The sequence below is a fragment of the Mustela lutreola genome, chromosome 4, assembly GCF_030435805.1.
Source record: "Mustela lutreola isolate mMusLut2 chromosome 4, mMusLut2.pri, whole genome shotgun sequence".
NCBI classification, from domain to species: Eukaryota; Metazoa; Chordata; class Mammalia; order Carnivora; family Mustelidae; genus Mustela; species Mustela lutreola.
The window spans coordinates 185,518,157-186,094,872 of NC_081293.1; the positions used below are offsets into that span (position 1 = coordinate 185,518,157).

The window sequence follows — 576,716 nt, forward strand, 5'->3', positions numbered from 1 at the left end:
TTTTTAAAACACAGCCGTGGAGGGCACCTTGCTCACATTCTAAGTGTCCAGTAGGAATGTTCGATTTGAATTCCTTTCTCTTTTCGTTCCCTCCTTTACTTTTTTTTTTTTTAACCCTTCTCTCTCTTACCATCTTTCCTTCCTTTTCTGTTACTTCTCTTTCTTCTTACACTATCAGGCATCCCTGGGCTCCTCCTCCATGCTAGACTCTGTTAGCCACCGAGGGTATAGTAAGAAAGATGGATAAAACAATGTCTGCCGTCAAAGACCTCTTCAATACTTAAGATAACCGGGTGAATTCAGTAAAATAACCATGTATGATGTTGTTTAGAGCGAGAAAACTTCAGTGTGTGGTGGGGGGAAATTTTTACTCCTCTCCCAGACTAACGAATTTCGTCCAGGACTAGGAATTCAGCTTGATGCCGTAGGATAAAGCAAACCCAACTGTACAATTTGCGTTTTTATTTATTTTTTTTAATTTTCTGTTTGTTCGTTTGCTTTTTAATGGGTTGAAGCTTCAGGGCTATTCTCGTGTAGCCAGTTCTACGCTTCTTAGAGTTTGGGTGTGTTTTACCTTAGGGCACAGCCTCTAGGTGAATTGTGCCCAACCCTAATGACCCAGACATGCACACATAAACATAGATCCAATAAAAACTTACCAGAACTATTACATGTATATAAAAGACTATTATTTATGACCCACTAAGTAAATAGGACGAGCTACTAAACATGCTTGCCATATAGTAGAGGGGTTCAGATCATAGCCTCTGGAAAGAGATTGCTAGGTTTTGTATACAGGACCTAATCCTTACTAATTTTGTAAGGCAAAAGTTATTTAACTCTTCTCTGTTCAGTTTGCTACATATGTTTAATGTGAACAATAAATGTAATTTTTTTTGCTATGGTTTAGAAATAGTAAATGGAGATAGGTTTCAAATCAAAAGAAAAATCAAATATTTAGTAGCTACCTTGATTGATGTTCTTTTAATTTGACTTTCTGACAAAAACACAGATCCATCCACCTAATGGTGATACATTTCTAGAAAGAAATCTCAAGGAATAATTTGTAAGGCAAATCCTAGAGTCCCTACATCTTCTTGATCTCCCACTCCCACCTGTGTGATCTTCCAGTTAGATCATGATGACAGCTCTTGATTTATGTTTATAGCTCTAGCTCAGACTTCTACTACAAACCATTCTCTTTTTTTTTAACATTAAAAAAAATATTTTATTTATTTATTTGACAGAGAGAGAGAGAGAGATTACAAGTAGGCAGAGAGGCAGGGGGCAGCAGGCTACCCGCTGAGCAGAGAGCCCGAATATGGGGCTCGAACCCAGGACCCTGAGATCATGACCCAAGCCAAAAGCAGTGGCCCAACCCACTGAGTCACCCAGGTGTCCCTACGAACCATTCTTGTATTTAATTTCTTAGCCATTCAAATGTTTCAAACTTAACATGGGATTTGGTCTCCTCTAGATTCTAAACCTAGTTGTCCCTGTAGACTTCCCCTTCTCTGTGAATGACATCACCAACCACATGTCACTAGAAGCAGAAACATGTGACAAAGATTCTCTCCTTGACCAAACTGATGCCAGGGTCCTCTGAGAGCCTGTTCTCAACTGGGCCTCAACCTTGGCATATAAAAACTTGAACCAACACTAATGTAGTTTCTAACAGATCAAGGCCACATCCTAAGATGAACTCAGACCCCTTAAAGTATCTGCCTGAGAAAACTCAAGGCTGCCAATTTTTTTTTTCTTTTCATTTCAGCTGATACCTGAGATTAGGGCTTCTGTCTCCCAGTTGGGAGGTAGAACCCTAGCTTCAGGGATTGCCAGCTAGCATACACAGCTGGCCTACTTGCATTTTCTCAGTTGAGTCCCCACTTGCCTCCGCTTTCCTCTCTCATTCTTCCTTTAAAATACCAATTAATCTCTGTGCATATCAAAGTTGAGTCCATTTCACATTGGATTCTTTTACCTACGTAATAGTTTGTCAGAAGTTCAGACATAACAGAAGCAAAACGAATGAATCACCGGTAGTAGTAATTAGTCAAAGTTTATTGTGCACATACCAAAAAGACAGTTGCAAACCAGGAGTACTCAAACCAAAGCAAGAATGAGGCTCAGGGGTATATTGCTATAAGAACAGCTTATGTAGTGGAAAAGCAGACTACTCTTCACAGTGGCTGGTTATAATATTAGAATTCTCTTAAATGATAGGGCACTGTTCTTATCAACCTTGGGAAACAGTTCAAGCTTCACTTGTGATTTTCAGAGGCATAAGTAAGAAATAACCAAGGTCAAGTTAGTCTTGCAAAATAAGTTAAATTAATCTGACTGAACTGGTATTGTCTGCTCAGGGACTTTTCAAGGCTGGTCTCCAATTTTTTATTGCAACAAGTTGTTACCAATAAAAATCTGTTCCTACCACTTTACTAGTATCCGGATTTGTTTATCTTTGACAATGGAAGTCATAAATAATTCCTATCATTCCTGATCTTTCTCTCTTAATACATCAGTAAAGCCTCCAAAATATCTTAAATTGTTTACCACTTACGGTCTTCACTACTGATACCCTTCCATGAACCTTCCCAACCCCACCACCTGTCCCGTGGCTACAGTACCCGCCCAGTTGGTTTCCCATTTCCCTCTCTTTTCTTAGTGATTCCTCACATAGCCAGCGTTACCTTTTTCAAACATAAACAGTCTCTTTTCACCCTAAGACCTTTCAATGGCTGCCCATTGCATTAGGATAAAATCCTAATTATTTGCTACAGCCTTCAGGTCTTCTGTGATCTGATTCTGACGCCGCTCCCTTCTTCTGATACAACGCTCCTATTCTCATTGCTTCTTGGGTTCCTCAAAATCTTGTCTTCTGTCTGTTTTAGGAAATAACCAATCTCATTCCAATATGCTTTTTCCCCTTACAAGAATGTTCTTTTCATTCTTGCTTACTCCTTCTGAACTTCAAGGTCTCAATGCAAATGTTACATCATCAGACCTCCCAGACCACCCACTTTAAATAAGTCCCTCAATTACTTCTACCATATAGCCCAGCTTTTTCCCCTTTTACCTCACTTATCACAGATTTTTCATTTCTTTTTGTTTGTCGACCTACTTTGCTAGGTATTCATGGTGCTCAAAAACTATTTTCTTTTGTCTACCATCCCGAGCACAAGAGAGAATGGCTCTTCCTGGCTTCCTTGTGGTTGAATAATGTCATGTAACTAATTTTGGCCTATTAGTTATAAGCAGAAGTAATATGAGTCACTTTCAGGCTTGCCAATGCAAGACCCTTCAGAGCTCTTGATTTCCTCTGTTACAGCCGCCAGCAACATTCAAGACAACAGCTATCATCAGCCTGAGTTTCTGAGTGACTCTATTGAACAGAGCTCCCCTACCATTCCACAATGGATATGCAGCAAACTTTTCAGCCACTGAGATTTTAATATTTATTAGTGAGTAACACTGAGCCAATCTTGACTGATGCAGAAATTATTGTCAGAAGAGAGCTGTTACTAGAACAAAAGTCTTAAATAGACGACTTTGGCTTATGGACTAAACAGTACACAATAAAGGAAGTGATATTAGAAGCCATAAGGATGATGACTTGTATTCATAGGAGTGAAACATTTGGCAAAACAGTCTCCCATGGTAGCATAGTGAAGTCTGGAAGGCAGATAATGTACCCTGTACATTTGTAGCTCTAGTGGAAGAGGCTGGACAATGGAAAGCTGGTTACTCGTGTTGGTAACTATTTTCTTGTGTGTGTGGTGGGCATATTTTTATTTATTTTTCCCTGCTTTACTGAGATATAGTTGACATATAACATTGTGAAAGTTTAAGGTATACAAGGTGATGATATGATATATACATATATTGCAAAAATGATTATCTTAGTAAGGATGTGTGTGTGTGTGTGTGTGTGTGTGTGTTGAGAACTTTTAAGATCTACTCTCTTAAAACCTTTCAGGTATATAATACAGTATGCACTGTAGTCATCATGCTATACATTAGATCCTCAGAATGTGACACCTCATAACCAGAATTTTGTTCCCTTCGGCTGCTTTCACCCATTTCTCCCAACCCCTAACCTCTGGCCACCACCAATCTACTCTCTTTTTCTGTTTGTTGTTTTAGATTCCGCATATAAGTAAGATCAAGAGCATACAGTATTTGTCTTCCTCTGCCTGACTTCTTTCAGTTAGCATAATATCTTCAAAATTCATCCATGTTGTCTCAGATGGCTGGATTTCCTTCCTATTTATGCCTAAATAATAGTCCGTGGTGTGTATGTACCACATTTTTTTTAGCCATTCATGTCAGTGGACACTGAACTGTTTCTCATCTCTTAGCTATTGTAAATAATGCTGCAGCGAACATGGGGGTGCAGATGTCAGTTTGGGATAGTGATTTCATTTCCTTTGCATATATAGCCAGAATTGGAACTGCTGGATCATAGTGTTATTCTATTTTTAGTTTTTTGAGGAAGCTCCATACTGTTTTCCAAGTGGCTGCCTCAATTCGCATTCCCATCAACAGTACACAAGGGTGGTCTTTTCTCCACATCCTCTCCAACACTTATGAACTCTTGGCTTTTTCATGATAGCCATTCTAACAGCGTGAGGAGATCTCTCACCATGGTTTTGACTAGCATTTCCCCGGTGATTAATGGTGTTGAGCGTCTTTTCATGTAACTGTTGGCCATTGGCATATTTTCTTTGGAAAAATGCTTTTTCAAGTCTTTTGCCCATTTTTAAATAGGATACTTTGTTATTTTGCTATAGGGCTGTATGAATTCCATGTATATTTTGATATTAACTTCTTATCAGATATATAATTTATAAATATTTTCTCTAATTCTGTAGATTATCTTTTCATTTTGTTGATTATTTCTTTTTCTGTGCAGAAGCTTTTTGTTTCATACATTTCCACGTGTTTATTTTTACTTTTGTTCCCTGTGTTTTGGGCATCATAAGCAAAAACTCATCATCAAGACAAATGTCAAGAAACATTTTCCTTATGTTTTCTTCTAGGAGTTTTATGTTTTCAAGTCTTACCTTTAAGTCTTTAATCTATTCAAAGTTAATTTTTAAGTGGTGCAAGATATTGGTCTAATTTCATTCTTTTGCATGTGGCTGTCCAGTTTTGTCAGTACCATTTGTTGAAAAGACTGTATTTTCCCCACTGAGTCTCCTTGGCTTCCTTTTCAAATGTTAGTTCATTTGTGGGTTGATTTCTGGGCTCTCTATTTTGTTGCATTGGTCTATGTGCCTGTCTTTATGCCAGTACGATTTGTTTTGGTTACTATGGCTTTGTAATATGTTTTGAAATCAGGAAGAGTGATGGCTCCAGGTTTATTCTTTCTGAGGACTGTTTTGACTATTTGAGGTCTTTTGTGGTTCCACACTAATTTTAGGATTTTTTTTCTATTTCTGTAAAAAATGCTGTTGGAATTTTTATAGGGGTTGCATTAAATCTACAGATTGCTCTAGGTAGTGTAGAAATTTTGACAATATTAATTTTCCCAATCCATGAACATGGGATATCATTGCATTTGTTTGTATCCTCTTCAATTTCTTTCACAAGTGTCATACAGTTTTCAGTGTACAGATCTTTTGTCTTCTTGGTTAAATTTATTCCTAATTAAATTATTTTTTGATGTTATTGGGATTGTTTTCTTTTTTAGATAGTTCATTGTTAAGTGTATAGAAATGCAACTGATTTTTATATGTTGATTTTGTATCATGCAACTTTACTAAATTCATAGATTAATTTTAACAGTTTTTTGGTAGAGTTTTTAGGGTTTTACATATGTAAGATCATGTCATCTGTAAACAATTTTACTTCTTCCTTTGAAATTTGGGTGCCTTTTTTTTTCCTTGTCTGATTCTTATCTAGGACTTCCAGCACTATTTGAATCAGTGGTGAGAGTGGACATCCTTGTTTTGTTCCTGATCTTAAAGGAAAAGTTTCAATCTTTCATCTTTGACTATGATGTTAGCTCTGGACTTGTCATATACACTGTTTGTTATATTGGGGTACCTTCTTTCAATATCCAGTTGTTGAATTTTGTCATGAAAAGATGTTGAATGCTTCACCTATTGATGTGATCATGATCTTTGTCTTTCATTCTTTTAATGTGATGTTTCCCATTTATTGATTTGAGTATGTTGAGCCATCCTTGTATCCCAGGAATAAATACATTTGATCATGGTGTATGAACCTTTTAGTGTTCTATTGAATCACTTTGCTAATATCTTGTTGAGAATTTTTATATATTATAGATTTATTTATATTTATATATATTTCTATATTTATATACTTATCAGTATAGAAAACGTATTGGTTTCCTAATAGTATCCTTATTTGGCTTTGGCATCCAGTTAATTCTGGCCTTTTAAAATGAGTTTGGGAGTATTCCCTCCTGTTCAATGTTTTAGAAAAGTTTCAGAAGAATTGTTACTAATCTTTCGAGTATTTTTGGTAGAATTTACAACTGAAACCAAAATCCTGGACTTTTTTGGGAGGTTTTTGAATACTGATTTAGTCTCTTACTTTCTTACTCATTATTGGTGTATTTAGATTTTCTATTTCTTCATGATTCATTCTTGGTAGGTTGTATTTTTCTAGGAATTTATCCATTCTTCTATATTATTCTAGAACAAGCTAGGCATATAATTGTTCATAGCAGTCTCTTATGACCCTTTGTATTTGTGTGATATTTATTGTAACATTTCCTCTCCCCTTTCTATTTTATTTATTTGAGTCCTCTTTTTTTTTTTTCCTTGGGGAGTCAGGCTAAGGTTTGTGAAGATTGTTTATCTTTTCAAAGAGTCAACTCTTATTTTGTTAATCTTTTCTTTTGTTTTCTTGTTCTCTATTTATGCTCTAATTTTTATTATTTCCTTCCTTCTCATGTTGAACTTAGTTTATTCTTCCTTTTTAGTTCTTTGAGGTATAATGTTAGGTTTATTTAAGATCTTTCTTTCTTCTTAACTTATGCATCTATAGCCATAAATTTTCCTGTTAGAACTGCTTTTGCTGCATCTCATAAGTTTTGGTATTTTTGTTTCCATTTTCATCTGTCTCAAGTTTTTTTTTTTAAATTTCTCTTTTGATTTCTCCTTTGATCCATTGGTTGTTCAAGAGTGCATTGTATAATTACCATATATTTGTGGATTTTCCAGCTTTCCCTTTGTTTCTAGTTTCGTACCACTATGGTTGGAAAAGATACTTCATATAATTTATGTCTTCTTAAATTTGTTGAGACATATGATCTATCCTAAAAAAATGTTTCATGTACATTTGATAAGAATGTATCTCCTACTGCTGTCAGATGGGATGTTCTGTATATGTCTATTATGTCCATTTGGGTTTTGGTAACTACTAATTACATAAGATACTATAGGGAGAGATGAAACAGAAATAATTGTCCAGCTTGCAACTAGAACTAAAAGTGATCATAGAAAGTTCAGAGATTTGGAGACTTGCATCATTAGAAGATATAAACAATTCTCGTCAATAACTGAGATGAGCAGAAAAACTGATTAGAACTCAGCCTTGTGTAAAGGATCAAATCAAGGATATGACAGCCACATTCATGACTAAAATTTCTGAGTAGATTGAAGTGGTGCCCAGTAAATACTTTCAGATGAATTAAATGATACAGGTCTTCCCACTAACAAAACCTGATGGGCTCAAGCTTCCCACAAGAGACATTAAAGAAAAATATGTGTCCCAGAAAGCACAGTGGCTGTGCCTATGGCACATGGAACAGACTTGACTCAAATGTAGAAGAAGTTGGCTACATTTATTAGGGTGGTGCCAAAATATCTAGCAGTGAGTACTAAAGGAAACTGTAAATAAGATTTGGGCCTCAACTTTCTGTGAGTAAGGATGAGCAGAAAGTAGTCTGAGAAAGCTGTTCAAAAACTGAGAAGGACATATTCTCCAATGCTCACTTAATCCAAGGACATGGAGGATAATGGAAATGAACTCTTCTAGAAGGTAGAAGGTAGGGCTAAGGACCACAGAAAGCAATACAGTGGGAGAGGAGAGACTACCATGAATCAGAATTGGTACTTAACCAAGGAACATTCTCCGCCCTGGTGTCTAAGACCCTCAATGTCTGCCTGGCAGGATTCCACAGTTGCCATGGACCAACAATAGCTACTATTCTTCTCCCTTTTAAATGGGAGTATTTATGATAGTTATCCTGTTCCTATTCTACCATTATATATTAGGAGTGGGGTGGAGAGGTAAGGAGGATAGTGCAGATATTTTGTTTATTTAATTCATATGTCTCCAGATCAAGAGAAGATATATCTAAGCCTAAGTATTAGACTTTTCTTGGACTTTAGCTTGACACTGTGATAGAACTTCTAGGGTTATTTCTCTGGAGAGGGTATGCATATATTTTGCAAATGGGAAGAAAGATAAACCTAATATCTAATGATCAGAAGGGCAGATTGTTGTCACTAGTCTCATCTGCTCATGTTTCCTACTTTGGAACTCTCTCTGGTCCCCTAGTAGTTAGGTGGGTCTATGTGACTAGTTCTGGCAAAAAGACTTATGAACATCAATGTTATTAAATCATTTCTAGGTCAGAAAATTTAAACATTTAAATGCCATTTTTACCTCCTCCAATGTACTTTTTCCAATAGGCAACCCTCAAACTGAGTTCCTGAATTCCCCTGTCAACCTGTGAAAGGCATGCAGCCTCAGTGAGAAATAAACCTTTTGTTTTAAGCTACTAAGATCTGGGGGTTTGTATATCATTGCAGAATAATCTAGCCTATTCTGAATAAAATATCAACTTACTGTCTGCCTCTCACATTAGAAGGTAGGCCTAATGAGGACAAGAATCTTGTCTATCTTGCTGCCAGTTATATACTGAATATTTATCCCTATGCTGTCTCATAGCAGGTGCTCAAAAATATTCAATGAATACTGAATGGATTAATCTCATAGTATAATCAAGAATCTTAATTAACCAAGAGTCATATCTGAATAGGCAGTCGTTTCACCTTTGCATGGTGGTGAGCCAAAACAATGAATACAAACAGGCTCTAAATAGTTTTTAAAAAGAATTTTGAGACCTGTTTCAAAATATACACACAAAATCATATTCTTAAATAGGGCCATAAGAAGTTTAACTGAGACCATGTCTTTTTATTTTCATATTACAAAAGTAATATATGAAAGCATACTTATTTTTTAAATTTTAAGAAAACATCATTGTATGTACAGTAAAATGAGAAAATACCCGTTATTGCAGTCTCTGATCTCTCCCTTACATCACACCATTACTTTCCCATAGGTTAGCATTGACAGTGTTTAGCCCAACTGGTAAGCTGTAATACGCCCTTTTAATTTGAGATAGTAAAGTTGGATCTGTGAGTATTATTGTGATATTGTGACTTATGAGAAATATATATTTTGTCTTTGTCGTGTTTCTGGTGCAGAGTTCCTGAAACCCTTGGAATTTCCTGAGTGATGAGAACTATAAAGGTGTCTTTTGTTACATTAACAAGGTGACTTTTGGACCCCATCTAGGGATCCACCTAGGGATGGGGCTTGTTGCCAAAAGAACCAACCACCTTCTGACCTTTGGGGCAGGAGGAGGGCCTGAAGATTGACTCAATCTATCAGTCGTGCTCCTGTAATGAAGCCTCCATAAACCCCCAAAGAATGGGGCTCGTAGAGCTTCTGGGTTGGTTGGTGAACGTGTGGAGGTGCTAGGAGAATCACGCACCTGGAGAAGGCATGGAAGCTCTACGTCCTTTCCTCATCCTGTTCCCTGCGTCTCTTCCATCTGCCTGTTCTTGAGTTTTATTATTTTATGATGAACTAGTAATCTCATAGATAAAATGCTTCTCTGAGTTCTGGGAACCACTCTAGCAAACTTGAACCAAAAGAGAGGGTTGGGGGAACCTCTAGGCTATAGGCAATCAAAAGCACAGGTGACAACCTGGTCTTACACTGAGTCTGAAGTTGTGTATGTGTGTATGTGTGTGTGTTGAGGGGATAGTCTTGTAGGACTGAATCTTTAATTGGTAGAATCTGATGCCATCTCTGGGGAGACAGTGTCAGAATTGAGTTGAATTGTAGGACACCCAGTTGGTATCTAAACATTTCTAGGAAAATACACCAAAAGGAATCGAATATTAATCATGCCAGTCTCTGAGTTGTATGAGTATGGTTGATTTCTTGCTTTCTTCCCTATGCTTTTTAATATTTTCTAAGTTTTATATCAACAAATATAAATTCAAGAATCAGAAAAAAGAAATTATTTTATTAAGTTGTGTATCTATGTAGAGCAGAACTTATGTCCAATTAAATTGAAGGAGTTTGAGACATTGCAGTAAAAAGTTTATGAAAGTGAGGTGACAAGAAAGAGTAATGAGGTGGATATAGCTCTACCAGATATTCAAACATAAAATGAATTTACAACAAATAATTAATTCAGTAAATATTTATTCAGTGCTGGACACTATTTTAAGAATCCAGAAGAAAGTGGTAACTAAGATAAGATTCCTGTTTTCATGAAGATAAATATTCTAGTGGGGGAAAAAGAAAATAAACAAATTAATGAGATGATTTAGGTGTATTTAGTGCTATGAAGAAACTAAAGGAGGGTATCATAATAGTGAGTATTGTTGGAAGGAGGCCATGTTTGCTAGAAGCCTGCTTGAGAGCAGAGCATTTGAGCTGAGACTGGCATGAGGAGTGAGCCACTCAACCTTCCGCAGGGAGAGCATTCCAAGTGAAAGGAGCAGCAATTGCAAAGGCCAAGGAAGGTTATTAGCTTGATAGAATCAGGGATTGGGTGGGGCTCAGATAGCAGGAATGTGTAAGTCAAAAGTCTGAGCTAGTCCTAACAATAATGTGGGTTTGCTGAATATCTTGTAGGGATTTTGGGGGTGGAGGGAGTGGGGAGAAACTATGGCCTATGGAATATTCCTGATAAACTTTTCAAACATGAAAATGCAGTGCTAAAGGACATGCAGTATTAAAATGGCATTAACATCACACAGAATATCTACTTGAGCATAAAATTCAGTTTCCCACATCTCTTGCTTCTCTCAAGCTCACATTTAGGTCCTGTGCCTCATGCAGACTCAGTGCCATGCACAGTAAAGATCCTTACAGTTCAACAATTTCAGGATGAAGTCAAGGAATCCTGTACTTCATCATGACCTGATTAAGCCTTCTAAAATAAGTGCATGGTATCAGCACCAATGCCAGGCAGCAGGTGCTGATGAATCAGTGAGCCATGGTCCAAGACCAGAATTGGGCCAGAAGGCCAGCCTACAGGCCATGTTGTAAGTGTGTAGCTATGGATCTGGGAGACCACCACACTTGTGGTACCTTTAGTTCAATTGTTTTACCAATGTGGGCTGCACACACAACCAGAGTGAGTGAGTACTGTGCTAGACAGAGCTGCCTATGTGCTTCTGCTTTGGAGGATCTAGACTCATTTTTAGAATGGGAGTAAAGAAAGCTTAAACAGCTTCAGTGTGGAAGGTGAAGTACATCAGGGGCCAGGGAATATACAGCTCTGATCCTTCAGAGTGTCCCTTCCAAGGACTGGATCATGGTGGCAATAGCAGACTCAGAGTTTGGTTGGCTTAGCTGAGAGGAAAGGAGCCATTTTGGGAAGATGCTGAGTTAAGCTGACCAAACAGAGACGTTTAGTTCAGATAAAGGGAGATCTGGACTTACCGTAGACTCTCACTTCTAAAAACTTAACTCTTCTAAGACATTTGAATTTCTTTGTTCTGAATCATGTGTCATTTTTTAATATTTAACTCATACAGGATAATTTACTGTTTATTGCCTTGGTTATGGAAATAATTATATTGTTTGAACAAAACACTATCGGTACAAAAGTATGCTGTTTGATTTTATTAATCCCTTCTTAAATGGATTCCTGTGCCAGACCCCAGGATGCATCTTTGGCAGTACCTGAATTTTTGGCGCATTCCTGGGTTGAAATGAATGGTCTCTGAAGTGTTAACTTTGCAATGTTGAGCCTATAATAGGAAATATGGCAAATGTCATATTGCCACAGGGACAGCAATTGCTGAAACGGACCCTTAGGCAGCTTTCCTAGACCCGATGGATTAAGAGACAGTGATTTAGCTCTCAAAGTCTGCCACACTGAGTTGAGGTTGTGACACATCTCAACACTTCTTAAAGGAAGAATTAAAATTTTGTTGGACTGTAAAAACAACCATCTGCCTACAAGAGCGGACACCAGTAAATTGCCAGTGCTGATTATGATAACATCATGGAGACTATATAAAGTCTGATCACATGCATCAGAAGTAACTTCCAAAAACATGCTTGTAGCTGGGGGGAAATGGATTTTTGATTCAAGACACACATATCGGAATGTCTGCATTTATAACTTCCCTGACTATCATAATTCTGAAATGTTTTTCTTTGTATATACTCACTAAAGGATACATCTGGGGGGAAAGAATCATATTTTATGAAACTGAAGTGTTACTAGGGAAGATAGACAAGTGAATACTAGTGTGTGTAACTGGGTAACGAACACCTACAATTCACTTTGTTGCGAATAGACTCACTCATTCCACAGGCTCTAAAGTAGTATTTCATGCTGCTGACTCTGGGCAGTAACCCAGGGGAACAGTATGAGGAAGAGATGACTGTGTCTCCATAGCCCAACCATCAAAAAGCTCTGTGCTTCCAATAGGGGACTCCTTAATATCTTCAAAAGCTCACAGTCAATGGACTATGACTGTTCTTTTTGTGACTTCTTCTTTGTAGCTTTCCTTGTGTCATTTGTTTTCCCATCTAATGCTGGAGGATAGAAACAATTGAACTGAAGTTCTTTGGGAAAGAGTCAAATGGCTAGATCTTACAGTGACTCTGAATAATGATCTCAATGCGGCAAGACTCTCCAAGGTAGATGGAAAGAGGCTGATTATTTTTGCTAAGTTTAGGGAAATTTACTAAGAGAAAAAGAAGACAACAATTCAAACTTCCATGAACTATGTTTATATAAAACAAACTATCCAAGTCATCAATAAGAAGTCTTATAAATGTTAAGACTAACAAAAATATTATGTATCAATACGTGCAACACATATTTATTTTCTATGGCTTGAGTATATTTCTTTTTCAAAGATGACATAAGTTTATTTATTGTTTGTTCTTTCTTTGCTTTATTTGACCCCATTTTTCAACCATGAATCGTAAGATTGTTCTTATGAAAAAAATAAGCTATTTTCTGAAGTTTCATTTTATTTTCTATTCCCAAGCACCATATAGTAAAAATCCCGACCCATTTGTAATTTTTTCCTGCTAAATTGGGGGAGGGTCTAATTGCAGTGTGATGTTTTTCTCTATCCTTCAAAACACGTGACTGTGTAATTCACTGTCTTTATGGGTAGGGCCAAATGTAATACAAATGCATGTTTTAGGTATACTGGTTTTGTTGCCAATACTAAATGCTTGATGGGTACACTATGTGACATCCTTACCAGAGAGCCCTACACATATTAACCATAGGGGATGGGGTAGAGAAAGAAGGTGGGGAGAAAAAGAACACTAACAGTAAAAGCAAACTTTTGATTGTTTTATAGATTATTAAACACTTTTATATTATTTCATCTGATCAAACTACCCTGTGAAGTTAGTTTTATGAAATCATTTTGCAGATATGGACATAAAATCACAAGAGCTTACATGACAAGCCTGACTAGATTGTAGGTAGAGAACATGGATGCCCCCAGTGCTTTAGGACTACAATTTTTAGAAAAACTAAGGGTGTACATGTGCTAAGAACAGGAGTTGATTTTGTTAAAGTCTGAGGTTCAAATACACTTAACCGAGTAGAAATGTTTCAGAAAAGGCTCAAAACCAAGGAGTATTTACCAAGGTAAATTTGTTCAGAGAATTTTCAGAATTGGAGATCAGGGCATAGCTTCATCCTCCACAACTTCAGGCTTGAGAATGAGATCTGGATGGACCGCCCAGGAAGAATCTTGCTTTTTAAAGATCTGAGAGTCAGAAGGGGTGTCTCTATGCCAAGAAAGGACAGAACTATGGATTGAGGAAGGAAAACTGGAGATGCCTATGAAAGTCATTGAGTTCACATTAGAATTTCTCAACCTCAACATAAACGGTATCTTGGGTGGGATAATTTTTTGTTGTAGAGAATGGTCTTGTGGCTTGTAGGGCATTTAGCAATATCCCTGGCCTCTAACCAACAGATGCCAGTAACATCACTCCCCTTTATCCCCACCTATGATTACAAAAATGTCTCCAGAATTGCCAATGTCCCCTAAGGAGCCAAGCCACCCCTGATTGAGAACGATTATCTAAAATGAATCAATCTGGGGTGCCTGGGTGGCTCAGTGGGTTAAAGCCTCTGCCTTCAGATCAGGTCATAATCTCAGGGTCCTGGGATCGAGGCCCACGTTGGGCTCTCTGCTCAGCAGGGAGCCTGCTTCCCCCCTCTCTCTCTGCTTGCCTCTCTGCCTGCTTGTGATTTCTCTCTCTCCTGTCAAATAAATAAATAAAATCTTAAAAAACAAATAAAATAAAATGAATCAATCTGAATTAGGTAACCAAGATTTAAACTTCAAATTTACCAACCTGCACATGGATTGCATCTCAATGTTTGTTTTTTTCTCCTCTCACATTGTTATAAAGTATTTTTAAAGCAATATGATCAAATTGCCACTTGTATGCTTATTGGGCAACCTTCTATAGACGTGTACTATCAGGGAAAAATAATAGGCAAAATTGTGGCCTTAAGGTAAAAGACCAGAGAAAAATTCCAGATTCTTGAGACAGTGGAAGTAGAATATTCCTCAAAGCAGAAATTTCCAGAGTATCTTTCTTTCGTATCAACTTTAAGCTGTTGGTAGGCTTGCAAAAGGTATAATCCTTTTGGAGGCCCATCTGACATTGACCTTGGTGTCAGAGACTCCTTCTCTGATGTGTGGAGGAGTCTCCACCGGATATCAAGCTCACTGGGGCTGAATCAAAAAGGCTCAAAGCCATCTATTCTGAAATTTCTGATGAAAGAAACTCTCATGACTGTCTGCTAGAAAAATAAAATTAAAATACCACAAGCAATAAGAATTTGAACTTCTTCCAAGGAGGTCATGAATAGAGACATCTCACTTTTTATAGGGCAAGAGGCTTGTAATAGCATGGCATCTGAGTGCAGAAAGGGTACAAGTCATGGTGGAGAATATAATGTGCAATTAATGATTTTCTGGAAAAGGAAAATCCATTGGTGAAAAAATAAACCACAAATAAATCAGTCAAACAATTACTATTTTGACCAATCTTTCACTTTAGCTCCAAGACTATCACTTCCACTTATAAAGGAATTTAATGAGAGATGTAAATGCTTGAGAGAACTTCCCCGTGGGAAATTATTGAATTTTTAATGCATGGATTAAAAAATCATGCTCAGAGAGAAATCGTTAATGACCACTTTAGTGGACATTTGCCTTCAAAAGTTATTTTGGCCGTCCAGCTTTGCAATGTTCATCCTCTGTTTTGGAAATTCCCCTTCTAATGAATCTTGAAATGAAGCAGGCTTATTTACAACCATAAAGAAAGAAATTGCCAAATCCTTGCTTATCTGGTCTCTGTCTGAGACCTAGCCTCCATCAGTCACATGGAGCCCGCTGAGAACCCAGAGCCAGTGATGTGGAGGCCTATGAGCCTCTAGCTTGGTGGTGGTGAAATCTGATGGACACTCAGTTCCTTTGGGCAGATGGCATTTGGGGCTGGGGGTGTTGGTGATGTGACGGTGATCACATGGGAGGTGTAGAGGGGACAATGTAGTAGTGGAGACACCAAGGGCAGGGGTCTCAGCAGACAGGCTCTGCCTCATGGCTCTGGGTAGTGTTATTGGCTGAAGCCCCATGCCAGTTCTTTAGTTTTTTCAGGAATTCTGGTAGCCATTCCTTATGTATTTAACAATGCCATTTTTTGCACATGTTAGCCAGAGTAGCTTTTTGTTGCCTGCAACTAAGAACCATGAGCAATCCAATCATTAACTCATAAGAACCCCATTAACTGCAATAAAAGCGGAAAGTGTGTCTTCAACACAAAATTTGGTGGTAGTAGCAGTAATAATAACAACAATAGTTAACATTCCTTGAGTGTTGACCCTCTGCCAAGCACTGTTCTAAGATCGCCACATCCATTTCATCCTGACATCCATCCGAGAAGCAAACTGAGTCACAAGGAAGTTACCTACACACCTGGGAAAATGCAGTGTTGGGGTTTGAAACTGAGCATTGTGATCCAGGGCCCGTGCTTCTAATAGTTATCAAGTCAAGGTCTGCCCAATTTGCTAAGGAGCTTCCTTTTTCATTGCTGTTTTAATTTTTCATATTTCTTCAGGGAAAGAGCCTCTGTTTTTTCCTTGATACTTTCTAAAGCAAGAGGCTTTGCCTACCACAGGGAGGAATAAAATTGCTGCAAGGGGCACAGCTACTCAGCGAGAATAGTCTTCATTTATTCACTCAGCCATCCATTCAGCTAACAGTCAATAACCGCTTAGAGCAGGCGGGCCCCTAAAATGGCCTGGCATGATCTCTGCCTCCTGGTTTTCATGCACTTGAGTAATCCTCTCCCTTCAAGGGCAGGTTGGTCTATAGACTTGCTTCCAAACAAAAGAATGCAGCAAAGGTGATGAGCTATCATTTCCATGATTACAGAGGATGGCAGCTTATGTCTTGGTAGCAGAATCTCTTTTTTTCCTTGATGGAGAGCTGGCATGGAATATGCTGTTATATAGTTCCTACATGGCCAGGTCAACTGCTTCTGCTTCTGGTCAACAGCCAGCCAGAAAGAGACCCTCCTTCTAGTGCCCCTCAGAGAACTGAACTCTGCCAACAACCACTCGGGCTTGGAGGCAGATCCCTCCCCAGTCAGGTTTTTGGATGGGATCCCAGCCTTGCCACCATCTTGACTGCAGACCTGTGAGAGACAATGAAGCAAAGCTCCCAGCTAAGGCTCGCCCAGGATTCCTGACTCCCAGAAACTGTGATATAATAAGTGTGTGTGTGTGTGTGTGTGTGTGTGTGTGTGTGTGTGTGTTAAGCTGCTGAATTTATGATAATCAATACAAGGCCTTTTGTATGCCCAGTACTGTTTTTTTAGGTAGACCAGAACCCTGGCCCTCACGGAGGTATAAAAGCAATAAACACGATGACTTCCGGTAGTTATGAATGCACTGAGAAAAATAAAATAAGGTGATTTCATAGAGCTGTTCTATCCAACAGGATAGCCCCTGTCTGCACACAGGACTAATTATAATAAAATAAATTAAAACAAAATAAAATTAAAATTTCAGTTCCTTAGCGGCTGTAGCTGCGTTTCCAGTGCTCAAGAGCCACATGGGGCTTGGCTCACGGCTGCTGTGTTGAACAGCACCGAGTGTAGAACATTTCCAACATTTCCCTCACAGAGGTTCTGTTGGGCAGAGCTGTGGCACAGAACAAGTAGGGGAATGAGAAACTTCTTTAAAACTAGAAGCTAGAGAAGGCTTCTCTGAGAGAGAAGTACTTGAGATAGGATCTGGAGGACAGATGAAGGCCGGACCTGCAAAGCTCAGAGGGCAAGGCACTAGACAGAGGGAACAAGACACCCGAAGCCCTTTGAATGGAAACTGCTGCGATGTGTTTGAAGACAGTGTGGCAGGAGCTTTGTGATACAGGAGGGGAGGGATAGTAAGTGAGGTAGGAGAGGAAAGCTAAGGCGCCGGATGGTTTAGGGTCTCACGGTCCGGGGTCAGGGGTCTCTGAATTAAATGCTAAGTGCAGTGGGAAGCACAGCAGGTTTTAAGTGGGGAGTGACATGATGTAATTTACATTCATGTCCTCGACAGATCCCTGTGGCTGGTGTGTGGAGAATTGATTGTTGGAATAACAAACAACTGACTGTGGGAAAGAGGTAGACCATCTGGGAGACTGTTCCCGTAGCTCCATTAGCCCAAGTGACTGCAGTATGACCCTAGAAAGGGATGGTTGTTGAGACAGAGAAATAGATAAGGGATGTTCTGGGGATGTCCAGCTGCCAGGCCTCCATGGATTGGGTGGAGGAGGGCAGGAGAAAGGGAGGAGTCAGGGATTTTATCTGCAATTTTGATTTGAATGAAAGGTTGGATGCTGGTAGGCATGGGGAAGTCTGGGGGAAAGAACATGCTTGGAGGGCAAAAATGTATGGCTCTCTTCTGACCATCTTAAATTTGGACACCCGTAAGGGGTCTGTTAGATATGCATCTGGAGCTCTGCCAACTAGGAGCTGGAGATATAAACTAGACTCATGGGCGTACAAATGTTACATAGTCCATGAGAATGAAACAGATTAGGGGAAGCATGAAATAGGAATGACCCCCAGGGTGCACCAGCATTTGAAGAGAGGAAGAAAACAGAAGAACATCATGTATATCATACCATCCATCTCAAACTTCTTTTCTTTATTCCATAAAGAACTGGATCAGTAGTAACACAATGAATTCCTAAGATGGGAATCAACTAGTCTTCTGTGTAGCAGTAGTTCTTTAAAAAAACAAAACTGGGGGCTAGAGGTTGTAGTGGGAAGAAGATCCAAACCATTTACCAGGTTCCCCTTTCTAGTCTCATCTTGTGCCACTCCACAGCTGGCTTACCAGGCTCTGGCCACTGTGGTCCCACAGGCCCTCAATCTTGCTAATCTTTCTCACCGCAGGACCTTTGCACATGGTCTTTTATCTGGCTGCCATTCCCCCACCCCCTTTTTGACCACTACCTATAGTAAATCTCCCTTGTTTTTTCTAAGTAATTTTTTTGTTTCCTGTACATACTTAAAGTTTACACTATCTTATGGGGCACTTTGGTGGCTCATTCAGCTCAACATTTCACTCTTGATCTCAGCTTGAGTCTCAGGCTTAGGGCCCTGCACTGGGCTCCACATTGGCCAGGAAGCTTATATAAAATAAAAAGCAAAACTTAAAACAAAAATAACAACAACAATTTACATTCTTTTACTTTTTAGCTGCCTCTCCCAATAGAATATAATCTTCACAAATGAAGAAACTAATTGATGTCTTTTTTACCATGTATCTTCAGTGCTTGAGGATAAGCACTTGTTGAGTAATGTCCTCAGTGTCTAGGGGTATGTATTCGTTGCATGCATGAATTTACTTACTGAGCGTTAGACTTTAAAAGTTGCTTAAGAATTCTTATCTTATTTAAGCCCCTCAAGTCTATGGTGTAGATATTTTTTATTCTTATCTTACTGATGAAACTATAAGGGCCAAGAAAGATTGAGAAGCTTAGCAGAACTCAGAGAATAACAAGTATAAAGGCAGCATCTGATGCCAGATCCACATGTTCTAAAGCGTGTGTAGAACGTAGCAGGAAGATGGGCAAGCAGGGGAAGCAGAAGCCAGGGTAATATGTCTAACAACACAACTCAACACCCAGCCGAGCAGCAGAGTCCAGGAGGACTGCTGATTTAAATAGAATCAGGGCCCGGGCTGATTTTCAAAGGGGCAGCTCTGCGCTGGTGGGGGAAGAGATGAGGATGGTTGAACAGAGCTGTTTCAAACTAAGCAGTGGAGGAGTGGGAACCAGGCTTTTCTCCAGAAATAGGGCACAAAGGAAGCAGACAAGCAAGTCCGTACTAGTTCACAGACTGTGGGAGCAAGGAGACTCCTTTCTATCCCTTGGGAAAAAAAAAATAGAGGAACTGCAGAGGCTAAGATAATCTGGTAGACCAGCCCCATGATTTTTTAAAAAAAGATTTTTTTTTTAAATTTTAGAAAGAGAGAGAGAGCACAGAGGGAGAGGGGGAGGGAGAAGCAGACTTGCAGCTGAGCAGGGAGCCTGATGCGGGGCTTGATCCCAGGACCCTGAGATCATGACCTGAGCTGAAGGGCAATATTTAATGGACTGAGCCCCCCAGGTGCCCTAGGCCCATGAGTTTTAGGGGCACAGTCATACCTCATGTATTTTATTTATATCATGTTTCCTAGTAAATATTCAGGAGTTTATCTGATTTGTGTGTGCCATTAGATGCCAGGAGGGCTGTTCGGTGTTTGCTTTGCTCAGGTTTGTATTCCAATGCCCCATGTAACAGCCCTAGCAGAGACCAATAAATATTTAATGAATGACTAAAACAAAAATGGTAGCAACACTAATAGGAAAGACATTGGGCATATCCTATGCACCAGACATTGTTTAAATACTATATATACATGTATGAACCCAAAGACTGCTTGCAATAACTCTGAGATAGGTACAGTTACATTCCACATTTTAGAGATGCACAAACTGGGACACGGAAAGGTTAAGGACATCACTGAAGGTCACACAGCTAATAGGCAGCAGAGTTGGGAACGCAATCCCGTTTTAGGGACGATGCTCTTAGTGTTTTGTTGTATCACCTCTAAGTGAATGTAGTTGTGCACAAATATTTGTTTGAAGACTACCTGAGATCTCTGCTTTTGGACAGGGAATAGTCTAAGACTATTGTCAAAGCCATCTTTTTCTGTTGAGGATGGGGATTGCTGATATCCTGTCTACTGGCCTTACGTTACTTCCGTGAAGGGAGCTGTTTGCTTGCCGATGACTGGATATGTGAAGCAAACAACTAGATACAGCTAGAAGAGGGTAAAATTTGGCAGGAGGGGCACCCCACAAATCACAGCGAGCTTTGACTCAGGAATGTCTTGAAACAGAGTTCAGGAGCAGGGTGCAGGCAGAGGAAACACGCATGACACATGAGTCAATCACTAGAACTGGGAAGGTCTTGGAAGGTGTAAATTGATCCACATTTCCTAAACATGATTTTTTTTCCGACATAAAGATAAGAAGATACAGGACAAAGGAAATTCAATTATAAGTTAGCAGTGAGACGGACACCTATCCATTATGTTTCTTGGTTATAAGAAAGCAAACCTTGGATTAAAAAAAAATCAACAACTACATTTAAAGATGTTACAACACCAGAGTATGTCTAACTGTATACAGATATAATACAAAGTGTGATTGTTAATTTTACTGCATTAACAGATGGTTGTGGCCTTCATTATGGTTTGTGAATATTGATACAGTTTAAGGTCTAATGCCTTTAAAAATTCCTTCTCCTTTTCCCATGACTATGCTCCCGTGTCATAATCTATGAGTGATACTGAGAGTTTTACCCGACAAAAGTCCATTTAAATAAAATAATTGAGTCCTCCACATTACACTGAAATGTAAAGTGGAAATAAATATTTCTTAAAAAGCAATTACGTATTTCTGTGCTTATTGTTTGCTTCACATGTATTATAAAAGCTGAGTGCTTTATGTTAGAGAGGTGATGGGGAATCATTGTTAGCTATGTTCATTGTTCTCCGTACTTGTTAGAGCAAGCAAAATGAAGTGGTAAGGAAATCTGAGCTTCAGCATTTTCACTGGATGCTTGACAAACTATGAAAATTAACGCTCAAAAATTCCTTCACTCTGTTGACATTGTGTGGAAATATGAAAGTATCCCAGATAGCTACATCTACAAATGAAAATGGAAATTGTATCAACAAACACAGAGAATAATAATAATTAGAATGTTTGTAGAGGATTTTGAAAAATACTTTGTACATACATAATTCTTACTTAATAATTATCAGCAACTCTAGGAAACTAGATGTCATTACTCTTTGCATTTTAGGGTTGAAGGAGTAGATTCCAAGGACTAAATTACCCACGATAGTAGATGGTGAGGCTGAAATTATAACCCCCGTTTTCTGATTTCCAACCCTGTGCGATTTTCATCACATGAGCTGTCTTCCCAATGGTGGAGAAAGAGCTGATGGGCTTGGACCTCACCATCGGATTGAAGGTGGTTTGAGGATGTTCAAAATTAAGAGTTTAGGAAGTAGGTGTAGATATTTGGTTTGATGTTTAGGAAGAGCGTCGGAGTGAAATAAGTCCTTCCCAGAGCAGATGTTTTTGTTTTTGTTTTTTTTTTTAAAAGATTTAATTTATTTATTTGACAGACAGAGATCACAAACAGGCAGAGAGAGAGAGAGAGGGAGGGAAGCAGGTTCCCTGCTGAGCAGAGAGCTTGATGTGGGGCTCGATCCCAGGACCCTGGGATCATGACCTGAGCTAAAGGCAGAGGCTTTCTTAGCCACTTAACCCACTGAGCCACCCAGGCACCACCCCCCCCCCCCCGCCTTCTACCTGCTTCCCAGGTAGAAGATATAGAGCCCTAATCCAGACCCTCCCTTCCTCAGTGATAAGCAGTCTCTGTGAAGCGTGGTATTTTGCCTCAACTCTGGAGACAGACCTGGGATCCAATCTCAGTTCTGTCACCTCCTACCTAACCACCTTGGACAAGTGGATTCACCCTTCTAAAACCCAGTTTCCTCCTCTGCAGAATGTGGATGAACAAAATACATGTGTACCAAGATTACTGATGAAGGCAAAATAGTTTCTGCAAGATATCCCCAAAATTGCAGTAGGAACATTATTAGCAATTATCTTAATGTCCCATGTTTGAGGGCTAAAGACATCTCCAAAGAGAGTAAAAGGAGTGCATGTGAAATATTTTAATAGCTTACACATTAGGACATGATCTCAGTAAAACTAAACATGGCCCAAGTCCAAATGAGGAGAGGTATTGGTACAGTGACCTCTAAACTTTATGAAGATACAGATTAAAATATTTTGTTCCATGGCTCACATAAGTGAACTTATTTTTGACCCAGTGAACACAGTGACTGTAAGCCTCTGAATGTCTCCCCTGACATGCTCACAATCAGGGGAAGCATGTGGCTGGTTTCTGGCTGAAAAGATGCAGAGGGCAATTCATGTAAGGTGTGGGAGGCTCCTATAAAATTCTGGGCATTTGCCAGTATGGACTTTTTGGCATCAATCCGGGACCATTTTGAGTGACTGCCAAGCTACCGAAAGTCTCATAAAGCGTTTCAGCAAGACTGAGGGCAATAGATTAGTTTTTACCATGGTTAATTAGCTGAAACTAGTTTTAGAAAATGGACATTATCTAGAAATTGTTGCAATGGGTATTTTGTACTCACTGATTTGCATAAACATCCATATAGTATTTTAGTAATAGAAGAAATTTGCATTGTTGATTCCCTGGTAGGCTGCTTGGTATGCTTATTATTTGAACTCAAAGACCCCTTATGGCTCTACCTCTAGATATTGGAGAATATCTGCTTCATGACAACGTAGTGATCCTGAGACAGCCCTGACCTTTAGGCATTCACTGATCCATTTAAACCCAGTTAACCCTGAGCCCTGGCCCTGGGATGTGGGTGGAGGGAGTAGTGTTTGGAATTTCTGGGTTGACCTGTATTGCAATCATATGCATGAAACATTTTGATTTTTGTAAACTCATTCTTTAGCCTGGAGACCTGGTTCGACTGAAAAAGCCTTCCCTAGGTTGAAATGGCACAAAAGGCCATTTGATATTGTTGGCATAGAAAGCTTGTCCCACTGGATTAGTCATTTTTTTCCCCCCTCGGAATAGAGCAGTGGCTGAATCTCAGGAGAGGCTATGAGAGAAACAGAGGCAATTTCTTTTCTAGTTGCAAGAGGGAATACATCTCTCAGAGCACAGAGGAGAGCAAATCAAATTTAATGTGTACGCAAACTCCCTTCCAAAGTACTGGCTTTCTCAGCAAGCGGAATCACCTCCTCTCTAAATGGAAGTCCTGGTAATAAAAACTTCTACTCAGGAGGTAGTAATTGTTTCAAGCAGAGGTAACCGACGATTAGACACTAGATTTTAAGTTCCAGGAGAATGAAGTCCTCCCTATCCCCGGAAAGTAACTGAATTTGGCAGTGAGCAGAAAGTTGATATTTTGGTGCGTGAGGAAATAAGAGGAATGCACAATTGAGGGAATCATTTTTTTCTCTTTCCCCGTGTATACTTTTAATGGTGAGAGAGCCCCCTGCTGGAAGAATGGATATTACATAATCTTTATAGCTATGTACAATGCGCTGAAAATATTTTAGTTACTCACTCCTGTTTTTAGACCAGGTCACAGAAAAAGGATGGCACCTAATAGGACAGAATATCATAAAAATCTCTGTGAAGAATCACTGGATAGAGCAGGACACGGTTTGCAGTAACTGGGTATGTTATAGATTAAACAATGGACTTCACAACTTCATACAGCAAAATTTCTGATGTGATCTTACAAACCTATAACTTGTAGCATGAGGGATACAAGCAGCAGTGAGCATCACGGTCAAGTGACATTCATGAGTGAGCCTGATATATACATATATACCTACATATATTCGTGTGGCACAAAATCATATATAAAATACATATAATATGTATTTATGTATATATGGACATAAATCTGCATGCTGCATAATAATTATATAAATGATCAACAACTCGTGAAAACTACCATGTATTACTTTCTACGGAATCAGGATAAAATGTTACAGTTTTCCTTTTCGTTATTCACAGTGCAAACCACGAATCCTTCTTACACACGCAGTTTGACACACATACATGCTTGCACACACTCTCAGCGCAGAACTCACCACTCAGTGCTTTCAGGGCCTCGTGCCCCTGCCTTCTTCCTCCTGTGCTCCATTCCACAAGCCCACTTCTGCCCAGGGGTCTGTAACCCATGTCCAGACTGTTTCTTCTTAGGCTCTCTTCTGGGTTCCCTGCATGCCAGAGTGCTAAAAGAGGGGCGCGGCCAAGGAAGCCTGAATGACCTTTCCAGAAAGTAAAATCACTATCAGCATCCTTGGGGAGGAGGAAGGAGCAGAAGAGACTCAGGTAGCAGCTTCTGCCATAAAGGGGGTGGGAACACAGTCAGATGGGGTACGGGCCCTGGCAGCTTGGAGACTCAGGTCTGAGGGAGGAGACAGAGGCATTGGGAGAGTGGTTGCGGGGTGCTTTTCACCAGGGAACGGAGGTTGAAAAGCATCTGGAAGCAGGGGCTGACAACCAGGAGAGCTCCCGGGTCCTTCACGTGTTAGGAAAACTTCCTCTTTCATCAAAAACCCACAGGAAGAGACCTTTGCCAACCACCAAAGGCCTTTAAAGTGGGCTACATATTGGAATCACGTGAAGAAGATTATAAACTCCTGATACTTCCTACCCTGAAGGAAGGAGGCGGGCCTGGCTGGCTCAGTGGGTAGAGCAGAAGACTTCCGATCTCAGGGTTGTAAGTTCCAGCCCCATGTTGGGTGTATAGGTCACTTAAAAACATCTTTAAAAAAAAAAGAAAAAAGAAAAAGAGCAAAAGGAGAGGAAACATGAAGGGCAGGGAGAAAGAAAAGGAATAAAACAGGGGAGGCAAGGGAGGCCCAGACAGACTCCCAGGGCTCCATGGTTAGCTCTTCAGTTGGATGCCAGTTATCAGGATTCCTCCAAGCCTAGCTGCACATGCTCAGAATTTTGCAGAAATACTGGTTTGTACATCAGAATCACACTCTTACCCAACATATCATTTTTCTTTGGTCTGCTTGTTTCACTAGATAAGAGATCATATCAGTACAATGATTTGTGCACTTTATGGGTTGGGGAAGTTTAAATTTAGATTTATCAAAGGGAAAGAATTGCTGCATAAAATACTAGCTAAAGATCAATACATGATAGCAGTTTGGGTAAAATAAATTTCTTTATGTTGGAAAAAAACCGAATATAAACACCAGAAATGAGAGAAAATTACTGATGTGGAAATTAAAAGTTAATCAGATCCCTCTCTCCCTCTCCCCACTTTAAAAAATATATATATTTAAATACAATAGCCAACTGAAAATGTTTTGATGTAATGGGTTGCCTGATCTTTGATCTCTCTCACTGAAATTTTTATTGAAATAATTGTAGATTCACATACAGTTGTTCACATACAGAGAGATTCCTCACATATTTTACCCAGTTCCCCCAAAGGTAACATTTCAAAAGCCAAAGGTATAATACCACGACTAGGATATCGACATTGATACAATCCATCAGTCTTAATCAAATTTCCCTAGCTTTACTTATACTTACTTATATTATTGTATTTGTGTGCATGTGTGCTTCTATTTATTTTTAAATGAAAGGTGCAGGTTGGCTCTTTTAATTTAGGATTGTATAGATGGACCCAAGATTACATGGGCAAGAGTTTAGATAGACAAGTTCTGAGTCATCTCCAATATATAGACATTGGACTAACGTGACATAGACAGCAAAGGAAATAGTGAAGGATAGGCAGGAGTGGATGGCAGCATTAGAAACCACAAGAAAAAAGTGGAAAGAGAGATAAGCTGCATTGACTCCTTTTATGAAGTTCAGGACAATTAGAATATGGAAGTGTTGAGTTGATTTCATCTAACACATTACAGTATGTCTGTGTTGTTTCAGCCAATCCTGGTATAACTCCTAATGGTGAAAAGTATTACAAGTAACAGTAAAAAAGTGAGACAATGATGAAAACCCATCACTGTTACTTAGTTTTGTTCTGAAAGAATTAGCCAATAAAATTTTACAAAAGGAAAAAAATACATAATTTCACAAGGTTAAAAGCCTTTCTAGTATTTTTATTTGGATCTTACTAAATTTATAGACTAAAATAAATGGAACTGGCATCTTTACAAGTTTAAGTTTTTTTTTTTTTTTTAAAGATTTTATCTATTTATTTGACAGAGGAAGATCACAGGTAGGCAGAGAAGCAGGCAGAGAGAGAGGGGGAAGCAGGCTCCCTGCTGAGCAAAGAGCCCCATGTGGGGCTCGATCCCAGGACCCTGAGACCATGACCCGAGCCGAAGGCAGCGGTTTGACCCACTGAGCCACCCAGGTGCCCCACAAGTTTAAGGTTTTTATCCAAGAAGAAGGTATGTGATTTATTGGTCTTTTATGGACCTCAGTAGAGATAAAATATTTTCTTCAGGATGTTTCTGCTCATTTCTAATTAGATTTATTCCTCAATATTTTAAAAATATTTTTGTTGCTACCAATAACACATTTATATCTATATCCAAATTTATATAGGTTATCTTTAAAATATGTAATAAATATTTAAATGATTATGCACAGAAAGATCAAACTAGAAATGAGCAGAATATTCCTGAAGAAAGCACACACTCTCTCTCTTCATGTGTACATACCTGGATGTATGATATATTGATCTATGTATGTGTTTATAGATATATCTATTATAGTATATATCTATATACATTCATATCCATATATAGGTGTGTGTATGTGTGTGTGTGTGTGTGTGTGTGTGTGCGCGCGCGCGCTTATACCCTCTGGGAAATATTTTAAATCTACCTCTGGGTGTGTTAGTTTTTTCTGTCTGGTGCGAGAGCCTTTGTCTTTTTCCCTTCCCTAACTGTAACATGTTACATCTTAATTTCCTTCATGCAGCTTCTTGGGCACATAGAAATAAAATCCCCAGAAACACACTGGATGTTCCTTGACATGACCACACTCTTAGAGAAGGTGTGAAGGCAGAGTCTTCTCCCGTGAGCCCCACCAGATGGAGAGTGTGAGCAGAGAGGGAAGCTTGTGATGGGTCACTGCAGGGAGAACAGTGTGGTCACCAGAAGGCTGACACCTTATTTTCAGTAGTGATTTCCTATGAACTGTGACATTACATTGTATCTTAATTTTAATTCAAAGTTGCTTTTAAATTCCATTTCTTTGGTACCATCTTGGTTTTTCTCTCTCTTTAAGGAAACATCATTTCCAGAACAACTAACCTGCTACAGTTCTTCAGATGATTTCCTTCAAATATCTTATGGGAATTAAAAAAAAAAAAACAACTAAGTAGTATAATTCTATTTTTTTAACTCTTACCTCAGTTGTCTGAATAGTTCCTATGAGGTTTCTACTCACCTGGTTAGTTTAATTCAATACAAACTAGGAAATCAATTATAAAAACTCTTCCTAAAAGACTACAAAACAGATGCTTGATTTAAAATACATATAAACATTAACATACTTGATACTATCTGATATTATACTTTATTGTAATAAAACAATTATAATCAGTATATTAATAACATTTGACATGATACATTTTGATAACGTTATATGTTGCTATTACAGCTGGCTGGTTCATCTCTATACAAAACCAATGGCTGCATTTGTTTCAAGTTACAGGCAATAGTGGGATTAAATATCATCTCCTGGAACTTTGATTTCATAACTTAATTCCCTGGAAGGATGACTATATAGGTAGGTGTATGCCAAGTATGCCAAGAGAGAATCTATGGTGTTATTTGACATAGTCAGAATATTGCTATAAGCCAATTCATTAAAGCTTAGAATTAAAGTTATATGGAGAGAAAAAAAAGTTTTATGGAGAACCCCAATAGCAAATGAATTTGGAAATTATGCTTGTTGGGAAACTCAGCAGCTTAAATGGTTTATGGAAAAACAAATGAGAGAAGAACCCGATTTAACTTGACTAGAGATGCAGCCATTGTGGCTTAATTTCCAAGTGATCATGTCTTTGTGAAGAGGTCTCTAAAGGCAAGGGTCGAAGTGAAAATGGGATTTAGGATTATAGATTTGATAAACAAACTCCAGTGTATCCAGAGATTTTATCTTTCATCTTTGTACTACTTGGTTTGGTTCTGGTGTCTGATACAGCTCCCTAAGTTCTAAGTTTCCTAGGCAAACTGAGTGTTAGTGTCCCAGAGTAAGACTGGGACTACTTGATTCCACATGCAAACTCAAGGGAATATTTTCAGTCCTCCTGTAAGGATATAGTATCTTAGCATGTCTGCTTCCTTCCCAAATTCCAGGTGAGTCTTTAACTTTGATAAGGTCAGAAATCACCTGAGTAGTTTTGGGCTAAGAAAAGTTCTACGCCAAGGGAGTCTCCCATCAAGCTCTAGGAGTACCAAATGAGCATGTCTCACTCAGTACAACCTGTGACCGGGGAGGGAAAACTAGCCCAATGTATAGTTTCTAATACTGAGGGGTGAGTAACATCTTTCTCATTCAGGCTTCCTCATACTCAAATGTTCAGAATGCCACTCAGGTAACAGCCACTGTGGTATAATAGAAAGTTATTTTTTAGCCAGATGTACCCTCTTAGGTAGGTCTTCTCATGGGGAAGCAAAACTGTGCTTGCTGAAGTCTTGGTGTTACTCACCTGGGCTTGAGCAAAGCCCAGAATTCACAAACATAGCGATATCTTCCAACCACAAGTATTGATTTACATTCTTTTGTTAAAATACTGATGAAATGTGAATATAGAACCCCATAGAAACACTTTATGCTTATAGCTCTTATATAACTACAATCCAAATCAAATTTACAAGCTAATTATATATAACCTATAAAACCAGTAGAATCCAATTTACAATATTTATTTAATGCTGTTTTGTTAAAAATGAAATCACCTTTCATTATGTGAATATGGTACTTGTGCAGGGTAAATCTCTGAGGCTACCACTTGTTACTCAAGATGGGTCATTTCATGATCATTATCTGTCTGCAGTAAGGCTGAAAAATAATTTCATAATGCCAGCCAGAAGGAATAGTAAATAGACTTTATTGGAGGGAACTTATAAGGCAAGGGTCAGCAGGGAGGAAGATATATGGTTGCCCTCTGGAGGGAGATGGGTTGGAGCAGCAAGCTTGGCTGGACATGCCCATAGTGTATGTTTGAGTGAAGGTACTTTGCCCCCTATTGCTTTACCTTCTTATAGTATAACCAAAACAAAGTGGTCGTGTTAACTGTGAGACAAATCGATATGGGATATATGGATTTGGAATCCATTGTTTAAGGAGATGTCTAAGAAACTCACTGACTTGGGGATATTGAGGTCCCCTGTGGAATTAGGTTTGGGTGTGACTTTCCTATTGGGGGAGGGGAGCCACCAAAATGGGTTTGATGCGGAGCCAACGGGCTTGTAATCCAGGCAAGCTATATTGGGTTTGTTGTCCAGTTATTATTATTATTTTTTTTAACAGAAGTTTCTTGTGCATTCTTTTTATCCTTGGGCATGTTCTCAGTTTCTATCTCATTTAGCTTTCAAGGCAACTGGTACGGAAGTCTTCCCGCCATTTTGCAGGAAACATGGTTCACAGAAGCTTCATAAAGCTATGCCTGGGCCTAAGTACTCACTCCGGATAGCCTGGATGGCCCTTACTCTCTTCCTCTTCTCAGGGATGGTTAGGAGTTGTACACAAGCCAGTGATATTACCAGCAACGTAGAGCTTTCTAGGAAGATTATGTCATAGGTGATGAGGGCATTTTATGGACTGCGTGTTTATGTCCTCCTCCCCAAATTCAAATATTGTAGTCCTAATCCTCAACGTTGTGGGGATTTGGGAGATAATCCCAAATGAGGTGGGCCTTTGGGAGATAATAATGCTTAGATAAGTTCATGAAGGTGGGGTCCTCACAACAAAATTAACACTGTAAAAGAAGAGAACAGGGATCTTGCACCTTCTTTCTTTGCCATGTCAGGACATGGCAAGAAGGGGGACACCCTACGCCAATAACAGAGCTCTCAGCAGAGCCTGACCATGCTGGCACTTGGTCTTGGACTTCCCCACATCTGTTGTTTCCTCATCTATGGCATTTTGTTATAGCGGCGCAAGCAGACTGAGACAGGTCTTTACACTGGATGTTTAGGATAAGGTATGTTGTTGGATATTTCGTAGTGTCAGAGAGAGTAAAGCAGTAAACTGGTTGCCCCAGAAAACCCAACTGATGAAATTAGGGGATTTTTTTTTCTGGGGCAAGTGTGCTAAGGTTTCCTCACCTTTATAGTGAGGTGTCAATGTCAAAGTTACACATGCCTTTAAAAATCTCCTTTAAAACTGGTCATGACTGATTTTTATGATTTGAGGACAAATGTTGAAGATCCAAAAGAAAAATACAACCTGATAACATGTTGTTGGGGGGACTTGCAAGGTCTTTAATGACTTGGCCCATCCTGATGGAATACATCAATAGATGTTGACCCAGATAGGCTTGATATATACTAAAATGGAGGCCTATTTTGTGCTTGTAATTGAGACTTGGATCCCTGCTAGTAATTTTGTTAGTGATATATGAGTCAGAGGAGAATACAATTCTGTTCTAAAGCTATATTAACGATAGAGTGCTGACACTGGGGGAAAAAGGCTTTGTCAGTAGATAAATACAATGCAGGCACAAAGAATTGATGTATATGGTAATAATTGTACTCTATTATAATCTGGCCTACTGATGCTTAGGAAAATATACTACTAAATAACCCTCAAAATGGATGAATTAGTTGAGATATTGCTTCTCAAAATTTAAATTCATTGACTCTCTATAGGATAGAAGATGTCCAAGTGCTTAGGACGGAATATCTAACTAATGAAGAACAAAGACAATTTCACGTATGCATCAGTCGACAATTGCAGATGCCGTTTTTGTAGTCTATTACATTTGTGAATTTGTTTGCACAATGTTTGTAGTAATTCTTCAAACTGGGGTAATGGGAAGAGAATATAGAGTTGAAGTCCCTTCTCACATATCAGTCTTTCTAAGATACGATTTTTCGATCTTCAAAATGGAAGGACTCACAACACCTACATCTCAGGGGTGCCTGGGTGGCTCAGTTGATTAAGCATCTGCCTTTGGTCTGGATAGTGATTCCAGGGTTCTGGGATTGAGCCCTGTATGGGGCTCTCTGCATAGCAGGGAACCTCTTTCTCCCTCTCCCTCTACCTCTCCCCCACCAACTCATGCTCTCCCTCTCTCACTCACTCTCTCTCAAATAAATAAAATCTTTTTAAAAAGCACTTACATCTCAGAGTTGTTGTAATATTTAAACAATACAGTATATTTGTAATGTAGCCTAGCGAATACTAAACAGACATTAAAATACCCATGAAATATTTTCCTTCCAAATTGGAAAATTCAACACAGAAGAAATAAAAAGGAAAGGGGTTTTGTTACCAATAATAAATGAAGAAATGTGTGGCTAATTAGCAATGGAAGTGTGAGCTGAAGGAAAATAACTCAGGGACTAAGCTAGAAGGAAGCTGATTTAAGAGGTCTCATCATTCAGAGTCAGGCAGAAAAGGTTAATCGGTAGAGAATTTAGTTGTCTGCCTGGGAGCCAGTTTGGAAAGAGAGATGGGGCCACTGAACAAGGGTGTGGGAAGCAGTGGCCTTCTTTGTACTTGTTCATATGTGAGGGCACCTAGCACACAGCAGTGCATGGAGAAGTCTTGCAGTAGCCAAGACCATTGAGGTCTCAATGGAAGTGGTGTTCTCTGCCAGGGTTGCTGGCTGGTGCTGGTGGGCGGGGGGCACATTGTCCATCTGTGGTCCCACTTGCCCTTCTCCGCTCTTCGCACATAAATTCTTAGTAAAAAGCTAGTTTGCTCTGCAAATAAAGTCTTTGTTTCACCTAGATTGACTAAGTCCTTCCCATTTAGTTCTTGAGTTCATTATAGAAGAAGATAAATAGCACAATGCCTGGCACATAATAGGTACTCACTAGATAAAGGCTGAATACAAGACAGCATGTAGAGAAGACAAAGGCACAAGTAAGAAAGGCGTGTGGCATTGGAGAAATAACATTTATTGACTACCTCTTTTCCATTGTTTTACTTATAGTAATGTGTTTGAGCTTTTGAACTACTCGGTAGATAGATGTGGCTGTCCCATTCAGTAAATGAAGAAACTGAGACTTGGGGAACTTACCAAACTTATTTCTGCTCTCATAACTGGTAAATGATGCAGAATTTGGACCAGATTTGCTAAATGTCCAAATCCACCATTGACCCACTGCTAAAGTTTCCTTTGGACAGCACCAATCATGACAGAAGAAGGGGAAGATCTGGCTTCTAATCCAAAGGTGTCCAAAAGGGGAGCCAATTGGGATTCTGGGGAAGAGTAAAACTGAATTTTCTGTTTGTTATTAAATAAATCTCATGCCTGTTTGAACTGACTTCAGTGTTCTCATTGCGTTAGTCACCTGGATAAACACACAGGACTTGAGATGTAGTAGGGATACAATATTTGGAGCACAAATGAATGAAAGTGAATGGATGAGAGAAAAGGATGAATCCGCCAGAAGATGTTGGAGTTTAACCTAAAAGCCACATAGATGAGCATGACCAATAACAGAGAAATGGCACCAGGGTCAACGGGAAGGAAATCATAAAGATGGTGATTTAGAGCCATCTGTGAACCTGAAAGTAATAGAGGAAAATGAGAAGCAAGGCAAACACATTTGAAACCTGCACACAAAGATTTCTGTGTCATCTGTTTGGTTCTCTAAAAATAGAAATGGGTTCTGTCTACAATTCATTGAACACTCTATTAAATAAAGCCCAACCACAGCCCTTGGAAGGTTGATGAAATTTTTCAGGGTCTGTTTCCCAGCATCAGGGAAGGAAGCCTTATGAGGTGCCATGAATGAGTTAACATGCTCAGATTACAATGTTCCTCATGCCATAATTATAATATGATCTTCAATATGTGTTATAGAGTATAATTTATTATAATATTCATCATGAGTTTTATTTTTTTAATATTTTATTTATTTTTTTATTTTGAGGGAGAGAGACAGATAGAGTGTGAGTGGGGGAGGGGCAGAGGAAGGGGAGAGAATCTCAGGAAGACTCTGCACTGAGCTCAGAGCCTGACATGGTGCTTAATCTCATGACCCTGAGATCACGACCTGAGCCGAAAATCAAGAGTAAGAGTTGGATGCTTACCTCACTGAGCAACCAAGGTGTCCCCAACATGAGTTTTATTTATTTACTTATACTCAGTAGGCAAGAAGTTTGCTACTGGTTATGGTTTCAGGAAGACCCTCTTCACCAACTCCTGGCAGGTTAGGATGAGGAAGCATCACTATTTCCCAGCAAATACAGGAAATAGGCTCTTATGGTACTGATGTTCATAAGAAAAGCTGTAGTATCTGGGGTTGTCCCTTAATAATTTTTTTCTTCCATGTCCATTTTATTTATTTTTTATATGTGTATATATATACATATTTATTGATTTGAGTATAGTTTACACATCATGTTACTTAGTTTCATGTGTACAGTTTAGTGATTTGACAAGTTTGTGTATTATACCGTGCTCACAAGTGTAGCTACCATGTGTCCCATTACATACCTGTCACAGTATCATTGACTGTACCTTATGCTATGTCTTCTATTCCCTTGACGTACTCATTCCATAACTGGAGGCATGTATCTCCCACTACCCTTCACTTATTTTGCCCAGCCATAACCCTCCTTCCCCAGCAACCATCAGTTTGTTCTCTGTTGGAGGCCAAGGCACAGTTGGAGTCGAGGACCAAACCAGGCCCTGACTTGTGTCTCCTTTAAAGTCCAGAAGACTTGACAGGGGGTTAAGGATGGGAAAGTTGAGTAACACTGAGAAAGGGTCTGTGCTATGTATTGTGCGTTCACCTATGTGACTTCCCACACACTCTCTCTACAGAAGGGAACAATGTGGTCAGGGTCATGAATTCTTAGTTGGTCCTTGTTGTTCCTGTACTTCTCATAACCCACTCCCTGGTTGATTGTCTTGCATCAATAGTAGCTAATGGCATTAACTGAGACTACCTGGCATCATGAGATTTGTTTGTAGTTAATGTAAACTTGTTATAGGAACTTGCGGTCATCTGACTAGATACTGATGTTTATTACTCCTTCTATTGTGGTCTGCCTTATAAACGCTTGCAAGATGTGGAATAAAATCGGCACTGTTGGACATCATCCTCAGTGTTCCTCCTGCCCCCATCTCTTTGTCTCTTAATTTCTTTTCACCATCCTCTTACCTTATGTTCCTGGTCGATTTGTTGTGCCGGCTGTTGTGACAGTTCTCTATATTTATAGTTCTGATCCTGCTTTTTGTTTAATCATTTTTAAGATTCCAGGTATAAGTGGAATTATATGGTATTTTTCTTTTTTAGTCTAATGTATTTCACTTAGTATAATATCTTCTAGGTCCATCCATGTTGTCGCAAATGGCTAGGGCTCATCCTTTTTTATGGCTGTGTAATATTCCATTAAATATATTATATATTATATAATAATATTTTGTATATATATATATCCTTATCCATTTGTCTATTGATGGACACTTAGGTTGCTTATATGTCTTGGGTATTGAAAGTAGTGCTAGAGTAAACATAGGATACAGATACCTTTTCAAGTTAGCATTTTTGTTTTCCCTGTGTAAATACCCAATACTGGAATAATTGGATCCTATGATACTTCTACTTTTAACTTTTTGAGGAAACTTAATACTGTTTTCCACTGTGGCTGCACCAGTTTGTATTCTCACCAATAGTGCAAGAGGGTTCCTTTTCTTCATATCCTCACCAACATCTGTTGTTTCTTATCTTCTTAATGTTAACCATTCTAAAAGTTGTGACTTCTAGTTTTGATTTGCATTTTATTGATGGCTAGAGATGTTGAACACCTTTTCATATGTCTGTTGGCCATCTTTTTAATATTTTGGGGTGATACCTTGCAGTCCCATACACCACCCGGTTGGTGTGATTCCCAGAGGCAGAATTCTAACGTGAGAGGATCGGGGGCTACTAGAGCAGGGCACTTTTTACGTTCATTCGACCTGTCTCTTGTCCTGCACAGGTGATGGTAAGGCTCAGGAAGCTGCCCGGCTGTTCTCTGCTTTGTACACCTGGATGAGGGCAAGTTGGGAGAAAGAGCTGAGCACCGTATGGAGCCCTAACTGCAAGTAGTTTTCCACTCATTATGATTATTATTACCTAAAATATTTCCTCGAATTTAAAGATGAGATAATCAAGGATAGGTGAACAGTGATTCATCCAAGTTATACCAGAAACGTTACTGACATATGTAGTAGCTCCTATAAGGAGGCCTGTCCACATTTCTTGAAAAATATAATAGCTCATTTAATTGAATAATAGCAAGGTGGGTATGTTCATATTATTAATTAATCTTATAATTTATCTTCTGAATTAATCTTATCTTTAATGACTCTTGCTGACTACCATGTAATTAATTAGGAAGCATTTTGATACACTGATGAAACACATAGGATTTGGACTCAGGCTGGCCTTCCATCCTGGCTAGGTTATTTACTGGTTGGGTGATCTTGGGGAAATTACCTAACTTTGCAACCTGAGTTTTTTCATTTACAAAATGGACATAAGAGCGATAGCTGGCTAGATTGCCATGAGGATTACATGAGTTAAACCATGTGAATCACTTAGTTTAAAAATGTCTATCACATAATAAGTCTCAGTGAAAGAGAACTAAATATATATTTATATATATATTTGTTTGATTGCAAGGTATACGTTTTCCATATTTTGACATTTCTGAAATTGGATGTGTCTTAAAATCTTTCTGAAGAGACTTTCCAAGTGGTGGCCAGAGAAGCTGTTACCATTGCTTTCTCATGTTCATGTGCCGAATTTGCCAGGCACAGAAGGTAGGTGTTCACCTCAGCTGAGTTGGTGCATCGGTGGTACCAAGACTGCATAGCATTTAAATTGAATTTAAGAGTGTAATTTCAGGGGCGCCTGGGTGGCTCAGTGGGTTAAAGCCTCTGCCTTCAGCTCAGGTCATGATCCCAGGGTCCTGGGATCGAGCCCCGCATCGGGCTCTCTGCTCGGCAGAGAGCCTGCTTCTTCCTCTCTCTCTCTGCCTGCCTCTCTGCCTACTTGTAATCTCTGCTTGTCAAATAAATAAATAAAAAATCTTTAAGAGTGTAATTGCAAAAATCAACAAAACTATTTTTAAATAAGTCTACATCATTGTACAACACTGAAATGAAAAATGACTATGTATGCAGAAGACTTGACTATCACACATCAGGCAATGCAATTAAAGAGATCAGAGAAGTCCAACTTTTTGAGAATACGTCATAGAATTTTCAAAACCAGGAGAAAGGTGCATCTAACCAATTTTGTGAAGGTCCATCATTCAAGCTCAGAACATCAGATAAAAGCCTTTAGCTGACTTTCAAGAAAAGCATGTTAAATTCCAGCGATATGTAAGTCAATTAAAAATCCTGTAAGTATAATCAAAGCAGAACTAGAGACAGAATTCCAGATTCTTTGATACACTTTTCAATTATTTTACCAATCCCCAAATTGCAGTATCTGTCAAGACAATGGGCATGGGTAATGAAAATTAGAGTAACTTTATGATCTAAAAGTGACTCAGAATTATTTTTGTATTTTGTAAAAGAAACTGAGAGTCACATTTTGATGGTCATAGTGATAGTGGAGAAGAACGTGGTATGTGATGGGATGAAGAACCAAAAACTTCTGTAGGCTTCGAAATATAGATAGGTAGATAGATAATATGGTCTTTGCTTTATCTGGAAAAGCCTCAGAATGGATGCTTTTTATAATGGATGATGCCTTAGAATCAAGGAATATATTATAATCAAGATAAATGGAAATTTCATGTTGGACCTAGCAGTATTTTTTGGAGTGTGTGCCCAGTACATAGTGCCTCCCTGTGGCCATTTTACACACTATAACTTCTTCCTGTAGCCTCAGCTGACCAGAAGAGGTATGCACCCCTGGTTTACATTGGTCCTGAGTCCCTCCCTGAGGAATCTGAAATTGGGACATAGGGAAGGAATCTCTGAACTTGGGACGGATGACAGCATGCCATAAACATGGAGTAGCAGAGAGGGCTTCTCTGCCCCCAAATTAACAAAGCAGGGTACTGAGAGAAGCAGCAATAGGAGATGCCAAGAGAGGAATCCATGGATGTTGATGACTTTCCATTTCTTCATTCCAATCTTTCCTCAGGCCTGGTTGATTCCTGTTCTGGGTCTCTTGAGTTACCTCTGTATCGTTAAATTCTCTACATTTTGCTTAAGTTAGTTCAGGTTGTTTTCTATATCTTTAACCAAAGGAGTTCTCATGGATCTATATTTCTTATTACAGACTGAGCCAACAGTGTTACGCTGCTGTGGTTTGGGATCCCATAGCTGTATTCATCCGGGGCCATGAGCAGCCTCAGCAGGACTCCAGAGACCCTCCGTTTTGTCCACCATGGAGTTATACATATTATCATTTCCCAGGTCTTCTTGTTAAAGGCTGGGAAGCACTGGTTTAAGGTATATTTTAAGTCAAATCAACACTCAGGGCAATACAGATAGATGTGCCTGAGACTAATGGACTTCTCTCCGAGGCTTCCTAGAGTGTGACATGTGAGCTGGAAGGAAGAGCATTTTCTTCTCTTAGTGCTTCTCACTTCTCCAGCTCTCATACTGCTCTACTAATCACCCCTTCTTAGACTTCCTTGCGGACTCCCCTTCCCAGCTTGACCTCTAAATGGTTGGGGTGTGTGTGTGTGTGTGTGTGTGTGTGTGTGTGTGTGTGGTAGGACTCTTACAGTCCTTTTCCCTTTCCAAATTTTCTCTCTAGGTGGATCTCGCCCGTTTTTAAGTATCCAAATACTACTGCAATTTTGAAGACCAAATTTATATTTCTGGCCCTGGTCAGTCATCTGGACTGCAGGCTTTAGATCTAGGTGCCTACGTGACATTTCCACCTGAATGTAACAGATATATGGCAAAATTTACAAGCTGAAAAAGGATTCTTGGCACCTCCAACAAATCTTCTTCATCTCAGTAAATGGTCTTGCCATCCTCTCCAACAAGAATCCTAAGAATAATACCAATTCTTTCCTTTCTCTTCAGACCCCATGTCTGGTCTACCAGACAACTCCGTTAATTCTATTTCTTAAATATGTCTCAATCATTTCTTCACTCCAATGTCATGGCCACTTATTCCACATTAACATCTTTTAGTCTTCCCATAGTAATCACTACTCAGATATTATTAAGGATGTTATTCTTAAAATAGAATTTGCATCAGGTCTCCCCCTTTCTTAAAACCCTTCAGTGACTTGCCCCTGTAGATAGAACAAAGTCTGAACTCCTAACCATGGCCTCCAGGATTTGCATGCTCTTGTCCCTTCTTCTCCAACCGTATGTTTGGACTTCCTCTCCCTCAATAGATGGAATTCGCCATACTTTCCCCTTTCTCAAAAATACATGGTCTTGGGGCGCCTGGGTGGCTCAGCCTTTGGCTCAGGTCATGATCCCAGGGTCCTGGAATTGAGCGCCACATCGGGCTCTCTGCTCAGCAGGGAGCCTGCCTCCTCCTCTCTCTCTGCCTGTCTCTCTGCTTATTTGTGATCTCTGTCTGTCAAATAAATAAATAAAAATCTTAAAAAAAATACATGGTGTTTCCTGATTCTTAGCGCTTACACATGCTGTTTCCCTAAGCTTAGGTTCTCCTTTTCTCACTCTAGGTATGGACAGAGTTTTTTATCTTCTTGTCTCTGCTTACATGGCATTTCTATAGAAAGGTCTTCCCTGACTATCTAATATAAAGTCCCCTTTGTGATTCTAAACTTAAACCTCTTGATCATTTCTAAAATAGCATTAGACATAGCATACAATTGTTAAACGATTTTATTTGACTTTCCTGCCAATCTTTTTCTCTTCTAGAGGGCAAGCTCTCTAATGTCAGGGTCAATGTCTACCTTATTTGCTTTTCTACTTCTAGAATCTGTTACAGTGTCTGGCTCAGTGTGCTTTATGAATGAATAAGGCATTTGGAAAAATTAGTTTATATAAAGGCAGTACATTAGCAATCTTTTCCTTTCTGTAGGTAACACATTCTCTGACCACTGGAATGGAATGGAAAGCAGTGGTAAAATTTTAGTTAAGGAAATAGGTAGTTTATAAATAAGAAAACTAACAGAAGAATATCTGCAGAGTGGTATTTTGGAGGCTCTGAAACCTGTGATGGTTGAAATCAGAGTTAGGGGCCTGGCCGCATGAAACAATATTCTTGAATCGCCACAAAACTTTCCATCATGTTATCTTTTGGTTGCTGGTAGTATATTTCATTAAAAAAAAAAAAGAAATGTATTTTCTTGGAATTTCTTGCAGAACTAACAAAACTCGGCTCTCTGATCTTTGCAATTGCTAAGCTTCTGTTTATTTTTCTCTCAATGATTATGGACAGGAGGTAGGAGCTTATTAATTGCTCTGACATTTCTTTCTAATATATTTCAAGCCCAGGTGTTCAAGGGAGCATGTGTCAGGTTTTAATCACTGGCACTTGTGTTTCATAGGGCATATTGATATTTTGTACCTCTGAGTATAAGATATTCCTCTCCTTTTTCTGTTCTCTGGGTTTTAAAAATCATTAATTCTTTGGTTTTATAAAATATGATATACACCCTAGGTAAAAGATCTTCCTGGATACTTCAATTCATGGAGGAAAATTCTCTCCAGTGATTTTTAGGGAAAAGCAGAACTTATCCTAGGATTATTCAGAGTAGTAGGAGTTCTGAATTTTATTCTGAGCTACCAATTCCTTTGACTGTCTGACCAAAGCTATGTAATCATTAGATGGAAAAAAGCATCTACATGCATACATACGTGTTTCGGAATACATTTATGAGTTAATGGACTGGCCAAAGCCCGTTCATGAACTCTAAGCTAAAAGTCATTTGCTATGGTTTCATGCAGACCCTGGGAAATTTCTTTAGTTTCAGCCCGTCAACTGGACATATCAAGAATTTTGGATGGAGAAGATATGCTTAAGGCTAGAGCACCAGGGTTCAATGCCTCTGCCCCCTCAAAGTCAGAGTTCAGGGATTTTTTTTCACCCCAAGATCAATCCACTTGAGAATTACATTCTATAATAACTACCATTACTGGCATTCTCTCGAGTGCTGAGAACTGGGCATAGTATTTAAAAAATTTTTAAAAAATACAATAAAACTATCTCATTTTTATAATACACTTTGAGATAGATAAAATTATTATTTACAGAGGAATAAACAAAACAGCAGATCTAGATGCCAGAGCCAGAAGAGAACGGGATTAGGTTCGCAGACAGGAGAGGAGTGCTTCTGCTCTCGGTAGTTCTCATTCCTCTGGTTCACTCAACAAACATCCTAAGGGTGTCCCGTGGAATTTGCCCTATGCTAGAGTGTCGAGCGATCACCAGAACATATCAGACATAGTTCATGTCTTCAAAGGCCTCATGGTGCCTTTAGGAAGATAAGACAGAACAGTTTACTAATCAAGAGACCAGGCTCCTTGCTCTGAATGACAGCAAAGCAAGTCTGCTTTTATGATCTGCTTAGAGGACATTGCAAGTAGACATATGGTACTGACACTAAGGTATACCAAATAATTGTTGGAGGAGTGACATGAACCCAGGGAGAGGTGGTTTCATGGGAAAGTGAGAGATCTAGGGTGGCAGACGGGGCCTCTGTGTTCCGTGTCTGTTAGGACCCTGGGGGTTCTGTGGGGACCTCGGCTATAGAAGACAGAATGTCTGTGTCTCCAGACTTGTAGCACTGCCCAATCCCCTGGCCGGTGAGATTCTTGAATATAATGCCTGAGCCTTATTTGCTTATTAATACATTTCTTCAGGGTTTAACACAGAATTTGCCAAGAGGAGGTGCTCTCCGTGAAGGGGCATGGAGTTAGAAAGAAAACACAAAACCCAGAACCAGCACCCCTCAAAACCATCACCACTACCGTGAAAGAAACATAAAAGCCTATTTACAAGGGCTGTTGTCCTAAATACTAATCAAGCAATCACTTTGGTCCTTGACCACTGGGACTTGACTGCTTAATGTAGACACACTGAGGCAGACCTAGGGAACGCTTGCTACATATCATAGGCCTTGTTTGTGAGAAAATAATTCCACTCATCGGATAAAACAATGTAAAAAAGAATCCCTAATTAGTGATTTCTATTGCTATGACTATGTATTGTTTTGTATATTTTCCTCTTTGGTACATGATGTTTTGGCTGATCATCATCTAAAAGAATGTCGATTTGCTTACTAGCTGTTATAAATTACTTTTCTATACACAGACCATCTTTTATTACTATATGGAGAGGAACAGGTTTTTTTTTTTTTAAAGATTTTATTTATATATTTATTTATTTAACATACAGAGAAAGATCACAAGTAGGCAGAGAGGCAGGCAGATAGAGAGGGGAAAGCAGGCCTCCCCTCGAGCAGGCTCGAGCAAGCTCCCTCCTCGAGCAGGGAGCCCGACACAGAGCTCAATCCCAGTACCCTGAGATCATGACCTGAGCTGAAGGCAGAGGCCCAACCCACTGAGCCACCCAGGCACCCCTGGAGAGCAACACTTTTATAGACATAGCTGCTTTTATTTGTTCTTTGCCATAATTTCTAGTAATTTATTTTCATTATTGGCAATGCTTACATAATCCCATACTAACACCTACACGAGTGAATCACAGTTCATCTTGCAGATTTACGGCATGCCTGCAGAACCAAATGCCTTATGATGCAAACGTTAAGGATTAAATTATCTCCTAAATGTGGTTTAGAGGTCAAAATTAAAAATGAATCCATTTGAACTCTTTTCTTCGTCATTTAAATAACGAGACAAGTTAAGAAGGTTTGGGAATTGTGATTAGCAGACAGAAAAGTCATTTATTTCTAATACAGTTGAAATAGGACGCTTCCAGGCATGGGAGGGTTCATGAATACTTTCAGCAAGAAAACTCTGTCCCCTACACTTTGACTAGCAATGAGCACACAGGTCTGCCCGGCTGCCTAGTGTCTAGTTTTCCAGGGCAGCTACTTGGCTGCAAAGGCCACCTCTGTTTGCTATGGTTTCTGGTTGTGCTATGCGGTCTTCCCCCATTAATAGCTATCTCTAGCATTCAGTAAGAATTTCACAGATATCCTTATGGGATATCCTTATGGCGGACTATGTTGTTGTGTTTATGACTTTATCTTTCTTTTCTTTCTCTCCCACCCCCTTCATGGCTTCTCCTCCCCTTTCTCATCTCTCTTTGTGGGTCTTTTGTTCCTATGTTTCTTCTTCTCTCTTCTATCTGACTCTGTGTCTGTGTCATTCTACCCCCTCCCCATCTGTCTCTGTCTCCATATACTTATTACACATGTTCCCAATTGCTAGGCACTGGGTTAGGAGTTCGGGTTTATAAAGATCATGAATAAGACAGTTTATGCCATCTGGAGTTGTTAGGCTACCAGGGTAGGGATTGAGCAGAAGGAGAGGGGCCAGGAAAAAGTAACAGCAGCAATTACTAGAGGTAGAAACAAGATGTTAAAGGAAAACAAGGAAGTATGTAGCTCTGTCTGAAAAAGATCAAGATGAAATGAACCAAGTCTTTACACATAAGCAGTGAACAGCGGTGGGGGAAGGGGTACCAGGAGAGAGGCCATTCCAGAGGGCACAGCATGGCCAGAGGTATGGAGAAAATATCAAATATGGTGGACATAGCAAACAGGCACCTGTGTTTAGCCCACTCAACCAGAAATGAAGGATCACAGAGAGCAACCCAAAAGTCATCTACAACCCAAGAGTCATCCTTACCCACACAGCTGTGCAAGTCTCAGGCAAGGGTATAGTTCTTGGTTTGCTTTTGTTTTCCCAATAACCACTCTGAAAACAGCGTAACAGAGCCATGCTGGAAAGCCCTTGTCTCCCTCAATCTGGACCCATGGGGCTGGGCTGAGGGGAGCCTCGTATTTCTCTGACCATAGGGATTTATGTTAACTTTTTCCTCAACTGAAAGTAGAAGCCAAATGTTGGAGATTTGAGGACAGCCAAATACCATCCCACTTCCCTTCCTATGGAGTTTTGAGCTAATTAGGAATAGGGAAAGAATAAAGTGAATGAGTTTCCTAATATCCTTTATTTTTTTTTATAATAAAGGCGAGTTTGGAGAATGGGGGCTAAGGCACACGGCAATACTGAACTTCTTGGCTCCTTATGCCAGAATCTGCGAGGCTCACCTGCCCCTTGAGAGGGTTTCCCTGCAACTCTGAGGAGATGGGTTATCAGCCCAGAGTTCTTTGCCAACAGGCAGAGGAACGGGAAAATGGGACTGAAGTACCCCAAAAGCCATACGAAGAATTTCACCCATCATGGAATAAAATAAGTGAGCATGCGGGGAGATGTCAGGAGAGCGCCATTTCCATTTCACGGGAAGCTGAAGCCACAGAACAGAAGATTGCGGCAGTATCTGTATCCAGTACCTGTCATCTCTCTTCCTCGTGGGAAGAAACTGGCACTTGGGTGAGATGTGTATGTGTGTGAAGGTGGTCGGTCTTGTGACCTTTTATATTCGCGTCCCTAGCATGACCCAGTGTAAACACGGTGTTTGGATCTGTGGTTACCCTTCACATGGAGGCATGATGAGTTGAGCCCAGAAACCTTCTAGACCTGTGACTCTAGATTATTGCACTCCATTAAAACAAGTGGGTTTGAGAAACCCCAAGGTTATGGGTCAAATAGTGTGAGAGATTCAGGTTTTCAGATGAAGTCTAGAATTGAGCACAAGACTGGAGATGTGTGATAGCGTGAACCTTGGAGCGGGCTATATATCTGGAAGGAAATTTCTCGGGTTGTCGCTGACACTTTGAGGGTCTGTTCAGTACATCTGGCTCTGGTAACAGAGAACGGCACTCTATCAAGCCGACAGCCCCCCCACCCCCCGCCGCCCCCCAGCTCTCAAGGACTCTTTGCTTCTCCTCTGATGTAGATTTTGTTGGGTGCTATGTTCTTTCAAGATTAAGACAGTTTCTCTACTCTAGCTTAGAGAGATGCCTGCATTTTTGTGCCCTTGGTTTTTTCCAACAGTTGAAATGAGATTTACAATTTAATTAGTAAGGAGCTGTAATCCCTCAGCACACTATGCCTTTAATGGCTGCTGAGGCATGCCTGCAGGGAAAAGGGGGCTGCGGCTCTCCCGAAGAGGGACTGTCTACCCAGGGCTAGAAAATGCACTGAGACCCTAACATTATTGCCTTCCTGATTCTGCGCCTTTGTGTCCTGTGTCCCAGCAGCTGCTGCTAGATGTGCCTGTAGTCTCTGTGCGTTACACCCTTGCTCCTCCCCAGAGGAGACATTTTTGGCCCACTGGTCCAATTCTCCCTGCTTCCGCTCTTCCTCTAAGGCAGTAAATCTCTATGGCTGGCAAGCATACCAATCTCTTGAGAGTGGAAGGTGGTGCTTGTTTTAAGTGCAGAGTCCTGGGCTGCACCTCAGAGAGTCTGATGCAGCAGGTCTATAATATGGTCTAGGAATCTCTCTTTGAACTAGTGCCCCCAGAGACTCTGAGGAATGCCATCCACACAACTTCCTTTGAAAAGCACTGCTAACTAGGGCACTCTGTGCCTTGCTTATGCTCATTTTGGTATGTGGCTTTGGCCCACCTCCAACTTCTGTCCTCAATACTCTTGTCTAGGTGCTGAAAACCAGAAGGGACTGGGCTCCTCTAGTTTGAGACAAGACATGTTCCATGATAGGCACTGAGGAGGAATATCAAGTGGGCAAGGTGTTTAGAGATAAAAGAGACCACCTTTTCCATAAGGGCAGAAGTTCATGGTGTGGTTCACCTCTGCCCAGTTTGGCGGAGAGCTACTCTCAGGCTCTGCACTGCATGGTGGGTATCCAGCTCTCTAATAACTTGGGGTTTTAGAGTGGCTGCTGTTGGAGTCTTGTTTTTCCTCTCCAAGTAGGTTGCCAAGAAGCTGGTTGGCTTCCATGGTTGTGTTGTCCATGATGTGATTTTTTTGAGTTTCGATTAAAGTTGGTCTACAGGCCCAACTTTGAGACATTCTATGGAAGACCTGCGTCTGTTTAGGGATATTTCCCCGGGATATCAAGTCTCATTAAACTGCAGCGGTGATCTCCAGTTTGGGGGAAAACCACCATCAGTCACCTTGTTTTAAGCAATCCTATTACTTCTTAATGGGGGTATTGATCACAAGACTTCCAAATTTCTAGAACCATCTGTAATTTTATTTCCTTTTTTTTCTGGTATTCTCTTGATTTTTAACTTTTCTCATACGATTTAATTCTTCTAGAATACTCCTTTACTAATACTCATTTTCATTGTTTTTAATACTCTCAGTTAGACATTTTTTCTTTTTAATATGTCTTTTTAATATGTCATTTATCTTGAATATGTCCATTTAGTCTTCGTATTATGCTATTCTGTCTTTCTTGCTCACTTTTCAAGTTTTAATTTTATCTATTTAATTTGATCATGTCCTGGCTATGGCTTTTTGTAAACAGTGAAATTGAATTTTGGGTGAATCTTTTGCATTTTTATGTAGTAGAGGAAAACTACTCTCCAGTTAGACAGATTTGTTGTACCAGTTTTTATGACTTGCTTTGTCATCATTTCAGATCCCTGTTATACCTTTTTTATAAGGAGCATGTTTCACTCAGGAGTTATTTGAAATCCAGACTGTTCACTATATGCTGCTCTCAGGGAAGATTTATAGGAAGCTAGCTTTGGTTAGGTGGGTGTTAGCATGATGCTAGAATATAAGCTATTTTCAGCATGGACTGGACTACAAGGTGGTGTGACCAGAAGGTCAGTAACCTAAAATTCCTGAAATCAATTTTTATTAAAAAATCTGTGTTCCTTGGTAAAGGGTAGGCTGTATGTAGTATTAACAATTACTATTATTATAGTTTACAGTAGATGAGAAATGTTCATTATCTTCCTAACTGCCCTTTGGAAGAAGTTGTTATTGTAAGCTTCATTGTCAACCCTTGTGTCTTAGACAGAAATGGCCCTGATCAGTTTTTAAGATTGTTTCACTTAGAGCAGTTTGGGCCCCTGTCCAAAGACCTGGCGGTGGGGGGGAAGGAACATCTGTTCCCATGGTACCCAAAATGTTGACACCAATTTTCTTCACTTTTAAGGATGCTGGCCATAATGTAGTAGAAGGATCCTGTTTTCAAGCAAAAGAAACCTAAACAATAATTATATTTGAGACATTGGGAAGATGAGACAAGCGGAAGTCTTTGTGTAAGTATCTCCAGAAGTTTAGTATACTCAAGAGTTACTACTGAACCCTCAGCCTGGTTGGGAATCCTACAAGTGACATCACCCTCTCTGGTGCCAGCTCTTGTTCTTTGTTATCTACAGGTGTCTGGTCATCCATGAGGTACTTGTAACCCACTTGTGCCCATTTCCTGATCTGCTGGAAGTCTCCAAACTGATGTCATCTTCCATATTTGAAATAAAATAGGGAGTTGGCTTTTAGAGACAACTATTTAATCACTTTAGATGAATTGTGTCTTTACCTTTGCCTGGGCATTTATAACAGAATTTATGAACATTCAGGTATCCTGTTCTTTCACTTAATAGAGCCTTACCTTAAAAATTGGTCCATTCGTCTCCTGTAATAATAACTAATCTATCAATGAGTAACTTATTCTTTTTTTTTTTTTTTTTTTTTTTTTTTGTCTACCCAGCTTCTTCACTCACTTCTTTAGGTTCAAGTTCCCTGTATTAGAGTTCTTTAAAGAAAGATAATCAATACGTTATCTCTATCTCTATCATCTTGCTATCTCTAGAGAGATTTTAAGGAATTGGCTCATGCAATTGTTGGAGGCCTGCAAGGCCAAAATCTGTGACATGAGTCAGAAGGCTGGAGACCCAGGGAAGAGTTGACCTTTCAGCTCAAGTCTGAAGACAGTCTGAAGGCAGCATTCCTTCTTTTCTGAGTAGGGGAGTTGGAGTGGGAAGAATATAAGCTCTTTTCTTTTTTTTCCCCCTCCTCTTAAGATCTTCAACTGCTTGGGGGAGGCCCACTCATTTTATGGAGGGTGATCTGCTTTATTCAAAGTGTACCTACTGATTTAAATCTAAACTGAAAAACACCTTCAGAGCAACATCTAGATTAGTGCTTGATCAAATATCTGGGAACCATGGCTTAACCATCACATACCCCCATTTACTTTTGGAGAACAGCTCTCCTGACCCTTATTCCATATGCTTCAGGTGGGACTGACTTCCTTTTCCAGCTCCAAGGTGAGCATGTGACACAGGCTCAGTCAATCATAGCATCGGATTACCCTGACCAAAGAGATGGTTTCAAAAATGGGCACAAGACCGAACCCAGGCATTTCTGGTTTTCTGCTACAACTACCAGAACTGAGGCCTTTGTTTCATTCTTAGAGTTTGGCTGCTAAGGGTTGTAAGCCTAGAGATGCAGGGGACTATCTTTGCCCCCACATAGGGAAAGTTGCTTGAGAATTAAGCCAACCAAGGAGAAAGAAAGCAGGGATGAGAGATAAGAAACAAGAGATAATTTCTTACAGACATTATATAAACATTATTTTGAAAATCTGAATTCAGCTATATTGATCTATGATTTTTTTTAAATGTTATGTGAGCTAATATACATTCCTCTTTCTGCTAAAGCTAGTTTAATTTGAGTTTCTGTCACTTGCAATGGAAATAGTTCTGATTGATATGCAATATGTTGGGCACTATTCTAGGTTCTTCCCAGAGGCTGCCACATCCAACAATTTTAGCTATTTCCTTTCATATTTATCTCCGCGTATCTAAATATGCTTTTATTGCAATTTCTTGATTGGGTTGATTTTACTCAGTAGGGATGGATTTCCTGTCAAGGTGATAGAGGATTCCTTCCTGCCTCTCCCTTTCTCCTTCCTCCACACCCACTTGCTCTATGGTTATATTACATATTATCATCAATTAATTATTATTAATTACATATTATCATTATTATTATAGCTCTATTAATTATTATTAAATATCTGTCTACTACCCAGACAGAAATTTTGCAAGCAGCCACAGTCATTAGTTCCATTCTTTGTTGCCTCTTCTCCCAACAGCCACCACCCTGCCTCTCTAGACTGCTACAGAGGTCTTGTCTAGGCATTTCCTGGGCATGTGTAGAACCTATATTTTGAATTCAAAGTCTTCCTTTCTTGACTTTTCTCTCTTAACTTTTTTTAAACCTACTATAACCCAGTAGCTTCCTTTGACAAAGTTTCACACGAAGTAACAGTTTTTATTCCATACATATTCATGTATGATACTATTTCTTATTGTACAAGCATATCCAGTTTGTTTGGTGGGAGAATTACCAATCGAAAATAATTTTCCTGTAGAATTTTACAAACATGACCCCACTTTCTCCGGGGATCCAGTATTGTTTTTGGGAAGTCAGGAGATACTTTGATGAAAGCAATCATACCTTACTGTTTAGACCTGGAGTTGCCTGACTCCATGATTATATGATATACAGTTAAAAAAACTATTGCCATGGGTGTCTGTGGGCCTTTTCAATCTTAAGACTTTTGCCTTTAATTTTGCAAAGCTTATTTTTATACTAGTTAATTATAATACCCCATCATCCTTTTCTTTTCCTAGAATTCAAATAATCACATATTGGGTCCTTTCGATTGGTCCTCTCATTTTAAAATATCTTCTCTATTTTTTGAGTGCTTTAGCTTTTGATTCTACTCTTTTGAGGAGGTTTCTTTGACCTTGCTTTCCATTCCTTTTATTAAGTATTAATCCCAGTTATCACGTTTTTAATTTCAAAGTTCTCTGCTTGTTTTTTTTAAATCTTTTTTTTTTTTTTTTTTTTTTTTTTTTTTTTGTCAGAGAGAGTGGGGACAGGCAGACAGAGTGGCAGGCAGAGGCAGGGGGAGAAGCAGGCTCCTGCTGAGCAAGGAGCCTGATGTGGGACTCGATTCCAGGACGCTGGGATCATGACCTGAGCCGAAGGCAGCTGCTTAACCAACTAAGCCACCCAGGTGTCCCTGTTTGTTTTTAAAAAAAAAAATCTTTTTCTTAGTTTATAGATGCATATCTATGCTCTTTGATGATATTAATTTTAATTATTTTTGTTTTGTTTTGAGTGTCACCTAAATGTCTCCATTTCTTCAGAGATCCTTTTTTTTTTTTTTTTTTTTTCTTTTTGGTAGGGGGTTATTGGCTTCGTTTTTCATGTTGAAGCTTTATTTTCAAGCACTTATGATCCTGAGTTGTCTATTCATTTGTATGAGTGGGGCTTTAGATGGAATACTGATTGCAAGGGACCTGTGAGTGTGTTTACAGAGAGAAAGAGATAAAAATAGGGCAAAATGTCAACAATTATGGACTCTAGGTAGAGGGTATATGAGAGTTCATTGTCTTATTCTTTGAAAATTTCTGAAGGGTGAGATTTTTGATCATAAAGAGTTGGGAATAACAAAAACAAAACAGAATAAAAAATACACTAAAGAATCAGACTCAAGTTTGTTCAACACCAAAATATCACAAAAGCAACTTAAAGACGGTTCAGAAACTATCCAGTAAGCTCTGCAGGTCAAACACTACCTACTTTCTTAATGGGAATTGATCAACCCAGAGACAGCAATGGGGGTCATATGATAAATAATCCTGAAGGTCTTTCCACATAGACACTTTTTGCAAAGTCAAGACAAAAATAAGGACACTGTCGTTATGTAGAGAAAGGAAAGATATATGGGGGGAAGAGTCTAAAAATTCTGTCAAAGGAAGTATCATTGAAGGGAATGGAATCTTTTATTTGGAGAACAGAGAAGTTGAGGATAATGATAGTATCTTTAGTACTTCAGTACTCAGTACCAAATACTCAAAGGCAATTACTTTTATTCTCTGTGCCAATAGGGCAAATATGGGGAGCTTGTGTAGAAATTTCAAGGAAGAACTAGAATTTCTAGAAGTGGAATGTATAACCTTGTCTAAAAGAGAAACCCAAATTGTTGAAACTGCTTACCATCTATTTGAAAGGGAATGGGTTAGACGACCTCAATAATCATCTTTTACACTTTTAAAGTCTGGTGATTCTGTATAAGTTACAAACCAGCCTTAAGACAGAAACAACCAGGGATGCCAGGGTGACACATTTGGTTAAGGGTCCGACCCTTTATTTTGGCTCAAGTCACGATCTTAGGGTCATGAGATTGAGCCCTACATGGGGCTCTGGGCTGCTGAGTGTGGAGCTTGCTTGGGATTCTCTGTCTCCCTCTGCTCCTCCCCTGGTCTTGAACATGCTCTCTCTCTCTCAATAAATAAATAAATAGGGCACCTGGGTGGCTCAGAGGGTTAAGCCGCTGCCTTCGGCTCAGGTCATGATCTCAGGGTCCTGTGATCGAGTCCCGCATCGGGCTCTCTGCTCAGCAGGGAGCCTGCTTCCTCCTCTCTCTCTCTCTGCCTGCCTCTATGCCTACTTGTGATCTCTCTCTGTCAAAAAAAAAAAAAATCCTTAAAAATAAATAAATAAATAAATGAATAAATAAATAAAAAAGACAGAGCCAATCAGAAGCATTAGAATAGTAAGCCTAAACCAAAATGATTGGATATCCAGGTACGCCTTTTTTCAGGGAAATACTCTTACCAGGTCATTCACCCATGTTCTGCTCCCATCTCTAGCCACTGCCTGGGCAAGTAGGGTTCTCTCTACACACAAACAAAGAGGGCAAAGAGCTTGGTAGACAGTGTGTGCACTCAAGAAATCATCTGCCCCCAAAGGAAGGAGTTCAGAATGGAACTAGAAGGCCACATAGGCTCCCTCTTTCCTTTTCCCACAAATCATTAATGTAAGAGATCAGAGGTGAGAACAAAGAACAATGGATGATTGACTTTGATCAAACATAATATTAACTAGTTTTTTTTTTCTGTATCTTTTCCCCTTTCCACCAGGCTTCCTAAAGTACATGCAGAATTTTCAGGAAGTAGGATGAGAGAACTTTATCAAATCCATTAACCAACAAGTATGTGTTAAAAGCTCATTTTATGGTGTAATGTAGAATTAGAGAAGACGTTTAAGATATGGTTCTTGTACTCAAGTTATTTAAAACCTGAAGACAAATATAATAAGTTGGAAAATATAATAAGTTGGGAAATTTACTTCTTGAATCCTATAACTAGAGAGATTAGACCTCCCCTCCCCTTCCCCCAGTAGTCAGCCCAGTGACAATAATGACTTGTGTCTCTAGAAGTGAGAACACAGGGAGCATGCTGTGATGCACAGAAGTAAACAGAGGTAAGTGCAGAAAGTCCGTGAACTCAGCTTTTCATGAGGTGATGGCTTCCTTATCCCAGAAGCAGGGACTGCTGTTTCTCACGAGTCCAGACTTCTGATGCTTTCCCAGCACTCGCTCTGTGTGGCCAGCAATTAAGAAACTCTGATTGCTTGGATTCCAGGCATTGGCTTGCACCTGTTTATAAGGCCACTCTCACGCTCACCCAGTACATAGAGCGAAACTAGGGGGTGGCGACCCTGTGCTAGAGCCCCACCGGTACATCCTGTTGTGCTGGGTTTGGGCTCATCTCTTAGAAGGATGCCGGAAGGGAGACTAGTAACACCTGTGCCTTCTGCTGATGACTTCCTGTGTGTTGTGATGGTTGTTGGGCTTGTTGCTTTTCCCCTCAAACTCTTGGTGTGGTAGATTCTAGTTCTTCCCTTGGATAATTTACTTTCCCCTCTGAGCTATTTTGTAGTTATCTGTAAAATATTGGGGATGGTGGCCAGGGATATCTGGAGGCTGAAAAAAAAATATGTCTTGTGATTTAGTGACCCTTGTGTTATTCAAATACTATAATTTAAAAAAATTAAAAAATAAAATTAAAAAAGATTTTATTTATTTATTTGAGAGAGAGAGAGAGAGCGAGCATGCAGGGTGGGGCAAGACAGAAGGAGACCAGAAAGTTCTTGGACTTTCCCCTTGAGCAGGGAGCCTGACACAACTCAGGGCTCAATCCCAGGACCCTAAGATCACAACCTTAGCTGAAGGCAGATGCTTAACCAACTGAGCTACCCAGGACCCCTCAATACTATACTTTAAACAATATAATCCATAGTGATTTCTCCTATTGAACAAAACAAAAATAAAGCTAAGAGAAAAAAAAAAAAAACCTTTTAGGTGACTTATTAAATGCTGCTACCCATTTTGATCCCAAAGTTTACTGCCATTCTCAGTCTTATTTTAAAAATTAAAAGAAATTTACTGTAAATTACTTCTACTCATGTAAAAAATGGGGCTCTATCTGTTTAGTGTAGCATTTTCAGCTGCAGGTTCCACATAAGGTATCTTTAAAAAATCACAGTATAATGTACGCGATGATATGGAATTTTTTCTTTAATTTCTAGGAATAACAGATACTTCTTTGTTGATTTGGTAACTGCCAAGGAGATTATAAATATTCATGTTATTTTCCACAATTAGGAATAATACAAAGATCCCTGTTCAGATTTTGGAAGGTGAAGTCACCCAAACAATTTTTTCTTTCTCCATCTCATATCCGAATTAATAGAGCTTGAATTCTTGTAAGAGAAAGTGGATGTGGATGTAATTATAAAGCAGTGCTTTACCTGAGTGGCATTTGTTAGTAGGATCAAAAAACTGAAGGTGACAAAGGCCAGGATGAGCACATTTATTCTGGTCCAAATCAACTTACTCTGTATAACAGAAGGAATCAACATTTTCTAAAAAGGCAAAGGACTAAAAATTAATTTAGGAAGGATTTTGTATAGATGCTTTACAATGTATTAGGTAAAACTTGAAAAGAACAGAGAATGTATAGAAAACTTTAATTGTTAAATTTGTGTTTGTGGTAGGCCAGGAAGTAAGGAAACATTTATTGAGTGTATATTTTGTGCTCTCTCCCTTGCTGGTGTTTTACTGGTTATCTTTTTGATGTTTATAAGGACTCTGTGGGTTTGTGTTACTTTCCCTTTTTCCTCTAAGAGAAAACTGAGGGTCAGAGAAGATGATTACATGTGAAGCTACCCCACCACCCAAAAAGTGCATCATTAATTTGAATAATATGGGAGTAATTCATGTGTTCCTAGAAGGAAAAACATCCTTTTTTAGGGAAATTATTTATTTAGTTACGAAATAAAGGCAAAAGAACAGGGGGCTTAACTTGCCCAGATCTGTGTCTTTATTCCAAAGAGGCATAGCTAATGATCCTGGTGGATACTGTGGGATATGGGCTGCTGGATCCCATTTTAGAAAGAGTAAGAATTCAGCCTTACAGTATTAGCGAATACTTCGAGGGGCAGAATTGACAACAGGTATTGCTAAACAGGAAGTAGAAACTAAAGCTTTCACTTGAAAATCAGTAGAATGCCAAGAGATTCCAGGTGCTCCACGTTTGGCTGAGGCCGGGGAAGAGTTGAGGAAGCAGGTAGAACTTCACGTATGAGAAAGAGCTCTTGAGCTGTTTTCCAGAGGCCTGAATTGAAATCCAGCTTCAGCAGTGACATGATGGTTTGGTCCCAGATAATTCACATCATCTTTTTTCTATTTCCTTATATGAAAGATAGTTTTCACCTTGATCACACTGTGTGGTTGCCATGAGAAGCCAAAAAATATATGTATTGTGGAATTGCATTGGTGAATATAAGCCTAAGCTGTGTTCAACTCGGGAACATTCTGCGGACTGGTAGAGCCTATCTACCTATCTACCATTTATTTGGGAAATAGCTTATTTTATTTTATTTTTTAAAAAGATTTTATTTATTTATTTGACAGAGAGAGAAATATCACAAGTAGGCAGAGAGGCAGGCAGAGACAGAGAGGGGGGAAGGAGGCTCCCCACCAAGCAGAGAGCCCAATGTGGGGTTCAATCCCAGGACCCTGAGATCATGACCTGAGCTGAAAGCAGAGGCTCAACCCACTGAGCCACCCAGAAGCCCCGGGAAATAGCTTATCTGAAAGAAAGAGAAAGCTGAAATATACAAGGTTGGTTCAAGAGTAGTGGCTTTAAGGGAAGGTAGAGTGATTCAGGACACAATAAAACTTCTATCTATCAGATTGGGTTAGGGTTAGTTTCCAACAAACTGGCAAGCCCCAATTTAAACCCATAGTTTCTCTCAAATATCTGGGAAGTACTGGGACCACAAGGAAGGTTTCAGGAGGTTGGGGGCAGCAATCTCAGCAGTGATAGGAAATGAGCTTCGGTGTCCTTCAGAACACTTTAATGGCACCCTCAACACGTGAGCACAGATAAGAGTAGGTTCCTGGAGAGGTGGCCACCCCACTGGGCTCCAGCAGCAGGGGCTTTGGTGGGCTCTTGTTAGCAGAAGCTCCTGGAGATTTCACCAGTGTGAATAAAAGTGGGAAAGGAGGGAACTTATATTTCTAAAAGGAAGGCTGGTTCAGGTAGCACATGGGAGACAGACCCAGGGAGTGACTTCCATGACAAGTTTGAAGAAAGGGTGGGAAGTTTGGTCAGAGGGTCCTCTCAGAGAAACTGGGAGAAGAGACTCCCCAAATGTTTGCCATTTTATGAGTTTTACTGTGATCCCATTTTTATTCCAGCGGGAATGGCACAGGAAACGTGCATGATATTTGTTAGGTAGCTGTACACACGTAAGGGATCATCATGAAGGCATTTTACAAGTTTACTTGTGCTTCTGTCTGCTAGGTAGACCTCAAAATGTGCATAAATCGGGAACTGAAGCAACAACCTTTTGTTTTATTGCTCAAAGCCAAGTTGCATTGAGTACTGCTGGACCTCAGGTTTGTATCTTTAAGTTTTGCTAGGTTTTTGTTTGAATAGTCAAATTAATGCTTTGAAATCAGATTTTAAAATAGTGTTAATTTTGCCAGACTAAATAGAAAATGCATAAAGTTTTAATAATTTAAATCCAGATTGCTATGCCTTCATTCGACAAATATTTGTTGAAAAGGTATACTATACCAGGCAAAGTGCCAGGAAGTCACAAACAAACGTTTAGCAAGCACCTTGTTCTAATCACTGGGATCGAATAAAGAAAGACAATGTCACTGTTCTCATGAAGCTTAATTTAAATGAAGAGAGAAGTCAACCAACAAAGAAACAAATAAGAAAAAAATCATATAGTAGTTTAAGTACTAAGTCCCAGGTAGAAAACTTATAAAGGGAATATCACAGGGAGCAACAAAGTTGATTGGGTCATCAGAAGCAGTGTCGCTTGCTGATATTTGAATGCTGAGGAGTCAGCCATGTGAAGGAAGGTCAGGGGCAGCACATTCCCGGCAGAGAACATGAGGACAAAGGCCATGAAGCTGGAATGAACTTGACCTTCCATTTGGCCTTAAAATGAGATTGCATTGCATGAGGTTGGAAAAGAAGGCAGGGGTCAGATTTTGCAGGACTTTGCAAGTCAGGTTCAAGAGTTTGGATTTTATTGTAATTTGATCTGTGGCTGTTGAGCAGAGACTTTTGGACAGTGGGCATTAGAAGCAAGATGCTGTGAAAATAACTCCAATGAGAGGCGATGAAGGGTTGGCCATGGATGACAGCAATGGAGAGGGCAAGAGAAAGAGTCAGGTTATAAATCAGGAAGTAGAATTGATTGGCTTTGTTGTTAAGATTCTATGTGGGGGTTCAGGAAAGAAAGAACTCAAGGAGGCTTCCTTGAGAATAGAAATGTGAACCAAAATAGGCATAACCCTTACCTTCGTGGAGGCTTTAGTTAAATAGGTCCATAAAGACAGTGGAAAAGTGTCACAGTGATAATGTTTCAGAGAGATTTTCAGGGTTGTGAGAGGGTTGAAAGCAAGACACTCTGGATGGGGGAGAACAGGAAAGGCGGTGTTGAACTAAAACCCAAATCTGAAGCAACCTGGGAGGAAACATCCCATTTCCTCAAGCCTGGGATCCTCGGTCTTATCTGGGGGAGGTTGTTCAGTGAAGGAAAGAGTCAAACTTGTGCCCAGAACAACTTCATTCCCATACCCCTCCTTTATTCCCACAACCTGCAAGAGATCCCAGGGTTCTGGAATCAAGCCCCGAATCGGGCTCTCTGCTCAGCAGGGAGCTTGCTTCCCCTTCTCTCTCTCTGCCTACTTGTGATCTCTGTCTGTCAAATAAATAAATAAAATCTTAAAAAAAAAAAAAAAAAAAAAAAGCATGGACCAGAACCAAAGGGAAGAACTGTGTGAGGACGTTCCTAGAAGTTGGATTGTCTGGATTGTTGGGGCTGCAGGCTGCAGAGGTGGGGAGGGTCTGCTCCTCTTATACATCTCAAAATAGACTGAAAAGAACAAAGACTTCTTTCCTTCCCATGGTCTGCCAGCCAAGGGGTAGCAATGCTGTTTTTCTCTGTCATTATTATCTTGTGAGCCTTTCTTCACCCACATTTGAGAAGAGTTCGAAAGGATTTCTTGCCTAGGATTTGGCATCAGAATCCTGAGTTTGTTATCTGGCTTCACCACTCACTAGCTTGGTGCATGAGGTTGGGTGATTCCCTCATGTGTACATGGGGGTAAGAGTAGTAACCACCCCATATTATTGGGGGATAATGGGGAAGCTAGTGAACACTAAATCCTTCATGTAGTGTCTGCTTCTTTGTAAGCAGTGAGGGTGTGTTCCTCTAACAAATTACCACCAGTGAGGCGGGGAGAACAGGGGAGGCTAGTGGGCAGGGTTAGCTGGGGATGGGGGAGACCCAAGGCTGGGATCCAGGTAGAAGGCTCTCACTCTAGAGTTGGTGTGAGGTCAGGTTAGCAGCTGGAGAGGGGGGTAATGGAAATGAAAGGAAGGGGCTGATTCTTTAGAAGTGATGGTGACTGGATATGGGACAGTTGGAGATGAGAGGGTCCTAGAAGATGGTCTCAAAAGACAGGAGTGTTCCTGTGATGGGCAGGATCAGAATACTTGGTGTTTGGCAGTTACTATATCAACTCTAAAGATTTCATGGCAACCTGCATCATGGAGTACACCTGTTTTTATACATTAATATTTGACAACTTCAAAAAGAAAAGAAGATGGGCATGCAGACAGCATGAGTCCATTCTCTTTAAAATGAGATAAAACTCTAATACTTTAATACTTACTGAGTCACTGTAAGATCTTCCAACTGTCATCTTGGTGTAAGCATTCACTTAGGGCAGGAAATGGTGTTGTTTCGCCCCCAGGAAGCACCTAGATGAAAAGAAAGTCTATAATAATCAAAGGCAGAAAAAAATTCTAATCCTTCTCTTGTCTCCAAAGGGAGAGGGGCAGAAAACTGCAGCGTAAGCTGCTGTCTGAACCCCCAAGATCAATGTGCCAGGACTGAGGGCTGGCTATGGGAGTACTTAATGGGGCTCCTCCTGTGTGGGGAACATCAACAGCTGCCCCCAGGAGGGTGCAGAGAAGTGCCGTGCGATCATTCCAAAGGGGCATGGAAGGAGCTGTAGGCAGGAAGATACTACAAAGACATCCCCGTCCCTGCTCCCAGGTCCAGGTCTGTACAGGGGTGGTCAGAATTCTTGAGAATTCTCAGAGGGCATTTTAGTTTTTGAACTCTTCTGCCATGGATTTCGTCCCATTAAGCATCTGTGTTAGCTGTGCAATCAAAGCCTTCTCTTCCCTCACTGGCGGTTCCCACCATGAGTTGGGTAGAAGAACCAGGGCTAGAGATGAAGTCTTTTCATGTGTTTTCCTGTGTGATCCTGGGAGCTGCCCTTGCTTCTTTGAAGCAGAGGGTGGAGACCATTGTGTGGAGCATGTGACAACCCTGCTGGGAGGCCAGGGGCTGAAAGAGGCCCTCGGAGAGGTTAACACCGACTTCTGTTTTGTTGTTGCTTAGGATCAGCATCTATCACCAGGTCAGAAGAAAATATCCTGCTGTCATCAGATATATTATCAGCTTTCCCACATAGAACCACCCACTCTGGGGAAGCCCTGAGTCATGCCTGTGTCCTGGCATAATGAAAGTATCTGGGTTCTTAAGTAAAGTCTTATTGCACAATAATGACAAATGTGCAAAAACCCCGACTGGGTTTCTCAGTCGGTTAAGCATTGGACTTTGGGGCAGGTCATGATCTCAGGGTCCTGGATCCAGCCCTACATTTGGCTCTTTGCTCAGTGGGGAGTCTGCTTCTCCCTCTCCCTTTGTGTGCACTCTCTCCCTTTCTCAAATAAATAAATAAAATCTTAAAAAAAAAAAGTATCCTGGTTTGGATGACAGACAACATGGCTACCTTCCCCTTAGTGTTGTCCTGTTTCAATGTGCAGTTCATCTGTCTGGAGATGGGCGAGCTGAACCCACTCTTGCTTCATGCCTGAGATTTCCCCTTTCCTCTGCCTGCAAAAGTGCCGTCCTAATGGAGTCCATGTTGAGAGGGAGACTCAGATCTTATTCCTGCCTTGGAGAGGTGTCCCTCCAGCGGAGCCTAAGAGAATTGCACTGTGCCTGGTGAGAAGCTGAATTCTTCTGCTTCTGAGGTCCAGAGATACATACTTAGAATGATGTGTCTTAGCCATTGCCCTGAGTCCCAAGGGCCTGACTGCCTTCCTTAGAGGAAGTTAGTGAGTCTTGCTCAAGCTGGTGGTGGGTACACATATGGGTTGGGTGGACTGGGGATTGTTACCACCAGCCTAGGTCCTCTCAGTAACCTTCTAAAAAGCAGTCAAGTCTTAATTCTTTTATCCTAATTATGCATAGAGTTTAACAAAATATCAGAAGTATGTATGTAACAGTTAATAAAAAAAATGCAATTACAACAGCACGAGAATTACTTCAATCTCACGGCTGTGCCCTGAGACTTTCTGGACTTTATTGAGCAGACCAATTTTTGTTCAGGAGCCAGAAATGTTGCTTGCAATTTACTGAATCCAAGGCACTATTTCCCCCCTGAGGTTATTTATAATTTTTTTCATCCTTTATTAGAAAAGTTTTTTTTTAATAAAGCAAGTCTTTATAGTTTTATTTTTATAAAGAATGTTATAAAGGTAATTATTATTGAAATTAAGATGAGTATTATGACCTGTAATCAACTTAGAAAAATGGTTTGCTTTTACAAGAATGAAGCAATTATTACAATCTTTCTGTGTAGTCTTCAGGCTTTCAATTAATTGGTTTTTGGTGGAAGGAAGCAGCAGCTTAGTTTACACTGGTTCCCTGGATTGATTGTAGTTACATCTCTAGACAACATCTTGAAGAATGTGTTTGTGTGAATATCTGTATTCACACAGCCATTCCAGTGATTAATATAATTACATCAGAGGTGATTAAAAAAATGGTAACATCTGAACATTTTAGTAAAACAAATATAGTTCTGGATTTTTTAAAAAAACTTTTTCTCTTTATCATCTTCCAACAAAAACTTCTAACTTTGGTCAAAGATAACAGCTACACACTTTGCTTCTCAAATTTACCTAGTAAACGCAGCTGAGGGATTATTTTTTGACCTGAGAGAGCCAGCCTGTTTTTCAATCAGTAGCAAGCTACCTGGCATGGGAGATCCCACCACAAACTGGTGGTCCCCAGATGCCTTGTAGAAGCCCCTGAGATATATGTAAGGCATATTGTTTGTAGTCAGTTGCACAAATGGCCACAGATTTCCCCCCTACCTATATCTATACTCTTGCACTATCACTTGGTAGCTCTTCTCATCTAGAAACAGAGTCCTTCTACTGGCAATAATGACAAATGTGCAAAAACACCAATGCGTTAGGACTTGTCATCTTGCTACTCTTGGGGATTTGAGCTGCCACTTGAAGGCTGGGCCAGCTTTCTAGGTGATGGGAGACATGTGGCTCAGTTATCCTGCTCATCCTGGCAGTTAGTCAACCCCCAGGAGCATAATCACCCACCTCACTGCCTGTGGTCCACCTTTGCCCGAGTGAACCCGGTGCAAGCCAACAGAAGAACCAAACTGCTCATCCCCAGGATTGTGAGCTGAATAACAGAGCTTTAGGCCACTAAATTGAGGAGGCAGGAGGGGTTGTTACATAGCAAATCAAATGATAGAACTCTTTGCCGGTTTGAAATCTCCTGCGGGGAGAGCCAAACCAAAGAGGGAGAAATCAACTCATTAAGTACATGCATGCTATTTCATTGCAACCCACAAAGTAGGTATTAACCTTTTCCATTTACAAATAGGTAAGTGAAGACTGAGGGAGATCGTTAGCTTGCCTAACCTTGTAAGTGGTATCACCAGAATTCTAAAGCAGGTCTATTTTGCCCCAATGTGGCTTTACCCAGAAGCAGACCTTGAATTAAGGATTCAAGTATCTGACATTTATTTGGGATGTGAAAGAAAAGTGGGGAGGGGCGCCTGGGTGGCTCCATGGGTTAAAGCCTCTGCCTTCCGGTCAGGTCATGATCCCAGAGTCCTGGGATCGAGCCCTGTGTCGGGCTCTCTGCTCAGTGGGGATCCTGCCTCCCTTTCTCTCTCTCTGCCTGCCTTTCTGCCTACTTGTGATCTCTGTCAAATAAATAAATAAAACCTTAAAAAAAAAAAAAGAAAAGTGGGGAAATAAGACAGAAGAAGACACACAGTTGAAGAGCACACATCTAGTAAGCCATTAGTGTGGGCAACGGGCTCTTCTCCCTGCTGTGCAGCCCACATCCCAGAGCTCCTCCAGCAATGGAGTGAGGGCTGGCATATTTACACATCACCTTCTTCAGTCATTGGCCAAAGGTAGCCAGTGGGCAGTGATATGGTGTGTGTGTGTGCATGCGCATGTGCGTGTGTGATGAATTAACCCAACTCTGTGTGGATGGGGGGTTCTGGTTTTGACAAACATAAAAAACACCCAAGCAATAAGATCCAGATGCCAGTACTGGTAATTCTTGGTATGTGTTTGGTTCAAAGGGTTATGAACTGGCCACTGAAAGGGTTTGCTAGGGCCTTGCTGCCTCAGGTGCTACTTGTTTTGGCTCTTTGTTACTATTTCATTTTTTTAAAAAAATATTTTATTTATTTATTTGACAGAGAGAGAGAGCGATCACAAGTAGGCAGAGAGGCAGGCAGAGAGAGAGGGGGGAAGCAGTCTCCCTGCTGAGCTGAGAGCCCCATGCGGGGCTCGATCCCAGGACCTTGAGATCATGACCCAAGTCGAAGGCAGAGGCCTAACCCACCCAGGCGCCCCACTATTTCATTTTATACAATTAATTTGCTATGTGACAGAGAGAAGGACAGAGAGACACACACAAAGCCAGCCACATACAGATGGAGACACAGACAGTAAAGATGTAATTTCCACCAAAAATATCTAGGGGTTTAAGGCCAGCAAATTAATTGGTGGTGAGAATTTGAATCTCTGTGGTCTGAGCAAGTTGGCCCAAAGCCAGTCAACCATGTAACATCAATGGTGAGGAATAACTTAAAACCATTAAAAGAAAGACGTGTTTCCTGCTCTCCTCTCCTGTTTATCTCTCAGTCAGGCAACACTTGAAGTATAGTTGATACAATTAATTTGCTTACTTATTTATTCCTCTATCATATCATTTCAGCCGCTACCTACTTACTGAGCTCTAACGCTTCTGGGCACCGAAATACTCCCCTGAGCCCAACATACACGGTGCCTGTGTTTAAGAATAAATCAAACACAGTGTTATTTCATAGAGAAATAGGACTCTTGTTGGATTAGTTTGTGAGGGCTGTCATAAGAAAATAGCAGACCGGTTGGCTTAAACAATAGATATTTGTCTTCTCACTGTTCTGGAGGGTAGAAATTCAAGGTGTCAGCATAGTGGATTTTTCCAGAGGTCCCTCTCCTTGCCTTGCAGACTGCAGCCTTCTCACAGTGTCCTCACATGGCTTCTTCCCCTGTTTGCATGCACTCTGGTGTCTCTCCCTTTTCTTGTGAGGTCCCAACCCTATCAGCCTCATTTTACCTTCATCACCTCTTTGAAAGATCCTATATCCAAATACAGTCTCAGGGATTAGGACCGCCTATATGACTCCACTAATGACCTCTTTGAAGATCCTATTTTCAAATGCAGTTCTATTCAAAGGGTCCTGGGAATGGGATTTCAACATAAGAATTGTGGGAAAACACAATTCAGCCCATAACACTTGCATATCAATCTACTTTTATTGGGAAATGCCTAATACCTCACTTTAAGTACTTAGTTTATTCACTGTTTAATAGATCTTCCATGTCCAAATACTATGCTCTTCCTCTTATTGCTATGGAGGATGGAATGAAAAGTTTTAACAATAGATGTTGGATTAACATATTACTACTTTCTACAGTATTTTCTGGGAATTTTAGAGAAATTCAGCCTTGGTAGAGAAGAATGAATAAAAAATTCAGCTTGGGGCACCTGGGTGGCTCAATGGGTTAAAGCCTCTCACTTCAGTTTGGGTCATGATCCCAGGGTCCTGGGATTGAGCCCCACATCGGGTTCTCTGCCAGCAGGAGCCTGCTTCCCCCTGTCTTTGCCTACTGTGTCTCTCTCTGTCAAATAAATAAGATCTTTAAAAAAAAATTCAGCTTCTGTGACAGCTGGGAAAGCAAGAAATTTTGCCAGGAGAATAATTGAAAGCTCCTCAGATGACATCATCTCTGAGAAGATTCACTCTACTGGTCTGGACGATGTGTCTTGCTTCTCCATGCCTCTGGAAAACTAAATAAAGAAGAAGGAGAACCCAAGTAACTAGGCTGTATACCACAGAGCATTTTCTGACTCAAGTTTTTAGGTTACTGAGTAGTATGTGTTAACTGAAAATATTGTTAAAGTTCATTTTTAAAATAAGATTTTATTTACTTATTTGAGAGAGAGAGAGTGTGCTTGCACACACAGGTGAAAAGGGGGTAAAGGGAGAGACTTTCAAGCAGACTGCCAGCTGAACGTGGAGACTGATGGAGGGCTTCATCCCATGACCCTGAGATCGTGACATGAGCCAAAACCAAGAGTTAGATGCTCAACCGATTGAGCCACCAAGGCACGCCTGAATATTGTTGAGATTCTTATTGTTAACCTTGAACTTCAGAACTTCTAAGCAATTCCTAATTAAGCTTTGTAGGCAGCAGTGTCTGGCCCAGTTCTAGGGCAGAACCTGTCCAGGGTCACTAAGGAAAGAGGTAGGAGTCTTGTCCCTCAGGGCTGTTACTATTTGTAGAAGTTTTCTTAGTAGCATTGCAAGGGTGGTAGGGGTGGAGAGGTATTGCCAAATCCCAACTTGATTTGCTAAAGACCTTTCTTATTTTTAACATTAAAACACCAAACTAAAGATGGTTTGTCTTTAAATAGACTTTAAATGCAAAATAAAATAATATTTTGTAAAAATCATGCCATACAAAGAGTGATTCACTATTGGCCTTATATTCTACCTTGTCTAATTATCAATGGAACGCTTGGGGGGGGTGTGCCTTTAGGGTACAACGTGTGCACTCTTTATTATTTCCTCTATATACCTGTCATTATACTTGAAATCCATTACTGTGCTTGAGATTAACCTCAAGTTAAGGCACTAAAGGGATAAAAGTGGGAGGGGTTGCATGTTCACCAATAGCCACTAGATCTTTATACAGTTTATTAGATTTGCTTTAGAAAAAGGGGTCTGAAGGAAGGAGACATGAGCAGGGAAGTTTTGATGAGAGAGGGGTTGGAAGTTTGGGAGACTGTCTAGGAGAACAGCCTTCAGAGGGTCATTGGGGTGGGTTTAACTGGCATCTAATGCCTGAGTCTAGGCAATGAAAATTGAGGGAGTTGGCAATGAAAGGGAAATTCTAAGTTCATCTCTGGTCACTTGCGTTTTGTGTTTAGTTGGGCATTTCTAAGGCTCCTTTCCCATGTAAAGTTCCAAGTGGAGGTGTTCTTCACTCATTCTGATGAGTTACTGTTAGTCCTTTCTCTTTCTCTTTCTGCTTCCAAAAATTCACCCTTGTGAATGGGTGGTGTGGTGATAGCATCTATTCCCTCCAAATTAGATCTTTGGACTTAGTTTCCTTACTCCTCTACTCAAGGGTAAGAGGTAAGACTTCATCTGTTTGCAGCTTCCTGGTATAATCAGCATTAGGACCTATCAGAGGACGAGTAATGAATGCGTGTCTCAAAGCAAGAATCTGTGGAACGAGTCTCCAGTCAAACCATCCTCCATGTTAGCAGGCACTGGGTCTTCATGGGGATTTGGGAGATGCCATTGAAATGACCCTGTTCCCAGTTCTCCCCTCCCTTCCCACATAGCCTCAAGTCCCAATTGTTAGAGATTAGTTTCCCTAGATTCAGAGATGAAGTTTCTGGGAGTTCCCTTTGAAAATTAAATCCCTGTGGGTGGGAGGTGAGGTACAGTGGGGAGGAAGCATTTCAGCACAAATGAACTCATCAGCAACCAGCAACAGACATCCGGAACAGGGCAAAGGCAGTGGTGAGTGCAGAGGGCACGCTGACGAGCACAGAAGCAATGAGTCCAGAGAATGTGTGATGCCCTGTTAGAGAGGAAGGACGGAGCGCTGTCCAGGGAGGCAGAGTGAGTTGGGATTTCTACTAAATACCCAGGAGGGAGGTGCCTGATCTGGTTTTGGACAAGCCTAGGGCGGAAAAAAAAAAAAAAAAAAAAAAAGAAACTGAAGAATAATTTCATTTCCTTCCCAATTCGGCCCAGGGTTGCTCTGGCCCTATTATTTTAAATAAGCTGGGACATCTACTATGGACCAAGTACTAGGTCAGTTGCTTTTATCATTTCTGATAGCGTGCCCTGGCTACTGTTCTAAATGCTTTATGCATATCAACTAACTGGATTTTCAAACAGCCCTTTGTGGTTGGTACCATTAATTTCCCGTTTTACAGAAGAGGAGATGGAGGGCCAGAGAAGTTCAGCTACCCAAGGTCACGTAGCTGGTAAGTGGCAGAGCTTGGACTTGAACCCAGCCATCCCGCTCCACAGCTATGCTCTGGACAACTGCACTGTTCTATCCCTCATGTTCTTTCTTTTAGAGATGACATGTGCGAGTCCTTCGGGCTGTTCGTTTGTTTCAAAAATGGCTTTTGAACTAGGTGAATAGGGTATGGGGTCCGATAGTTCTGAGGGCTTCCTAGGACGTAGGGCTTTGGGACCTGAAATAGGAAAGATCCCAAGCAGCCTGGGATCAGACATCTGCTTAGATTGACATCCTTAGGAGAAGGATGGTCATAAAAACCAACATCAGACCTGCCCTAGAGAAATGGTGCTTCTTGTCACAAAAGCAGAAGACCGCTCACGCCTGGGAGCTGGGTCTCCGGGCCCAAGAAGGGACAGGTATGGGTTAATTTTTTCCGGTCGGAGTGATTTCAATTGTTACTACATTACAAACCTGGAGAATTGTAACCAATAATCAAGATTTATACTGCTAATGCCTCTGCTTATCCCAAGGATGCATTCATATTACTGTTGAAACCTGATGTGTTACACTTTAAGTGATTACCAGGACGCACGTGTATTTTTTAAATCCTGCTTTTGTTTTTATAATTTACAGCTGCAGAGAGCCCCAGGAGCTGTTTTTTAAAGAGGATTAAGGTACTGCCTCCAGAAGCCTCCATTTCTAGTCAGCAAATCCATTGTAGCTATAGAATTAAAATTAAATATCATTACATGTTTCCCAAGAAGTTTAGGAGAATATGGAGGTTAAAAAACAGAAAGATTAAAAGCAGCAAATGTAATATGTGGGCAAGAACTCTGAGGGTATCTCTCTTCTGGCTTTTTGGGACTGGAGACAGAGCTGTGGGTCTCCCAAGGGCTGAAGACTTATAGGGGAAGGATACAGTCCTCTATCAGCTCATGTTCATTCTGAAGACATCGCTGTTAGTCTTGTGTTAGGAGAAAACCTGAACCAGAAGGCACCTTAAGTGCAGGCCAAGTGAGGCGCAGAATTAACAAAAAAAAATTGAGTTGTGCTCCTATGTTAGGTCAGGCTGACAGCATAACAAAATACCACAGACTAGGTGACTTCTACAACAAGCACTTATTTCTCACTGTTCTGGAGACTAGAAATCCAAGATCAAGTTGCAAGCAGGGCTGGTGTCTGGTCAGTACCAACTCTGTATCTGCCTAGGGTCTTACCATGGTCGCACTAGAGGGGGTGGGGAGGGGAGCAGGATTGGAGGGGGGAGGAGGGGAGGGGAAGAAGGAAAGCTCTCAGTGTCTCTTATAAAGGGCACTCATCCCATCATGAAGGCCCACCTTCATGTCCTCATCTGAACCCAATGATCTCTTAAAGGTCTCATCTCCAAATATACTGAGGATCAGGGCTTCAGCCTCTGAATTTTGAGGGACCACAATTCAGCCAGCAGCAGCTTGTTTTTTAACTTTGTGGCAGGATTAGGAGGAAAAGTATATGTTCCAAAGAACTAATAGAGAGGCAGGAATTCTTTCCAGGTGTTTTGGAGAAGATGGTTTAATCCAAACCCAGCTCTGGGTTGAAGATGTAGCACACCCCTCACCCAGAGAGTGTCCCAGCACAGAAGCAGTGAAGTATGGCAGGAGGGAGCCTGGATTCTGGAGCTGCCCTACTTTGGTGTGAGTATCCGTGCTCCTGCTCACCATCCAGGTTAGTGGGAATCACCAGTGGCTCAGGTTAACGTCTATGACGAGAGCACTTAATGCCAAGTGGTGCTGGAGGAGTAAATGGCTGATGGAAAATGCTGCATAAGGAATACAGAGAGTCTTTTTATACCAAACATGAGTTGAGGGGGAGACTGCAGGAGCTCAGAGCTGGGGAGTCGGGTGGTGGTTCGAGCTTGAGGCTGGTCTTGATAAGGCACCAGACTTCACATTCAGTTTGTTGAGATTATTTGTTTTTATTTTTGGGTATTTATATGTTTATTTTATTTTTTTGTTTTTTATTTTATTTGTACTTTATTGTTTAGTTTATTTTTTGTATTTATTTATTTTTTACTCATTTGTATTTATTTTTTGAGATTATCTGTTTTATTTGTTTTCAACGTTGAAAAAGAGAAAATTATGTTAAGTGAATTTTCAAACAATGGTGGATATCGTACTTTGATACTACCCAAACTTGGCAAATTGTACTCTCTCTCTCCCTTATTTTTTTTTTTTTAAGATTTTATTTATTATTTGACAGAGAGAGACACAGTGAGAGAGGAAACACAAGTAGGGGGAGTGGGAATGGGAGAAGCAGGCTTCCCATTGAGTGGGTAGCCAGATGTGGGGCTCGATCCGAGGACCCTGGGGTCATGACCTGAGCTGAAGGCAAACACTTAATGACTGAGCCACCCAGGTGCCCGCGCTTTGGATCTTTTAAACCTAACATCGGGCTTTGATAATTTGGAAAATATTGATCTTTAAAATATCCATGCATTTCATTTTGTAATATAAAAAAATTATGCTCATCAATATCCTCACTGATTTTCCCAGAAAAATCTTTTAGAATGGGCAAGTGTCAAGCTCAAGCAGTAGACTCAGGTTTTCTGAAACCTACTGTTTGCTTGAAAGCTCAAATGTTAACATGGGCAGCGAACACTGTCTCTTGTTTTCCTTGAAGTGACAGACTCTCTCTTCATTTCTAAGAAAATGTCTGCCAAGTCTGAGTCCCTGTAGTTTGTTGTTTCAAGTCAAAATGATGTTGCTTGGAAAAGCAGCTAGTTCCGTCCCCAACTCAAACCTTAAACAAGTGCTTTCCCTTGAGACAACATGGTTGTCTCAAGGACAACTGCTGTGTGTAACAGATGTGCTTTGGGTAGGCTTCCCTCCCTTTTATCACACCGAATGCAGTAAAGACACACATTCAGGATTGAGATGTCATCAAGTCAATTATTTATACTCATCAGGGGCAATTTAAAATAAGGCAAATTTTGTTTTTAACCTGCTTGTACGTATGCGGAAGCGTAGCATACAGTAACTATCAGTCGAGTTTGGTACCATGAACTTGTCTTTGCGCTAAGACAGCAGCAGTTCTCAGTATGAGTTGGGATCTAGTTTTGACCTTGCCAACTCTCTGTGAGAACTTTGGCTCTAGTGAACGTAAGCCAAGCCTGTCCAGGAGGTAGGGTGTGGAATCCTGAAATCCTTCTGCTTCAAGAGAGCCAGGAAAACCTCTCACTGAGGGAGAGGCCCCAGGAGGAATAAACTTGATGGCAAAGGCAGGGTTGCAGTCTTGAGTTTACCTGCAGAGAATTCAAACTCCCAAACAGCAAAAGGCAAACCCAGAGGGGCAGCTTGTTTACAAGTCAGACATAAAAATACAACCTAACAGAGCACAACTCTTGATAAATACACTTGGTAAAGAGAGCAGTGATGGTATTGGCAGGAGATATCTCTATCATATTGCTAGAAAGGTAATTCTTAAGATTTTTTTTTTTTTTTTTTTTTTTTTTTTTACAGTAACCAAGTCACATAAATTTCTGGCTTAAGATCTCAAAGCCCATTATCAACATGCTTTTACGTTTTTCTTGGTTGAGTTGAAGATAGGAGTAACTCTCATTTCCTTTGGTTAATTGGCATCAGTATGGTTGCTGTACTTGAGTTCAGTATATGTAACATGTTCCTTTTTATTTTTTATTTTTTTAAGATTTGATTTTATTTATTTGACAGACAGAGATTACAAGTAGGCGGAGAGGCAGGCAGAGAGAGGAGGAAGCAGGCTCCCTGCTGAGCAGAGAACCCCATGCGATGTGGGGCTCCATCCCAGGACCCTGGGATCATGACCTGAGCCGAAGGCAGAGGCTTTAACCCACTGAGCCACCCAGGCGCCCCAACATGTTCCTTTTTAAAATTATTTGTATCAGAGTGGTAGAATGCCAAGAACGTCTTCGGTGAATTTTCCTGGGAAATGTCATAGGTCTTTGGCTTCTGTGCTGTCTGTGGTTTAGGCTTAACTCTTGCTGAATTCCCACAGAACACGGTCATGCGCAGTGAAGGAAGACCACCTGCTTCTTAAGGAGTGGGGATGGATGTTCCTTATGAATTTTGAAATCCTTCACCAATAGTCTCCATCTGGCAGCTGGCAAACGCACATGACATTCATTCTCTTTGTCTCTTGTCATTGTGAGTAGGACCGAGTAGAGTTAGAACTGCATTTGTGGGAGAGAACATGATTTGTGCTCAGAGCCTGAGGTTGCATTCATAACTCTACAGGCTGGAACTGTGAAAGACAAGAAGAGTTGCTGGCTTTGGGGTTGCCGCTAAGTAGGACGGCTGCCTCTACTAGAGCATTTTTGTGTATCCTCTGCTTTATAAGTTGCATCTTATATCAGATTTAAGTTACGTGGAGTATGTTTTCTGTTTTAATTTCCTTCTTGGCTTTTTCCATTTATCACCCCCTCCACCAGGACATCCTCCTGCCCCCACTGCCATCTTGTTTTCTTTCTTTCCTTGAAGTGCTGGCCTCTGCGTGGCTAGGTGAAGGTAAGGCAGAGTAGCTCAAGTTGGCTTGCTTTCACTCTTCTCTCAAGCTGGGTTGCTTTTTCCACACGATTAGCAGTCTCCGTGTTTCCTTGCCTGCTGAGCCACCTGCCACTGCATCACAACCACGGTCATGGTTGTGGCCGTTGTGGTTAATGGTTGTGATGCTTAGAGCAGGACCAGAGGGTCATTGTATTAGCCTAGAAGAGACCTAGGGCATCACCTCACCTACCTTCCTCAGTTTTACAAGAGAGGAAATTGAGGGCCAGATTGGACAAGTTCGCAAACTAAACAGCAAACCCAGATGCCCTGTGTGAAGGAGTGAGGACTGCTGTCTATCATGTGACTTCTGTCCTTTAGCTGCTATCTGATGACATCCTCAGGTCGGTATGCTAAGCACCCCCACTTCTGTAAATGGTAAAATTGAGGCTCAGATGCTTGATACAGCTTCCCAATACCAAATTGCAAAACACTGGTTAGTTGGACTGTGAATTCCACCTTTCCTCTCCTGTCTCTTAGCTGTTCTGCCACTGTCCCCCACCCACAGGACCAGGCAGCAATATGTCCCCTCAGTTTATGAGCTTCCGTTGGTAGGAGTTGTTGTTAAAATCCTATTTAAAAAGTAGGAGAACTCTCTGTTCCTTTAAGACTTGGAGAATGGATCTGTGAAAATAAACTTTCTTGGAGACCTTATGCATGACCTGAAAGTTCATTAAAAACATCGCTTCAGTACCACTCCGCTTAGCTGGGTTCATGTTATAGAAGAAAAATGTTAAGTATAAAATTTATGCATCAGTATTTTAATCAAGTCAGAAACCTCTTTGGCTGCTCAACATGGGAGTTAAAAATCTGCATTTAAATTGTGGTACTAAAATATAAATCCCAAGGACCCAAGAGGCCTGTCCCCAGAGGAACAGTATACACAGAGTATGAACTTTTTGCTTATGTTTGATTCTTCCAGCTCTCAGAAAGTTCAGGGATGAGTTGGAAGGAGGAACAGCTTTAGGAAATAACAAGAAAATGCTTAGGGATTTGGTAAAGAACGTCATTTAATGATAAGATTTTTCCAGTTCTTCCTAAGGGCTGAATCTACATGATCTGACATGAATTATGGCTTGGGACTGCTAATAGGCAATTTATGCAACAGCTGTAGGAAGGATTATGGCTTTCTGTCAACAGTCCCACATATTTGTTTTGTGGTGACGCTGGACAGCTGCTGGAGAAGGAGCAGGGTCCCTTAAGTGATGTGCACACGGGCTTTTCACTCAGGCTTCACATGCAGGAGCAGAGCCTGGTGTGGTTATCATCCCAGAGTAAAGGAAACCTCAGTTTAGGAATAGTTTTCATTGTAAAGAAAACTTGTGCGTACATATGCATGAGAGAGAGAAAACTGCACTGGTTACTATTACCTTTCCCCCCAAAGTTTCTGCCTAGTCTCAAGCTTTTCTACTTACGTACAACCTACACATCCCAATCTGATTAGTTTTCTTTCTTTTTTTTTTTTTTTAATTTATTTATTTGACTGAGAGAGATCACAAGTAGGCAGAGAAGCGGGCAGAGAGAGAGAGAGAGAGAGAGAGGAGGAAGCAGGCTCCCTGCTGAGCAGAGAGCTCGATGTGGGGCCTGATCCCAGGACCCTGAAACCATGACCTGAGCTGAAGACAGAGATTTAACCCACTGAGCTACCCAGGCGCCCCCAGTTGGTTTTCTTAAAGTCAGTTCGGAAGGTATGTGATTAGCCCGCACTCATACAGTCCCTGACCTCACATGACCTGGCATTGGAGGCATTCTTCCGTAACAGGGTCCTCGCCTACCTTTCCTTCCTGACCTCCTTCTACTCCTCTGTGCACCTGACACTCAACTGACACACAGACAACTTTTTTGAGTGCGCCTTGTACTCTGTGGCTTCTGTCATCGCCTGGGCAGTCCCCTCTCTCTCTGTCTTCCTCCCCTCTTCCTTCCTCTCCGTCAGTACCTCCATAACCCAGAACAGACTCTTTCCAAAAAACCCAAATCTCTCAGTGATGGTTGTGAATTCAAAGTCTCTCTTTGTGATTCAGTTTCCTCGTTGGGATTGTCATTAGCATCAAAAGATACAGGTGGACATGCTTTGCAACGGTAGTAAAAGTGTGGATTTTGTTTTTATGATTCTGATGGTAGGGGTGGTGTGTAAGAAGCCAATGAGAAGCCAAGGCTGGGCCTCAGTTTGGGGCATGGACCAAGTTGGCTAGGTGCTTCATGGGAAGTGCGGTCAGGAGGAGGCATTGTTACCCTCCTCTCTTCTGTTGTCCCCTCTGTTCAAAAGGGACTTTCAAAGCCACTGGCAAAGGTTGACACAACTCCTGGGGCCATTCAGTTCCCGCCCAGAAGTGGGGAGCTGATAATTAATCAGATGAGATGTGCTGATCTCCTCTCTTATATGTTAATTGCGGTTAGCACGGGCTCCTTCTTCATCACCATGCTTTCCCAAACTCCATTTTGTCGACTCCTGTGCCTCTTTTGTTCTTGTTAAAACACTTCACGGAGCTCCTACCATAGAACCTTCTTTCCTGAAGTAATTCAGGAGACTTCAGATTTTGCTTTGCAAGTAATTATAAAGATTGCATCTTGCTGCACAAATGAGTCCTTTCAATGGAGGGTTCACATTAGTTAGGACTTTATTCTACCTGCCTAGGGATTGTCAGCAGCGCCTTGGCTGGTCAGTTAAGTTTTAGTGTTGACCCCTCCCTTGTCCTTGCCTTTTTCTCCTGCTGGAACGAAGTCCTTTGAAGCTGACCTGGTTATTACGCCTTGATTAATTCCACACTGCAGCCCTGCCTCGCTGTAATTGTGGCATGCCAAAGCGAGAATCTTAATGATTTACACCAAAATCAGATGCTGGAAAATTGCTTTCGACGTTGCTGCTGGAGATGATTTCTCAGGGGCTCTGTTTGTGGTAAACATTACTTAAATGTAGCAGAGTGTATCATCTGGGTTTAGGAAAGTCAAGAAAGTGATGAGTGGAAAAGTTGGCTGAATAGCCTACAGGAATAGGGTAACATTTTTTTGTTTCATAGTGTGTGTATGTTGTGTGGGTTGTGCTGACATGTTTTTCTCATGTATCAGTTTTGGTCAGGTTTTGGTTTACATAACATTAAAACCTGATGTGAAAGAGTCTTGAACAACACAGACATTATTTCTATCTCCTATAAAACGAATCCAGTGATGGGTAGTACTTGCTTGGTATGTGGTCCAATGAAGTCCTTAAGAACCAAGCAAGGCTTTTTCTAGGACTGACCAGCCTCATAGTCAAAGATGGCTGCCAAGGCTTCGGTCTACACAAACAAGTATTGGTCCATGAGGGAAGACAAGGAGGGTGTGCCCCCTTATGTTTACAGAGCCTTGCTGAAAGTCCCATGTGACACCTCAGATAATATTCCATTAGCCAAAGCATAATTCTGTGGATATACCTACCTTCTAGAAAGGATGGGAATGTCTTTTAGTGAGGCACCTAGGAGACAAGCTAAAGTCAGGTTACTGTCGTTAAGGAAGAAGGGGTTGATGGGAAGGGAAGTAACTGACAGTTTCTTTCACATCAATCACTATTTCCCATCACCCTTTAGTTCAATTTACCTCTTCAGTCAACTTGTCTCCTGAACCCATTTGCATTTCCCCACATTTCCTTTGCTCCTGTGGTGTTTCCTCTACATGGAAGGAATGCCCCATACTGCCTCCAGGCCATGACAATCACTTTTTCATGGATCTTTCCCTGAGTGCTCACCTGAAAGGAACCTCTTCTATCCTTAGATTCCTAGAACACTTATTTTTTCAATCATTTAAATAATATTTATCACAGGTTACCTTCTATGACAATCATTTGTATATATTTATATATGTGGGTTTTTTTTTTTTAAAGTAGGTTTCATTCCCAGCATAATGCCCAACATGGAGCTTGAACTCACAATCCTGAGATCAAGACCTGAGCCGAGATCAAGAGTTGGATGCTTAACCCACTGAACCACCCAGGTGCTCCACTTACATGTATGTTTCATTGGTATATGTTTATCCCAGTCTATATACTAGACCCCAGAGAGTAGACGGCCTATTGTATGTGTGTTTTGGTCCTCAAATCTCTAAGACTTTGCTTAGATCATAGTCACTCAACTGAATGACTACCATGTGCCAGGATAATGTGATGAGTGGTGTGGCATGGCTTTGAGGGGAAGCAAGCTAACACACAATTACAATGGAGTGTGGCAAGTGGTTACCACCTTGCATCCCTCACTAAAGAACTTGCCAAAGAAATCAATGAATATTACCCCCTTGCTTCACTTATTTTACAGTTCTAAGTGGAAAAATATAAGAATATTCACTCTTACTAAAACAGATAAGCACCTTTTTAGAAAACCACAGCACTGAGTTCTGAATAACTTGAAGTCATATAATACCCACATTTGTAAGAATATAATTTGTAGTAAGTAGATAATACAAAATCTTTAGAGACGATGGATAATTTAAGCTCAGGCTGCTCTAGAGTATTTTTTCTTACCTTCTTCCCTTCTTTTTTTCCTCTTTTTCTTCTTTCTCTTTCCTTGTTCCTAAAAAATATGTGGGGTAACTTATAAAAATGTATGGCATATAACAAGATAAAATATAATTAATTTAAGAGCGTGGAACAATTGCACTGGGATAATAAGATAATAAGATGACATCAGAAGTAAGATTAGTAAACAGAATAAATTGTTAAATGTTTATAAGAATTTATAAATTTTGCTAGGAGTATACTCTAAATTTGTATTTAAACTTTTTAGCAATCAATGCTCAGTTACATGATGCCATGTCTGTTCTTACATGACACTGTGAGTAGATGAAAGTCTGATTAAAGCACATCGAACAATCATTTTCTAACTAATTACCTATAGGGATTATGGAGAGTCACTAAGGAGGTTGCAGGGACTCTTTTGTTGATCTGGCTTTGGTTTGTTGAATATTTTAGATTGAGTCTAAGCCGGAGAAATTTTTTAATTATTATTTTTTTTAAGAAGAAAGTTTTTTTTTTTTTAATTTTTAAAGATTTATTTATTTATTTGAGAGAGCATGTGCATGGGGGCGGGGCAAAGGGAGAGGGAGAGAGAGAATCTGAGGGAGACTCCCCACTGAGCCTGATGCAGGGCTTGATCTCATTACTGGGAGATCAGGACCTGAGCTGATACCAAGAGCGAGATGCTTAACAGACTGAGCCACGCAGGTGCCCTTGTTTAATTGGTTTTTAATGAGCCTGCCTCATTGGTAAGCATAAGAGATAGTGGAGGAGAATGGCCCTTTCTCCTCCTGTGGCTTTTCAAAGAGAAGAAAAATTACAGTATGAATATTGGTTGAGAAAACTGAAAAATGCTTATTAAAACATATAACTAAGCCTACTACTACCATATTCAATAAACCTTGAGTTCCCTTCATTGATGGTTTTTTTATGAGTATAATTGACAATAGAGTTTACTGTACTCCAGAAGAGTGGTTCACAATCCTAGATTTTCATCAGTAGCTACTTTAGAGCTTTTTAAAGAGTGCATATACCAAGGTTATGGATCTGGAAATTCAGATTCAGTAGGTCTAGGGCTAGGTCTAGGCATCTGCATTTTAAAAATATTCAACAAAAATGTCTTTAAACTGTCAAGGTGGAGATTTGCTCTTCTGGACCTCATGGGACACCCCTGACATATCACTTAGGATGCCAAAGAGATTAATAAAACCAAAGATAATCTATTAGCCAAGTCTAAAAGATGGGCCAATGGTGGGGTTCTGGCTTTATTAAGTTCTTACTGGTCTATAGTGCTGTCTTGTGTCTGATCTGTAAGTATCCCAAGTGGTGTATGCTGGCCTTTTAGACTTGGTTTCCTTCATTTCAGATATGACATGTACCAGGATACATTGGAAAGCACACTCAACCTTGAAATCTGGAATCCTGGGTTCAAGTTCCATCTCTATTAGATATTAATCCTATAATGTAAATAAGTCATTTGGCTTTTCTGAGTCTGTTTGCTTTTAAAAAAAGGAAATTAAATTATCTATCCCATCTCAAGATGTCATTTTGAGGATTCTGCCATATAAACTATGAAAATAATTTGTGGATGTCAAGTGATCTGTTTATGTAAAGAATTATTTTTAATGAGATTCCTTTTCAACCCATTGACAATCTCTTATTGACAGAAAAGTTATGACAATTTGTGTGCCTTCTTGCTTTTCATTTCACAACACCAGAGTGTTGGAGGGGTACCAGAACTGTAGAAGGCATACCTTAAAGGCCATCAGGTAAGCATCAGGGCTAGAATAGCTGGGTTTCACTGAGAAATCCCAAACACAGAGGCAGACACCTGATGTCTGATTGATCCTAGCTTATAATACCTCTTCCTTCTCTAAGAAAATCAAGAGAGCACCTGTATATACACCCCTCTGGTCAATCTGGGATGGACCATGAAACAAACTGGATCAAGCAGACTCTTAAAGCAGAAACTAGTCCCAAGGCATTAAGAGTACTGAGAATCTACATGGGATCCTGTGTGTTTGGGAGAAAAATTTAGGGAATCAAGAGTTGAGGGTCATTCCTTGACAAGAGTTTCTCCAAGGGCATACCTATTCAGAATCTTTTTATAGTGTAAATCACTGGTAGGTACACCTATTTCCAGTGGTTTGAAAATCTGAAAACTACTAATGTGTTTTCCTGATGAGAGAAAAATCCATGTTTTTGTCATTTCTAGTAGTTTCTGGAAATGATGGGATTGAAAGAAAGAGATAGCAATTTCTGTGGCTAGTTTTGGTAAGTTCAAGGCCCAGTCACCTTAGGAAGGTGAATGATGACCAAGTACCAGGCAGTTGGGGTGGAGCAAAGAAATATTTGGGAACATTCCATGTGGAGCCAGCCTAGGCAGGATTTTGGGAAAACTTACTTTATAGCTACTTCATGATATAAGGAAGGCATCCATTGTTCCTGTGATGCCTTCTGACCACCCCAACCTTCCCTCTCCAACTCCTTCCCCCATTTGACCTGACCTGTCTTTCAACATTTAGAATTACCTTCATCAAATCCCATTTCTATTGTTACTTATTTCTGATTGGTTTTGGGAAGAAGTAAAGCAACCTGATGAATTTCATTTGCACTTCTGACTGCCATAAACGGGAGGTCACTTTATATTTGGCCCAGTGCTCTGTTCAGGATACTAAGAACTTTAATTTTCTGTTCTATTGTAATAAACTCAAATGTAAGCTGAGATTGGCTACAGGAAAATACCAGATGTCTGTGCTGATATATGCTCTGTTTAAGAGGATTCTAAATATCAGTTCAGTATTACATTACTTCAGGGACTCTCCCCTTACATTGGTTTATTCTGTAAATTGGTTGAAGTTATCATGATTGTTTTGACTAATTATGCAAGGTTTAATGTATTGTTGCTTGATGTAAAATGCCCTTCATTATCTAATGAGATGGAATTGATTTTCTTCTCCATTAATTATTTCTCTGAAAATATAATTATGATCTGAAAGATACTATTCTGTAAAATCAAAACCAGTTGATTTTAAAATCCTGCTTTTGTTTTACTATGGGAAAAAAAAGTCCCTGTTTATGTGGCTCACTGATTTAAATTCCTTAGTCTTCTTGGAGAATCGATGCATCAAACAGGACTTGGTACCTTAATTTATGGAAAGGCTTTGGCTTTATGACCCTGTGCAAAGTTCTGTGTAAAAAAGAGGTAGATGCTGGGGGGAGGGGGTTTGGGAGAAGGGGGTGGGATTATGGACATTGGGGAGGGTATGTGCTTTGGTGAGTGCTGTGAAGTGTGTAAACCTGGTGATTCACAGACCTGTACCCCTGGGGATAAAAATATATGTTTATAAAAAATAAAAAATTAAAAAAAAAAAAAAGAGGTAGATGAGTTTCCTGCTCAGGCTGATGGTAGAACACAAGAGATTTTAGGTTGGCAAAATAATTATTATTTAAGATCTACCGTGATATTTTCTTGAAAACACCTTGGTTTCAGTTGTTTTTAGTTCTGGAAAAACTCACTGATTATCAATTTAGTGGAGAGTCAACCTTATTGACCTAGGTCTCCTTAAATTTGCATTGTTAGATTTTGTGTTCATAAATTAGACTTAGAAGTTGTGCTTTGCCACTAATTGAACATTTCATCAGATTTCAAAATTAATAAGCCAAGGTCTTTTCTTCTAGAATTTTTTTAAAAAGTCTTATTTGTAGAATAAGAGCTTGTCTTTCTCCCTAAGGAAACCATATAATTCACTGAGTGTTTGTCATAGTTACTGGCTGATCAGTAAAAATGAGGCAGAATGGTGGGCTTGACTGCTGTCCTACATCTGCTCGTCTGGTTTGTGTTAAAAGCATCATTTACAAAGGTATTTTACTAATGAGTTCGCCTGATCATATCTCAGGGACAGGGCAGAACTGAAGGACTGGGTTAATCAACTTTAAGTAAGGATTCCTGAACATGATTTGTGTGTATTTGTGTTTTAGGAGCCTTAGGGAGTCTTGGGATAAAGCATTTGGGAGGTTTTCTATTATCAAGAGCTGAATGTTATTCAGGAACTGGTTTATATAAATATTTTCTTTTCTTTAATTTTTTTTCCAGTCTGTTTATGAGGAATCTGCTGTTTTGATGCCAGGGTTGAGTGAAAGAGAAGAGATGAGAGAAATGTACTTCCTTTTCTGTGCAGCCAATACACTTCACCATCAGCAACGGAGAATTGGAATGCTCTTGGAAAAACTTTCACAGGATGGACTTTGGGTTATGCCTGAATTATTTCTCTTGAAACTGTGATGATTTATAACCCAGTGTCAATGAGATAGGTAGGTATGATTAGAGTTTAGTGTTCGTTCAAGGAACAGAAATGTTACATCTACCTGATACTCTTAACTTCATTATTACCATGCCCAAAAGTAAGCTAATAATATATCCTAGTAGGATCATTTCCAAATAAAAGAAAAATTATGGATCCAATATATACATAAAAGAAAAAAAACCCTTGAGGATATGAGATAAAGGGAGAGTAGTTTCCTAGGGGGTCCCTGCACAGGCCAGTCACTATTCTTATAGATGATGGTGGCTGCCACTGGTTGACCTTGGGGTCAGAGGAACTATGGTAGGACTGGAACTAACAGTAGGACAAGGCCAGAGATCACAACTACAAAGAGTGTGAGAGAAGAAGAGAAGATGAAGCTGAGTGCTAGCTAAGCCTGGGGCACAGCGTTGAAACAACTGAATACCTTCTTGTGTCCAAGGAATCTAGATTTTGCATTTGAAGGGATCTTGCAGATCATAGTCTATTTGCCTCATTTTTCAGCAGAGGAATGAGAGATCCAGATGTGTCAGGCATTTCCCCCAGATCAGACATTTAGCTGTGGTGGAGCTTGGGCTAGAACTTTAGTCACCCACCTCACCAACTCCTTTCCCACTGATAGTATCATCACTGAACTGTATCTCTTGGGACACATTGCTCAGTGAAAAATGTTCAATAGAAAACAAAGAACTTCAGCATTCAGTAAATATCTATGGAGTGCTGACTCCATGCCAGGCCCTGCTCTAGGCACTGGTGTTTTTAGGGTGACATATTCGTATTCTTCATTTTTCTCTGTGTTTTTCTTTTCTTGGCCATTTTTTTTTAAAATTAGCTCCCCGTGGAGACTCATTTTCACTGCTTGCTGTTAGTTCTTTGGTCATGGTAGGGGGCCAAGGACAGTTTTGGGGGAGGGGGTGTTGAGATCTGTAGGAAGTGAATGCTCGTAACTTTGTATTAAAAATTCCCCCGATGCCCACAAAGGTCTGTTTTCTTGAGTTGTTTAGAAAATCAAATGGTCATGATAGATTTTCACTGTGGAAGAAGAACCAATAAATCTTGATTGTATATCATCGCAAAAGCTGCCTCTTGAATAAGAATTTGTATGTAGATTTCTTGAGAAATTTGAAAAAGGCAGAGTTTGGGAATGAGTTTGTAACAGAATTATCTTTTATACTGTTAAAAGTAGATAGGTGATTATTTCCCCCATACTATAAATATTATGCTATTTATTTTTCTAGGACTTTCACAAAATTCCAAGTGAAAGATTATTTTAACACTTCACAAATAACCAGAGGTAAGCATTTTTCACTTCTACCTGCTGCAGAAGATGTACCTCTACTACTTCATCTTGAGGAATATAAATATTGCATTGATAGGGTTATGACAGAAATTTTGATTTAGAAATAAGTTACTTCCATAGCTGAGAGTTTGAAATGAGTATTATCTTAACATTTTGAAAAATTTTCCCATAGATGCGATAGTTACCTTTCACTTCAACATAGGCCTCATCTCATAGTTGATGAACACTCTGGTTTTTCAATTTGAGGAGAATCCTAGTAATAATATGATTTGTTAATTCTACATAGATTTACTCTTCATAGAAGAACTGTTAGGATTCAGGATTGGTAGTTGCATTGTTAGAAATTGCATTAGCCAACACAGAATTTTGGAGATAGGTTTCTGCAAGGAGAGATTTCATCCTGGTCATCTGACCAACATCTTTCACAGAGAAGAAAGTCATGCAGAGAAGGAGAGGTTTGGTGTGGCTTATCGTAATTAAAATTTTTCCTATATGATACACTTATATTTATTTTTTAAACTCTCCAAATATTTTTGGGTCTGTTTTAATGACTTACCCCAGGATAAGGAAGAATCATTTGTTATGGGTGGATGTGGTACATAGAATGACAACACCCCTACTGCCCACCCCTCCAGTCCCCAGAACAAGTGAATATGTTACTTGAGAGAATTTGCAGATATGATTAAGTTAATCACCTTGGGATGGGAGATTATCTTATATTCTGGGAAGCAGGTGGGCCCCCCATAGGTCCAATCGCATAGATCCTTCAAAGAGGAGAATCTTCCTAGGCTCCGATGAGCAAGATGGGATGGAATAATATAAAAAGGGTCAGAGAGATGCTGTGTTGCCAGCTTTGAAGATGGAAGAAATGAGCCATGAACCAAGAAAATCCACTACAGCTAGAAAAGGCAAGGAAATGGATCAGCAGTTGGAGTCCCCAGAAGGGAATGGAGTCCTGCTGACATCTTGATTTTTATCCAGTGAGACCTGTGTCTGATTGTGAACTCCACAACTATAAAATATTACATGTGTGTTGTTTTAAGTCACTAAACATGTGACAATTTGTTACAGCGGCAAGAAAAACCAATACAATAGAGATTTGATTTAATAAGAGTAAATGAGCAGCAGGGGTTAATGGGCCTTTCTTCAGATGGACAAGTGATTACATATGAGATGTTAGAGGAGTGGTAGTAGAACCTGGACTTTTAAAATTAGGGTTTTCATAGAAAATTCCCCGAATTAGGATTGCACAGTAGAACTCTAGGTTTCCTTACAACTGTGTTCTTTCTAGATAATGAAATGTCAGACTTTGCACTAATGGGAGATGAGTTTCTGTGTGAGAAAGTGGCAGACAATAACTTGAGGGGGAAATGACCCAAGGTAGGTATTGATAATAGAATTCAATGATATGATTGGTGAGCTGTTTTCAGCTTCTGACCTGTTATCTTTAATGCAAATTCTGACTGTAGTGACCAGGTGTTGCTAGGGCAACCTAGACAAAAGACTTCTACATTAACTTCAAGCATTGTATGCCTGGTATACCTGGAATTAGGCTAGAATACCAATGGACACTTTTCCACTTCGCAGGAGCAGAAATCTTTGGCTGGGAGAAAGCAAGAGGGAGAACGAGATCCTGGACTCAGGAGAGGCTGACATGACGTACCCCAGAATCAACCTTGTGAGGAAGAAGTAAATCCTTTTAGGGCTGTGCTACTCAAGCTGGGTTAAGAACTCCTTTAGGGATGAGTGGTTGATTCCACGAAGTATAGAAAGCTACAGGAACGTTGTGGAGCATCTTCTTGGAAGTCAGTGAATGGAATGATTTTGGGAAAAGCATTTTGTTTTAAATGCCTAAGTAATAAATTATGAAATGGTGTGATCTGTATTAGTATTCAAAGCAGACCTCAGAAGAATTTCATGCAGCCACAGATGACAGACGTGGGCTCTCTGCTCCTCAAGAGGTGGGAAGGCTTAGGAAGCACTGGTGTAAGGCAATAATAACCTCCTACTATGATACCTCCTCTTTCACATCCCTCCCACAGGGAGTGAGAAACGTTTGGGATTTTTAGGTATTTACTTCTAAATTATTGCCCAAAGTATATTTTATGACCTATATGACCTAGTCCATCTTACACATTTCACTACAGGGTGTGTGTATATTCTTTGTAAGTTCACCTGAGTCTTTCTTTCCAGACAACCTCCCACTCCTCTTTATTGTTCCATTCTTAGGGCACTGTCCAGAGCTAGGTTTCCAGGTAAGCAGACTCTAGGAGGGAGATTAATGCACTGGAGGTTTATTTTGGGGTGCTCTTTGGGATGAAGGACTACTATGGGGTAGGAAGCAAGATTGGGCAGAGACAAAGTCTGGGTACAGATTGTCATTGTCAATGAAAACCCTAGTTTGGCCACAAAGGATGCTCTGAAACTAAGATAGCCCTTCAAAGTTGTCCTATGTTGGGGTGAGGAAGTTGGGCTTATCGGGTTCTGGCTGCCTGGGAATATGGTTGTTAGATTTAGCAAATAAAAATACAAATGCCCAGTTATATTTAAATTTCAAATTGACAACGTACAGTTTTTTTAGTACATGGGTGTCTCAGGCAATATTTGGATCATGCCCATACTAAAAAGTATTTGTTGTTGATCTTAAATTCAAATCTAACTGGTGTCCTGTATTATATCTGGTAACTTTGTCAGGGAAGGGAACAGGGCCATTTAGAGAAGGAAGGAACAGTTACTGGGGGAATCTGGAAAGGTCTCTGGAAGAAGATGGTATTTGAACAGGGCCCTGATGGGCAAGCTAGATTTGGATATGCAGAGATAGGAAGCTCTTGAGAGCCTTCCAAGGGTGCATGCATATTGGGCCAAGTTCAAGTTGTCTCAGCAGATGTAATTCCCAAAGGGGCTGAAAGGTGAGGGCCAAATGTGGGCAGCAGCCCCAGCAGTTGGGGACATGAGTCCTCTAGTTATCCTGGAGAATCTGTGCTGACCATCTGCCCTAGGCACACATCTCTTCCCATTTTGCATCACCATTGGTTGTCAATGTGAGAGTCAGGTAGGAGTGTGTGGGCTTCTGTGAATCCAATAATAGTATTTGATGGAAATAAAACAGGGAAGTTTTGTGGTTCTTTCCTTTCACTTAAAAAGAAAAATGATACCAATTTAAGATGACCTAGGTGAATGATCTACCCTTCCCCAGTCTCCAAGAGAAAGACAATCTTTTCCAGATAATATTATATGGTTTTATTGTCAACAACTGGTACCAATTGAATTGACAACTGACTCTGTTAGATACTAGTTTCAGAAAGAATAGTGACAGAACAATTATAATCAAACTAAAGTTCTCATATTTGTAAATATCTCTGGATATTTAAGTCCCTTATAGAAAATATCTCTATCCAGAAGACAAACTTATTTGCTTAAGTGTATATTCTGCAACTGTAAGATGCTAAAAGTGCATGTTACTTTATGGGAATCTTACTAAGATGGTGGATGGTTCAGAATAATCCTAAAATTTGTATGTAACCAGAAAAGACCCAAAATAGTCAGAGGAGTGTTGAAAAAGAAAACCACAGCTGGTGGCATCACAATTCCAGACTTCAAACTCTATTACAAAGCTGTCATCATCAAGACAGTATGGCACTGGCACAAAAAACAGACACATACATCAATGGAACAGAGAAGAAACCCCAGAAATGAACCCTCAACTCTATGGTCAACCAGTCTTTGATAAAGCAGGACATAATGTCCAATGGAAAAAAGACAGTCTCTTCAATAAATGGTGTTGGGAAAATTGGACAGCCACAGGCAGAAGAATGAAACTGGACCATTTCCTTTAACTACACACAAAAATAGATTCAAAATGGATGAAAGACCTAAATGTGAGACAGGAATCCATCAAAATCCTTGAGGAGAACAAAGGCAACAACCTCTTCGATCTCAGCTGCAGCATCTTCTTCCCAGAAACATCGCCAAAGGCAAGGAAAGCAAGAGCAAAAATGAACTATTGGGACTTCTCAAGATAAAAAGCTTTTGGACAGCAAAGAAAACAGTCAACAAAACCAAAAGACAACCAACAGAATGGGAGAAGATATTTGCAAATGACATATTAGATAAAGAGCTAGTACCCAAAAATCTATAAGGAATTTATCAAACTCAACACCCAAAGAACAAATAATCCAATCAAGAAATGGGCAGAAGACATGAACAGACATTTCTGCAAAGAAGACAGCCAAATGGGGCCAACAGACATATGAAAAAGTGCTCAACGTCACTCAGCATCAGAGAAATACAAATCAAAACCTCAATGAGATACCATCTCACACCAGTAAGAATAGCTAAAATTAACAAGTCAGGAAACAAGTCAGGTGTTGGCAAGGATGCAGAGAAAAGGGAACCCTTCTACACAGTTGGTGGGAAAGCAAGCTGGTGCAGCCACTCTGGAAAACAGTATGGAAGTTCCTTAAAAAGTTGAAAATAGAGCTACCCTAGGACCCAACAATTGCACTACTGGGTATTTATCCTAAAGATACAAATGTAGTGATCCAAAGGGGCACATGCACCTGAGTGTTTATAGCAGCAATGTCCACAATAGCCAAACCATGGAAAGAGCCCAGATATTCATTGGCAGATGAATGGATAAAGAAGATGTAGGATACACACACACACACACACACACACAAATACACACATATACATATGATCTCACTGATATGCAGAATTTGAGAAACAAGACAGAGGGTCATAGGGGAAGAGAGGGAAAAATTAAACAAGATGAAACCAGAGAGGGAGACAAACCATAAGAGACTCTTAATCTCAGGAAACAAACTGAGGGTTGCTGGAGGGGAGAGGGGTGGGAAGAATGGGGAGGCTGGGTGATGGACATTGGGGAGGGTATGTGCTATGATGAGTGCTGTGATTTGTGTATGGCTGATGAATCACAGACCTGTACCCCTGAAATAAACAATACATTATATGTTAATAATAATTAAAAAAAGATGGTGGATGCTTCAGATGAGCCATTAGATACCCTATTTGAAATTTTTCCTGGGCTAAAAACTTAACAGCTACTAAACTATAGAATAAACATTTGAGGCCATCATCACCAAATTGTCTTTATGTTCACATGAATACCTAATCTTTTTCTGAGAAAAATCTTGGCTCTGGCTGGGGGTTATCCCTTGGCCCACCTGCGTGGGTGCCAAACTTATTTTCAGTTCAGGATTGTGTCATTTTTTAGACTTCTTTTTCTGATTTCTAACCCAGCTGAACTAAGCCAGATAGCTGTATATAGAAACATAGAATACCTCGTCTCTAACTGCTTTCAGGAAATACAACCCTAATTTGCAGGTTCATTGTAATGATCAAATCTGTATTTATAAGGGATTATCCAATAATACACAGTTTATTGATTTTTTTAGATGTCATAAAATTCACATCTTTACCACTGAAATCTACATTCTTATACCACATTGTTGTTACTTTCATAGAGTTGCCTTTTTAAGTTTTAAATCAGTTAAATTTTACCTCATGTACCTTAAAGATATTATATAAAAGAGTTCTGTGAATCCCTCTAATAACATGTTGACGATAATAATAATAATTTATTATATGATGATAATTCATGAAATTCATTCTTTCAATAAATATACATTGAGCAACTTCTATATGTAGCTCTTCTTTTAAATTCTGGGAATGCAAACAAATGAGATAGACAAAGTCTCTGTCTTCATTAAATTTATATTTCAGTGTGGGGAAGACAGATTCAAAAAGATAAAATACAAGTTGATGGCAAGTGTTGTGGGAAGAAACAGAGCTGGGAAAGGGAATAGGGAGTTGTCATTTTAAGCACGTGGCCATTGGGACTTCTCCAGGGATGCCTAGGATGACCCAGATATTTTGCTGCACATTTTCTATCAGGATAGAAATCAGCTGTTCATTATTTAATCCCATGAAGATGATGTTCATTATCCTGCACAGTGTCCTCTTTATGAGGACCCATGGGGGAACTTTCCCTTTGGTGTTAGAACTAGCAGTCGTTGGGTTTTTCCTGGGTAATTGGTTTCTTTTTATCTTTTGGGCAGCAAGAATCATGGAACAGATCATGTTTCCCTCTTTGTTTAGGCTACAAGGAAACTTAAAACTTTGGTATGAACTAAGAGCACTGATCTTATTCTTGCCTTTGTCTTACTTTTTCTACCTCATTTTAGTCTTTGTTCCAACTGATTCACTTACTTATTTTAAATTTTATTTTGTTATATTTATTTTGCTACATTTCCTTAAAAATTTTGTAAGATTTATTTATTTATTGTACAGAGAGAATAAGTGCATGAGAGCAAGGGGAAGGGCAGAGGCAGAAGGAGAGAGAATCTTCCAGCAGATTCCCCACTGAGCACAGAGTCAGATGTGGACAGATCCCAGGGCCCTGAGATCACGACCTGAGCCCAAATCAAGAGTCTGCCACTCCCCCGACTGAGCCACACAGGTGCCCCTAAATATTTTTGAGCAAGGTAAAACATGAATAAAAATAAATTCTCAGACCTGGGGATAAAAATATATGTTTATAAAAAAATATATGTTTATAAAAAATAAAAAATTAAAAAAAAAATTCTCAAATGCTTACAGGCACGCACCCATACATCTACACATGCATAAATAAACAAATCATCCTACGAAGGTGTAGTACCTCTTCCTCATTTCCCTGTACCTTGGACCTGGAGTTCTTAGCTGAAAAAGGTTTTCATGCTTCCTGGTACCTTGCTTCTACAGTTGCTCAATAAATATTTATGGAATAGCTGTTTCGGTAGCAGTTATAATTTAAATGAGAAAGATATTCATGAATATCTTAGGAGTTTTTGCATTTGAATGTCAAACAAGTAAAATTTTACTGCTTTAGTTTTTTGAATAATTATACTTAAAATATAAAACTTTTTAATATAAAGGCATGGGGCAAATATGGAACATGATAGCTAAGTTATTCGGACTCCTTTAAGCCACTTTCTAAAAATTTTCAGTCCATGGATTTAGTAATTCTGGGATGATGAAATCCTTTGAAAACTCTCATTTTCTCTCCAGACAAACTTAGTTACAGAAAAAGTGACGAGCAGTCTTAGAGGAGTCATGGATAAGTTGAAGCCCATCCATCAACAACCCCAGATTATGAAGGCTTGTAGCATATTTCTCTTTTTAAATAATACTACATGTTCTTACATTTTTAATGCTCAAAAGCAGAAAGCAGAAAAATTACCTTCAACTCCTGCAGTAAGAGACAGCTATTTTACATAATATTTAGACATATTTATCTTTGATCCTTGTATTTTCATTTTTAAAAATGTATTGAGTTTACATTATTGATATGATTTTATACTTTGTTGTTGTTGTTTAACAATATATAGTAAGTAGTTGCCCAGGAAATTAAAAGCTTTTTGTAGATATCATTTTTAATGGTAAATATAGGCATACATTTAGAAATACCTGCACTGAAATATTAATATACAATCACTAAATATGAGGTCTCCAGACACCACGTGCTGAAGCATTTTTCTAGTGTTGGGGGAACTTCCCGCAGCTCTTACCCCAGCGCATGCTTCTTGCTGCTGAGTTTCCCCAGCCCAGCCAGGCACCCTCTTTGGCCGGGCATCTTCGAGAATGCTCCAACCCGTCCACCTTCCCTGCATCCTCTTCAGGCACATGAAACTCCCATCTCGTCCCACCCCACTGCTGCCTCTCTTTCTCATTCCATGCTACCCTGACCAGGCTCCAGCTTTCAAACCTCTCCGGAGGAGCACAGGACACTATCTCTATGTTTATGTAAGTCCTCAAACTCCCAGGGAGACACATCAAGCTTCAAAGAACTTTCTTTTTCTTTTCTTTTCTTTTTTTTTTTTTTAAGATTTTATTTATTTATTTGACAGAGAGAGAGATCACAAGTAGGCAGAGAGGCACTCAGAGAGAGACGGAGAAGCAGGTTCCCCGCTGAGCAGAGAGCCCATGTAGGACTCGATTCCAGGACCCTGGGATCACGACCTGAGCCCAAGGCAGAGGCTTAACCAACTGAGCCACCCAGGCGCCCATCAAAGAATTTTCTTACCACATGCCCCTCTGCTCTGAGGCCAACACCAGGATGGGTTTGCAAGACTCTGCAGGTCACTACAGGAGACAGAGATGCAGATGTCTTCTTCTGAAAGGTACCCTAAACCCTCTAAATTGCTTTTATGGAGTTGGTGGCAGGGGGGACGGTGGGGGGGCGAGGGGGAGCGGTTGGGGGTGGGTGTATGTTTTGTCCCCACCCCCTTAATCACTGCCCGCCCCCCCGGGTTGTGGGGAAAAAATCTCAGCCCATTTGCCCAATAAGACCTATCTTAACATCTCTTCTCATTCAACAGAAGTTCTTTGAATTGTTCATTTTTACTTACCTAAGCAGGTTGGAATGTGGCATTGGGGGCCCCTTTAAACCCTGGATGGTGTATGAGAATCACTTAGTCCTCTCTTCAGAATTTGGCAATCCATGGCCTCCAATATACTCAGCTGTGGGGCTCTAAACAAAATTCTGACATGACAGGAAAAGTCCTATCCAACATCAAACGTTTACCATTGCCGTTTCTTTAATTAATAATTGATTGATTGGTTAATTTAAAAGATTTTATTTATTTGAGAGAGAGAAACACAGAGAGAGAGAGAGATCACAAGGAGAGGGACTGGGAGAAGGAGAAGCAGGTTTCCCCACCCCCTGCAGGGAGCCCAGTGTGGGGCTGGATCCCAGGACTCTGGGATCATGACCTGAGCCAAAGACAGAGGCTTTAACCCACTGAGCCACCCAGGTGCCCCTCACATATATAGTGTTTTTGTATATAGTGTTTTGGTGCAAGATTGTTTTGTTGTTGTTGTTTTTAAGGAAGGCTACTGCTATATTTTCATAATCTTTGTATAACGAGGGAGGTCTTTTTATTGTTTTCATACCCGAACAAGTTTTTTTCTACATTTTTAATTCTTGAGTCAAAACAAGGATTTCCTCAAAATTATATTAAGCACTGTTTAATTACCTACCAGTATTTAGTATTTCCACCAAGTCTAAGGTCAGCCTGGTATTTAATTGTATTTTTCTGCCTGAAAGCTTCTAGTATTTTTTCTTTCCATTGACATTTAAGACTCTCACTAGGTGAGACCTAAGTACAGGTCTTTTAAAATTGTCTTAGAGATACTCTTAATTTTATAATTTTCACATTGAGCATTCTGGTTTGAGGGAATTCTACTAAGGGAGGGATTTTATTGAGCGTGTTCACTGAAAGATTTTTGAATTTAAAAAAAGAAAACTCAAATCTCAGATTTTCCTAAACAATAAACAAGATTTGTTAGATTAAAAACATAACAATTCAAAGATAGGGAAGTGTATAAGCAACATAATACCCTGTATTCATGTCACTATCAGGCTGTCAATTCTCTTGGCTCTCCACTTTTCTAATCCTTTATAAGCTTCATTCTCCCATACCTTCCCACATTTAAGTGAGATGGTGGCCAGTTGTTTCTGGGGCAACAGTCTTCCTTACTCACATCTAGGAGAGATGGCATCTATTCTCATATTTTTAAATAAAAGTTTCATGTTTCACTCTGATTGGATAATCACAGGTTACATGGGTATTTTGAACCAATCACTATGATGGGGGAGGTTGGGCTGCCATGATTGTCTTAGACCCATAAACTTCTTTCTTTTATTTTGTTACCAACTTTCTCATTGTTGGTATTTCTTACCTCTTTATTTTTTATTCTGGCGGCTTTCTCAAGATTATTCTCCACATCACTGAATAGATTTTCTTCTTTATCAGTATTGCTTTTTACCTCCTCCTGTGAAGGAGGAGGTAACTTCCTGTGAAGTTTAGTGCAGTTTCACTAAAATGTTTTAGGGGTGCAGCCGGGGGGGCTCAGTCAGTTGAGATCTGACTCTTGGTTTTGGCTCAGGTCATGATCTCAGGGGTGAGAGCCAACCCCCCCCACCCCAAATTTGACTCCAAGCTAGGCATGGAGTCTGCTAAAGTGTTTCTCTCTCCCTCTTTCTATGTCTCTCCCTGCCCCCTGGCTTGCACACATGCAGAGCCATGCACTCTCTGTCTCTAAAACAGAGAGTTTTAAACCTGTACTTTCATCCCCCCTCAGAAGCTATCTCTGTATTTTTGGGGGGGTACGATAAAGGAATTTTAAAAAATACATTCTGTGCTATATAACCATATGAATATACTTAATGCCACTGAACTACACACTTAAAAATAAAAAAAATGATTAAAATGATATATTTTGTTATGTATATTTTACTACTACATATAAAATACATATATTTTATATATATAGAATGTTTCTACAGAAAATAATTTTCAATGTGTATTCTTTCCCTTACAATATTTCTTTTCCCTTGTAACAAAATATTTTATTAGCCCATCTGTTTTTTTTTTTAAATTTTATTTATTTATTTTGACAGACAGAGATCACAAGTAGGCAGAGAGGCAGGCAGAGAATGAAGGGGAAGCAGGCTCCCCACTGAGCAGAGAGCCCGATGTGGGGCCTGATCCCAAGGCCCTAAGACCATGACCTCAGCTGAAGGCAGAGGCTTTAATCCACTCAGCCACCCAGGTGCCCCTAGCCCAATCTGTTTTATTTATTTGCTTAGAGATTGCTTATCTCCAACATTGGTAAGATTTGTCCTGACTCAGTTTTGTCAGAAGTTAGGGTTGATGAAGTGTCCCCAGTATTCTTTTGAGTAAAAATGACTCTGTGTGATTTAGACTTGGAGTGGTTTGCATGGTCAGAATCCTCAGTGCCAATTCTAATGATCTGGTAGGAATTGACGGGGATATTCTGTTCTTCCAGATCTTTTTTTTTTTTTTTTTCCAATGGAACGTAAGAAACAGTATTTAAATCTTTTGTATGCATGCAATTGTTTATATATGAGAGCTTATACTCTTTGTATGCATGGCTCTGAGATATTCTATTTTTATCTATGGAGTGTTTCTAAAGGTGTCCACACAACCAGGACAAAATATGCTATAGTCAGACATTCCATTCTACTTACTGCTGTGCTGGGAGACATGATTTGCAGTTTCTCAATAAAAGTGAAAGAAAAGGGCCAGACAATAGTTCTTGGGCAGTGTGTGTGTGTGTGTGTGTGTGTGTGTGTGTATGTGCATACGTGATAGTTGACTGATGGAGTTTCTGGTCACTATAGCTTCTACGGAAGGCCAGCATTGGATAGACTGTAAGACTGAATAAAATTCTTTCCTAGTTTACTTGGTGTGGTTTTGGGGACTCTAATTTAGAATTCTAAATTTATTTTAGTCAAGAATAAATTAAAAAAAAATTCCCATTCATTCTGCAACTTGTGCAAATGGCCCTGGCTTTTGCCAAGTTTTCTTCAAAGGTAGGAAACACCTATCTTTGCAAGATCTACAGGTAGAATGAATAAGTATTACTTAGAAGAAGGTCAAGTTAGAACCTGGGGTGCAGACTAACACTAGAAACAATGAGAAAGTCTGGGGTCCAAATAGGAAAGTGGGGTAGTGTCAAGCTGTGTGGTGATGATGTGTGAATTAGCGTGGGTGCTGAGAGCTCTCGTTTGGGCAGGAGGGCAGAGGCAAGAGCCAGAGAATGGGAGTCCATGCTGTTATGGACACTGCATAGGATGTGCATGAAAGAATATCAAAATGTACAGAAAACTCTAGAGATTGTTATTAATGCCCTTGGCATTCTTGTAGAGGAACCGCCTGATCTCTTTTCCTTGTTTAGGGGGAAATGCGTGGGCTGTTAGAAAATCTGCCAAGTCACATGTGATGAAGTTGGTCAGATCCCAAGCAGAGCTTGTGAGAACTGCAGATACCAGAAGAGGCAGGTGTAGCTGAGGTGTTTCTAAGTGGTCCATGAAAGGGGCCTGCTATAATGTGAAATTACAACTTTGGCAAGAGGAGGATTGAGGCAATGTCTGAAACCTCCCATTACAAAGACTCAGAAATACTAGCTCAAATAATTTTGAATACATAGTTCTGATCACAAGAAAGACTATTAGTTACCAGAAATGAAGAAAGAACTAAAGCCAGAATGTTGGGAACACTCATGTATCCACCCTTGATATGGGTAGAGGTCGGACTGAGAGTTTCTGTCTTGGTAACCTGAAGCCTGAGTGAAATGATGTGTTGTAAATGAGACCCATGCATAAAGTAAAAACCCTCAAAGAGCCACCCTCACTACAAGAGGTGTTAGAAAACAATCCACCACTATAAGGAGACAAAGAGGAAATTCTTGCTTTTGACCTGAACTCTAGATTAAAAGAAAAATTCTCCTCAGAAGAATCTGTAACTCAGGCTTGTTTCTCACAAGTTTGGGTTCTTAAGAACTAGGTAGGTGTCCCTCAAATCTCTAAATTGAAAAAATAAAGTTCGTGATTGGGTATTAATAACCGGGAGTACCTGGCAGAACTACTTTGAAAATATACTTCCTTAAATAGGCCCACAGGTTTCTCATAGAAAGAGTACATCACTCTTGGGGTGCCTGGGTGGCTCAGTGGGTTAAGCATCTGTCTTCAGCTCAGGTCATGATCTCAGGGTCCTGGGATCGAGCCCCACATTGGGCTCTCTGCTCAGTGGGGAGCCTGCTTCCCCCCACCTCTCTGCCTACTTGTGATCTCTGTCTGTCAAATAAATAAATAAATAAAATCTTAAAAAAAAAAAAGGAAGAGCACATCACTCTTTTCTCTCATGTTCAAAATCATCAATCAAAATAACTAAGAAAGAGAGAGAGAGAGAAAGAAAAAGCAAACACAATACACAGGGAGGGGAGAGTCCTTGAACTCAATGACGGACGTAATGTGAATGAGAATATAAAGTAAGTGTTTGTAAAGATTCAAGAGACTTTAAAGATCTACATAAGTAAGTCACATTACACTGAAAAAAATAAAAATAAAAATAAAAATAAAAATAAAAATAAAAATATGTGGAAAGGAACCAAATGGAGCTTCTGGAAGTAAAAATCTAGCCCATGAAGTTAAACTCAGTGAATGGGTAAAACATCAGTTTAAATACTACTGAAATGGTGACTTTTTACCTGGAAGGCAGAACTGAGGAAGTTATTTGGGATGCAGTACTGGGAATGCAGAGCCAGAAAGTCTGCAAGAGAGGTTAAGTAGCACATTGTATATAATGAGAAGATAAAGAGTATATCCAGCAGGATTTCCAAAAGAATAACTAGAAATCGGAGGAGTAAATATTTGAAGAGATTATGGCTGAACATGTTTTAGAGTTGGTGAAAGATATCTATCTCCATAATTTATAATAAGATACTAATATTCATATTTGATAATCCTGAACAGGATGAATAAGAAACAAATCTCTATAGCAACATTCTGATAGTTTCAAAGGCATGAGAAAATCCTAGAAGAAGCCAGAGAGAAGTTAGATAGAAGCAAGTTACCCTCAAAGAAACAAATTTATCACATGTAAGTTTTCTCAGAAGTACTGATCAACAGACAACAGAATCACTTTCTTAATACAACTGTGGGAAAATAATAAAATATAGAAGTAGAGGACCAACCATCTCAGTTTGTCCAGAATGGTCCTGGTTCTAACACTGAAAGTCCCTATGCTGGGAGACCCCCAGTCCAAAGCAAGCTGGGACAACTTGTATGTTGCCCTATAGTGCTCCCTGCAATTAAACTGTCATCAAAGAATAAGAGTAAACATTAATGTATGACAAAGACTGCAAAGGTTCATGTCTACAAGACATTGCTGACACAGTGTGATAAAACTATTGAAGGACAGGGTGCCTGGGTGGCTCAGTCATTAAACATCTGCCTTCAGCTTGGGTCATGATCCTGGGGTCCTAGGATAGAGCCCCGCATCAGGCTCCCTGCTCAGCGGGAAGCCTGCTTCTCCTTCTCCCACTCCCCCTGCTTGTGTTCCCTCTCTCACTGTGTCTCTCTCTGTCAAATAAATAAAAATCTTAAAAAAAAAAAAAAGAACTATTGAAGGACAAACCATGAAGGGTAGAGTGAGCAAAAAAGAGGACTGAATCCAGATGAAGTGGGCTATCAGAAGTAATGGGGAACAAATAAGTGAGTGAAAGTATTGATCAACATAAATAACCATTGACTCCACAAAATCATAATTAAGATAACTATGAATTTTGGAGATACAAAAAAGGAAGGGAAAAACCCATGACAATAACCACATGTAAGACCATGGGGTGGGAGGCAGAGGTGCAGGATTTAAACTCTGAAGTCCTTGAGTTGATTAGGGTGAAGATAGGTATTTGGACTAACTTTATACTTCATTAAGTGTGCACGTTAAAAATCCCTGGTGCTGGGGCACCTGGGTGGCTCAGTCGGCCAAGTCTGCCTTCAGCTCAGGTCATGATCCCACAGTTCCTGGGATCGAACCCTGAGCCAGGAATCCCTGCTCAGTGGGGAGTCTGCTTCTCCCTCTGCCTCTGCCACTCCTCACTGCTTGTTCTCTCTCTTTCTCTCTCTCTCAAATAAATAAAATCTTAAAAATCCCTAGTGCTCTGTCTCCTTCCCCTTTTCTTCCTGAATAATCCAGTTTTAAAGCCAGTAGGGAAGCTAGACATCATGCTTGGATGGACAGGTGCTGGTCATGGTGACCCAGAGTGGGATGACAGAGCCCAAGCAGAAGGCGGCAAGCATCCACGCATGGGTGGCTTGGGGCAGGGTGTGGAAGATTGGGTTGGATGAGGAGAGTGTCCAGACAGCTGTGTGAGGAAGGCATTTATATAGGACTGCCAAACAGGGTCAAGCCCAGGCCAGGAGAGTGAGTCCATGTGGGCTGGGGGTGGCAGTCTGGCATGGTGTTGGAGTGAGGAAGGTGTGCATATGGTAGTGGAGATGGAAATTAGTTACATAAATGGGTGTTAATGAATAAATGAATAAATATACTAAGGAAAATTAGGAACTAGACATTTCAATATCAGAGTGTGGGGAGAATTACAAAGTAGAAAGGGGCCAGCCTATGAAGATTTGGAACTGGAGGTATCTGCGTGAATTCCTATTCTCAGTATAGATATAAGAACAAATGTAGATTTAGATGCATGCATGTATTTCATGAATACATATATTTTAGCCTACTATGCTTGGAGGGGATGGGAGCCAAAGAGGGGACAATTTAAGCATCACATTGAGCAGAACTGTCACATCAGATAGCAAGAGTAATGGTCCATCACACAAGGCAGGTATACGAACAGAGGTTACCAAGTGGATGCATTGCAATTTTCATGTGAATGGGAAATTTACATAATTTCAAAATCCCCACAAAATACTTATCAATTATATAACAAAAAAGGAGGTACTTTACAGTGGAGTGGACTGGTAGGCACACGCTCATCAAGTGAACAAGAGCGGACACCAGCAGTACGGAGACATTAAAATTGTGTGCCATCTGGGGAAATGCAGTAATAATAAATGCAGACTCACTTCTATGATACTCCTGCCAAGGATGCATCATCATCAGACAGATGCAAACTGGGGAAAATTTTACAAAATAACTAGCCTTTAATCATCAAAGTTGTCAAAGCAAGAAAGAGGAACTGTTACCGATGAATAAAGTATAAAAAGACACAGTGACCCAAAGAAGCAAATGGCTCTGATGTGGACCCTTTTTTTTTTTTTTTTTAGATTTTATTTATTTATTTGACACAGAGAAAGAGGCAGAGAGAGAGAGAGCACAAGTAGGGGGAGCAGCAGGCAGAGGGAGAAACAGGCTCCCTGCTCAGTCCCAACGTGGGAATCAATCCCAAGACCCTGGGATCATGACCTGAGCGGATGGCAGACCACTTAACCGACTGAGCCACCCAGGCACTCCTGAAGGCAATACTTTTACTATAAAGGACGTTATCAGGATGAATGGCAAAATGTGAAAAGAGTCTGGGGATTAGGATATCATTGTTAATTTCTTGATTTTGATGGTTATATGAGGTTTCTTAGAAGAAATATCCTCCATGCCTCCCTTACCCCTCGCCCAGGAAACACAGACAAAAATATTTGGGGATAGGCATCATGCTGGCAACTTACCTTAAATGATTCTGGAAAAAAATCACATAGTGTTCACAACTTTTCTATAAGAGCAAGCTTGTTTCAAATTTTTCAAAAATGTTCCCCAAAACTTTTTTCCGGCAACACTGTAGACTAGATGTCCCCCAAAACCTTCCAGGTCAAGACACTTTAAATGCTGCAGGTAAAACAAAAGGAAACCACTTCTTAAAAGCAAACGGTGAAAAAAGAGAAATATTTAGAGAACAGGAATGTCAAAAAGACATGATTCCCCAAGAGTGAGCGAGCTCCGGAGCCCTGGTTTTCCCGGAGCTCACTTTGAGTCTTCAAGTCTCAGCTTCATCTCCCAGAAAGGAAACAGAGAGAGCCCAGTGCCAGCAAGGAGAAAGGCTCTCTCCAATCTGGCTGCGTAAAAGCAAACTTCCCTGCAGAGTGAGACTTACCCATTTCTGTCTCCGTGAAGGGTAAAGTGGAACAGTAATTCAAAGAAAACTAGGAGCTGACCCTGAACGGGTGTGGGGCTGCAATCCACAGCCCCAGGGTGGTCCGGAAAATGTCCAGGGGACTGCTGAGTTTAGAAGTGATCCTGGTGAAGCCAGGTTTTCTAAAATACAGGTCAGGAGCCAGGACTTAAAGTGGTAAGGTTTTATTGGGGAAGGGTAAAGCCAGGGCAACTAGAAGGAGGGAGAGGAAACAAGAGACAAGGGGAGACGGGGAGACTGGAAGGGAGTGGGGAGCACTCACTTACACCCACCTTTGCTTGGGGCCACCAGCTGGGCTGCAGAACCTCAGCTGGAGATCAGGCTGGGGCTTCCTCAGAGCCGTTAACGGGAGGAGAGGAGGAACATGGACGACCTGACTCCTCCCATCTCCTGCTCAACTCTACCACATTCCCTCTTCCAGGACGAGGCCTCCAACCCCCTGCAGGTGTTTGGGACAACAGATCCATGCTCCATATTGGGGTGTTTCTTTTGCATCTGGCAGTGGAGGGAGAAGCCAGACTACGTCAGTGTGGCTCACAGCTTGGGCCCCATGACAGAGATGAAGGGGAGGTCGGAGCATATATAGGACAAAAGTTCTTGTCAACCCCCAGAACAGACAACATGGTCCAGGAGGCAGGCAAGGGAGTCTGAGAAGTCCTGGCGACACCACAGTCTCCTCCTTGTAGCCACTCGATTCTAAACCTGCTCTTCCTTTTTTAGCTCCATTACTACAACCTAGAGTCTCCATTTTTATTTTTATGAGAATATGCTATTCTAGTTTCTTCTCAGGGAGGAACAAGTCCTCCTCAAAGTGTGACAAGTTGTGGTGTCTTGAAACTCGTAAGGCACGAGGTCAGTGATGCGTGTCTGCTGGTCCCGCTGCTACAGCGGATCCCGATGCCCCACTTTCTGGGCCTCAGTTTCCTCCTACAGCCACCTGTCCTGGGATCACCTCCTGCGTGGTCAGCAATTTAGCTGGTTTGTGTTGCTTCCTGGTGTGGCAGCCCGGACCTTCTCCTAAAGCTTTCACATTCTGCCTTTGCTGGGTTGTGGCCTGAGCAGATGGTTTTGGGCCCTGCTTTTGTGTCCTCAGAATTCACCTCTACAGACTGAAGGCTGCTTGCTGGAAACATCCGCGAATTCTCTGAGAAGACCCAAGGAAAGACCAGAAGTGTTTGCAAGTGAATCCTAGGGGAGCATTTCTCAGCCACCGACCGTGTGGAGATGCTGAGGGACACTCCAGCTCCTCATCCTTCGGCTTCTGTGTTCCACGCTGACTCTGCGTGGGCCACAGCAGAGTGCGCTCCAGATACCCACCATGGCAAACTGGCTGATAATACTGGCTTTACCTTCTTCCTGTCTTTCTACTCATGTGTTCTGGGTTTGCCCTCAAATAAGCTGCTTGTGCTCAGATCCTTGTCAGGGAGCTCACCCTGAGACACATTTACTGCCCTTGCTCATTGACAGTCAACACTAGCTGGTGCTCACTGGAGATGCCCCGGGGAATCTGCAGGGATCCGTCATGCTCCTGCCTGCTTCCAGGTTGGATTTGAAACCTAAGGTCTCCAAGAATATCAGTATCAATCAGCCGCACGCTGAGAGTTACTCCTTCACCTGCTGGCCGTTAAGGAGCTCCCTGACCAAGTGGTGACTGCAACCTTCAGTTTTGTGGAGTTCTTACTGATGTCTCCCTCCCCTGCAAAGAGCCAGTACCTCTGACCTTTCAGATTCCAGATTTGGGGGCTAAGTTCCACAAGTAGGACATTGAGTATGATCATGGAAGGGGCTGCTTTTGATTCCACTCCTTGCTTACTGGAGTGGACTGTTTTTCTTGTCATCAGAGACTAAAATATGTTGGCTGTTGGCTAAGTTCTAGCCATTGAAAACCAGACTGTAACTTGATTCAATGCATATGCTGCATTCTTGAGATGAGTTCCCTAACTTCACATGTGCTGAACTCCGTTTGGCAGATCAGCCAAGCTTTGACAAGCTGCCCCGTTCAATCAGATTGGCCGCTTTGGTTGATGGTTCCATAGTAAGACCAAGGAATCCTGTGGCCACAAGCCCACTAACACAGCACCATTGCTATAAATGAGTTCCTTATTCGGAGGTGAGTTTCGGTGGGGTACCATATTGACAGAGAAGAGGTCTGTAACCCTCAGATACTCATGCTCACTGAGATATTGTGGTCAAGAGGGGCAAACACCTGTGAAAAGTATGTATCCATTCCAGTGATAAATTGGTGTCCCTTCCCAGATAGAAGACAATGTTTTGTAATGGGACCAACACCAGGTTGCTTTCTGACCACCTCAAGGAATAAAAGTGTATTGGGCCCTCATTAATCTCTCTGACAGCTGGCATTCAGCAGGGGCTGTGGTTAGAACAGGCTGATTCAGCCTCCTGTCTTTTGACTTACCCATTAGCAACAAGCTCATTTTAGCCCTTTCTAAGATTTGCATAGGAGATGGACCCAGTCCACGCCACCCAGTATACCACAGGAGTCACCAATTAAGCCCTTCAATTCCCCTCAATGAATTGAGGTGAGAAGCAAGTGGTACTATAACTACTCCTTCCGTGGTGGGTGTTCACAGGCCAGGATAGGACCTACAGGAAATCCTCATCACAAATTCTTTCCATCTGCAACAATTGGACCCATTTTTATCCCATTGTTATCTTCGTTCATTGAGGTTGGAGGGCAAAAGGATAGTGAAACCACTTTTTAGATAGTGCCATGAGTTTGTCTTGGTCTGGCATCTCCCTTTGATAACAAATACCTATCACTTCAGGATCTTGGGCAAAGCTTCTAATTTTAACATTCTATAACATTTTAATGCATAAGGTCCCATCTAGCGATTCAGCCTAGAAAAATTTTCCCATATGCATGCAAAGAGACATGTGCAAGGAACTTCATTGTGACAGTGTTTGTAAAAGAAAGAAAGTTAGAAGAAAACAGTCTAACCCTGAAGAAAGGAATGGGCCAATAAACTAGTTATTCGAACTACGGAGTACTATATAGCAGTTAAAATGAATGAATAAATCTCTAAAATATGATATTGAATCCAACAACCAAGTTAGAGCCATACATTTTCATGTCATTGATTTAAGCATTAGAAACCCCACAGAAAACAACACGTGGTGGTTTTGAATACACATATATGTAAAAATATTAAATATAAACATAAAAATGTCATATGTCAATCTCTGGGAAAGAGATAATTTCCAGGAACAGAGGGAAAAAGAGGATGTAAAAAAATCTTACCTTCTAGGTAGTCAGGCATCTGACTCTTGATTTCAGCTCAGGTCAAGATTTCAGGGTCCTGAGATTGAGCCCCACAGGCTCAGCAGGGAGTTTGGTTAAGATTCTTCTTCTCTCCTTTGCCCTCCCTCCTGCATGCTCACTCTCTCTCTCTTATTTAATTACTTATTTAATTTGTCAGAGAGAGAGAGAGAGCACAAGCAAGGGGAGTGGCAGGCAGAGGGAGAAGAAGTCTCCCCACTGAGCAGGGATCCCAACTCAGGGCTTGATCCCAGTACCCTGGGATCATGACCTGAGCCAAAGGCAGATGCTTAACTGACTGAACCAACAAGGCATCCCTTCTCTCTCTTCTTCTAAAATAAATAATCTTTAAAAAAATCTTACCCTTTAGAGAAGACATAAAGTGATTTTTAAATAAATATGACTACTTATATTTAATTCATATTTAAATTTAATAAATTAATAGCAGAAAAATTAATATTATATAACTAATAATATAATTTAATAAACTAATATATGTGAATATAATGAAATATATATGTAGTCCTGATGGCATTTTAAAAAAGGATTTTATAGCACTTTTGAAATTATTCATAATTAAATTTTAAATTTTAGAAAAAGTAATGAAGTGGATGATGTAAAAATCCATAAACTATTAATTCCTAAATATTTTAGCATGTGGACAACTTTTAGCATAAAATTTGTATGTCTTATCAATTATAACAATGTCCCTACATATTTGAATAATAGTAGTACTGTAGTGTGATGTGATGTTTATTCCATTTCTGGACAACTAATGGTATTGACAGATTGGGAGACATTTGTCCTAGAGATGGTAACTACTCAGCTTTTTCTCTATATCAGTGTTTTTTCCAAGTTGGGCACATTTGGAGTTTTATTTACAATTATAAATCTTCTATCCAGAGTTTATTCTAATCCTTCTATCTATAGTTAGTCCGTCACCAGCTCCTTTAGGGGTTAAGTTCTGGGTAGTGTGGATTATTGGACCCCACTTGTTCCTCGTTCCCTTGGCTTCCCTGCTAGGATGTCTGGGCAGCAGCCAGCAACCTCCACTCACAGCACCCATGTCACCTGTGGTCTTGTGTGGCCCCCACCGGAAATTTGAGGTAGAGCATTCTTCTGCTTGTTCACCCATTTCTGTTGTTCTTCAAGCCCCTGAAGGCTGACAGGGCAGATTTTGTTTCAAACATTGAATTTGGGAAAAATTATTTTCAGAGTGTCCTATTGTTTCCTCCTCAGACACATCAGACAAACCAGGCAGAAAGACAAACATTTATTGAATATCTATTATGTACCATGATCTTTGCCAGGTCCTGGCAGTAAAAAAAAAGATGATTAAGCCGAGCCTGGTGACTAAGGACATGTTTGTAAATCCTCTCCCAACTTTGAGAACAGGAAAGATCTGATTCTTTGCGAACAAGAAAGATCTTGTCTTTTCTACTGAGCCCTGGGCTCAGATTTTTGACTGCCCATTAGACCTTTTCCCTAGATATTTTGCAGTAACCACAAATGGAACATGTCAGAACTGCTTTCTCTTAGTTTCAAACTCTTTCTCTTCCCAACTTCCTGGTCTCTCCCCAACCTGGCTTGAGGTCTCCTCTTCCGGCCACCTCTCCTTATTCCTTCAAGAACTTGGTGGTCTCTGATGGTGATAGTTATTTTCTTTCCTGGGTCTCTTGGCTCCTCAGACCTGGACTACCCTGGTTGCCTCTCAGTTGGTCTCCCTGCCTCTATTTTCTCTCTCTTTGATCCATCCTACTATTTATTGGCAGGCCGGTCTTCCTAAAATATTCCCTTAATCACATCACATCACTGCACCTGAGCCTTCAGCGAATCCCTAGTCACCAAAGGGTAAGGTCCATAATCCTATTGTGACATTCATAGCCCTTCATTACACGGCCCTGAGCCACCTTCCCAACCTTACCTCTGCCCATTTGCTTTCTAGAAACCCATCTTTAGGGAAACTCATGGCTACCATTTATAGATCTATGGCATGCAAATTTTGACATATGGTGTATGCAAATATGATGGACGCGATTGCACGTTTTATTTGATTACAACTTTAAACGGTTCATCTTTAGGGGTCAACGTCGCTTGCCTTTGTACCATGTTTCTCTCCACACATTCAGCATAGTTATGGGGAGGCAGTGGTTTCCAGTCTACCATGTTCACTTAGATTGCCTGGGGTCTTTACAGACTCTCCATGCTTGTTTCTCACTCCCAGAGAGAAATTGGTCTGGGGATCAGGATTTGAAAATTTCCCCGTGAACCAAGTGCTTCTCATGTGCTACCTAGATTGAGAACCTGTGGCTTCTAGGGAAGGTTCCTGTGCACCACACTTTACCAGGAGTGTAGCAGAGGACAAGCAGCACCAGGAACAACCATACACAACTGGCTGAAGAGGTATTTGGTGGCCAGTGCGACTTAGAGAGTGGCCTGGTATTAGGGCAACCTTGCTATGTTGCAGGCTGGGGAGTCTTACTGAGAACTGCCTTCATTAGTGCACAATTCAAAGAAAAAAAAGTAGGCCTACAAAAGCATCTCCCAAGGGGCGTGTTTACATTCTAACTTGGGTGCTGCCTTTCTCTGTCTCCATAGTATGTCACTAAGACACAAATAGGGAGTCTCACATTACCACCAAGGGCAGATGAATCCCATTTTAATTGTACATTATCCACAGAATGGCTGCAAGTATGTCAGAAAAGCTACAAAAAATTATTTGCTACAGCCAAACAAAAGATTTTGGATCTTTTATGTATATTGTTAGATAAACAGGAGCCTGTTTGGTGTTTGAAATATTTATTTTAGCACTCATACACTTTTTCAATGTGTCAGATGACATCAGCCTATAAAATTCCCGAGATGACATATTTAGAATGAGAGAACATTCCAGGGAAGAATGCCGTGTCCTGAGTGATGAACCGCCATTTCACAGATGGCCGCTTTTACTCATGCCCAGAAGGTATTGGGCTTACTGTTAACAAGAAATTTCTTTCTGGCTTATAGATCAAGTCAGATCATTTCCAATGACTTTTACATAAAATTAGCAAGGACTATGATGAGGAAGGGAGTTTAGAACTTTCATTGAGGATGAAAAAGTGTTGTTCTTCTTTGAGCTGTGGAGTAGTTCTGTCATCTCAGGTCTCAAGTGATTGACTCTGTTCTGTGGAGTTGGAGAATTTATGGTTCTCAATTTCTCAATTGGTGAAGCAGGGTTATAGGCAGAAGGGATGGTGCTATAAGTCATCTTGCTGTTTGTGAGAATGCTACTCTCATGGTCTCTAGATGTTAAGTTATTGTATCAAAAAGTTTTGCTGTATTGGCTTATAAACCAGTGATGGTGAGTCTCCTTCCCTAATGGTTGGAGGTCTCACTGTAATTGTGCCAACTGACTATGGATGAATTTATCTCTAAGTGGGAGGGCTGTAGAGGTGTGGCTCTCTGATGGTGCAGAGAGGACTGGCTCCATGACAGAGTTTAGCTCTTATCAACCCACTGAACTTTGTAATAGGATATTGAGAATTATTTTGTTCTTTAGTGCTGGGATTACAGCACAGGCATAAAACCGAGGGAGGTCAGGAACACCGAAGTACTTCACATCCTAATGATAGTTACAAGTACTTCACATCCTAATGATAGTTACGAGTCAATGCCATCAAGACCCTTCAGTATTGTTTACTAAGAGGTGGTTAAACCTGTCTCAGTAGCATAACCCTCAGCATCTCATGCCTGTCTGCAAGAGGATAGGAGATAGAGGGTGTCATTAGGGCCTGGGTAAGAGGTTTCCAAAGGGAATTTCTCTCTTCTCCAAGAAGCCAAGTGAAGGGTCTTCAAGGAAAATCAGTCAAAGGAGTTGGAGCATCCTGTGTCTCCTTCCTGATGAAATGGTACTGAGATCCAGACCCTGCAGACTCATTCTTTACTGACTCTGGAGTGGTACAGAACAGGACAAGAAAGTTTTTTGGGCGTCTGACACATGAAGTATGTGGGACATAGAGACCTGGTTGCTACTAGTCTGTGGATCTCTGAGCAGGGAAGGTTTATTGGACTAGTCATCACCAGCAGAGTAAGAAGGGGCCATGGTGTAAGGCATCGAAGAAGAACAAGATGGGGTCATACCCATTCTAGTCCCTGTGGCCCTCTGAGGACAAAGCTGAGCACATAGACATGAAGGGAGAAGCAGGTGCATAGGGCTGCCCAGGTGGCTGCTGGGCCAAAGAAGGGGCCCCTGAATCCAGAGAAAGGACTAGAGGCATGTGCTGCAAATGGAAAGGATGGGAGGTAGGGATGTCTCTGTTTCTGGGGTCTTGGGGAGGGGCGAGGGAAGATTGAGCATTGCCCCAAGAAAAGCAGCACAGTGTCTATGGAGAGCCTGGGAGGCCAGAACACCTGCCATCATGGACATGATTATTGTTTTCACTTATTTCTAACTCCTGGCTCCCAAGGTGCTAGAAGAGCCAGACCTTGAAGAGAGAAGAGAAGTTATGTCAGAGTCAAACACATGGTCACACAGTTCACTCCAGGACTATGGGCCTAGTGATCTTAAAGAAGTGGAAATGAGCAATTTGCAATCAGCTAAGATATTAGAATTTCTAATAGGAGTACTACTAATAATCAAAGTGACTGGTGAGCTATGTACCAAGAGATCATTGCTTGGAATTAGGACAAGGTTATTGGACAAAGCATGATGGAAAGAAGGATTTGAAAAATAATAATTTTTTTTGGAACCCTAACACTGTGGGATGCCCCAGGCAGGGGTAGGAAGAGCTGAGGGACAGATGAAGAGTGAATCTGGAGAAGAGGTCACTTTAGAAGAGGGGAGAAACTTGAGCAGGAATTAGGGTGAGCAAGGAGAAGCACACTGAATCTCCCAAGGGAGAGGGAAGGGTGTCCTATTTAATGGTGGTTGTTCTTATTCCTGTCTTCGGGTGTCTTAACTTGCTGTTGGTGAAGATTGAGGGCAGTGATTTGGGGTGTGGGACATGATTTCTCCTACCCACCATTAGCTGGTGAGAATCATATAATTGTTTAAAGTCAGAGCTGGAAGCTTTAAAGGGAGTTCATCTAATATCCTCTTTTTATCTAACCTTTGTTTTGCTAGTATCCAATATGGAGTCACAGCCCCATGCTCTTTCCCTTCCCTATGCAGCTATTTCAGAGTCTCCATATACCAAAAGGCATGCATCTGACCAACATTCTGGGCAGTTGCCATATAGTCCTGTGCTGTTCCACTCTTGTTTCCCTCTCCCAGTTCCATTGTTTAGAAGATACTTTGAGGTACCTCAAGAGCCCACTGAACACCATATCCCACTCTGCTACCAATCCACCCTGTCCCCATTGCTGGGCACTGCCATCACTTCTGCTGTCTCAGAGCAGGCATGGCCACCACTGCTCATGCCCAGGAACCAAGACTCTTTTTTTTTTTTTTTTTTTTAACTAGAGCAAAGCTGTGGCTGGCCATGTCTCCCCCTCTCTGGAGTGCTTAGCCTTTCTTTTCTCAATTATTTTTCAGCAAGTCCCCCATTTAGTTTGCCAGACAAGCCCACACATATGTAAGCTTAGTGGTGAACATAGTTTAGGTTCAACCTGGGATGTCCTTCTTCAAACCATGAAGAAATATAAATTGAGGAGATGTGCAAGTTCCTCACCCTGGAGCCACAGGATGTGTGGGACAAGAACTAAGTTGTCCCGTAAGCATAGTTGCTGTCTCTGTTCAGAGGAGTGGGGGTAGAGAGAAGGAATGAGGAGAAGTAGACCTTGGTCTGCTTTCTGAAGCCACAGGGAGATGATGTGTGGTCAGATGGTTGACTGAGTGTTTTGGGGAACATCTACAAGGAACTCTCCATATTTTTATTTCATGACCATTATTTTTTCCCCCAAATGTGAACATTCCTTGGAAAATAATGAAAATTAATTTTAAACATTGAGTAAACCTGGAGATTAATGATCTCAGATTCTTTCCATACTAAATTCAGTCATGACTTTATATTTTATTAAATATTATATATCAATCTTATTTATGACCCAAATCTGCATGACTACTGGTATCTGATGCTGCAAATGATGGTCTTGGTTTAGATTTTGAATGAAGCACTGAATACTGTTTACAACTCTGAGCATTTAATTTTGATTGGACAGATTTACTATTTCAGGGAACAGTTTCCTGAGGCTGTTGTGGGGTGATTGTGATTACTGTGTTTGCTGTAGACTGAATCAAGAGACTGTTCTTGAATATATTAGTGATGAAATTCTTCTCTTCCTATGTACTTCTTGGTCACTTAATTAGACAAATTTCTTTTTTAAGGCTAACGGACATATTCTAGGAGGTATGGTACCAGATGCTTAACATTCTGGGAAATTCTAACTCAAATGGAGAAGAAACATTGTTCCCTCATTTGATTAATGTCCTTCTAGAATTGTTCCAGATTATATTTTCTCTTCAACTCAGGGGCAAGACATAATCAGTGTCTCTAATCTTAGCTCTTTCAACTGTGGTGAGGAGAGGAGAAAAAAATATTTTAAAAATTGTGAATGCTTGAAGTGAGAGAGGGAAAGAAAACCAGGAGCAGGGCAGTTATTGGACCCCTCGACCAACTTGTCATTATAATATGCAGGATGGCTTCTTTTATCTCCAGTTTTAATGGTAGAAGGGAGGGCAGGATAAGCAAATTATAGAATAAAAAAAAATCAAGGACTTGGGCTTTGAAATTGGTTGGAGTAGAATTTGATTCTTGGAACTTCTGTTACCAGCTGTTTGACCTTTTGTGTGTTTCTTGGTGTCTCTGAGCCTCAGTTTCTTCATTGGTAAATTATCATTTGCCTGGTGGGATTATTATGAGAATTAAATGAAGTGATGAGTGAGTAGCACCTGGCCTAGCGAGTGACACACATTAGGTGAATGGTGGACATTTGCTGGCTTGATGATCAAACACCCATTCCTTTGGCAACTGTCAACAGTGTCTAATTTCCCCTTTTGAGATCCATCCTCCTGCTGCCATCAGAGTGGATGGAGCTGATCCTATCGTCAGCTTTAGGAGTATAATGAATAGCTTAGAACTGGCCAAGTAGCATAAATCTATACAGCCACAGTGACCCCTTCAGGGACTGCTGTAACTCAGTCAACTTAAAGTACAACCCTACATGGAGCTACGAGAGAGAGAGAGAGAAAGAGAGAGAGAGAGAAAGAGATACCTTTTCCCCTCTGAACTTGAGCACAGAAAATAGCTGAAGCTGTTGGTGGCCATCTTGCTCCCATGGAGTCTTGGAATTAAGCCAATATAATGGTAAGAGAGAAGCCAATAAAATTTGAGACATAATTTGAGGAACTGATCCCCAAATGTTTCAGCTAAATTAGTCAATATATAATTATTTTTACTTGTTATTTACTTGCAATCAAACGAGTCCTGACTGATAAAAAGTATGTGATAAATTTTGGTCATTCTCCACCTGGGCAGCGCCCCCCTCCACTCCCACCACCCATTCCAGGAACCAGAAGCAGGCAGAGGAAGCATGAAAGCAACAATGGGTTCTCCCAGAATTCATGCAGGAGGAGATAATGCAAGAAGTGCTTTCTAAACTCTGCAATTTCATAAAATAAACAACTCCCAAATATATTTTTATTAAAAAATAAAACTTATAGAACACCAACAACTACCATATATTCTATTTTCTCATAAAGAAAGGGAATTCTTAATATTCTAAAATAAATGCAGAATATAATAAAGTTGGTGTTTTTAAATGGCATATATCTTGCTTTAAGAAAAATGCACTGCCCTGTTCTTAATTCTTTCATTTTACTACAGAGCAGTGGGAATGTCAGTGATTTTATAAGTTCTAGTTCTGAAATAAGACTTCCCAGAATGAAATCCAGGCTCCACGACTCACTAGCTTTTCCTTAATTACGTTGAGTTTCAGTTTTCTCATTTGTAAAATAGAAATAATAATAATGATGTCTGTCTCATAACGTTTGGGTAAGGATTAAAGGAATTGATGCATGTAGTTTTTAGAATAGTGCCTGGCACACACATAGTGAGTACTCAGTAAACATTATTATTACCTTTCTTCTTGTTTTTATAATTATCATTACTAATCAGCACTCAGTGTGTCTGGGACAGAGATCAGATTCTAATTTCAGCCTTGACAGGAACTAATTCTGTAACCTTGGGTGGGCCAATTCAGCTCCCTGGGCTTCTGAATGTTTATCAGGAGAATATAGGAAATTGGTGAATCTCCAGAGCTCCTTCAAGTCTAACCTTGTGAATGCAGGAAACACCGTTCTCTGATCTGCTCTTCTGAATGGGGGGCGGCGGGGGGGAGGGTTGGGAGGAGGCCTTGGCCTCCCAGTGCTCACACAGGAGGTGAGCACTCCACCCTACCCACTAGGGTTCCCCTTTGATGGCTGCTTTTCTTTCTGGATGACCAGGAGACATAGGAAAGAAAAAGTCTTTTGGAAGAGTGAGTGGAGGAACTCAGGATTAGGGGGTTTCCCAAGATGAAGTGGGGAAGAGTCCAAAGATGCCAGACACAGAGGGGTCACAGTTTTGGGGACCTAGAGGGTTGTTAGCAGTTCCAAATCTTCCACTGCCCTTTGCTGGCAACGCCTAGTGACTGGTCAGAGAAGTCTCCATGTTGGGTGTCCTGCCCTGCCACGGAGGGCGATCCCACCGTGAAGGAAATCCAATTGTCCTTCTCGGTGGAAGGAAAGGTGATGAGGTGAAACATTGATGTCTGAACGTGAATTTTGCCTTGAAACACTTGTCAGGAAACTCAGAGAGAGGGTAAAAACTGCATTTAGTTGACGTGCTTCAGGGAGCGCTTCACAGGTAACTTACTTAGCAGACACCCTTTGGCTTGGATTTTTCATTGGTCAAGGAGAAGAACCAGGTATGTGACTGTGGTCTGGTTTCAGGTGGAGGTTTTCTTTCTCTGAAACTGCTGTGAAATGGTTGGAGCAGTAGGAGACCATTTTGTGTCTTCACGGCTCTTTCAGGGACTTCACCCAGTCTTCTGTGAGCAACTGTCGGAACAGTTCTTTAGAGAGCTATTGGCCTTGTGCCTTGTTTGTCTGGGGCCACAGAAGGTTCAGGAGAAGGGGAGCTAGAAAGGGGTAAAAAGGAAGGGAGGAAAAGAAGAGCAAAAATAAAGGAAAGGGCACAAAGTAAAAGCAGGCTACTGGAGTCTGTTTCAACGTTTCTCAACTTAAAAAGGAAACTTTCAGAAATCTTCAGAAATTTTTTTCTTTCTTTCCTTCCTTCCTTCCTACTTTCCTTCCTTCAGGTTTTATTTATGTATTTGAGAGAGAGAGTGAAAGAGAGAGCGAGCATGGGGTGGGGGTAGGAGCAGAGGGTGGGGGAGGGAGGCAGAGGGAGAAGCAGCCTCCCTGCTGAGCAAGGAGCCTGTTGCAGGGCTTAATCCCAGGACCCTGAGATCACAACCTGAGCCAAAGGCAGACACTTCACCGAATGAGCCACCCAGGAGTCCCTATAACTTTATTTCTTAGGAGGCTTTAAAAAACATATATTTTTCCTTTGGACTTAATGCTTTCATTTTTATTTCCCAATTAATCCATTAAATGTTTTTAAACATTCCATTAAGAGAGGAAGAAAGTGTGTCTTATTCTTCAAACTATACATATATATATATAAACATCACATATACTTCTTTATGCATGGCATAGTCCACAATAAAAACATGTCAAAGTTAAGAGAAAGAAAGAGAAATATCTAAGCACAGAAAGACCTTAAGCATGAAAAGGAAAACAAAATCCGTATTTTACAATAACTCAACTCACTTCATTTGGGTCCCTTATATCTTTTTATGATAAGTGTCAGATAGGGAAGGAAAAGACCAGAAACGATAAAGAACTTCAAGTTCTGGGAATCATTCCATAGAAGCATGCTTGAAGATTCTGTTTCTCTGCAGCTGAATTTTGCAGTATATGAAGGTAATGAACTCCCATCAAACACTGGAGAGGTGCAACTTGGAGTACATTGAAGAGCAGAGTGGTTCCAGTCCTAAGATGGGTGTAACATTTCGCTGACGACAGGCTTTATGTTTATGGGTCAAATCCACTTTCCCAAACATGCACCTGCTCCTTGATACAACCACTCTCTCATTCTCCTTAAAGATGTGCACTTACTGTGTAAGTAAGTAACTACATAAGTAATGAATAGATGCTTTCTTGAGAAATTTGCTCTACGGGTATATCTTAATGAAAATGGATTGAACTGGAAATTTTAAGCCCAGACCTTTAAGGTCCAATTGATAATGATCTAATAAGAATATCACACTGAAAGCAGAATATAAAAGAAAGTGCTACGGTAGTGAGGAAGGGGTCACTAAGACCATCTTCTGCTTTATCCCAGGACTGAAAGCAGCGTAGGAATGTGTTATGGACTGAATGTTCATGTTCCCCCAAATTCATATGTTGAAATCCTAAACCCAATGTGCCACTATAAGGATGTGGAGACTTTGGGAGGTGATGAGGTTATGAGGGTGGCATTCTCATAAATGGGATTCATGTCCCTATAAAAAAGGACCTGGAGAGCTCCCTCACCCCTTCATTCATCTGAGGACATAGCAAGAAGATGGTCATCTATAGGCGAGGTGGTGGGTTGCACCAGACTCTGGATCTGTCAGCATCTTTATCTTGGATTTCTCAGCCTCCAGAGAAATAAATTTTTGTTGTTTAAGCCAGCCAGTCTATGGTATATTTGTCATAACAGCCCAAGTGAACTAAGACAGAATGCAAAAGAGTCACATCTGGCACAGGCTTATTTCTGGTGGCACAGCTTCTAGTGTCCCCGAATCTCCCTATGTTCTTATTTTCCTCTACCCTGGTTCAGCTCTTCTCATGTTTGTCACATGTCTGGGATTCTACCACCATCCCACTCTACCCCAGTTTTCTTTCTCTCTCCCTCACTTTCTCTGGTTATACATATCAAGCTCCTCCGGAACTGGCCGTCATAATAGGACATATCTAATGACCAGATTCAAGTTGGGCAGCACAAAAAGTCTTATTTGTTTATTAGCTTTGGTGTTTTCATTTCAGGTCAATTGCATCCATTCAACATTTTTGAGAATTCCAGATGTGTAGATACAGGGAATAACAAGACAAGGCCTCTGCCCACAAGAGCACAACCAACATGCCTATTACTATTGCCAAGTCTTTTGAGTAGAGGAACTTCTATGTTTCCTTTGACTTTTTGGATAAACTGAGTCCAACCAACATGGCTGTTACTATTGTCAAGTCTTCTGAGTAGAAGGACTTCTATGTATCCTTTGGTTTGTTGGATAAAATGAGTCCACTGTCAGTTGTTACTTGGTAAAATTTATTAAGAAAAAGAAAAAGACTGAATACTTCAATTACTACTTTTCTCACACAAAAGGCAATTGTGTTATAGAGACCTGGCCATTGGAAAGTAAGGCTTGGAGGAGTTGAGAATGGGAAAGGTGGAAGGTGAGGAAGAGTAGCAGTCTGGGTAGTATGGTGCTTGTGAGCAGGGTGTCTGCTTAAAAACAAAGACCCTTCTCCAAGGGGTCCTGAAGTACTAAGAGGAAACAAGAAGGAAGGGGAAAAATTATGCCTTTCCTTACACAGACTTAATTCGCAACAAAGAAATAAAAAATGGCTTTTGTTCCAAACACTTGATATGCAGCTAATTCAAGCCTCTATCTTTCTCCCCTCATTTTGGAAAATGCAATTGTTTACAACATAAATCTCATCCCAGTAAGTACTGAGCTGTGTGATCCATAATGCAAATGGTTGAATCTTCTACTCTTCCATGGTCATTTAACCAAACTTCAGTTATCAAGAAATGAAAAGTGACCCAATTTGCAAAATCTGTTTAATTCTCATACTCTGTCTTTGATGTAATGACTTTATTCATTATCATTAAGTTGCTTAGATGAAAAGAAAACAATTCAGTAAATTGAAACAACTTCGGAATTCTGAACAATCTACCATGTCAAGGTATTAGATTAAGCTTGCTTTTGATCTACATGTTGGCATGTGGCTAACCTTAACATCAGATTTCTGGTTTGAAATCCAGCTCCCCCAGTAGGTTTGAAATCCAATTCCTATATTACCCTGACAAGTTTTTTCATCTTTCTGTGCCTTATTTTACTTATTTGTAGAGTGGAGACAATAATAACCCTTATTTCACAGGATGGTTGGGAAGATGAAATGAGTTCCTCAAATAAAGAGAAGTGTACCTGACCCAGAGTATCCTTTGTAGGTATGTTACCACCACCACCATCATCATTATCATCATCATCTCTTGGCAGATTGATTGTTTCAGCACCATATATTTTTTTTCTGTGATGAGGAGTGAATTTGCATTATTAACTTTGGAGAGAAGTTCAACCAAAATTGTCTGTAATGAGACAGTGATAGCCTGTGGGTACCACCATGGTACAAATATCCAATTCATGAAGCCTGTCACTTACTTACTGTTCTTACTATTTCATAATCATTTAATTCACAGATGACTCAAATGACTGAAGCACCATTAGTCTTCTGTCTCCTTATCTGCTCAGGGTTGAAGCAAGTAGTAGTTGCCTTTTAGAGAAATTGGCAATTGGCTTTACTTTAGATGCGTTCTGCTCTGTTCACTTTCTGGCTTTACAGGAGAAAAAGATTAACTTGGTAGTGGGAAGGACAGAAGGAAGCCTCACTGACTCTCATCTAGTGCCTCTCCATGGCTTGACTCCAGAGCCAATGATATTTAAATTCATTGCAGAAGAAAAGGCTTTGGGATTGGGTTTTGAAAAGGCAAAAATAATTGAATTTATTTAATAAAGATTAAAGGCCATTCAGAGTGGTGAAGTATATGCATAGCAAATATGCAGAGAATGCTGTAACCGTTTAATTATTTATCTGCTGAAAACAGAAAAGAGTATTTGTTGAGTTGTCAGGAATAAAATTTTATGTAGTTGGTATGAGTTGAGCAAATTCTAGAAAAGGGCTTCCTGGGGCTAAGGGATTTGCCCTCTTACAGATAGAGGCCATGTTTCTCATTTCAATCTGTTAAAGGACTTCTATTTAAAGTGCCTTTTCTACCCATTACTCCCTAACACACATCTCCTGGCTTATCTCACATTTGGTAATTAATAAGTTACTCTGTGCTGCCTATGATTTGCTTCCTCTCCTAATCTGGCCTGTGCATGGAAAACATTGATAAAGTTTTCACCATCTTTAGTGCATAGCTACTGTGGACAATGCCTTTATTTGAGCTGTCATGGACTTGAGGTGACTCCACTAGAGGTTCATGAGAGATCCCTGTGGGCCAAAGCTCAGGAGCATTTTCTGGAACCTCAGCGGACCAAAGCCATGCTGGGTTCTGTGAAGAAGGGGATCTTCCTTCCTTTACTATTAGGTTTTCCCTACAGGTCCTAAAGCAGAACTACCACTTACCCAATGTCTGATACAAATATTTGTGAACAGCATTTCATTTGCTTTGACCTATAGTCCTACCTGTTTCTTGGGTTGCTGAGCACAAATCTCTGAGACATGAACTAGAAGGCAAATCTGAGCCAGAGACTCCATACCGAAGTCAGAGTGGCATCTTCCCTCCAAAGCCTGGGGCCCTGCTCTCAGACAAGGTCTCTGTCTGACATCTGGGATGAGTTTTTCTCTAGCTTCTGTTGGGCCATTTCTCAGCATCTAGCCATGTCCAGCGGAAAGCTCTGAGGACTTTGATGAAACTCAATAGAGCTTCATTAGTTCCTCGCTCATCAGGATAGTTGTGAGCTGGGAAATGATTAAGACTTTAAAATAGCATGAAAGACTGATAGTCAAGGAAATTTAAATGACAACATCAACATAATTATGAATGTTACATTCTAGTATGCATGTTCATATACACATGCACACATTTGCAGATGGGAAGGAAATCTCATTAATTATAGCACTGATTATCTCTGGGGTTAGGGGATCATGGTTGATTTTTTTTTTTTTTTTTTAAGATAGGGAGAGAGGGTGAGAGACACACACACACACACAGAGAGAGAGAGAGAGAGAGAGAGAGAGATGGGGAGGGGGAGAGGGAGAGAGAGAATCTTAAGCAGGCTCCACACACAGCATGGAGCCCAATGTAGGGCTCAGTTTCACAACGCTGAGAACATGACCTGAGCCGAAATTAAAAGTTGGTGGCTTAATCGACTGAGCCACCCAGGTGTCCCTCATGGCTGATTTTTATTTCCTTTTTGCGTTGTCATATCTCCATTTTGGTTTTCAATTAGCATGCATACTTTTCATGTTTACAAAAATATGAACTTTATTTTCAAAGAGAATAAATATCAGAAATTAAAGGTTAGCCAGCAATGATAGAGGGCGAACTGACAGATCATAATGACTATATAATACAAACAGCATATCCCAAACTACTGAATACATTTGTATTAGCTCCTTGGCCTATTTTCATGCACACTGAGAAAAGCAAGGCAGTTCAGCAGGCCTTAGTAGGAACCGTTAGGTTTCAATCTCATTGGATGAATTCAGATTTAGCTTGGTATTTACAAAGTCTCAAAATATCCAGGCAGTAGGTGAAAAGTGATCAGTCAACTGGCACTTACATTTAATGTATATAGCCCATATATCCAGGTGAGTTCAGCTTTGGTTTTCTGTTCAGGTGCTCTGACATTATATAGGTAGAATGATAAGGAGGGGAGTTTAAGGAAAATAATAAGCCATATGAATAAAACCACATCTTTTTTTTTTCCTATTACTTAGGACTAAGTGGCCATCTGGAGGAAGATCTCTAGGGAAGGAAGAGGAACAAATATTCTCTGTTCCACAGAATTCTGTGGGAGAAATAAATCCTTAATTTAGGCCAAAGAAGTGCAACTAAAATAGAGGTGACCTAGCTTCGTGTTGAGTGTTTATTTTATACCAGTCCCAACACCGTATTGGAAAAGACCCGCTAAGAGTTTGCACTCCTAGTCTTTTAGAAATGATGAAGAAAAGATGCTTTTAGCATCCGGAAGTGGAAGCAGCCGGAAATGAAAATGTTATGTTGTCTCAAAAGTAAACTCTTTCAGGGCGAGGCCCCTCAGGCAAGTTAATCTTCCACAGTTCAGTCTCCTTCCTTGCTCCTGAAAACATCAGTGAGCCCTGTCGAATCATTTCGTTTGTGTGTGTGTGTGTGTGTGTGTGTGTGTTTGACAAATCTTTTGTTTAAAGAAAATCATAGTAGAATAGGATAGATACAGAGAGTATAGGGAAGCAACGAATACCGTAGCAAAATGTTGACTGCAAGTGTTTCTACATTTTCAGAACGATGTCAGAATTCCTCCCGGAAGCAGGAATATTCTTTTGTTGGGGGCAACGATGAATAGGTTATGGGAAGGCAGGGCCCAAACAGGGCCTGAAGGGAAGAAGTGGGGATGGGGAGGATCGTAACGAAGCGAAGGGGTAGTTTTCTTGGTTTGAGGCAACTCAGAATGGAATTAACCGATTTTTCAGCTTCCTGGGGTGACAGATGTGGGGTGGAAAAAGCCAAAGGCCTGGCAATGAATGGGTTTCTGAGGCTGAAGCCTCCCCACCCCCACCCCAACATCAGGGGCAGTAGCATTGCTTTGGAGTTTTGTTTTCCCTTTGCAAGATAATCCCTTAGGAAATCCTCAGACTTCACTAAAGCCGAATTATTTATTTATTTATTTCTTAAAGATTTTATTTATTTATTTGACAGGTGAGAGACAGTGAGACAGGGAGCACAGGCAGGGGGAGTGGGAGAGGGAGAAACAGGCTCTGCATTGAGCAAGGAGCTGGATGCGGGTCTCGATCCCAGCTGGGATCATGACCTGAGCTGAAGACAGATGCTTAACGACTGAGGCACCCAGGTGCCCCGTGCTGCTTGATTCAATAATCTAATGCCTGTCTTGTTTGCAGGCTGCCTTGGGAAATGCAGGCTGCCTATTGTGCCCCCTCCACCTCAACCCCTAGCCTCAAATGGATGGGCTGCTTATGGAGAAGACAACCCTTGGAGAAGCAGGAGAACTACCTATCTATATCCAGGAGTGATTAGGGAGAAAGGCAGATGGTCATTTGCATTCTGAGGAGACTAGACTCTATTATGACATGTAAGCACTCCCAGAGAATCCCCAGAAATATTTGTAAAGTGACTATTTTCCTGTTCACAGGATTGAAGCTTTGGTCTAATTTGTTTGTATATTAAGAAAAGGGCATGCTTAAAGGGCTGGTTAATTTGGAAACACTCAGATTCCATAGGAAACGGATAAAAGCAGAGATGCTCTGGCCAGAGAGAGACTCTTGGCTTCCATGAAGGGGTTCTCTGAGCCCACAGGATATTAGCACTGTATTTTGCAGATGATCAATAAAGGTTGGCTGGATGAAAGATTAAACAAATGAATGATCTGTGATCAACCACGTAAGGTCCTCTGTTTAAAGACAAGGACTGAAAGATTTGTCAGAGCCAAAATAACTGAGAAAATGAAGTATTTGGACAACTGTGCCATTAGACAAGTTGTTTGGGTACAAAGAAAAAAATTTTTCCAGATAATGCCAAAATGATCATCTCATTTCAGCATTATGAAAATACATCCAGCTGGCTATGTTATCCAGAAAAGCGATCAAATGGTCATCTGGATTATTTGTCTTCATACCAAGTAAGCAGGATTTTAAAAACTTGTCATCTCATTTTTCAATTAGCTGAGAAAATGAGTTGTCTGCTTCAGTGTGTTAGCCTGAATAATAGAACTACGTTCTTTTAGGCAAATTATCTATTAAGTCCACACAGTTAAGAATTATGTGTGCATGTGTCTATTTATTATGGGAACAAAAAAGGGACTGGAATGGGTAAGATAATGTACATCTAAAAAGTTAGAAGACAGAATTGTATGGGTGAGCTAGAGCTGTTCATTTTCATTTTATGATAAGTAAAAGAAAGCCTTGTTAGAGTTTAAATTCATGAGCATTGGTTTTGGAAAGGAAAATAATAAATAGTGAGTCTTAGAGGACATAGGACAGTCTTATAGGATATAGGACAGCTCAGGAGCCCTAGATGTTACCCTCCTGGGGAAGAATTCCTTCATGGTGGGGTTGGGCTGATCTACAGGACTCTGGGCAGTGTTTTGATTGGTTTGGACCCTTGCCTCTATGGTATAAACCTAGAGAATAAGAGAAGAAATAATTAGTTCTTTGATCACTTATCAGGACTCTAAATATCCTTCTCTCCAGATCTAAGTTTTAAAACTTTTACTCAATTCGCTATTCATTGACTTCCTACCATATGCCAGGCATTGTGTTGGGCATACACATGGGGTAAATCAGTGAACAAAGAGCATAGTTTCTGCCTTCATGGAGCATAGATTAGAAGGATGTGAGCAGCATGTGCATACATAAATACAGACTATGCTATGAAGGAACATGTGATGTTCTAAATACGTGATGTACTGTGTGTAAAAGTTGGGGATGTTGTGGGATAGGGTGTGGTAGTCAGAGAAGTCTTTTTTGAAGACATGACAATTGACCTGAGATCTTAAGGGTAACTGCCTTTATTATAAAGACTTTGCCATATGATCAAGTAGTTCTCCTTCTGGGTATATATCCAAAGGAAACAACAACAGGATATTGAAGAGATATCTGCACCCCTATGTTCGCTGCAGCATTATTGACAATAGCCAAGGTGGATGCAACCTAAGTGTCCACTAATGCATGAATGGATGAAGAATAATGATGTGTGTACAATGGAATCTTCAGCCACAAGAGAGGAGACCCTGCCTTTGTTTCAACATGGATGGATCATGAGGACATTATGCTAAGTGAGGGAAGTCAGACAGAGAAGGACAAGGACTGCATGGTATCACTTACATATGGAATCTTGAGAAAAGAAAAGGTCAGAGTCATAGAGTAGAAAAGTGGTTGGATGGTGAGGGAAATTGGGAGAGATTGGTAAAAAGGTACCAACTTGCAGTTGTAAATGAATCAAGTCTGAGATCTAATGTCAAACATGATGACTATAGTGAATAGCACTGTATTGTATAATTGAAAGTTCCTCAGAGAATAGAGTTTAAATGTTCTCACACATACAAAAAAGAGATAAATCTGTGAGGTGATATGTTGATTAACTAGATGGTGGGAATATATCCACAATGTATATGGATACCAAATCAGCACAATACATGTCTATATATCTTACAATTGTATGTCAATAAAGTTTAAAAAAAAAACTTGATTTTTTTTTTTTGGTTAAAGAATTTGTTACCTCCTAAAATGCTACTAGCGATCTAAGTGGTTAAGTGCCCTTTTTATGGACGGGAACACTGAAGGACCCATAAGAAAACTGGTTGAGGTTAGATCAAACAACATGTAAGTGGTTTTTGTGATATAAAAATCCCCTTTCTTAATTCATAGTCTTGTTATTCTCACTAGGGAAAGCAAACTGCCTCAATAAATATCAATAGCTTGCTTACATTAAAATTCCAGGTGGACCCATTTCTGGGGATGCTGTCTTTGTATGTCTCCATCAGAACGCTTTCCAGCATCCCCCCCCTAAAAAAAAAGGTTGATTTTCATTTTCACATTAATAGCATTAGAATTTGTAAAGATGGGGCTGGATTGCTTTATGAAGGTGATTTCTTGGTAGACAGAGCACATAGCCAGGATGGTACAAGGTTAATTTCACCTTTCGTGTGAGGAGCTCCTACTGGTTTTAAACTCCACGTGGACGTTTTTTCTTTTTCCAAAGCCTGTGATTGTCTAAAACCAGTCTGACAGTCCCCGTAATGGCTCTGAGGTCTTTATTATGCCTTCCCAGGGTTTTCATTCTCCTCATGCATGCCACTCTCATTTTGCACTGAGATATTTTAATGAGTTTCTGAATGATTGTTTTCCACTTTTCCTAATATCCCTGCTCAGGTCACTAAATTAGAGGAAAGCATTTTAGCAAATGGGCACGGAAACAGAAAGTATCATTAGCGGGAGGACGTCTGAAGTCACAGCTATTAGGAATGTGAAATGTCTTTGACTAGAAGTGTGGAAAAGACACCGCCAGATGGAAGGGTTAATTACTAGATGCTGGCTTCAAATGAAGACAGGGCAACTTACAAGACCCATTTGTCAACAGCAGTAAAGAACACATTTCTTCTCCTATCACGTTCCGGGGTGACTAAACGCCTTCTCCTGGGATGTGTTAGGTGGGAGGTCTCCATTTTCTGACTTTCCTCTGGGGTTTCATCATCAGTAGACTAGGAATTCAGCTACTAGAAGCAAAATGCCAGAGTTTTCATGTTTAAAAGAAGGGGAACTAACAAGCAGCAAATATTTATACCTTGGTATGTTTTAGAATGTTTTCCCATTTCTCTTTTCCTGTGCCCACTCATGGCATCTGAATTTCTTCCCACCCAAGGAGTTGAAAACGTCAATGAAAATTTCTAGAAAGTTATTCTAGTTTTCTAAATGAAAATCTTAAACTTTTCTGAGCATAAAGCATCAATCCAAAAAAAAAAAAAATCTATATGATCACAAAAAGACACCAAATTCTAATTTTCAGTTGCGTTTTCCCCATCCATTTCCACTGCAGGAATTGGGTTCTGGAACAGTGAGATTTTTCTTGCAAATCTCAGATGGCTTTAGAGAAACAACTTTTGTTGCCCTCCAGTTAGTTCTCTGTGGGACTGGTGAGCTTTTTATAAGGTGCTGAATGTTCATTTCGTTCACCAGATCGGTTTCTTTGGGGGCTCACACTTAACTGCTATGTCTTATGCACAGTAGGCATTCAATAGATGTTTTTAAAAATTGAATTCATTTGTTTGGGGGCATCTCTAAACAAGATCAAAAGACAAAAGGCTCCTGTATTTGCACTTGGAGCTTTGACTCTGACTGTGGAGCAAGGTGCCTTTCTTCCCAATTAAGAAATTCCAAAATTGATTGATGACAGAAAAGGAGGAGCCTCAACAAAACCTATAAGTTTATAAGTAGGTAGCCATTCATGCACTGTATGCAATAAACCCTACATAAATCCTATAGATAGCCTGGGTTTATTTCTACTTTCCAGTATGGGAATGACTATTCCTAATGTGTAAAAACTGGTGGTTTCATTTAGATATGGTTGTGATTTTTGCCTATGCAGAACAGTAACTGGAACAGTAACTTAGGCAGTCATAGACACTGACAAGTGAAGATCCTTAGAAAGAAGTAATTAGAAAAATGTAGAAATTAGGCCAATATTAGAAAGGAGTAACCTTGGATGTCAAACTGGACGAATTAAGGCGTTTAAGACAAGTCTTCTGTTAATTAGAAGGATCTATAGCTCCACGGGCAGAACAACAGATCAATGGGGTCATTACCAAGACGCCTGTTTCTGGGCTAAAATCTTACTTTCAACCTTTTATTTGGTAGCATTTTTAGAAAAGATTTATTTATTTATTTAAGAGAGAGAATGAGAGATAGCTCATGTGTGCATATGAGCCGGGGGAGGGGCAGAGGGCAAGGGAGAGAGAATCTCAAACAGACTCCCTGCTGAGCTCAGTGCCCAACTTGAGGCTGGATCTCATGACCCTGAGATCAGAACTGGAGCCAAAATCAAGAGTCAGACGCTTAACTGACTGAGCCACTCAGATGCCCTGATAGCATTTTTTTTTTTTTAATTTAGAAACAAAAAATGTGTTGACAATGTCCAATAAAGTCCAGGGGCTCTTTGCATAGGTTTGGCCTAGAAATGCTTTCATAATATAATTCCACTAAAATTACTCATTTGTCCCATCTGCAGCACCTCCCCCACCCCCACTGTAAATCCTTGAAGGCAGGAACTGCGTGTTTCCTTTACTTCCCTATCCTCAGGGAAGTGTATTTGATGCACACCTGTTCATGTTACTGTGTTATTAGTCATGAGTAGCCTTGTACAAAATAGAACATTTGTCTTTAAATGAAATTATTGGCTGTACTGTACAATGTGATTTCATTATATCCGTGCCCAACTTTTTCTTCACAACAGAAAGTATTTCAGCTTTTAAACTGGAAATCAAGGGGGAATAAGGTGAACTTGCTTGTTGGAACACTTGCATTCTATGCCCGAAAAAAAAATGGATTAAGGTGAGGGTGCATCGGTAATGGGGTAAATTCTTATTTGAGTCATTGGCAATATGACTCACTCTCAAAGAAGCAAGTTGAAGATCCATATTCTATAGCGATACGTACCCCAAATATTATTTTCCCCAATTAATTAAAATGGGCATCTGGAGAACTTCAGTGTTTTTGTGTCATCACTTCAATATTGAGTGACCTGGGATGAAAATGTCATGGTGCTTTAGTTTTCACATCTTTTAAACAGGATTAGGAGTCTCTGAATTTACGGCTTAAAATGCAAAAGGAATGATATGTTATCAAATCCAGCAGTTGTGCCTAGGTAGATAACCCAAATTGTGTGTGACAGTAATAGAAAGGGTCGGGGACAGCTGTGGGGCAGAGATGAAGCACTCCGTGAGACTGTAGAAAATCAATTCATCCTCCCAATATTTCTGACACAGCAGTTATGAATCGAGAGATCTATGAGAAGTGAGGAAGGGGAATAGACAGATGGCAGTTCCTGGACCAGGGTGTTTACATAAGACCTGGTGAAACAGGATTCAATCCCAGGATGGCCAGACCGTGTTCTGAGGAAGCAGGAAATTGGGAGCATCTGGCTGAGGTGGTAAATGTGTGGGGAAGAGAAAATAGAAGCTTCTCAATGACAGATTTTTGAAGCACAGGTGCTATCAACTACATTATCACCCAAACCTGAAAATTTAAAGCTAAGTATGTATAGAACTTTGGTGCATGACATACGGTGTTTCAAATATAGAACTTATAGACCATCTGTCAGATCCAGTGGGGCTTGACTCTGGAAGGATCACTGAAGATTGGAGAACCTGCTACACATTCACACTCAGAAGCGACTAGACAATCAATACATATTAATTGAGTAGCCATCATGGATACAAGTCTAGTTGCTGTCAAGAGCTACAGACATGTAGGAAATACGGCCTTGTTCCTCAAATCCTATGGGAAGACAAAAGCAGGAGGGCAGACAGGAGGCATGGTTTTGGATTACTTCTAATTCTTAGACTTCAGTTTCACGGTCCATCATCAGAATGACCCTTGTGCATTTTCCATCAACCCCCTTGCCTTTCTCTGGCTTCTTACTTGATTGGCAAAGCCACAACCCTGGATGAACAAGACCCCTCTGCCTTTCCACACCAGTATTCATGCAACTGAGTATCTTTGGAGAAAAACACACAACTGTGTTGCCTTGTCTCACCTTAAATGATGACCATAAATCTCAAGTAGATTCTTGATGTGCTCAGGCCACTGAACTACCCATCCCCAGTTCTCTTCTCCCCTGCTCACCTAGTAATACTCTTTCCCACCTCCTCTGCTTTGCTTCCCCTTTCTCATTCTCAGGGGGTAAACCTTAATTTCACTGAGAAACTTTGAAGCAATCACAAGAGAATTTCTAGAAGACCAAATCCCATCTATCTCCCTACTCCCTTTTGCATCCATACATTCTGCTTTCTTGCCTATCCTTAGGTTAAAACACCTCTGCTTCTGTCTAAAGCTTGTTGCTTCACTTGTTGGCAAGATCTCATCCCCTTTGCCTACTCAAAGATAATTGCTGTAACAATTCTTTATTCTTAACTCCTATGCATCATTTGCCCGTATCTTGACTAGACTGTTCCCACCAACATTTAAATATACTGTTATTTTCTCTCATCTTAAAGCAAAATCATCTGTCACCACTTCCTCCATTTCTTACAGTCTTTTCTTAACTTTCCCTTGTATCAAACTCATTGTTTTTAATTTCTCTTTTCCCATTCAATTTGAAACCACTTTGATTGGGCTTTCATTTCCACAAATTCTACTACAACTGCTCTCAGCAGTGACCTACGTGTGTTAATTCTGATGGTCGATCCAAGGGCTTCCTCCCACGGATGGCATTTGGTCCCTCCTTCCTCCCTGGTACACCTCATTCGTGGAATGTGTCTTTGTTTGACTCTGACCTCAGTGGCTGCTCCTTCTTAGTTCTCTCTGTGGCTTTCTCCTCTTTCCCCAAACTTTGATGTTGGAGAGCCTCAGAGCTCAGACCTTGGTCCTCCCTTTTCTTTTCTCTGTTTGCTTATTTCCTTGGTGATTTTATTTAGAGCTTAGAATGTTCTTTCCCTGGATTTCCTCTTAGTTCAACTACACAACTCCTTTAAGTCTGCCCATACTTGCCTTTCACCATCAGCCGATCCCGAGGACTCTCTTTAATACTACAGACTGCTCTGATCCCTGCCCTCCTGATGCCATCTACCCTGCTTGGCTCTTCCTTTCCTAGTATCATGTATCATCTTCTTGCTTATGGTGTACTAGAACTCTTTTATTAGATTCATTGTTTTTATTGTTGTCTTCCCACTTACTCCAAGGAGATCCCAGGAGGGCAGGGATCTTCATTCACTGATGTATCCTAGGCTCCTAGAACTCTGTCTGGCACATACTATGTGTTCATTAAATATGTATTGAATCAATGAATGAACAGTTGTAGGTCTGTGGTCATGCAGGCTAAAGTGTACCCAAGTACTTCTTTGCATTTCTTCTGTCTTCTGAGTAGAGTTTTTAAATATTCCTGAAAATTACAGAGCCATAAATCCCAGATGATTGTCAGGGTAGAAAACTCTAGTTCTCCTATTTCATGTATAAAAATATAAATAGTGCCTGTATTTAAAAATGAAGTCTTAGATTTATTTGGCCTTCTTTTGTATTTGATTCTAACAAATTATCTTGCCCGAAGGTCTTGGAGCTGTTGTTCTTCATAATGAGCAGTTCCAGTAAAGAAAGGAACTCTGCAAATTCAAATTCTAAGGGCCAACTATAAGAAACATTTTGGGGAAAGCTGCATATTGAAAACATTCACAGGGTGCCTGGGTGGCTCAGTCAGTTAAGTGGCTGCCTTTGGCTCAGGTTATGATACCAAGGTCCTGGGATCGAGCCACACATCGGGCTCCTTGGCTCAATGGAGAGCCTGCTTCTCCCTCTCCTTCTGCCTGCCGCTCTGTCTACTTGTACTCTCTCTCTCTCTCTGTCAAATAAATAAATAAAATATATATATATAAAAGAAAACATTCACAAGACTGAAATTTTGTTGTGCATTTGGTAGTTATGAACATGTACTTGAAGGATTTCTGTTAAAAAATAAAACCTCTTTTGAGACATCTGGACATAACATCTTAGTATATTGAGTGCAGAATGTAGACCTCAGTTTCTAAAAGCCTCTCATACTAACTGGTTATCATGGATATGAGTATCCAAATTATGAACTGTAACTTTGGAAAGTATATTATTGGCTTTCTCTTTATTAGACATAAGAGTCTTATTTTTTGTCCCTTTGTCTTTTCCCCCTTTGTGCATAGCAGTAAATGCAGTAATGACACTTACATATGAGAAATTTATGACAAGCACAAGAAAGTAGGAAAAAAACTAAAAATCCATTCTCCTTTTTTTTTTTTAAGATTTTATTTATTTATTTGACAGGCAGAGATTACAAGTAGGCAGAGAGGCAGGCAGAGAGAGAGAGGAGGAAGCAGACTCCCCACTGAGCAGAGAGCCCCACGCGGGGCTGGATCCCAGGACCCTGGGATCATGACCTGAGCCTAAGGCAGAGGCTTTAACCCACTGAGCCACCCAGGCACCCCCCATTCTCCTTTCTTTAGGTCAGATTAGCCCTTCCCAGAGGAAGTGTGTTAAAGTGGGAAAAACAACAGCAGTAACAACTAACCACAACATGAGGCCTGGGGGTAGGGTGTCCAGGATCATGTTCTGGCCTTGCTGTTCTTCTGAGTTACAATCTTCAGCGTCTCTTTGGCTCTTTGGGTCTGAGTCCATTTCTTTATCTTTAGTATTCTTTGAATTTATAACTTATGTCTCAGCTATGTTTATGTTGTTTGGGGGAAAAAAACATCTTATTCCAGATTTAATTAACCTGTAAAGCCAAGGAGATAATTCTTAGGACTAGATGTCAATTATTATAACCCAGCAACTTTTCTTTGTTGACCAAGAAACAATGTCAGTACTTCTCTTCTCTTAAAACTTCCTTTATTCATCCTTCTGAAACTTTTCGTGGGTGCACTTTGTCTGAATAAAAGTGTGTGAGCAACACGGCGGCTACTTTTGTCCTCAACAACCTAAAGACAATTGATTTGTCAGGTTTGGGTGATAATGTAGTGATAGCACCTGTGCTTCAAAAATCTGTCATTGAGAAGCTTTTATTTTCTCTTCTTTGGAATCAGCCAAATGAATACTTTGGGTCCTATTTTCCTTACACATCCATCACGTCTTCTCAAAAACTGAAGATGGTGCTATCAAAATTTGATATCTACAGGCCCGTTATGAAGGACACTCCCATTTCCTTTTCTATATCAAATTATTAACTTCTGCTTATCATCTCTATAAGAAACAAGACCCCCTGCCGTGTCACTAGTGTATACCCTTCACTAGCAGAGTGCCAAGGGCTCAAAGAGCTTTGAATAAATGAATAATTGAAAGAATGAATTGATGAGGAAGCGAATGAAAGAATGCATTTTGCTTGGGTACCGTAACATGAAAAGTGATTTAGACCATGGGCAACTTTAAAACCAGAAAGATAAAGAACTCGAAGCAGAAAACCCATTAGTAAGACAAAGATGCAATTTATTTCACAGGCAGGAGCTCAGTTGTGGGCGACGGGGAGAGACCTACTGCCCAGGGACAGAGCAAAAGCCTTCTCCAGGCTACCTTGGCTGAGTTGTTATCCCACAGATCCTTAAATCTAGACTGATTCTGGAGGAACAAGTGAGATTCATTTGAAAACAGAAATTGCTTTCTGTCATTAGACTCTTTTCTTTTCTGGGTTGGACTTTTCATTTGTGCTTTTCTATGCTCAGGCATACTTACCCTTGGGGGATTTATATTCATATTTTCCCCCTTTATTTTCAATTTCTTATAGATGAATTTTAAAAACTGTGGTCATTTCCACTGCATCTAAAAAAAATTACATCACTATGAGTTTTTTAACCTAATTCACCTCTGGGATTACTAGAACCCAATTAGAGAACCAGAACCATCTCAGGATGCTTTATTTGTCTTGGATTTTTCTCCTCCACCTTATTAATGTCTAGAACAGAGGCAGTGAAGAATGGCTCATAGAATTAACGTATTTAAGCATCTTAGTTGATCATAGTTTCAAAGGACCCTTCAATGTTAATATTTGTATTTCAGAGCCATTGACTTAAAATGGCTTTGAAAATGTTTTGTAAATTATTTTTTATTAGGAAATTAGAAAAATCAATACATATAGTCTGTTCAATCATTTAAGCAGCTCTGATCAGTGACACTGCTGAATTTCAGAAGCCCCAAAGATTTCTTTTGTCAATATTGGTTTTATTATGACTCTGGTGATTTAATTGCTATTTATTACTTTTCTGATTCTATTTGTATTAGGAAGTAGAGAAAAATTACTTTTATTTCATGTTTATGAGTACTGATTTTTTTCAATAATACTTTCCTCTGCTTTCATTTTTTTATGTTAAATCTGAAATTCTCTATCTAAACATATTTTTCATAAGTATTATTATTGAGTGTAGTGTATTTTTATGGTCATTAAAGAAAATAGTTTATTCAACCATGTGTGCCTTTGCTAAAATTTTGCAACCAATTTAATGCTTAATATTAGTTTTTTATTATTCTATCTTACTTTCTTAGAGTCTAATTCCCACAAGATTCACATATAAGAAAACAGGTTTTTTTGGTCATTTTTAGTATAAATGTCCATATTGTTATTTAGAATACTTGTGCTGTTTTACATTTTCATCATTTATGAAATTAAAGCCCTGTCTGGCTGTCTTATATTGAGCATTTATTGCCATTTAAAAAATTTATTATTTCAAAAGAAGATTGATATGCAATGATATAATTTCCTTTAATTTTATTTCCATCTATGTTTGAACACATTAATTCAATCTACATTTTAATGGGTTATTTTACTTTTGTTTCTTGTATATGTAGTATTGATTTCATTTTCTTATTCTTTTTTCATCTGGATAATCTTCCAATTTTGTGGCTTACATCTTTTTAAAACATTATTTCATGCAATAAAGCTTTTATTCAGTGATTAGACCTCAAATTTTAAAAAATATAATTGTTAAAGTAACACCTGCGCATGATATTATAAATCCAAGCAATATAGGGAAATAAAAATCAAAATTAAAGTCTTAAAAAACACACACACAAAACCCCCAAAGTTAAAGTCTTTTTCCACACTCCCGAACACTCATTTTCGGATCTCATATTTGTTTTGGATTGAGGTTACTTCTGTAACACTAAATTATATGTTTATACTGGCAATTGTTGATTTATCAAATTTAAATATTATGTACTGATTTTCCAATATGAAAGAAGAATTTAGATTATGTATAATATTTGCACCATCTTTTCTTTATTTTTTCTCTTCTTAACCAAGGTGTTCCCCATATATAACTGTTAATATTTATACACTTTGTATTTATATATTATGTTATATAATTTATAATCTCAGATAAGAAAGGTAAGCTATTTCTTGATTCATCACTTTTGACCATACTCTTTCCCTCCTAGCTATTTAAGATGAAATTAGCACTCCTAGCTCACTTCTGCTTTGTCCTTCATCACCTTCCAACTTCTCTCAGAATGCTGTTTCCATTGTATTCTTTTCTGTAACTATAATAAAGGCTTCTTTGCTTTGTCTAGCAACTTTAAACATTGAAAACCAATACATATCTCCAATATTATAGTTACACAGACATTATTCACTGCAAGAACTGTGATTAAACCTGAGGACCAAGCCCGAGTCTTTTCTGGGAAAATGTCCTGTCACCATCAAGGACAAATTAGCTCCCATTTTCTCACGTGCATCAGGGGATCAGAAGAATGACATATGTTGGTTGATTTCCCTTTTGATCTGTACATTTTTATATAGTCTTTTGTCTACAGATTCTTTTTCCTTTTTTCCCATGAATCAGACATTTTACTCTTTTCTGAATTATTTAAGGATTTGGTAAATACATTTTTCCCCTCTCAGAAATAATACACAAGAGGTAGGCTTTCAGACTTTGCTAGATGGAGATTTATGGGGGGGAGTATTGTACTGAGGCTGGGGGATGACATACAGGTAGGAGGTAGAGACCCAAGCATCTGCTTGCATTGACTACAGCACTTACTTTACCTATTCTCGATTCAGATGCTCTGCCTTGTTTTTACTGTAAATCTCTTTTTTTCCTTCAAATCCCTACCTCCTCCACCCTCTGGTTTATAGAGAACAAGTTCTGCCTGTTATCTTCATTGCAGAAAGTGTCCTTGGGTCTTCAGATTTTGAGCAATAAGCTATGAAAATGTAATTGAAGTAACAAAGTGAGTTGAAAGCATTGAGGTTAGCCACACATTCAGGAGTCATTCATTTAAGAAATAACTATTGAGTATGCCTGATGTATCTAGCCCCATTCTCGGGGCTTTGATTCAGCAGAGAAGAAGATAAAGTTTGCCACTATCAAGTCTACATTCTAGAATGCAGTGGAAAGTGCTAAAGAAGCAAACGAATAAATACAGAAGATAATTTCATCTTGAATCAGTGCTATGAAGCAAAAAATTGTATGATAGGTAGTGACTATCATATCACAGTGACTAATTTAGATTGGGTGGTCTGGGAATAATCAAAATAGTGTAAGAGATATTTTGAATAAGGATGACTCATGAAGTAATCAAAATGTAAATGAGTTTTTGTCACCTCTATCCTTTAAATTTTATTTTGTGAAAGTAATCTTTCTCTGACTCTGGATAAATTCTTGGACAGGTTGAATGATTTTTCTGTTCTTTTTTAGATGATGTCACAAATGCAGTCTCAATAATGTAATGAGAACGTCTCTGCTTAGATATTAAGCCATCCTTAAATATCCTTTCAAAATCATCCTTGAGTATTCATTTTCTCCTTTCTATGGCCAGAACTTTGGGGGAGTGGCATGGTGGTGGTGGTGGCTGGCTTTTTTTATCTTTGACCCATATTCACAATGCATGGTTGTACACTGTGCATAAAGTCAAGAGGTGGGGGTTGAGTAATGAGAGAAGATTAAGGGCTCCTTTATCTGTCTGTCTAGCTTTTCCTTTCCTGGTGGCTGGTAGATGATGAACCTTGACATCGCCTGGGTGCTTTCATGGCTCTTCAGAGATTTATTCCTGGGCTCCTCTGACGCCAAATCTGTGTGATACACATTTGCCTTTGGACAAAGCTCTCCACTGCCCATATGCATGACCCAGTTCCAGTCCACACACATCTTTTGCCCAATAAACTCTGAGAAAGACAGGTAAAGCTACCTCAGGATCTCAGTTCTGGTTCTTTCACCCAAGGACTTAGTACAACTCATCTCTTGCCTTTCAAATTTCCTAGGGTAGAAATCAGACTTTGTCCACAGTGCACCTGTCTAAGGAATGACATACAAAGATATTCCAGTAGACCTGAGGCTGAGAGTATCGGGGAAACTCTCTTCTCTGTCTCCAAATAAGAAACGATGGAGTTCACAGCATGACTTTTTTCTTTTTCTTTTTTTAAATTATTATTTTTTAAATTTTATTTTACTTTTTCAGTGTTCCAAGATCATTGTTTATGCACCACACCCAATGCCCCAAGCAGTACATGCCCTCCTTAATACCCACCACCAGACCCAACCCCTATCCTCCCCCCTCCAAAACCCTGTTTGTTTCTCAGAGTCCACAGTCTCTCATGGTTCATCTCCTCCTCTGATTTCCCCCAACTCACTTCTCCTCTCCTTCACTGAATGTCCTTGTGTTATTCCTTATGCTCCACAGCATGACTTTCTCCAAAGAGAATATCCTCACAAACCTTCTTGCTTTCAACATCTTCTTTTGGCTATTTTATATGTTTCAAAGTGGATAAAATGCTCAAGAGTATCAAAATTATTTCTCAAGATGTCTTAAAATATTAATATTTTGGTCTGATATCTAACTTGGAATTTCATATCTTCTCCATCTTGTCTTGTCAAAATTTCATCATCATCCTATTACAATAGTTAAAGTTTACTGAGTGTCATTCAATCATTGTTCTGTGTGTTTTATGCACATTAACCCATGTAATTCCCATAGTTATTAAAACCATTATTATTAATGTTTTCTTTTCATAGATGAGAGAGGTGAAACTCGCAAAGGTTGAATGACTTGCCCAAGAATGCTCAGGTAATAGATGGCAAAACTAGAATTCAGACCCAGGGAACCTTACTCTAGAGCCCATGGCATGCATGGTCTCTCAAGCAGGGAAAGCCTATCCACATAACTCCCGCTGAGCTGAGACCTGAATTCTAAGTTAATGTCAGTACTGCAAAGGTCCAGGGGCAGAATGTTCTCAGTAGCAAGCTGTAGATCTGCATTGCTTTTCCTCTTACAGTTCTGTAGCCCACCTTGTTTCTGCCTTTAGTTGGAGCCCAATTTTCTCTCATAGTGAGCCAGCTACCAGCTGACATTTCTTTTTTTTTTTTTTTTTTTTTTTTTTTAAGGTTTTGTTTTATTTTTTGACAGAAAGAGAGAGATCACAAGTAGGCAGAGAGGCAGGCAGAGATAGAGAGGAAGGGAAGCAGGCTCCCCAGTGAGCAGAGAGCCTGATGTGGGGCTTGATCCCAGGACCCTGGGGTCATGACCTGAGCTGAAGGCAGAGGCTTTAACCCACTTTGCCACGAAGGTGCCCCCAGCTGACATTTCTGATCTTCCTCTTTAGCCATCGAACTACTGTTACTTGCCACCTAGGACAAAGGTCTATTCTGGGCATATACCCAGAGGAAATGAAATCAGTATCTTAAAGAGATACTTATACTTCCATGTTCGTGGGAGCATTTTTCACAATAGCTGAGAAATGAAAACAACATGTGTCCATCAACAGAAGAATGAATAAAAAGAATGTGGTACATATGTGTAATGTATAATATTAATCAGCTTTAAAAAAGGAAATCCTGATATTGGCAGCAACATACACAAACCTGGAGGACATTATGCTAAGTGAAACAAGTCAGACAGAGAAAGACAGATGCTATATGATATCACTTCCATGTAGAAGCTAGAACAATCAAACTCATAGGAGTGGAGAAGAGAAGGGTTATTGCTGGGGGTTAGGAGGTGGGGGAAATGGAGAGACATTGGTCAAGGGGTATACAGTTTCACTTATAAGGTAAGTTCTGGAGATCTAAGGTACAGCAATGTGAATATATTCACTGTGTTGTATACTTGAAATTTGCTAAGAGGGTAGATCTTGAGTGTTTGCCCAACACACACAAAAAATGGCAATTATGTGAGGTGATGGATATATTAACTAAGATGATTACGGTGATCATTTCACAATGCATATGTGTATCAAAACATCAATTTGCACACCTTACATGTGTACAATTTCTTTTGTCAATTATACTCCAATAAAGCTGGAAAAAATTCTAAAAAATAAAAAATTCTGAGACAACCTTGGATGATAAAATCAATCTTTGGGTAACTGATTCCAGCTTTCTCCTAGGGGGCAGAAAAGAAGTCAGCAAATTCAGATTTGTCGAAGTTTAACAATTCACTTGAGAGAAAGTCTCCAAGTCTATTTCAAATTTGTTTTGCATTTTTACTTGGTCTAACTTTCAATTGTATTTTGAAAAAAGAAAGTTTACATTTATTTACAAATCAAACAAGGAGCCAGAATTGCTGGGTTCATGATACCCTGAGTGAGACCAGTGAATCACCAGTGGTTCTCAACCGAGGTCAGAATTTCCTTTGGGGCATTCAGAAATGTCCCCGGGGCTTTTAGGTTGTCACGGTGCCTGAGGGAAACATTAGAATTTAGTTGGTAGATCCACAGATGCTTAACTACTCTGAAATGTACAGTCCCACATAATGAAAATGTGTCATACCTTATTGCTCCCCTTGAGTACTCCTGCTGAGAGATACCATTATAAAGGCAGTTGACATAAATGAAGACAAAGCAATGAGGTGGGCTTTTTCCACAGAACGAGTCCTCCATTTCCTTCCCTAATCGGTAATGGAAATGCCACTCATCTATCTATTTGGAAACAATTACTGCCTTGGCAGCTAGAGTAAATAAATGACTTGCCTTTTAAAGAAAATTAACTCTTTCTTCCCATGTTGATTGGAAGTGAATCGTACCAGGTCATATACAATTGTGGTTTTGTCAGATGAGGTACTGGGGTAGGGAGTGGCTAAATTTTGTTACGCGTCTGCCTTGGGCTCAGGTCATGATCCCAGGGTTCTGGGATCAAGCCCTGCATTGGGCTCCCTGCTGCTTCTTCCTGCTTCTGCTCTCTTTCACTATCGCTGTCTCTCTCAAGTAAATAAATAAAATCTTAAAAAGGAGAGAGAAAGAGATTGAGTATAGACGAAGTGTGCTTCTAACATGGTGGTTCTGGAACCAGGATAAAGAATGGGTGCTGTGGTCTACCTGACTACCTCCTGAGTGTGGGTTATAGGGTGGAGAGGGAAGCCCAAAAGGGTCTACGGAAGTTTTGGACCATTTGCCCTCAGGGATACCAAGTTTCTGGCAAAATCAAGGAAGAACTAGCTCCTTATTTCAAATGTGGATTATTTCAGGTGAGTGAATAGTTAAGTTTCTTGACACAAGTTTGCAGGGATAAAAAATTTATTTTTTCTGCCTGTCTCTGATATCAAATGATGTTCTAGAAAAAAATAACGTTAGTTTGTGACTTAGGGTTTGTTTATCACACAGTCTTGTATATATATTGGCAGCAGCTTAATAACTAATTATATTTAATCTGTCCTCCTAATGCTCTTCCCTTCTCTCTTCCAAAATGGCCCTGGAACGTTATGTAACAGATAATAGCTTGTCAATTTTGATTTTCCCTTAATCTGAGGAAAAGCCTTTCTGATAATTTCTGAAAGGCAAGTAGATATAAGTTTAGTCAACACTTTATCACTGAAACTCATTATAAAGTAACATTTACCCATTTTTTATAAACTTTTAAAGAACAGCATCTCCTCACCTGCACAGTGCCAACTCTTTCTCTATCCATATCCATTTGACTCTCTCTGTCTTCATTTCTTGTCATGCTGAGCAATTACTGAATAGAACTTTTAGTTTCACATGTAAATCATCTTCCTTCAGCTCTGATGAGTTTATCTCCTAAAACTTCCCCTCAGCTTGAGTTGCTCAAAGAGATCAGTGAAGGATCTGAATTCTCCTCATAACTGGCAGTGCCTCGTTTCTCCCAGAGACTTGACATTAGACCCAACTCCTATTTGACGCATCTATTTGACGCATCTCACGCATCTATTTGACATGCGTGAGATGAATGAAGATCGCTTAGCCTAGATCATTCTCGGGGCCATTCATCGTTGCCATGTTGGGAAAAAAAAATAGTAGAGAGGATCTATGATGAAAAGATGGATGAAGTATTTTGATTCTTGCTGACAGGGCTCTATCCATATAGGGCTTGTACTGGTGTCCTAAGGAGAATGACTATTGACCAGAACCATCAGGGAACCGTAACAGAAGGGGTTGGTAAGGAAATCTGACTAGTTGAGGCAATTGTTGAATCTAAGAGGACTAACACAAGAATGCAGGGCGGAGGAGGGGGGGGAATCCAGAAATCAGTCAGTGTCATTCACTCCCATCTGTGGAGGTGGTAGACAAGAGGTACAGAGAACACTATAATTTTTTAAGGGAAGAATGGCTAAGAAAAACCAAGCAGGATACCAGGGCTCTTAGTTACTTATGGTTTAGGTCCTAGGATGGGGATGTCAGAAATAGGGTGTTAGGTTGGGTGTTGATGTGGAAGTGTGGCGTTTAGATCCTGATGAAAACAGTATGGAAGAAGGAATCTTGCGTCAAATCTAGAGCTACAAAAATGCGAGGGAGTCTTGTGTTTGATGGTATAGGAGAATCAGGGATGCAAGCTCACCTACTAGATCCCAAGGTTTAAAAATATTTTTGCTCATTTTTTTCTTTCTGATTAAAAAAAAATGTGTGTGTGTGTGTGTGTGTGTGTGTGTGTGTGTGTAGAGGGAGAGAGAGAGAGAGAGACCCTTTCTGTGTCCTCTTTGATGCACATTGGCATAGCTTGTCACCTTCAGTAACACCTCTCGTGCAGCAATTCTCAAAAGGGCTAGGAGAGGAGACACGGGATGTGCCGGGCAGCCTTGCAAGACTGCAGGAGAGGAGCTCCATCCCGGCTTCCCCAGCCTGGCCCGTGCCCGCATGCGCACACTGGGAATTGAGCACTGAATCGCCCACCTTCCTTCACACAGAAGCAGCTCTGCCCAGATGAACGTAAACAGTGTTGTGTTTTGTTTAACATTTAAAAATTAAAGTGTTTGTTTCAGTTCAATTCAAACATTTCTTGAATTCATACTTCCAGGAAGGTATGGTTGACAAGATACTGTGTCTGCCTAAAGGAAACTTCTAATTTGAGACAGAACAGATAAATACGTAATTATACTGACTGGCAAAAATTTTTACCCATTTAAGTTAACTTTGGGGGTGAGGAGTTATGTTATATTAGGCAAGTCCTTAGAGCATGGGAGATATGGCATTAAATACCAGAAACGAAGGTGGGATTCTCCAAGTTAGTCCACAGTCCTGGGGAGTGGTGAATCATAGAGCCTAGACTAGGAAAGGCAAAATGTCACTCCAGGGACCCTGAGGTCACAGGGGCTGGAACTGGGTAAGCAGATCAGATCCTATAGCACAAAAGACAAGAATAGAAAATGTGGGAAATGGGAAAATGTTCCTGAAAAGTTTGTTAGAGGCTCGGGAGTATGACAGAGACTGACAGACCTCTAGGAGAGGCTCTCTCCTGACATGACAGGAAGTTTTAACATGGAGTCAAAGTTCTGATAGATCCAGGAGTCTCTGACTTGCTCCCATTTTCCTGGAATTCTAGGGAATAGACAGTGTTACAGGCGAAATAGTGGTGTGAGGACATTTGAGCAACAAGGAGCAGGAGATGATGGTGGAGTGTGGTCCCTGCAGTCTGCTGATGAACACAGAGAGCCGGACAACCCGCCAAGTGCTGAGCTCAGTCTTAGCCCGAGAAAAATGGCCTCCTGGCGCCATATTATTCTGTCAGGAGAAGAGACAAATCTACCTGTCACGTCCTGCTGTTATGAATCTGTGTAAAAGTCTTAGGGGGAGATTCAGAGTTATCAAATCTCCATACAATTACTTTAAAGTATTGGCTAGAGTTTAACCGCAAGTGACATTCTCTTAGATTTATAGGCTTTAGAGACCTCAGGTAACAGATATTGACCATTGGAAAAGAAACTTGTCTTGGATGTGCTGATGTAGGATGTTTTTTCCCGAAAGACTCAACAGAGCTTTTCTTTTCCTCTGAATCATGTAAGTGTTAATAATTCATTTGCTTTGTCTTTCATTTCCTATTTCCATGACATATGTACAGTCCTAGGAAGGGACATTCATGGTGCATAATCACAGCCCTGGGCTCTTTAGCTTGTTGCTAAAGGACTATTTCAGCAATCTGATGAGCATTAGGGAGGTTATGGAATGGCCAAGTGGAAAGGTGGAGGGAGAGCTCTTCCTTTCCCCAAGCTCAGGTGAATGAGAGTCCAGGAAGAGGGGAGACAAAGGTCTGGCTAAGCAGCTGATAGAGAAGATGTTAGTGGAGAGAATGCAGATAATTATGGGCTTGTCACTTGAAATCCTTTTCACGTAAAGAAGCAAATGGGCTTCTTTCTGAAATGTCCATTCCCAGTTAAAGAGGGAGTCCATTTCAGGAGTGGTTGCCAGGCGATGTATATGTTAATATCACTCCAGCATGGTCAAACATTGTAGTCCTCTTTGTATTTTAAGGTAAACGGCAGGACTTTAAAGAAAGTACCATGCACAGGTTAAATGGGTACTGTTAAATTTTGTCTAGGGATAAGACAAGAGTCTTTTTCGTTTTTAAGCATAACATTTAGAATTTATGAGAGCTGTGGGACTATATTTACTTACTCCCTTTTTGTTTGATAGCTTTATCAGACTGTGAGTACACAACCCCAGGTTTGTTTGAAACGCACAGCAAACAATTAATTGACTGATGGTTTGCATATATAATCCTATAAATACACACATAAATAAGAAAATACCATGAAAGAAAAAAAATCCTCAAGCCAACCATTTTATTCTTGGGAGCAACTGTATTTTCACTACTGAATTAACTAAGTTTTGTTATTCAAAGATGTCTTCCAATGCAAATGAAGCACTTGGGCATTCTTGGCAAAGTTATCTACCTGTAAGGCTGGTTTCAGGGATCTCAGGATCTGTAAAGGCTGGTTTGGAAGTGTGAGGGCATCAGATCTGAGCCAGTGGTAAGGGATGTCACCACAGTAGGAGTCCAAGTGAATTCTTCCTTGGGACTTAAGAGTCAAGACATAAAATGGGGGATAAAGTGAACAAGCCATGAATAGTTTGACCGGCCAGTATGCTCCATTGGCATTTCAGGTTCTAGCACGAGAGAAGAGAGAAAGCTGCAGGATAAAGGGGGTGACAGGGAAGGAGAACTTTGGAGCTCTGTTCTCTGTCGAGGTGGTCCAGAGGACTGTAATGAGGATCTATGAGCTATTTTTTTAAAATTTTATTTATTTATTTGACAGACAGAGATTACAAATAGGCAGAAAGGTAGGCAGAGAGAGAGAGAGAGAGAGAGAGAGGAGGAAGCAGGCTCCCTGCTGAGCAGAAAGCCCAATGCAGGGCTTGATCCCAGGACCCTGAGATCATGACCTGAGCCGAAGGCAGAGGCTTTAACCCACTGAGGCACTCAGGCACCCCATCTGTGAGCTATTTTTGATGTTTCTAAAAATCTAGGAGAAAAATACACATTTATTCATAATAACATTCTCAGAGTAATTAAAATGTTGTTTCTTTGCTTTTGGCTGGGATTATATAAATTCATTGTTGTAATATATTCATCTCAGTCTATCCAGAATTCTGATAACTGGCAGTTGCATTAGTTACGTTAATGAAAAGGGAAAATGAATTATGACTTAATATGTGCTGGTTTGTAGACAAAATCTTTCATATTATGAGGTTTATGGGAGGACATGATAAGAAAAACTTCAGTGGTAAAGTAGTTGATAATTACCACCCTAGAGAAGAGACACTCCATCTGGTAGATCTGATGAGTTTCTGCTATATCGTGGGGCCCCAGAGATGCTCAGTGATTATGTATGTCTCATCTTTATTCTAGTTACAAGACAAATTTACCTTGGGCTTTGAAAATAGAGGCAAACCTGAGCTGAACAAATACACAAAATGTCAGGTTAGTATGAACCTAAGGTGAGTGATACTTGTCATCTTTCAGTAAAATTAATTTTATGAGAGAAGTTCTTTTTATAAGATTCCGGGGCTTACTTCTCACAGCTGGGAGTACAAAATGAGTGGTCACACAATTGCTCTTGCCTTTAAAGAATGCCTGAGCTGGGAAAGAGGCCTTATGGGCTTCGGTAGGTCTGTGGGTCAGCTCCATCCTTTTAAGAAAGCATTGTACCAGCTGGAAACATGACCCTTCTGCTTCTATCCAAGACAGAGTCTCCTATTAGAAAATACAGGAAGATTTCAGGAAAAGCACATGGATCCCTCAGACCAAAAGTTTTCAATGTATATTTACATATCGGAAACTTTAAAAAATGGAAAATGTCTAGAAGATGTCACCCAGGATATTCATTTCCTCCTAAAGTAAAATCTGTTCAGTGATGAAAAGTGAGGGATGATTGATGTCTACTTCTTTTTTTGAATTTGATAAGAAAAGATAAGCAGGATATTCACTGTATTGCCCAAAGAGCTTAAATAAAGGGAGGGGAGGGAGAAAGAGAAAGAGAAAGAGGGAAGGAGAGAAGAGAGAGAACCCTGAAATCTAATGTTCCCAGTATTTGCCTGGAAATGGCTCTGGGTGGTTTTCAAGGCCACTGGAGGCTCCAGAAAAGGTGAGTTCTACCAAGGGACAAGTGTTGGGTTCAGTTTAGAAAGACATGATCCTCAGAAAGCTTCTGCTTTAAGCTCGTTGACTTTCTCCGTGAATGACAAACTTTCCCAAAGGTACCGGTTCACCTATAACAAATTTGGCTCCCAATCACGATAGCATCTTGGATATATCACACTTGGCTCCACAGACTGCCTTACTCCTCAGAAGCTCCGAGCTCTGCGAAAGTTCTTGGCATGACACAGCTGTGGATCACCTAATTACTACATTCTGCAGTTTTACTTTTATTTTTTATATTTTTTAAAGATTTATTTGTTTGAGGGGAGTTGGGCAGAGGGAGAGGGAGAAGGAGAGAGAATCTCAAGCAGACTCAGGTGAGGGCTGAGCCTGACATGGGCTTGATCCCACAACGCTGAGACCATGACCTAAGCCAAGACCAAGGGCCTGATGCCCAACTGACTGAGCCCCCGAGGTGCCCCTAAATTCTGCAGATTTAAGCCAGACTCCACTAATGATTTCTCATGTTTCTTTTTCTTTAAAAGTGCCAAGTTCTTATAATTTTTTTTTTTTTTTTAATGCAGAACGATTTGAATTTTGCAGAGGAATCTTTAAAAACAGTTATGAGGTGTTTTCTTCACTGGGGACAGTTCTATCATCCTAAGATAAGGGAAAACTGCCACCTCTGAGATAATTCTGACATCTCTCAGCTGCATTAAGGAGACTCGGGGAAGGGTGATTTACTAATGGTGACGGCTATATTGGATACAATGCCATTTACTTACAAGAAAAAAAAATCATAGATTAAGCATTAGGTAACAGCTATCAGTTGAAGAAAGTTTTTGTTTTGTTTTGTTTTGTTTTTGGAAAAAAAAGATGTAATGAGAACTGTATGTGCTAGAAGCAAAGAAAGGAGAGAGTATTAAAAGAAAAAATAAAAACCCCAAAGTTTTTTGGGTGTGTGTTTAGCCCCAGGTGAAAGATTGAGAAAAAAACCAGATTTTAGATTTTATAAAACCTTCACTCTTCCTTCTACGACTCTTCCCCCACCCCTCAGCATCACCAAAAATCAGACCAGCCTTTAAGGAAAAACTTTAATTAAGCTTGTTCATCTGAGAAACATCTGAGTTTCTTTATTCCATTTTCTTTCAGAGGGCCTTCGGGAGCATGGTTATTGAACACTGGATATTCCTTTTGTAATCTAAAATGATACCTGAAAGAGAGTTTGTCTGTCTCCTCAGAGTTCCTCTTTAACTGAAGGCTCTTCAACCTTGCCCCAGGGTCCTGACCTCCTGTTGTGGTGACCCTGCCAACCAACTCCGTCCGCACCCAGAAGGGCCCTGCAGCCTTCTCCCATTTCCAAATGTTGTAGCTGTCAACCAACAATTCGGTATTTTTAGCTTAAGTTCTTCTGTTTTGTATTCAGCTCAGTGTTTACTTTGTAAGGAGCAGTAAAAATGTAGGGTTCTTGCAAAGATCTCAGGTTTATTTTATTTATTTTTTTTTAAAAGATTTTATTTATTTATTTGACAGAGATCACAAGTAGGCAGAGAGGCAGGCAGATAGAGAGAGGGGGAAGCAGGCTCCCTGCTGAGCAGACAGCCTGATGCGGGGCTCGATCCCAGGACCCTGGGATCACGACCTGAGCCGAAAGCAGAGGCTTTAACCCACTGAGCCACCCAGGTGCCCCAAGATCTCAGGTTTAAAACAAGAATTTTATTTCAGCTCTTAATCTTTGTGCACCTATAATGTCTTCAGCCTCGTTCCAGTGCCTCAAGGTCTTATTGTTAGCGTGTGCAGAAATCTGAGAGAAAACATTTTAAAAAAACATTCCCAAACATTCGCCATCTTTCTGCACAAAGGTAATGTAACAGCAAATGATTCAAAGTCAAGATTCTCAGTGAATGCAACCTCATGGTGAAATAATTGTTTCGTTCTGTCTTGGTGGGGAAGAAGAAGAATTCAACTCGTTGAATGCTAAGGAAGCCAATTTTTGAAGGTAATAAACTAATTTTCATCATTATCATCTTTTATAAGGTAATAGCTGTAGCAAAAGGGAAGATCAATTATGAATGAGAATGATGAATAATCATTCATTGAGTCGGAAGATGATACTATGGACATAATGGGGACTGGTTTGCTTTTGGAAGAGAAGGCTAAGGTATCTACCATCCAGGAAGAGTTTTAGTCACAAGAAATGAACCAGGGTTCTATCAGCTAAGGACAGACTAAGATGAAAAGGGCTTACCATAAGGCAGGAGAGATTCTGGCTGGATCTGATGAGAATCTTCAGGACTATAAAGGGATCAGCCCCTGAAATGGAATGTTCAGGAAGGCTACTTATTTTCTCTCCCCAGTGACCGTAAAGAAGAAAAGAGACAACTATTTGTTCTGAACAATTTTCCTGCAGAAAGGCAAAGACATGGCGATGGATTCTGTCAGTCCCTTGAAGCTTAAAATTTTCTATATTCTGATAATTCATTTAATGTTATTTCCTTTGAGATATGTGGTTATGCAATGAAAATTAATGTCTCTTATCTTGGTTAGAAGTGTTCCCATCCCCAGAGTCCTCCATCTGACAAATCTCAAGGTCAATCTTTTCATGCCTCCCTTACTCTTACACACTCACATTCGTACTGGACTGAGCTACTCCAGATGCCTACAATATTTAAAATACTGGATAAATATCAGGTACCATGCCAAGAGCTGCTTTCCACAGCTAAATGCTAATTCCAATGGCAACATTTAAAAGAGCCATTATCAATCTTCCACTAGATGGAGTATAAATAAAGAAGCGGGAACTAAGAGCCTTGCTTAAGCTAATGATAGAAGAAAACTTCAAACTGCAGTCTTCAAATCTAAAATTTGCACTCTGAACATGTCATGAAATGAGAAACAACTAGAAACCATTGCCAAGCTCAACTCCTCTGTTGTGTAAGTTTGGAAAAGTTACATAACCTTTCTCACCTCAACAGCCCTGTTACTTTGAGGCTTTGTTCCTTTTTTTTTTTTTTTTTTTAAAGATTTTATTTATTTATTTGACAGAGAGAGAGAGAGAGAGAGATCACAAGTAGGCAGAGAGGCAGGCAGAGAGATAGGGAAGCAGGGTCCCCGCTGAGCAGAGAGCCCAGTGTGGGGCTTGATCCCAGGACCCTGTGATCATGACCTAAGCCAAAGGCAGAGGCTTAACCTACTGAGCCACCCAGATGCCCCGATGTTTGATTTCTTTTTTGATTAAGATATAGAAAACCCTAGAGAGAAGTGAATGGTAGCTTAATTTTATATTGCATGGGATTCAGCCTGATCTTAAGTTGATAATCTTTTGCTGCATGTATCTCTTGTTCATGTGTCCCAAGAGAGATATGATCCCTAAGAGGGAGGTCTCAGAGGTGGTTGTCTCTCTTGTATCCAGTTTGTCTGTAACTACTTTTGCTTTAGGTACTTCATTCTGAATATCATTTGTGGTTGGGGGACTGGTTGGCATCACCCCTTGCAAATGGCATGACCAAAGGAAGTCTGTATAAAGAATACAAGAGCTACTAAATATTTCTACAATGGCAGTCATAGCACAATACATAAATATATCAAATTAATGGGTTGTACAGCTTAAATTTACACATTATTTGTCAAATATATTCAATAAGAAATACAGTTTGCACTGGCTTTTCTTAGAAAGGTTAAATGTTTGTGACTCCTCTCCAGTATATCATTTGTAAAATTTAGAGTTTATGGAATACTTGGAAATCATCTAGTCTAGATAGAGCAAATTCTTATAATTTATAATCTGTCCCTAATTGACTGGATGTGGTTTCTTGGAAAACAGAGAAGAGAAGGGCTCCAAGACTATATCCAGGCTCATGTTTGCCTTGATCATAAGGGAGAGGGGAAACATCTGTGTCTCATTACTGTTATCCCTAATATTTTCAAGTTTTAATTTTATAAATGAGATAACTACAATCTAGATAGATTTCTCTCTTGGCCAATAAAGTCTCCAGGGAGATAAAGCACAGTAAACCTTGCCATAATGCTATAAATGAGGTCCAAAAAATTTCAATTGCATACCATGCAGAAATTCATTATTACAGGAATAATGAAAAACAATACTTTTCTGTTAGTAGTTGCTATATTAGAAAAGAAAAGGAAAAACAACGTTAACAATCTATCAGCTATGTAGAGATAGATGATTACAAATAAATGTGTACTAAACTCCTTTTCTTGCTCTCTCCCCTCCCTACTTCAGAAGGTAAGAACATTAGCCTGGCTCTTTTACGAACAGGGGTTGGGAGTCATTAGCCAACCACTTGGTAGTCTAGTTAACATCGTCACAGCGCATGTTATGATAGGATTTTACTGTAAAATGCTTTTCAATGAAAACTATTCAAAATGGTAGCAAAGAACAATTGCAAACCTTTCAGGGTCTAAGAGCATAAATCACAGTGAATCTCTATAAGTACAAAATTTCCAAGAAGACTGGTATTTTATCTTAAAATTTACTTGAACTTTAGATTCATTCAAAAACATATCCAAATTTGTTTTAACATAATTATGTATTAAATATGTATGTATTAGTTTTAAATGAGATTGGGGTTCCAGGAATAATTATAATATAAAAGCTGATATTTATCCTGTGCACTGGTATATGACTGTATGTATTCCCCAGATTGAGAGTGATGGAAACCGGGGATCCCACATTGCAACTAGCATGTTTTAAAAGACATAAACTAGTGAAAGTCTGAAAGAGATTGTATCTCGCCCCAAATCCACGTCCCTTTTCTAGGTTTATGCTGAACCTTTTCATTTATGTATTTATTCCTCAGTTCATCTTTATTTAATTCTCCTTATCCTACAAAATCGTCACCTGACTTTAATGCCTTCCTATTTTTTCATTTCCATCTTTTTATTTATTTTTACGTGAAAAAAGATGATTGCAATAAGTGGAGAGTGACTATGGCAGGGAGACAATTTGCAGGGAGACAGTTCTGATCTTTAGATCTACAAAATGACTTTAAATGACTTTTTGAAAAACTGCCTTTGTTCTGATATGGAAGCAGCCCCAGTGCCAACTGATTGATGAATGAATAAAGAAGATACGGTGCACACACGGGCACACACACACACACACACACACACACACACAAACAGAGGAATATTATTCAGCCAATAAAAAGAAAGAGATCCCTTGGGCTCTCTGCTCAGCAGGGAGCTTGCTTCCTCCTCTCTCTCTGCCTGCCTCTCTGCTTACTTGTGATCTCTATCAAATAAATAAATAAAATCTTTAAAAAAAAATAAAAAGAATGAGATCTTGCCATTTGTGACAAACTGGATGGACCTAGAGGGGATTATACTAAATGAAAAGAGTCAGACAGAGACAGACAAATGCCCTATGAGTTTATTTATACATGGAATCTAAAAAGTAAAACAAATGAACAAACAAACATTGTTTGGGTAAGAGGGTGGGGAATGCACAAAATGAGTGAAGGGGAGTGAGAGGTACAGGTTTCCGGTTCTAGAATGAATGAGTCATAGGGATGAAAGGTGCCGCATAGGGAATATGGTATTATAATAGCGTTGTATGGCTTCAGATGACAACCACACTTGTGGTGAACATAGCATAACATACAGACTTGTTGAATCATTATGAAACTAATTATGTGTCATAATTAGTTAATTATGTAATAGTATGTGTCAACTATACTTCATTTAAAAATGTTTTAAAAAACTGCATTTGTTCTAAGGCAGAACTCCATTTTTGGGTAAAATGTAACATGGGATCCCTGTGCATAAAATATAAATGTTGGATGAATGAAGCAAGAAGAAGAGAGCCCTCCCTTAACTCCCTTAACTTCTTAGAAAACTGGGACTGATAATTACAATTTGCAGATAGTTTTCTTTTTTTAAAGATTTTATTTATTTATTTGACAGAGAGAGATCACAAGTAGGCAGAGAGGCAGGCAGAAAGGTGGCGGGGTGGGGGGGGGAAGCAGGCTCCCTCTGAGCAGAGAGCCCAACTCGGGGCTCAATCCCAGGACCCATGACCTGAGCTGAAGGCAGAGGCTTTAACCCACTGAGCCACCCAGGCACCCCTGCAGACAGTTTTCTTAAGAAATCTAGTTAGTTATGAAAACATATGCTTCATTTTATTTATTTAATTATTTATTTTTTGATACGGAGAGACAAAATTCAACCCTTCCTATCTCTCAGAAATGTGGGAGAATGGATTGTGTCTCGGTATTAGGAATTCTTTAAAAGCCACTCCACCTGTATGTCTTTGGTTAAATAATGACTAGAAGTGTTAATTAATAGCATTTTATTATTTTTAGGTGCACTTGTTTTAAAACATAGTGTTGTATTATAGGGTTTTTAAAAAAAAATTTTATTTGTTTATTTTAGTGAGAGAGAGCTTGAACATTAATGGGGGAAGGGAGGAGCAGAGGGAGAGGGAGAGAGATCCTCAAGCAGACTCCCAGCTGAGTGTGGTGTGTAGGTGTGTGACGTGGGGCTAGATCCCAGGAGCCTAAGATCATGACCTGAGCTGAAATCAGGAGTTGGACACTCAACCCACTGAGCCATCCAGGTGCCCCATGGTGTATTATATTTCTAAAAGCTCAGCAAGTGGAGAACTAGATTAACACACAGGTAACTGTGTCAGGAGGGGTTTTAGCAATTTGGACAATAAGGCTCTCATTGAGACCTTAAACCTCTAGAAACAGCTTCTCCAAATTATAGTCACAGTTGCTAAGAAACTATAGTGAACTTCTTGAGAACAGGCCTCAGACCCAAACCTGTAATGCAATTGGGTATATTACAACACAAAAGCTGTTTTAGAGTGTTTCTAAAATATTGACTCTAATTTATCTTTTTTAAAACAACCCTGCCTTTCCATTTCTACTATTTTGCTTCTTAATTATATAATTTTCAGCATCTGCCTAACAGGTTAAGCACCTGATAAGTACCTACGGTAAGAATATGTTAACTGATTCATAGCTTCTCGGAAAATATTTTAAAATTGTTTATTGTTTTGTTTTAAATTTAGCCTATGAAACAAACTGCTTTTGAGGTGGGCAAGTGGACATTTGCAATGTGCTGATATATTGAAATCAAATTACTGTCAAAATATTTAAATGCTTTAAAAAAAAAACAGGAGCTGGATTCCTTTAGGATGAGGTGTCCTTGCATTGTTGATTTCTTTTAATGTCTATTATAGACAAAAGAATTTTACCTAATAAAGCTGCTTTAAATACCTTCTTTTAACTTTTAAGATTCATATTTAAGTTATAATCTTAGAACTGTTATTACAAACTATATGCCTTTCCCTTGATGGTTTTTTTCACATTTGATATTAAGATTATACATTTTTAACTTATGATTTAATTTCCACTGGTCTAAGGTAATATTTTAAAATATTTAGGCCAGAGATTGGGCAGAATTCTTTCTTTGTCAGGACACAACCACTTGGTTCTCCCAACCTCCTTTTTTTTTTTTTTTAATGCAATGAGGTTTATAAGATACGAAGTTCAGGCAAAAGTATTTTCCAGTGAGGTCTCTTTTATTTTGTACTTCCTTTAAGTAACAATCAGATACCCCACTGGTTTCTGAGCCCTCTGCTGGTGAGATTTCTTCCTTTTCTTTCAAACTGTGAGCTATGATAAATCCTTCTTAAAAAGATCAAAAGAGGTTACTCATGGTCTAGATGTTTCTTTTTGTCTTGACCACTGCTAGCCTACAGCTGGGGTTGTCTTTTTTTCTTTTAAAAAATAAAATTGATTGTCTTGGGTGCCTGGGTGGCTCAATGGGCTAAAGCCTCTGCCTTGGGCTCAGGTCATGATCCCGGAGTTCTGGGGTTGAGTCCCACATTGGGCTCTCTGCTTGGTAGGGAGCCTGCTTCCTCCTCTCTCTGTCTCTCTGCCTACTTGTGATCTCTGTCTGTCAAATAAAGAAATAAAATCTTAAAAAAAAATAAAGATGATTGTCTCTAACAACATCAGCGGCTTAACCAACTGAGCCACCCAGGCGCCCCCAAAGGCAGACTCTTAACTGGCTGAGATGCCCAGGCACCTCTGAAAGGCAAGCTTTATCTTCTGATAGAACACTACGAAGTAGCACTAGTGTGAGTCATCAATCAGGACAATGGTGATATTTAAGGTCACGAAATTCTCAAGTTTTTATTCCCTCTCTCTGTTGTAATTTGTAGACATTATGTGATCTTTGTAATGACGTGGCCAGCCTTGGGGAACTGTGGAATAGGGTGATGTTTGACAATTTTTTTTTTAAAGATTTTATTTATTTATTCGACAGGCAGAGATTACAAGTGGGCAGAGAGGCAGGCAGAGAGAGGAGGAAGCAGGCTCCCTGCTGAGCAGAGTCTGATGCGGGGTTCGATTCCAGGACCCTGGGATCATGACCTGAGCTGAAGGCAGAAGCTTTAACCCACTGAGCCACCCAGGCCCCCTGTTTGACAATTTTTAAACTCATCCTTCCTAGATACAGACGGTTTTGTTAGGGGGCCAACGATTAAGAGTCTTGGTCCACAGGATTTTGACGGTTCTCCTGGCAAAGCAGACGTGGCAGATACTAAATTGTGAATCTCACAGGACAAATCAGAGGATTGGAGAGAAGAGACGCCAGATGAGAACCTTATGACATTTTGAAGCAGAACAAAGCCAAACAAATTAAATCCCTGCCTTGAAACCACTTCCAAGGAAACAGGTACTAACTTGAGCTGTCCTCAGGAGCCCACAGCCAGGTATGCTGCCCTATTTAGAGATCACAATAGGACTATTAAATGGAAAGAATGATTATTGCTATTTTAAAAGAATTGCTCTTAGAAGGGCAAGAATTTTCTTTTTGTGGAACACAAGGTCTGTGAAAAAGCAATGTGACTAAGTATATATTAAAAAAAAATTGCCATTGTCTATCATGGATCATGCCACTGGCCACTGAAATGAACTGTTTAAACATGTGCAACTGATCACTTTCACCACAGGGAGAAAAACCCCTGCCATTTATCATTCGCTTATAAAGATGCCACAGGTAATAAAATGGTTGCAGGAGGAGGTCATGGAGAGGACGTGACCTGGGCAATGGGAGGCTCCCCCTCCGGCCCCTGTTCCCACAGTGGGACTGGTTTCTTGCGAGGAAGCCTCGAGAAAGCAAGCTGTTCTTGAGGGCTGCACTGAACATGTGAGTGAGTCCCCTTAGGGCCTCTGTCTCTCAACTCTGGAGGTCCTGGTGGGAGGATGCAGAGAGCTACTCGCCTTGGGGCTCTGGAGACAAGCTTCTAGGTACATCCCCCCGCCACAGTCCCGGCTTGGTGCACCTGCCGCCTGGCAGTCTGCGCGCTCCGCCTCTTCTTCCGCATCTGCCTACCCTCCCCGCCGCCCGCAGGGGTAGGTTGGGAACCGACAGCGCTCCATACCGTCTGAGATTATGTGTTAGATCTATATGTTCTATTTTTATGGTTTCTTCACCTTAGGTTTTGGGGGGAGAGGGTGGAGATGGAGCCCATGCTTGTCAGAAAATGGGAACTCAGCTCGAGATTTTTTCCCCTCATTCTACGTGAAGAAAAATTTCTGCTGCGCTATAGGGAAATGTTTCCAAGATTTTGTGTATGTGTGTTATGTGATTTGTGTGTGTGTGTGTGTGTGTGTGTGTGTGTGGGACCAAGGCCCATAGCTTTCTTCAATTTTTATAGAGGGCCATGGCTCAAAAAATTTTTAATGTCCAGCTTTCTCTGGTGTGGGAGGAGGAGACATAGGTGATGTCATCTTATTTCCTATGTGAGGATTACTTGGAAACTGTATGGGAAGATTTGAGTATAATTAGAAACAGACCAAGGCATTTTCTATGCATTAGGAAAGTCCTTAGGAAAAGTGAAGTGGCTCACATTATTAGGAGAAAATCAAATGTTAATCTGCAAATGACTTCTTTTTAGTATTAAAATAAATCCTTTTATCCAGAGAAAGCAGAATCTGTGGGGAAAAAAAAAAAGGTAATTGCTATTGAAGCCCTGGGTCCCATGAGCTATCTTGGGTTCGAGTCAATAACAGTTGCTGAGGTCTGTTGCAACCCAAGTTTATTTACTGTCCTCCCTCAGTTCGGGGAAGCAAAATCCGGTAATATGACGAACAAAACATATTATCAAAAGGGGGATTAAGCTTAAGTTAATGGACACCGCCAAGGGTATTTCCTTAGTAATTTTTTTTTTCTATTTAATTTGAAAACCTATTAAACAGGCAAGAATGCTGGACTGATGGGACTAGTACCGTAGCCTAAACTCTTGCTGCATCCGACTCGGATTGGAGACCAAATTATCTGTTCCTAACGCATTGAATGACAGTAACCCTTACAACTTTGGTTATGGATATTTAAGTGTTGTGGGTTTTTGTGGTTGTTACAGCTGTTCTCTACTTTTTGAGGGACTATTCTATTTTTCGTTTTGGAAGAATAATCTTAATATTGAATAATTTAAGGACCAAAAGTGGTGTTAGGGATGGGACATCCTTGCAGGCGTTGGACAGGGCGGGAAGACTGGCGTTTGGAGTTTCAGAGAGTTAGGTGTGAATGCTGGTCTTGCCACTTATTTTTTTCAGCGTTTCTTTGAGGACTAGCTAAGTACTGGTCCAAGGTCAAATTTTAGCATCGGGTGGAATTTACCTGAGGCATTGGTTTAATCCCAAATACCAATCCTGATGAGACTGGTCTGGATGAGCCAGGAGCTGTTATGGCCCTCATACTTGTCAACTGCTTAATCATCTCTGAAATTTGGCTGACTTCCCTTATGGTTCTTGTGCTTGGACTTTTCCTAATGGTTCTTATGCAAATTGTCTGACCTCGGCTGAAGCTAAGCTGCTTAACCTCTGCAACTCAGTTTCTTAGCTGTAAAGTGAGGATAATATCCACCTTCAGGGGTTGGTTTAAGACTTGGATATGGTGTGTTTGGAGCCTCACAAAGTGCCTGGCTTCCGTTGTTAACCATTCAGTTCAGCATTTGACATCCAGCCTGAACTTGAGAATGTTTAGGAACATGAGGGCATTGCTTTGTGAGGACCCCTCTTCCCTGGTAGCTCCGGTCTCATGGACAGATCAATTACTGGTTCTGATTGCTTTCCCAGCAATAATTTTACAGTCCAGTTCATTGAACTACCATTGCAGGAGCTGTCTCAAGACTCTTCATCCTTCTGCACACAATTTAGAATCCGAGCTTCTCTTTTCAGTGTGGCATCTGAAACAGGGGACAGTGTTCTGTAAGTAGTAGGAACAACACAAGCCTAGAACAGATACTCTGTCGTTGGCAAACTGAGTCACCTTAGAAAACTTTGTAATTCAAATCCTAGGGCCTCATTTTTCTCACTTATAAAATGAGTTGTTTGACCCAAACAACACCCAAGATTGCTTTTTGCCCTAGGATTATGTAATTTTGTGTTATTCATATGTATCAATATTGTATTTCTTAGATGGTAGAGCTCGTTTCATTTCAATAACAATGTTTCTTTATGTTTCTTTTCTTTTCTTTCTTTCTTTCTTTTTTTTTTAAAGTTAACTCCAGGCCCAACATGGGGCTTGAACTCATGACCCTGAGATCAAGAGTCCCGTGCTGTACTGACTGAGCCAGCCAGCTACCCTATAACAATGTTTCTTTTTAATTGCATCTGCTTTGTGCAAGACCCAGCTATACCAAAACTATCACAAAAATGTCTCTTCTCAAGGGGCTTGTGCCATCTTAGGGATAAGACCTGAAGACAAGAATTTTTTAAAAGAAAGGATGAGAAAAGGATCTTGTCTATAGTCGTTTTGCTTCTATGTGGTGCATAGTTTATATCATTAACTGAAGTTAAAGTTATTGTTAACAGCAATACTCTACCAGCAGATAATAAAACACAGGAAAATGAAACATCTTATGAAAATATGTTATTCATAGAGATGGCAGAAGGAGCTGACCTCTGTACCTGTCTTTGGCCTTGCGTTTCAGGGCATCTGCTGGCAGAATTAAAAGTAAGAACCACAATCATGGAGCACAGTTTCTATTATTTCCTTGAGTTTAGGAACTCTTCTTCCATTTCTAAATTGGAAATTGGCTTGGTTCCCACTTAGGTTAAAATGATGAACTCTTAGAATCTCTTGTGAAGCTGACTAATGAGATAGTTAATCCACACCAGATCAGAGAAACCATGGTTATCTCTGACTTGAGTGATTTAGCACACAGGTGTGAACCTCTCTCTTCTCTGGTTGGGGAGCATGGACCTGCACGATTTCTAGAGAACCTCTTAGCCCGGAACCCAAGGTTCTGCACTGCTCTGCTGGTTTCCTCTCTCCCCATCTGTTTGTGTTTGCCTGATACCGTTCCAGATACTAACAGGTAGAAATGGCTGTTAGGAATTTACATTTCAGCAACAAATGAGACTGATAAAAATTGTTTTAGAACAACAAAGGAAGAAAACCAATGACCTTAAATGCTTTCCTTTCAAACAATGAAAACCATGCAGTCTTTGACAAACTTATTCCAGAAGTTTCTTTTCCTTAGGCTGTTCCTAAGTGGTCTCCTGGAGGTCAGGATTCAAACAGAATGCAAGGAGAGCAGAGCTACCTTTCCCGGAGACCTGGACTACTCTTTGCTTGGGGAGACTCTCATGTAGCCTCTCCCTCAGGCTTTGCCTGAGCTCAAGGGGCTGGAGTCTCTCTCTCTCCAAGAGGATCAGGGCAGAATCCCGGCATTTTTGATGACAGCGCATTCTGTGGTGTGCTTGGAATTTTTTTTTTCCCCCCTAGGCTTGTTTCATCTTGAGCTCATTTTGCTCTAATTTATTCTGGGCTGTGTGTTTCTGCATCTGTCCATTCAGATAAGAGACGAGAGTGTGTGTGTGTGTGTTTGTGTGTGTGTGTGTGTGAGTGTGTGTTTTGTGTTCATCTTTTTGTCATTTGTGTAGCTGATTAAAAGCTACAGATAAATAAGCTATTCAGCACCAAGCAAGGCTAATCGTAGATAACATGCGGTGACCTCAGAAGGTTTAATTCTGCCTTGTGTTGGAAAGGCAGGAAACTTGAAAGAGTACGTATATCTCGGCATGCTGGGAGGGATCCCAGTTCACACTGGGAACAGTTCTTTCTTGGCAGGCAGATTTGTGAGCCTGGCAGCATTTGCCATTTATTGGGATGGACCCTTCAAAGTCCCTCTTCTCTCTTCTGTCATGGTCCATTTGAGGCCGTTGTCCTTCAGATGGCATCCTCTTGTTAGCCATAAAACGTCCCCTTCTGTGCCAGCAGACATTTTAGTAATCTATAATGAAGAAACCCAGTTTTCTATGAGTCCTGTAAGATCTGTTTGTCAACTCTGCAGATAAACATTTCTACCCTGGAGTATGCCAGTGACAGGAACCATATGTCATCACCTCCTGATAAATGTCCAAAGCCACTTGGTTATGAGTTTTCTGCCCGCTTTAATATCGAGCCTTCCCCTTATTATTACTTAGGGTTCATAGTGTGCCCATTATGTGCGAGACACGCACAAAATGGAAATTGGCTTGGTTCCCACCTGGGTTAAAATGATGAACTCTTAGAATCTGTTCTGAAGCTGAATAATGAGTGGAAGTAGAGCCAAGTAATTCAACTGAAAATTTTTATTTAAGAGCCGTAGTTTGGTATTTATCATGTTTGGTCTAATTGATACAGATTTTATTTTATTTTATAGATTTGTGGAATATTCATTGGGTCAGTGATCAATGCCTTGACTCACTTCACAAAGATGGCTAGGCCAAGTCATATCAAAGGGCTTGTGGTATTATACTGGAATACAGGAGTCACATGATATATATAAACCTATTTATGACGTCTAGGTCAGAAGACCAGTTAGGTGGGAAGCTTCTGGAAGATGTTATGTAGTAGTTTCTTTCTTTCTTTTTTTTTTTTTTTAACAATGATTTGTTACATTTAATATTGTAGAAGTTCAGCACAATAAGTCTAGTTAACCTCTATCAGCACACATAGCTACAGATTCTTTTTCTTGTGTTAAAAATTTTAACATTTAACTTAGCAACTTTTGAGTCTACAACATAATATTGTTAACTATAGTCACCACAGTGTTCATTACAGCCCCATCTCATATCTGTTAGAAGGGCTGTTATCAAAAAAACAATGAATAGCAAGTGTTGGCAAGGGTGTGGAGAATAGGGAACACTTGTACCCTGTTGGTGGGAATGTAGATTGGGGCTGCCACTATGGAAAACAATAAGGAGCTCCTTCAAAAAATTGAAGATAGAACTACCATATGATCTAGAAATCCTACTTCTGGGTATTTATCCAAAGGAAACAAAAACGCTAACTCAAAAAGGTATATGCACTCCTACGTTCACTGAAGCATTTATTTACAATAGCCAAGACATGGAAATCACTTATAACTGATCTGTTGCCACTCTCCCCACCTGTGGTGGCTGAATAACGGCCCCCAAGAGGGCCAGCTCCTAACCCCTGAAACCTGTGAACATGACCTTCTATGGTAATAGGGACTGGGCATCTGTGATTAGTTAAGGATCTTGAAAGAGGACGATTATCCGGGACTATCTGGGTTAGAGAATGTAATCATAGGGGCCTTTAAGAGGGAGGCAGAGGGAGAATTTTACTGCATCCAGAAGAGAGAAGACAACGGGCCGATCTCAGCAGAGAGAGGTATTTGCAGATGCTACCTTGGTTTGCAGATGGAGAAGGGGCTATAAACTAAGGAATGCTGGGAAGGTATTAGCTCTAGAATCCAGGAAAGGGAAGGAAACAGTTTTCCTCTGGAGCCTCCGGTGGGAGCCTGACCTTGTTGGCACCTTGGTTTCAGCCCAGTGTAACTAATTTCATACTTCTGGTCTCTAGGATAAGTCTGTGTTGTTTAAAGCCATCCACTTGTGATAGTTGGTGAGAGAAGCAGCCATTTCTGAGTCATCCTACACACTTAGGCTAGGTAAATGTTCATTGCTAGGTTTAACAGTTCAATTTTGCTTCATATCTCCCAAGTGTTGAGCTCTGTGTTGGTTCTGGGGAGACAGAGAGCAAGGGGCAATGGTTCTTATTTTCTTTGTGGCTTACATTCTGTGGAAGAAAATGCACAAACTAGCAAAAACTTAAAAATCAGACCGGGGTATTTTTTGAGATGCCCAGGACCCCTTGGGAATGCAGAAGAGTGGTAGTTCATCTGGCATTCTGGAATACAAGGTCTGGGGATTGGACTGCATTGCTGGGGATGAGAAATTACTCTGGAGAGAAACTGTGGGAGAAGCATTTGCTACAGATTGAATTGTGTCCCCCCAAATTTGTATGTTGAAGTCCCCACCCCGTCACAGTGTGGCTGCATTTGGAGTAGGGAAATAAGTAAGGTCAAGGAAATAATAACGATGGGGTCCTGGTCTGATAGGAGTAGTGTCCTTCTAAGAGGAGACACCAGATTGCATGTGTGCTCTCCACGTGTGAAGACATGGCACGGAGTGACCACCTGCACATCAGGAAGAGGGCTCTCACCAGAAACTGAATCGGCCGGCACCTTGACTTTGGCCTTCCAGCATCCAGATATGTGAGAAAATAAATTTCTGTTGTCTAAGCCATCCAGGTTGTGGTATTTTGTTACGGTAGCCTGAGCAAGGACAGCATCCATTCTCCTTTTAGAAAGAAACGGAGGATCAGAAGCATGACTTCACTCTTTAAAAATGGAAATTAGCTTTTAATCAGTAAAGTGCTTACTAGCTAGATTGAAGACTTCTGTCAAGTTTTTGACATGCAGAGAGAAGATAAGAATTCTCCTGGTGCTAATAAACTTTTTAATTTACTTTCTTGTTACACACATTAAGATGCTTTATAAGATTTCCCCTTGTTCCAAATGCTTGTAAAACACTGAATACATTATAAGTCATAAAACAATAGTTATTGTGAAAATTAACGGTAGTTCAAAATTGCATCAGTTGATGTAAACATTAATTTTATTAAGTATTTCTTCAAGGAGCACTATATTCAGAGATTGTAAATACCTCAGTTTTCTATTTTGTTATACGAGTCATTTTACTCTTAATTTCACCACTGCGGGATACATTCAAAAATAAAATAATACTCGACTCTTTGATTTTGCAAAGAAATTTAAACAGAATCTCAGGTTTTTGGTTATGCATCTTCTTCCTCAGAGGGAAGGGGTCAGCCTTGGAGAGTTTTGCATGTTACCCAGCAGCGTTGTTTTTTTTTATATAACTTTTTTTTTAATTTTAATTTTTTATTTTTTTATAAACATATATTTTTATCCCCAGGGGTACAGGTCTGTGAATCGCCAGGTTTACACACTTCACAGCACTCCAAAGCACATACCCTCCCCAATGTCCATAACCCAACCCCCCCTTCTCCTAACCCCCCTTCCCCCAGCAACCCTCAGTTTGTTTTGTGAGATTAAGAGTCACTTATGGTTTGTCTCCCTCCCAATCCCATCTTGTTTCATTGATTCTTCTCCTACCCACTTAAGCCCCCATGTTGCATCACCACTTCCTCATATCAGGGAGATCATATGATAGTTGTCTTTCTCTGCTTGACTTATTTCGCTAAGCATGATACGCTCTAGTTCCATCCATGTTGTCGCAAATGGCAAGATTTCATTTCTTTTGATGGCTGCATAGTATTCCATTGTGTATATATGCCACATCTTCTTTATCCATTCATTGGTTGATGGACATCTAGGTTCTTTCCATAGTTTGGCTATTGTGGACATGGCTGCTATAAACATTCGGGTGCATGTGCCCCTTCGGATCACTGCGTTTGTATCTTTAGGGTAAATACCCAGTAGTGCAATTGCTGGGTCATAGGGCAGTTCTATTTTCAACATTTTGAGGAACCTCCATGCTGTTTTCCAGAGTGGTTGCGCCAGCTTGCATTCCCACCGACAGTGTAGGAGGGTTCCCCTTTCTCCACATCCTCGCTAGCATCTGTCATTTCCTGATTTGTTGATTTTAGCCATTCTGACTGGTGTGAGGTGATATCTCATTGTGGTTTTGATTTGTATTTCCCTGATGCCGAGTGATATGGAGCACTTTTTCATGTGTCTGTTGGCCATCTGGATGTCTTCTTTGCAGAAATGTCTGTTCATGTCCTCTGCCCATTTCTTGATTGGATTATTTGTTCTTTGGGTGTTGAGTTTGCTAAGTTCTTTATAGATTTTGGACACTAGTCCTTTATCTGATATGTTGTTTGCAAATATCTTCTCCCATTCTGTCAGTTGTCTTTTGATTTTGTTAACTGTTTCCTTTGCTGTGCAGAAGCTTTTGATCTTGACGAAATCCCAATAGTTCATTTTTGCCCTTGCTTCCCTTGCCTTTGGCGATGTTCCTAGGAAGATGATGCTGCGGCTGAGGTTGAAGAGGTTGCTGCCTGTGTTCTCCTCAAGGATTTTGATGGATTCCTTTCGCACATTGAGGTCCTTCATCCATTTTGAGTCTATTTTCGTGTGTGGTGTAAGGAAATGGTCCAATTTCATTTTTCTGCATGTGGCTGTCCAATTTTCCCAGCACCATTTATTGAAGAGGCTGTCTTTTTTCCATTGGACATTCTTTCCTGTTTTGTCGAAGATGAGTTGACCATAGAGTTGAGGGTCTATTTCTGGGCTCTCTATTCTGTTCCATTGATCTATGTGTCTGTTTTTGTGCCAGTACCATGCTGTCTTGATCATGACTGCTTTGTAATAGAGCTTGAAGTCCGGAATTGTGATGCCACCAACTTTGGCTTTCCCAGCAAGGTTTTTAATTGATCCTGTTGGTAGAAGTCTACGAAAGAGATTTTTTTTTAAATTTTTATTTTTATTTATTTATTTTAAAGATTTTATTTATTTATCTGATAGAAACATGGGGACAGAGGAAACACAAACGGGGAGTGGGAGAGGGAGAAGCAGACTTCTTGCCAAGCAGGGAGTCCAATGTGGGGCTCAATCCCAGGACCCTGAGTTCATGACCTGAGCCAAAGATAGATGCCTAATGACTGAGCCACCCAGGCACACCCCAAATTTTATTTTTTAAAAAATTTTAAGTTAACATATAATGTATTATTTGCTTTAGGGGTACAGGTCTGTGAATTGTCAGTCTTACACAATTCACAGCACTCGCCATAGCACATAGCCTCCCCAATATTCATCACCCAGATATTTTATTCCTCCCATCCCCCTTCCCTCCAGAAACCCTCAGTTTGTTTCCTGAGATTGAGAGTCTCTTATTATTTCTCACCCTCTCTGGTTTCATCTTGTTTTATTTTCCCCTCCCTTCCCCTATGATCTTCCATCTTGTTTCTCAAATTCCTCCTATCAGTGAGATCATATGACAATTGTCTTTCTCTGACTGACTTATTTTGTTTAGGGTAATACCCTCTAGTTCCATCCACGTCATTGTAAATGGCAAGATTTTGGGTTTTTTGATGGCTGCATAGTATTCCATTGTATGTATGTATGTATGTATATATACATACATACTGCATCTTCTTTATCCTCTCACTTGTAGATGGACATCTAGGCTCTTTCCATAGTTTGGCTATTGTGGACATTGCTGCTATAAACAGTCAGGTGCACGTGCCCCTTAAGGTCACTACGTTTGTATCTTTAGAGTAAATACCCAGTAGAATGGTTGCTGGGTCCTAGGGTAGCTCTATTTTCAACTTTTTGAGGAACCTCCATAGTGTTTTCCAGAGTGGCTGCCCCAGCTTGCATTCCCACCAGTAGTATAAGAGGGTTCACCTTCTCCGTATCCTCACCAACATCTGTTGTTTCCTGACTTGTTAATTTTAGCTATTCTGACTGGTGTGAGGTGGTATCTCACTGTGGTTTTGATTTGTATTTCTCTGATCCCAATGATGAGAAGTGGATTGTGGAGCCCTTTTTCATGTGTGTCTTTTGGCCATTTGGATGTCTTCTTTGCTGAAATGTCTGTTCATGTCTACCCATTGAGGGTAACTATTGAAAGATATGAATTTAGTGCCTTTGCATTGCCTGTAAGGTGACTCTTACTGATATTGTCTCTGTTCCTTTCTGGTCTGTTACTTTTAGGCTCTCTCTTTGCTTAGAGGACCCCTTTCAATATTTCCTGTAGGGCTGATTTGCTGTTTGCAAATTCTTTTAGTTTCTATTTGTCCTGGAAGTTTTTATCTCTCCTTCTATTTTCAATGACAGTCTAGTTGGGTCTAGTATTCTTGGCTGCATATTGATCAGGTCCCTACTAGCTGGTACTGCCTCCTCCTCTTCTTCTTCTTCTTCTTCTTTTTTTTTTTTGAAGTGGGTTTCTCTGCCTTGTCATTTTGTCTAGAGAAGAATAGATGAATGAAAGAACAAAATGCTAAAAAAATTTAAAAAAGAACAAAATACTAAAAGGGTAACAACGATCCCAGAAAAATATACACTAACCAAATCAGAAGAGCCCCAAAACCAGGGGGAGAAGAAAGGGAGAATAAAAAATATGATTAACCTGATGAATAGAACAGAGCCTCACACTTGATTTTGGGTATATTTTGATCTGTTAGAAGAAACTGCATCCCAAAATTTTAAAGAAAAAAAAACTTATATAGATACGAAAATAAGGGTAAATACAATGAAGGGACAGAATATGACTGTAAAGTTGAAAATTAAAAAAAGATTTTTAAAAAGCAATTGATAAGAAGTTGGTTGAAAAAGAAAAAAAAAAAGGAGAGACTGTGAACAGGCTGGAGACTAGAACAAAGCCATACGCTAGATTTAGGGCAATTTTGGTCTGTTAGAAGAAACTGTATCCCAAACTTTTAAGGAAAGAAAGAAAAAAAGAAAGAAAAATATATGTGTGTGTGTGTGTGTGTGTGTGTGTGTACGTGTGTGTGTGTGTGTATGAAAGTTTAAATACAATGAAGGGATAGAATATGACTATTATAATGAAAATTAAAAAAAGGTTTTTAAAAAAGTATTGATAAGATAAAATAGTTAAAATAGGAAAAAGGAAGAATTCAAAAAAAAGAAAAAAATTTTAAAAATTTAACTTTGAAAGACTGAAGAATCATGAGAAGAAAGTCATGAATTTTATGTGCTGTATTTCCCTATTGCTGGAGGTTTGCAGTTCTCATTGATCAATAAACTTGGCCTTGGCTGGATGTTCTTGCTGATCTTCTGGGTGAGGAGCCTGTTGTAGTGACTCTTAAGTGTCTTTGCCCCAGGTGGAATTGCGCTGCCCTTGCCAGGGGCCAGGCTGAGTTATCTGCTCAGGTTCACTCTTGGAAGCTTTTGTTCCCTGAAGGCTCTCCGCTCTCCATAGAGTTCCGGAGGTCGGGAATAAAAATGGCGGCCTCCCAATATCCGGCCTGGAGGAGCAGAGAGCTCAGGGCCCCACTTCTCAATGCACCCTCAGAGAAAATCAGTCAATTTTTGGAGTCTCCAAACCCAGCCGATGTCTGCAGTGTGCTCCCACGCTGCTCTTCTCAGCGGAGGGAGGTGAGTCTCTGGGATCTGCCACTTGTTGGGTCCCTGCTCGGAGAGCGGTGGCCCGACTGTGTCTTGGATCATGGTTTAAGGTAACCCCAAGCTGAGATCAGCCTTCTTGGCTCCGTCTCTGTAGCTGGCTTCCTCGCTCTGATACATGAGAGTTCTGCCACACTCAGGCACCCCTGTTTTACTGTGACCCTGAGGGACTTGAGACCACACTTTCCCCATGGTGGCTCCACTCCCCCTCTTAGCCTCTAGAGTGACATCCCTCTGTGGAGAGACTTCTAAAAGTTCCAATTTTGTGCTCCAGGGCCCTATCGCTTGCTTGGAGCCGGCCCCTCTCCCCACAGTCTTTCTTCTCCTATATTGCCTCTGATTCACTTCTCCACACTTCCTACCTTCCAGAAAGTGATCACTTTTCTGTTTATAGCATTTCTGCTTTTCTTCTCTTCGATCTTCTGTTGAGTTTGTAGGTGGTCAGAGTGGCTTGATAAGTCGCTGAATTCCTGGGACCCAATGAACTTTAGATCTCCTAGTACTTTGCCATCTTGCTCCTCTCCGAATCAAAATTTTATTTTTAATTGTGATAAAACATACACAGCATAATATTTGCCATCTAAACAAATTTATTTATGTATGTATTTACTTCTTATTTAGAGAAGAGAGAGGGGCGCGGGGTAAGGGAGAAGGAGAAAGAGAATCTCAAGCAGACTGCACACTCTTCATAGAGACCAATGCGGGCTCCATCTCATGACCCTGAGATCATGACCTGGGCTGACAAAAGCCAGTCACTTAACTGACTGAGCCACCTAGGCACCCCATCTTAACTACTTTACAAGTGTGTAATTCAGTAGTGTTAGGTATGTGGTCATTATGCAGGCAATCTCTAGAACACACCACATTGCAATTTTTTTAAAAGATTTTATTTATTTATTTGACAGATCACAAATAGGCAGAGAGGCAGGCAGAGAGAGAGGAGGAAGCAGGCTCCCTGCTGAGCAGAGAGCCCGATGCAGGGCTCGATCCTAGGACCCTGAGATCAAGACCTGAGCCAAAGGCAGAGGCTTTAACCCACTGAGCCACCCAGGTGCCCCTCACCTTGCAAATTTGAAGCTGTATCTATTAAACAACAATTCCCTATGCTCCCTTCCCCGAGCCTCTGGCAGCCACCATTCAACTGTCTGTTTGTGTGAGCTTGACTACTCTAGGTAGCTCATATAAGTGGCTTCATACAGTGTTTGTGCTTTTCAGATTGCCTTATTTCACTTAGCCTAATGTCCTCTGGGTTCATCCCTGCTGTAGCATGTGTCAAAATTTTCTCTTTTTTTAAGGATAAACAATGTCCTTTTGGGTGTATATACCAACTTTTGTTTATTCCTTCATCTGTTGATGGCTGCTTGAGTTGCTTCTTTTCAGCTATAGTGAATAATGCTGCTGGGAATATATGTGAATAATGTATGTGAATATATCTTTGAGATTCTGTGCTCAGTTCTTCTGGTTGTATACCCCAAAGTGGAATTTTAGGTCATCTGGGCATTATATTCATAGTATTTTGAGAAAATGCCACGAAACTGTTTTCTTCTGTGGATGTACCATTTTATATTCCCAGCACCTGCAGACAAGGGGTCCAGTTTTTCCACATCCTCCTCAACACTTGTTGTTTCCTGTTTTATTGATAGTAGCCATCTTTACAGGTGTAAGGTGGCATGTAACTGTAGTTTTGATTTGTATTTCCCTAATGATGAAGGATGTGGAACATCTTTTCATGTGTTTCTTGGCCATTTGTATATCATCCTTGGAGAACCATGGCAGATCTTTTAAACAGTGATACGGCATAGTCAGACTTGGGTTTTGGAAAGACCACAACGGGAAATGACCAATTGCAGGGCAAGTAGATAGGAGGCTCTCACAGTTTCTAAAATGATGCTTTATTACTTTCAGAGTAAAGCTGTTATGTTGGCATTTAATCCCATCCATTCTCTGCTCTGTCTTCTTCCCAGTTTTCATTCTTGTTACATCTTTTCGTGAATTCTGTGTTCTCCTTAAGCTTGGTCATATGCCCTATTAGCATTCCTATCTCACAACTTTGTGATTTCTTTTTTTGTATAAGAAATGTACTTAACCTCTCCTTTCCTACCTAAATGCTGCTGTATAGCTTTCCTTTAAAATATGCCTCAGTTTCTTTCCTCAAACACCCTTCCGATGCTCCAGTATGCTCCAGTTATCTTCTCTCAATTTCTCTCCCTCTTTTGTGGATGGTTGTGGTGTTCATTTACACTTATGTGTTATCCTGCCTCACTGTGAGTTACATGTGTGTGGAATACAAAGTCCTTGAGAGCACCGGTTTCTTTTTGTTTTATATCTATATATATCTATAGCAATGTATTCAGACCTAACTTGGTTCCATTGCTTTGTGATGATCAGTAAGTATTTGTTGTTATAATAGAAATGAGTTTCGCAAATACTTTGAATTAGGTCATATTTACACAACTGAAATTATCTGCGTAATTTGGCTTTTTATGCACATAAAATGATGCTTCATCAATTCAGTCTCAAAATGTAACTGCTTTCTCTCAAAAAATTCAGATTTGGCAGGCAGTAGAGTATCAAACAATGTTTTAGGAAAGAAAAGCAACATTACTCTTGACTATCTTCTGTGGATGAGACCCTGCACGAGGCAGTCCATGTATGTTATTTGATCTGACATTAATCTTTTGTGGTAAGGGATTCATTTGCCATTTAAAGAGGAGGAGCTTGGGGGAAGTTCAGGGACATGGGAGTGCAGAGAGACTGAAGTAGATAGTCTCCACAGGTGGGTGTTGTGATGGTTTTAGACAGAATGATCAAAGGCTGCCCCAGAGAGTGCAAATGGAGCATGGCTTCTAGAAGTGCTAGAAGTGCTTAGGAGATAGGATAAGTGGATTTTGTATCGAGTTGGGAGAAACAGGAAGACTGGAATCTCAAGTTTCTGGCTTGAATCACTCAGTGGAACTTGGTGCCATTCACCCACGTAGGGCAGAAAAAGGAGCAGACCGTGTGGGTGACAGCTCTGAGGTTCCTGTAGGGACAGTCAGGTGAAGTCAGGTGACAGGAATACAGGACTAGAATTTAGGAGGGCAGTCTTGCTGAAGGAGCAATATTAGAATCACGCAGCAGTCATACTCCCTCATCCACTCATCAAGTGCTCTCTGTCAATTCCATACCAATGGTGGGGTGCTAGGAGCAGCAGACCAAGGCACGGGCAAGAAGAGAATGCATTTTCTGCATAGAATAAAATGAAACAAGAGTTGTTCTTTTCTGTTATCCTTAGGTTCCATGATGCCAGTAATAAATACTGCTTCCAGAAAAAGAAACTTTTGTTACTTTAAGTGCTAAACAATGACCATGGCAACTATTGACTTTGGACAATGCAGCTGCTGCCTTTAGTTGAGCACATTTTTATTCTTATCCTTTTTCAAACATTGTTTCCTAGGTGGGGAAGTTAATCTGGAGACCTTGGTGTTATATATTCGGCCCCTGGCACATGGGAACCCCACCCTGGGCTTTTGTTTCAATAGTAAGATTATAATCAAGTGGAATTGTTGGAGCTCACTTTGACAGTTCTTATCACCACCCTCTGTGATACTACATATTTTTGCATTTAGATAGTTGCTAGGAAAGAAGCGATGCCAGCACAGTGAATTGTGATGATGAAGAGACAGTACTTGGGTTATGTGATTTGGCATACCATTTGACACTTGGAGTTTTTGAATTTGTGTTTCTATTTAAAAGAGTGTAAAACTGTTAGGTATGACTTTTGGTTTCCATATAAAATATTTTACTCAATTTGAACATTTTAAGATGGAAGTTTACTCTTTACTATACATTGTTTGAAAATGAAAAGCCAGTCAAGAAAATCATGATTACTACTAAGTATTTTGTGATGATTACTGAGAACAATTTTATGGGACACCTGAGTGGCTCAGTTGGTTGAGTGTCCAACTCTTGGTTTCAGCTCAGGTCATGATCTCAGGGTTGTGAGATCCAGCCCTGTGTTGGGCTCCATTCTCAGCAGGGAGGAGTCTGCTTAAGAATTCTGCCTGTCTCCATGCTTGCATGCACATGTTTTCTCTCTCAAATAATAAAAAAATCTTAAAAAAGAAAAACACAACAACCCTCAAAACCCTAATTTTGTTATATAGGGTAGGGGGCTGGTATAAACAGTCTGCTCCTAATGTCAAATATGTTAGGTGAGCCGCTGAACCCCTATTACACACTTCTTGTGTCTCAGGAATGGTTCTTGGCTCTGTAGATTTTGAAGTAAATGAAGTCATGAGAGCATCAAGCCCAGGGGAATATGTAAGAGAAAGGAAGACTGCCCAGTGCCAAGCTCTGGAAAGCACCAGCTTCTATGACACAGACTTTAGAAGAGGAGGCCCCTAAAAGGTGGGCAAGGAGCAGAGAGACCAGTGGGAGGGGAAGTAAGAGAGAGAAGAGTCAGGGGTATTAGGGGGGAAGACGTTTCCAGAAGGATGGGGTGGTCAATGGCTTCCAGGATGACTAGGAAGACAAAGAATTGGCCAACGAGTAAGTGTCTTTGAGTTTGAACATCAGAAAGTGATTGGCTATGACCTTCCTTCCCAAGACCATGGCTGTGGTGAGCAACTTCTGAGGAGAAGATGGGGGTGAGGTTCTGCAAGAAGTCTTTGCTCGCAGTGGGGAAAAAAAAGACAGAGTTGAGGGAGGGTTCGATTATTTACCCTGATTTTAAAAGACACATCTGTGGTGGAAAATGTGGTAAAATTGAAAATTGACTATACATTCTTGTTCCTTGGTGTTGTTAGCCTTTGACTCTAAACATACTCATGTCTTGAGCACAAGGCTTGAAGCCTCCCCCTGGGTGGTAATGAAAGACCCTCGATCCGCACCCAAGAAGCAGACACCAAGCCTCCACTGGATGCAAGTTGCAAGAGGTTTATTGGTTACATAGGCGCCTGCGGACGCATCAGCCTTTGTGGACTGAGCGCGCCGGGCTAGGTTGGGGAACAGATTATATAGGGCAAGAGTTGAGGTGGCGGGAAGCGGTGGCGGGAAGGGGTCTTACAGAAGCAGATGCATGGTTACAGGAGTCTGATTGATTAATTTGAATCAAGCATGATTGGGCGTTGGGGTCAGGGCGTTCTGGTGGTTCCTTGGGTCAGCACTCTGGAAAGTTCCAGTTACATTTTACTTTTCATTTGTCTTTTCTTTTGACAGACCGGGTGATCACAGACATCCTGTTTGTGCAGGATATGTGTTGCCACGGCTATAGGAATAATAGGTTACTTAAACAAGCCTTTAGCAAGGGGAGAGGGGTCTTTCAGTAACAAAGCCTCAGACCCAGCCCAAAGTGCCCGCATCTGTTATTTTGGTGCAGACGTCTGATGTTCTCACCTCTGCTTTACTGACAACACCGCTCTCTGTGCTGAGGGCACAGTCCAGAAATTGCCAGACTCCAGCCATAGGTGTGCCCTGTTCCAACTATGTGTCTTGGGTATGAGGTCATCTTGACCTCCAGGAAGCCCAGCCTGGCTCAGAGTATTTTCCAGTCCTAGTGAAGGCCTCTGCCACCCTCTGGCCACTGCATCCCACTCCCCAGAATCCCTTAACCCTGGGTGCAGCACAACCCGATGAACTGATCAATGCCCTCTTCAGTGGTCTCCTTTCCTAGATTTTCAACCGTTTCCTCCCCAAAGCAATCTCCTCTCCCCAGAATGCTGCTCTCTCCTGACCTTTCCATTCATTCTTTTCAGATTTTTCAAACTTCTCCTCTAGAGCAGGCTTCTCTTTTCTGATGCATAATTAAAAAGACTCACTATAGACTTTCTTTTTCTCCAAAGGACCTCTCTGTCTGCATAGGTGAATTCAAAGGTGTATTCAAATTCAAAAGCAGAAAGTACTTGAAACTGAAATTACACTTTTTTCCAGACTTCTATTCTTCCATTATATCTTAGAACAAATTTTTATTCATGACTGAAGCACCAAGTACTGTATTCTATGCTGGCCTGTTCCTCAGCAGTTTCTGTGAAATAGAGAAACAATCATGGAAAATATACAAGCTAATCTTTAGTCTTACCCAGAGATCTTACAGATTCTCTGTAAGTCCTAGCACGTATTTGATAGTAAATAAGTATATGTTGGCTGAATATAGACATATGTATATGTCTATATTCAACTTCTGTGTATGTATATATATATACATATATATAATTATATGTATATGTATGTTATATAATATATAATATGTTATATTATATATTATATTATATATTATATTAATATATAATATGTTATATTATATATTATATATAATACATAACATTAAATATAATGTTATTAATATTATATATAATAATGTTAACAATATTAATATATAATGTTAACATTATATAACAACATATAATATGTTATATATACTATAACATATAATAACATTATATATATAATACATATATTATATATATAATTATATATATTATAGTATAATCCCAATTTCTGTGTATATAAATACATACACCATATATATATATATATATATGGTGTGTATTTATATATAAATATATATATAAATATATATATATAACAACATATTATATGTTGTTATATAATGTTAACATTATATATTAATATATATTATATATTAATATTGTTAACATTAATACATACACTATATATATATATATATATATGGTGTGTATTTATATACACAGAAATTGGGATTATACTATAAATTCAAATTTTTAGTTATGTCTTTTAGTCTGCAAAACTATACTAGTAGAATTTTCCTAGACCTTAACTGTTATCATTCCATAGTATTTTAAATATAGATGTAACATAAATTATTTAATTACTTCCCTATCATTAGCCATTTGGGCTCTTTTTATACTGTCGTGGATTCCCTGGTCATGAATATTTGTCTGCATGTCACTTAACTCCTGTGGATACATTTCCGAAAGCAGAATTAGTAGATTAGAAGATTTAGAACAGTGCTCTGTGCTTAGTGAATATTCATTAAAAATTTTTGAATGATCTGAATAAAGATTTTGATGCTTATTTCTGAACTGTCTTTTAGGAAGATTGTACTTCTGGGTGTTTCCCTCCAGGGCTACCCCTGCTGCCCTCAGGGGCCTGAATTTCACTGTATCCCTTTTTGTATTTAGTATTATCTTTTAGCCTTTGTTAATATTATGGGTGAAATTGTGTTTTAAGGAAAAGAAAACTTATTTCTTTGAGTGCTAGTGAGTTTGCCTGTGCTTGTCAATTGTCTGCTTGCGTGTACAGCTTTGCAAGTCTGTTCACAGTTTGGTGAGATAGGGCCACTCATACACTTGGCCTGAGTTTCTACACTCTTGAGGATGTAGGCTGAATCATGTCCTTTCCCAAAATATGTTCTGAATAGTTGCAGGAGAAAGACAAATAGTGGGAGAGTTCACTGTATGTAATGTTAAAGTTATATAGTGACAGACATTTTACGCGATGCTCACCAGTCTCATTTCCTCTTCCTGAACACACGGGAAGCCTACATTTCCTGGCCTCGCTTGAAGTGAGGGTCCTATGTCTCAGGTCTGGCCAAGGAAGCTTGAGTGCAAGTGATATAAATCCACTTTTGTTCTGACCCTTAAAAATGTCTCCATCAAAGCTTTGGCTTTCCGCTTCCTCCTTCTGGAAGATATCAGAGGTCATATATTTAGCACACAAGGCCTCTGAATCCTAGAGTTTCTGCCAAAAGGAACTGTCCAAACTGCATTGGCTGTTGAGCGAGCAAGAAAGGACCTTCTGTTGTATCAAGTCACTGAGCTGCTGGAATTATCCAGCATAGTAGCTAGCGTTAACTACCCCACCCAGCATATATACCGGAGGGTTCACAGATGGATGGAAAATCGAGAGGAACTAATGATTTGAAGGAAAGTGGTGCTCAAAACCTTGAAGGCAGAAGGAGACGGTCTGAAGAAGTAAGGGGCCTGGAGTATGCATGTGTATGAAAGACAGTACTGGAATGCAGTATATTGGAGTTTAGAGTAACTTCAGGGTCTGGTGACAAATTTGAATGTTGGAAGAAAAACATGGTGAAGGTCCCTAAAGGGTAAATCACACAAGAAGAACGACACAGGAACCATTTCTAAATGGATATCTTTTTGCATGTCATCCTTGTGTGGGGGCCACACTAATCTTTTCTGTATTGTGTAATTTTTTTAGTAGTGTGCTCCAGAAGGGAGCACTAAATAGATATCTTTTTAAAAAAGTATTTATTTATTTATAGAGATCACAAATAGGCAGAGAGGCAGGCAGAGAGAGAGGGGGAAGCAGGCTCCCCGCTGAGTAGAGAACCTGATGCGGGGCTGAATCCAAGAACACTGAGATCACGACCTGAGCTGATGGCAGAGGCGTAACCCACTAAGCTACCCACGTGCTCCTAAACAGCTTTTTTTAAACTGCCTTAAACTTAACATGGGTATGCTTGCTCAGCTTCATGTGTGTGCCCTAGACCCAAAGTTTTCAGTTCAAAATCATAGCATTTTTGGATACTTATGAATACTTATTAGAGTAAAAAAAAAACTATCTACACAGTGATGTTTATATGGTAATGAAGTACTATATCATTGTTAAGAATTTCTTCTTAATAATTAAAATCTTAAAAAATTAATGATATATTTATTTTATAATTATAAAATATTTAAAGATTAACTATGAAATATTTTAAAAATTAATAATAATTATTTATTAACTTCATGTAAACCCAAGTTTTATGGGATGTTGAACCCTTTTTGGAATGTGGCCACATGCGAGTTTCATCACACCATAGAGCAGTCAGTCAATCATGCAACCCAGTTTGCTCAGGCAGATCCAGTGTATGTTTATTGGACGAGCTTAACTACTAATGGCCCCTATTTTCAAATGCAAAAAGTGTCCTGATGGTCAATCTGATCTATATTCAAAGACAACAATTTGATATGGTCTGAAGTTTGTTTTAATTGCTAAGCTAAGTAATTATTGAGTGCAGTTATGATGTTAATGAGGCTTGAACTTTTAATACTTTGAAATGTGCTGTAAGGTTTCATCATGGTATAATTTGCATATGAATTTTTTTTTTTTTTTAAACTGTGAGGCCATTGTACCTCTCTGGCAGTTATAGGACATTTATAGAACAGGCTACCAATCTTTGAATGACTCAATTTCCAGTTAGCGGACAAGTGTGGCTTTGGGTATGCCTTAACTTATTTCTAGCTCTCTCTAGCAGTGCAACATACACAGGGACTCATTCTGGACACAGATCAAAAGAATATAGGCCCTAAATACCTTAAGAGGGGCCATTACTTTCTAACTGGGAAAATCTTAATATTAGTGCTTTTTTAATTGTTATTCATTCTAATCTTTCTTTTCAGTTTTAATTGGACAATTCATTCCTGAAACTATACATGAGGAAAAAATATTTCCACTAATTGATGGAATGAGACTCTCCTGCTCCCACACAACCAGGTCCCAGATGGACTTCTAAGTAGGCCACTGCCACATCAGCCCATAATCTAGGTTAGGAAAATTAGGCCTCTGACTAAAATTGTTTGACATTTTATTAATGAATACTTCTCTGATTATAAAATGGGTACATGTTTAATGTAGAAAAGGCTGACAAGACAGAGGAGTAGAAAAAGGAAAAATGATTCAAATTTTAACATATTTTATTTGCCAATTATTATTTTTTGTACATATTTTGTACATATTACATTTTTCAACAGTTTGTTTTTCTATACAGAAATACACTTTAAAAATATTTTTGGAGGAACACCTAGGTGGTTCAGTTCGTTAATCATTGGACTCCTGATTTTGGCTCATGTGATAATCTCAGGGTTGTGAGATCAAGCCCTCAGTGGGGCTCCATGCTGGGCGTGGAGCCTGCTTAGGATTCTTTCTCTCTCTCTCCCTTTGCTCCTCCCCCAAATTTTCTTTAAAAAAAAAAAAATATATATATATATATATATATATATATATATATATGCACACACACACACATGTATATTTGGAGTCCTATTACATTAACGTATTTGTGTATAGCTTTCTTTTTGCTCACTGCCTTATGGCCCACCAGTTGTACTCAGGAATTTATGCCAGAGAAATAAAGACTTATTTTCACCCAGAAACCTGAGCATGGATGTTCACAGAAACTTTGCTCTTAATCTTTGAGAACTTTAAACCACCCAGATTTCTTTTTTCTTTTTTTTTTTTTTTACTTCTTTTCAGCATATTCATTGTTTTTGCACCACACCCAGTGCTCCATGCAATACGTGCCCTCCCCAATACCACCACCTGGTTCCCCCAACCTCCCACCCCCTGCCCCTTCAAAACCTTCAGGTTGTTTTTCAGTGTCCATAGTCTCTCATGGTTCACCTCCCCTTCCAATTTCCCTCAACTCCCTTCTCCTCTCCATCTCCCCATGTCCTCCATGGTATTTGCTCTGCTCCACAAATAAGTGAAATCATATGATAATTGGCTCTCTATGCTTGACTTATTTCACTCAGCATAATCTCTTCCAGTCCCATCCACGTTGCCACAAAAGTTGGGTATTCATCCTTTCTGATGGAGGCATAATACTCCATAGTGTATATGGACCACATCTTCCTTATCCATTCGTCCGTTGAAGGGCATCTTGGCTCTTTCCACAGTTTGGCGACCATGGCCATTGCTGCTATAAACATTGGGGTACAGATGGCCCTTCTTTTCACTACATCTGTATCTTTGGGGTAAATACCCAGGAGTGCAATTGCAGTAAACTACCCAGATTTCTTACGATGATTGAATGGTCAAACCAACTTTGGTTCATTCATATCAGGAATACCGGTTAGCAATAATAAGTAATCACTGATATATGCAGTAACTTAGATGAACATCCAGGAAATTATGCTGAGTGAAAAAAAGTTAGTCTCAAAAGAATCAATAGAGCTGAGATCCTCTTGTAAAACTTTGCTGAATTATTCTAAGTAGAAAATGGATAATGGATCAGTGGTCACCAGAGGTTAAGGATGAGGGGAGGAAGGTGTGGACAGGGTTTTACCACAGAAGCAGCCTGTGGTAATATTTAAATTTCCTGATTTTGATGGTGGCTAAGCAGATCTACACGTGGGCTATAATTGTCGAGAACTGCGCATACAAGTGCATGTATACCACTGGTGAGGTATGAGTAATCTCTATGCTCAGTACCAATCTCAATTTGCTGGTTTTGACCCTGTACTACAGTTTTGCAAGAGGTCATCTGTATTGGGGGTGACTGTATTATGCATACACAGGCCCTCCCTGTACATTTCTTAATAGCTTCCTAGAAATCTATAATTATTTCAGAATAAAAATCTTTAAAAAAATGTTGGGACGCCTGGGTGGTTCAGTTGGTTAGACGGCTGCCTTCGGCTCAGGTCATGATCCCAGTGTCCTGGGATAGAGTCCCACATCGGGCTCCTTGCTCGGCAGGGAGCCTGCTTCTCCCTCTGCCTCTGCTGCCACTCTGCCTGCCTGTGCTCTCTCTCTCTCCCTCTCTCTCTGATAAATAAATAAAATCTTAAAATTAAAAAAAAGCTTTTAAAAAATGAATTGCTTATTCACATTAAAAATATTAGTGTAATATTGAAAAAATTTAGGAAGATATATGTAGTTTTTAGTTCTGGGAGGTATGCTGAAGTGGTATGGGGGTGGAGCAAAGGATACATTCTGCCTTGTCTAATTGTGCTACTTTTAAAAATGTGTTGTGAGCCTGTGTTGTTTTTGCAATTTAAGAAATAAAAGAATAATTTAAAACTAGGTATCCAAACATATACCCATTTCTTAGTTAACCTTTTACTATTTTTTTTTAAGATTTTGTTTATTTATTTGACAGACAGAGATCACAGGTAGGCAGAGAGTCAGGCAGAGAGAGGAGGAAGCAGGCTCCCTGCCGAGCAGAGACCTTGATGTGGGGCTCCATCCCAGGACCCTGGGATCATGACCTGAGCTAAAGGCAGAGGCTTTAACCCACTGAGCCACTCAGGTGCCCCTTTTTCTATTGCTTTTATACTTAGTACTCTCCTTATAGAAATTAGATACTCACCTATACTGTCTTATGATTTTTTATGCTTTAGGGTTTTTTTTTTTAAACCTTTACTGCCTAATCCATTTGTAAATTTTCTTAGTGTTTAACATGGGATTTTTACCTAACTCTAAATCATTTAAAAATACCTAACTGCTGTTCTAGCTCCATTTGGCCTTTTAATTTATTTTGATGTCACATTTATTGTATATTAAGTTCTAATATAGACCAGGGTTTGTTTTGGATGATCTGTTCAGTTTTTGTACTACATGGTTCTAATGATTGTAGTTGCATGATTTTCCTGTGTGGTGTGAAAAATGCTTTATTTTCAGGATTTTCTTCTTGGGTGGTATAAGCCACTTATCTTCTAGATTCAGTTACGAGCCCTTTTATGGCACGAAAGGAGCTTTTAATTGGCATTGAATTAAAATTATTATTTAACTTGTGGAGGTTTACTTATTCCTTATCTAGAATCTTGGAATATCTATAGAGTTTTCAGAGATAACTTTTATGTCTTTCAGTTATGTTTAGTAATTTTCTTTATGGGTACTGCATTTCATTTTTAAGGCTGCTCCCTGGTATTTTTATGCTTTGAGCTACAATTATCAATGATGAATGGGATTTATCTTCCATTTTCTTTTTTAACTGGTTATTACTAACATATTAAAATTGGTTTTTACACTTTTGTCTAGCATCCAATTATTTTGAAAGCTGTATATTTTGTTATTGTTGTTGCTGGATTCGCTTTTGTCACTTCCTTTTGTTTTTTTTCTCCAGTTCTTCATTTTCAGTAGATATACTTGATTATTTACTTAAGGGATGATAGCTGGTCATGTCCCTGAATTGAGAGGAAATGTATGTAGTGTGCCACTATGGAGACTATTGCTGAATATTAATTTTAGATGCTCTTTATCAGGCATTTGCTATGTATGTTTTAAAATTGAGAATTGGTACAGAGTTTTTTGCAAATGCCTTTAGGGTGTGTTGACTTGATCATTCCATTTTCCTTTGTCAACATTTAAAGATACATGTTGATAATTATATTTTTGATATATAGCATTACTTATTTTGCCTATATTAAAATTTCATTTTTAATCAACTTCATTGAACTGTAACTTAAATACAATAAACTACCTTCATTTAAATAAAATACCAATGTGATAAGTTTTGACAGATGTATATGTCTGCAGAAGCCTAGCCACAACATAGTATTTCCATTACTCTTAATAGGTTCTTTGTGCCCATTTGCAGCCCACTTCTTCTTTTGCTCCTGGCCCCAGGCAGCTGCTGACCCACTCTTGTCACTATTGATTAAATTACGTTTTCTAGAATTTTATAGAAAGGGAATCATACACCAGACACTCTTTCATGCCTGGTTTCCCTCACTTAGCATAATGAAAAAGCACTAGAGCATGTTTGTAATGTATCATCTTGCTGTGGTGTCAGTCCAGTGGGTATTTTGGATACATATTTCTAGCATTGCACTTTTTTTTTTTTTTTTTTAAGAGAGAGAGTGAGATAGAGCACACCCGTGAGTAGGGGTAGGGGAGTGGGGTAGTGGCACAGGAAGAGGTAGAGAGGATCCTAAGCAGGCTCCATGTTGAGCGTGGAACCCCACTTGGGGCTCAGTCTCACAACCCTTAGATCATGATGGGGGGGAATCAAGAGACACTTAACTGACTGAGCCACCCAGGTGCCCCATCTTGCATTTGCTTTTGTGTGGACTGAGCCCCAGAGAAATCACCCACAGTCATTCATGTCTGGGGAGAACATGGCATCAGTGTTCCCAAAGAACTTAAAAATAATTTCAGAACAACTTAATTATCTAGATGCTCTCATTATTAGGCTCTCTTATAAACAATCTTCTAATGTAAGAACTCAGTTTTATTCTGTTTCCATCTTTTTTTTTTAATCTTTGAACCTTTTCTATACACCTTAGGTTAAAATTTGTGTGGTCTACTAGTACAATTGTGGTTTTGGTAACTTTTCTGTGTATTTATGACTTTATTTCATATGTTTTGATGGATTTTTATAAGCTATTAAAGTTCAATAAATATAAAGTCTTAAGTAATATCTATTTTATCAATTAAATTCTAGCATATGTTTGTTGACATCCTAATATTGCCATTCCTAATTTCATTTGTACTTGAGTATAATTTTTTTGGTAATCCTGTCTTTATTTTATATTTTACTGAAGGCAGTTGGGATTTATTTTTAAGTCCAATTAAGGAGAGTTTTCCTCCTGATAAATTAACATTTATTTTTGGAACTTATTTTTAACTTATTTATACTAATCTATAGGATCTTTCTCATTTATCTTGTTTTAAATGTTACCAAAGGATGCTTTTATTACTATTTTTAAATTTTTATTTATTTATTTGCCAGAGAGAGAGAGAGAGAGAGAGAGAGCGAGCACACAAGTAGGGGGAGCGGCAGAGGAAGAAACAGACTCCCTGCTGAAGAGGGAGCCTGATTCAGGACTTGATTTCAGGACTCTGGGATCATGACCTGAGCCAAAGGCAGATGCTCAAGTGACTGAGCCACACAGGCATCCCTACTTTTTTTTTAAACCTGAAATATATTTCTTTTTGCAAAATGTAAAAGAATTAGTTTTAACTTCTCCTTGTGCATGGAAGTTAAAGAATTTGTTCTTTTTTTACTTCTTTCTGGTTTCCAATAATAGCTAGTTTAAGTGAGATTATAGGTAGATTTCATTCACTATTTTAATATTATGTATCTTCCAACAATCATATTGCATGTATATCCATTATTATGCCATGATTAAAATAGATATTTACCCATATGCTCACTACCAACTCTTTTATACCAATTTCATCCTTTTAAAAGATTTCTCTGAATGCTTATATATCACAGATGCCTTCCTTTTCATAAGCAAATGAAAACAGCTTACCATGATTCACAGTTATTTTCAACAGAAAACAACTTATTGTATTTTGTCTGATTTGGGGGAGTCGAGTAATTGAGTTCAGGCTGAAGATACTTTTTCTTTTTTTTTTAATTTTTTTATTTTTTATAAACATATATTTTTATCCCCAGGAGTACAGGTTTGTGAATTTCCAGGTTTACACACTTCACAGCACTCACCATAGCACATACGCTCCCCAATGTCCATAACCCCACCCTCCTTCTCCCAACCTCCTTCCCCCCAGCAAACCTCAGTTTGATTTGTGAGATTAAGAGTCACTTATGGTTAAGTGACTTAAGAGATTAAGAGTCACTAAAGTCACAAGATGGTCACTATCCCATATTGTTTCATTTATTCTTCTCCTATGCCCTTAACCCCCCATGTTGCATCTCCACTTCCTCATATCAGGGAGATCATATGATAGTTGTCTTTCTCCTATTGACTTATTTTGCTAAGCATGATACCCTCTAGTTCCATCCATGTTGTCGCAAATTGCAAGATTTCATTTCTTTTGATGGCTGCATAGTATTCCATTGTGTATATATACCACATCTTCTTGATCCATTCATCGGTTGATGGACATCTAGGTTCTTTCCATAGTTTGGCTATTGTGGACATGGCTGCTATAAACATTCGGGTGCACATGCCCCTTCGGATCACTACGTTTGTATCTTTAGTGTAAATACCCAGTAGTGCAATTGCTGGGTCCTAGGGTAGCTCTATTTTCAACATTTTGAGGAACCTCCATGCTGTTTTCCAGAGTGGTTGCACCAGCTTGCATTCCCACCAACAGTGTAGGAGGGTTCCCCTTTCTCCGCATCCTCGCTAGCATCTGTCATTTCCTGACTTGTTGATTTTAGCCATTCTGACTGGTGTGAGGTGATATCTCATTGTGGTTTTGATTTGTATTTCCCTGATGCCGAGTGATATGGAGCACTTTTTCATGTGTCTGTTGGCCATCTGGATGTCTTCTTTGTAGAAATGTCTGTTCATGTCCTCTGCCCATTTCTTGATTGGATTATTTGTTCTTTGGGTGTTGAGTTTGCTAAGTTCTTTATAGATTTTGGACACTAACCCTTTATCTGATATGTTGTTTGCAAATATCTTCTCCCATTCTGTCAGTTGTCTTTTGGTTTTGTTAACTGTTTCCTTTGCTGTGCAGAAGCTTCTGATTTTGATAAAATCCCAATAGTTCATTTTTGCCCTTGCTTCCCTTGCCTTTGGCGATGTTCCTAGGAAGATGATGCTGCGGCTGAGGTCGAAGAGGTTGCTGCCTGTGTTCTCCTCAAGGATTTTGATGGATTCCTTTCGCACATTGAGGTCCTTCATCCATTTTGAGTCTATTTTCATGTGTGGTGTAAGGAAATGGTCCAATTTCATTTTTCTGCATGTGGCTGTCCAATTTTCCCAACACCATTTATTGAAGAGGCTGTCTTTTTTCCATTGGACATTCTTTCCTGCTTTGTTGAAGATTAATTGACCATAGAGTTGAGGGTCTATTTCTGGGCTCTCTATTCTTTTCCATTGATCTATGTGTCTGTTTTTGTGCCAGTACCATGCTGTCTTGATGATGACAGCTTTGTGTTAGAGCATGAAGTCCGGAATTGTGATGCTACCAACTTTAGCTTTTTTTTTTCAACATTCCTTTGGCTATTTGAGGTCTTTTCTGGTTTCATATAAATTTTAGGATTATTTGTTCCATTTCTTTGAACAAAATGGATGGTATTTTGATAGGGATTGCATTAAATGTGTAGATTGCTTTAGGTAGCATAGACATTTTCACAATATTTATTCTTCCAATCCAGGAGCATGAAACATTTTTCCACTTCTTTGTGTCTTCCTCAGTTTCTTTCATGAGTACTTTATAGTTTTCTGAGTATAGATTCTTGGCCTCTTTAGTTAGGTTTATTCCTAGGTATCTTATAGTTTTGGGTGCAATTGTACATGGGATTAACTCCTTAATTTCTCTTTCTTCTGTCTTCTTGTTGGTGTAGAGAAATGCAACTGATTTCTGTGCATTGATTTTATATCCTGACACTTTACTGAATTCCTGTACAAGTTTTAGCCATTTTGGAGTGGAGTCTTTTGGGTTTTCCACATATAGTATCATGTCATCTGCGAAGAGTGATAGTTTGACTTCTTCTTTGCCAATTTGGATGCCTTTAATTTCCTTTTGTTGTCTGATTGCTGAGGCTAGGACTTCTAGTACTATGTTGAATAGCAGTGGTGATAATGGACATCCCTGCCGTGTTCCTGACCTTAGTGGAAAAGCTTTCAGTTTTTCTCCATTGAGAATGATATTTGCGGTGGGTTTTCATAGATGGCTTTGATAATATTGAGGTATGTGCCCTCTATTCCTACACTTTGAAGAGTTTTGATCAGGAAGGGATGCTGTACTTTGTCAAATGCTTTTTCAGCATCTATTGAGAGTATCATATGGTTCTTGTTCTTTCTTTTATTAATGTGGTGTATCACATTGATTGATTTGTGGATGTTGAACCAAACTTGCAGCCCTGGAATAAATCCCACTTGGTCGTGGTGAATAATTCTTTTAATGTACTGTTGAATCCTATTGGCTAGTATTTTGGTAAGAATTTTCACATCTGTGTTCATCAAGGATATTGGTCTGTAGTTCTCTTTTTTGATGGGATCCTTGTCTGGTTTTGGGATCAAGGTGATGCTGGCCTCATAAAATGAGTTTGGAAGTTTTCCTTCCATTTCTATTTTTTGGAACAGTTTCAGGAGAATAGGAATTAGTTCTTTTTAAATGTTTGGTAGAATTTCCCCAGGAAGCCGTCTGGCCCTGGGCTTTTGTTTGTTTGGAGATTTTTGATGACTCTTTCAATATCCTTACTGGTTATGGGTCTGTTCACATTTTCTATTTCTTTCTGGTTCAGTTGTGGTAATTTATATGTCTCTAGGAATGCATCCATTTCTTCCAGATTGTCAAATTTGTTGGCGTAGAGTTGCTCATAGTATGTTCTAATAATTGTCTGTATTTCTTTGGTGTTAGTTGTGATCTCTCCTCTTTCATTCATGATTTTATTTATTTGGGTCCTTTCTCTTTTCTTTTTGATACGTCTGGCCAGGGGTTTATCAATCTTATCAATTCTTTCAAAGAACCATCTCCTAGTTTCATTGATTTGTTCTATTGTTTTTTTGGTTTCTATTTCATTGATTTCTGCTCTGATCTTCATGATTTCTCTTCTCCTTCTGGGTTTAGGGTTTCTTTCTTCTTCTTTCTCCAGCTCCTTTAGGTGTAGGGTTAGGTTGTCTACCTGAGACCTTTCTTGTTTCTTGAGAAAGCCTTGTATCGCTATACATTTTCCTCTCAGGACTGCCTTTGTTGTGTCCCACAGATTTTGAACCGTTGTGTTTTCATTATCATTTGTATCCATGAATTTTTTCAATTTTTCTTTAATTTCCCGGTTAATCCATTCATTCTTTAGTAGGATGCTGTTTAGTCTCCATGTATTTGGGTTCTTTCCAAATTTCCTCTTGAGTTTGAGTTCTAGCTTCAGAGCATTGTGGTCTGAGAATATGCAGGGAATGATCCCAATCTTTTGATACTGGTTGAGACCTGATTTAGGACGGAGGATGTGATCTATTCTGGAGAATGTTCCATGGGCACTAGAGAAGAATGTGTATTCTGTTGCTTTGGGATGAAATGTTCTAAATATATCTGTGATGTCCATCTGGTCCAGTGTATTATTTAAAGCTTTTATTTCCTTATTCATCTTTTGCTTGAATGATCTGTCCATTTCAGTGAGGGGAGTGTTAAAGTCCCCTACTATTATTGAATTATTGTTGATGTGTTTCTTTGATTTTGTTATTAATTGGTTTATATAGTTGGCTGCTCCCACGTTAGAGGCATAGATATTTAAAATTGTTAGATCTTCTTGTTGGACAGATCCTTTGAGTATGATATAGTGTCTTTCTTCATCTCTTATTATAATCTTTGTCTTAAAATCTAATTTATCTGATATAAGGATTGCCACTCCTGCTTTCTTCTAATGTCCATTAGCATGGTAAATTGCTTTCCATCCCCTCACTTTAAATCTGGAGGGGTCTTCGGGTTTAAAATGAGTTTCTTGTAGGCCACATATAGATGGATTTTGTTGTTGTTGTTTTTTTTAAATCCATTCTGATGCCCTGTGTCTTTTGATTGGGGCATTTATCCCATTAACATTTAGGGTAACTATTGAAAGATATGAATTTCGTGTCATTGTATTGCCTGTTAGGTGACTGTTACTGTATATTGTCTTTGTTCCTTTCTGATCTACTACTTTTAGCCTCTCTCTTTGCTTAGAGGACCCCTTTCAATATGTCCTGTGGAGCTGGTTTGGTGTTCTTTCAGGTTTTGTTCGTCCTGGAAGCTTTTAATCTCTCCTTCTATTTTCAATGATAGCCTAGCTGGATATAGTATTCTTGGCTGCATGTTTTTCTCATTTAGTGCTCTGAATATATTACGCTAGCTCTTTCTGGCCTGCCAGGTCTCTGTTGATAATTCTGCTACCAATCTAATATTTTTACCATTGCATGTTACAGACTTCTTTTCCTGGGCTTCTTTCAGGATTTTTTCTTTTCACTAAGACTTGTAAATTTTACTATTAGGTGATGGGGTGTGGACCTATTCTTATTGATTTTGAGGGGGGTTCTCTGCACCTCCTGTGATTTTGATGCTTGTTCCCTTTGCCATATTATGGAAATTCTCTCCAACAATTCTTTCAAATATACCTTCTCCCCTCTCTCTTTCTTCTTCTTCTGGAATCCCAATTATTCTAATGTTGTTTCATCTAATGGTGTCACTTATCTCTCGAATTCTCCCCTAGTGGTCCAGTAGCTGTTTGTCCCTCTTTTGCTCAGCTTCTTTATTCTCTGTCATTTGGTCTTCTATATCACTAATTCTTTCTTCTGCCTCATTTATCCTAGTAGTGAGAGCCTCCATTTTTCATTGCACCTCATTAATAGCTTTTTAAATTTCAACTTGGTTAGATTTTAGTTCTTTTATTTCTCCCAAAAGGGCTTTTATATCTCTGGAGAGGATTTCTCTAATATCTTCCATGCCTTTTTCGAGCCTGGCTAGACCCTTGAGAATCGTCATTCTGAACTCTAGATATGACCCATTACCAATGTCTGTATTGATTAGGTTCCTGGTCTTTGGTACTGCCTCTTGTTCTTTTTTTTTTTTTTTTTTGTGGTGAATTTTTCTGCCTTGTCATTTTGTCCAGTAAGAGTATATGAAGGAGCAAGTAAAATACTAAAAGGGTGGCAAAGACCCCAGGAAAATATGCTTTAACCAAATCAGAAGAGATCCCAAATCATGGGGGGAAGAAAGGGGATAAAAAGAGATTCAGAAAAAAAAAAAAACAATTAAAGAAAGAAAACGAATAAGAAAAAAATATAAAAAAGAAAAAAATATATATATTAGATAAACTGGTTTAAAAACGTTAAAAATGGTAAAAGTTAAAAAAAATTAGCAGAAGAAGAAAAAAAATTGAAGAAGAAAAATAATTATATTAACTGTGAGACTAAAGAATCATGGGGATAAAGCCATGAGTTCTGTGCTTTGCTTTCTCCTCCTCTGGAATTCTGCTGCTCTCCTTGGTATTGAAACTGCACTCCTTGGTAAGTGAACTTGGACCTGGCTGGATTTCTTGTTGATCTTCTCTGTGAGGGACCTGTTGTAGTGATTCTCAAGTGTCTTTGCCCCAGGTGGAATTGCACTGCACTTACCAGGGGCTGGGCTGAGTAATCCACTCCCATTCGCTTTTTGGAGCTTTTGTTCCCTGAGCACTTTCCATAGAGTTCCGGAGGACGGGAATGAAAATGGCGGCCTCCCAGTCTCCGGCCCGGAGGAATTGAGAACCCGGGGCCCCACTCCTCAGTGCGCCCTCAGAGAACAGCACCCAATAATAGCGTCTCCCTGGCCTCCAGATGCGCTCTGAGCTCACCGAGCCTGCGACCGGTTCAAGGTAACCCCGAGCTGAGAGTTCACTCCTCAGCTCTGTCTCTGTAGCTGGCTTCCCTGTTCTAATACCTGCGAGCTCTGCGACACTCAGACACCCCAATTCTTCTGTGACCCTGCGGGACCTGAGGCCATGATGACCCCGCGTGGGCTTCACCCCAGTTTAGCCTCTGGAGCAATGTCCCTCAGCGGAACAGACTTTTAAAAGTCCCAATTTTGTGCTCCATTGCTCCGCTGCTTGCCAGGAGCTGGCCCCTCCCCCACAGTCTATCTTCCCGTTTCTTTGGATTCATTTCTCCGCCAGTCCTACCTTTCAGAAAGTGGTTGATTTTCTGTTTCTAGAATTGCTGTTCTTCTTCTCTTCAATCTCCCATTGGATTTGTAGGTGTTTGCAATCTTTAGATAAGCTATCTAGCTGATCTCCTGCTACCTGAAGTAGTCTCAGCCTGCTACTTTTCTGCCATCTTGACTCCACCCTCCTGAAGATACTTTTTATTTTGAAGATGACTGTATTTTTCTTGCTTGGATCCTGACATATTTTCTTCAACTTTTAAAAAATCCACCAGGGTATACCTAAACGTGTGTTTCCTGGTTTTCCCTTGGTACAGGGCTGGCTCTTCTAGTTTGCAGACTTTACCCATTTTCTTTGATCTAAGGACATTTTCTTCTAATGTAAATTATGATTTTAATATTTTGGGTTTTGTTTTCCTTCTGAGATTGTGTGCATTTCCATATCCATGTAACATAGTTTTATAATAATCTTCATAAATCTTATCATTTGTACTTTAAATATCTTGGTTTATATTCTTGAAGTCCTTCTCAAGTTTGTCCTCCATGTTACTGATTTTCTTTTCAGTAGCATTTGTTCTGTCTTTGATATCTTTATAGATTCCAATTCTATGACTGTATTTTAGGCGACCCTGTAGTCTTTCCTCATTTGAGCTATCTCTCTCCCCAGCTCACTTATCTTTTGCACAAGTTGCTTTTGTCTTACTTTATTATCTGAGTGGATAATTTATACTTGTTTTTTGCAAAATAAGGACTTTTCCTCTACTAAGTATTTTTCCAAATTTTGATACCACTTCTATTTTATTAATTTTTAAAGGAGAAGAAATAAACTCAAGCTTGATAGTAAATAGTATTTCTGGAAAACCTTAGTCCCTCTCATTTTCCACACTGGTCCTTGACTGTATTCTTTCTCAAATAATGCCTTGAAATGTACTCCAGTTTTTAGGGCCCAGCAAGCATTTATCTGGAACAAGTCTACAGAATTCTCTCAAGTTCTCTGACTGGGCCACAGTCAGGCAGAGCATGTCACCATTTTCCATGTGTTCTGTAACAAGCCCCTTCCTTCCCTTCCCAGCACATGCTCCTCAAAGGGCTATTCAGTTTCTCATTATTTTTTCTATTCTTGTCTTGTTATGTCATTTCACTTGAGGCTACAGTGCATCAACACTCATCTTCTGTATCAGCATTTTATATTCTGCAGTATAAACTCCAAGGGCCTGAAGAGAGAAAAGCTAATATGATTCTTTGTCTCAGAGCACAGATCCAAGAAGTTCAGAGCAGTTATGGCTTAGTGTGCTTTTAAGGCAGTCTTTGAGTCCTAAAAGTTCCTCAGGAACTACTTTTTAACTTAAATTTTAACTTGTCATTAGCAGACATTACTGTGACATTTCAGATATTGTCTGTGTGATTCATGCTAGATCTTGTCTTTGCATCTTTATATGTCTTAGTCTCACAGACTGCTACCAAAAAAAAAAAAAAAAAAAAAAAAAAAGTGCCCTAGACCATGTGGCTTATAAACAACAGAAATTTACTTCTCACATTCTGGAAGGAGGAAAGTCTGAGATCAAGGTGCTAACAGTTTGGAGTCTGGTAAGATCTGGTTTTCCAGTTCATAGATAGCTGTTTTCTCACTGTGTCCTCCCATGACAGAAGGAAAAAGGGAGCTCTCCAGATTCTTCTTTTATAATCTCTTTCATGAGGGCTCTCTCCTCATGACCTGATTACCTCCCAAAGGCCCCACCTCCTAATACCATCATATTGGGGGGATAGATTTTGACACACAAATTTTGGAGGAGAGAGAAACAAATATTCAGTCTGTATCATTAAAAGTATGTGAATTGGAAGTTGGGTGAAGTTGAATCTGAGCCTACTATTGTGTTTCCATGATAAGAGTGTTTGGAGTTGGTAGTCATACACAGAGGTGTGCATAGGCAAGTTATCATTGTGCAATACAGGTTTTAAGTAAAAAGATATGAGAAAGAAAGCAAAAGAATTAAAAAATCAAAAAGCAAGGAATTTTCAAGTTTATAATTGAAGATCACTGTCAGAATCAGATTTGCAATTGGAATATGGGCATACAGAACTTTATTTTTTCAGGGGAACACAAAGCTCACTGCTCATGTTACTTTGATCTTGGTAAATGTGAGTATCTATTTCTTTTTGCATCCCTGGTACCTTATGTCATGCTCATGCTTGATTGATGTTTGACACAAACTTCTTAATAGACAGGAAATAGGAAGATGTTCCTTATTGTGATTATGGGGAAACTTTACCTATGTGTTTCTTAGTCAGTCAATTTCCAGGATAATCAATGATTTTTGATCATTTGAGATGTTGTAGAAAAAAAAAGGTACTTGAGTTTGGAGTGAGAGTGTCTGAGAAAGGATATGAGTAAACTCAGGATGGAAATGGAGAACAAGATGAGGCACAGCAGTAAAGTAGAAGTGGGAAGTTGAGGTTGAATGCTGCCATTGCTTCATGTGTTTTGGGGATTGCAACAGATGGGATACATAAGAATGTTTTTAATATCCTAAACCTACACTTTATTAATTCAACTAATATTTATTGAATCTTTTTCACATGCAAACGCTGTTCCAAGTGCTAGGAATATGATAGTGAACAAAGTCGGTAAAATCCTACCCTCAAGAAGGGAATATTTGAGGGGAGGGGTGGTAGAAGGCCAAGGATATCTAATAAGTCCTACCATATGCTAGAAAGTAATATGGGCAAGACAAGAACTGAGAGAGTGGGTGTAGCTACATTTCAGATGAACTGCTCTCTGGCAAAGTTGATTGACTCTCTTCTATGAATGGTCTATTAAATAGTTGGCCTTCTCAGAGGCATGGGTAACTGGATTTGCACCTCTAACTTTGTTTGATATTAAAATATTTATTTATATGACTATGATATAGCATAAAACAGTTTTAAAATAGACATGTACACCTGGAATAAGTTGATAATCATTTTACTAATTTTTTACTGTTTTCAAAATTTACCTAATCCAACCCTTGTTCTGTACCTGTATTTGAGTTTAACAATGTATTCTCAATAGTTTCTTGCTTGTTTGAGGCTTCTTCATGGCTCTGAGACCCCTAGAAGCCGCTTCTCCATGCTGAAGTTCCTACTATTTTACTTTAACTGAGAGTCTCTACAAGCTGTCCAGTGCTGCTATCCTCTATTCAGTTTGCTTAATCTGTATTTATATGAATCATGGCAAGATTTATTTATGCTCTATTTAGCTACTCTAAGGCCAGAGAGGAGAGATTACCACCACAGTATGCACACTGGACACTATCCTGAATCCTGACTTCATTGCTCTTTTCCAGTCACAAGAGCAATCTCTCTCTTTCCATCAGGTATTTGTTCTTACTGATTAATTACCTTCATTCATTTAAAACGAATTTCCTTAGAAACTCCTCTAGCTGACTTCTTAATTATGTTTTCCCCAAGCCTGGCCATTGTCAGAGGAGTTATTTGGTATTAAAGAGATTATACTTCTATTCTCATGAATATTTTAATACCTTAAAACTGATCATAAGGGTGTTTAAGGCAGAGGTGACTGTTTGGGGCACAGAAAGTGAATTGCAGGGTGGTGGAGGTGTGGCAGCGAAGAGAATTTAAAAGTGAGTGGGGAAATGAACAACAGTGAAGAATCAGGGAACAAATGAAGGTGAAGAATGTGAAAAGATGATCAAAGGTAAATAATGTATTAGGTGTAATTCAAGCAAGTTTTACATGTTAGTGTCACAATTTTTCCGGGGTACTCTATGCACCTACTGAATTTCTCTAGCCAAAAACTCAATTAGTAGTGAACACAGAGTTTTAGTGAGTTAAAATTATATTTAAATTTCTCTCTCTTGCTCTCTGAGAGCCCTTCACATAAACTGCCTTGTGAACAAGGAACCATGCCTCACAATCATAGTGTATGGGTGATTAAGCACCGCAAAGGTCCAGGTTCCTCAGTGAAATGATCCTGTGGCCACTTCCATCATCTATTTCCATAATAACATAATGATAAAGTTTACTTTTAAATTCTCAAAGGAAGGGTAAATAAAGCAGAAGGAGTTTTACATGAGTGCCCATTTATAATATGGAATTAGGGTGGTTAAATGGGAAGGATGAACAAGGTGGGTGTCCAACGAACCACCCTTTGTGAATTTCCTTGGCATCTACTAAGAAAGAGAGCATTGACCGTCAGTCTCCTTCTTCCAAGACTCTGCTGGCAGTTTGTCAGCATTGACTGGTGGAATTTGGAAGTTTGAAGACAAAGAAGGTCTTAGAGGAATTTATAGTGTGCTGATTTCTAAACTAAGGAATATTGTGGGGGATGTCTGGATAGTTTTTTGGGAAGTAAACCTTCATTTTGTGGCTTGATGATTTGCAGCTACACTTAAAGGTAGAAGATGAACTATAAGACTGGAGAGACCTCAAAACCAAGTGATTTATCTATGTTAATTTATAGGTCATGCTAATACATGGCATCCCAGTGTGCAAATGGGAATTAGGGCCACACAAATATCTATGTGGTGTATGCAGTAGACCCTTTTCGGCATTCCTTGCTAGTCATTAGCAGAGTTTGGCATCCAGCCAGTGTTCTATTTTGTGCAAGTATGATTGACAGTTTGGCCTTCTGTGCTCACAGACCTGCTCATCACAGCACCCATCCTTCTGTTAGAAGAGGAGAAAATGCAGGTGTGGAGAGTCAACATAATTCTTCTGACCCTTTAATCTTATTCTGTCTTCTAGATTCTTGAAGAATTATAAACTTTTTTCTTCAAATAAAAATGTGTAAGAAATGCAATTTATTAACATAAGTTTGTTATAGTGTTCTTTTATTTATTTATTTATTTATTTATGTATTTATTTTGACAGAGAGAGACCAAGTAAGCAGAGAGGCAGGCAGAGAGAGGGGGAAGCACAATCCCCACCGAGCAGAGAGCCTGATGTGGGGCTCGATCCCATGACCCTGGGATCATGACCTGAGCCGAAGGCAGAGGCTTTAACCCACTGAGCCACCCAGGAGCCCTGTCATTATAGTGTTCTAAGGGTGGTAGTTTTAAAATAGGTTCATGAACTCCTGGATATAGGTCTTGCTTCAAAAAGTGGAGTTTAATTCACCTCCCCTCGATTATGGGCCAGACTTAGGGACTCCCTTCCAACAAATAGAATGTGGCAAACATGATGCTATGTGACTTCCAAAGCTAGGTCACACAGAGCTCACAACTCCTTCCTCATAAGCTCTGGTTCTTGTACTGCTCACTCTGGGGTAAGTCAGGTACCATGCTGCCTGTGGGGGGATCCACATGGAGAAAAACTGAGACTTGCCACAGGCCAATGCCAACCTGGTATGAGAGTGAGTCACACCGGAAGCCAGCCCTCCAGCCTTGGTCAAATCTTCAGATCACAAAAGTTCTGGCGGGCCTCTGATGGCAACCTTAACATAGATGTTAATCGAGAACCATCCGAATGAGCTGCTCCTAAACTCCTCGGCAGCAGACCTTGTGAAAGGTAGTACATGATCCTTGTTGTTTTAATGCACTAGGTTTTAGGGTGATATTTATGCAGTGATAGCTAACTAATACAGATTTTGGTCATCAGGTGCTTTTGTAAGAAAAAGCTAAGTCTGTGGGATTGGTGTTTGATTTGGATGGGAGGTAGATACTGGAAAGGCTTTAAAGAGTGTGTGAAGGGAGCCAAACTGCCTTCTTGAAGAGACTGTTAACAGAAATGGGAATGCCCTCCAGAAGGCTTTTGGTGAGACCTTTAAGGAAAGTGAGGGAAACTGTTTTGGGGAACTAAAGGAAAGGGAATTATTGTCCAATAATGGCAGGGAGTTCAGCAACATTATCACCTGTGGTAATATGGAAAATGAACCATAAAGAATTGGGTTATCTAGGTCAGGAGAGCTCCAGAAGGAGTATGGAAAATGCCTTCTGATTTCCTTCTGTGGCTTACAGGAAAAGGCAAGAGGAGAGAGACAAGCCAATTAGAAAAAAAAAAAAAATTGTCATATGTGAAGGAGGCGGGGCCTGGTGAATTTGAAAATTCTTAGCCTCTTCAGACAGCAGACATCATAAAAGGAAGAAATAGGCTTTTGGGCAAAGAGAAACTCTGAAGTTCTTCATCATGAAGCCAGAGAACCATTTGGGGAAACAATAGCCCCTCTAAAGAATGTAAGGACAACCAGCCTCAGGTGTACCCTGAGCCAGAGCCACTTAGCCAACTCACTCCCGAATTTTCAACCTATAAGAATCATGAGAAATAATAAGTATCTACTGCTGCTTTAAGACCTCAAGTTTGGTATAATTTTCTATTCAGCAATACATAACTAATATTCTTAGTCTGTTTCTCCACTGACATTTAATTATTATGAAATCAGTGACATATCTGGACTATTGGAAGATTGCAATGACATGGATAGGCCCAGTTCCTGTTTTTCACATATGAAAATGCTGGAAAAAAAATACATGAAATTACTTAGTAAAAAACAAAAAACAAAACAACACATAACTGAGAAGAAAGGGGAACCCGTCAATAACAGCCATGTGCCTGTATGTGTGCACTCTCTTCCCCGACTGTCAGTCTCTCCTTGCTGCCTGGAGCAGGAGCCAACTTGTTGATGATTTAAAGGGACACTGATTACTGTCCTTTCCTTCTTAAGGGAAAGTTCTTTGAAAACAAAGCAGAGAAAGGGCATGTAAGGAATGCTGGAGTCATAGCACCTTAGTTTGTCTAGTTAACACGCTCATGGCCAAGCTCATTTTCCTACTGCTTGGCTTCTACCCTTCTATCGACCTATTCACAGATCAGGTGATTTTAACAGCACACTTTAGTATGCAGGGGTGAGATGGCTCTCAAGGCAATATGTATGACTTGTTAATTTAAATCGAAAGATGAAGTCATCTTTTCATGGAAAGTAATTTGATTATAATTTGATTGAAGGTAATGGATTTGGCTGATTCTTTTGACAATGAGGCAGGACTGGGGACAAGACTGAAGCAAAATAAGGTCCCCAGAGAACAAAATGGAGGAAACACCAAAAACACAAGCAACAAAAGCAAAAAGAAACAAGAGGGACAACGTTAAACTAGAGTTTTTACACAGCAGAGGAAACAACCAACAAAATAAAAAGGCAACCTACGGAATGGCAGAAAATAGTTGCAAACCTTCTATTTGATAAGGAGATTATATCCAAGATATATATAGAGCTTCTACAACTCAATAGGAAAAATCAATTAACTTGATTTAAAACTGGGCAAAGGAACTTCAATAGACTGTTTTCCAAGGAAGACCTACAAATGGCCAACAGGATATGAAAAAATGCTCAACATCATTGAACACTCAGGGAAATGCAAATCAAAACCATAGTTAAATATTTTCTCACTTAGGATGTTAGAATGGCTATTATCAAAAAGTCAAAAGATAACAACTGTTGACAAAGGTGTAGAGAAATGGAACCCTTATACACTGTTGGTGGGAATGCAAGTTGTTACAGCCATTACTGAAAACAATATGGAGGTGTTTCTGAAAAATAAAAACACAACTACTATACAATCTATCAATCCCACTTTTGGGTACATATTTAATGGAAATAAAAATCACTACCTCAAAAAGTACAGTACAATGTACTCCAATGTCATTGCAGGAATATTCACAATAGTCAAGACATGGAAACAACTAAGTATCCATCAACAGACAAAGAGATAAAGAAAATGTGAGATATGTACATACACACACACACACACACACACACTGAATGGAATATCATTCAACTTAAAAAAAGAGGAAAGTCTGCCATTGGTGACAACACAGATGAACTTGGAGGACATTATTCTAAGTGCAGTAAGTCAGACACAGAAAGACAGATACTGCATGATCTCACATAGATGTGGAATCTTAAAAAAAAAAAAAAAAAGTTGAATTTATAGTAACAGAGAGTGGAGTGGTGGTTACCAGAGATGGGAGGTGGGTGACAAGGGGAGATATTGATCAAAGTGTAGAAACTTTCAGTTATAAGTTAAATATGTCTAAAGACCTAATGTACAACATGGTGATTGTAGTTAATAATAATGTATTCAACACTTGAAATATGTTAAGAGAGTAAATCTTCAGTGTTAACACACATGTACACAGAAGTGTATAACTATGTGAGGGATTGGATATTTTAATTAATTTTTGTAACCACTTCATGATGTATACATATATCAAAACATCACATTGTACACCTTAGATACATATAATTTTTATTTGTCTGTCATACTTCAATAAAGCAGGAGAAAAATACTCCCATTAAGATTGCTTTCAAAATGCCATCATGATGTTACTGAACACAGAACTGGAAAGAAATACACATAGTAGGTTCTGGCTGGCCATTGTGAGCCAGCTTACACACGGACTCAGTCTTTCTCCAGAGTGGTATGTCCGTCCAATTTACTTAACTAGTCAGATTTGTTTATGTGTGTAGGAAACCTGACAGTGATTTAAGAGCTCTTCCTCTTTGGTTCTTAGTTTCGTTGTTGTTATCATCGTGACGTTACCTACGTTCAGCTTGATCCCTCTGCCTGGAATGTTCTAGTAATATAAGTTCTGAGACTCTTTATATGGAAACTAGAATAATAATAACTATGTTTTGTACCTCATGATGAATTGAATTTAAAATGTTTTACAAATAATGAGTAATTGCTGATATCCCATTATTCTCTTTTTTTCCTTTGGTACAACACTTCCAATCCATAGCCTTAGGTCTTTAAACTTAATAAAAGTCATATTCTGAGATAATCTGAAATAAATGAGATTTACCTGATGAATACAATCCAGCTTTGATTAGTTGGTAAACCCTTCTGTCTTGCTCCAAAAATGGCAGGGTTGTGTAATTTAACCATGCCCTAAATGTTAGCTCTGTGGTTGAATGTTTTAGCTGCTTTTCTTTCCACATCAGTGGAGCCAACTGGTCCACTGACCTTTATGAAAATGAAAACAGCAACAAAGAGAGCTGTATTTTGTTTTTTTCCTCTTATCTACTGGAACAGTTGTCAAAATTGACTCCATTTTCTTTCTCTTGAGGCATCAACAGGAATGTGGGGTGTGTGCGTGTGTGTGTGTGCATGTATGTGCATGTGCTTAAATTTATGTATTTGGGGGTGACCATGGAGTATTAGAACTATATGCTACAAAAATAAATTTTATGGAGGAAAATGTATTATTTCTAGAAACTAATTCTCTTGTGCTATGTACAATGGAAATATTTGGGCCTATATCATTTATCCTATTTACTATATATATCTTTTTGTAATATTTGCTATTGTTACGTGGGTACTTGAAACACACTTTTCTGTGGTTTCCTGGACATTTTCCTCACAATTCTCCTGCAACTTCTTCATTTAATCCTTATCAGTTTCTTTAATAGACTCCTTTTTTGGCAAAGAATTAGTAGATCTCCGTTTTTTTTCTCCTCATACTTAATGAGCAACAGATAATTAGGAAAAGTAAGTGAATAGAGGGACCAGGAAAAACAGGTTGGGGTTCCACGAGCCTATGGATGCCGAAACCATGTATGTATGGGAATAGAGTGTCAAACAGGGAGGAAAAGAGCAGGTTAAGCATAACATCGAAGAAATTCCAGTATTGGGAGGAGTCAAGATGGCGGAGAAGTAGCAAGCTGAGACTGCTTCAGCTAGCCGGAGATCAGCTAGATAGCTTATCTAAAGATTGCAAACACCTGAAAATCCATTGGCAGATCGAAGAGAAGAAGAACAGCAATTCTGGAAACAGAAAAACAACCACTTTCTGAAAGGTAGGACCGGAGGAGAAGTGAATCCAAAGCGACGGGAAGATAGACCCCGGGGGGAGGGGCCGGCTCCCGGCAAGCAGCGGAGCAACCGTGCACAAAGTCAGGACTTTTAAAAGTCTGTTCCGCTGAGGGACATCGCTCCGGGGCGAAGCCCACGCGGGGTCAGCGTGGCCTCAGGTCCCGCAGGGTCACAGAAGGATCGGGGGTGTCTGAGTGTCGCAGAGCTTGCGGCTATTGGAACGGGAAAGCCGGCTACAGAGACAGAGCCGACAGTAAGCTCACAGCTCGGTGTTACCTTGAACCGGTCGCAGGCTCGGTGAGCTCGGAGCGCGGCCGGAGGTCAGGCAGACGGGAGTAACTGGGCGCTGTTCTCTGAGGGCGCACTGAGGAGTGGGGCCCTGGGCTCTCGGCTCCTGCGGGCCGGAGACCAGGAGGCCGCCATTTGTATTCCCGTCCCCCGGAACTCTACGGAAAGCGCTCAGGGAACAAAAGCTCCTGAAAGCAAACCCCAGCGGATTACTCACCCCGGCCCCGGGTAAGGGCGGTGTAATTCCGCCTGGGGCAAAGACACTTGAGAATCACTACAACAGGCCCCTCCCCCAGAAGATCAAAAAGAAATCCAGCCGAGACCAAGTTCACCTACCAAGGAGTGCGGTTTCAATACCAAGGAGAGCAGCAGAATTCCAGAGGAGGAGAAAGCCAAGCACGGAACTCATGGCTTTTTTCCTGTGATTTTTTTTTAGTCTTGCAGTTAACTTAATTTTTTCTTTTTCATTTTTTGTTTTTTTTTTTTTTATTCTCGCCTTCGGGTAAAATTTTTTTTTTTAACTGTTACCTTTTTCTTTTTTAACGATTTTTTACTAGTTTATCTAATATATATATTTTTTCTTTTTTACATTTTTCTTAGGTGTTTTCTTTTTTAAAAAATTTTTTTCTTTTCTTTTTTTTTTCTTTTTTCTTTTTTTTTCTTTCTTCCTTTTTGAACCTCTTTTTATCCCCTTTCTCCCCACTCACGATTTTGGATCTCTTCTAATTTGGTTAAAGCATATTTTCCTGGGGTTGTTGCCACCCTTTTAGTATTTTACTCGCCCCTTCATTTACTTTTATCTGGACAAAATGACAAGACGTAAAAATTCAACACAAAAAAAAGAACAAGAGGCAGTACCGAAGGCTAGGGACCTAATCAATACAGACATTGGTAATATGTCAGATCTAGAGTTCAGAATGACAATTCTCAAGGTTCTAGCCGGGCTCGAAAAAGGCATGGAAGATATTAGAGAAACCCTCTCGAGAGATATAAAAGCCCTTTCTGGAGAAATAAAAGAACTAAAATCTAACCAAGTTGAAATCAAAAAAGCTATTAATGAGGTGCAATCAAAAATGGAGACTCTAACTGCTAGGATAAATGAGGCAGAAGAAAGAATTAGTGATATAGAAGACCAAATGACAGAAAATAAAGAAGCTGAGCAAAAGAGGGACAAACAGCTACTGGACCACGAGGGGAGAATTCGAGAGATAAGTGACACCATAAGACGAAACAACATTAGAATAATTGGGATTCCAGAAGAAGAAGAAAGAGAGAGGGGAGCAGAAGGTATACTGGAGAGAATTATTGGGGAGAATTTCCCCAATATGGCAAAGGGAATGAGCATCAAAATTCAGGAGGTTCAGAGAACGCCCCTCAAAATCAATAAGAATAGGCCGACACCCCGTCACCTAATAGTAAAATTTACAAGTCTCAGTGACAAAGAGAAAATCCTGAAAGCAGCCCGGGAAAAGAAGTCTGTAACATACAAAGGTAAAAATATTAGATTGGCAGCTGACTTATCCACAGAGACCTGGCAGGCCAGAAAGAGCTGGCATGATATTTTCAGAGCACTAAACGAGAAAAACATGCAGCCAAGAATACTATATCCAGCTAGGCTATCATTGAAAATAGAAGGAGAGATTAAAAGCTTCCAGGACAAACAACAACTGAAAGAATTTGCAAATACCAAACCAGCTCTACAGGAAATATTGAAAGGGGTCCTCTAAGCAAAGAGAGAGCCTACAAGTGGTAGATCAGAAAGGAACAGAAACCATATACAGTAACAGTCACCTTACAGGCAATACAATGGCACTAAATTCATATCTCTCAATAGTTACCCTGAATGTGAATGGGCTAAATGCCCCTGTCAAAAGACACAGGGTATCAGAATGGATAAAAAAACAAAACCCATCTATATGTTGCCTCCAAGAAACTCATTTTAAGCCCGAAGACACCTCCAGATTTAAAGTGAGGGGGTGGAAAAGAATTTACCATGCTAATGGACATCAGAAGAAAGCAGGAGTGGCAATCCTTATATCAGATCAATTAGATTTTAAGCCAAAGACTATAATAAGAGATGAGGAAGGACACTATATCATACTCAAAGGGTCTGTCCAACAAGAAGATCTAACAATTTTCAATATCTATGCCCCCAACGTGGGAGCAGCCAACTATATAAACCAATTAATAACAAAATCAAAGAAACACATCAACAATAATACAATAATAGTAGGGGACTTTAACACTCCCCTCACTGAAATGGACAGGTCATCCAAGCAAAAGATCAGCAAGGAAATAAAGGCCTTAAACGACACACTGGACCAGATGGACATCACAGATATATTCAGAATATTTCATCCCAAAGCAACAGAATACACATTCTTCTCTAGTGCACATGGAACATTCTCCAGAATAGATCACATCCTCGGTCCTAAATCAGGACTCAACCGGTATCAAAAGATTGGGATCATTCCCTGCATATTTTCAGACCACAATGCTCTAAAGCTAGAACTCAACCACAAAAGGAAGTTTGGAAAGAACCCAAATACATGGAGACTAAACAGTATCCTTCTAAAGAATGAATGGGTCAACCGGGAAATTAAAGAAGAATTGAAAAAAATCATGGAAACAAATGATAATGAAAATACAACGGTTCAAAATCTGTGGGACACAACAAAGGCAGTCCTGAGAGGAAAATATATAGCGGTACAAGCCTTTCTCAAGAAACAAGAAAAGTCTCAGGTACACAACCTAACCCTACACCTAAAGGAGCTGGAGAAAGAACAAGAAAGAAACCCTAAGCCCAGCAGGAGAAGAGAAATCATAAAGATCAGAGCAGAAATCAATGAAATAGAAACCAAAAAAACAATAGAACAAATCAACGAAACTAGGAGCTGGTTCTTTGAAAGAATTAATAAAATTGATAAACCCCTGGCCCGACTTATCAAAAAGAAAAAAGAAAGGACCCAAATAAATAAAATCATGAATGAAAGAGGAGAGATCACAACTAACACCAAAGAAATACAAACTATTATAAGAACATACTATGAGCAACTCTACGGCAATAAATTTGACAATCTGGAAGAAATGGATGCATTCCTAGAAACATATAAACTACCACAACTGAACCAGGAAGAAATAGAAAGCCTGAACAGACCCATAACCAGTAAGGAGATTGAAACAGTCATTAAAAATCTCCAAACAAACAAAAGCCCAGGGCCAGACGGCTTTCCGGGGGAATTCTACCAAACATTTAAAGAAGAACTAATTCCTATTCTCTTGAAACTGTTCCAAAAAATAGAAATGGAAGGAAAACTTCCAAACTCATTTTATGAGGCCAGCATCACCTTGATCCCAAAACCAGACAAGGATCCCACCAAAAAAGAGAGCTATAGACCGATATCCTTGATGAACACAGATGCGAAAATACTCAACAAAATACTAGCCAATAGGATTCAACAGTACATTAAAAAGATTATTCACCACGACCAAGTGGGATTTATTCCAGGGCTGCAAGGTTGGTTCAACATCCGCAAATCAGTCAATGTGATACAACACATCAATAAAAGAAAGAACAAGAACCATATGATACTCTCAATAGATGCTGAAAAAGCATTTGACAAAGTACAGCATCCCTTCCTGATCAAAACTCTTCAAAGTGTAGGGATAGAGGGCACATACCTCAATATCATCAAAGCCATCTATGAAAAACCCACCGCAAATATCATTCTCAATGGAGAAAAACTGAAAGCTTTTCTGCTAAGGTCAGGAACACGGCAGGGATGTCCATTATCACCACTGCTATTCAACATAGTACTAGAGGTCCTAGCCTCAGCAATCAGACAACAAAAGGAAATTAAAGGCATCCAAATCGGCAAAGAAGAAGTCAAATTATCACTCTTCGCAGATGATATGATACTATATGTGGAAAACCCAAAAGACTCCACTCCAAAACTGCTAGAACTTATACAGGAATTCAGTAAAGTGTCAGGATATAAAATCAATGCACAGAAATCAGTTGCATTTCTCTACACCAACAGCAAGACAGAAGAAAGAGATATTAAGGAGTCAATCCCATTTACAATTGCATCCAAAACCATAAGATACCTAGGAATAAACCTAACCAAAGAGACACAGAATCTATACTCAGAAAACTATAAAGTACTCATGAAAGAAATTGAGGAAGACACAAAGAAATGGAAAAATGTTCCATGCTCCTGGATTGGAAGAATAAATATTGTGAAAATGTCTATGCTACCTAAAGCAATCTACACATTTAATGCAATTCCTATCAAAGTACCATCCATCTTTTTCAAAGAAATGGAACAAATAATGCTAAAATTTATATGGAACCAGAAAAGACCTCGAATAGCCAAAGGGATATTGAAAAAGAAAGCCAACGTTGGTGGCATCACAATTCCGGACTTCAAGCTCTATTACAAAGCTGTCATCATCAAGACAGCATGGTACTGGCACAAAAACAGACACATAGATCAATGGAACAGAATAGAGAGCCCAGAAATAGACCCTCAAATCTATGGTCAACTAATCTTCGACAAAGCAGGAAAGAATGTCCAATGGAAAAAAGACAGCCTCTTCAATAAATGGTGCTGGGAAAATTGGACAGCCACATGCAGAAAAATGAAATTGGACCATTTCCTTACACCACACACAAAAATAGACTCAAAATGGATGAAGGACCTCAATGTGCGAAAGGAATCCATCAAAATCCTTGAGGAGAACACGGGCAGCAACCTCTTCGACCTCTGCCGCAGCAACATCTTCCTAGGAACAACGCAAAAGGCAAGGGAAGCAAGGGCAAAAATGAACTATTGGGATTTCATCAAGATCAAAAGCTTTTGCACAGCAAAGGAAACAGTTAACAAAATCAAAAGACAACTGACAGAATGGGAGAAGATATTTGCAAACGACATATCAGATAAAGGACTAGTGTCCAGAATCTATAAAGAACTTAGCAAACTCAACACCCAAAGAACAAATAATCCAATCAAGAAATGGGCAGAGGACATGAACAGACATTTCTGCAAAGACGACATCCAGATGGCCAACAGACACATGAAAAAGTGCTCCATATCACTCGGCATCAGGGAAATACAAATCAAAACCACAATGAGATATCACCTCACACCAATCAGAATGGCTAAAATCAACAAGTCAGGAAATGACAGATGCTGGCGAGGATGCGGAGAAAGGGGAACCCTCCTACACTGTTGGTGGGAATGCAAGCTGGTGCAGCCACTCTGGAAAACAGCATGGAGGTTCCTCAAAATGTTGAAAATAGAACTGCCCTATGACCCAGCAATTGCACTATTGGGTATTTACCCTAAAGATACAAATGTAGTGATCCAAAGGGACACATGCACCCGAATGTTTATAGCAGCAATGTCCACAATAGCCAAACTATGGAAAGAACCTAGATATCCATCAACAGATGAATGGATCAAGAAGATGTGGTATATATATACAATGGAATACTATGCAGCCATCAAAAGAAATGAAATCTTGCCATTTGCGACAACATGGATGGAACTAGAGCGTATCATGCTTAGCGAAATAAGTCAAGCAGAGAAAAACAACTATCATATGATCTCCCTGATATGAGGAAGTGGTGATGCAACATGGGGGCTTAAGTGGGTAGGAGAAGAATCAATGAAACAAGATGGGATTGGGAGGGAGACAAACCATAAGTGACTCTTAATCTCACAAAACAAACTGAGGGTTGCTGGGGGGAGGGGGTTTGGGAGAACGGGGTGGGATTACGGACATTGGGGAGGGTATGTGCTTTGGTGAGTGCTGTGAAGTGTGTAAACCTGGTAATTCACAGACCTGTACCCCTGGGGATAAAAATATATGTTTATAAAAAATAAAAAATTAAAAAAAAATTTACAATCAATAAACTGATACTATCTCAAAAAAAAAAAAAAGAAAAAAAAAAAAAGAAATTCCAGTATTACTGAGAAAGACTAGTAATTGCCAAATTCTCCTACCAGTCTTTATTAGTATTGAGCTTTATTTAGGTTTATTTAACCATTACCTAACTTCTTCTCTTTTTAATGACTAATGCATATAAAATAGAATAAATATGTGTTTGATGGGTGTGGAGGGAGAAGAAAGATTTTGGTGAGAGATAGTGGGAGGGGAAGAAACTTTGAATATTTATTCTGTTATAATCCACTTCTCTTTCTACTCAACTCCTCTCTTCCATTTCTTCTTGCAGAGAGCTGGGTCAGTGTTTTCATTTCCTTTTCCCCCTAAATTAAGTGGGAATCCATGAAACTGCAAATCAGTCTTGTATTTCCAGGGAGGATGGAAGCAGTTTAGAAATGGCTCTTCTTCCTAGCTAGCTCATGTTAACATTATTCATAAAGAAATGTGGAAAAAACTGTGCGTGAAGAATATTTTTCTAACATATATCACCAATTGACTGAAAGTTTTGGCTGCTTAGAAGTTATATAACACCCTACTCCTCTTCCCAAAACTGTAGTTTTGGTGTTTTGTTTTGTTTTGTCTTTTTTTCAACATTCATTTGTATGCTAAGTGTGGTCTGGAATGTATAAAGTCATAGCAGGTAAATTTTCTTGTCTGCATTTTGACCTTGCTTTTTCAGTCTGCAGAGTGTTGGAAGAAAATTTCCTCATTTCTTAATTCCTCTCAGTTTCCTGTCTCCCTCTCAGATGCATCCTCAAGATTAGAGATTTTGTGTGTTTTATTCTCATTGTAAAGTTATCATCTAGTGTTCAAACCCAAATACCACCATCTCACCTTCCCCTAAGGCTGGAGGTAGTTCAGAATCCTCTTAACTCACCCACAGGTTTTCATTCAATAAACATGTTGAACGCCTTTCTTATGCTAGTCACCTTGCTAGGTGCTTAGAATACAAAGATGTATAAGTCATGGTCTCTGTCCTCAAAAGGACCTCATCATCCAGTAGGGAGACAGGCATAAAAACAGGAAATTACATTACAGAATGATAAGTACTGTTGGAAAGGAAAGCACCAGGGACAGTGATCCAAGGAAGAGAAATTAATTCTGCCTGTGAAGTAGGGAGAGCTTCTCAGGAAGGCAGTGCTTGAATTATTCCCTGAGTGATGAGTGGATTAGCAATCTTTGTTCAAGAATTTTACTCCAATTAATATGGAGACACAGACAAAGGTAACAAAACTCTCCTTCTTCCCCCACAACATGGCAAATAATCCTGAGTTAAAAGCCAATGTATGATCTGATATGGTTCCTCCAGAGAACTAGTCCTAAAGTTGTTTCAACTTGTCATTCCTAATTTAAACTAACTCTTGGGCTACATCTCCACTCCACATATGGGCTTTCTTCTCTCACTTAGTCATTGTTCTCTTAATGCTTTTTTTAAAGGGTTGTTGCGGTAGGTGGAATAATGGCCCTCCCGAATATGTTCACATTCTCATTCCCAGATCCCATGAATATGTTACTGTGCGTGGAAAAAGGGACTTATAGTAGCAGATGGAATTAAGAATGCTGATGATCTAATCTTAAGGTAAGGAAGTTGTTGGGAATCACCTGGGGGGCCCAGTGTAATTACAAGGTTTCTGAAACAGAAGAGGGAGGCCAAAATCTGTCAGAGTGACAGGATGGAACAAAGACTCAACTGGCTGTTGCTGGCCTTGAGATGGAGGAAGGGGCCACAAGCCAAAGAATGCCAAGGGTTTCTAGAAGCTGGAAAGGGCAAGGAAATAAATTCTAACTTCTAGAAAGGGTGCAGACTTCCCACACCTTGATTTTAGCTTAATGAGATCTGTTTTGGTCTTCTGACCTCCAGGAATGAAGGACAACAAATGTGTGTTGTTTTAGGCCATGCATGTTGTGGTAATTTGTTACAGAAGTGATAGCAAGCTGGTTAAATTCTGTCCTCCATTACGCATTCTTGTTTTACACAGTGTTCACACAGCATTCCCATGATTTCAGAAAGCTTTCCTACTTCTCCATAGCTTTGGCCATCCAATCAGAGCACGGGGTCTGTTCATCCCACTCTCCAGATTCATTTTTTTTAAAGATTTCATTTATTTATTTAACAGAGAGAGATAGATCACAAGTAGGCAGAAAGGCAGGCAGAGAGGCGGGGGGAAACTGGTTCCCTGCTGAGCAGAGAGTCTGATGCAGGGCTCCATCCCAGGACCCTGAGATCATGACCTCAGTCAAAGGCAGAGGCTTAACCCACTGAGCCACCCAGCTCATGGTCCATTTGTTAATTTAAAAATCTTTGCCCACTTTCTATTTAGTGCTGTTTCAACACAAACATTATTCAGCATTTCACATTTTTATTTTTTTCACTTTTATTTCCAAGTTTGACATGAGACCCCAGTCTCCAGTTATCTACCTTGGCTCTTACATATCTTCCTCCTTGCTCAAATACCCTAACCTTTCTTATTACCCACCCAAATCTCATTCTTCTTAAAAAGGTTGTATGAGCCGAGACATACAGAGGTACATTGGAAGCATTTGTTGACAGAACTGGGTGATTGATTAACTCAGGGTCCAAAGTTACTCATCTACTGCAAAATCAAGAAGTTCCTTATAAGACAGTGGTACAAGTCAGGGGAGTATGGACATGTGCAAGTATTGGTTGAGTATAGACAAGGTTCTGAACAGAATAAAAGGACATGGTCATCTGTTTTGGTGCATGTCCATCATTCCCCCATCCCTATCCATCATGTTGTGGTATACCAAGCCCTAGGGATAGGGGTGTGCTCAAGAGGAGGTGTGAGAGACAAGTGGGTAAAATTTCCAATGACAGGAAGCTGAAGGAGTAAAAAAAATTCTTTGGGACATTTTTAGACCATAGACCTGGCCAGTTTGGGATCTAAAAGCTCTTCAGATGAGTCATTTGTGGATGAAACACAGTAGCTTGTTGCTCTGAAAAGTTCTTAGAAATAATGTTTTCTCTCAAAATTGCATCTTCTCCACTCAAAGGAACAAGTCACTTTAAGTTACAACTAAGCAGGAAATAACTTCCCAGCATGTATCTCTGGGAGAAACACAGAATGGGAGTCAGAGTGGGCCTTGGAGGTAACATTCATCAGCATATTGAACGTATCATCATCCCGTTGCTGTTTGGTTGCCACATCTTAGAGGGAATCTAAAATATAACCTGCCCTTTCTGTCCTTATCTGGCAGTATCTGGTTCAGTTTCTTTGTTTCAGTATTTGCACCTGAGTTTTAAGTTCTAATTTCCAGTTTGGGAAAACATCTCATGTCCTAAGAAGTGAAATTAAATGTAAGAACTACCTGGAGTCCTCCGTTAAAATATAAATGGATAGTGCCAAGAATTTTCTTAAAGTATGGTCATGATGGCTCTTCAAAAGTCAGTTCAATTTCAAAAACATGAATAAAACATCATAATGGGAAACAATCATTTCCTGGCTATGGTAGAAGTTGGGAGCCTGTGGCTGGGGTAGGTATAGGTAGGTTGTCCCTGAAGAAGGAAGTCATTGAGAATATACTGAGAACTGAGAGAGTGAACTGGAAATCTGACAGTGCAGAGAGTTGCCACCATCGGAGATCCACAGAGGGATGGACATTTTTTATTAGCAGGAAGATAACATTAAGAAATAATCTCGATTTTAAGTAAATTTAATTAGTAAAGGGAATAAAAATCAACCAAGGCATTCTCTAGAAGGTTGTAAGTTCTAGGCTGAAAGAAAAAAGACAAGAGTGGAATTTCCCCCTCTTGGGAACTCAAGAGGGATGACTAGGTGTTGCCTGTCCTATGAATGTGATTCTGGCTAAGTCGGTCTCACCTAACCTCAGGCCTTACAAGGGTATTGGTATGTTTGTATACGGTACTGCTCTACAAGATAAAAATTTTAATCCCCATAACAATCTTATGAGGTAGATAACTATTATTATCATCACCCACAATATGGAAGCATGGCTCCTTGCTGAAGGTATCAATGCTTATAGGTAGTGAATTTGAGATTTGAACCCAGACATTCAAGTGCCAAGATCAATCACCTTCATCACTACCCCATAGTGGCTTGAGAAGAGCCTTTGGACAATGGGAGTGATATTGGACTGATATATTAAAGAGTGAGCCAGCCTCTGTCATGGCAGCTATAGGATGGGAGTTGAAGCTCAAACCTAGTTTCATCACAGCAAGGTAACAGCAACAACAAAGAATAAAGACAGCAGACAATATTTGCAAAGTAGAGATCCACCACATTTTCCAGTGGTTTTACACTCTCTGTGATGCAAGGTTAGTGGGTAGAGCTTGGGGATGAGAGGCGATAGAAACTTGGAACAGGACTAAGAAGCTTGGAGCAGGACTCAAGAAATTGGAAGGCAGCTATGCTCACCACTATACCACCAATGCCTGCTAGGACTCAGAAACTGATGATGTGATCTGAATGGAGAAGTGAGTTCCCAGAGCAAGAACCAGGAAGGACCCTGTTGTAAGAAGTCGTAATTACTACTGTTAGTGATTTTGATTGGTTTGAAGCTTATTCATAATGGAAGCATCCTTGTGTTACATGTGCTGTGAATCTTCCCACCACAGGGAATTCAAGGACAGCTGAGTTGCACAACTCCAGAGAACATCAATCCCGTAGAATATTATTCCTCCTTGAGTTGTGCTTAAGTGGCCTTGCTCCCTCGCCTGTGTCTGTGGGGAAAAGGCTGTAGAGTTGACAGAAACTGCAGTTATACTTCCTTGACTTTGGAAGACAGGTCTGCTCTGTAGTCCTCATGCTCTGTATATCTCAGAACTCTCTTTAGTTGATAAGGACTTTCCAATCAGTCTTTTTCATTATCTTCTGCCTGCTTTAACTTCAGACATATTCACATTCATCAGTCTTGTCTTATCTGAACAACCAGCGAGGACCAGCACCAGGCACAATGGAAGAGGTAATATGCAGAGGCTTTAATTATATTCACACTCAAGGAGCCTCTAGACTTGGTGAGTTATAAACTCTCAGCACCAGAGCTGCCACACCTGACTCTGACTTATTGATGCGGGGCAGGTTCATTGACAGGATGCTTTTGGGGGTGCCTTTTAAGGGATCTCTTGTAGCATCCTAGTCCTGGCTTTCTGGATGGAGTTGCTCTAGCCTGGTTACTTTGCTGAGGGAGTAAGAAAGAATAAACACTTTCAGTTTGATGTAACAATAATCCATGGAGAACCTTATCCAGTTTCTGTTGGATGTGTCGGGGATGAGAGAGAGAGATGGTCCCTGCTTTCAGGAGCTTGTGGTGAAGAATGGAGGTTAGAACATGGAAACAAACCAGTGAAAATCAAAAGAGATGCTATAAAGGAGATGTTCTAGGGAAGAGAGGGAGGGAGATGTAGTCAACACAATTGTGGGGAATTCTGGGAAGCCTTCCAGAGGGGTGGCTGCTTAAGTGGGGTTCCTCTAGTCTCAGCCTTCTAAGTCTCTGGAGCCCCCATGAAGCTCCTCTATCAGAAGTTCTCAACCTGGTCTGTGCTTTAGAGTCTCTTGGGATAGCTTTGAAAAAGCCCAGTGCCCAGGCTGTAGCCCAGATCAAGTGACTCACACTCTCCAAGGTTGGCATGGAGGCATCAGTACTCTCTAAAGTTCTTCATGTGATTCTGATACACAGCCAGGTTTGAAAACCACTGTCCTAAAAGGAGAATTTGGTAATTCAAATATAAGGGTTGGGAAGCAGGATCTTATTATGCTTTGGTTACTGTATTCTGAGAGAGCCGGTGGAAAAGGGAAAGAAGAGTCCTGTTTTGTAATAGACATCAGTGGTTGTATCTGTCCAGGTTCAAATACAGGGGCATCATAGCATCTAATATAATAAAATCCAGGAATTAACGTGAAGAGCAGGGCATGGGGTATTTGGTGAGGGAAATTTAAGGTGGTGATCCTTATACAAGTTTTGTACCTACCTACTCCAAAAAATCTTGGGGAAGCTCCATTCTTAAAGCGTATTTAAGAAGTGAGAAAAGTGTATCTAAAAGGTAGAGGAAATATATACATTCAGGCACCAACCTTAAAGTTATGGAAATTGTTTGCACATTGCACCACCTTACAAACTCATTTAGGGTTTTTGGAATTGTTTGTTTATGTTTTAACCAACGAATTCGTGGAAATAGGCCATCCAAGACTCACAAATGCTTGACTGCTTCAATTGGACTGTGCTAATGATAATATTGGTTCTATTGTGTTGATAGCCTGCCTACATATACCAGTATTTAAGATATATTATTCTATTTAATTTTCACAACAGTTCTATAACAAAGATAACTATGATTATTTCTGTTACCAGATGAGGACATGAGACATGGAGAGGTTAAGTAAATGGTCTGGGGTCTCACATGCCATCAGAGTTGAGATATAGAACAGTAAGTCTGATTCTTAACTGTTCCCTATCCTACCTCTCTCCATTGTGTAAGGGAAAAGCTTGGTGTAGTTTCAAGAAAACTGACTTGGCAACAAGAAGATGAAGATTCTATGTCTGATGAGCTGTTGTGTGATCTTGAGTTAGTCACTCAACCTCTTGGGATCTTATTATTTTCTTCAAAGTGACCAGACATGGGATTCATTCTTCTTTCTCCCCTTCTTTCCTTCCTTTCTTCCCTCCTTTCTTCCTCCCTCCCTTTCTTTCTATCTATCTGTCTATCTATCTATCATCTATGTTTTCTGGAATAAAGACTACAGGAACTTACTTTGCTTTTTTAAGAAAATGTTATAGAAAATGTTTCTATTTTATCAGAAAATATCCATCTTCCTCATCCTCCTCATAGTTGTGGGAAACTTTTTGGAAGGTAGGCATAGCCAGACCTGTTTCACTTTTTTTTTTTTTTTTACATTAATCTGTACACCACAGAGCATGGATGTCTGGCTCCTTGATCTTCTGTGATCTAGATGGATCTTTTTGTCTCTTGGTCTGGAGTGGGATGGTTCTGCAACAAGCAGCTTAGTCTCTTTGGCAAATTGATCAGGCAGAGGAGGCAGTTCTGAATCTCTAACAGGGAGGTACATTAAGGGGAGTCCAGAAGCTTGTCTACTCTGACAGGAAATTGCCTGGGGGAAGTCTGAGGTAGAGGAAGAAATACAGACAGGCTGAGGTAAGGTCGGCATTGAAGTTTAGAGTTGCTTAGATTGTTTTATATTGTTAGAATGGAGGAAAAAATTCATTCCCAGAAGATGAACTGCATTTGCTATGGGCTATTGATCATACTGAAGATAAAGTTGTTGGGTACTGGAAGATCCCCAGTTTGGCCCTACCCTCCTATAGAGTCCTTGAATTCCTTTGACTCCAGTATTCTCTCCCAGATGAACCAGACTTGTTGGGTAGGTATGGGAATAAAAATGGAGCTGAAGCATGGTTCTTGAGGCCCTGTGAGAAATGATTCTCTCAGAAAGGTAGTAGGAGAAGAGTGACTGAGGGCTTTCCTAGGAGGTTAGAGCAGGGGGCTGGGAGGAAAGGCACTGGTACCTGCTCTCCTTCCCTCCAGAACCTTCGATCTTCACAGTCATTGTCACTGCCACAGACTCCTGACTGTTCCATAGCCTCTCTGTAAGCTGCCCTGACCTAGTCTCACCCCCTCCTCCCATAATGACCAGAGTCATCTTGCTAGCTTCAGGTTGACCATGGGCTCTAGAACAATATCTAAACTAAGCGTAGCTTCAAAATCCCTTAGAGTCTGACTAAGGTCTTCTCTACCCACAATAGAACAGCTTGTAGTTCCAGTCTACCAACTAGATTAGCTGTTGATCTGCCTGTAGCCAGCTGGGAAAGATAAGGCAGGGAGCTCAAACAAGAAGTGAAACTAATCAAGCTCTTCTCCCTCTCCATTCTACCTGTCCCTCATCCACTCAGACACCCAAATGGTGGCAGAAGCTCCCACCTTCTTGAATCTTAAAGGAATTTACTTCTTTAAAATTCACAACTCCTATAACACTCTCGTACTCTACAGTCCATATATCTGCCTGTCAAGAAGATTTGATCAAATCTAACCTTCTGTAGTTTATATCTAAAAAAAAAAAAAAAAATAGAGGGGTGCCTGCTTGGCTTAGTCAGCTAAGTGTAAGCGTCTTCCTCTTCAACTTAGCTCGGGTCTTGATCTGATGGTTGTGAGCCCAACATTGGGCTCCATTCTGGTCATGGAGCCTAAGAAAGAAAGAAAGAGAGAAAGAAAGGAAGAGGAAGGAATGAAGAGAGGAAGGGAAAAGAAAGAAGAAAGAAAGAAAGAAAGAAAGAAAGAAAGAAAGAAAGAAAGAAAAAGAGAAACATTGAATATGTCTTCAAACTATTACATATATTTTTTTCCACTTCCAAAGGACAATTGAAAATAATCCTTACCTCCTTTTTTCTTAAGAGTCACTGTTAGTGGGTAGTATCAAATAAGCTTTAGTGATAATCTATCAAAAATATTTATTAAACTTTTAATAAGGAGCGGGAACCAAGCTCAGATTCTGCACTATCAGCTTCATGCGTGGGCTCATGTTTGCCTCCATCTTTAGTTTATTGGCCACCATCCCTGACCCCAACGACAGGGATATTCACAGTGAGGCCAATGGACCTTAAGTCTCAAGGCCTCTCACTTGCCTGGGTCCTTCCAAGTCTCCAGCTCCACCAATGGGTTACATGGTCTCCTATGTTGGTAAAAGTAAGGTATTTTAACTGCAGTTAGAGCCATTGTCCCTTTCCATTTTGACTTCCCTTCTTTTATGCTTTTTTTTTGGTGTCGAGCAGTGCTAGAGTGGGCATTTTGGGGACTCCGCTTAGGAGTTGAAAGGAGGATACATTTAATGAGTTTAGTGGGATATATTCATGCACTTCACAGTCACTGTTGTGTGCAGTTATGTCACTGTCTGTAGAATCATAATATTCCTAAAGAGGGCCCACTGAATTTCCATAAGCTTCTAGTTCCAATGACCTGACAACCTGATTCCTTAATTGTTTCTCAGTGTGGTCTCTGGAACATCCATGTCAGTCTGCATCTTTAAATGCAGCTTTCTGTCTACTCCCAAGCTCTACTGTGTCAGAATCTCTTGGGATAAAACTAGAGAAGGCAAGCTTCATGAGGTCAGGGACTTTGGCTTTATTTGTTTACCATTGATTCCCCAAGACTGCCTTTGTGCAAAGTAGGTGTTTAATACTCACTAAATTGAATTTTTATGCACATAAAGACTTGAGTATCACTGCCTCTGCCTACTTAATATCTTTTCGTATTTCAAGACTATGGATCAAGATTTTCTCATAAGTGCTGATTTTTCTGAGAACAGAGAATGCGGGAAATAGAAAGCCCTTGAGACCATTAGTGAGTGGCTTCCAAATGGAAGGTGAGGAAGGATAACAGCTACATGGAGTGCTTTTTTGAGGTATTAATTTGCTACATTTCATATTCTGCTATGTTTTCATGGGAAAGTATGAGGGAAGTTAATGTGTGGCTCTTCTAGTCAATGAAATGGATGGTGTGAACTTGGAAATTCCTCATGGTGGTTCTGATCCTCCCTCCTCCAGTCATGAACATAGATTTAATTCAATCTTTCTTTTAGCAAACAGGGTGTCTGAGACAGAGCTGTTGGCGTAAGGTCTCCTATTTAGCTGGGAAACAGAGTCAGGGCAGGAACTCCATTCTTTAAAACTCCAGGTACCGTGTTCTTTCTATTAGCTTATAGGTAGGAAGTTTAGATGTGGCTTCGTTTTTAAAAATTTTTGAATTCTCTAATATTTGGAGACATGTAACTTTTACATTTGTTCCACATTTTTAGCATTGCTTCTCATGGTTTCTTATGCAAAAATATATTTTACGTTTTTAACTTACAAAGAACAGATAATATATCTTTATTTTTTATATTTCTGAAGGTAGGTAGCTCAATGATGAGCTAATACTAAAAGGGCAAATATGATTAATGATTGATTTGTTCGTATCTCAAAATAATCTGCTTGATATGGTAAGATGCTTTTACTTTTTATTTTTTTTAATTTTTATTTATTTTTAGAGAGTGAGTGAGAATGAACTTGAGCTGGGGGAGGGGCAGAGGGAGAGAGAGAAACAATCTCGAGTAGTTTCCAAACTCAGCACAGAACCCAACTCAGGACTGGATCTCATGATCTTGAGATAAAATGGTCTGAGTGGAGATCAAGAGTCAGATAGATATTTAGCTGACTGAGCCACCTAGGCACCCTGGTAAGATGCTTTTAGATACAGCATTTCAAGTACAGATGAAATTCTTATTAGAAATGTTATCTACATTATGAAATTCATGTTAATTGAAGATGAACATGGGATGTGGGGCATAAGAAGAGTACAGTATCAACATGTGAAAGCCCAGAGAGAGTTACTCTTGTGGGTTCAAGATAAAGAGGTGGGGTGTCCCAAAAGGGCTTTGGGGAATTCTGGGGCAGCTAGGTGACTCAAAATTAAGGTGTTTTTTTTTTTTTTTAGTAGATGACTTCAGAGAACTTTGTGGGCTAAAACCAGTGGCAGCCCTCAACTTGGGGCCTCCCTGAACAGGTTCAGAGCAAAGACAGGCCAATGACCAGAGCTAGGGATTTGAACATGAAACCATATATATTTCATCTAGAACTTGGTTAATTTGTTGTAAACCATACGCTCTTAGATTTCTTCTTTCCTCTTACTTTGATGCAATGGATGTGTTTATAATTTGCAGCCAGATTTTTAGATTACTGCCAGACAAATGTAGCCAATTTAATTAGTTAGGCAAATTAAAATGAAAATTATTTTTTAGGGGCCATTAAAATTTGAAGGATGTTAACCCATTCTTCTAATGCACTTTAATTATTATTACAAATGTTTTAATTATTAGCTCTGTGCTAATTGTTAGTTTGGGGAATGATTTACATGTTTAAAATCAGGGAAGAAATCCTTTTGGCTACAGCTCAATCTTTTTATTTACTTGCATTTTCTTTCCTCACACATGATTTATTTGTTCCTTTTTTCACTTTTGCAATCACATAAAATTGGATTTGATGTAATTTAGTAAAACAGGGAGATTTTTCTCCTCCTGCTCAATCTGTGCATCAGTATCTTCATCTCTCAGTACTTGCTCAAAGGACAGAGAAAAGGGGACATTGCTATTACTATTATTATTATTATTGGGTTACATTGGTCACTATAACATACATCATTAGCCATTTTTTAAAGATTTATTTATTTGTTTATTTATTTGACAGAGACAGAGAGCTCACAAGTAGGCAGAGAGGCAGGCAGAGAGAGAGGGGGAAGCAGGCTCCCTGCTGAGCAGAGAGCCCCATGCAAGCTTGATCCCAGGACCCTGAGACCATGATCCGAACCAAAGGCTGAGACTTAACCCACTGAGCCATCCACATGCCCCCATCATTAGTCTTTGATGCAGTGTTCCAGGATTCATTGTTTATGCACCACACCCAGTGCTCCATGCAATACGTGCCCTCCATAATACCCACTATCAGGCTCACCGAACCCCCAACCCTCCTCCCCTCCAAAACCCTCAGTTTGTTTCTCAGAGTCCACAGTCTCTCATGGCTTGTCTCCCACCCACCCACCCCCCGATTTCCCCCAATTTACTTTCCTTTCCTTCTCCTAATGTCATCCATGTTATTCCTTATGCTCCACAAGTAAGTGAAACCATATAATTGACTTTCTCTGCTTGACTTATTTAACTCAGCATAATCTCCTCCAGTCTTATTTATCATGATACCCCTTGTGTTGCTGTGCTGTTATATAACACTCGATACATTTGCATATTATCTGTACTTGTACATTTTCTCAAAAATTGTCAAATACATGAGGGCAGGGAATGTGTCTTTTAAGGTTATGTGTCCTGTAGCTGCATCATGGTCACCGGAAGTGCCTTTTAAAAAAAGCAAGAGTTTCTTGCCCCAGATCAGAGATTTTGAGTTAGAAGCTTTAAGGAGAGTCCCCCCAATCTGATTTTTAAAAAACTCACCCAGATAATTTTTATTGACACTTAGATTTGAAAATTCCTGTCCTACAGCACGGAACATTGCCTTGCATTTAGTAAGTGCTCAAAATGTTTTCTGTATTTTGAAGCCCAGCTCAAGAGAGTGACATAATCTGCGTCCAGTCTGCTTTTCATTTTTTCTCTCTCTCTCTTTTGTGATTTACATGCTTCACTGACTACCTGATGAAACCCAATTCAGATGCATTCTTTTTGGTCTTATTGTGCATAATCATGAGCAAATGGCCAAGACTTTTCATGGCCCTTTCAAGAGTACTTGAAAAATCTGATAGTGCTTTTTAAAATTTGCATTAGTCCTTTGTGGTAGAAGATGACCCCGTGGGCTGTGTCACCAGCTGGGGGGACTGGATATGGCTAGGAAGACTGATGTGTGACAAACGTCTGTTCCATATTGTGTACATCAAAACACTGTCCTTCAGATCTTGGCTGCTGCTATTTTCAGAGACTGCTGGGGCTTTAAACATAATCTAAATGATGTATTTGTTCCAGAAAGCCATCCCATCTCTGATTACTCTCTCTCCTATTTGGTCTTTTGATCAATTCTCTTTACAATTACCCTTTTCCCGATCATCATAAAGCGGTTATCCTTTCTGGGTACATGGCCAATCCCTTGAAACTGTGACAGAAGGCTTTGTAGTTGTCACTTGAATAAATGACTTGCTTCCACATTGAAGAGTTCAGTCTCACTCCCGTATTTTTTGTGCACGACCCCGTCTTGCAATTTGAAGTTCAACAAGGTTTGTTTGTGACATTGAGGAAACTTTGCAGAAGCTTAACTTGTTGGACACTTGGTGTATGTAGGTGCCTGGAGCTGCGTAGCAGTGGGTTCCCTCATGTATGTCACAAGTCAGGAGAGTCCCCGGTGGTCAGAGAAGCAAATGTAGGAATGAAAGAATACAGCTGATGGAGGAGAAGGGTGCGAGATACCTGAGCCGAGAGAAGGGATGTCTGGGTGGCTCAGTCGGTTAGGTGTCTGCCTTCAGCTCAGGTTATGATGCCACGGTCCTGGGATTGAGTCCTGCATCCGGCTTTCCACTCAGTGGGGAGTCCGCTTCTCCCTCTCCTACTCCCCCTTCTCATGTTCTCTCTCTTTCTCTGATATTAAGAAAAACAAAAAAACAAAAGAGAGCCAAGAGAAATAATGTATGGGGAACATTATTCCCCATAATGTAGAGAAGTTTAAAAAATAGTGGGAATGCATAAGAACCTGGAGAGTTTCACTTAGTACATTTTGCTGTAATGGGAGAATTCCCTAAGATCATTTCAGAGGTTCTATCTGACCTGTGATGATAACATCCAGGCCGCCAGGCCCCTCTTCCCGTTTCCACTGTGGCTCTGAGGACGTCATTCCCTGTTCTTGTTAACATCCTTTGCAGTGTTCACAAGCAGGTGATTTCCTTTATATCCATCTCTCTCTTTTTCAAATTAGTTGAATGTAGGGGGTTTTAATATATGACCTGTGGATTTATGAGTTTGGTATTGGTCCATGGATCCCCTGGAATTTGTTTGTAAAAGTCCAGGAATTTATCGGATTTTCAAAGGGGGTCACTGATCAGAAAAATGTTTATCTTTTAATTAAAATTTTAGATTCTCTAGTAGTGGACCCAGCCACAAAAACTTATCATTAGTGTAAAATATTTCCTGGATAAGAGGGAACAGAGCTTTATGAGTTAGCCTGATGATGGGAGCTGGTCCCCAGGCTGGCGCTTCTACCCCCACTCACTATTAATGAATTGTTTGGTTCATCCTCAGTGTCTCCTTATAATTGTTGTCTTCCCTTTTCTGCTTTTCTGTTGACAAAAATACCACTGACTTTCTTTTAAACATGGGCAGTTGACATTAGAGATTTTTTTCAGCTCTGAATTTACAGGAGTAAGTCACTTGTGTTTGGGGTTTCCCTCCAGCCAGCTGGCAAATATGTTTGCATTTGCATTCTTAGTCTTTTTAAAATGTCTGTTGCATTAGTTGATTGGCAAGGTATTTTTTTTTAAAGATTTTATTTATTTATTTGACAGAGAGAGATCACAAGTAGGCAGAGAGGCAGGCAGAGAGTGAGAGAGGGAAGCAGGCTCCCCGCTGAGCAAAGAGCCCGATGCGGGACTCGATCCCAGGACCCTGAGATCATGACCTGAGCTGAAGGCAGCGGCTTAACCCACTGAGCCACCCAGGTGCCTGATTGGCAAGGTATTTTATAACTACTTGGCTATCACTGTTTTTCTGGGGTCAAATTTAAGAACATAGCTTTTTAGTGTGTACTCTCCTCTAGATGATCATGGCTTTCATTAGGACTTTCGATCATGTTTATACTCTCCTGCATGGAAGAGTTCCACTGCTGACAGGAACCATATTCTGATACAGCTTTCAGGTGGTCTGAGAGCTCCTTGAGCATAACTACATAATCTCTGTCCATGCTAATTTATCAGTCTGTGACAGAAACAGGATTTCCATCTGCCTGGGAGAAAAAAAAAAAAACCCAAAAAACAAAAAAAACTTCTGAGCTGGTAGGTCATTGGCTCTGAGTTTATTCACCCGTGGGTGAGGCTGCCCATTACCTCGGAACCCTGAGTTCCTGGGAGGACCCAGCAGAGCTAATGAATGGAAGGGCGAGGGGATAAGGTCAGAGGTGAGGTGCAATACAATGGAAACTTCTAGCCATCGTGCCTTTTGATGGTGGCATTGGGTGATGGTTCAGAGGAGTCAACAGACTTCCAAAGACCCTGGTCATACTGCCACAGGGAAGTGTTTGTGTATCCTTTAGATTTTACTCTAGAGTCATTGCCCTAAAAGTTTGTCTCTCAGATTTATTTATTTACTCTATTTTTCTTATTATTATTACTCTTTGGCAAAGCAATATTAACATCTCTGTCCCTGTTGTGGAATATTTCATTATGTGGAGTAAAGTTTTTTAAAAAATGACCCCAGCTCCTATTTAATTCTCATTAATTATCGTCCTCAGACCGCTTACTACCCATTTCCTGCTTCATATCTTTTTTTTTTTTAAAGATTTTATTTATTTATTTGACAGAGAGAGATCACAAGTAGGCAGAGACGCAGGCAGAGAGAGAGAGAGGAGGAAGCAGGCTCCCTGCTGAGCAGAGAGCCCGATGCGGGACTAGATCCCAGGACCCTGAGATCATGACCTGAGCCGAGGCAGCGGCTCAACCCACTGAGCCACCCAGGCGCCCTCCTGCTTCATATCTTAACTCCCTCTGGTTATTAAACAGATTTGCTTAATGGAAGCCATCTTTCCCCCTAATATAGCAGAGAATATCCATTGGATTTGCACTAACATCCATTTCTAGCTCTTAGCAAATATACATAAACCCATAGTAATAAATAATTCTCTCATGACCCCGAAATCCTTTTCTCTATGTGTATCTCTGCACGCGTCAGGACAGCATCAGTCTCGGGCCTGCCAATTATCTGGGCAGGAGGCTTTGACCGATAGCAAGGTCTAGAGAAGTCCAGAAGTCCATGTACTGGAGCAGCACACCAGGTTTAGGACCTCAGCAAGGACATGGAGGAGGACGGGAGAAATCAAAGCCAAAGGAGTTCAGCCTGTTGGAGTCCGGAGGAGCAGCCCTGGATGCTGCAACCTCGGAAATAGAACAGAGACAAGTCGAGTGGCAAAGGCCAGAATACTGGCTCAGAAGATCTGCTAGAAGAAATCAGCGTCCAGACTCAATGCCGGGACAGCAGGTGGAATTAGAACATACAGAGCAAAAAAAGAAAGAAGGAAAGAAAAAAGAAAAAAGAAAGAAAGAAAAAGAAAGAAAGACTTTGCTAACAGACATTGTGGGCTCGATAAGGACTCTCACATCCTCTCCACAGTGGACCAGGATGAGGCCAGCGTGTAGGCTGTACTGAGCCCACGGACAGAGAAAACAGAGAACAAGCAGTCTGAGCAGGGAGCCAGGCAGTGCCTGACAACCCATTTTTTTTTGGGGGGGGGGAGGCAGCATTTCATCTGGATGGTCCAGTTGCTTATGTTTGCATTTTCTGGACATCCTTTACCTTTTTGATTTATTGGTCAGTAGCATCTATGTTGCGCCGCAGAGCTCAAGCTTTTAATCCTTCTGCACTTTTTCATTTAGAAAAAAGGGAAAACTCTGTGGGGACATTTTCACTGTCTGCTATTTTTTGATTCATTTCAACTGTATTTAATCTATCCAAGACCAAATAAAATGCAACACTCTTGTCCCATTTTTAGCAGATCCCAAATTGGTGCTTGGCTGCCATTATCCCATGAATAAAAAGAAGGAAACGGAGGCTGCGAGAGGGACTTTCAATGTCACAGATGTTACCTCTGGGTTCTCCTTGCTTTTGGAAACCGCCCCACCTGACCCCCTCCTGTGCCAGATGAGCGCATTTAAACAAGCCAAGTGCAAACCTAGGCGTTGGTTTTGAGTCTAGAGTTCAGGCTCTTACTGTCCAATGTTAGGTAAGTGCTGGAGAGGGTCAAGGTGAGTCATCAGCAGATGTTCACCTCACCGAGCGCTTCTCTTCGTCTGCTGGTTTGATTCACCTTCTGAGAAGGTTCAAGAGGAGAGCAGTTAACACTGTGGCTTTCTCTCCCACGGTGGCTGAAAAGGGATTTCACATGGCTCAAGCTGGTAGGAAGAAGGCATGAGAATATTGCAGGAGTGGAAATGGAGCCCCTAAATAGTCTGTTGCAAGAGCCTCAGGGAGTAAAACCTATTTTTGACATCTTGGCCTCATCCATAGTAAGATCTGATTTTTCTATTTTCTATTAAGTTGATACAAAAGCAGGCTACAGACCCAGGCAGGAAGGTGATCCTTAATGAGAGTGACCCTGGATGTCCCTCTGGGTGCAGGACGCTGGTTGGCGCCAGCCACCATTATAGCAGGAGGAGCTGAAGGCAGTGTGAGTGAGGTGCCTCCCAGGGGAGAGAGACAACATTTCTGCTCATTTCTACAAATCCCGGCTGGTTCCGAAACACCTCAGTCCCTCACAACATCTCCCTCTTGTTATTGCTCTTTCTCCAAACCCTTTTTTGTAGAATTGGTCTTGTTGCCTCCAGTCAGACTTTTGAATTTAGTTATTTCTGTTGGCTTTTGGTTGGAGGACACAATGACCTCCCCAATGTCCTCACAAATCAGCCACTAGGAAATCTTGTATTCCTCTCCCTATTTTATCCCTTTGTGCCCCTAAGACCCAACTCACTCCATTAGGCTGTTCTGGACATTGTGGGGTTTTCTATCACCCCTCACCCATGTCCCTGACCTCCTACTTTTCTATAAAAGTGGATTTTCATTTTCTATAACACCACTTCCTTGCATTTCTCCCTGTGCCCCACAGCTATCAACCCAGCTGAACGCAGCCAACCCAAACCCTTTGTAATTTCTCTCTTCAGTGGTTCACAATATCTGTCCTCTCTGGTCTGGCAGCAGCTTAATTTTAAGAATTCTGCACTTAAAATTTCATATAGCATCATTGGCTCTGAGTTGAGGAGTAGGTATTATGCCAAAGTAGTTACTGTCCTTGTTTTGTGACTAGCAAGGTGGGAATTCTGATATAGGGCCATTTTCTACAGACTACTGGGAGTCTGAATAACTTTGGAATTAGCCCGAGAAAGAAGAAGGGGAAGGAATTTAAATGAAAGGCAAGAAAACTTCTGGTTCCCACCCATTTAGATTGAGGTTGACAAATTACCTGATTTGAGTCTGTCCCAATATAATAAACAATAAATAAAAACATCCCAATATTGAAAGCCTTCCTTGTGGCCTTCCATTCGACTGGATGGAGGCTCCCAGGGGCTGTAGCTACCTCATGGGACTAAGAGGGATTATTTTCTCACATCAGGCCATGCAAAGTGTTATGCAGATAATTATGTTGTGAAGGATAAATTAGATATGTGGGTATAGGTTTTGGAGTAGGAGGAGGTGCAAAGGTGCATACAAGTAAAAAGATTTTTTATGATTCTCTTTTGCAAAACTTCTAAATGAAAATACCCTCAAAGAAACAAGCAAAGTATCAGTTTGATGGTTCTGAGTATAACATTGTGCCATATGGATCAAAAGGAAGTTTAAGCTTCTGATCCTTTTTCTCAGGTGGGGAATGGGATTTAGAGGCATGTCAGTCTCTACAAGTTCAGTCCTAAGATGCTGGGAAGAAGCTTTGAAGCCAATAAAAAGCATAACGCAGGGTTTCATTAAATGCGGTAATTCTGAAACATGGAGCGATCGGGCTGGGGTTGGAGTGTGGGGTTGTGCATGCACCCAGGGGTGCCCCTACACCTGTCACACTGTGACCTGTGAAATGATTGCCACTGAAAGTCAGTTGCTCGGGGTGGGGGAGGGTGCCAAGCAATGACCCCATGATTTCTGGGGGCACTGGCCCAATCTGATGCCTCAGCAAATAGTCCAGGACTGACGGCCACAATCCTCACAGTTATGTTTTAAATCATCAGAGTTGAATAAATTCATTTTATACAGAGCCATTATAAAACCTATGGTGGTGACAGTGTAGACAGTCACAAAGCCTAAAAATAGTGATAGAACAGCTACCAAAAGTCTGATCCCATGTTTTTGTTGCCTAGAAAGGACTAAAAACTTGGCATAGTGATCATACCATCTCAGGGTGTCCATAACTCAGCATTTGGATTAGGAAGGGCCCTTTGCTTCACCCTTAACAATTTTGCAATGGTCTTTATGTAAATTACTAACATCTTGTCAAAAGTAGTAACTCTGGTACCTTTCACATTTTATAGTTCATAGAGCACTTCCTTGTATATCACCTTATGAAAGAAATAACTTCTCTGCCATCCATAAAAAACAAATGGATAGTGGTCAGTTGTTGTTATGGCTTAAAGTGTGTTCCCTCAAAATTCCTATATTGAAGTCTTAACTTCTAGTACCTTAGAGTGTGACCTTATTTGGAAATAAAGCTGTTGCTGAGGTAATAAGTTAAGTTAAAATGGTATCATTAGGGTAGGATCTAATTCAATATGACTGGTGTCCTGATAAAAAGGGGGGGATTTGGATATAAGCATGTGGATGCAGGGAGAATGCCCTGGGAGCATGAAAGCAGGGATCAAGCTGTGATGTGTCTATAAGCCAAGGAAGACTGAAGTTTGCCAGAAAGCACCAGAGTAAGGGGAGAAGCATGGAACAGATTTTTCCTCACAGGCCTCAGAAAGAATCAACCCTGCCAACACCTTGATCTTGGACTTCTAGCCTCCAGAACTGTGAGATAAGGGGTTCTGTTGGCTAAGGTACTCAGCTGGTGCTATTTTGTCAGCTCCAGCAAACTAGCATGGCCATGTTGTTCGTGCTCATGCCACCATCTTGAGAGTTACAGCTTTGCTTTTTCTCACTTTCCTGGAGGCCTTCAGAATTGGAATTTTATTTCCCTATAGAAAGTACGAGTGCTGGGTTGTTGGGAAGGATATTGAAGGCCTGGGCCAGGGGGTTGGGATGAGGAAGGGTCTGCAAGGGGTGGAGTGTTAAGCCAGGAGCGGATGGCAAGTGGTGTGCTGGATAGAAGGGGCAAGATAGTTCAAGAGCTAGTGTTCCTTGGGGGATCTGCACCCAGCCCCTCTCCTTTTCATTCTGCCCCTGCTCCCTGTCACTCTTTTCTGCTTTTGTGGTGTCAATCCCCACTCATTTGTTGAGAACTTCAAACCTCTGGCTCAAGCCCACTCCTCTCTCCTGAGCCTTCAATCCATTTATTCAACTGGATTATTGACTTCCTTACTGGAAGACCCACAGGCTGCTCAGACTCAGTAAGTGCAAAATTACGACAATAGTCTTTGACCCAAGCCCAACCTCCTATTTGAAATACTGATTAGTGGTAGTGCACTGTACTCTTATCACAAGTCACTCAACCAAGATCCCAGGTATCATCCATACCCTTCCATTCTCATTCATATTTCTAAAATATGTATCATATCACCTTTTTTTTTTTTTTTTTTTTTTTTTTTTTTTTTTTTTGCTTATGTCTTTAGTGGCTTCCCAGCACGTATAGAATTATGTTAGAATTCCTTGGAATGTCACCTCTTCATTATCTGTTTCCTGCCTGTTTTCCCAATTTTATCACCTATCGCCCTTGTTCTTTTCTCTTTCTGGAAAACCATTCCTTCTTTGGCTTCCATGCTTGTTTGCTGAAGTCCACTTATCTTTTAAGACATCCAGATACATTTTTTCCCTTTTTCTACATGCTAGGTATGTAACAGTGAGGCAGACAATCACAGTCCAGTAGGGGATAGATACATCAATCAAGTGATCATAAATTAGTTTATTTTCATGTTGTAAGTCCTGTGAAAGGGAACACCCAACAGATAGACTTTACCTGAAATGATGGAAGTGAGAAAGCTTCTCTGGAGAAGTGCCATCTAAGCAGATATGTAAAGGATATCCAGGAGTAATCCAGGCAGAGAGTAAGCTGAATGTGCCCCCAGCCAGAGGGAACAATATATGTGAAGACCCCAAGAAAGGAAGAAACTCCTCTTTCTTGACTCTCATGATGTCCTGAGCCTATGTTCATAGCTCTAATAAATTTCCTGGCTTGTGAGTCCTTTAAAGGCAGAATTTATACAAACTATGGTCTTGTGTATTTGCTTTCCATCCAAGTGAGTACAAATAAAAGGAGTAGAAACTGGGATGTCTTAAGGTTAAGTCAATAGAAATAGATCAGGTTTTAGGTCTCAAGAGCTCTATCATGTTTTCTCTTGGAATAATATGAACCTATCTAAAGAAAAACTAAGGATTTACACAGTGACATAATATTAATGATCATGATTATAATAATATTATCCATTTATGTAGTTCTTTGGACTTGACAAAACATTTAAAAAGTGATAAGTAATGTGAGGTAGCCCTTCTTCAGAGAGAAAATAATGGAGAGAAAGGTTCCACTTCACCAAGTCTTGAAGGTCATCATTTCTCTCTGTCTTGCTAAAACAGGAAAATAACAGACATGATAGATGGCTGTCAGAACTGTGATTGTCTCTTGCTCTTTCGGAAGCAGACTAGGAAGGCCAAGTTGACATTGATAGATACGTGTTGTGACTTGAGTTGGCGCAGTATAATAGTGATCATTGCTATGGTTGGGATGTGTTATTATACAATCTCTCCTGTAACAGGAACATCACCTTCTGCTGGGGGAATCTTTTCTTCCTCTTGATGCCTGTCTTGTTATGTGATTCTGTTTCAGCTGTCTCAAGCTGTCGCCTGGCTCCTCTGTAGACCAAGGCAAGAAAGAGGCAGCCATAGATGACAGATGGCCCCAGTGATTCTCCTGCAGGGAGGAAGGGAGTCTGGAATAAATGATGATTCTTGGGCCCAAAGTCCAGAATCTCTGCCTAGAATGACCAAAAAGCTCTGTGATGCCCAGGGTCAGTTCTTCTGCATATTTCAGACAACAGCTATGGTGCTGCTGGGTGGTAAGTTTCTTTTATCTAATCGGGGATAGTGGATTTCCTGCTCAGGATCTTCAAAATGGCACCAGTTTTTACTCTTCCCACTACCATCCCTTTGAGTCAAACACTCACAGCTCACACTGCCACAGAAGTAAAGACAGCCTGCTAGCACATGGCTAACGTGGTGTTATTCCCAAGTCAAGGACAAGTACTTACCGGGCTAAGGATACCCTTGTCATCAAAGGAATTCAGAACAGTTCAAAAATAATTTATATTATATGGAGTAGGAAATGCAAAGAACTTAGCTGGAAAATGGACCATATTATATGCTTTCCAGTTATTTTTTTCCCCCTGCATGACTGTAGGATAGCATCATGAAAAAAATTGTTTCTTTTTATGGTATTGACCATGTCACATTCCTTGTTCTTGCTATGTATATTTCTAATTTTGACAGTAAACCAGTCCTTAAAAATAGAATTACAGAGTTATTTTAATTACAGCCATTTGAATTGCTCATCAACATAACAATGAAAATGGAAGTGTCGCTGCATTGTTGCCAAGTCCTCATCTTATTTAATTCACTTTCTGTGAAAGTAGCATGTACTACCAGCTAATTACAAAGACTAAGGGTTGTGGATGGGATGCACAGTGTACCTATTTTCAATGTTTTGTAACACTTAAGGAGGATCTCAGGTTGAAAACAAAAGAATCTTAATCTCCGCTTAATATATTTTATCCCATTTTTACTCTTTTTAAAATTTTAAAAAAAGTTTTTATTTAAAAAAAGTTTTTATTTATTTATTTGACAAACAGAGATCACAAGTAGGCAGAGAGGCAGGCAGAGAGAGGGGGGGAAACAGGCTCCCTGCTGAGCAGAGAGCCCCATGTGGGGCTCCATCCCAGGACCCTGAGCTCATGACCTGAGCTGAAGGCAGAGGCTTAACTCACTGAGCCACCCAGGAGCCCCTCCCGTTTTTATTCTTTTGTCCTTTTGAACTGTTGGATATTTAGTTTTCTTTTCCCCCCTGCCCTCTTCTTTAATTTTCTTTAGTCTTTTTGCTGTGGTAGAGAAGAGATTGGGGATAGCAGAGGAAGCAAGCAATTCAAGTTTTCCAAGAGTCACAGCCCAGGCTGTTCGGAATTTAGTGAAGTCCCTAGAAAAGATTTTCCAAATCTCCCAAACTCCACACACTCTACTTAGGTATTTAATGCTGCACAGAGAGTGGGTTATTGATCTCTGTGTGTAGTGGTGGGCAGAGAGGGGGAGTGCTATATTCCTGGAGTCTCTCAATCTGCAGATTTGCTCTACGCAGGGAAAGACAAATGATCACTTTCAGTGTGTTCAACCTCCTCTATTAATCTTTTGGTGGCATTGAAGCAACAGGCCACAAAGCAAATGTTAGTTGTACCTCACCTTACTTATGAACGTTATCATGAGTGAATGCTCGAAACCCTTCTTTATGAAATTGGCTTCTGTAACCAATGGATTATATTGAGATGCATGTAACTTTGTATATATATCTTCAAAAATCTTATGTCTAAATCATGCCATCGAATCATTTCCAATGGATAGAACTTGAATAAAGAGCAATATTTACTACCCTCAGCTCTCTTTGTCTTAGAGAACAGTTTGAATACCAGCATGTGATTTGAGTTCAGCGGAGCTTCTCATAGGAGGTCTAGGTATGGAATACATTTTCATTAAATTCACTGGTAGTTGAATCAATATGTAAATGCTATCAAATAACCAACTGGTCAATTTGTTTGAATAAATTCACTTGCCAAAGTCTAAGGATGGATGAATCAGGATCGGGCCAGATTGTGTGGGGTCTGAGCCTTTTATGATTTGGGGAGATTTCTATAAGAAAAAGAATACAAAGTTATGAAGGTAACTTTAACTTAGGTATGAAAATAAATAAATATTTGTTTAGGATGAGAAATCAAATGTGACACATTTTAAAAACCATACACATGCCCAAATAGTCACAAAGTCCTGGAATATAACACAATTTTATTAACATCCTGATGCACTTTTATAATTGCTGCATTTTTGGTTGCATTCTCTTTGCCTCTTCAAATGACAATAAATTTTTAAGTATCATTTTCTATAGAGAAAGTAGATCGATAATAGTTTTTTTCCTTAGCATGGTTGACTCAAAACTGATTTGTGTTACTAATAGTTTAGAAACATTTATTTCAGTTTAGCAACCCTCCATTGGTAAAGCTATGCTTAGGAATTTTGTGAAATTAGGAGAAACCTCTTTAAGCTCTGCTTTGTATATAAACTTTACAATTTTAGACATTTGAAGTTTTCTTAAGCTGTCTAATCGGGAATATTATTTCATCTGATGATGCTTGTTAAACACTGCAAATTTGTGTTTTCTACAACATTCTTTTGGTCTTTGCTTTTCTTTTTCTGGTTTGGGACTGTCGAATATAATTCTTGTCCTCATGGTCATGATACTGATCTGCAAGTTTTAGTTTCTATCATAATATAATTAAGACTTTTGGTGATATTGGAACTTCGGCCAGTATTCTCTTTCAGCTTACATTCTGGCTCCTTTTTATCACATTTGAATTTTGGTGTTACCTGTAATTCTGAAATAATATAAAATAAATCTGAAATCAGAATAAGCAAGAGTAGTTCAGTTCATTTTAAATTGCTGGTATACTGCATTGAGCTAGAAGTATTCTAATGAAATGAATCTTATGTCACATGCAATGACTTATTAACAAGTCATTGATGTTTTTTCCATCCTGTGTCACTAGGTCAGTGACAATATTATGCACTATTTCACCTAGAGTCACTAGATTTTATCCGGATATTATGCGAGGGATATTCTAAGATATACTAGAATATCTTGGGATGCGTAAAACATTTAACTCCTGTAGGTTTGTACCCTACAAATACAGAACTCCTGGTAAATGTCATTAAAAAAAAGGATTCTCATCAAAGAAGGAAAAATATATGGTGGAATGTATATTTGTGGACGTGGCATAACCAAGTAGATTTTTTTGACAGGAGAAAATTTCAGTTCTGATTATGCATTAATGAGAATGGAGTCTTCTGTGTTCAAAATACACAAATTAGTGTTTGGCTTCCTACACTTCAAAGCTTGTTTTCCTTTCACAAACCACATAGTTGTGCTGCTGGGTCATCGATAAGACACACTCGTTCCTCACCCTGCTTTAGATCATGATGTCGGGTAGGGCGACAGAGTGAGCTGCAGGAGTATTTCTGGATGTCGTTGCTTCTCTGGGATGGCTGATCACAACTCAACAGAAATAACTGGAAGCTGTGTAAACATATCCTAGTAAACCCAAACTCAGTGTGTCCCTAATTCAACTTAGCCAAAAACCAAAATGATTCACGATTACACCAACATTACCCAACACGGGGGAAAATGTAACAGATGGTAAATCAGAGTGGAAAGAAACAGTAACCTAAATGATTGCAGTTGAAGAATTTCCTTTTGGCAAATTTTGTGAAAATATATGATAATATCATAATGTGGTTAGGTCTTCTCTAAGGGGCCTATAAGATGCAAGCTCCGTTAGACTCCCAGGAAACTTCATTCTAGGGCAGATCTTATTCTGTCTGTCTCTTTCCTTTTACCCCTCTTAAGTTCACTCTGCCACGGCCAGGGTGTGATTTCATCCTTTCAATGTGAGACACGACCCTGGCTTATTTTGGGAAAGGAAGGCCATGGAACAATGGAACAATGGTCTAGATGTGGCACAAACTGGGAGCTTCCAAGATTTTAAGGGCCAGCAAGTTCCCATTTGCGAAGTGACTTTTAATTGTGCTTGTCAGCTCTTTCTAGAATTTTCTGTAGGAAGTAAGGTCCAATACTTCCACTGTAAAGAAGCAACGAAGCACAGTCAGGCTAAATAGATTTTCCAAGTTTAGATGGGGCTTTAATGGGTGCACTGTTTGGGAAATGCTCTGTTAAGTAGTTTTATTTAATGTAAGACTTCCCAGAGCCTTTGAAATGATAATGGGAACAGCAAAGGTGCTTCAGAAAGGGATGAGGGTATGCAGCATTTCCTAAATTTATTTGATCAAGAATCTTTTTTTTTCTCCCCCGCTAAATCCACAGGGTCTCCTGTAGAACCAACCACGTGGAAAAACTTAGTGCTGTATTTCCATTTTCCACCAGGTGAGGAATTGAGATGGGTATTCCTGCTTGAACCAACTCAGAGTACACATAAAATAAGCCTATACTGTTCAATGACCATACAGTTTTCAATAAAAACCTGTTCCTAATAAAATCATAGTTATCCACAAGTCTGAATACTAACATTTCCATGGGAAGATATAATTCAGAACAAGGTTTAAGTAAATTCAAGCAACTCAATATCCAGCATGAATCTCTTGGATTCATCTCAATTGCAGATTAAAAACCCTTGCAGAAATCTTGGACCCTTATCCCCTCCGTGTTCCCAGAAGCCCAGGAAGTCTTGAAGCCAGGTGTGAAGGTGATTTAACAGGGAGGTGGGAGCTGAGTTAAGGGTGAGAGTCAAGGAACAAGTGTAAGAATGAAAGGGGGTGGTAAAAGAAGCATGATGAACAATAGAGGACATCCCCTCCTGACAGGTCAAGGTTAGGACTGAAGGCCAGGAGACACCTGTGCTGCAAACCAGCCATTTAGTGGGAGGCAGTGTGCTCCTTCTTAATGTGGAATCCATCTACTTCCATTGCCATTGATCCAGGGCAGCACTGGTTTGCATTAAAACTCCCTCTTCTCTTCTGGACTGCAACCTCTGCCTTCAATATTTTTTCCCAGTATATTCTCCTGCTGCTGCCAGAAATATCTCCCCCAAAATGCAAATACGATTATGCTATGAACATCCGCACAAGTTCTTTGGAGAAAAGCCAGCATGCTTGCCGAGTGGGAAGAGAAAAAGGAGGGGAGATGAGAGTTGACCAAGGCTCTGATGATCAGGCTGTATAGCGTGGGCCAGGGCCAGGCAGAGGCAATCAGTGGCCTAGTACTGTAGCATATGTTGTGTCCTGGGAACTGCTAAGCTTCTCCTGGGGATTTCTCTACAAGTCAAGGTTTAAGGCCAACAGTGTTGAAGAATTAAAAGTTTCCTTCCTGTGGGCATCTGAGCCTTGTCATCATACTTGGCCACAGTATGAGGTGCAGGATATGCTTGCTGATCTATCATCAGTCATAACTATAACCCACTTTTTCTCCTCTTTCCTAATGTCATTTCTTTCCATTAGGAGTCTCTCCTTGTTTGGCCTGGCTGGTGCTTGATAGAAGATTTCTGAAGCTCTGCTTCTGCCCACTGAAGGACAGGCAAAGAAAGAAGGAAAAAAAGGTACAAAAATGCCTCTGTTCTGGTGAAGATTTCAACAGGGGTTTCTAGCTAGAATTAAGAATAAGGTAGAGGAATGAATGGACTTCCAGGTCCAAGGAATTACAGTAGGAGACCACCTTGGGACACACAGTTTTCTATTCAAGCCTCACTCCCCTGAAGCGCCAATCAGTATGGTGACACTACCTTCCTGCTTGAAACAGGCCACATCATCAATGTAGCAAGCACAGTCAGATCTTCTAGATGATTGTTGTAGTCTAGATGTGACAGATTTCTTCAGGTTTCCCTCTGTTGGGGGTGATAGTATTATTACCCAATTTTATTAGACCAACAATAAGAAAAATATGCTGCTTCTTTTTTTTTTTTAAAGATTTTGTTAATTTATTTGACAAACAGAGATCACAAGTAGGCAAAGAGGCAGGCAGAGAGAGAGAGAGGAGGAAGCAAACTCCCCGCTGAGCAGAAAGTCCAATGTGGGGCTCGATCCCAGGACCCTGGGATCATAATCTGAGCCAAAGGCAAAAGCTTTAACCCACTGAGCCACCCAGGTGTCCCAAATATGCTGCTTCTAAATACTTTTTTCCCACAGATTGCGGTTTTCCATAGAATTGCCCAGAGAACTTCCCATCTAGAGGGCTCATGTCCAGGCTGGAGAATATTAATTTTGCTGTATTTTTTGCCTTAGCCCCTGAGTGCTCCAGTTGGGGTCACAAATACGACAAATTATGGAAATCCTTTTGACAACCAGAGAGAGGAGAGATGGTTAAAGATAAAAGGAAGGCAGGTCATCACTGGATGGTGTTGTCCATGACTGCATTGATTGAGTCTTTGGTAGCAGCTGATTTTTAAGTGGTATCATCATTTTATAGAACACTCTAAATAATGCTTCTCAATTAGACTATGATACCATGTATCTTATATCTAAAATTTTTTTAGTTTACATTCTCAAGAGACCATTTCAGGCTTATGTAGACTTAGGTTTTTCTTTTGTCATTTACCATCTTTGTGCATGTAGAATAAAGAAAAGACAAGTTAAATAATTTGGTTGTTATTGCAGTACAATGTGGAAATGCAGTCATTTCTCTAACAAAGAGATCTGCTCCACTGCTATTAGGTTTCTCTCATTGCTCAGTAGCTATGCCTTTCTGCATATATACTTTTTACCTAATGTTGAATAATCATCCAAGTTTTAAATGACTCAGGGAAACTCATCATTTGTGTCACCAGCAACACAAATAGCTCAACTAAAAAGACAACCACATGAAGATCCGTGACCAAGTTTGCATACATGCATGTAGGTATGACTTCATCATGACTGGTGATGGTGATTTTAAGATGCCGTCAAAGAGAAAATGCAGCTCAATGTCAGAGATAGTGATCATGTGAAGGGAGATGGGCATCAAGTTTTTGAAGAAATGTGGTAATTACTGAAACAGGAGGTGACAAAGCCCTGTAAATACTTTCTAAACCATGGGACTAAGCTGAAGAAAAATCTTGGCTGGAGCATATTTGACTTTAGGTGAATGTATCTCTAATTCTAGGTGAACTCTGGCTTAGAGCAGGTGCTTAGGGAGAGGGTTTTTGAGAAATTAATGGCTAACTAAGGTTGATTTTTCTGCCCTGAGGGAGAAGGCAGACTCTTTTCATTGCTGCTGTTGATTTATAACACAACATAAATTAATTTTGATGGGCTGACCTCATAGGTAGACTATGATTACTTTTAGTTTTTATATTCTATCCTAATATTCATATAAAAGTACCTTCTTAGTTTTCATAGTTGTAATCATAATAATGAATGTAACATTTTGTGCATTTCCCCTGAATATTCTATCAAGACAGTATAATTATAATTTTATGGCTGTGTAATATTCCACTGGATTATACACAATAATTTACTTGAAAATTCCTTACTGTTATACATTTAGATTGATTCTGATACTTTGCAATTTTAGGTGGAGTGGCAAAAAACATTACTGTGCACTTGGTTTTTCCTTCTGTTGAGTTATTTCCTTAGGAAACATTCCCAGGAGTGGAATTTTTGGGTTGAAGGGAATGATGCATTTTTATAGCCTTGGTAGAAATTTGCCATAAAAAAGGCTATAAAAAAATTTCAGTGGCAATTTCTCCTTGAAGCCTCTGTAGGACAGGGGACTGTTTTAGCCACTTTGCAATACTTGTCTTTTCCATTTTTTAGCATGTGTATGTCATTGGAAGCATGGCTTTAGGAAAGAGGGGAAATAGATGAAATATATTGCTATGATTTGGTTGTCAACAGTGCTCCCCAACATACAGCCTGGAAGCTACAGTTGAGTTCTTGCCTCTTTTTTCTAACTTTCTTAGCTCTATGCAACTGGATGGAAAGCTCTAATGGGCTCTGTGTTAAGGCATTATTAGGTAGGACAGAAGGCAAGATTCCTTTTGAATCCTTCAGAATTGGATAGGAAAAGGTAAACTTTGGTTAAGTAGACTGGGTCAGTCACCATGGAATTTGCATAATTACTTCATGGAATTACTTTAATCCCAAGGATCAAAATAGTGATGTCTATTTTGTTGGATTTGGGATCACATGTATAGTCACAAGTAACCCCCAAAGGTAGACTGCAACTAAAAGTCAAAGCCACGTGAAGGCTATGCATGAAAAGTATGAAGTGGCTGTTAGGATAGAGCATGTCCTCATTGGGATGTGTGCCATTTTGGAATCTTGTTCACAACCTTTAGATCACGTCTGGTTTTCTGTCATGTCCTCTTCATTGTACTGAGAAAGTCAGTAACTAAAGTGACTGAAATATTTATTTCCCATGATAATTGAGGAGAAAAAAAGCAGACATTATAATTCCCTTTTTTCTTCCATGGGCTATGTTCTTCATATAGGAGAGTGGTGCTGCTGACCTATCTGTTGACGTAACCTAAGTGAGGGAATGCTTTGAAATCTTTGATTTTGAATAAATAGGTCCATGTATCCATGTTCTCTCTCTACTCCCAGCTTCAGAGGACATTAAGTTTCTTTTTGGGAAGACGGCTACCTCGGGCTGGGTTGCCATCAGCAGCTAAGGGAAAGCAAAACAAAACTATCTCTAGAGGATGTCATCATGGTTATTGGGACATGGAACATGTTGTTGGCAAACCTGTGGTACAATTGTCATAGTACTAAATCTTAAAGTCTCAAGACACAATGTGATGTTGAGTCAACCTTGCATATGTGATTCTTGATGTGTTATTATCCTTGAATAATGGACTGAAGGGTCTGAATACTGTCACCACCATCCTATTGGAATCTCCATTTGAACCTGGATTCTGGTGTTTGTTTGTTTGTTTGTTTCATAAAGGCTTTAGCCACATATTAGGACAGTGGTAGCCCAAAGTATGTGGTCATTGCTTGGGACCCTTTCCACCATAAAAAAGAGAGATCCTGTCTTTCTCAGCATCCAGTTTCAAGATACACTCTACTTGGCCATGTTGGGGTTGTATGCCAATCTGGGAACAAATTACTCTAGTTAAGAAAAGAATATCTGCTGATTTGTGAATCTGAGTGATACGTCACTCCTTGAGCAGGTGGGGCTGGACACCAAGATTGGCTGTCCCACAGAGAGCATGTGGAGTAGGAGAGAGTCATGCAATAAGGAAAAGCCAGGTACTCTTAGTAAAAGAGGGGGAAGGGATTCTGGGTAAACCCAACAGTGGTCATTATAGGGGTGGTTCTAAATGGCAATGGGATTCATTAAAAAGATGAAGTGGCCTTTTACAGTATTTTCTTTTTGATTAGCTTTGCATTGCCTCCTGTATATTCTGACATTTTGAGTCATGTGGGTTCAGAAGACTACATTAGGTATGTCTTCTCTCTTGTGCATAAATTAATCCAGCTTTAGATCAAAGGAAATAAAACCATTGCCTTTTTCTAGTGTTTGGAATGATTTACTAGTTTTTTTTAAGAGCCTTTGTCAGTGGACACTGATCTCATGGAATTCATGCCTGCCTAGAACTCAGTTCTTCAACTCTGTAGTTGATATCCAGTGGTCTTCACACCTGAAGTAATAATGATTTCTTTTTCTTGTGCCAAACTCTATTTAACATACCAGCACAATTAACAGAGAGATATACCAAGAACTCCAAGGACTTTTCTTTTGAGAGAGATTTAGTTGCTATGTGAACCTTTATATGCACTCATTCTTATACATGGATATATGAGACTAAATGACTGCTCTCTAAATTTTCCTTTAGGGAGGGGATGCCTGGGTGGCTCAGTCACTTAAGCATCTGCCTTCTGCTCAGGTCATGATCCCAGGGTCCTGGGATTGAGTCCTGCACCTGCACAGTGGGAAGTCTGCTTCTCCCTCTCCTTCTGCCCTTCTCCCCTCACCCTCCCACCTCTCATGCTCGTTCATTCTCTCTCTCAAATAAATAAAGTCTTTTAAATAAATACATTTTCCTTAAGGAGTCATCAGCTTGGAGCTCACCAAGTAGTTGGGTTTCCTGTTAGAATGAACTTCCCTGTTCTTTCAGTAGTATGCTTTGTATTCCTTATGAAGTCTTGATTACAGAACTTGTTGGCCACTCGTAAGCACCTTCAAGTTTCTTCATTCTAGCAACAGACTGAGAAAATGCAGAAGGAGACCCATTCTCTGAAGTTACTGACTTCTAGATACACAGGGAACACAGAGTCTCATGAGATTTACCCTAGTTTCCCTGTGGTCATGTTGAGAATTTGGACCAAAGCAAGATTATTCTATAATCCGGGGGAAAGAAAAAAATTGGTATGTCTTGGGAGTTGATGTCTGATCTGTGTATACACAGGAACACTCCAGGTTTCAATAGTATTGCCTGAAGTTGAGTTCAGCTGTTCCTCCCTCCCTCTCTTTCTTTCTTTCACTGGAGTGATGAACAGCTCTGAAGCCAAACTGGCTTAAATGTGTTCAGAATGAGGACTAATCAGTGTCTGAAACAGTAGCATTACATCCCATTGCCTAAGATAAATGATACCTCATGTCAAAGAGTAGGAGATCTTTCCTTGGTTCATGGAGCGGTTGGTATTTATGTAAAAATCAATTTAAAAATAAGCTTTAATAAAAAAATGCAAATTCTGAGGAAAACCTTAGCTAAAGGGCTGGCTGGGAAAAGAGGTAATTTGCCTATGTTTTACAAAAAGATTCAAGTCCTAAGAAAGAGATGGACCACGGAAGATGTCTTTTTAATTTGGAGGATATTTCTTTTTCTAAAAACCCAACGAATCAGCCAGTCCCAAATTCTTTCTGGACTGAAATGAAGACGAAAAAAAGCATGTAAGGTGGTCTGTCACTTACCTCGGTGACAACTGTTATTGTCCAGAAAGCAACCACCCTGTCCTGAGTCAGCAAGTCTACTTTGTGGGTGGGGCTGAGAGCTTATTGATGAAATACTGGATCTCTGCAACATTTTTATTCTTCAGAGGGGTTTTACACATGTGGTTTTGTTTATCCTCTTGGTTGTCACTCACAGCTCAGTTGTTTCCCAAATTGGGTAATTCCTGAGACACACACACACACACACACACACACACACACACACACAACTTACCTGAAGCCTCTTTCTTCATGTTTTTTTTCAGAAATTTCTTTCATCTTTTTACTCTATTATTGCAGATTATCTCTTTTGCCATGGCCAGCCCTTTAGCTAATGTTGTCCTCAGAATTTGCATTTTTTAAATTACAGCTTATTTTTAAGCTGATTTTTACATCAATGAGCTAATAGATGACACTTATATTTGATGGAGGTAAGAATGTTTTGATTGCATACATACATCAAGGAAAGGGTAAATCTTAAGTTTTGAGATGAAATAAGATGTAAAAAGGTATTATCAATTCTTAAGGTCATATGTTCTAGATGTTCTCTATCTAGTATTATTACCCTTTGTATTAAATCTGCTTAGCATCAAGCAACATTTAAGAGAAAAATAATCTCATATCAATGGCATTTTTCATCTTTGCCTTAATACTGGCATTATGAAAGTACTACATTTTGTTATGGTTTTATTGTAGATTTCCATCTTCACTACATAGGGTTTTGTGGGCACCCCAAAAATCTAATTGTCAAAAATATAACAAACACTGTTAAGATTTTTTATTTCCAACTAACACAGTGCTTATAGCTCAATTAATGTTTGTTAGATGAATTTAAAATTCTAAGCCCCAAATAAGGGCTAGAGAATTGAACACTAAGACTGCCTTCCTTCTATAAATTCACTCAGATTATTAGTTTGAAAATAGGATTATAATGGCCCTTAAATTAAAATATCAAGGATTAAGTTATCAACTTTATGATAAAAGCTAGTTATAATTATTTATTAGTTAACAAGATATCACATATTATCCATCCATTTTTAATATAAAAATTTAAAATGCATATTCATTCACAGTTCATGACTATGACCACCACTTTAAGTAGGTATTGAGTATATAAATGGCTTTGATTATATGTCTATAAACAGTACTTATAGATTGACATGTATGAAAACAAGGGGTCTCAAATAGCCTACCAGATAATTTTATTACCTTATAGATAAGAAGCTATAACTAAAATACTCTGAGTGTTTACCAGTTGCTGGGCCTCACAATAATTGTGTGATAAGCATTATTTCCTGTAGCTCTCACAAGAATGGTCTGGGAAGGAGAAAAGACCTACAGGTTAAAACTAATCATTTAAGGTCACAGAACAGTCACTTAATAACAAACCTGAGATTTAAGTCACAGTTTAAACACAGTGACGATGAGTTGGGTCCTCTCCATCACACCACACTACATATGTACATCATAAGCAGATTTGAAATTATCTCTGCCTAGTGGAGTCTGTGAAACTCCATTCTACCCTTCATTGTCAACCTGGCGTCTAACATGATTAAAATTCTCTTCACTGAAATAAATAGGCATGAAAAAGCATAGGTGGGGTACCTGGGTGCCTCAGTTGGTTAAGTGTCTGCCTTTAGCTTGGGTCATGATCCCAGGGTCCTGGGATCTAGTACCACATCGGGCTCCCTGCTTGGCAGGGATTCTACTTCTCCTTCTCCCTCTGTGCTCTCTCAGTCTCTCTCAAATAAATAAATAAAATCTTTTTAAAAAGGCATAAGTAATTAAGTTGGGGCTAAGGGGGAAGAGGGAAGTGGGGAAGTGGTGGTCAAAGCATATAAAATTTCTGTTTTGCAAAATAAATGATTTCTGGAGATCTACTGTATAACATAGGGTGATGTTTTACAATTCTGTACTGTATACTTAAAAATTTACCAAGAGGGTAGATCTTATGGTAAGTGCTCCTACTATGAAAAAAAAAAAAAATCCCAAAACCCCAAAGCACAAAGTGGAACAGGTGGAAATTTTTGGAGGTGACATATAAGCTTATGACATCGATAATTATGATGGTTTCAAAGGTGTATACTCATCCCCAAAATCATTAAGCTGGATACATTAAATATCTACAGCTTCTTATATATCAAATATAATTCAGTAAAGAAGTTATAAGAAAGAATTATAATTTTGTTTTTCAACTTGAACCTCTAATCCAAGGGGAAGCAATTGATGGACTCTCCAATGTTTGAAAGGTTTAAATCAAAGAACACAACCATTTCTTGTCCATTTCTTTACAAAACGATTTGTAGTAGGAATCCATTTTGAAAATTGTGAGTGGTCACAGTTGAAGAAATCTTCAATAAGGAGTAAGTGGTATTAAATATTTAATAAATAGTAAATTTCCATGTTAGACAGAACTCCTTATGCACTAAATTTATACCTCAGTTTACTTCACATTGGGTCTCTAAGAACATGAATAAAATAACATAACCATCTATCCAAGGAAGTGAACATCTGAGATTGCACAGTTTTGAGTATTAGTTCTGCATTGGAACAGATGTCTGTAGATTTCCTTCCATTCCCTGGTTTCTTTGTTCTTTCAATATTCTTGGTTGAAAATGTGCCCCCAAAGCAGCCATAAAATATGTGTTTTTATCAAGAACTTCATATTTGACTTCCCAAACCTCTTTGTATATGCTTGTCCTGTGACATTAATATGCTAGCATGGACAGAAATATAAAGGAGCTCATTGTTAATATCTGCTCTGTAACAGAAGATTGAGGATTTATGAGTATGGCTAGGACCTCAACTGTAGCAGAGGGCTATCCATGTTTCAATTTCCAGCAGAATGCACTCTCTTTTGAAAATGACCTGTGAACAGAGGAAATACCTTTATTTTAAACCTTGCCTCACATTATATCCTGAAAAAATGTTAAAGAAATCTCTGATTAAAAAAAATTCTTCGTTCGAAGAATCCATAAATATTTACATCAGGTAGGTCACAAGTGTGACCAAATCTTAGAAATTTGGTATGTCAGGCATCTTCACTTGACTGGTCAAACTTGGGATTAGAGAGGTAAGCTTGCCCCAGGACACAAAGCTAGTAAGTAATGGAGATGGGATTTAGACAGGTCTGGCTGTTTCAGGAGGGTATGCTATTTCTAATGCCATGTGCTGCCTGCCTCCAAAGGCTTTATTTCATATTTATTAAGTTACTTACATGGACTAGTTATTTTGTGGATCACAAACCTGGGCCCACAGGTCATAAGAAAAATGAGGGTGTGCTGTAAATTATTAAGACGTTTGCTGAGTTTATCCTGGAGCAGGGTTTCTGAAGCTCGGTCAGCTGAGTGAAAGACAGAGTCATGGGGGTAGTGGGCTTCTTATTCTCTTTAAGAGGTAGTCTCCAGCAGAAGAGGGAAATCTTCAAACTTGCTTATTCATCATTTCTCTTAAAATAGTTATATCTAAATGAGGAGGATTAATGAAAGCCCAGGTGTCTTTCATTGATTGATGCTATGATTGATGGTAAACATAAAGCCTAAAATGTACACAATTCATCCTGGGCATTTATTTCTTTAAAAAAAAAGACTAGCACTTCTCAAGTTTTATTTTGCCAAAGTTCAGTGTTTTGTTCGATGTTCATAAGTACTCTGCCAAAACTTGTTGGTATCACAGTGAAATAAATAGAGGAAGTTCTAGATGATACACTGTCAAACTTGATGTTTGTTATAGGAATTCTTAGATCCTTTCATAAGTACATTATAATCGCTGATTCCCAGATATCTCAAACCCTGCCAATGAGAATCTCTGGAATGAGTTTCACACATTGGTATTCTTAAAAGTTTCCTGATGAGTCTGGTATGCAGAAATGCTACTGTAATGAAACATTTTTTTTTCCATGTTCATATGCTCAGGCTGGAGGCCGGTTGTTTTTCATATCCACAACTATTTGCTGAAGTAGAGAAAAAACGATGATAAGTGACAGAGTTGGAAGGCTTTTGTAGTTTGTCATAGATTCAGTTCTTTATTCAATGAAAGTCCGTTTGGATCTGATAAACATCTTACGAATCACTAGCAATGGGAGAATGGATGGAATTCCAAGCAGGGATGGAAATGACTGGAAAACAAGCCAAATCTCACCTGATTTCTGTCCACAATGCTTCTGCTTTTCAAGAGGCAACAGCCAGGACCTCCTGGATTCAGTGCACTGGGCTGCCGTTCCCCTCCACTGCCCCAGCCTGTCCTTGGCTTCCCCGGTGTGGAGGGCTAACGTCTGAATTTCACTTTCATCTTTTTACTTTAGTCCTTTGATCCTGGCAGAAACTTCGGGTCCTATTAACTGGGTTCTTGTTCTCTTTGAGTCTGTTCAATATGTTTGGAATTCTGTGAAATAAGTTTATTAAGGATCAGGGTTGACTGCCCTTCTTAATTCTTTTCATGGAGCCCAGTGTCTCTGAGTAGGGACGAATCCAGGAAAGGAGACTCCCATGCCCTGGGCTTTCTTGCCTCTCCAACCACAGGTCATAGGACGGTTGCCTTCTCTCCTTGGGCTGTGCTCTCCTCCCTGTGGTTCCTTGAACGCCATACCTTCTCTCTGCTCAGGAGCTTTCTCACAGGTGGCTCCCTCCTCCTTGTGAGCTTCCTCCTTTGTGCTTCCTGGCTAATTCCTATTGACATGTCCTTCATAACTCAGCCCAGAGACCACCTTTCCTGGCAATACCTCCTCTTCCTTCACCTATTGGTCTGGGTTAAGCATCCCTCATGTCTGCCACAGAGAGCACCCACTCCATGATGTCACAGGTAACTAACCTATATTTCTCCCCAGCTGAGTTGTAGATTCCATAAAGGCGGGTCTGTGTTTCATTTTCTAGTTCCCATCTTAATGCCTGGCTTATCAAACATGCTTAACTAAAGTTGAGGAGTATATGAAAATGCTCTCTTTTCTTTCTTTCCTCTACCCCATGTGCCCATCACCTTCCCAGCTTCCCAGCATTTAGAACACTTCTTCTCTTGTGAGCACGATCTCTATTCATAAATGGTGGCCCCAGCCGCAGCTCCTCAATATTGACATCATTTGATTTAGACTCGCTCACTTTACTTTGAAATATGTATTTCATAAAACCATCATGTGAGTTTTCTATTTCCAGATGGCAACTTTTTCAAGATGACCTGTATTCTCTCACTTCTAACTTCAACCAAATATTGAATAACTGTAGCACTCTGATGATATGGTGACTCAGGTCTATATTTTAGTCGTATCCCGTTGAACTGTGTGGATGCTTTCTCTCATGGTGCTTGCAGTAAGGGTTCCAGCAATTAACTTCTGCTTCCAAATGTCTTCCTTTATCCTTTATTTTAAATAAACTAATCTCTTCATTTAGTGTATATTACCGAGCACCTCTTCTCAGTGCTAGGAATACAGCGGGAAACAAAATATACAAAAATTGCTGTCCCAGTGGGTGGAGACACAAAGTGAATGCCATAAACAAGTAATGTATATAGTGTCACAGTGTAATAAGGACACTGGGGGAAATTGACATAAAGGACGGAGGACAGTGAATGTTGAGGGGTTTACAAATTAAAATAGGAAGACTTACTGATAATGTGGCCTCCTGGGTAGCAGCCTGAGGGAATGAGCCTTGTGGATATCAGGGGAAGAAAGTTCCAGGAAGAGAGAATAGCAGGTGCCAGCTCTCTGGAGAGAGTGCACGCTGAGCGTGCTGTAGGAACAGCAAGGTTACCAGTATGGTTGGAGCACTTAAAGTAGAAGGGTCATGGCAGCGGGAGTCAGGGAGGGGATGGGGGTGTACAGAGACAACAGGTCCTAGAGGTCATGAAGAGAACCTTGCCTATTTATCAGAACCTTCACTGGGCATCCACTGTAGAACCAATGCCATTTTCAGTGCTTTGGAGGATATAAAGATAAATCAGACTCAGACTGTCCTCAGTAAGTTCAAACTCTGTAGTGTGGGTGCAGCCTCAATTTGGGTGATCAGTCTCTCAGATCCCAAGTATGGAAGCTAAGTGCTGACTCTCATATACTGTTGGCAAGTGTAAACCAATACACTATTTCCCCCAACATAATTCAACCTGGTGGAAGGTATACAAATTTGAAATATACTCTTTTGACCCAACAGTTGCATGTCGGTTTTTTTTCCCCCAAGTAAATAAAGAAGCATGAAAAGACATATAAGAAATTATATTTAAAATGCATTGTTTTTACAGTGGGAAATTAAATATGCAGAAATGAGCTTAGGTGAATGAACTGTGATATATCCAACAAAGGATGTGCTTTACATTTATTCAAAATGATGACGTAGGTATTCAGAAAGATGATCATGATTTATAGTTAAGTGGAATAAAGTTATAAAACAACGTGCAGAGAATAAATCCATTTTTGTAACATATCAAAAGTCTGTGATTTAGGTATCATGGAAATCTCAATGAACTTGAACCAAGGTGTTAACAGGGCTAATATCTGCAAAGTAGAACTTAGGGTGATTTTCCTTTCTTCATTATACTTCTCTCTTTGGTCTCACTAAATAAAGGCAAAACTTTTCTGCCGTAATCATAAAATGATTATTTCCAGTTTTTAAAAAGGAAAAAAAAAGAAGACAAATACTTGGACCTCCACATAACCTGTGACCAGCATGTGTACTGCTTTTTACGTGATTCCCTAATCTTGTGAGGTGGATTTCTGTGTCCCTGCATAAAAAGACTCACTGGCCTTTATCAAGTTACTCTTTTGGTCTGCCCAAGTAGGGTAGATCTAAGGATGCAACCTCATGACTTTCACTTCCTTCCACCCTTTCTGAAGTTTCCTTTTATTTTTTAAAGATTTTATTTATTTATTTATTTAGAGAGAGTGTGAGCAGGGGGAGGGGCCAAGGCAAAGACAGAATCTCAAGCAGACTCCCTGCAGAGCATGGAGCTCAACATGCAGCTCCTTCTCACAGCCCTGAGATCATGGCCTGAGCCAAACAGGAGTCAGATGCTCAACTCACTGAGCCACCCAGGTGCTCCGCAAATGTTTTATTGACTTCAGTTTCTCCCAAATGAAGGCGAAAAGTGGAAATGCCACACGACGTATAACAAATATGCCATACCATATTTGTCAGCATAGCCTGCGTAACTGATAAACTCAGCTTATACGTGCTGGGCCCAGTTTGGTGCTCTGTGGTCCTTGATTAGAAAATGTTTCTGGGTCCCCAAGGACCCTTATTACTCAGGGTTGTTACTTCTTGAATATTACTGGTGCCTATTTAAGATTTGATTAAAGAATTTTAAAAATGGATTTGTCCTGCCCCTTGACTGTCCCCTATATCGTTCTGACTCAGCCAAGCAGAAAAACATTAATAGAGTTCTGAAAGGACAGGAAAAAAGCTATAGTTTCCCACCAATCCCCTTGGGGAGCTAAAGATGCCCAGGCTGTGGTGCAGAGGCATTAATTCTGCTTGCTTTGACTTTGCCAACTGTGTTTTATTTCTCTTTTTCTCGCTCACTGGGCACTTCATTGTCGCATTCTGTATAGAAAGAAAACATTCAGAAAACATTCAGCGAGCTTTGCAGTTTCCCTCATGTGCTTAGGCAGCGAATGCTGTCAAAAGCACTCGGTATAATAACAAAACGGCTCTCATCAATGACATTTTTTTTTCATTATGGATTTCCTAGCTCTCTGATAGGCTGCGCCTTTGATTTAGGATTTCAAAAAGACTTTAATCATGAAAGAAAGCTCTGTGTGCTGGGTGAATCCTCTTGAAAGCAATCGCCTTTTATATCTCCAGGTTCTTAATCGTTCCTCCAGTCTGCTCTGCTGTTTTATTCTCTTTTATGTGTGGATCAACATGTAAATAGCCAAGGATGATGGCTGAGTTTACTTAAGCCAAATGTAATGGAAACGTAGAAATTAAACCCAGGCTCAATGGGGGAAGGAGAGTTTACACCATTTGGGGAACAAGAGAGATAGAATATTGATCTGCTTTATCAAAGGATGACTTTCCCATGCCTAAGTTTTTGCGTCAGGAATATGGGACTATTCATGTTAGCTTTCCCCAAAGTGAGTCACAGGGTAGTAGTCCCATGAGGTGATCTAGGACAATGATCAAGGTCAGAGATGGTTGGGAAGTGCTATGTACCATACACTAGTCTTAATGGTTTAAAACACGTACTAGGTCTGTGAAGATTTTCCATTAAGTTGTATTTTGTTGAATATGGAATTTTTCTAACTTATTTGCTTACTGAATTCTTCTAGAAGAACCACTACTTATGCCCTGAGTTTTACGTTCCTTTCCTCCTTTTGGAAAATTGGGAAGATTAATGAATTCTTTATAATTTAGATCAAAAGATATACATACTGGGATCCAAAGTTAGAGTAAAAGAAGTTACTAGGTTATGGGGTCTTCTACTTTGTATCTAATTTCATGACCCTTTAATTTAAAAAAGATATGAAAAGCAAATGTGACAAAATGTTAAAAGTTGTTAGTTTTGAAGAGATAATGGGTTATGCTCCTTTTGATTATGTGTTCAATTTCTGAGAAAGTCAGTTAAGGTACATGGAAAATGTCAACATTAATTGTATATTCATCTGTTCATTTATTCAACAAGTATTTATTGAATACTTAAAATATACCATCCATGATTCTTGGCACTTGTGATATACCAGTAAATAAATAAAGATCTCTGTCCTTGAGTTGACAGACTAAGGTTTAATTCAATAAGTATTGATGAATTGTTGAGTTTTGCTTCTAATAATATCTGAGTAAGCTCCTATCTGACTGACCCTTCTTCAGATAGCAAGTATAAAGTCTAGACAAAAACAAAATAAAACAAAAAAGCAAAACCAATGGCCAGAAGACACTTGAGAACAACCAAATGCAGGTAGTTTCTGTAGAAGAACAATGCTTTGATAAAAGGGAAGCTACTGGCTGAGTTCCCATTTTCATGGCTTCTGAACTAAGTGAAGGCTCAGTTTGCCCTACAGATGTATGATGCTAAAACTATGAGAGAAAACCTGAAGTCTTTTTGGTTCTTGGAATCAGAGGCCAAAGTTCTGGATGACACAGCCTCTGGAATGTGATGGAACCAGAAAGAAGCAGCCTAAAGTTCTGTTTGTAAATACGTCCCGACTGACTGACCCCTGAAACATGAATGTTTGAAGCAGACTCCAAGCAGCCCAGTTAAGGATTAGATTGAAATCATCATCCAAGGAAGAGTTTGAAGTTTGAGGCCTCTCATGCTTATTACTTGCTACTATACACAAACTTAACGACAAAAATCTTTGATTTTAAAAATCTAGCAATCCACAATCTGAAATTGTTTAATATACAAAGAATCAGGATTCATTAATAAGAGGAAAAAATAAAGGCCAACTGCAAGATGAGCCAGTTGTTGGCATTAGCAGCAAGGATTTTAAAATATCTATTAGAATGTTGCTCAAGGTCATGAAGAAAAAATGCTCATCATGATTTTTTTAAAAGTAAATCTTAGCAGAGAAATAAAAAGAATAACAAAGAATGAATGGAAATTCTACAATTGAGAAATACAATAGGTGAAATTTTAAAAATTCACCAGATCACCTTAAGTAAAAAGAGAAGATGACAGGAGAGTCTGTGAACTTGAAGAATGATCAATAGAAATTAGTAAATTTGAAGAGTAGAGAAAAAATATTTTTAAAAATAACAGAGCCTCAGAGACATGTGGCAAAATAGGAAACACTTATTATGAGTATAACTCAAGTCCCAAAATAATAAGAGTGAGAGAATGGGGTGAAAATAATGGCCATTTTTTTTTTACTTTGTTGAAAGACATTTATAAGTTTGAGAAGCTTAGAAAAGCTTAAGCAGGATATATACATAGAAAACCATGCCTAGACAAATATAAACTGTGGAAAACCAAAGATTGGGAGAAAGCCTTAAATGATCTGGAGAAAATCAACACATTGTAGGAAGGGAATGACAATTCAAGTCATTACTGATCTCTTGTGAGGAAGAAATGGAGACTAGTATACATTCGAACAAAATCTTTAGAGAGTTTGAAATGGCAAACTGTGAACCCAGAATTCTCTATCCAGAAAAAAACATCCTTCAAGAATGAATGCAAATGAAGACAGTTTTACATCAAACCAGGAGAATCTGTTGCCAACAGATCTGAACTAGAAGTGGTATTGACAGAAGTTCTCTAATCTGAAAGGAAAGGATAGCAGTTCATTTCTAGTCACTAATTTCAAGAGTTACCATAAAGATAAAGTCATCAAGACAGCATGGTATTGGTGGAAGAAGAGATACATAGATCAGTGTAATGGAACAGAGAGCTCAGGAGTAGATCCACACAAATATAGTCAACTTATTTTTGACAAAAGTGCAAACACAATTCAATGGAGAAAGGATAAATCACCCAAGTATGTATATATATATATATATATATATATATATATATATATATATATATATATTTGTCAAACAACAAACGTACACTGAAGATTTATGCATTTCATCATATGTCCATCTTAAAAGGAAAATAAACAAAAATAATGAACTTTAGTTAATGACACATGCATTGACAGATGGGGGGATGTATCGCTGCCTTCAGTGTACTTTGAAAAGCACTAAAACCAAAATGGATTGATGCATGGATAGAGGGATGAATAGTAATGTGACAAAGCCGTTTAGTAAAGTAATAACCATAGATTTCAAGTGGTAGCAATACGGGTGCTAATAGTATTATTTTTCTCTGTATGTTTAAAATGTTGTGTGATAAATACTGTAAAAAATATTTATGGACTACCCACTGCGTACTGGTATTTCTAACCATGATCCCCCAAATCAGGAAAAAGCAGTTCTTTATTCTCAAAGGTCTCCCATTCTAGTGAGAGAAACAAACATATAAACCATAAAAATGCTGTATTATAAATTCAGTAGAGATGAAAACAAGTTATTATGGCCATGTAGAGGATGGTCCCATAACCCAAACTTAGGGTGGTTGGAGGTGATGAGGGAAGGTGTCTGGCACCAGGTAAAGTTTGTACTGGATTGTGAGGGATGACCAGTGTGCCCTGTAATTTGGGGAGTGGGGGCAGAGGGAGGAGTGTCTCCAAGCTCAGGAGGCAGCAGGAGCAAAAACAGAAAGAGGAAAGACAGCTTGAGATGTGTAAACACCTGGATTTTGGGATGACTAAAGTTTGATTTACAAAAAGAAATTGGTAGAATGTGAGCTATAATCAGAGGCCAGACATTTCATTTTGGGCTTATCTGTGAGGGAGATATAAAATGTTTTTAAATAAGGACATAGCATGAACACATTGGACTTTTCCACAGTCTGGCCACTGAATAAGATTGAATTGTAATATTGCCTCTGAAAGAGTTCTTGGGCTGTTACAGGAAAGAGACTTAATAAGGGGGGGGGGACCACTTGGTTTGGACAGAGGAAGAAGGTGATATGTGTTTAAGGTGTCCGTAGAACTGATCATATTTGATAGTTGGGCCAGGGCAGGGGACATGAGCTGAAATAGTTCAGAGCAAATGGAGCACAGTGTCATGTGAGATAAGAAGGGGTTTAACCTGGAGGCAGGAGTCTGGCATGACTCTGAGACTCCCGACTCAGCTGCCAGAGACAGGAACACGTTTGAAAGGGAAGAGGGCGATGTACAGAGAAGTTGATGGTTTGTTGGTTTCTGCTCCAAGGAATTTACAATCTAGAGAAAACCCAACCTTTGCTGGTGACCGTCATCAAGCATGGGAAGGGCACCTCAGCGGAAGCATAAATGATATAGGATTTATATCATCAGAAAGACAAAAGGAGACATAAGACCACAGGTGAGCTCTGGGTCTTGAGCTCTGAAGACATTTTGTAATGAAACAGGTTTTTTTTTTTTTTTTTTTAAATTTCTAAATATTTCTAAAATGTGTGTAACTCAAGCACCCATTTTTAGAATTTTAGGGACCCAAGTGAGAAATAGACCCAAAAGTAGACATACGAGATCTAGATCTCTCTCTATTACTATTATTACTTGATCTGGACTGGAGCAGGTGGCTTGGACCTGCAACCGTATTGTGCGTTCTGAAACCTGCTCCTCGGTTGGATCTTGAGGAGAAGAGTCGCTAAGGCAGTCAGCTTGATATTCTGGTTATCAGAGGTGTTCTATAACTTCTAGGGGGAACTCCTATCCAGACAGTGATCCGTCCAGAAGAGGAATCACTGTCTCACCTGTATCAAACCCTGAGATTTGATACAGATGAGATAGACAGCATGGGACACCATATGTCATTATCTTGTTCCTGTCCAAAAAGTAAATCAACTGAGGTCAGAATCTGTATATTGACACCAGTCAGATAGCTCACTCCTCTTCCATGCTGGGGAGTAGGTGAAGGGTGAGGAGAATAGGGAGAAGTTCACTGGCACGCCGTCCCTTACTGGAGTGAGAGTTATTCCATGGATACATGAAGGCAGGAATAGACTCCCTTCTAACATCCTTTATATCTCTATTGTAACTCAAGTCCAATTCTATTATCTATTTCAAAAAGACATTAAGTATATTCTCATGAGGCAGCACCCTTCATTGAACACTCTGAAAGTCGGCCTGCTGGTCTCTCTTTTTTCTTCACCACCATGGTTGCTAGGCACTAACATCTTCAGTGTCAGTGGACTGATGTTACAAATTCTTTAAGCTGCCTCCACTTCTATCTGATTGATTTCATTTGAACAAGATACACCTTTGATCACTGTCTTCATAATGAATTCTAGACCACCAAGTCTCAATGATATTTATGAGGTAAAATTGATCTTCTTTGCTGAGCTTCCAAGTCACCTTAACTTTTCACCCCAACCTCCATTGAAGGCACTGGTATGTCTACTGAAATATATGTAGGCTCTTGTACTTTCAGCTGTGCTCTCCTTTGAATTACCAGGCAGCTCAGCCACTGTTAGTTTTTTTTTTTTTTTTTAATGTCAGAAGTGATGTGGACTGTCTTAATATTTTCCCCATTTTAACTGAGAATATTTTTCTTTCCTTTCAATTTCAAGTTAAAAGTCCTCTGAATCAGAATAGCAAATTATTTTCTTCCCAGTCATCATGATACACTTTTTTCCAGAGGCATTCCATAACCTCTAGGTGGAATTCAAGGATATATGCTGTACTACTCTGTCTTTCCAAAGTCAAGGAAGAAGGGTTTGTGTGTGTGTGTGTGTGTGTGTGTGTGCATGTGCATATGTTGTCTTCTATTTATCTATCATCTATCTATTTATCTACCTACCTAGACTATGTGTGTGTGTGTGTGTGTGTGTGTGTGTGTGTGTGTGTGTCTATAATCTTCACTATAGTATTAGTGGCTTTTAGTGGATATAGGAAAATCTCTCTCTTAAGCCTGGATGACATCACTGGAGCCTCTTTTCTCCTTATCTTTTCTTCCTTGCAAAATGAGCTTGGGAAGACTTCTATTTGGAAGCAGTCCTTGATCATGGAAGACTCAGAAGGGATAGGTAGAAGAGAAGAGAGGAAGCCCCACAAGGACAACTTTGATATATTTGGCTCTGGAGCTCTGGAAAGTGGGCTGTCTTTGTCCCTACTGTCTCTGGGAGAGCAGTAAGATCTAGAAAGCCAAGAAGAAAACACTCAGGTTCATTTTAATTTAAGCCCAAACCTAAAGGTAAAACAATGCTCATAGCTCATTCAGACCAGTGTTAGGGAAAATATGACAAACCCATCCTTATATTTACATATGGGGGCTTCTGTTCCATTCTGCCCATTCAACCAAATTCTTTTTTCAAGAAGGAAAGTGAGACCAATTCATCTGTTGAGACTGGGGAGCCCTTGGAAGCCTTCCCGTCTCCTTGGCAGGGGCATGGCCACTGCACTCTGACTCAGGTGACGTGGGACATCTCTCTCATCTGTACATTCTTTCAGGGTTGGCAGGGAGTTCCAGTTCTCTACTCTTTTTTTTTTTTAATATTTTATTTATTTATTTGACAGAGATTACAAGTAGGCAGAGAGGCAGGCAGAGGTTGGGGGAAGCAGGCTCGATCCCAGGACCCTGAGATCGTGACCTAAGCCAAAGGCAGAGGCTTTAACCCTCTAAATCACCCAGGTGCCCCAGTTCTCTATTCTTAATGTCAGTTTCTTCAAGATGGTACCTGCATGGGTTCATCAGGGTTGCATACTCAACCAAACTCTAGGTTTGGGAAGTGATAAAGGAAGTTTCACAATGGTCTCTGATCCTGATTTACTGTCATTTAAGGAGTTTGATGCCAATGTAGCTAGTTAATTGTGTTTGTACCCTGGATAGGGACAAGGGAAAAGTGGTTATCTAGATACCAAATTCTACCCTGACCATTCATCCAGTTCACCAGGGAAGTAGATCCCACAGAGCTTTGGATACCAACAATTTCACTAAGGAGAGAGTTTTATATTTTCCTGAAATGTATTCTGAGTGTGTGGTTCCAACCTCACAAAATGTGATCCATTACAGTGTCAGCTAGTTAAGGACTCAAGGACTTAGGATCCCAGTCAGATATCTCTTTCCATCAGCTCTCATCAACAGCCCTAGCCAAAATCCTGTTCTTTTGGAATTTTGACTTTGGGTCTAGAAAATCAAAACATACATACATTATTCTCCTTTCCCCATGAGTTACAATTTGCTTCTCATATTCTTTTTTTTTTTTTTTAAGATTTTATTTATTTCACAAAGAGAGAGAGAGAAAGTGCAAGCAAGGGGAGCAGGAGAGGGAGAGACAGGCCCTCCTCTGAACAGGGAGCCCAACATGGGGCTTGACCCTGGGATCATGACCTAAGCCAAAGGCAGCTGATTAACCACCTGAGCCACCCAGGTACCCCAACACAATGTAGAAGAAATGAGTCCATCAATACCTGTTGTGTGGCAAAGTGCTCCCAGACAGAGGCCACTATAATTAGAGTGATTATGATATGCATGCAATAGGATGTAACAGGGGAAAGGCACAAGCAGAGAAGTAGCAGAGCACACATACTCCCTCAAACTCTTCTTTGGTGGAGAATTTTGACTCAGGCTGGGCATAGCACGGAAAGCAGCTGTGGCCCGTGATCTCATAGAGAAGACCTCACTCCTGTGATGCTCTCCGTATTGATAGGCATTATCTATCCATACTGACAGGGACTGTATATTTATAGGGAATTGTTATTTAGAACAGGTAGACCCAATTTCTCTGTAAAGGGCTAGTGCTGTGGGCCACAGCTTTATTGCTACTCAACTCTGCCTTTGTCCTGAGAAAACAGCCCTAAGCAATATGGGCATTACTGGCAATGGTTGTATAGCAATGAAACTTTATTTAGAAACCAGGTGGTATGGGGTGCCTGGGTGGCTCAGTGGGTTAAAGCCTCTGCCTTCGGCTTGGGTCATGATCTCAGGGTCTTGGGATCGAGCCCCACATCGGGCTCTCTGCTCAGCGGGGAGTCTGCTTCCCTTTCTCTCTCTCTGCCTGCCTCTCTGCCTACTTGTAATCTCTCTCTCTGTCAAATAAATAAAATCTTAAAAAAAAAAAAAAAAAAGAAACCAGGTGGTGGGGCCACCTTTGACTCATGGGGCCAGTTTGCCAACCCCTTACCTAGATAGCAGGGCAAGAGGGAGTGCTTCTATTCAAAGGTGGTCTTGATACGAAGGGAGAACTTTTGGAGAGCAACACCTCGAATATCAGCCTGTTCTATCACTCAGACATTTTGAGTCAGCTCTTTGCTAAACTACCCAAAGGGTTGTGGGATGAACCTCCAAGATCAGACTCTGGATACTGCTATTTATTTTACATGACTCAATGGGAGTAGATAGGAGTCACAACAAAATTTCTAGAAAGATTGGTCTAAAGTCACAGCCTCCCATTCACCTTCTCAATCAACTCTGATAAATCATCTATCCCCATCAGGCTTCGGAAACTGTTTCTGTCAAGATTATGATTATCCAAAGATCACTTCTCTGTGGTCTCCCGATTCAGTCTCTCTGCAGTGTATATGTAGCTTACTGTTTTGTCTTCCTGACACTCTCTTCTCTTGGCTTCAGTGACACTGCATTTTCTGCATTTTTGTTCTGCTTCATTGGTTCCTCTTTCCTAGTTGTCTGTGTTGGCTCCTTGAGTGTATCATCTAAATGCAGAGTGCCCCCACTGCTGGGCATTGGGCACCTGTTTTTCCTCTATTTGCTGTTTCTCCATAACTAATCTCATTAAGTACTTTGGTTTAAATGACATTTGTACTCAATGACTCCAAAATTTTCCCTGCAGCTCTGGCATCTTCCTTTAGAATTAGAGCCATATATACAATTACTTTTCTTGATGTTTATATTTGGATGTTTGATAATATCTCAAGTTTAATATTTATAAGGCAGAAAAAAACCTGCCTTTTCCCCAATTTTCATAATCTTCAGGCATGGCATCATCCTTCCAGCTGACCAAGGAAGAACCCACCTTATTCCTTGTCTCCTTCACAAGCTCCACTTCTGGACCATGAGCAAAACAGAGCCCAAAGCAAATAGCTTCTATCCGAGTCTGCTGATCTAAATCATCTCTCTGCTGAGCTCCTCTGAGTTCTCTGCTCTCCTGGTTACAACCTGTTCTCCAGGAAACAACCAGGGTGCTATGTTTAAAAGGTAAAATGGACTATGTCTCTGTCTGCAGAGAACCTTTCACAACTCCCTGCACACTCAGAGAAAACCCACAGATCTTATCATATTTGGCTTCTCCCAGACTCTCCAATCTCACCCCCTCTTTCCCCACTCCCCCTTGTTCCAGCTACGTAGACTTCGTTCTGGTTGTAGAGGCTAGTGTAAAGGCTGTCTCCTCTGTCGGAAATGTTCCTCCCTGCCTAAGACCTTTGCATGACCAGTTCCATTTGGTGTCTCAGTTCACAAGTCAGCTTCTCAGGTCTTTCTTCATCATGTATCAGTTCAGTCAGCATCCAGAGACACTGGTGATGACACCATTGTCCTTACTTTCCTCCTAACTCTTACCATGAGTATAAGGGAGTATGTTTATGTGTTTACTGCATGTCTCCCACTAGAAAGTAGGCACCCGATAGCAGGCATCTTGTCTGTCTAGTTTCCCTCCACGTCAGCTAGAGGAGGGCTTAGCTCACATTAGCCTCTCAGTAAACACTTTGGATGGTACACCTCAGAATGCTTCTTTTCTTTCTTAAATACCTGTACCAGGAAGGTTGTTTCATAAGCAGTCAGACCTCTCCACAGTGAGTCACCATTTCCCACAATGCATCCCTTCTTCCTGTGGCATTTGGTTGGTTTCTGGATCTTTCTAGGCTGTGTACTCCTGGATCCTGAGTGTATGACCTATCTCTTCCCAACAAGGTCACTGTAGACTCTTTTTTTGTGAAGTCACCGTCTTTTACCAAGTTCCTTTAGAGCCCCTCGTACTTTTTCAGAGTGTTTTCCTTTTGGATTTTCTTTGACTATGATACGTACTTACCTATGTTAAAGAGTCTGTGAACTCTGGACTCCAAATGGGCCATTTCAAGTCACACTGTGGTCTCAGCATCATCGTTAGTGACACCCTCTTTTGTTCTCAAAATTGTCTCAGTTTGGACAATATATGGTTGCCTGAATCAGTAAGCCTGTGTGCAGTTATTCCTGCTCTTTTGTTACGAGCCTCTGTTCCCCCAGCTTTTATCCCTCCTGGAGAGGGGTCTCAGGTGGCATTACACTCTCCAGGGAGCCCCCATTATGAACCGCCACATCTGGCCATTGGACTCTAGTGCAGGTTTTGCAGACTCTATCTCCTCATACCGGGGCAGACGGACTAATTTATCTAGGTGAGGTGAATTAGCAATTAACAATTAGCCTCCTTAGAGCTGCTGAGCTGGGCTTGGCACAGGGAATTGCCTGCCTCGGAAAGCTGAGTCATCAGCCAAGAGCCCAGAGCCTTTAAGATTTGAAAACTTCTCATCTTTTCCTCTTCCACCAGTTGAATAGCTCGCTGTTCATTAGCAGACCTGCTAGTTGAGAAGGAAATCAAATTTCTTTCTTCTCCTTTTCTTTTATTCTTTTCTTTATTGTCTTTTTGTTTAGTTTTGTTTTGTTTGTCTGTAGCCTCCTTTTGCCTCACTGGCATCACCTTCATGAATCAGCAAATCATTTAACTTATTGATTGTATCTGATTTAGCAAACTTTTTTGATAGCCACAATTTATTAGCTATTGATTTGTAGGACTTAAAATGCTACAGTATACTCCTTTTAAACAGTCTATTAATTTAGATTTCTATCACTGAACTATATTAGTCTTCACCCAAATTAGGTGTTTTGTTTTGTTTTTAAGAGAGAGAGAGAGAGAAAGTGCATGGGCAGAGGGAGTCGGGGGGCAGAGGAAGAGGGAGAGAGAGAATCCCAAGCCGACTCCATACCGTGCTGAGCCTGACACAGAGCTGAATCTCACGACCCTGAGACCATGACATGAGCCAAAATCAAGAGCTGGAGGCTTAACCGGCTTAGCCACCCAGGTGCCCCAGTTTCTGAACATTTTTACCAACTTTTTTTTTTTTTAAGATTTTATTTTTATTTACTTGACAGAGAGAGATCACAAGTAGGCAGAGAGGCAGGCAGAGAGAGAGGAGGAGGAAGCAGGTTCCCTGCTGAGCAGAGAGCCCGATGCGGGACTCAATCCCAGGACCCTGAGATCATGACCTGAGCAGAAGGCAGCAGCTTAACTCACTGAGCCACCCAGGTGCCCTTACCAACTCTTTAATTAGAAAATACTTAAAGACTTCAGGAGGGAGAGACACCTGAGTGGTTCCTTCAGTTAAGCATCCAACTCTTGATTTCAACTCAGGTCATGATCTCAGGGTCATGAGATTGAGTCCCGGGTTGGGCTCTGCATTGAGCATGGAACCTGCTTAGGATTCTCTCTCTCCCTCTTCCTCTGCCCCTTCCCACCCCAGTTCATGTTCTCTCTGTCTCAAAAATAAAATAAAGAAACAAAATACAATAAAATAAAAGCTTCAGAAGGGAAAATGCCAATATTGAGGAGAAAAAGTCAGCATCTCTGAAAACTCTGTGATACCCATTTCACTGAAGAACATTTGTGTATAGGTAAGCAATATCAATTTTAAGTGTAAAGAGTGGGGAATGGAAGTCAAAGGAAAAAGAGAACAGAAGTGACAGATATAGAGGCTTACTTAACCAGGATATGACTTCTGGATGGTAAAGTCAGACTGTGAGAGAAAATGGTATCAGCCCAATTCTCTGGCAGGGTGGGGGGCTTCCTACTTTGGGTAGTTTAGGGGTAAAGGGCTCCTCTTATAGGCAGAGTGGGATCAAGAGAGGGGGAAAGGGATTGTGGACCATCAGGAAGAAATTTTCTGTCTTCACAGTGAATAAAGAATGAGCTGCTGGGTAAAGCTATTCCCCTGACCACTTTTATTTTAAATTTATTTGAGTAAATAATTCTTCCCATGGCCAAAACATAATTGAAAGGTACTGGAAAGGTAGAAAGTGTTAAATGTAAGTTACCCTCCAATCCGCCTTCTTTGAACTTTAATTTCCCACTTCCCCTGTCCTATTTCTCATTTTTATTTAGAGATGATATAGGAATAGATTTTATTTTAACTCAAAAAGAAAAAATAAACATAAATGGTTGAAATACCACATAACTGATTTAAAACCTTGGTTTCTTCCTTTAACATCCTTTCGGACATGTGCCATTTTAGTACAGCTTGAAATACTTCATTATACACAATGCCCAGAACATCTATTGTGTAGACATGCCTTTGATTGTTCCACAGGTGTAACTGGTGTGTTTTAATACTTGGGGATTTGTTTTGCTCTATTACCTTCTTGAGTTAAATGCTTATCTCATTTTTCTTCTTCCACCATAAAGGCATCTCTGACTCTGAATTTGCCTCTGATTTCTCCTACAAAAATGTTCATATATTGTAGCCTTATTGTCAATAATTTCTACAAGATTCTTAAATTTCAGTTTTGATCCTTTCTTCTTCAAATAATATTTTTTAAAGTTTCTTTCTAATCCTTCAAGGAGATAGTCTTTTATTAGGCTTTGGTTATTAAGATATAGTCTGACTTCCTTTTTCTATAGTCTGACTTCCTATTTATAAGCTAATTCACATTATTATTTCAACAATGGAAGTTTCTTAGGGGGAAGAAAAAAAGCACATTTCATGTGGAAGTAGTGCTCTATGCTAAGTCTCACCCAGTGGTACCTGAAGAAGTCTTTCACGACCATACCTTAAACCTGGCCCTGTTATTACCAGCCACTGGAATTATACAAGCTCCCAAGGAAATTACTGGCATTTTGGAAATGTGGACAGCACTCCCACCAATAACAATGAGGACTCCATATAGCGAAATTATACATCTCCGTGCCATCAACACTGAATGTAATTCTGTTCCTTATCACAAACTAGCCATTGGTGTTTCCTGCCATATCTGACAGATTCACCAATCCAGTTTTTCTTATGAACTTGAAGGAAATTTTCTTCTCCTTAATGAAAAACATCCACTGTGGAGGGGGCACGAGAGTCTTCTCTGCACCCTCCTTAATCTGATATTTACTTCATTTGTGAGTTAAGTCAATTTTTCTCACCCTGTAATTCAAGAATCCCCCTCTCCTCTTCCCTAGATTGCCAAGTTACAATAGTTTTAAGGCAAGCTGCAAAAGTAGCCAGGAATGATTTGGCTGAGATGAAGCTGGACTTCTCCAAGGACCCTTAGTTCTACTGTGGTTGCACGCTTCCCCCCACCCCCACACCAAAAACCATTCATTTGCTACCATCACCTCAGATAAGGGTATTATGTAAATGGACCCAAAACATCCAGTTATGAGGACAGTTTTGGTTATGGTGCTGAACAACTACCAGTAAATCAGTAATTTTATAATCACCAAGAAATAGGTCAGTGAGAGAGCAACAGGTACAAAAGGGGGAGTATGGTTAGTGTGACCCTCACTTCTCTTACCCCCCCTTTCTCTTCTCCTTCTTATTAATGATTTTCGGATAAAACCAAAAAATTGATGGGTTGCAAGTCCTATATTTTTTCCAGGTTCAGGAATACGGTTAGCTTACATGGTACAATAATTCTATTAACAATATCTAATTAAGTGATTAGTTCTATTTATGAGCATCTTCTGAGCACGGCATTCTGACTGTGCCTTACAGTCATTTACAGACTGATATACTCATTGGAATGAATAATACTCTAATGCAACAATTAATTTAAAATATCGTAGCCTGTGGCCTCTTTCTGGAACAAGACATTTCCTTTCCCAAAGGGATTTTAACCGACCTACATCCTACATGAGACTCCCACACAAATCTGAGGAATTATGCATGAGGAAAACTGTGCTTTGGGAGAATATGACGTGAAGAGCATTTGTATGTGTAAAGCCCAGTGATGGGAAGCACATTCATATCACGTGCGCCACCAACCATCTCTGGCTCTTCTCATCTTGCGAAATGGAAGCTCTGTCCTCATTGAAAGGTAACTCCCCACTCCCCCACCCTGCACACACCCCAGAAGCCACTGGAAGCAATTTCTTAAATCTCAAGTTCAATGACTTTGATTCCATCCATCCTTATTCCCTTCACCTCTTTGTAGTGGCGGACACCATTGACCAACTTCAGTTTTTTGAAAGTTTTTTTTTTTTTTTCCCCTCTTAATCTTTCTGGGTTTTTTTCTACCACCTCCTCTGCTTTCTGAACCAAGTGGTTAAGTGGATACTCAGGGAGCTTCAGTCATGAGCCTTAGCCCACTTCTCCTCTCAATAACACTTGTCCCTCAGACACCAGTTGTGTGTGTGACTTTATCGCATCCATTGAGACAATTCAGAGATTTGTGTCTGGTTCTGGGTTGGCCCTCTCATCTCGGGTGTACATACTCCCAGTCAAGAGAACCTCTTAAAGTTTTCAAGGATTTTAGCCTATTATCTCTTCTGGAACCCATTTCTCTGTTCTCTCTGTTTTTCTGTTTTCTTAATTTATCTCATCACTTTCTTCCAAAAACTCAAATGCTTCTTTACCTCCTGTCCCCACTCACCAAGTACCTTCAGTTCCACCTTTGAAAATATTTGATGTCTGTCTTTTACTTCCTCTTTTCACTGTGGCCATCAGGGTAACTGCCCGCGTGCTGCCTGGCATCCGCTTTCTCCTCCTCGAGCGTTATGCTCCCTGTGCCTTCCTCAGAGACCACTTTCCTTATGTCTGTCATTTCACCAACCTGTTTCTCACACCTTCCTGTCTGCATTCTTCTGCTGGGTTGCAGGTCTCCCAAACCACATTTTATTTCAGAAATGCATCCCGTCTTCTCATTGTGCTAGTCTCTTTCCTACTTCTTGGGTGTTTTTATTTTGGGGCTCCTATCTATGGGCTTCCCATCCGCCTAGCACCTTGTATTTTCCTCTAGGTCCAACCCAACACATGGGAACCATTCTGGTTCTCGCTCTCCCCTTTCTCTCTCATTCTGTAGTCCCAGCTGGAACCATGGGAGTCTTACCATCGCGTTCCAGTCTAGGTTGCCTTGCTCTTTCATATGTATTTATTTTGGGTCCTTCTCACTTAATTGCAAATTCCTTGAGGGCATAGGTCTCCGTGGCTGCTGACTGTGTGAAGAGAGTCTATCAGATAGAAATGTCTCGGGTTTGGAATAGCTGTAAAAAAGGACAAATTTTAAAAACATATCAAGGGAAGTTAGAAAGCTTCTTCTAAAGTAAAGTAGTCTTGGCCAAATCATTTCTTTTTTCAGGTCGACCTGATTGCAGTGCAGTTGCTGAGATCATGTTTTGGGAAGCAAATCTGTAGATTCTGGAACAAGGCCAGAGAGAGTCAGAAGCCGGAGAAAGCTTCATCGCAGACACCGACTAGAATTAGGATGGAGCTTATGAGCAGATTGCCCTTCATGTGCATGTGATTAACTTGTGGTTTGGCTGTTTGTTTTAAAAAGGAACATTACTGAAGACATGGCTTTGTTGCCTGGTTGTGATAAGCAGCCAGAAAGCTGGATTGAAATCTGAGCATTCTGGGGGTGAAATTTCTCCTCTTGAAGGAAGCTTTCTGCATTGTCTATACTCTAACATTAGATGGAAGTAGAGAGTTATAGACATAAAGTCCAAAGATCTAAGGTCACAAAGTTTAAAGACCGAAGGATCCTTCCCATAGTCAGAAAATTAGAGGAATTTACATTTGCATGATGAGTCTGAAGAGGTTTATCCAATGCATGGATCTTTTCAAATCACCTGCTTTGGGTTTTGTTGGTTTCTCTATTGTTTTTCTCTTTTCAACTTCATGTATTTCTGCTCTTATTTTTAGATTCCTTTCCTTCTGCTTGCTTTGGTTTTCCTTTTTCTTATTTTTCTAGTTTATTATTGTTGAAGCGTCTTTTATCAATTTCAGAAATTTCTTCTTAACTAGTATATGCACTTAATTATAAATACTCTTCTGGACATTGTTTTAGTTACTTCCCCAAATTTTGATGTGTTATATTTCCCTTTTCATTCAATTCTCTATTTTATAACTTCTTCTGAAATTGAATTGAATGTGTGTAGCTCCCCAAAATTCACATGTTGAAACCCCCAATGTATTGATATTTAGAGATGGAGCGCCTTGGGAAGGTTAAGTAAGATCACGAGGATGGGACCTCCAAAATGGGATTAGTGTCCTTGTAAGGGGAGGAAGAGAAACCAGAGGAGTCTCTCTCTCCACCACGTTAAGAAGGCACCCACCTGCAGGCCAGAAAGAGGGCTCTTCCCAGGAGTCAAATCTGCTGCCACCTCGATCTTGAACTTCTCAGCCTTGAGAACCATGAGAGACCGAAGTCTGCTGTTTAAGCTGCCCAGTGTGTGGTATTGTTAGAGCAGCCTGAGCAGATTAATGTACTTCTCAAGAACTCCTCTTTGATCCAGGGGTCATTTAAAAGTGTCATGTTTCATTTTCAAGTTTACTTGAAGACTTTCTTGATATCTTCTTGTGATTAATTTCCAGTGTAATTCCATTGTGGTGAGAGATATACTTCACCTGACTTCCATTCTTTTAAATTTGTTCATTTGTTTTATGACCCAAGACGTGGTCTGTCTTGGTGCATCCTGGTGAATATTTCATAAGTACTTGGGCAGATTGTGTATTTTCTTTTCATGGTGTTGGTGTCGGGGGGGGGGGGGGGACTTTCTATACATATCAATGAGGTGAAGTTGCTTTTACCGCTGTTTGTGTCTTCCTCCTTAAGGATTCTCTCTCTGCTCAGTCTGTTGGGTACTGAGAGAGCAGTTTTGAAGTCTCCGGCTATAATTGTGGATCATTTTCTCCTCTCAGTACTGTTTCTGCTCCATATATTTAACTGCTCTGTTTTTAGGTTCATTTACACTTAAAATTATTATGCATTCTTGGTGAATTGATCCTTTGGTAATTTTGTAATATCCATTTTAACCCTGGTAATTTTCATTTTTTTTTAAAAGATTTTATTTATTTATTTGAGATAGAGACAAAGAGCAGGAGCAGGTGGAGGAGCAGGGAGAGAGACAGAGAAGCAGACTCCCTGCTGAGGAGGGAGCCTGACATGGGGCTCGATCTCAGGACCCTGAGATCATGACCTGAGCCCAAGTCAGACGCTTAACTGGCTGAGCCACCCAGGCACCCTACTGGTTTTTAAACCTAGGTTTTTGTTATTATGTAGACTCTCCTTTCTTTTTCTTTGTGTTTATGTGGCATAACTTTTAAAATCATCATACTTTGGGGGAGCCTGGGTGGCTCAGTGGGTTAAAACCTCTGCTTCGGCTCGGGTCATGGTCCCGGGGTCCTAGAATCGAGCCCCACGTTGGGCTCTCTGCTCAGCGGGGAGCCTGCTTCCCTTCCTCTCTCTCTCTGCCTGCCTCTCTGCCTGCTTGTGGTCTCTATCTGTCAAAGAAATAAAAATTTTTAAAAATCTTCAAAAAAGTCATCATACTTTTAATCTAGCTATATCATTACATTTAAAGCAGATTTCTTGTAATCGTGATATATTGGGGCTTGTTTTTTTCAATCCGGTCTGACAGTCTTTGTCTTTTTTTCTTTTCCCCCTCTCTTTGTCTCTTAACTGATGTGCTTGGACAAGGGTTGGTAAACTGTAGCGTGGGGGTCTGTTTTTATACTGCCCATTAGGTAAGAGTGCTTTTTGCATTTTTAAAAACTGGTAAACAGGCAGACACATAGAAAAATATGCAAAGGAGAGTATATGTGTCCTGAAAGGCCTAAAACTACTTATTACTGACCATTTACAGAAAATGCTTGATGACCTGCTTCCCTCTTATTTCCCCCACATTGCATTTTGTCCGTAGAGTGATATATTGTCCCACACTGCAAGATAATAGATTGTAAAGAAGTCTGCAGGAGAAGTAGTGTTTTCCCTATTCGCTTTATAGCCTTGCCAAATGGGTGAGAGGACTACAGACCTTCCAGTGATGCATGAAGTCTGCCATCTGCTCCAGGTTCTCCAGGCTTCCCAGCTCTAATATGAAGTTGAAAGAGGTTGGATCCAAGCAAGCTCTCGCACTGACGAATGAGGGAGAGAAGAGGGTTGGCCGCTATCTCAATGCCATGACTCAGGCTTTCAAGCTGTTCTTGACTGGGTCCTGAGGTGCCTCTCCGGTCCAGAGCATTCCAGTTCTCTAGACTTGCAGAAACTCTGGGTGAGGGTCACAGATTCATTCTTTACTTGTTAGAGTCATTTCTAAACAGGGTCTTTGAATTTGTCCAAACTCTCGCCTAATCGCTCAAGCGCAGGTGGTACACCAGAGAGATGATAAGTAAGCTTCAGTTGCCCTGATCCCAAAGACAGTATTTCAGAGAAAAAGGAAGTGATGAGCAAAATCAAGAGTAACTGTCATCTCAAGGAATGCTCTGGTTCAAGCAAGAAGGTGCTTGAGCATGAGAAGTAGGCTTTAATGGGATGCTGAGTGATCACAGTGTTCAGCCAAGAGAGGCAATCAGACACTACTCCACTTAGGTCTAGCCCAGACTTCTTTTCTTCAAAATAGGAATTTTAAGATAACCAGCAAAACTGAATCTAAAAACTGCTGAGGTGGTGAAGGCTAGTGGACAGGGAAGTGAAGCTATTTTTATCACCAGGTAGACATGGAAGCTAGCCTAGGAGACTGTTAGCCTGCATGGGTCTTCCAACTAGTGTATTCTTCTTTGTTTTATGGGTATCTTCTCTATTTATTTATTTTTTTTAATCATTAAATTTTGTCCTGATTATGGGGCACCTGATGAGATCAATCAGTAGAGTATCAGATTCTTGACATTGGGGTTGTAAGTTTGAGCCCCATGCTGGGTGCAGAGATTACTTAAAAATGAAATCTTTAGGGGTACCTGGGTGGCTCAGTGGGTTAAGCCTCTGCCTTCGGCTCAGGTCGTTGGTCTCAGGGTCCTGGGATTGAGTCCCGCATTGGGCTCTTTGCTCAGCAGGGAGCCTGCTTCCCTTCCTCTCTCTTTGCCTGCCTCTTTGCCTACTTGTGATCTCTGTCTGTCAAATAAATAAATAAAATCTTTGAAGGAAAAAAAATGAAATCTTTAAAAAAAATAATAATGCGTTTTGTTATGGTCATTTACTATTTAAAAAAAAAAAAAACTCACTTAAACATGTTCAAAAAATTGCAGCCAACCCAGACTATCTGTAAAATGAACAGTAAAAGTGTCCCACCCAATTCCTATTCTGCAGTATTACTCTGTCTCAGTTCTGGTTTTGCTCCTTCTGTTTGCTTTTTCTTTTACTTACATTCACAAATCACTTTTCATATTTTTATGTACATAATTATAAAATCTTAGAGGCCTCATACAGTTTTCTGCAATAGCAGCAGAATACCTGCCAGAAATCATGCAGCCTAATCTTAAACAATTTCCTTGATGAATGATTTGCCATTTTTTAAGGTAAGTTCTTCTTTAGGCTTCTGTGTAAATGATACTGTCTCATCTTCCTAAATATGACTCCAAATGCAAAAATCTGTATATTAAAGAGAAAGAGAGGAAGAGAGAGAGGAGGGGGGAGAAGGAGAAAAGTTTGTGGTTAAAGGAAATGAGCAAACAATATTTAGGTAAAAAGCATTACATGTAAAATTAAAAGGAAAGAGATACATGGTGATAATTATATATACATATGTTCTTGCTGAGACTTAAAGATCCACACTTGAAACAATCTGATGCTATTTCTTTTGTCTGTCAGACTGACAAAGAACAAAAGAATGCTAATACCTACTATCAGTAATGAGGTGAAAAGTGAGCAGTCTCTTGGTGGAAATATAGGTGAAATAATATTTCTGGTTGGCAATTTAGCAATGTGACGGAAGTTAAATAATATATATAACCTCTGGTCAAACAGAAGTGGGATTGTTAGAAATTTATCCTAATGATGGAAGAGGGTAGAAGCATGAAAATACATGTATAAATGCTTTCTAATTGCATTCTTTTTTTTTTTTTTTAAAGATTTTATTATTTATTTGAGAGAGAGAGAGCAGGGAGGTAGTGGGGCGGGAGAGAGGGAAAAGCAGACTCCCCACTGAGTAGGGAGCCCAACCTGAGCCTAGACCCTGGGACTCCAGGATCATGACCTGAGTCAAAGGCAGACTTTAACCGATTATGCCACCCAGGTGTCCCATAATTGCATTCTTGTTTTTAATAGTATAACATTGGGAAAAAAACTGAGATGCCCCCAAAATACTGGTGAATTAACAGTTGCAATTCTGTTCAAAGAAATACTCCATAGCCATTGTGGCAGATGTGATAGGTAGGCAAATGTATTTATTTACAAGTAAAGATGTTCACTATGGTTTTTAGCAAAAATTCAGGTTCTGAAACAATATGTACAGGGAGCTCCCTGAAAGGAGATGAGTCACCATTAAGAATGGTTATTTCGGAGTCATAGGATGATGGGTGATTTTTTTAAAATTTTGAATAATTCGGGCGCCTGGGTGGCTCAGTGGGTTAAGCCGCTGCCTTTGGCTCAGGTCATGATCTCAGGGTCCTGGGATCGAGTCCCACATCGGGCTCTCTGCTCAGCAGGGAGTCTGCTTCCTCCTCTCTCTCTCTCTGCCTGCCTCTCTGCCTACTTGTGATCTCTGTCTGTCAAATAAATAAATAAAATCTTTAAAAATTTTTTTTGATTAATTCAATATTTCTTCTTACATAAAGAAAAATATTTTTAAAGCATTTATTATTTTATGGTAAATGGCAATAATTCTTTTTTTGTTTTTTAAAGATTTTTATTTATTTGTTAGAGAGAGAGAGAAAGATACAGAGCGCAAGCACAGGCAGACAGAGTGGCAGGCTAGAGGCAGAGGGAGAAGCAGGCTCCCTGCTGAGCAAGGAGCCCGATGTGGGACTCGATCCCAGGACGCTGGGATCATGACCTGAGCCTAAGGCAGCCACTTAACCAACTGAGCCACCCAGGTGTCCCAATGGCAATAATTCTTAACTTTCCCTAGGTTTCATTGGTGTCTTATGTGTCTTAGTGTCTTATGATTTCCCAATTATAATTTTCCATCCATGTGTTGGCTCTTTTGTTATTTAGAACAGTCATTGTATACTTAGAGATGCTGATATTTGCTGTCACTTTCTGTTCCCCTCCTCTTTCAAGCTGACAGAGTCTCCTTTTATTTAGTTATCCAGTTCCCCCCAGTAAAGCCCTCTAATTCATTTTGTAAGTGTGGAATCACTGTGCCTTAATCCTTTCTTTCTTTAGTCTTTTGGGCAAGTGGTAAGGAGATTCCAAAGTATGAAAAGTGATATGGTGATAATTATACATACATATGTTCTTGCTGATACTTAAAGATCCACACATGAAACAATGTGATGCTATTTTATATCTGTCAAATTGACAAAGGACAAAAGAATGCTAATACCTACTATTAGTAATGAGGTGAAAAGTGAGCAATCTCATGGTGGAAATATAGGTGAAATAATATTTCTGATTGGCAATTTAGCAATGTGACAAGGTTAAATAATATTTATAACCTCTGGTCAAACAGAAATGGGATTGTTAGAAATTCCTCCTAACGATGAATGCATTGCTTCTATGGAAAGATAATTTTCCTAAAAGTCTCTTTCAATTTAGTGATTAGATTAAACTTACAAAATTTAAAATTTAAGTCATCAGGTATTTTTTTATGCTAAATGTTGTTTCTTTATTCCCAGAAATGCTTCCAACTTAGATGTTGTATAATTGCTCTGGAAGAAATTTGAGATGCAGTTGATTTGAAAAGTTAGATACTTACAGGAATATAGGAGGTTTCCTACTTTCCATACTCAAGTCCTAGGCCGGTTGAAGGTCTTAAACAAAGATCTATATACTTGAAAGAATTATGGTGTCAGCACACTGTTCTAAGATGTCCTTGCTTCTTCTATTCTTTTTTTTGCATAATAAATGCAAAATACTTTTTCTGCCTTTTCTTATAAATACATATTATTAAATACTAGAATGCTTGACTCTTGTATGTAATTATGTGCTACAAAGACATAACTTACACTAAGTAAAAAGAAATGAACACTGGTCAAATTATTAAAATCATAATTAAACTTCTATTAGAAACTAAAACAATTTGCTGTATTAAAGTCTCCTTAGCTATAACAACCTTTATTTCTTTCAGTTAGTAATAGACGTTGGTACTTGAATTTCATAAGTGAGAGCCTTTCAAGCATGACACATTTCAGAAAATGAATACTCTTTAAGTAAATCTTGGGAGGTACTTACCTTCATATATCATTACCTTTGACAAACAAGACTGTTCTTGAGTTCAGTAATAGCTATTCATTGCTTACAGCTATGCATGTGTACAATGTTCTGATGTTCAAAGTCATGTTTTTTTTTAAGGACAGACGAGCATTGGTTTTACAATTCATCTGGCTAAGCATCCAGCAATCTAAAAAAGATATGGTTGCCTTCAAATCTAAATTGTGGCCACCATTAAATATATTTGGCAAAAATAATTCCAGGCAAAGATCATTCTCAGTGCATTCCTTCTGGGGACAAAAAAGGGGATCTACGTGTTCCACATTAAGAAAGAATGATGTGTTCCCTCTCTTTAGAGGGAATTGAAGTTGAATTACAATTGAATTGTAATTGAAATTACAAATGGTGTTTGAGATAGTCAGAACTTCAGAAAGGAGTTGGTAATGAGAATAAAAGGCTTTTAAAATGTGATCAGGGAAAGGCATTTGTCTCCATGTTTATTATATATAAAGGTTTGAAAAATCGAATCACTTTTTAGGATACTTATCCTTACACTCAGATACGGAAATGCACAAGGACCTGTGTACATTTGTATATATCAGAATTTTGATTTCCAGGGTATAGCTGGGTAGCTACTGTGGTTGGTTTGGAAACTGACTGAATGAATAATAGACGATGGCATGAAGGGACAAAACAAGGTTGGAGAAGGATAGGTAACAGGGTATAGTTGCCTGTGGGGTATTTCCTGTAGTTAAGGTGTGGGAAGGTTGACCAGCTGTAAATGACTCCCAGGAGCCAGATGGAGTCGCAGGGGCCAGGTAGAGCCTATGGGGGGTGTCATGGAGAGATACTACATTGGGAGATGGAGCACTCCTTAAGCATTCATCTTAGTCTTAGAGGAAAGAAAGCAACAAAACAATATTTTTTTTTTTTAAAGTAAATTCTCTCTTCCTCATTAGTATCTGGAAGTGTAACTCTGATGTGTTGTCTGAAGTGACTAGGGTCTTCAATGCATAATTTATAGTCCAGTTTGAAATATCAGCAGGTCTTATGAGGGGGAGAAAAGAGAAGATGAGAGTATATAAGAAAGGATTAGAGGTGTAGAGTCACTTATAATTTAGCAAAGCCCCTCATTTTATTTTGTGTTCATCTAAATTCATCATCAATTGTTTCTGAAAGACACTCATCACTTGCCATTTGTGGTAGAGGTAGAGTGTCTAATAATTCTCTGCTGACTCTCTAGCCTCAGCTCCAAAACATGCAGACATCAAAGAAGTTGCAAAATAGCAAAACAGGGCAAAAAAAGCAAACAGTGGACAAAGGAGTATAACTTATCAGTTGTCAGGCACTGTGATAGGTGTTATTTAAATAATATCTGGTTTCACCATAATGTATGAGGTTTAGTTATAATCTAAACATTTTTTAAAGATTTTATTTATTTATTTGATAGAGACCTCAAGTAGGGGGAGAGGGAGGCAGAGAGAGAGGAGGAAGCAGGCTCCCCACGAGCAGAGAGCCTGATGTGGGGCTTGATCCCAGGACTCTGGGATCATGACCTGAGCTGAAGGTAGAGGCTTAACCCACTCAGCCACCCAGGCACCCCTAATCTTCACATTTTTTATGAAAAAGTAGCTTAGATTATTTAGGAAATTTCTCCTGTATTACATAGTTTTGAAATGGGAAAGCCAAATTTCAAATCAAGCTCTCGAATGCTTGTGTGCTTTCTAATAACCAAAACATTTATGACCAGATATTACTCCATTTTCAGTATCTTGCAAATGTAAGTCTTCATTCTAACTCTTCACCACGACTTTGAGAATATTGTCCTATGTAATCCACCTGCTAGGTCCATCTCCATTATTTCTCCCCTTATCTGATTTTACTAAGTCTCCTTAGGCATCTAATATTTCTTGTGTATATATTTCATTAGTCTTTTAATTGGTTTCCATTCTTCTGGTTTATCCCCTTTCCAACAGAGAAGCAAACATTTTTTGTTAATGTGCCTCCCATTTCCCTTCTCAGCTTATTTTTTACAACTTTACCCTTGTACCCAGTGTTGATTCTAGTCTAATGTACTACCATGTGACATTTATTGACAAACATCTGACAAGTACTTATCAACAAATATTTGTCAACTCCCTCCTATTTGCCATATATAGGGATGAATTGGCACATAGGATAAAAACTCAACTAAGTCACAGTATCTGGCCGCAAGAGACTGAAGAGTGGAGGGAAGAATAAACATGATAATTGATGATTAGGATAAGAAGCTCCTCATGCTTTAGAAGAAGCATGCACAGGGTGCTGACAGTCTCTGGGATAGGGTGGCAGAGGAGAGCTCTGCTGTAAGTCAGACTAGAAATCTAGGGGATTAGGGATGATAAATGATTTGACTAGATGCAGAGTTATAATACACCAAAGAGTGTAATGTGCTAATTCAAGAGTCATGAATTGGAAGAGGCTCTTGGAATTATAATTGGTGTGAGAGGCCTGGAGGCAACTTGTGCCTTTGGACCTATGTCAAGCTTGCATATCTGTACATGTTTCTACTCCATGGAAAGGGAGAGGAGGGGAGAAAAGACACATAACCCTGTTCCCATGGAAGTATGGGGGTTGAGGAGCCCAATTCTAGTGGAGTTGGATTCAGGGGCTTAGGTCCCTGTATGTTGTGAACAGGTTGTTGGTGAGTTTTGCGCCAAGGGAGGCCTCTATCTCAACAGCAATATAGAATTAAAAAAGCTCATGATTTTTTTTTTGTCTCAATTTTGAATACAGCAGTTATTAGTAGTTGTAACCCACATAATCCAAAGCTCTTTGGAGTCTCCAATAAGTTTTTGTAGTGTAGGTTGTTCTGAGAACAAAATGTTTGAGAGCTTTTGAGCTGGCAAGGTTAAGTAGAGGCCAAAGCATGAATGGCTGGGTGCAGAAAGCTAAGAAGTTTTAATTTGATCCTAAAAATTATGGGGGGACAGGTGGCTCGGTAGCTCGGCAGGTTAAATGCTGGCTTTTGACTTCGGCTTGGGTGGTGATCTTGGGGGCCATGAGATCAAGCTCTGTGCTAGGCTCCATGCTCTGCACAGAGTCCTCTTGAGATTCTTTCTCTCCCTCTCTCTCTGCCCCTCCCCCAACTCTTGTGCACTCTAAATAAAGAACTAACTAAATAAAAGCTTTAAAGAGTTTAACCAGTGGAGTCACAAATCAAATCCACTTTATGTGTTTTGAAAGATCAGTCTCTCTCCCCTTCATAGGATAGTTAAGTGGTTTAGTCAGTGGGGTCTTCGAGAAGGGGCACAGTGGTCTGACAGGAGGCTGCTCTAGGAGTTCCAGCTAGAAGGAAGGAGGACTCAAAGTACAGCAAAAGAGTGGTCTGAATTGATTTGAGAGAAATACTGGAGTAGTGGCTGGACAATATGCGGGAGAAGTGAGAGTGAAGACCCCAGTGTGACTCAGAGGCTTCTGGGTTGGAGATTTCAGAGAATGTTAACCACACCAGCCCTACTCACATCCTCATGGGTCTCTACGTCCCCCCCCAGATTTTATAACTAAAGACTGTACAGGAATGAGGAAGCCCAGGTCTGTTGCCTTGAGGTGGCACAAATCCAGAGACGTCATAAGCAGTGTCCCTGTAGGATCAAGCCAGGGCTGGATCTTTTGCTGAAATCACACAATTGTGTGGCTTTCTCTTTTGCCATTTTCCTCTTTTTCTTTCTCCCCTTAGATTTTTCTCTTGGGATCACTTCCTGACTCTGCAGCGGCTCCTGAACATCATCTCAGGGTCTGCTCTTGTGGAACCTGACCTGAGACAGGGATCCTGTCGACCTTGCATTTGAGGGATACTCAGACCTTTTAGACATGTTGATTTTAAGTACACTTTGATCATTATGTGGAAATATCTAATAAGTAGTTAGATCTGAGTTAGAAATTCTGATTTGAAAGCTATCAGCATTATAGATAGATGGTGGTTGATGCCGTAAGTGTAAATACAGTTAATTTAGAAGAGTGTACGGAAAGTTTAGAGGTAAGGCCTGGGCCACAGGGAAATTCTGGCAGATGCATACTAACATGTTCTTCATAAAAGTCCTTTCATACTTCACATTTTCATAGTCGGAAATCTTTTGACCTTTATGATAACAAAGGAAGGTGGGAGATTATATATAATTACTGTTACCGCTTTTCAGGAGGAAATTGAGACTCTGAAAATCCATGTGAATTATCCAAAGTCATGAAAATGACAGGACCAACACAAAAATTTAGGTCACTTAATTCCTGGTGCAAAGCTTTTCCTGCCACCAATTGCTTTTTTTTTTTAAAAAAAAAGTATCTTTTTTTTTTTCTCCCTACATACCCATGCAATGTGTAGGCCATTGTCTTCCATCCTGCAGACTCAGCATTCTTACAAACTCCTGTTAATCTGCTCCAGCTTTTCTAGCATCCTTGTGAGTTTATCATGCTCTGCTGCAGGATAACTTGGCTGCCCAGTGCTCAGAATGTCACTTCCTTCAGGAAGCCACATGGAACCAACTTTAACCCTGTGGTTGGTTCTTACTTCAGTTTCGAATTTATTTAACAGCATGTTCTTTTTCACACATTGATGTGTGCTATTTTTGAATGCTTTACACTCATTTTGTGTGCTATTTTTTCTTCCCCAATTATATTATAAAGCAATCTTTAAGATAATCTCTGTTACACAAAATTCATAAATTCTCATTACCTATGTTTTTGGAAAATAAAAAAAAAGAGGATCTATAATCCTATATGATAACAACTATTTTTTGTATATTTATTTTTGATATGTTCATTACTTTCCACATACTTCTGTGCCTTGTTTTATAGAATGATATTCCTGATGTTTTTAGTTGTTTACACAGACGGATATTTGTTGTACAGATGGATCTTTTAACAAATTTTGATTGTTCCTTAGCTTATACTACAGTGCATTGAATAAAGGATTCAGTATCTGCTTGGGAATTCATTAAGTGGAAGATAGATTTGCAAAAGACACTCAGATATTTAAATCAGGTTATAGAAGCAAGGATGGTCAGCGAAGAGATTTATTGGGGGAAATGCCTTTTTGCTTGCGGGGAGATTATGACTTTAGTAGAATAAAGTGCTTAACAGATGTAATTGGTGCAATTGACTTCACTTGTTAGGATGACCCTGTTTGGTAAGCTTGCATTTTTTTACTTTCTTTCCCTATTGAACTATTTAAACAGCTGAGGTAGGAAACAATTTGGTTTTATCTGATTCTTATTCAGCTGTCAAAACATGATTGTGACCTCCTTTCAGAGTTCAGTATAAAACCGTTTTCTGGAATTTGGTTATTTTAAAGAGACTCCTGATAGGTCATATGTTTTATTCTTAGTCAAGAAACTCTAAGTTTTCCAAGTTATTCTGCAAATTCATCTGGTTAGCATCCTTTCTTGGTGTAATGACCTCATTGTATGTAATTGTGGCTCACCATTAATCTGGGTATGTTAGACTTTCAAAGATTTGTTCCTCTAAACTATATGCTGGATTTGCATTTTTCTGGATGACCTTTAAGCAGTTTGCCTGGACATTACATAGTCCCAGCACAGCTTGAAAATGCATCCACTGAAGGGCTTTGTGTCTGAGTTTAGTAGAAAAGAGGTAAACCTTCCTCTCTCTTGAGATGTTTAGATTAAGTTTAATTGATTCTTAAAATACATTAGCATGATCACAACACTTTAAAACAAATGAACTTTTTTTTTTTTTAAATAAGGCAGGTTACATTGGGTGTTTGGCTTTAAAAGCTTTGAAATACTGAAATACCAAGGAGCTAAGGAGATTGTGTGTATGGGGTTTTTTTGTTTGTTTGTTTTGTTTTGTTTTTTTAACTTAGAGAAAGAACAGCACACTTGAAAAATATTTATAATTTATACTTATACTTCCAAAGTTTGAATAGACATAAACTTCTTTTGGAAGGAAGGCTTTTTGTTTTGAGGTACTTGAATTATAAGCCTTTTCATAGGAAATATATGTGCTTGTCAGACTAATATAACTTTATTGACTTAAAGCTTAGAAAGAAATCAATATATTTTCAGAGGCACATCAAGGGTGGTAGAACTTCCACTTTTGAATACGGAGGACATGCTCGGGACTTGTCTCTCAAGGTACGGCTTATGGACCGGTGGCATTAGCTTTGCCGCTCACCAATGTGGTACTGAGCATATGAGTTGCATATAGCAAATAATGCTGCTTCTTGGACTCTCACTGAAGTGCTTGGTATCAGACCATCTGTCAACCAACTCCTTCCTAAAACTCTACCAGATCAGTGCCCTTTAAGTAAAACAGTCTAAAAAACATGGTTTCCACTCACTTCTCTATGTAATCCACACTCTATCCTTGAGTTGGGGCAAAGCAGAAGAAAATTACATACTTGTTCTATATTACCTGAACAACCACCTTCACTGAATTAACACTAAATGTTGTATCTTTGGTTTTGTTTGTATTTGGTAGATAGTCTGGGTCAAAGATACATTGCCTACCATTCTCTGTATCCAGTTTTGTTTGAACTTAATTAGGAAAGAAATATATGTACCCATTTTCTCTAGATGTCTCTCTGACTCTCTTTCTCCAAATTAGTTTGCTTTTATTAAACAAATAAGTAGAAGTACTCAACATATTGGGTTTTTATCTCTGAGGAAACTCAGAGTAAAATTGAATAGGCAATCACAATAATTTTGTCAAACCTCATACATAGCATTTTTGCTTTCTCCTACTCTTTCTGGTATCTTTGCTGTATTATTTTTTCCCCAGAACTTTGTTGTGTACATGCAATTTATTTTAAAGTGTCTTAAATCCCTTTTGAAGAGCAGAAAGTGTAAGTGGACTCTTAGGAGTAGGATAAGAAAGGGTTGTTCAGAAGGCCAGAGAATAGTGATTCTATAAATAATAGAAAATTAAAAGGAAAATGGCATTTTTAATGGTCATTCTAATTGCACAGTGACTCCAGCCAGCAAATGGTCATCTGTTCACTAGCAATCCTTAGCAAGTCGTGGTCACACCACATAATGTACTTTTCTGTAGGTTCTGTTGCTCGAGAGAAATAATGCACATGGACAGTATGTGGGTTTAAATGTTCTTTATACAGAATTCTGTCATAAAGATGATGAAAGAAATAAGTGGGGCTAAGTATTTATACTAAAATGGAAATGCAATGAGGATTAAAAAAAATCAGCTCCTCTAGTAAATTTCCAGTATTGGTTTTTAATATGACTCAGAATTTTTTCAAGGGGCATAGAAACTTGGAATTCATGGTCATCTAAAAAATATTAGAATATGAAGCTACACTAATTTTAATGGAGACTTAGGAAGAAACTATGACTCAATTGAAAATATTTTTACATACTCTTTTCAAAATTGCATTTATTTCTTATATACAGTCTTATATATATACACTTAAAATAATGTAGATATCAATCAAAGGTAAATTTAAAAATGAGAAATAGAACTATAGAGTTGGAAGGGATTGAAAGTCATGTACTGGGGCGCCTGGGTGGCTCAGTTAGTTAAGTATTTGACTCTTGATTTCGGCTCAGGTCATGATCTCAGGGTGGTGAGATCGAGCCCTGCTTAGAGCTCTGTGTTGGGGGTAGACCGCTTAAGATTCTCTCTCTCCGTCTATCCATCTTTTCCTCCCTCCCTAAAAATAGTCATGTACTCCAACCCCTCACCTGAGTTCTAATGCTTAAGCAATCATTGCTGTAAACAAACTTGAACAAAATGATCATACAATAACTTTTTTTCCTTCTTCCTCTTCCCATTGAAATTGGTCTTTCATGTTAGTTCTTCACCATCCTGGATGAAACAAACACAGGACAGGTTGTAGTAATTTTTATGGAATGTGGAAAGATTTCCTGTTGCTAAAAAGCACAAGATATGGTCTCGATATTTAAAAAGGTCCAGTCTCATATAATATTCAGACTTTCTTTTTGTTTTACTCTTACGGATTCTCTCTCTTGTCACAATATAGTTTTTTTCCTTGATGACTGGTCTACCTCTCAAAGATCAAAAGAGGGCATGGAGAGAGTGCTTCTCTCTGGCTGGTTATGATGTTGCTCCCATGCTCTCTACACTTGGCAGATGCCGAGAGCTCCCTCTTCGTCTGAGGGATGCTTGTGATGAGCTTTTCAGAGACTCCATCACTGGGGATCACGCAGCTCACGTTCTCTGGAGAATGGTAAATGCAGCTCTATTTCTGTTGGATACTTGATTCTTCCTTAGACCCTTTGCATCAGCAAAAATGCAAATTTTAACAAATGAGGCAATAGAACATAAATGTGCAGATGAGAGAAGTTGGGAAGTAGAAGGAGAGAAGATAGGTATGGAAATAGATGGGAACTCTAAACTCTTTATTGTGCAAAAAGGAAATACAGAGAAAATCTCTACTTGTTTGAACAAGGAATAAATATTAACATATATTGTTTAAGTTGCAAAGATAAAAGAGAGATGAATTGTAATAGTGGATTAAATACAATAAAGGAATCAGGGAGAGATTTACAGAGTTGAAACCTATCTCATTTGGTTGGAAGTTGATAATTTTTTTTAAAGATTTTATTTATTTATTTGACAGACAGAGATCACAAGTAGGCAGAGAGGCAAGCAGAAAGAGAGGAGAGAGGAGGAAGCAGGCTCCCCACTGAGCAGAGAGCCCAATGCAGGGCTTGATCCCAGGACCCTGGGATCATGACCTAAGCCGAAAGCAGAGGCTTTAACCACTGAGCCACCCAGGCACCCCTTGAAGTCAATAATGTTTGAGTAGACAAATTGTAAAATATATTAGCATAAGTGTGTTATTTTGAGTCTTAAAGGTAATTAACAAATAAATTAAAAACACAAACTGTTACAAGAGTGGAATCTAGTTTCTTGTGAGGAATAGGAGTGGGAAGGGTGAATTGGGGTTGAGTTTGTGTATTTTTTGTCTTCATCTTTTAAAAAAGATAGTGCATATATTTTTCTAACAAGATTTATTTATTCATTAGGGAGAGAGAGAGAGAGAGTGTGGGCGCACGCACACACCCAAACAGGGGGAAGGGCAGAGGGAGAGGGAGAAATAAGCTCCCTGCTGAGCAGGGGACATACCCGCCCCCACACAAGGCTCAATTCCAGGACCCTGAGATTATGAGCTGAGCCAAAGTTAGATGCTTAACCAACTGAGCCACCCGGGTGCCTCTCTAACAAGATTTTTTAACCTTTATTTTAAAAAGTATATATTTTTAATTATGTGGAAAGTATTTATAAAATACATTATTTAATATGAAAAAGATTATTAATAATTTAAATCTTTGCTGCAGGATATTAAATAAGTATGAAACTATAATATTTTGCTTAATGTGATACAACCCTAAGCATGTTCAGAGAGATCAAAGAAACTGAATCATACCAAGAGAGATCTTTTTGTATATCTATGAATTAAATATGTGAAAATGATCTATTAAAAAAATCTTTGGGGAAGGAAAGGGTTATATAATATAGTGAGTTTAGGTTATTTGTTTTTAAACAAAAATTTTGTCTTCAAGTTTTATCCCATAATAAAACAAGTTCCAGATCATTCTTAACTGACAAATATTAAGCCAGCAAATGCCTAGAAGGAAAATGAGCTTATTTATCTGAGCTCTACTTTGCGGGGGGGTTCCCCTCTACTTAAACTGAAGGGGAGAGTTGGCAAAAGCAAAAGCAAGGATTGAACTTATTTGGGGGAAGCGTTTAGACTTTGCACATTAAACTAAAAGATGGTGAAGAAAAGTCATTACAAGTATGAGAATGCCTAATAATATCAATTTATAAAGAAGTAATTCAATTAATTTTTATTTTGCCTTATACGGTGGTTAGGTTCCAGCACTAAGCATGAGACATGATTTTAAAAACCAATGAGATAAACCCCCAGCCTCCTGTAAATAAATGAGCAAAAACCATGCATGCTTACTTTACCAAAGACACAAATGCAAATAATTTTAAAAAGTTGGAAGAGTATCTGCCTTATTTCATGATCAAAATTTACAAGTGAAAATGAGATATAAATTGTGCTAATTAAATACACAAAATTTTTTTAAAGGGAATACCCGATATTGGGATATGTCATGAAGCGGTCACTCCAGACACTATTGAATGTTCAAAGTTCTTCAAACGTTCAAGAAGGTTATTTGGGAATATGAGTAAAGAGTTTTAAAGATGTTCATATTTTTAGGGCCAGAAATTCAATTACTGATGTTTTGGTAGGATAATTGTTAATTTATAATAGTGAAAAAGTTAAGACTTTTGGAATGCTCAGCCATAAGGAGCTGCAAAAGAAGAAACAGTTTATTTAAATTAATGTGCAGACATTAAATATGATATTCACATATAGCTTTTAAGGACATGGAAAATGTTTATGATGCCATTTTAAAGCAGAACACAAAATGATACCAAGTAGGCAAAGCAATTTAGGTAAAAAAGTCAAGAAATTAATAACATGTAAACAATCTCTCTGGGAAACAGGGTTATGATTTTGAAATAGAAGATCTTTTCTACTTTCTACTTTCTTCAAAATGAACATGCATTATTTTCAAATTGAGAACAAAACACAGACACTTAGCAGCTAGCTCCAGTTCCACAATCTGTTAATTGTGGGAAATTGGATAAGTAACTCTATTAGTGGGCCCTACACCATAGTCCACACAGTCTGGCGGCCAGCCATTGGACTATAATGGGCCCAGTAATTGTAAATGGTCACGAAAGTGATGATTTTGGTTGTAACTTTTGGTTACACAATCCAGGACAGTTCCTCTTTTCTTGTCTTGCATTTTCTTTAATATTTCTTCATTGGGGGAAAAATCATACCCAAGGTCAGTGAAAATTTGATTCTATCAGTACATAAGCCCACCATCTCCAGACCTGGAGCTAGAAGCTGGTTTACAAATTTCAACACTTGCTTCTCCTAGCCTTTAACCTTGGATTGGTCTGCATTCCTCACTCCTTTTTAAGTATGGACTTTTGACTTCCACTGTGCAACAATAAACTTGAATTAGACAGAATGGGACATAATACCTCTCTAGAAGCACCCCCAACCTTTCTATCTTTGAAAAATAAGTGGAATGTTCTCTCCACCTGATTGCCTCTTTGGATGGCTTCCCTCTCGTGATGGAATCAGCTTCTATGGTGAGCTCTGTGCTGTCTTGTCATTCTTGGATACGGCATTCTTGGTGACCCTGAAGGAGCCAAGGAGAAGAAATGGAGGAATAAGTTTTGGGCTTGAGGCTGGAGAGTCTATTAGCAAAAATGACACTGGCTTTTGAGTTTGAGGAAGTTTGTTTTTGAGAGGATAGAGTTGAAACTTCTTTTTGGTCTCAGGAATTGGTGAATTCTTGACTCTTTCCAGTTGACAACATAACAACGTAATACTGAGCTAGTAGTTAAGTCAGAGCTCCATCTTTTGCACAACTCATATTTTAAACTTTAAAGAGGCTCACAACTGAGCTTTCACAAACAGTGGCTGTTTACTCTCTTTCCCCTGAAATAATCATCGCGAATACCCCTCTGAGAACGTATATTTTCAGATGCCAGGTAATCAAAGCTTAGTTGTACTCAGAGGCTTTTTTAGAACCAAATGGAAAATAATTGCTTTAAAGTACCCACTTGTGAAGATTTCTGCTCATCAGTATAATTGCCAGCAGCCACTGTCTTTCTACCACAATAAATTCACAATGATTCATTAGCTTCTATTGGGGGGGAAGAAATAGATCATCTTGTTAACATTGACTTTGATTTTTAAATGGTTTCACTGATTTCATATTGGAATTATAGTTTGTACATAAACTAAAATAATAAATACCCCCCCAACTTTAAATGGTATAGGTACTAGAAGAGGATAAAATTAGAACATAGCCAGCCTTGCAGGATTTAGATATGGGTTCTCAGTGTATTTACTCTAGAAGCGCTTTTACTTCTTCTCTTTTGTCCAAGGAATTTCATTTCTTGACTATAAGCCTTTGTACACAGAACCCAGCAGTTGGCAAATAATCCTTAGGATGGTCTCAAGTGCCTTTGTCCAGCCATCTCTCTGGTAGCGAATGAACAGGATGATTGCTGTAGGGAATTGCTGGATAAGAGTGCTTGTCAAGAACTCCATAATCTTGTTTAACAGATTTCCTCGGTTTGATGGGATCTTAACTAATGTATCTCAAGGCTGCTTTGTATATGCGGATATTGATCAAAGGTTAGCAGACCTTTGCTGATTTGCTGGTTTTTAAACAGCTTGGGAAATACATCCTGTCTTTACCTTTGCCATCAAAGTGGTTTGGAATGATTGACTACTTGGGCATCAGTTGCCTTGTTGGGATTCCACCAAGTCTTGGAAAGGGCACCCTGGCTTGCCAAGGTCAACAGATATGGGCTTCTGTCCCCTCCAAGCTGGAACATGTCTTAGGATGTAATTTGCCAAGTGTGGGGTGGCTGCCTCTCAGTGGTACCATCCGTGTCCCTGTTCCAGTCTCAGCTTCCTCGGTCCATTGGAGATGCCATCCTCTATTCTCTGTGTCTACTGACGTGGCTGAAAGAAGAAACCTGAATAAATAAAACCCAAGATTGCTCACGGGTGTCTTAAAGTTTCAAATCCAAAGGGCAGATCGAGCTTTTCAAGATTGCTTCAAAGATAAATAAACAGACCAAGAGCCAATTTAACTATTTTAGGCTGTTTCAACATCAAAGAACAAAACCAAGGAAACTTCAAGGAAAAAAAAAATGATTTCTCAAGAAGCTATATGGAGACAACTTCAAGAGGTAACACTGAGAGGGGCTGAGACGGGCCTGTTTGTCAGCCAGCGGCCGGCCAGCCACAGAGAGAGCAGGCGAGTCTGGCCAGGACCAGAAACAATGCTTGAGATGAACTCGGGCTTTAACAAGTTAATATCAAGTGTCCAGAATTCAGGAAAACAGAACAGTCAGATCGGTCTCTTCACTGGCACTGTGAGCAGGGGGCTCACTTCACAGCAAACCCAACACACCCTGCGCTGTGTCTAATCATTTGTTCAGCAGGCTATAGAGATGGCCTATATCCAGCACAGCACCAGTGATTTATACGACTACAGTAAAGGGAAGCAAGAAGCATTTCCTTAAAAAAAAAATCAGCGGGTATTTCTGATTTAGAGTATGGGAAGCAATAACCTAGTTTCTGGGCTGGCAAAGGAAAAATAACAAAGTGCCTAATTTTTTTCAATGCGGGGTCATTTCTAGAAGAAATGACTAAATGAAAGGATACCCATCAAAGTCTTTCAGAGTTAAACCAGGGCAATTTTCAGCTGTTTAGATGAATAACCTTAATCCCCATTAATATAAGCAGCATTTGTCTGGTTGTGGAGGATCTGAAACACATTGTCATGCAAATTTAATTTGGTGGAAAGCCTGCGATGTCACTAACATTCTCAAAATCCACATTTTAAAGAATTTTAAAGCTAGAGCTGAATAAACATGGGTACCCTGTGCATTCTCGTAGAATGATTTTTTTTCCCCTAAGAAATGCTTTGTTCATTTAGATAGGGGTATGAGAAGAAATATTTGATCATATGCTATTGTATTAACCGTTTTTATCCTTAAAACACCAGAGAATAGATTTGGAACAGAGAGTAGTGAAGGGATTATGGAGCAGCCGTATTTGTCTTTGATGGAAGATGGATATGGGTCAAAAGTGGGAGAAGCACCGATGTTTACATCTTGGCTTTATTAGCGGTTCTATAAATATTTGTTGTCTGATTGACTGGCTGAAGGAATAAATGAAGTAAACATTGTTTAGTGTCCTGTCCCATTTCTCCCGTGTCTCCTCCCTCTGTGCCTTCGAGGTCTTTGTGGTTCGCTGGATTTCCATAGAGCACTTCCCATGGACGTGAGAGGGCCAAGGGGAGCACAATCCAAACTTCTTCTGGGCGTCTACTCACCCTGTGACTCTGATTTCCACTTCTGCACCTTACAAAGCTCTGTGGGCATATCTTAATATATGACATCCTATTAATGCTGTAAATTATCTATCTGTGTAGCTTAAGATTTACCCAAATGAATCAATATCTTCTTCACATTTTGGATGAAAAATGTGGGAGCAGAAGTTCCTGAGAAGAACACAGAAACAATTCGAGATGTCTGCCAAGAAATCAAGATAGTAAGACTCTGGGTTTCAATTCTCAGTTGAGGCTACAGTTGAAAAGAGAGAGTCTTCTCAGTTCAGGAAACGAATTTCTGGCTCAGATGGCTCAGTAACTATATACTGTATTTGACTGGTTCTCAGGTGCAAATTTGAATATCTGTGTTCTGTTGTAGTTCGCAATCAATAGTGCTGAAAATTACTGATGGGCAGGCCACAGTTGGTATATTTATGTGTCATTGCCTGAACTATGAAAACAGCAAAAAAAAAAAAAAAAAAAAGTTACCCCTCCCTCCCCAAAAAAGTAGTGTGTTAAGTGTTGACTCTTTTTTGTTTGTTTGTTTGACAGAGAGAGAGAGAAAGAGAGCACAAGCAGGGAGAGTAGCAGGCAGAGGGAGAAGCAGACTTTCCACTGAGCAGGGAGCCCAGTGCTCCCAATGCTGGGATCATGAGCTGAGCTGAGGGAAGAGGCTTAACCAACTGGACCACCCAGGCACCCTAAGAGAGAAATCTTGATTTGGGCTCAGGGTTGTGAGATCTAGCTCTCTGCATTCAGTGAGAGTCCGCTTGTCCCTTTCGCTTGGCTCCTCCCTGCCCCTGCCCTATTCCTATGCATGCAAGTGCATGTGCTTTCTTTCTCTCAAATTAAATGAAATCTTTTTTTTTTTAACTGAAATAAGTCAAGCAGATCAAGACAATTACATGGTTTCACTTATATGTGGAACATAAGGAAGAGCATGGAGGATATTAGGAGAAGGAAGGGAAAAGAGAAGGGTGTAATCAGAGTGGATGAAGAACCATGAGAGACTGTGGACTCCAGGAAACAAACTGAGGGTTCTAGAAGGGGGGGTGGGCAGTGAGGGTATGGGTGAGCCTAGTGATGGGTATCAAGGAGGGCACGTATATTTCGTGGAGCACTGGGTGTTATATGCAAACAATGAATCATGGAACACTACCTTAAAAACAAATGATATACTCTATGGTGACTAACATAACATAAAAAAATCTAAAAAAAAAATTTTTTTTAAAGTTGTAGAATGACTGTGATAGCGTCCTGGAAGGGAATTTCAAAGAAAATAGTGGATGGAACACTTTCCTAACCCTTAGACACCAAACAGTTGCAGGAAAAGGAGGTGCTCTAGCTCTTCTTGATTGCTAAAGATTCAGCATGAAAACAATTTAGTTCTGTTGTAGATTTTTTCTAAGATATACTGCATCAGCAGCACTATATAGAAAAACATGAACATCGACAACTCTGTGTTTAAAAGTAATCCCAAGAGTCAGACTCTGAACATGAAAAATTTTTGGAAACACACATTCGCCAATGTATTTTAGATATCCTTTATCTATATATATGTACAAGAGTAATAAATGATAAAAATCCGTGTTAAGACATCTAAGAGAACTTGCTCAGTTTCCATAGGATAAAATTCAATGTGACAAAACACATCATATCATTGTTTAATCAGTAGTATTTTTCTTTCTGGTTGGTACATAAAATAATAGGACCTCTTAAAATCAACCTTTGGTGTCAAAGTCAAGGGCATCTGATATATTTTTCTAAAAGTTCCATAAGAAACTTTCTTTATGTTAGGGTTTACAAATTATTCAAAGTAAAAAAAAAAAAAAAAAAAAAAAAAAAAATCAATGACTTCAAAACACAAAGCCTAAAATCTAATCTACTGGTGAAGAAATCACGTTAAAAGCCAGATAGAGGGCGCCTGGGTGGCTCAGAGGGTTAAGCCTCTGCCTTCAGCTCAGGTCATGATCTCAGGGTCCTGGGATCGAGTCCCGCATCGGGCTCTCTGCTCAGCAGGGAGCCTGCTTCCTCCTCTCTCTCTCTCTGCCTGCCTCTCTGCCTGCTTGTGATCTCTGTCTGTCAAATAAATAAATAAAGTCTTTAAAAAAAAAAAAAAAGCCAGATAGAATGCCATGTGAGTAGCTACAGAAAGCAGGACGGACAAGTATATTGGTAAATGTTGTGTTGGAATTTTAGTTAATAGACCTTTACTACACCCACTCTGCATGCAGCATACTACCCTAGGTTATTACATTTTCCCTGCAGCTAATCTGAGATTGCTTCAGGTTCTGACAACCTAGAGGGGGAAATAGTCCATTCCTCTGATTGTTCGGCTAAACTCACCATCTTTTTTTTTTTTTTTTTAAAGGAAGGACAAAGTTATTTATAGACACTATTAATTTAGCTTAAATGATTCTAGTTACTGGCCATGTGTAATCAGCTTTTTCCTCCTTTCTACTTAGAGTTGGCTAGAAATGCATCAGATGGAAGAATTAGAAAATGTATTGTTTAAGAGCATCCATAATGGCATCTAATGTCAGAATACAAGTGGGGTTTCCAGGCCAAATGAAAAATAGGCAGATTTAGCCCTCTGTGTAGGAGGCCAGTTTTTTGGCTCCTGCTTACAAATGTGTGGCCAGAGAAAGGCTTTTAACTTGAGAAGGGCCCTCTAAAGGTCACGTGGAATGGAATCTGAGCATACTTTTCTGTATTTTCAAGCACACGGAGTTAATTCACAATAGGAAAAGTTTTAAAAGATATTGAAAGAGATTGCTGCTGAGAAATTAGGGGAGAGATTATTTAGGGGGGACCCCTGGTGGGTTTTGTTTTTTCCTGGGTAACAAGCCTTCTGGTTTACGTAGCGTCCATCACTTAATTCAATGGTCCCAACTGTGTTATTATAAGAGAAGTAGGGGCCTGTTGCCTGTACCATCCTGGATGGATGAGCAGATAGGGAGAGAATTTGGGGTTCTCGCTGATGGTGGGACCAACTGAGCCCTCTGCCATCAACCTGGTCATCCCACTGGGTGACATGCTCAGGAGGTGCTCAATCTGGTTGAAAACTCTGAAGGACAACTCCTTTCCCATTCACAGAAGGGTGCTCTACCCCACAAGGGAAGAACTATGAAAGGACCTTGACTTTGTTTTTGAGGTAATTTCAGATTTGAGAACAGTTTTCCAAATGTTACAAAACATTTCTATTGCATTTAAAGATATATTAGCATCTTCTCCTATTTAATTTATCTTCTCCCTGTCAGGCCTTATAATTCTTTTTTTCTGTCTACAATATAAATTGTATCTATCTCTAACATACACACACACACACACACACACACACACACACACCCGCCCCCGCCAATGATTTCAGAACTTGGACGTGGAGGCCAAGACTGATCTCACCACTTCCAGCTGAGGGATAAGATCCTCATCAGCCCAACCTGGCTCCAGATTTTACCATCCTTCCATCTTGAACAACTACAGGGCTGTCCTGCTCCTGGTTCCCGTGGCATGGTCTCACCTGAATCCAGTCTGCTTAAATATCAGCCTATTCCTGATTATGCTCCTTCCATGACAGAACCCTCAAAGTTTGGTATCAGGTCTCCCCTTCTTTCCTTCCCAGGCTCCACACCTGTCCATTCCTACTGTCCCCACCTTCAGCTCATGGAACTGGGTTGGCTCTTGTGAGCAGGTACTCTCAGCCTCCTCTTGGTCGGGGACTTTGCATCTTTCTTGCTAGAGCTGGTCCCTGAATGACAGCCTGTGGACAGGCTTCCCAACCCTATGTATCTTATCTTTTTGCATTTAGACTGAGCATCAATGCCCTGATGGCCTGTTGTGAGGTTTTATGTCATGCTAGAACACTGGGCCATAGCTGATGTTTATTTATCCTTTCCTTTCATTCATACTTAATGATTACATCATTTAAACTCACCTATTCTGATTTACTTGGATTTTGACCACTTATTTCTCTCCCATTTGGACACTGCTGTTTGAGTTCGTCCAAGGCATCCACTGTCAGCCTCAGCAAATAAGCCTCTTTGCCTCATTACTGCACATTTTTGTGGATGGCCCATGAATCTTTGTATCTTCTGTGATTCGAAAGTGCAAAAATAGCTATTTCCCCACCAAACAGGTCTTACCTCTGCACTTACGCAACACATATCATGGAAGGATTGACACCTCATTTCGATCTTAGCTCTGCTACTTTCTATTATGTGGCCTGGTATCTATTCCTTAACACTGTCTACAATTAGTTTTCCTCATTTGTAAAATGGTGATCGTAATAGCTACCTCACAATTTTTGGGGCACGGACTAAATGAGATTATCTGAAGCCTTAGGAAAGGTGTCTTGTAAATAGCAACTGCTTAACTCGTGGCATACTCTCTTGAGAGGTAAGGAGGAGGCAGTTCAATGAAGCTCTTTGGAAGAGGCAACAGTTCAGTTGCACTTTGAAGGATGGATAGGTCTTTGCCCGAAGGAGCAGAGGAGTCCATTCAATGAGGCCAATATTTCCTAAATCCAGCACTACTAACATTTTGGGCTTCAAAATTTTTGTTGTGGGGGCCTGTCCTATGCATAGTAGAATGTTTAGCCCTAGATGTTCTCTACCCACTAGAACCAGTAGCAGCACTTCACCCCTCCAGTCCAGCCATGACAATACTAAATGGCCCCTACGGGCTCATCCCCAGCTGAGAATTTTCAGTTGGTCCCATGGGGCAGTTAAAAACCTTAGAGTTGCTTTTGGTGCTTTCCCATTCTCACCCCTGGTCTGTCAGCCTGCACTTTTAAGAACATGACACATTAGTCTGGTGTCTTAACTCTAAGTGACCCTATTTCTCATCAGTCCTCCAAATCACATGTTCACCCAACTCGCCAAGATTATTTGGGATTTATGATGTGTCACAGGCTGTGCCAAACACCGAGGACACAAAATCCTTCCCCAGTCATAGTTTATGGATGAGGCTCAGAGCTTGAAATTTCTTTCCTTCTTTTAGTTTTATACACACCAGGCATTTTTTCTGAATTCTGTTCCAATTTTCATATAATTCATTTATCACTGTAAATCATTCATTAATACGTTACTAGTAATCATTAACTCATGAAGATCATAATCGCTCATATAATTATTAAACATAAAATATTAACCATCTATACCTCCATCGATTTAATAATTACCATTAACTCTATGCCCTTCTCACTTTGGCTGCTTTAGACTCTGTGCCTTCATATTGAGGCTCTTCTGAACCCTTCTGACCTGTGAGTCCAGGAAGGGGTGTTAACAGCCGTCCCAAGATCATACATCAAATCTTGATTACCTCAGGTCTCTTCTAGTTTCTTTTGCTGAACACCCATGTTGTATTCATACCCTGTGGATTGATCTGTTTTCTTTAGTTAATACCTGGCTCTTTATAGCATTACCATTCACCAACCCCTTTAATTAAACATGCATAGGATTTTTATTTTCAGTAACGAGACCAACAAAATTTGAAGGCACACACGTACTTAGACATTGGGATCGGGCCAGTCATGACAAAGCGGCGTCTGGGATGTGGGCTTGGGTACAACGTGGACATACATATACATTTAGCCATAATGATTGCAAAGGGTTCAAGAGCAATTCCACTCTCTAAATAATATCAACTGAGAACTCTTAAATACCACCCACTCTGAATATTAGGTGTTTTACAAAAGGCAGAGAACAGCGAGTCCTCTACAATTGCAAGGTAGAAGATGGAGAAAGGTGTGCATGCTGTGTGAACGTGCAGGTTAGTATCCTTGGATCAGAGGCCTGTGTATTTTAATCTTCCCTCACAGCAGCTTAGGGATGGAACTTGTGGTCCTTGTGAAAATGGCATTACATGAAAGGACATCCCAATTGGGGGTGCTCACAGAATTGGAGAAGGACCGGTGCTGGTATACGGCAAACAATAGCTACCACACTTAACCAGCACAGATCCTACTTTAAGTTCTTGTAATCCAAGAAACTGATTTCCCACGGTTACCTTTACTCTTCTTCTAGTATAGTTTTGGCACTTTCTCAGACTGGAAATTGATATGGAACATAAAAATGTTTAGACAGTTCCCTGGGAAACTTTTAAAAGCCATTAATTTAGAAACAATTTTGCTTTTATATTTTATTTCTCAATTGGTTATGATGGAAGTAATTGTCATACCCAAAGGGCAGCTTCGTGACTTCAGGCAACACATAAACAGCTACCCTCTTTGGAAACAAAGTCTTGTTTTCATGTAAATGTCCTCAGTGAGAAAGAAAAATAGAATCGATCTGGAAGCATAATACTATGACAGAACCCTTTTTCAAAAATAATCAGAGTTGTCAGGTAATAAGAGAAAAAGATGTATTTTATTCATCAAGTCTTACTTGCTGCAGACATTTGATTAGGTCAGGCTGTATCTACGCACTCTCCACTCATTCTTTAAACACGCCACAAAGACATTCTTGATGTTACCAAACACCTGGGATTTCAGTGGCAAAAACATAAGTTACCTAACCTCTCTGAATTTTGATGTGCTATTTTAAGAGTAAGAACAAAGGTCCCTCCCTTGTGGAATTGTTGGGGGCTGTAGAAAATAGCACATTTAAATCAGTTAGTATATGCTTTGTGAATGCTTAATGACTGGTAACTATTTCTGTATATGGGTAGATAAGGTCTATGTGCATTTCTGTGGTAGATCATCAGAAGGACAATAAATCCTGGCCCTTCTGTTTTTGAATTTGAATTACAAAAAGTGGCTGTAATCATTAAAATAGTATGACAACAATGTTTTTTCACTTTGTGATACATCATAAAAGGCTTTGTTCACAATAGCATTCACGAAAAATCTGACCATGTTACGTAATCTAACACTAGTTTTATCTGTGATGCTCAAGAGATAATACTAGTTTGCTCAAGAGCTAACATGGTATATTGGTATATTAAATAACTGGTGAGCCATTTCAAAAGTGTGAAACTGTTCTTGTCTGTACACCTAGCTTCCGGTTGTCTGTGCTGCGATTAGTTTTCCCATTTAGAAAACAACCATTCAGCAAAAGTCATTGAACATCTATAACGAGGGAGACAATCTGAGAGAGAAAAGAGATGAATGTCACAAATCTGAGTAGAAATTAATTGCAGTTCAGTTTCCCTTAGGGAAGTAAGTCTTCACCAAATTGCTTTATAGAAAGAACTTAATCAAAAGCCTAGAGGTTAGGTGAAGACACGACCTGCAAGCTGGAAACTGTATTTCAGCCTTCTCTGACATGAGCTTGACTGAAAATGGGCCGATGAGATGTGAAAAGTAATACGTACAACTTCAAGGTAATATTAAATCTGAACTGCTTTCTCTCTCTCAAATTCCATTTTCATCTTCTTGTACACCAGTCACAGATCCTGACCTTTGAGCTGGAGGCAGGAACCAGATGGGTCTGTGGAGTATAAATTCTGGGAAGGAGGGTTGAGGAAATGGGTGGGGAGATGAGTTCAGCTGGATACTTGAGTGGCTGAAAAGTATTTCCCATGGCAGATTCTTCTCTTTGTGCCCTACCACACATTTCCTCTTTTGTCTTTGAAAAAGAGAATCGTTAAGCTTTAGACTGGACACATGCATGACCATAGGGGGACTACATTTCCCAGCTTCCCCTGAAGCTGTTGGTGGCAATGACGTATCTAAGAGTTGGCCAATGAATGTCTGAGAGGATGGATCCCCTCCCTGGTCCAGAATGTCCTCTTTCCCTTCTAGCAGGCTGGAAGATAGGTATGACTGTGAACATGGTTTTGATGGATGTGATAACTGTGTAGATGAGAACAACAGCCCAGAAGATGGCGGAGCAACAAATTGAAAGACATGTGGATACTTGAATGGCATCATGGAACACAGTTGCTCTGCTAGCCCTGCCTGTATTTTGGGGTATCTTTGTACATAGCAATGTATTCCATGATTAACTAAACTCCCTCAGGTATATATTGTTTTACTAAACACTTTTAAATGTATTAATTTATTCTGCTGATTTTTTTTTTAACTGAATGCCTAAGGTAAGGTCAGCCTTACCCTAGGTTCTGAGGATACAGAAATGAATCACATATTCATCACAATGGGGCATAGTCGGAAAAGAAACAGGATGTTTTTTAGGGTGATTGAAATCTGGGAAGACAGGCAAGGTGGGGCTTGCCACAGATGTTGGGGTTTCCCTTATGCTGAGGGAGGTTCATCTCTTTTCCTTTATTCAGGGGTTCCAAGCCCGTGTTTTTTGGCCTAGCAACATCAGCTGCATCTAAAAATTTCTTAGGAATGCGAATTTTCAGCCTCCCTTGCCTGGACCTACTAAATCAGAAACACTGGAGCCTAACCATCTGTGTTTTAACCAGCTCTCCAGGTGATTCTAAGGCATGCTTCAACTTGAGAATCGCTGCTTTAATCCTTACAGCAACTCTGGAAGCTAATTGAGGAAGTTTATAATGGTCCCATTTTATGTGCAGAAGAACTGAAGTTTAGGGGATTAGGCAGTTTGCCTGTGGCTAGTGGCAGACCCTGGATTAGAATCCATGTTCCAATCTAATCTCCATGTACTAGACCAACTTCACTATTCCAGTTCTCCATTTAAAAGTTTGGGATGATTCTGTATATGGTATTTCAACACAGTAGCAGCACGGAAGTGGATTTTAGACTAGAAACGGAAGTACAGTTACCGTTGACTTCTGCAGGTGGAGAGAAAAGAGCATTTTGCATCTGCTGCTTTGGTGTGTTTTGTGTTGACTCCACAATGGGCAAGAGTGGGCTCGGGGGCCTTTCTACCCAAATCTGTTGTCTGTTCCTGAGAGGGTATTGGCAGCATAATGTGCCCAAAAGGACCTTTCTGCACAGGTTTATGTGGCCATGGTGACTTAGTGATTGCCTTTTATGTCCCCCTGATTGGTAGATGTCCAGGTGGTATCAGTTCAGAAACAGTATAATGAAATACTACCATGACTGTTCAGAAGGTACCGTAGGTAGACGTTTAAAAAAAAATTCTTCCACATCCCCTTTCAAATATAGGAGTGACAGGCACTTAATCACAAGCTGGTCTTTTATCGTAGACAGAGTCGACCTGCATACATATGCTTAAAAAGTAAGACAAGCAGCATTTCTTGGGGTTTTAAACTAGATGACCATTTCCAAGTTGTCGTATTATCCACTGTAATACCTACAATGAATGAATATGAAAGTCATCAAGTTTTTTAAAAATTTCTAATCTTCCCTTTTCTTTCTAATAAGGCAATAGAATAGGATGTGATGGCCTCAGTTAAAATGGTGAATAAGATTTTTAATATGGCTTCTTTATAAGTCCATTTTTGTTGGTTTGTGTAAAAAATGCTGCTGCTAAATTGTCAGAAGTGAAGCCATTCTGAGTTCTGTTAAGGGGAGTGTTGTGGTAAGAGACTTTTCTATATAAAGAGAGAGATGACAGAACCCCAGAGGTACAATAGCCATAGCTTCTGTGAAGCTTCTGAAGGAAAAAAAGAAAATGTGCTCAGAAGACAATGCCCAGACAAGCAATATCGGGTTATTACCTGGGGCTTTGGGCCTAAACTGCATTATGAGCCACGATCTTGCCTGTATTGCGGGGAAGGCAACTTTAATCCAGGTCTGAAATAGATCTATGTTCTCCAAATATGTGAGCACCCCCTTCCTCCTAAGTACACCCAGGAATCTCATCCCTCTGTGAGAAAGCAAGCAAGCCGACGAGGAGTAAATAAGAAAGCAATGACCTTAAAATCCAGACTTCTGCTAGTTCGGGCAGGCCCCCCTCAAGAGGAACCCTCTGGCAAGTGTGGCATCAAACACATCTTGGCAAGAGGAAAGAACACCTTTCAGCCAGGCTCACTGCAGCGAGAGCTCTATACTCAGGCACAGCTGATCAAGAAAACGTTTTTTTCCTTGACCCTGACCCATGCTTGGTGGAGAGCCGAGGATGGGGTGTGAGATGAAAACTGTGCCCATGCCGGCGGATGAACACCGTATCCGTGCTGTTCAGAAAACTCAATGGGGAGAGTATCACAGCCATGAGAGTTGCCTTGCAGACAAGTAACTTAACCGATGGAATTTTTTATGTTCAGACTTATCTTAGAACCCAGAAAATTCCAATTTCTTCCTCCAACAAATCTCTGCATTGAGCACTACCTACCAGAATAGCATATGTGGTTGCAACGATCACTAAGAAAAAGTCTTGACATTGTAGAGCTCCTTTCACCTTCGAGAAGCACGGTCTCTGGGGAAGATACCAAACCGAGGGACAGGATCCAAATGGAGGAAGAAAGGGAGAATGCCAGCTGAGCCTTCATGCAGGAGGGGTGGTCTCACTTCCTTGGAAAACTAACCCTTAAGAACGTCAGGCTCCATTCTCTGTAAGATACATCGAACAACTCCATGGGCTCCAGTGTCTCCAAGATGCCTGATTCATTCTCTCTCTCTCTCTCTCTCTCTCTCTCTCTTTTTTTCCTTTGTTCTTTGTTTTTCAGAACTGACCTTTTCTTAATGATATTTTATTGTAACCCAGGTTCATGTTCCATCAAATAGTATGTTTAAAAAAAGAAAATCCCATGGGACTTTCCTGGTAATTTTGCAGCAGTTTATTAGAATTTTAAATACTTCAGAAAATGGCCTTAAAAAACCCACTTGAAAGAATTTGAAAGTGAAAAAATATTGACCTTTATAATAAATTGATATTGTTATAAAAATATACCCAAGAGGAGACTAAAAATGGTCATTGAGAGTTGGACACTAGCAAAGTGAGATCTTTAATGTATCTCATAAATATATTTTATGTGCCTTTCAAATGGTGAGAGAATAGTACAGGCTATTTTTTTTTCATCCATAATTATTTTCTTCTCATCATAGGTGTCTGTCCGGTATAATTTGTCCATGACATTTAGGTAGAAGTGGGAACATTTCCACTTCCTGTTTCTAAACACTGCAGCATTAACAATGTCAACTAGATCCTGTGTATTGTAATAATGTTGATTCTAGGGCTGGTCATACAGTGAGAATAATTGCATGATGCTCTCTCAGAGTTTTTACCTCCAGAAAAGTAGTCATTGTTATTGCAGTTTTTTTTTTTTTTAAGATTTTATTTATTTATTTGACAGGCAGAGATCACAAGTACGCGGAGAGGCGGGCAGAGAGAGAGGAGGAAGCAGGCTCTCCGCTGAGCAGAAAGCCCGATGCGGGGCTCGATCCCAGGACCCTGGGATCATGACCTGAGCTGAAGGCAGAGGCTTTAACCCACTGAGCCACCCAGGTGCCCCCGTTATTGCAGTTTTAACAAGGAAATAATATCTTGCCTTTTCAAGTATATAAGGAAGATCCTGGTTTGAGATTAAAGAGAGTTCACCTGGGCAAGTTTCGGGATAGAAGAGGAATCACACTCCCCAAAAATGTTCTCTGCCTCTACACACCATGCCTACTATATCTCTTCTTTTTTTTACCCCCTCAAATTCATACTCTGAGTGCCGGTGGATCAAGAAATAAGGGCAGATCTAAAAGATCACCTAGAAACTTGGAGTGGAATCCTAAGTAAAGAACAGACAAGCCAAGGAAAGGGATTCATTAGGCAGAGACTGGCAAGATCTGCTGAGACAAAGCAGTTGTGCTAGTCAGGATATAATGTTGTGAAGAGTAAGTCCTCAAATCTTACGACTTACCCATTACGAAGGTGCATGTTTTACTCTTTAAAGTGCAACAGTGGTTGGTGGGGGGCTGACTTTTCCCAAGACACAGGACAGCAAGAACTTCTCAGCATGTGAACTCTGCAGTCGCTGTGGCAGAGGTCAAGAGGGCCAGAGGGCAGCTCATCCTTTCTTACTTTGGCTCAGACGGGATCAACATGTTTTCCATCATTGCCACTGGCTACTATGAGTGGTCCCATTTGCAAGGGGTGAGGAGATATGCATTTCGTGACCAGCATAACTATCTGCCATACATTTTAAAGGATGATCCCCAATATGGAGGTTGTACATGTGGCTGAGCCAGCAGCTCAAAGGAGCTACTTGGGGCTTGCTTTGGTTATCTCACTGTCTGGCTACAAGCTCAGCCCCTTGGTTTCCAATTCTACCTTTGCCTGGAAGGCTGCTGCTCTCCCTTGTGTGAGAGTGACCCTGGGTCAGACTGGTGGGCAGAGACCACACATCAACCTGCTGTAGGTTCCTGATTTATTTTGCCAATGATACTGGTGGAGGCAGGAGACAAGGGAATGTGTTTGTGTGTGGGATTTCCTTGGTCTGTAGTCTCCTCTGGACTATGTATTTGCCTACGACATGTTTAGCACAGGGAAGAGTATACCAGAATTCCTCAAGAAGCCAAATTCTTTTGCACTTGGCCTGTGGCCCCATTCCAGGAAATTTGCACGTACAATCATAAGGCAGAGCTTACTATAATTTGACTCTACTAGTTCAGTATCTGCATGGCCACCTCCTCACAAGGGGAGGAAAATGCTCAATGCCAGGTACCTCTCGGCCTCCAGCTCTACCGCAGTTAAGAAAAACTTGTCAGTCCCCATCTTCAGACCAAACCAGAATCTTGACCCCTGTTTGCGCTGGTTGGGCAAACCTCCCCCAAGAGCAAATGAAAAGTCATGGCCAGGTGTTCTTGGCTGTATAGGTGACCGTGGAACACATGATATCCTTTGTCTGGTCATCTTCTGGTGAGCTTCTCAGATTTGTATCAAATCTGATACAAAGCCTCTCCCTGGAGGGCAGCAATGGAAGACCAAAACAAACAAACAAACAAGAAAACATGTAAACAGGGTTAGAGCATGAAGAATTCAAAATATCAGCAGCGTTCATGTCAAAAAATCTCACAGCAACTGAAGACAATGCCAGCAGCTTTTTTCGGACAAGAGACTGGAAATTGAGCACAAGACTCATGACATCAGGCACAACTGCCCTCTGCTCAGATGTCAGCCCTTGACATGGGGCACTGGCAGCCTGGTGGGGAGGTGGCCACGCCCTCTCTGGCACTCTCTGTGATGCCTTGCTAGGGCCGGTGGGGAGGCTGTGGTTTTGGAGGGCCCAGATGCAGATTTCCTGCCATTGCTCTTGGCAAAGATAGGGGAGTAGATCCATAGACAGAAGGGCCCAAGGGAGGAATAAAATGGCCTACACTGTATGGCAGGCGAGAAGGCTGGCTCACAAAGCAAACCAGAGACTGTACACAATTCTCAGAATCACCTGGGAGAGAGATGAGGGGTCGAATATGCAAAAACACTTTTGGCCTATGAAAGTGACCTCAGACACCACAGAGACATATGGGCACAGAGGTGGTTCTTCTTGACTTTTGTTTCTTAAGTGTTCATTTAGTACGTAGTGGGGACAAGTAAAAGATAGAAGCCCTCTTTATTTTAAGATAAGGGATTTTACATTATTTTATTTTATTATGATGTATAATTTGCATTTTGTTGATGATACCCATTTACTATGTGCCCATTTACTAAATTGTTTTGAACCCAACAACTTTTGGGGACTCATTTGGCACCACATCAGTTGATAAAATGAATAACTTATCTCTGTTGGCAGCCCTGAGCTGTACCATACCCGGTCCCAGAATACCAGTTGGTTCAGTGACGTCAGCAGGTAATTTAAAATCAGCTATGGCAGAAGTAGTCACACTTAGGGGAATCAGTGAACGTTAAAATTAGGGCTCTTTTGAGGGGGAACCAACAACATTATCCCCACTTACAGTACTGTCCTCAACTATTATGAGGCACAAAGAGTCGAATCATGTTGAATTTTTCCTGTAGGCAACTGAGAGCTTTTGAAAGGAGGAATAATGTTCAGAGGAGGGTATTACAAATATGGATATTCATCTGGCATTGATACATAGGAAATGCAAGAATTGAGCGACCTGTGTGTCTAGTAAATAGTTAGGAGCCTCTTAACATAATCCAGGAACAAGGAATTAAGTACTTGAAGTTGAGTGTTCATGGTATAAATAAAAAGGAAGAAATGAGCCAAAGAATCTTTTAATTAAGACCTTAATTTTGGCACACAAGGTCAGGGTGATTGGAGCTTAGTAGATACTCTTTAAATACGTGTTGCACTAAATTGAATTTGAATGAAATTTTTATTCACAAATTTAATTCTCTGTTCTTTTTCTCCCCTACCCCTTCCACCCACCTTCTCCTGTCTTGGGTCTTTCTTTCATTCTCTTTGTTCTTTGCCAATGCCAATTTCTGTTTCTTGGGTTGCTATTCCCCTCCCCCCCTATCATTCTATTTTTCCCTACTTCCGTTCTAGAACAATGTGCTCAGAAATGTGGATAACAAAATCTCCTGGCAGGTGGGATGATAGAGCTTTCCCTTCCAGAGATCAGGTAGCTGGTATTCCCCAACAAAGATATATCAACACAGGCGATCTCTGGATTGAAAAATACTTCCAATGCTCGGCATGCTCCTTCATCTCATTTCAGTAACATTTTATAGGTGGAAACAACAAAATGAATGAAATATAAGTCACCTTTAAAACTTGCAGTGTGCCTGTCAAATTAATCGCAAAACCTACACACCAAATTCACTCCTTTAATTGAATGTCTTATAGGTGCCATCCTTCAGCACATGCTGTGGTTAATGATCAATTGTTGCCATAAATGATTTAACATTTGTGTACACATGAGATGACATGCCATAATTCATGGAAATGCCAATGCTGTGAAATAACCACAAACAGTGATAAATGGGCTGTCAATTTCTATATAATTACCCCAGATCTATCATCTTACTTTGGTATGTTGAAATGCATTAGTGCATAACAAATGTGCATCATCTCCGTGATCAATATGCTATTTCAAATGAAAGTGTGTTACTGTATAATTATCATGTTATATTTTCTGATGAGTTTTCTGTCCAGTTATGCTGTATTTCAATTTAAAAGTAAAAGCACAGACTGTGTACCTGGATTAGAATGACTACACCGGTCATAATTAGCACATGGTTTGATATGTGCACTTTTAATTTAGACATTAAATATGGCTTGTGACATCAGTTAGATGTGAGATGGTTTAATTTGTCCACTTGAAGTAGAATCTTTGAAATAGCTATCTTGTACCTCAGATAAATCTCACTCTCTGGGCCTTTGATCTGAAAAACTTTTTTTTTTTTTTTTCAGTGTATTAGCATGGTTTTTTCCTTCCTTCCCTTCTTCACTTTGCTCTCAGTTTCTTGATTCTGTTTATTTGATTTTGCTGAGGTAGGATTTTCTAGGTTAAAGACTGAGGTCAATCAGTTAGAACCAGTAATGAACAATTTAAAACTACCTCTTTTTTTTTTTTTTAAAGATTTTATTTATTTGACAGAGAGAGATCACAAGTAGGCAGAGAGGCAGGCAGAGAGAGAATGAGGAGGAAGCAGGCTCCCTGCTAAGCAGAGAGCCCGATGTGGGACTCGATCCCAGGACCCTGAGATCATGACCTGAGCCGAAGGCAGCGGCTTAACCCACTGAGCCACCCAGGCGCCCCTAAAACTACCTCTTTGATGGGCAAAAAAAAAAAAACATTTTTGTACATACAGATACTTCAAATAATTTTCTGATAGCTTCTAGAAAGAATAGAGGGAATATAAACACCTCAGTTTTGCAGATAACCTTGGCCTAGGCATGTCCTCATAAAGGGGTTACAAGCTACACCCTTGGTCTTGCTCAGGACCTCTCAAGATGCATGACAGGGAGTCCCCAGTAATCTGATCGACACATGAGTCTGGTTGGCCATGCTCCAAGACTGTCCCTCAGCTAGTGAGAGCATGGCTGGTTCCTAAGCAACTACCTCTCAGGGCTGCTCTGTTATTCTCTTCTTGCCAAAACGACCAATTTCATTTGTTTTTTTGAAAAATTTTATTGGGTAAATTTGACACCTAACATTGTATAATTTAAGGTGTATATGGTGTTACTCTGATTATATATTGTAATATGGTTGCTTTGTAAAAATATCATATTACACATTATACAATATTATTGCCTATTCAATTAACTTATGTTAAATATCTATGGCTATCTTAGTACTTATTATAAGCTTGTACCCTCAAATACCATCAATCTTATCCCCCCAGTCCCTATCCCCTAATAACCAGTTTTACTCTTTTTTTTTTAAACATGTTTGACTTTTTTTTTTAAGATTTTAAGTTTTTTTTTTTTAAGATATTTTTTTAAGATTTTTTAAGTCATATCATACAGTAGTTACCTTTCTCTGTCTGGCTTATCTTACTCAGCATAATTTGCTCAAGGTCTGTCCATGTTTTTGCCCATAGTAGAAGACCCTTCTTTCTTGTAGTTGAGTAATAGACCATTGTGTATATATGTACCATATCATTTTAGTCCAGTCATCGGTTGGTGGGCATTTGGATTGTTTCATGATCATGGCTGTTGTGAATAGTTCTGCGATAAACATGGGGGTGCAGATATCTTGTTGAACTCCTCTTTTCACTTCTTTTGGTTATATTTCCAGAAGTTGAATTGCTGGATCATAGGGTAGGTCTATTTTTAATTTTTTGAGGAACCTCCATATTGTTTTTTGTAGCTGTTGGACTAATTTACATTCCTGTTGTGCACAAGGGCTCCTTTTTCACCCACACCCTCATCAGCACCTACTGTCTCTTGTTTTCTCGATCATAGCTATTCTGACAGGTGTGAGGTGAGAGCTCATTGTTTTTCTGACTCACTTTTCCCTGATGATGAGTAATTGTGAGCATCTTCTCCTGGGCCTCTTGGCCAGTTTGATGTCCTCTTTGAAACAAAAGTCGATGTAGTTCTTCTGCCTATTTTTTAATCAGATTTTTTTTATTGTTGTTTTTAGTTGTGTTTGTTTTTTATGCATTTTTTATATTATCCCCTTATCTGATATATGGTTAGCAAAAACTTTCTCCCACTCCGCAGCCTGCCTTTTCATTTTGTTAATTGTTTCTTACACTGGGCAGAAGCTTCGGAGTTCAACCGAGTTCTATTTGTTGATGTTTGCTTTAGCTGTGTGTGAAAAGCAATCATTTTTAGAAGTTATATAATCTTAGTTTCTTTTTGGAAAAAAAAAAGTCATTCACAGAGAGACAGTATTCTAGTAAAGGCTTTTCAAAAATGAATTAACTTCTTGTCTGAATGTCTAGGCAGGAAAAGCGTGATGTTGGAAAGAAGCATCGTTTGGGAGGAGGTGGAAGACTGGAGAACCATAGGAGTCTTTCCCCGAGCTTGGGGCTTGGGGCTCTGCAAACGTGGGATACAGTGTGCGTCCGTGCTCCGGCTCTGTGGCACCGCGGTGGGGCAGCGGTGGGGTTTCTCTGAAAGTTCTCTGACCTCTCCGTGACTCTAATAAGCTCTCTCTGGGCAAGGGAGTCCTGTATTCACTGACAATACAAACAGTCCAGAGAACACACAGGTGAGCCCTTCAGGATGACTCGCCTTCAGCCGCGTTTCTGAGGGCCTCCTGACCCCCAGGACTGTCTCCCACTCGCCTTTTCAACCTGCAAGCCCCATTCCGTGTCTCTGCTCCCTGCTCTCTCTGGAAATAAGCCCTTTAAGTTCTATTTTTCAAAGCTTGCATCAGCAACTGAATTCATTATCTGAATTCTTGCTTCCCTGCCCTGTCACTTCTCAATATGAATTTTAAAACGGGCCCAGAAGGCCCCCCTAACCTGATTTCACCCCCCATTCAAGCTCTCTTCGTGCCAAACCTTCTGGCCCTCGTTCTGTCCTATGAGAGGGACACGCTCCATTCTCGGGCTTTTACCTGAGCTAAACAATTCTTGTCTCCCATTCTTCCTCCGTTAATTCCGATTTGTCTGCTAGACGAATCTCGGCTTAAGTGTCCCTTTCCAAGAGAGGTTCTTCCTTATTTTCCTGACCAGGTGAAACGCTGTTCTTATGCATCACTGCATTATAATTTTACATTTAGTTGATTATCGGGTTAACATCTTCCTTCTCCACTACTGCAAGTGGCCCAAGGGCAGGGATTAGCTGGGTGTTTGTTTGTTTGTTTGTTTTTAAGATTTTATTTATTTGTTTGAGCCATAGAGCAGAGAGTGTGCATGCGCGCACCCGAGGAAAGGGAAGGGCAGAGAGCAGGGCAGATTCTCCTCTGATCCCAGAGTCCAATGCCAGGCTGTCCCACGTTAGTCCCAGGCTCCATCCCAGCACCCTGACATCACTACCTGAGCTGAAATCAGACGCTTAGCCGACTGAGCCACCCAAGTGCCCTGATTATAGCTGTTTTTACTCATAATACTTGCTAATAGCCCCTACCGTGTGTGCGCCTATGTGTGTGTGTACATGTGAGTGTGTGTATTTAATCTTCTGGATGGATGAAAAGTCATTACACAAATCTGCAGTTGCATTGGGAAATTATCTAATCTTTACACTTAAGGAGAAAAACAGATAGCAAATATGGCCATTTGCAACAAAATTATAACTTTGCAAGATAATTTCAAAACTACTCTAAAATAAAATATACTTAAATCCATACAATAATGCATTTTTAAAAACAGAATATACAAAAGACTTTCCTCAGAACTGGCCCATCTCCATTTCCAAGACAAGGAAGGTGAGGTCAGATAAGATAGGAAACTTTTTCAAGGACAAAATGTGAACCCAGATGTCTGATTCCTAACAGACCTTTTTCCTCAATATGAAACTGCTGTTATTTGTAGTATGAAACAATATAATATTCTTAGTTTAATAGCTGACTTCATATTGTAAAATGGCAAATTTTAAATTTTAATGATGTTTTATAGTAGAATTTTCTTTTGTGGGAATCTTTTGTTGATTGAAATTGTAGGGGTTCAGAGCCAGCCACCCCAAAATATGAGCCAGCCACCCCAAAATATGCCATCCTGGCATATTGATTATTTTGAATTAAAGAAAACTGAAGAACAACAGATGCATGAAGGACATGCTGACCTTACTTTTTCTTCCTGAAAGCAGGAGATATGAAAGGTGCCTAATTTGTACCAGGAAGAAGGAAAACATTCTTATCACCTAGACAGAGAGTCAAGGCCAAGAAATCTGTAGAAACAGACTTTGTTAAACTAACTCTTATCTTCCTAGTTATTTTCCCATAATTAACTCCCTGACCAAACCCCTTTGTCTTGTCACATTTTCACAATTTACTACTCTTTGCCCAATCTAGTAAACTTTTGGCTCTAACTGCACCTTTGTGGTGTTCACTTTTCTTGGGAAGGCTTCCATGGACATACCAAAATTACTAAATAAAATTCATATGGTTTCTCCTGCTTAATATCAGCTTAATTCTTGGGCCCAACCAGAGACCCCATGAGGGTAGAGGAGAAATTTTCCCTTAGGAGGTCAATAGAAAGATTGGAAACTTTACCTGAAATATTTTTCATGTAACATTTTTCCATAACGCTGCTAAAAACTAACATACTACAGCTGTTTTTCCATGACATAAAATTGAAACATTTTGCTTTTTATCGAGAAATTTTCAAACATCCCATATGTTCAACATCTTCTTGAAGACAGCAAGTCTGAGATAGAGACAGGCATTTCTAAGATGAGTATCATCAAATGGATACAAAACTGTGATATTTGTTTTCACTCACTCTTTGTGGTCAAAAGAAAATCACAAATCAGGAAGAACACAATGATGGTTAATTTTATGTATTAACGAGATTGGGCCATTGGGTGCCCAGATAGTTGACACACATTATTTTGAGTATATCTTAAGGGTGTTTCCAAGAGAGATTAACATTTTCAGTGGTGAACTGAGTAAAGCAAATTGCTCTCCCCAGTGTGGGTGGGCCTCATGCAATCAGCTGAGTATTGGAATAACCCTAAAAGCCTGAATAACAGGCTGGTGACTGTTGGATCTAGGACATGGTTGTTTCCTGCCTTCAGACTTGAAACATTGGCTCTAAGGTCTTGGGTCTTAAGCCTGGTGACATTCAGACAGGGTACCATTGGTTCACCAGGTTGTAAGGCATTTGGACTCAGACTTGGACTATAACTACACCATCAGCTCTCCTGGTTCACCAGCTTGCTGAAAAAATAAATAAATAAATAGATAGATAAATACATTATAATTTATAATTATATAAATAAATTATAATTATATTATATATTATAATTAATGATTATATAAAAAATAAATTTGTAATATAATTATAATTTATGTATATATTTATAATTTATATTATAAATATTTTATACATATATATATATATATATATATATATATATATATGAGAGATGCTGCGCCTCCCTCCCCCATGGGCCTGGAAGGCAGGACATAGAGCCAAAGAAGATGATTCTCAAACCTTAACATCTAATAGAATTTGCCTTGTTAGCTTTTGAACTTGCTTGGGATTTCTCCCTTGGGAATGGGAATGTCTATGCTATACTTGTTTCACCACTGTATTTTAAGAGCACATAATTTGTCTACTTTCAGAAGTTCACAGCTAGATATGAATTTTGCCTCCTCAGGGTCAGTTGTACCTTTCGACTTTACCCATATTTGATTTAGATAATTTGGAGGGAGAATTGGGACTTAAGAATTGATGCTGGAACGAGTTAAGACTTTGGGGCTGTTGGGAAGAAATGAATTTTTTGCATGTGAGAAAGATGTGAATTTGGGGGGGTCTAGGGGTAGGATGTTATGCTGAATTGTGCCCTCTGCCAATTTGTATGTTGGTTTTTGGAGATGGGGACTTTGGATGAGGTGGTGAGGTAGTGTCTTCGTGGTGGAACTAGTGCCTTTGTAAGAAGAGACATCAGTGAGCTTATTGGCTCACTCTCTCTTCTCTGCCCTCATGTGAGGCCAGAAAGAGAAGAGGCTAGGCTCTCTATAAGCCAGGGAGTGAACCCTTACCAGGAACCAATCATGCTGGCACCTTCATCTTGAACTCTTAGCTTGCAGAACTGTGAGAAAATACACTTGTTGTTTATGCCAAGTGGTCTGTGGCATTTTGCTACGGTAGCTCCAGCTAAGGCAATAAACATTGAAACTGCCTAAGACACCTTTTTGAAATCATCTAATTGAACTCAAACTCGCCAAGTTCTTCTTCCTTTCTCCCTGGAAACTGAAGTTAATAAAAATACTTCGTAGGAAAAGTCACTAGTTTGCTGTGTTTTGCAGAAGGCAGGCAACCTTTCATTGTATATATCCTCTGCCCACTGGGTATCTGGATGCATTCTCTCATAACAGCATGCTGAGGCTGGCAATAACATTTAACTTTGTTCATTATTTGTTCAACAGTCTCCTTACAGTGATTGAAAGCCAGGACCAAGTTTTTTAACACTAGGAAAAATCACCAGCAGATGTGTATGTCTTTCAAAGACTTTGTATACATATCTCCTGGCTTCTTACTGTTCACTCTTTTTAAAAAGAAAAAGATCAGGATAACTTGAGACCTCTTGTCCATGATGTGTGAAATTAATTATTTACTCTAAAAATATTTTATTGAAACTTTTTCAAAGAGGTGATCAGATAAAAGATCAAAGTGAGTACAAAGTTAAATTGTTCAGAACTACCTTTTATTAATTTTTAATATAGGGATGTCACAGAAGAATTAAAGTGTTAAATGGCTCTATGGGACCAAAATCAATTTCTCAAAATGATAATTTTAGATTGAAAAATGACAGAACTGGGGCATCTGGGTGGTTCAGTGGGTTAAGCCTCTGCCTTCAGCTCAGGTCATGACCTCAGGATCCTGGGATTGAGTCCCTCATCAGGCTCTCTGCTCAGCAGGGAGCCTGTTTCTCCATCTTTCTGCTGGCCTCTCTGCCTACTTGTGATCTCTCTGTCAAATAAAAAAGCAAAAAATCTTTAAAAGAAAAATAACAGAACTATAACAATCTAAAAATACTGTCTTTTGCTATAAGTGAAAGTGCATTGAATTTTAAATGCATATTTTAAAAATTATATACATATATCTCTCTTGGGGAAAGACATTTGGAAGTGTCTCTGTTTATATATGTGTAAAAATAAAACCCAATATTACAGGATTCTATGGAAAAACTTGCTCTTAAAAATTTAAGTTGATAAAACACTTGAATTCTCATTGAAGTCAGGAAGAAGGCAATGATGCCCTCAGTTGGGAGTATGCTTTTCTCCCTCTCCCTCTGCCCCTCCCCCTAGTCACACACACACTCTCTCTCTAAAGTAAATAAATAAATCTTTAAAAAAATAAGAGTAATGTGGTGATAATAAAGTGAGAGTAATGAAATACATTTGGCCTTAAGACATGAATAGATGCATTGACTAAACTCTGGTGTTAAGCAAATTGGATTCACTTCCTGGTTTCCTCACTCAGAGCTATGTGACTCCAGCCAAATTATTGCCATATTCTCCTCACCTGGGAAATAGCATAATATTAGGTAAAGTAAAATGAAACTGGAATACTACTTTAAAAAAAGAAAGGTAAGCTAAATAATAATATTGTTATAAGTATAGCATTTCTTAACCAATGACAAAACTGAGAAAATATTAATTAAATGATAGCTAAAATTTTATCTTTTATTTTTAAAGATTTTATTTATTTATTTATTTGAGAGAGAGCATAAAGAGATGAAGGGCAGAGGGAGAAGTAGACTCCCCACTGAGCAGGGAGCCCAGTGCAGGGCTCATTCCCAGGACCCTGAGATCATGACCTGAGCCAATTAAAAAACATGAAAAAAATAAGTCAAATCCAAATATATTTTTTAGTAACAGGTAAAACTTCCTTTATATTCATATTAATAAAAGTAGATAAATTACTCAACAAGAACATTGGCAAAGCCCATTATGAAGTTTCACAGAAAAAGACATACACATACCTTATAGTCTTTTGACAAAGACTCAAAATCACTCTCAATTAAAGAGAAGCAAATTAAAATAGGTATAATGTTTGTAATATACATTGTTGTGGAGGATATAGAGTATCTTTCCTATAGTTCTGTAGGGTATAAAATTGGCAGAGCTTCTTTGGAGGGTGCATTGATAGACTATTTCAAATTTTAAAAACATACCCATCCTTTCACCCAACAAGCCCATATTTAAAATTCATGGATTTTTCATATACATGCACAAAAATGAAAAAGAAACAACACATATCAATTAATAGAAATTAGTTTAATTTGTGTTTCACATTGACACATTGATATTTGCAAATGACACATCAGATAAAGGGCTAGTATCCAAAATTTAAAAATTGCCAAGGGAGTTTATCTTGATGAAATCCCAACAGTTCATTTTTGCCCTTGCTTTCCTTGCATTTGGCGACGTTTCTAGGAAGATGTTGCTACAACTGAGGTCAAAAAGTTTGCTGTCTGTGTTCTCCCCAAGGATTTTGATGGATTCCTGTCTCACATTTAGGTCTTTCATCCATTTTGAGCCTATTTTTGTGTGTAGTTAAAGGAAATGGTCCAGTTTCATTCTTCTGCATGTGGCTGTCCAGTTTTCCCAACACTGTTTGTTGAAGAGACTGACTTTTTTTCCACTGGACATTCTTTCCTGCTTCGTTGAAGATTAGTTGACCGTAGAGTTGAGTTTCCATTTCTGGGCTCTCTATTCTATTCATTTATCTGTGTGTCTGTTTCTGTGCCAGTCCCATACTGTCTTGATGACTACAGCTTTGTAATAGAGCTTGAAGTCTGGAATTGTGATGCCACCAGCTTTGGTTTTCTCTTTCAATGTTCCTGTAGCTATTTGGGGTCTTTTCTGGTTTCATACAAATTTTAGGATTATTTGTTCCATTTTGATAGGGATTGCACTAAATGTGTAGATTGCTCTAGGTAGCCTAGACATTTTCACAATATTTGTTCTTCCAATCCATTAGAATGGAATGTTTTTCCATTTCTTTGTGTCTTGCTCAATTTCTTCCAGAAGTGTTCTATAGTTCTCTGAGTAAAGATTCTCTGCCTCTTTGGTTAGATTTATTCCTAGGTATCTTATGGCTTTGGGTGCAATTGTAAATGGTATTGACTCCTTAATTTCTCTTTCCTTGTCTTGCTGTTGGTGTATAGAAATGCAACTGATGTTTGTGCATTTGTTTTATATCCTGACACTTTACTGAATTCTTCCTGTATGAGTTCTAATAGTTTTGGGATGGGGTCTTTTGGGTTTTCCACATAAAGTATCATATCATCTGCAAAGAGTGAGAGTTTGACTTCTTGCCTATTCAGATGCCTTTTATTTCTTTTTGTTGTCTGATTCCTGAGGCTAGGGCTTCGAGTACTATGTTGAATTGCAGTGGTGATAGTGGACATCCCTTCCATATTCCTGACTTTATGGGAAAAGCTCTGTTTTTCCCCATTGAGAATGATATTCACTGTACGGTTTTCATAGATGGTTTTCATGATATTGAGGTATGTACCCTCTATCCCTACACTGTGAAGAGTTTCAATCAAGAAAGGATGCTGTACTTTGTCAAATGCTTTTTCTGCATCTAATGAGAGTATCATTTGCTTCTTGTCCTTTCTTTTATTAATGTTGTGTTTCACATTGACTAATTTGAAGATGCTGAACCAACCTTGCAGTCCAGGAATAAATCCAATTTGGTTATGGTGAATAATCCTTTTAATGTACTGTTGGATCCTATTGGCTAGTATTTTGGTGATAATTTTGGCATCCATGTTCATCAGGAATATTAGTTTGTAATTCTCCTTTTTGATGGGGTCTTTGGAAATAGTCAACAAAACCAAAAGACAACCGACAGAATGGGAGAAGATATTTGCAAATGACACATCAGATAAAGGGCTAGTATCCAAAATCTATAAAGAACTTATCAAACTCAACACCCAAAGAAAAATAATCCAATCAAGAAATGGGAAGAAGACATGAACAGACATTTCTGCAAAGAAGACATCCAAATGGCCAATGGACACATGAAAAAGTGCTCCACATCACTTGACATTAGGGAAATAGAAATCAAACCACAATGAGATACCACCTCACACCAGTCAGAATGGTTAAAATTAACAAGTCAAGAAACAACAGATGTTGGCAAGGATGTGGAGAAAGGGGAACCCTCCTACACTGTTGGTGGGGATGCAAGCTGGCGCATCCACTCCAGAAAACAGTAGAGGTTCCTCAAAAAGTTGAAAATAGAGCTACCCTACAACCCAGCAATTGCACTACTGGGTATTCACTCCAAAGGTACAAACTTAGTGATCTGAAGGGGCACATGTACCCCAATGTTTATAGCAACAATGTCCACAATAGCCAAACTATGGAAAGAGCCCAGATGTTCGTTGACAGAGGTGGATAAAGAAGATGTGGTATATACATATCTATCTATCTATAGATAGATACATAAATACATACACACACACATGTACATATATATACATACACACACACAGTGGAATATATATGTAGCCATCAAAAAAATGAAATCTTGCCATTTGCAAATATATGATTGGAACTAGAGTGCATTATGCTAAGCAAAATAAGTCAATCAGAGAGAGACAATTATCATATGATCTCTGATTTGTGGAATTTGAGAAACAAGGCAGAGGATCATAGGGGAAGAGAGGAAAAAATGAAACAAGATGGAACCAGAGACAGCAACAAACCATAAGAGACTCTTAATCATAGGAAACAAACCGAGGGTTGCTGGGGTCAGGGGGAGGGATGGGGTAACTGACAGTTGGACATTGGAGAGGGTATGTGCTATGGTGAGTGCTGTAAACTATATAAGACTGATGAATCACAGACCTGTACCCCTAAAGCAAATAATACATTATATGTTAATAAAAAATGGTAAAAAAAAAAAATTGCCAAGGCACATTGCAGAATGAGAAAATCAAAATGACAATACCATGTATGCAAGGCTTCCAAAATGTATATGTGTGTGTGTGTGTGTGTGTGTGTGTGTGTAAATATACATGCATTATGTAGAAAATTTGGGGTATGATAATTATTAAGTTTAAATTGTAATCACATTTGGAGGTGGGATTGAAATTAAAGGAATTTTTTGTACCGTTTGAATTTTCAAATACATTCATATATTATTTTCATGGTAAAAGACTATTTAAATTCAGAAATAAAATACACTGAAGAATCCTAGAGCATATTTTTAGAAAAAAATTAATAGATATTAGCAAAATCTAAGAAAGAATCCTGCAAAGCTCACCAAGAAACATGAGAGGATTCCCAGAGAAAAATATGTAATTCACAAATCACTTTATATTTTGGGATTTTCTTAGAATTAAAAATATAAAAGAATGTAGAATGAACATTTTCCTTGAAGTGTGAACAGAATAAGAGTATTTGAAAATAAAAGTACTGAACACAGAAGAGATTCTTCAGATATTAATTAAATTAATTAATTCTTTGTAATGCTATCATGATTTAAATTACAGAATGACATTAAACTAAAGCAACAAAATAAATGGACCAGAAAAAGTCTTTTTCATAAAAGGAATGATTATATGGTGGTTAAAAATCACAAAGCAATAAGAGAGCTATGGATCATTCAATAAATCAGATGAAGACTGATTAATCAATATCAGTTATTAAATTATTAACCAATGCAAATTAATAACACTAGAGTATTTGATGACATTTTTAACATTAGAAGTTTAATAAAATTTCAAACCATGAAAGACCAGAAACATACAAATAAATATCAATATCTGGATGGACATCTCCTATTTTGAAAAGCAATGAAAGAAATTACTTTGGAAATGATAGCAGATTTCACTACAATTAAATGTGCCTTTTGTTTGTTTGTTTGTTTTCAGAGAGAGAGAGAAAGAGCAAGTACAAGGTGGGGAGGGACAGAGGGAGAGGGAGAGAGAACCTTTTAAAATTTAAATTCAATTAATTAACATCCAATGTATTATTAGTTTCAGAGGTAGAGTTCAGTGATTCAGTTGTATATAACACCTAGTGCTTAGTTACCCATCCCTTCACCCCCTGCCCTTCCATCAACCTTCAGTTTGTTTCCTATGGTTAAAAGTCTCCTATGGTTTCTCTCCCTCTCAGATTATATCTTGTTTTATTTTTCCCTCCATTCCTCTATGCTCCTCTGTTTTGTTTTTTGTTGTTGTTGTTTTTTAAGATTTTATTTATTTATTTGTCAGAGAGAGAGAGGGAGAGAGAGTGAGCGAACACAGACAGGCAGAGGCAGAGGGAGAAGAAGCAGGCTCCCTGCCGAGCAAGGAGCCCGATGTGGGGCTCGATCCCAGGATGCCACCCAGGCATCCCTATGCTCCTCTGTTTGTTTCTAAATTCCACATATGAGTGAAATCATGTGATTATTGTCTTTCTCTGATTGATTTATTTTGTTTACCATAACACACTCTAGTTCCATCCATATCATAGCAAATGGTAATATTTCATTTTTGATGGCTGCATAATATTCCATTGTGTGTATATATACCACATCCTCTTTACCCATTCATCTGTCAATGGACATCTGGGCTCTTTCCATAGTTTGGCTATTGTGGACATTGTTGCTATAAACATTGGGGTGTAGGTGCCCCTTCGGATCACTACATTTGTGCCTTTGGGGTGAATACCTAGTAGTGCAATTGTAGGATAGCTTTATTTTTAATCCTTTGAGGAACTTCCATATTGGTTTCCGGAGTGAATGTACCAGCTTACTTTCCCATTAGCAGTGTAAGAGTTTCCCCAGGGAGAGAAAGAGAATCTTAAACAGGCTGTATGCTCAGCATGGAGCCCAATGTGGGGCTTGATCTGATTAACTGAAGCCAAAATCAAGTGTCAGATGCTTAACTTACTGAGCCATCCAGGTGCCCCTTAATCATGTTTTTTTAAATGGTTCTCAAAATTAAAGACCAATTTACTAAGTAGCTTACAGATTTGGAGATATTTATAATATATACTAAAGAGAAAAGGCCAAAATGTTTTAGTATACAAAACTTACATAAGACAGACATGTATAAGTTGCATATTTAGATTAAGATACACTAAGATTTCAAAAAATAAGATGTCAACAAGGAGTTTATAATAGTGGAAATTCGAATGGTAAAGGGGTTGAAAATATGGGAAAATGTTAACTCTGAGTGAATAAAATGTCAATTAACTCCAAAATAATATATTTGATTATGAACTTATCAAAATTGTAAAATGTAAATTACTTAATACTGACAAGAGTATTTTTTCATTCATCACTGTGGGAATTTAAATCAATGCAGCCCTTTGGAAAGCATTCCAGAGTATATTGAGAACCTTAAAAATATTAGTAGTTTTCCATTCACAGATCGAAATTTGTCTAAGATGAAATGCTTCATGCATAAAAATGATCCTGGAAACATACCCATGCATGCATATGAAAGAGGCTTACATGATAAACAGTAACAAGATGGTTAAATGAAATGAGATGAACAAGTATGGAGACATTTAAGATGATGTTTATAAAGAGCACATGTTATAATCTAAAAGAAATAGAAATAGATAATATATGCATATAGTTTGATCTTAACTATGCAAGCACAACACATATAGTAGATAGATTAGAATGAATGAAAAAAATTTTAATGGTAGAACAGTCAGTAACTTCCTTGCTTCAATGTAAATACAGTTGCAAGATCATGTTGTTGTTATTAAAATTTAATAGATTTACTTTATGGGAGCAGGTGTTAGTGCCCATCTATGATGATAAGAATTTGATTGAACAATAATGTCTTTTCTGTTATTTGTTAGTGAACTTGGGAAAGCATCTACTCGATGTCTTAACCTTAGGTTCTTTCGCTCTCATGTGCTACTAGCAACAATAATACTTCACTCTCAGGGTCATTTGAAAGATAGAATAAGATCTGAATGTGACAGTATGCTGTGAATGGCATGCAAATGTTACATATCTTCATTAAATAGTTGATAATTATTGAGTATCCCAAAGTCCTGCCTGGGTCTATGGCTGAATTCTACTGATATAAACTCAATCACACTGTTAAGTCCATGGCTATCATTGAGTGGTGTTCCTGTAAAGAAGTACCTTCGGGGGGTGCCTGGGTGACTCAGTGGGTTAAGCCGCTGCCTTCGGCTCGGGTCATGATCTAGAGTCCTGGGATCGAGCCCCGCATTGGGCTCTCTGCTCAGCGGGGGGCCTGCTTCCTCCTCTCTCTCTGCCTGCCTCTCTGCCTGCTTGTGATCTCTGTCAAATAAATAAATAAAATCTTTAAAAAAAAAAAAAAAAGAAGTACCTTCGGAAGTCCACCAATGGTACAGATTTTTCCGTCAACATCAAATCAAAGTTATATTCATGTCAGCAAGATATTACACCCAGAAAGAGCTGTCAGGTTGTTAATATAAAAAACACTGACTAGTTTATAAAAGTATTCAGTTGAAAGATAACGGAAAGACAAGCTGCCAATATTAAGAGCAATGTGAAAGTGAAAATTGGAGCATGAGAGCAGAAATTGTATCAGGAAAAATCTTTGAAGATTTTGGTATAAGGAGCAAGAATGACAGACACAAAAGTGATGAGTGACAAGCCATTGAGCAAGTTCTCTTGACTGAGTAAATATTTTAATCATTTTTAAATGGAACTATTTTCATTGTATAGGTACAACCTATTATAAAGGGAATAAAATCCAGAGAGAACAGAAGAAAAAGGAATGGATGCAAATGCAATGTGAGAGATGGGAATGGACAAAAATCCCACCACTGCCTCTCTCTGGAACTCTGAAGTTATAGCAGTGGTAACCACAGATGAGGCTTCAAGCATCTTCTTTACATAAGTCTCAAGACAAGTCTTTTCAATATCTCCCTTTCCCTTACCACAGTACATTGCCCCTTAAGGTTAAATACAACCAGGAAAAAAGGCAGAAATATAAAGCTTACATTAGATAATTATAGTGTATGGAGTGGGAGAGGAAGCAGAAGAAGTCAAATAAATAGAGATATGTTTATGCATTTGAGGAAGAGAAGTATAAACACTACACACTTGACATCACTCTTCCCCCATACGACCAAATGGACATGACCAGGCTCTGGTTTCTGGAATAAAGCAATTACCTCCTCTGTAGTCTTGTCCTGCAGCTGGACATATGAAAGGCCAAAATATCTAGTTAGTATGCCTAATTCTATCACAGCTCTTGCCAACTAATTTTGAAAAAAAAAAATCAGTTCAACTAATTAACTGACTGAATTGACTGAATATACCATTTGTCAGAAAACTGGCTGCACATCTTTTGCTTGAATTTAAGACCAGTGTGATGTCAGAGTTGGGATAGAGTCCCATGCTTGGCCTCCTTGTTGATATCAAGTTCCCTGTCATTCAATAAATTTTACTTTTTGTTTTTTATAAGTAATACATTTTATCTGAACTCTCAAAATATGGAAAAGTAGGAAAAAAGATCAACATAGTTCTATTAGTAAAAGCTACACAGAATTGCTCATGGGTTGTATTTTTCTGTGCATATTTTTTAAGTATGTATTTTTGCACATTTATCTTAATAATGTAATTTATATTTTTAATTTAATAATTCTGTCACATCTTTCTTAATGTATGTCTTAATGACTGTTTTATTACCTCTGGTTGGTGGCATCATTAACTATTGGTTCACTAAGACCTCTAGCTTATGGCACTAGATTGTCCTACTACAACTTACACAGTGCTAAAAATCTTTGTATTTGATTGTTTGGTACAGTTGAGATGATCTTCTGAGGGTTGGTTTCAAAAAGCAGAATATTTTCTGATTATTTTTCCTAAGAGTTATCCATGAATGATTCCATTATAGCCCTACACCTTAGGAACAACTGGATTACGAGTTATACAAAGTTGTTAAAGCTTTTAAGATGATAAAATATATCTTTCTCATCCCAAAGCCAGCAACTTCTTAATTAAGAAACATTAGACACATTTTCACTAAAGTAAGTGATAAAATAAATATCCTCATTAACATCACTATTATTAACATTGTTCTGGGGAATATTAACTTATGCAATTGAACAGCAGCATAAAACATTAGACTTGAGATAAAAAATTAGAAAGGAGGTGTAAAATTATTCTTTGATAATATGACCATATTGAAAAGTGAAAATCCATGTTGAAAAACTACTCAAACAATAAGAGAACTTAGTACTATAGATAGGCATAAATTACTGTTCAGAAGTAAATGAAAAGATAAAATACTTAGAAATATACCTTGCAATAAAAGTGCAAAACAAAAATGTACAAGATTGCAAAAACAAACCTGCAAAAGAAAAAAACAACAGATAAACCACAAAGAAAACAATACACCATCTGTAGTAAAATCAATTCTGATACATTGTTGAGGAAACAGTAAATAGTTACTTCTTTTGGAAAGTGATTTGGTGAGTTATGTGGTCGATTGTTGGAGCAATGGTCCTAACTCTTACCCTCTCTCTCTATCCACATGATTTGCAACAGGTACTTCCCACTTCTCATCAGTGGATTATTAAGTCACTTCCTCACCCCTGAATCTGAACTGGTCTTGTGATTTTCTTGGGCTAACAGAGATTTTCTTGGAGTTTGCGATTCAGTATTAACATCTTTTCATGCTGGCAAGTTCAGTATATTGTCATGTGACAAATATGATTGATCTCATTTTTGTCTTATGAAGGTATTCTTTCTGTTTTAAAAACTTGTTTTGCTGTATGGCCTGCTTATTCAGACTGTGTTGTGTATATGTATTTTTGGTTTTGCTCTATAAATTATCATTACAACTCTAACTTTATTAAAAAAGTTTTAATGCTTGGCTTTAGATGGTCTCCATTGACTCCTGACTGGAAGCAATGATATAATTAGGGTATTTATTCCCCTCTTTCCTCTCCATCTTCTCTGCCCATCTTTTAGTTGATTGCATCATCTTTATTAGTGTTTACCTTTGTGCTGTTGAATAACTCTTTGCTTCTTTGACTTGGTTAATGAGAAGAGTTGAATGAAGGGGCTATTTATTCATGGAAAGGAACAGGCAAGGTTGAGAGATTTGACAACTATGAGGGAGCATCTAAGACTAGCACAAGTCAGAAGCCTCCGGACCTCCCTTAGGCTTGCAGGGACAACTGGAAGGAACGATCAAGAGAATGTGATGAGAGCTGCAGCCAAATGAGAAGGGCTGCTTGCCAGGAGCTGTGGTTTAGATGAAAGAATACAGTCATAGCCAACAGTCCTGTGTTTTTATCATCATCACTAAAATAGGAAAATAACTATCTAATAGTGTAGCTGTGATTAATACATGAAAATGAGATATATAACTATCCTAGCTTAGTAGTCATCAAATCAGAATTACCACTAGGCAATTAGATGTACAGATGATGGATGAGGGGAAGTGTGCTCATGAAGGTACATCTAGTGAGGAAAAAAGTGAAGTGAATACTACTACTCCAGGAAGGTGTTACTCTTTACAATGAAGTTTGACTTGGTGCTAAGGTGAGTGCTCACACTTTGTGTTGACTTAGTCAACTAGAATCAATATTTCCTCTCTACAGTCACTTAACTCCCACTAATCTGCCCCTATGACACGCTTACCACATTACAAGTCTTGGGTGGTGTTTCTGTGGATGTGTGCACAGGAGCCAGTCCTTCTTCCAATTTGTGTAGCACTCAAGGTCCAGTTCCACTTGGGTAACCACACAGTGATGTCTCATTGCTGGGGAAAGAAAACAAAGAAATCAGTGTAGGAAATCGTATTTCACTAGGAAACATTATTGCCCATGGCACTCTTAGGCAGACACGTTTAAATGTGATTGGGGAATCCCATGGCAGTCAGTGCACTGGAGCACTCCGTGTCGTGCTACAACACAAAGACTGAAAAGATGAAAAATTTTTGTCTGTAAAGAGCTTTTACATTTGATCACGAAATGGTGGCGGTACAGATGGAGTGATTGTTATTCTGCAAGAGTAAGACAGTAGAAAGGATTTAAATGATCTGGAAAAATTAGAATTGATTGAACAAGTACAGCAGAGGGCAGTTCTGGGGATGCGGGCTGTGGTGTTAAAACAAATATCAAATTCTTAAATCAGACTTATAATAGAAGGCACCAATGACGTGTGTGTGTGTGTGTGTGTGTGTATGTGTGTGTGTGTGTGTGTGTGTGTAAGAATTCTGGGTGGAAAGACTGTGTCTTGGTTTGGAGAGCTGTGTTTGTAGGGAGGTTAAGGAGTGGGTACTAGACTCTTGTCTCTGTGGCACCCAAGTGTGGAAGGGGTCCTGTCCTTTGTGGCTCTGAACTGCTCAAAAGAATCAAAGTCTCTGTGGGTCATTAGAGGGACATCAGAAGCACATTTCCCTTTTGTTTACACACTGAGATTTCTTCACTTTTGGAGGGGCAATGAAGGCCTATATTTGGAGGATGAATTAAGACCAATGCATTTTTTAATTTGGAGACTTGTTTGCCTTCTGTTTATAGAGCCTGGAAAGGGACATAGAGAAATAGCTTCTAATGGTTCAGTAATTCATTGTTTAGCCTGAAGACCTGTGTGATGTCAGGTGTCACGTAATGTGAATTTTCCATTATTCAAAGGCCATCGTCCTTTTTTTTTTTTTTTTTTTTTTTTTTTTTATCCTTTGGCTTTTTCTTTTTCTCTGTTGTCTGATGTTTGGGAATAGCTGTGATACCTTAGGGGGAAAGGGAAAAGATAACAAAACTTTTTCAGTTTTGCTTCTTTTTAGCAGATCTGAGCAAATTAGAGAGAGGAGGTATAAGTTGCTACTTAAAAAGAGGTTCCTGAATTGTTTGTGGATAAAATTTTAGCAGTCATATAATGAGACAAACTAAAATCTTGTCCAATGTCCCATTCTATGCTGGATTTGTAGCTATAAAAATCTATCTTTTTTTATATTAAAGCTCTTTACCAGGCAAGGATGTCACATGATTAAAGGAAAAGATGCAAAATGCAGATTTTTCAGAAGCTACTTTCCTCTTTTTTCAAGCAATAAGGTTTCTTTAAAAATACAGCAAAAGCAGAACAAACTCAAATGAGGTATTGGAAAAAAATGAGGTATTGGGAATTGGGTAAGGGGAAGTACACAAAGGACTGTAAGTTAATTGGAAGTTAACTTTTATTTTATTTTTAGCTCAAAAGTGTATGCAGAGTATGAAAAATATAGATAATAAAAGGAATAACATAAAAATTATACATGTTCCACAAAAGTCAGAGGTAGATTTCTAAAAGATATTTTGGTGGTTTATATACATCTATAATAGTTATTCTGTGAATATTTCCAATGCGAATTGTGACTTTTCCAGATTAAATCTTGGGGAGGTTTTAGAAAAGCACATCAGGGAAGTGGGATGAGGAATGAACCTACAGAATCACAGGAATGACTTCTTAGCTGGTTAGAGAACAATGAAACATGGTGAAAGAATTGGGGGGCTGGGACATAATAGTGAAGGGATTTTAGGCAAAGTTAGGTGAGGCATGATTGATGTGATATAGGAAGTCCTGGACTGAAGTCCAGAAAGGGAGAAATGTTAAGAGTTAGTAGTAAGATAAGGATTTACATCAGACACATTTGATTTTATTAAGTGTGAATTGCTCTTGATTTTGTGAAAAACCACTTATCTGGGTTTATTTATCCTGTGGCTTTAGCTCTGTAGCCACCACGTTTAAACCTGGATGGCAGCTGAATGTGGAGGTGGTGGATTTTAGCACTGGGCGCTCTGGCAGAGAGGCTTAGCTATCTGACAAAGATCTGTGCTCCCACTCCACTAGAGTAGTTGTCACTGGGAAGGGTCAGCGCAGGCAACTTCTGTACTTCCCAGAATTCCTTGCATCTAGGTGCAGTCACATGACTGAGTGCAAGCCAATGAAATGTGAACCCAGGTGACCTGTGCCTCCAAGTTGGTTACCCCAAATAGCAACTAGTTTTCTTTCTTTCTCAACTAGTTTTCTTTCTTTCTTTCTTTCTTTTTCATAATCTTTTATCTTCAAGGTGGCTAGACTTAAAGGTACCGCAGGACAAGCTAGGAAGCCCCCTACTGCTGACGGCAGAGCCTCTACTAGCCTGGATTCCTGAATAGGTGGATCAAGGGGCTGCAGATTTGTCCATCTGCCCAGTATTGCTGTGAGAGCAAAAATACACTCTTACTGTGTGAGAGTCTTCATACTATTGAGGACTCTTTTCTTAGAATAGTTTGGCAGCCCTAACTAATATAAGTGTACAGTATCATTTCATCTTAAGGAAGAAGAGGGCCTTTGAAAATGCAAAAATATTGAAGGGTGATTTATTCATTTACTCAACACCAAATGCATGCTTATTGTATGACAAGCACTTTTTTAAGGGCTGGAGATACATGAGTCGATAGAATAAAGTTGCCTGCTTAAAGAACCCACAATGCAATGGGATTAACAGACAGTAAGTATTCAAGTAGACAGTCATTCCAAATGGTGTTTTAAGAAGAAATAGAAAAGTGTGATAGTTCGTGAAATGGTGAAAGGGAGGGCATAGTGGTCAGAGAAAGCCTCTTTGAGTAGGGGATTTTTTTCAAGATTTTATTTATTAATTTGAGAGAGAGAGAAAGAAAGACCATGAATTGGGGGAGACACAGAGGGAGAAGAAAACTCCCTGCAGAGCAGGGAGCCTGACCAGGCTCATCCCAGGACCAGATCATGACCAAAGCTGGAATCAGACACTTAACTGTCTGAGCCCCCCAGGTACCCCAAAGAGGGGATCTTTAAAGTGAGAAATAAGTGTTGAGTCAGAAGCAGCTCCATGATGATCTGCAAAAAAAAAAGGCATTCCAGGCAGAAGGGATGAAAAATGCAAACATCCTTTGATGTTTGAGCTTAGCATGTTCAACAGAGAAAGAATGCTTATAGCATTGAGCAAAAGAGGGAGAATAATGGGGGATGAAGTTCTGGAAGTCATGAGTGTTGGAAGCTACAGGGAAGGGCTTTAGAGACCAGGGAGGGTTTTAAGCAAGGCATTGACATAATCTGAGTTTCTTCATTGAAAGATCTGTCTGGTAGAGGAGCCTGGGTGGCTCAGTCAGTTAAGCATCCAACTCTGGATTTGGGCTCAGGTCATGATCTCAGGGCCATGAGCTCAAGCCCTGTTCTATGTGCATTCTGCTTGAGAGTCTCTCTCCTCTGCCCCTCCCCCCACTTGTGCACTCTCTCTCTCAAAATAAATAACTAAAATTTAAAAAAAAAAAGTTTTCTCTGGCTAGAGTGCAGAGAGTGATTACAACAGGGCACACAAAAAAAATGAGACCTATTGTAGGGCAGCCATGACTCAGAGACTGCAGAGACAGCTTGGGTTCAGAGAAACTGTGGGCTCAGTTCTAGCCCACCACCATAAAGCAAGTGAGACCAATGACTTTTTTTGGTTTCCCAGTACGTATAGAAGTTGTATTTACTGTATGCTGTATACTGTAGTCCATTAAGTGTGTAATAGCATTATGTCTAAAAAACGATGTCCAGTCTTACTTAAAAAGTACTTTATTTCTGAAAAACGCTATCATCTGAACTTTCAGTGAGTTGTAACCATTGATCACTGATCACCATAACAAATGTAGTAATAATACAAACATTTGAAATAGTGCAAGAATTACCAAAATGTGACAGATACAAAGTGAGTAAATGCTGTTGGAAAAAGGGTAACAATAAACTTGTTTGACTAGGGTTGGCACGAAACTTTAATTTGTAAGAATCACAGCAAAGCACAATAAAGTGGAGCACAATAAACAGGTTATACCTGTAATCCAAGTAAGAGATGTTGGGGTTTGCACTAGCATAGAAACAGTGGAGATAATGGCAAGAGACCAGACTTATCACATAAAAATAAATAGCACTGGATTGCATTGCTACTCACTGTGACGATTAGGCTACAGGAAAAATGAGAACTAAGAAAACATGGAATGAATGAATATGACTTACTATCTCCATACTATTATCTGATTCTATTAAGACTGTCATATTAATATCTGATTATACTAAATAGCCAGGATCAGCAAACTATAGCCTGTGGTCCAAATGCTGCCTGTTGCCTGTTTGGTAAATAAAGTGTCTTGGAACATAGCCACCAGATTCATTTATGCATTCCATATGGCTTCTTTTGCATAATAACAGCAAAGTTGAAAAGTTCCAACAAACACCTTATGGGCAATAAAGCTGAAGATATTTTCTATCTGGCCCTTTACAGAAAAAGTATACAGACCCCCTGCTAAAGAGAATTATTCTCTACTTTTAATAATTGAACTTTGTTGTAAGAAGAATCTGGAATTAAAATAATGTAAGCACTGAATTCTCAGGCAGATTTTTGGATCTCTCAGGATTCTAGCTTGGTTCCAATGGATTTCACCCTTTGGTAACATATGTTTGCTCTAAGGCAGTCACTAAAATTGAAATTAATGCAAATCAACTACACAAAGATTATGTCTTAGATTTGGAAGAAACCTTAGTCAGCATCTGATCTGAGTATTTTATTGGTATTTTAAAGAAGAAAATGGGACTCTGTGGTCTTTGTGTCACCAGCTCAGGGTTGCAAAGTGAGTTGGTAGCAAAGAGGAACCCATCATTCCTGCTTCTCTTCTTCCAGCCCATACCCTGTCCACATTACTATACTGAATGCCTTAAAAATAGGCATAAGGGAGCACCTGTATGGCACAGTCGGTTAATCATCCTACCCTTGATTTCATGTCAGGTCATGATCTCAGGATCCTGGGATTGAGCCTTGCATCAGGCTCTATGCTCACCATGGAGTCTGCTGGTCCCTCTCCCTTTTTTTCTTCTCCTGTGCATGCTCTCTCCCTAAAATAAATAAAACGTTTTAAGAAAAATAGACATAAGAAGTGATAATCACAGGTATGAATGGATGAAGATTTCCTTTAAACATCATTGGTTTTTTTTTTTTTTCAAGTATCCAATGTGTATTTCTTTTGAACTAGGTTATTCTTTATTTTATAAAACAATCCCATTGATTCTATCTTTAAAATTTATACTATAGAAATTTCTAAACAAGTATAAAAGCAAAGATAATAGCAAAAGGAACCCCTGTGTACCTGTCACTCAGCTTCTACAATTAACCTGTGGCTCATCTCATTTCATCTAATTCCCTCACCCCGTCTCCCACCCCCTCCCATTTCATTATTTTGAAGCAAATCCCAGCTATTCTATCATTTAATCTGTGGACATTTTATTATTTATCTCTAAAAGAGAAAAACTAAAAAATTATAAGTCAAAAATTAAATAATAATTCTTTAATATCACCGATATCCAGTCAGTGTTTTGAGTATCCCCAATTGTCTCATAAATTTTTCAAGTTAATATGTAGATTCCCCATTTGCTATTAACACAAAACAAAACAAAACCTGGACGTTTGACCTTGGACTGTCCCATTTTCTGAATTTTACAATGACATCTCCATAATGAAGTGATTTAATTAAAATAGCTATCCTTTAATTAATTTAAGCAATATTTGATTCTGAAAAGTGTAACTTAAGAGTTTTTAGAGGAACACATTTATTGCTGAAAATGTACTCTTAGCATGTGTACACAGAACCTACCCTCCCTCTTTAAAACTCACCTCAGGTCAGGCCACTTGTCTTCTGGAAACTCGTGTTTTCCCATCTTATCCAGAGCAAGAGCTACCGCCTGCCTCTAGTTGCAAGGCCCTATGTGATTTATCCTTAACTCAGCCCTCTGGCCTTCCCTTATTTCATCCTTCATTTGTTGGTATCCAGCCAACTAACTCACATCTTTGTTTCTCTAAAACTCTTGTTGCTCTAAAAAGTTTTACTTTCCCAAGAGGTTGATACTTACTGTTCTTTCCCTGAAAAGTTCATCTCCCAGATGCCACCATGGCTCATTGCCTCTTTTTCCAAGTATCCCCACAACACATTGCCTCATCTTCTTCCAGTCTTAGTCAAATGTCATCTTTTCAGTGATTCCTTCAATAACCAAACTATTTTAAATGACCCACTCTGCTCAGCACTCCCCATCCCCTTCTCTGCATTGTTTTTGCATATTTTGTCCATTTCTACATTTTTCAGTACCTCGGACAGAGCTTGAGTCATAATAAATATTCACTGAATATTTGTTGAAGACATGAATGAGTATATGTAGACATATTTGTTTAGTAGGATTTTGTCAAAATGAATAATATTTACTCCAGATTATAGTGCCACCCCTGAATTTTTCTTATTCAGATTAATTAGAAAGATTAAGCTGGACAAAAATCTATAAGTGCCCTTAGTTTTATCCTTTGATTCTGTGACCTAGAAAAATGTAGAGTAAGTCCTAGTACATGGTTACTTATTTCTTTTCCTTTTTTCTGGATTCAAATGGACTAATATGTGCTCTTTAGAGATATAGTTTCTTCATAAGCTAAAGGCACCCTCGGTGGGGGTGGGGGGTAGGGAGAAGGAGAAAGTCAACATTAGATAGGAAAAGACTCCCAAGCCCCCTCTCCCATGAATCTTCACAGTCATGATCACTTCACTTCATGAGGGTAGAGAAAGAAGAGAATATCTATCAACTACCTGCTTCATTTTGGAGGATGATTCAAAAAGAACTTACCCCCCAGCTATTTTTTCCTGTTTATAATATATGCTTTGTTACTATCCTGGTTTCAACAAATGTGTCATTTCTTTTCTTTTGCCTATCCCTCCATCCCTTCTTATCCTGTGACATCTACTATATGTGATGCTTTTCAGGGAACCTTAAATCTTCAGTGAGATGGGAAGGTGACATCAACAGCAGGTTAAGGAATTATTTTTTCAATTTCTAAATGAAAAACAACTGAGTGGAGGCGGTATGAACTCAGGCTTTCAGAGTTCTTATTTCAGTATCTTAACTTTGTTGCTTACTATTTGTACCACTATTTGTTGAAATTAGACCTCCGTGGATATTGCACTCACTTGTGCTATCTCTAATTATTTTCATATGAATAAATTCTCTTCAAACTTGAAAGTGTGGCTGATTTTCACAAAGTATATCAACCTGATTGGTAGGGACATTTTTTGTTGGTTGGTTCTTCATAGTTTGGGAACTCCAAAGACTCTAGTATAGGTACTATGTGGCACTGGATAAATATTTATTAGATTGATGAAAAAAATATTTCATGAACATACAATATTCAAAAAGAATCAAACTAATAATTTCAAATAGAGAATGGGATATTCAACTTATTATCAAAGTTTAAAAGAGAAAGGTTTAAGCAGAAAAAGAGGGGAAAACTCCCCAAATAATTCTATCAAAAGGTATTAAACACTCATTAATTTATTTACTCATTTCTTTCACAAACACTTGTCAAGTTCCTACTTTGTGCCCAACATTGTATTTGGTACTTAGTATACAGGATGAGTTAAGCATATTACTTGTTCTTAAGGAATGTTCCTAGTAGGGTTAGCAGATAGCTAAATCAACAATTACAATGTACTTTAATAAATACTATAACAGAGACAATAGAATGTTATTCCAACATACAAAAGTAATACCAGCTCTGTTTAAAAGAGGATAGTCAGGGAGTGATTCTTTTCTTTTAATTTTTTATTTAAATTCAATTAAGTTACATATAGTATATTATTATTTTCAGGGGTAGAATTTAGTGATTGATCCATTGCATATAACACTCTGTACTCATTACATCATGAGCCCTCCTTAATGTCCATCACCCAGTTACTCCATCCCCTACCCACTACCCCTCCAGCAACCCTTAGTTTGTCCCTATAGTTAGGAGTCTCTTATGGTTTACCTCCCTCTCTGTAATTATCTCCTTTTATTTTTCCTTCCCTTCCAGGGAGTGATTCTTAAGCTGAATATTAAAGGTTGAGTAGGAGTTAGATAGAATGATGGATGGGTGAACATAAGAAAATGGGAAATCATTCCTAGATGTAGGAAGAAGTAAGTCTAAAGCACAGATGTGCCTTCTAGGAACAGCCAGTATTCTGGCTGGAGCTTATTGAGCCATGTCTTGAAATGGGGCTGAAAAAGGAGAAAACATGCCATGGAAGGATTTTGTATGCCATTGTGAGGAGTTTGGACTTCATCATCAAGCTATGGGACACCTTGAAAGCTTTTAATGGTGGGGATAGGTGAAAGCAGAGAGACTGGATCTTACAAGAGTAGAAGCCAAGAGCAAGTCTGAATGACCGTGGAGAGAATACAGGAGAAGTACACTGTTAGAGGTACACTTGACAGGATTGATTGAATGTAGGGCATGGGCAAGCAAGGAGAGAAGGAGAACAAGGAGATGCAGGAGATATATAGGGATCCAGAGAGGGATAGAAGTTAAAATGAGGGGCAGATTTTAAGAAAGAAGAGATAGTTAACTCCTTGTTTGGCAACTAGGGTTTAGTCACCAAACTGTGGAAAGAACCAAGATGCCCTTCAACGGATGAATGGATAAGGAAGATGTGGTCCATATACACTATGGAGTATTATGCCTCCATCAGAAAGGACGAATACCCAACTGTCGTAGCAACGTGGACGGGACTGGAAGAGATTATGCTGAATGAAATAAGTCAAGCAGAGAGAGTCAATTATCATATGGTTCCACTTATTTGTGGAGCATAACAAATAGCATGGAGGACATGGGGAGATAGAGAGGAGAAGGAAGTTGGGGGAAATTGGAAGGAGAGGTGAACCATGAGAGACTATGGACTCTGAAAAACAGTCTGAGGGTTTTGAAGGGGCGGGGGGGTGGGAGGTGGTGGGTATTATAGAGGGCACGGATTGCATGGAGCACTGAGTGTGGTGCAAAAATAATGAATACTGTTACGCTGAAAATAAATAAAAAATAAATTTAAAAAAAGGATTAAATTGTAATCTGTGTCATCGTAGTTTCAGAGGAATAGTTACATTAGAAGCCATTTTTCAGTGCATTGAGGTATGAATGGGTCCAAATTTTGGGTTGTCTTCAGCTGTATAATTTGGGGGGCTCCTCCTTTATAAGAAAAAAGATACACAATTATGAACTTAAAACCATGTATAGAGCCTTGGGGGGAGTCCATGCAATGAGAGGTCCTGACATACAGCTTCAATTACTTTTTGACAAATTCATTTTGGGGCTGAAGAATGGGTGTTAGTTCTTTCTTCCAGAACCTTGGCTTTAAAGGAAAGAAGAAAAATTGGAAAATTACAGCATATGGAGGTGGAGAACAGAGGGTATAAGAGGAATGTGTATGTGTTTACTTCACGGAGAGACATGAGCATGCTTGTGACGTGACTTGAGGTGACATGACTTGAGCATGAAAGGTAGACAGAATACCTGAGGTAATGGGAGAGGATGCAGTCAAGAGAACAGAGGGAAGAACATTCTAGGAGTGACCTGAATAAAAGGATTCAAAGGAGGAGAATCTGAAGGTGTTCTCACACATGTAAAATCATGGTGGTGGTGGAGGTGTCACAGAATGTCAGGAAGGAAATTCAGGAAAGTCTTGGGAATACAGTGCCAGAAAGTGTTAAGTGTAGCTGAGAGGTCCAAAATGAAGACTCAGCAAAGCCTACACCATTTGACAACCAGAGGGCTATCGCTGACTTTTATGAAGAAAATGTTATTGTAATGGTGGGGATAGAAACCCAATGATGTTGTGTTGAAAGGGAAAGGGAGGTGTAGCAAATCAGCAGGGAGTGTGGCCTCAGGATTTGACATGCTTGTGAGAAGTGGGGAGACAGGGGAGAAGCCAGGGGACCATGCAGGGTCAAGCAAAGATTTTAGTATTTACTTATTCCAAGTGTGTTGGAAGACAGAGCAAGCTTCTGTGTTGGGGAAATTCAATCACAAGAGAGGGAGGAAGGGGACAAGGGGAATGTATCAAGGAAAAGAAAAGCCTTTGTAAAAATGTTTTTGCTCTGATTCGAAAAACAATCTGTACAGAGAAAGCATTCAAATAATCTAGAAATAATGTAGTATGTGGGAATCCACTATAACTATATTTTCTAACAGTAAATACTGATGTTTTTCTGTTTTTATACTTCAGGCATTTTTCTGTTGTGAATACGAATACACATACAAACATCCAGATATACATGTGGAGAGATTTTTTTTTTTTTACAAGATTAAACAAGACATCAGTATGCTAATTTTATTTGACCTGAAATTGTGAAATGCTGTTCATATAAATTTCTAGGGCTATACATTCTTTTGGTGACAAATTATTGTTTTTAAAATCAGTCCTCTGTTGATGGGTATAATTGTTTTCAGTTTACCACTACCAAAAGTAAGACTATAATTACCATTTTTGCATGTTTATAGGAGTATTTGTATAGAACTTCTTGCTTAAAGCATATTGCTAGGTCAAAAGATATTTAAATTTCTATTTTTACCAATTATTTCCAAATTTCCCTTCAAAGGGTCATTATTCTGATTTCTGCTCCTGCCCATAATCCATTGAATGCTTAGAAAATCACGTTTTGACCTTAAACCTAACTCAGTGAAGAGCTGGAGTGATCACACTCTAAAGTCCTCTGAATTAGCCAGAAATCCTTTGTGGAAGTGTCTCAAATATCTTAACTGCTGACTTGTCTTCCTCTGATTAAAACTTTTATTGAAAAAGCTGAATTCAACAGTGAGTAACAAAGCATCTCACACTGAATTTCATTATCATTGGACTTCTAATAATTTTTTAAAAACATGAAGGAATGTGGCTGTCTCATAATAAGGCCCAAATATATGATATCTAGAAATTTAGAAGCAGAAGGGATTTAAAGAACGCTCAGATCATGCTTGCCATTCCATAGCTTAGAAAGAACATTGATGGTCAGAGTAGCTGCCCCCTCCCCCACAGTAAACCACATGAGTGCTTCTTTCCAATGTTGATTTTACCTGGAGTGCCTTCTTTTGCTTCTTATTCATCTCCTTTGTTCTATATAACAGCATCACTCTGGTTTCGCCTGGTATTGGCAGAATCCACCATTATAATAGCTTGTTTCTGTGTTTGTTTCTTGTTTCCTACACCTTTTTTGTTTAATCTTTTCTTTTAGATTTTATTTTATTTTTTAAAGATTTTATTTATTTATTTGACAGACAGAGATCACAAGTAGAGAGGCAGGCAGAGAGAGGGTGGGGGGCAGCAGACTCCCCGCTGAGCAGAGAGCCCGATGCTGGATCCCAGGACCCTGAGACCATGACCTGAGCCAAAGGCAGAGGCATAATTCACTGAGCAACCTAGGCGCCCCTGTTTCCTACATCTTAAGCTATAAAATCTTTCTGAGCAAGAGCAGGTCTTATTCCTATTCGCGTCCTCTGTTCCTATTTCTAGGGCATACACATGACTTGCCTAAATCTTTTTGAATTTCCCCCAATGAATGAATCTAGGCAATTATTATAATGGATTATAAATCATAAAATAGAGACTTTCAGTCTGTAGGTGTCATCTAACTAAGGAACACAGACCACTTCTAAGGGATTCTTGCCAAAGGGAAAGGAATAAAAGACCCCAAACCTAATCAAGCCTCCAGCTAGACTATCAATATATACTGGACAGAGGGACTTGCTAAATGATAACAAGGATGAAATCACCAAAATCTAGACCAGGACAAATAGTCTCATTTTTTCCAACCAATAAACTGTAATGAGGAGGGAAAAAACGATGGAGAGAAGGCTTCAGAGACTTGTCTACCAAGTACAGTACAGTTTGATCCTGATTTGAGTGTATAGATTGTAAAAAAATTCATGAGGCAATTGGAAATTTGAAGATTAATTGGATATTTGATGCTACTGAGAAATTATTGCTAATATTTTAGGTAATATCATTATCTCTGTTTTTTAAAGAAAGGGTCATGATGTCATGTTGTTTTTAGAGGTACATACTAATGTATTTATGGACCAAATGACATAACAATTGGAATTTGCTTCAAAAGAATTCGAGTTTGATAATTGGTAAAGCTCGGTGATGGGTATGTAGAGATGATTGTACCATTTTCTCAACTTTTGTATATATATGTTAAAATTGTCTATGATATAAACAAAAATATTTTTGGATATAGATAAATAAATATTATAAATTTATTGTTTAACTTAAGCTGGAAAAATTTTCCTCATGCCCTCATACCTTCATTCTCTTCTAGTCACCTGACTATGAAAGAAAAGTTTTTTAAATGAGCTTGAAGCTAGGAAGGATACAGACATGGTTTTAATGTAAGATATAGGAGATATACTGGTAGTAGAATCATGTTTTCAGTACATAAACTCATACTGGTCTTCAGATATCCAGCTTGAAGCCCAAAGAACCATGATGCTTTCTTCCATCCCCTCTTTACTCAGATTTCAGGATCTAAACCCTTCCCACCTTCTTCAGTGTGGAAATAAATGGAAGTATGAATGGTGGACACCTCACACTGGAGGATGCACTTCAAATGAGTTGGGACTTTGAGATGAGAGGAAGTAGAGGAGAGTAAGGGGAAGTGGGGAGAGGGCCCATGAGGGTAGAAAAGAGCACAAGGCCTTTTTTTTTTTTTTTAACTGGATAATGACTGTTTCCCTGGCTCCATTTTTTTTTTTTTCCAGATGATTTAACTCTTAGGAGTCTTCTAAGATTTTCTGCATTATCAGAATTTCCTGACCCCTAGACAGACTTGGGCATTTCTGAACACCAGGTTACCTTCTAGAAGGGACCCCTGTTTGTACCAAATTTTCCCATGTTGTTGACATTGTACATTCTGGGACTACAAGGATCATCTGAGTTCGGGGACCCATTGATGAGAATGTTCTGTGTCACTTAACTGTGTGTCAGTTAAAAAAAAAAACAAACTAGTTAAAAACAAATGAAAGAGTAGGTCTTCAGGGAATACCTCTCATGTACCAAGTATATTTATGTGACACACAGTTTCCTTGGTAACTCACGGAATGGGGAGCAGGAAGGCCTTGTGAGCTTGCTCCCACAGAGATGGAGGGTGGTAGTTGTGGGAGGTTATGGTTTCTTTTCCACATGGTTGAAATTCACAGAAGGGTTGCTACCAGCCTACTTCTGTACTTGTGGGATACTAAGGGAATCACTTGGAGATGAGATTCTTCCAACTGCACATTTCTATATTCAAACATTTAGGAGAAGAAGTTGCAAGACTTACATTAATTTTCACTATTAGAGACTGGTTAGAGTCTTTTTTTGGGTTCCACCAGCTTAGACTTATGTAGACATTTTAAAGATTCTCTAAGAAACTAACCAGGCATTTAGTTTTGAAAATAATAATTCTGTGTGAAAAGACTATTGGGATGGGGATTATTTAACCTACAAAAATGGACACAGATTTTTTCAATGTCTGGAGACAGATTTGGTTATTTCTAGGTACTTGATAGGATTGAAATATCATGTGCATTTAGATTATAAGTTGAGGTCATAATATACACCCACACACACATTAAAGGATGGGAAAGGAATGGTAATAATAAAAACAAAATAAAATGAGATTCCTGAAGACCTAAAGAACCTGAGGAACTGTTAACATACTTACTAAGGATAATAAGATGTTAGAATTGGTACCCTCAAGATTTTCTTTTAAATCCGTAGTTTCCTTTATAACCCAAGTGGAAAACTTTTAGCCTCATTCTTTACCTGATGGCTGAAAATCTCAGTTCCTGTTTATAATCGTCCTACAGATTTTGGATTATATAAGAATCCCCCTGTTAGGCCTGTTTCATGTGGGAAGAAAGATTGAGAATGAATCTTTTGTTCAGAAAATTGACTGGAACTAGCTTGGGGGCCACTTCCTGCTTGTCAATCATGTTCTTGTCTTTTCAAGACAATGCATCTGTTTTTTGTTTTTGTTTTTTTTTTTTTTCCTTCTTAGCTCCTGGCTAAGAAGTGATCTGAAAACTAAAAAACAACAAAAATTATCTGTAGCAGCAAGCTTAGCCATATTAAGCATATATTCAGCTAAAATGCTTCTCCAACTTACAAGGTCTAGGTATTCAGTGTTTATTTGTTGGTTTGAAGTTACAGGTTATGCTGAAGAAATTGAGGTCAGCTATGAAAAATAATTAAGTGGCCAAGAAAGTGTTTCCCAGTATTTTCTTAGTAAAAAATCACATCTTTTCTTTACCAGGAGAGGGCCAATATTATTTTCAATAATTTGAGGTCTAGAGAAGAATGAAAAATTTACCTAGAGAACCTCATGATGTGGTAGATATGTGAGTTTCTTTCTTTTCTTTTTCTTTTTCTTTTTTTTAAATTTAATTTTAGTTTTTCAGTGTTCCAAGATTCATTGTTGGTATACCATAGCCAGTGCAATGCATGCCCTCCTTAATACCCACCATCAGGCTCACCCATTCCCCTCCAAAAAACCCTCAGTTTGTTTCTGAGTCCACAGTCTCTCATGGTTCATCTCCCCCTCCAGTTTACCCCAATTCACTTTTCCTTTCCCTCTCCTAATGTCCTCCCTGTTGTTCCTTATGCTCCACAAGTAAGTGAAACCATATGATAATTGACTTCTCTACTTGACTTATTTCACTCAGCATAATCTCCTCCAGTCCCGTCCATATTGATACAAAAGTTGGGTATCCTTTCTGATGGTTGCGTAATATTTCATCATATATATGGACCGTATCTTCTTTATCCATTCATCCGTTGAAGGGCATCTTGGCTTTTTCCACAGTTTGGCCATTGTGGACATTGCTGCCATGAACACTGGGGTACATATGGCCTTTCTTTTCACTACTTCACTACTTTTCACTACTTCACTACCTAGTAGCACAATTGCAGAGTCATAGGGTAGCTCTATTTTTAATTTTTTTGAGGAATCTCCACACTGTTTTCCAAAGTGGCTGTATCAAGTTACATTCCCACCAAGAGTGTAAGAGGGTTCCTGTTTCTCCACATCCTCTCCAACACTTGTTGTTTCCTCTCCTGTTAATTTTTGCCATTCTAACTGGTGTAAGGTGGTATCTCAATGTAGTTTTGATTTGAATCTCCCTGATGGCTAATGATGATGAACATTTTTTCATGTGTCTGTTAGCCATTTGTATGTCTTCTTTGGAGAAGTGTCTTTTCTGCCCATTTTTTGACATGATTATCTGTGTTTTGAGTGTTGAGCTTGAGTTCCTTATAGATCTTGGGTATCAGTGCTTTGTAGTGTCATTTGCAAACAGAGTAGAGAGCCCAGAGAAGGACCCTCAACAATATGGTGAAGTAATCTTTTCTCTTTTTAAATTTAAATTCAATTAGCCAACATATAGTACATCATTAATTTCAGAGGTAGTGTTCAATAATCAGTTGCATATAAAACCCCGTGGTCATCACATCACGTGCCCTCCTTACTGCTCATCACCCTATGTGAGTTTATTTTGCACCCAACCATACCTTAGGGATCACTGTCTATCAATGTCATGCCTACCTCAACTGGCTGGTAGCTGCAGCCTTATCAAAAACCAAGTGGTATTTTCTAGAAAATGCCCATTTATTAAGCATAATGTTGCCTCCTGTCCTGATGCTTGCAGAATTAAGTCTATGCACTTCTGATCTGATGTCCATCCTCTCTCCTGGCTGCCTGCCTTCCCCCTCCATGTGAACTAAATTATTTCTTTGGCTAGCCAAATGGTTATATTAAAGGGCAAAGATAAGAAATAGGAACTACAGAGAATATTTTGTGAGATCAGTGTTTACTTTAAGACATCAACTGTTGAAAATTATTTTCATGACTGAGGGTGACAATCAAAGTATGTCATGGATCTGAAGAGTCCTGAAGCAATTTACTTGGGAATGCTGAAGCAGGAGCCCTTGTAAGAGCTCTTACAGATGTGGCTTTGTCTACCCCACGATGCAACTGAGCTCAGCAGAAGCCATTCTCCTGGTGACATTAAATTCCCTTGTTACAACATGGTTTTATGTAAGAACTGAACGGAGACTTCTATCAGAGACTGAAAAACAGAGGGAATAAAATTGTAATCTGAGAGCATAGAATGAATATTAAATATTTATTTTTAAAAATAAGGATCTGGGGGCACCTGGGTGATTCAGTTGGTTAAGCATCCAACTCATGATTTCAGATCAGGTCATGATCTCAGGGTCATGGGATCAAGAACGCCTCCACCCTCCGACAGTCTCTGAGCATGGTGCAGAGTCTGCTTGAATTTCTCCCCCCCTCCCTCTGCCCCTTTCCTGCTTGTGCATGCTCTCTCTATGTCGCTGTGAAATAAACAAACAAATAGATAGATAAGTAGATAAAGAAGAGGATCTGATAGGATAATTAAATCTATTAATCTTGAATCTCTAAAATCATTACAAAGATATGGACATTTTTAAAGAAAATACTCTATTGTCATTATTTTGGCATCTTTTTAGTGAAAAAAGTTTCATAGGAGTGTTTTCAATGTAAGAGTTTAAAATTATTGCTAGTATATGCTAATGGAAGAATGGGAATGGGAGGCCACCATTTTCACTCTAAAGCTCTAGAACAGAACAGTAATAGGTATTTGGGTGTTTGGGTTGAATTGCAAACTATGAATAAAGGAAGAGAAGAATATGTTTTCATAATTCTGTAGAAGTTGCAGGTTATTAATTATTGATTTATATAGGAGAACTAGGTAAGTGGTGAAAGCCATTTGGGACCAAATGGGAAACTGGAAATAAAAGGTCTCTTCAGTGCAGAGGAGGGCTGAAAAAAACTGCCTAAGAAAAAGTTTGCCTTAGAACAAGGTGAGAATCAGGTACAACTAGCAAGAGAATGTTCACTTTATTCATGGAGAAGTACTTGATCAGGAGGGGAATGAATTTAGGCAGGTAGAGAAAGATAAGCAGAGCTTGAAGGTTGTTAAGTGCTGTAGTTTAGAGGTGTTCAGAGGTTAGTGGTTGTAAAGTACAATGGTAAACTCTACATCTCCATTAAGCCCTCATAGCTGACTCTTTGCTTATTGTATAATATGGTCGAAAGATGTTATCGCCTAAATAACTGGCTGTAGAATTGCTCTTATAGAGGGAGCTGTCTTTGGCTGGAATTTTATTTAAGTGTTCGCAGAAGGCATTTTGGTGCCAAGGCATCAGAGAGAAGGGCAAATATGCTAGTGGAAAAGATTTTTTGTTCTTCATGCAGTGAGAAGAGAGGTGAGGGCGCAGAGAGAAGAGAAAGATGGAAGAGAAATAAGGCATAATGTGGTGTATATTGGATCTGTAGCAGGAAAGGTCCAGCAGGCTGACCAGAAGGTTCTTTAGAATAAAGAAATTTCTTAGATTCAAATGCCTTCTTGGTCAGCAACAACAAACAACAAAAACAAAAGGAAACAAAAGCCCACACAATCTCAGCCAAAATAGTGAGTTTGTGCACAAAAACATCTTCAAAACGTGTTCCCTACCCACCTCTTCTTCTAACATGATTGCTATTCATAATCTCCTCCTATGCAGAAGTTTGAAGCTGCAACAGAATCCAGTTTTTTTAAAAAAAAATCTACTATACTCCTAAATTCTTTGTGTGGGTTGAGTTTTGGGGGCAAGTGCTTTAGAAGCTAAATTTCATGTTCAGAGTGATTCTGTGCAGAAAAAAGTCACTCATTAAGTCACTAACTCCAGTCAAGCTATTTTTTTCTTGAACTGGACCTGAAATGTCTTTCTTTTAAAAAGATACTAGAAACATCATTAAATCAGACCCAATCTATAGCTGCCTATCTGACAATTTTCCCAAACCAGTGATCGCCTCCTTGTTTTCATTTTAATAGTTCAAAAGTATCAAGCAAAAACCAAGTTGAGTGTGGGATAAACAGATTCCTCCCATCGCAAAGATTGATATCCTTGATCAGAGAAAAACTGACATTTCCTGGAGTCGACATACCAATGTCTATCTGAATAGATGAAATGTATTGTCGTAATTCCTTTTTCCAATTTGGAAATATGTGTATGGTGACATAATGGTTATAAATAAGTAGAAAAAGCACTGGGACATCTCGGTTGTAAACCAAGATTTACCAGTAACTTCCTCTGTAATATTCATAAATCAGTCTACATTTCTGGATATGAGTTGCCAGATTTACAAAATAGCAGGGCTGGATTTGACTCTCCTCAAGGACCTTCCTCCGACAAATATCTATAAATGTTTGAAGTTACAACCAAATCAAATGACTGTTTTGAAGTCTTACAAAAATATCCTAAGGCTGCAGTCAACCCCAGAAAGAACTAATGCCATTATTTAGGTACTTGAAATTATTCAGTTTATTTAGTTCAATCCCTAGATAATTAAAACAAGTGAGTTAGGAGCAATAAAAGAATTTGAGCAGAAAGGCAAGAGGAATTAGATCTGATCACCTTGGAAAATAATCACTCCCTAGAGTTCATCCAAAAAGACTACAGGAAAACAGGTAATTAATTATTACCGTGGCCACAATCTGGCCTCCGTTTGTAAAGTAAGGCATATCTTGGAAGAAGAATGAGTTTATATTAGGATAACTTAGGCAAGAACAAGATAAAATACTCCCCATCACCAGGCACAGAAATATAAGTTAAAACAAGAAAAATGTTTTGCTAGTGCGATTTGAACAGCCTAAAGGGAACATAGCAACGAATGCCAATGAAGGTTTAGTGAGTGCTGAAATGCAAGTTAGAGCAGCCGATGCAGAATTACTTAGAAGCGAAGGAAAATAACGGCTCAAGTATCACCATCCTCATTAACCTCAGTAGTCGTCAGAGAACAGCCTTGATACAAATCAATGAAAGAAGTGGTGTCCTTCACATATGTATGTATAATACATTGTGCGTGTGTCTCTGTATATATGCCTGTCTGTGTAATCCCTATCTATCTATCTATCTAGATGAGTTTCTATAGTTTAAGAGAGACTTATTCTTCTACCAGTAGTTTGCTTTCTTTCTTTTACACGTTTTAGGTAGGAATTTTAAAAAAAGATACTGAGATTCAGAATCTTAAATGCTACGGTAAGAGTAATCAATCAGTGAATTCTGTAGGGTTTAAGAAAAAAGAGAGAATCGATTCCAGGTCATTGGATAAATTCTAAGGGAAACTGGGGTTGAGATGGCAGTGTCAGCCGAGGAGTACTCTGAAGCTTTGGCTGTGAGGGCTGATGGGGCAGGGAAAGTTGATGGCTACTGAGCCCTGCCTGATGGAGGGTCAAGCCCTCCAGAATTGTCTGTGATGCTCCCACACACTCCATCTCACCAGAGAGAACAGTGCATGTCCCTTTCAAAACAGGTGGCAGCAGTGGATGTTTAAAACCTGAGGACTAGTCTGCCATATAAACATGTTGAATTTTGCAATTAAGAAAATGCTTCAGGGCTCTATGTGTCAGAGGTATGAGGTCTCACTGGGGAAAGCTGTTCTTCATACAGTCCTCTTGAACAAAAACATGGAGGTCAGAATTTTTCATGAGAGATGGTAAATATTTCTCCCAGCTTAGCTTAAGTAAGAGTTAGGAAATCTTGGACAAGACTCTTATTTCGAGTAGGAAACCAGGCTACATAATCTTCTGCTAAAATACAATGAGATCTTTGATATATTGCCCAAAACACAATATTTAATTCATTATTAGGTTTGCCATGAAGTTAGAAAAAAAAATCTAAGAGCAAAAGTCAACTAACAAAAATAAAATCCGGTGAACGGAAAAGGGAAGTTAGTTGTAAAAAGGAAAGCAAGGAGGGAATGGTAAGGTATGGTTACATGAAGGAAAACATCTATAAAGCATTGGGATCCAGAAGTCAGCCCCTGGTAAGGTGAGGAAGCCAAACCTGAGAATCCTGCATTAAGCTCTACCAAAGAGTGCTTTTTAAAAAAACTTTTTTAAACTTTATTTTTTTCTCCTTGGAAATCTGGTGAAATCCATAGTTTTCTTCACATACTATTGATCCCTAGTGCATAAAATAAAATACATAAAAGTATGAAGAAAACCAATTACCTAAAATAGAATTATCAAGTAATTGTTTTAATTTGGGATTTAGTAATATATGTGCTTTCCTTGTTCATTTATTGAATAATAGTATCTAGTGGTCACTCTAATAACTATAATTTTAAAGTACTTATAAATGTACATGATGTTTTGAGATTATGAAACTATAGAAATATAATATGAAAATATCTATAATTGTTACTAGTTGCAAATATTAGTTTGGCTTTTTTACTACTGTAAAAGAAATTAAAATTAATGGGCTAATTAGTCATCTTAAGAAGAGGGTAAAAAAGCAGCACAGTATACTCAGAATATACAAAAAAGTCTATAATTATGTTAGAAACATAAATTAATAAAAGAAAATCAAAGATAAAGAAGTGAGATTGACAAAACCAAAAGTAGTTTTTTGAAAAGATTAATAGAATAGGTATCTGATGAGATCAATCAAAATTAAAGAAGATAAAAATATCTAAGATTAAGTATAGAAAAGTGTTATAATTACAGATACAGGAAGTATCTGTATCAAAAAATAATAAGAAAACACCAAGCTTTGGCTTATGTCAATAGATTTAAAAACATAAATGAAACATACAAATTCTTAGAAACATATATTTTTACCTAAACTGGCTCTAGAAGAAATAGAAAGCATGAAAATTTCTGTAACCATTAAATCAACTGAGTAATCTTAATTTTCCCACAAAGAAAAGAATACTAGCTGCAGGGTGTGTCCCAAAAGAATTCTACCAAACTTTCAAGACGTAGTTCTAATATTTGACACCTGCCAGGTAATAGAAAAATAAAAGAATATTCTCTCAACACATTCTAGGAAGTTAATGTAATCTTGTTTCTAAAACCACACAAGAGTACCATGAGAAGAGAAAATAATAGGCCATCTTACTTGGGAACATGGATGTATGTAAATCCAGAGCAAAACATTGGAATGCTAAATCCAGCTATGCATAGCAAGATCACATATCCTTAATAAATAGTGTTATTTCCCCAGAAATACAAGAATATTTTATTTTTTTATACATTCTAGAAATTAAGTTCACTACATCAACAGATCAAAAGAGAAACCAAACATGATTTTCCCAAACGATGGAAAAAATTGATAAAATTCAACACTCATTTATTATAAATATTTTTCAAAGTAGGAATAGAAGAAACCTTTCTTTTTTTCAAATTTTTATTTATTTATTTATTTGATAGGCAGAGGTCACAAGTAGGCAGAGAGAGAGGGAAGCAAACTCCTTGCTGAGCAGAGAGCCTGATGCAGTGCTCAATCCAAGGACCCTGAGATCATGACCTGAGCCAAAGGCAGAGGCTTAACCCACTGAGCCACCCAGGTGTCCCAGAAGAAAACTTTCTTAACATGAAAAAAGTTATATATTAAAATGCGTTTTAAAACATTATTATTAGTAAAAAAAAAAGAGAAGCTTTGATGATATTGAGGTATGTGCCCTCTATCCCTACACTTTGAAGAGTTTTGATCAGGAAGGGATGCTGTACTTTGTCAAATGCTTTTTCAGCATCTATTGAGAGTATCATATGGTTCTTGTTCTTATTTTTATTGATGTGTTGTATCACATTGACTGATTTGCGGATGTTGAACCAACCTTGCAGCCCTGGAATAAATCCCACTTGGTCGTGGTGAATAATCTTTTTAATGTACTGTTGAATCCTATTGGCTAGTATTTTGTTGAGTATTTTCGCATCTGTGTTCATCAAGGATATTGGTCTATAGCTCTCTTTTTTGGTGGGATCCTTGTCTGGTTTGGGGATCAAGGTGATGCTGGCTTCATAAAATGAGTTTGGAAGTTTTCCTTCCATTTCTATTTTTTGGAACAGTTTTAGGAGAATAGGAATTAGTTCTTCTTTAAATGTTTGGTAGAATTCCCCCGGGAAGCCGTCTGGCCCTGGGCTTTTGTTTGTTTGGAGATTTTTAATGACTGTTTCAATCTCCTTACTGGTTATGGGTCTGTTCAGGCTTTCTATTTCTTCCTGGTTCAGTTGTGGTAGTTTATATGTTTCTAGGAATGCATCCATATCTTCCAGATTGTCAAATTTATTGCCGTAGAGTTGCTCATAGTATGTTCTTATAATAGTTTGTATTTCTTTGGTGTTAGTTGTGATCTCTCCTCTTTCATTCATGATTTTATTTATTTGGGTCCTTTCTCTTTTCTTTTTGATAAGTCTGGCCAGGGGTTTATCAATTTTATTAATTCTTTCAAAGAACCAGCTCCTACTTTCATTGATTTGTTCTATTGTTTTTTTGGTTTCTATTTCATTGATTTCTGCTCTGATCTTTATGATTTCTCTTCTCCTGCTAGGCTTAGGGTTTCTTTCTTGTTCTTTCTCCAGCTCCTTTAGGTGTAGGGTTAGATTGTGTACCTGAGACCTTTCTTGTTTCTTGAGAAAGGCTTGTACCGCTATATATTTTCCTCTCAGGACTGCCTTTGTTGTGTCCCACAGATTTTGAACCGTTGTATTTTCATTATCATTTGTTTCCATGATTTTTTTCATCAAGATCAAAAGCTTTTGCATAGCAAAGGAAACAGTTCACAAAATCAAAAGACAACTGACAGAATGGGAGAAGATATTTGCAAACGACATATCAGATAAAGGACTAGTGTCCAGAATCTATAAAGAACTTAGCAAACTCAACACCCAAAGAACAAATAATCCAATCAAGAAATGGGCAGAGGACATGAGCAGACATTTCTGCAAAGAAGACATCCAGATGGCCAACAGACACATGAAAAAGTGCTCCATATCACTCGGCATCAGGGAAATACAAATCAAAACCACAATGAGATATCACCTCACACCAGTCAGAATGGCTAAAATCAACAAGTCAGGAAATGACAGATGCTGGCGAGGATGCGGAGAAAGGGGAACCCTCCTACACTGTTGGTGGGAATGCAAGCTGGTGCAACCTCTCTGGAAAACAGCATGGAGGTTCCTCAAAATGTTGAAAATAGAACTGCCCTATGACCCAGCAATTGCACTATTGGGCATTTATCCTAAAGATACAAACGTAGTGATCCAAAGGGGCACGTGTACTCGAATGTTTATAGCAGCAATGTGCACAATAGCCAAACTATGGAAAGAACCTAGATGTCCATCAACAGATGAATGGATCAAGAAGATGTGGTATATATACACAATGGAATACTATGCAGCCATCAAAAGAAATGAAATCTTGCCATTTGCGACAACATGGATGGAACTAGAGCATATCATGCTTAGCGAAATAAGTCAAGCGGAGAAAGACAACTATCATATGATCTCCCTGATATGAGGAAATGGTGATGCAACATGGGGGCTTAAGTGGGTAGAAGAAGAATAAATGAAAGAAGATGGGATTGGGAGGGAGACAAACCATAAGTGACTCTTAATCTCACAAAACAAACTGAGGGTTGTTGGGGGGAGGGGGTTTGGGAGAAGGGGGTGGTATTATGGACATTGGGGAGGGTATGTGTTTTGGTGAGTGCTGTGAAGTGTGTAAACCTGGTGATTCACAGACCTGTACCCCTGGGGATAAAAATATATGTTTATAAAAAATAAAAAATTATATTAAAAAAAAAAGAGAAGCATTCTCTATAAAATTAAGGAGAAGACAAGAATAAACAATAAAACTGTCTCTAGTCAATGTTATTTTCTTGGTTTTAGTGTATTAAGGATAGCCAGAATAACACAAAAGAAAAATAATGAAAGATATGAAGAAAAAATTGTTATTATTTGCAGAAAATAGTTGTCCAGATAGAAATATCCAAAATGTCTTCAGACTTGTTAGAATTAATAACGCAGAGATATTAACAACGCATTTGGCTATACAACATACAAAAGTTAACTGAATTTTTGTATGCTATCTACAAACAAAGATGTAATACACAAAAGTATAAGGGTGCATAGGATTAAATTAACAAATACTACATAAGACTTTTTTAGCAAAAATTAGAAAACTTTCTGAAAGATGTTAAGGAAGAATTAAATGAATAAACAAATGAATCCAATGAATGAATCAGAAAATTTAACATCACAAGATACCTGGTTCTCTGTAAGTTAAGTTAGAGATTCAATGCAATTTTAATAAAAATACCAATAGGAAATTTTGAGAAACTTGACATGCAGATTCCAGATGTTTAAGGGAAGTTCAATGGCCAAAACTTTCCTAAGAACAATCTGGTGTGGAAATTTGCTCAATAGAGTGTCAACTTACTCTGTATTTGCTGTGTTCATTGCTGCAGTGTTTGTGCTTGGTACACAGCCTGACTCATGAGTAAGGATCAAGATATCAAGATCCTAGAAACAGAACCTACATTTGTGACATTTTGGTTTTCAATAGAAGTAGCACTCTAGATTAGTAGAAAATAAATGCTAACAATTTATCATGTTGGGAAAAAATGAAATTAGATTCTTACCTCACACCGTACACATAAAATGATTTTGGTTTATATCTCAAAGGCAAAAAAAAAATTGTAAACCTTTTAGGAAAAATGTTTTTTTTTTCAACTTTATGATCCAAATATTTCTTAAACAAAATACATAAGAAACAAAATGTATAAGAAAATTTTAATCACACTGCATCAAATTAAGCACTCTTTTTTTGATGTGAACTTACTAGCGAAGAAGTGAAAAGATAAGACATTAATTGGGAGATATTTAAATAATATGTAACCAACCAAGGATTAAGAGCTGTGTGATGGATACATGCAGAGAAGGTTAGGATAACCAGCTTCCAGAACATTACTTGAAGAGCTCTAAAAGCCATGGTACCTTTACACCACATTGAATCAAATATTTTAAAAACACACCTAATTTCCACAGCAAATCTATTTTTCTATAAAAAATACTGAAATAATTTATTATTTAGTTGTTGAAATTCTTTGTCCATAATGAATTCATCTGATTTATGATAGGATTGTATCTTCATCCCAGATTCAAGCAATTCAGGCCACTTCTATCACACCACTGATTTGTTCTTCAGAAGACAGAAAGGCAAACAAACTAGGAAGGTTATGGGCCTGAATTTCATACAGCTTTCTACTCCTCATTTTGGCCAAGTTAGCCCCACAAGTTCTGGGATTTCAGTTAAACCATGCGGTTTTGACTGTTGACGTGGGCACAAACTATTTTTGACTTGGCCTGCCAGTGGGCAGGACCCACCAACTGCTCACACACTAGCTAAACACAGCAGCTGCCTCTCAGGAGAGCTGCCAAATGTGATATTTCACTGCTTTAAATAATCAGATACTTGTGAGTCACGAATGGTGCTTGGGATGCCAGCCTGTTGGGTGTTTGTTGGTGCTGAGGCTTACTAAGGAGAGAGCAGAGCACGGTAAGTGAGATTTAACGCAAGGATCTTTCCTTGTATTATGCACAGATCTGAGATGGGGGAAGGTGGAAGGAAGGATTCCAAGTCACATGTTTACCATTCCCCATCCTAGCCGCAATTCTTAGAGACTGGTTAGAATTCACCAGTTGTTTCAGCAGAAACCAACTGCTCATTTGTTGGGGGTTCTATAGCATGAATTTCCTGACCGAATTTAGAGATTTGACCAGGCTGACTTCCAATGTGTTTTCCAGCTAGAAATTTCCTCATTGTTAGAAAGAAATAAAGAAATAAAGAAAGAAAGAAAGAAAGAAAGAAAGAGAGAAAGAGAGAAAAGAAAAAAATCGCATTTGTAGAAATATTGTGGTAAGAGGCAGGTGATTTTCCATAGAGAAGAAAAGGTTTTTTCACATTAAAAGTAGCTATGGCTTCTGAAAGGAGATCGAAATACATTTAATACTACACTGGGAACTATAAAATATCAACTCCAATCTGTGCTCTCGAAAATTACTGGACTGACCTTGCAAGTGGTGTCTTGTCTCTATCTATGCGGCACCAAAATATCTGGTCATCTCAGTGGGAAGATTAATCAACTGATTATTGGGGGCAGGGCAGTGGTTGGGTCTTTCCTCTTCACTTATTTTTAGAGGGCTGCATCAGCATCTTTGAATGCGTGAAATGCCCAGTCAGTATGCCATTTTCATTAACATGATGCAAAAAGCTTGAATTGCACCATTATGAACCAGTTTGGAATTTGGCAAATTATAGTCCTATTTTAGCTTTACATTTTTTAAAAAGTAAAAGAAACTCGAAGTGTATTTCGAGCTAACATCACTAACTTAGGTGGTGGTAGAACTTGTGAAATTCAAGGTAAATGAGGACTATGTCTTACCCCTAAAAAATAAATTGCTTTCCCTTGTGATGGTCATTGTTTTCCCGCATCTCTCATTCCTCTTGGGAGAAGGGGATGGTAAGATCCAGTAGGAGTGAACAGCTTCCTCAGGCCCAGGAGCCTGATGACATATTTTAAAGATAACAAACCGGGGGCCTGTGGACATGTTTTGATTGGCCTACAGAGAATTTTTAAAAATTTAAAAAAAAAAAATGTTGCTAACGGAAGAGTTTGATTTCACACAAAAATTTTCCAACTTTTCTTGAAAAATCAGATAATATGACAATTCTAGTGCCAATTCCTTAGTGGCAACCATTAGCTGAGACAGAGTATCCATCATTGTCTTTAGGTGGGAGAGTGCTCCTTTGGGCCTCGTCTTACCCATCACTCCCTGTCCTCTGGTTTGGCTTCCAAGTCATTGACCTTATGTGCTTGGTCCTGTAAGATAACTGAATGTACTCATTATGACATAGAATCTTTATCTCTAGAGCTCCACCTACCAGGGGGAGGAGGTCTCCATTCAGTGGAGCTCTCCACAGCCCATTTTCTTGGGGTGTCTGTTTTCTGTTCCCTACCATCTCTTATTAATTATGACATGCTGTAAAGCCCAGTGGGATCCCTAATACCATCGTTTCCTTGCCTTCATATTCTGTATGATGGCTCCATAGATGGTTTTCTGGAATCCCAAGTAACAGTAGTTTCTGTTGGCCAGGAATCTCTGTTCTATCAAATCTCTCTGTGGTAAATAGTAGGGTTTTTTTTTGTTTGTTTTTTGTTTGTTTTTTTTTTTTGCTTTGTTTTGTTTTTTTAATCTTTATCCCTGCTCTCCTCATTGGCACTGGCTAATACGTTCAAAATTTATCACTTCAGATGCAGTTCCTAGTATGTATTAGGTTCATTTTTTGCTTCCCTGGTCAGAATCAAAGCACTGACAAGTCATCTCCATTTTCTCTAGATCTTTATGTACAAATGGCCTTCCATGGAATCCTCCAGAGTTAATTCCTCTATGTTGTAGAGGTTTTTTGGGGGATATCTCTCTGGGGGAAGTTATTCAAGGTCTTTATGATTGTTTAGCGGAAGGAAGGCAATCCCAGCTCTCTTATCTTCTTCAATTTATTCTTGACTCAGAGTCAGCTAACTTTATCCCTATTGGAGGTTTTTTAATGAAAATAGTAGAGAACACATTTCTTTTTTCAGCAACATCAAACTTTAGGTTTCTAAGGAACTTAGCAATACTTTCAAGGTTTTCTACCTTTGTACCATGTGCAATAGGCCATGTATAAAATAGAAAAAGACCTATCCTTAAAACCCAAAGTAAATATTTGAATTGTACTCCAACATCTACTCAAATAGAAGTGATCTATGTGGATAAAATTTATTTGTATTATATTTTCAATCAAAGCTTTTATTTAGTCAGTCAGTTTGACAAACCAAACTAAGCTCCATGTTATTGGTATAAAATCCAATGTTATATTTTCCATAGTGGTCCCTACTTTTATGTTGGAGTAGTTTTTACTTCTGTTTTCAAATTGGCTTTTTGATGTGTAGAAATCTTAGATTTGGAAAAAAAAATACCTATATTTAGGAAGGCAGAATGATGTTGCTGCATGATAAAATCAGGAATTATTACCCAGTTTAGCATAATATGTGATAGGTTATCAATAGGACCCAAATCAATAGAGGTAAAACATTAAATAAGTATAAAGATTTTAACCCAGAAATTCCACTTCTAGAAGTTTGTTCTAAGAAAATAACTATGGACTTGTTTATAGATTGTGCTAACAGATTATTGCCAGAGCTTTTTTTTTTTTTTTTTTGTGGTAATGGCAAAATACTGGAAATAAATGTTTGAAAACACAGTATTAGCTAAATTGCCTATGTTTCATCCATGTAATTTACCTGCTAAAAATAATGATTTAATCGAAGAGCTTAGAGACATTGTAGATATAGTTTAATAGGGTTCTGGCTGATTATCAAAGAGTCCAGTCACACAATGGAATATTATGCGGCCATAAAAGAAGAATGAGACCCTCTCCATCAGCTGATAGGGAATGATCTCCAGGATGTATTCTTAAGTGAAAAAAACAAGGTTCAAAAGAGTAAATTTAATACATAACCATTTGTGTATGCATCTGTGCATGTATATAATAAAATATTGGAGTCAAAAGAGGAACTGATATAAAAGCAAAATCTTCCTGAAAATATCTTGTTAAATAATGTTGACCTTTGAAACTTAGAAATAATTTACATTTGCAAAATTAAATCAAATTGAAAACATACAATTGAGTAACTCCTACAAATTAAAAGACCGAAATGAATGAACTTTACTACATAGCAGGTCAGTGGTACTAATACCAGAGAGCTTGAATTATCTCATGTGGCTTTAGAAACAGTCTCTTGAGGACATGTATTTGGTGTAAAGTTACTAACACAATTTCAGGTTTATTCAGTCTTCTGGTTGTCCGTGATGACATTAGTGTTATTATTTTAAAGCTCGTTTTCATCTACTATAGGATCATGTAAGGAGGCAGTACTTTTAATATCAGCAACCACAATGTTTCATGTCATAGAAAAGAGATACACATCCTTTAAGGCAGCTGAACTAACTTCCAAACAGCCTCATTTTTTCTTAACATCTGGATTCCACTCAAGCAGCCTCCCTCTCTCCTAGGTACACTTAGCTGACCAGCTAGGTTGCTCTTTGTTCCCAAAGGGCTGCCTCTGGGTTTTACTCCCATTTGGATTTTGCACACACACCATTGCTTTCCATATTTGTAAGTGTGGCTACTTCCTGACCCAGCCCAGCCCAGCCTCCTGAACCTTTCCGAGCTCTGGCCAGCCCTCCCTCTCTTTGTCCTTTTTTTGTTTTGGTTTGGTTTTTTTTAGATTTTATTTATTTGAGAGAGAAAGAAAGAGAGCAAATGCACATAAGCAGGGGAGAGGGCAGTGAGAGAGACAGGCTCCCCACTGAGCAACAGCCCGATGCGGGACTCGATTCCAGGACCCTGAGATCATGACCTGAGCTGAAGGCAGATGCTTTACAACTGAGCCACCCAGGTATCCCCCTCTGTTTGTCCTTCTTAAAGCAAGCATTCCTCCCAGGACCATGGCTCTTTGGGGATGGAGCCTATTCCTGCAGCTATTTTCAAGTAAATGAATCAAGGACCGGATGAGGTAGAAATGGAATTTTAGAAACATTACTCACATTTCTGGTCCCATGTTAAAATCAGCAGTTAGGCTGGTTCTAGTTCTATCAGTTGCCCTTCCTTCCTTTATTTATTTATTTTTTAAATTTAAATTCAATTTAATTATCATACAATATATTATTAGTTTCAGGAGTAGAATTTAGGGATTCATCAGTTGCATGTAATACCCAGTGCTCGTTAAATCACACGACCTCCCTGATGCCTATTACCCAGCTACCTCATCCCCGTACCTCCAACAACCTTCAGTTTGTTTCCTAGAGTTGAGAGTCTTTTACGGTTTGTCTCCCTCTCTGATTTCATCTTATTTTTCCTTCCCTTCCCCTATGTTCCTCTGTTTTGTTTCTTAAATTCCACATCACTTGAAATTTTGTCTTTCTCTTGATATTTTGTCAAGAATCACTTGATATTTTGTCTTTCTCTTACTGACCTCCTTCGCTCTAGTTCCATCCACATTGTTGCAAGTGACCAGAACAATTGCCTCAACTTTAAACAAACCCAGCACGACACAGAAGTATAGAATAGATTACAGAATGATCCTTTTCAAGAGGGGGACTCATGTTTCAGAAATAAGTTGATTCAATATGTTTTTATTGGAACTTGACCAAATGTAGTGCAACGTAGTAGGTGTTGAGGGGAAAGGTCTTACGCAGAACTAACTCTCCGAACTAGAACGGATTAATGGGAATAGAATATCATAGGCTGGCATGTTACCAAGTCCATTACCAGACACTCAGTATACTCAAGAATCAATGTCATGTGCTATTTTGAGGATAACACCCAGAGAGGAGAAGTTGTGTGTTTCATTTTGGAAGGATTAAATTTACTCGGAAAATATAGAAAGCTGTGTATATAGCTAAAGCATGTGCCGCATATGCTCAGCCACACGCAGAGAAACATACACTTTCTGGGAGAAAACAGAAGAAATAATTAAAAGTGGTTAAAGCAGAAGAGATACAGGCCAAATGGAGTCATCTTAATATTCTTCCATATTATTTGAAATTGTAATGTGTGCAATGTTTTATTCTTACAATAATAAAGCACATCGTGGAAACTTATCTCTGTCTATCTAGCGCCTGACACAGAGCTAAGCAGAGAAGAGGTACTTAATGAATATTGGATATCTCGCTCTGCGTGGGAAATGACTTATAAAATGTTAAATAGGATAATGATCCAGTTTAAGATTAAAGCAGTACAGAACAGAGGAGAGAGTGAGATGGTTGCAAGAGGCCGATTAAAGGGAAGAGTTGAATTAGTGGCATGATCATGGTGACTTTTTTTGTTTGGGGGACAAGGCTTCTATGCATAAACAAATTTGTAAACCCATTTGGTAAATGCTTCCCCAGGGGCTTTGCATGCATGTCTGTGAGTTGGGTCCCGCAGAGAAGTCAGGGGAAGAAAGCTAAACAGTAATTCACTTTAATCTTGGGCTTTGCATTCAGATGAATATGCAAATAGGTTCAGTGAAGTGAGCCCGGTGGGTGACGGTATCACTTGGAAACCTACGTTAAATTATTCTAAGTGGGCAGGATACAGTCCAGCTCAGGAGTTTCTCTATTTTTTGAATCATGGGATTTTTGGCATCATTCTAAAGTGCTTCTGATGAGTGCATTCAAGGACCTGCATGAGGGATAAAAAGGCTTCTTTATGCTTATTTTGTATGATACACACCTATCTATTTTTATGTACATTACACGTGCACTGAAATTTGAATATGTAAATGATCCTGAAAGGCAAATGTATTTTCATGTGTGTATCTAGAGATGCACATATATGTTTGTGTGATATTTCTGTTTCTCTGTCTGCCTGCCCACCTGCCTCTCCAGCCAATCCATCCATCCCCTGGTTTTCGTAGAGGAAAACAACGTTATTCAACCTTTAGATCGAACATGGAAAGCTCATTTACTTACCTACCCACTCATTAATTCCTTTATATCCATTCTTTTACACCCTGGGTGCCAAGAGGTATGAAAATAGGAAGAAAGGAAAATGTTAAAAGTCGCAGTGGTGCCAGGCTGGTGGCCTCCTAGCTGCTTCTGAAGTTGGTCCCTGCTGTCGCCCCTTAAATGGTAGCTACTTGGGTCTGGGAAAGACAGGGAATTGACTGGTGAGTTGTGATTCAGATCAAAATGCAGGATTTTCCCAGGAGTAGCTTGCACGATCAGATAGAATTATAATCCTTCAGAATAAAAGCAATGAATTTGTAAAGAGAGAGAGAAGACAGAAGAGGGACATGGTCACTTTCAAAAAAAAAACAAAAGCACTAAACCATAACGGAGCCCCCTGCGTCTTTCTCTATGATTCCCTGGCCTCTTTGAGCCTTAATTTTCTGAGACACAACATGGTGATGATGATCACACACAAGAAAACTTCTGGAGGGATGATCATCAATACCAACATGGGGAAGTGGGAAATGCCCCGCCACATCTCAAAGGATGTTGCTGGAAACATAGTTGTCACTCAAAAATGGGGTTCCAGTTGCAGCATCATTGGCATCACCAGCAGCTTGATCGAAATGCAGATACTCAGGGCCCTCCCAAAGCCATCAACCTCAGAATCTGCATTTTAACAAATCCTCCAGGTGTTTGATATGCCTCTACAAATCTGAGAAGCCCAGGGCTAAGAAACTGGCTTTCCCTGGGAAAGATTGCTTTTGAGAAGCTGACCAGCCAAAGCTAAGGAAGAGGAGGCACAAAGTCCCATGTCACAGAGACACCCAGAGGCAGCTGGGAGGGGCTTATGTTCCAGGGGAGGCATCCTGCCCCCTGAGCTATCTTCCTACAATGCGAACATGACCTTAGGTTTCCAATCAGCTGTCAGGGTTAGAACAGCAGCTGCAGGGAAGCGTTTGGGATCCAGCTGCAAGAACCTGGAGACTTTCTGAGAGACTGAGTTCAGGACATGGGGGGATGTGGGATCTGCTATTGTGGTGAGTTGATTTGGACACAATCAGCTCTTACTGGGAATGGGAAATCCCCTTTCTCAGTAATCACAAACTCCCAGAAGCTTTCTCTGTAAACCCTGCTTGTCTCTCTCCGTTCACTTAATGATACAATCTTTAGTAAGGGCCCTGTGTGATGTGTGCTCTACTATAATGTGGCTTCTGCCACCAGGTAGACCTTAATAAGTAAGCAGTATTCTTTTTATGTACCTTGAGATATAATCATGTTTTAGCAATCATCATTGACTTATAGTTTGTCTAGTCTCAGCCACAACACCTTGTTAGGGACTGAATTTTGTCCTCCCCCATCCCCATCCCCATCCATAGGTTATAGACAGGGCCTGCAACGAGTTGGTAAATGTCTAGTGAGATTCTAAGTGTGGGGCCCTAATCCCATAGTACTGGTGGCTTCTTTGTAAGAGGAAGAGACACTAGAGCTCTCTCTCTTTCTCTCTGTGCACACACACAGATGAAAGATGAAAGGCCATTTGAGCACCTATCAAGAAACTTACCAGAAATGACCATGTTGGCATCTTCATCTTGGAATTCCAGTCTGTAGAACTGTAAGAAAATACATTTCTGTTGTCTGAGCTGCGCAGTCTATGCTATCTTATCAAAGCCCAAGAAGACCTCCCAATTTTCTCAACTTTGATTATTCATGATCAGTCAGCTCTCCCTCACCCTCAATGTGTCAGCTGGCTTTTCCACTGAACTTCAGAACATTACCTTTTCTCCTGTCACACGTTGTCTTGTAAGATCAATGCAATTTCAATCAAAGTGTTCTGTGCTTCTCTTTTATAATAAAATTTCTTGCACAAGACTTTTGCTCATACTGCTACCACCCACTGGGTCTGCTTCCTACAAACCCAACTTTTTTTTTTTTTTTCTCTCCATTCCCTCGACCTTCCTTGCTTTTGCTGGGTTCCGTGCCATGAGTTGATTAGGAAATCCCTGTTACCAACAAGAAGAAAAAGAGAGGCATAAGGGTCATTAGTAGAGGAAGAGACATAGCAATGGTTCTCAGCCTTCACTGCACATTCACTGATGTCTGGTTCATTCCTAAAGAAGTTCTGATTTAATTTGACTTGGGTGCTGTCTGAGTGCTGGGACTTTTATAGGCTTCTCAGGAGGAGCTAATTAGTAGCTCAAAGTGAAAACCTGTATACAGCTCACCAAGAACAAAAGATGCCCCGAAGTTGTTTAAGGTGAGTTTTAGTGCCTAACTGTGCCTACTCCTTACTGTAATTTCTATCTAGTTTTGAATTAAGCAGTTCAGAAAAAGGTGCAAAATGGGTAAGTTGTTCCTTAAGTGAGGTTGTTAAGTGACAAACATCTTGGGGCACCTGGGTGGCTCAGCCCCTAAGGTGACCTTCTCTTGGTTTCAGCTCAGATCATGATCTCAGCGTCCAGCAGGGGGTTCCCTGCTCAGTGCAGCGTTTTCTTGAGATTTTTCTCCTTCTGCTCCTCCCCCAGCTCTCTCTCCCTCATGCGCGAGTTTTCTCTCTCTCTCAGATAAGTAAGTAAATATTCTTTTTTAACACTAAATGAAATGACAAACATTTCTGTCAATTTCCACCGCTTTCTCACTTCTCAGAATTACCGGTTAGTTTTAAGTGGTTTGAGATAAAGCTTTTATCTTAGCAAAGATCAGTTTGTGATATATCATTAATATAGAATAATAAAAAGAAGAAAATAAAATGATACATAATTTGATCTTCCATAAATAGTCACTGATATATTAGGGATTTTTACCACAGAGAAGTTAAGTAAATTGTAGAGAAACTCTTTGGGAAAGAATTTTGTCTTCAATGGCACTAATGCTAAAATGGCATGTTTTTCCATACGTTTAATTGACTCTGTGCCTTCATATTTAAAGTGGGTTTCTTAGAGGTTGTATTTCTTTTCTTAAGTTGTTTGATTTTTGTGACCTACTGTAATTTTTCTTTTTATTGAAGTCCAGGAACTTGGCAGATTTCTTAATTAACTCTTCAGTTGATTTGTGGTTTCTTCAGTCAATCATTCAAAATTCATCTAAGATATTTGACTTGATAGTGCAGCTCTGAATTCAGAGAAAAAGCCAGATAAATGTGAGAGGTGATTGATGAAGTGGAGGGATGTGGAAGAAGCTTTTTAAAATTTAAATATACACAGATTTACCTATTATTCAGAGATGTATTTTCATATTAATAGTGATTTAGGTATCCGAGAAACTAAACATTTTCGTAAAATTTTTACTAATAACAGAAATTGTTACTTTACATTTTAGAAAGCACATGCAGATGTAGGACTTCATTTAATTAACACAACCACCTGGCATGGAAGGTGACCCTCACATAATTGCTGGAAACACTGGGACCCTCAGAGAGTCCCTAAGTTAACAGAATTACATGATGGGCTGGATCTCACTTAGACTTGAGGCCCTTCGGCTCCAAGTCCTGTGCTCTTTATGCTCTATCACACAGAAGAAATCACAAAGCCATCATCCAGGATGGAACTAACCATCATTATATTTTCTTTATTGTTCTATATGAAAGGCACAAATCTCTCACACACACAGAAAGGATCTAGATCCACTGTCCTTCCTAGTAAAAGAAACCTGTAATCCGAGCGTTTCTCCACTAGAGGGCAGAACTCTGAACTCCCCGTCCAGCAGTAAGGCCCAGGGAAGTAATGCAGTGTCATCAAACGCTCTGTGCTCTCTTTGATCAGCTTTGTAACACCTGGTTGAAAGCCTAAAGCCGTGGGCATAGAATGCAATGAAACACACTTTTAATTCCCAGTGGAAAAAATAAAAGTTTTACTTTTCCCTGCTTGGCAGTGCTTCCCCTATGATGTATGTTGTAAATCACAGCATCTGTTAAAACATGCTGTTTCACTATTAAGCAAAGCTTTTTGTTTTGTATTTTTTTTTCCCTTCTCTCTGATGTTTGCTGGATTGGCGAGAAGAAGGAAACTATAAGTTTCATTTTTTAACCACATTATTTCTGTTGACCTAACACATTTTAGTTAAATTACTATACCTTGAATGAGTCAGTGGTTCCCATTTGCTAGAGCTGATGAAAATTAGAGCATGAGGCACATTTTATAGTAGCTCTTTGAGGTACAGAATATCAGCATTATTTTATTTTATTCTTTATTTTATAAAGATTCCTTAGTTTGTAAAATAATAAAACTAAGTCTCTGTGTGGGAAATGACTTGCCGCTAATGATGCGGCTCATCTGAACCGAGGCTGACCCAGAGTCCAGGTTTAGGTTCACTCACTCCCATCCAATCCACAAACTTGTGCACAAGTGTTTTGGTGACACTGGTCACACAATCCTACAGTGGCCTGACTCTGTCGTGTTAAAAAGCCTAGTAATAGAGTCTTGATAATGTGTATTGTAGACATACATTTTAATTCCCATCAGGAAATACTGTGTTGCACCAAATCAGTTGGTCCTCAGATAGATAAAACTGGAGAGCTTTTTTGCATCCCCTCTCTTATGGCTACATCTCATCCCATGCCTACTCTCCCAAGACTGTCCCAAAGATGTATTCTTCCTCAGTCTCACCTCCATGAGTGGAGAGCTCCCAGGATCGAGATTATCTGATCCTTCTGATGAGTGAAGTAATCCCCCTTTGCTTGAGAGAGGATGGCTTGGGAAATGGGGTCAGGGTCGGAGAAATCACTGAAGGTTACTGCCTTTTTCATCTGATGAGCAAGAAGTACAGAAGGGCTGTGTGATTCATCCAAGGCCTCGAAATTAGATGTCAGAACAGGCATTATATAAAGCAGCAGACGCCTCATTAGACTTGCAGTCAAAAATTATAAGTAATGAGTCCACAGTATAAGTGGTTGCTGAAACCCGAGAGTCATCGGGACACTTTTTTCTTCTAATCTTTCTCTAATTCCTTTCTAAGTACTGCCTATCTTTTTTTTTTTTTAAATACCTCCCCAGTATATTCCTCTTGTACTCTCTCCTATCTCTGTCTTATGCCTTTTTCACCCCCATGCTTAGCACCTTCCAACTCATCCCCCAAATATTGATGCAGCGAGCTGGACCCTCCACCAAAGAAAATGGGCTCATATTCCTCCCCTGATGAAAATTCTTTATTAGCTCCCTACAGTCCATCCTGACAGCTGTTTAAGTGCAATTCAGAAAAGAACCGTTCTATTTATGGAACCAGAATATGTTCTTTCCCTCTTCCCCTGCTCATTGGCCTTCCCTCCTGGGAAGCGCCCCCTCTGGCCTGTCCCCCCTACTTTGCTGAAGTTAAATTTTCCTGTGGTTTAAGCACCTAGACGCTGAGGAAGATTTCGCAGGAATGCAGCAAAAAGAGGGATGGTATTTTAAATTATTAGCAGCAGAGGCCTCTACCACATAGTGAATCACGAAAATTCTAAAAGACTACACCTGCAAGAAAAAAAATTATACACACACATATATACATGATATGTGGGCTGAACAGTCACTTGGCTCCTGGTGGGACTTACCCTACATTCCTCATCCCCTGGGGAACCACCTCCGTGTTGGGTAACCTCCTTCCGCTCCTCTCCTTGCCATGCTGTGTTGCCTCTGAACATTTATTTTCTACCTCTTTCTCTTATTTGTTGTAATTTTATAGGTGACAGCCATTAACAAACTAAGGGAAAATGATCGAGGGTCCTATTTAAATGACAAATGCAAGGCTGTTAGTACAAGCAAATTCCCTGAAAGTAGTACAGGGTTCTCAGCTAAACATTTAAAATAGGAGATAAGGATTTTTTAAAGCACAAGAAGCTAGGGCTTCATTTCATCCTGGATTCCTCACGCATACACCTGGGAGATGCATTCAGTTATATTCTTGAACCTATAACCAGACCCTCCCCCTACCTCTCAGCATGGATAAAAGATGAAGGGATTTTTCCGGCTTTCCCCTGGGACAGGCAGTCGCAGTGAATTAGGGAGGTCATCCAGTAATGCATCCACTGAACGTGTGTGTGCTGCACAGCTCCCAGAAGCCACGGTTTGAGGCTGGAGATGGGCACGAGGTCAGCAGGACTGGCTTGTCCTCCGTCACTTCACGCTGAAAGAAGGGTGTTTTTTCAGGAAACTGACATGTCAAATAGGCACAAAGTTTTAGGCTATAATTTAGAAACACGTGTAAAGTACCAGAGTGAGAGAAAGCCTACAGCTTCAGAAGGCTGGTGAAGCAGGCTTCCTAGAGAAGGTGGAGCAAACACCAGCAGAGGCTCTGGCATGAAGGAGGCAGGAGACATCACTCAGGAAGAGGGGCAGCATGGGCGGGACTACTGGGCTCCTTTCAATATGGCGCCTGTGGCCCTGCAGACTCACTGAGGTGAAGGGCTCTGGGGGGCCATGGTCTCTGAGGGCAAGGTTGGCCATGAACCAGTGATGCACTTCAGGAAGCTGACCAGACAAGTCTACAAAACTCACTTGATACTTATCTTTGTCATATGCCCTTTGGAAAATATTTATTAGCATCTTTTAATTAACTAATATATTATTACATTTTATTTTAATTATAAATAAGTCTAAAGTGCAGTGGTTACCATTCTCTCTGGTTAGGTAATATGTCATTGTCACATCCTGTGGTATGACATCCAGACCAACTTCCAGTTGGCAGAAATGAGAGGAAACCTACCTTAGAGGTATACCTTGTGTAACATCAGGGCTGGCTGAAGGTGGAAATCTGAGAGAAGAGAAAGCCCAAATGGAACTTAAATATCACCACCAGCTGTGTTGGCACACCAAAACTAAAGCGTTTCTGATGTGATAAGGAGCCTGACCACAGAAGTATGAAGTCCTGAAAATGAAGAACATTCCTTACATCACACAGTTCTGAAGTCGAGTTAGTGTGGAAGCACATTTTATTTTATTTTATTTTATTTTATGTTATGTTATTTTATTTTATCTTATTTATTTTTTAAGAGAGGGAGTGGGGAGGGACAGAGGGAGAGAATCTTAAGCAGGATCCACAGCCCAGCACGGAGCCAATGCAGGGTTCAATCTCATGACCCTGAGATCACGACCTGAGCTTAAACCAAGAATCAGACACTTAAGTGATGGAGCCACCCAGGCGCCCGGTGGAGGTTTATTTTAAATCCACACAGAGGAAGACATACCCTTCAGGAGAATCCTTGGTGAAATACCCTGATCTAAACCTCTAGATTTACAACACAGGAATAAGTACAAGTGTGTTCGGATGCCTGTTAGACACACAACTCCATACTATTTTTTTTTAATTTTGTTTTGTTTTTCATTTGTTTGTTTACTAAAGGTAGTCTGCCTCCTGCTGTGAGTTTTGGATGACACAACAGCACTACAATGAGATTTGCTCCTTGACTTAATCATATTGACCAGAGAGGAACTAACTTTGGCCATGGGAGTAGTGATGCTATTTAATGTCCATATGCTATGTTAGCCATTTGGGGAACCTCCAAGAAGGAGATTGTACTTGTTGGGAAACACTGGCCCTGTTACATGCTTGTACTTTATATCAGTTCAGTCTTAAAATCTGACAGTCTGTGTATCTTTGCTGGATCCTTGTCTTAGAGCATCCCCCAAATGCAAGCCATGGGACAATTTTATAATGATGTCAGTCATTATCAGATTAATCTTTAATGGGTTATGAAATGTCTTATGTTGATTCTTGTTGAGGTCTATCTATCTACTGATCAATGGACTGGTTGATCTGTCATTCTATTGATTTATCATCTATCAGTAAATCATGTAGTCTTATTATTTGGTGTATGAATTGGCTTGCAAGATTCCTGTTGTCTTTCTAGATGTTGGGAGCCACTCACCCTTTTTTCCAGTTCTTTGTCCATTGACACTTAAGGGTAGATCTACGTGAGTCTTAAAAATTTTTAGCTAGTTTCTTACTTCTTTGCTTAAAATATGACATTGTATAGATGTTTGCTTCTAAGCATACTCAAAATATTCACAGTTTAATGTGTTTAAAGCATTTCAGAAACTACAATCTCATACAAATGCAAATCGGTTTTACTAATTCTTTTTCAGCAAAAGAAAAACAAGGGCATAAGAGGGTATAAATATGACTATCTAATTGAACCTTTAAATGCCTCTAAATGATTTCCTCTTATTTCCTACTTGCACCTTCACGTTCATTTATACTACTGATAATTATTCCAACAAATCTGTGCAATATAGTGCTTGACATTTAAAGAATTAACGTTTAAATAATTACAATTATAGAATTCATAAAATAGATTTCATATGAGTTTTATATCATTATAAATGTTTACAAAGGGTAGCACATCCTGATTCTGTTCCTTGTTGGGGGCTAACAGTTTGTTATTGCCCCATCAGTGACCCTGACTACACACATTTTTTGGGATGGAAGCATGAAAAGGATGATTGTAGGTTACAATTGCCAGTTGGTTCACTTGTTGGATAGACACCATGTTCTGTTCTGGCTGTTGGTCTTCTAGTTTATGTATATAGCCCAGAATGCTAGGTAGATGTAAAATGCATTGAAAAACTAGTGGGAAGAATCTTAAGTGGCTGAACACTTGACAATACTTTCTATCATAAAAACATAATACACACTTTCTATTTTTCCAGGAGGCCTTGCAAAATGAAAATGTAAGTTTATTTATTTAGTTAGCTGTTCATGTATTTACATACATGCTTGTCAACGTTGCTTGGGAAAAACATCTCTCTCCCTTTCTTTCCCATGGTAGAATGGTTTGTAAACTGATAAGGTAGTTGACCTGTAGAGACTTTTTGCCAGCAAATCGATCCATTATTTATAAAAGTTGGAAAAATAACACATCTCTATGGCAGATACGTCCAAGCTTTGTTTTTATAGTACATCTAAATCAACTGTTCTGTCATTAATTTTTATTTCAGCTATCATGATAAACAGTGGCCAAATAATGAAGTAGATCACTGCTCAGTTTATCTGAATCTGTTTTTACAATGACAGGAATAATTCTTTCAGATATGTCATGGTTTAGCTATTTTAGTAACCTCCAGGAACAAATCAAATCTTCCATATTTCAATCCAATTGATGTTGCAAGGATCAGTGATTATTTCAGTGAAGAAAATGAATTGACTATGACTCAGGGCTGTCACTCTTTACCTATTGTTCTAGCATAATTTAGTTTTTCTTCGATGGGTTGTCATGAAGTCAAAGAAAAGACAAGTATAATTAAGATTCATGATGTAGAAGATTCAGGAAAAGATCTGACACAGGTCCAATTACTTTGTTTCATCCAGATGCCATTTGGCCCTCTACTGGACACAAAGGGTAGTGATTTTTACTTTGCTTCTCCAAGGATTCTGGGAATTTAAGACCACCTTAAGGTGTCTGTCCAATGAGCTGTGAATGCTCACTGCCCCAAGGGGTAGATTCTCCCAAATATTTCTTCGAGAAGGCCATTCCTTAGTAGAAGGTGGGAAGAAGAGGAGCTGGCTTTTGAATGGGTGGAGCCCTACTTCTCTCCTGCAGCTGTGGGAATATCACCTGCCCCTCTGCACATGACAGGGAGCCTATCATAAGTTGGCTTCTGAAGGGTAGGTTTCTCTGCTCCTTTCATGCTGTCTGTCCTGAGCTTGGAGTGGCTTCCTGTGGGCTGAGTTTGAATCTTCAAAAAGTCTTGTGGCCCTCTCAGAAACGGAGGTGAGTTTGAGTAACCCTCTCCCCACTGTCCTCCCATCTCATCACCCAGATTGATACTGTACTTAACAATACACTTATAAACTGTGTCTTGGCCTGAGTCCTAAAGAGTGGACTTATATTGCCAGAGCCATAATGTCCACCATGGGACAGGTGGGGCAAGAAACCCTGCCCCTCCCCCTTTCCAGTGCTCTCCTAGTCCTTGATGAGAAACGTTCTCTAATCCTATGGTTCTAGACCTGCTGGTCCCTAAAGGTTCTGGCTGCAGCAGAGGCCAGCCTGCCTTATGAAACTCATGCATATGGTCTAAGTACACATTACTGATTTCTCTATAAAACAGAATTCCCTCTTAAATAGGACATAAGTCCTTATGGCTCTCCCAACAACCTCTCACAAATGTCCCCTGGAGTATGCAGTCACAGCCTTGCATTTCGGTTTTTCTGGCGTCCTCTTTTAATAGCCACCCCCCACCTCGTTTTTCTAAAGAATCACAGAGGAAATGAGTTTCTCTAGCCCTGCACACTCCCACCAATGGGCAGCTCAACAGACTGCTGCATAGACAGAAGAGGATACAGGCTTATGTGTAATTCCTAGGACCTGCTTGTAACTCCACCTCTCATTCCACCTGCTGGGGATGAGTAGTTGGGAATCTGTCTTTTAGAGCAATAATTCTCAGACTTTAACATGACTGTGAATCACCTCGAGAACTTGTTAAAAAGAAAATTCTATAGACCGGAAATGAGGTTGAAGATTTTGCATTTCTAGCAAGCTTCTAAGAGATGCCGGTGCTGCTGGTCTGTGGACCACACTCTGAGTAGCAAGTCTCTAGAGAATGATAAAGCCAGGTACAAAATCTGGCCTTCTAGCTTTTAGGATATATTTATGCCTTGACATTTCCATCTTTGTTGATTCAGTACTTTGGCATTTTCAAACCTGTTATTCGTTATTGCACTTGTCCCTGCATCCTACAGGGCAACCTTTAGGATAGGAATCTTATGATCATCACCATCCTTCTTCACCATTCAGAAGAAAACATCCAGACCAGACATCTTGATGATGAGCTTTTATCCCTATGCTACTATCTACTGCTTCTCCCCTTACTTCCTCTCCTTGCTCAGACCGTTTCCCTAGTGCTTTCTGTGGGCATTGAGTTGTTCTTCAAAAACTAGCACAGTAACTGGCATGTGCAAAAGACTCAATAAGTATTGATTTGAATTGAAATATCCCTGCAGGGCCCTTCTGACTAGATCTCCCCAGAGAGCAGGGCCTCCCAGGTAGCCCTGCCTTTGGAGGCCACTCAACCCCTGAGCAGCAGGGTCTGGTGGTGTGGATATTCTCTGAGCCCCCTGGGGTGCCTTCCTGACCATCACTTTTCCAACTTCACAGCAGAAGCCTCAGTCATTTGAGATTCATGTCACCTCAAGGCAGCCCTATGGCCTTTCTTGCTGTCCATCACTTTCTGGATTGTTTGTTAAATTCATAATAGAATTCACTCTCTTTCTTCCCCTCAGTCTCTTGCAATTGTCATGCACGTGATTATCCAATTATGTAGCCTCAGAGATGCTTAGAATTCTCAACTCTGACAACCTTCACCTGCATTCTGCTTCTGCCACATGCTTGTGTGACTACACCCTCACTTAGGGAATACTGGAGTCCACCGCATTGAATCATTTCCTTGATTTTGCAGATTACGGAATAATGCCAGCTCCTAATTCATTAAGTAAAAGCCTCTATTTATGAACTAGAAAGTTAAAATGGACATAATTTTAGCCAGACATAATTAACAGTTACAAACATAGAGTTTGGCACAGATTATTTACCCAAGTGGGAAGATATGAAATATATAGTATACCATAGCATGCTGTCAACACATTTCAATCTCATTTTCATTTAATAATACAAAATGGTATATTATATGTAATGATAAACTCACCCTTTTAAACAGTTTTTCTAGCATTTCACTTTGTGAATGAACTATAGTTTATTGAACACAGTTCCCTCTTATGAGACATTTCTTAGACATTTTTGTATTCACTTTTCTGTACTCTTTCTTAATTTCCTTAGAATATTTTTCTTTTTTTTTTTTTAAAGATTTTATTTATTCATTTGAGAGAGAGAAACCCAGCATGAGTGGAGGGGATGGGCCCAGGGAGAAGGAGAAGTAGACTTCCCACTGAACAGGGAGCCAAACACAGGGCTTGATCCCAAGACCCTGAGCTGAAGGCAGCTGCTTAACCAACTGAGCCACCCAGGTGTCCCTAGACTATTTTTCCAGAAATGACTGGATTGAAACATATGTATAGCATATGAGGTTGTACTTGGGAAAGTTGCAAACTTTTTTCTCTTCGGTGCCAATCTTGCCATACCCTATTACCAATGAATATTATTCATGGTCATTATTTTTACCAACCCATTATATAGATAATATCTCATATATTTTTGCATTTATTTGACTGAGGCAGAAGTTTTACATATTTTCATACACGTCTTAGCTATTTGAGCATACAGTTGTATGACTACAACCTCCACTTCTTCCTCTCTATAAAAGGCAGTAGGAAGAGCTTGGACTTTTTGGCCTCTTGCCTTAAGCTCTAAGGGTTTAATTTCCTTTGGCTTTAGTAAGTTCAGCTTCTGGAATTTTAAATGCATAGGATGTAACTTGCTCTTAAAGTAAAACTGTCATGCCTATGACTTTACGACTTTCAACCCATTATAAGGATAGTTAGAAGCCAAATCTCTGCATATAAAATATTTAGTAAATCTCTCTTCTCATTCTCTGATTCTCTCTCTCAGGGCTGTGTATAGACTTATGTTTTAATCAGACCAAGTCAACATTTAATTTTCACTTACTTTATTGTGTTCACTGAAGCAGAGAATGCATCCATCTTAACAAACACAGAGAAACACAAATAGAGTGACAAAAAGAACCTCAGACATGCCTGTGTCCCCTCTCTCTCTTTCTGGAGTCTGGCAAGTGCCTGGAGTCTATTCATGGAATCAACTCAAAGACCAGCCCTTCCTTAGAAGATCCCTTCTTTCTCTCTTCAGCTGTTGCTGTGATAGTTGACATTATCCTAGTGTCCGCAAATTCTTTATTAGCCCATCAGTTACTTCCTCTCAATTTTCCATGACACACACAAGTTAGAGCAGAGCATGAAATTTATCAAACTCAAATTAGGATTTAGGTTTGACAATAAATTTGATCTTCACAGTCTTTTCTTTCTCCCTCAACACTCTTCCTACATTCCCTTCTTTTTCACAGAACTGTTTTACTTCTTAATTTCATGGGAAAATCCTGTGTCTGTCTTCCCTTAAATTACCTCCCTTTAAAATGGTATGAATAAGGGACCAAGGCATTTGAGTCTACAGTGTGGACTCTAGCTTCAGGCTCAGTATAGGCAAGTGTTAAACTATCCATCCTACTATCAAGTCTTTTCTTACCTATGCGGGCTAATTGGGTGCTAGTCTCCAACCAGAACACTGCATTTTAGAAAGGTTGGTGAATCATGGGATGCTACACATATTTGACTCTTTTTCCTCAAAATTTCACATCATGGCACCATTACATATGCCATCTTCCCCTCTCCCTGCCAGTTTCTCTCCCTTCCCCTGCCCTTTCTCTTGGCCTCTCCAGATCTTCCACCACTAAGGTGGGTTAAATTCTACTTCTCTGCTTTCTAACCAGTGACATCACTCCCACTTCTTCCCCAGTGGTAGGATTCCTATAGGGATATCTCTGTAATTCGGTCTCATATCTTTTGCACAATTACTTCCAAGAACAAGTTATATGGTACATCAAGAGATGGTTCTTTCATTTTATTCCAGTATAGTTAACATACAGTGTAATATTAGTTTCAGGTGTACAGTATAGTGATTCAATGCTTCCATACATCACCCAGCACTCATCACAGCAAGTGGACTCCTTAATTTCCATCACGCATTTAATCCATCCTCCTACCCCTCCCCCCCAGTAACCATCAGTTAGTTCTCTATAGTTAAGAGTCTGTTCCTTGGTTTGTCTCACTCTCTTTTTCCCTTTACTCCTTTGTTTTGTTTCTTAAATTCCACGTATGAGTGAAATTACATTATATTTGTCTTTCTCTGATTCACTTACTTCACTTAGCATTATACCTTATAGCTCCACTCATATCATTGCAAATGGCAAGATATCATTCTTTTTTATGGCTGAGTAACACACCACATTTTCTTTATCAGTTCTTCAGTTGATGGACACTTGGGCTACTTCCATAATATGGCTATTGCAAGTAATGCTGCTATAAACATAAGAGTATGTGTATTCCTTTGAATTAGTGTCTTTGTACTCTTTGGGTAAATACCCAGTAGTGTGATTACTGGATTATAGGGTAGTTTAAAAAAAAGAGATGGCCCAGACCATCATGAACTAGCTGCTATATCCAACTCCTTTCTTATGTCAAGGTATTCCCACCTCTGTGTAACTTATATAGATCCTAATTTTTAAAACAATACACTTTCTGTTTTTCTTTCTCTTTTAAGTTGTAATGTTTTAAATATTTAGAAACTACTATGACTCCCTGCACTTTAGTCTTCTAGTCCGTGACATGTTTCAAAGAATCACTCATCAGATTTGTCTCTTTTTTATAGGTAGCCTCCTTATAATTTGCCATTCATGATGGAACATAATATTTCAAGTGGTCTGACTGGTTCAGAGCTCAATAAGGCTATGATTTGCAAAGTTCTGGATGTTGACTTTTCTTCATGTAGTATAATATTGCATAGAATTTTTAATCATTCTTTGACAATCTGACTTGTTTGTTTAGCCACAAATTACATATATGTATGTGTTTACTACCCCAAAAGTTCCCTGATGCTCATTTTCTGTCAATATCCTCTCTACCTCTGACCCAGGGCAACCACTGACCTGTTTTATGTCATTATTGCTTAGTTTGCATTTTACAAAACTTTTTTTAATAAATGAGATCATATGCACATATATAATCTATCACAGAGAATTTTTCTCCTTTGGAAAATATAAGTTCTTTTCTTCAAGGAAGTCAACTTATTTCAAAACTGTATTTGCAGCATTATACATTTAAGCCCAATTTCAAGATGCTTGTCCTTTCCAATTTTGTCATGTTGGTTTTAGTCCAGTGTTCCTGGATGTCAAGATGATTTTGAATCCTGAACCTGTCACCTAAAGTATTAGCTGCCTGTCCTTTCTAGCTATAAGTTTTCTGTAGTTTTGATAAATAAATTTCAATACATTATTGAAGAATACAGAATTATAAAATATCAGGCAGAAGAACCTAAGTCATGATAAAATTGTTGATCAGAACAACCAAGAAGAAAACCTCTGGGGACATACTGGGTGTGTTCTGCCCATCTGCTTCAGAGCCAAAGAGTTGGCTCCTTCCCCTTCTGTTCTTTCTACATCGCCTAAAACTTTATGACAATTATTGCATCTGTAGATATTTTCAAAACAAACAATACTTGTTCTAATTCCCTCATCATCTTCTTCATTCTTCCCAAGTGCCTTTGGTGTGTGCGTATGTGTTTAAAACTTTTTTCGTATTTTTGAGCTATAATTCACACTCAAGTACAATTCACCCATTTTAAGTGTGAATTTTGTTAAGTTTTGACAAATGTCAACATTTATGTAGCCATTGCCCCATTCACTGTGCAGAACATTTTCATCACTAATGCTCTTTTGCACATAATACCCCTTGGCCTGTGTCCCCAGGCAACCACCCATCTACTTTCTGTTCTGGGTTAGTTTGTATTTCCTATAGTTACTTAGGATTGGAATCATGCCGTATGTACTCTTTTGTATCTGGCTTCCGGAATGTTTTTTGAGATATGTCCATGACATTGCCTGTACCAGCAGTTCATTTTTTTTTTTTTTAATTAACAAGCAGCATTCCATTGAGTAATTTGTTTATTCTTTCACTTGCTCATGCACGGCCTTTGAGTTGTTCCTCATTCTAAGCTGCTATGAATAAAGTTGCCATAAACGTTGTTGTACAAGTCTTTCTTGGATGTATGTGTTCATTTCTCTGGGGTACAAATCTGGAAGTGGAATTACTGAGTCATATGTTTAATTTCATAAGAAACTGCTGAAGTTTCTTTCAAAATGACCATATCATTTTACATCTTTTTTTATATATAATTTTTAATTATTTTTTAAGTCACCATACAGTACCAGCAGTGTAGGTGAGATCTAGCTGTTCTACATCCTCGCTGAAGGGAATATGCAGAGCCTCCGCCCTCCCACCCAAGCCAGCCTTATAGACAAAACCCATTGGTGTCTCTACTTGGCCCTAACTCTTGGGTTTTGGTCTTGGTGCCTCCCATTCTCAGAGAACAGACCACAACTACAAAACATATTCTTCTCTGGCCAGACCACCACCCACATCCCTGATGAACCCCAGACCAAGACCCTCACAAAACCTGCCACCTTCTGCTCTACCTGGCCGAGAATTGACTCCCTTCTTATACAACCACCAACTGCCCACCATGGGCATAGCTACAGCCTTCTCGCATCCTTCAAAAACCCCTCAAAGGCCAAGCCTGACAGAAGCTCCAGCCACCGTCTCCCTTGGGGTCTGGCCCCTCTCCTCCCTTTGAGCGTGAGTACATTCTGTTGTCCCCGTTGCTCCACTCTTGGTGCAAGTCTTTGACCCCCACATCACCGGCTGCCTTAGCACTCACCAACACTTGGTTTCCCTTTTAGCCATTCCATGAACGTGTAGTAGTAACTCACTACAGTTTGTATTCACAATCCCCTGATTGACTAAAGATGGCAAGCACCTTGGGAGGCGTCATTGTTTTGTTTTGGTTTTGCCATCCACATATCTTTGGTGAACTGTTTGTTCAGATCTCTTCCCAGGCAATCTCAAACTCTCTCTCTTTCCTTTTCTCTCTTTTACTGAATAGCTATTCCATCTTTCTTTCAATCCCTATCTTTTGTTTAGGATGGCACGTATCTGCTCTTTCTGAGCATGAGAATTATCCAGTATTCTCCTGACAGTACATCTAAGGCAGGGGTGCTACCAGATGAATATGTTTACCACTCCATGAAAATGTGTGCAAAATGCTTATTCACTGAACTATTTGCATGGCCTCATCTCTCATATGAGACAAAATAAACCAGTTTTTAAGAGACAATGGGAAATTTCTGCCACATAAATATTAGTGTTTTGAATCTAAAGAAGTCAATAAAGCTGAATTAGGGGGAAAAAATCTCTCTGTGGTTTCTTGGACTGATTTCACCGAGCTCATTAATAAAATGCAACGTTCGGTACAGAAGATTTTTAGCATCTCTTCATGATTTCTTCTTTTAGTTACTAAAGGCTGTAACTCATCTTGACAGTAAGCCATATTCAACATTTTCCAGGATCAGATTAGAAAGTTTCATCTTCTCAGAGATCTATTTTGCCAACTACCTCAACTACTGGGAACAATATGACAATTATTTTTCTCAAGATTTAGAATTTGAAAGCATAGAAGAAAGACAGGGAGGTTGAATAAGGAGAAAATGTTAAAAGTTATAGCTCTGCATTTCACATCTATAATCTTGTCAGACCACAGAACAGGAATCTGCCCACTGCGTAATATGGCACCATGATTGCATGTTATCCAGAGGTTGCGGAAAGTGTATCTTTAACATGTTCCCTTCAGTGGCTTTTCTCCCCACACCTGGAGTCCTCCTGCTGCCCTGGCCATCCTCTGTCTTCCTGCTTTCCCCTGGGTATCTCACATTCCAACACTAATGCGATTCCCATCCAGGGCTGACCTTTCACTGCTTCTGGTCTGAATGACCACATTTCCAGATTTAAGGGTAAGAAGACAAAGACTAGTCCCTCTTTCACTAGGCTTCAAATTCATGAAAATATATTAGCTCAGCTATCCTCAATTTATTTTTATTTCTTATTTTACATATTGGCAAATTGTACTTTTTCATTAACTTCATCATGTTGCACATGTACAACCCAAAATTGTCTCAGTGTCTGTGTTTGCTTGGTTTGGCAGTTTATATCTTTGTATTTTTGTGGGTTTTTTTTTTTTTTCATTAATTGCAGCTTTAAAAAAAAATCCTGTCTTAATCTATTTTGGCTGCTATAGCATAATCCTACAGAATGGGTGGCTTATAAAAAAACAAACTCATTTCTCAGTTCTGGAGGCTGGAAGTCCAAGGTCAAGGCAGCAGCATAGTTGCCTTCTGGTGAAGGGCTTCTTCCTGGTGCAGAACTGGAACCTTCTTGCTATGACCTCATATCATGGAAGAGAGGGGGATCACTCTGCAGCCTCTTTTATAAAGGCACTAATTCCATTCTTGAGGATTTCACCCTTGTGACCCAACTTCCTCTCAGAGGTCTCACTAATACCATCCCCTTTAGGAGTTAGGAGGTTTACATAAGAATTTTGGGGGACACAAATATTTAGACTATAACAATCCCTTTCCTTCCCCTGTATTTGGAGTTTTTCTGTTATTTTGACTCTTTATTGGATGCATAGTTTACTGTTTTTCAGGTTTTTGAAATTTTCAAATATGATTTTGAGGATCATTTTTTTCCTTTGGGAACAACTTTAACTACGTTAATGTATTTTTAATATGCAGCACAATTGTCGTTCTTCACTTGGAAGTATTTTCTAATTTCCATTATTTTTTTTTAAATTTTAAATTTTATTTGTTTTATATATTTTTATTTATTTCACAAAGAGAGAGAGACAGAACACACCAGCAGGTGGGGGGGCAGAGGCAGAGGGAGAAGGAAACCCTCTGCTGTCTTTCCTTTATGCATTATGCTTTCAATGTAATCAAATGTTGATTGGAAAAACTTTTTTCTCTTCGTAGATGCATTTGAGCAAGTGAATAAAGAAGGAATGACAGAAGTGAATATTGCTATTTTTGCAACTTCATACTGAAATAATGAATCTAGGCAGTCATTATGAATTGTTAACATCAAAAAAAGAGAGACAAACAGACATGACATGTCTTTTCATGGAAGTATGCAATACTCCCCACAAAACGTTATTACCAGAAAACAAAAACAAAACATATAGGTGCCCCATGCTGCCTTGACATGCAGAAGAAATAATTCTGGATATGTTACTTTGCCAAAATAGCACAGGAAGAATTTCCTACTTGGGAATCTACTTTGTACAATGCAGTCCACCTACTCCAAAGACCAGTTCTCAGAATCTCAAGGGCAGGTCTCTTCTTTTAATTTGAAACAAAGATTTCATCTGCAAAGAAGAAAATAGGAAGAATGACAGCATCTTTCCATTTGTCATGCTCAGTTACAGTCATACTGAATGATTCACGGAACAGAATCTAGCACATCACATATTAATTTTTTTGTCTGAAGGCTTACAAGATATCTCACTCATGAGTTAATACGGAAACCAACTTTTCTGCATAAAATGCTATTTTGAGGTCATATACCTGTTATATATGTTACTAATATGAAATTCACTCTGGCCATCTGTTAATTTGGCCCCTCCTATAGAAGGCTAAAATTCTATTTGGCCCCAAGTAAGTTTTTCTGTGTCCCCTTTATTTGCCTACCCTGAGACAAACCAGGGAATCAAATAGTTCGGTGGAATTTTTTCTTGGTATCATGTGTTTCACAATCACTCAATAGGCATATGTTGACCATGCTATAGGACTCAATCTCCAACCCCTTAGAGAATATCCTGACAAAACATACTGGGTCTCCAGTGGTATTCAAGTACATACATGTGGAAGGCCTAAGAGGTCGAAGGAGATCAAATGCACGTATGTGGCATTCCAGGTAGATATGCAGTATCTTCTTTCTCTCCTTCCACTAATCCTACAAGTCAATTAAAATACTAGCTGTTTTTTTAAATCTTCCACATAATTATAGTCACCCTCAAAGCTGGTCTTTGTATTAGTTTATGATTTTTGCTTCTTTAGGAGACAGACCAGGATGATGACATTTGTGGGGCTCTAAGCTACTGGTGACTGCATAGTGATTCGTGGATATGTTCTGAGGAACAGACTGTTTCATCATCCGGGCTTCTGTAAAATTGGCGATTAAAAAAATACTGTGTGCGCACTCTTGTGCATGCTGCGTCCTGCGTGCCGGTGTGCCTGTGCATATGGAGGTGGTGGTCCTCTCTCTATTCTTTATTCCAGCAGGAATTGAGGCTCAGTTTCACACCTCTCTCCGTGCTATACACATCCTTTTGGATTACTTCCTTTTTAGAACATTTTCTCCCTTTCAAAGCTCTCCTCAGTTTGAGAACAGAAAATGCACCTATAACAGGTCCAGAGGGAGAGGGAGAATGCTGATTTTTCCTGACTTCCACATCCATTGAAGAATGTGTGTGAAGATGGACTTTTGAGACCCCACTAAGGGGACACAAAGAGGTGAGGGGCAGAGAGTCACTTTTGCTGGAGAGCGGTGGGATCACTTCTCAGTGCTACACTTGCAAGGCTGGTCCTCCGAGGCTATTAATTTTCTCTTGGCTGCTTTTCTCTTCTCTTACATGGAACTTTTAAGACATTTTAGCAAGACTGTGGTTTTATAGGATATATTTTATTGATGATGAAGTTAGATTCTATACTCAGCCTTATTCCTATCTATTCAGAGATAATTAGTGACTGTCCAATCTTGAGAACTTGCTGTGACTGCTCACCCTCAGGGTTGGGGGGTAAAGAAGCCAGAAGCCCGGCAATAGTGCTCACTGGCTGTCCATTTGAAATTTTCTAGCTAACAAGCCATTCCAGTAAAAAAGCGTAAGTGTACCAAGCCAAGGGAGAATGGGACCACATCTGACCAGCAAACAATGGGATGAAATATTTCATTGATTTGCTCTGGCCCCGTTGCCCATATTCAATACATGGGATTTCCCTCCTCCAAATATTTTTTTGCTCAACATGGGGACTTATTTAAATGTATATGAAGTTTCCGCTTGGAGACATACTTTCATATAAGTAACCACTTTCATATAAATCAACCACTTGGAACTGATAATACATAAAACAAAAATGTTTGAATAATAAAATATAGTAAACCATGGGCCTATCACATTATATCACATGTATTTATTGAATTTATTGGGGAAAGAGAAGAGGAAGAATTTTTAAAAACCCAGATATACAGCCTCCTGAGCCAAACTGGACATCATTGCTGGTGCTAGAAGGTCCATTTGCACCTCAGCTGCCTTGATAAACTGCAGTTGGCAAAACACATGTCACAGAATCATCTCTTAGATATTGGAAGGAGCACTGAAGCATCACTGGTTTGTGGTCTTGGGAGAGCCAAGTCATAATACCATTTTAAAGGTAAGTCTAATCCAAATGGCCAAAACAGACACATGAAAAAGTGCTCAACATCGTTTGGCATCAGGGAAACACAAATCAAAACCTCCATGAGATACCCCCTCACACCAGTCACAATGGCTCAAATTAACAAGTCAGGAAATGATAGATGCTGGCGAGGTTGCAGAGAAAGGGGAACCCCCCTACACTGTTGGTAGGAATAAGCTTGTGCAACCACTCTGGAAAAATGTGTGAAGGTTCCTCAAAAAGTTGAAAATAGAGCTACCCCATGACCCAGCAATTGCATTGTAATTGGAAGGGGCACGTGCACCCGAATGTTTATAGCAGCAATGTCCACAACATGGAAAGAACCTAGATGTCCATCAACAGATGAGTGGATAAAGAAGATGTGATATATATATACAATGGGATATTATGCAGTCATCAAAAAACCGAAATCTTGCCATTTGCGACGACGTGGATGGAACTAGAGGTTATTATGCTAAGTGAAATAAGTCAACCAGAGAAAGACACATATCATATGATTCCACTGATATGAGTAATTTGAGAAATAAGAGAGAGGATCATAGGGGAAGGGAGGGAACAATGAAATAAGATGAAACTAGAGAAGGAGACAAACCATAAGAGATACTTAATCTCAAGAAACAGAGAGTTGCTGGAGGGGAGGGGAGAGGGAGGGATGGGGTAGCTGGGTGATGGACACTGGGGAGGGTATGTGCTATGGTGAGTGCTGTGTACTGTGTAAGACTGATGAATCACAGACCTGTACTCCTGAAACAATAAATTATATGTTAATTCAAAAGAATAAATAGAATATAAAGCAATCCCATCATCTTAACATGGATTTAGCCAACAAAACATATGCAGGTATCTCTTGCTTTATATTTATTTATTTATATTTATTTATACTGTGCTCAGTTATCCAATAGAGTACATTATTAGTTTTGGTTATAGTGTTTAATGATTCATTAGTTGTGTATAATACCCTGTGCTGATCACTACACGTGCCCTCCTTAATACCCATCACCCCGTTATCCTCCCCCTCCCCCTCCCCTCCCCTCTGAAACCCTCAGTTTGTTTCCCAGACTCAAGAATTTCATTTGATTTGTCTCCCTCTCTGATTTCTTTCCCACTCAGTTTTTCCCTCCCTTCCCCTATGGTCCTCTGTGCTATTCCTTACATTCCACATAAGACTGAAACCATATGATGATTGACTTTCTCTGCCTGACTTATTTCACTCAGCATAATCCCCTCCAGTGCTATCCACATTGGCGCAGATGGTGGGCATTCATCCTTTCTGATGGCTGAGGAATATTCCATCGTCACTTTGCTTTTATGAAAGACCTACATTAGCACCTGTTTTCGCTAATCAAAAGAAACCTGGAGAGGACTTCTTCTTTCAGGGAAAAAAGATAAAAAGCATAAACAAGAGTTCGGTTAGCCCGCATAGAGGCAGTGCATACCCTGCACAGTGAGGCCGTCCCGCCGCGCCCCTCCCCAGGAAAGCTGCCCAGCTTCTCAGCATCAAGCCCCTGGAGCTGTGAACCATCTGTGAGCGCCTGCTTTATCTCAGCTTCTCTTGTCCATACACAAACGAGATTATACTAAGATATCAGAAAAGCTTAAGAGAGGTGATTTTGGGGTCTAGGAATGCTCAAAGTTTTTTCCATATACATAAATGGCAATGGCTTCTTTGCTTTATGCCATTTCAGCCCACAGAGGTTTTCATAGGTGCACTCTCCTTCTGGACAGTGGGGAAAACCTGTGTAATTGTAGTCGTCATTCTATAGGTTTATACACTTACTCTTTGCTGAGCACTGGAGAAAGCCTGGGTCTACAAAAAGTGATGCATTTGTTGCCTTGCTCTCAAGATGCCACCTCTTTGAGAAAACCAAACTAAAAAGCCCCGAAAAATAAGTCACAGAGAATGAGATATGACAAAGCTGGATGAGACCACATGTCAGTGACAGACCTAAGGTACAGACCTCCCATTCCTCACTGCGATGCAGGTAAGTGGCCTCGCTGTGACTTCCGTCAGTCATGCCTCTCCATTTCCCAGCTTTGGTCTTTGTAAAGCGCAGGTCACCTTGATGTATTTTTTTCATTATGTTAAAGACAATGAAGCTTGACAGCACAGTTGTTTACAAGAATGAAAATTTGGATTTAAATGAAATGTCCAAAAATATGTTATTAATAAAAAAATTATGAAACATCTATCCAAAAGAATGTGCAGCTATTAAAATGATTTCATACCTTTCAGTTTACTGGCTTGAAAAATGTTGATATCCAATGAAAAAAAGCAGGTTATAGCATTTTTATGAAACTATTACATGAGTAAGATTTTTTTCCTCCACTCTCCGGACATAAGAAATGTCACATTTTAAAATTCCACTGCTGTTTATAGGTGGCAGGTAATCTGACATTGTCACCAGGGTTGTGTGTGTTTGTTTGTTTGTTTGTTTGTTTTAGAGTAGGATGTTTGCAGGACCTGGTTCAGACCTTCCGAGCAGGCAATGCAGTCCTGGGTGCCAAGCCTTGTTCTCCACTGTCTAGGAGGAGCCCCATCACAAGGGACCGAGGGGACCCTCTCTTCCCTGTCAAGGTAAAATTTTTTCTTTTTAGGAGATTGGAAGAGAAGTCACAGGTTGGCAAATGGAATCTGTGAGACTCAATTTCTGATTTCCCTGGAAAAGAAAAAGTGAAGCCATTCTCATTCTTCCTCATCTTCTTATAGTGGTAAAAATAAAGAAAAACCATGATTAAGTTTTCCTGCAATACTATAATGCGCATAATTTATTACATATGCATTATATGATGCAAAAATTGAATGTCTGGAAAGAAATATACTCCAAACTATTAAGAGGAACTATTCTAAGATGTCCAATTATGCGTTGATCTTCTTTCTTTCTTTTATTTTTAAAGATCTGTCTCATCCTGTTTTTCTTATTTTTAGTTTTACAATAAATACCTCTGTAATAACAAAATGATGAATTTAGTTAATAGAGTCTTATCCTTTTGTCTCTTTAAAAACCATTTAAAAATCATTCATAGGGGTGCCTGGGTGGCTCAGTGGGTTAAAGCCTCTGCCTTCGGCTGCAGTCATGATCCTGGGGTCCTGGGATCAAGCCCCGCATAGGGCTCTCTGCTTAGAAGGGAGCCTGTTTCCTCCTCTGTCTCTCTCTGCCTGCCTCTCTGCCTGCTTGTGATCTCTATCTGTCAAATTAAAAAAAAAAAATCCTTAAAAATCATTCATAAATAAGGGATACATTTTTAAAAACTGCTTTTAATGCTCACAATGATACTGTGATGTAGGTATATTTTTCCCCTTTTTCCCACGTGGTAAGTAAGTTATAAGGGATTAAGTTGTGTCCAAACCCTTAGAAACTAGTAAGTGGCAGAGTGAGAATTTGGAGCTGCACTTCTCAATATAAATGAGCGCTTATTTCTTTCACCAATCTATTATTGGTGAAAGATTATTGAAGTGAAAGATTATTCACCATAATCTTTCACCAATCACCTATTAGGGAAAAATACTAATTTGGATAATTTTTCTTGGCTAATTAAAATTTGTAAGATACATCTGCAAAGCAAAGACTGACCCTCTTGTGGATCCTTGGAACACCACATTTGCTACTCTGCACAGGAGAGAACGAATGGAGGGAGTGGAAGACACAAACTTGGAAGCTAAAGTCACGCCGATTTATTGTTTCACAGTTCTGTAGGTCAAGAATCCAGGGAATCCAAGAGCTGTACTCCAGGTCCCATAGGACTGAAATCAAGGTTCTCAATGCTCTAGGCTTTTGTCAGGAGGCTTTGGGAGAGAACCTGATTCCAGACTCATTCAGGTTGTAGGAATGAGGTCGGGGTTGGCTTGCCGGCTGTCGCCTGGGGCAACTCCTTGAGACTCTTCTTGAGTGTCTCTGACTCATCTCTTCTACCCCAACTCTCCTCTGCGTCTAGCTGGAGAAACTCCTCTGCTTTAAGGGGTCAAGTAATTAGATTGGGCTTCCCCCAGATAAGACAGGTTCCTCTCCCTAATTTAATCCGTAACCTCAATTACATTTGCAAACCCCTTCACAGCCCTATCTAGACAGTGTTTGAATAACCAGGAGACAGAATCTTGGGGGAACATCTTTAAAATTTTGCCTGCTGCAAGTAAAACTTGGGAATAGGAGTATTCACACTATTTTCAAAAGGTTAATATGGTATTGATAACCCCCAAAGCTAATACCTAAACAGTTGATACATTTCAGATGGTCCGAGAGATAGTTCCCCAAGTCCACACCTTGAGTAGTTTTTTCTGATAGATATTTCAAAATGGGGTTTTTGTGGTCTTGCATGAGTGTCTATGTTCATCCTTACTGGTAAAGTAGAACACCAATGTGTTATTCCCAAATAAAAGACTATTTCATGGAGTTTAGCCTACATTCAAGGGAAAATACCAAGGTCAAGGGACCTTGTTAATACACAGGTGGCCTGGTTATCACACAGGCTTGTAGTTCCACAGTCTGAACACCAGTTCAAAGTGCAGCTGACCGTTGACCTACTTCTCTGCATTTGTCTCCATCTGAATTGCATTTATCACCATTACGCTAGCCAGGATACACAGTTTTACTATGAATTGTGTTTTTATGGACATAAACTGAGTTCAAAAAGATAAACTTCCAGGACTAGATAAACATTAAGCCCTTTAGCTTCTTCCCTGGAGTAAGAAGGAAAAAATAACCATTTTTCCCCCTGGTCTGTCTTTTCAGTGAAGTAACCCAATTTAACTTCATAAACTTTATTTTGCTCTGCTATAGTCTACTTCCAAAGGAGTAGGTATTACTGTCTTTAAGGGTTAGATAAATGGACCCACTTTTGTCATTAGAAATTACACATTCTTTTTTTAATTTATTTTTATTTTTAAAATTTAATTTAATTTTTTTCAGTGTTCCAAAATTCATTGTTTATGCACCACACCCAGTGTGCCATATACGATATGTGTCCTCCATAATACCCACCATCAGGTTCACCCAACCCACCACCCTCCTCCCCTCCAGAACCCTCAGTTTGTTTCTCAGAGTCCACAGTCTCTCAGGGTTTGTCTCCCCCTCCCCCAACTCACTTCTCTCCATCTCCCAATGTCCTCTAAGTTATTCCTTATGCTCCATAAGTAAGTTAAATCATATGATAATTGACTCTCTCTGCTTGACTTATTTCACTCAGCATAATCTCTTCCAGTCCCATCCATGTTGATACAAATGTTGTGTATTCTTCCTTTCTGATGGCTGCGTAATATTCCATTATATGTATGGACCATATCTTCTTTAACTATTTGTCTGTTGAAGGGCTTCTTGGTTCTTTCCACAGTTTGGCAACTGTGGCTGCTATGAACATTGGGATACAGATGGCCCTTCTTTTCACTACATCAGTATCTTTGGGGTAAATACTTAGTAGTGCAATTGCAGGGTCATAGGGAAGCTCTATTTTTAATTTCTTGAGGAATCTCCACACTGTTCTCCAAAGTGGCTACACTAACTTGCATTCCCACCAACAGTGTAAGAGGGTTCCCCTTTCTCCACATCCTCTCCAACACATGTTGTTTCCTGTCTTGCTAATTTTGGCCATTCCAACTGGTGTAAGGTGGTATCTCAATGTGGTTTTGATTTGAATCTCCTTGATGGCTAATGATGATGAACATTTTTTCATGTGTCTGTTAGCCATTTGTATGTCTTCTTTGGAGAAGTGTCTGTTCATGTCTTCTGCCCATTTTTTGACATGACTATTTGTTTTATGTGTGTTGAGTTTGAGAGTTCTTTATAAATCTTGGATATCAGCCTTTTGACTCTACTGTCATTTGTGAATATCTTCTCCCATTCCGTGTGTTTCCTCTTTGTTTTGTTGACTTGTTTCCTTTGCTGTGCAGATGCTTTTGATCTTGATCAAGTCCCAAAAGTTCATTTTTGCTTTTGTTTCCTTTGCCTTTGGCGACATGTCTTAAAAGAAGTTATGGTGGTCGATGTCGAAGAGGTTATTGCCTATGTTCTCCTCTAGGGTTTTGATAGATTCCTGCCTCACATTGAGGTCTTTTATCCATTCTGAGTTTATTTTTGTGTATGGTATAGGAGAATGGTTGAGTTTCATTCTTCTATACATAGCTGTCCAATTTTCCCAGCACCATTTATTGAAGAGACTGTTTTTTTCCACTGTATATTTTTTCCTGCTTTGTCGAAAATCATTTGACCATAGAGTTGAGTGTCCATATCTGGGCTCTCTACTCTATTTGAGTTCCTCTCTTCCTTAGGGAAAAAAAGAACTTCGGGAAGTCTGGATGGCTCAGTTGTTTGAGCACCTGACTCTTGGTTTTGGCTCCAGTCACAATATCAGGGTCATGAGATCTAGCCCCATGTTGGGCTCCAAGCACAGGAGGGATTCTGCTTGAGATTTTCTCCCTGCCCCTCCCCTGTTCATGCTCTCTCTTTCTCTCTCTAAAATAAATAAAAAGAAGGAAAGAAAGAAAGAAAGAAAGAAAGAAAGAAAGAAAGAAAGAAAGAAACTAATAGAAACAGCCCTGGCATACACCAGAAGATAGATAGACAGATAGAGAGACAATAGATAGAGGGCAGGAGACAATGGAGAACCTAAGAGATTGGGACAATACATTTTGACAAGGAAGCCTAAATGAATTCTGAGGTAGAGAGAAAATGAGTGGATATTTTAATTTAGATATATATTTTGGGGAAATTAGTAAATAGAGCTATAAACATCTGGTATTGCAAAGACTAAATTTTTCTTTTTAAGGGAATTCATGAGACTTGGAGGTTATGACTTGTTCCCATGGAAGGTACACAAAATTTCCTTTGTCTTTTATCCACTGTCAAGGAATATAACTGGTAGGAGCAGAACCTAGCAGAACTAGTATGAGGGACCGTGATGCTAATAGTATATTGTTAAGTGTTGTCTTGGTCTAACACAGAATAGGATTTTTTTGGCCTGAGGTTGTATATTAGTAAAGGTTCTGGAGGAACAGACCCAATAAGATGTGTTTATATGTAGAACAGATTTATTTTAAGGAATTGACTCAGGTGATTATGGAAGTACCCAAGTTCAAAGTCTGCGGGGTGAGTTAGTGGGCTGAAGACCCAAGAGGAGCTGATACTGCAGTTGAAGTCTGAGGGTCATGCATTGGCAGAATTCCCTCTTGCTCAAAGACCTCAGTCTTTTGTTCTATTCAGGCCTTTAACTGATTAGATGAAGCCCACATTTTGCTGGGCAATCTGCTTTACTCAAAGTCCACTGATTTAAATATTAACCTCATCTAAAAACATCCGTATGGAAATATCCAGAATAATGTTTGAGCACATATCTAGGCATTGTGGCCTAACCAGGTTGATGTATAAAATTAACCATCACAAGAGATTCTAAGTTTAATCTTTTGAATGTGTGGTCTAAATTCTTGCCAATTTAGAAAATTGAGTTCATATGGCTGTAAAAATAATGTTGATACTACCTGTTTTTCTACATTTAGATTACTTAGCTTAGTACACAGTGTATGTAAGTGCTTTTAAACCCATTATAAATGCTAATATCTATTATCCCCAGGTACCTGGCACACCTTATGTGCCAGGAACTGCACAGAGTGTCTTATAACCTATGCAATAGATAATTCTCACCTTATAGGCGAGCAGTTTGGAAGTAATTGATTGACCCATGTAAGGAAGAGTTGAGCAGCAAAGATGAAACCTGAAGTCAATCTTCTCTCCTGAAATCTTACTTTTACACCATATCACTCTGCCTTCCACACACCATGAGTGCTACCACCCTTATCTTTTAAGCAATCTACAAATTGGCTCCTAACATCATAGCTAAAAAAAAAAGCAGGAACATAAGATATTTTTATTATAACTTAAACATAATTAATATGGTCAATGGAAATTGAAATGTTTAAGGAAATGTTTCAAGAGCCTGATTATTATGCAATAGTCTTTAATTATTAGCTGAAAATAGGATGTATTTTAGTATCATCAGATGGCTCTTATCTAATTAATATGAATAACATCACCGCCAACATTTCTTGAATAATTGTGTATATTCTACATAAATGGTTGCAGCAAAGGAGCTGTCAGAACAGCAAACTGATTTTCTCTTGTGTTGGCAGCAGCACATCTAATTTAAATCTCAGTATAGGCTGGCCGGGCCACTGTCTTACTGAAATTCTATTAAAGTCAATGCTTTATATCTGCCTCTCCATGTTCATTGGCAAGGACCCTGCGACAGCTCCCAAGGAAATCTGAGTAGTCCTATAATTTATTTGTTCATTTTATCCATTTATGAAAGGAAACAAGAGCACCAGCCATTTGGGAAAGGATTTACATAATTTAATTAAATGTGATCACTGCCTTCCTATCTCAATATGCTGATGCAGTTGATAACATCCCAAATGTTTTTAAGTCCTTGTCTCCAATCTACCTTGAAGTCCCAAGGCACACATGAGGGGAGTGAGGGTAGGGTGGGGGATTAGAAGTTAGCCACCATTCTACCAAAATCAATATATTCCTACATTATCCATCCACCATCCATCATGACTAGGAAATGTAACAGACACTACTGGTTGCCAATCCAATAGGCTTTCCCCCTTCCTGCTGGTCAGATCCTGACTTTTCATTGTATCTCAGGTATAGAAGTTGATTTGCCTAAGTGAACCGTAGTAATTTCATTACCTTTTTTCACTGGAAGGTTCAGGGAGGGGAACATCAGGATGTCCTGGCTTCTGAAATGTAAGAAGTTGGCTGAGGGACTTTGGGTGAAAGAATTTTTGTTTTTTTAAAAAGGATACACAGGAGAAGATGTGCCCCTCTTTCCCACTGAATCTTGTCATGTCTGGAGGATGAGATGCTTGGAGCATGGTAACCACTTGGTGATCATGAGAGAGACTACAGTGGTGGGTACACCAGAGAGGTTGCAGAGAAAGAGATCCAGAGTTCTTGATATTCAAATGAACTGCTGGAATGGTTCAATCCTGGAGCTGCCCCCCCCATCTTATTATTTCATATAAAAATATTTCTTAATTTATTAAGCTGTTGAGTGAAGGTTTTTCTGTGACTTTTGATTGAACGCATCCTTACTGATAGGATTGACCCTTCAGATTCCTCTTGGCAGCTGTGTCCTTTCTTTGAAGGATGTGCCTTATTTACTCAGTTTTTCTGCCTGTGACCTTCCCCCTGAATATTGGTGAGTCATGCACAGAGTCTTTCATTGCTACAGAGGCATGTGTTGTGGAGGATGTAGTACATGAAAGGCAAGTTCGTGCTACACTGTGGGACTGCTGCCCATGGGTGTGCCGGTAGTGGTGTGTGTGCAGAGTACTAGCCAAGTACAGTTATGTACAGGATGAACTCAGGGATGAACCACTACCACCAATTTTCTCTCCAACACACACACACATACACACACACACACACACACATACACAGAGAGAGAGAGAGAGATGTGAGAATGTGCTCATAGGGAGGGGAAAATCCCCTCAAAGAACCTAAATGCTCAGTTGGAGCATATGGCTGAAGACATTCACCACCTTATATGTGTTGGAGGAAGGGTGAATTGGTGGTGTTGGTTAATTCTGGAAATATGGCCAGAATATCACCTTTATGGGAGCTAAAGACCAGGATGAAGGGCCTAGCTTTAGGTTTATAAACCAAATGGAATTAATACCAAACACAAGAATCAGGCAAGTTATCCCACCTGGTACAGGAGGACTATAGCATGAAGGAACAAAAGAAGACTCACGATTTTGGTGGGCAGGCTCACTCCCAAGATCAGGAAAAGGACTGAGCTGAGCACACTACTATGGACTGAACTATGCTGTGCTCTCCCAAGCTCACAGGTTGATTCCCTAACCCCCAGTGAACGGTCTGTGGAGATGGGGCCTTTGGGAAGTAATTAAGTTCAGGTAAAGTCATGATGGTTGGGCTGGGAGATGCTCTTCTAAGGGGAGACATAAAAGGGTTTGTTCCCATGTAAAAACATAGCAAGAAGGTGTGCATCTGCCAGTCAGAAATAATAATGGTGTTAATAATAGTGTAATGTAGTGAATAGTAGTGTGATGACCCAGGTTATTCATGGTGGAGTTGGGGCTTCCTGATCACCCTTGTCCAGGAGTCAAAAATATATATTTCAACTTCTACCGAATGGAGCAGACTTTGGTGATTATGGTTTGAACCCTTTGAAGCTGCCAACTTCAGGAACAAAATTACTAAGCATGAAATGTATGTTGTTTCTTCAACTGTCCTAAGTGTATTGCTAACTGTCCTTTCATCTTTAAAGAATTAATGTGAACTGTCTTGTTGGTCAGCAGATTTATACGCAGAAGTAGTTTGTATCTTTGTCTAGATTTCTTAAGCATTCAGAAAGTTCTTCACATGGTACATCCCAAGTGAAGTGGGGAAGAAGACAAACCCACATTTCTGTTTTATCTTTAAAATTATTGGAAGTTTAAATGGGATTTTGCCAACGACATTTACCTCTGAGAAGGTGACTGTGTTAGTTGAAAGTAGCAGCAGGGGAGAACTCCTATTTTTTACTTTATACACTTCTATCCAAATGTGTTTTGAGCTTTGTTACAAATGATTTGTTCTTCAGGAAAACAGCTATATAGGCACTTTTGAGAAACAGGCTTTGGTATACATTAGGGTTTGAATAATCCTCTTTTATTCTATTTTAGAAAGTTATTGGTTGTTAAGGAAAGCATCCATCTGAGGAAAAGTTTAGACACAGAAGCCAAACAGATCAGTTTCTGATTTCTGATTCTGCCTCTTTCTGTTTGTAAGAGGTTCTACAAACTCTTGGATTTCTTTTTTACCTCATAGGTGAAATAATGGTAACAAAGCATTGTCCAACTTTTGTAGTGATGGGAAAGAAGGTATGTGTCACGCCTGACACAAGGTAGACATTAATGAAGTGCTGGTTATGTAATGAGGGGCCAGATCATGGATTGCCTCGTGTGGAGGCTGATGGAGATCCCTATTGACAAGGCTGTCCTGGTGTACCCTGTTATCCAACTCTAATTATCATTAGCACCCCTTTTCATTCTCAAATCATTTGAACTGGAGGATAAATAACACGGTCACCCTATTCTAAGCCTTTGGGGTGTTTGGACTTTATGCCAAAAGTTCCGGAGAGCTTCTGAGGAAGAAGAATAAGCCCCAGATTTAGTAGGGTTTCTGAAATTCTCAGCAACCAAAGGAATGATAGTGGGTAGTTATATCGGCATGTTTCAAGAGCAGACAGGGATGTATGCCTAGAGGAAAGAGACTCAGATGGCCGAAGGAAGCCCTGAAAGATGAATCCGGTGATGGAAGGGGACAGGTATGAAATGAGGCCACTCTGGCACTATGCTTTGTACAGCTGCCTGCCATGCTTCTGTTGCTGGTTTGTTTGCTTTTTAAATTTCAGTACTGACAAGTATAAAACTGTTTGAATATTCCCATGAATTCAGATTAAATTGGATTCATTAGTTAATAGAGTGTTATTATTGGAGACTGAATCATTCACTCTGAAACCATTATCTGATACATTTCAGAAATAAACATTTAGTAGATGTGCCACTCTTCCTGTTTTTATTTGCTGCATGGACCACAAACATCCAAAGGTCATACAGCATATGAATCAGAGGATAGGATCATCCCTGGGCACATAGGCAGACACAAAAGGACACCCCCAGATAAAAGTTTAGATTTAGAGACAATCTCAGGTGCAGAAATTAGTGCCGACATGACTCTTCATTTTCTGAAGCAGGGGACACTCTGGGAAAGGTGGGCAAGTATTCATTGGTGGAGGAATATAGAACCAGATCAAATTCCAGTTTTGTTCCAGTTATTCTTAATCAGGGGGTGTAACAGCATTCTCTGGGGACCTTTCAAAAAAAAAAAAAATACACATGCTGGAGAACTGCACCAGACTTACTAAATTAGAATGGGTGGGTGGAGGGAAAATGAATCTTGAACACCTGCCCAGTGAGTCTGTTGTGGACTCTGGATTAAAAACTAATGATCTAGGGGCGCCTGGGTGGCTCAGTTCGTTAGGCCTCTGCCTTTGGCTCAGGTCATAATCTCAGGGTCCTGGGATTGAGCCCCATGTCAGGCTTTCTGCCTAGGGAGCCTGCTTTCCTTTCTCTCTCTGCCTGACTCTCTGCCTACTTGTAATTTCTGTCAGAGGTTCCAGGTAAAGCTGCCCACAACTGGAAGCTCTTCTTCATCTCTATCCTCACTGCTTTATTTCAAGAGGTCTTAATTATTTCTTGCCCAGACTATTACTTTCGTAGTAATGTCACTACCTCCTACCCCAGTTGTTGCTAAAATAATCTTTCTAAATAAAAATCGTATCATGACTCAATACCTTAAAGTGATTTCATGGCTCCCCATTTAATCAAGTCCAAAACGTCATTTGTGGAACAACATTGTCATCCCATGCCAGCCTCATCTCCCACCGCGCTGCCATGCTCTGATGCTGGCCCTCAACTCTCCTAGATGCAGGTGCTTTTATCATTGCTGTTGCAGTGCAGTTAGAAGCATAGACTTGCAGAATTCCTCTTCAAACTCCTATGTATCTGCTTCCAGCTTGTGTCCTGGGGCAAATTCTTTTTACGTCTGTGGATTTCCTCATTTGCGAAGTACAGTTGACAGTATAGTGCCTACCTCTTAGAACGATATGAAAATCAAGTACATTAATATATATATATATATATCTTATATATGTGCATACACACACACATGCGTGCGTGCGTATATAAAGCATTTGGAAATGTGCCCAGCAAGTAGTAGATGTTAAAGGTCTCTTTAAAACCATCTCTTTGAGAGAATCTCCCACTCATCTTTGAATACCAGTTTGCATAACACTTCCTTTGAGAAGACAGTACTGTATGCTCTATATAAATTGTTTCCTTCCTTGATCATTTATAGTATTTAATTCATGTTTCCTAACACTTAACAATTCTCCTTTCCATTCATCCATAAGCCTCTAAAGAGAAATTTTGTTTCATCTTTTGATAATATTGTTCTTCTCGAAGACTAGTCATAGTGCTTTGGGTTGAATGGTCACTTCGCTGAACAACCAAGTGGGAGACCATAACTATGGGGTCATGGGCTCTCTGGGACATGGGAATGAAGATTGTGAGACAAGAGAAATCCTCGTGCCTGAAACAAGGGATCCAAGGCAACAGGAGACAGAAGCTTGTAGCCAGTTGCCTCTTCCTTTTGTTTCTTCCAAGTCACGTATTGGCCACTCATGAAGTCTACTGTTCATTTTTTTTTTTTCTCAGAAAACTTTAAGGAGGGAAAGTCTTAAAGAGATGAAGAATCAGAAATGGTTGATGTTTTTGTATAGGGACTTAAAATAATTGAGAGGTTTGGAGACGTTTTATATAGAAGTATAGGATATACATAGTAAACACACAAATCTAAGCATAAAGCTTGATAGATTTTTAAAAAGATTTTATTTATTTATTTAACAGACAGAGATCACAAGTAGGCAGAGAGGCAGGCAGAGAGAGAGAGAGGAGGAAGCAGGCTCCCTGCCGAGCAGAAAGCCCGGTGCCGGCCTCGATCCCAGGACCCTGAGATCATGACCTGAGCTGAAGACAGAGGCTTAATACACTGAGCCACCCAGGTGCCCCACTGATACATTTTTGCAAGGTGTACACATCCATGTAACCAACACTCAGACCAAGATATAAACATTTCTCCCACCTCAGAACCCTCTTTTATGGCCATCCCCAGTCATTCTCCATAAAAACCACAACTTTATTTCTATAAATTTTAAATTTTTAAATTTCTATAAAATTTTGATTTTATTTCTATAACTATTTTTGTCTCATTTTGAGTTGTATATATATGAAATTATACCATGTATCAGCTTTGTGCAGTGGCAGTATCGTAGCCAATGAGGTTTATCTGAGGTGCGATTATTGCCAATTGAAATTATACCATGTGTCTTGTGTCTTTGGCTCATCATTTTGTCTGAGGGATTTAGCCATATTTTTGAGTGAAGCAATGGTTTATTTTTTCACTGGTGTGTATTTTCCATTATTAGAGTATACCATGATTTATTTATACATTGTACTGTTGATAGACAGTTGGGTCATTTATAGTTTTTGACATATACAAATAATGCTGCTGCAAATGTTCTTATAACAAGTCCAGTAGTCAAATTATTTGGGCACAATATGGCAGATGGACCCTAAGATTACACCCAGTGATTTCTGCCTCCTGGTATGCATGTCTTTCTGTTATCTCCAGCACTCCCACAATGAGGATAGGACCTATAACCTGCTTGTAATCAATATAATATGGCAAAGGTTATGAGATGTCACTCCGTTGATTAGGTTACATTATATGGCAAAGGTGATATGTAACTCTTGTGATTATGTCATGGTACATACAAACAGAGTGGAGCAAGAGGTTCTACTTGGCTTGATGAAGTGAGCAACTATGTTGAGAAAACACCCCTCGCCTCTAAGACTTGAGGCTAGTTTCCATGGGGGGAAAAAAAAAAAGAAGGCAGCAAACCCAGGAACACTTGGTTATACAGTGACAAAGAAACAAATTCTTCCAACAACCTGAATGAGCTTTGAAGTGGATTCTTCCCCAGTTGAACTACCAGATAAGAACACAGTCCAGATGATACTTTTTTTTTTTTTTTTTTTCAACAAGATCCTAGCAAACAGGATCCAACAGCACATTAAAAAGATTATCCACCATGACCAGGTGGGATTCATCCCTGGGCTACAAGGATGGTTCAACATTCACAAATCAATCAATGTGATAGAACAAATTAATAAGAGAAGAGAGAAGAACCACATGGTCCTCTCAATTGATGCAGAAAAAGCATTTGACAAAATCCAGCATCTGTTCCTGATTAAAACACTTCAAAGTATAGGGATAGAGGGAACATTCCTGAACTTCATAAAATCTATCTATGAAAGACCCACAGCAAATATCATCCTCAATGGGAAAAAAGCTTGCATCCTTCCTGTTGAGATCAGGAACAAGACAAGGATGCCCACTCTCACCACTCTTGTTCAACATAGTATTAGAAGTCCTAGCAGCAGCAATCAGACAACAAAGAGAAAGAAAACAAATGATACTTTTGGCTGCAACCTTTTGAGACCCTGAACCAAAGACCCAACAAAGTTATTCTCAAATTCCTGATCTTAAAAGTATAAAATAATAAATGTGTGTAGTTTTAAGCTGCTAAGTTGTGGCAATAAAACAGCTAGTATGCATAGAGTATGCACATGCCCAACCTTAGTAGGTAATGTCAAATTATTTTGAAAGAGGTTTTATCAGTATACACTAGTAGTTAATGAATTTAAGTTGCTTCATATATTTGCCAATATTCGATACTCTCAGGATCATTTTTTAAAAAGATTTTATTTATTTATTTGACAGACAGAGAACACAAGTAGGCAGAGAGGCAGGCGGGGGGGGGGGGGCAGGCTCCCTGCTGAACAGAGAGCTGGATTCAGGGCTTGATCCCAGGACCTGGGGATCATGACTTGAGCCGAAGGCAGAGGCTTTTTTTTTTTTTAATTTATTTTTATTTTTTTAATTTCTTTTCAGTGTAACAGTATTCATTGTTTTTGCACCACACCCAGTGCTTTATGCAATCCGTGCCCTCTCTAATACCCACCACCTGGTTCTCCCAACCTCCAACCCCTCACCCCTTCAAAACCCTCAGATTGTTTTTCAGAGTCCATAGTCTCTCATGGTTCACCTCCCCTTCCAATTTCCCTCAACTCCCTTCTCCTCTCCATCTCTCCTTGTCCTCCATGCTATTTGTTATGCTCCACAAATAAATGAAACCATATGATAATTGACTCTCTCTGTTTGACTTATTTCACTCAGCATAATCTATTCCAGTCCCGTCCATGTTGCTACAAAAGTTGGGTATTCATCCTTTCTGATGGAGGCATAATACTCCATAGTGTATATGGACCACATCTTCCTTATCCATTCATCCGTTGAAGGGCATCTTGGTTCTTTCCACAGTTTGGCGACCGTGGCCATTGCTGCTATAAACATTGGGGTACAGATGGCCCTTCTCTTCACTACATCAGTATTTTGGGGGTAAATACCAAGTAGTGCAATTGCAGGAGCATAGGGAAGCTTTATTTTTAATTTCTTGAGGAATCTCTACACTGTTTTCCAAAGTGGCTGCACCAACTTGCATTCCCACCAACAGTGTAAGAGGGCTCTCCCCTTTCTCCACATCCTCTCCAACACATGTTGTTTCCTGTCTTGCTCATTTTGGCCATTCCAACTGGTGTAAGGTGGTATCTCAATGTGGTTTTAATTTGAATCTCTCTGATGGCTAGTGATGATGAACATTTTTTCATGTGTCTGATAGCCATTTGTATGTCTTCATTGGGGAAGTGTCTGTTCATATCTTCTGACCATTTTTTTTTATATGATTGTCTGTTTTGTGTGTGTGTGTTGAGTTTGAGGAGATTTTTATAGATCCTAGATATCAACCTTTTGTCTGTACTGTCATTTGCAAATATCTTCTTCCATTCCATGGGTTGCCTCTTTGTTTTGTTGACTGTTTCCTTTGCTGTGCAGAAGCTTTTGATCTTGATGAAGTCCCAAACGTTCATCTTCACTTTTGTTTCCTTTGCCTTTGGAGACATATCTTGAAAGAAGTTGCTGTGGCTGATATCAAAGAGGATACCGAAGGCAGAGGCTTTAACCCACTGAGCCACCCAGGTACCCTCTCAGGATCACTTTTAATTTTAGCCATTCAAGGGAGTGTGGACTCACTGTTGTTAAGCATCTTTTCATATGTTTATTGGCTACTTGTATATCTTCTTTGAGAAGTACTTACTCGGGTCCTTTGCCAATCAATTTCTAATTGATGCATTATTTATACAATCTAGATTTGAGTATTTTTTCATATATATTATAAAGATGTTCTACCACTCTGACTTATCCTTTCATTTTCAAATAGAACAGATGTCATGATTTTAGTTTAGTAATCGTCTAACTATGAATACTGATTGGAATGTAATTAATCAATATTTCCTTTAGTTAGTGTTTTTAATGCCCTATTTAGATATCCTCTGATATTCAAGAAAATGTATTGCTTTACTTTACATTTGAGTGCATTATATGTAATTTATTTTTGTGTATGATGTTTATGTTTCTCCATAAGAATAGCAAATTCTTCCAGCCCTGTTTATTGGAAAGGCAAGTTTTCCCCCACTGAACTGTAGTCAACACCTTTCTTGAATTTGTGGAGATTTGTTTTAGGACTCTGCATAGATCTTTTTGCTTACATTGTGTCAGTAGTACAGTATCTTCATTATAATAGCTTTAACGTAAGTCTCAATACATGTTAACGGAAGTCTTGATATCTGTTAGTAAGTCCTCCTTTGGTAGTTCTTTTTCCAAATTGCCCTCAATATTCTTCACTCTAGATTTCCATGTAAATGTTATAATTGCCTTGTCAGTTTGACAAAAAAAGTATTATTGGGTTTGTGGTTGGTTTTGCACTGAATAAATATTTATGAGGGTATTTGGCATTTCTGTAAAATTGGGCCTTCTGACAAACCATAAGTGACTCTTAATCTCACAAAACAAACTGAGGGTTGCTGGGGGGAGGGGGGTTGGGAGAAGGGGGGTGGGGTTATGGACATTGGGGAGGGTATGTGCTTTGGTGAGTGCTGTGAAGTGTGTAAACCTGGTGATTCACAGACCTGTACCCCTGGGGATAAAAATATATGTTTATAAAATTGGGCCTTCTAATCCATGGCATAATATAATCTTTTATTCATTTAGATCTTTTTAAACTTCCTTGATATTTTGTAGTTTTCTCTGAAGATGTATTGGTACATCTTTTATTAGAGTTGTTCATAAGTGTTTGATGTTATTTGATAGACTTATTTCAGATTTTGAACTTTTTCATCTTCTATTTGTTATTAGTTTATAGAAACAATTACTTTTTAATAGTGGTCTTGTGTTTGTGTGGTCTCATAATTATGTTGAATTCATTTATAAATTTTAATAACTTACAGGTTATTGGGGATTTTCTATGTGTAAAAATTATGTTGTTTGCAAATAATCACATTTTTATTTCTTTCTTTCCAGTCCATTTACTTTTATTTCTTTTTCTTGCCTTATTGCACTATCTAGGACATCCAGCACAAGGTTAAATGGAAGTTATGATAATGAGGGATCCTTATTTCACCTAGGATCTAATAGATTAAGCTTTCAAAATTTCAACGTTAAGTATTATATGTTCTGCAAGTTGCTGTTAAAGATAACTTCCTATTCATAGTCTGCCAAAAGTATCATAAGTGCTCATTGAATTTTAATGAATACTTTTTTTCACCTTTGAGATGAATATATTATTTTTCTTATTTCTATTAATATACTTAATTATGTTGATTGAGTCCTAAATGTTAAAACAAACACCTCCTTGAAATTATTAATTCCTTAAATGTTTTTGAAGGATTCATCAGTGAAGGCATCTGGGCTTATTAATTATGATAAGACTTTAAAAAAACAAATTAACTTCTTAATAAATATTGGAATAATCAAATATTTAAAAATTCTCAATTTTCCCTTCTCTTTAGCATATGGTTATACATTGTGTTATCATTCTTTTAGTAGTTAGTCTAGAGATTACACATGTATTTTTGACTTATTAGATCCACCTTAAATATATTTGTTAGCAAGTACCAGAAAAATGCAAACTTTAGGGCACTTTCACTCTAATTATCATCTCCGCTCTTTGTACTATTCGTGTCACACATTTTTATACTAAATATACTTTAGACCTTTGAAGTCATTATTAGGATTGTTTATGTAGTCAAGACTCATTTTTTTAAACCAGTTTATTTAGTCTTTTCTGTCTTTATTCTTTCTTACATGATTGTGCTTCTGCTTAGAACTATTTCTTCCCTGCCTGAAAATCTCTCTTCAGTATTCCTGCAAGTGATAAGTTATTAGCTTTCTGAATTTAAGAATTTAATTTTCATCTTCATTTTTGAAGGATTTTTTTTACTGAATGTAAAATTCTATGTTGGGAAGTATTTTTTTTTTAAGCACTTTAAAGATAACTTTCTATTACTGTCAAAATTCCATTATTTCTCTTGAATAATTAGCTGTTAGCCTTATTGTTGGTCTTTTGATATAAATTTTAAATTTTATTTTGGCCTCCAAAGAGAGCTTAATAATTCATTCTTAGTTAATGTGATTCCACTTTTTGATTGGGAAAAAAAATGAAATTGATGAATTTTCAGTACTGTATAAATTTTACTGGAGTAACCCAGTACTGGGCTATAAGTTGAACTATGATTCAGTTGATCTGGTTCTGAGTCTTGTTACTGTTAACTAGTTATGTGGCTATCCACAAATAAAGGCCTCCATTTTCTTACTTGTCAAAATTGTTGGACTTGGGGGGAGGAGTCAAGATGGCGGAGAAGTAGCAAGCTGAGACTGCTTCAGCTAGCCGGAGATCAGCTAGATAGCTTATCTAAAGATTGCAAACACCTGAAAATCCATCGGCAGATCGAAGAGAAGAAGAACAGCAATTCTGGAAACAGAAAAACAACCACTTTCTGAAAGGTAGGACCGGCGGAGAAGTGAATCCAAAGCGACGGGAAGATAGACCCCGGGGGGAGGGGCCGGCTCCCGGCAAGCAGCGGAGCAACCGTGCACAAAATCAGGACTTTTAAAAGTCTGTTCCGCTGAGGGACATCGCTCCAGAGGCTAAACCGGGGCGAAGCCCACGCGGGGTCAGCGTGGTCTCAGGTCCCGCAGGGTCACAGAAGGATCGGGGGTGTCTGAGTGTCGCAGAGCTTGCGGGTATTGGAACGGGAAAGCCGGCTACAGAGACAGAGCTGACCGTAAGCTCGCAGCTCCGTGTTACCTTGAACCGGTCGCAGGCTCGGTGAGCTCGGAGCGCGGCCGGAGGTCAGGCAGACGGGAGTAACTGGGCGCTGTTCTCTGAGGGCGCCCTGAGGAGTGGGGCCCTGGGCTCTCGGCTCCTCCGGGCCGGAGACCAGGAGGCCGCCATTTGTATTCCCGTCCTCCGGAACTCTACGGAAAGCGCTCAGGGAACAAAAGCTCCTGAAAGCAAACCCGAGCGGATTACTCACCCCGGCCCCGGGTAAGGGCGGTGTAATTCCGCCTGGGGCAAAGACACTTGAGAATCACTACAACAGGCCCCTCCCCCAGAAGATCAACAAGAAATCCAGCCGAGACCAAGTTCACCTACCAAGGAGTGCGGTTTCAATACCAAGGAGAGCAGCAGAATTCCAGAGGAGGAGAAAGCCAAGCACGGAACTCATGGCTTTTTTCCTGTGATTTGTTTTAGTCTTGCAGTTAATTTAATTTTTTCTTTTTCATTTTTTTTTTCTCGCCTTCGGGTAAAATTTTTTTTTTTTTTTAACTGTTACCTTTTTCTTTTTTAACGATTTTTTACTAGTTTATCTAATATATATATATATTTTTTTACATTTTTCTTAGGTGTTTTCTTTTTTTAAAAAAATTCTTTTCTTTTCTTTTCTTTTTTTTTTTTTTTTCTTTTTTCTTTCTTCCTTTTTGAACCTCTTTTTATCCCCTTTCTCCCCACTCACGATTTTGGATCTCTTCTAATTTGGCTAAAGCATATTTTCCTGGGGTTGTTGCCACCCTTTTAGTATTTTACTTGCCCCTTCATTTACTCTTATCTGGACAAAATGACAAGACGTAAAAATTCACCACAAAAAAAAGAACAAGAGGCAGTACCGAAGGCTAGGGACCTAATCAATACAGACATCGGTAATATGTCAGATCTAGAGTTCAGAATGACAATTCTCAAGGTTCTAGCCGGGCTCGAAAAAGGCATGGAAGATATTAGAGAAACCCTCTCGAGAGATATAAAAGCCCTTTCTGGAGAAATAAAAGAACTAAAATCTAACCAAGTTGAAATCAAAAAAGCTATTAATGAGGTGCAATCAAAAATGGAGGCTCTCACTGCTAGGATAAATGAGGCAGAAGAAAGAATTAGTGATATAGAAGACCAAATGACAGAGAATAAAGAAGCTGATCAAAAGAGGGACAAACAGCTACTGGACCACGAGGGGAGAATTCGAGAAATAAGTGACACCATAAGACGAAACAACATTAGAATAATTGGGATTCCAGAAGAAGAAGAAAGTGAGAGGGGAGCAGAAGGTATACTGGAGAGAATTATTGGGGAGAATTTCCCCAATATGGCAAAGGGAACGAGCATCAAAATTCAGGAGGTTCAGAGAATGCCCCTCAAAATCAATAAGAATAGGCCCACACCCCGTCACCTAATAGTAAAATTTACAAGTCTCAATGACAAAGAGAAAATCCTGAAAGCAGCCCGGGAAAAGAAGTCTGTAACATACAATGGTAAAAATATTAGATTGGCAGCTGACTTATCCACAGAGACCTGGCAGGCCAGAAAGAGCTGGCATGATATTTTCAGAGCACTAAACGAGAAAAACATGCAGCCAAGAATACTATATCCAGCTAGGCTATCATTGAAAATAGAAGGAGAGATTAAAAGCTTCCAGGACAAACAACAACTGAAAGAATTTGCAAATACCAAACCAGCTCTACAGGAAATATTGAAAGGGGTCCTCTAAGCAAAGAGAGAGCCTACAAGTGGTAGATCAGAAAGGAACAGAGACCATATACAGTAACAGTCACCTTACAGGCAATACAATGGCACTAAATTCATATCTCTCAATACTTACCCTGAATGTGAATGGGCTAAATGCCCCTGTCAAAAGACACAGGGTATCAGAATGGATAAAAAAACAAAACCCATCTATATGTTGCCTCCAAGAAACACATTTTAAGCCCGAAGACACCTCCAGATTTAAAGTGAGGGGGTGGAAAAGAATTTACCATGCTAATGGACATCAGAAGAAAGCAGGAGTGGCAATCCTTATATCAGATCAATTAGATTTTAAGCCAAAGACTATAATAAGAGATGAGGAAGGACACTATATCATACTCAAAGGGTCTGTCCAACAAGAAGATTTAACAATTTTAAATACCTATGCCCCCAATGTGGGAGCAGCCAACTATATAAACCAATTAATAACAAAATCAAAGAAACACATCAACAATAATACAATAATAGTAGGGGACTTTAACACTCCCCTCACTGAAATGGACAGGTCATCCAAGCAAAAGATCAGCAAGGAAATAAAAGCCTTAAACGACACACTGGACCAGATGGACATCACAGATATATTCAGAACATTTCATCCCAAAGCAACAGAATACACATTCTTCTCTAGTGCACATGGAACATTCTCCAGAATAGATCACATCCTCGGTCCTAAATCAGGACTCAACCGGTATCAAAAGATTGGGATCATTCCCTGCATATTTTCAGACCACAATGCTCTAAAGCTAGAACTCAACCACAAAAGGAAGTTTGGAAAGAACCCAAATACATGGAGACTAAACAGTATCCTTCTAAAGAATGAATGGGTCAACCGGGAAATTAAAGAAGAATTGAAAAAAATCATGGAAACAAATGATAATGAAAATACAACGGTTCAAAATCTGTGGGACACAACAAAGGCAGTCCTGAGAGGAAAATATATAGCGGTACAAGCCTTTCTCAAGAAACAAGAAAGGTCTCAGGTACACAACCTAACCCTACACCTAAAGGAGCTGGAGAAAGAACAAGAAAGAAACCCTAAGCCCAGCAGGAGAAGAGAAATCATAAAGATCAGAGCAGAAATCAATGAAATAGAAACCAAAAAAACAATAGAACAAATCAACGAAACTAGGAGCTGGTTCTTTGAAAGAATTAATAAAATTGATAAACCCCTGGCCCGACTTATCAAAAAGAAAAGAGAAAGGACCCAAATAAATAAAATCATGAATGAAAGAGGAGAGATCACAACTAACACCAAAGAAATACAAACTATTATAAAAAATACTATGAGCAACTCTACGGCAATAAATTTGACAATCTGGAAGAAATGGATGCATTCCTAGAAACATATAAACTACCACAACTGAACCAGGAAGAAATAGAAAGCCTGAACAGACCCATAACCAGTAAGGAGATTGAAACAGTCATTAAAAATCTCCAAACAAACAAAAGCCCAGGGCCAGACGGCTTCCCGGGGGAATTCTACCAAACATTTAAAGAAGAACTAATTCCTATTCTCCTGAAACTGTTCCAAAAAATAGAAATGGAAGGAAAACTTCCAAACTCATTTTATGAAGCCAGCATCACCTTGATCCCAAAACCAGACAAGGATCCCACCAAAAAAGAGAGCTATAGACCGATATCCTTGATGAACACAGATGCAAAAATACTCAACAAAATACTAGCCAATAGGATTCAACAGTACATTAAAAAGATTATTCACCACGACCAAGTGGGATTTATTCCAGGGCTGCAAGGTTGGTTCAACATCCGCAAATCAGTCAATGTGATACAACACATCAATAAAAGAAAGAACAAGAACCATATGATACTCTCAATAGATGCTGAAAAAGCATTTGACAAAGTACAACATCCCTTCCTGATCAAAACTCTTCAAAGTGTAGGGATAGAGGGCACATACCTCAATATCATCAAAGCCATCTATGAAAAACCCACCGCAAATATCATTCTCAATGGAGAAAAACTGAAAGCTTTTCCGCTAAGGTCAGGAACACGGCAGGGATGTCCATTATCACCACTGCTATTCAACATCGTACTAGAGGTCCTAGCCTCAGCAATCAGACAACAAAAGGAAATTAAAGGCATCCAAATCGGCAAAGAAGAAGTCAAATTATCACTCTTCGCAGATGATATGATACTATATGTGGAAAACCCAAAAGACTCCACTCCAAAACTGCTAGAACTTATACAGGAATTCAGTAAAGTGTCAGGATATAAAATCAATGCACAGAAATCAGTTGCATTTCTCTACACCAACAGCAAGACAGAAGAAAGAGATATTAAGGAGTCCATCCCATTTACAATTGCATCCAAAACCATAAGATACCTAGGAATAAACCTAACCAAAGAGACACAGAATCTATACTCAGAAAACTATAAAGTACTCATGAAAGAAATTGAGGAAGACACAAAGAAATGGAAAAATGTTCCATGCTCCTGGATTGGAAGAATAAATATTGTGAAAATGTCTATGCTACCTAAAGCAATCTACACATTTAATGCAATTCCTATCAAAGTACCATCCATCTTTTTCAAAGAAATGGAACAAATAATGCTAAAATTTATATGGAACCAGAAAAGACCTCGAATAGCCAAAGGGATATTGAAAAAGAAAGCCAACGTTGGTGGCATCACAATTCCGGACTTCAAGCTCTATTACAAAGCTGTCATCATCAAGACAGCATGGTACTGGCACAAAAACAGACACATAGATCAATGGAACAGAATAGAGAGCCCAGAAATAGACCCTCAAATCTATGGTCAACTAATCTTCGACAAAGCAGGAAAGAATGTCCAATGGAAAAAAGACAGCCTTTTCAATAAATGGTGCTGGGAAAATTGGACAGCCACATGCAGAAAAATGAAATTGGACCATTTCCTTACACCACACACAAAAATAGACTCAAAATGGATGAAGGACCTCAATGTACGAAAGGAATCCATCAAAATCCTTGAGGAGAACACGGGCAGCAACCTCTTCGACCTCTGCCGCAGCAACATCTTCCTAGGAACAACGCAAAAGGCAAGGGAAGCAAGGGAAAAAATGAACTACTGGGATTTCAACAAGATCAAAAGCTTTTGCACAGCAAAGGAAACAGTTAACAAAATCAAAAGACAACTGACAGAATGGGAGAAGATATTTGCAAACGACATATCAGATAAAGGACTAGTGTCCAGAATCTATAAAGAACTTAGCAAACTCAACACCCAAAGAACAAATAATCCAATCAAGAAATGGGCAGAGGACATGAACAGACATTTCTGCAAAGAAGACATCCAGATGGCGAACAGACACATGAAAAAGTGCTCCATATCACTCGGCATCAGGGAAATACAAATCAAAACCACAATGAGATATCACCTCACACCAGTCAGAATGGCTAAAATCAACAAGTCAGGAAATGACAGATGCTGGCGAGGATGCGGAGAAAGGGGAACCCTCCTACACTGTTGGTGGGAATGCAAGCTGGTGCAGCCACTCTGGAAAACAGCATGGAGGTTCCTCAAAATGTTGAAAATAGAACTGCCCTATGACCCAGCAATTGCACTATTGGGTATTTACCCTAAAGATACAAATGTAGTGATCCAAAGGGGCACATGCACCCGAATGTTTATAGCAGCAATGTCCACAATAGCCAAACTATGGAAAGAACCTAGATGTCCATCAACAGATGAATGGATCAAGAAGATGTGGTATATATACACAATGGAATACTATGCAGCCATCAAAAGAAATGAAATCTTGCCATTTGCGACAACATGGATGGAACTAGAGCGTATCATGCTTAGCGAAATAAGTCAAGTAGAGAAAGACAACTATCATATGATCTCCCTGATATGAGGAAGTGGTGATGCAACATGGAGGCTTAAGTGGGTAGAAGAAGAATCAATGAAACAAGATGGGATTGGGAGGGAGACAAACCATAAGTGACTCTTAATCTCACAAAACAAACTGAGGGTTGCCGGGGGGAGGGGGTTTGGGAGAAGGGGTTGGGATTATGGACATTGGGGAGGGCATGTGATTTGGTGAGTGCTGTGAAGTGTGTAAACCTGGTGATTCACAGACCTGTACCCCTGGGGATAAAAATATATGTTTATAAAAAATAAAAAAATTATAAAAAAAAATAAAATAAAAATAAAAATAAAAAATTGTTGGACTTGTTGAAAAGACCTATTCTCTTTCAATTATGATTCTATAATTCTGGTAAAAAATGTTCTTTTTATCCAGAGAAGGAAAAAAAGTTTAAATGTCATTATGTAAATGTCCTATGCACCAGTTAATATAATTCTGAAATCTCTTGGATGCATGTGACTACAACTGTAGTACACAAAGATGTTACATGGGAATGGAATGTATTTCTTTTTGCTGTTGTATGTATTTTTATGAGTGAACTGAAGCAATCACAGGTTCATTTACTAGAGTTAATTAGGACTTTCTGCACTTTGAAAAATGATTTTTCCCATTATCATTGAATGTTCTTGGCAAAGAAAGCTGTGTGTTCACTTGATGCTAGTCCTCTCTAGGTCACTTTAGAGTTCTTTGCCTCAAAGTACAAGCTTAGTTTTAAGAGGCTCTGGATTCAGGGGCACCTGGGTGGCTCAGTGGGTTAAAGCCTCTGCCTTCAGCTCAGGTCATGATCCCAGGATAATGGGATCAAGCCCCGCATCAGGCTCTCTGCTTGGCGGGGAGCCTGCTTCCTCCTCCCTCTCTGCCGGCCTCTCTGCCTATTTGTGATCTCTGCCTCTGCCTGTCAAATAAATAAATTTTAAAAATCTTAAAAAAAAAAAAAAAAAAAGGAGGCTCTGTATTCAGATGCCAGCTCTATAGATTGGGAAGGATATTTAACCTGTCTTTATCTCTGTTTCCTCAGCTGTCAAATGTCCATAGTAGTAACGCTTGAAGTGAGTGTGAAGATTCAATGGGATGATCCATAGAAAGCACTATATGGAGTCAGGTACATATTAACAGTTTAGTAAATATTAAACTATCATCATTTACTTCCTAGCAGGTGGGGTAGTAATACAAGTGCTGCTTGGAAAAGCTACCTCACTGATTTTGTATGTCCATCTCATTCTTTCAACTTCAATGCCTCTGTAATAGTTTTTGTTGTAAAACCCACAGATTTATAGAATAAGTTTGAATGGGTTACCACTGTCTGGAGAAACAGAACTTTTTCTTCCTCATGATGGTGAATTATGCTTTCTTTCCATTTATTTTAGTTAACTACTGCTATATAACAAAATACCCCAGGCCTAAGTGTCCTAAAGCAACAAGTAATTTGTACCTACAGTTTCTGTTGATAATGGTGCAGCTTAGTCGAGTCCTGTGGCTTTGAGTCTCTCATTAGGCTTTAACCATAATCAAATGACCACAGTCCTTTCCATACTGAATTAGGGTGGATCCTCTATCTAAGCCTAACATGGCTGTTGGCAGGCCTCACTCAGATCATTACTGGTAGTTGAGCAGAAATCCATTCCTGGACATGTGGGCATCTCTATAGCATTACTCACAACATGACAGTTTGCTTCCTCTAATGCAGGGACAGAGAGAGAAAGAGATGGATGTCACTGTCCCCTGTTACCTCATCGTAGAAGTGACATCCTATCACTTTTACCATATTCTATCATTTAAAAGGAGGTCCCTGTGTTCAGCCAACACACAGGGCAGGGATTACAAAAGGTCATAGGTAGTAGGAGGTGGGGGTCATTGGGGGCCATCTTAGAAACTGCCTACTATGCCATTAGAATGAAATTCAGATCCTTAAAAAAGGATGTTTAGTCTTCCATTCAACATGGTTAAGGGAAAGGAAGTAACATCAAATATGTACAAAATAGAAATTGTTTTACATGTATATGCCTATGATACTCATCAACTTCATGTATTAAATATTTTTGCCATATTGAGAATTTGGAAGAAGTAATATAACCTTCCCCACCCCTTAAAAACTCCGCAAAAATCCCTTTGTTTAAATCCAAAGCCTAACAAATTATATATTAATAAGATTATTATTTTAGAAAATAAACAAGTAGTTTTTTCTAGGTGACTTTATAAAAAAGATGTAGATGCGGGGCTCTAAGCTCCCCAAGGTTAGGAGGGTAAGACAGTATATTGCCACACCTGGGCAATTCAACACTACAACAACTTTCTATTGATCCAAGAAGCAGAATTGTCTCTGAAAAACAGAAGAACTGATTAAAATTTCTGTCTCCATGATTACTTACAGCATCTGCTTTGTGCCCTGGGGTCCTCCTTTATTCGTAATCTGTCGAGAGTTTCAAAGATTTTTTTTTGCACCTGGTATCAGATGAATCTGTGACTCTCATTAGAGAAAATGTTAGAGTTAATTTATTCCTCAGAAAAGCAAAGACACCTATGCTCCACAGAGGTGGCTAACACTGAAAAAGGAGCTCAGACCTTCCTGTTCTTTTGTTCTCTCTTTGTATAAGGCAAATAACATGGGGAGTTAAGATGTAGGCATATTTAATTCAAATTAATCAAAGTATGCTTAATTACAGAGAACTAACATGCAGACAAATAATCTCTTCAACAAAAGTTTAACTGCTAAGGCTTGTACTTTGTTGTGCTTTGGCACCCAAAAGAGTGGTTGAGAACAAATCAGTCTTTCTGGATGGACGTTATTTTCTAATGTTGCAACTCCAAGAATAATTTGAATTGTAGAACACTGGGAATATTGAAATCTACACTCTTTCTGGGAGAATGCATATATTCACATACTTGCAAAATTTAATGTATTTCGGAGATTCCACAGACCCATATTAGTTTATACCTAACGTACAGCTAAGAAACACTGCTGGGATAGAAAATGAAAATTTATTTAACTTATTTATTTTAAAATGTATTTATTTATGTTATTAACTTATATATTATATATCTAACATATAATTATATATTTATTAATTTTATGTTTATATATTATTTATAATTGTTTATTTGCTTATTTATTTAAATGTATTAATCAGGACAGATTTGCTGGAAGCAATACCTGTTTTAGGAGGGCTTTTGACATTTCCTTGAGAGATTTCAAGGGTTCTTTTTTTAAAAATTGTATTTATTTATTTGAGAGAAAGAGAGAGAGAGAAAGCAGGTGTTGGGGGGAGGGGAAGAAGCAGAGGGAGAAGCAGGCTCTCCGCTGAGCAGGGAGCCCAACCCAACTCAGGGCTCTATCCCAGGATTCTGAGACAGAGATCATGATGAAGTCAAAGGCAGATGTTTAATTGAGCCACCCAGGTGCCCCAGTAGAGACCTCAAGTGTTCTTATGTAAGGACAGTGTTGTGGAGTAAAGAAGTTATTTCTGTTGTAGTCGTTCTCCAGCTTTTGAATAAAAGAGAATAACCTGTGAAGCTTGTTAAAAGTATATGCTCACGAGAAGAATAAATGAAAGAAGATGGGATTGGGAGGGAGACAAACCATAAGTGACTCTTAATCTCACAAAACAAACTGAGGGTTGTTGGGGGGAGGGGGTTTGGGAGAAGGGGGTGGTATTATGGACATTGGGGAGGGTATGTGTTTTGGTGAGTTCTGTGAAGGGTGTAAACCTGGTGATTCACAGACCTGTACCCCTGGGGATAAAAATATATGTTTATAAAAAATAAAAAATTATATTAAAAAAAAATAGTATATGCTCCAAAGTACAGCATAGGGAATACAGTCAATAATAACGTGACAACTTGAGATAGTGGCAGATGGTAACTAGATGAGGTGATCATTTCATAATGTATATAAAGGTTGAGTCACTATGTTGTACCCCCCAAATTAAAATAATATGTATATGAGCTACATTTCTTTCTTTTTTTTATTTTCTATTTAAATTCCAGTTAGCACACAGTGTAATATTAGTTTCAAGGGTACAATTTAGTGATTCAATACTAACATACGAATCCAGTGCTCATCACAACTATATTTCTTTTTTTTTTAAGATTTTATTTATTTATTTGACAGAGAGAAATCACAAGTAGACAGAGAGGCAGACAGAGAGAGAGAGAGGGAAGCAGGCTCCCTCTGAGCGGAGAGCCCGATGCGGGACTCGATCCCAGGACCCTGAGATCATGACCTGAGCCGAAGGCAGCGGCTTAACCCACTGAGCCACCCAGGCGCCCACAACTATATTTCAATTTAAAAAATGTGAATCCCTAGACCCTACCACCAATATTGACTCAGTAGATCCTAGGTGAGGCTCCAGAATGGGATTTAAAAGAAGTGCACAGGAGTTACTAAGCCAGGTGGCCCAAGAACAATCTTGGAGCAGCTGCCATGTAATCAAGGACCAGACTTTCTCTTCCACTTGGATGAGCAGGAGTTGTGTGTTGATCTGCCCTGTCTCCCACAGGCTTTCTGGAGGTTTTCTGTACTCCATATGAAATACATCTCAGAAAAACCCAGTGTAGCTGGAAACACTAAAAAAAAAAAAAAAAAAGAAAGAAAGAAATGGAACAAATGAAAAATAACAAGTCTTGAGATCTGCTCCCAATTTAGCTTACTAATACTAGACTCTAGAATTGAACAGAATGGCCTGCCAATACACAGGAAGATTTCTACCATAGAGAAGCAGGGAGACCTCTCAGGACAGACGCTCCCAAGTGACACAAGCTGTGGTGCACCAGCCTGGCTCTGCTTTTATGCTCTGGTTGAGTAATCTGAAAAGTCTCCCTACCTCCCCAAGGAGTGAGTCAAGAGACCAAGAGTGGGGCTGGGATAGAAATGACCACCCGTGGAAACGGAAAGCAGGGCAAGTGTTTCACCCAAGACCTCCTTGGTTCTGAGATGATTTTCATGTATTTATTAATTATAATATTAATAATATGGGGGGTTTCCTCTTCAAGAGTCTCAATTATTAAAAGACACTCAAATCAAAGCTGACTCAATCTCTCTCTCTGTCTCTCTTTCATATACCCACACTTGCAGATACACACACCACAGACATACCAGACAAAGTCAGATGGCATTTACTGCTTACGTTTGGCTGGTGCATACAATAGTACACACACTTTTTACAAGAAAACTGGCCTCTAGGGGAGGAGATTGGAGCTGGTGGGCTGCTTTCGAAGGCGCTAACTTGAAGAGCCAGGAGAGCAAAGTCAAAGTAAGACTTCATAACTGAGGCACACAGCTTTAAATAGCACTAGTTTTATTATTATTTTTAAATTTTCTTTATTCTTATGAAAATTTTTTTCAATTAGAGAAAAGCCTCCTGAAAATATCTGAAATTAGTAGACTTATGTCTCTGGGAAATACTCAAGCATGACCATAGCTATGTTGGACAAGAAAGGCAACAACAGTCAATTAGCTAAGCATTTGAAACTGGATGGGGGTTTCTACATAATTCTGATCCTGAACACATGGGGTGATTTTGAGTTCCCTCATCCAATCCCTGGACCTCAGTGTTTTGTGTTAGGTTGTTAGGTAGAAAGCCACATTTTTTCAGGCAATGCCATAGCAAATTGATTTTATAGGCACGATGTTCTTCAGACCCCTTTGCCTTTTTCCAGTCTTTGAAGGCCTGTGTGGATCTCTGCAGGCCTATATATGGTGGTGGGGAGTGGAGGGGACACAAAACAAATTGGCTTCAACCGCAGGAAAACCAGACTTGTTCAAGCATCAACAAAGTTCTTCAGAGTTTCCAGCATCCAGTCCTCCTCTCCCTCCCCCTACACACAGTACTCGTAGAAAGACAGCAGCCAACCTGGATTTTATCTTCAGGAATGTCACTAACCACCAACTAATGAATTTGTCGTGATTCTATTAATTCTATTCATCTCTCTGGGTGCTGCTTTTTATTCATCTCTCTGGGTGCTGCTTTTCTGACCCATAAGATCTAAAGTATCTCAAAGGCCCTTCATAGTGTTGTGATCAAAGGTTTAATCTAGCTGATAGAGCCACTTCTATCTTAAATTTCTGGTACTGTAAAGACTCCCTAGAGAAAATTTCAAGAGTCTCCAGAATTGGGTGGCTTCCCCAGCATCTGGAGGGACATGGGTCTGACCTTCCTTGGTAAAAATGCAAGCATCCTTTTAGGGACTGTGACTGCTACCTGGGTTTTGCTTTTCTTTCTGTATGTTAATATGCCCTAAAGTCTTTTCAATCAAAGATTCCTAGTTTATCAGGTGATCCCTGAAACATGGGAATTAGAAAAGCAGGTAATAGATGAATCGAAGTGTATGTCCAGGACAGAGGAAATCATGATGACACAGCAGAAAGAATAGAAACACTGGGATCAGGAAACATCTCAATTGCATCCAGTCACCTGGGGGGAACTTATTAAACTGGATATCCCAAAGATATCCAGAACTTTTGAGCCACGTTCAGGGCAGGAGTGGGAACAATCTGCATTTTAAAAAACTTTGCAAAAAAATCTGTTCACAGTGATATTTGAGAGTTGTCAGACTAGAAATTCAGGAGCTCCAGTGGCGCAATCGGTTAGCGCGCGGTACTTATACAGACTAGAAATTCAGGAGTCAGAGAATTGAAATACTGGGAGACAGGAAAAAGTGACCTAGGGGTTAAATAAATGGGGTGCTAAAAATTATGCAAGCAAAATGTGGAAGGGGGTATCCCCAGGTTCTAAGTGTATGGGGCAATTTTTATCACTAGCCAGGGCACCTGCTTTCTTCTCTTGGACCTTTCCCTCTACCAGGCCAGTGCTCCTGGATGGCTTGGAAAACAACCAGTGGCCAATTAGAGTGGTAGTTGTGTCTCCCTTCACAGTAAGTTCAATGTTCCTTTCAAAGTCTCTTCCCCTGTGAGTTTGTGAAAATCCTGGCAAAGAAAAAAAATCAGCACAGCTGCCTGGTAACTTCAGTAGGACAAGAAGAGTCCCTAATTAAACTCTCATGTCTTTGGTTTAAAACTCCATTTAATGAAATAATTTACCATCTAAGACAGCTGTTGATTACAGGAAAGTATACCTTGAATCTTTGTAAGTAGTAACCCCCTTCAAATCTTCATCAAACTTCTCAAAAGAAATACAACATATGCCTTCTTAAGGAAAAATGAAAATCTTTCAACATTTGATGCCTTCCTCTTTACAACTCTGTTAAATCAGAGAGGCTGGCTGAATTCCAGATGTAGACTATTATTCTTGCTTCCATTATTTCCAACCTGACTTCAGGGCCCGCCAAGTGATTTGGCAGGGCTCTAAAGGTCGCATCCTCTAGATTGTTAAGAAGCGAGTTGTAGCAAGCAGATGAGTTGGGCAAGCAGCACCTGTTGGGGCTTCTGTTAGTCTGATTGGCAGTGCACACTTTGGGGTACATTGCTTTTTGGGGTTTTCCTATTTTGGGTCCTGTTTCTACCCAGTCCCCAATTAGAGATAGCAAGACCACTTATGAGTCTTCTCCTATCTCTTCTCTTTCTTGGGCCCCTCAGGAGACTCCTCTTCTCAGGGCTGCCTCCTTACAGTTGCCTAATAGAGAGTGGTGTAAGGAAGAGAGATGGTGGTAACCAGAGAGTTGTTTAGGAAAGGGCAGTTGGTTAACCCATCCCATTTGAGTCTTGGCCCAGCTGGTTTAGACTCAGTAAATAATACCGCTGTCTTTGAAGGTGGGTTTCATAAATGCAGCAGTACAATTCAGGTAGGACTCCTCATTGCGTGTTTGTCAGTATGCTGTTCACTTGACTAAGCTAACAGGAGGGGTAAAGCAAAGCCTAGAGTACTTTTGTTTGAAAGATTCGGCAGCTTTTATTAGTTGCTTTTGAAAGTCATTTTGAGAGTTTGGTCCAACTACTTAACTACCTTACTCTCCTCACCTACCAAATCAACTTCTCTGTGCAAAAGATAATGTGAGATGCATGGCTGAATCAACACTCGCATTCTTGGTGTGTTTTGAAGTGAGGGGCCTTATGCTAGTGTAATACGTGACCTCATGAAGTCTATTTTGCTATGGGGTAGCCCACAGACTTTCCTTGAGAATTGAGACTAGATTTGCCAAGCATAACAAGTCATATTTGTGTGAAAATGCAAGTTGTCATGTTGTTGTTGTTTTTAAGATTTTATTTATTTATTTGACAAACAGAGATCACAAGCAGGCAGAGAGGCAGGCAGAGAGAGAGAGAGAGAGAGGAGGAAGCAGGCTTCCTGCAGAGTAGAGAGCCCAATGTGGGGCCCGATCCCAGGACCCTGGGACCATGACCTAAGCCGAAGGCAGAGGCCTTAACCCACTGAGCCACCCAGGCGCCCCTGTCATGTTGTTTTGATCTATAATGTCAGTGGTTTAACCAAAGCTGAAGACCCAAACTCTTGTGCTGCCTCTGTTGGCGTCATTTTAGGTGATCTGAAGAATGTCTGGCTCCCACGATTCTAACGAAATGGTGGAACATGTTGAGAATAACATTTAAGGTGCTTAGTTTTGTGTTTTCTTCTCTTGAAAAAGAGTTATTTCATTAAAATAGATCAAGCTAGAAGTAATAGTTTCTATAAGCTTCATAATATAATTATGAGGACAAATTACCCATAGAATAGAGCGTAGGATGCAATGTGCTAACAATTAATTTTCCTCAGCCCTTTGAGGCAAATCCTATTTTTCATTATGTTATAGGGGGGAGAAACTGAGGTTTAGGAAGTTTGAGTAATTTGAGACCGTACTACTAATAACCTAGCAACGTTAAGACTAAAACGTAGATTTGTCTAATTTATATCCTTAATCTTTGATTTATGCACAGTTCCTTTTTAAGAGTCTCTGGAGAAAGCAGTGTAGAATATAAGTTTCATATGGCATTAACTTATAGATACCAGCTGGCTATATGTAAAGCTTCTTCATTTTAAAAGATGGTGGAAAGTTTTATATATGTGTGTGTGTGTGTGTATATATATATAGGAGAGAGAGCACATGCTACAACATAACTAGCTCTCCTTCCAAGAAATCATCCTACTGAAGTAACAAATATTTGTCTGATTGTTTCTAGATGAGTCCTGATACACTGATATATGCCATAATTCTACACTACAATCCATTGCCTGCCAACAACTCTAATATCACGAGAACTAATCTGTTGTGCTGGTGAAATGTTCTTATCTCAGGTAAGGTGTCTCATAGCTCCTCCTGGCCTGCTCTGATTCCTCACTTCACCTCACTCAACTGGCTTACTATTAATATAACAGCAAAACCATCCAACCCAGCTGGATTCCATTTAGTTCCACTGTGTCCTCTCATCAGAGACTGAAGTTCACCATACGACTGAAGAGTGGTAGATGGAGGTGTGAGTAAATTAGGGGCTACCCTTCACTGCCAGTAGCTCTATGGGTGAGAGATATCTCAATACAGAGTTTTGGACTGCTGAGAGGAATTATACTAGCTTCATACTTAGAGATATTATTTGTGTTCAAGTGAATGTCCACCTTGAGAGTCACATTTCTCTAAGGCTCTTTATTGATTTATGTGTAACCATGCTAACTTTAAACATAGAATCTATTCTTTTTTTTTTTTTAAAGATTTATTTATTTATTTGACAGACAGAGATCACAAGTAGGCAGAGAGGCAGACAGAGAGAGAGGAGGAAGCAGGCTCCCTGCTGAGCAGAGAGCCCGATGTGGGGCTTGATCCCAGGACCCTGGGATCATGACCTGAGCCGAAAGCAGAGGCTTTAACCCACTGAGACACCCAGGTGCCCCAGAATTTATTCTTTGACATGCCCTTATTTATTCATTTCAATAGGTAAATTACATGAAGCTCCCTTGTCAGCTCCAAATGCAAAGTAATCCATGAACCAGTGCTCTTTAAAAATCTAGTTGCTGGGTTGGATAGCCAGTCAGATGCTACTTCAGCCTTCATGTCACCAAGGCTCAAAGTAGATACTCTTCAGTTCAGAGTTGATGCTTTTACATCTTCTGGTGTCATTAACAACGTGGTGAGTTATTTTTCTTTCTTCTCTGTGGTTATCTAGCATTAATATCCTAAATGTCTGAGTCCAATCTAAGTTTCAGCTATAAATTATTCTCTAGATCTATATTATATGTCATTTGAAGACTATTGAAGGATCAGCTGAGTATCAGATTCTTTAAACAAAACTTGCTTGCAGGGCACCTGGTTGGTTCAGTTAGCCTTCGGCTCAGGTCATGATCCTGGGGTCCTGGGATCGAGTCCTGCATCAGGCTCTCTGCTGTGTGGGGAGTCTGTTTATCCATCTCCCTCTGCTCTTGCCTTGGCCTATTCTCTCTCTCTCTCGCTCGCTCTCTCAAATAAATAAATGAATAAATAATCTTTAAAAAAGACTTGCTCTTTCAATGGATCAAACAATGTATGAGTATAGCTATTGGAGCATTTGAATGCCAGTGACACTTAACAACTTCAGGTATAAACTATGTCAAAATAGAGGCAAATTTAGTAAAAATGTAGAAAGTTGTTAAGAAAGAAGTAGACCGTTAAGGCTATATAAAATGAATTAGATTTTTCTCAGGTATTAGAACAGGCAGGGGAAGAATAAAGCTTTATTTTGTGACCACAGTTAACATTAACCATCTATATCTATGTCAAGGAACTAAGCATTTTACATGATAATTTTAATATAATATGTAGATCTTTTTAAAGTACATAATCAGTAGTTACTAATAATAACTAAGACAACTGGAAAATTTGGTTTTCAATCAATGCCCATGTCTCTTAAACCATATTATTTCCTAATTAAAGAATCGAGGAGAGTTCTCAACCTTAGCTGCATGGCATATCACCTAGGAAGCTCTTAAAAATGTGATTACCCCAGACACTAACCCAAAAAACTAAATCATGAACTTTAGAGTGTAGAACCCAGATGTTAATAAAAATAATTCTGAAGCTTCCCATGTGATTCCAACATGCATCTAAGGTTGAGAAATTCTGGTCTAGAATAAATACAATTAACAAGTAGTTTCAGGAAAGGCTAAATTGATAGATACTTTTTTCCACTGAATCATACCTCATTCACCAATACGAAGCTTTGGAATAATAATCAAAGCTAGTTAGTATAACTTTGCAATACCTAAATCTGTCATATTACAGGTGACATCTGCTATTTTGCTCCAATTTAATCTTACTACAAGCTTGTTAAAGGTTATTAGAAGCTTTGTTTCTTTAGTGTTCCAAGTTTAACCTTTAGTATCACTTCAGCAAAGTTTGCACCTGTTTTCTAGATGAGAAAAGATGATCAACCCGATAAAGGATTACAATTAGCTATAAGAGGGTCAAAGCAATGAATATGAGGGGTAGAATCTCAGAGCAGCTTTCCTATCTTGGAAAGTTCCCTTCCTACCACAACTTATTCAGGGTAAGATTCTAAATATCTAGTTTGAACTCCATTTTCTGGGTACTGAGCCCCATAATCAACTGATTGTCTTATGTTGGCCATAGAATATGTTTAGAGTTTTAGTTTAGCTCAGTGGAACTCCAGGCTTGAAGTAACATGTAGAATATTTTGGAGTTCTCTTTAACATGGGCCATTCTTTCTTTTTCGGATAAATTTAGCACTGTGTTCATGGAAGTATCAGAATGACCTTTTTTTTTTCTTAGGAAAGGAAGAAAGAAGAAACTGCTTTTCACATTAAATTTTTTTTCTGCCCTCTATTGCATTCTTTCCTTTGTTTTTTACCTTGGCGTAGTCATTTGATATAAACCTTGTCTATTTGCTTCTTTAATTTTCTATAATTTGAATCTTATAATCTGAAGCTATTTAAGTTTTTTCTTAAATGTTCTATATAGATAGTGCTTGCTTTAGGAATTTGATTTAGGAATAGTGCTTGCTTTAGGAATTTGTAACTGCTGTGAGACTTGTACAAAGTCCTATCCCTCACTAAAACTGGCCTGAAGCAACAGGGAGAAAGGTGAACCAAATATTGTATGATGGTGGGGAGGAAAAATTTCCCTTTATTTTTCAAGATTCTTCTGGCTGGTTTAAGAATCAAATTGACATGAGACAGATTAACAGGAGAAAATCAAATTTAAGTATGTACGTATGGAGAATCCACACAAACACGAGTCCAAAAACGGGCAAAATGTCATCCTGAACTAAGGAGAGGTGGGTAGGGGTCTGGGACTTCATATGGAAGGAAAACAATTCACAGGAAAATGAAAAAGAGTAAGTGTTTGATAAACAAATGTTTTCTGGCCATTCAGAAGAAATGGAACATAGACTGAACTTTGATCGAACAGACCTTCCTAGGTTCCTCCCTGTCTACCATACCTAGTTCATTTTACGCTGTAGCTCTCGATGGTGATAACTCTTTTCCTGGGTCAGGTCCTCTATCTAAATTGTTTTAGGCATTTAGACAGAAGGCTAAAGTTTCTTCCTCGTTTCTTGAGACCTTGGTTATTTTCAGCTTGAAATAATCTGCATGCACATCTTGGGACAATTGATTCTGAAGTACTGTAGTTGCAATTGGCTTTTAGAGTTGGAACTGTAATTATTGCTGCTTTCTTTATAACATTATGGTACAGAAGACTGAAGAAATCTGCTTTCACAGAAATCTGTGAAAGATTTTTTTCACTACCCCCCCCAAAAAAAAAATGATGCACATAGTCAGTAGCTGTTCTGTTTCAATGTTTGAAGTTTTATTTATTTTTTTAAGGTTGTTATGTTTATTTATTTGACAGAGAGAGAGATCACAAGTAGGCAGAGAGGCAGGTGGGGGTGGGGTGGGGGATGGGAAGCAGGTTCCCTGCTGAGCAGAGAGCCTGATGTGGGGCTTGATCCCAGGACTCTGAGATTATGACCTGAGCCAAAGGCAGGGGCCTAACCCACTGGGCCACCCAGGTGCCCCTTGTTTCAATGTTTGAATAAGACTTCTTAAAGCTCTAAGAGAAGCCATAACAGATCACAACAGTTCTGACCTACAAGGCAATCCATCTGAAATTGGACCATAGCTTCAACAACTCATATTTTGGCTAGAATGATAACTTGTGTCTCCTGGTGTCCCATCCTCTCCCCTTGCCCCTCAGTCAGCTCTTACAGTCCATTTGTTTTCAGTGGAAGCCCCTGAGTCTTAGTTCTCTCCCCACTCGTCTTCAAGTCTTAGTTCCTTTAGCTGCCCCCTAGAACTTTAGGATGTGTAAGGCAAAGATGAATTGTTGTGGTTGTGTATCTCAAGATAGAGGTTTTGTATACAAGACATTGTCTTTGAATTCCTTAGACTGGAAGAGATGTGATCGTTGATTCTAAAATCTCGCTTTCAGATGGGATTCATTGTTTCTCCTTTGGACTGTTTTCCTGGAGTCCTTTGTATTGCAACTGGGACCTGTGTTTCTCCGGATTCCACATGTTTGCCCAGTAGATTGTTAGCTACTAGAAATAGGACGGTAAGTGGGTGGGGGAAGTAGGAGTAGGGAAATAAGAAGTGATAGAAGTCAACATCAGAATCATTGAAGAGCTGTTTCTGAATACCATCTTTATCGGCCACCAACACCCAAAGCTATCTCCAAAAAAACAGTTAAATAGAGCAGTTGGGCTAAGGGCAAGAGAAACAATGCTGAAGTTTTCTCACATTTAGGGGTACATTTTATATTTTAGTTGTAGGGTAATCTTCATTGCTTTAAAAAAATCCTAGTTTTGAGGAGGGAAAATTAAGCTCTGTAACACGTAAGTACTTACTTTAGCTAACTATCCTTATCTTTAGGCATTATTATTGGGAGAGAAGAAAATAGGTTTTCCTAACTATGGCTTTTTTTGGAAAAGAGCATAAATCTGGCACTGATGATAGCCTTGGTTTATGCTCTCCTGGGGAAAGGAGATAAGCACAGTATCCCCCTTTCTATAGCACAGCCAAGAACTCACATAGGAATTCTTAAAGAGACAAGGTAGCTGGACCCAAGTTTCTTAAATAATCTTGTCAAGAAAATGCGGGAAAAACAAGTTCATTTGTTTCTGCCAAACAGAGAAAGGCCACTCTTAGATGAATTTTAGGGAACTGTTTACTACTTAATTTGCTTTGACCATTTCTAGTTTTGATGATTTCTCACGGTGCAACGGTGAGCTCATTTTAATGTAAAACCACTACTTTTTAGGCAAGTTCATCTCCAGATTCAGTTCCCAATATAGTGGTAGGTCACATGCAAAACCAGCTTAGTGCATGGAAATATCAGTTGGGGAATGTGTTATGGAATGAGAACCGAAACCAAATCAACAATTAGAGCCAAACTGGTCAGTTCAACTCTTCAATTCTGGCCTAGTATTAAAAATTGATTAAAATACTTTTAATTGGGGATGACTCTCAAACATTAGCAAGCATTGGAAAAGTCATTTAGAGTGCTGAGATGGGCAGGCTCCATCACCAGAGCTTGATTTAGGACAGCTGAGATGAGGCCTGAGAATCTGCATCCCTAACAAGTTCCCAGGTGACAGTCACGTGGCTGTTCTGTGGACCACACTTGGAGACCACTGGCTTAGAGAACTACAATTTTGGGGGCCTGGTATCTTTATTATTTTAATTTCAGTATGCTTAATTTTATTATTATTTTTAATGTTATGAGGGCCTGGTCTTAATAAGCTCATTGGTCACGCCTCGTGAAGAATGAATTTGCTAAGATGCTCTAATTATGGTTGTTGTCGTATGGAGATGATTGCAACACCACCTACCTTCCCATTCATCTTTTAAGGAAGCATTTAATTCTTTTCCCTTTCATGGTAGCTCAGAGCTTTCCTAGCCACTGGTAGGAGAGTGGGGTATGGTTGTAGTGTCCTATCTCCTTATTTTCATGTACAGGCTTTGGACTTGTGCTTCCTCTCTCTCTGCCCTGATACCTTCTGCTTTTCTCAATACTGAGGCTCTTTGGCTCTTTTTCTGTTAAAGGGAGCTAGCATGCCTAGCTAGGTTTCTATTATCTTGTAACCTTTTGTTGATGTCTTCCAGAAAATAACTTCCCACCCTTGAAATTCTGACACCCTACATCCTCTAAGGTGTCTTGAAGTTAATGGGGAAGATGTTTCATTAGTGACTCCTTCCAAGTGCAATTTCAGGCATTCTACTATTTACATTCCTAGTTTAGGTGTATCCTAAAAACTGTTCCTGGCAACTCTATCTCAACATTCCAGTGGTGGACCTTTTATTTACTTCAAACATCATAAAACTTGGGCTAACACTTAACAACTATTGATGAAAACTAAATGGTGTAAGTAGATAGCGTCGCTTATCCCCTTGTAACCCATATCAGGTGAAGGACACTGCCTTGCTAATTGTATAAATATCATCATTATCCTACGGAAGGGACCATTACCCAATTAGTCCTTGTTCTAGCAGCAAGATTATAAGCCACAGGATATGGAATATGATTGATTTAAGCCATTTGTGGTAATCAAATTCTTATTTTCCAGTAATTTGACTAGGGAAGGACATGTGGCTAATTCTCATAGTGACATAAGGGAATCTTGGGTCTCTTGGGGATAATTTTCTTCCCTCAGAGAGAGGGTACAAATACTGCTTTTCTCTCTACCCTCTTTATTTCTACCTTGGATATTGCTCTATGAAGATCTATTGCTTGGTAACATTGCAGCCCTCTTGTGACCATGAGGGAAAGGTGAGGTCATTTCAGAGACAATTACTCAAAGCCCTGATATTACTAAGCCACTGAATCATCTGTGGAACTAACTTTGGACTTCTATTTATTTAATAAAACAACTTTTACTTCAGTCACTCTTAGTTTTTTTTGTTGTTGTTGTTAAATAGTTGAGTTTGAATCCATTATGAAAGTATATTTGGTCTTTGTTAATAATAAAAGCACTGGACACTTATTTTCCCAATTTGTTTGGGAGTGTGGCCTTTGCTTCCCCAAAGGAGTAAAACTTGGCCTTTTGTTTCCATAGGGAAGCAGAGGAACATCTCTTGGTGCAAACTCATCAAGAATAGCGAGAACAGTCTGGTTTTCTTAAGCGCTAATTAGTCTCACCTGGTTCACAGCCACAAGCAAAATTGCCTAACTGATTTTTTTTTTTAATCACCAAGTGCTATGACAATTACCACAATATTATGACAGCACTAATACAATATAGCCTAGCTGAAATACAAAGCACTCTCCAGAGAGAAAAGTAGAGAAGCTTTTCATTGAGCTGTTTCTGAACTTCCTGTCCTACCTAACAGACGGGGGGGTGGGAAGGTGAAGAGGTAAAGGGAAGGCTCAGCATGTTGTCTGTTCTACACTCTCAGTCTACTGCTGTGGTGCTGAGACACCTGTTAGCTTTGGAGATGCCCCTTCACGGATGCTGTTCCCCTAACAGCCCGTGACTCTGTGGCAGTGTCTTGGCTGACTTCACAAGATGAAGGGTGAATACTCTCTAGCCAGGGACCATTCTCCCAGTTAGGTGGAATTTTGACTCTGATTAGGCCCTTTAATCCTCTTCCCTTTCCGCTTTGTCATGGAGCTGAAAATTCTTCTCATTGGTCCTTCTGTTAGATTTGGATTTTATGTGCCGAAGTTACTGTGTGTGTTGGGGGGGGGAGGGGGGTACTTAATAATGTCTGCTTTTTCTCTTCAGAAAGGAAATAATAATTTATTCAGATTAGAACTTTGTAGACATGCAAATGGACTAAATTCCTTTGGATTATTCACTTGTGCCTGATCTACAAGGAAAAAAAAAAAAAAAAAAACCTGTAATGTAAGCTACAAGGATGCTATATGTTTCTTAGAAGATGTAGTATATGGCTAGGTAAAAACAGTATGATCTTCCTCATGGTATGAAAACAATTAGGGACAATACCAGGGTGGTGAGCTATATTGGGTTTTTTATTCACTGATTCTTAGGCCCCAGGGCTAATCACCTTTGGGCAGATAACCAAGATTCCCATACCAGTCTGATAAACATAATTAATTAGTAATTTTCTTAAACTAGAGATTTATAGGTTCTACCCTGGAGCCACTAAATCAGAATCATAGCATGCTTGGGAACTACTGCTCCTGAGGAATTATTTTTAGGATTTAGCTTCCTTTTTCTGTGATTCTAAAGTTTAGAGGAATCCTGTGGAATGCATGTAATGCATTCTAATGTTACCCCTTTTTATGGGACTCTCAGTCCAGATGATTTTTAGGTAGGTATGGAGTATTTCTCTCAGTCTCATGGCTGTACTTTTTCTCAAAAGGCTCTTCAGAGGCAGAGAGAGATGCAGTGGGCAAAGTTAGAATGTGGGAAGGAAAGGCACATTTAGGGAAAGATGAATAGGTAAAAAGTTGTTTTACATTGTTGGAGAGGAAAAAATATTTTGTATCCTTCAAGATTCTTCTAGCCTTCTAAGAATTAAATCAATGTGAGACAGATTAACAAGGGGAAAAAATTTTTTAATTACATGTTCACAGAGACCCAATAATAACATTGAGATCAAGGAAATGACCAAGGCAGGCAGCTTTCATACTTTTTAGACAAAGAAACAATAGATCTGTGAGGAATTGACAGGACAAAGAAAATTTATGTTTGGGAGCTATAGTTAGTAAGGAATTCTAAACAGAATTTGGGCCGGGGTAATAAATTAATAAAAGCGACAAGGTTTGTTTATACAATTTTCTTGGCCCTGAATTCCCTATCTCTGGTGATAAGGATGTCTCTTTACCTCTTGGTACAGAGATGGTACCTTTCCTATGGGAAAATGATTTTTCTGCATTTTGGAGAAAAAAATGAGGTCAGAGCAGTGTGGCACTTGCTGTTTCTTAAGTAAATCTAATTTAAAACAATATGTCAAAGTGGCACATTTCGGGATAATCTGCCCTTGGCCTCACAACATACAGTCGTGAGAGGTAATCAGATAGGAAATATACCAGTTTATCAGGCTCCAAAGAGCTGTCAGTGCAAGGCTTGGCAGCCAGGTTTTGGCAGCAGGAAATAGTGTTGGTGGAAGTTTGATAGTATGCACTCATATAGGAAGATGACTCAGTTGCAGTGGGCATTAGTTGGTGAGCAAAACCAGTGTTGTTCATCACCATAGTCCAGCCCACCTGGTTGGGGATGGCAACTGTGATGGTTGAAAGCAAGAAACACGTGGAAGAAGTGCTAAGTGAAAGACAATGGCTGACTCTAGGGAGCAAGGGAGAGAGAGACCAAGAAAATGACAATTCTTAAAGCTTGTGCTTTAGGGACAATAGAGGGATTGGGAGAGGTATTTTATTTGGGAGGGAGAAAGGCTTGGTTTTGAACATAAATATTACTTACTTACTTATTTATTTATTTATTTATTTATTTATTTTTTAATGGTAGCAGGGAGCCTAGGTGGCTCAGTTTGTTAAGTGGCGGGATCTTGATTTCAGCTCAGGTCATGATTCCAGTGTCCTGGGATTGAGCCCTGCCTTGAGCTCCATGCTCAGTGTGGAGTCTTTTGAGGATTCACTCTCTGCCTTTCCAGCTGCCCCTCCTCCACCTCTCTCTATTTAAAATAAATAAAATAAATCTTTAAAAAAAGAAAGAGATAGTAGCAATCCCGCAGGTGAGAAAGCCATGTGCCTGACTGACACTGTGTAGAAGGAGGATATATCAGAAGGGCAAGTTTCCTTCCACATTCCCTGGGCTAAGTATGTTGCTGGCCACACACATACATTTGACTTTTGAATGGCTAGTAAAATTGGGGAAGAAAAGACAAATGCTTTTGAGTTTATTTAATGAGTTCAACTTTGGTATAAACAAAAATGGTTTTATTTTGGTTTCATTTATTTTTTATTTATTTTTTATTTTTTATTTCTTTTCAGCATAACAGTATTCATTGTTTTTGCACCACACCTAGTGCTCTATGCAATCCGTGCCCTCTCTAATACCCACCACCTGGTTCCCCCAACCTCCCACCCCCCGCTCATTCAAAACCCTCAGATTGTTTTTCAGAGTCCGTAGTCTCTCACGGTTCTCCTCCCCTTGCAATTTCCCTCAACTCCCTTCTTCTCTCTATCTCCCCTTGTCCTCCATGCCATTTGTTGTGCTCCACAAATAAGTGAAACCATATGATAATTGACTCTCTCTGCTTGACTTATTTCACTCAGCATAATCTCTTCCAGTTCTGGCCATGTTGCTACAAAAGTTGGGTATTCATCCTTTCTGATGGAGGCATAATACTCCATAGTGTATATGGTCCACATCTTCTTATCCATTCGTCCAATGAAGAGCATCTTGGTTCTTTCCACAGTTTGGTGACCATGACCATTGCTGCTATAAACATTGGGGTACAGATGGCCCTTCTCTTCACTACATCTGTATCTTTGGGGTAAATACCAAGTAGTGCAATTGCAGGATCATAGGGAAGCTCTATTTTTTTAATTTCTTGAGGAATCTCCACACTGTTTTCCAAAAATAGATGCACCAACTTGCATTCCCACCAACAGTGTAAGAGGGTTCCCCTTTCTCTACATCCTCTCCAACACATGTTGTTTCCTGTCTTGCTAATTTTGGCCATTCTAACTGGTGTAAGGTGGTATCTCAATGTGGTTTTAATTTGAATCTCCCTGATGGCTAGTGATGATGAACATTTTTTCATGTGTCTGATAGCCATTTGTATGTCTTCATTGGGGGAAGTGTCTGTTCATATCGTCTGCCCATTTTTTTATATGTTTATCTGTTTTGTGTGTGTGTTGAGTTTGAGGAGTTCTTTATAGATCCTGGATATCAACCTTTTGTCTGTACTGTCATTTGAAAATATCTTCTCCCATTCTGTGGGTTGCCTCTTTGTTTTGTTGACTATTTCCTTTGCTGTGCAGAAGCTTTTGATCTTGATGAAGTCCCAAAAGTTCATTTTTACTTTTGTTTCCTTTGTCTTTGGAGACATATCTCGAAAGAAGTTGCTGCGGCTGATATCTAAGAGGTTACTGCCTATGTTCTCCTCTAGGATTCTGATGGATTCCTGTCTCACGTTGAGGGCTTTTATCCATTTTGAGTTTATCTTTGTGTATGGTGTAAGAGAGTTGTCGAGTTTCATTCTTCTACATACAGCTGTCCAGTTTACCCAGCACCATTTATTGAAGAGACTGTCTTTTTTTCCACTGTATATTTTCTCCTGTTTTGTCAAAGATTATTTGACCATAGAGTTGAGGGTCCATACTTGGGCTCTCTACTCTGTTCCACTGGTCTATGTGTCTGCTTTTATGCCAGTACCATGCTATCTTGGTGACCACAGCTTTGTAATAAAGCTTGAAATCAGGTAACGTGATGCCCCCAGTTTTATTTTTGTTTTTCAACATTTCCTTAGTGAATCGGGGTCTCTTCTGATTTCATACAAATTTTAGGATTATTTGTTCCAGCTCTTTGAAAAATACCAGTGGAATTTTGATCGGAATGGCATTAAAAGTATAGATTGCTCTAGGCAGTATAGACATTTTAACAATGTTTATTCTTCCGATCCAAGAGCATGGAATGGTCTTCCATCTTTTTGTGTCTTCTTCAATTTCTTTTATGAGTGTTCTATAGTTCCTCGAGTACAGTTCCTTTACCTCTTTGGTTAGGTTTATTCCCAGGTATCTTATGGTTCTTGGTGCTATAGTAAATGGAATTGATTCTCTAATTTCCCTTTCTGTATTTTCATTGTTAGTGTATAAGAAAGCCACTGATTTCTGTACATTGACTTTGTATCCTGCCACATTGTTGAATTGCTGTATGAGTTCTAGTAGTTTGGGGGTGGAGTCTTTTGGGTTTTCTATATGAAGAATCATGTCATCTGCGAAGAGAAAGACATTGATTTTTTCATTGCCAATTTGGATACCTTTTATTTCTCTTTGTTGTCTGATTGCTGTTGCTAGGACTTTTAATACTATGTTGAACAAGAGTGGTGAGAGTGGGCATCCTTGTCTTGTTCCTGATCTCAACAGGAAGACTACAAGCTTTTTCCCATTGAGGATGATATTTGCTGTGGGTCTTTCATAGATAGATTTTATGAAGTTCAGAAATGTTCCCTCTATCCCTATACTTTGAAGCCTTTTAATCAGGAACGGATGCTGGATTTTGTCAACTGCCTTTTCTGCATCAATTGAGAGGACCATGTGGTTCTTCTCTCTTCTCTTATTAATTTGTTCTATCACATTGCTTGATTTGCAAATGTTGAACCATCCTTGTAGCCCAGGGATGAATCCCACCTGGTCATGGTGGATAATCTTTTTAATGTGCTGTTGGTTTCATTTTTTTTTTCTGCAATCACCATATTTAAATATTCTGTACATCTCATTTTCATGTCATTTGATGACATTTCATTACAGATTCCATGGTTGCCTAATCATTTTGGTTATTAGAAGAATCTCATTTTGGTCATTTAAAAACTCTCTTTCAGATACCAAAATCTAATTCTATATGATTTAAAAGTAGAGTCTGAAAATCTGATTGCACTTTCTACTTCTCGCCGTTTTGGGGCCCTAGGGATGCATAGGAAAGGGTACAATCTGTCCCCTTACCTTTTCTTATGTTTCACTTTTCCTCCAATGGTCCAGCCCTCAAGATTATGTTGGGTTAAGAGGACAGATGGGTGGTAGTAAAAGGAGGTAAGCTATTACCTGGCTGGGGTTTTGTGTACCTATCTGTTAACAAGGCACACAAAAAGTGCCTATCTCCTAAGTATATATTTTGGGATTCTGTGGTCAGCCCTTTTTTTTTTTTTTAATTTTATTTATTTATTTATTTGACAGAGAGAGATCACAGTAGACAGAGAGGCAGGCAGAGAGAGAGAGGGAAGCAGGCTCCCTGCTAAGCAGGGAGCCTGATGCGGGACTCGATCCCAGGACCCTGAGATCATGACCTGAGCCGAAGGCAGCGGCTTAACCCACTGAGCCACCCAGGTGCCCCCTGTGGTCAGCCCTTTTTAAAGTTCTCTCTTTTCAGTGGTTTTCTGACATGGAGGATATGTTCTCTGACTGGGTATAGTTGTCTATCCCACTCAGGTCCTGCCTGAGCAAAGCAAAGTTGGATGAAAATCAAGCAAAAGTCTAGTCTCTGTCCTCTCATGGCTCACTCTCACCAAACAGCATCTTCAGGGGGTGTGTTTAAGACATCCTGAGCCTCGTCTCATTCATTTGGTTCTTCCAACTACCAGAAGTGCACATCAAATCCCTCTTTTCTTGCTTTGCCATCAGGTTGCTCAAGAACATCCTCTTCCAGAATACTCTGGGCTAGACATAGGCATTAGTCTCTATGACATTCTTTGTCCCCAAGTTTCAGTATCAATATACAGTTCTTACAATACATGGGCTTAGGCCTGTGAGTTTCTGAAGCTCAGTAATAATCCGGTTGGGGAACGAGGCATCTGTCCTCTTTTCTTCCAGACCTCCCATTATCTTGAAGGGTAGATCTCTTGGAGCCACTTTCACTTTGTTTGGAGGAAGGTAGGACAGAAATATGGTAGACATACTCCCCCACCACCAAGCCTATGGTTCCTTGATTCTTTGACTTCCCATTGAATATCCAGTCTTTTCTCTCTCTAGGGTGTGGGTAGTAAGGGGATGAGTTTCATCCACATTGCAATAAATCCTATGAGGTTACATATGCTGATGTCTCTTTAGAATATGGGCATTTCAGTTGCCCATTAGCTAGCTAAAAGTCTGAGATAAGAGGAAAACCCCTCAATATCTTAGTATATGATATAAACCAACATCATTTACTAGTTCTGCTGAGTGCCAGATACTGTTCCAGGGACTGAGGATCATTTCAAGGTCTTTGCTTTTGTTATGTTTATATATTCTTGGAGATTGGGGAGAAGGTACAGGAAATAGGAAATAAATAGGAAAATAACAAGTTCACATCCATATTAACTATGCAGAGTTAAAACAGGGGATCTATCAAGTGACAGGATGAGTAATCTGGAGAGTGTGGGGCAGGCAATGAAACAGAGGACAAAGCTATTAAAGCTATTAAGTGTTGATATTCACTTGACATGTTGCGGCCCTGGGGATAGTTAGGCTTACACAATAGTACTGGTGTCAGCAAACTACAGCGAGCCAAGTTAAACCTGTCATTTGTTTGTGGCCATAAAGTTTAATTGGGCCACAGTCAAATGCATTTGTTAACATGTTGTCTGTGGTTGTTTTTATACAAAAACTATAGGGTTGAGCAGATAAGAAAGAGATTATATGGTATGTAAGCTAAAATATTGACTCTCTGGTCCTTTTCACAACAAGTTGGCTGACCCCTAATTTATTTTTTTTTTTTTATAAATTTTTTATTTTTTATAAACATATATTTTTTATATACATATATTTTTATCCCCAGGTCTGTGAATCACCAGGTTTACACACTTCACAGCACTCACCAAATCACATACCCTCCCCAATGTCCATAATCCCACCCCCTTCTCCCCAACCCCCTCCCCCCGGCAACCCTCAGTTTGTTTTGTGAGATTAAGAGTCATTTATGGTTTGTCTCCCTCCCAATCCCATCTTGTTTCATTGATTCTTCTTCTACCCACTTAAGCCTCCATGTTGCATCACCACTTCCTCATATCAGGGAGATCATATGATAGTTGTCTTTCTCTGCTTGACTTATTTCGCTAAGCATGATACGCTCTAGTTCCATCCACGTTGTTGCAAATGGCAAGATTTCATTTCTTTTGATGGCTGCATAGTATTCCATTGTGTATATATACCACATCTTCTTGATCCATTCATCTGTTGATGGACATCTAGGTTCTTTCCATAGTTTGGCTATTGTGGACATTGCTGCTATAAACATTCGGGTGCATGTGCCCCTTTGGATCACTACATTTGTATCTTTAGGGTAAATACCCAATAGTGCAATTGCTGGGTCATAGGGCAGTTCTATTTTCAACATTTTGAGGAACCTCCATGCTGTTTTCCAGAGTGGCTGCACCAGCTTGCATTCCCACCAACAGTGTAGGAGGGTTCCCCTTTCTCCGCATCCTCGCCAGCATCTGTCATTTCCTGACTTGTTGATTTTAGCCATTCAGACTGGTGTGAGGTGATATCTCATTGTGGTTTTGATTTGTATTTCCCTGATGCCGAGTGATATGGAGCACTTTTTCATGTGTCTGTTCGCCATCTGGATGTCTTCTTTGCAGAAATGTCTGTTCATGTCTTCTGCCCATTTCTTGATTGGATTATTTGTTCTTTGGGTGTTGAGTTTGCTAAGTTCTTTATAGATTCTGGACACTAGTCCTTTATCTGATATGTCGTTTGCAAATATCTTCTCCCATTCTGTCAGTTGTCTTTTGATTTTGTTAACTGTTTCCTTTGCTGTGCAAAAGCTTTTGATCTTGATGAAATCCCAGTAGTTCATTTTTTCCCTTGCTTCCCTTGCCTTTTGCGTTGTTCCTAGGAAGATGTTGCTGCGGCAGAGGTCGAAGAGGTTGCTGCCCGTGTTCTCCTCAAGGATTTTGATGGATTCCTTTCGTACATTGAGGTCCTTCATCCATTTTGAGTCTATTTTTGTGTGTGGTGTAAGGAAATGGTCCAATTTCATTTTTCTGCATGTGGCTGTCCAATTTTCCCAGCACCATTTATTGAAAAGGCTGTCTTTTTTCCATTGGACATTCTTTCCTGCTTTGTCGAAGATTAGTTGACCATAGATTTGAGGGTCTATTTCTGGGCTCTCTATTCTGTTCCATTGATCTATGTGTCTGTTTTTGTGCCAGTACCATGCTGTTTTGATGATGACAGCTTTGTAATAGAGCTTGAAGTCCGGAATTGTGATGCCACCAACGTTGGCTTTCTTTTTCAATATCCCTTTGGCTATTCGAGGTCTTTTCTGGTTCCATATAAATTTTAGAATTATTTGTTCCATTTCTTTGAAAAAGATGGATGGTACTTTGATAGGAATTGCATTAAATGTGTAGATTGCTTTAGGTAGCATAGACATTTTCACAATATTTATTCTTCCAATCCAGGAGCATGGAACATTTTTCCATTTCTTTGTGTCTTCCTCAATTTCTTTCATGAGTACTTTATAGTTTTCTGAGTATAGATTCTGTGTCTCTTTGGTTAGGTTTATTCCTAGGTATCTTATGGTTTTGGATGCAATTGTAAATGGGATTGACTCCTTAATATCTCTTTCTTCTGTCTTGCTCTTGGTGTAGAGAAATGCAACTGATTTCTGTGCATTGATTTTATATCCTGACACTTTACTGAATTCCTGTATAAGCTCTAGCAGTTTTGGAGTGGAGTCTTTTGGGTTTTCCATATATAGTATCATATCATCTGCGAAGAGTGATAATTTGACTTCTTCTTTGCCGATTTGGATGCCTTTAATTTCCTTTTGTTGTCTGATTGCTGAGGCTAGGACCTCTAGTACGATGTTGAATAGCAGTGGTGATAATGGACATCCCTGCCGTGTTCCTGACCTTAGCGGAAAAGCTTTCAGTTTTTCTCCATTGAGAATGATATTTGCGGTGGGTTTTTCATAGATGGCTTTGATGATATTGAGGTATGTGCCCTCTATCCCTACACTTTGAAGAGTTTTGATCAGGAAGGGATGTTGTACTTTGTCAAATGCTTTTTCAGCATCTATTGAGAGTATCATATGGTTCTTGTTCTTATTTTTATTGATGTGTTGTATCACATTGACTGATTTGCGGATGTTGAACCAACCTTGCAGCCCTGGAATAAATCCCACTTGGTCGTGGTGAATAATCTTTTTAATGTACTGTTGAATCCGATTGGCTAGTATTTTGTTGAGTATTTTCGCATCTGTGTTCATCAAGGATATCGGTCTATAGCTCTCTTTTTTGGTGGGATCCTTGTCTGGTTTTGGGATCAAGGTGATGCTGGCCTCATAAAATGAGTTTGGAAGTTTTCCTTCCATTTCTATTTTTTGGAACAGTTTCAGGAGAATAGGAATTAGTTCTTCTTTAAATGTTTGGTAGAATTCCCCCGGGAAGCCGTCTGGCCCTGGGCTTTTGTTTGTTTGGAGATTTTTAATGACTGTTTCAATCTCCTTACTGGTTATGGGTCTGTTCAGGCTTTCTATTTCTTCATGGTTCAGTTGTGGTAGTTTATATGTTTCTAGGAATGCATCCATTTCTTCCAGATTGTCAAATTTATTGCCGTAGAGTTGCTCATAGTATGTTCTTATAATAGTTTGTATTTCCTTGGTGTTAGTTGTGATCTCTCCTCTTTCATTCATGATTTTATTTATTTGGGTCCTTTCTCTTTTCTTTTTGATAAGTCGGGCCAGGGGTTTATCAATTTTATTAATTCTTTCAAAGAACCAGCTCCTAGTTTCGTTGATTTGTTCTATTGTTTTTTTGGTTTCTATTTCATTGATTTCTGCTCTGATCTTTATGATTTCTCTTCTCCTGCTGGGCTTAGGGTTTCTTTCTTGTTCTTTCTCCAGCTCCTTTAGGTGTAGGGTTAGGTTGTGTACCTGAGACCTTTCTTGTTTCTTGAGAAAGGCTTGTACCGCTATATATTTTCCTCTCAGGACTGCCTTTGTTGTGTCCCACAGATTTTGAACCGTTGTATTTTCATTATCATTTGTTTCCATGATTTTTTTCAATTCTTCTTTAATTTCCCGGTTGACCCATTCATTCTTTAGAAGGATACTGTTTAGTCTCCATGTATTTGGGTTCTTTCCAAACTTCCTTTTGTGGTTGAGTTCTAGCTTTAGAGCATTGTGGTCTGAAAATATGCAGGGAATGATCCCAATCTTTTGATACCGGTTGAGTCCTGATTTAGGACCGAGGATGTGATCTATTCTGGAGAATGTTCCATGTGCACTAGAGAAGAATGTGTATTCTGTTGCTTTGGGATGAAATATTCTGAATATATCTGTGATGTCCATCTGGTCCAGTGTGTCATTTAAGGCCTTTATTTCCTTGCTGATCTTTTGCTTGGATGACCTGTCCATTTCAGTGAGGGGAGTGTTAAAGTCCCCTACTATTATTGTATTGTTGTTGATGTGTTTCTTTGATTTTGTTATTAATTGGTTTATATAGTTGGCTGCTCCCACGTTGGGGGCATAGATATTTAAAATTGTTAAATCTTCTTGTTGGACAGACCCTTTGAGTATGATATAGTGTCCTTCCTCATCTCTTATTACAGTCTTTGGCTTAAAATCTAATTGATCTGATATAAGGATTGCCACTCCTGCTTTCTTCTGATGTCCATTAGCATGGTAAATTCTTTTCCACCCCTTCACTTTAAATCTGGAGGTGTCTTCGGGCTTAAAATGTGTTTCTTGGAGGCAACATATAGATGGGTTTTGTTTTTTTATCCATTCTGATACCCTGTGTCTTTTGACAGGGGCATTTAGCCCATTCACATTCAGGGTAAGTATTGAGAGATATGAATTTAGTGCCATTGTATTGCCTGTAAGGTGACTGTTATTGTATATGGTCTCTGTTCCTTTCTGATCTACCACTTGTAGGCTCTCTCTTTGCTTAGAGGACCCCTTTCAATATTTCCTGTAGAGCTGGTTTGGTATTTGCAAATTCTTTCAGTTGTTGTTTGTCCTGGAAGCTTTTAATCTCTCCTTCTATTTTCAATGATAGCCTAGCTGGATATAGTATTCTTGGCTGCATGTTTTTCTCGTTTAGTGCTCTGAAAATATCATGCCAGCTCTTTCTGGCCTGCCAGGTCTCTGTGGATAAGTCAGCTGCCAATCTAATATTTTTACCATTGTATGTTACAGACTTCTTTTCCCGGGCTGCTTTCAGGATTTTCTCTTTGTCATTGAGACTTGTAAATTTTACTATTAGGTGACGGGGTGTGGGCCTATTCTTATTGATTTTGAGGGGCATTCTCTGAACCTCCTGAATTTTGATGCTCGTTCCCTTTGCCATATTGGGGAAATTCTCCCCAATAATTCTCTCCAGTATACCTTCTGCTCCCCTCTCACTTTCTTCTTCTTCTGGAATCCCAATTATTCTAATGTTGTTTCGTCTTATGGTGTCACTTATTTCTCGAATTCTCCCCTCGTGGTCCAGTAGCTGTTTGTCCCTCTTTTGATCAGCTTCTTTATTCTCTGTCATTTGGTCTTCTATATCACTAATTCTTTCTTCTGCCTCATTTATCCTAGCAGTGAGAGCCTCCATTTTTGATTGCACCTCATTAATAGCTTTTTTGATTTCAACTTGGTTAGATTTTAGTTCTTTTATTTCTCCAGAAAGGGCTTTTATATCTCTCGAGAGGGTTTCTCTAATATCTTCCATGCCTTTTTCGAGCCCGGCTAGAACCTTGAGAATTGTCATTCTGAACTCTAGATCTGACATATTACCGATGTCTGTATTGATTAGGTCCCTAGCCTTCGGTACTGCCTCTTGTTCTTTTTTTTGTGGTGAATTTTTACGTCTTGTCATTTTGTCCAGATAAGAGTAAATGAAGGGGCAAGTAAAATACTAAAAGGGTGGCAACAACCCCAGGAAAATATGCTTTAGCCAAATTAGAAGAGATCCAAAATCGTGAGTGGGGAGAAAGGGGATAAAAAGAGGTTCAAAAAGGAAGAAAGAAAAAAGAAAAAAAAAAAAAAAAAGAAAAGAAAAGAAAAGAATTTTTTTTAAAAAAGAAAACACCTAAGAAAAATGTAAAAATATATATATATATATTAGATAAACTAGTAAAAAATCGTTAAAAAAGAAAAAGGTAACAGTTAAAAAAAAAAAAAAATTTTACCCGAAGGCGAGAAAAAAAAAAATGAAAAAGAAAAAATTAAATTAACTGCAAGACTAAAACAAATCACAGGAAAAAAGCCATGAGTTCCGTGCTTGGCTTTCTCCTCCTCTGGAATTCTGCTGCTCTCCTTGGTATTGAAACCGCACTCCTTGGTAGGTGAACTTGGTCTCGGCTGGATTTCTTGTTGATCTTCTGGGGGAGGGGCCTGTTGTAGTGATTCTCAAGTGTCTTTGCCCCAGGCGGAATTACACCGCCCTTACCCGGGGCCGGGGTGAGTAATCCGCTCGGGTTTGCTTTCAGGAGCTTTTGTTCCCTGAGCGCTTTCCGTAGAGTTCCGGAGGACGGGAATACAAATGGCGGCCTCCTGGTCTCCGGCCCGGAGGAGCCGAGAGCCCAGGGCCCCACTCCTCAGTGCGCCCTCAGAGAACAGCGCCCAGTTACTCCCGTCTGCCTGACCTCCGGCCGCGCTCCGAGCTCACCGAGCCTGCGACCGGTTCAAGGTAACACGGAGCTGCGAGCTTACTGTCGGCTCTGTCTCTGTAGCCGGCTTTCCCGTTCCAATACCCGCAAGCTCTGCGACACTCAGACACCCCCGATCCTTCTGTGACCCTGCGGGACCTGAGGCCACGCTGACCCCGCGTGGGCTTCGCCCCGGTTTAGCCTCTGGAGCGATGTCCCTCAGCGGAACAGACTTTTAAAAGTCCTGATTTTGTGCGCGGTTGCTCCGACGCTTGCCGGGAGCCGGCCCCTCCCCCCGGGGTCTATCTTCCCGTCGCTTTGGATTCACTTCTCCGCTGGTCCTACCTTTCAGAAAGTGGTTGTTTTTCTGTTTCCAGAATTGCTGTTCTTCTTCTCTTCGATCTGCCGATGGATTTTCAGGTGTTTGCAATCTTTAGATAAGCTATCTAGCTGATCTCCGGCTAGCTGAAGCAGTCTCAGCTTGCTACTTCTCCGCCATCTTCGGCTGACCCCTAATTTAAGAATAAAATGTATCTGGGATGCCTGGGTGGCTCCTTGGTTAAGCGTCAGATTCTTGATTTTTTTTTTTTAATAAATTCCCTTTTTTGATAGAGTTTATGTATTTATTTATTTGTCAGAGAGAGAGTATGAGCACGAGGGGTAGGGGAGAGGGAAAGGGAGAAGCAGGCTCCGCACTGAGGGAGGAGCCCAATGTGGGACTCAATCCAGGGACCCCAGGATCATGACATGAGCCGAAGGCAGACGCTCAACCGACTGAGCCACACAGGTATCCTGGTCATGATTTAAGGGATGAGAAGTCGAGCCCCAAATTAGGCTCTGTACCCAGCGGGCAGTTGCTTGTGGATTCTCAATCTCTCTCTCTCTGCCCCCCCCCCCCCGCTCACGAATGCATGCACTCTGTTTCTCTCTCTTGAATAAATAAATAAATCTTAAAAAAAAAAAAAAAGAATAACATGTGTCATAGTGTGGAATATACTAAGCGTCTGAATGACATACCAAAGCGGAAGTTATTTTTATTCTTCAGTGAATTACTAAGACATATTTATTCCTGCTGTACATTCAGCCCATGACAGTCATTGAATGCCTACATGCAGTTGCTTCATACTAATTAGAATTATGTATCATACCTGTTTATTGAATAAGCATCAGCAACCACAGGGCTTTGCCTGGACTGCTTGTTGGATATAGTTAGCCTCTCACTGTGATGGAGTATTTGATATAGATAATGCAGGATCTATCATAAATATTAGAGCCCTCTCACAGCCAGCTTCAGGTTCTCATTTACGGAGCATGAGTTTGCCAGCTTTTGTGCCCCAGAAATGCTGTCAGAGATGCTTAAGACCATTTCCTTGCATATATTATTTCTTGCTGTTTGGCTCCTGTGAAGTATTTTTAAGTGTTTTTCTTCTCTAATTTGTGTCCTCTGCAAAATGTTTGTCAAATATTGATTCTCTTCCACAATGGGGCTTGAATGCAGCTGATGGTCGTTTTGTTTCACAACTTTGATTCATGCAGCTCTGGCTGCTGCCAAAGTCCTTCTCTGTGTACCCAGTTCAGCCTGTGACCTCAGCTCTGTGCTGGGAACAGGGTTTGTTTAATGGCTGCAGCTGGGGGACCACACATCCTCTTCCTGACTTATAAGTTGGGCTGTGAGAGAGCTTTTCATCTATGGTCTCAATGCCTTCCCTCGTTCTAACTGAGGGAATGCAACAGCCCTGCTGTAGAAGATATAATTATTTTCTTTGTTTGGTGCAGAAGCAAACAAGGTAAAATGAATTTGTCCAAGTTCATGTAGGGAGTCCTCAGTTATCCCCAAACCCTAGCATATGGTGCTACTTTTTTTTTTTTCTATCAAATATGCAGATGAGACTGGCCCTTTTTTGTGATCACAATGGTCCGGCTGCTAATTCCCCCTCCCCCACCATCCCGTTCCAAGTCTTGTTAATGTCTTTCCTATTGTTATGCACCAACTTCTCCAGCAGCTTTCTGGATCTTTTCTCCTGATGTGGCCCCACTTCTGTTATTTCTACTAATTCCAGGGCTTTTATTACTAAACTGTTTCTGCAGGGGTCCTAGATGCATTCAAATAGGCTCAGGTGTCCTCTTGCCCTCATGCCACAAATTGGATCCTCAGAATCCTATCTTTACTGCCAGTCTTTAGCATGAGCAGACTCACCTCAAAATGTAACATTAATTTATCTGGTCTACTTTCTGTCATTGTTCTTTCCTTTTTTTCCCCCCTATTCTTGGCCTTCATTTGTATTCTCTGAAAGCATATGTTTCATGAATTTGATGTGTTTTCCCTTACTACTTTTCTTCTTCTGAGTGATTCCATGATTACGCTTTTCATGACCTATGTTCCTTTAGACAGTCCAGAACATTCCCTATCTCCACATTCCTGCATTGGATGTTCTATCTCAACCACAGAGAGTAAAATAGAAAGTTTGCCCAGATTCATCTTCAGAATCCTCTTCATTACAACAGAATATTCCACTTTTCCGTGTGTTATAGTCATTCCTGAATTCTAAGGAAAGAGAGGAATGGGAAATTTTTGCTCAATGAGTTTTGTTAATACTACAGTTTGGAAGCTCATGCTGAAAGAGAACCAGTTCCATCATGGAATGATTGTGTCTGCTGGATGGATCCTGGAAGTTGGGCAAAATATAAGGAAATATTCATTATGTATTTTCCAACTGATATGATCTCTCAGTTGAGAGATGAGTACCATGAGAGGAATATAAAATTGAGCCTCGGGTTCATTTTTTAATATTTTATGTTTTATTTTCTTTCTTTCTTTCTTTCTTTCTTTCTTTCTCTTTTCTCTTCTTTTCTTTTCTTTTCTTTTCTTTTCTTTCCCCAGCCCCTCAATTCTTTTTCTATACTGCTTGTCCTAGTCATCTTTGTGAAATTTGACTCTGAATCTGTCATTGCCTTGAAATAGTCATTCTCTGGCAGGATTCAGTACAAGCATCACATCCTCTATTACTTCTTTGATGATCGCCGTCTCTGCCAGAAGAATTGACCATCCTTTCCTTTCTACTAAAGCAATGTGAATATAAGATGTATTACCAACCTCTTCACTCATCTTGAGGGCATTGTGCATTATTTAATGGCAAATTTGGAACTGAGTCCTGGACCTCAGATATAGACATAAAAATAAATTATCAGACTCCAAATAAATATTTGAAATAACAAAATCCTGCTTAACCAACCCCCATGATAAGCTTCAGTGGTATGTGGGGTATAGACAAATATATTAAAAGCCAAACCTACTGGTTTATTATTTTTAATCCAGCTAAATATCTTGAATGGGAACTTAAGTGTTATATGCTTAAATTATAACATAAAATATTGTGATACCTAAATGACATGTTTGATCCATTTGAGCCTCCGATTCTCCTATTCATAACTAGCCCAATGACACTACAAATATTGTTAACTTTATTCTTTAACACTGTATAGCTGCGGTGCTCTGCTTGGAACATTATCTTAAACAAGGAGCATATGGGAAACAAACCTTATTTTCTGTGCTGACAACATTTGATATATCACACTTTTAGATAAAGTAGTAGCCTGCAGTAAATATTGCTTTTTAAATATTGGAAAAGGTGTGTGCCTTCCCCATTAGAAAAGACAAATAAAAATAAACAGAAGAAAAAGAAATTATGTGTGAGTTATTCTCCATCTCCCTCCCCCAAAGCAGGGTCTTATCTTTTGGGTACATTTTCATCTAATATCTTTCCACATATTGTGTTTCTATGACATTTTTTACTCATTTTTAAAAAATATATAGGATGCCTTTTAGCTCTAATTTTTCAACTCACTTTCAAAGACTGTTGAAACTAGGAGGGACCAAGAAGGTGATCCCATTCTGAATGTCTATTTTACTTACTGAGAAACCGAAACTACACGAACGTTACATACCTAATAAAGTGGAGAGCCAGAGCTTGGTTTTTGATGTCTCTAGATAAAACTAAATTCTGCTCTGAAATTGAAACACATTTATAAAACTCAATTATTGTTTATATTATTCATTTTGGGTTAGTTTAGCTTTAGTGATGGCATGACATGATTAAAGAAATAACTTTACATAAATAGAAGTCTAATATTTTGTCTCCAGTGTGCATTAGATTTTATTAGATTTAGTCATGTCATGCATTCGTAAAATCTGGCCAAATATCTAGAGTAATATAAAAACAGAATGAATCCTGCTTGGGAAGAAAGTTCGTGGTATCTATCATTTCAGCAAATTGCTTAGTTTAGTGTACTGGGGGGAAAAGGGAAAAAGAATCTTCAATTGTGATGCTACACATTTCAAAGCAACATTCAAAGGGCTTTTGAGGGCAGGAAATTCATCCTGTCAGAATAACGTCAATGTTAGTCAATATCATTAATTTTATTCCTTTGTGTTTAGAGGACTGACAGTAGTCACCCATCATCTTTAGGTCAAGGAGTGACAAGGAATAATGCAGGATCCTGGAAAAGACATAGACAAAGTATACCCAAGGGCTCAAAGTTCCTGATGTTTTTCTGTAAATTAGAAACCTAAATCTCCAGAGTAGAGTTTCCACTTACACCTACTGCAATGTAAGCCTTTTATTTCCACTCAAAAACTTTAAAAGTAATGGCTACAATTTACTTGCCATGTTCTTTATCTTGATTCTTCCCTTCCCCATCATTTATGCTTAGGTGTGTATATATAGAAGCTTCTTCCTTTCTCATCACCCATCTCCTCTTGCTGAGCTCAAACTAGGTAACAACCGCCTATCTGGGATCAAATGTTATACTCCAAGCCTCTCATCATGACAACAGTGAACACATCAGGCAGGAGGAGGGAAAGGTGGCTAATTTTAAAGAATAGAAGCTGTGATTTGGATACAAATAGGTTAGTAATAATCCCTGAAGTACCTGCCAATTTAGAATGGGGTGGGGGGAGCCAAATAAGCAGAATGATTATGATATAGTTCTTCATAAGGACTTGAATATCATTCCTTTTATGACATCAAGGCAAAGAGGTTGTCCACTGCATATGAGCATGCCTCCAGGGAGAGATGACCTCTGATATTTTTGGCAACCAAACCTGTAGTAGAAATTTTCCATGGTTTCTGGCTTTGGGCTGCCTGTAATCCTTTCCCATTGGACCTAAACTAACAAGGAGGAGACACTCATTTTCTATGACAATGGAAATAGGTCCTCTGCCTGGACCTATCAGGCCCCCACCCCCACCGAAGCCTCTCTCCACTAAAATAAGCATATTTTTACTTCAAACTTTTCTGACATGGCAGGTCTTTCAGACTTTCTAAACCTTTTTGGTTTAGATGTTTGGAAAGGTTATATGTTATATGATGTTTGGAAAGGTTCTTTCTAGAACCTTTCCAATGTGGTAAACTACCTTCAGTGGGGATGATACAGAGGTGTGTTCTGACAGAGATTAGTCTGGTACTGACATGTTACCTTGTCCCGATTGATACTTCGCTATGAATTCACTGCAATATTCACTTTCTTTTTGGTAGACTTCTCTGGTAGACTTCTTTTGGGTTTACTGCCTATTATATACTATCTCCTATTGCATATGTTATTTCCAAAATCTATTATGTTGACTTAGAATTATACAGAAGTGAATTGTCTTACCTAGATTTCTGTTAATTTCCTTTTAGATTTTATCAACCATCCCATTTTATTAAAGATATCTTTGGATCAAAAGTGAACATGAAATGCTCCCAGAGGACAAGAGGGAATACTTGGCTCTTGACTCTCTAGTTTCTTATGGCCATTTGGGGAGACGATGTTGATTTCTTCTGGTTTTTCACCAGTGTGTTCAAAGTAGGATATTTCACTAAGGGCCATGATCTATGAAGCTTTTAGGATTTCCCAGTGTATTTCTCAGACGCTTGACTACAGTCTTACACTTTTTAAAAACGTGTTTTACTGTGAATATTTTTATATATATACAAAAGCAAAAAGAACAGTATAATAAATTCAACATATCATTCTTTGACAATTCATTTGCATTCAACTGTTATTAATACCTGACCAATCTTGTTTACTCTGTACCTCTACTTACTCTACCTGCATTGTTTTTGAGTCAAGTTTAGAAATCATATTTTATTTTTAAACATTTTATTATATATTTTAAATGATAATATCTCTTCATTCTAACAAATCCACCATGTCATTGTCATAACTGAAAGGCATTATCAATACTTCCTTAGTGTCATCAGATATTCAAGCAGTGTTCATATTTACAGAGTTATCCTTTATAACCTTTTACATATTTTTTCTTTGCATTTTTCATCATTCATTCATTCATTCCTTTTCCCTCCACCCTCTTCCTTTCTTTCTCTCCCCCACCCCCATTTTGTTTCTTTGAATCAGTATATGTATGGCAACTGGTTAGTATATTTCTTGTCTCTTAAGTCTTTCTTCATCTCTGTCATTGTGTGTGTGTGTGTGTGTGTGTGTGTGTGTTCTGTTTTCTTTTTTGGTATGTTGTTTTTAAAGGGACCATATATATATTTTTTGGTCTTGTAGTTTTTCCCACAATATGAATTTTCTGACTGCATCCACATGGTATCACTTAATATGTTTTGTGTTTCTCTGGGATTTCCTACAATTCATTAGTGAGATGTATGGATTCGTTTAGATTCATGTTGCTATTTATTTGTTTACTTTCACAAGACTACTTCATAGGTGGTGCTAGGCTGTGTTTAGCTATCAGGAGGTATATGATGTTTGGTTGCCTCTCTTTCTGGGACATTAGAAGCCCTTGAAAATCATTGCGTAAACCTATTATTCCATTAGAGGTTGTATGATGTTCATATGTTAATTATATCATTCATTTCCATTTACTAGCTGGAACTTACATAAAAAGAAACATTCTCCTTCAACTATTGTGTTGCCATGTTGTACAGATTTCATAAGAAAAGTAGGGTAGATAGTCAATTCCCTTTATATGTCAGTCATAAAATAATGAAGCAGTTCTCTAGTATCTCCCAAAAGTGACCAGTGGAGTGTGTGTGTGTGTGTTGTGTTTAGTATCTCTATGCCCTCATAGATTCTATCTATGACACATATTCTGTTTATTGGTCCTTATATTGTCCTTTCTTTGGCCCGTACCCATTTTGTTTGGATTCTTACCCTTTTTCAAAGACTGCTCATCTCTGATGATGTCATTACTTTCTGATCTCCCAGAGTCATGTTTATATACAGAATATTGAAGAAGTTGTAAACAGAGACCATTGTCTCTAATGGGTCAAGAGATCAGAGTATCTTCCTTGAAGGAACAAGAGGAGGCACCTTCAGAGCCAAATGAATATATATTTTGCTCTCTAAAGCAAAGAAAAGGTTTTTAATTAACCAAGAAAGAGGACTATGGTTAAATACTTGGTTTCATACTCAAAGATGAAACTTGGGGTTGCTCTTATGGACTTTTCTTGGATTGTGGAATAAGTCTACTGCTAAGAAATAATAATAATACTGTAAAATCCCAGCCAACCAAACTAACAGTTTGAGATTAGACATTTGTTTAATGTGTTGTTGACCCTGTGTTCCATGTCTATAATAGTGCCCAAATTATGTAATCAGAGAGGCTAGTATACATTCAAATTATGATAAAAATATCACACATTTGTATAATATTTTGAACTTCCTTCAGTGCTTTAACATACATTATCTCCATTTGATTGCAGTCTTTATGACAGATGTTTAAGGGGAAGAATTCACTCAAGGATTATGCTAGTAGATAATTCCTGGGGACATCTAAGTGAATGTTGCTTCTCTGTGGTTTAAAGGATGACAAAATACATGAAATAGTAGACAGAAGTCTTCTGACTTCATTCCAGTAGATTTGGTATTGTATGGGGGGAAAAAGGAAGTTAGTTAGGGTTATAAAAATATAGTAGCATATTTCTCTCCTAACATATATTATTTTTGTAATATTCATACTTATGAGCTCAATTGGATACACCAAGGATTTTTGTGCCATGATGGATGTCAACATGGTGACTTCACTTACTGCTTTCACAAGTTAGAATATTTTCCCCTCTTATGTTTCATTTATCTCACTTAAAATTTTTTTCTGTTTTTTTTTTACCCCAAATTCAGTAAGAAGTCACAGTACTGAATATCTCCAACTATTTCAGTGACATGTGAAAATGCAGTAACATCTTTCTGAAATCTATTTGCACAGAGCTACACTTCTGGGCTTGAAAAAACTCTAAAGAGCCGTTTGTACTTAGCTTCACCTTTACTATGGCACTAATCACTGCCTTATTTTTCTATTATGGTTACTGTTGTTGCATGCTTTGTCTCTACCACAAGATTATGATTTCCTGTCCTAGTTCAACAGATACTTATGGAATGAGAGACAGACTATATTTGAGGCATAGCCTTAGATGGTGTGCTGAGTGTTGAGAGGATGATTGTGACTCAGCCCCCACTTACAAGGAGATCCAGTTTAGTGGCATTAGGGGAGGGGAAAGATGCATAAAGACAGCACATCACAACACAGTAAGTGCAGTGGTGAAGATCCGTGAAGTGTAACATGGAAGTAGAGGAGGAGAATGCCTGACCCAGCCAGAGGCAGGCAGGAGCTAAAGTTACTGTCCTTCTACTCCAGGTGCTTAGTACCCATGAGCGTAAAACAAGACCTCATTGTTTATCTCAACTACAGTTATGTTGAGATTCGTTACTGTTCTGTGAGAGCAGTGATTACTGTATTCTCACCAATTCATTTTCATCAACATGACTTCTTTTACAGAATATAATTCTTAAAAAAAATTTGTTGGACACCTTTTTCCAAAAAGGAACACAACAATATAGAGGATCTAGAAGCAGCTTCTGCTAGGATTTGAAAGCAATCTGAAAGCATCTTTCACCATCTCAGTAGCCATGCTTGGTGCAGCTAATTTCACTAAATGGGTTGTATTTCTCTTCCTGCCTTCCCATACTACCAGATGCCATTACCATAACCATCAAAGATTTTTTTTTGAACAAGTGGAGTGTCACCTATTTCTGAAAAATTGCCAGAAATGATTCTGAATTCCAGATCTTGGGCTTAGCATCACTAAGCTGGACAAGGTAGGGTCAGCTGTCCTTATTATTATTTTGCTATTCTCACTAAATAGGTGGTTTGAAAAACTCTGCTTTCAAAATCTTTTCAAAAGGAATTGCTGATCAAAGAATTTTCCATTAAATGGATGAGAGTATTGACCTTAACTGAAAGATCAAATATTGACATGCCACCTCTAAGCATCTAGATCTTAATGGCCTCTGCCTACAAAGCCCTTTGATATAGCTTTCATCTTCAAATGTATATAAACTGTGAGGTTTGGAATCTGCTAAGGTGTCCTAATTACAATTAATTGTTTTTATGGCTACCTTTAGCAACATTTTTTACATCAGATTATTTTATTTGAATGCTTGTAATTTCAGCAACTCCAAGGCTCCAGAGGCTTACTATATCTACTTTTTGGCTAATAGTTGGCACTTGTTAAGTGATTAATGAGGTCAATGAGTTATCCAATATCCTTTACTTTTCCAACCACTGACACTTACTGTAATGATGATGCATTTCAGGTCTAGAACACCCTCAATGTCCATCAAGGACTGTTGAAAGGAAAGTAAACCTCTATCCTTCAGTGACAGTTTTTAGGAATTTGCCATTTCTCTGATTTATTTACATATTTTTTTCCTCAGTCTCTGTTTTGTTGTCCTCTTTCCAGTTTTATTTTTAGGTGAGTATTTCCTCTGCTCCTATGCTACTATGGATTTCACAAAGCTAGTGTCCCACTCCATGTCCCAAGATAATTAAATATTATATATACATCAGGCTATACTTAAAGAAGAGCCTCAGCCCATCTGAGATATGACGGAGTTAGATTAACAGTCTCTACCATATTCTCTTCTAACTTCTCATTAAACAAACAATGATAAATAAAAGAAAAGGATATTCAATTATATTTGGAAATTTTGGGTGATGGCCAACAATTGGACTGGGAAAAATATCTACTGTTTGTTATACATGGATCAGCTTTTATGCAGAAATCACAATTAGTTCATTAAGTTCATCTTATTATCAGTTTAGTCAACAAAATACTGTATACACTTGACTTAAGGGAAACCCAATACTGAGCAGCTGCTTGGTAGAAATTTAGAATTTGTCTTCTGAACTTTCATTCATGTTTTTTCTTTGTACCTTGTATACTATTTATACTTCATGGGAGATGCTATTCCTGCACTTAGTTAGAAAAAGCAATTCCTGGAACAAAATAGGGCATGTGTGAACATAAATAAGCAGTTGGGAACCATACACAATGGGGTAGCCTATCCTTAGAAACCTTATGTAGATGAAGGAGCTATCAGCAAATGAGAGAGACCTCAACAAAGGACTTGTTCAAGAGATATACCATATATGGTCAAGAAGAACTACAGTTAATTACATTTCTTTAAAGTAAAAATTCTTGTATAGTTGGATAACCATGAAATTTAAAGACAGATGAATGGTGTAGGGTTGGTAGTAAGAATTTTTGTAGCTAACAAGGAACAGCCACTTGAGTATTTGGGAAAAATTGCACTTATTTGAAATACAGTTCCACAAAGCAAGAAACAAAATTAGAATGCATCTTCTTTGTCATCCCACAAAATTATGGGAAGCTCAAGCACACATTTGACAGTCCTTAAGTTGGTAATTGACAATTTTTAAGTTTTTTATTTTAAAAATGAAATCAAAATTTCTAATCACTGAGGAATTGAAGTATATAAAACCTAGACTATAACACAAGGTAGATGACAAAGGAAAAATTAAAGGAGTATAAAATTTTAAGTTTAAAATTTAGGCAAGTATAACTATTATGACAAAATATTAAATGGTAGAACCTACTTTTTTTGGAATTGTATTAATATCAACAAGAGATACATAACAAGATACATAACACAAATATAGAGAAAGAACTGACAGGAAAGGTCAATAATATAAACAAGAAAAGAGGTGTCCATATTATTAATCAGACAATGTAGAAGTAAAAAAAAAAAAAAAAGGCAAAGAGAGACACTCTATGTCAATAAATGTATTATAAAACAGATTTAATTTCTACTGTGTTACCACTCAAAACATATTATACAAATCCTATTAGTTATGTTTTGAGATGATATGTTTTGAGGAGGAATCTCTTTGTAGAAGACTTTCATTCCTATTGTATAGTACAGATCAACAAGACATAACACTGATTTGGATGAGATAAAGGAAGCTCAAAAAACACACATCTCTTCTCATAGAATACAATTATGACTCTAATTGAATTGCATGAATAGTTTTGGTTGGATAATATCTTCAGTTTGGGAACTTATTTTAATTTAGAAGTTGGGGGAAATTTCACAGACTAAAATAAACTGGTGGCATTAACATTTTTAAGAACAACCAAATACTGGTGCACCATCATTGTCAAAGGTAAATTTGGGCATGGAGGCATGAGATGTTTAATCCGTACAGTTGACATTACTCTTTTGCTTCACATATTAATGACACTTGCTCAGTTGTTTTGTTTTGTTTTGTTTTCTGTTTATCTCACCCCACCTCTCCATGTTACAGGATATCCTTTCCTTGTGTCTTATTTGGGAAAAACTAAAGAGACTACTACAGGTGACTGGGACACAGTTACCATTTTATTGGCAAATAAATACCACTACTTTTGATACTTCGCTTTAGAAGATAAGGAAATTAGTGCCTCCACCCTTCTTTTACTTGTTCTGCAGTCCTACCTCATAATTTTGGCCATTTCTACTTTTGTTTTAATGCTCCTAAAGTTGATGTTATTTATATTATGTTATATAGCTATCATGAAGTCCTTTTAGAGTATGTGATTTGTCTCTGGATTGATACTAGAATTTCTAAAAACTAAATTGAACAGCACTGACATTATAGGACCTGTGAAAATACTATTTATTGCATTTCTTATTTCTTAGGTTGCTCCTTGGTTTGTTAGCCAACTTCATAAGGAAGAGTGTGTGAGAGAGAAATTTTTCAAGTTCTTATGTATTTGAAATTACTTTTAGCCCACGATGACCGTTGACTGATAATTTGATAGAATATGGAATTCTTGGTGAAAATTATTTTCATTTATTGAAAGAACTTCAAAGGCATTGCTGTATTGTTTTCTTGGATTTAGGGTGACTGATGGCAAGTATGCCATCAGTTTGATTATTTCTTTTTGGACTGTTGTTTCTTTCTGTTTTTTTCCCTGTGGTTTTAGGATCTTCCTTTATCTGGGATGTTATGAAATATTGCAATAATATTCCTAGAGCTAGGTCTTCCTTTATTTGTGTGGATGGCCTTTTCAATCTGGAAACTCTGAGAAAATTTCAGTTATTTGTCCTTTAATAATATTGGTGGCATTTTTCTCTTTTCCCTTTTAGGCAGGTGTTCTCCTAGATTAATTTTCTGGCTTTTACCTTTTGTCTTTTCTATTTCTGTGTTTTGTTTTTTTAAGATTTTATTTATTTATTTGACAGAGAGAGATCACAAGTAGGCAGAGAGGCAGGCAGATAGAGAGAGAGAGAGAGAGGAGAAGGAAGCAGGCTCCCCACCAAGCAGAAAGCCTGTTGTGGGATTCGATCCCAGGATCCTGAGATCATGACATGAGCTGTAGGCAGAGGCTTAACCCACTGAGCCACCCAGGCGCCCCTCTGTGTTTTTGTTTTCATATTATGGATGATTTTCTCAATATTCTTTTTTTTAAAGATTTTATTTATTTATTTGACAGAGATCACAAACAGGCAGAGAGGCAGGCAGAGAGAGGAGGAAGCAGGCTCCCTGCTGAGCAGAGAGCCTGATTCAGGGCTTGATCCTAGGACCCTGGGATCATGACCTGAGCCGAAGGCAAAGGCTTTAACCCACTGAGCCACCCATGTGGCCCTGATTTTCTCATTATTCTAAAACATGTATTTATTTTTCTTTACCACTCACAGGGTTTGTTGTTGTTGTTGTTGTTGTTTACTACTCATGTTTTAAATTTTCAAGAGTTTTCTTGGGTTCTCTGGACTTTTTTCATTGCTTCTTGATTTTTGAGATGAACCAACTTTTCAAAATCAGCTGAAAAACTAATTGGAGCCTTTTAAAAATTACAATTTCCCCCCAATTCATAATTATTCTCTGGGACATTTTTCCCACTTGTTTACCTTGGTCTCTTTTCTTTTTAATCTATCAAGTTTATATGGCATCTTCTGACTGCCCATTAGAAAAGATAAAGAATTTTCATGATGATAAAATATTACACACAGCAGAACCAATGTAATGTGGTTGTAATATTAAATCATTAGGTACAGCTGACTGCTCAAAAGTGAATTTTGAAGATTCATTTTTCAAATGGATTACCTTTATATTCCTTTTGAATTTATTTAGAATCATCAGTGATTCTCAAACTTAGTTGCATTCGGCAGTGGCCTTGAGAATTTTGAAAAATACTGATATCTAAGTCTCATCAGCAGACATTCTGAATTTTTTTTTTCATTTTTTTTGGCCAGAGTTTGGGGTGGGCAGTACACATAAAGGGGTTTAAATCTTGCAGCTCATACTCTTTTAATCTATATCATTATTTATTTCCTACTATTTCTTCTATCCCATGTTGTTCCCTTTTAAATATTTCCTCTTTTAAAAAATTCCACTGAATTTCCTTCAAGTAGATTTTTGATAATTTTTTGGGTAAATTTTTGTGTCCTTGTTTACTAAAAATGTCTTACTATAATGTTATATTTGATCGACAGTTTAACTCCGTATATATTTATAAAGCCAAAGCATGCTCAAACAAATTATATTTAACATATAGTAATGATGATGATAAGTCTGATGTCAGGCTGCTTTTTTTATTTTTGTAAGTTATATTATATCATTTTTTAAAAAGCTTTTAATAGTTTGTTTTCATTCTTGGGGCTTTGAAATTTCAAAAGTATATGTCTTGCCGTGAGTCTATTTTTCTCAGCACTAGGAAGCCTCTTTCAATGTGAACATTGTCATTCATGAGCTCTGGGAAATATCCTCTGACTTTCTTGGTAATCTCTGGTCCCTTTTCCTCTCTTCATCCTCTGTTTCTGAAACTGTTTTAGCAATGTCCAATAGAAATATAACGCAAGCCACGTATGTAATTTCAGGTTTTCAAGTACTTATATTAAAAAAAAAAAAAACTAAAATGAAACAAGTGAAAAGAATTTAAATATTGTATTTAGCCTCATCTAACAAAAATCATTTTAATATGTAAAACAATTTTACTATATAAACAACGTTAACATTATTAATGAGACATTAAATTTTAAAGAGTTTTCTCCAGTTCTCTCACCTTTTTTCGTTGCTTCTTGAATTTTAATATGAACCAACTTTTTTTATTTATAGTAAGCTTTGGAAGTATCCTGTGTAGAGCAAAGGAAACAGTCAACAAAACAAAGAGACAACTCATGGAGTGGGAGAAGATATTTGCAAATGACATTATGGATAAAGGGCTGGTATCCAAGATTTATAAAGAACTTCTAAAACTCAACACCCAATAAACAACCCAGTCAATAAATGGGCAAAAGACATGAACAGATACTTCTCCAAAGACACACAAATGGCTAACAGACACATGAAAAAATGTTCATCACCATTAGCTATCAGGGAAATTCAAATCAAAATCACATTGAGATACCACTTTACACCAGTTAGAATAGCAAAAATTAACAAGACAGGAAACAAGTGTTGGCAAGGATGTGGAGAAAGGGGAACCCTCTTACCCTGTTCATGGGAATGCAAGCTGGTACAGCCACTCTGGAAAACAGTATGGAGGTTCCCCAAGATGTTAAAAATAGAGCTATACTATGACCCAGCAATTGCACTACTAGTTATTTACCCCAAAGATACAGATGTGTAGTAAAAGAAGTGGCACATGTACCCCAATGCTCATAGCAACATTGTCCAAAATAGCCAAACTGTGGAAGAAGCTGAGATGCCCTTCAACAGATGAACGGATAAAGAAGATGTGGTTCATAAATACAGTGGAATATTACTCAGTCATCAGAAAGGATGACTATCCACCATTTACATCTACATGGATGGGACTGGAGGGGATTAAGCTACGTGAAATAAGTCAAGCAGAGAAAGACAAGTATCATATGATTTTACTTGTATGTGGAACATAAGGAATAGCATGGAGGACCACAGGGGAAGGGAGGGAAAACTGAATGGGAAGAAATCAGAGAGGGAGACAAACCATGAGAGACTGGACTCTGGGAACCAAACTGAGGGAGGGTTATGGAAGGGAGGGGGTTGGGGAGATGGGGTAACAGGATGACGGATATTAAGGAGGGCAGGTGTGGTGATGAGCACTGGGTGTTATACAAAACTAATGAATTGTTGAACACTACATAAAAAAATAACGATGTACTATGTGTTGGCTCATTGAACATAATAAAAAATATTTTTAAAAAAAATATCCTGTGTAGTTTACAATTATGACATATCTCCTTTCAGACTGACCACATTATTCCTTTTTTTAATTTAAATTCAATTAGCTAAATATATATATATGTATATATGTATGTATATGTGTGTATATATATATATATATTTTACATATTCTTTACCCATTCATCTATCAATGGACATCCAGCGTTTGCTTTTATCTTGATGAAGTCCCTATAGTTCATTTTTACTTTTGTTTCCCTTGCATTTGGTGATGTGTCTATCAAAGGTTGAAGGGGTTATTGTCTTAAATCTATCTTAAATCTATCAATTTGGGTCTAAATTGCCTATTTCACCCAGGATCAGTTTTGCTTAGCTTATTGCATATTGTTTTATGTAGGCAATTTATCTTAAATATGCAATGAATATTTGCTTTTAGTATATATTTATGAATGAAGGATTTGATTGATTAGTGTAAATGATGGGCATGTCTTCTGAGAGGGATGACCATGTGCTCCCTATAAATACCGTATTGACAGGTAGATTTCCCTGAAGCTGCACTGGAACTTAAAAAGGCAACCCTCAAAACAATGAAGATTGTAATCTCAAGTCTGAATGTGTGTGTGTGTGTGTGTGTGTGTGTGTGTGTGTGTGGCTGTGTTGTATATGTACGTGTATAAGCTCTTGGACTATTAAATTTCCTGGGGATGAGGAAAGTGTCTTTTTTAATCTGTATTATATACTCCCAGATTTTTATACCATGTCTGATACATAGTAGACATTCAGTAGCTCAAATTAATACATTTAAAATAATAATTAATAGTAGGCATTAATAATTTGAAATAATATTTTTATTCCTCTTTGCTGCTTCTTTTAGTTTTCTGTCTTTTGCTACTTGATCTTTATTTTTTATTTATTTTTTTTAATATTTTTATTTTATTTATTTGACAGACAGAGATCACAAGTAGGCAGAGAGGCAGGCAGAGAGGGAGGAGGAAAAAAGCCCCCTGCTGAGCAGAGAGCCTGCCATGGGGCTCAATCCCAGGACCCCGGGATCATGACCTGAGCCGAAGGCAGAGGCTTTAACCCACTGAGCCACCCAGGCACCCCTTATATTCTCTTCTTACTTGGAAACTATATAATTCTACTGATAGTTGCTTATATAACTTAAGAAAGTGGTACATTTAAAGCTATATTTCAAATATAAATGGGCTTACATATGTGTATGCATATATGTGTGTAATGTCAAACATAAAAGCAAATATACTGACTCCTTTCATAACCCATAATAAAGTTAGTTCATTGATATAACCTAATTTGTCCTCTTTTTCCACTTCTGAAAGGCATGTCTATGATCTTAATACTAGTCCATTACCAACAATTCATTATTTCTATTAAATACACAGCTTTCTTTAGGGATTTATAAAATATCTATCTATCCTTATTAGGAATATTGTTATTGATCTTCTTACACATTTATTTAGATTTAATGCTCTCTGCCAGAACTTTCTTTCTATAATTAAAAAAAAAAAAAGATGTATTTATTCACTGTAGAGAAAGAGCATGTGGGGAGGGAAAGAGGAAGTGGGAGAGAGAAACTTTAAGAGACTCCTTGCTAAGCTCGGAGCCTGATGTGGGCTTAATCTCAAGACCCTGAGATCATGACCTGAGCTGAAACCAAGAGTTGGATGCTCAACCAACTATGCCACCCAGGAGCCCTTTTCTTTCCATAATTTAACTACTTAATCAATTAAAATTTCTGTATTCTAAGACAGCTTTCAATTCCCAGGATTCTCTATCTTCGCATAGGAGTGAAATAAGGAAACTACTGTTATAGTTTCTGATTTTTTTTTGTTTGTTTGGTTAGGAAAATGTTTTCCAGCTTATGAAAAATATCTTCCAGTTGGAATACAAACTAAAATAGTTGTAGAATTGTTGAATTACATATTTTTGTTCCCAACATGTTGTAGATCAATATCCTGGCATCTAACATTGGAAAAAGTCAGAGGTCAGCTTTATTCAGTTTTCTTTCTGAATTATATGCACATACTGCTTGGGTGATTAGGAAATTCTTTGTTTTAAGATTTCTGTAAATTCACTGAGATATGGTTTAGTTCACATTGCTTTCAATTGTCTTGTCTTTGAATCTGACTCTTTAGGTCTTCTTTTATTTCAGGAACTTTTTCTCATACTTGAAAAAAAATGTTTTCCTCCTGTGTGTTTTAACATTCCATAAATTGGATCCATTGCCTTTTCTTCTGAGTGTTGTTTTCTTTCTGCCTAGTGGTTGTGATCTCTTTATCTTTTTACTCTGAATCAAGGAAAACCTTTTGGTGAAAGTCATATTTAAACTGAGAACTCAGCTATGAGAAAGATATTGCCAAGGAAAGGTATCAACACATGGCTGTATACAATGGCTATATACCAGGCTACATACAAGATCAGGGACCAGAGAAATAAAGGACATGGTTGCTATCTTGAAATAGCTTATGGACATAGTGAGGCATCACAATAAATGAACACACAGTACAATATTCTGGTAAATCCTAGAAGAGTGGTATACTCAGTAATGATTCGGAACTCAGAGGACAGGCATCTAGCATGGCCAGGGGACAGAAGCTTAGATAAATCATGTGAGAGTTGGTATATCAGCTGAGTTCTAATAGAGGGAAGGAGCCATCCATTTGGAGAATGACCAGAAGGCTGTTCCAAGGAAAAAACAGCAAAATCGGCAGAGCCTTGAGGTGACAAGAGAGCAGGCTGCTTTCAGGAAGTGCACTCTGTAACTGAGCTTCTCAAAAGTGCTTTGATTAATTTGGGGATCTTTAATGGGCTAAATCTTTTGTTTTGTAGCACTGTAGGGCTTTGGGTCTTCTCCAGTCATGAGAAATATAGCTCTGTATTTTGCATGTGTTCATTTAAACAAAGCATTTTAATGAAAGCTGCAATATCCTTGAAACATAACTACCTCATTGTATGAGCTTGTTCTGCATTGTTGCATGTTAAAATGAATCATTGTGTGTAACACTCCATATCTGGGAGATTACTCTGTAGATCCATATTTGGTTAGGTTTATTGAGTTTGGCTCATGGTATTAGCATTATTACAGAACTAATAATGGATGTATGTTTCATTCTCCACTGGCAAAGGCATTCTAGTTGTAATATTGGGCAATAGCTCAAGAGATATATTCTATAAAAATATCCCATTTACAGTCTCTAGTGGAAAAATAAAAACACTCACTCCTCTGGCATTAAAAATTTAAGTTTACTGAAGTGAATTTAATTTTGTGACTAAAAGGGATATTTTATTGAGTCATGCCAGGTAAACGTTTGGAGAAAAGTTAGGGGAGAAGAGAAACCAGGGTTGGTACCAGGAACTAGTGATCAAGTACTCAGCTACGAGGTAAGCTTCAGTATCACATGCACGATCTATCAGCTGAATAAGAAAACTCATGGGCCTCAGATTCAGATAAGGAATTTGTCTAGGACACACTTGGATCCCAACTCTGTTCCTGTGTTCTCTTTCCAGTATATAATATGGAGAGATACTAATGGAGCAGGTTTAGACGACATTTGTGAATGGTCAGTTCAGTGAACCCTCCCCATGGAAAGCCTATTTCTGTCTTTATGGTTCAGAATATATTGGAGGGAGAGGAGGGGCTGTAGCTGCTATTGCTTTTATTTGGATAGATTAAAATCTCTGAAAAAGGCTTTTCCCTCCAACACACGTGTTATATGATTAGGGCATCTTCAGAGTTCACTGGATATTTGAGGGAAATCTATAGATCTCTAGGCTGTCATGGAGGGAGCCAGTTCCCTGGGCTGTTAGGAGAAACTTTATCCCTGTCCCCATCCCAACCGACCACTTATACTCCTCAAGTAATTTTCTACCTTTTTTTTTTTTTTTATGTTGTTCATTTATTATCTTTTTCATCTGGTACCTCAGAGGGCTTTGAAATAATAATGTTTAGCAGCAATTACTAAAATATATCTTTAGGGATAGACATACAAAAGAGGGATCTTATAATATTTATCCCATAAATATTTGTTGAGCAGCTACAATGTGCCAGGCTCTGTTTTAAATGCAGGCAATCAGGAATAAGCAAAAAAAGATAAGGTTCCAGACTTCATGAAAGTTATGTCTTAGTATTTCCACACAATCTAGATAAGTCATAGGATCAAGTAGGGGACATTGACAAGGCAAGCCTTCGTTAATCCCTGGGTTCCCTACTCTCATATTTAGTGTTCAGAGCACGCAGAAGTTGGGGCAGTTGTGTTTAGATGGTAAGTGCTAAAGAAAGCATCCGTTATAGGGAGCCATAAAAAGAACTTAACCAGGAGCCCTAGCTAGAGAGTAAAACATCCATGAGGTGGCTGGGTGGCTCATTCAGTTAAGCATCTGACTCTTGATCTTGGATCAAGTCTTCATCTCAGGGTTCTGGGTTCAAGCCCTGTGTTGGGTTCTGTGCTGGGTATGGCGCCTACTTAAAAAAAATTGTAAGAAAAACAAGAGTAAACTATTTGTTTTAGGAAAGATAGCATAACTTCAAATTGCTTTACAGACCTACCTGAATTTTATGATCTTTAGTCTCATTTTTAAGTGCTTGTTTTCTGGGGTGTCTGGGTGGCCTAGTTGGTTGAGTGGCTGACTCTTGATTTCAGCTCAGGTCATGATCTCAGGCTCTGCACTCAGTGGAGAATATGCTTCAGGATTCTTTCTCGCTCTCTGCCCGTCCCCCAGTTCGCATACTCTCTCCAACATAAGTAAGTAAATAAATAAATAAATATTTTTTGTAGTACTTATTTTCTTTTTTATTACCTCATTACCCTTCCACCATTAAAATGGCTCAGTCACTCTATGTTCCTTGTCTCCAGGGATAGATAAAACAATATAATTCAAATAACAAAAGACTTTCTCTCCAAGCTGTGTTTTAAAAGCCTAGCTGCTGAGGAAAACTAAAGCACATCCAACAAAGGTAAGAGAATTGGGAGAGTGAAGTAGAACCAATTGGAGGCAAATCCTCAATTTCTCCAGACTGGCTATCCCCCGGGATACAGCCTAATATGAGGAAGAATTCCCCACGAGTTCTCTGGGATCCGAGAAGAAGACTGAAGTCATTTCCTGATGAAAGCTCCAAGGGAAGATGTTAGGACCTTGGAGAAGAAATGGCAGGCAGATGCATCTGGGTGCAGGTGGTTTCATGTAAGCTTACATCTCCTAATCCCTAGCACATTGTCTAAGTAGCAAAATAGTTGCTTCATACCTAAGATGGGAGAGACATGGTACAATCAACCCGAAGGTGCCATGTGAACTGAAATAAGTAGCATTTCTGTAGCAGCCGGTGTGATCAGCTCTTCAGGGACCAGGAATGATGACAGGTGCCTTAGTGGATTCGTGTTTGGTCCGGCCATATTGATCATCTGGTGGTCAATTTCCTCCTCTACCCCCAGTAATGTCAGAGGAGGTCATCCTGAGAATGTGACCACTGGTTGACCAAAGAGCTGGACCCAGGCAATTGTAGACTCCCCATCCCCTTGTCTATCCTTAGAATTTATGTTCTGCCCACTGTCCTACAGTGGGAGCCATTTTCAAGAATTTAGCATTGAGAGAGCAAGGTGTTGAGACCGTCTGGACTGAATATGTGACCCAATCCCATTAAGGCCTCTATATAAACTCTTAATCTTCTGGAGCGCAGGTGCAGAGATCTAATCCTCTTGCAGCATCCAAGACAAGCCTTGTAAGTAAGTTTCCTTTCCACCTACTAATCTGGGGAAGGTCTGTTCTTTCTTGTTTCTCCCTGTCACCTGTATAGAGAAGCCTGTTTAAGATTTCACCAGGGAAACTCTCAAGTTTACAAACCAAGAAATACATGCATATAATCTCTTATATCTGATATCTACGTAGACCCCTTTTGGCAGAGACAAAACTCCAGTTGAATAAAGGTGCTAAATAGAAACACAGGAAGGGAAGAAAGGAAGGAGAGACAGAGAAGGAGGGAGGACCCAGGGAAGGAGGGAAGAAGGGTAGGCAGGAAGGAGGAAGAGGTACACAGTGTGTGGACTGAGATTCCTTCTTTCTGTGTTTCTGTTCATCCCTGTCTCAGTGACTGGAGGTCATTATAGGAAGGGTCTTGTAGACCTAGCTTGAACTAGTTTAGGTCACTTTTCCTACGTGAAGGATAGGAACTGTATTTCCAAGTTTCGTGGATCTAGCTTTTACATAAAAATATGATTTCTTTTGCCCAAAGGCAACTCTTTTTTTTTTTTAAAGATTTTATTTATTTGACAGAGAGAGAGAAATCACAAGTAGGCAGAGAGGCAGGCAGAGAGAGGGGAGAAAGCAGGTTCCCTGCGGAGCAGAGAGCCCGACGTGGGGCTCGATCCCAGGACCCTGGGATCATGACCCGAGCTGAAGGCAGAGGCTTTAACCCACTGAGCCACCCAGGTGCCCCCCAAAGGCAACTCTTAACCCCTAACTCTAATTCTACAGTATTCTATAGCACTGTTTCTCCATTCTCCAGTCTCTGCCTTTTAAGAGAGTAATAACACAGATGCAAGAACAAATATAAAATAAACTAAAATACTTTAATTCTACATTCTGTTTTTGCATTTCACCACTTAATAGAAACATATCCTTAGTATATCATAAAACATGATATTATCTGTGTGCATGGGGCTCAAGTCTCCTTTGAATTGTTACTTCTTACTTGTTCTAACTTCCCAATCATTGTCTCAAGTTAGGTTTTATTTATGTATTTATTTATTTAAAGATTTTATTTATTTGAGAGAGAGAGAGAACGTGCGTGTGAGCACATGGGTTGGGGGGGGCGGTGCCAGGGAGCAGAGGGAGAGGGAGAAAGTCTTAAGCAGACTCCACTCTGATCACAGAGCCTGATACAGGGTTCGATCTCAGGTCTCAGATCACCATCTGAGCCAAAACCAGGAGTTGGAGGCTTACTGGACTGCACCACTCAAGCACCCCAGATTTCCTTTATTAATAAGTAAAGGCTTTTTTAGAGCCAGTGATTTGGGGGTGGACAAGTGAGGGGCAGGAAGTCGTAAAACAGAGAAAGGGACATAGTTAGCATGAATTGACATTGTTAAGGATTACCTCTTACATTCCTTCTTGGGAAGATATGTCTCATACTAAGCGGGGATTAAACTTCTCTACATTTATCTCAGTTTAATCATATCTCTAAGCGCCTCTCTAATTGATTTTTTTTATTGTTCCCGCTTTTTGAATTATTAAGATCTGATAATGCTTAGTGAAGAACAAATCTGAAAAGGCAGGGATGGTTCTTGCTTAAGAGATACACAAAGGAACACGGGACACTGTTATCAAAAGCTTTTCAGACTGTTAAATGAAATGCAAGGTTAAATAAGAGAACTGTTGGATTTAAGCTTTTGGGAAGATACGTGTTTGTAGCAGTGTTGCATAATTTTACTTTTACTTCTGAATTTTATATTTAAAGTGTATCTGTGAATAATGAGATGTTTGGACTGATAAAAGTGCACTGAGGCCGAAGGGTGGGGCAATAGCTCATGCATATGTGATGTGGGAGAGAGGGCTGGTGTTAGTTATCTGGAGGCTTTGGTGATATAAATTTATTTGGGAAATCCAGCTAGGGAATGACTCTGTCTGGACATACCCTGGTGTTTCTATTTCATTTCTGTCGATGGGTATATGAACAGTGTGGGTGAGAATTGTGATCATCAAGTAATCAGTCGAAGTAATCAGAAGAGGAAAAAGGATGATTGTAGGGATCAGCTTCACTAACTTGTATTTTATTAAAGAAGGCCCATGTACCCTGTCAATGACTTATGGTTTGTTTTTGTTTCTTGTTTTGTCTTGTTTTGTTGTTGATGTTGTTTTGTTTGTTTGCTTTTGGTCCCTCGGTTTGAAGCTAGAAGAAGTCATTTCAACATAGTCTCCATGCCTGTGTTATGTACAGTTCTTTTCACCATTTGATGGAGGAAGAAAATAAGACTCAGAGAGTTTAAATAGGTAGTAGGGTCAGGATGTAAATATACACCATATGAGCCCTTAACCACTATGCTAAACTCATTTCCCATTTAGCTAAGCACATGTGAAAGTGAATCAAGCTAGTGAGTTGGTAATCAATTCATTTATTAAAAATTTACCAAGTGACTATTATTTGTGATATAATCATAGCAAAGTAGGCTGAATAGTGGATTTCTGACACTGTTGCAGAGAAGCTTCTCTGTCCCTGGACAGTGATCTGCCTTCTTCTTTACTCTATGGTGTAAGCCCTGGACAGAGTATCACTAATAAAGGGTTGAGGCAGACAGGAAATGCCACTATGAAAATTTTCCTAGTGGGTGTTAGATTGACTCAAAATTATCCCTCTCAAATTGGAAAACAGTGTATAATGGACAGGCAAATTAGTGCCTTTAAGAAATGGAGTGGTAATAAAGAGCGTACTAGGAGGAAAATAAGCTAATTCTCAAGAAAGGTAATAAAAAGAATGGTGAGCTAAATTTTCCTCAATTTTCTACGATGGAGTTGATCCTCTCTCGTGTCGGCATTAAAAGATACAAATGTCACTATTTGACATAGACTGCTGATGTTGTTGACTTAAATTTCAATTCTTTTTTTTAAAAGATTTTATTTATTTATTTGATAGAGACCACAAGTAGGTGAAGAGGCAGACAGAGAGAGAGAGGAGGAAGCAGGTTCCCCGCTGAGCAGAGAGAGCCCCATGTGGGGCTCCATCCCAGGATCCTGGGATCATGACCTGAACTGAAGGCAGAGGCTTTAACCCACTGAGCCACCCAGGTGCCCCTAAATTTCATTTCTTATGTATAGTTGCTATGTAAATAGAAGACAAACAATGGAAATACCATTTCATCTTAATGAAAGCATCTACAGAAGGTGGTAAGTGGGATTACTTATAGGCACCTGCGTTAAGACAGAGTTGTATCTATTTCCTTTCAGCCCTATTCTTGCTCAAGACTGACGTTCACATTCTATGCTGCCATTTGGGTTTCTGGCTATTTAAAGTAAAAGTTTTTATTAGGCTTGATGCTACTGTTGAATATCCATAGCCATATTTTGGCAAGGAAATCAGAGCCTGGCAGCCTTTTTCAATAATTTCGTATAATGTAAGAGGGCTTAATGCCCCCATTATAGAACTGATTCTATTATGCTCTCCTCTCCAGAACTAATGGAGCACTCGACTTATTCATGTTAAAGAAAATGATTGAATATGAAAAGCTTCCAGACCTTTCTTCTTGCCAGGATTAAAACTGCTCTGTCCTTTACGCTGACCAGAAAAGTCACCCCTTAATTAAGTTTATTGTTATTTTTCACCTGCCAGGAAGTCCCATACAAAGCATATGAAAGTACATTTGTTGAAAATTATTTTAGATCTCTTTTTGAAATCCTTATTTTTGTTTTATAATGTACAGTAATACAGTTAACATTTACTGAGTGCTTAAATCATGACAGATACTTTCCAATTCTTCTTATGAATTGACTCAAATAATTCTCACAAAAGCCCTCAGAGTTATGTACAGTTCTTTTCACCATTTGATGGAGGAAGAAAATAAGACTCAGAGAGTTTAAATAGGTAGTAGGGTCAGGATGTAAATATACACCATATGAGCCCTTAACCACTATGCTAAACTCATTTCTCATTTAGCTAAGCACATGTGAAAGTGAATCAAGCTAGTGAGTTGGTAATCAATTCATTTATTAAAAATTTACCAAGTGACTATTATTTGTGATATAATCATAGCAAAGTAGGCTGAATAGTAAGCTAGATAAAATATAGTTGCTTAAGTAGGTGAACTTTTTATCCAATGATTGAGAAAGGAAAGTACGAAGCTAATTAAAATGTGAGGTGGTGTGTCCAGAACTATAGACAAGCAACAGCTAAATAGCGGATACAGAGAGAGAGGTATATTGTAATTATTTTTGTGGTGTCAGGCAATGCTTTATGGGGAAAGTAACATGTGAGAATACTCTGGAAGACTAGCAAAAGATTTGGAGGGTTATAGAGACGCAATTTCTGGGTAAAGGGTAAAATATGAACCAAAGAAAGGAATGTCAAGGCTTGTTTGTTGTTTCATATTTTTAGTAAGGCAGAGACATTAGTTTGAGACTTTTATAGCATGAAAAGTACAATAGCATCATATAATGTTAGATTTGGATGTGTTCGCAGAGATTATTTACTCCGCATAGCTGTCACTGATGTAGAAATGAAAGCCTAAAGAAATATTATGTACCTATTGCATTTATATGAGCTCTTATTGCAGGAAGAATAAGGTTGCAAAGAGAAACTTAAACTTGAAAGGGATAAGTGGTATGCATCTGATGACTGAAATTGAATACCCAATTTAGGAATTTAGATTTGAATAAAGAGCCAGTGAAGGTTTTCTGTTTTTCAGTATGTTCAGCAGTCTTTGCTGGTCTCCGGATGCAGATCAGAGTTTAAATTGCACCTGTCACTTCTATCACTCACTAACTCTATGATTGGGGGCAAGTTCATTAATCTTTCTCTTGATGTTAATACTATGTCCCTCAAAGATTACTAAAGGGTAGTTTAGGTATTGCATGCATGGTGTTTATCTAATATCGGCATAGAGTATATATTAGAGTATATGGCATAGAGTGCATATTAAGTACTTAGGGATGAAATTGTCACATTTGAGTTTTATGTCAGGGGCTTGATAAAATCTGTTTTCAAACAAAAACAGATGAGGGGATCATATTTTTCAAGTGTGGAAAAAATAGGGGAAGAAAAATTGGAAGCAGGATGATATACATTACAATGTCCCAGGAAAGAAGTGGAAGGTTACTGAACTGGATAATCAAGAAAAGAAAAGTCAAAGTCTTAAAGAGAGGCTGAGTGTATGGCATTTAGTCACTGACTACATATGAGAAGAAACTGGGAGAAGACATAATTCATCGACAGGACACATGGGTATCCCTTTAATAAAATATGAATTAATGAAGCTAATCTCTACAACCATAGGTTTTAAGGGAAAATGAAGAATAGTGATCTTTGTGCAACTCTTGAAAGAATGGCATGGGAAGAAGCAGCCCCAGGAGGAGTCATGTTTTGGGACTGTTCACAGAAGACGCTGAGGACACAGTGGATTTTTCTGTTGACTCATCATTTGGTCTAAAAGGCTCAGTGTTTCAGTTTGAGGTTTTGGGTGGGATGTGAGAGTGGGTAAGCCATATAGGCAGAACAATCTTTAAATGAGGGTATCTGGGGGGTCTGTATTTTCTGTGGTAACTGATACAAACAAGCATAAAGGGCTTGGTGGAATTGTTGCTGATGGTCTCCAAGACAGATTTAGATGTTGATACAACTGTTAGAGCATACAGGAGAGTGGCAGGAGCGCACGAAGTCCTGTTTTCATTCTTTGGCATCTTCTTCAAAGGTAGTTTTAAGAACACAGAAGGGGTCACAACATACAGAACTCTGTGAGAGCTCCATTACTTTTGATGGTATTGAGGCTGAAAATTTTTAAGAAGGGAAAGGAAATGAGAAAACTATTCCATACAGCATTCTGAACATCAGTGAAAAGATCCTTAGTGAAATGGAAGTAGTTGAAACCTTATTAAACGTGGTCAAGCAATGTTTGAGATTAAAGTATCAATGAATGGGGCGCCTGGGTGGCTCAGTGGATGGGGCCGCTGCCTTCGGCTCAGGTCATGATCTCGGTGTCCTGGGATCGAGCCCCGCATCGGGCCCTCTGCTCAGCGGGGAGCCTGCTTTCCCCTCTGTCTCTGCCTGCCTCTCTGCCTACTTGTGATCTCTCTCTCTGTCAAATAAAATAAATAAAATCTTTAAAAAAATAAATAAAGTATCAATGAAAATTAAATATTAGGTTTAGTCAAATATGGATAATAGACTTTAGAAAAAATGCTCAATGATTTTACAAATCAACAAGAAAAACAGAAAACATTCAAATAAGAGTAAGATAATAAATAGGGGTCAGAAGTCAAAAGAGCCAATTAAAAAAAAAGCATAGGAAAAATATTTAACATAGCTATTAATAAAAAAAATACAAGATAAAATGAGATAACACCTTTCCTTTAAAATATTGAAAACTTGAAATTAAATTCTATATAATAGTGGCACTTGGGTGGTTCAGTTGGTTAAGCATCTGACTTTGACTCAGGTCCTGATGTCAGAGTTTAGGATGGAGCCTCCCATTGGGCTCCATACTCAGTAAGGAGTCTGGTTGTCCCTCTGTCCCTCCCTGGCTAATGTGCATGTACATGTGTGTGTATGCATGCATGCTCTCTAATAAATTAATAAACTCTTCAAAAAATTCCATAGAATACATAAATATTTTATATAAACATAGTGGTTTTTTTGAAGATTTTATTTACTTAAGAGAGAGAGAAAGCACATGAGCAGGGAGAGGGAAAAGCAGACTCCCCACTGATCAGAGAGCCCAATATCATTTTTTTTTAAGGATTTTATTTATTATTTATTTGACAGAGAGAGATCACAAGTAGGCAGAGAGGCAGGCAGAGAGAGAGAGGAGGAAGCAGGCTCCCTGCCGAGCAGAGAGCCCGATGCGGGACTCAATCCCAGGACCCCGAGATCATGACCTGAGCCGAAGGCAGCGGCCCAACCCACTGAGCCACCCAGGCGCCCCGAGAGCCCAATATCAGACTCGATCCCAGTACCCGGGGATCATGACCTGAGCCGAAGGCAGATGCTTAACTGACTGAGCCACCCAGGTGCTCCAAGTATATTGATATATTTTTGTGTACATATTCATCCTGGTGTTTGAAAGGAGGCAGTAAATGAATCTCTCTTATGTTTCTGAGGAGAATGATGAGTTAATTTGTAAAATGTTCCCAACAGACAACCTTTTATATATTAAGTGTATTTAAAATATTCATATACTTTGATCCCTGAATTCTACTTTTGGAATATATCCTAAGGAAACTATCAGATGTATATGAAAGGATTTATTTATATGCATTCTAATTACAACATTATGAAATAAAATATTGGAAATACTCTAAAAATTCAAATAAAGGTGGACAGCTGTTAAGTTTCAAACCTCCAAGTCTATTAAAGGATACTGGACAACACTGACAGTACTTTTTTTTTTTTTCAAAGATTTTATTTATTTATTTTGACAGACAGAGATCACAAGTAGGCAAAGAGGCAGACAGAGAGAGAGAGGGAAGCAGACTCCCTGCCGAGCAGAGAGCCCGATGCAGGACTCGATCCCAGGACCCTGAGATCATGACCTGAGCCGAAGGCAGAAGCTTAACCCACTAAGCCACCCAGGCACCCCAACACTGACAGTATTTTAAATAACTTTTATTATGCAATACTGGATGCACAAGAAAGAATATCTGTCACATGTATGTATAATTTGATGCATTATTAAAAGTACATGCATGAACCACTTAATAATGTAAGTACTAGAACATTCTCAAATATCACTGAAGCTACCAGTAGGTAGCTACTGGACTTTTACCTGTTCAACTAGTATACAGAAACCTATCCCTAATTTCTTGGTTATGTTTATGGTATTACTGAAGTGTAAAATACATAAAGAAAAATGCCCAAATCATACATCTGCAGGTTTGAATATTATAAATGGACATAACCAGCATCTAAATCATCAAACTGAACATAAGAAGCCTTCCCCAAGGAGGCTTCTACTCCTTGTGCTTCTCCCTAAAGGATTATGTCATTATTCTGACTTCTAATATCATAATTAGTTATGCCTGATTTTGAACATTGTATACATCAATTCACATCGTATGTATACTCGTGTGTCTCTCACTTCTTTCTAAGCATTGTATGTGTGGCTTATCTTATTTCCAGAATGTTGGAGTAAGGTTTTCTGAAAATGTCCTCCTCCATATAAGAAAAAGAACACTGGCAAAAACTGTTAAAATCAGTAGTTTCAGAATTTTGGAACAATGTGAAGCAATTTGAGTAATGTTTTTACTCAAGATAAACAGTAGAATCTTAGTAAACAGGGAGTCTTGTGGCTTTTTTTTTTTAATTTATATTCTCCTTTTTTTTTTTTTTTCTTGTGGCTTTTTTAACTTGTCCTATTCGCATCCCTTCTGCCCAGCTCCATAGTAACTTTGAAAAACAACTATAGTAGCTGTGAAAACCAAGAGCCTAGCATCCAGAGGGTACAGAAGAATAAATTTGGGGCACCCCCAAAGCCCATTCCCACAGATTTGCCACATTTGACCCTTCTGGATAAGCTTCATTCTCAGATCATGTTTTTATTTTACCTGACTTAGAGCTCTCTCTAAGTGAGCTACCTACAAGGCATTTTACAAAAACAAACAAAAAAATCATTAGTCAATGTTTAATTTGAAGCTGCTTGAGGAAGCATTACTAGTTGGGCTATGAAAAGCCTGATGGGAAACCTTGAAAGGAAAATAAAACCTGGGGAATAAGCCATCCCTAAGAAGCTTGGAGAAGCTCTAGTTCATTCCTGGGAATCTAGAAGGTCACATACATACACAGAACTGAGAACATGTGCAAAGCTATACACATGTCCAGGAAAGACCTGAGAGGGCCCCAGTCTCTCACCTTTGGTTGACCTTGAGGCTCTGTAGGAACAAGAAGTAAAGACTAATGCAGAGTCATAAACTCCCTCCTGGAGCATGAAAACAAGTCCCAATGTATATTAAACATACAATAATCAGGTCTAGCAAGGGTGCAGAACACATAATCAATATACCAGTATCAGTTGTATTTCAGAATATTAGTAATGAACAATCTGGAAAAGAAATTGGGAAAAGAATTACTTTAAAGAGCATCAAAAAACTAAATACTTCAGAAACACTTAAACACAAGGCATGCACTGAAAACTACATTATTGAAAGAAATTATAGAAGATCTACATAAAAAGAAAAACAGAGGCACCTGGGTGGTTCAGTCAGTTAAGCATCCGGCTCTTGATTTTGGGTCAGGTCATGATCTTAATGTCATGAGATTGAGCCCTGTGTCAAGCTCTGCACTGGGTGTGGAGCCTACTTGGGATTCTCTTCCTCTCCCTCTACCCACCCCCGTCTCTTTAAAAAAAAAAAAAAAAAAAAAGAACAACATCCTATAGTCCTGAGGAATTAAAACGGTCCAAATGAAAAACTCTCTAAATTTATTGATGGGTCAATGCAATTCATTGTCAAAAGCATCATTCCTGGATATTTTATATGCCCCACTGAGAGAAAAGGGTAGTAATACAATACTATGGCCCTTAGAATTCTGCTTGTATGGAAACAGTATGATCTTCTTGTTCCTGCAGTTCCCTAATACCATTTATTTAATGCCAGTTGTGTTATTGACCATGGGACAGCATCTTCATTGTGCAGCCCATGAATATTGTTTCCCAATGACTCAAAAGTGGTTACTGTGCTTCATTGATGATAACCACAAAGGTAAATATTATGCAGAGTACAAAGGAAAGTATAAACAATTATTTTTCTGGTCATATTAACTTTATGATTTGAGAGCATAAAACAACACCTCTCCAACCGCATCTTCTCTTGAACTCTTTAGGCTGCACTCCTAGAATGTGATCGCATTTTATGTTGTCCATACCCCTGCCTTCCATACACTGCCACCAATGGAGAAGAGAGGCAAAGACCCAGTGTTCAAAACAAGAATGGATCCCTTCATGCATGGAATATCCATCCGTCATTGAGCATGGTATAATCCTGACTGATGAAGGTATAACCTCACCACATCAAGTAATCAGAAAATCCCTTTGGCATTGTGGAGTAAACATCCTATTGCCTTCAGAGGTACTCGGCAAAGCCATTCCTTAGAGATTGCCTGGAACATGGTGCAGAACTTGTGAAGAAGGTGGATGACCTCCTAGGTACTGATGGTGGAGATCCTAACAATAAATATTGACTGCTGCCTTCCCTGCTGCCCTTGGCTGCTACAGACTTGAGGCATAACCATGGTCCAACACAGAGGAGTAAGAATCCACAAAGGGACTTATTCAGGGTAGGTCCCAAGGGCTTACAGCGGACCATTGTTAGCCCAGATATCTGAGCGTCTCCTGCCTTCTCTCATGGGATAAAAGTCATCCCAAACCAGTGTGTCAGCACTATTCTGGTGGCCCAGTCCCATTGGAGTATCTAGTCAATCCCATAGTCTCATTAGAGGGTCAAATACCTGAGGTGGAAGCAGAGTCTGTGGCCCACATGGCCCCTGATATTGACTCAGGGGACCCCAACTGGAGAGTACTACTGGCTCTGGCAGGCTTGAGCTACTGGAATGGGACTTAGAAAGTTTTGAGGTTGATGCTTCCAATTATACTCACCTGGGACCAAGTGTAGGCTCGAGGTGCACTGCCTAGAGAACACTGCTGGCCCTGGTGAGTTCCAGGCATAGAAAGTATATTAGAACATTTTTGGGAAGGCATTCCAAAACACGGGGATGCCCAAAGCATGGGGGCACAGAGCAGGAGCCCCTGTAGCACAGGTCGAAGAAAGATATTGGCACAGACCATTAGTTTACGAAAATCCATTTCCTTTTCTTCTAGGCAGACAGCAAGATTGCATTTTCCAGGTTTCCTTAGTGACCCTGTGTGTGACCCTGTGAGTTCTAGTTGGTGAATTGTTTATAAAAAAATGAGATATGCCACTTCCTGACCTAACCCATACACTTATAGGATATATCTCCAAATTCTCCAAATTCAGGATAGGCTTGGGAGCTATGCTTCACAGATGACCTACCTTGTCTTCATTTTCTGAATCATTTAGTGAAGCAGAACCCTCTAACCCCATGGCAGATTGAATTTGGAGAAAGAAATACACTTCTATTGCATGATACCACTGAGTTTTCGGAGCCTACCTGTTATAGTAGCTAAATTAATATGGTAATATTTTAAGGCTGTATGTATTTATGTCAGAATTCTTAAAGTTATTAAGATTAAGCCTGTGAAATAATTTAGAAAAGGGGATTATTGCCACTAAAGGCCAAAATAAGTTTATTGAGCATTGTGCCCTAAAATTATGACATAGCTGATAACATTAACTTCACATATAAGAGAAATACTATAGATGTAGTCTGCTTTAGTTTTACCAAGATTATTGACCATGTTTCTCATGGTCACTTTTAGCCACATACTTAAAATAAAAGGGTAGGAGCTATATCAACTTGGTGGAAATTTCTAGTCAAGTTCCAACACCTTTGTCATTGTTTCTCTTTTCTTCATTTTTAGTAGCAACTTGAATAGAGACAGATGAAAAATGCTTATCTAATTTGCAGGTGATGAAAATCAACCTGAGATAATATGATATGTCAGAATCAAGATTCAAAATGATAGACTGAAGAGATAGACTGAAATAGAGAAAATGAAATTCAGCAAAAATAAATATAAGTTATGGAATTGAGTTTTAATGTAATTTACCTCAATATGGCAGATATGGCTTGTTGTAAAGGGTAAAATTGAGGACATTTCTCTAAGGAGTGATTCAAAATTCACAACTTGCCAAGAAGTCACCGAAATGGTACTTCAGTTGGCCTAAAAAAAATCGCTCAGATAAAGATTAGGAGTACAGATAGATCTGGAACCTTTAAAACAGTGATTCTTAGTAGAGTTTTATTTTGTTTTGTCTTGTTTTTAAATTGTGGGTATATATGTGTGTGTGTGTGTGTATATATATAATTTTTTTAAATAATTCCATGCTTTTGACATAGGAAGCATTACTACCCAGCCATGCTATGTATCCAATAATACATGAGCCAGGTCAAGACTTCAAAGAGTTTTCTTCTGTCATTTATTACCATGAAATGTCCCACAGGATATTATTATGGGCAAACGTTGTTTAGAATCACCTAGACTTAAAACCCAACTACAGTTAATATAAAATCTTAAAGTATGATTATAAGGTGTTAATTTTTCAGGTATATACTATGTGTAAAAAGGGAGCTTATATTTTGGTTTTTGAACAGAACTTTACTGGTAGCTATCTACAAGTTCAGAAAATTATGTCACTGCTAGTCATACTATTCACTTCTATATCAGCTGACTTTTGATGTTGGTGTATTAATGGAGATTTTACGTATAGGTGCAATCATCTCTTTTCTTTGTTATGTCTGCCATTTAATCTTTTGCATATTGAAGTACACATTATATGCTGCTCTTTTTTTTTAAAAGTCTCATTTATATTATACTTAGGATTTTAACTTTTTTTAAATTATCTTTAGAATTCTTCATTTCATTAAGGTTTTCACAAAATACGTAACTCAAACATAATTGTCTATGTCTACTCCAAAATAGAATAAAATATGTGGTTAGCACACAAACTTAATGATCTTTTTCATTCTTAAAAATATAAATACTAACAATGTTCAAGGCTCTACAATTTTCTTCTCTATCTATGTTACTTTTTAAGGCTTTAAAGCTTTTAATGAGTACTCTACTTGTCCTCAGGGTACAATGCCCACAGGCAAAGAATATGGATACATTCCTGGGGGTGACACATACTGATCTATGTTGCCTCTGCCTTTTAAAAACTAAACAACCAGATGTCCTCCAACAGTTCTCACACTTTCATTAAGTATCTTTCTACTACAAAATAATAATAGAAAGGGGTTAAGTTCCCAGTAGCATTCAAGCTCTCACGGATCATTCATGAAGGGAGAGAAAGAAAACCCTGGTTTCTTCCAGGATAGAATTGTTTCCTTTTATCCAGAATAACCCCATTAACTGATATAGTGTATATATGTGTGTGTGTGTGTATTTATTATTATTACTAATATATATTATATATATGTAAAAGATTTATTTATTTTAGAGAGAGCGAAAGTGGGGAGGGGCAGATGAAGGAGAGGGAGAGAGAGAATCCCAAATAGACTCCCTGATGAGCACGGAGCTTGATCCCACCACCTTGAGATCATGACTTGAGCTGAAATCAAGAGTCCCACGCTCTACTGACTGAGCCACCCAGGGGTGAGCTGCCCGCCAATAACCTATGTAGTTTAAACGCTGGGTTATATCAAACATTTTTAGATTAAATCAGGTTGACATAAAGGTAATCTTTTGGTTGGGTAGTTCAGAAGAGGTTAAAGTTTAGAGGAAGTTCATGTTGGTAAAGTACCACCGAAAGTACATCCCCCATCAAGCGTCATTTCACTTGCCAGCTTTGGGGGCAGAGCCAGGGCCCCTGCCTTAGGAATGAAATCCGAGGCAAGAACCTCCAGCACACAGCTGACTTACTCCTGGTTTTTCCGGGTTTGAGCTTGTTGCACAGCTTTTGCTGCGCAGTGAGGAGCACTCACTTCATTTTCACAAAATGCAGGTAATCCTGGAATTGGTCCTTTTAAAGGTAGTTGGCCAGGATGTCCAACCTCCCACATTCCCTTTCACCTAGGTGGCCACCGCACTTTCTGGAAACGCAGCCCCTCCCTCTATGAGCCCAGGGGCCCCTCTGGGTTGGCCTCTGCCGAGACCCCCACCTCCTGTGGCTTGGAGCAAGAGGCCTTCTTCTGCTGGGTGGGGCCAGGGCGTGGGGGAAGGGTGTAGAACGCAAGCTCGGTGCAGACGCTCTCGGCGGTGGGGGGCGGGGTCGGCCTCACCTGGGTCACGTGGTGCAGCTCACGCAGTACGCGCTGCGAGGCAGAAGCCGATGGGCACCTGGAGCTGGCGCGTGAAGAGAACGTGAAGAGAAGGTGGTCCCGGGGTGCCTGGGCCTGTGCGCCCTTAATGCTGTCCTGGTCAGCGCGACCGAGCGCTCGTCAGTGCGGGTGACTTGGCGCGCGGGCCTGTGGTCTCGTCACAGGGCCTCCTCCTTCCTTCACTGAAGAGCTGACGGTGGCCCCCGCGGGGCAGCCGGTGAGTGTCTGGTCTCAGGATGGGAGTGGGGCGAGGGTGGGGGACCAGGCCCACGGCCAGCACCCCTCCTCCGCTGTTGAGCACATGGTTGCCAGGAAACTTCTTCCGGCCTTGGCTCCCGTTTTTGAAGTGTTGCTCTCCATTGTTTAGGGCTTCAGTGGGTTCAGGGAACCACGGCTCCTGTGATCAGGAACAGCTTTCCTTCCAGAATTCTCAGTGTGGGTGTGGACTGCGTGGGTGGGTGGGCATCCAGGTAGCCCTCCTGCGCTCCCCCTCCTGGCTCTGGACTGCCTTGCCCTCTTCGACTTCTAGGAAGGTTCTGGAAAGAGGAAAAGGATGACTTGGCCTTGCCAAAGTTGCTTCACAGGTTCTGGGCCTAGGCCTTCTTTCTCTAGCCTTTGCAGGTCTTTGGGGAAATCGACCTCCCGAGGCGCTGGATGCCTGGAAGTTCTCTCATCTTCACCCACCCACCTGAGGGGGTGGGAGGCTGTGGTAATTAGAATATGAGTTTGTGCTGTCGTTGCTCTTTCTCTCACTGGGATATGAGTCGCCTTGGAGAGGGGTGGGATGTCTCTTTAGAGAGGTATTCTGTTAGTTTTCAGGTACTGAAGAGAAATGGCCCTGTAACGGGTACATTTGGCTGAGGTTTCAGGCTTCTCTGCTGAGGACATTGAGTCATGTTCTAGGGGCTCATCGAAGTCAAACCCAGTCTGCTGGATCCATTTCGGTTTCCATTCCCATCAAGAGTAGCCATCTGGGACGCCTGGGTGGCTCAGTTGGTTGGACGACTGCCTTCGGCTCAGGTCATGATCTCGGAGTCCCGGGATCGGGTCTCACATCAGGCTCCCAGCTCCATGGGGAGTCTGCTTCACTCTCTGCCCTTCTCCTTGCTCATGCTCTCTCTCACTGTCTTTCTCTCAAATAAATAAATCAAATCTTAAAAAAAAAAAAGAGTAGCCATCTTGTCCTAAGCTCCCTGAGGGGCTGTATCCAGTTTATATCCAGTTTATATCAGTTTCTTTGGTCAGTGCAAAGTAGAGCGTGCTCTTAGTACCTATGGAAGGCTGGGGCACCTGGGCAAAATGTGGCTTCAGGGAGGGTACCAGGTAGGTGCCAGTCAAGCTCAGAGTTGCAGAGGCTGCAAGCTGACACTGTGAGCTGGGACAGGGATGCGCCCCCTTCAAGAGGCAAATTGTCAGTGACAGTCTCCAAGGAACTGGGGAACTGCTGGCTCCACAACAGGGGTGGCTCTCCCTTGCCCAGAGGAACAGTATGCCATTTATCCTAAGCCCAACCATTTGCTGATGCTCAGACCTCCCCGCCTTGGAGAAGCAGGGCTGAAGAGTTCACTTCACAGTCCACTGAGATTCCCTTTAGGGGTTCATGCTGTCTTGACATAGCTCGTGTCTGGTGTTGTATCCCCTGTAGGAGGCAGCCTTGAACAGAAGTGATACTGAACACTCCTGGCTAGAGATGTGGGGTGGGGGGAGTGGGGAGTGGGGGGATGGTGATGGATGCTTAAAGATGCTGGATAGAACTGGGAGAAGGAGCTATAAAGGGAAGTCTCACTTGTTACAGAGGTGCCTGAGCTGGTCAGTGCTGCTGGTGGACTTGTCAGGGGAAAGAAGATGGCGGGTGGGTGTCCCCCACTATTCCAGGCTCCCCATACTCTCCTGGGAACTGCAGTGTCCGTGCCCTACCTCACATTATCACAGTCATAGTTGCAGAGGAGCTGAAATGGTAGCTTTGGGGCCAAGGAGTGCAGTGGTGCCCTGAGATGTTTAACATCATGCTGGCATCAGGTTGGTTCTCCCCAGATTTGATTAGAGTGTTGAGTGTGAGGTCAGCCTGCAGGTTCACAGCACTTTTGCTTCAGCAAAAGCTTTGCTCCTCCTGATCATGCTGCTTTCCTGAGCTGGGGTCAGAAATGAGGTGCTTTGGGCTAAAGTAGTCAAAGGTGACAGTGTCTGCAGGCTCAGATCTGCACATGCAGCTCATCACCTCTGGCGTGGCCATGGCCATCCTCAGAGCTGCATGGGGCTCCAGGCCAACTGAGTTTAAACCTTGCTGCTGCTCGGGGGCTTAGCCACACTCAACCATACTGTAGGCCATGCTGTGCCTATAGCAGTTATGATGCGCAGGTTGTGGGGGCAAGGCTTCAGGGGGATGAATCCAGATACAGTCAAATATTAATTATTTGAAATCATTTTTGCAGGTAGATTAGTTTTCTACTAATGAATTTCAAGGATTATAAAGGGGGCATTACAAAATTTGTTATAAAAAGAGGTGTTGAATCATATAGGTTCAAAAACCACTGTTATAAATGTCTACATCTCACCTATAAAAAGGTTTGATAGTCTCTAGAATTTAGAATTATAGTGATGGTTTGTGAAGTGTTAATAAGGTATTTAGAATATAGCCATTTAAGGAAAATGTCAGATATCTAGAGGATGTGAGAGGAACTTTACTGAACATATGTTATGCAGCAAGTATTATGCTTATTTGTTGACCTTTTTATATCATTTTGAAAAATGGTTATAGTAAACTGTTTAGGTAGATATTTCTCCATTTAAAACTGAGGAAACTCAGAGCATTACAATAAACTGTTTAGATAGATGTTATTTCTCAATTTAAAACTAAGGCATAATAGCTGTCTCCAAACCTGAGAGGGCTAATGTTCAAAAAGAGTAGGTTTTACCTGGGCCATTCCAGAGGCTATAAAGCTTGGAATAGTGAAGAGAAATTAAATAGCAGTAGATTTTGGCTCAGTTTCAAGAACTTTATCAAAACTAGTTCTCCCTCAAGAGAATAGACAGCCTCAGGAGGTACTGACTGGAAAGGGTGTCAGCAAATAGTAAAATTTTGATTATCTTGGGTCACAATTGAAGAAAGATTTTCTTCATTTGTATCAAGAGGTTAACACAGTTTTGTTTTGTTTTAAAAGATTTATTTATTAGAGAGAGAGGCAGGTAGGGACAGAGGGAGAGAGAGAATCTCAGGCAGAGCCCTCAGGTGAGCACAGAGCCCCACATAGGGCTGCTCCCAGGACCCATGAGAACATGACCTGAGCTGAAATCAGTAGTTGGATGCTTAACCAGCTGAGCTATTCAGGCTCCCCCAGAAGTTAACTCAGTTTTAACTCAGATTCAGTGACTCTTCTGAATTATTTTGTTCAGCCTTCTACATGGAAGTCCCTTCTGTAACACCCTGACATGTAATCATAAAGCCAGTAGGAGCCTATTATCTTCTATGTATTCTTGTCTGCTGTTAATTCATAAAAATTTCCAATATTTTATTTATCCTTGATTCCAACCGTAAATTCTTTTTTGGAGCAATGAGGCAGGGAAACATGTTTCCCCAAGAAGTTCATGCCATCAGAAGACAGCATAAAGGATCAGGAGGATTTTTCTTTTTTCTTTTTTTTTTTTTAAAGATTTTATTTATTTATCAGAGAGAGAGAGAGGGAAGAGAGCGAGCACAGGCAGACAGAACGGCAGGCAGAGGCAGAGGGAGAAGCAGGCTCTCTGCTGAGCAAGGAGCCCGATGTGGGACTCGATCCCAGGATGCTGGGATCATGACCTGAGCTGAAGGCAGCTGCTTAACCAACTGAGCCACCCAGGCGTCCCAGGAGGATTTTTCTTATATTGATATTTTATTTCTATTCATTGGATCTTTAAGTGTATGAAGATGGTGGTCATGTTTTCAGGTTGTCTTTGATGATGAGCTAGTGTTCATTTCATCTCACTTACTATTAGTTGGCCAACCCTTTCTTGAAGATATTTTAGTTTTTAAAAAATTCCTTTTATGGTATGGGCACCAAAACAAACATAAGTATGTATACCATCTTCATGCAAACTTTAAGGAGCTTTTTAGCTCTGATTAGCATCTTGGCTCCTCTTTCAAAAAATCTAGTAAATAAAGGGGTTAAAACTCTAAAGTATAAGAAAAAAATCAGTTATAGCAAATCAAGTGTATGTTACATACTGAGGTATAATAAAAAAATCTTCTAATGATTACTTTCATGATGGATTATTATCCAACACAGCTACAAAGGTCTTGGGCAGATGAAGATGATCTTTTTCTCCAAATGGATCAGAACATGAATTTTAAAGGTTCGGGGCTTTTCAACTCCAGGACGGTCACGGGAGTCACACCTTGTAGCTATAGTGGTTATAAAAGAAAGCAAATAAAAGAAAGAAATTTTTGACAAAAGAGTCAGTGGTGGATTGCCACTGAGTTGCCCTGGACTCTGGTCTGTAGATTTGACCTCAGTGTTTTCAGACTTTTTATATTTCACTGCCTTGAACCTTGTTGACATGTGCTTGTTTACCGTGCTTCTTGCCTGCTTCTACATGATAAAGTAAAAAGGAACATAAGTGCCTTTTCAGTTAAATATAGATATAAACTATATAAGGGGCATTTGTGGGAGGATAAGTAGTACAAGTCACTCATTTGGAAAAAAGAATTTTATAATTGTAGGCCAAATATTTAGGTTAAAAAATTACCAGTGTCTTGAGTTTCTAACTTGTTACTGGCACTCTAAAAATCAGTGGAACTTGTCATAATGTTCAGAGATAATGGCTACTCTCTAACAGCAATAGAAAGCAATTATATTTGTATAGCAGTAAATTTTTTAGACTTTAAAGGAATTATTTCAGTATGAATATATTAAAGCCTTAGAGGAGAAGACAATTTGAGATCCCATATAAAGCTGTGATTATTTATTCTCATCATTCTATGGCCAGAAGAATTAAATGGTTTTCCAAGCTCTACACCTTTTTAGTTCATATAGATTGACCTAAAAGTGACAACTTTAAATAACCTGCCTGATTCTCTTTCCACAATTCCATATAATTATGAGATGTTGGAACAGGATTCATATATGTTAGTCTGTGCTTTATATACCTAGCAAGATACAACTCAAAGACTGTGTTATGGGTGTGTTGAATGGGATGGATAACAAATGTTTTCCCCTAACCTAAATTTCCCAGTGGGCATCCCTTAACATGAATCTATTCCTTGTCCTTCTACTCCCTGAGTATGGTTACTCTTACAGAAAAAGTATTAAAATGTCAATTGAGAGAAAAATGAGGTCTTTGGAAGAGTTCTTCCCATTGTTATTAGTGCATGGAATTATTAGTAATTTAGCTAATTGGACACAATGAATGCTGAAAAGATATGTGTACCTCTTTTGAAGGGTGAAAGATATTTTTTCTGATAGGCTGACGAGGTCAAGTTTCAGACAGTGCACAAAGTGGGAAAATTTCAAAATTACCGATAGTTAGAAACCATACTGCCTTAGAAAATAAGATATTTTATCCTGCTAGGTATGTATGAGTGACCTGAAGGGGATATAAGGCCCATGGCAAGGCAAAAAAATAAGTATCCCAAAGGCTTCCCTGGGAAATTGAGTTGTGGGTTTGAAGCCATGAAATGGGAGTGCAGCTGATTTAGGCTGTGAAGTATTTACTTAATCCGCAATGTTGCCCAGAGAAGACCTTGGAGTTTCAAAGCTGAATCTATCAAAGAAACCAACACAAAACAGGTAGACTAAACAGCCTCGCACCACCTTGCTTGTATCCATAAATATCAGAGCAAACTTTATCTGAGCCTCGGCCTCCAGCCTACTTGCAAATGATGTCATTATGCAGACCTAGCTTTGGCATGAAGACATAATTAGTATTCAGTCTGACAGAAAACCATTTCATTTAATTCCACTGGCTGAGATCCAACCGGCAGTATATATATATGACAGCATACAAAACAGGCACTTTGGGTAAAAGCAAGCTTGGCATTAGTACGCTGAACAGTGACCTGGAATGGGAACAGGGACAGAGCAAGGTTGGAAGGAGCAAAGGAACAGAGGGAGTTGTCATTCCAGTTCAGAAACCCACTGAGTTCATGTTTTCGATGCAAAGAATGAGGGTTATTTAATAAAGATTCATATGCCCTGTTAGTCATCTGTCTATGAACAGATTTATGAACATAGTCATGATTAACTTTTAACCTGAAAAAATTACAGAAATCCTCATAGGGATTTACCTGGAATGAGAATCTGATCCCACATGTTAAATGTCTTTTGCAATAGGAGGATGTATGCTGTCTCTTTAACATACTAGTTCTTTCTCTGTGACCTCTAGCATTTTGACTTATGTGGGAACTGTCTGCGAAAAGTATTTAACACAGAGATTACAATTAACCAATGATGACATTTAATGCTCCAGATGCATCCCCATGCTTCTCTTTCCTGTTCTGTGTCCTGGGACAGTGACATGTATAGACTCTATCCTTAGTCTTCTCTGTCCTATGGCTTCTATTTGGATTTTATCAGTAGGGGGCACCAACAAGAGATTTGGAGATTGAGAAGAAATTCCTGCAGGTTCCCTGTGGGTAGACTCTGCCCTCTACTGAAGGCTATAATTCCTTTAAGGTGGCCCTCTTCTCAGAGTACTCTCTCTGAGTTCTGTTAATTACTCCTGTCCCTGGTCTTTTTTTAAGACTAAGAGTTCTCAATAACCTGTTCTCAATAACCCTGGGGTACTGCATCATTGTATTTTTTCCCCCCTAAACCTTGCCCATGGCTTTGAAAATGGCCTTCATTAAACTCACCTCAAATTGTCTAATTTTGGCTTTTCATCTGTTTCCTGATGACTATTACTGACAGTTACAGGTTCCGACATGCCTGGACAAAAGTCAGAATCATCCAGAGAACGAAAAGGAGAATGTAACCATAGAAGTCTAGGAGACTGTTGCTTCACAGGAATGGAAAGTAGTAGAATTAATTGGTGGGATTTTGAATGGAAAGGAGTCTCTGATGTCTGAGATCACTGTTCATTGTCCTGAAAATCATGGGCAAGGATGTTTCTATAAATTTATCACTAGTAGAAGATGTGCTTTGATTTTTGCTACAAACGTAAGGACAGATTAACGTCAATTTATAGCCTTTTTTATTTATATCTGTAGTTATGGAATTGATGGTCATGAATGAAAATAACAGTTTTTACTTGATCAATGTGAGAATCAAGCTTTCCAAAATAACCTTACTTACATCCTTCTCAGGCCCCACATCCCAGCATTACCATCCATGCCAACACCTTTATGCAGGGTGAATAGTGATTAGTAAATGGGAGTGGCCTTCTGGCTCACTTTTTTGATTTTTTACCCACTCTCATTACTTTACTCTTTATTTCCTCATTTGTAAATAAGTTTTATTTATTGATTGAATAAACTTTTAATTGACTCATGCTTTTTCTTTCTTACTTTAGTTCTTTCATCCTCTTTCTCATAAATATTTTTGATACGAAGTAAAAGAGAGGAGGTGAACAGGGGAGAGAAGAGCAGGCATATATGAATAGAAGGGGGGGGCAGTTTATTGTGAGAGGATTGAACAAAGTGAAGCAGGTGCTGAAGGGTGCAGTAAAACGTTTTACTCCTGTATTATCCTTGCTGAGAATGCTTGCCTCTCACCCTGGGTTCAGTTTAGGTAAATAGTAGAGTAAGTTTTTGTTATGGTAACAACAAACAACCAAAGTATACTGCAAATCAAGAGAAAACTTTGGCATTTTCACTTAATAACAGTGGCCACAAGACGGCGGAGAAAATGCATGTTTATATGACCAAAACCTAGCAGAGTTCACAACATATTATTTCTTTGAATCAGCAAATATTTTTTGAGTGCTTAGTATGTGTTAGGTACTGTCATATATGCTGGGTACCTTACTGTGGGTAAGGTGAATGCATATCCCTTTTCTTGTGGGTCTTACATTCTAGTTGGGGTAGACAGCCAGTAAAATATGAATTAAACTTTTAACATGCTAACTAGTGATTGTTGGAAGAGGTCATCAAGAAAATGTGACCACCAGTGGGCCGTCAGAGGCTCCACATCCCTTCCCATGTCTTTAGATGTGTGTCCACCCACTGTGGGGACCATTTTCAAGGACACATGTAGCCTTGAGAGAACAAGTGTTGTGGAGACCATCTGGACTGAGTACCTGATTAGACCTTGTTAAGGCTTCTTTGTAAACTTTTGAGATTCCAATGAGTGGGTGCTGAGATCTGCCTATCTAGTACTCAAGACAAGCCTTGAATATAAGTTCTTTTCTTACTCAACCTGCCACTTCCCAGTCTAGGGTGGTTTGCTGCTTTCTTCAGTCTCTCTATGCCCTCTGTGATGGGGACCAGTTTTCAAACCAAAAGTAAGTGCCCAAGAGAAAAATGAAGCAGGGAAGGGATATAGGAAGTACTAGAGACAAGTGTTGCAGTTTTAAACAGGGCAGTCAATGAAGGTCTTATTGAGAAGATGGCATTAAACAAAGACCGGAAGTAGTCGAAGATGCCCATCCATATATGGATATCTGAGGAAGGTATAGAATTGGTAGTAGCTAGTGCAGAATCCTTGAGGCAGAGGCATGTTTGGAATATTGAAAAAAGAGAACAAGAATGTTAATATGGTTAAAGTAGAGGAAGTCAAAGAGGTAGAGGAAAGAGAGAGAGACAGCTTGTTTAGGTCAGGGGACAGCAAATAAAGAACCAGACAGCAAATATTTTAGGCTTTGCAGGATAAGATCCCTTCACATATGCTCCTCTTTCTGTTTTTCCTCTATTCTCCTCCTCCTTTGCCTTTTTCTTCTTCCTCTTCCACTTATGCTCTTGCTTCTTCTGCTTTCCCCTGAAGAATGTAAAAATCATTCTGTGCTGGGGTCCACGGTCTGGATTTGACTCGCAGACAGGAATTTGACAATCCCTGATATAAATGACTTTAAGGGGGTGGGTGGGTGGGTGGGTGGAAATCACTTACATTTTATGAGGGTCAGTTTTCCTGCCCTCTAGAAAATAGACCATAGAGGACAAAGATAGAACCAGGGAGACTGTCAGCAAATCTTGCCAACAATACAGCCATAGACGATGATGATGGGACGGACTCTGGGATTGCTGAGGATGTGGTACGTTTGAGTCCACATATCTTTGGAAAGAACTGCTGACAGGATTTAATGGTGGGATGGATGTGGGTATGGGGGAGAATGTGGATGTGGGTATGAGAGAAGACATGGATGGCTCTAATTTTTTTTTTTTTTTCCTGAATAGTTAGAACAAGGAGTTACAGTTTACTGAAATGTCAAGTGGGAGGAATCTTGAAAAATGACCCTTGAATTTACCAAAAAGATTAACTTTGAAACTTTTCGTGGTGCTTTGGAAACTCTTCATTCTGTTAGGCTTTTGAGAGGCAAGAGAACTAAAGAATGGAGATACTGAATAGGGACAACATTTGATAAATTTCTTCTTTTAAAAGTATCATATAGAAATGAGATAGTAAACGAAAGGTGATTAGTGGTTAAGTAAGGGTTTTTTTTAAATTATTTTTTGAAGACAGTAGAAATCGCAGTAGGTTTGTGTCCTTCTGGGGTGTTGCTCTAATGAAGGGAAATTGATGATACAGGAGGGGAAGAGGAGAACCCTTGAAGGATGTCTTTGAATAGGTGAGAGAGGATGAGAGCAGGTGGAATGTGAGCCCTCACCTGGGGTTTTAGATGCTGCAACTATTTTAACAGGGAGGAAAGCAAGGCACAGATATAGGTGAATGAATAGATGTGGGAAATTGTACTAATCCTCCTTGGTTTCTTCTTCTGTTCTCCTGCTGAAAGAAAAGCACGGTCATCAGCTGAACATAATAAATATTGAGGAGGTGGGGCTAGGGGTTTTAGAAGAGGTTAACTTACAAAACAGTTGTGTGTGAGGAAATGTGGAAGGGTTGCCATGAATGGTCCATGTGAGGTTCATGGATACCTGTTGTAAGTGAGACTAGCCAGCAAGTTTGTATTTTTCTCTAGCCATATTTCACGTGCAGAATAGCAAAAGCACTAGATTTAACAAAGTGAATTGAGGTCAAGAGGGTCAAAAGATTTCAGATAGATGAAAGGGGTCATTTTAATTTGGATCATGATATTTCAACTGGTTAGAGAGGGAAGTAAAACATTGAAGAAAATGAAGGGCAGTGAAAAAAAAGGCAGGATGAATAGATTATAGGTACTGGTGGGGTTGAAAAATTGTGGGATTTGTGGCACTAGATGGAAGGAGCTAGAAAGATAAGAGATATTGGGTGGAGAGTAGAATACTTGAAAATGAGGTATGAGGAGGTTGTAGTTTTGGGTAATGAAAAAGTGTGGGATATGAGCATGAATTGTGGCTCTGGTAGAGTGGGAAATAAACTCCTTTTAGAGAATTAAGGAATTAAGAGTCTGGGTCTTAGAATAATCATCTGTGTGAAAATTTAAACCACTAAGAATCATCTGGTATATATTTGCAGAAAGTGACAGTCGGCTGGAAACTAAAATCTTCAAGGAATAAGCATGAGTGACAGTTTGGTGACATTAAATGGTTATAACAAGGAGTGATGGTGGTTGTATAGCTTGACTACAGGAGATTCAAAGTTTGTTTTGTTTTGCTTTTGTTTTAGAGAAGAAAGAAAGACTATGTTCTGTAAGCAGCAAGGAGTACACAGTCCCAGTGATAGGGAGAGAGTGAAAGACAAAACAGATATTGGTAGCGTTGTCAGGAAAAGTCAGGTTTCAGTAGAGAAGAATATTAGAAGAGAAATGGAGAAAAAGAATATAGGGAATTTTGCTGATGGCTGGCTATGAATTTCAGAGGGAAGCATGGCTGGATTTCAGGGTTGGGTAGAAATGAGAACTGAGGCGTAAAGAATGTCTAGGGAATTTTTTTTTTAAGATTTTATTTATTTATTTGACAGACAGAGATTACAAGTAGGCAGAAAGGCAGGCAGAGAGAGAAGAGGAAGCAGGCTCTCGAGGAGCAGAGAGCCTGATGCGGGGCTCGATCCCAGGACCCTGGGATCATGACCTGAGCTGAAGGCAGAGGCTTTTAACCCACTGAGCCACCCAGGTGCCCATCTAGGGAATTAGAGTTGGACGTTGAGGGGTACCTGGGAGTTGTGGGATTCATTTGGTGACTGAAGCAAACAGGTACAAAGCGCACAGTGATCACGGTGGTGTTAGTCTCAAGGCAGTCAGGACTGGGTTATTGGAATGGAGAGGTAGGCATCTTGTCAGAAGCATGAAGACACTGGGCTCCTGTCAGAGGGGTGTGGGGTGGGGTGGAGAGTAGGGGGTGGTGGGCTAGTGTAGATTAGTATGTGTGGGTATATTAAATGACAGTCTAATGAATAAAAGTTATTATTATGGTGCTTATTAAAAATAATTAATTGCCCTCATCCCCATTCTCATCCTCAACTATGAGATATCAACTATTTACTCTCTGCTATGGATTATAATTGGAACTTACATAACCTTTTTATTATTAGCGTCTCACAAACAAATATCCTAGAAAGTAGATACTGTGAGATCAGTTTGTAAGTTTTTAAACTTTAGACAACTGAGACCCAAAGAGTTGAAGTAACTTGTCTGAGGTCTCACAGTGAGTGGCGAAGTAGAGTTCACACCTGGGCCATGTAGCTCCTAAACCACTCTTTTCCTGGTAATACTGTTTTTCCATTAGTACTAATGGAAATACATACCTACTGTTTCTTTTTAATGATCTCACTTGGATTTTTCTCTTCTGTGGCACAGAAATCTGTACATGGGGAGAAGTACAAGCTTATCTATTGATGGATGATTTTCTGAGGTTATATTCTTTAGAGAAAACTAAGTATTAATTGAAAACCTATCTGTTTTATTAGTGATGTCAAATGTAATGATTTCCTTTTGGCTTGGTGTAGTCTGACAGAAGAATATTCCAATTTTAGGCTAATTGATTTTTGCCATAATGCAAACAAATAGAAATTTCCATGATCTTTGCTTAAAATAGAATGTGATTATCCTTGCTCTTATATGCCCTGCCCACTATAATCTTTAAGCCTTCCCTTTCATTTAAATGTCCTCCTGAGTGATTCACTTTTGGACTTCCATGATTAATTCTGGGCTCATTTAATATGTTAGTTGAATTTGATTATCCAAGGGACTGCTGACCTAGAAAGTACAGCATCTGACACCAATAAAAATTGTTTCTCATCACAGTTTAGTAGATAGCTAACCTCCATTGTCTTGGGCCAGAGTGAATATCTGCTTTAAAAACTAGCTTTAACATTCCTTTCCCTCTTTGCATGCTTAGAATGGAAGAGTAGCTGCTCAAACTGAGTCGCAAAAAGCTTTTCTGTCAGTATGTGAAAGATTCACAAGTTTAACACAATATTTTTAAAACCTGTATTCTATTTGGATACAATTCTTTTGTTAATCTCTGTTCCTCCTTGCTGATCTTTCCAAATCCTTTTCTCATATTTATGCTAATTCTTCCCTCTTGAGCACCTTACATAAATTAAGTAAATTTTTAAATTAAGAGAAGTAAAAAAATATTGTGCAGATTATCTTTTCTGCTTATCTGACTCAGACATCTGCATGGTGGTAATAGTCTTCTGAAACTAACAAAATCGACTCCAACAAGCCAAACATGAAGTGGGGACAAACATTGATCAAAAACGAAACATTCAAATGACTCTTTTCTGAAGGAGGAATAACTACCTCCTCTAAGGCTATAGCGGAAGAATCTTTTTTGTTTGGGGGTGTGATATTGTGATTTTTAATAAGAAATATGTATGTGGTCTTTGACCACATTCCTGGCCAGTGCTCCTCAAAGGCTTGGAATTTCCTCTGTTAAGAATGATAGGGTGTCTTTTGTTAAGTTAATGAGATGACTTTCAGAAAGCTCAGTGGTAACCCAGGGATGAAGACTGGTTTCCCGGGAACCCAACCACATGATTAGAGGACCAGAACTTGGAATTTATTTCCTACACCAACCTCTAGAGGTATGTAGGGATGACAGGGAAGCTGGAAGTTTAATCAGTTGCCAATGGCCAATGGTTTTATCAGTCATGCCTCTAAATGAAGTCCTCATAAAAACTCAAAAGGATTGAGTTTGGAGAGCTTCCCAAGTTGGTGATAATGTGGAAAAGCAGTGAAGAGCCACTTCCAGAAAGCATGGAAGCTCCAAGACCTTTCTCCATACCTTGCTTTATACATCTTTTCTATCTGGAAATTCCTGAGTTATATCCTTTATAATAAACCAGTGATCTAGTAAGTAAAACATTTTTCTAAACTCTGTGAGCTGCTTTAGCAGAGTAATTAAACCCTGGGAACCTTTAATTTATAATCAGTGGTTATACCTGGTCAACCTGGATTTGTGACAGCCATCTGAAGTCCAAGGAAGGGATAGTGGAACTTCCTGCCTATAGCCAGGTGGTCAGAAGCACAGGTGTTTTCATTCATTCAACTCATTCATATATTTATCCTATCAACAATAATTGGGTAGCCACTGTGTGTGTCAGACACTATGCTAAGTCTGGAAATATAAAAAAGAATAATTCATGGATCCTATTTTTATTTTCTTACTTATTTGTTTACTCACTGATTTAACAAATATTTACCAAATCAAACTATTTGTCAGGCATTTAGGAATATAACATACATGAGTGAATAAAATAGGAATCCCTGCCCCTACAAAGCTTTTATTTTAGAAGAGGGCCAGTGTTAGACAGGGGTTGCCATATGCAATTTTAGGAATGGTAAAGAATATTAAAGGCAGTAGTCCTGAGAGAGTTGAAATAGATACAACTCAGAAAATGAGTTGATATGTGGAATTGTAGGTAAGTTATATTAATTAGATACAAGAATTCAGTATGTCTGGTTTATTTAATCTTTACCTCTAATAATATCTTCTCCCTATTTTTGTGTGCTGCTATTTTAATAAAAATATGAGTGTTGTAGTCAGAGTTTGGGGATTCTTTCCTGGCTTCCTATGGAAGAGATACCCTTCTCACCTGCTCTGGGCCTTTATCCATCCTTTTGTGGCATAAACCCAATTTGAGGAGTGCCTGCTATATAGAAAGCACTCACTCAGTGTTAAAGAATAAAAGAAAAAAAAATCTCAGTTCAAAAGAGATGATTAGTCACTTTAAGTATTATCAGTTGGTGGCTAATATAGTAGTATATTTGTAGTAGGAATTTTTCCATAAACATGGCTCTCCTTAATTTCTAACCATAGCTACCTATTTGCAAATAATACCTTTGGATATGAAGAGTAGGGTGAATAAAGGTGAATAGTTCAGAACTAAACATATTCCTCTTAGAAAACCAACTCAGAATAGAATTCCCTGCTGCCGCCTGGGTCAGAGAGGCCACCATATACAATGTTCTAGAACTATATTTGTTGCTTTGGGCCTGCTAATCATATATCCAACTTTGTCCAATGAGCTAAGGTATTTGTTTTCTTACATTTCAATTTACACTTCGCATCTGTCTTTTAAAAACAATTGTTATTACAATTTTTCTAAAAGTACAAAGAACTCTAATAATAGACCAATGGAATACAAAAAAAATATCCCAACTACTTGCCCAGAAGGAGGGTTGGTCCAAGTTAACATTCTGCATGACAAGAGATAACGAATGCCTGCTGTACTAAGAAGTAGAGCTTACACTAAATCTGACCCAACCTTAAAAAGCCTGTGAGAGAGATGGCTTTGTCAGGACCTCAAGAATGCCAAGTATCTGTAAATAGATATGACCAAGGGTAGATTTTCATAAGTATATCATCCAAATGGTTTTTGTCAACTACTACCTGGACATGATGAAAACAAACATCTACCATAAATGTTAAAAAAAGGTTTTAAAGCTAAGAAAGTTCTTGGTATAATGTGCAAAGCTGCCACCTCAGACAAATAGTTGTCCTCCACCTCAGTTATTTCACTGTGTATACACTCTCAGACAAATATTTACTCTTCTGGATCATGAAGATGAAGGACATAGATTGGAATCGTTAAGATCTGTTTTCTCTCACTGTTATGAACACCTTGTCCCTTCTCTTATTTTTTCTTTCAAGTCTGCAACACATTTTGTGCTTGAATTATTCTGTCCAGTAGGCTTCTGTAACTTGTAACTTAGTTTTGTGTTCTCTCACCAGGCTTTTCAGGGAAGACCTAAAAAGAGTCTTAAGAGGTTGAAGACCAGGGGCACCTGGGTGACTCTAGCTCAGGTCATGATTCCTGGGTCCTGGGATCAGACCCCTTTGGGACTGCTTCACCCTTCTTCCTCTGCCTTTCCCTGACTCATGTTCTCTTTCTCCCTCTCATTTCCTTAAACAAAGAAATATATAGAATCTTTTTTTAAAAAGAAGAGGGTTAACACCATGACACTGAGATGGTGAGATATTACATATCAAACCAAAAGTCATATGCCCAATTCTTGCTCTCTTGTCATTCCCGGACCCTGGAGTTTGCCCTGACATGGAGGAGGTTAGATCTTAGAGGTCCAGCAGTACCAAGTCTAGGGCCAGAGAAGAGCAAGTGTCAAATATGGAGTAAATGTGGATCCCTAAACCCCTGCACCACCTTTGTTCTTGGTGGTTGCTGATTTACCATCCATTTTATGTGTGCAGTACTTCATTTATTCATCTAGATGGATGCTAGTTTGAATGCTAGTTCTGTACTCAGTTCTGTTTTTGTGCTAGGACTACAGGGATGAGCAAGATACCCATAATCTTGAAGAATGTTCAACATAGTGAGAACAACAGATACTTCGTCATGCCTTATAGGAAGGGGGCTTACATGCAAATGTGTTGGGGAATTATGTCCTCTGGCCAGCAGTGTGAAAGAACAGAGCGAAGATACATGAGGAGCCATGTTTGCCTAGGAGGTTATATTCCCTCCACATGTGTTCCATGGTGTAGAACATTTCCTGTACAATCCTTTTACTTATTTTTTACCCCGTAGGGCTGTTTCTAAGGTTTGTGTTCCTATATATGTTTTAATTTCAGCCCAGGCTTATATAGTTTCACTCCTCATTCTATTTTCAAACCTCCCCCAATCATGACCTTTAAGCAAAGGGGCATCAGATCTTGAAGGCCCTTCTTTACTGCCATATCCACCAAGGATGTTGTATGTATTAATTATTCCCCTTAGAAACTAACATAGCCCTTTGTTCCCCTTTTATGGCAAATTTTCTTATTCTAGATTGTAAAATAGTTGTTTGTGTGCTGCTCTTGATTTGTTAGTTTTGAGAGCATAACACAGTACTCTTCTTTTTTTTTTTTTTTTTTTTTAAAGATTTTATTTATTTACCTGACACAGAGAGATCACAAGTAGGCAGAGAGAGAGGAGGAAGCAGGCTCCCCGCCGAGCAGAGAGCCCAATGCGGGACTTGATCCCAGGACCCCGAGATCATGACCTGAGCCGAAGGCAGCGGCTTAACCCACTGAGCCACCCAGGCGCCCCACAGTACTCTTCTTTAACATTAATTAAAAATCCCATGAACAGAACAACCCTCTGAAGCTGCTTCCCTCTGCTCATCCACACCACATATGCTCTTCCACTTCTGGAAGAAAGGCTAAAACCAGCCCAACCTTCAGAACCAGTCTTTGTAAACCACAGAACAGCATTATCTGTGCACTCAATATAGTTGTCAGGTGTCAAACTAGGACTCCTTCTGAAGCTTAGTTGGCCTGTAGGTGGAATTTTTGAATCTCCCAAGTCTTGCAGGGTCACAAGATGGAATAATGAAAGCGACCTAAGAAAGACAGAGAAGAATACACTTGTTAGAGCTAGGGGAAATGTCTTCACTGGGATTCCTGAGGGGTAATGTACTGTAACATGTGTGGTTCATTCACAGGCCAAGATGTGGCTGAAGATTAGGCTTTTCCTGTGCAACAGCAGTAGTGCCTCAGACATTCGGTGGTACCCTTGGGTGGCTATGGAAGCTTTTGCTCCTCCTCCATAATATCCATAACACTTGTCCTTCCTGCATCCATACTTCCTGCATATGGACAATGGACATTTTCTCCATCTTATGTTATATGGTATTCAAAGTGAAAGACAAGTCCTCTAGCGGAAGTCTCTATCTCAGTAAGATTCCTTACCCCAATATTAGCCCCAGTAAGTAGAATTGCTGAGCCCACCATTGGCCTCAGAAATTCAGCCAAAGAGCTATGTATGCATTTGTCAGTATTACCTTTGGCCTGAGTCTAGACAGTGGTAGAGTGTCTATCAAGCTGTTTGGTCTAAGAATCAACCCTAGATTAGTTCTGTGGCCTTACAAAACCTTTAGATTCATCTTTGTCTTAGGAGTATAACCTTTGGCTAATCACTTAATTTCTGAAATGGGATCTATAATATTACTATCTCCTTTGTAGGGGTATTGTGTTAAAGAATGCATGTAAAGTGCTTTGTGCAGTGACTAGCACATACTAAATTGTCATGTGTGTAGGCTATGATAATGATGACCATTATGATGCCATGAACCTATTTGTTGTCAGGCAGATATTACCGGTAACCTCATTTACACTAAATCTGTCTCCTGCCCCTCTTGACAGTATACCAGAATATGTCCCATATTCCTCAAACTAAAATACACCTATTATGCCTAGGCAGTGCCAGGGCTTTTCTGAACTAACTAAAGGTAAGTTACTTGTTTTATAAGGGATGACAACTCTTACCAGTGGCTTTAGGTTGGCCCTAAAACCATCCAGGTTTGACTGTCAAATCTACATGAGAAGCAGGAACATTATTACCATGTTCCAGCCAGTCCTGAGGAAACTGGAAAGTTAATTCCATTTGAGTAATATATATACATATTCCACCCCTCTTTTTGAGACCTTTAAAAATTTAATTATTGCGTTTGAGGTTTGATATCTGGAGAGGGTGTTTATAGTATGAAATTATTCTCTTACTAGCTGAAGGCTTTGGTATCACTCTTATTGAGCAAGGGCGCATAGCTTTGTTTATGGTAACACATGGAAGGTGATTAAGTCAGTGACAGGTGGGGTGAAGAGAAGAGGTGGCATTACATTTCAGCAAATATTTGGAAATCTTTGTAACTTAAGGCAGTACAAATAGAATCAACCAAAAATGGAAAAGTTGTGGTATTTTTGATGAATATTCCAGCAGTGATGTATTATGTTCTTTTGCATTTTTGTTTATTCAGCTTGACAGAGGATATAAGAAGGTGCTTTGGATTAAGCTCTTTAATATCTTACATTTGTATTTTGCCTTTCACCCCAAAGAGCTTAATAAACTATGTTTATACAGCTTTATAAATCTTACACAGAATTGGCCTTTTCTTCACCAGACATGGTAGAAAGCCATCTGTGGTAGACATCTGCCCCACGAAGGAGGTGAGGAATTCAGGCCAAGCTCACCAAGGTAGATTCAGCAGGTACAGGCATGTACCAAAATCCTAACTATTGGGCAAATGCTGGCTTGACTTACGGGTTTGGGGAAAGAAGTCCATTGAGAACATTAATTAATGTACTATTTAATTAATTTATTAATCTACTATTTAGACAGTTGGTGTGAGTTGCCTTGTTCTTGCTAGAGTGTAAGGGGGGTGGTTTCCATGAAGTTTTGGCATTTCCTGTCTTGAACCATTAACTTATTTGTCACCTTGATTAAAAAGTAACAACACATCAGTTATTTGCTTAAGCTTTTTAAAGATGTTTTGTTAGGAAGCCATTTTTCTTATGGTTAGAATGGAGAAAAATGGTACACATATATGTTTGGGTCATCATAAAAATAACAGATATATAAAAGCATTTTAATTTATATTTATATTTATATATATATTGAAAATGATTTATTTTTAAATATTTTAATATTCTAATATAATTAACATAAAGTGTTATATTAGTTTCAGGTGAACAATATTCAACAATTCTATACATCACTTGGTGCTCATCACACTATGTGTACTCTTAATCCCCTTCATGTGTTTCACCCATCCACCCATGCATCTCCCCTCTGTTTACCGTGTTTGTTTTCTGTATCTAAGAGTCTTTTTTTGTTTGTCTCTTTTTTGTTGTTCATTGGTTTAGTTTCTTTCTTTTTTTTTTTAAAGGATTTTTAAAAATTATTTATTTATTTGACAGAGATCACAAGTAGGCAGAGAGGCAGGCAGAGAGAGAGGGGGAAACGGGCTCCCTGCCGAGCAGAGAGCCCAACATGGGGCTCGATCTCAGGACCTTGGGACCATGACCCGAGCCGAAGGCAGAGGCTTTAACCCACTGAGCCACCTCGGCACCCCAGTTTAGTTTCTTAAATTCCACATGTGAGTGATAACAAATGGTATTTATCTTTCTCTGACTGACTGACTTAATGTAGCATGATACCCTCTAGATCCATCCATATTGTTGCAGATGGCAAGACTTCATTCTTTTTTATGGCTGAGTGATACTACAGTTTATATATTTATCACCTCTTATTCATCCATTCATCTGTTGATGGACACTTGGGCTTTCCATAATTAGGCTATTGTACGTAATGCTAATAAATATAGGGATGCATGTATTTTTTTGAATGTGTATTTTCATATTCTTTGGGTAAATGCCCAGTAGTGAAATTGGGTCATGTAGTAATTTTATCTTTAATTTTTTTGAGGAACCTCCATACTGTTTTCCACAGCGCCTACACCAGTTTGCATTCCCACCAACAGTGCATGAGGGTTCCTTTTTCTTCACATCCTTGTCAACACTTGTATTTTTTATTTTAGCCACTCTGACAGTTGTGAGGTGATATCTCGCTGTTTTCGATATGCATTTACCTGATGATGAATGATGTTGAGCATCTTTTCATGTGTCTCTTGGCCATCTGAAGTTTTCTTTGGAGAAGTGTTGGGTCTTCTGCCTATTTTTAACTTGGATTATTTGATTTTTTTAATGTTGAGTTTTGTAAGTTCTTTATATATTTTGTATACTAATCTTTTATTAGGTATGTTATTTGCAAATATCTTCTCCCATTCAGTAGTTTTCTTTTAGTTTTGTTGATTGTTTCCTTTGCTTTGCAGAAGGATTTTTTCATCTAGTCCCAAAGGTTTATGTTTTTGTTTTTGTTTTTTCTTGCCTCAGAAAAATGTTGTTATGGCCAGTGTCAGAGAAATTACTGCCTGTGCTCTTTTCTGGGATTTTTATGGTTTCAGGCTTCACATGTAGGTTTTTAATCCATTTTGAGTTTATTTTTGTGTATGATGTAAGAAAGTGGTCCACCTTTATTATTTTGTGTGTCCCTGTCCAGTTTTCCCAACACCATTTGTTGAAGAGATTATTATTTTCCCATTGCATATTCTTGCCCCATTTATTGAAGATTAATTCACCTTATAATTAAATCAAATATTTCTGGGTTCTTTATTCTGTTCCATGGATCTGTGTGTCTGTTTTTGTACCAGTACTATACTGTTTTGATTACTAGTATAGTATATCTTGAAATCTGGGATTGTGATACTTCTAGTTTTGTCATTTTTCAGGATTGCTTTGGCTATTCTAGGTCTTTCGTGAAATTTTAGGATTATTTCTTCCAGTTCTGTGAAAAATGCTGTTTGTATTTTGATAGGGATTGCATTAAATCTGCAGATTGCTTTGGATAGTATAGACATTTTACCAGTATTTATTCTTTCATTACATGAATGTAGAATATCCTTCTGTTTGTTTGTGTTATCTTCAGTCTCTTTCTGCAGCGTTCTATAGTTTTCAAAGTATAGATCTTTCACCACCTTAGTTAACTTTCCTGGGTATTTTATTATTTTTGGTACAGTTGTACAGTTTTATTATTTTGGTACAGTTGTTTTCTTAATTTCTCTTCCTGTTACTTTACTATTAATTGTGGAAAAGTACCTGCACCCCAGTGTTTATAGCTGCAGTGTCCACAATAGCCAAATTGTGGAAACAGCCCAGATGTCCATCAGTAGATGAATGGATCAAGATGTCACACACACACACACACATACACACACACAGGAATCTTACTCATCCACTAAAAAAAAAAAAAAAAAAAGGAAATCTTACCATTTGTAATAGTGTTGATGGAACTAGAGGGCATTATGCTAAGTGAAATAAGTCAGTCAGAGAAAGACAATTATCAAGATTTCACTCATACGTGGAATTTAAGAAAGCAGAGAATCATAGGGGAAGGGAGGGAAAAATAAAATAAGACCAAATCAGAGAGGGAGACAAACCATAAAAGACTCTTAACTATAGGAAATAAACTGAGGGTAACTAGAGGGGAGGGGGGACTCTGGGGAATGTGGTAGCTGGGTGATGGGCATTAAGGAGGGCACGTGATATAATGAGCAGTGGATGTTATATGCAACTGATGAATAACTGAACTCTACCTCTGAAACTAATGATACACCATATGTTAATTAATTGAATTTAAATAAAATAAAATTTAAAAAATGCAATGGATTTCTGTATATTGATTTTTGAAGATGATTTTAAATGATAAATATCATCTTGATTATAGCCATTAGTGTTAAGTAAATGGAAACTATTATTGGATTTCATATTGGGATTATATTATAAGAGTCATGCACGTATAATAGTTTCAGATGTTCATTCCCGACAACAAAAAAACAACCAAAATATAGCTGGTTAGATGTAATAATGGAAGTAAAATTGTAATCGATAAATAATAAATTTATTATTATGCTCTTTAGACTTTAGGTGGCATTTGATCCTTAATATTCAGTTTGAAGTCTTTCTGTCTTTTTCTCTCTCTCTCACACATATGCATACCCATCCCTAATTGGTGGAATCCTAAGTCAGGATTCAAAAGACCTCTAGGTTAATCTTGATTTTTGTCAGAGATCAATTTTCTGGTCTCTCTCTCTCTAACCTCAGTTTCTTAGTTTATGTTACTTTCTGTGGAATGCAGTAGTGGAAAAAGGATATATATTATGATAATGCTACATTAAATGTATGAATCTTCTGAGGAATTTGTATGACTTTAAAATCTCACATATCAGGTTAAAAATAACCAAACTCTTCTAGGTCCTGCAAATTCTTTAGCAGTGTAAACTTTATAACTTTGTTAACCTTTTGCTTTACTGTATTACCACTTACTGCATTAAATCAGGATAAGTAGATTCATGAAGTTTTAAAAGATGTCCACTTTCCACTTGGGAACATTAAAATTCTGATCTATTTGGTACAAATCTGTGATATGTTCAGTTGAATTGAAGAAGATGCCAACTTTAATATACTATTTATAAGCATCATAAAATGCTTTATGAATAGCCATATCTTTGAAGGACAAGACTAACACCTACCTTGAATATATGGGTTGAAACTATACACTTTCTTAGTCAATACCTCAAGCTCTTACATATTCAAATTTCTATAAATAACTGGGTTGTATTTGGGCTATACCATATTTGTTTAATTTATAATGATGACTTTCCCTTCATTTTAATTATTTTTTCTTTCAGCAACTAGCAACATGACTAAGCTTTGAAATTTGGAAGTTCATATTTTAAATCAAGGTATTAGAGTAGTATTTATAAAGAAGTGAAAAAGCTAAGTATCGTAGTCTGGAGGAAAAATCCATGTGTACTATTTCATTGTATTGTGATAGGTATAATTTCAGATGACAGGTATGTTTATCTTGTTGTTCCCAAAGGTACAACAATCTCATGCTTTTTACATACTGCTTAGGAACAATCAACTCCACTTCCTTTGTATACTGTTATATTTCTCAGAAAACTGCTTGCACAAGAAACTCCCCCACATTAAATTGCTTTGTGTTAGGAAATGGGTTATGCCTATGCACTTAGAAACAATTGATCCTGTAGGCTAGATTTCATGGGAAAATAGAACCCCACCCACCAAAAAAAAATATTTTTTATAAAACTGACTGAGCTAATACAATTTCCAATCAGCTGTCTGCATGCTGGTTTTTAAGTGGATGCTATATATTGCAAACAATTCGATTACAAATAAGGTGTTTTACTCTAATATCTACTATAGTTCTTATTGGGAATGCCTGTGCTTATGCAATAATTAGAGTTCACATAGGTAGTTCAACTAAACATTTTAGTGAGTCCTTATTTAGAGAGTCCTATACTGCATACTGTGTAGAAAACAAAGATGGAAAACAGAGACCCTTCTTGTACTGTCTTACCTAACTTATTCTGCATTGTAGTGAATTTAGTTAGTTTAATAAAATCATTTTTTTTTCCCCTGGAGGTAAAGGACTGTATCATGATCATTTGCATTTCTCTCTTCACCCAAGTGCCATGTCTTGTGTGCAGTAGGTGCAATAAATTTCTAGAACGTAAAACACTTAAGAGACTGATATAATCAACAAGTAAATTTGCTCTTGATTTTTAGATTATAAAAAGGAAAACAATGATAGGGCATCTACTCTGTCAATTTAATAGGACTATAGAATGGTTTCCAGCATCTATAGAGAAAGTCCAAATATCTTTGGTGCTCAGGACCCTTCCTTGATAATTTGTCACTGCCTGCATTTCTATTCTCAATTCTATGATTTCTTCCAACATATTCCACAGTCTAAGCCATGTTGAAATATGCTTATGTGATCATACATCCTGATTTGCTCAGAATGGACATGGTTTATACCAATTGTCTTGACATAACTATTAGTAACTACACTTTTTGCTTTTATTTGGGTATTGGTTTCTATCAAGTGTGTGGTCACCTTAATTTATATACTTATATAATTGGCCTGATGTTTCATTCTTCCTCATATTTTGGAAAGTTATTTTTAGAGCTTCTGTCTGTCCATGTGTGACAAATATTTGGGAGTTGGCTTGAAGTTTCTGGGAGTTTCAAGTTTCTCAAGAGCTGTTTAAAACTAGAAGAATCACGGAGACCTCGTTGGTTTAGACATTCTATAGAGCAGTTCTGCTGCTTCCATTGGAACAGTTCCATTACTGTGCTTTTCTTTGAATAATGATAGGAACACCCCGGATCTAACTTAGTTGTTAAATAAGGACTACAGTGACTCCTTCTAATACTGGTCCGCAAGGATCCAGAAGCATGACAGAGTCCTAGTACACCCTATATGATGTGTGTTTAGTAGTCTGAGGATTCTTTACTTACCATATCACTGTTCCCAGAGTAATTTTAGTCTCTTCTGAGAGAGGTAAGAACTTCAGACCAGGAAGTTCGAGGGACCACAGAGTATACATTTGGAGAATTCGTACTTTGATAAAGCTTAGGCTAGTTTCTGTCTGCTTCCTCAAAATAAATAAATAAATAAATAAATGCTGACTCCCAACAGGAACAAATCCAGAACATCTGCCTGGTTGAGTTACTTTGATTTGTATGAGTGTAGATGTGCACAGGTTTACTGAGCTGATTGTGGCATTGTGTTCATCCATGGTTTTCCATCTACTTGCCTACCACTCCCTGCCTGCCTTTGGTTTTCAGCTTTCCAGCTGGATAGTAAACATTTATTTTCTCATTTGGCTCAGGACATGCAACTTCTGTCACAGTTAATACAAGGCACTGGCATCTGCTAAAACAGCACTGCTGCTCTGAAAGCCTGTAGTTCAAATGACAGTTCTAATTCTTCTTTTCTGCAGCCTTTATTTTTAGTTATGAGAATGTAAGAGGGGGGAAAGAGTTCACAGTTCTTAAAGATCTAGGAAAATAATTTATTCTGCCTCTGTAGAACCAGAGAGTTGGAGGAGATGTTGGATGGTTTCACAGGAGCCAAGGGCACCTATGTTTACTAGATCTGTCTACTCTTGTCTCAAAAAGCAATGTGAAAAGGACTGAAAAATATTGATGGGATAATTGTAAAGTGAGAATGATCTTCAATGTGTGAGATCACGTAGGAAAAATCATTAGGACTATTTTCATAAATTGTGATCCAAGACATGGGCGACTATGTGTGTGTTGATCATAGACTGTCCCCTAAAAAGTGTTTCTCAAAGCATTTTTCAGGCTCAAGAAGAGTAATTGAATCTTCAAATTAGATAAGGCATGAAAAATAATAAAAAATATTAGCTCCTTTTTCTGCAAACCCATTATATTTCTTTTTTTTTTAAAGATTTTATTTATTTATTTGACAGAGAGAGATCACAAGTAGGCAGAGAGGCGGGGGGGTGGAGGGGTGCAGGCTCCCTGCTGAGCAGAGAGCCGGATGCAGGACTGGATCCCAGGATCCTGAGATCATAACCTGAGCCTAGGGCGGAGGCTTAACCCACTGAGCCACCCAGGTGCCCAAACCCATGATATTTCTTACCTAAAGGTCTGTTTTTTAGTTTTATTTACTGCTCAATAGGAAAAAAAAAAAAAGAAATAGAAAATATTCGTAAGGAGGAAATGTAAATAATCTGTGTGATAGAAATGTAAATGATCTTGAATAAAAATTAAGTATTGAATAAATAGACAAAGGTTGAGGAGAAACATGTTTGTTATTCATAAAATTATGAAGTTTATATCTATCAAAGCCCCAAATAACAAAACTAGCTAGGTCTTGTTTTTACAAGTGCTATTTTTGGGATGGAAAAAATTATTCCCAAAAGTATGGGCAGAATTAGGGAACAAATGAATGATGCGGAGGTACCTAGAGTCTAGCAGTACTAGGACAGCATTACTACCCCTGAACGTAAAGGGACAAGGAAAGAAAGTGATGCTACTGGAATCCAAGAAGATCTGTTACCAGGGGAGAGCTTCTAACAGGAGCTGGAGAAGTAATGGGACCCAATCCCTGCTGGAACCACAGTGCCAAGTTAGAGCTGGAGAGGTTATTTTAGTCAGTTCGGGCTGCTGTAACAGAATACCAGAAAGTGAGTGGCATATAAATGACAGAAATTTATTTATGATTGTTCTTGAGGATGAGAAATCTAAGACCAAGGTGCTGGCAGATTTGGTGTCTGGAGAGAATCTGCCTTCTGGTTCATAGAAAGCAGCCTTCTTACTGTGCTATAGAAAAGGTAAGGGAGCTTTCTGAGGTTTCTTTTATAAGGACACTGATTCCATTTATGAAGGTTCCACCCTCATGACCTAATCACTTCCCCCAAAACCCCGACTTCAAATAGTATCACATTAGGGAATTAGGATTTCAACATATAAATTTGGAGGGGACACAAACATTCTGTCTTTAGCAAAAGGGGAACTACCCTAATCCATTATTTTTCTATCCTTAGATGTCTTGCCATATCTCTCCTTAACTGAGTCCAATTAAAAGGTAGAAGACAAGGGATCCCATGTAATTGAATCCTTGGGGATCAGTCCTCTGGGGGTACAGACCACATGTGAGAAAGTTGAAAAATTGTTTTGTGTGTGAAGAAAAGGGAAGTGAGGTAGAGAATTTTCAGCATAAATTTACACAATGTTGTGACTTAGGTATTATTGTAGTTCCCATTCCAAGATGTAGAATTTGAGTCTAGGATTGTTTAAATACTTTGGCCATGGTCACACAGCTCGTGAAACTCAGGCTACTGCTTTGAATTTATGTTTCCTACTCAATAGCCAGTATCAATTATAGTGTTACATTGCCATTCCAGTATTTATATTTTTTTTTCGGTTGATTGCCACTGCCAAAAACAAATATTTAAATAAAATTTATATATAAAAATCAAAATTTGTATGGTTAAACAAAATTTAAAGCAAGCTATAAGAAAAATAAAAACTAGATTTTATATGGAGGCAATATAGAGAAAGTCAGTAAATACTGCTTTAATCTTTTCCATTCTTTGCTCCCATTGCATGTTTTATTTCTTACATTTCCAGCAAAAGCTTAGAATTCCTGTCACATCAATCCCAAATTAGCTTTTGCAGGCTAAGGGCCTTAGGCATGAATGTTTCTGCAAATTGGATAGAAAGAGCATTGCAATGGTCCAAAGGCTCCTAAGTCAGCTTGAATTTACAGCATAGTTTGGACAATAGCCTAAACTGACAGTCTGGGAAGTGTGAGTGTGGGGTTGAAACTGCCTCCTATTTTGTATTTTCAACATTAAACAGAAACCAAGACAGAAATGGTTTCAATATTTTATTGTATGTATTATATCTTACTCATTCTAAGCTGACAATATCATGTAAATGAACTGAAGCAAATGAAATTTTCTCAAAGTGAGAAGCAAACCTGAATTATCTTGATTGTAAAATGTAAACTATGATGTGTATGGTTTCTATGGAAAATATTTTCCCATAAAATGTAGGAGTAGTCAGTTCCACCACCATGTAAAAATAAAAATTTGTATTATTTTAACTCTTAATACAATGTGGTATCATGAAAAACCATAATCAAGAGCTGAGTTCATTTCATTTAGTTTTTCTTTTCAATATTAAATATCAAACTGTAGAGGCCTAAAAGGGTAATGGTGCCAATAAGCATCACTGAGTATTGAACAAGGAGTTCATTAGTGCCTAAAGAGAGACAACAGAGGAAAGAGGGGACATCCAAATGGGCAGATTTTCAATAACGTGTTATTTAGTAGAAGGGTTTATAAAAGAAGAGAAATAGGAAATGTATTATCAAACAAAGGAGAATAAAATAGAGGATATAAACCATCGATGTTTTAAGGAAAGGCAATATGTTTACTAGGAAAAAAACACTTTGAAAAAGATCAGGTACAAGAAATGTGACATCAAAGATGGAGAAATCAGTTGTCAATATAGGAAGAATATGTTCTGGCTAGCAGGACTGGCATGAGCAAATAACATAGTTTTGGGAGACAGCAGCTGATACAGGTTACTTTTAGGAATCCTGTCAGGATATTAGTAAGAAATTAGAACCGTTGGCTTTTGGTTAAGGACAGACAATGAATGGTGGAAGAACATGGAAGATTCCAAGCCAAATCAAGAGAATGGAAAAGGAAAACATGGACTTTCTAGGCACTCAGGATGTAGCTGGAGGGATACAAGTTGAGGTAATCTCTTTCTTGGTGTTTCATTTCCTAGAAATCAACTCAGTCTTGAAAGATCCATGAAATCTACGTGTTAATTTTATAAAATGTATAAATAAGTTGTATGTGACCTCCCAGTCCTTAACGTTTTTAGTGCTACATAGATCCTTACATGAAACAAAAACAGGTATCTAATGTCATCTTATGTATGTATTTGTTGCAATCTATATTTCAAATGCTTTGTTCCCTAAGTACCTTTCCATAGATCTTTCTCACTTGAAGATACATTTCTGAAATCTATCAATTTTATATCCATATAAACATATTTTGTTCATTTTATTGCTGTGTTTCTTCTTGGAATATTTGAGTAACTGGAATCTCAGAAGGAAGAATAGGAAGAAAAATTTTAATAAATAATGGCTGAGAATTTTCCCAAATTAATAATATTATTGACCTACTTGAGAACTTAAATCACAGCGCAGAAACCTAACACAAATTCTGGAAAGAGATGGGAGCCTGCATGGAGAAACAGAATCACAGCATGTGCTTATTTGGGGCAAGTACTACTTGTTGTCCTTTAGGCTAGGGAAAAGTACAACTACAAACTTGTAAAAGATTGCTGAAAGCTAGTATGAAAGTGTGAATGCTCTGGGAAAGTGTCTCACACCCCTTTTCAGACTTTTCCTCCAGGAACTACATCAGGTGCTAATAGTGAAGACCAGTAAGATTATTAAGAAACATGTATCCTGTGGTGCTGGTTGGTAGAGAGCAGCTGTAGCCACTACAAAGTCCATCTGGACACATCTCTATCTCCTTTGGAAATTGAAAGAAAGCCTTAATCTGAGAGGGAACGAGAGCAAAAACTCACCAGAGAGAGCTGGGGGGAAACCAACTCCAGCTTGGGCAGAGGAACAGAAGAAAGAAAAAAAAAAAAAAGCAAAACATGTTTTGCCACTGAGAGAAGTCAAATATCTGAGACTAAATAGGAAACTTAAGCAGATCAGATAGAAATTTTAAAAAAGAATCAAATGGAATTACTGGATTTCAGAAACAAAGTAACAGAGATAGTGCTTGAAAAAGTCTCATTAAAAGACTTAACAGAGGTAAAGAAAGAATCAGTGAACTTGAAGATAGGTCAGTAGAAATTTGCCTGTGCTGAAATGTGTGAATATGTGTGCCTGTGTATGTGTGTGTGTGTGAGAGAGAGAGAGAGACATGAGAGAGAGGCAGAGATGGAGAGGGGGGAGAGGGAAAGAATAGAACATCTGAGAGCTGGGACACTATCAGGCAATCTAATGTGTAATTGAGTCATTGGAATGTTTGAGTAATTGGAATCTCAGAAAGAAAACCAGGAAAGACTAGGAAGAAAAAATATTTTAAGAAATAATGGTTGAGAATTTTCCCAAATTAATGACAGACTGAAACCACAGATGCCGGACACTCACAGAACACCAACCAGGATAAACACTAAAAAAATCCACAATTAGACACATAATATTCAAAGCTGAAAGCTAAAAGAGAAAATCTTGAAGATAGCCATAAAAAAAAAGACACATGTCTACAGAAGAACAGGGGTTAAGAATTATATAGCAGACTGCTCATCTGGAACCGTATCAGCAAAAGGACAGAGGAGTAACATCTTCAAAGTGCCAAAAGAAAAAAATCTCTCAAGCCAAAGTTCTGTTCTCACTGAAAATATTCTTCAATAGTAAATACTTCTGAAACAAGAAAAATAAAAAACAAAACAAGCAAAAAACCCTAAAGGAATATATTCATAGCATAGTAATGCACAGGAGATATTAAAGAAAATTCTTTAAGCAGGTGGAATATAAGGTAGGTTAGAAACTGGGAACTAAACAAAAAATGAGGAGTACCAAAAATAGGAAAGTAAAGGTAAAATAAAGCCTTTTTAAAAAACTAAGACAGTTTAAGATAACAATATTTAAAGCAAAAATAATTATGATGCATTGTATCTTCATAGTTTAAAAAGTGAGATGTATGACAACAATAACATAAAAGATGGGAAGGAGTGATTTGTAAGACACTATTACGAGGCTTTTACAATACATGGAAACCTTATAATATTGAGGGTAGATGCAGATTATTGAAATATTTACATTGTAAAACCCAACACAGTTACTGAAATTGTTAACAAATAAGTTACAAAGAATGAATCAATTGAGTAAATAAAATAAGGTAATTTAAAATGTTCATTGAAATTCAGAGAAGTCAGACAAAGAGGATAAAAGAAGGAATACACAAGTGGAAAAATTAGAAAACAGCTGGGGGAAAATGGTACATTTCATTCTAAGTGAAATCAGTTATTGCTTTAAGTATGATTAATTTAAACTTAGAAATTAAAAAGCCAGAATTTATCAGACTGGATAAAAAAGCAAGATATCTCTATATGCTATCTATAAGAAGACACTCTAAATATAAACAGGTACATGTTGTTAAAAAGAAAAGGTTTGAGAAAGATTTAGCACACAAATACCAACCAAAAGAAAGCTGAAGTAGCTGTGTTAATTTCAGTCAAAGTAGAATGAAGAGCAAGGAAAATTGTCAAGTTATGATAAAAAGTGACGCCATGTAATGATGAAGTGATCAGTTCTCCAAGAAGTAGGTCTTTATCAACAGGGCTTCAGATACATGAAGCAAAGCCAGATGGCTCTGGAAGTAGAAATGGACAAATCCACAGTGACAGTTCAAGACTCCAGACTTCTCAGTGATGGATAGAACAAGCAGGCAGAAAATTAGTCAACATATAGATGACCTGACTAATACAGTCAGCTGTCAATCTAATTGATGTTTACAGAACAACCCAGTGAATAACAGCGTACATATTCTTTTCAGGTGCACATGAAATAATCACCAAGTTAGATCATATTTTATATGTTATAAAGCTAATATTAATAAATTCATCACTTAGACCTTTGTGCAGGATCAGATTCCTTCTGAGAATCCTATGGACATGCCTAGTAGACATATTCAACAATAAAAAGGCTTTTAAGAATTTCAAAGGCAGGAAGAAGACTGAAAAAGCTACTCAGTTGCAAATGTGCACCATCTATTGTGGAAAAGAGAATGAGTCAGAGGCCAGAGTTCACTTGTACCATTTTGTATTCCTACCAGCAATGTATTAGAGTTCAGTTTATTCCCAACTTGCATCTTCTCTAGTACTTGGTAATGCCAGTCTTTCGAATTTAAACTATTCTATTGCTATGTAGTGGTATCTTATTATAATTTTAATTTGTAGTTCCGTAATGAGTAATAATATTGAAAATCTTCCCATATACTTACGTGCCATCTTTATATCATTTTTTTTTCTGGGTAAAATTTCTGTCCAAATCTTTTGCTTTTTAAAAAATTATTGGGTTGTTTAGTTCTTATATTTAAGTTGTAGGAGTTATAGCATAGGCATAGGCCTCTTATCAGATACATTTTACTTTTTTTTTTTTTTTAAGTAGGCCCTACATTCATGGTGGAGCCCAACATGAGACTTAAACTCACAACCCTGAGATCAAGACTTCAGCTGAGATCAAGAGACACTTAATTGACTGAACTACCCAGCCACCTCTCATATACATATTCTTTCAAATCTTTTTCCAAAGCGTGTCACATGTTCCCATTTTATGGTAATATAAGTAAAAGTGAATGAATTACAGCAGAGGGGAAAAAACACTAAAATTAATTCCAAATTTTAGTTCTTTGGCAAAGTTAATAAGATAGAAAATTCTGGCAACTATGACCAAAAAAAGTCAAAGTACAATATATAAATTTTGGGATTTAGGGTATTAAATGATTCAGATGATTTTTAAAGTTATAAAACGTAAGCAAAAGTGAAAACTCTGATAAACAGATAACTCAGGCATTAGATGATACAGCTATTAAGATTAGATAGAAATGTTTGAAAAGGACAGTACATATGGTAAGAATTTAAAACATCCTACAAAATTATAACTTAAAAATGCTCTGGGGTGGTTGTTAGATGATTTTTTAAAATGGTCAGAGAAGAGGGGCACCTGGATGTCATAGTCAGTTAAGCATCTTCGTTCAGCTCAGATTTATGATCTCAGGGTCCTGGGATCAAGCTTCTTTTGGCTCCCTGCTCAGTGGGGGTTCTGCTTCTCCCTCTCCCTCTTAGCCCCCCCACCTCCACTAATGCTGTCTCTCTCAAATAAATAAATAAAATCTTAAAAAAAAAATTGCCAGGGAAGAAATTCTCTTTTAAATTCTTCTAAGGAAGAAATAAATAATATACTTACCTGTTTTATTATGTTACAAACATTTTAGTAATCCAAGAAAGCTCTTAAAAATGCAAATACCCAGCAAATACAAGACTAATCAGATGTTCTGTATAGTAAAAAATACATGTACAAGTATGGTTTATTCTGGGATTGCAAGGATAGTTTAATTTGAGGAAATCCATTTGTGTACACCATCATGCTCTTAAAGATACTTGCCAGACACTCAACATTTACTTGATAAAATGCCATAATAATAATTGACTAATGTTTTATTAAGGTCCTAGATGTGACATACTGTTCAAATCTCCAACATTAGAGACATTCTCAGGAGAGTTAAGAATTAGACAAGGATATTTGTTATCAGTAAAATAGGCCTAATACAGTTAGATAAAATATAAATTAAATGTTCATTAAAGAAGAATGACAGTCTAACTGGAAAACTATCATTAAAAGCAACTAAGATCTTAGGGTGCCAGGGTGGTTCATCAATGAGCGTCTGCTTTCAGCTCAGGTCATGATTCCAGTGTCCTGGGATTGAGCCTCCTATCAGACTCCCTGCTCAGCGGGAAGCTGGTTTCTCCCTCTCCCACTCCCCCCATTTGTGTTCCCTCTCTCTCTGTGTCTCTCTGTCAAATAAGTAAAATCTTTAAAAAAAAAAAAAAGCAACTGAGAATTATTCAAACTAAAAGAGAGTTCAAATAGGAAAAAAACCAGTTTTTCCATATCAATAATAGTAAGAATTAATACTTAGGAAAATATTCATAATATGTGCTTAAAACTGTGTTTTTATAAATAAGTTTGGATATGTCTAAAAATAAAATTGTAATTTTTATTTATATTTTTAAAAAGATGATCTTCTATAAAAATAACAATTTTCCTTGTCCTCACAAATATAACAAAAAGTATGGATTATTTCAAGTAAGTGTGGGAGGGCACCTGGGTAGCTCAGTTGTTAAGCATCTGCCTTCCACTGGGGGGTCATGATCTTGAGGTCCTGAGATTGAGCCCCGCATCAGGCTCCCTGCTCCCTCTCCCACTGTTCCTTCTCTCACTGTCTCTCTCTCTCTCTCTCTCTGTCAAATAAATAAATAAATATTTAAAAAAATAAAATAAGTGGGGAAAGATTTTATTTATTTGTCAGTGAGAGAGAGGGCACAAGCAGGAGGAGACGCAAGCAGAAGGAGAAGCAGGCTCCCCACTGAGCAAGGATCCTCATGCCAGACTCAATTCCAAGATACTGGGATCATGTTCTGAGACAAAGGCAGATGCTTAACCAATGAGCCATCCAGGCATCCCTCACATGAACTTTCTGTTGTGTTACTGGTATTCTTACAGTACCAACCTGGTCTCTGAAGGCCACTTAATTTTTAAGTCCTACTTAATAAAGTGATCTGTAATAAATAATATTTTGAAAGAAATAAGCTATTGGTTATTATATTACATAAAGGCAGCCCTCACTTTTCATTGTTTGATATGCATTAATTGTTACCCAACAGCACAGTTCAAATTTTAGTTACAACTGTAATGGCATAAAGTACAATCTTCACTGTTAGCTCTCCAGTACACAGATTAACACATCGCCACGTAAGTGATCAGTGACCAATGGTGTCCCTTCTTTCAAAGTTTATAGGTAGTTTGTCATTACACATCTGTTCATAGAGATGGAAGTTTTTAGTTGCATTTCATTCTGTCTCCCAGTGGTGAACTCAAATGACATTCTACAAAAGTAGATAATCAAAAGACGAATTTGGTCAAGAAAATAAAAAGGTAGCCTAGAGATGATAAGTGATAATGGTAAAAAAAAGAAAGTAATTGTAATGAAAAAGGGTATAAGTATCCCAAAGCAGGTGATACTGGCAAAACATTCACGTTAAAAGGATTCTTTGAGATAGTTCATAATACTGGAAGCACAAAGGAAAAAATGTTGGAAGCTAATCCCAACCTAGGAAGGAGGATGAGTATTGACCACAGTGTAGAAAAGATACTCAGAGTCCTATGTTATACAAGAAGGCTAGGACTATTCAGTCTGCTCTTGATACAATTATTTTTAACAAAGAAATAAAACATTCCAGTCTTAATGTTTCTGATATTTTATATTGTGGTGTGCTTAGCAAGTATTAGCTTTACTATTTTCTCATTCTCTTATATAATTATAGCCAAGAATAAGGGAGTTTTTATATTTTGACAAAAAAACTTTAAAGGTAACAATTGTAATTTTCCCTAAGTATTATTTCCTCTGATTCATCTTGCATGTTTTGTGGTCCTGCAGTACCATGCAAAGCTAGGATTGACAGTCTATATGTTGTAGTTTATATTGTATGTAGTCTATATGTTGTAGTTTATATTGTATGTTACCTGCTGTATATTATATATACATTTTCAAAAAGATTTTATTTATTTATTTGTTTATTTATTTGGCAGAGAGAGAGAGTGAGAGAAGGAACACAGGCAGGGGGAATGGGAGAAGGAGAAGCAGGCTTCCCGCGGAGCAGGGAGCCAGAAATGGGGCTTGATCCCAGGACCCTTGGATCATGGCCCCAGCCAAAGGCAGATGCTTAACAACTGGGCCACCCAGGCATATTAATGTGATCTCATGGTTCAGAAATGCTCTGATCACGAAAATAGAAACACCAGTAAAACAACTATTGATTACCAAATGTTTATGAACATTATTTCAAAAAACTTCACCATAATACATCATTAGAAAGTGAGCAAAAAATTGGAAAAAACTTTCAGATCGTATGCTATGGGTTAATATTATTAGCATAAAATGAACAGTTAGAGATCAATGAAATACATAGAGGAGCTGAGTAGAAAAATGAGCTAAAGCACATCAGTTAGGTATCATAAAAAAACTAAAAGTTAATGATTAGTAAGCTTATGGAAATGTTTTCAATTATCAAGGACACATACTAAAACAGTAATGAAATAGTGGTATGGAGCAGTATTTACCACATCTGCATATGCATCAGAATCACTTATGGAAATCACCTATGAAGTATAATTCAGGCCACATCTTCAGAGGTACTCATAAGCATAGAAATATTAATACCTTGCTTGAAAAACAAGATATTTCCTTACATATTTTACTTTTGAGGAAATCTCTCAGAGTAAGAGACACGCCAAATCATGTGGATGGCAAAGTGATCTGAGATTTAAATCTAGGCTAGATGGCCTACTATACTACTATCTTTACCATTTCAAGTAGCCATCGTATGTTTTGAATGAAGAATTCCATGTCCTGGAATATTGTACTTTTTCTGTAATGATTTTATTCCATCAAAATTGTAGATAGCTCTAACTCTAAGCCCTCTTGTACCTATAATGTACTCAGGATAAAAAGTTGAATATGGACTTAATTTTACACAGCTAATCGGGTTCACATAGCAGAGAGCTCCATGCTACTAAAAAATGTAAAGCATTTGCTAATGGTATAATAAAAAGGCAGAATTAAGATTGAGAGTCATCTTCTAACATGAAGCACACAAATGAAAGAACATGGTAGAGAGTAGAAGGAAGACTTTAATAGATAGCCGATTTTCATACAAACCTGCATAGAAATCTGTATCTTGCCAACCCACTTTTAAAAGAGATGGCATGAATAGAGCTCCAAGTGAAACTTGGATGAGGAGAGGGAAAAAATAACCATGACTTGCAAAACCACCCATATACTGCAAGTGTATTTTTCCCCCTAGATCATGTCTTAATCCCACTTTCTTTTGTCTTTTGCCATTTTGTGAAGCCAGTAATCTGAGACTTAACAACATGCAGGTTGCCTAAAATTAGGAGTTGCATGCCTCTGAGGCATGAAGATGGGAAATGACAAAATTTACAACTAATGGTTTTCTTTCTTACAAGGCAGTCTACACAACTGGATTTAGAATTAAGTGGCAGTAGACGTTCTTTGTCCTATAATTTTTCAAAAGTTAAAAAGAAATCTCATTTTGTGATACTGTCAAAAAACTATCTTACTCTAGTCTCTTCTTTCCTCAGGAAAGCTTGGAATTGCTCCTATTGCCAATAGTCTTTACTACTTTTCAAAGTTGATTTCATGCTCTCCTTTATAGAAATTAAACAGTGTCACTGAGCAATGTGTGACAAATGGATCTGGACTTAACTCTAGTAGTGAATGTTAGAACACAGACCAGGAAAGAACAAAGAACAAAGCCTCGTACCTATTTGTAACTTGTGAGTCAGTTTGAAAGATTTCAGATTAAGGCTTGGAATGTTCTTCATCCTTGTTGATTGGTCCTGTAAACTCTGACCAAGCTTTGGGAATTACTTAATTATATTTATTTTTTAGTCTGTTCTTCCATATCCTAGAGATTATCTTGGATGTTGGATTCAGGCAATTTTTTTTTCTTTCTTTTCTTTTCTTTTTCTTTTTTTTTTTTTTTTTAAAGATTTTATTTATTTATTTGACAGAGAGAGATCACAAGCAGGTAGAGAAGCAGGCAGAGAGAGAGGAGGAAGCAGGCTCCCTGCTGAGCAGAGAGCCCGATGTGGGACTCGATCCCAGGACCCTGAGATCATGACCTGATCCTAAGGCAGTGGCTTAACCCACTGAGCCACCCAGGCACCCAATTTTTTTTTCTTTATTCATTTTTATGTTAATCTTAATTGATACGGACAGTAGATTTTTCTTTCCATTTTCAATTCTCTAAAAAGACTGGCACTTTTCTATTTTAAAAAATCCCCACCACCCCCAAAGGGGTCAAGGCTCTGGAATTAACCTTCAGAAAGTACAGAGAATACCAGTGCAGAGAGAGATCTGTTGAAATATACCACTGTGATGTTGTCTGCAAAATACATTCTGGAAGAGATGCTCTGTGTCCATAGGGAATGGTATCTTGGACAAATAAATTGCAATAAAATAAAATGAAACAAAATAAAATAAAAATGATGGAAGGGAAATCTGTAGATTAAGACACACATTAACCAATTGTGACATACAGAATTTACTTGGATTCCAGTTCATGCAAACGGTCAAAAAAAGGAATTATTAGAGAATTTTGAACAGTAATTGTACATTTCATGGTACTAAAAGGATATTGTTTATTTCAGGTATTTAGAGAGGATTGTGATTATCTTAAAAACACTTCTATCTTTGAGAGATACTTAATAAATGTTAAGGAAGAAGTATAGGATATCAGTGAGATTTGTATCAAAATATTCAAGGCTGTGTGAGTAAAAGGTAAATTGAAGCAAGGTAGGTGTTGAGTTGATGGAAGTAGAGGCTGGATGATGGAGGAATGGGGATTCAGTGGACTGTTCTTACTACATTTATGTATATTTGAAAATTTACTTATATCTAAAAGAATAAGCAGGAAATAATAACAGCTGCTTGGTTTGTCTTTCCAGTTATTTTGAGTGTTTGGGTTTTCTTTCTCAATCTACTTGTTCTATTTTAAAATGTTTTAAAATAACTAAAAATGTGCTTAATTGTGACTGAGCAAATAATAACTCTGTGCCTTGGTGTCCCTAGTTGTAAACGAAGATATTAATAGGATTTTCTCTAAGTATTGCTATGACTATAAGTGATAAATAACACATAAATTACTTAGAACAGTAAATACTAAATATTATTTTTAATATGGTATTGCATTAGTTACCTGTTTAATCCTGCACATCTAAGTACAGATACTCATCAGTTTTTATTTGTTCTATTTTGTCTCTTTGACTGACAGATAAAATGAAGTCAGTATTATTTATTATAGTAAAGGGATGCCTAGAAAGTGACAATAAAGCATACATACATACATCTAGTGTATTTATAGAGTTATACAACCATCACTAGAATCTAATTTTGGTACATTTTTATTAGTATAAAAAATGCTGTAAACTTAGTAAGTCACTGCCCATCCCACTTATCCTTGCTCCCCATTCATCAGCTGTTAGCAAACATCTTTTTTGTGTCTATAGATTTGTCTATTCTGGACATTTCCTAGACATGGAAAATAAATAAATTTAAAAAAATATATATAGTGATCTTTCTTTCATTTAGTCTAATGAATTTTCTTTCATTTAGCTTAATGCTTCCAAAGTTCATTCATGTTGTAACATACATCATACAACATGCTTCATTCTTTGTATTGCTACATACTATTCCATTGTTTGGATATGCCATATTTTATTTATCTGTTCATCAGTCATTGGCCACATAAGGTGTTTCTACTTTTTGGCTATTATGAGTAATGGTGTTATAAATATTGGTAAACTTTTGTGTAGCTAGAACTGTTATTTCTCTCAGATATGCCTAGGAATGGAATTGTTGGACAAATGATAACTTTATCTTTTTTAGAGATTTTAAATTGTTACTATTTTAAAAAATGCCCACAGAAATGTTTAACAGTTATGTTGTTTCTCTGTGCAGAGGGTCCTGAAGGCTCTTCACACTGCCACTCCAGAAGGCATCTTTCTCTGTTCTTACTTTGTCTCTTTGCATATATGTCATCTGTATCTATGTTGATATTCACATAGTCAATTACTCTAGTATATTTAGTTTTATTCTTAGTAGTTGTTAAGCCTTGCTTATTCATTGATAACAGGGACCAGAATAGCTGTTAAGACTTACAACTTGTTTTACAGTAGGAACTTAATTGTAATGCATAAATAAAATAATTAAAAGTGCTAAGATTTATGTTAAGCCTTTTTAATATGACATTTCATTTATTCCCATAACAGATTATGAAGTAGGAATTATGATCTTAATTTTATATAGAAGAAACTTAGGTATGAGAGATTAAATATCCTCTCAAGATTGAAACCAGATCTGTGGGTCTCATGAGTAGATAACCACTCTTCTCTGCTGCCTGAGAAAACATGACCTGATTACAGCCAAGTAGAATGTTTTCTCTGGAGTTGTTCAACAGTTGTCAGCTAAACAGAGATAGTCTCAGTCACGCTGTGATACTCCAGAGAAGATATTTGAAGACTTTGTTTTTGTTTTCTCTCTCCGTGTGTGTGTGTGTGTGTGTGTGTGTGTGTGTGTGTACCTGATATTCTCCCCTCCCCCCACCCTTTCTCTTCTTTGCTGGTTTCTCTTTTATTAATCCGAAACATGAATCGCTGAATAGATGAAACATATCAACAAATGCCTATGCAACGATTTAAAAAATTGTATAATCTTGGATTCTTATATAAGGGTCATTCAGTTTGTGTTGACAGTTTAAAGAATTTGACCCTTTTCAACTTGAAAGAAAATTTCTTTGCCACATTTTCATGCTTATGAAGTACTTACATTAAAGGTTGAGATTTTCATACCCATTTGCTCAGTTCACAGACTTAATGCTCCTCTAAGACATGTTTTTAATATCTGTACAAGACTGAGAATAGATGTCCAAATAAGACAGACAAATTATATGAGATATCAAACCTGTCTTAAACCATTCAAATGTAATTTTGGTCAAAGATATTTGAGGCTTATTTACTTTTAAATAAATAAGAGCAAAGATGTTACATACATTCTCCCCTTTTTTGGAAAATGTATGGCAATACACTATTTCCTAGGCTGTCTCTTGGAAGCTAGAAGGAAAAAAAAAGTGACACAAAAGGAGTGGCATATTTATATGCTGTGTCCAAAAGGCAGTTTAAGCAAATATTTTGGATATGGCAACACAGAACACCAAATCTGAATTTTCTGGGTTGCCATTTTAAAAACCATTTCCTTTTTACTTAACATGCTCTGTGTTTCTCACAATCAGCATGAAATAATTCTAAGAAGTATTGTATAAAGGTATTGAACATATTTAAAGATACATCATTGCTTTCTTAGAACGGTCTGAGCAGTGTTAAACTGTGGGTCCTGGCCAAGAAGTGATGGAATGTTAGTTGAATACTGATGAGGAAGGGTAGAGGTAGTTCACTGAATTAATAATCAAGTTGGTTGATAAGTTAACTTTTTCTCATTGGCAAAAAGTTATCATAGAATTGAGTAGAAAATTTATATACATCAAAAAATAAGTGGTATATATTTTCTGTCTTGGATAAATCAAGAAATATGGAACATAAAGAGTGAGAAAATACAAGATTAATTTCTCTTGCATAACAGAGCAGACTAATTAAGCGATTATGAAAACCAGTAAGAAGCCCTGACATTAGTGACTTTCAATTAAGCAAGCTGAAATAAGTGTGATAGAACTTTTAAAACCCAAAGTGTAAGTAACTGACTGGTCAGACATGTGTCTTTCCAAAGTCTATAATGAGAGAAAGTCAAAGTTTCACAAGAAAGAGAAAAGAAGCCAAAATTCAGTTAGGAGATTATTTGTAAGTGGCAGCAAGAGGCTTTAGTATTTCTGAGGTATCAGTTTATACTTACATTTTCTGCTCCTTTCAGTCTTTCTCAAATGACATCTTTGTAAAACCTTCTCTCTTCTTTAAGATTTTATTTTTTGGAGCGCCTGGGTGGCCGCGCGCTCGCTCTCTCTCTCTCTCTCTCTCTCTCTCTCGCAAATAAATAAATAAAAAATAAAACACTTAAAAAATATTTTTATTATGTTCAGTTAGCCACTGTGCAGTACATCATTAGTGTTTGGTATAGTGTTCAGTGATTCATTAGTTACATATAACACCCCGTGTTCAACACAACACATGCCCTCCTTCAGACCTATCCCCCTGTTACTGCCTCCCTCAGCCCCCCTCCCCTCTGAAATGCTTAGTTTGTTTTCCAGGGTCCATAGTCTCTCATATTTCTTTCTCTGATTTCTCTCCCTTCAGATTTCCCTCCTTTCCCCTCTGGTCCTCTGTGCTGTTGCTTAAAGCAGAGAAAGAATTATCATATGGTTTCACTAATATGTGGCATATAAGATTTTATTTTTCAAGTAATCTGTATACCCCATGTAGGGTTCAAACTTCAACCCCGAGATAAGAGTTGCACATTCTACCAACTGAGCCAGCCAGGCGCCTCTTCGTAAAGTAGTCTTTATATGTCCAAAATAAATGTTTACCTAGTTAGAAGTTAGATTTTATAGAAAAAGAGCATCAGGAATGGAATTGTTTATTGTTTTTCATGCATCCTGTGGTCCTGCCTAAGGAAAATCTCTATTGTAGGCATTTTCAGATTTAAGTTGACATCTTTCAGAACTGTACTGCCCAACACTTAGGTCAAAAAATGATCAGTAATTATGGAGTCAGTCCTACATTTCCAAACATGTTAAGTGACAGTAAGTATTAAAATCCTCTTTCAAAGATAGCATTTTTTTCTTCACTCTTCTTTGGAAGAAAAGAGATCCATAACAAGAGCCAGTTCTTTGAGATACAGTCTCATTTCCAGAAAGGCAGTGTGTGGCAAGTATTAAGCTCATCTGCCTGAAAAGCACAGGCACAGTTGCCTCCCTAGGGTGCATTGTCAGAGTTTTTGATTTTCAAAGAACCAACAGAGCTAAGATATATGCAACCCTTTTCATAACAGCTTGTCTTAGTGCTCCAGTCCTCTGCATAGTCCCTGTCCTGCTAAGCAATTAGAACAGTTGTGAGCTTTTGAAGGTAATGATACAGAGCGTTCTACCTTTATGTCCTGATTGTACAAGGCTCAAAGGGAAATGCTTCTAAAGGGGTGAAAATGCAGGACTCCCCTACAAAGTCATGATGCAGCCCCAAACTCAGCCATCTGCAGTGAAGACAAAGAAAGCAGGGTAGACAGTTCAACAAAATGACATAGTCAATTCAACAGATATTTCCCCTATTTATAATAGCTGGGCTTATTTTCAGCATTGTCATCTGTGCTTTCCATAGATTATTTCACTGACTATAATGAACCAATGAAGATGGTATTTGCTGGCTTTCAAAGAAAGGCAGGCAGGGTTCCTCTCTGTTCCCTTTTTATATTGTCATTCCCTGAAAATGAATTGGGATCAAGGTCAAGTTACCCTACCTCAAGAAAATATCCAAATTTGGACCTGTCAGATTTCAGGTTTCATACTGGACCTCTCAGTCCTAATGTGTAAGGATCTACACCAGCATAGAACAGTTAACAGCTAGAAGTGCTCTCTATGCATTCTGATTCAGTAACCATGTTTTGGATAGTGGCCTCGGCTGGCTCCATTCCAAGCTTTGAAACACATGGATTTATCTCCCTTTTATCCCCAAATCCATTTATCCCCAAATGAAATGGATTCATCTCCCTTTGTCATTAAGAGGTGTAGTTTTATTATTATTTTTTCCAACATAGAAATGTGGCATTGGAATTTAGACTTTGGGATAGATATAAATTGAACAAGTCTGTTTTTTGTTTGAGGTCAGAAAAGAAAAACACACTTTTTCAGCCTACATCATCAGGGTCTGCCCTGGAATCTGGGCCCAAAATCCCAACTGGCTCTGTGCAAATTTCAGGACTTTGTGAGGAGAGGTGAGTACGTTAAGGGAGGATTTGGGCTTGTGGTTCTGGTTAAATACCATGATGCCATTTTAATTGCACCACAATTCACATATCCTCAACAGTATTAGTATTACAATTTTACACATGAGGAAACTGAACAGCAGGGAATTTAAATAATTTGCCCAAGCTCACAGAGTGTTTATACATGGCAGAGGCAGACCTTGAACCCAGGGTCATCTGACCCTAAAGATTTTAATATTTTTTCTTTTTGCTAAAGTCATGTTTATTGAGGTATAACCGACATACAGTAAAATCCACACCTTTTGGATTTTTAAAAAAATCTTTTTAATGTTTCTTCATTTTTCCATGAGATGAAATTTGTCTAATAAAATTAACCATTTTTTAAAAGGTTTTATTTATTTACTAGAGAGAGAACACCAGCAGGGAAGGAGTAGAGGGAGAAGCAGACCCCCAACTGAGTAGCGAGCCTGACTCTGGGCTGGATTCTAGGACCCCCACCCCCAGGATCATTACCTGAGCCGAGGCAGACCCTTAACCGACAAAGCCAAGCAGGTGCCCCAAAAGTAACCATTTTAAAGTGAATAATTTCAGTGGCATTTGATGTATTTACAATGCTGTGTAACCACCACTTCTATCTAGTTCCAAAACACTTTCAGTATTATGAATTTTGTCAGACTCATAGAAAAGAAGGAAATTCTACAATCTGCAACTATGTAGGTGAACCTTGAGGATATTATGCTAAGTAAAATGAGCCATCTCTGTATGGACAAAAGGCAAATATTTTATGATTCCACTTATATGAGATATCTAAAAGAGTCAGCTTCATGGAAGCAGAGGGGAATAGTGGTTGCCAAGAGCTGCAGCTGAAATGGGAGTTACTAATCAATGGGCATAAAGTTTCAGTTAAGCTAGATGAATAAACTCTAGAGATTCACTGTAAAACATTGCACCCACAGTCAAGAATAACTTGTACTCAAAGCCTTTACTCTTAACAGCTACCCTATAGACTAGAACAATTTTTAAAATAATAGTAATACAGACCATGTACAAACACCAAAGTGGATAGGGCGCTGGATAGTATGAGAGGAATTAAGATGAAGCAATTGTTGCTGTGGACTGAGTCTTCATTAAACATCTGATCCATAATGAAGCCCAGACACAAAGAAGCAGGAAAAATTAAGCAAGAAACAGAAAAAAGAAAGGAACAAGCCAACACAGTTCAGTACAGCCTGCCCTGGGTGGGGGATATTTGCAGCTGGACACATTTATGTTGGTGCCTAGGGAGAGCTCCCAACAGAGTAAACCAGTAGGTGCCCAGAAGGTAACCCTAAATTGGAAGTCACACCTCACTCTCACTATGAGTGGCCCTTCTCTCCCCTTCCACTACTGAGCCCAGCACTTGGACAATTCAGTATTTATTTTCTTTATTTTTCCGACTAAAAAAATGAAAACACATGGCACGTCATGTTCAAATATGTTTTAGAAAACCCTGAAATAGAGTATTAAAATTTAGAAAATTCTGACATTGTTTCTGAAGCATCAGAATTAACCATATCCAGTTCTAAGGAATGGTCCCCAAATCAAGATTCTCTCCTCTTAGTTTGGTTAACACAGTGAGTGCTCTTTCCAAATATTTGGTTTTTAAAGTAAGATGTTACTAAATCAAAACCACAATGAGGTATCACCTCACACCAGTCAGAAAGGCTAAAATCAACAAGTCAGGAAATGACAGATGCTGGTGAGGATGCGGAGAAAGGGGAACCCTCCTACACTGTTGGTGGGAATGCAAACTGGTGCAGCCACTCTGGAAAACAGCATGGAGGTTCCTCAAAATGTTGAAAATAGAACTGCCCTATGACCCAGCAATTGCACTACTGGGTATTTACCCTAAAGATACAAACGTAGTGATCCAAAGGGGCACGTGCACCCGAATGTTTATAGCAGCAATGTCCACAATAGCCAAACTATGGAAAGAACCTAGATGTCCATCAACAGATGAATGGATCAAGAAGATGTGGTATATATACACAATGGAAAACTATGCAGCCATCAAAAGAAATGAAATCTTGCCATTTGCGACAACATGGATGGAACTAGAGCATATCATGCTTAGCAAAATAAGTCAAGCAGAGAAAGACAACTATCATATGATCTCCCTGATATGAGGAAGTGGTGATGCAACATGGGGGCTTAAGTGGGTAGGAGAAGAATCAATGAAACAAGATGGAATTGGGAGGGAGACAAACCATAAGTGACTCTTAATCTCACAAAACAAACTGAGGGTTGCTGGGGGGAGGGAGGTTGGGAGAAGGGGGTGGGATTATGGACACTGGGGAGGGTATGTGCTTTGGTGAGTGCTGTGAAGTGTGTAAACCTGGTGATTCACAGACCTGTACCCCTGCGGATAAAAATATATGTTTATAAAAAATAAAAAATAAAAAAAAAAGATGTTACTAAACCAAAAGAGGGAGGACCTAAATGATGGGAATTATGCAGAAATTATAAAGCTATTTAGGATTTTGAAGATATGTAATAGAAGATAATATATTTTTATATTTGATTTATATTTTGATATATTTTGATGTATTTGATATATATTTGATAAAAATTTCCTTGTATCCTTAGCTCTTTGGATAGTATTATCTTAGGATAGACCATGATAGCATAACATTTTTATCTTTAGGTAAATATGTATTATTTACCATTTACCATTATCTGTAACGGGCTCTGGCAAACATTTGTTTGAAATTTATAAAACTACAAAACTATTCTAACATTTCTTTGTTATATTTCTCACATAGTGTGAGTTATCTTTGTGCTATGTGAGTTATCTTTGTATTCTAAGCACTAAACATCAGATTTTTTTCTGAGAACAGAGAATAAAATGCTTAAATATTTTCAGAGCTGGAGATTTTTTCCTATGAAGAATTTAGTGGGCATTGTTTTTCATTAAAAAAATAAAGTTTGTTTTAAGAGCCAATTTGCTACTCCAGAGAATTTCCCACAGTGCTTTTTGCCCATACAACAAAATTTTTCTTCTTCAGGATATCTTATTTGTCTTGGTGAGGAACTTGATGATGATGATGAGTTACATTTTGCGAACAATTGAATGGATTTGGCTTTTGGTTTGTCATTGGATTTAAGATGTATATCTGTCTTTGTGGTGGGCAGAGAGTTCTGAACTCAAAATGTGCTGATTTGAGCTGTTGTGTGACTGCTTTATTTAAGAAAGTGTGGAACTCTTATTTGACCTCCTCTAAGACTATATTTGAGATGTTCATAACAGTTCATAGGGAGAGATCAAAGAGAGTTATATGTGTTTTAAACTGGTGGGTTTGAAATTCTTTCTTAGAAAAGAATGCTTCCTTTTTCAGATAAAAACCTATGAAGAACCAAATTATATATGAAGCTTATAAAAAATAATCTATTTTGAGTAAAACGGGGCTGAGGTCCAGATTCCTCAGAGACTGGAGTGGGACTGGAATGTGAAGCAACTCGTGGAGCTCTAAGGCTTGCCTGGAAACAGTTTAAAAACTTCTAGTTTTGACTACATATAAGACTTAATGCAAAGCTGTAGGATTTCAAAAGTGACTTCTTCAAGTGGAGGAAGTAAAATATTCAAGACTGAAAACAGCACAGCATGATTGTCTTTCAGGAAATCGTATTTTGGAAATTTATTTGTAATTCATTATATCTGGCAATGTTAGAATGATATATAGGTTTCTAGCTCAATTCTCCTCTAATACTCAAATATCCATAGAAACAATAATGACAATAATAATAGGAAACTCCTAAATAATGCCTGGGTCAAGGGAAAACATTGTGAAATACAGCAAATTAAATTACAGAATACAATATCTTTAATTAATGCCTCTAATAAAAGAAGACAGGCCTAGCTCCTTAGTTTAGAAAAACGGTGTTAGTGTCACCCTACTTGTAATGAATAACTCATCTTCCTATTTGCATATTATGGATTTTTTAAAAATCAAAATTTGGGTTGGGAAAAAAATTATAAAATTAATAGTGGGTAGCCATTTTGTATTAAAGAAGATTCAGAAGAAAGGAATGCCTTTGAAATAAGTGTGGAAAAATCTTTACATTTGTCCCTTTAAATTTCATTCAGCTAGGAAATATTTTCCTCTTGCCACTGAATTAAAATCTGGCAATCTTTCTTCACCCTAGGTAATACAACTTCACAAACACTTGTATAAGGGAAAACCAGTAGTACTGGAAAAGGCTGGGGTTCGCCTTTTTTCCCCCTTTTTTTATTACCTCCTTTTCCACTTGGTTGTTATTATTGTGAAATATGTTGAAGCAGAAAGTTAATGTTTGGCTGATATTATTGTAAAATACCTTCAAAGTCTCCAGGACTGGCAGATTTGTTAAGCTTGTTTTGCTTTCATACAAAATTCCTTTGCTTGATTCTTCTGATTGCAACTCCTGTGAAATAATGTCTTCTGTTTCTCCAGTGGCTGGATCTCCTTGGTCCATGGCCTTTTAGCAACACACTGCAAGGAAATACTCTGTTAATCTGCTTTTATCTCCCAGTGGTTCTTTTGGACAAGGACTGATTGGCTCCAGTCCAGCTATACCTGCTGCCGTGGTTCCCACACGTATTCCTGAGGATTCTCACTGGTTTGTTGGACTGCCACTGGAACTTTGTTTCCAGACACAGCTGCTCAGCTCCTTTAGTCCTCTCTGACAAGTCCTTTATCTGATTAGTTCTCACATTTGAATTGGACACCTATCCAGCATGCTTCCCACATTACATGGGAAATTACCAGTCTCTGAGTGATTATAGTTGAGAGAAAGGTAGGCTCACAACCTTTACTTTTGGGCTGGGTTTGAATCATAGTGCAGCTTGTTTAAAAGTAAATATTTATTACGAAAGCTACTGTCTGCCAAATCTCCCTTGTAATAGGTTAATTTTGAAACCAGTGTTTGACCTTTTTACAAACAATCTTCACATTGTAGTCAAATGATAGAGCTTTGATTCTAATCTAGACATCCTAGCTTAAGAGCCAAGGCTCCGAATCACTAATCTATACTGCTTGAATCATTATGCGGTGCCGCCTAATAACATTTTTCCTTCTGTGTTTCCTTCTATGCCTTCTAAGTGCCTGATATCTTCAGCTGGACTTCAGACATCTACAAAATGGAGATTATACTTTTGCTCAGCATTCTCTTTTTATTTTCATAGGAAGTATAGAGATAGTGTTCGCGTGCTTTCAGTTAATATGTCAGGCTCTCATGACATGACAGAGCCACCCTGTTCCACAAACACTTAGAAATTCTGGGTAAGATGAAATAGAATTTATTTTAAATTAATATATATGTTCAAAACTTTGGATGGAAAAGTATCAGTTCCATGACATACAGAGAGCACAGGAAGCCACAAAAGTGAGAGACCTGAGGTCCAATCACTCAGTAAAGTATCCAAACCATAAAAACCTTAGTAATTAGGAACAGGCTTCATGCGTCTTCGACCAAGAAAAAGACATTTGGCCCAGAGGCATAGATGAAATTGATCAATCACTGTAAAGCCAGAACTGTTGAAGGACTGCTTTGTCCTAGAAATGGAAAGTAGGTATGTTCTGCCTACCAGCTGAGGGAGTTTTCAATTACAGCTGGGTAGAGAGTGATCTACAAAATGTAAATCCTCAAAGAATCAAAGGAGGAGAACATTGATTTATAAACAACAGAACTAAAATCAAGTCATGTTAGGCATAGCTGAGGGACGTGATACCACATTAAATAAAATATTAAAAGTAAACAGAGGAAACAAACACTATAAAAGGAATTATTGTTAGACTGATGATAGCATTCTGTCAGATTCTTACCTTTGAATTCTGAAAGGAAATAATTTTTGTCCTAGAATTCTATACCCAGCTAAAATATTACTCAGTGATTAAGATAAAATAAAGATAATTTAGACAGTCAAAAACTGAAAGTTTAATATTCTCAGACTCCTGCTAAAGGAATATTACTAAATGATATGCTTACGTAAGAACTGAACTCAAGGGAGTTCTGAAAACAAAGTTGAGGAAAGAAAAAATAAAAAGTATTGTTAGTTCTGTGATTTTGATGCTATGTATACAGATAGTCATAAAAGGATATTGGTTATTTTGTTTCTTTACATAAATATTTCATAATATTTATTAACATGGAATTTCCTTTTTTCCCCCTCAACATTAGTTTTTAATCAGTTTGTCTCTACAAAGCAAGAAAAGAAAAGAAAATAGTATAAAAACATGTAAGGAAGGAATATTAACTCAATGGATAATATGTTTTTGTGATTAAAAACACCTGGAGCAAAATTGATATTTTTAAAACTTCGTAAAATCTGAGTGGAAGGTATAAAAGTGTTGTCATGTTTTCTGTGATTTAATAATTTTAAAATAAAAGCATAAATGAGGACATCTAAATCAATAGAGTAGGGAAAGGGAAAATGGTAAATCTTTAGTGGAAAAACCTGGCGCACACATTTTGTGAAAGTGATGAATTTTAACATCATCAGTGATACGTTGTGGGTATCATGTTCTCCCTGATTTGATGTGACAGGATCACATGTATCATAGTCTTTCTAAAATGCCATAATGTCCATCTAATCATGAGAATGTGTTAGATAAACCCAGATAGGGAACACTCTATAGGTTACCTGGCTAGAATCAAGTAAAGACTAAGAATTCATATACCAGAGATTGAGGACATAGGACAACTAGAAACCATATAGCACCTTGGATTTGATCTTGCAACAGAAAGAGGGCATTTCACTAAAAAAAACTGGTGAAATTCATATAGTCCAGAGTTTATGTAATAGTAGCTTACAAATGTCACTTTTAGTTTTAGCAAATGTAGCAAAATGATTTAAAATGTTAACAATGAGGGAATTGGGTAAGGAATAAACAGAAACTCTCCATGTTAGGTTTATAACTATTCTATAAATCTGAAATTATTTTTAAAAAAAAGTATGTTCCAAAAAAAAATTTTTTTAAAGTCATTTTAACCTTAGGTAAGCAATATCCCATATTGTAAATTGAATGGATGATATTCTACATTCGAAGCAAACATGATATATTTAAAAATAAAGGAGCATGCTGCCCAGTTTTCCCTGAAAATATGTTAGCTAGTTTGCCTCAAGTATTTAAATAATTAATCCTCAGAAAACTGCAATCAGTTGAATGTTTAGTAGACTTAACACTGAGATTCCATGATTATCTCCATGTGGACATATCTTTTAAATTTGGATTTAGGTAGGCAATTACTTTTTTTTTTCCCCCCAACAAGTTAGAGGCTATTAAACTCTTCCCATTGCCACAGTGCTGGGCAGATCCCAGAGAATATACAGACAAGCAAAGTGCTGGTGAACGCTGATAGTTAACATTAGAGCAGAGCAGCATTGCATTACATCAACAGATGACTTTTCTAGATTAAAGCAGGCAGCTGGCATTTCATAGTATGTTGGGGAGAAACAATCTTCATAGCATTCTTGTAGAAAACTGTATTTAAAATCTAAACTGTGAATAACTGTTGATACAGAGACTAAGAACTCTAATAAAAGGAAATGCTAACTCAGTACAGACTTATCAGCTTTGTAACAACGGGCACAAAGAGGAAAAAAACCAGTGACAAAGCAGAAAACCTTATCATAGCTACATTGGTAATCTCAGTCGAAGGTTTTTACCAATTTCTTAGAAAAAATTGGATTCAGATTGAGGGTCTGAACTTTAATCTGTGTGTGAATATTTGCATTTAAGGTTACCATGACAAACTTCAGATTGTTCTCATTCACTTGCTTTCTTAACATTCTTAATCAAATAATATCTTCAGGTGTGATTATCAATAGATATCTTGTTTTCTTTGTTTGTTTGTTTGCTGGCATATCCCAACACCTAGAACAGTATATGGCACAAAATAGTTGTAAATATTTGTTGAATGACTAAATGAATGATGCCCCTTTGGCACCATCAGCCACTGATGTGTTTCAGTGGTGGCAGGGAGTCTCAGGGTCAACAGGAAAGGAAGGTGTCTATCCAGTTTCTTCTGGTATGGTCAGCAGAGCTCCCATTCTATCTGGGGAAGAGTGACCTAATTAAATCACTGTCGTAGTCAGTTTGGGCTGCTACAGCAAAATACTATACACTGGGTGGCTTAAACAATGAACATTTATTTTCTCACAGTTTTGGAGGCTGGAAGCCCAAGATCAGGTGGCCTACATGGATTGTAGGTTTGGGTAAAGACCCTCTCTGGGGGTACCTGGGTGGCTCAGTGGGTTAAAGCCTCTGCCTTCAGCTCAGGTCATGATCCCAGGGTCCTGGGATTGAGCCCCAAATCAGACTCTCTGCTGGGTAGAGAGCCTGCTTCCTCCTCTCAATCTGCCTGCCTCTTTGCCTTCTTGTGATCTCAGTCTGTCAAATAAATAAATAAAATCTTTAAAAAAAAAAAATCCTCTCTGTCTTACACTCCTCATGCTTACATGACCTTTCCTCTGTACGTGCTTATTTTTTTCTCTTCCTGCGTTTTTTGTTAGTTTTCTTGTAGGAAGTTTATAAAATGTGGAGGATCCTCTTCAATGTGGTCTCTTCTCTACATTTAGTTGTGGACAGTCTGTTCTGTTAGTGTCTGGAGTTGTTTTCTGGGTTGTTTATACTAATGTGGGTATTATCTAGGTGTATTTGTGGGATGAGGTGAGTGTCTTCTCTGCCATCTTCCCCAGAAGTCCTCTCTTTCTCTTATAAGGGCCCCAGTCTTGTCATCAGGGTCCCACCCTCTTGAACTCATCTAAACTTACTTAGCTCCCAGTGGTCCCACTTTCAAATATCATCACACTAAGGGTTTGGCTTTCAACATATAAATTTTGAGGGGACAGAAAGATTCAGTCCACAGTAGTTACTTTCTCTTGCCAGATTAGGGGTCTGGAGATGCAGCATCTAGACCACTTTTGTTTGTTGGGTGAAAAGTTCTAAAATGCAGTTAATACTGTGTTGTTCCTCTGGTCTTGAGGTCCTCAATCAGTTTGCCTTCCTTTTTCCATTTTTCACTATTATCCCTTGATTGCCTCTTGCATTTTTTCCAGGTTTTTGTGTTGTGCTTAGTGAGAAGGAGTAGGGAGAAATGAGTCTGTGCTATCTTGTTCCCACCAGAAATTACATTTAATTTTGAGGTCCATGGAAAGTTCAGCTAAATCCCATCCTCTTATTGTCATGAGCTTCCCACAAATATTTAAAAGTGATTTTCGTGCTGTGATCCAGATAGTGCCAGAACCAGGTAGGCTCATCTAGAGAGCCCCTGAGCTGAATATGACCTGCTTATAAAACCTACTTATAAGCTTTCCTTTTAAGCTATTTGATTACTGTGAGAGAGTAGACTTGGTATATCAGAGAACAAAAAGAGGAAAATTGCTTTTAAAGGTCAAGATTGGTCATTTCTCTCTTACCTATAGGTGTAGAAATTGAGTTGCCTTATGGAATTTTCCCTCTCTGTTGTTGGCATGACGGATTCTCTTAATTTTGACTTCTTTAATTTTAGTCAGTGAACTAAGTCATCATTTGTGTATGAAAGTGTTTTAACTGAGCTTATTATGCTTGAAAGGAGTGACGGGTAACTATTTTGACTTATTACTTTCTGTCTGGTTAGGATAATCAAACATTCAGCAAGGAAGAATAAAAGCACTGTAGGTGGTACAAATGAGCATGAAAAAGAGCTTCCAAAGACCTCTTCCAAATAGAGAACACTTCCCGCTCCCTCCCTTCCCCTCTTCCCACTCCACCCACATCCTTTCCCTACTTTTAGACTGTTCCTAAACCAGGAAGTAGAAGTTGTGAGTGGGAAGGGGTGGGGAGTGTGTATGTGTAACCAACAAGGGAATTTATTCTCTTGATGAATCATAATGATTGTACTATAATCACACATTCCCACATCCAGTCCTGAATTCTTGTGCCAGCATTCAACTCCCTTTGCAACTGGGCAAGCTGGCTCCTTCTGTTTCCGTCTCTAGCTTTTCAAGCAAAATGATACAATCAGAAAATTTGAGACATAAGGTGACTTTTGGGACCATCAAATTCCAGCCTTTCACTTACAGGAGAGAATCAGAGGGCCTAGAACCTGAGGAGGAGCATTCAAGTTCATGAACTTGTTAGAGGTGGAGTTAGGATTAGATGGCACTCGTGGCTTCCAGGTCCATACTCTTTTTATGATGTCATGTTGTCTGTCTTATTTCAGTTGTAGCCACTATCTACTATCATGTTTCAATACTTGGTATTTGGTAAGGCCAGAAGTAGATGAGAGACTGTCTCACTGCTGCCTGGGACTATAGAAACCTCAGACAAACAAATAAACAAATGGTTGCAGTAGTGATGATTTGCAATGTGAATTATATACTCTGTGCTTACGATTCATATAACTGGTATTCTCAGTGTTCCTAGATCTATTTCAACTTCACTTTGTCTTTCCTTTGCTTATAAAAGAATAAGAGACATCATGGGGGGCTATGCAGATACTTTTATCTTAATATTGAAACTCTTTTTACTGGAATAGGACAGAGTGACTCACAGTTGAAGTTCAGGTGTTTAAGGGAATAGAAGGAGCCCAATACCCAGAGCATGAAGGAGGTTCTCCACCCCCTTGGGTGCCCAGTTGGAGTAGAGGCCCTCACATCTAGGAAACAGTAAATTTGTGCATGAATCCTCCAGTGAGCATTTTTTTTATCATCCAGACATGTTTTGTTCTAGGCTTTATATCATAGAACAGAGTAATTTATGCAGATATTATTAGAGGGAATAACAAAAATTTAGAAACTGGTTCCAAAGTCATGATAGGAGAGTCAGGACCTGATACCTGAAGAACTTGGAATTGTACCTCTTAAACACTGATTGGCTACCTAAAGCAATTTCAGTATTGTTAATGGATCAATTATTTGGGGGAAAGAAGATCCTCTATAAGCTAGGGAGAGAGAAAAAATGTACAAAGCCAAATACTTCTCTCCCATTTCTATATGGATATGGATAGAATCCTGTCTGGTTGAATAAAAGAGTGATCGTAGTCAAATGTAGATAAGTTCTTGTCCTATTAGGCAGGATTTGATTTATAGCCAACCATGTGTCCAGTACATGTGGTGAATGAGGGCTTGTGCAGAAATACCGAAAACACTGAAAAGAGTAACAGAGAGCAAGGCAGCTCTATGCACATCAGGAAACTGCAAAGGGAAGTCTGTCCAAATGTGTTGCAAGTGAGCAAGTTCCAATAAAGATAATTTACTCAGGGCCACAAAGAAGAGCTGGGGAAATGGAAAGAAATTAATTTTACGTGCTGTCTGATCATAAAATTAGGGAGGGGTTTGGCAAGCAGTTGAAAACGTTAGTTGGAAAAAGAAAATTCAGTAAGATTATATTAACTCTATGCAAATATCTGGACTATGATCATGTGGCAGTGAGATGGCAATGAGATTAGACAGACTGACAATGGCACCAGAGGGCAGCACTGGCACCAGTGGTGGGAGTGATAACAAGAGGTATTTCTTTTGAACTTGAGGGGAAAGTTTCCATTAGCTAAAACTGTTCTGATTTATAATGGCCTGCCTTGGAATAGTTTATTCTTAATGTGGGTAGTATTCAAATACAGGCTTAACCACCAATTAACACAACAATGGAAGGGGAATTCAGGAACATAGTAGGTTTATAATGTAAGGTCCTTAATGAAATTCTGTTTACCTAAATCCAACCTACTGTGATTTTATGCTTCTTTTAAAATCTCACAAAACAAACTGAGGGTTGCTGGGGGGGGGGGGGGGGATGGGGGAAGGGGGGTGGGGTTATGGACATTGGGGAGGGTATGTGCTTTGGTGAGTGCTGTGAAGTGTGTAAACCTGGTGATTCACAGACCTGCACCCCTGGGGATAAAAATATATGTTTATAAAAAATTTTTTAAAAAATCAGCAAAACAAGAAAAAAAAAATCACTGTGGCTAGTAAGCATTAGAAACAGAACAAGGGCACGGCTAGCCCTTTTGACATCCATTCCAGAAATAGCAGCTCAGTTTCGTTTGGAACTGTGTATGTATACTGAAACCAGTGTTCCTCATCAGCTTGACTTCTTAATGTCTCAGGTTCAATGAATCAGTCTGTATTCCCTAAGTAAGCTATACTGGAGTGTTTGTGTTTACATAAACACTTACACAGTTACATTTATGTACTTATTGATCACAATGGAAAACATAAACAGGATCCTCTGTAATGGTTATAACAACTATCTGTGATATCAGTCGGGTTCCTGGTAGAAAAATTCACCCCAAATACTTCAAATCAAGAGACCTTAGTGAAAGAACTACTCACAGAATTGTGGGCAGTGTTAAGGTAACCAGTAAGATTCTGAGACAACAGTAGCTGGAAGCAACTGTTATTATTAAGGCTGCAGGGGACAGAAAGGAATCAGTATTCCAGGAGCTAGTAAGCTGTCCTCGTGGAGGGTTGCAGCTACTGCCTGGCTGAAGCAGGAAGGGAAGAAACTTGTAGCTCTCTTCTCCTACTCTCTGATCTTCCGATGACATTTTGTGGTGGATTCCAAACCAAAGTCAGCCAGCAAAGGGAGCCTGGCTCGTGCATGACAGAGAGTGAATGTGAATGGTCAAATGGAGAGTAACCAGAAACCTAAAGTAGACACTGGTTAAGGTCAAGTCCTTAGCCATAATCAAATTGGTAAATATTAATTACACATGTACTTTATTCTTACTGTTTTTGTTACTGTTTTAAGATTTTATTTTAAAATTTATTTTTGATCTTGTTTTTATAAGGTCTTCTACAGGTTTTAGATTGTGACTCCTTTTATATCTAACAGACTGCTGACTTTATAGAGACCTAACGTTTATTTTACTTTTCATTTTCTCCTAAATTGTCTTCTCTCTTCTTTTTCCCAAGTGAGATTGTATTTTGCAGTGCTTCTCCTTATATTTGTCACAAAACGCAGCAAAATCTGGTGACATTTCCTTCATCAAAGCCTGAATTGTTTTTGCTACTAATTTAATGATTGACACATACAACTGCTGAACAAATGACACATACAGTGACAATAGACACTATCTGCAGTCTCTTGTGCCAGCTGCTTAAATCAGTGAAGTCATTGCTAGAACACTGGGTAGATGTTAATGGACCTAAGAAAGCCATAATAATTTCAAGAACTGAACATTTCTTTGAAAAATATCAAATGTTACATCTTAAGCCTCTGATGGTTACTTTTGCAAAACTGCATATTTGAAAGAAGCATAAATACATATTCACATCTTTTGAAGTTTCCCTGACACCAATTTCTACACATTCTTTATGTTTTCACCTACAAGTATCTTTGGTTTCTCTCTCTCTCCTTCCCTTTATTCCCTGCCCCCCCTCCCATTTTGCTCTTCTGTCTTCAGTTCTATATTCATCACGTAAATTTACAAGGCTTCTACAACACTGTTAGCACATAAGTGATTTAAAATAAGATGCAGATTGGGGATGAAAAGTAGACTCTATGGAGAAAAAAAAAGTGAAGATCATATATTTACAGATTTCCTCAAAAATCTGAACACATTAAATGTGAAGAGATGGATGAAGACTTTATCTAGTTCCAGAGTACTTAGGCTTAAATCCGGCAAGAACACATATTGAATTACTTTTAAGAAACAGTATCTTCTTCAGTGCTTCAGAGAAACAAATTTGGATTAGTTGTTTGGGGGATGAAAGAATACATAGATATAGATATAAATAGATATAGATCTCAAAACAAAAAATAAAATAACTTGATATCCTTTGGCAAGAGTTTGCAGAAAGAAAAATCTAAAGAATTTAGTGAAGTTTTATGTTAATATGTTACTATCATTTTTTCTTATAATAGTGACATCAGTGCATATAAACTGAGAACATCCACATTATGGAAATGCTGTTAGAACTCACAGAAGGTGTAGCAGGAAAGAATCCTTTGGGAGGGAAAAACACTATATAAATACCTAGAGGAAGGAACCAAGAAATGAAGGTCCTGATTTTCACACATCTAAGTTTCTGTTGGTGGAAGTTATGGCTGGCATGCTACTACTATGATAGTGATGTGCTTAGACCTAATTTCTGTTATTTTTATGATGAATGTTATTATGTTTTTCTGAAATTTCATGGCCATTCCATAAGAAGGTTGTATAAAACAGGGTTAGAGAAGAAAATCTCTTATATGTGGGCTCCCACTGGCTTCTATTACATTTTCATTTTCTCTTCAACTCTGTCTCTTCCACTGAAAACAAAACAAACAAAAAATAAGTTCCTCATTTCAAGTTAGGACGAGGCTCTTTCTCAGAGAACATATAATTAGGCCACTAAATTTTCGCCAATTTGGACTAGTCTCTGTTCCCCTGGAAATTTAACACTCATACAAAATTGCTCTATGATGAGAAACACAATGTTTTATTAGTTTTAAGATTGATATTTTACATTTTAACCCTTAAGAAATGAGGATAAATATAATTGAAGGTATTTAAAAATATCTGTAGGTCAGGCATTGATACAGTTACCATTTTCTTTTTTTTTTTTTTTAAGATTTTATTTATTTATTTGACAGAGAGAGATCACAGTAGGAGAGAGGAAGGGAAGAGATCACAGAGAGAGGAAGGGAAGCAGGCCCCCTGCTGAGCAGAGAGCCCGATGTGGGACTCGATCCCAGGACCCTGAGATCATGACCTGAGCCGAAGGCAGCGGCTTAACCCACTGAGCCACCCAGGCGCCCTACAGTTATCATTTTCTCACATGTTCCAACTTGGTTGTTTTTCTGGTGGTATGACTGAGCAACTGTAGTCAACATACCAGCCAATAAATTGATTGTGACACATTGAAGGACAGAATATATGTCTTATCTATTGTCCAAAAATTATCTATTCTGGTAAGAGAAAAAAAAAATAGTATTAAAATGTGGGGCCAAGAGCTTGGTAGAAAATTTCAAGAACAATTTGGAGAATTCTATTAAGAAATGTTGCCTTGTTAAGGTTTGGGTAGCACATAGGTTGAAACTGCATGGAAAGATAAAGATACTGATGATACCGATGCCATGATGAAGTTGTAGAGTTTTTGTCTTTCTGCCATAACCAACTGAAAAACTGGAACTATGTTCAGATACTGGACAACTGGAAATACAGGTCTGTGATCCATAAGAGAGGAGAGAAGAAAAGAGGTAGCTCTTTGTTTGGACCAGATTTCAAAGTGGAGTCATTGTTTGGTCATGCGGCAAGGGGTACCCAAGCAGAGCCCTAGGTACCTACGGAGTTGAAAAAACAAAGATCTGATTTTAAGAAAATAAGTCAGTGAGAGTTTCCAAAGTTGATTACTGCAAAACAAGGTGGTTTTGCAGAAGAAAAAAGTTCCAAAAATCTGCACAGGGTCCCCTTGAATCTGTTGCTAAATAATAAGCTGTGTCTGCCCATGGTGAAAGCCTATGAAGCCAGGTGAAGAATGTCCACAAAGCTGAAAACTTAGCAATTCCTGAAGCTTACACAGGGTTGGGACACAATTCAAGTTATCCAGGGTAGAAAATCCCTCTGGAGCACCAGGACATTTAACAGAAATTTTAGAAGTATGTATGGCTAAAAGCCTTAGTAATAAAAGCCTTAGTAGTATGGCTAAAATGCTATAGATTAAATCCTGCTAGAGAATATTACTGTTATAAATATTGGGGTGCATGTGCCCCTTTGAGAATCATTGTTTTTGTATCCTTTGGATAAATATGTAGTAGTGCAATGGCTGGGTCCTAGGTTAGTTCTATTTTTAACTTTTTGAAGAACCCCCATACTGTTTTCCCAGATGGCCATACCAGTTTGCATTCCTACCAGAAGCGCAAGGGGTTCCCCTTTCTCCACATCTTCACCAACATCCATTGTTTCCTGAGTTGTTAATTTTAGCCATTCTGACCAGTGTCAGGTAGTATCTCATTGCGGTTTTGATCTTTATTTCCCCAATGCTGAGTTATGTTGAGCTTTTTTTCATGTGTTTGTTGGCCACTTATATGTCTTCTCTGGAGAAATACCAGTTCATGTCTTCTGCTCATTTCTTAACTGGATTTTTTGTTTTTCTGGAGTGTCGAGTTCTTTATATCTTTATATATATCTTGGATACTAGCCCTTTATCTGAAATATCATTTGCAAGTATCTTCTCCCATTCTGTAGGTTGCCTTTTAGTTTTGTTGATTATTTCCTTTGCTGTACAGAAGCTTTTTATCTTGATGAAGTCCAGGTAGTTCATTTTTGCTGTTGTTTCCTTTGCCTCTGGACATGTATCTTGTAAGAAGTTGCTGTGGCTGAGGTCAAAGAGGTTGCTGCCCCTAGGATTTTGATGGGTTCCTATTTCACATTCTTAGGTTTTTTCATCCATTTTGAAAATATTTTTGTGTATGGTTTAAGAAAGTGGTCTAGTTTCATTCTTCTGTATGTTGCTGTACAGGTTTCCCAGCACCATTTTTCGAAGATTCTTTCCTCTTTGTCGAAGATTAGTAGACAATAGAGTTGAGGGTCTGTTTCTGGGTCTCTGTTATGTTCCATGGATCTGTGTGTTTGTTTTTGTGCCAGTAACATACAGTCTTGATGATTACAGCTTTGTAGTACAGCTTGAAGTCTGGAATAGTGATGCCTCCAGCTTTGCATTTCTTTTTCAACACTAGTTTGGCTATTTGGGATCTTTTCTGACTCCATGCAACATCTAAAGCAGCAATGTCCACAAATACCAAAATATGGAAAAAGCCAAGAAGATGTGATATGCATACACACACACACACACACACACACACACACACATGAATACAATGGAATATTACTTAGCCAAGAATGAAATCTTGGCATTTGCAATGAGATGGATGGAACTAGAGTGTATATGCTAAGCTAAATATGTCAGTGAGAGAAAGACAAATATCATATGAAACAAAACTGATGAATATAGGGGAAGAGAAGGAAAAATAAAATAAGATAAATACAGAGAGGGAGGCAAACTATAAGAGACTCTTAACTATAGGTAAAAACTGAGGGTTGCTGGAGGGGAGATGGTTAAGGGAAGGGATAATTGGGTGATGGAAATTATGGAGGGTGTTATATGCAACTGATGGATCATTGTATGTTAACTAACTTGAATTTAAATAAATAAAAAAATTTTCCACCGAAAAAAAGCTGCTAAAGATCTTTCTAAGCAAACTTCAAAAATATGAAACTAATTTGCAAGTAACATAATTGCCAGACAAAACAAAATCCCATATAGTGTAATGGAAACAATAACATATAGATACTTAACAGCATCACATCTAAAAGTCAGTCATCACATAAAAAATATCACTAGACATATAAATAAACTGGAAAATGTGATCCAGAGCCGGGAGAAAATTTAGTCAAAGAAATAGATCCAGGAAGGAGAGAAATAAAGCATTTAGCAGATTAAAACTTTAGTAATGTTATAAAAATATGATTAAGAATTAAAGGAAGACACAAACATAAGAGAAGTGAAAGATCTAAAAAAGGCAGTTGCTGCTTCTGATAATCAAAGATACAGTATTTAAAAATTCCACTAGATGAGCTTTTTAGCAGATTAGACACTGTAGAAAAAAAATCAATTAGCTTAAAGATGGCAAGAGAACTACCAAAATTAAGCAGTGAGAGGGAAAGAAAATAGAAAAAAAAAATCAAATAGACTTAGGGATGTCTCAGAAAATATGGGTCTAACAGTCTAACAAATATGGGAGACTGATGTAAAAATATTTTTTTAATTTTTTAATGTTTTTATAAACATATAATGTATTATTAGCCTCAGGGGTACAGGTCTATGAATCGCCAGGTTTACATACTTCATAGCACTCACCATATCACATACCCTCCCCAAGTCCGTATCCCCATCACCTTCTCCTACCCCCCTCCCCCCGGTCACCCTCAGTTTGTTTTGTGACAGTAAGTCTCTCTTATGGTTTGTCTCCCTCCCAATTCCATCTTCTTTCATATTTTCTTTTCCTACCCCCCAAACTCCCCACATTGCATCTCCACTTCCTCATATCAGAGAAATCATATGATAGTTGTCTTTCTCTGAATGACTTATTTTACTCAGCATAATACCCTCTAGTTCCATCCACGTCATTGCAAATGGCAAGATTTCATTTCTTTTGATGGCTGCATAGTATTCCATTGTGTACATATACCACATCTTCTTGATCCATTCATCTGTTGATGGACATCTAGGTTCTTTCCATAGTTTGGCTATTGTGGACATTGATCCTATAAACATTCGGGTGCACGTGCCCCTTTGGATCACTACATTTGTATCTTTAGGGTAAATATTCAGTAGCGCAATTGGTGGGTCATAGGGTAGCTCTATTTTCAACTTTATGAGCAACCTCCATGCTGTTTTCCAGAGTGGTTGCACCAGCTTGCATTCCCACCAACAGTGTAGGAGGGTTCCCCTTTCTCTGCATCCTCGCCAGCATCTGTTATTTCCTGACTTGTTAATTTTAGCCATTTTTAGCCATTCTGACTGTTGTGATGTGGTATCTCATTATGGTTTTGATTTGTATTTCTCTGATGCTGAGTGATGTGAAGCATTTTTTCATGTGTCTGTTGGCCCAATGTAAAATATTTGAAGAATTAATGGCTAAAACTTGTCCAAACTTGATAGAAACTCTAAACACAGAATTCTAAGAACTTCAAAGAAAAAGAATATCAAATAGAATATTCAGATATTCGAACAGAATAGATACAAAATTGCACAATGGTGAAACGAGTAAGAATTCCTGAAGTCAGTGCTGACCAAAAAACTACTAAAGATTGCCAGATAAAAAAGGAAGCAAAGCAAAGAATTACAACAAACTTTCTATCAGAAACTCAAGCCACAAGACAGACAACAGAACATTGTTAAAATGTTGAAAAAAATCCGTTGATAAAAAACTCTATGTCTGGAGAAAGTATTCTTCAAATATAAAGACAAAATGCTTTGTTAGACACATAAAACCTGAAAGAAATTATTGCTGGCAGACATCATGGCCCACAAATCCGTTCAATGATATGAAAACAGTGTTTTGTTTTAAGAAAGAAAATATGGATCCCCAAAATGACATGAAAATTTCATGTTTATTACTGAGGATAAAAAGCTTTAGAATAGGTTTTTAACCAGATAACCTATAACCCTTAGAAGAAGAAGAAGCATTGTCAGTAGCCAGTATAGAACAAAAGTGTGACTTTTGTTCAAAAAGTTTGTTTTTGTTCAAAAAGTTTTGTTTTTTGAACAAAAGCCAGAAAGAACAAAAATGTGGCAAACTCACTCTTCCCTCTTGATTTACTGGAGAGACAGACTAAGAGCATGTGACAAACATGCTCAAAGTGTATCTTGATTTCCAAACTCCCCTTAACAATCTCCCTCCTGACCCCCTCTGGGCAAGATGAAAAAAAAAATTATATAGGGTGACAGTACACTTGAGTATTTTCTTAGCTGATTCAAGATTCAGGAGTATAATCTGAAAGGTTGATAACTGAAGAGGAAAAATTTGAACAACAAAACGGGTTTTTCTGATAAGTACAAGTTTTCAGTTATTGAAAGGAAACAAAATCCTCATTAGATGTCAGATATTCTTTTATGGCATTATGAAAAAAACATTGATGAAAGTATATAAACTGTCCTTCAGTAACATACTTTTCTTATATCTTCAGTGTCTATGTCATTATATTTCCCTGTGGTTTTATGTCTTCATATTTTGGGGAAAAAAGTATAGCTTTTGGACTTGAAAATCTCTTAAAACTTTAATAGTTTCAACAATCTATTTTTCTAAATTTCCATAAATAGTTACAATAGTTACAAGCCTATTTTGTCCACTCACATAGAGTGGAGAGCTAAGACCACAGCTCCAATGCTGGGAGCAGCATTTATCAGAGTAAAAAATAAAACCCCAGATACCTTGTCTAAATGTGAAACTCAATTTAGCATTTTATAATAACTTGTTTTTGCAAGATTTTTCTGAAGCAGTTAAAAAAAACTATTATAAACTCTAGGTAAAGGCAAATCATTTAATTAAACATGCTGCATCTGCCTAGGTACACACTAGATGGAAAATTAGAAGGCTTTTAAATATTTAAGAGGGAGGAATATAAATTGGCAAGAGAATATTATTAGAGAAGACAGGATGCATAAAGAACAGTCAAACAGAGATTAATTATTTCTCTCCTCCCCCAAAATAGTAGACATAATTACCAAAGTTGATGAAGTTCAAGGCATGAGTATGGCTTCATCTTATCTTTGATTACTTCTTTTTCTCTTCTTTCTTTCGTTGATTTAAAGAATACTTATTGGTGAAATATAAAAGATGGGAGGTCTGATTTCACACACACACACACACACACACATCATGTGAATACTGACCTGCCCCAGAGAGGCCTTCATACCTGAGTGTGTAGCCAAGAAGCAAAACCAAGCAATGTAAGAATATTTGCTGGAGACTTCTAAAGATGAGGAGTGTGGAATTGCTTCACAGAAGGACATACCAAGACAACTATTTGAGGGACTAAATAGCTTTTTTAGTTCTGTGTATTACTGGTTCTTAAATAGCAGTTTTATCAAATAAGCCAAATTTACATGATCATTTTCTTACTTACCCTCCATGTCACATAGGCAAACACTTAAAAATATTCTGTGAATAAAAAGCTTATCCTGGAAATTTTCTTGATTGGGCACTTAGATAACACTTTCTCATGTGATCTGATTTCACACAGGACTCCACATGTCACCTCAAAGTAATAACATTTCAGCCTCTGACTGATCAGTTATGCATAAGAAACAGAAAGAATCATAAGTTTTATGACTTAGAATATAAAACTGAGGTTGTTCCTTTAAGAGAGAACTTTTTGAATCTATTAAAAGGCCCCAAGAGAAATGGTAACACTCAGAAGTCTGGCTGTGGGGGAAGAAAGCAGAATATTAACTCCTATCGTTCAATTACTATCTATACGCCGGTCTTGCTTAAATATGTATCTCTAACTCAGATCTCTCCCTTGAGATTCAAACCCACATGCCTCAGTGCCTTTTGACATTTCTACCTAGATGTTTCACTGGCAACTAGCATTCCGCTTTGCAAAAACGAAGCTTGTTTCCTCCCCAAGGCCTTCACTTCCTTTCATGTTCTCTCTCTAAAAGGCTCCAAATGCGTAAAAAATCAACCTGACGAAAATCAGGTTGGCCTTGCTGGGACAAGTTGGAATTGGGTGGGGAAAGTGGGAATAATGGAATCTTACATGGTAGCCATTGATCTTTCCATGAAAAAGCACTTGTTTTTTCTTTTAAGAAATTTTGTTCCTGGAGGTATCTGGGTGGCTCAGTCAGTTAAGCGTCTTGACTCAGACCATGATCTCAAGGTCATGAGATTGAGCTCCACGTCTGGCTTTGTGCTGCACATGGAGCCTGCTTGGGATTCTCTCTCTTCCTATCTCTCTCTGACCACCTACTCCACCCCTGTGCTTGCCTGTGCTCTTTCTTCCCTCTCCCAAAATTACACCTGGAAAAAAATACACAATAAAATGTTATAAGATGTTTGTAGCTAATTTTAGCTAATATCAAGTATTTTGTCTACCACAATGCTAAAATTCATAAACATTTCCAGTTCTGGGATTTGTGACAATATTTGGAGGTATATTTTAACATGAGATTCAGAATTTAAAGAAGCTGCATGGGAGTGTGGACCACCAAGTCCCTTGATTCTATGCTTAAGATGACACAACCTCTTAGATGCTCCAGTACACAAACCTAAGAGTTTTTCTGAATTATTCCTTCTCTGTCCTTCCTATCTTATAATTAGTCATTAACTGTATTTGATTCTATTTCTCAAGTATTCAAAGTCTAGGGTGGGATTTTGTTCACAGAAAGCTACTGTCCTCTCCCTTCCCCAACTCCTTCCTCCTCCCCTCCCATCTCCCCCACCTCCTCTTTTTTTTTTTTTTTTTTTTTCTGTTGTGAAGTTTCTCAGTCATGTGAGCATAGACAAAAGAAGAAAGAGGCGAATAGGACACAAGGTATCACGTGGCAGTTTATTAGTGATGTTCCCCAAGTGCTTACAGATTTCCACCGTCCAGGCTCTGGGTTGGACTGCATTTTCACTCCATATTCTGCAGTTAAGACTTCCTTTGGACAATGAGATGTGGGGGGAGCTGACATGTATCCTTTCCCATTAGATCCTTTCAGAGCCAGTGAGGGATTCATCATATCCCTCTCTCAGTGCTGCAGTGATCTGGTAAGCACATGTTAACATAAAACTTCACTATCCCTGAGCTGTGAGCAACTGTGGTGGGCACACTCCCCAGCAGCCTACGTTGGATTTAGAGCAGGGGCAAGAACTTAACTTTCAGTGTGTTAAGCTACCATCATTTGGGGTTTGTTGCTGTTGTTTTTTTCTGTAAGATTTTATTTTTATTTATTTGACAGAGATCATAATGAGGCAGAGAGGCAGAAAGGGGATGTGGGGAAGCAGGCTCCCTGCTGAGCAGAGAGCCCGAGGCAGGCTAGATTCCGGGACCCCGAGATCATGACCAGAGCTGAAGGCAGAGGGTCAACCCACTGAGCCACCCAGGCGCCACAAGCGGGGAGGGGGGAGGTTTGTTTATTTTGAGAATATAAATGAGTTTTTCCTGTCTGAGATTAATCATTTAAGTGACTGTTGAACAAGTACATAATATTTGTCTTCTTCCTACCCTCCATGGAGGATTTCTCAGAGGAAAGTAGACTGGAGAATAGTAGCTTAAGTGAAGTCTCTCACTTCTTTACCCATTTAGTATAAAATGCCTGAGACTGCAGAGGAAATAGTTTCTAGCAGCCACCTGACAAAAGAATGACAGGTCTACACCTATGTCCCCAATAATCTTCATCCAAACCATAGAATAGGACTCCTGTGTGAAAATTTCATCAGAGGGTTTGTTGTCACTTCATACCTTTTGCCTTCTCGCACATCTCAATATTGGGGTGTATACATTCAGACATGTCTGTAAGGAAATAGAATCATGACCACATCTCACAAGGCACCCTGAAATCCATCATCTGGGTAAGATTTGCTGGCTTTCCTTTGGAGACCAGGCTCCCATACTTCTCTTATGCAGAGAGAAGATAAAAGATGAAGATACTCATGGCTCTTGCTCATTAGGGCATTAAAACTTGAATCACTAGTAAATACAGTTCCTTTAGTATCTTAAAGTTTGTCCAATAATGTTAGCTATTCCTTTCTCAGGGAGGAGTTAGAAAGTTGTGAGAAGAAATACTGGAAATGTGGGTGGAAAATTTCTTCCTTCTTATAGGAAAGGCAGATTTTTAAAGTGAGGAGGGTAATTCTATCTTTCTCAAGTATCTCTCTAATTTATTGACATTTCTCTACCTTTACTTCTCCTGAAAGGTTCAGGCCATCATTTTTCCTCATTTGGATCTTACCACCAGAACTCTGCAATACCCCCTGATTCCAGTTATAGTTTTCTTCAGTCAGTGTTGTATATTATAACTCAAGTGATGTTTTTCTAGAGATACAAATCAAAACCTTCGGGATCTTGCTTAGAATCCTTCATTGCTTTCTGTTGCTCTAGGGGTAAGGTTTAAACATCACTGTTATGATCTACAGGAGTCCCCAGGATCTCCTGCTTCTTCCAATCACTTGCCTCATCTTATACTACTGCTCTTAAAATTTATTACAACCACACTAAACTTCTAGTTATTCAAAAGCATTATGTTCCCTCTGGGCAAATTGCATTTATTTATTTATTTATTATTCATTATTGTGTTCTAGAACAACCTTCCTTCTCTTCATTGACTGACTAATGTCTACTGATTCTTCTGGTTTCAAATTTAAATATGTTTCCTTTTGGAAAACCTTGGTTAACTGCTCTATGCAGAAATAATGGCAAAAATGATTCTGGTACTTCTCACATCTGGGAGGTTTTATTTCTTCTGCTGTGACCACTGTCCTATGAAGGCCTAGAAGCAGATGACATAGGCAAGGAGTACTCTAGAATTTAGTGTAAAACTTGAGTTCATCTTTCTGATGGTACAGTGATAGGTTGGCAGATGGTACCTGGGAGTATGGGTCTGTTGAGATGAAGGTCCACTTCAGTTCTGTACATGTAGGCCCTGGCCTCATGGGGCTCATGGAAGGACAGGCCCAGGGCTCCATGTAGAGTATTAGGATGAAGGTCCTGTAATAATAAAGAACCAGATATTTGTCACGTCTTAAAAATGCTTGAATCCCCCAAATCTAATCCTTTCTCTTTAATTATGTTTAACTTATACCTCCAACTTTTCTCTGTCCATGTTCTTCCTTTGATTTACAAATACACTCATGAATCATTTTCTCCAATTTGCTACTGTTTAGGTTGCTGTCTGTGCCATCTGTCTCCTTCCTCTTGTCAACACATCCTCGATAGAATAAACCAGATCAGTTACCCTCAGTCACTCCATGTTCACTTAATTCACAGCCAGGGATGATTTGACCCTGCCTTAGCTTGTGATTCAGACTGGCTCTCGGTGCTCAGGAAACTTGGTGTTGGTGATATGCCTTCTACCACGGCCTTACATGATCTGTCTGTGGTATATGATTGAGTTCATATCTTTCTCCTTGAAATTCCTTTTTTTTTTTTTTAACTGCTAAGAAAAATACTGTTTGGATTCTACTTCCTTTTAAGCTATTTCTTCTGGGAGAGTAAAGTGCTACTGTTTGAAAAAAAAAATTACATTTTTGCTCTAATTTTTTTCATTGCTTCTTAAGTTCTTAAAATAGCCTCATAACTATATTTCCAGCTACAATTCAGTTAAATTTTTTTAATGCTTAGTGTATGATCACTTGTCTAAAATTAATATGAAGATGAATTAGATACACTCCCTGATCAGTGGAAATTCCCTTGGAGAATCTGATTCAGTAGGTCTGAAATGAGATATGAGAATCTGTTTTTTGAACAAGAGTCCCAGGTGACTAGATGGGTTCAAGAAACACTAGTCTGGAATAGTAGTTCTCAAACTTTAGTGTCCCTATTCATCTTTAGGGACTTGTATTAAAATAGCAGATTTCTGGGCTCTATCCTTCCTTCCATAGTCAGAGTTAGTAGGATTCAGATTGAGCTCAGATTTTGGAATTTTTTTTAACAAGCCCTCCAAGTTATTCCTGTACAAGTTATTATTTCATGAAGACAGTTCTATAAGAAACTAATGAAACAGCAGGCAGAAAAGAGATGGCAAGAACGTACAGTGAGGATAGACAAATACTTTGTCTCCTTTGATTCTATTGTATTCTCTGCCTTTCCCCATCTGGAAGCTTTTCAGTAAGTAAGGCCCTTAGCTGATACCAAGAGCATTAGTATGAAGATTTATCGAATTAGACTGAAAAAGCCTTTTTCTGGGGTGTCTGGGTGGCTCAGTTAAGCCTCTAACTCTTGATTTCAGCTTCAGTCATGATCTCAGGATTTTGAGATCAAGCCTGAGGTTAGAGTCCACACTCAGTGGCATTCTCTCTCCTTCTCCCTCTGTCTAGGCTTGCATGCACGTGCTCACATGCGTGCACTCTCTCTCTCTTTCTCAATTAAATAAATAAATCTTAGGGGGTTAAAAAAAAAAAAAAAAGCGCCTTACTCTTAGCCAGGAAGCTCCTACTGTTACATAGTCAATGAAGAACTGCCTCCCTGTTCTGTCTACCTTATAGGTATGTAGAGTAAGGAAAGCAAAGTCCCTCTCCCAGAGCACACTCACTGCCAGTCCAGCTGTGCCTGACTTAAGCACTCCTCCCCGTGGGCTAATGAAGGCAGGGAGGATTTCGTATGCTTGGCTACTTACCTGTCTATAAATCTCCCTAATAAACCTTATCCAAGTGTTTGGATCATAGTGTGTGTTTCTGGGACCCTTGTGTAGCCATTGCTAGCCACAGTGGACATATTGTATGTATTGCCATATGGCTTTAAGGAATGGGCAGAAGAATTCTAATAGGCCATCTTGGTAGTAGAACATCCTCGCAGTGGTGATTATAGATCATCAAGAAGGCCGGTGACCGAGTGATCAGGTCATTGATCAGACTAAGATGATGCACCTGGGTGGCTCCGTGGGTTAAACCTCTGCCTTTGGCTCGGGTCATGATTTCAGATCCTGAGATCGAGCCTCACATTGGGCTCTGCTCAGCAGGGAGTCTGCTTCCTCCTTTCTCTCTGCCTGCCTCTCTGCCTACTTGTGATCTCTGTCAAGTAAATAAATGAAATCTTTTAAAAAATAAAATAAAATGAAATGCCTCATACCTGTGGAGTTGGGCTCTTCATGAGCTGTAATATCTGTAGATTATCCAGCCCCCTGAAACCCACAAGCGAAGGGATCATTTGGAAATTTCAGGAAAATGGATGAGTGTCATGGTAATTCAAAAGGTAAAAGGTAACACAAATAAACAAAGTGCTATAATAAAGTTGCTAGTAGCCAGGGGAAAGAGGCTTGTCTCCGCAAAGCCTGGGAAGATCCAGCAGGACAGTATGCACACAGAGTCAGCCCATATAGCCAAAGACCTGTATTCTCTGGAAGCTGCTCCCATAGGTAAGGAAAGTAGATGGAAACACAGAGCAGGTAAGATTGTGACCTCTATAGAGACCAAACACAGGCATCAGAGAGATTCAGGGACACGTTCAGCAAGAATCAGAGTGGAATGAGGGCCGTGTTCTCAACCAAATTTCCCATTTCCCATTCCCCATTCCCCACCCCCGGGAGTGGCATTATGTAAGGCCTTCTGTATTGGAATTTTTAAAGCTGTTGCTGGTTATTTTATCTAGACTGCCTTACTGTTCTTTTGTTAGACTGTATAATTGATTTGGACTTTCTGAGTTCCTTAAATCCAGCACTAGGGAGAGGACAGGATGGCAGAATGAAATCATTATGACTCCTGCTGATGGGTTCTATTACTGTACACTTGGCTAGGGGCAGTGCTGAGAAATGACTATAATCCTAACATGTGCCACAGTCGTGTAGTCGAAACAATACTGCTTTCCAGGAGTAGAGAAATGAATTGGTCTGTACATAAAAGACTTAATGTAAGCAGGGATGTTATATAACACTATTTCTCAGTTTAACAACCTTATCTGACTAGTTAAAAAAAGTCACTAGTACTTGGTATTTCACTTGGATTGTCAGGTCTGTACAGAAAAGTGTCCACTCTTGTTCCCGCAGTCACATGTATCATAATGGTGACTAAACAGATCACATCTGTTATTGGCACCTGGTTTGCAGCCCTTAGTCCAGCTTTTTTCTCATACTCCTGCACATAGAAGAGCAGGCTAAGTTTCCTTTCCTTTGTGTATCTCGTGTGCAGTGACTGTCCAGAGCCTCACAGCTGGTAATATGGCATCAGTGGATTGGAGAAGCACTAGCTTCTGTGAATTGCTTGATGGAATCCAAACTTTGCATTCTGTTGCCTCTAAAAAACAATTCTTAGTTTGAAATTTTTAAACCTATATGAAAGAAGAATATAATATATTAAACCACCATATCTATGTCCTATAATATCAACATCTACATTCTTCTATCAACATTTATCAACACTCTGATATTCTTGCTTCATTTATACTGCCATGGTTTTTTCCTAACAATATTTTAAACAAATTTCAAGTGAATATTCATAATATTTTTAGAGTGGCCCCACCAAGGAAACTGCTTGCATTTGCATGCCCTTCAAATACAGTCAACTAAGGATAGATGGGTCCTTTATAAGGACAAAAATCCAAGGCCCTCTTGAGAATATGTGGGCATCAGCCCCAAATGATATTGCCTAGTTTGTGAGCGCAAACTACTGGCCGTGCAGCCACCACCTATGACAAAAGTGGCTCAGCGCCTGACTGGCCTCCTTAGGGATTGGTGGCCACATATGCCACACTTGGGAATTTTACTCTAACAAGTCATCATACAAGTGGCCAAGATTAAATGGGATCCCCAAAACAAGAACTCAGAAGTATTTTGCCCATCAGTAAAATAAACCAAGTCTTTTATCTTCACTGTACCTTTCAAAGTACGTGGCATAATCATAGTCTGGGAATCGTCTTGGTGACTGGTGCTCTTGCTTGAGCCTGTCAGTACTCACGGGGCCTTGGTGTTTGAATTGGAGGATTTTCTCCCCCTGCTGGCCAGTACCTACACTTTGAACGGTCACTGCCAGCCTATCCAGACGTCACAGAAGTCTTCCTGGTGGAGAGTTCCTGACTTAGTGACTTTACATCCCCATTCATCAGTGGGCTATATCTGAACCTAAGTCTGTAAGTTGAAAGCTCACAGAGGCTTTATATGAAAATGGGTGTCTATTAAGGTCAAGACTTGATCCTGCTTTTCTTACGTCTGTCATTGTGATAATAGTGTAAAGACTTGCATATTCTCATAGCTATAGGGATGAATTTGTACCTGAATGTGAATGTGGTTATGGCTGAGCAAAATCCTGGACTTGATATGTACAGTTCTCCAGAGTTGGATTGTAATTTCTTTTCTCAGTCTTATCCCTTGAGCTTCTTTTATCCACTATGTCCTGAAGCCCCTGTGAGATGTTTGCTTTTGCTAATACTAATTCCTCTATATACAATAAATACCTCCCTCTGTTCATTTCTGTACCTCCAAATCTTATTAATTCTTCTAGGACCAGGTAAAATGTTACTCATACTCTCTTTTCTGACCTCTTATATAACTTTACTTTTGTTTCTTTTATGACACATCTTTCATTGTATTATAGTCATTTATGCTCATAACAGACTTTTAATATCTTGTATCAAGAATTGAATTGTAGGATGTCATATTCTGGGAAAGAAACATCAGCATGAACATTCTGCCCCCATGGAGACCAGGCTTTAGTAGGGTGGCTGGACAATTAACTGCTGTTGTAGAGCATGGTTAAGACTCTAACAGGAACATGTGAGGGGTACTGTGGGAGAGCAGGAGGAGGGTAGTTTCCATCGTTGAACTTATCATTAAAGGACTCAGAAAGAAGTGATGCATGAACATAGACTGGAGGGATGTCAGCAGTTTCGACACAGAGGGAGGAAGATATGCCAAGCTAACTGTATTACAGCTCCTCTGTCTGTTGTCAAATGGTGAGTTTCTTGAAGGCAAGAGTGGTTCTGGCTGTAAGGGCTCAGAGTGCTTTTGTGCTTGGCATAAAGGACGTTTAGTAAATAATGTATTGTCTGAAGGAGAATTTTAGAATAAGTGTGATCAGATAGCATATGGAATTTGGGCAACAGGATGATAGGAGGGTAGTGATGAATACTTTAGACTATTACTTAGATTAGTCCTGCCATTATAGAAATTGGGGTTAAAAACATGGGAACATGGCACTTTTGTGTTTGCATTTAGCATCTCTGAAGACTTATACTACTTTTAACACCACGAAGAGCCCTACTCTTTTATGCAAAGTGGATTTTACCGATCTGTGACCTGTAGTTTGCACATGATGATAATGAGCTTTCTGAGCCTCCACTGTCCTCATTTTCTTTGTTTAGTCAAAAGGTACACGTTTATAAGGCCATCAGCTGGGTCAAGAGTACCAGCTTGGTTGAGGGAGAACTTTTACCTCATTAGCACCAGGTTCTCACCAGCTAAACTAATGTTCTCAGAAGAAATAATTAAAATAGGTTATAAAATCATGTTAAAAAAAAAACCAAAAAGAATTAAACAAACAAACTAAAAGTTAGTTGAACATAGGAATTTAGAGTTAGAACATGCGGCCCAGGACTTAGCCCTGTATTTCCATTTTATACTGGGCAGTTTCATTCCTTGCTTCTTACTCAAGTTTGCAGAAAATTGTCTGTGCGAGTGGTGTACACTTTTCACTGGTGACTTACACCCAAATCAACCTTGATTCACACTTCTATCTGCACCTCTTTCCCATGAGTGCTTTCCCTAGCATTGTCTGGTGCCATTTATCAAGAACTTCTCTTTAGTACCTGATCCCTTTGACTATTTCATCCTACTTAAAACTGTCTGGGTTCTTTGTTGGTTTTCCAGTTTTGTTTTGTTTTTATTTTTGTTTCTGTTTTATTTTTTAAGAAAATATCTCTCCATCTCAGGTTTGTTTTTGTTGTTCTTCTCCAGAGATTTGTCTTCAGACATTTCCTCTTTTCACATTCAGTACCTTGTCTGATGAATTTAATCTTCTTTCCTCATTTATATAAATATTGACAGAACTAAAATATAATTTTAATCTGGCTTCTGGCCTCTAGTTTCCTTTATCCAACTCTACTTGAATCTCGTTTTGAACATGCAAATATAACATATCCAGCATTGAAGTCCATGAAGATTTTCCCTCCCCCACCCCACCAGCTCACTTGCTTGCTTGCTTCTTTCCTTCCTTCCTTCTTTCCTTCCTTCCTTCCCTCTTCAGAAAGAGAGAGAGCATAAACAGGGGGAGCAGCAGGTAGAGGGAGAAGCAGGCTCCCCACTGACCAAAGATCCTGATGAGGGCCTCAATCCCAGAACTGTGGGATCATGAGCTGAGTCGAAGGTAGCTGCTTAACCGACTGAGCCACCCAGGTGCCCCGAGATTAGTACCGTCCTAGGTGGCTCAAGTCTGAAAGCCTAGAGATGTCCTGGGTTCTGTGTTCACCTTCATGTCTTTTGTGCCCTGTTGCTTCTCTGCAGCTCCACTGCCCTTAGTGGAGAACCTGAACTGCTTTCAGCCTCCTCATTCACCTGCCTGCAGTCTTTCCCCACCTCTAAACCCTTTTCCTAACTGTTGCCAGAGTGTTTTGTTGTTGTTGTTGTTTAAACAGACCTAAGAACATTATGCACCTACTAAAATGATCTTTACGGCTTCCCATTGTGCCAGGCTGCCTTTCAACCTCCTCACCTTTCCATAAAGATTGTCAGTAATCTGGCTGCTCCCGTAGTAATCTGTTTAGATCCCATTACACTCTTGTATCTCAGCTGCTCATGGATCCTTCAATGACCAGACAGAAATCTGTTCCTTATGATGTACTCATGCTGCTGGCTTGATTGCCCTGTACAGTCCTTTATCTAACTAACCTCATTGGTTCTTCAGATTTTAATCATCTACCTTTTGGTAGCCCTTCCTGACACATAGACACAGCTAAACTGGATTAGCTACCTTTTTTTAACACGTATTTTCATTAGCATTCTGTGCTCTGTATTTTGTTTATTGTCTATCTCCTCACTATTCTGTTTCTCCTTAAAACTAGCCCTGTGCCTTGGTTTTCTTTCTCCTCTAGTTCCCATTATTATATACAAACAGAATAATTACTTGTAGTCTACTGAGTGACTGGATCTATGGCTTGTAACCAGCTATGCAGTTATTAAAGTGTGGCAAAATCACTAACTTTCCATTTGGGGAGGGTCTCTATCAAGTAAGAATTATAACAATATCTACCTCACAGGATTGTGATGATTTAATGTTGCACATGAATAGATTTTGAAACTGTAATTCACTTTTCAAAACAAATTTCAAATCAAGAGCTCAATCCTTGGTTATAGTTCTTAGTCAATACAAGTGTGTTTACATTTCTCAAATATGTTTGGATTTCATAAAATTTACATGCCTTAGAAGAAGATAGACACAGCAATCACTTTCACAGTGTGAAAATATGAATAAAAACAGATGCACTTTATTGAGTCATCGCATTCGAGAGTAGAAATATAAATAAAAGCATGATAAATTAATTTGTTGAGAATAATGCTCAAGGATGGATGATATATATATGTATATATGATTTGATATATCAGACATATACATATAATTTGGATGTCATTCGCTTGCAAATAATTGTGAAAATAACAACCCAAAAGAACAGCTTTATATAGAGCCTTCCCTTAAATTCATCTGTTTTTCTTCAGACTACACAGCTCTTAAAGTGGAAAATAAGGCAAATACACCGCATTTAAAAGCTTTCTCTGCAGGATGACTCAGTCTTCTGGCTATAGTGTTCATTCTCTTTTTCCTTATAGAGACACTAGGAGGTCAATTTGAAGTTTTTAGGAAGTCATTGTGCTCACCTCTCCGTTTACTGCTTAGAATAAATAACAAAAGAGTTAAATGGTCATCTTCCAAGTGCTGTTCTATTCAGAAAATGACCAAGCAAAACACACTGTCACCTTTAGCACCATATTGTTGTAGAGCTGGTATTTTCAAGGTAAAATCTACTTTCTTTATTGATTAAAGCAGGTTCCTGTTTCTCTGCAGTCAGAGTCAGGGAATTGAAGCCGGGAGCTCTCTTCTCTTCTCTATCTCCCATGTCACAGGTTACTCACTCTGGTCCATTGGACTGCAGATGCTTCAGAGTCTCATTTCTAAGGGTCAGTCAACTGTGAGGTCCCTGTAGTATTCAGGAAAGAATTGTCTTTGACCTACAGTATTTTTTTTTTCTTATTCTGGAGAAATAGGAAAATTTTTTTTTTTTTTTTCCCTAAACAGCAGCATGTTGAATGACAATTCCAGAGCATGGCAATTTAGATTTCATGAAAGTTTATAGAGAATGTAGAAGAGGAAAAAGTTTTCCTCCACTTTAGGTTTTGCATCTGAAATCCATAAATTTAACAGACAAAAGATTGACAGGAGAAACAGTTCATTATGTATGCATATGAGGACCTTCAGAGAAAAATAGTAAAAATCCAAATAAGTGGTTAGACCCTGGGCCTTATATGTAAGCATTTTAACAAGAGCAATAAATCTGTGGAGTGGTGAAAAGACAAAAGGCTTGGGCTTTTAGGGGCAGTATGTTATGGAGAGGTAACTATAAGGCAGGAAACTAATGGAAGATAAAGGTATTTAGTAAGGTTCTGTTTATGCAGACTTGGTGGATCTCTGGTGATGATTCATTCTCCCCTTCCTGGCACTGGAGTGGACTGGGTGGGGGGCTCTTCCAGATGGAGAGGTGGGGCAGGGGCAGAACATTTTTCGTGTACCTGCTTCTCAGTTGCCTTCAGCTTAAAATAATCTGTTTGTCAAAGTGGCACATTTTGAGGGTACATATTACGAGCTCCTTTAACGGCATGTCATACCATTCATATATATATATAATTTTAACTGCCAGTCATGGTATGGAGCTGCAGACTTTAGTGCTCCCTCAAGATAATAGATAATTGATAATTGACTATTACAATTGATTGTAATCTGAAGATAATTGGTTATTATAAGGCCCATTTATTTATGCTTGAAAATATTATCAAACCCCTTTCTTGACCCAACTGTCTTCCTTTTTTTTTTTTTCCTTGCTCACAAACCTCAAGTGGCATGTATGGTACAAAGTTTCTGTATCCTTATTACTTCATATTTCTTTTTAAAGTATCCAACTATTTTTCTTAAAAATTATTTCAAAAGGAAACTTTAAAATAATACTCACAGTGGAAAAAGTGTTATTACATGTCACCCATAAAAGGTTACCATAAAAACAAAGCAAAATAAGAATACAAAATTTCCATCTAGTTTTTTCCTACCGTTCTTATTTCTCTGCTAAAGTTGCCCATCTGAACTTGCATATCATCTGTCTGCGATGTTATAATTTTAACATATTAGGGTTATTTTAAGTCCCTTGTCAGAGAGTTCCAACAACTCTCATCCTGTCTGAATCTAATTCTATTGATTTCTTTATCTGTCAAGAGTGTATTTTTCTTCTTTCCTTTTAGTATGCCTTCTGTTTTGTTAAAAAAAAAAAAACAGGTATCTTTTGTAGGATAGCATAGACTGACATAAGTAGTTTTTATTCCTCAAAATTGGTGTGTTCTCCTCTTACTAGGATTATAGGATGCTTAGTGGTAAAAGCTAGACGTTAAGGGGGAGATAAAGAACTTTTCTTGACTCTGCTGGGTTTTGACTGATTTTAACTCAAAATAGTGTTCATGCCAAAGCGGTCCATCTTGGGGCAGCTTGCCCTTGGGTATAAGGAAGAGTTTCAAATTGGAGAATGCTTACAGACCAGTAGGAATTATTGACCAGGAGAATGGACAGACTAACAGAATCTGGCAATGTCACTGTGCACTGTGGTGAGAACAAGAGTACAAACAACTGTGAGAACAAGATCAGGTCAAAAAAATTCTGTGGTTTGTAAGACATTTTGTTACAGCAGCCCGAATAAATGGATAGTTTTCTCATTCTAATATTATGGATTACTTTTCACAACTGAAAATGAGTATCATATCACAGTGCTTTACAGTTATCATAGGTCCAGCTGTCAATGTTTAACATTTATCTGAATCTGACAATAAATATTTCCTCTGCTCACAGAAAGTTATTTTGCTAAAGGTATTACCTCATTGGGGGAATTGTTTCCTTTTTTTTATTATTATTCTTTCACAAATCATAATCTCCCCAAGTCAAAACTGAGTAGTTGGAAAGGAAAACCCCCTAACTTCCTTATTATACATGGAAAAGGGTATAACAATTCATTAAATCAAGTAAATAGGAAATTATAAATAATAGTATAATCATGTATTCATTACCCAGTAATAAGTATTAGCTATGGAAGAAGTTTATTCTGTTCTAATTGCTCTGTAGAGGGAGAAAATAGCCAAATTATTGAATAGCTGCATATTTTATCCTTCATTTGCCTAATCCCTCATGATTATGATCCCTCAGTATGTTTTATCTTTTCTTAATCTTAAGCATTATATTGTGAAGCCATGCGAACTTACCAACTACAGAATAAAACAAAGCCACACAGGTGTGCAGGTGCTAGGATGTAGAAACGATTAAGATTGGCACATCTTCCTCAAAGCATGGTGCTGATGTTAAGAGTGTAGGGAAAGAAACATGAAGTCAGTTATCCTGTATTTTCTTAAGAAAAATTTGGTAACATATTTCAAAGATACAGAAAAAAATATATAGGGAATAATATAATGAACACTTGTGCACCCATGTGCCAACTTCGCCAATTCTTGATATTTTTTCCCTATATCTGGCATATGTATTCTTTAAAAAAATACAGGAAGAGTTTAATTCCTATATGATTCCCTTCCCAATACTGTTCTTCTTGGCTTCATTCCAAGAAGTAATCTCATCCAAAGTTTCTCTTTTGCATTCTTTAAGTCTTTTGCTGCATATGTTTGTATTGATAGGCAGTTTATATTTAGTTTGTATTTATATTGATATATTTTAAATAAGTCACTAAAATGGAGAACTTTAACATTATCATTTCATCATTTAAAGTACATATTTAACTGCAGTATACTTTCCCCTCCTCAGGAGGCAGACATAGACTGGTGTTGGAGATTTGGACTTGAAATCCAAAGGCCTAAACAAATTCCCTTAACTCTCTGAATTGCAGAATTTTAGAAAGAAAAAGAGAAAATGTGTACTTCTTGGGGTTTTGTGAAGCTTCTATAAAATATGGAATATAGAAGTATTTGGGAAGATATACATTTTTTTGTTTTTTTTTTAATAAAATGTTTTTAATAACATTTTTATTCCATCTTTTCTCATCTCTTGAATTTTAGGTACAACTATTGTTTTCTTGGTATCAAGAGACTAAATAGTTCTTAGCAGTTCTGTAAAGTTGCCTGCACTCATAAAATACTTTCTTAGAGACCATTTCCAGACCAGTGGAAACCCTGCCACTGGGCTAATAAATGATCATAAAGAAATACAGTTAGGTAGAGAGGTACAATTAAACATTGAACATTGAAACTCGGTATTATAATATTACGCAGGATGAAGAAACCTTGGAGATTATCTAATTCACTTGTCCTATTGAACACATAAGAAAAAAATACATTTAGGGGTGACTTTTTAAAGTTATATGTAGAGGCTTTTAAGTAGAAAATAAATATTGATTGAATTGTGCTGATACCTCTTCTATTTGAAGTAATATTATTTTGATTATTTTTGTTTCCAATGTTAAAAGAGAGCTAAGCTTTACTCTGTTGAAAATGAATCATGTGGAAGCTGCACTGCTGAAGCGAAGTCCTGATAAGAGATTTCTTGTCTGCTGAAGAGGAGCCAGGGATTGACTCACATAGTTATTGAATATAAATATGGACTTCTCCATCAACTATGTGCCTCTTTGTCATCGTCCTAAACTGCTGTTGCATGTGCGTTGGTGGCAGAGTTTTTACTGATTATGCTGTTGTTTTCCTTATCTTAGATCAGGGCCCAGACTATTTGCTCATTCTGGAGGAGTGAAGGGGCTGGCAGATCAGATGCTGCCAGCAGCTATCTGTCAGCCCTAAGATGAAGGGGGTGCTCAGCTCCAGGGCTGGGGCTCGAGCAGCTGTTTCAGCTGCTGTTTACTCTGGAGTTCAGGGCATGCATCTCACATTACCTGTCTTTCAAAGATGTCAGCTTCCTATGTGAAAGGTGTGTAAATCCCAAAGAATCAAAAGGTGAAAAGGAGCAGTACGCATTATAATCATGCTTGATTCTTCAATCTGGACCAGAATCTGAGGCTCACTCTTATTTATTCTGCCTGTTTCCCTGGGCACATCCAAATTACTTGAGTTTCAGCTACACACATTTATGCCAGACGAAACTGCCTCACATCTGCTGTAAAACAACTCATGGCATATCGGTGTATTGTACAGTACTGAAGTTGGTGTGTTTTATGGGAAAAGACGCCAGACCGGAATCTAAATGATCTAGGTTACAGTCCTGGTGCTGTGATAGATCAGCTATGGGACCTTAGGCAAATACTTTCTGTCTAGACCTCAGATTTTTTTCAGTTGCAAAATCAGGTGCTCAGATAATTGCTGAAGGTCCTTGTAGCTCTGACTCCATGATTTCTAAACGGACAATTATAGTAACAGTACAACGTATTGAACACGCACTTTTGGCTAGACACTGGTTGAAGACATTTACATGGATTAAATCATTACACCTCAGAATAGCCCTTTGATTAAGTTAGTGCTGCCATTGGTTCCCAAATGAGAAAATTAATCCTAAATAACTTCTTCAAGGTCCCGTTAGTAGGGGTGAAGCTGGTACTCAAACCAACCTACATCTGATATCAGAGTGAGAGCGTTAAGGTGCTATAAATAATCTTATGGCCCTATAGAACTGGATCTCAAAGGACCTAGGTTTTCCTAGAATTAATCCCTTATGTCTGGAATTTCCATAGTATTTCTGAAATATCTACTATCAGGTCTTCTCTCCTGCAACAAGATAGTATTGGGATTAGCCTCTGGAATTTTAGAGGTATTTTTATGATTTCTTTAGCACTGTTGTATAAAAAGAAAATAGCTAACCCCTCCTTCCCCCCTCTCCAGGCCAGCCTCCATGAACATTTCAGTTTGGAGTGCTGCATATAAAAGTAATGCTATTTTACATACCTTTGCGTATTAGTGATCTGTTATAAGAGGTTAGTCTTGATTTTTTAATTATTAAAAGCATTAAAAAAGTATTAAATGCGTAAAATACTAGAATAAATATTTTTAAGTAATAATTGTTGACATTTTTGAAGGAAGAGTTCACCAGTAGATATTTTTTATTCTTTATGGTTTTGCTTTCTGCTAAGAAAAAAGAGGCCAGAGTTTTTGGAAGGAAATGGTGGGTTTAGGGGCAGATCACAGAGTGGCTTTGAATTTCTTAATGACCACAGATAGTTTAATTCAGCTTACCAGTAGTTTCTCCATTTGCAAAAATGGTAAATGATATATACATCACAAGCATAAAGATAATCGTACAGAGTCATAAAGTACCCTAAAGATGAACCTCTCTCCTTAATTATACTAATGGCTTTCTCATGAGACTCCGTATGACCAGCATCTCTTCCTCTGTTTTGTTTATTGATTTCTAAATTATGATTATGTTACTTTCCAGCTTAAAACTTTCAATTTTTCCTCTTTGCCAGGAGAAACAAACTCAGCTTCTTCAGGTTGGCATATAAGACCTGTCCACGTCAAACTGGCTTGCATGTCCTTGTGTGATAACCTAGCTCTCCTCTCTTTGTTCCCTCACTATGTGCCCTACATAGTCAAATAAAGCTTTCAATATGGCCAACTCAGACTAGGAGCTGTGTGATCTCTCTCTGTTTTTGCATAAAGTATTCTGTCTGCCTAGAAATCCCCTCTTGTCTTTCCAACTAATAAGCCCTCTTCATCCTTCAAGGTCCTACTGAATTTTCACCTCCCCTAATAAAAGCCTTCCCAGACACCATAGTTAGTCATTTAGTGTTTCCCCAGTCTTAAGGTACACGGTGTTGGATCACCTACTATACTACATTCCAGTTGTTAGCCTATTTCATTAGGCTGTGAAATCTAGAACTGTATTTTCTTGTTCACACATTGTCTGTTGCTCTCTGATGGAGTGGTGATAAATTGCAACAAACTGTCCATCAAAATCGTCTTAATGTTCATTTTTTTCCTGAATCTCCAGACACTGTGTTGAAGATTTTTCCAGGGTTAAGGTATCTTTCACTTAAAACAGTGCTCTGGTTAAAAAAATAGAAAACAAAGAGCTGACCATACAGGATATGAAAAATAAATGAGTTTTTCCAAGCATATACCTTGGAAATCCATTATATACTATAAATAAATCACTTGAATGCAGTTGAAGAATGTAATTCGTATCTGTCATGACTCCATATTGATAAAAACAACTGAATTTCCATGAGATGTGGAAAAGAGTATTTAAAACTCCAAATTTATAGTGACTTAAACATAACACATACATTTTCCTAATAATTCTTACACTGAAAATCTGAATTTTCCATGTACTTGCTTCCTTAAAAAGCTTAAAGTTTGTCATGTTTTAGTTTGCTAGAAAGTAATTTACCAGGAAACCCAGGTTGAGCTTCAGTTAGACACATGGATTTGGGCACCACTGGAAACCAGACAGTGAGAATGATCTGGTAACTCTTCTGAAGCAATTTCATACTGTCTTCTGCTTTCTCTTATCATACCTAATTTTTAAATTTGTCTACCGGCCTGTACACACTGAGTATACACAACTGTATAGCAGGTGATCTTTAATCCATAAAGGTTATCATATTTTCCCAACACAGTCTAGTCTCTGACAGCCTACTTTTCCATCCTGAGTCACAAAAATTTGCCATGCTGTGTTGCACAGAGTGCACCATTGTGACTTCACCCACTGGCCGTTCACAACTGGCCATGATGCCGTCATCATCAAGACCTAGGTATTCTAGCAACTTGTTCTTACGCATTTACCAGAGGGTTTTTACATGAATGTGATTATTAAAAAGAAAAATTTCAAACAATTCTTTGGTTTAGATGTCTTTGTTCAGATTTCCACATAAACAAGCTTTAGCTATATTTTGTATTGCCTGGTATCATTGTTTTTCTGTCATTCACAGTCATCCTATTATCAGGAGCTAGAAATATAGGATAGATTTTGACATCCCTATTTGGAAATTGAAGAAAATAATTCTTAGAGGAAGACACTGAATGACTCATGATCCCTGAGGCCATCTTTGCAGAATAGGACTCAAACCAAATGCCTTAACTTCTAAATCCCTAATGCAAGTGTCTAAACTGAGTGACTCTTGTTCTTCATATAACTTCACTAGCCCTAGACCTTTCTCCTTTCCTTCAGCCAAATGTGGGGGTTCATTAAAAATTATTTTCTACAGACCTTTCCATTTTGTTCTCCTCCTGTCTCCATTGCTTCTGGTGTTTTTCAGGGCTTCAGGATCTAATATTTGTGGTATTTTAAGCATGTTGTTACTGGGTACTCTGCTTCCAAACCAACTGATGCCTCCCTTGCAATGCTCCTATTTTTCTGCGCAGGTGATCTTCCTGTATTATATATCTGACTGTAATGCTTTGCTCACGAGGCAATTTTCTGTCACCCCTAGAGACTATAGTTTTCAGTACAGTAAATGTCCTGATTAACCCTGTGTGTTTCTCCAGCACCAGTGCTCAGCATTCCCTGCACCTTACAAACTGTATTCCGGCAGTACTGCATCCTTATAGTTACCCCAGTGAATGCGCCAGTGTCTTTCAAAGGCTGTTCACTCAGTACTTTGGTCTCTGAAATAACTTGTCTCCTTGACTCATTTTTAAGGAGCCAACTTAAGAGTATTACATTTGTGTTGAATTCCTCCATCCCTGCATGCTCCTGCAGCGGAACTGACTGATTCTTCCATGTTTCCACCACTCTTTAGGAATGCATTTATTAATATATTTTAATATCACACAAGAACCATTTATTCTGGATCCTCTTCACTGTCAATAAATTTTTCCTATAAATATGAAGGAAGAGATTGCACTTAGATATTTTTTTTGCACTTAGATATTTTTAACAAGTGAGTCTAATCTTGCATAAAAGATTTTTTATATCAGTTGGGAAATAATGTTTTCAAGTTTGTTTTGTGTTTATTTCTAAGTTATTAAAGTTTCTAAATAGAGCGTTCTTCATTTAGCTTAAATTCAATAACAAAATCATATTACCATGGTAATATTTTGAAACACCCAATTAAAAAAAAAAATGTTCTCTCCCTAGTAGAAATTTCTTTAAAAAATCAGTTACCCTGAACTTCATCAAATCTATCTATGAAAGACCCACAGCAAATATCATCCTCAATGGGAAAAAGCTTGTGTTTTTCCCATTGAGATCAGGAACACGACAAGGATGCCTACTCTCACCACTCTTGTTCAACATAGTATTAAAAGTCCTAGCAACAGCAATCAGACAACAAAGAGAAATAAAAGGTATCCAAATTGGTAATGAAGAAGTCAAACTCTCTCTCTTCGCAGATGACATGATTCTTTATATGGAAAACCCAAAAGACTCCACCCCAAAACTACTAGAACTCATACAACAATTCAGCAATGTGGCAGGATATAAAGTCAATGTACAGAAATCATTGGCTTTCTTATACACTAATAATGAAAATACAGAAAGGGAAATTAGAGAATCGATTCCATTTACTATAGCACCAAGAACTATAAGATACCTGGGAATAAACCTAACCAAAGAGGTAAAGGATCTGTACTTGAGGAACTACAGAACACTCATGAAAGAAATTGAAGAAGACACAAAAAGATGGAAGACCATTCCATGCTCTTGGATTGGAAGAATAAACATTGTTAAAATGTCTATACTACCTAGAGCAATCTATACTTTTAATGCTATTCCGATCAAAATCCCACCGGTATTCTTCAAAGAGCTGGAGCAAATAATCCTAAAATTTGTATGGAATCAGAAGAGACCCCGAATCGCTAAGGAAATGTTGAAAAACAAAAATACTCTCTCTGGTAACTATAATTAAAAATAAAATGTCTCACTTACTTTAAAGAGGTAAATTATAAGCATAATTTTTCTGTTAATCTGTCAGGTCACACAGCACCGGCAGCCGTCATCTCTGTCTCTGCGGTTGCTGACAGAGATGTTGCTCAGAGGGACTGAAGTACAAGTATCATTTCAGTCATATTGTTGCTTATTTACTCTAGCATTTTTGGTTAATGGGCAAACCACAGTTTCCTTACAGGAACTTCTGTGGCATTCCTCACATTTTGCAAGGGCTCATTAAGGTACATTGGATGGTATGAGGCAGAAGTCCACTGAATTGGACATACACAAGCTTCAGATGTCTCAGTTCACTGACAACAAATATTCATCTCAATTTCTGCTCATTGTTGCTTCTCCACTTGCTTGCGGATCCTTCGCTTTCTGTAGTGACATGTGACGGTGTGGTCCATGTTCTGACTGGAGGCATCAATTTCTCTCTTTCTCTCTCTGTATATATATAGAGAAACATATGTATATCAATACAGATGTATACATATATAGATACATATATAATATTACATATTATATAATAATTGTATAATATATATTATAATAACATGCAATATTTATAAAACTCCATTATTTCTGTAAAAATGTTTTTTTCTTACTGATACTTCAATAGACTTTCTCACATATGCTTATCTAAAAGTTATAGCCTGCAAGATAAAACCCAGGGAGGAGGAAGAAAGAATATGGATGCTTAGCATTTCATGGAGCCTCCTGACTTAAGGAGAATAGGTAAAGGGGACCTTCAGGACTGTTTTAAGGTAGGATAAAAAGAAATGCTCAGGTTGGAAATCCTATCTAGAAATCAAGAGTGTGAAAAATGAGGTGGGGGAGAACTCTGATAAGTGGCAAATCTTTGTTCAATGTGAAGTCGGTTTTTCGCTTGATTGTCCTTTGTTAACATCTCAAGATTCAGTATACATACTTGAGGAGCCAGGACAGCATGATGGGTTAGAGAAATGGGAAGCAGTATGTCACAAACACAGTACATACATGACCTTTAAGGACAAGCATCACTGAGATTATAAAAGCACTGCTTTGAACAAGAATGTGGAGCACATCTTATGTTTCAGAGTATTGTCGTTGGCTCTTCTGCTGATAGTTGTTTTCCTACCTGAATAGGTCGGTTTAGTAATACCCATGCTGACGCATTTCTGATGGACAGATGGAAGAACCACAGAGGAGCTGGGTTATTTGCTGCTTCCTTGTCTCTGTCTTTGTGTCTCTGGCCAAGTTGGGACACTGTGATTAATATGAGATACAGATGTCAGCTGTGCAATCAGTTTCTGACTCTGGCTGCCTGACAGGCTGATTTGGCTGTGAAGGTGACAGTTTCCACTTGCTTGGGTTTGTGTATGTATCTCCCTCCTCTCCAGCAAGGAGAGGGTCTCTCTGGCAGTTCAGGGATAATATCATTCCCCAGACTGTAAGGACATAGAGGCCAGAGGTCTAGCTATTGCTTATGGAATTTTTTGGTAATGTTTTCAGCAACTAAAGTAGGTGCTTAATGAAGACTCGTTTAATCAACATAGACACATGTGAACCTTCTTCAGTTTTCATTCTAACAAACTAATTTCCAAATGAGAAGAGTAATTCATGTGGTTTATTCAAAATGGATACAGATTTGGTTTCTAGTCCTCTATCTGCCAGTTATAAGCTGTGTGGTTTTATGACAGGTTAAATATAGCTTTCTGAACCTCACATTCTGCATCTGTTAAACAGGAACGGTCTTTACCTACCTGATGCCCTGTTGAGATGGTTAAATGAGATAATGAATAATAATTCTTATGGCTCATAGTCGGCCCTTAATAAATGTTAAGTATCTTTGTCACATTGTTTTATTCCTTAGATTGTGCACAAAACACAAATGGGTTCAAATTAAGATATCAACAACAATTACATTATTATGAGCCCATATCTGGCTAGTGCTTCGTATGTACCATCTTGTTTACTTTTCCCATTAGCCCCGTGCAGTGGATAGTAATTGTTGTTGTGGGTATTATTCTCATCCCTACTCTGTAGATAGGAAGCTGAGACATGATGTCGTAGGTTCAAATCCAGCTTTATCTGACTGTGTGTCCTTAGGGCTCTAAAGCTGATACCAGTTGCTCTGCTCTGTGTTACAGCCATCAGTAAGACTCTCAACATCAAATAACAAATTAAAAACTGTTTGTAACTTGTTCGTGACGCTCACCAACACTTAAGCGGGCATCCATGCGACTGTGGAGAGCTCCTCCGGCCCTGGTGCAAACACACACGTGTACACATAGGGGTTGCATAACCTCACAGTTAAAAAATAAAGACGTCAAGCTTCAGTGTTAATTCTTTTCTCACTAGAAAATCTGAGAATCTCTTAAAGATGGGACTCCGTCACTGATCTGCCAGATAGTAATCCATTTTTCTCACAGACATGAAATACTTCGCTTTCAGTTCTGTCATCTCATCGTCTAGAAAACTGGATAATTGCCCACAGAGATAGGCCCTGGTGCTGCACTCACTGAACTGTACTCAGTGGTCATCTCAGAACAGCTTTTAGTCTCAGGTCAGAGGTTGGTAAAGGAGCAGTAACAAAAGCATCTTCTGTTGTGCTTAGCTGTCCTTTCTCACGGAACAGTGGGATTCTCCTGCGAAGTTAGCCACTCCTGCTCTATCTGTCCTTCTCTTCTGTGCCCCCAAACCTGTATGAGCTCAGGGCATATCCTTACCCTTGCATTGTCCCTGCCTTTCAGGTTCACTGCACAACAAATCTGTCAAAAACAAACATAATTCTAGTGATAGTTCTACCACTAACCGTCTTTCTCATTTGTCTCTTTGCCTCTGGTTTTGGTGTCCTCAGAAATAATTTAAAGGCTAATGGAATGATTTCTAAGACCCAAGTTTGATGTATTTTATTATTGAAACCCTAACACCTCTGCGTGGCTTCTACCATGGGCCACTCTTCACATCATCCGTCACCGTCCTCTTCAATTCTAAAGTCCCAACGCAGTGGCCTGTACCCACCTTTCTCACTAATTTGATGTGATTTCCTTTCCTTCTCTGTAAAAGTTCCCTTTCTTTTATCTTTGGGACATTTTACTTTCAGTTTCTCCACACAACCCTCTAATTTGTGTATGGTGCTGATTTTAAGCATCTTTGGTATTCTGAAAATTCTAAAGAATAGATGTCCAAGTATTGGCTATGAGGTAATACCTGAAGGCTCATCCTACATCACCGTGGTTAGGCCTAAAATCCCATAAACAGAGCATTGGTAGTGATAATACCTATGTAGGCATGGTCCTTTAAGATTTCTATACATTTTATCATTAGATCATTTAATACTATATAGGGGACAATTTAGGATATGCTGAGGTCCAGGGAGCAAAAATGAAAAAACCATCATCAAAAGATATCTTTTGAAATTTTACAATCTGCATGGTGTCTTTCGTGTGAGGAAATACGTGGTCTGCTTCATATCCATCCTCATGCCTAGGGAGAGCTTGTGTCCCTGGGTACCAATATCATTCTCCTTTGCAGAGGCAAACCTCTGGCCACTGTGGGAACCCAGACTGTATTATACATCTGATTCTGGAGACAGGACTCCGTTAAACAGCATTCCACATGCCAGTGAGTGAACCAATAGAAGCAGGAAGGTTTTCAGTATCACCATTGCCGAAAACAGTCAAAAGTAGCATCTAATCCCTCTTTCTCAGCTGCTTCTCAGTTACTTTCTGACACTGTATTTTAAAAATATTGGAACCTTAAAATAGTGTTAATTCCGAAAGTGCCGTTCTGACTTCCGAAATTGCATACTTGCTCTCTTCTTAAGTTTTACTACTTAGAAGAAAGAAATATGTGCTAAACAGACACATTGGGGATTGTAGCGGCAGGAGTGGGATTGTAGAGAAAAACTGCCTTGCCTCCAAGCCAGGAAGTCAGCCCCCAGTCCTCCTGAGAAAAGAAATGAGAGAACATTCTTCTTGATTTTGTCGCCAGAGCTCTGGGACTATACTTGGTGAGAAGTGAAATTTGCCAGAAAGCAGACACCTCCTCAGATTATGCCCTGACTTTTCCCAGCTGATGAAAACCTACATCCCTCTCCGCACAGTCCCACCCTTGGAGGGAAGATTCATAAAGGCAGCCATCTGTCAGGCGAAAGGATGCCCTGTGTTTACTCTCAAACTCCTCCTCCTCCCACACTTGCCCTTGAGATGTTTCCCAGTCTGGGGTGTGCTGCACTTGGCCGTGTGGCTGTACTCACGTTGTGTTTCACATGAATTTCTGTGTCAAGGCCTGGCATGATAAACTCCGATGATTTTGCGGTTGCATTGACCGATTTGAATCCCTGGTCCTGCCACTTACTATCAACATGGCTTTGTCTCTGTGGAGCCTTTCTGAGCCTCAGTCTGCTTGTATATAGAGTGAATATCAGAATGCTAATTTGTTAGAATGATTGTTAGAGTTCAGTGATATGCTGTAGTTGAAGTGCCTAGGACCTTTCCTAGCAGACAGTTCACACTAAATGTTTCTAACTATACACATTCTGTTGATGCCAGTGTCGGGCAGAATTAAGTATATTAAAGGAGGCCTCACTAGTACCCTCATCTCAGGCTGCAGGATAATAGGAAGCAGGTGGGAATTGTGATCTCTCCAGCCTTCCTTTTGCCAACTCATAGAAGCAGAACATTGGGGATGAGTAAGGCCACCCTCAGAAATGAGGACAATTCATCATGCAACGCCAGGATTTCCACCTCTGTTTAACAGCATGGGCTGGTTGAAAAATTCTCCACCTAGGCAGAGTTCTTTCTTAGGAGGCCAGACTACTTGTCTGAGCTCCCTGGGCTAGCAGGCCACTGTATTTCTCTTAAGAAAACCTCTGAAAGCATTCTGATTTAGAGATAGTCCATCCTGCCCCAACAACAAAGCAGCTTTTAGAATGATAGCCTGTTCTATATAGCTTAAATCATTTAATTACATAAATTACAAAATGTTCACTTTTCAGAAATTCTACCCAATGGTGAGATGGTAGAATATCATAGATGGAGTTCTAATGAACTTTTAATTGGTAGATGATAACTCTTGATATGTTTCAAATGGGGTATTTACATCCCAGTAACATGATATGCAGAAACATCGAGTGGAATGTCAAGTGACCAGCCTAACAGATAACAAGAGGCAAAGGAAGTACTTGGAACATGAATGTGATTATTGTTTTTGAGATACTCCCATTTAAAGACATGATGCATTTGCTGTTAGACAAGGAAGAATTACCTTTCATGGAAAAGAAGGATTTCTTCATTTTCGTAGGAAGATAGTCACCAGATGTAGTGTTTTCATATTAAATGTCTCAGTTGGTATCAGAGATGACTGCATATGATGGCTCCAAATAGCACAGATAAATTTAGAATCTTCACTCACAAAAAGGTCTCTGGCTCTTACAACTGGTTGTGTTCGTGTTCTAAGCGGGAACATTTTGCACACTAGCGTCCGTTGGTCTCCGTGGAGTCACTTACATTTCCTTTCTCTGCCTGTCATCTATCTTGATCTTCATCCATGTATCACATTTCCCATCTGTTGCTTCCCTACCAAGCCTCCTGCTCATTCACTCACATCTTTACCTATTCTCTTTTGTTTGTTTATTTATTTATTTATTTTTTTTTTTAGAGAGAGACAGCATACATGAGGGGAGAGGGTAGAAGGAGACGGGGAGAGAGAATCTTAAGCAGTTTCCACACCCAGCACAGAGCCTGACATGGGTTTCAATTCATGACTCCAAGATCATGACCTGATCCATAATCAAGAGTTGGACACTTAACCAACTGAGCCATCCAGGTGCCCTAACATTACCAATTTTATTCACATCTTAGAATGCACATAGTTGCTATAAGTTCACAAGTATGTGTGTTTGCTGGGATATCTCTTTGGGTTTATACACATGTGCACGTTTACATATGTGTAAGTGGACTTCAGAAATCTCAGCTTAGCTTTGGGGAATCACCTGAATTTCAAATCTCTTCTGTTCCTTAACCATACTTATTGGGCATTGTTTCATATCAAGTGGGAAAGTAAACCCTCTTGAAGAAGTTTGTATAATTTACTTCTGGTGTATTTTGGAGCAAGGTACTTCCTTCTCTTGTTTTTTTATTTGTTTGTTTGTTTTTTCTTTTTTTTTTTTTGCAAATGACAATTTCATTTTGGTTTGTTTTTAATTTTCAATTCATTGTATTTTTTATAAACATATAATGTATTTTTAGCTCCATTGTGAATCACCAGATTTATACACTTCATAGCACACATCACAGCACACACACCCGCCACGTCCATAACCCCATAACACCCTCTCCCGCCCCTCCTCTCCCAGCAACCCTCAGTTTGTTCTGCGAGATTAAGGGTCTCTTATGGTTTGTCTCACTCCCGATCCCATCTTGTTTCATTTATTCTTTTCCTACCCCCCAGATCCCTGACGTTGTATCTCCACTTCCTCATATCAGGGAGATCATATGATAGTTCTTTCTCCGATTGACTTATTTCGCTAAGCATAATACCCTCTAGTTCCATCCACGTCATCGCAAATGGCAAGATTTCATTTATTTTGATGGCTGCATAGTATTCCATGGTATGTATGTATGTGTGTGTATATATATATATATATATATATACACACACACACCACTTCTTTATCCACTCATCTGTTGATGGACATCTAGGTTCTTTCCATAGTTTGGCTATTGTAGACATTGCTGCTATAAACATTCGGGTGCACGTGCCCCTTCGGATCACTACCTTTGTATCTTTAGGGTAAATACCCGGTAGTGTGATTGCTGGGTCTTGGGGTAGCTCTATTTTCAACTTTATGAGGAACCTCCATGCTGTTTTCCAGAGTGGCTGCACCAGCTTGCATTCCCACCAACAGTGTAGGAGGGTTCCCCTTTCTCCGCATCCTTGCCAGCATCTGTCATTTCCTGACTTGTTAATTTTAGCCATTCTGACTGGTGTGAGGTGGCATCTCACTGTGGTTTTGATTTGTATTTCCCTAATGCCGAGTGGTGTGGAGCACTTTTTCATGTGTCTGTTGGCCATCTGGATATCTTCTTTGCAGAAATGTCTGTTCATGTCCTCTGCCCATTTCTTGATTGGATTATTTGTTCTTTGGGTGTTGAGTTTGCTAAGGTCTTTATAAATTTTGGATACTAGCCCTTTATCTGATATGTCGTTTGCAAATATCTTCTCCCATTCTGTCAGTTGTCTTCTGGTTTTGTTAACTGTTTGCTTTGCTGTGCAGAAGTTTTTGAACTTTATGAAATCCCAATAGTTCATTTTTGCCCTTGCTTCCCTTGCCTTTGGCGGTGTTCCTAGGAAGAAGTTGCTGCGACTGAGGTCGAAGATGTTGCTGCCTGTGTTCTCCTTGAGGATTTTGATGGATCCCTTTCTCATATTGAGGTTCTTCATCTATTTTGAGTTTATTTTTGTGTGTGGTGTAAGGAAATAGTCCAATTTCATTTTTCTGCATGTGGCTCCAGTTTTCCCAACACCATATGTTGAAGAGGCTGTCTTTTTTCCATTGGATATTCATTCCTGCTTTATCAAAGATTAGTTGACCATAGAGTTGAGGGTCTATTTCTGGGCTCTCTATTCTGTTCCATTGATCTCTGTGTCTGTTTTTGTGCCAGTACCATACTGTCTTGATGATGACAGCTTTGTAATAGAGCTTGAAGTCTGGAATTGTAATGCAATTGTAATTCAATTGTAATGTAACTTTGGCTTCCTTTTTCAATATTCCTTTGACTCTTTGAGGTCTTTTCTGGTTCCATACAAATTTTAGGATTATTTGTTCCATTTCTTTAAAAAAAATGATGGTATTTTGATAGGGATTGCATTAAATATGTAGATTGCTTTAGGTAGCATAGACATTTTCACAATATTTGTTTTTCCAATCCAGGAGCATGGAACATTTTTCCATTTATTTGTGTCTTCCTCAATTTCTTTCATGAGTACTTTATAGTTTTCTGAGTATAGATTCTTTGCCTCTTTGGTTAGGTTTATTCCTAGGTATCTTTTGGTTTTGGGTGCAATTGTAAATGGGTTTGACTCCTTAATTTCTCTTTCTTCTGTCTTGTTGTTGGTATGAAGAAATGCAACTGATTTCTGTACTTTGATTTTATATCCTGATTTTATATTCACTTTACTGAATTCCTGTATGAGTTCTAGCAGTTTTGGAATGGAGTCTTTTGGGTTTTCCACATACAGTATCATATCATCTGAAAGGATTGGTAGTTTGACTTCTTCTTTGCCGATTCGGATACCTGTAATTTCTTTTTGTTCTCTGGTTGCTGAGGCTAGGACTTCTAGTACTATATTGAATAGCAGTGGTGATAATGGACATCCCTGCCGTGTTCCTGACCTTAGCGGAAAAGCTTTTAGTTTTTCTCCATTGAGAATGATATTTGCAGTGGGTTTTTCATTAATGGCTTTGATAATATTGAGGTATGTGCCCTCTATCCCTACACTTTGAAGAGTTTTGATCAGGAAGGGATGCTGTACTTTATCAAATGCTTTTTCAGCATCTATTGAGAGTATCATATGGTTCTTGTTCTTTCTTTTATTAATGTATTGTATCACATTGATTGATTTGCAGATGTTGAACCAACCTTGCAGCCCTGGAATAAATTCTACTTGATCTTGGTGAATAATCCTTTTAATGTACTGTTGAAATCCTATTGGCTAGTATTTTGGTGAGAATTTTTGCATCTGTGTTCATCAAGGATATTGGTCTATAGTTCTCTTTTTTGATGGGATCCTTGTCTGGTTTTGGGATCAAGCTGATGTTGGCCTCATAAAATGAATTTGGAAGTTTTCCTTCCGTTTCTATTTTTTTGGAACAGTTTCAGGAGAATAGGAATTAGTTCTTCTTTAAATGTTTGGTAGAATTCCCCTGGGAAGCCATCTGGCCCTGGGCTTTTGTTTGTTTGGAGATTTTTGATGACTGTTTCAATCTCCTTACTGGTTATGGGTCTGTTCAGGTTTTCTGTTTCTTCCTGGTTCAGTTGTGGTAGTTTATATGTCTCTAGGAATGCATCTAATTCTTCCAGATTGTCAAATTTGTTGGCGTAGAGTTGCTCATAGTATGTTCTTGTAATTGTTTGTATTTCTTTGGTGTTGGTTGTGATCTCTCCCTTTTCATTCATGATTGTATTTATTTGGGTCCTTTCTCTTTTCTTTTTGATAAGTCTGGCCAGGGGGTTATCAATCTTATTAATTCTTTCAAAGAACCAGCTCCTAGTGTTGTTGATTTGTTCTGTTGTTTTTTTGGTTTCTATTTCATTGATTTCTGCTCTGACCTTTATGATTTCTCTTCTCCCATGGGGTTTAGACTCTTTGTTGTTCTTTCTCCAGCTTCTTTAGGTTTAGGATTAGCTTGTGTATTTGAGACCTGTCTTGTTTTTTTTTTTTTTTTTTAATTTATCAGAGAGAGAGAGAGAGAGAGTGAGCACAGGCAGACAGAATGGCAGGCAGAGGCAGAGGGAGAAGCAGGCTCCCCGCTGAGCAAGGAGCCCGATGTGGGGCTCGATCCCAGGACGCCGGGATCACAACCTGAGCCGAAGGCAGCCGCTTAACCAACTGAGCCACCCAGGCGTCCCACCTGTCTTGTTTCTTGAGAAAGGTTTGTATCTCTATATATTTTCCTCTCGGGACTGCCTTTGCTGTGTCCCACAGATTTTGAACAGTTGTGTTTTCATTATCATTTATTTCCATGAATTTTTTTAATTCTTCTTTAATTTCCTGGTTGACCCATTCATTCTTTAGAAGGATGCTGTTTAGTCTCCATGTATTTGGGTTCTTTCCAAATTTCTTCTTGTGATTGATTTCTAGCTTCAGGGCATTGTGGTCTGAAAATATGCAGGGAATGATCCCAATCTTTTGATACTGGTTGAGAACTGATTTAGGACCCAGGATGTGATCTATTCTGGAGAATGTTCCATGTGCACTAGAGAAGAATGTGTATTCTGTTGCTTTGGGATGGAATGTTCTGAATATACCTGTGATGTCTATCTGGTCCAGTGTGTCACTTAAGGCCTTTATTTCCTTGTTGATCTTGTGCTTGGATGATCTGTCCATTTCAGTGAGAGGAGTGTTAAAATCCCCTACTATTATTGTATTATTGTCGACATGTTTCTTTGATTTTGTTATTAATTGGTTTATATAGTTGGTTGCTCCCATGTTAGGGGCATAGATATTTAAAATTGTTAGATCGTTTTGTTGGACAGACCCTTTGAGTATGATATAGTGTCCTTCCTCATCTCTAATTATATATAGTTTTTGGCTTAAAATCTAATTGATCTAAGGATTGCCACCCCAGCTTTCTTCTGATGTCTATTAGCATGGTAAGTTGTTTTCCACCCCCTCACTTTAAATCTGGAGGTGACTTCGGGTCTAAAATGAGTTTCTTGTAGGCAGCATATTGATGGGTTTTGGTTTTTTATTCATTCCGATACCCCATGTCTTTTGATTGGGGCATTTATCCCATTTACATTTAGGGTAGCTAGTGAGAGATATGAATTTAGTGCCATTGTATTGCTTGTAAGGTGACTGTTACTGTATATTGTCTCTGTTCCTTTCTGATCTACTACTTTCAGGGTCTCTCTTTGCTTAGAGGACCCCTTTCAATATTTCCTGTAGAGCTGGTTTGGTGTTTGCAAATTCTTTCAGTTTTTGTTTGTTCTGGAAGCTTTTTATCTTTCCTTCTGTTTTCAATGATAGCCTAGCTGGATATAGTATTCTTGGCTGCATCTTCTCTTGTTTTCTTATCCCTCTCCTTTGTGATATAAGCAATGAGAAGAATAGAAACACATCTAGGAACAAAGAACCATATGAATTTTTATTTCAGTCATGTTTTCAGGATGGTAGGGATCATGTGTGTTAAAGATTTATCAGTTACGGTGTTATGACATAGAACAGGGAGAAAATAAAACCATTTATTACCCTCTTCATGAAACAGAGCATCAGACACTTGGGGTTGAACTGGACCTTGAGCAGCCGTTATTCCATTCCAGCTTTTCTGACTATAAGGCAGCTCCCTCCACTTGGTTCTGTTGTTTCACAGAATTGGTGATACATGTCAGGCACACCACAACTACCTTTAATTATGTGAGAACATAAAAGAGTATTCTAATTCTTAAATTGTTTGACTGTTTCTAATAATATGAGGAAGTCTATTATTACCCAGAATAAAAGAGGAAGTATAACACTGTGTTATCTAAAAACTTAAATTGAGTACCTACCTTGTGCCAGGCATTTTTATGGACTTTTTCCCCTTTAATATTCAATCCTTAAAACCATTCTGCATGGTGGTATTACTGCTGAAAGCATAGTTAAGTGACTCTCCTTATGCTGTATACCTAGTAAGTGGAAGAGCAAGAATAATAGCTATAACCTTCCTATCAGTAGGCATCTGTTAGGTTGGGAGTACAATGGGTACAGAAATGCATTTCCTATAGCTTTCTTCCCTTCCTAGGCCTTTCTAAAATGTTAGTAAAAATGAAATCCTTTTCATCTTTTATTCTCAAGTTAGGACTCTAATTCCTTGAATTCTGTACAAAATTCAGTTTGGTATCAAAAGCAATATATAGTTCATAGTGGGTACTGAATAAAAGTGTGTTAATATTGACTCTAACTCAATTTCTTGAAGTGTGCTTTATATTTCTGCTTTCCTTTCTTCTTTTCTTAGTTGACTTTCTTCTCTTCTTATTCTTATATAATCTCCTTTCCCTAATTCAGTGGATTAGAACTGCTTGATTTTATTAAGTTTGCAAAGTTTTCAGCTAAATTGAAGGAAGGCACCAAATACATTGAAACAATGTATTTGTAACAATGTAATTGAAACAATGCCTGTAGGTTTTAAGAAGTAAAGTCTGGGTTTCTCAGTTGTTTAAGTGTCTGCCTTCAACATAGGTCATGATCTCAGGGTCCTGGGATCAAGCCCATGGCAGGCTCCATGCTCAGCAAGGATAATAAAGATATGGCTCCTACCTTCAAGAAGATTAAGGTTAAATGATCTTAAGAAGATTTGATATGTGATGTCTGGACACACGCATCAACTTTTGCATCACTGTAAGAAAAGTTCTTTGGTAGGTATGATACAGATATTTTGATAGATGAGAATAATGGTATCTCATTGAGACTTTGAGTCAGGAAGGTTTTCCTAGAGAAGTTGGCATATGAAAGGAGTTTTAAAGAACCAACAGTGATAGTTGGTTCCATAGAAAAGAAAGAAGAGGAAATTAGTAATTGGGTAACTCTAAAAGTTCATTCTTCTCAGTTCAGAGTTATTCTTGACTTAACCCAATCTGTTCTCCTTCTGGACTATTTCCTTTAAATGAACAAACTATTTCTATTATGATTCTATTACGATTGTAAGTTTGTGAGTGAATTCAGAACATAATTTTTCAGAATCTTAGCCCAACTTCTTAATTCTCTCCAGCTAAATGCATAGTGGAGTGGCTTGTGATTTTTCAGTGTCTTAGTTTTTTTTTTTTTTTAATTAAGATTTTCTGTATTTATTTGAGAGACAGTGAGAGCACACAAGCAAGGGAGTAGCAGAGGGAGAGGGAGAAGTGGACTCCTTGCCAAAGTGGGGCTTGATCCCAAGACCCTGGGATCATGACCTGAGATGAAGCAGGAGCTTAACTGACTGAACCACCCAGGTACCCCATAGTGTCTTAATTTGGGGGAAAAATTTTTAATGCAGTTCTGCTTCCTTGAAGTCTGAATCAGTTTAACATAGCTGTGCCTAGTGAATATCCATGACTCCCTTTATTGAAAAGACAAGATTTGTGATTAACATGCCAACTATTGAAAAAAGATGCTCTGTGTTAATTGAAAATAATTTCTTCTTTTAAAGTGGTTAACCACATTTCCTGAAGTTTGTATGTACCATCCATTTATTGCAAAATACATTTTTCACAAATAGAAATACAAGCAAACTCCAGCCCTGCTTGTCCCAAATGATAAGTTACAAATTAGTGTATTCCTGATTAATGTGGTATTGAAGTCCATATAAATAAACATTTGTTATTGCAGTGTAACATGATTTAGATTTATAATCTTTAAAATGCAAAACCAGCATGGAACATTTGCAACAACTTTATCTAGTTTAATACCATAACAAGTATAATTAAAGCCTAAACATCCATATTAATGAGAAGCCTGGGGTTAGATAATGGATAAGGAGAAGGGAAGAAGGCAGAAAACAGAATAAGAATTGATCTATTTGGCTGAAGATGTCCAGCTCCTGAGAGATGAACTCATGTCGATATTTATGTCTGTTGAAACACTTCACACATTTTACCTAACACCAAATTGGGTCCCTATCCATGTTTTACTACCAGCTGTATGCATGAACTTGGGTGGATCCTTTCTTTTTTTCCATAATTGTATTGGATGATCTCTTAAATCTCTTCTGTGTAAATGTATTTAATCTGATCTGTATTTCCTATCCAAAAGATGATTGGACAGGTTCTGTGAAGTGCTAAGCTACTACCAGGAAGGGAACCACAGATTCTGGCAGATTGAATCACTCTCTCAAGACAGTGGAAATTATTCTTTATGCTTTGCAAATGGAAGTGTCAGATATATTTGTATATTATATCCCCTCTTTATGATACTGGTTGCCTACAGCGTATCAGTTCAAAGATCTGGATAATAAGTCTTGGGTAAGCTACAGTATGTGGTAGCTGAACTTAAACTCCTACATTAAGGAAAGACTTGGAAGACAGGAGCTAAATGGCCCCAGATCATTAAACAATCCCTTTCTCCAGCACCTCGCAAAAGCAAAGTCAGAGCCTCATAGGATTCCCATGCAGATAAAGAATCACCAAATATGAAATCACAAAGACCAATTAACACACAAGGGAAAAAGTCACATAATTCAGCTAAGCATAATTCATAGATTTTTCACATATTGGAGTTATCAGTTAGAGGATATAAAGCAACTATGTATGAAATATAAGATAATGAACTTAGAGGAAAGATCTATGAGATAAAAAATAATGAAAAAAGAAAATGATAAAAATTGGTTAAATTTTTAAAGTATTGGCTATGTAAAATAATATCTAATTTGTAGGGATAAACAAAGAGCAAAAGTAAAATACTATTAAACAGAATCTGCCTTATTAACCAGAGGTGTGGGTTTTAGCAGGTATGAGGGTAAAAGAGACATGGATTCACCCTAAGTATATGGAGAGATAGACTAAGGAACCCAAGTAAAGTTAGGAATTTGAAGGGTTACCTAATGAACAAAAGGACTGATAGCGGAAAAAAAAAAAAAATTTGCCTGACATAAATGAGAAATAAGAAGGGAAAATTTATTTTTCCTTAAGTACCCTAAGAAACTGAAGCCATAGCCTACTTTCCTTCAAAGGAAAGACACTCAGGTCAATAAAATTAACTTAAAGTGAGCCTGAATTGGTAGCTTTTTGGAGTCCCTAGTAAACCCTAATGCAAATAATTTCTAAAGGCATATCTTCAACCAAGGACTCACTGGATTCTCACATATCAAATCCCAATGCACTAGGAAATCCAAAATTACCATACACATACTGGGAAACTGTTCACAATGACCAAAAATCAGTGTACATTTCATGAAGGAGGGAAAAACACAATTAGATCTAAGCTGCCAAAAATATCACATGATGAAATACCAGAGAGAAAACATAACTATATTAAAAATACTTAAAGAATAAAAAATCAGAATAAAAAAGAATCATAGGAAACTATCAAAAGGTTATGAAAACAAGTAAACAAAGCTTCTATTAAAGATATAACCTTAATGACTTTTATAACAATGTAAAATAAGATATGAATAATGAGAAAATTAGTAAACTATGTGAATAAATTACTCAGAATAAATCAAAGAGATATTAATAGGTTGGAATGCAAAATGATGCAGCTATTTTAGAAATGTTTATCGGTTTATCACAGAGTAAAACATATTCTTACCTTATAACAGCACAACTCTAAGGTAAATACTCAAGAGAAATAAAAGTGTATATCAAAATAGAAACCTTATGCAAACATTTGTAGTTCTTTAGTCATACTCCACACAATCTAGAAATAATCCAAGCGTTCATCAATAGGTAAATGCGTAACTGTGATGAACACATATAGTGGAATATTACTCAGCGACCAAAGACACAAACTATCGATACCTGCAATATTGAATCTCAAATGCATTTTTCGAAGTGAAGATTATAAACTAAAAGGCAATCTGATGGGTATTTCCATTTATATGACATTCCTAAAGAAAGCAAACTATAGGAGCAGATAATATATTAGTGGTTGTTAAGGAGTAAGGGTGAGAGCAGGTTGACTATGAGGAAGAATAAAGATTTAGTGGAACTTATACACATCCTTATTGTGGTTTACATGATTAGGTGGTCATCAAAACACATAGGACTTAAATTATATAAAGGGAAAATTTCACTATATGTAAATTAGACATAAAAAAATAAAAGCAATGGGAGATAAACAACAAATGTCAGTAAGTTATAGTTCTAAAGAGGATGGCTACATGAGTAACAGTTCATTAAGGAACTAAAGTGGGAAATTAATCTGCCATTAGTATGTCTAACATCTAAGACATTGCTTTTAATAATTGGCTTCCCTCTGCAAAAAAAAAATGTGTTTTTAAAAATTTTAACAATATAATGAACAATCTTAATTGAATAGACATTTATAGAATGGTATCAGCAATGACTCTAGCAAGGTCATTCAAAGCACATTCAAAGATTTTATTTATTTATTTGACAGGGAGAGAGATCACAAGTAGGCAGAGAGGCAGGCAGAGAGAGAGAGGAGGAAGCAGGCTCCCTGCTGAGCAGACAGCCTGATGTGGGGCTTGATTCCAGGACCCTAGGACCATGACCTGAGCTGAAGGCAGAGGCTTTAACCCACTGAGCAACCCAGGCACCCCACATGGCACATTGAAATGGGTTAATTGAGTAGCATTGAGTAAAGGAACTAACAGAATTGTCAGAGTTAAAACAGTAAAGGAAGGTGAAGTTTTCCAGAAGGTAGGTACAGTAATGGAACCATTACCACCCCGAATGTAAAAAAAAAAAAAAAAAAAAAAAAAAAGGCAGTAGCACAGTGCTGAACCTAGTGAAAGGTATAATGATAGTGGTAACTATAGAAGCCAGCTATCTGACAGAAGCTGTAACCTTCAGTGGAAGAATGGAGCCTTGGCCAATCTGTGGCCTCATTGTGACAGAGTGCCAGGATTAAATACACTATCTACTCTCTTCTTGGTACAGTCCAGAAAAGTAAGCCTCCTTGGATTCAAAAGGGTAAGGAAGGTTAGAGATAAGGATAATAAGTGTTAGAGGTGGGATGCCTGTGTGTGTCTGCCTTCACTCAGACCGCGATCCCAGGGTCCTGGGATTGAGTCCCACATTGGGCTCCTGGCTCAACAGGAAGCCTGTTTCTCCCTCTGCCTGCTGGTCCCCCTGCTTGTGCTCACTTGCGCTCTCTCTCTCTCTCCAAATAAATAAATAAAATCTTTGGGGGGAAGAAAAAGTAGAAGTGTTAGAGGTTGCCCAGTCTAGAGACTATACAACATAAGAACACTACACCCAATAATTAGATAATATATATTCTTTATAAATATGGGACATTTATAAAATTTATTGAACAATAGGCCTTAAAAAGTCTCAATCAACATTAAAGAATTAGAATTACAAAGAACCCATTCTCTTATAGTTGTTAGGAAAAAAAAAGAAATGAAAACTTTCCGTAGAACTGAAAATTAAAAAGTCTTCTAATTCATGGTCAAAGAAGACATTAAAATGGTGACTTGATAATTTTTAGCTAAGTTATAATGAAAATGTTATATACCCAAATTTTCAGGATGCAGCCAAAGCAATGTTTAAGAGAGCATAAAAATAAACAAATAAATAAATAAATAATATTCTAGAATAAAGGAATGTTAAAATTAGTGAGTTAAGTGTCCAATTCAATAAATTAGAAAAAGAAAACAACACAATGAGAGTAGGAGGAAGAAAATAGAGGAACATAAATAAGAGAGAAAACTAAAGAAAAAAATAATCCACAAAACCAGATGTTAAATTCCGCGAGAAGAGGGAAGGACAGAAATATTAGTGGAATTTATTCCCATCCTCAGGATGTCCTTCCATGTGCAGTGTGAGGAATCAGTGTAACTTGCCTCCACCACTAATAACTTTGCCTTTGGAAGATAGAATTATTCAGTGCATTTAGAAGGAGTAGTTGGCTGTAGTTAACCAGTGTCTCTCTGTGAACTTGGTGGCTGAGTTAGTGTCTCTCTGTCTCTCTCTGTTTGTGTCTCTCCTCTCACTGGTTTTTGTCCTAAGCTCACAGACATAGTAGGAAAATAAATTAAGAAAATACTGTAAAATAAAGCCACCAAGTTCACAGTCTCTGATAAGCGGAGGTGCTATTACACCGGTGCAGCTCTATAGGAGAAGAGATAGCATGCATGTGCTGATTTCCTCCACCTCCCACCATTTACTGAAAATGCACATGCCTAAATGAACGTCTTGATGGACATTTTAAATTCTTAGGTCATGGATTCTGAATTACTTGAATGATGGCAAGGCTAAAGAAAGATTTTCTCTATTTATGCTCTCTCAATCAGTTCCCATTGAGAATGCACTGTGATCTTCAGCAACTCCAAATACTGGCTTCTGGGAATGTAATTTTGCTTAGGATAACTTCTTTAGGCCCTAAAGATTTTGTTTTATTTGGTGGGTGTTGAGTTGGTGTCATCATATTCTTAGATGTCCTGTTAATTATTTAGGTTCTAAAAATGAGCAGCCTCAGAGAGGTGGCATTGATCAGTTTAACTTCCAAGGACTCACAGGAGTCCTACCCATTCCTATGGAAGGCTGTCCATTTCAGGAAAACAGTCTCCATAAAAACATTTAAGAATTTATTATATCCTAGGCATTCTTTTTTTTTTTTTTAAAGATTTTATTTATTTATTTGACAGAGAGAAATCACAAGTACACTGAGAGGCAGGCAGAGAGAGAGAGAGAAGGAAGCAGGCTCCCTGCTGAGCAGAGAGCCCGACGCAGGACTCGATCCCAGGACCCTGAGATCATGACCTGAGCCGAAGGCAGCGGCCTAACCCACTGAGCCATCCAGGCGCCCCTATCCTAGGCATTCTTTAAAGGACTTTACATATATTACTTTATGTAAAGCTACCATCACCTTCATGAGGTGGAAATGATTATCATTTTCATCTTACAGATTGGGTATCTAAGAAACAAAGAGATTCAGTAGCTTACCCGTACTTGCCTAATGATCAAGTAGTACCCACTGGACATGAACCAGGCAATCAGATCCAGATTCTGTGCTTTTTTTTTAAAAAAAAAAAAAGATTTTATTTATTTATTTGACAGAGAGAAATCACAAGTAGTCGGAGAGGCAGGCAGAGAGAGAGGAGGAAGCAGGCTCCCTGCTAAGCAGAGAGCCCCATGCAGGACTCCATCCCAGGACCCTGAGATCATGACCTGAGCCGAAGGCAACAGCTTAACCCACTGAGCCACCCAGGCACCCAGATTCTGTGCTTTTATCCACTAGTTTTGACGGCCTGGACAAATGCAACTAAGCTTTGAAATTGAGCAGAAATGATAAATTGGGATGGACTTGAATTTCTTCATATTATTAACATATTTTTTAGCTGTAGACAATATAATTTAATTTTGGATCTATAAATCTTCTGATCTTTGGACTTTGACTTGCAAGAGGATTTAATAGTTGGATCTTTTTTCTCCCAGGGAGTTTGATGATGTCAGGAAATTTATATTCATATCTGAAGCATCTCTGTGCTTCTGGGATTTTATTATTACAGTGTCTTTATGTAGCTTACTATTGAAATATATGTATGATGTTATTTGGTCTCATAGAAGACTTTAGAGAAAGTAGTTGGATGTAATTTGAGAAGGGAAATAGAATAAGGAGTGACTTTTCAGCTTTGAGTACAGAGTGGCCTTGGAGATGATTTAATTAATGCATTTTTCTGACCCATATCCAAGAAGAAAGCCAAATGAGCAGTTGTTAAATGCAGAGTAACATCAGGAAGGATTATTCTGATGGACAACTAATCTCTTCCCATGAGGGAGATAGCACAATCCCAACTAGCCATAGCTTTAATGGTTAAAACAGTGAGTTAAGGGAACAAAACCTAGAAAATACTGGAAGTGGTGATATGTCCACCTTACTCCTGATGGTTACGTCCATGTGAAAGGAGATCCTTGGCATAATTCTTTTGGCTTCTTGCTATTCACTTACCCACACTATCCAAGAGGAGATGGTCTACCCTGTTTGGGGAGATTGGAAGGAGAAAGGCGGCATTTGTGGTCAGCACATTACTTTTTTTTTTAAGAAACCAGCAAATTATGGATGATATATATTTGGTGGATCTTTAGGAATGGCTTCATCTAAGAGTTGGAATTCTGATCCCATCCAGCACTGGACATTGTCATCCTAATATTCAGTAATAGGAAGTCCACTTTCCTATAGATAAAAGAGATACTGCTTAATTACCAGCATTAAAAATTCACATGAGAGACTATGGACTCTGAAAAACAATCTGAGGGGTTTGAAGTGGCGGGGGGGTGGGAGGGTGGGGTACCAGGTGGTGGGTATTAGAGAGGGCACGGATTGCATGGAGCACTGGGTGTGGTGAAAAAATAATGAATACTGTTATGTTGAAAATAAATAAATCTAATTAAAAAAATTCACAGTGTTTATTTTGTCTTCCATATACTTACTTCTTTTGTCATATTTTCAAAGTTGTCTAGTACTCAGACGATAAAAAGGAGAGTAAGTAATTGTGTCCTTATCAAATAATGTAGCAATAGACTAGTGGCATGATGGACAGGTGGGTGGATGGATGAGTGGGCAGTAGGAGGGAGGGAGAGACAGACACAGAGTGAGAGGAAGAGAAAGAACTTTAAGAAGGATGGTGCAGAATCTGAATCTTGCTTATTTGTAGCCCAGAATTCCAGAAAGCCCCGGGAACTCTGAAACTCACCTTGGGTAGTTCTAAAAGTGAGGGTGCAATGGGGCTTGCGACAGTAGAGTTGGTTGAATATTTGTATAAACATTTCATCTGGGTGGTGGCTCCGTTCTCAAACCATTGGAAAATGAAATTTGAGAATGAAAGAGAACGAGATTTGTGGGCACCAAACATATGTGAGGCCAGAAATAACATGCAGAAAACAGAAGGATTAAGTGAGCCTCCTTCTTAGATGATATATGCCCTATACTCCTATTTTCTACGTGGATTCAAGAAGTTTCTGGTAGCTGATCTTCCTCCCAGGTGAAAAATTGGGTGTTTCCTCTATGGGGAAACTGATCAGGTTAAGAAAACAGTAATAATCCATCCATCAGGTGGGGATTACCCAGTTAAGTGGCTGGTCCAGATCATCCTGCAATAAAGCCAAGCAGTGAAAAAATCTTCTTTCAAGTAAGTTTCTGATATTTTAGGGGTGCCTGGGTGGCTCAGTGGGTTAAGCCTCTGCCTTCAGCTCCGGTCATGATCTCAGGGTCCTGAGATCAAGTCCCGCATCAGACTCTCTGCTCAGCGGGGAGCCTGCTTCCTCCTCTCTCTCTCTCTCTGCCTGCCTCTCTGCCTACTCGTGATCTCTCTCTGTCAAATAAATAAATAAATAAATAAATAAAATCTTTAATAAAAAAAGTTTCTGATATTTTATTCTTAAATAGGAATAGACAGATAACTTAAATATTTAGAACAAAAGCATAACATGAAAGCACAGAGAAATCAAACAAAAAGAGGAAAGAAGAAAACAGGAGGGGAAAAAATGAGGAAAGTGAGCAAAAATACACACACACAGACACAAAGAGAGATACAGGAAAAGATAAATTACTTCTATGATTAACATTAATATTAAAATGATTTCCATAAAAACTGAAATTACAAACCAGGATATTCAGAAAACAGTTTACAACTCTCTGCTCTCCTCCCAAATCTTGGAAATCAAAAATATACTATCAGAAATAAAAATGCTAATAGAAGTTTTGAATAATACAGTTGTAGAAATCCATTAGACAGTAGAAAAATAACAACAAAAAGTAAAAGAATAGATGATAAGAAAGGTGAGATAATAAAGTCAAGGAATTAGCTGCCAAGTCTAAATATCCAAATATAGAAAGTTTCTGTTGGTGAGACCAGATAACACAGAGAGTAGGGAATTATCAATGATAACTCAAGAGAAAATGCTGAAAACTGAAAGTAACAATTTGCTAATAAAAACCATCTACCAAGTGCTACAGCTCATGACAGTCAGACTCATTGTAAAATTTTAAAAACGGGAGAATAAAAAGATTATCAAAGTTTTTATTACTCTATTACATAGGAATAAAATAAAATATTTCCACAATACTGCATATCTGTCTATAATGAACATTGCTCTCAAATTTAAAGGGAAAATTCATTCTACCTAAAATTCTATTCTCACTCAAGCTGTTAGTCAGTGTACAAAGTCTCAAACAATTTGCTTCTTGCGTGCTCTTTTCCAGGAAGCAGTGGGAGTAAATATGGAAAAGGGGCAGTGGGTGACTCAGGATATAGGGGCTGTCATGCAGAAGACAAAAGAGAGAACTGTTCACAATGATAAGGAGAGCTGCCAAGTTCATAACTGTGCAGTTTGCCTTGAGGAAGACCAGTCCACATTGGGCTCCATGGTCTCAGGATTGAGGTCTCCAAGGAAAAGATGAGCCTAATGTAAGAATAGTTCTGTAGAATACTTTCAGATAAGTGATAGAACTGTAAATCTCATCTGAAAACACCCAGAAAAAATATTTTGAATTGTCACCCTATTTGTTTTTTGACCTCTCCCAATCAAGTACTTTCCGTTCAATGCTTTGGATTTTGTACCATCCTTGAAGGAACCCAATGAACAGAATTTTTCCTTCCCTCTCTTCCTTAACTCTGCACCAGAAGCTGTCCATACTGACTGATTTTGCATATGACAGTGAATTAGTCAGAAAAATAAGATAAAAATAAAATACCCCTGCCACCAGCTAGCCAGCTAGCAAGGTGCTAGAATCAATACTGTACTAATTAATGTTAATATTAGGTCTCTAGAGACCCTGTACAGAGGGAGTTGACTACTGGTATTTTATAGCTTCCCAGTACTGTGGTGATGGGGGAAAGTAAAGCAAGGATTTTTAGTATCTCCCAAATTTCAGAAAAGAGGTGATTACCTGCCATACTGTGTGCGGGTAGATAGCTGTTTTTCTGGGGAGCTATGCCAGACTTTGAGAGGGATCTCTGTTAGTGCCCAGGATGGCTTCGTGGCCATCTGTCCCATCTTGCAGTAGAATCATACAGCTACAGATGTGAATACCACAGGAAAAGAACACATTGATTTGTATGCCCTCATGCACTATAAATGCGACATCAGGAGACACTTTCTCTGCATCCAGAGGGACAGGCTCACTGGGTTGATTTTATGTCCTCAGCTGTCCTACCTCTGACAGATGCCCCAGAACTGCTTATAAAGTTTTCATAAAGAATTATTCATCATACTTTATTATTTTCACATAACCTAAGGCTTGGTTATTGAATCTTTTCTTTACTAGCCATATTTCTTACAACAGAATGACCATTTTTAGTATGTGGGTGTGGTGGCCATGTGCTCTTAGAGACAGAAAGCATGTTTGGTCTCCTGTTTTTCTTGATGTGAAATCCAGCCTCAGCAGCCACTGTTTTTTGCTCTTCGAGGACTCCTGTTTTATCTTTCTATCTCAGCATAAATATATACAATTAACATTTTTATCATCTTTATATCAGATATACAGCCTTAAAGAGGGAGAGATGACCCACTCACTTATCTTTCTCTTGACAGAGACTATCTGTTTTTGAGGTGAAATATCAAGGACTAGTCACTACAGGAATTTGACGGTCTATAAAACCTTTGTCACAGAGCTGGATGTGCAATGCCCAAACGAACATCCCTTGGTTCTTGGAGATCCGGATTGCCAAGTAACAAATTATTTTCATGTCTCTTTCACCCTTGCTCCAGAAATGGGATACATAATTTGGCATAAATACTGTGTGTTTTTATGTGAAGTAAAGCAAAAGGCTAATAAGTTAATGTAAGTAATTACTTGTCGAGGTAGATGCAGAAGTTGCAGCATTTTTCCTTATTGGTGTTTTCTACTTGCCACAAGTTCACTTGGCACTATTCTGATCCTGCTACCCCTCCTCACCTGCCACATGTTTCAGACAGAGTTCAGGAAGATAAAACCTCAGCTCCTTTCCTAAGTGTGACTGGTGAAGAATGTGGAATGAAAAAGCAGGAGGTAAAGGCCTCACATGACTGTCCCTTACTTCCCCAAATTCAGACTCCACAGTCTATTCATAAAGTTGTGAAAAGTCCGGAATATCTCAGTGTGTCCTGCTTTTGCATGTTTCTCCTCTCACTGTATTACTCCTGACTCCTCCTCATGAATGCTAATCATCATGATCTTCAGCAAATAAATCCCTTTATTTTGAAAAGTTATATGATACTTGGAGGAAAGAAAGCCAGGTAGGGGCCAGCGTGGAGGAGTCCCGTCTTTCGGACCTGTTCCATTTGCTTGTTGGAACTCTTAGCTCTGTGGAAAAGGCCATCCCTCTTCTCAGAGGGTGTTACCAGGATACTCAGGAATAGTTTATCACCAGCTCAGAGATTCCATGTGGTTTTCGGTGAGTCATAGGCTTCTTTACTAAATCTTTGTACTTTCCAAAAAGGAAACATGTGAATAATGTATTCCCACATTCAAACAAGTTGGTCAAAATAGGCCCCAGTTTATACTAATTTTATAATTGAGTGCTGTGTCACAAAATAGGAAATACTCTCAGAATACAGAATACCTAAAGAGAGGAAATGTTGGAATTTTCAGGAAAGTAGTGAAGACTCTTTTCAGAACAAAATGCAAATGTATATAGACATTATTCTAAATTTAATTTCAAGAGGTTCACAGACTCCTATCATTGATCTGTAGCGCAGCTACCCCTTGGCAGAAGGTAGAACTGCAGTGAATCAGGATACTTTCGGGAAATACAGATTTCATCTCTCTCCTCCTTCTGGTGTCTTCTCCCCCCCTCTACCTCAAACCTCTGCAAACCCAGTGTTTCAGAAACTGGGAAATCTTACTCCCTTAAAAGTCAGATCAGGGTGGATAATGATAAAAAACGAGCAAGTTTCAGTAGCATTGCAGTTACATGAAGGAATGTCCTCCTTCCCCTGTGTCGTGTGTTGAATGAACAGCAGACATTGTTGAGGACTGAACCATCAAACCAGCAGGGAATAAGGATGCCATCTTTAATTTTCAGGCACCAAATCAGAAGGGACAAATTCATCTGGTGTGCTCTGAGAAAAAAAAACAAAAACAGGCACCTATTAATTATGCCTTAACGTTAATTCACAGCAATAGACTAAATTCCAAGGTAAAAGAAAAGGATGAGCTCCAGCATCCTACAGTGCTCTTTGCCTAAGCGGGTCTCTTCCTGTCCTCCCAAGAGACCTAATGGCCTTTCTCCTCAGTACCCCTCATCACATGGTGCTTAGCCACCTCTGTGGAACCATCAGTTGCCATTGTGTGAATATGTTTTTTTTACTGTAAAATTTGTGTGTTGTGCTCTACCTCTCTTCTCACTTGCCTGAGCTTCTAAAACAGCAGTGATGCCACTGAATATCGTTTTTTATTTTTATCTATTTATTTTTGGATTTTATTTATTTGACAGAGATCACAAGTAGACAAAGGCAGGCAGAGAGGGAGGAAGGGAAGCAATCTCCCCGCTGAGCAGGGAGCCCGATGCGGGACTCGATCCCAGGACCCTGAGATCATGACCTGAGCCGAAGGCAGCGGCTTAACCCACTGAGCCACCCAGGCGCCTGCCACTGAAAATCTTAATTTGCTAATCCACTGCATCTGAAAATCCCTGCCTTTCTTTGTGAACCAATTTTTGAACTCTTTTCCCCTTTCTTTCTTTGTTTCCGGGGAAAAAAATAATGTTTTAGCTACTTATTAACTCACTTTTATGGGCCTTTCTCTGTCTCACCAATCCAGCACATATCTAATGGATGTTGCTGTGTGCCTGGCAGTGCCTGCCTCAGATGCAGGCTCTGCAGCGTGGAGAACAAGGAATCTCCTGCCAGAGCTAGAGATTATGGGAGATTAAAGACAATAAAACAATAAACTCTATAATAAGCAAGATATGTTGATGACCTTTAAGGGGTTGGGGCAGTGCTTGGGCTGTGTTTGCTTGGGTGGTTAGAGGAACCTTTCAGTGAGGCTGGAATGAGAGAGAGGAGAAACCATGAGAATATTTGTAGATAGATCACTGCAGACAGAGAAGGCTTTTTCCATCTCTTCGCTCTATTGACATTTGGGGGCAGATCATACCTTGTTATGGCGGTTCTTCTATAGTTGCAGTATGTTTAGCAGCATCTTGGCCTCTACCCAGGAGATGCTGTTAGTTCCCCACCTCAGCTGTTAAATCATAATGTCTCTGGACATTGCCAGATGTCCCACTGGAAGCATAAAATTGCTCCCAGGTGAGAACCACTGGGAAAAGAGCATTATAAAGTGCAGAGGTGATAAATAGTAACAAGGTAAAGAGGAATATAAAAAGCTAGCATTTCTGGAAGGTAGTGTTTCAAGATAATAATGGGAAGAGAAAGGTCTGGTTTTTGGCAGGGGCCAGATCACATTACAGCTTTGCACATTTCACCTTTGGTACAGGTAGAAAACATTAGTGGATGGAATAAGGCAAATTCTCATACATCTGCATTTTAACATCACTTCGGCTGCTATAGGTAATTTTGCCAATGCCTTACTTTTCTAACTTATTTGAATTAATAGGTTGGCTACCCAAGTTCAAAGGTAAAACTTACTTTAGATTTTTGGTAATAAATTTTGTTTTCATTTTGTAGAGTTAGATTTGCTAGGTGAGTAGTCTAGGGGCTTTTCCCTGAAGATACTACATAATTAATCTGGATAAACATCAAGGTGTGCTGTCTTGGCCATGCAAAAACTGACATAGGCATGATTCGATCTTAACATACCTTTTCATTTAATTATTACTCTAGATTAAATAAAAATGGAGGAACACCTGAATATAGCCATTTACCATCTACTAAATTACTGTGTACTGTTGAAAAAAAGTAGAATTTCAATTACTGATGGGATGCTCATACAATTGGGCTCTTTGTTTCTTAAGTTCATTTGAGTCAACCTGACCCAACAGATGTGAAATTTCAAAGTAATGTGCCAGACTGCCAAGTAGACAGTTCTCAGGAGATGTCCTAGCATAGAGAGAGCTCTCCAGTTCACAAGGAAGACAGAAACAGTTTGAGAGGTGAGAGGCTGACCTGTGGGTATGTGAGGAGTTGCCACCCATGTCTATACACCTACCCTACTGAGAATGAGGCAGGGGAGTCCCTTCTGTCCTCAAACTGGGTGAGAGGCAGCCTAAAGAAACCACTCTGCAATTAGGATGCTCAGTAGATAAAGTGTCTGACACAAGTCTGGCTTATCTCAGGGAGAGAGATAGTAGTTACTGGCCTGAAGCATTGAGTGAGAAAGGGAGAGAGAGATTGATTGGGGATGTCAGTGCAAACTGCACTCTCGCTGAAGACTGAAGGCAGCATCTTAAAGAATGTATGAATTCTTCCCATGAATTTTCCCAAGCTCCAAAGTTGAAGGAGAGAGGTGACATGGAATCTTTTCACACCTCACCCCCTTAAAATGCCGGGAATAGTGATAAAGATTTCAACAGGCAGATTTGTGTGTGGAGTGAATCCAGGAGAACACAGAGGCTAAGCTGGGAACATTTGTCTGATAAGGAAGGTGTACATAGTCCCAGCTAGAGCAGCCCTGTGGAGAGGAAAGTACCCAAGAAAAAAAGGTTTCACTATCTGGCAGGCTCAGCAGCTCTGGTCACCTAGTCACTCTCATTAAGAAAGCTACATGCTTTCCTCCCTCCATTCAATCCAAAATGAACATAAAGCCCTGATTTGCAAGAAAGAGAAGATAGACCAGGCTAAATGGGTCCAGAAAGGACCAGCCTTTCTCATTAGCAAATAGAGACTGTGCATTGTGACTTAATAGTATGTTAATTCAGTTTAAAAAGATAGCAGAAAACAAATATATTTAATTTCATTACATCCTCCTCATCATGCTTACTCAGCATCTCAAGTTATAAAGTTATGCAGCTGTTAACAAATTGCTCTTTATTCTAGAATGTTCCCACAGGATTGGGGAAATATATTACTTTTGCTAACCTGGAACACTTGTCATTCCAGTGATACCAGCTTTTGTCTGGAGACAGCTAGGATCAAGTTAAGATTTTTTTTCCTTACATTTTAGGGCATTCATTTATTTATATGCTGAGTGCCTAATAGTTGCTGGGTACTGTTTTCAGTAGTCTTGGCTTGAGATGTTAGGTATTTACCTCACCATGGACTCTAGCACAGAGGGAAACCGCAGACTTGTGGGCTCAGGAGACCGTGTTTCAGGGCCGTGGGTGCTCAGGAGATACTCAATAAACAGTGGTGTCCAGCTGCACTGTCCAGGAGACACAGTGGAGAGTTATGCTAAATTGGTGATTCCCTGGGGATGTGTCCTTTTTTCACACTCTCCTTCCAGTCTTTGATTCTCTCTCTCTAAAAAATGAGACCTGTCTACTTTCTCTACTTTCTAACTTAATCTGTAATAAAAGAAAATACTAGGAGAGGTATTAGTCAAGACTTATTTTAGAAAGAAGCCACGGACAATAGATGTCACAGAAGAATGTAGGTTGAAATTGGATCTCTCCAAGGAATATATTGAGGTCCCCCACCTTGCCCCAGTCATACCTGTGACTGACCTTATTTAGAAATAGTCTTTGTAGATGTAATCAAATTAAGCTGGACCACACTTGGATTAGGGTGGGCCCTAATCCAACGAAGTGGATTCATATAAGTAGAGGAGATGGGGGTACACAGATAGAGAGATACACACATGCAGAGGGAGGAGTGCTGGGGAGGAAGGAGCTGGAAATTGGAGTGATGTAACTATATACCAAGGGCTGCCGAGGATTGCTGGCGGCCATGAGAAGCTGGGAGAAGAGCATGAGGCAGTTTTCTACCTCAGATCCTTCCAAGGACTGGTTCTGCCGAAACTTGATTTTCAGAGTTCTTGCTTCCACAACGGTGAGAAAATATATTTCTTTTTTTGTTTGTTTGTTTTTTTATTTCTTTTGTTTTAAACATCCAGTTTGTGGTAATTCTTACAGCAGACATAGGAAATTAATACAGATGGTAAAGGCAGCAAAAAAATAAATAGAGAGAGAGAATGAGTGTGGACTATACTGACTTCCGTTTGAACATGCTGCCATCAAACATAACTTTGTTTTGTAAGATCTAATAATATGTTCTGTAAGTCACCTATCAGATAAGTCACAGTTTAGTAAGCAGGAGTAAATGCTCAGAGGAAAGCACAGGAGCAGTAGCACCCTATCTATACTTATTATGCATACAAAAGTGTCCCTAAACTAATAGATGCTCTAAAAACAAAAAAACAACGCAGTTGCTTTTAGGCTTTCATTTCTCTTTGTGATTAAAAAAAAATAACTAGGATTCCGATGGATTCCAGTCTCACATTGAGGTCTTTTATCCATTTCGAGTTTATCTTTGTGTACACTGTAAGAGAATGGTCGAGTTTCATTCTTCTACATATAGCTGTCCAATTTACCCAGCACCATTTATTGAAGAGACTGTCTTTTTTCCACTGTATATTTTTTCCTGCTTTGTCGAAGATTATTTGACGATAGAGTTGAGGGTCGATATCTGGGCTCTCTACTCTGTTCCACTGGGTCTATGTGTCTGTTTTTATGCCAGTACCATGCTGTCATGGTGATCGCAGCTTTGTAGTAAAGCTTGAAATCAGGTAATGTGATGTCTTCAGTTTTGTTTCTCTTTTTCAACATTTCCTTATCAATTCAGGGTCTCTTCTGATTCCATACAAATTTTAGGATCATTTGCTCCAGCTAGCTCTTTGAAAAATACCGGTGTAATTTTTATCAGAATGGCATTAAAAGTATAGATTGTTCTAGGCAGTATAGACATTTTAACAATGTTTATTCTACCAATCCAAGAGCATGGAATGGTCTTCCATCTTTTTGTGTCTTCTTCAATTTCTTTCATGAGTGTTCTGTAGTTCCTGGAGTACAGATCCTTTACCTCTTTGGTTAGGTTTATTCCCAGGTATCTTATGGTTCTTGATGCTATAGTAAATGGAATCGATTCTCTAATTTTCCTTTCTGTATTTCCATTGTTAGTGTATAAGAAAGCCCCTGATTTCTGTATATTGACTTTGTATCCTGCCACCTTACTGAATTGCTATGAGTTCTAGTAGTTTGGGGGTGGAGTCTTTTGGGTTTTCATATAAAGTATCATGTCATCTGCAAAGAGAGAGAGTTTGACTTCTTCATTGCCAATTTGGATATCATTTATTTCTCTTTGTTGTCTGATTGCTGTTGCTAGGACTTCTAATACGTGTTGAACAAGAGTGGTGAGAACGGGCATCCTTGTCATGTTCCTGATCTCAGCATGAAGGCTGTGAGCTTTTTCCCATTGAGGATGATGTTTGCTGTGGGTTTTTCATACATAGATTTTATGAAGTTCAGGAATGTTCCCTCTATCCCTATACTTTGAAGCGCTTTAATCAGGAACGGACGCTGGATTTTGTCAAATGCTTTTTCTGCATCAATTGAGAGGACTATGTGGTTCTTCTCTCTTCTTTTATTGATTTGTTCTATCACATTGATTGATTTGCTAATGTTGAACCATCCTTGTAACTCAGGGATGAATCCCACCTGGTCATGGTGGATAATCTTTTTAATGTGCTGTTGGATCCTATTTGCTAGGATCTTATTGAGAATCTTAGCATCCATATTCATCAGTGATATTGGTGAACATAGGCAGTAGCCTCTTTAGTATCAGCCACAGCAACTTCTTTCAAGATACGTCTCCAAAGGCAAAGGAAACAAAAGCAAAAATGAACTTTTGGGACTTCACCAAGCTCAAAAGCTTCTGTACAGCAAAGGAAACAGTCAACAAAACAAAGAGGAAACCCATGGAATGGGAAAAGATATTTGCAAATTACAGTACAGACAAAAGGTTGATATCCAGGATCTATAAAGAACTCCTCAAACTCAACACACACAAAACAGATAATCATGTCAAAAAATGGGCAGAAGACGTGAACAGACACTTCTCTGATGAAGACATACAAATGGCTATCAGACACATGAAAAAATGTTCATCATCACTAGCCATCAGGGAGATTCAAATTAAAACCACATTAAGATAATATCACCTTTTGGCCTTAGAATGGCCAAAATTAGCAAGACAGGAAACAATGTGTGTTGGAGAGGATGTGGAGAAAGGGGAACACTCTTACACTGTTGGTGGGAATGCAAGTTGATGTAGCCACTTTGGAGAACAATGTGGAGATTCCTTAAGAAATTAAAAATAGAGCTTCCCCTATGATCCTGCAATTGCACTACTCGGTATTTACCCCAAAGATACAGATGTCGTGAAATGAAGGGCCATCTGTACCCCAATGTTTATAGCAGCAATGGCCACAGTCTGCAAACTGTGGAAAGAACCAAGATGCCCTTCAACGGATGAATGGATAAGGAAGATGTGGTCCACATACACTATGGAGTATTATGTCTCCATCAGAAAGGATGAATACCCAACTTTTTATCAACATGGATGGGACTGGAAGAGATTATGCTGAGTGAAATAAGTCAAGCAGAGAGAGTCAATTATCATATGGTTTCACTTATTTGTAGAGCATAAGAAATAACATGGAGGACATAGGGAGATGGAGAGTAGAAGGGAGTTGAGGGAAATTGGAAGGGGAGATGAACCATGAGACTATGGACTCTGAAAAACAATCTGAGGGTTTTGAAGGGGCGGGGGTGGGATGTTGGGGGAGCCAGGTGGTGCGTATTATGGAGGGCACATATGGCATGGAGCACTGGGTGTGGTGCATAAAGACTGAATTCTGTTACGCAGAAAAAAAAATTAATAAAAAATAAAAATAGCTCTTTATATGTAATTAATTTATTTTGTATTGGGAAATATTTTTATTGTTTGGTTTCTGGGTCCTGGTGAAGTTCCTTTTTGATAGAATAGATTCTTACATTATCTGAATTTTTATTAGGATGAGTATGTATTCTGTAATCAAGAAATAAAAATAATTTCTAATTCAAAAACAAAAGGTTATGATCTGCTAGGTATACAGACTTGTTTTTCCTTGTACAGTGCCCAAACTAAATGTTAGCCAGTAAGGCACTTAATTTCTTTTAATGGCTAGGAAGGTAGCAGAGATAAAAGAAAGATGAACTATTGGGACTTCATCAAGATCAAAAGCTTTTGCACAGCAAAGAAAATAGTGAACAAAACCAAAAGACAGCTGACAGAATGGGAGAAGATAGTTGCAAACAACATATCAGATAAAGGGCTAGTATCCAAAATCTATAAAGAACTTATCAAACTCAATACCCTAAGAACAAATAATCCAACCAAGAAAAGGGCAAAGAACATAAACAGGCATTTCTTCAAAAGAAGACATCCAGATGGCCAACAGACACATGAAAAAGTGCTCCACATCACTCAGCATCAGGGAAATACAAATCAAAACCACAATGAGATGGCACCTCACACCAGTCAGAATGGCTAAAATTAACAAATCAGGAAATGACAGATGCTGGCGAGGATGCAGAGAAAGGTGAACCCTCCTACACTGTTGGTGAGAATGCAAGCTGGTGCAACCACTCTGGAAAACAGCATGGAGGTTCCTCAAAAAATTGAAAATAGAGCTACCCTACCACCCAGCAATCGCACTACTGGGTATTTACCCTAAAGATACAAATGTACTGATCCAAAGGGGCATGTGCACCCAAATATTTATAGCAGCCATGTCCACAATAGCCAAACTATGGAAAGAACCTAGATGTCCATCAACAGATGAATGGATAAAGAAGATGTATATATATATACAGTGGGATACTATGCAGCAACCAAAAGAAATGAAATCTTGCTATTTGCAAGATGGATGGAACTAGAGGGTATTATGCTGAGCGAAATAAGTCAATCAGAGAAAGACAATTATCATATGATCTCACTATGATATGAGGAATTTGAGAAGCAAAGTGAGGGGTAGAGAAGGAAAAAATGAAACAAGATGGGTTCAGGAGGGAGAGAAACTATAAGACTCTTAATCTCACAAAACAAACTGAGGGTTGCCAGGGGGAAGGGGAGTAGGGAGAGGGTGGTTGGGTTATGGACACAGGGGAAGGTATGTGCTATGGTGAGTGCTGTGAAGTGTGTAAACCTGGTGATTCACAGACCTGTACCCCTGGGGCTAATAATACATTTTATATATATATATATATATATGAATGTGTGTGTATATATATATAAAGAAAGTTGACTGGCATACAAAATAATTTTTCCATAGAAAACTTATTTTAAGTATTTTTGTTTGTACTATATATTTATATTTCTGAGCATATAAAAGGGAGAAATAAGAACAAGACTGGACACACACAGAAAATATTGAAATGAGTAAATGTTAGGTGAGTGATGCTTTTTTTTAAGATTGTGAAAAAAGCTAAGAAAAATTTATTTTACAAAGTCAACATTTAGCATATATTCACAAAAACTAAGTAAATTCAGTTTATAGCTTTGGGTTTTCTAAAGCCAGAACAGAAGAGGAAGGTCATTTCTTTTTAGGTGTTTTGTCTACAATTAAAATAAGCTCTTACCGGGTTTTTACAGACGTCATAACCTGAAATCAAGAGAGTTGGAAAGGAGCAAGCCATTTGAGAGAAGTATTTACCAGTTTAATAATTCTGGGAATCTATTTGTCGTCTTCTGCAGAACCAGCACTGGGGGAGCACTCACTCCCTCCACCCCTCTGGTGGTTTCCGTGGGTTTTCCTGGCACAGATTCTCTTCCTGCCACACTGTCCCTGCCGTCTTTTTCAGCCGATAGATACACCTACTATTTTCCCCTTAAAATGCCTCAGTGATCTGCGTACATCCCTCTTCTTTAAATTTCCACCGCCTGATTTAGGACATTACACTATTCAATCAGTGCTTCCAGGTGCAGTAGTGAACTATATGTTGGTTAACTGGATGGAAGGGGTCCATACATAATATATTTGCATCTCATATCATCGTGACTTGCACCATAAATATCTTACCATTGTATTTGTCAGTTATATCTTGACAGTGCTGGGGGGAAAAGAAATCACCTCACATTTCACATTTCACAAGGATTCAGTGTAGCTAAATGTTTCTAAATGGTTGGAAAGGATGATCCAAAAAGAGAAAGCAATGCAAGTAAAAGGCAAGAAGGTGATCCCATTGCCCAGAACCCCTGAGGGAAACACCTGGGTTACCACAACACACAGCAAGGAGCCGGGAGCCTTCAGTCCCTCCAGGGCTGCTGTGCTCACGGCTGACATCACAGCGGCTGCCAGAGCTGGCAGCAGATCTATACGACTTCTTTCTCTTGATTTCCAATCGGCTGCCAAAACTGTCCTTTGGCAGAATTTAATCAAAACCCAGTTAGCAAAGGAGTCCAGGAAAAATAGTTCGGAGGCTTACAGTCCTTGACAGAAGAGAGAGAAAATGAAAAGGCATGTGTGGGACTGGGAGCCAAGAGGGAATTAACCCATGCACCCAGAGCAGATCACAATAGAAAGGTGGGGCAAATGGTTCTACCCTATTTACCTGGTAGGCCACTGTGTAGCTTGGGTAGCCTGACAGCTCCTGCAGATGGGCTAGTGGTTCCCAAAATGTTGCTGTGCTTTGAATCACCTGGGATCTTAAAAAAAAAAAAAAAAAGAGTACCCAAGCCTGGTGTCCACCCCCTAGACGTTCTGATTTAATTGATGAGGGGTATAACCTGAACATCAAGATTTGTGAAACCTCTCAAGTGATTCTCATGTTCAGTACATGGTGGGGCTGGTGACATCAGTGATAGTGGCAACCAGGGTGTCTGGATGGTAGGGCACAGCCGCAGTAGTGCCTCTGTGAGAAATTGGAAATTTTCACCTGGAACTTGAGAAACTTTGCAGGGGTACTGTTGTCATACATAAGGCAGAGAGAAACCGCAGCAGGGTCAAGACACCTTGAAATAAAGACAGTGCCAATATATGAAAATTAGGCTCATAATTCAATAGGTTACACGATTATTGCCGTTATCCTAGATTTCTCTAGAGTACCAAACATTCAAAGTAGTGTTTTTCTCTTTCTTTCTTTTTTTAAATTAAGTTAGCCAACATACAGTATATCATTAGTTGTTTTTTGTTTGTTTGTTTATTACTATGTTCAGTTAGCCAGCATATAGTACATTATTAGTTTTGGATGTAGTGTTCAGCGACTCATCAGTTGCATATAACATCCAGTGGTCATCACCACATGTGCCCTCCTTAATATCTATCACCCAGTTACCCCATCCCCCACACCCCTTCCTTCTTTAACCCTCAATTTGTTTCTGGGAGTCCAGAATCTCTCATCTTTTGTCTCCCTCTCCGATTTCTTCCCATTTCCAATTTTCCCTTCCTTCCCCTGCATGCTGTTCTTTATGTTCCACATATTAGTGAAACCATATGATAATTGTCTTTCTCTGCTTGACTTATTTCACTCAGCATAATCCCCTCCAGTCCCACCAATGTTGAAGCAAATGGTGGGTATTCATCCATTGTATGTATGGACCACACCTTCTTTATCCATTCATCTGTTGAAGGACATCTTGGCTCCTTCCACAGTTTGACTATTGTGGGTATTGCTGCTCTTAATATTGGGGTGCATTGCCCCTTCATTTCACTATATCTGTATCTTTGGGGTAAATACCCAGTAATGCAATTGCTGGATCGTAGCGTAGCTCTATTTTTAACATGTTGGGGAACCTCCAACAAAAGGTTCCACTCCAACAAGAGGTTCCACTCTGGAACCTCTTTTCCAGAGTGGCTGTACCAGCTTGCATTCCCACCAGCAGTGTAAGAGGGTTACTCTTTCTCCACATCCTCGCCAACATTTGTTGTTCCCTGTCTTATTAATTTTGGCCATTCTAACTAATGTAAGGCGGTATCTCAGAATTCTCAAACTCAGCACCCAAAAACCAAATAATCTAGTCAAGATATGGGTAGAAGACATGGACAAACATTTCTCCAAAGACCTACAGATGGCTAACAGGCACATGAAAAAATGCTCCACATCATTTGCCAGCAGGTAGTGTTTTTTTATGTAGCAGTTAGGTTTATATATTTATAATATGGTTAGTATTACATTCAGCAAATTTACATAGCATCTTCAGGAAAATATCTCTTACAATTTTGAAGAGCATCCTAAATGAAAAAACTGTTCTGGACTAAGGTAGAGTGATTATTGTACTTTGAGACAGACTAAAACACTAAGTTACAGTCTATGATTTGCCTTTATCTAATTATATATTCCAGAATAAGAGGTTAAACCCTCTGGACCTCTAAAAAAAAATCAATAGATGAGGTATGAGAACCCTTCCAGCCCAAATATTCTGGATCGTTCTGTCATTTAGAGTATGTCTTTATCATAAGATACTTTGAGTAGTTTTGCATTTTTAACTTCCTTCTTAAGCCCTCTCTAGGAAGGAATTGTTCACTTACAGGCGGGTGGTTCAGAATTCCAATTAGTCTCACTTCTGAATTAGTTCGTCTCAAATTATAGAGTGACTGCATAACTGGATGAAGTAGTTCTTTCCATACTGTACATGTTCTTTGGGGCAAGAGAAAAAAGGAAGACAAGAGTTGTTGGGTGTAAGAGAGAATTCAGGCTCTATAGTCATGCACACAAACATTTGGCCTCTTCAGACCACTTATATGGTGTTCTGTAGATAACACAATCAGTTTTAGGTATAATTAAAAAAATAAGTTTAGTACAATATTATTAATTTAGAATATAAATGCAAGGTTTTTTTGAAATGATTATGATTTTTTTCCAAGAGTGAACAGAAAAATAAATGTATCTTCTGTTTTGGTGATTTGGAAAATTTGGAAAATTTGTGCACTGAATCCGGTTCTGCTCGTATGTCTTATTCTTTACTTACACTGAGTGAAAAAAGCCTAAAGTTACAATCACAGATCACTGGGAAAGGCAGCCAGTGTAAGATGGCTCTGTCAGATAGTTCTGGATAGTTGGATTCACATGGACTCAGCTTCTTCTCTCATTGCTCCTCTTTGGATGCCAAGTTAGTAGGCGTGTTTCAGACAAAAGCTTTTAGGTTGACTAGTTCAGTCCAAAAGATAATGAATGGCAAATGGATTCCCAGTCCACTCTTTGGATGGATTAAATGCTCAAGAGGGTTCCTTATGTTTATAGTGTCATTTGGATGTGATTTTAAAATATGCTTAATAACTTATCATCAGTTTCTTACTTTAGTCAGTTAAAAAAATACATACGGTTAGGAAAAAATAAAATTTTCAGCCATCTAGTTATTTATTTTCTGTGATAGCTAATTTTATTTGTCAACTTGACTAGACCAACAGAACCTGTACTATTTCTTGCTGTATCTGTGAGGGTATTTCTGGATGAGTAGATTCAATAAAGTAGACTGCCCTCTCCAGTGTGGTGGGCCTCATCCAATTCATTGACTGACAGCCTGAAAAGAACAAAAGGCAGAGGAAGGAGGAATTTGCCCCTTTCTCCTGCCCCACTGGTTGAGTTGGGACATCTCATCTATTTTCTTGCACCCGGGACTGGGATTTGTGCTATTGGTTCCCCTGATTCTCAGGCCTTTGGACTCAGACCGAATTACACCATTGGCTTCCCAGCATCTCTGGCTTACAGACTTGCTTGAATTTCTTATTGTATTGACTTTGAGCTTATGGGTTAACGGTAATGGAAAAGTGAGTTTTCCTTGTGAAATATTTTAAGAAAATGATTTATACGTAATTCTCTGTGTTTCCCTTTCAAAAAACGATCACTAAGTGCTTAGAAGAGTCGAAGGATGAGAGAATGAAGATAAAGTGAAGGAGCGTGGGCTAAGAATGTGGTCGATTTCTTAGGTGTTACTCACACTGGCCTCAGCCAGAGAGAATTGTCTTTTGATTAGTTGAGTATTCAGAGCTTAATCGTGGTTGACTTTGTGTTTGCTGAACACTAAAAGTAGAAAAAATAAGGAAAATTAATAGATTGCCATAGTTTGCATAGTTCAAATCTCTTTTTTAAAGGTTTTTACTCATTTGAGAGAGAGAGAGAGGGAGAGAGTGCACAAGCTGGCAGGGAGGGGCAGAGGGAAGGGAGACACAGGACCCCCGTGCTGATTGGGGAGCCTCCTATGGGGCTCCATCCCACCACCCTGGGATCATGACCTGAGCTGAAGGCCAATGCTTAACCAACTGAGCCACCAGGTACCCTTGCTTCAAATCTTCCAATGCTCCTTGAGGGAATAATCCCATAATTCCCTAACCCTACTAAGCTTTTTCCTCAATCATTTGATACTTGTTTCAAATGATTGAGGAAAAACTTAGTAGCATCTGTAACAACATAGAAAACACATCAAGAAACAAATCCATCGGGGTGCCTGGGTGGCTCAGTGGGTTAAAACCTCTGCTTTCAGCTCAGGTCATGATGCCAGGGGCCTGGGATTGAGCCCCCCACATCAGGCTCTCTGCCCAGCGGGGAGCCTGCTTCCCCTCTCTCTCTGCCTGCCTCTCTGCTTATTTGTGATCTCTCTCTCTGTCAAATAAATAAATAAAATCTTTAAAAACCAACAACAACAAATCCCTCAATGAGCTATAGAAAAAACATCAATACAAGTGTTTCATTCTTGTTATTTTACTTTCAGTATGATAATTTTTTCCCCACAGTGAATGCTGACTCTGATTATGAAGCACCCAGGCTGAGAGCAAGGGTTGAAGGTGGTAAAAATGAGATTTGTGTGTCTGGGTTTTCCTTAGAAGAAAATTTACAGGTATAATAGTTTTTTGTTCAGACAGTAGGGTTTTGTTTTGTTTTTTTTCCTTGACCTAGTGTGTTTGCAGAGTCCCTGGGGCAGAACCTCCATTTTACGTAAAGAGCTATTTACCTAGTTTCAGCTTTTCAGGAAATAGGAAATTTCCTTATTGCAATGCTCACTGATCCAACTGTGCCATAGTCCTTAAATTAATCAACCTGCTAACCACCTGACAGGGCTGGTCCTACTCCCATTTCTAGCTGCCTTTGGGAGTGTAAAACTTTGGAAGTCTTGCTGAGTAAACTCCCTTATTTGACGGTCCTTTTTTTTTAAGCCTGTCATGAATTGCAGAGATGAAGCTTGATTAGCTTTCATAAACAATCTGTTTTATGCTGTCAAGAACTTTCTCTGTGTTCTGATAGTTTAACCACATCTTTTTTGTTTTTTGCACCACAGATTTAGTGGTGTACAGTTGCTTTTAGAGTTTTCTCTCAGTTGAGGAAGCTTTAAAGAAGGAGGAAAGGTAGTCAGAGATGTTAGTCAACTATCCTGAAGAATCTCTAATAGGAATTTGGAAAATGGAAACCAAACACTTAAAATCCTACTGACTAAAAGAACAAATGTTTTCCCTCAGTAAACTGAGGGTATTTTTTTTTTTAAAAGATAAATACTAAGCTAAAATTTACTTACGAGCAGATGGAATATCTGGATGGAGACAAAACCCCAGAGGAGGCAAGAAGTGATAGAATCCAGCATTTAGAGGAAAGAACTAGAGAAGTGGAAAATATTAATTCTTTGAGAATTGAAAGGTTAACTTTATAGATAGTCATTTACTTTAGGGAAGACAGTGCATTATAAAACTCATGCAGATTAGTTTCATCTTCTTAATTCAGTAAAAGCTTAATTGTTAATTAAAAGCTGAGGGGAGGAAAAATGGAGAACTTGGAAAGAAAAAATCTTAAATTATCCTTTTAGGGAATTTTTTAAAAGATTTATTTATTTGAGAGAGGGAGAAAGTGCAGAGGAGGCATAGAGGGAGAGAATCCTCAAACAGACTCCCAGCTGAGAAGAGAGTCTGCCCCAGGGCTCTATCTCAGGACCCTGAGATCATGACTGAGCTGAAACCAATAGTCAAGAGTCAGGTGCTTAACCAGGAATGTATGTGAAAAGCCAGATAAGGAGTGTCTGGGTGGCTCATTAGGTTAAGGTTCTGCCTTTGGCTCAAGTCCTGGTACCCACGAGGTCCTGGGATTGAGCCCTTCACTGGTCCAGCTCCTTGCTCAGTCTGCTTCTCCCTCTGCCTCCCACCCCGCTCATGGTCGCTCTCTTTCTCTAATAAAGAAATCTTTTTTTAAAAAGCCAGATAAGTCAAGAATTTTGAGAACAGTATAGTATTGGTAATAATGCCATGTGATACAATCTGAGAGAGAAAGAAAGAATAAATAGGAAGAGTATCCCAACAGATGCCAGGAAAGGTGAGGGAGGTAGGAAATTCCGTGGTATAACATAGGGGAACACTAGGAGGGGAACACATCGTATAAGGAAAATATCTAATGTGGCAACCAGAAGGCTAGTGGGCTGGTTACAGGGAACTGGGGAAATAAGGTAAGCTGATAATATTAAAATAGACAAGTTTAATTAATTAATCAAATTAAATGGGTTGATTTGAAATCAACTAAATCAACTAAAATAGACCTTTATTTTCTCAACTTTGCAGCCATTTATAATGGGGAAAAATGAGAGTATCTCCTATGCTTTAAGGATCTTTCTCTTTTTTGCCTTAATTATTTTCTTCTGCATTGTTTCTGCCACCCAGAGCCCGCTTATTGCTGTGCAAAGCTCAACCACAGTCAAGTCAGGTGTGTATTGTTCTAGCTCCTTACTGTCCAATGAAGTGTGGCCCTGCCATTGCTGCTGCTCTCATTCCTGGGCGTCCATCTCCTGCCCATCACACTCATCTTCATTACCACTGGAGAGAATCACAGTTAGCTGTCTTACCCTTCCTTTCTCCATATTTCATATCTTAGTTGTCCCTTTCCTTTAGAGAGATGGCAGTCATTTTTCAGAAAACTTCGATGACTTCTTAGCACTTAAGGGATCAAACCCAGACTCCTCAAATAGGTACTTAAGTATTTGCCCTATTTTCTATTTACTACCCTCCTTGTCTACCTCTCCGACCCTTTCCAACCTGGCCACCACCCTTTCCAACTCTGCTGTCTTTATTTCCCATGAAATGGCTGTGCCAAGCGGACTGCTTTCCTCCTTGACACTGGCCACCCTTAGGTATCCTCACCTGCACTTTGGTCATAAAATACTCTTACCTCCATATATACAGTTGAAGCCCGTCATCCGAAATATATTTTCTCAACTTCTCAATGACAGTTCCCTGTCTATTGTAGCCTATAGGGATAGTGTGCTTCTCTAGGACTGTTATTAATTTTGTTTTCTAACTGAGGGGAGTGTGTGGCATTAGTTTAAATTCTTATGAAGCAATTCTTTGAAGTACCTTTTTCAACATAGGTTTGTCATTTAGCGGCAGAAGGTCCTTGACAAAATCTTTCTGACTTCAGTTTTCCCCAGCATTCGTGGAATGTACAACCCAGAGAAAACTGAAAGTAGAGAGCTTTAGTGCCAGAATAGGCCAAGTAATATATTTTTTTTCATTCTCAGTTGAAGAAAGAATAGCGTAAATAAATACATAACATGAAAGAGTAATATAAATAAATAGCATAAATAAATTAAAAACTACTGTTCTTCTAAAAAGATTGAACTACATTTGCAAGCTTCCCCTATTTGAAAAACACTCTTAAGACTCAACTTCTGTGTTTTGTGTTATATCACTGGAGGATTCAATAACATAGAATCCTGCTTTTTAAAAAAAGAAGCCAGGCATAAACGAAGGAAAAAAAAAAAAAGAATCCTGCTTTTTGTTGAAGTTAGAGGAATAATATCATTCCATTTCTTTCACCCTGAAATTTCTGTGTATGAAGTTGGTGTGATCGGTCAGTTGAAACTAGCTAATTCGAAAGAAGAAAAAATGCTATCTTTGTTTAATGAAAAATCTTTTGTACTGTTTTTAAAAATAGTACAATACATTGGGAAAACTACAACATTCAGTGTTGTATGGAACTCAATTAATCTGTAAGCCATTAAGTAAATGAAATCTTACAGTGTTTCCTTGCTTCTCTGAAGTATCAATACATTATAGCAGTCTGGCAAGACTCTCGGCCATTACAAATAATAGAGTTAGAGTTACCCACACACTCATCACTCTCAGGGAACATCCCTCTGCCTGAGTTTCCTCTTACAGAAAGAAAACTATGCTCCTGATTGAAAGGGAGGGAAGGAAAGAGAGAGAGAAAGGAAGAGAGAGACAGAAGGAGAGAGAGAGAGAGAACATTTACGTTTTACTTTATTTATGGGAATCTTTTTGCCACAACCAATTGGGTCTGCCTGTGCCCTCCAGAATTCACCATGGAAACCATTTGCTTTGTGTGAAAATAGAGTGGCACCTTTTACACTCCTATAAAAGACCTTCTGTAGAGTGTAATAGGGTTGAGAAGGTTGAGAGGAAGTTCTTACATGTCAGTGACCTAGAGATGTTGCAGAGGCTTCTAGAAATCCCAGGTAAGTGTCCATAGTTGGCACACCATCATTCAGTTAGCAGGGACATATGCTTGCTTCCCAGTTTCCTGGTTTTTCTTTTTTTTTTTTTTTTTTTTTTTTTAAAGGAAATGTACTTTGTCAAATATGAAGAAGGAAAACTTGATTCCACAGACTAGAAAAGTAAAAAAACACATTGGATATTATTTGAAAGTGTAAACTCTATATATTATTTGTAAGTCATCTTTCAATATATTACCTATTTTATTTTTAGCATTGACCAAATTTGATAGAGAATTGGGACTGATAAGAGTGAAATAAAGAGAGAAAAGAAGAGTTCTGGCCTCCAAAGCAGGGAAGACAATAGGCTGTGGGCGTCTGAAACAGCATGACCATAAATAAGGGGGTTATTTTTATAGTGTAGGGGATCCAGGGCTTTGTGTATGATAGTACAGAGAGGATTTATTATTAGCAATGGGAAAAAACAGATTTCCAAATTTAGAGACCACTCAACATTCATGAACTTGGAAATTCCAGGCAAACTTGAAACCTCTTGTTGGCATCTGAGTTGATTTATCCTTGGCAAGAGACTATGTGTTTCTTTTGTTTCTTTTTTCAGCAGAATAAAATAGTTGCCTCAAACAAACTTAAATTAGTGCTTTCTTCAAGTTCTTTTATATGTATATATGTGTGTGTGTGTGTATATAACTATTCAAAAATATACCCATATATATATATATATATATATATATATACACATGTATAGAGACACTATACATATATCCATTGTAAAACATTAAGCCCAGATAATAAAAACCGTAAAATAATAATACGTAATGTTAATACCTAGTGTGTACCCTTCTGGATCTCCCATTTTCCTCCTCCTCCTCTTTCTCTCCTTCTCGCCATCTCTGGCTCTCCTTGGGAGTTAGGTGAATAAGTTTCTCTCTCTTTCAGAGTGATATGAATAACACATACAGAAATATCTTTTTTTAACAAAATAAAATCGCACCATATATTCCTGTAACCTGCTTTTTTAGTCAATAATTTTCATTTTTTAAAAAATTACAATGCTATATCCTTTGGTAATCAGAAAGGAGGTCTCAAAGCCAGAAAATAGATGACAATAAGGAGCAGGAATAAACAATAACAACTTACATACTTAATTTGGTAAATATATTTCATCTTAAACATGTATTTATAAACACAATGATAGAAGCAAAAAGACTATTTAAAATCATGTGCATCTCAGGAAGTGTTTAAAATTATTTCACTGCCTATATAGCTGACATGTAGTTTTTCTGGTTAAGTAATTTGTTTTGAGTTTTACAAATGACTCTTACAAGGTAGCTCCTAGAATAACATAATATTTATGTTTTCTAAAAGGAAGAAGGGGAACAGTGCCTGGGTGGCTCAGTCAGTTAAGCATCTGCCTTCAGCTTGGGTCATAATCCCAAGGTCCTGGGATCAAGCCCTGCTTCAGGCTCCCTACTCAGCTGGGAGCCTGCTTCTGCCTCTCCCTCTGCCACTCCCCCTGCTTGTGTTCTCTTGCTCTCTCACTCTCAAATAAATAAATAAAATTTTTAAAAAAATAAAAGGAAGAAAGGGGGAAAGGTACTATTGGGTGCAGAGGAGACTGATGTTTTTCAAAAATGCTGTGTAAGCAAAGAGCAGAAGAGATGGAGTTGGATTCTCAGGTGGTATATCAAGAACAGTTGTGCTTGAAATTATCTTAGATGCTGTTCTCATTCTCAGTAGGTGACTGGGAGAATTAACTTGAGTTATGTATATAAATGTTCATTTCAGCTAGAACAGAGAACTTTAGACCTATGATCTCTTTTTTGTGAATGGTCATTTGTTAGGGAAGCCATTTTCTTTGCATTGAGTTGTCAGAATTCCTTTTTTCCCATTTGTTCTCGTTTCCAAACCTTTAAACTTTGTATCTCCTTTCTGAAATAATGTGTTCAGGTAGACTGATAAGTTTTTGTTCCAAGATCTTCTGACATCTAGGAGAGAAACAACTACCATATTAGTCCCTGGTCTTCAACCAAGTGAAGAGACTCAATCACATTGGAAAATGACTTGATGTAAGTCTGAGTAATCCATTTTCTTCCAGGGAAGGTCATGTCAGGATTTTCATAAAGGTGTCAAAGAAAACAGAAAAGAGAATTATAAAAATGTCAACCTTTGGTAACAATGGAGAATGGAGCTGATCCTTGCAGGTGACTTTAATAGCCCTGCTCAATAATTACACAAAAAGAGCTGCAGAAGCATTCACTGAAAGAAAAATTATCTTAAATTTATTCTTTTCATTTCCTCTCTTCACTGAAGGAAATGAATAAAGATGAATATAAGGAATAATTAGAAGGGAAGAATTTCAGAATTTTTCATCAATTTCTCATTTCTTTGCTACCCAGAATGCCTTTCTCTTTCTTCCTATTATTTGTTTGGCAATTACCTGTGCTCACCACATTTTTTTCTTGAATTCACTTCATGAATGCAGATGCTTTCTTCTTCTGCCTGAGTTTTCAGAGGGGCCAGGAGATTGACATCCAAGACATCACTGGTCCTCATTATAAACCTCCTTTTTGCCTCTCCCTCCACAGGACATCAGATAGGACTATTTCAGGGTAACTTTTATGAGCAAGCATTCAATTACTATAGGGGAAATCTAAATTTATCCCTCCTTTTTTGGATTCAAACATCATTAATTTATACTTCACATTTATGAGTGCTTATAATTGTCAATAAACTGCCAGAAAATGAAAGGTGCTGTGGTAGCTGGAAATTCAAAGGTGGAATAGAGTATGCCTGGAAAAACTCAAAAGAAAAATAGGAACCAGGTTCTCATTAAAAGGGCTTCTTCAAAATGTTTGGAGTGAATGCTATTTGGCCTGGTGATATTTTTTTAATAAAATTTATCCAATAGATGAAGAACTTTCTGTGAATTTTGCACTATTGGGTTGCAGTCTGTGACCTCTCAAGTTCAAAAGACATTTTGACAACAGGATATTCTGTATTATTATCTTCAGTGCCCACAGAGTTATAGATTTGGCTCCTCTGATTTTAATCTTGTTTTTATTTCTGTGAATGCCTTTTAAAATATATATGTTTTATATTAACATACAATAAAATTAGCAAGTATGTGATAAAGTTCTGTGACTTTTTACGCATGTATAAATCTACAAAGCTACCTCCGCAATCAGGGTACAGAACAGTTCCATCACTCTAAATAGTCTCCATTTTGCTATCCTTTTGTAGTCACACCATCCCCTGCCCCTCAACCTGGCAACCACTGATCTGATCTCTAGCTTTGTCTTCACAAGAATGGTCTCCAAATAGAAGGTAACTTTTTGAGAATGGGCTTAGTCAGCAAAATGCCATTGAGGATTCTTCCAAGATGTTGCCATTTATCAACAGCACATGCTTTTTATTGCTGAGTAGTATTCCACTGTGTGAATGCACCAAAATATTTTCATCTGTTCACTCATTAAAGGCCAATTGGCTGCTGTAAACTTCAGGGTACAGTTTTATGCATGTAGGTTTTCATTTCTCTAGTGTGAACACCTAAAGGTGAGATTGTTAGATCATGTGGTGAGGGGATGCTTATAAGAAAAAATTGCCAATTTTTCATTCCCCCAGGAATATTCCAGTTGCTCCTCTTTTCCATTAGCACTTGGAATTGTCAGTGTATCTTATTTTAGCCATTCTAATAAATTGACAAAAGTATTGGTGGTTTTAATTTATATATCACTTTGTATAATTTTTAGAAGTTTACCTGGGTGTTTTAATACATTTTTTTAAAGATTTATTTATTTATTTGAGAGAGCACGTGCATGTATACAAGTGAGGGGAGGGGCAGAGGGAGAGAATCTTCAAGCAGACCCCCTGCTGAGCAAGGAGCCCAACGTTGGGGCTCAATCTCATGACATTAAGGTAATGGCCTAAGCCAAAACTAGGACTTGGGTGCCCAACTGACTGAGCTGCCCAGGTGCCTCAGTGTGCATATGTAACTTACTAATGTTTTTTCTATTCAAGTAGAATCTTAACACCATTTAGATCCCTTTACCATCCCTGCTTTATGCTGTAGTTGTTTATGCATACCTCCACACACACTGGAAACCTCACTAGACAGGGTTTCACTTTTTGCTTTCAACTGTCAAAACCTACTTTATGCAACTAAATAAAAGAATAATCTATTATATTTACCCTGATTTTTACTCTTATTTTTCTACTCTTGATTTCTGTTCCTGTTTATTCTATTTCTAACTGAACTGTCTCCAAATTCATGGACTCTTTCTTTAGTCTTCTTTATTCTGTTATTGGCTCATCCGCTGAGTTTTTGTAGTAGTTGTTTTTACTTTTGGTTATTATATTTTTCAGTTCTAAAGTTGCCATTTGGTTCTTTTTTACATAGAAAGTGACACATCTGTGCCATCTCAGTGTTGACTTCTGATTGCTCTTTCTTATATGAGTTGAGATTTTTTCGCTCTTCATAAGATGAGTATTTTGGGATTGTATCCTGGACATCTTCAATATTATGTTATGAGACTCTGACATACTTTCAATAGAGAATATTGTATTTTAAGCAGGCAGTCATCCTGGGGTACAGGCCCAGGATTGGGCTCAGGCTGCAAGTCTTAACCAACCTCCTGTGGGTTGTGATTCTATGTCAGTTCAAGTTTCAGAATCTTAGGATCTATGCCATGTGTACACCACCCATTGAACAGTCTGGAACTTGAATGGTGGTCCATCCCATGGTTTGATTATCAAAGTCTATGTAGGGTTTAGGGTTAGGTTCATACATTCTTAGCTTAGGGGTGAACCTAGGAGTTCATAAAGGGCTTTAAGAGGTCGCATTCCCATATTCATCCTGCTCTGTGGTCTCAGTACTCCCTTTTAAGTACTACAGGCTTTATATTCCCACTTATACTGCGTGCTCTCTTGGACTACGCCTGTGTCTGGGGGCCAAGGGTCAGGAGGATAGAGACAGATAAGTAATGAGTTTTCCCCTGCCCCTTGTGGCCATAGCTCCTCTGATAAGAAAGAAAGGTTTCTTTCTTTCAGAGTTTTAGACTTCTGTGGGTTTCTGTTGCCTCTGTTGATGTTATATTATAAGATTATTTCGGGGCTAGGATGTAAGAAAACAGATGAAAAGAAAAATAAGATGGAAAAACAAAGGAAAAACAGATGAAAAGAAAAATAAGAAATTTTCTCTTGTATCTGAATGTCAGAAGATCCTTTCCTGACTCAACATAATAAAGGCCATATATGATAAACCCATAGCTAACATCATACTCAGTGGGGAAAAACCAAGAGCTTTTCACCCGAGGTTAGGGACAAGACAAGGATGTCTACCCTTACCCCTTTTATTCTACATAGTACAAGAAGTCCTAGTCACAGCAATCAGAAAAGAAAAAGAAATGAAAGGCATCCAAATAGGTGAAGACAAAGTAAAACTTCCATTATTTCCAAATAAAACCATATGTAGGAAAACCAAAAACTACCAAAAAACTGCTAGAACTGATAAATGAATCCAATAAGGTCACATGATACAAAATAAATGTGCAGAAATCGGTTGCATTTCTATACACTAAAAATGAAGTAGCAGAAACAGAATTTAAGGAAACAATCTCATTTATAATTGCACCAAAAATAATAAAGTACCTAGGAATAAACCCAATCAAAGAGGTAAAAAACTTGTATTTTAAAAACTAAAACACTGATGAAAGAAGTTGAAGACACACAAAAAATGGATTGGATTGGAAGAGCAAATATTGTTTAAATGTCTATACTATCCAAAGCAATCTACAGATTTAATACAGTCCTTATCAAAATATCAAGAGCA

The 576,716-nt window shown here is 38.9% G+C and overlaps 2 long non-coding RNA genes and 2 other non-coding genes across 6 annotated transcripts; 3 read left to right on the forward strand and 1 right to left on the reverse strand.

The window, feature by feature from the left end:
• The first annotated feature begins 87,843 nt into the window (after positions 1-87,843).
• LOC131829810 (uncharacterized) lies at positions 87,844-117,945 on the forward strand. Its single transcript, XR_009353007.1, has 4 exons — positions 87,844-88,150; positions 97,573-98,589; positions 111,923-111,992; positions 114,488-117,945. It is a non-coding gene; the product is annotated as an uncharacterized LOC131829810 (long non-coding RNA).
• Positions 117,946-136,987: 19,042 nt separating this feature from the next.
• LOC131829811 (uncharacterized) lies at positions 136,988-425,972 on the forward strand. 3 transcript variants are annotated; one of them, XR_009353010.1, is made up of 9 exons: positions 136,988-137,061; positions 220,915-220,974; positions 222,045-222,142; positions 353,503-355,959; positions 357,747-358,558; positions 382,515-382,598; positions 390,564-390,678; positions 391,313-391,505; positions 424,977-425,972. It is a non-coding gene; the product is annotated as an uncharacterized LOC131829811 (long non-coding RNA). The 3 variants fall into 3 exon arrangements; XR_009353009.1 differs by lacking the exon at positions 391,313-391,505 and having other exon boundaries at positions 357,747-357,965; positions 358,426-358,558; positions 424,977-425,969; XR_009353008.1 differs by lacking the exon at positions 391,313-391,505 and having other exon boundaries at positions 424,977-425,971.
• On the reverse strand, positions 166,273-166,380 carry LOC131831010 (U6 spliceosomal RNA). The gene has a single exon (XR_009353529.1). It is a non-coding gene; the product is annotated as a U6 spliceosomal RNA (small nuclear RNA).
• LOC131830872 (U4 spliceosomal RNA) lies at positions 369,845-369,990 on the forward strand. Its single transcript, XR_009353425.1, has one exon. It is a non-coding gene; the product is annotated as a U4 spliceosomal RNA (small nuclear RNA).
• Positions 425,973-576,716: the final 150,744 nt, after the last annotated feature.